We start from the raw sequence: 524,933 nt of genomic DNA, 5'->3' as shown, positions 1-524,933 counted from the left end.
ACAGTGCCAAAAAAGTATGGCCTAATTCCATGCCTTTCTCATAGAAATTTCAGTTGTGTCTTAAGCAACTGCCAGAATCCTTTCTAAGTCCATTTAGGCTGGAAATAAAATATCAGTAGGATAACATATATACAACAGTGTTTTGCAAGATCACTTTATTCATCTCTTATAATTTCAAATGGTATTTTTAATCAATGACATTGGAATAAATAACACCATCTCACCTTTCCCCTGTGACGTGAATTTGGGAACCATGCTGTGAAATATGACACTGATTTGGTATTCATTACAATACTGTACCTAGCCACTGGCAAAGAAGGAACTTTGAAAGGGAAAACAGACTCCCTCTGTTCTTCTACCTCATTCAGACTTTCCAGTCAAGGGAAGTCTAGATGTTCTGGAGGCATGAATATACTATGAGATTGCTGGTGTCTAGACAAGATGGAGATGAGGAAGTTGCAGACAATCTACATGAGTATTCCCATGATTTCTTCCAACAGTGGAACTAACACTATTAGGAAGTCAGCTGAGTAAGAAAAGGCTTAATGTAGCCCAATCTTAAAAATATAGAAGAAAACTAACTGAATTACTCTCTTTCTTCTAAAGTATTTCATCCACTTCACAAATTTATCAGCATTAATTAGGACTCCCTTCTCTGCAGAACTGGCATCAACATCAAATATAATTCCTTAGACTAAAGGATGGATGAAGACCATACTTAGGTTTTGAGTACTATAATTATTTTATATTATAATGTAGTTTTGTAAACAGATAAAATAATTTATATTATAATTACTTATACTGCAATGAAATCAGGAATCATGATGTCATGGACAAATGTTAGGTGCTGTATAACTAAGAAAGTCCCCAAGCCCCTACATATATGAACAAAAAGGTTCCAAGATGTCAATCCTGCCTCACTTGTGCGTAGTTCATAATAAACCTGAGAAGTATAAAAATTACTTGAGAAGCTCGTGTCTGAGTTTCTAACAGGTATTACTGATGTTAGGATTTAAATTACAAATATGTACTTCAAAGTCATTCATAAACATCTTGCAAATAGATTATGTCTGTTATAGTAGGGACCTTATCTTGTTCCTTTGGTAGCAAATAAAAGCAGTGTTTAGTTCAGAAGGTATTTGATCAGGCTCATTTAAACAAACTGCATTGTAATGAGTATGTGACGCAACTAGAAAACAGCAGAATTAATAAACAGTACATGTGTTCCAAGAGGTAAATGTCATGAACACATTGTGCTCCCCAAACAAAATGCCCCTAGTCCTTCATCACATCTATGGTGCTTTTCACATCCCATCTCTTTTCCCCATATGCTTTCTACCCTTTCACCGTGGTACGCTGCCAGTTCTTTCACAGGGTGCACAGTGCTCTCTCCTTTAACATCCCTGTATCATTCCCCACGGATGCTGTGTCTGCATCACACCTGCCTGTTAGCTCCCAGCACGAGGGGTTTGGCTCGCAGAAGGATGCAGGCCAGTCCACAGTGTGGTCCCAGACCCAGCACCTAAGGACAGTTTCCCTTACTTTTCCCTTGCCATGGGGTGGACATTCCCACAGACAGGCCATTCCCTCCTCTACCCATGAGTTTTGTAAAAATAGGAACTTACTATAATGACAGACCTCAGCTTTTCATCAAACATGGTCAATACTAGTTTATAAGAGACAAATGGTTATGAAGGGGAGAAAGGCAGGCAGTGGCAGGCAAGCACAAAGATGGAGTGAATGCAGGAGCCTGCTTTCCTTGGAATCCAATTCATAAATTCAGTAGACAAATAGTCAACAACAACATGTTTGCATGTCTCTCCCTGTGACTGCCTGATAACCATCTGGTATGCTGAAAGTTAAGGAAAAGGCCTTGAATGAAATACTGGCTTGTTTATACAGAAGATAAGAAAAAATTACTTCTGCTTGTGTTTTTTTCCTACCTATCATGTCTAATGTGAAGCAACCTTGAAGGCTTATCTAAGAATTTGCTATATACTTTCCTAACCCTGTCAGTCATAAAATAGTTTATAAATAAAGTATAAAAGAACAGCATATTCTCAAATTTGGAATAAAATTTATATATTTATAGTGAGTTTTTAATCAAGTTTAGGAATACAGAACAATTGCGAGGGGTTTCTTTTCCTGAAGTATTTACAATTTAATGGTTAATTAATGTCACCTAAAAGGAAATTGACTTTTTGCTGGTCCAACAAAAGAAAGATGCAGAAAATAAATAGTCAGGCAATATAGGTACAGATTCTGCCATCTGTATTCACTCTGTTAAAGTCAGCATGATTCACAAAATTCCTAGTTGACATTAAAAAGAGGTGTAAAATCCGTAAAATATTAGCTGCACTGCTACAATTTCTCTCCCTACCTAGTATGCATTATTTTGATATCCAAAATATTATTACTAGACCTAAAGACATTTGTTGATTGGGATAGGATTTTCTGTTGACTAACCATTTAGCTCACAGTCTTGGTAACAGGCTATATATAGACTTACCATTTGCTATTTTTCCTATTATAGCACACTATGGTAAAAATAAACCATGGATACAGAGTTGCTATTTACAGTTGACCACAGAAGATATTCCAGTCTGTACTACAGCTGCATTGATTGTGCTCCTGGGATCTACAGATTGCCATTAACATGAAAAAAAAATCTCATTTTGCTTCGTAAAACAATTAGTGTTGTTGTGGTAATACTGAGGGTTACTCTGGATTCCCTTCCGCACAAAAATATTCCCCCTCTTTGTTGGAGCAACCATCTGCACTCCAGTCTGCAGAGAAGTGTGCTCACACCCTGGAGAATAAAATAAATAACATTTAACAAGCAAGCCTTGATGCCTGCGGTAGGAGTGGAAATAAGTATCAATAACTAAAGAAAGATTGAATCATCATTACTTGATGAAGCAAGCACTACATGAAATGAACTTCAGCTGCCTGAATACACACAGCCTTGTGCCCACAACTTCCACCTCCATGACAGCTTCATTGTCTCCTATCTTCCTTTAGCTCCTGAGCTGATAGTTTGAAGAGTACATGACAGAAATGTTTAGGGAAGATTACGATTTTTAGGATTTTTTATTTTAATTTATTTTTAGGGACAATGCTTTCAAGAGGCTTACAAGACCCATTCTTTCAGATTCAAAGGAGGGAAATTTCCTTGCCCTTGTGGTCCTTTTACAGAAGTGCTTGCAAAAGTATAAAATGGTGGGAAGCCAAACTACAGAATAACAAATGACAAATACAGAGAATCTAATACAACCAAAAAGCACATTGTGAATACTGAGCTCTACAAAAGCAATGCCATGAAATGCTTACAGTTTATTCAGTTACAGAGTTTGGGGGTTTTTTTAGTAAAACCCTTCCTATTTATTTCTGAAGCGCATCTCCAGCTTCCTTCATAAACACTACAAAGCAAGCAGTTTTTATGAGGAAGAATCACTCATCTAAGTGCTTTACAAGCCAGAAACCACAAAATTTCAGTTTCTTACTTTTTTCCAGCTTTCCCAATCAAAACATGCCAGGAGATCATAACTCAAGTCCAAATAAGCTATTTGTATAAAATATATAGTCGCACTTTAAAAACAAAACAAAAAAAAAAAAAAACAAAAACCAAAAAAACCAACAAAACCTAAATACAATTCCAGTCTTAAAACTTCACAAAGAAAAAAAAAGTTCAGTGACATAACAGCCATTTCATGACTGACAGTGAAATAATGGGTCTGATTACAAGGCAAGGTCCCATGGAAAGCAGAAATATATCCAAAACAAGAAAAACATTAAGATTTACACTTACATTCCCATTTTGCTCTTAAAAGCAGTGGGAAGCCTTCCCCACAGCAGCCCGTGTGCTAAAGAAACAGCAAACCAGCAAATAATAAAGTTTCCCCAGAACAGGCTTTGTACGATGCACTCGTTTGAGTCTCCTTTAAGCAGGTTTGGTTTGGTTCAATAGGGGAGAGTTTTATGACATCTCACAGCTACCCAGGATGAGCACTTAAACTGCTGTCATTACTGAGCAAGGGAACTTTCTGCTGAAAACAAAACTTTGAAGTGACTGAGTGTACATAAGTCAGCCAATAAAACCACAGCAAAACTTAAAGCAAGTTACTATCTAGAGAGCTAGTGAACCCCATTAGATTTGAGAACTAAACTTTTTACACTATTCCTTCACTAAAAATAATTTTCTTAGTGACAGATTAATGGATTTCTTTAATATAAAAAAAATTTATCAACGTCCATCTACATGGCCCATTTTTACACAGGTTGAATTTAGCAAAAAAAAAAAAGTTTTGGTGGCATAATTTTCTCTGCAGAGCTGAGGAAAATGGAGCAATTCCATATGCTAGGAGCTTTCTTAATGGAAACAGTTAATTTACCACATGAGGAATATCACATGCATACCACTTCCACCTAACATGAATCACTCCTTCCAGTTAAGAAAACTGAGGTCTTTTATCTTCCTCAGGGTGGAGTTCCATCTCCTCCCATAGATCCCTACAGAGTAAAACTGTTAATCGTTTAAAGATTTAAAGACATTGCTTCTTTTGTGTTCATATATCACATTTCAATGTCTTCTAAACAAGAGGGAGCTTAATGTTTTTGTGTAACCTTGAACTGGCCAGTGCACAACATTTATTGCTTCATCCTTGAGCTCTTCTGTAGTTCCATGATCTAATTTGTTACGCTGGTGGTATTAAGCTGCTCTTACCACATTAACAGTATGCAGTATGAATTCCTTAAAGCTAATTTTAAAATCAATATGCTAATTTGAATACTAGGTTAAACAAGGAAAAACTGAAACAGAATAAAAATGCCAAACTATGTTTTACTATATGCTGTGTCTCTCCTTCATTGTAAGGGAATGATTTACTGTAAGTAAATCACCGCTCTATGCATTTCAAACTAGGCAGAATGTCTCTAGGACCTGATCCAAAATCTATTAACATCAGCATTCCTTCTTTCAAATGTACTGCTTTGGGGATCAGTTCTCAAAGGACAGTCCTATCTAGTTTTCTCATAGGAGCGTGAATATGAAGGCAGATTTTTGCTTGACTGGTGTTTCCATTCTTGGCCCAATTCATCTCACAGGAGGATAGAGGAAAAGACAGAAAAACCACGACAGAGGCAGATGACATTAGACATTACCATTTATTTGACATAACCGCTTAATAATGTGTCACTGGTTCATTAGATTAGAAATTATGCAGTCAAAGAAGATTAACAGTGTAGAAGTGGTCCCCTTATTGTGGAATAGCATCTGAGATTTTAGACTGGGAAAATCTGCTGTTCCGAGTCACAGGGACACTTGTGCAAAGTTGTATAATATGCATTTCATATGAATGTATCATGCATTACAATATCTATGTATAATATGCATCATTTTTTATACCATATGCAATGGTATAGCAATTTTAAGGGAGATAATGTGTAGGTAGATTAAAGTTACACAACCATGTTAGTATACCCACAAACATACAGAGCACTAGTTTTACATAAGGTAACAGGAGCAGCACATTATAAACATATAGGCTTGATTCTGTGCTATGTTATTGGCATTTTTCTTGACCTTTCAAAACGGTCTTTTCAAGACCAAGATGGGTGTGGGATACTCAAAAGGTCTGAATTAAATGCCTCAAAGACTTTAAAAGTTCTGAAGTATACTGAATTAGGCTCCACAAGACCAGTTTTTGGCACCTGTTTTTGATACGAGACAAAAACACCCACCAAACCAAGATTATGCATTATTTTCCAGGAATTCAGCAATTTCTTGGAGAGATTAAATTTACTGCAGCTTTGAAATAACAGGGTTACTGTATATTCTGAATGGTTGAGTGTCTCTGCAGGACTGGATAACAGCTAGCACAAGAGTCTCAGGGGAGTTTGCTGTAGTTAACCCATTCTTCTGTTCTGTTCCTGCTTTTAAATGCAAAAGAAAATGATTGTGCTTAATACAGTATTTATAGCTATAAGTAATAGTCAGTTCTTTTCTGGTTTTACTGTACCAGCATGTACAAGAAACACATAGAACTATATATATTATTGCTACTACTTTGCAAGATGTTGTATATATTGCAAAGCTGGCTCTCTAGTAGAAAGCAGCTAAAGACCTCTGCACTTAAATCTGCCAAAGCTGATACAGCAATCACAAACATGTGTTGTTACACTTCTTGTGGCTCATCTCCACATGGTGCAGCTGTTGTGTTGGCTAAAGAAAATGCAGGCCCAAGGGAAACAAATTTAATTCAGCTGGGGTGACTTCCACTAAAAAAGTGCTTTAAGGAGAACAGGTGTCTTACAGTAAGGGGGATTGTTTGAGAGGTTTCCCCCGATCTTGCTTTGCTTATAGCAAAGCTGTTCTAAAGTGGTATGGCTATGATAATAATCTCTTATGGTCTAATTTTTAAATAATATCCTTCAGAAATGCAATGGATTCCAGAAATTCTATTTTTGTTTGTTTGTCTCAGCCCTAGGACAGGAAAGCTAGTAGAGGACCTTGTCCTGCAAATTGGGAGCTGGAGGGAGCCTCCTTACTATTATTTGGATTCCTCAGCCTCAAGAAGGTCTGTTTAATCAGCAAATGACTGTGCCAAGGCAGACCTGCAGCTTATGTAGTCACCAGCTGATACCCCTAGAGCTGCGCCTGTTTGAACATGTTTAACTATTGTTTTAAGCCTAATTTTTTTACTAAAATCACTTAAATGTAGCTTCCTCCTAAATATGTGCTTATTTACTCAAAATAAATAAGCTAAGCTATACTATGTACTCTAATAAAACAATATTAAGTGTATGTTTTTTTTTTCTTTCAAAGGAAGATATTTACCTTTCCTACTATGATACCTCCTCTAGTTCCATCATGCATTCCTATGTCTCTGCTCTCTGTGTCCTCTGGTATATCAGAGTGGAAACTGTTTGACTGGTGCTCAGTGGCTGAGCAGCCACTCAACAGCCTTCATGCTGTGGTCAGTAGCAGATCTGAGAGCACTGATCCCTGGAAGCTCTGAAAGACTTTTCCAGCAGGCTCTCAGGACATGTCTCTCTCTCTGTCAGCACTGCCTGAAGCGGTGCTTCAGGCAGATATTGCAGCAGACAGCAGATCTTTCTTTTCCTCTTGTCAGACCTCTTTCCAAAATAAGGTTATTCCAGATGGCAGTCTTTTGTTGTGTAGGTGTCTTCATACTGCACTTTCCTCCTTTGGGCCTGTTTTTTTTTATTTCCTACAAGTTCAGAATTCCTTCTCCTTGAGACAATAGAAGTCCAAATGGGGGATGATTTTTCCACCGAGACCCTATTCCCACAGACTTCATTCTTCTATAGGATGTACATAAGTTGCTTCTCATATCTTAACTAAATTTTGTTATGACAAACTTAACTAAATTTGTTATGACAAAATTCTGGTTTTATTTTTGCAGGGTTAGCCTTAGCACTTTCATCAATCTTTATGGACACATGTTGTGTCCTCAGAGTGTCTTATGCAGACCTTGGGCTGTTTTTCAGGCTTTTTCTCAAATTTCTAAATCGGAGGCCCAGTACTCCTTCTGAATAAAACCCAGAAATCAATGAGGTCAATAGCAAAATTTATGAGATTTTTGATCTCTGTCTATGTCTGCACATAAAGACCCGCAACAAGTCTTGCATTTTCACAAACTTCCCTTTACCAAGGGAAAGTAAATTGTTCTGCCCTTGCCCTTTTCCCAATAGGACTGTCACAAAATCCCTAAGTCACACTGATGGTAGGGACTGCCATGGCCATGCCTGATTTCAAAAGCCAGGAGCAGATGGACCTAGTGTGAGGTTTTTCCCTGCCAGTGAGGGAAAACAGTATCCAAATTAACAGAAAAGCAGAAACAACTGTAGAGTGAAACCTGCATTCTCAGTGAAGCCATAATGGGGACACTCTCTCTTTACTGTGTGTATCTACAACCAGTATCTTTTCTAAACACTAAAAAAAAAAAAAAAAAAAAAAAAAAAAGAATTATTATTTGTAGAGTGAGATGAATTCAACAGAGTGTCTGAGTGGCACCTAAGGAAGCTGGTTAAAGCAATATCTGAATTTAAGATTAACCTTTTGCTTTTCATGGCATTGGAGTGTGTGCTTATCAGGGAAGTTTTATGTTTGAGGTTCAGGGAGACGGTGATGGCCACATCCTCTGAATGCTTTCAGATGACTGATTTTCAAAATGCTGCTGGCATTCTTCCAGCCAGAGGCCTGGCCATTAGATAAGCTTAACATTATGGTGGCCATTTGCAAAACAGATGAGAGCAGAAATAACAAGAGGAAATGAGAAACCTAAGAAACATACTGGAACTCCCTGAAAATAAAGACCTAAGCTTGGAAGGAAAAGTCTTAGATCCTTCCACTGAAAGAAAAACTGTTGGGCATAAATTTACAGCTGGTAAAACTATAGCCACTATCCCAAGAGAGATAAAAATACTGGCTGAAACAAGACCACTAGCTTCAAGAAATCTAGGAAACATTACACTAGCTTCCTGTGTGAGAGTCTACACAAAAGTTTTTAGGTGTTGCCAGGTAGGATCCATTTGCTTCTGCTTTCAGGTGTTGTTTGCTGGGTTTTTGTTTAATAATGAAGGCCATAGCCCTCCTGGTTAAAAACCCAGTTAATAGTCCCTAGTTTGCCAGTATTTAAGTTGTGTTACATATTGGAGCATTATGCTACCAGAAGATTTGACTGATATCATTTGGCAGATCCTGTGGTGGCCATTCACATCATCCTTCCAGCTGCCTCTTCCCCCTCTCTGAAAATTACTGTTTCTGGAAGTGGCTTGGCAAAAGGGATTATAGCTGTAGTTCAGCAATTCTTGTTCAGCCAGATGCCATAATGCAAACTTGCATGCAGAGATAGCTGAAGGACATTCATTTTTGTTCTGCATTTAATAGCTGAAGTCTCCTTTGCACTGGCATTTGGAAATGTTGTGAGCAGTGATCCTTGGTTACCATATTTTCACTATCAGGCTTTCACATGGCAGTGGAAGTGATGTGGTAGAAACAGGAATGGGACTCTCTACGCTGATAATTTCCTGGCAGAGAAAAAAATATCTAGTCATCCTTTTTTAATTTAATAGCCTCACCTGAGTAAATATTCTAGCAATTCCAATTTTTAATTTTATTGTTATAGTCTATTGCTCAAGCTGTGTTTTCTGACTGTGCAGCAATAATAGTGCTATGTGCACATGATGATTTTTCAAACTGGCATTGTATTTGGTTCCATTTACATATCCACATATAATCTGCATAACATTATTAAATCTTTCCTGTACATTATTTAGCCTCTGGGATCAAATGAAATCATACATAACTGGAACTCTTTGGACTTTGACAGATGTCCTCTGGCAGATTTTTTGTAACTGCTTTCAGCTATTTTCTTGGCCTTTTCCTGGAACTGGACATGTCTCAGCTGCTCTGGTGGAAAACGCTAACCTCTTAGCTTTTAAAGATGATAAAAGTGGGTTCGAGTTACTGCACTGGACTTTGAACTGAAATTACCTGAAGCAAAGGTATGGTCCTTTTCACCAGCTCACCTATAGGAAGAGTAATGCTTCATAGACAGCTGTCAAAGGGGTTAGGAAGGTTTTTCTCTCCTAAAACATTGGAGGGTGTGATAAAAATACTTAACTTTTGCAGCTCTGTTTTTTAATCATATAGATTTTTCTGAAATCAATCTGCTTTGTTGGCTGTCTCCTACCATGGGTTATGAAGTCATCCTAAATAATACTGTACCTAGACAGTGCACGGTTTGTTTGCTTCCATCTGTACACCTGTGCAAGGTCTTTTATGTGTGGGAGAGCTTTTTCTACCTTGTGTATTTCATAAATAACCTCTTTGCTAAAGAGAAACCTGGACTTACTATCTCTGCGTAAGTTACTACACTTTTTACAGATTTGGAGCAAATAAAAATAATCATCCCAACATCCCTCATTTGGTTTTTAAAACCTCTGTATCGGCCATTTCATGCAGCAAACCCCCCACACCATCACATTTTGATGAGTTCAGGCATTTTTGAACAACTGAGAATTTAAATCTGTGAATAAACTGAAGAATGTGTCACTGCCTTCAAGAAGCATACTTTCATTTTAAGAAACCACAGCTGCAACAATAAGATGGAAATTTGACACACTCTAGGTTGAAGGTGGCAAGGATTAAAGGTATGGAACTAGAAAAAAAGAGCCCTATGCTGTTGAACAGAATATGGGACATAAATCAGTGACTAAGTTTGGCTAAGCTTTGCCTTATGGAAGTATGCAGCATTGCAGCTCTGTAGTTATCAGTATTTGTCATCTTGAGTATCAGTACACATGCCAGATGCAAAAGAGGGGCCCAGAGAGAACATGGGGGATGAGGAAAAGAAAATTAATAATTTCAGTGACAATGTACAGTATTTTGATGTGAAACAGAACTTCTGTAATATTTCAAGGGGCTTACATATATATATATGAACAAAAGCTGTTGGAAATAAGCCTTTGACTTCAAAATGTGCCTGATTAAAAAGAATACTGATAAGAATTAGGACAAGAACAGCTGGAACTTTGACTGCAGTTATGCTTTCTTCTGGATGTTTACTTCTAGATCACTTTTGCAGCTGCTTTTATCTATTCCTTAGAAGTTCTTGTAGATTTGAGGAACCATTAGCTGTAAAAGTAAACATCAGCTCTGGCCTGTTTTTATATATCTTCTTGAAACAGTTGAGGGTGGGAAAGATAACATGGGACTAATGCTGAACTAGATCAGACTTAAGTGATGCTTTGAACAGCCTTTTAGCATTTCAGGCTCCACCTGTAACTCTAACAAAAAGTCGAGTACTTCTAATATGGTTCTTTACCAAGCACTTAGGAATTACCAAGATCTAGGAATTAAAATACTCTTTCTGGAACACTTAAATTTATGTCTCACTGTGGTTAAAAGCACAGAATGCTTTCAGGTATGTCTTCCCTATCTAGGTACAGAGATGGTCCTTAAAACCAGTTCTGCTGCCTTTCAGTATCTGTCATATATAAATATTATGCTTTGAATAAAACAGATCTGCAGTTTTGACTCCACTTCACTCTACTTTGTTATCGTAGTTGTTTAAGAGTTCTTTAATAATTGTGGTTTGTATTTGCTCAAGAGCTGCCTGTTTGTAGACTTGGAGAAAGGTCAGGGTTAACCCTGCTTAACCTTAGCTAATGACCTTTATTGGTGGTCTCCTTTTCAGATCTCAGGAGTGTCAGCAATGCTGCTGTGGACACTGACTGACTTTCATGCCAGCTCCCACTGAAATAAACACACTGTTGTACTGACTTGATGCTTCTTCCCAATAGAAATTCTTACTATGCTACACTGGTCAAAGCCTTCTGGTCAAAGACACTGAGACTTCTCTATTTCCAGGTTTCACAAAGAATTCAAGCACAAGATATATTTTGTTTAAAAACCCTGTCAGGTGGCTTCATCAGTCTTTTTGTGGGACCATTCCTGGATTCAGAAAATAATTTTTCATTTTCTATACTCAGCTTTCATTCCTCTGTCCTGAGAATTTCTGTTAAGGATGGAGATTTCCTCACAACTCTCCATAGGCACTCTCCCTAGGCTCCCTGAAAGCCCCTGGTCTTACAGATGCCATAGATCCTTGCTCTTATCGCATTCCTTGTCCCAGGGTCTCTGCTGCTCCTTTCCACATACGTGCAGCCTCCTGAAACAGCAGAGTGCTGTACTTTCACAGGCAGGCTCCATCCAGCAGTTCAGAAATAGGCAGATTCATGACAACAGTGAAATTCAAAAGCTCCTGGTTGTATTTGAACACCAAGTAATCATCAGGACGAATGAAGTTGAAAAGGGGAATATATATTGCACTGGAAAGTTTGTAATTTGGCTGACAGTATCTCTTTCCCCTTTTCACTGAAGCTGAAAATAAGAGGCCTCGAGTCAGTTCTGTTTCTGCTGCAGTGTCATGTCCTCAGCTTTCAGCACTTCTCTGGTGCTAAAATGAGTTCTGGTGCTGAAATGAATGGGATTTGTATTTTTCCAGGAAATAGTTCCCAAAGTGGAATTTGAAAGAATAGCATAAAAACTAATAATTTTCACCAGCCTACCATGGGTGAGCAAGTCAAATAAATGAAATAGTTAACGCAAACAAGGCAGACCTGCAATAATCATGGATACTGTTTATCAGGTGGACCATGTCATCTACTATGGACTAAACCGGGAAAAGCGCCATTCACTATCTTCATCCTATCCTTTATCCTACCCTTCACTGCACCTCACCCCTGTGGGGTCTGTGAAAGGGAACTAAGGAGGGCAACCAGAATGTGAGTCCCCTGAGCAGGGACCTATACCACCACAGGAACAGAAAACAGAAGTCCATGAGCAAAGGTGGAAACCCACTGCTGGGGCTTCACTCTGACTCATCCTATTTCACATGCTCTCAGTCCGTTGCTGACTCACAATACCCAGAGACCAGAGGCTGTTTACCATGACACACTGGGTGTGCACGTTGTCTTCTTAAGGGCTCACCTTGAAGGGAAGGGAAATGAGATAGAAGAATATTCTTTACCAGAAAGTTTTCTGACTGGTCCATGCCCAGCTCAGTTCCACTCTTGAACTGATCTGTAGCTGTTGCTTTGACTGTACTCCAGAGTGATCTTGCCCTGATCTTTCTCCACAGTGTCTGTGGAGAGTTCATGGAGAAAAAGGGCTCTTTTTCCCATGCCTCAAGCTAGATTCAAACTGTTCTGCACTGCAAAATCCTCAAGGTGTATCCATCAGCATCACATCCACAGACTCTGTTTTGGAGCAACTATCCTTTCACCCAACAGGATGATGCACACAGTGGTGCTATGAGGTGGCAGCAGAAGCTGAAGGGAACACCAGCACTTAAGGCAAAAACAAGGTAGTCATACAGATGACACAGCCAACAACTTAACTCATGGAAAAGGATATAAAAGCAGGCACGATGAAAATTCTTACCTAGAACAGTAACTGTTCTTGGATCTTTTATAAACTTTTGTTAGTTTGTTTATTTTTATGAGGCAATCTGAAAATAATATCCCTGATTCAGTAAATATTTTAAATCAGCAGCAAAACACATATTTAGCAGGTGACTTTGGCATATAAAGACATTGAAGCACAGCTTAGATACTGCCCCAGGTAGCAATGAACTTCAGCATGTGCTTAAATGGTTTTTGGGTCAAATCCAGTAGAGATACAGGGTGAGTGCAGCCTTGGCAGTGTCTTTAAGAGTTTTCAAGTGCCTTACCCCATTAAGCTTTCTCTCAATTTCCTTGTATTTCAGTAATCTTCAATAACTTAGCCTTTAAAAACCCCAATTGTATTAAGGACAGGATTTCATCAGTAAGGTTTGGACATTCTAGGGGTCAGTCTGCCCAGGAACAATTGGTACTCTTTTGTAATAACAATTAATGTCCTTCTCTTTGAATTAGGTGCCACAAACAATGGACAAAACCACACAGAGATTAATATACACATTGTGCACAACTGTAAGTGATGGTTTGCATATGGTTGAACTGTGCTTGTAATGCTCTGAAAATATCTGAAATGCTCTGTAGTATCCTGGTTTATAACATATCCTTCACCACAGTTTACACATTGGGAATGCATGCTGAAAACAGGAAACACATATGTAGAGGGTAGGTAAAAGGGGATTACAGTATACATGCATTCGACAGAATAGTCCCCATTTAAGAGTATCATAAGCATCAGGCTTGCATAAACAAATCAGTGCTTAACCCACAGATGTATCTAATGACCATATGGATTCTGCATGTTTACAATTAGAAAAAACTCTCTGAGCTTTTCTATTGTTTGCTGACTTACACTCTATAATATTAATTTTATTTGTGAAATCAGTTTATTCACTGGGATATAGCAAGTTCTTAAAAGGAAATGGAGTTATTTAATATACGCCACAGGACAAGATGTATGGGCCCTGTTCTCTGGTGCCTTGGAGTTCTCATGTCCTAGGTGAGTTACGAGGCATGCGACCAAATGTACAACTGCATTTCTTCAACCAATTTATTGCTTTTACACAGTATTTCTTTTAGATTTCCCTCCTAAGAGTCGGCTCTGAGATTGCAAACTTCATGATCCTTTCAGCCTGAGGCAGCTGCAGAACTTCATCGTAGCCTGAAACCCCCCTTTAAGCAGGAGCAGAGCATACAAGCCCATGGTCGCGCAGCGGGCAGGCGGCCCTGAAGCTCTGCCGACCTTCACCTTACAGGCTGTCCTTTGGCACGTCTGCCAAGAGAGGGGTAAAATGCCATCACGAGAGCATAAGCAAAGCCTGCCAGACTGGGGACCCTCTGCTGTCCCCGGGCTCAACTTGCTGGAGGGTAGCGGGAGGACAGTGAGGTACGGAGCAGTAAGGGCTCACTCGTGTGTGATCGGTGTCTGTGCTTCCACAGCACAGCCCTGCTCAGTGTTTCAGTGCTGACGGCAGGAAAGACTTTAGCCAAAAGGCTGCTTAAACCAAACTATACTGAGGTAGGGCATGTTGTATTTCTTTACGTCTTGACAACTGCTCACTTCAGGCACCACAAAAACCTCTCATTTTTGATGGCGGGGGAAGGAACACTTTAGGCTGGAAAAGTCGATTTGTCGAGGGCTCGGGGCCCTCCGTCTCTGCAAAGTGGCAACACCGCAGCGAGCGGCGTCCTCTCCGCGGTCCCCGCGGCGCCGGCGACCGCCCCCGCATGCTCCGTCACCCCATCCGCACCGCGCTGCTGCCCCGCGGCAACAGCTACGGCACAGCGCGCAAGTTCCGCGGGATGAGCGGCCCCCACCGCCGTGCACACGGAGAAGCCGACCTTCTCCAAGGGCGTTTTGGCACTTCTCCTGCGGTGTCCGACTGGGGGCCTGCGCCGTCGGGAGCGGGGAGCGGGGAGCGGGGCACGGTCGCAGCCGGAGAGAAAAAGCCTCCGGGCCTCCGTGCTCCCTAGCGAGGGGAAGGCGAGGAGGAAGCACCCGTCGGGCTGGCTGTGGTGGTGATGCACTTCGGGGCGGGCCGCGGAGCCGCGGGTGGTGCGGCTGGGTCCGCTCCCTGCCGCCCAGGGGCAGCCCTGCGGCCCGGACCGCGGGCAGGGGCCACAGGCGTGGGGCTGGCGGGGCTTGCGCGCCCGTGGGAGAGGCGGGCGGCATCCAGCCCGCTGAGGCCGTTGCGTGCTTAATTGCTTTCTTCTTTCATGGAAATTATTCGCAGCGATGTTCTACGGGGATCTGAGTCGGAGGAGAGAAAAGGGGGACGCTGAGCGGGAGTTTCATCGGCGGTGAGCACCGGAGCCTGCCAAGCGCCGCGTCCCCGGCCGCCTACGCCTGTTTGTCAAATCTTGGCGTTTCCTGACTGGTTCATTAAAAACAAAACAAAATATCCCACCCCAATAAATCGGAGCTAAGTCGGTGATGATTTAGTCACCGAGAAACACCAACGGAATCAGGTGTCAGATCGACGGGCGGTCACTGTTTTTCTTAAAATAAAAGAATTAAGCCCTCGGTCTGTAGCCGAAGTCGTTTGCAGCATAGGCCTGTCTGTTGGCCGGGGTAGCCCGGGGCTGGGCCCGGTCCGCGGGTGCCTAGCTCTGCCCTGCACGCCCCGGCAGCGCTCCCCGAGTCAGCGACCGTCGAGGGCCGTCGGAGCGCCTCCCAAACCAGAGTGCGGCGGTGCGCTGAACCGGGGATTGTGCTCCCCTTCCCTTTGGCGTAGCCCCGGTCGTGAGCCGGCCCGGATACCCGCTGCCTTTCTCCCTCCGGCGACGTCTGCGGGCACAACCCCGACCCCCTCTGAAAATTAATTTTCGCGGGGATGAGTCCCCAGCGACCGCAGCCCCCCAGTGCCGACAGCGGCGGTCTGAGCCGCTCCGTGCGCGCATCGCGTACTGCAGCAGCGCATGGTGTCCCGCGGGAGGCTCCGCCAAGCGCCGCCGAGGGGCCTCGCTGCTGTCTCACGGGCTCATTTCTGTGCTCAAAGGGGAGAATGGTCAAGGTTTGCCCCAGGTTTCACGGCCGCAGAGGAACTGCTTTAATCTGTTCATCGCAGCGAGAACAAGCACTATCTCCTTGGACGGAATCCAGCGCTCCGGATGTATATTTTTGGGGGGCGGGGGAAGAGAGTGGGGGTAAGGCTGAGGTGACCGCAGCTTTGTCGGCACCGGTTGAACTCGTGGGTGGGAGAAGGCAGTGAGGGGTAAGCCCTCGGACGCCCGAGGATAGCGGTGCTGCCTCCGCCCCTCACTGGGGCTCCGTGGCCGCTCCCGGGCAAAGCTCTACACTGGGCCCGCCGAGACACCCACCCAACGCGCTGGGTCCGCCGGGACACCCACCCAACGCGCCCGACGGCCGCGGGGCCGCAGCAAGAGACGGTGCCGTGGCGGATGGAGCGCGCAGGGCCCCGCGCCGACCTGCAGGCGGCACTGCAGCACCGCGGGCCGCCGCCGCCGGGCGCTGCGGGGTCTCGGGCGCTTCCCCCGCACCGCCCGGCCGTGCCCACGCCCGGCCCGGGCATAGCAGGGCGGCCGCCCCACCGAGGGGGAGTAAGACCCGTGGGGCGAGAGGGTCCCGCCAATGTGGACGCGGAAAGGTGACGCGGGACCGGTGGCCCGTGCCCCCTCTGGTGTCACCCCCGCTCGACGGCTGTCCGCTGCCGGAGAGCTCCCCAGCGTGCAAGCGACCTTGGCCTCCGCCGGGTGCCGAGGCGCCGCGGCAGCATGGGCGGGCCACGCCGCCGGCTCTCGCCGCGCACCTGCCGGCCGGGCCGAGCGGAGCTGTGACGGGGTCACCGGGCGCTCCCCGGTCAGCGGAGACGTGCGGGACGGCCGCGCTGCCGATGGTGAGAGAGCGTGGCTTTCCCCTCTCCCAGCGCAGCCGAAATTCTCAGGAACGCCCGGGGAGCGAACAGCCCGGGCAGCAACCCCAGACCGCGCCGTTCGTCTCCAGAGTTAACTCCGCTTTGAGGCTTTTTTCCTTGCCTGGTCGCTGTGGGATTTGGGGAAGTAGTTGTTTAGGGTTTTTTTAAAAATTTGTTTTGGGTTGATTTTCCTTTATATATACATACATACATACATACATACAGATACATAGATAGATAGATAGATAGATAGACAGATAGATAGATAAAAAAATATTTATTTATATTTTTCCCCGGCAAGCGTGGCTTAGTTTTTGCTTGCTGTAAAGGTCAAGAAATTACGTTTCTCCCGAAACAATCTCCCTTTGATCCTTCTGTCCGGGGGGATTGTTCTTGATATCCACAAGCCAGCAGCGGGGAGAAGAAATTGCATCGTTCTTGAAGCAATCGGCCTCTCTCTCGAAAGCAAAAGAGAGAGGATGCGAGTCCCTGCCCCGCGCACTACCGGAGCCCCCAGCCCCACCGCGACCAAGTCCTCGCCCCGCGCAGGCTCCCGCGGCCGCCCGTACCCACGTCGCACCCAGCATGGGGGAATCTCTCCTTCTCTCAGAACTGTGAACCTCCTATCCTCACTGCCCGAGAGAAGAAGTGCTATTTATTTGGGACGTCTGAGATTTAAAATAGGGCATTTTCGAAGGAAGGATTTTTGAAAAGAAACGAAAAATAGCCCCCGCGGCCGGAGGCAGCCGCGGGCTACAGCGTGCGCCAGCCTCGGCTGCGCTTCGCTGTGAAGGGACATGGCCAAACCTTTCTCCGTCGGCTCCTATTTCCCTCTTTGATTATTTTTTTTGCACACTAAAAGGATTAAAAATCTCGTTGGAACCGTCACTTGTGTCCTCTTCCTCAGGCTCGAACTAACCAGCACAGACTCTACCTCTGAAAAATTTTCATAGCTGTCCTTTAAGGTCCATTTTCCCCGACATCTTTCCGTACTTTTCAAATCCTGGTTCCAATTTCTAGTCCAGATTATAAATTAAATTCCCCATACATGTGATTTAAGTAATGCACAGAACAAGATAACGTTACAGATGAAAATGTGACTGAAATTCTCCATGTGCAACCACCATGTATTGCGGCTGTCGACGAACGTGAATAGAGCGCTCTAATCAGGAAATTTGAAGAGGGTCACGAAGGCCCCATTTAGCAGTAAATTCCCCGTTAATAAATCGAAACTGCTTTCGAAACTGTGTCTGTTCCAGGTAGGGATTGTGTGCTTAGTCACCGCGTACGGGGTTGCCTCCGCAAAGATTCTCTTTGGGAATCTGCCTTTAGGCGCCTCAATCGCAATGGAAGGGCAGCGCTGAGTTGCTGAAGGGTGGGTCCCCAGGTCGACTCGACATGACGGCCACGAAGCCATTTGGACGTGAACTTTAACTGCAACCCCCCTTGGAGACGTAGGCACCTACAAAATCCCACGGTCTGGCTTTGGGGGAGTTAATTTAGATATTTAAGCCGCTTATGCCACCCCGACTGGGGCACGGCGGGCAGGCTGCCGAGGCGGGCAGTGCGGCGCAGGAGGCGCGCAAATCTCCGCGACCGGCAGCAGGGCGAGAGGCGTCGGGATTTTCGCGGAGGGAAAAGTCACCTTAGGTGACGCGGGGGAAGCGGGGGGCGTCCTGCCCCTTTAAAGACCAGTTGCTACCCAAACACAAGTAAACAGTGGGGCCGGCGCGGCGGGGCGGGCCGGGTCCGCAGCCGGGGGCGGTCCCGTCCCGTCGGGGCGGAGCGGCGCGGCCCCGAGCGCGGGGCTGAGCGAGCCGCGGGGTGGGCCGGCGGCGGCGGCGGGCGGGCGGGGACAGCGCTCCACGCCACTCACCGCTGAAATGTGATGGACCGGGCAGGGGGCGGCTCAGACTCGCGCCGAGCCTCGCCGGGGTCGAAGGCGGGAGGCTGCGGGCGGGTGGCGGCGGTCTATGCCGGGGCCCCGGGGCCGCCGCGGCCAGAAGTCCCAGCCGCTCAGCCCTCCGCAACATGCCGTCCGCCGCCGGGCCCCGGCCCCGCTGAGCGCCCTCGCAGTGGATCTAATGTCTCCGTGAAGGTGCCGCGGCCGCCGCCTCAGCGTTGCCCCGGGAGGAGCAGCAGGCTGCGGTAGGTGACTGGCTCCCCCGGCCCGCCCTGCCCAGTGCCGTCGGCGGGAGCGGGGCGGCCACCCCGAGAGCGGAACGTCCCCTCGGCCGGGAGCGCGGGACCGCCGGGCTTACTTTCAGTTCGCAGCTCCGCGGCAATTTGGGATGCGGGTGCCCCCCGCATGCCGTGGGCGCGTTGCTGTGGGGCCAGGCAGGGGCTTCATGGGGCGCGCAGCCCATGACCTTCATGAGAAATTCCTAGAGGGGAGAAGCCCGTCCGTGCACGGAGAGCGGGGCTGATCCGCGGGTGCAACTGGAGAAATCCTCCAGTGCGTGGAAACACCCGGCTGCGCCGGGACCGGCTGCCGCGGCTTCTGGTGGGGCCGGGGGGGAGCGAAGGCGACCCAGGGCCCACCCGCTCCCCGGGAATGACGGCAGCGCCCTCGGGGCACGGCCCGGCCCCGCCGCGGGAGGATGGGGAGCGTCGGGCGGGCCAGCAGGTCGGCGGCAAGCAGGTAGAAAGGGGTGTCCTGCCGAGACACCGGGCTTAATTTAATTAAGCTCTCAGAATGGAAAGGGAAAAGGAAGTGCCAAAGTTTAAATAACATCCGTTTTTGGTTGACTTTCTTTCCCCCCCCCCGCGCCCTCGCCTCAACGCACCTTGTTATAAATGGCCTTAAAATCACGTAGGAAGGCACTTTCTGGTCTTTTTTAAATAGGCTTTAATAAAGTTACCTCCGAATACAAATAGTAACAGATGTACCGCAGTTCAAACAGCAATGTAGTTTTAAAAGTTTCTTCCTTAAAATGCGGATTTCGCGTTTAGAATAGTTTTTTCAGACTTGATTGTTTGACATGAAAACGAGCGTCGTGCAATGACACCCCCACACACGGCCACCAAACGCGGCTGTAACAGAGGGAGCTCTGCCCTACAGAAATAGTGTCCCTCCCTCGGTCATAGTTCCCAGCCGGTGGCTCCGAAACCCAGCCGCAGCCAGCAGGGATGGAGGCAGGAGCCACGGGAGCAGCCAGCGAAAAGCGATTTTATTGCTTCTGTGTCGGTTCCTGGAGGAAAGCGAATAGGAACTCACACTACGACATCTTTAAAAATAAGTCTCTATATATAACCATCCCCCTCCAACAAAACGAAAAGATCGCCATATATAATAGGTCGTATCGATAACACTGTCCCCTATGTCGATACAACCACAAACGAGAAAAACTGGGCAGCAGCAGAGGAAGCCCTGGGGAGCCACGACTCGAGGAAAACGAAAACAGGGGTGTGCAGCGCTGCAGCTCAAGCCCGACCTCCTTGCCGCAATTTTTTTTCCCGGTGGGCCAACTGTGCGGTGCCACAAGCGGAGAATAAAAGTATTTTAGGAAAAAAAAATCGAAAAGTATCTTTCCAGCCAGAGGGTGCTCGGTGTCAGCGGCGTGGCCCGGGCCAGGAGCGTTGGTGAGGGCTGCGGGGCGGTGGCGGCCCGGGGGACAGGGACGCCTCTCCCGGAGCGGGGCTCTATGCTCGGAGTTTCTTTTATTTTTCTTGTTGTTCTGGGGGTTTGGTGTAGGATTTTGGCAGGGGGATGGTCTCTTGTTTACTTTGGAAACTGCGCCTTACCAGTCCTTCCACACAAATCCCAGGAGGTGCTGGGGCACCCTCGGCCCTACCTCTTGTTTACAGGCCCGGAGAGACCCCGGCGCTTGCTTTGGCCGCTTTCCTGGGTCGCGGCAGCCTCTTGGCTGCTGGAAGTGAACTCTTAAAGAACGCAAAGAAAGGAAACGGCAGGGGCTTGCCCCCCGCGCTGATGCCCCCCTGCCCTGCGGCAGGGGAGCATCTCCCCGGAACCACCGAGGGGACTCCCCGTGCGACGGGAGCAGCGGGCCCGGAGGTTTCGGTTGAGTGGGCTGAGTGAAACCCTCTGACAGTCACACACCGCTCATTAGCTCACGGCCCCGCCGCTCCGGCGGAGGTCCCGGCCTGGGAATGGCCGAGGGGGTGCGGGGTACTCCTCCTCACGACTCCGTCTCACCGGGGCTGCGCTCGTCCTTCTTGGCCCTGCGGGACGGAGGGATCCGGGTGCGGGGCAGCGCCATGCGGGGCGGTTCTTGGCGGACCGGAGAGGCCTCCGGGCTGGCCGCCCTCCTCGCCACTGATGGGATGGCTGCGGCGCGGGGGGCTGGGTAGGAGGTGTGCGTGCGGGGCCGGGGCTCCTTTTCTCTCCTTCGGTTATCTTGATAAATGAGTTGTTGTTGAAGGAAGAAAAATAAGCAACTGAGCTGGGATGAACGCAGGGTTTATTTCCCCTTCCCCCCCACCCCCGCTCCCTCACGGGCCTGCCTCGGCCCTCCGTGAGCACCCTGCTCCATCCCGGGGAGGCCCCAGTCAGGAGGGGTCGGGGTCGGGGCCTCTGCGCCCGCGGGAGGCCGGGAGGAGGGTGGGAGCGACGCCGGGGGCCGGGTCGGCGCGGGAGGTAGGAGGGAGGCTGCTCGGGGGTCCCCACAGTGGGCGCTGCGGGGGTCGGCGGCGGGGAGACGGGAAGCAGAGGGGCTTCGGCCCCGGCCCCGTCTCCGATCCTCGTGTATTTTTTCACCATTCGTTTAATTTGAATCTGCAGCGCCTTCGGTTGGCTCCGCACTGGGTTTTCTCTTTTCTGTTTTAATTTGGGGTGGATGGTTTGGGATGGATTTTTTTTTTTTTTTTTTTTTTTTTTACGTTTTAGCTTCTTCGGTCGAAGCGATCGCACCGTGGGTCAGTATCGGCCGCCGGCCCCGGCGGAGGGCGGGAGCCTGGGCTGCGGCGGGGCGGCAGGGCCGCGGCAGGGCAGCGCACCGGAGCCGTGCCTGGCCCTCCCTGGCTCGGTTGCTGCGTTCGCCTCGGCTAAGGGGGACCACGCTGTTCTTAGTAAAAGTCTATTTCCCCTCCTTTCTCCCTCTTTCTTCTTAGGATTTTCTCCCCGTCTCGGAAGCCCAGCAGAGGCACCAGCTGCTCCGCCGGCCCGCGCCTGCCCCGGGAAGATGGGAAGCAAGGCTCTGCCAGCCCCCATCCCGCTGCACCCGTCTCTGCAACTCACTAACTACTCCTTCCTCCAGGCTGTGAACACCTTCCCCGCAGCTGTGGACCAGTTGCAAGGTCTGTACGGACTCAGCGCCGTGCAAACCATGCACATGAACCACTGGACATTGGGCTACCCCAATGTGCATGAAATCACCCGTTCCACCATCACGGAGATGGCGGCCGCGCAGGGCTTGGTGGACTCCCGCTTCCCTTTCCCCGCGCTCCCCTTCGCCACGCACCTCTTCCACCCCAAACAAGGGGCCATCGCCCACGTCCTTCCAGCATTGCACAAGGACAGGCCCCGCTTTGACTTTGCCAACCTGGCCGTGGCCGCCACGCAGGAGGACCCCCCGAAGGTGGGGGAGCTCGCCAAGCTGAGCCCCGGACTGGCCTCGCCTTTGTCGGGCATCAGCAAGCTGTCTCCGGACAGGAAGCCCTCCCGCGGCCGCCTGCCCTCCAAGACGAAAAAGGAGTTCATCTGCAAGTTCTGCGGCAGGCACTTCACCAAGTCCTACAACCTCCTCATCCACGAGCGGACCCACACGGACGAACGACCTTACACCTGCGACATCTGCCACAAGGCTTTCCGGAGGCAGGACCACCTGCGGGACCACCGGTGAGGGACCACCAGGAGCGGGGTCGGGTCGAGGGGAGCCGGGGTAGGGTGAGCCGCTCGGGGGGGGATGAGGCTGAGCCGCTCCGGGAGCTCTGGGCTGAACCACCTAAGCAGCAGGAAGAATTCCCACTCCGACTCCGCGGCTGCGGAGAGACCACGGCAGCCGCAACCTGCTCTCTGCATGGGACGGGCACCTGCCTGAGGGAGAGGCGGGAGGGTTCACACCCGGAGAGGAAACCCCTGGGGCTTTTGTGCTTCTGAAGGCCGACCCTGGGGGGTGCGGGGAGCAGGACGGGGCGCAGGTGGGCGCTTCCCCGCTCGCCCTCCCCCCTCATCTGCGCACCCCGCTGCTGGTGCCGAGCGGCGCCTGCGGCCACAGAGCGGAGAACCCTCTCCGCCTTCGGAGAAGAGCGGTCTCGGGTCCGGCCGGCGGCACAGATGCTGTCCCGGTTTGGCACCAGAGAGTGAACTCACACTTCGATACGAATTGTTGCAAATGTTTTGAACCGTTAAAGAAGTTTAACCATAAACAGAATTATGAAGGAGGGAGGAGCAGGGTGAGGGATTTTGAGGGGAATTGGGTTTGGGGGAGCGGGGCCTGGGAACGGGTGATCCCCGCGCCCCCGGCAGCGCTGCTCACCCCGCGGGTTGCCTTACAGGTACATCCATTCCAAAGAGAAACCCTTCAAGTGCCAGGAGTGCGGGAAGGGCTTCTGCCAGTCCAGGACCCTGGCGGTCCACAAAACCCTACACATGCAGGTGAGCCCGGCTCTCCCCGGCCTCTCCACGCGTGTGCCGCCGGCACGGACATGGCCCGGCTCGGCTCGGCCCGCCGCGGGGCAGGGGCGGTGGCCGCCGGGGGAACGGTGCTCTGGTGCGGAGGGGAGCGAGGGGAGAGAGTGGGCTCCGGCACTGGACGGCCCGTGCTTCCCGGGGGAGGGCAGCGGTCGATGGTTACCTCCGCGGCCATGGGACACCCGCGGAAAAACGGCAGCCGTGGGAGAAGGGCTTAAAGACAACGGGGACACAGTTGGCGGCGAGGAGTGAACCCCGGGTTCGGGTTTGTCCACGCCGCTGCTTCGAGGCGTTTTTCGTTGAGGGCTGAACCCTGCCCCGGCGGCGACGGCGGGCGCGGGGCGGCGGGATGCGGTGCGGAGCGGAGCGGTGCGGGAGACCGCCGTGGCGGTCGGGCGGGCAGCGGGAGTACCGGAGCAGGAGGGCGGCGAGGCAGCCACTTTCCGTGCACGACAGGGGCGCGAAATGTCACGACTCGAGAAGTATAAAATAAGGCTTCTCGAGCAGGACAGGGCGAAGTGGGCGGTCGCCCGCCCGCCCGGGATTGCTCTCGTTCGTGTCCACCCCCGATATCTCAAGTTGTGCGTTGCGATGAGAAAAAGTGCAGTGATACGTTAAACCAGGTGGTTTGTGAAGGATTAATCCTTTGCTTGCTTCAAATCTGAACAGGAATCTCCACACAAATGCCCCACATGTGGAAGAACCTTTAATCAAAGAAGTAACCTGAAAACTCACCTTCTTACCCATACAGACATCAAGCCCTACAACTGTGAGCAGTGCGGCAAAGTGTTCAGGCGAAACTGTGATCTACGGCGGCACAGTCTAACTCACACCCCGCGGCAGGACTTCTAGAGCAGCCAGGGACCCGCGCCCGCTCCGGCAGCTCCAACTTGCCCAATTTACTAAAGGACTGTGTTGTAGGAACTCACAGACGCGCGCACACACATACACGGAGACACGCACGCAGACTCGGGGCCAAGCTTTCCTACCACATGTCTGCGAAACTCGTTTCGAGAGTGCGGACTGCAGGATCGGGCCCCTCTCCAACCCTCACCCAAGCGTAAAGCTCATCTTGTAGATAATCGCGGCTCATTTTAGAGCTCTGTACAGAACGTGGTTTTTTCTTCGTTTGTTTGTTTTGTATCGTGTCAGATGCAGATGGATAACAAATCGGGGAGGCAAAGTATCTCTTAAAAGTGTATTTCAAAATAAATCCTTTTTTTTTTTTCCAAATACCTCCTGCCTTGTTGTATTATTCTCTGAATATCTGGGCTTTTTTTTTCCTGCTGTGTCAATGCAATGGTAAAGCATATTGAATAAATTTTCTAGCTGGGTAATTGTACTGTCACAACAATTTTGGTGATCGCTTTTGTTTGGTCTGTTTCACTGTCGCTGTTGTGTTATCTATTGTTAAGTAAAATGAAAGTGCCTTATTTGAGAGTTTATAGCTCTATTACTTAATAGTATGAATGTCTAAATATTAACTTCTGTACTTTTTTTTTCCCCGAACGATTAAAAAAAAAAAAAAAAGACGAAAAAGAAAGAAATATTTGCAAATAAACAGATCTTAGGAAATAATGCATAGAGCCGTTCTTATGCCAAAGCGGCTTATTAGTAACTTATTTGCAATCAGCCCATATATTTTAAAAGTCATCCCTCTCTCGGGGATTGCAGCAGGCAGCCTACTGCCTGTAGACTTTGGACACGGGCAATACACCCACGTAGACAGGGACTTTATCCTGCAGAAGACGATTCTTTCCCGACAGCTCTGGAAGCAAACATCGAGGCGCCCTCTGCCCGGGGCTCATCCACGGGTCCCTGACAGAGCTGCGGCGCTAAAACGGGGGACCCCAAAAACGTTCCCCTCCTCCATCTGTGCTACCGAGGACAGGTCACGCCCAGGGGGTCGGACGGAGAGGCGCTGAGGAGAGGGACTGTTCCCTCCTCCAGGGAGATCTTCACCTCTGCGTGGGGGTGCCCAGCCACTCCCCGTCGGGGTGACTCTCGGCAGCTCCTCACGTCTACCCCATGGCCGTACACTCAGCGCCTGCACTGGGTATGCAGCTAGCAGGATGGTGGCACTGAACCACGGGCTCCCCTCCCGTCATCCTTGCAAGCCCTCACCAGTGCCTCTGGTGCCCTCTGGAAAAGGACATTTTCCCCGATGGTGAATTGGATACACATCCCACTCCACTGGTCTTGTCACTTTTGGCACACTCCCCACAGTGTTTTGAGTAGTATGGGGCCCCTAAAGTTGTTCTATCACAGGCTGGGGGCACCCATCCTACCCTACTCCTCTGCCAAACTAAGGACTGGCTAAGAATGGCAGGGAGAAATCTTTCCCCCAGGCTCAGGGAGCCCTGTCCAAGGGAAGAGCAATCCCTTGCACCACCTCAGCAGAGTGGGCTTCACTCCTAGGCCCCACCTAGCAGGATGCCACAACTCTAGGATGGTCCATCCATGGGGAGGGTCACATATCGTAGCACGTCCAATGGCAGCAGATGCTGACAGAGCTTGGGTGGTGGCACCATCACCATACCCAACCCTCGCTGGTCCCGTGGAGGGAACCACACTGCCTGAACCCTGTTAATGAGTAGCAAGTCAAAACCAGCAGCACTTGGTCTGCAGTCAGGCCATCAGTGCAGAAAGGGCTGCATCACTGCCTGTGCCTGCTTGTTATCTGTGCTGCAACCACAGAGGGCTACAATGCCCAACGTGGGCCAGGGGCAGAGACCCCAAAAACAGTCCTGCTCTGCACCAGACCAGGTAATCAGGATTTCCACTGATGCAGAAGACACGGCAGTCTCAAGCTCAGCCAGAATTCCTTAAGTAGTCAAGGCCTCTCTCTGCATCTGCTCCAGTCCAGGAAGATGAGGAAGTGAAAAATGTTTCTGCAGCAAGAAATACTGGTCTGCTTGCTGAAGAGAAGCCTCCCTAGTCAAAGTTTATGTGAGTGCTCTCTTCCTCTTCACCCCCTGTGACTTGCACCCATTCCTTTGCTTGGGTGCTGCACCCCTGGAACTGCCTTCTCCCCCCCTCCTGCCTTGTCCTATGGGCAGCCCCTATCCTCTCTCTTCAAACTGCTCCTTGCTCCACACTGCTCCTCTTCAAAACTCTCTTCATGGGCACCTCTTACTCCCTCCTCATGGGCATTTTCCCAATATCTGATTTCTTCTTGTCTGACTGATTCTTCTATTCCCAGTGCATTCCTGTTCTCCCAGTAGGTTATTTCCTCTAAGTTTTTCTATCCTTATTGTTCTCTGAGTTCCTTCCCCCAGGCCCTTTTACGTCCCCAAGTACGCACAGCATGGCTGGGATAACTCCATTTGAGTAAACACCCCTGTCAGGATACATATGGGCTTAGTCTGTTCCTCATAGGCCAAGTTCGATGTGAAGTTTGTTTGGAAAGAACTTAATCAGATGAACAATATCAAAGGACAAAATTGAAATGATTGTATATAGCTAAGGTTTTACTTAATTGTTTGAGGTTGCTTGTTTAACAATCTTCCCCCCGAGCAGACTGTAAATTTATCTTCTGAGGATTTCTAAAGTTCAGCAGCCAGAAAAAAAGCCCAAATTGCTGAAGTGGGTCAGTGACATGTATCTCTAAGAGCTGGTCCATGGACTGTTTTTTTTTTTAATATTTAAACCAGTAGCTATCATTTTAAAATGTCAGAGGATGATCTAGTATTTCTCTTTACTATCAATACACTTGCCTATTGCACTGACACGCTCCATTCACTTTTTAAAAGATCCTCACTCCCTGGAAAGTTTCAGAGGCAGCTATAAAGAACATGTTAAAATACACATATGGTTTGTTGGTTTTAGACCTGTTGGGAACAGAAACAAGTACTATAAAGCTACCTTTTGGGCAGGGCCAGGGTTTTTACAGCCATAAAGTGCCATCCTGACTTTCACAATGCAAACACTTAATACAGCAATATTCCTGTGATTGCTGCTTGTGTCTGTGTCAAGTATCCTCCTTCCCTCTGGAGCTCAGTTGCAGAACATAGCGCAGAGCTCCATGCTTCTGCAGTTTCCCAGAGCTTCCCAAATCACCTGCTTCCTGTTGCCCCATGTTCGTCCCTCCCACTGCCCCTTCTTTTTCGGCACTGCTGTTTTTTTGCCTGAACTGGCATTTTGCTGTGTTAGAGGCAGCAGCTGTAGTGCGGTAGCAGGGAAAGGATCTAGCTGTGTTATATACTAGGGAGAAAAAAGAGTACATAATAAGATAAAATGTCACAATAATCTCCATTTTCTAGGGGCAAATGATAGCTCTTAAGGTTGCATCTGAAAACTGAGCTCTTTGTACATCAGTTGCTGAAACAGATGCTGTCCACATCTGATGGTAGAGTAGCTCAGCCCAGCTATGTGTGCATAAAGCTTTTCTGTGAGGCCATCTATTACATAGCAACAGCATGCCATGCTATCCCAGACCAGCACAGACTATTCCTGATGCCAGTGCAGATTTGCTGGCAAACCACAGCTTTATACCAGTACCACCTCAGGAACATGTAAAGCCCAGATCTAAATGACAGACACCCCAGCAGCAACCCAAGAATGTGCCATGGCTATGTCTCCCTGGAGTTAAGGGCTGGTGTCCCGGGTCCCTTTGAGTAAAACATGTGAAAAACCATTATTTATTAAACTCCTCTCTGTCCTCCCTCACCTTCCACCCCTTTCTTCTCCCTGCTTTCCTTTTGGATATTTGCTTCAGGAGCTGCTTCTCTTACCCTTGACTTATCCTGTACTACACCCTGCCTCCTGCCTAGTCTCCCCTCTGTCTCCTTCCCTACGTCTTACCCCTGTTTCATTTTTGCTTTCTCATGTCTAACCCCGTGTTTCAACCTCTTTTCCTGAAAAATTTCCTTCACTCAGATTTTTTGGTTCCCTCTTTTGAATCACCCCAACTACCACTTGCTACCTCATTCTGTCCTTCAGCCACCAGCCCATATGAGCTTCTCTGTCTCCCCTGCGTGGTACTTCTCACATGCTGCTGGTCCTTCCTTGCTGATCCCATTAGTCAATGCCATGTCCACATGACACTCAGGAGGCATCAGTGCAGGTGCCATAGATATATGGCCAGTCTTCGCGAGCGAAGATCCGGGGAAGGTCTTTACACCTTCCAGCCTGCGCATATACTCCGACAATTTTAAGCATGCTGGGTCTGGCACAAAGCCAGCAGCATGATCCCAGAAGGACCAGGATTGGTGTCACATGCACCAGTGGCAACCTGGGCTGCTCAGGGTGGAAGCACTGCTGGCAGCAGTGCTGCAGCCTCCAAATTTTGTGGCCCTCATGAAGGTTGAGTGATTTCAGGTGCAATGTACTCAAGACTGAGTTTGCAGTTAGTCAGCTAAGCTGCACTGGTGGCTCAGAGCCTCTAATCATTCCATGCTCTTAATTTTGTAATTACAGATAGTCCTTTATGTGTAGAAGAGTGACCTGGTCTACAAAACTACATTACACAAGGAATTAGGCATATGTTGCTTTTATTATGAAATTGTTTCCAGCTTATATTTCTGTTCTCACAGCATATCTCTTCCTTCCTATGTATGGAAACTTGTATTAACTCTTTTTTTGACTTATAGCAGTGCAATTATGACAAAAATAGGGTAGCTACTAGCTAAAAAGTTATTTTTATTGAAGTCATTATAAAGAGGAATACTTAGATTGAAAAATACTTTTTCACATTCAAAATAAAACCATCATGTCCATATAAAACACTCATTTAAATATCTATTTTCAAAAATCCATCTGAGGTGTTTGTGAACATTTTACTAGAAGCTTCCAGTTTATCAAACAAAATACAAAAATACTACACTGAAAACACTAAATGTCTTTTTTAACTCTGCAGAATTAAGGCAATAGAAGTGTAGGTTGCTTCCCCTCCTCTGAGCCTTCTTTGCAAGCCTAAGCATCCTCTCCCAGGCGCAACTTTTAAACACTACTCACGATATGAGGAGCAGGACCCAAAAGCAGTGGGTGGGACCCAAAAATGGTGGCCTTGCACATTCATCCTCACTCAGTCAAGCTGGAGCAGTGCCTGGTCACCATTCCTGGGAAAGTTTCTTCCTCTGTCAGTACTCGGACAAAACTTGCTGCTGGAGTCTGACTTAAAAAATTTACAGATACAAACCCACCAAACTTAAGCTGAAATGAGTGGTCTACACAGTGGGGACCTGCTGACATGGCCATACCAGTGGGGAGTGTAAACTGGCTCCATCCCCGGCCCACACGCAGGCAGGGGTACAGGTGGGCGGAGGGAGGCACGGCTTTGACAGAGACCCCTGTGCTGTGGTGGCAGATGCAGTGGCTCCAGGGGATAGCCAGACATCTCCTCTCAGATCTGGTGATGCTGGTTGAAGGCATCATCTCTCCTGTTTGTGGGCTACCACCAGTCCCAGCAGCTGGGCCTGGCGGCAATCACAGGGCTGGTTTGGATTTTGGGAGATGAATAGCACTCCCACAAGCTGTCCTTCATTGGGACCGCAGTGAAAAGGGGTTTAGGAGGGTACTGGGCAGTCCCTGGGATGATCAGGAGTGGCTGAGTGAATCTTCAGGCCTTCAGAGTCCATTTGTCACCAGCCTCCTCTCAGTAGGAGGAGGGGAACAGTAGGACTTTTGCTTCCCTGAAATTCTTGTAGGATCCAGAGAGTGGCTCCATCGCCTCACAGGGCTGAGGGCTGTGGCTTTGAGATTACAAATCCCAGCTCTTTCGACTTTCCCTCTGTGCAGAAATCCCCCAGACTTCTGGCTTTGAAACAAGCAAACTTCACCTTCCCTGCTAAACGGGGAAGGAAACCTGCCGGCACAGGTGGCGCCGGTGGTGTCTTGCCGCAGGCAGTGCTGTGAGACTCCCAATCCCCCAGGCAGCACCTTGACCTGCAGCTCCCTTGCCGTGAGCTTGTGAGGGCTCTCCTACACACTGGGGCATTTCGGAGGCACATTTGATCATCTGGGGGAAGTAGATTGACCGAGTGCTTGTTTTTCTTTTTTCAAGTGTAAGAGGAAGTAAAATCTTTATTTCTTTTTTCCTCTGGGATTATTTACGAGGCATTGTCTCTGCTACTGCCAGCTGACATCCTTTGGCGTCACTACCACTCACTGCACTGAAGATGCCTCAAGGTGTGTCAGTCGTGCTTCACGTCAATGCGCCTTGATGTATCTCTTTGGCTGCAATTGAAAGGTACAGTTTCTAAATCTCCCGGTGACCCATTTTACATGGATCACTGGTGCGCTAGAATGTAGCTGCTCCTTCCCATCGTGTTAATGCAAGTTTGCCTGCGTTCCAAGCAGCCTGGGCTCCACGTGCCATGCTGAGCACACACGGAGAGCTCGTACTAGGGTCTCTGAGTAAAATGGGCATGGCTTCAGACTTAATATCTTCCACACAAGTTACATGCTTTAGGTGTTTTCATTGCTATATCACGGTCCCTTATTTAAACCTTGTAAATTCTTTTGTTTGATAAACATAGGCAGACAGCTGGATTATCTCTAATCTCGGGGCTTGCAGTCAGCAAGCACAGTGAATACTCCAGGTTGCGGAGGCACCTTCTGCTGCCCGGGTCCCATGGCCCCCCCAGCTAAGCTCAGCACTCAGTGTGTCACCAGGAAAAGGACCAAAGTGCCTGCCTATGAGGGAGTAACTCGACACCAGCTATGGACACAGGCTGCCTGCCTCAGTGCCCTTCAAGCCAGCCCTGGGGATGGCCTTAATTAATACTTTCAGCTCAACCCTATGGCTTTCTGTGCTGTGTCGGCTGCACACTGCCCTGTCTGCCTGCACGCTGGGCTGGAAAGAAGGGTGGCGGGAAGGCAAACCCTCAGGGGCCCTTCTAGAAGGCCCCAAAACCCAGCTGGTATGGCAGATGGGATTCATGGACAGCTCCAGCCCCAGGCGTGCTCAGGTTGCCTTCGAGGGCAATGCAAATGCGATGCACCTGCCTGCGAGGCACCGTGTCCTCCAGAGTCCTTTAAAGGACACCTGGCTGGGGTACAATGTAAACCCAGTGCTGATTTAGTCCAGGAGCTGGTTCTGCTGGGATGAATCATTCAACAACACAAGCACCCCATGACTGTGCCTCTCATTTCCATTTTGTGGCCTCGTTTTCCCACTCCACAGTGGAAATAATGGCCCGACCACGGACATGGATGACAATAGAGAAACGCTAGGAAAACAAGGAAGTGTTAGAGGGATTTCAGTTACATATATGACAGAATCTGTGTGATTGGGTCAGGTTCTCCCCAACTTCTTTTGTCATGTGCCTGTTATCCTCTAATTTTATTTCATGAAAAGTGGGTCATGAAATTAATGCCACATTAAGAGGCATGAGGCAGCTCATACCACCACGTCATCTTCTTGCGAACTAGAACCATAGCTTTGTCATGATTTGTATTTCCCATTAAAAAGGTTAAAAACTACCTAACAGATTTTCAGTAATTCAGCCATGAGCAACTCACATTTTTCTGAGACTCATTTGCCCAGTTAAAACAGAAAATAAACTCTAGGCATGCCAAGTTTTAAACGAAAAATTAGACTGCAATGCAGTCGCATGGTCCTGTCTTTTCCTGGGGAGCACAGCAGGCTCAGTTCCCTAAAATCACCCAATAAGTACAAATAAGCTGAGATTATGGTGCAGGAGCAAGGACTGTAGGTGGGGACCTCTCTGCCTTTGCCCAAGTCTATCCTTACATAGGCAGCATTGGTTTGTCTGCTTCAACAGCATTTCCAGCTGGGAAGTGAGAGTGCAGGCAGATGAGCAAGTCACTGCCAGGAAAAGAGGGAATATGAGAGTTCAACACCTCAGCTACTGCTCAGAAACTGCTCTTATGTATTCTTTAATCCCTCATAAATGCAAACTGCAAACTGTCCCCTCTCCCACAAGGGACGAGATACCTGGCTTTTGCTACAAGGTATTGTGGATAAGAGAGTGCAGGTGAACACTTGCCACCACACAGCAGCCAAACTGTAGGTTGATGCCGCCTTGTCCTGCAGTTAGTTGGTTGTCTCCCTAAAGTCTGGATCACAACAGGTTAATTTCCCTAAAAGCCCAGCTGTAAAGTCCTGATTCAGGTGAGGGAATTACGTGGGAGCTTCTGTGCTCAGTGGGCATTTGCCTCACAGCTGCAACCTGGTTTGACTGAAATTCTTCAGGTTTCAGCAACAGGAAATTGCAGATGAGAAAATGCTCTGTAAAGTACATTTAAACAGTTTCAGTCTCAAGCTGTGAAAGTAGCATCTCCCTGAGCTCTTAATTTTAACACTGCTATTAATACTGTTTTTTCTAATAGCATTGAGATCAGTGGAGCATCAGGGTCTTGTTGTAGTAAACCACATCCCAATGATGCTCAAGAAAGCCGCATCCTACTGTCACACAGTTTACTGTCCCAGCAAAACCCCACACACTTTACCATATGCCAGCCAAAAGATAGATAGTTAGGAAGGCGAATCTATTCAAAAATCTAGTTTTGAGGTGTTTCCTCTGCCAGGCAGCAGAGGAGGCACCCTGAAATGCTCCTCAAGGTAATGATAGGTGCTGTTCAGGGACCATGAGAGGAGAAATCAGGGGTGTGGGCAGTGCATTATTCCTTTTCCTTGGAGAGCTCTGGGGACTGTTCTCATACAGGTACTTGGAGGGCTGCAGAGGGAGAAAACACCTGCACCAAAATTGGATGGGCTTTGCAAACTGCCCCTGAGGACTTAACACCACTCTGGATTCCGCACTGTGCTAGCTGGGAATGTAGACAGTCTGTGGTAGTAGAGAGGCTGGTCAAGATGGTTGAAAGAACTACCAGGACTCACTGCAGCATTGAAGCTAGAAAATTATGTTGCTTCCAAAGCAACCAGGAGAGGGGTGGGTTCATGGCTGATAGGATAAGGCTGGCTGGTTTCTGCCCCCTGACAAGGCAGAGACTCTTCACACTCCTTGAGGACAATAGGCTCAGTCCTGGGAGTGGGCTGGTTTCAATATGGGACTCTCCATCTTGATCCAGTTTGGATGGGTCAAGACATGTTGAGACATGCTCTTTCAATATGCTGCATTTTATTAAAAACAAAGTAGCTGTGGGCCAGATTGTAAAACTAGGTGGGCCTCATTTGTCTGTCCCTACTGTAAGCCAATGAAACCTTCAACATACCCAAACTCTCACCTTTTTACCCATTTGAATGAAAAAGCATCACTAATAAAAGAAAATGACTCACCTAATGCTAAACCTGAGCTCTGTAGATCAGCTTTGATCAAATTCACTGACATTTGGATAACTGCATTATTATAACTAAAACATCTTTTAAAGTTTTTTTTTCCAGACGCTCATTCTTTAAACTTTGCTTTGATCACTGTGCATATCCTTTTCAGCAGAAATTTGTCCACAGAGGGTGAATTTTTTTCATTTGTTTTTCATATGGATTCTCTTTCCTTTGTTCATATTTTAAATCAGTGAAGCTACCCTTCAAGCTAGCCCTTATAATAAAAATGCAGCTACTGTGTGGCTTTTAACAACTCATTTAACCCATCTGTGCCTCAGTATTCTTGTTAGCAACCCAAGGCAACTAACACTTATTTATGCAATGAGACTGATCATGAGGCTTAATTAGATTTTTTTTTGTAGGATAAAGTAAACATTTCAGAAGGGCAGAGCAGGGGAATGGTGGTCGCTGTTATGGTGGTCTGACACCACCAATTTGTAATAACATTACAACAGTAGTGTTACAAAATGCTCCGTAAAAGGCTATTTCTTTCAGAAAGTACTTTTGAATTATTTCAAGCGCTCCAGTTTCCAAATAGGAGTCACAATCCGAGACAATTAAAATAAATGGAAGCAGGAATGTGTCAGGACAATTACGAGTGAAAAGATTGAAATCACTGGAGCTGGAAGGGCAAAAATTTGCTTGTGTATAAGAACATGTCTGTGTATGAAGTGCAGCTTTATATGCTGAGAAGGGTAAAGTTTGACTTTTCTTTTTCTATGGAAAAAATTTCACACATCTGTGAAGCAATAAAAGTTAGTTTAGCAATAGAAAAATGCATTTGTAACCAGTTTTTCCCTTTCAAGCAAGCAGGAAGACTGTTTAAGCTTTAATTTGCTAATTATCATTTATTGTAATTTAGCCAGCCAGGTGGGGAAGGTAGGTGCTGATCGTTCATTCCCAAAGAGGGCGGCTGCCCAGCTCTAGAGTCAAGACGGTCTTATTAGTGTTTTTTTACAGCATGGGCAGAGTTCTTGTTATAGCTTGTAACAGGGGTGGATTAACCGCAAATAATTTTCAAAACTTTGAAGTCTAAAGCTATAGCACCTTTTACCGTACTCTAGGAAAAAAAAAAAAAAATGAACATGTTCAACGTGCTGGTGAGACTCTTCCCCTGCCTCGTACCAAAGTGCAGTCTTTGAGACTCGCAGGGCTGCCTGCGCGGCCATTTTGCAAACACGTATGTGTGTCATCTGACAGAGCGAGCCTCAAACCCTGCGCGGCTTCTGCCTCTGATAAAACTATTTATGAGCGCACGCATTTGCAAACATCAGGCCCTGCAAGCATTAGCTCCACACATCAAGCTTCTTAGGGATGGCTTGTTTTCCCAAAACACTTCAGGCTGAGGATTCCCATTAATATAAATCTGCTTTAAATAGGAGATAGTAATTTTTTAATGCAGACGTTCTCTAATATTTTCAGGATGTGGCTCATACCTTAATAGACAGCAGTTGCGGTGCAGATCTGGCCACGCAGCCCACAGTTGCAAAACATATTTGCGGTAATGAGAACCCTTGTTGACATGGAAAATTAATATTAAGAAAATTAATGTAAGGTAAACCTTTAATGGGTTTTTGTCTCTGTCTAATGCAATTTAGCAGTAAGCAAAAGGAAGGAATTTAGCACCAGGTGAGTAGTCAGCTCTTCAGGAATCATGTTTTGTTGACCACATTTTAAGACCTGATGTTTTGATGTAGCACATCGGGAGGAATATCTGCTTCATAAACAACAGCATGAAACATCACGCTCAGGATCCTGCCTGACAGTGTCAGCTGTCAGAACCTTGCCCACAAGAAAGAGTCCCTTGGCACAAGTGTTTTCCATGTTGGTGCCCTTTCTGTTTGGGGAAGTGTTTTGAAAGCTCAGAAACTTCAGAATGACAGGAGAGAACCTTCATGCTCAAACCCACCTAGCACTGACAGGCTGAAAAGACATGTCTTTCCATAAGCAGCATCTGTCAAGTCCTCTGGCAAAACAGAAGTAGCAGTTATCCCAGTAAGAAAGGCTGCTCTGCTCATTTATTGAATGTCCAAGGAGTGTGGTGTCATAGCAACAGGGCAGAGAGCAGACACTGCTTGGCACAACAAGGCAAGAAATCCTGGATGGGGACCAATCTTCTCTGCCTCCCACCCCACCTCTGCCCCACCAGCTCCTAAGTGCCATCCTGTCAGAGGATGCCAATGTTGGTACCAGTTTTTGTTCAAGGTGATCTGTGGATTAGGTGTTAGAGTCTGTCTGTTTCCTGGGTTTCTCTGGAATGAAGGAAATCTGGCAAATTTTTCTCCTTTTTGCTGCTATGGAGGTAGGTACTGACCCCCTTTATTTCCCAGTGATTGTGGATATTAGAGATGATGGAGGCACAAGATATCTGGCATGACATAACAGGAATGAATGGGTGAGGAATTCTTGGAAGAAAAGACTTTTTTTTCAATTTAGACAGCTCAAAATTATTTTGTTTTGTTCAGCTCCTACCTACAATACTTAGAGAGAGGGAGGGATTTCTTGGTAAACATTGTGTATTGTCTGCTGTTTTTCAAGGGCTGGGCAGACTCCTAACAGCCTTCTGAGTCCTCCTTGAGAGACACCAATTGCAAGAGAAAGGGTTGTATTTGATCGATAAGAAACGTGTGTGTGTGTGTGTGTGTGTCTGTGTGTGTGTGTGCAAATAAAAGGAGCAGCAAATTCAACTCCCTTATCTCCCTTCCTTCTTGCATGCCAGATCACCTTTAGCATCAGCCCTAGTCCTGCAGTTGCTGCTTTCAAGGAGGTCTCATCAACACAGCTGTGGTTCCTGACCTGTTCTGGGTATAGATTCAGGCCCTGTCTTTCCTCATTCCTTCCCTTCACCCTTTCATTTCCACAGCCCAAGGGAAGTGAAAAATGAAAGTTAGTTGTTTACTGCACTTGTTCAAAATAAAACAGATGCCAGAAGTTCTCTGAAAGTGAAAGACAATTACTAGTTTCTAGAACACTGACATAATTTAATTTAATTTAATTTATTTTTTTTTTTTTTTAAAAAGAAAACCTCTGCTGCTCATCCTTTCATTACTGAGGTTGCACAGAGGACAAGACTTTTTTTTATCACAGAACAGACTGTCTTCCTGGAAATCCCCATAGAAAAATCTTTCAGGATTTGGATAGCTAGTTTTACTCAGTTAGGAAATAATTTATTCTTCATAACTAATTCAGAGAATCTTTAAACCAGATTGACTAGCAATGTGTTAATGTTCATCATCATCTTGAATACTGGCAGTGCCTTGATCACATTGTTCAGAAATAATGCATTAATGAAACATGCTTATAAAATATAAATATTGGTGTCCATTCTTGTGTATCATGTATCATTCTCATCTCATGTATTTGTATTCCCAAATATTTAATATAACTTCATTTTGCAACATTTGGATGGTTAATTTATATTAGTTAATATACAAAAAGTAACAGAGTAATGCAAATATTGCACTTTTTTCGCCCTGAAGGACTGAGATAATTAAAATCAACTTTAGTTGTCTATGTTATTTTATATAGAGTGGATAACACATATTTATTTGGACACATATACATTAGCACACACCTCCAAAATAGATACATTTTGTTACTAAACCAGTTGCATTTGTCATCAATAGCAAAACATGGACCCAATCCAAACGCTTTGCAGTTTTCTGTTACATAAATGCAATACAGAAATATTAAAATAACATATACTCACCATACTACAGTAGAAAGTTTTCTGTCTAGATTTTGAACGCTATGCTCATCTCTACTAGAAACCACTCTTTTATCTTGCTTTAAAATGTTCCTTTCTCATCAGAAAAATTACTGCTTATATTCTCATAAACCATTCAGCAGACCGATAAAGACAAAAATGTGCACAAAGAATAGAGGACAAAAGTTTATATCAAACAATGCACATCAAAGAGAAGAGACTCTACTTCCTTTTTTCTACCTCCACCCATATATTTTCACATTAATCAAATCATTATTACATCATTGCTAGTAGCCACAAATGGCTCATATTAATTCATTTCTTCTCATTCAAAATGATTTTTTATTAAATCCTTAACTACCATATCAAAATAATACACTAATAAACATTTCAAATAGCTGATAATGTAGAACATTTGAATTTTTAGTTCTTGTTCTGTGGACCCCAAAATAAAAACACATCAAAAGAGAAGAAAATCTAAAATTTCAATTAATTGTAACCAGAAGTTCAGGCAAACACAACATTGAAGAGACTTTATAATACCTAATATCCCCTGAAAATATTTCAATTCCGCATGTGGATATAAAATAACTTCTTGCTTTGTTGACCCAGAATTGTCAGTGGAATAGAATATTCAGTAACTCCTAGAGGTAGCAAAGTGTGATTTGCTCTGATTTCAGCTTGAATTATCTATTTGTCGATATCTGCCTTTTCTCCCTTTTAGAAAGCAGAGAGGATTTGTTCGTTCATGGTCTTTAAAAACACTGTCTTATTTTCATTAAGCTAAGCCCACTGCTGATGTAATTCTTGCATTACAAAGGTCTTAATTTAAACCATGACATAAATGCTTTTCATCAGTTGATTTTTTGTTCTTTGTGCCAAATTTCTTGCATTTTTAAAATAAAGAATATGGTGTATAATAACTGCTGCAGGACAGGCTGCTTTATTCTTAAATATGAAAGACAAATGGGGTGTGACATGCATACGTTTCAACATGCAGCACTTACTTCTTCAGGACCTTTACTTTTTCCACTGTTTTCTCAGTAGACTATTTCACTTCCTTTGAATCGGGCCTAACGATAACACCGGATTTGAAGCACACTTCTCGGCGTTGAGCACACTGACGGGACCAAGAGGTGAAAAGTGTTTCTAATCTCTCTCCTCTCTCTCTTTCTCTCCCCCTCCTCTCCCTCTCCCGCTCCCTGCCTCCCTCTCTTTCCTTCCCCCCCTCCACTCAAGGATTTGGGGTCTGCAGATGATAATTTACAGAGCGTTTTGGAAGAAGGGTGGGGACGCATTCCTAACACCCCAAATCCTGGTTTGCATTACACATTAGGGATTTCAAAGCACACCAAGATTTAATCATAATCAGAAAGTAGAGAAATTGTTTCTACAACATTCTGCTGCATTGAGTCTTTTTTTCCTCCCTCCCTCCCTCCCCTTTGGTATCACTGTAACTAATACAGCAAAATTGTGTCATCTTCGTGTTGTACTATCATTGCAATGATCGGTGAGCTGTGCTAATGCATCTGGGGAAACTGCATAACTTGTTTGGGTATTATTTTGAGTTTAGGAGCTTGTTTAATTTTCAGAGTCAAAAGACACCAGCTGTTTCTCTACTTAAATGTGAAAGTACTGAAGAAATTTTTCTTCATTGATGTTACTACAAATGAATCAAGATTATAATGGAAAAGATGCAAATATTTTATTTAAGCAGAGGTTTCAACATGATCTACGGTAACACCAAACTGCAGCATTAGTTCACTGACCTCCACGGGACAATATTGCCAGATACAGAACAGATTTAGAAAATCTCAACTGAATTTGTGGAAGGAACAAAATCTTTCAATGATCTCTGCATCGACTAAATTTTAGAAGATGTTGACCTGATACTTCTATGTTTGTCCTGGCATTATACTTTGTCCCTAAAGGAATGCTCCTAAAATTGCCAAAAGCAGGATACAGTGACAGGCTGACATTTCGTCTGTCAACTTGCTTGTATTATGCAAGACATTAAGTGAAATGGAAAAGGTATCTTTTCATTTAGATTAAGTATCTGTGATTCACTGATTTTACATGATGTCATTTAAGTAAATTAATTTTATTTCTTGAATATTGGACATCTCAGTAAAATTGAAGCTGAGGGAATCAATATTGTTACTATTAAATACTTAGGACTACAGTATGTTGCATGTTTCTAAATTGCAGACTATATCAATAAGGTTGGATATTATTTAGTTTGTTATTTTATCATTTCTCCTTTATTCACATTACTGTCTATGCAACATGCTGTTGCACGGACCTGAACTGAAGAGGAGAGCAGACCTATTCTTTAAGGGTGTGTTCATCTTTACATTTTCTAAACCTATTTTGATAGATTTATATCAAGGCTGAAGTAATCCACTTTGGGAAAAACTTGGCATCAAAACTTTTAAATACAAGCAGATTTTTCTTTCAATTTTTTTAAAAGAAAATTTAAAAATAATTCGGCATGTTCTTAAAGGCAAAGGTTTAAGTCCTGATTCATTTTAAGTCAATGGGAGTTTTGCCATGACTTCAGAGGAGCCAGGACTTCCTTCAAATTATGGGAAACAATTACATTTAGCATTTTCAGATGGAAATTTTGTGCTTGTATAAATTAAAATTGTCTCTTTTTTGGGGGTGGCAGGGTATACATATTGTATAATCCATAGCGTGAACTCATCTCTGGATATCTTTCTGTTTAGTGACTATCTTTTTTTCATTAAGATAAGTAACAGTTCAACATATGTGGTTACTTAAGAAATTCCTCAGGATCTTTAGTGGAGTCTTTTGGGATAAGATGTGAAATCAGCCGTTGTCATTCATGACAAAGATCCTACATAATTTTTCCAAAGAGTTCAGCATGCCAATGAGAGTGGATAAGCATGAGTGAGTGTAATTTGCCCATGCACTTTCCATCTGAGGTTTGGATCTAAGATGGGACCTCTGCCCTTCCTGCCCTCAGCTGCCTTCAGGTACCTTTGCATTTAAGTAACTTATGTCTTTGGCCAGGCCAGGAGAGAAGTGAACTTAATTAACCTTTCTTGCTTTCCAGAAAGACAAGGTTATTGCTGGTGAAATCCTGCTTACCTTTCATCAAAAGACAAAACCTGACCCTCGGAGAAGTAGTTAAGGACTTCTTGCATGAGGTACCCATGGGATGGGACCAGCCTCTCTCTCTCTCTCCCAGGTAAAGCTCTTCAAAAGAGATCTATTGTACCTTTCACCTCGCTGTGTGGCTATAGCTGTGCAAGTGCTACTAAAGCTACGTGAGGCAGATGACACAATTTTTGTACCAGAGATGAGAGTTCAACCAGACCTATCCCAAACTCCCTGCCTGGAACCCTTGGACCACCAATACTCCCCTGGGGGTTTAAGCTCAAGTGTGGGGGCCTTTGGGACAAGCCAAACTAGTGTAGAAAGGACAGCCCCTTCCCCATACAGGTAGGATGGGACACTGGCTGGCTCTGCCAGTTAGTACTGGTATTCCTGCAAGTGTTTCAGGATGTTAGAAACTGGATCAGCTGTATTGTCGTAGTCTGAAATGTGAGCCAGTATCTAAGGCCTTTTTGGGTGTTCCCTTTGGATGTGAGATTGATGATAATTCTCTGGTGCAATCCTGCTTATTTACAAAGGATAAACAGAGTCTGCTTTCCCAAACCCTGGGAGGAACTAGCAGCAGCATGCAATACCTTTGCCCAAAATCGCTGGCCAGCACTTCCAGAGGGTTTTCCACTGAGAGGGAGCTCTGCTCTCTGCTTTCCTCCCTAGCTGTGCTGTGAGCACTCACTCAGCTGCGCCTTGGCTAATGTCTCTCCTAATACACAGATTTTGTGGGCCTTTCTCTCCACTGTCTGTACACCTCACACCATCTGCACCAAGGGAGGCAGGACTCCCACACTCCTCAGGTGCACGGGCTGTGCAACCCAGGGAGACCAGAGCTTCGATGTCTCCCTCCTCCACAAAAAATGCTGTGAACCTGAGCAAAGTGGGTCAGCACTACATTATGGCCATGCCCTCCCAACCTGGGCACAGGTACAATAGAGCTGCCCTTGGCATGTGTACCCTGGCTGCCTGCCCTTCCCCAGTGCTTGATGGAAAGCTGAGTGACAAATGTCACCTAATCATCCAAATAAATAGTTCCTTCTGCTAGATACACATGTACCGTTGCTTTTTGAGCCCAAGTGTGTATCCTACCGTGCCTGTGATGAACAGACAACATTGCAAAGGCTTGAAAATGCGCGTGCTGACAGCAAGCACTGAGGCGAGGCTGAACAGTGAGTTGGATTCAGCCAAAGTCAGCGATTGCTGTGTGAGCAAACAAGGAAACAGAGCCAAGAGAGTGAAACGTTGGGCTTTTATTCCTTCCTCTACATACACTGTTCCGCAAGTGGAGTTCCTTTATGTCTGGGCTGTTCTCTGCATGTAAATGTACCATTGCAGTGTGTAGCTGCCTCTACACATACACTTTCATCATTATACTAATTTCATCCTTCCTAGTGAAATAACTACATTACATGTTAATACTATCAATAGTTTGTACTGTTAACATTCTATTATACTCCCATAAAATCTAATAATAATTTCATATTTAGAATAAATAGCTCTACACCCCCAATTTAAATTTAGGTATGTATGACCAAATACAATTTTTTGCTGCTAGGATGAAGCATTTTCTAAGATTTTATAAGGTGAGTTTGTTTTTTTTGGTTTTTTTTTCCATCAACATACTGTCTAAAACCTAACATAAATCCCACAGAAGCTCAATGTTGCAGGGACTGCCATGCAGCCACATGGCAATGGGAAGTTGCCTTGCGCTGCTGTCTTTTGTGATACAGCATTGATACTGTCTCGTTCTTTACTAGCACAGTTATCTGTGACCAAATACATCTGGTTGATGTATCTCCAGTTTCAGTCAAACATACAAGGTGTTTCATGGTGTAATGAGAACTTGTTGTTTCAATTTGTGTAGCTTTTAGTGTATGCAGAAATAACGTGCTTCTGCGTGCATCTCCTATCTTTCAAACATTGTATCCTTTTTATTTTGTTGCTGAGAGTAAACACTGGCCTCTGTATATCTATCCTGCTCTCCATCTGGTATTCTGAGACTGCAAGCAGTAGTAAAGGTGGGGCTACAGACATCAAAGATACTCATACATCTTGAAACTAAGCACTGTGCTAAACTCCCTTTAATGCTTCTGTGGGAAAGTGTCTCCATATGTCATCCCATGTATTTTCTTTGCTATTTAAAGTATTGCTTAATAGTACACTAAGCTGGTGGAAAACTATTTGCTTTGTTAGGTTAGTTCTACTCTGGCTTAATGTAGGGCTGGTTGAGCACCAGAGCCAGCATACAGGAGCAAGTGGGACCAGGAGCAGCTGGGGTGGGAGGAAAGTCTGGGGCACCCAGCAGGTAGTGGGGTTTCCATTGCTGAGAACTGATTATCAGTCTACCTGAAGGGAGAAATCCTTGGCTGGCTGGGAGGTGTTGAGGCAGGAGTGTCACTGGACTTGTACTTCATCAATTGCACAAACTCTCTGTGAGAAAGTGGGGTCTATATCTGGGAAGTATTTTTCAGACCTTGTAAATCCCCATCCCCATCTCCTTTGCTTGAATCCTACTCCTTTTGGACTGTTTTTCCCAGCTTCATGCTTTCTCTCTTCTTCTCCTACGCAATTAGAGCACCTTCCTGCAATCCTTTTGTCTTGTTTCTTGCTTTTGCTGTCTTCTTGTTATTCTCCCAGCTCTGTAATCACTCTTTTTAAAAGTCCCCTGGAAACAATTTCTTATGCTCCCCTACTGATTTTTGAAAGGCCCTTTTAGGTTTTGACTTCAATGTCATTCCCTGGTTTCTCTAAACTTCGTCGGTGAACAACTTTCTCCAGAAACAGATGTGTAGAACTCATTATTATACTAATAATTCCTAGACCTACCATGCATCTTCTGCCATGTTGCCCTGCCTTCTACTTTAATTGTCTGCCTTCAAACAAAAAAAACTCCATCCTTTCCCATTTCTTAACTCTGGGCCACCACACATCCAGCAATGCAAAAGTCATGAGACCAGAAGCACCCTCACTCCTTTAGTCTTGTTTATCTGGACTTCAAAGTCAACTTCTTTTAGAAACCTGATTCTTTAAATTTGGGTTTATTGTTCTCTCTTCATTTATAACTACAGATCAAATGTCTTGTAAGACTTGGTCCTTCTTAGAGCTGTTATTTCTTTTGCTCTCCAGCACATGGTGACATCTTTTTTGTCTTTCCAGCTTCTGCAGCTTTGGAGAGGCAGAAACCAACAAATTCCTCCCTGGCCATTCTCTTGGGATACCACTTGGGCTACTGTGCTTTCTTGGCTACTGCCCTATTTCTGCAAGAGACCCTAAGCAAAAAATGGGGTTAAGAGGTAGCTTAACTATTTTACCTGTGCTACTGCAGCAGTCAGGAGCCCCACTCTCACAGCAGAACTTCTATTGCACAAGAGAGGGTTACATGAGTGAAAGCCTTTGTGGACAAATTATTTGCTTTAGCCCTAAATTGTTCCTCTATGTTCTCCTCCTGTCTTCCTGCAAGACGTGATCAGAGTGGATGAGGCTGTTCACGTGAACACACCGGTACAACCCTGCCCGTGTGTTACACGGTTACGCCCTTTTCGTCAGCGGCTGCGCTCAACCCCATGTGCGCTTTCTTCATTGCAGTGTCCCAGGAGGAAAAGTTAGAAGCCTTCAAATGCAATGGTTTTATTGGAATAAGGGTGATTTTTCAAAGGTGACTTTCAAACAGATGGTAGAAAATTTCAAGGCTTCTGTTAGTGTCTAACTGCAATATGGCATTGATATGGGGACTGCATTATCAAATGGTAATGAACTCCAATCCTATAGGATGTGTGTGGCAAGCAGTTACACTTATTCTGAGGGCTTTTTTGAATCTTACTATTCATGAACTACACATAATTTCAAGCTTACCATACAGGAAAACTGGTTTGTCTCTCCCTCCAGTTATATTATTCGTGATAAAAAAATATATATTATAATATATATTTAATACAAATAAGTATAATTGCATTTTCCAAAGATCTGCAAAATACTTTTGACAATCAGAAACTGAGTGTCCAGTACCTGTTACCCAAAAGACTTCAAAGCATTTGAGTCTGAAAAAATCAGGTCTCACACCTCCTCAAGAGACAGCCTGGTATGGTGATACAAGAACTGCTTTGCATTTAGGAAGGTAGAAGAAGAAGGGATTTGAGCAAACTAACTCCATACATTCAGGACTAGAAAAATGCTGGTCTATAAATTAAAACTTTTCAGAGAAATCAGGTTCTACTTACTTTGTTGGAAGCACAACTTTGTTCCTAGCCAAAGGAATGAGCACAGTTGATCCCTCTACATATAATTTTCTGAGTTTGAAAATTCAAACACGAGAGAAAGTATCTCTCTAACTTTTCTATAGAGGGACCCTTTTTCCTACACTGATCTGAGAGGGGCTTTAACAGTACAAGTGAGGACAGGACTTGACTTGGCCCTGTGTTTGTGCTTATATTATTGCCCCTATTCACAGAGTGGAAACTTGCTGGATTTTTTCCATTAACGGAAGAAATTGATGATAGGAGTCAGGAATGTCTTTGGTTTATTTACAAAGCATGTACTCAGAATCTTGTTTCTCTGAATGCAGTAGAAACAAACAACAGGCGCTTCTCTTACTCAAAGTTTCCAAGCTTGAGTGTGCAGTGCAGTGTGTTCCCCATAAAGCTGTGCCGCTCCGGTTTGGGCCCCTCGCAGGACTGCTTCCCTGACTGCTTTCTTATGGCCAGTGAGGTGAGACATGCACATGCACACGCACACCCCGTGCTCACCCTCCTCCCCCCATCTAACCAGCTGGTTTCATAATCTCTGCGTGCCACTGCAAATTCTGGTCAAGCTCAGCCTACCTCTGATTGAGCTCTGGCATGATTCGAGTGGCAGCTCCTGTTGTCTTCAGCCTCCTACTCCTGAAGGGACTAGAATACACTTTTAATTTAGCTTGAAGGATAGACATATGCAGTGGCTTTTCTGACATATATAACTGTAGACTGAAAAACTTCACTGCCACGAGAAGTCCATGTAGATACAACCCACACATGCACATGCACACATGGGCACACTCCTGCATGCACACATGCACAGCTTCCAAGCCTTTGGAACAGTTGAGTAACTTGTAGTATAAGAGAATTACAAAATCGCTTCATAGTTGTCTAAATAATTTACAGTTCTCCATTTCTTTGTTGTAGGCCAGGTTTCACCCTGCTTTTACACACTGGCTTATCTCAGATCTGTGGCATGAACTTTTGTTGAAGGGAAATAAGTAAATGACAGCAAAAAATCTTGCAATTTAAGTATCATTTCTGATTGCCTGTGACAAGACAATGTTCTCACATTTCAAACAAGTGCTAATTTTTATGGTATCGAGCCAGTCACTTTTGAGCTCTGTTAATCACATTTTGATAGGAAGGTGCAATGTATAATGTCAGAAAGAGATTTTTCATTCCATGAAAAAAACTCCCCAAGCATTTCAAACTAAAATGGTAGAGACTATGAGCAGGCAGTTACACTGTGCTGTATTCCTCAGCTCACAGTCTTAAAGCTTTTTTCCATCTTGAATAATATTTATTAGTAGCAAAGAACACTAAAATAGTTGTAAGCGCAAGTGAAGCTAAAAGCAGACTCTCATCAGAACTCACTGCACAAAAAGTGGAAAGCTGGTGAAAGAAAGTGTTCTCATGGGGTTGTAGCTTTACAGTGTTTCCATACTTTCTTCCCAGGACAAACTGCTTATAACCTGAAGTGCACAAAGTTTCAGTTTTTCTCTGATCTCTACAATTCCCTGATCTCTGCAATTTGTGTATTTTCATATGTTAAATTGATCTGATTAATTCCATTTTAGGTACACATGCACCATTCAAAAACAGTTTTAAAACTACTGTTAGGGTGTGATAAGCATTACATTTATCACATTTACATCAAATAAGAGAATAGCTAACTGTTTATGAAACAGGTTCTTTGAATCTGATGTTGAGCCAATAAGAAAGGGATGTTTTCAGTGATTCTTTTCATATGTTTATTGGATGCACACATTGCTTGTATCTGCCAATAGCATTGAAAGCTATGCTAGATAGGGCAAAATAAACATTTTTAAACATGAACAGACTGCATTGGTAGCAGTGGAATGCATCTAGTTAGCTAAAGACATTGTCCTCAGGCAGTTGAGAGATCATAATTACAGTTGCAACTCCATGTTCTGGCTTATTTTGCTCTAAGGAGTCCAAGATTTTGGATCCTTTATTTTGAATAAATGTGGATACTTCCTCCAGGGTCTGAAAAAGGAAAAAATTGACAGCTACATTCCAAAGAAAGCTTAGCTGGATGGCAAATGACTGCTTGCAATACTAATGTGCTCTTTGTTTAGTGGTGCAAGTCATTATCATCACTTTTTAAATGTGTAATTACAATAAATATTAGATATGAGACCAAAGAGTTATCTTCATTTCATGAGTTAAAGATTTCCATATGACAACAAGCGTGTTTGTGTGAAATCTTTTTTTAACAACCTTCAACAAATTTATGGGAAAAATTGTGGAAACCTCTTCTCTCCAGTGATCTTTGGGCTTCAAAGGAACACACAAAAGATAAACGAATCAGATGCAGGTAGAGGGTGAAAAAACAGCTACATCCTTGATAAATTCTGTTCTGTGATATGAAGTGTGTGAAGTTTTCCATAGTTGTCTCCATATTTGTAAAGCTAGGGTACTGCCACAGACACTCTTCTGTACTAAAGACAGCATTTTTAACCTCTAGTATTCTTCTTCATCACACCTATCTGTAGCAATTAATTTTCTATTTTACTCTCAATGGCTTCAGAACAACATCCAAACTGATATGTTCCTGGTTGAAAGGCTTTTAAGCATGTAGTTCTCTTTTTAAAAAAGGAATTATACATAGATTTGGTTATAAATATCTTCATTCTGCATCTTTAGAAATCAATAGGAACTTAGAGTCATACATGGGATTTAATGGAAAAAGTTATAACCCTGTGTAAAGACAAGTGCCAGCAGTGGAACAGTGATAAATGAAGCTGTTCAGGCTCCCTGGCATGTTGACTGTGTGGAGTACATTTTACTGAAACAGTTTCCATATCATGTTTGGCCTCATGAATGTTCAGTCCAGTTCAGCAGAGGCCAAATCCTGTCCTCAGTCCAATCTCTGCAATTCCCTTCAACCACATTGCAGCTCTCATCTGTTTTCTTGCATCAGATTCTTTCACGGGAGTTCAGCCATGCCAAGCATCTTGAAGTTGTATTACCAAGAATGTTTCAGGCACAAATCTCAGCCTCACCACTGAAGACAAGTGCCTCTGCCCAAGTGCAGAAAGAGTTGCTTTGCCTTGAATACAAGGATAAAACTGGCAGTTTTGCAACACTATGAGTTGAGATCTTGGCCTTTAAAGCTGTAGCATAAACAGAGGTGTTGAACCAAAGCAGGATTTGGACTTTGGAAGAGGAGTCAGTGACAGTAGGAATCTCTGAAATGTTTCCAGGTGAAAAGAACGTTCTCCAATATGTCCCTAGACTGGTCTGTCTGCAGGGCTTGGGAAAAACAGCATCTTAATTTTCTCCATTACAACCCACATTCACAGACTGACATAGCTGTGCCTTGATCTGATTGCTGTTTCCACCCCCTCGCTCCCTCCCTGGGGTGCCAACCCTTCTCCCTTCCTTCTGAGCTGAAATTAATCGAAGAAGAGAGAAGCTTTTGTTATTCTAGTCTCAGTGCTGGCTGGGGAACTAATGGGCTGACCAGAGTGTCAAGATCTCCCCAGAGGAGAAAGGACTAGCCAAAAAAACCCCTGCTATGAGCGAAGGCAAAAACGGGTAGGAGTGTGAGGGTTGAGTGCTCACAAGTAGATCAGGAAGGTATCAGGGGACCACACCGAGCACAGGACCCCCAAAACTGCCCACCAGGGTGCAAGTATCTGGTTTACCACTCAGTTCTTTACTTGTCCTTAGCTAGGCTGCTGTTCCTTCATAAAAAACCTTCTGTGTCATCATCCCTCATGCTCCCCTACATCACTGCGCCAGTCAGCAAGTGTGTGCTTGAGGGGCATCCCCTCTGCCCCTGTCCTGCTCCCCCAGCAAAGGGCCTGCTTTGGCTCCAAGGAAGAGCTGCTTTCCTCTCCTTCCCAGCCCCAGTGAATGACCTAGGCTGAAAGTAAGAGGAGAGAAGAGAATTTGAAATGTGACAGTGTTACAAATCCCAGTGTAGACAAGCCAATGCCAGAACATGACCCTGCTGGTGCTGGGACATTTAGAAATGTGCTTGAGCACCCCAAAAGCCAATCCATGACCCCCTAACTGAAATCTCTTTTAAAAGAAGCTTCAGTCTAGAGATGGGAATGAACGGAGAACAGATGGAGAGAGGTCTGTGAGCAAAAGCAACTGATGGCCAATAGCAAGGAAATGATGAAGGTGTTGTCTCTTTCCCTGCTGAGAACGGAACCATTTCATTTAAAGAAAACATCTGAGAAATAATTTTAAAATACTGTCTCAAAACATGTAGGACTAGCAGACATCAGTCAGGGGAAATCTGTCTTTAAGTTCCAGACTCTGGAACTGTATTTCTATTGTGTTTGAACCAATTCAGTCAACCCCATTTAATTTCCATTGTTGAGGGAGTCTAAAATAGGCAGAAAAGAAAGAAAGAAAAAAACCCAAAGTCTACTGGAGAGATATGTTGAGAAATAAAGGAGCATTTCGAGAGAAGGGGGAAAAAGGTGGAGAATTGACAGGAAGAATATAAAATATAGCTAGTGAAGCAATTTTTTTTTCTATTAAGAATTTGTCATCAGACTATAATCATCCACCTGTACAGTAAATATAAAATACACTGGACATAACAAGCTAATCTTCTAACTTTTCTTTGCGTCACCCTTATGAGGAAAATGCCACAAGAGAAATTTATCTGACATGTTGTCATATCTCTCTGCATTTTAAACCTGTCCAAAATGAAAAAGTGAGGAAGTTTGTTTGAGTTGCAGAAGGGGTTTTGGCTTACTCCCCATGAAAATATGATTATAAATTCCTTCTGCATTTACTGTTGGCATATTATAAACAATTGAGTACACTGATTACTGAGTTATATAAGAATTCTCATGTTATTTGAGACTTAATTCATCAGGTGCTGTATGAAAGTGACATACATATTTTTTAACATCTAAAACCCAAACTAAAAGGAACTTTTTCTGTTCTGTGGGATTTTTATTTCTGGCCTGGGGAGCAGGAAAGAAACTGTGGGAGTTCTTGCCTCATACTCCCAAGCTGATTGCTTTCAGTGCAATTTTTACCCATTTGCAGCTGGGCTGTGAGTATTCCTGCTCTGTGACAGTGATGTCCCCATCCAGATATTCATAAATGTCAGTGTCCTTATTTAAACCTCTGTGGTTCAGCCTCTGCATTTGGTTCAAGATTTTGAAAGTCTTGGTTGGTATCTATCCCAATGCTTCTTGGTGAATTGTAAGGCATGAAAGAAGCTGCATTTTGGCCATCCTATTTCACCTCAGTGTGGAACACTGCATTATCTGTCACAGATGGGGAGAAAACATGGGAATGAATGTAATCCATTTATTAGTTTATGGTCACAAAGTCCTCAAGGGAGTGTTCCAAAACCAGAATGCTGGATTTAGTATTTCTGTGAGCTAGCAGAAAAATATGACTTCTTATTGACTATATGCTCAGTAGTGCGCAAATTTTTAATTAAGTCATCAAAGATGCAGAGCAGTCACATACAAAAGTATTCCTATCAGACTTTTTTTTTTGCAAGTAATTAATTTTTTTTTGGAAAAGCTTTCTGAGATCTTCAAAATGAAATTTAAGAAGAGATTATCTTTATGAGGATGACTCAGCTGAAGAACACCGTTTCAGAAAACATTAGTACCCCCTATGGAATACAGAGGTCTATGCATTCTGTTGTATTCTGGAGTATTAGTTGTATTCTGATGTATTCTTACAGACTGTATATTTTCACCTATTACTGCTGTACCAGGCAAACCTAAACCTCAGGTATTTGGATAAGTGAGAGTGAGGGTATTATAAATATGCTTTTCTGCAAGTTTCTAACAGTTTAGGTTTCCTTCTAAATGGGCATGGGCAGTTACAGCAAAATGGACTCACCTTGTCCCTTAAGTTTGCTTCAGATTGATCATGAAAGGAACTTTGATATTAATAAGAGATATTATCTGAGTGAACTAGCAGACTTCATTCTTTCAGTTTGACTTGTCAATTGTGGGACCAGTTTTTCTGATATAAGGATATTTTCTTAGTCAGAAAGCTGTGGAAACGATCGCAGTCATTTGCTGGAGTCATGGAACATCCAGCAGTATTTGGATGTCTTTAGATCACACTGGATTTCCAGCGTACTCCAAGTGCATACTTCAAAGTGTTTAGAATGGATCACAGATCCCATTTGATAACGTGCAAGGGAGGTATAATATGTAACTTATTAAACTGATAGTTCAGGAATCAATTACTCATTGGTAAGAGGCTCATACAGCAAAGTAAGAACAAACTTATTAGATCAATTTTTACAGTAGGCTGTAGAACATTGTGGCCCACAAGGTTAAAAGAAGAAGCAGGAAATCCTGTGTTCCAGGTTTGATTTCACTATCAGCTCTTTAATGACATTGTTTATTAATATAATCATTATTTGTACAACAGTGTCACTTAGAAGCTTTAAATATGAGACCACAGCTGAGTCATTTCATCTCCAGGGTTCAGTTTCCCAATGTCACAGTAATATTTTAGAGCTGTGTTGTTAGGAAGACTTAGTAATGTTTGTTGAGCACTTTGAAGAAATGATACAATATATTAAGGTATAAGGAGGGTTGTTATTTAAAAAAATCTTCATTATTTTTCAAAAGCAAACAATTTCGGCAACGTGATAAAAGGCAGAAAGAAAGAGGGAGTGTAGGACTGAAGATGGCATGTTCATTTTTTTCCTCACTAATCAGTAAACTCTTTAAGGAACACTATATACTTTCATTCTCATTGTTCTATCACACAGCCTCTAGCACTCAAGAGCAGTCATTTCATATCTCTATTTACACTTCTCAAGCCATGGTCTGTGCTCGTGCTTTCCAGCACTTTATACATTTATTTAAGGATCAACTCGGAGTACTTATTCCTCTTATTGGGAAAACACATCACATTCACACATCACAGCCTGCAACTGCAAAGCTACTATAAATCATGTGATATCACTGACACCCCTCTTTAATCTTCTCAGAGATGCAATGCTCTTTTCAGGGGGTTGCTTTCATTTAATTTGCTTTGCTACTTCTTCCTTGGGATTGAAATACATGGTATTTCATTTCTTTTCTGAGCCAGCGGGTTTCTTTTTCCTCCTGATGGTGTTAGTTGTTGGTATATGCAAGTCAATCCATACACCTTTGGCAATCAAAAGCTATATTGCAAAGTCAAGCCCTCTGCAAAAAGACAATACGCAAATCTAATCTAATCTTCTTGCACAGAAATTATTGCATTACATCTATTGGTGGCACTCTTCCTGTCCATTTTGTTTGTCTGAGTACAAGTTTGGGGACGAAAAACAAGAAAGTACAACTCAAGCCATGAACTTTGTGTGCTGTGAAGGATAGGATAAAATGTTGAGTTTGCTTTCAGTAGTTTTAAGCTGAATTCAAGTATTATAACTTGGGTAAGTGTCCAAGTGAGAGGAAAAAGTAATTCGACCCAATAAAAAAGACCTAACACAGAAGAGACAATGTCAGGAATGGAAGGAGGATGCCTAGAGGAGAGGCCAGTGGGAAATTGTCATAGGCAGCCAGAAGTGGGATGAGATTCGGAGTATGTTACTGTAAAGATGTAGTCAGGACGATTAAAATAAAAAATAAACAAAGAAGACTTTATTAATTTTGAGCTCTGCTGGTAATTCTGTAGCATACTTAAACTTCATCCACAAGTTGCTGCTTGTCAGCTCATTAAGTCAATCCACTTGCCTCTATTGCTGATGATAAGCATGTAAATGTTTTGTGGCAATATTATGTGACAACTGCTTCCCAACATTGAAAATATGATCTAGCTCTGAAGAAAAGGTGATTAATGAGACTCCACAGCTCTTTTGAAATTTCTTTTGTTGTGTCTATGAAAAATAGAATTCTAATTTTAAAAAATATGCTAATTCCTGATGAACTTCAAAAAATAAGCAACAAAGAGTCTGATTGGGACAGTCTGGGTAAATTTAGCTGGTGTGAATCAGTGGCTAAGATGACACAGCTGGCTATGTGGTATTCCAACAAACTCCTTTCTGTTTTCTGCTACAAGTCACCATTAAGTCCATTGCTTGTTTCTAAAACAAGCAGTTACTAAAAACCGTTTCTAGTTTATAGTTTCTCTTTTCTAAAAACTGCACATCAGTTAAAAAACTGTGTTCTGTGAATCTGGTCACAAGACACTGCCTTGACTGTGCATGAAAAACATGCTGGAGCTAAGCTGTTTGTCTGTCTTTCTGCTTATAACAAAAGGTCCAACTCTTGAAAGATATTGAAGCCAATTTATCTGCAATAAGAACTGAGCTTGTTTTGAAAACACTTTCTGAAAATATTCGCTTCCCATCTATAAGGGGGAAATGGACTCTTTTTGAATTAGAGAACATTATCTTCTTCAGGGTTTGCAGGATTATGTCTCCACTGCGTGAACCCAATATTCACATAGGATTGTGTAATGGTAAAAGTATTTGGCTGGAACAACCAGCTTTATGATTGACTGATGATATTCTACTGAAGATTGAAGATAACATTTTCAAAAGAAAAATACTGCTGGCACTTGACTACCTGTTCTGTACAGCATTTATTCGCACTTGTCAACTAACCAAAATAAAACTTCTAATGCTGCCAATTTGTGACCTTCTTTGCTGTAAAATATTCTGTTACTAAATCAGCACTTCTCTGCTGCCTGTGTTTGTCTTAAACCTTTTTGTGAAACAGTATCTACCTCCTTAGAGCCATTTACTGCTCTTGCTGTGTACGCAATGAGAGTTCTGTGCAAAGATCAAGGGGACATTAGGTGTAGTTACATCCAGGTGATAGTGATGCAGGGTTTACTTTAGGGTTGCTCATTTATTAGGATACATTTTGTGTCTTCTTACTGAAGGACAACTCAGCGGTATTGAAGCCTGAACTCATTGTTCTCAACATTTAAATGCTTTTTACACTGAGTAGTTAGGATGAGCTGAGTAAATGTTTTGAGGTTTTTTAAGGTAATGAGTTAAAGACACATGAAACTACAGTTATGCTTTACCAGCTTAATACAGTCATAAATTGTAATGCCTGATTTATCCTGATGAAATAATGAGAAGATGTTAACATTTCTCAGAATAATCTGTGATGAATAGGAAGTGTTTTTGCCTATGGCTATATTGTGCTAGGGTCTGATTATATCAGAGCTCATAAATTATAAAGTCAGAAGGGACCACTGTGATCATCTGGCTTGGCCTCTTTTATGATACAAGCCATGGGACTTCCCTGAATTAATTCCTGTTTGAACTGGAGCACAAAGTTTAGAGATGCAGCCAATCTCAATTAAAATATTTCCAGTGATGAGGAGCCCACAACAACCCTTAGTGAATTGTTTCAAGGAAAAACTATCCTTGCCCTTACATTTTTGAGCCTTATTTTTATTTTGAATTTCCCTTAACTCAGTTTCCAGCAATTAAATCTTATTATGCCTTTGTCTGCTTGACTAACTCTTATTTATCAAAATCATATTCCTGCCATAGATACTTACTGTCTGTGATCATCTCAACTCTTAGCCTCTTCTTTTTTAAAACAACAGAGGAAACTCTTAGAATCTGCTGCTATAAAACATGTTTTCTAATGGTTTAATCAGTCCCATGGCTCTTCTTCATAGGCTGTGTAATCTCTTAACATCCTCTAAGGATTGTAAGCATCAGGAGTAGACCGTAGTCCATCATGAGTCCTACCAATGCTAAGTGTAGCAGTGACATCATCTCCCTTGCTCTTTGTACATGTTCTTGTATCCTTTGGATCCCTTTTGGATGCAGTGCCCATTGAGAGGTTACATTCAGCAAGTTACTGGCTATCAAAATTCAGAGTGTAAGTCAAAGTTTGAAATGTACTGAGTAGTTTAGAAGTAAAAATAATATGTATCTAAAAGAAGATTTTATCTTCCTTATGTAGGAGCAAATTATATTCAATCTGAACGAAACTGGACTTGAGTGCAGGAAAGAATTCCACCCACTGCCTGACCCTTCTATATGTCTATGCGTGTGGTTGTGTGTAACAGCTTTAGTGCTTAGTGGAGCAAAAGGATTGAGCTGCAGATGCTCCACTCCAGAGCACATCAGCTGGTGAAGGGAATCAAAGAGAGAAAGTGGTGGGTGGCTCCACCCACAGCAGAACTTATTCCCTACCACTTCACAGTGCTGTGGAGCTGGGCCAGGGGGAGGGATGTCCTCTGGCATGCCCTCCCTGAGCATCACCAGTCCCAGAAGATTGTACGCCAGGAGCACATGGAGAGGCATAGGGGTGCCTGGAGGCAGATTTCTCCAAGCCAACATGACAGCAAAAGCATGGGATCGTTCAGTTTTTTAAGCAAGGGTAGGGAGATAGTCAAGACAATTTAATAGTCTGGCAGTATTCCTTCAGCCTTACGTGCTGAATTCTCTGACCAAGTCACTTTACACTTCATTTTGGAGAATGAGTAAACATCCTCACACCACTTTAGACAATGTTGTCCGTAATTTGTGAGTTGCACAGGCCCCTACATAAACCAGCCACTCTTCCCCAGGAGATTAGTAAAACTTGTGCTAGAACTTGTTCCTGTGTATAGTCACTGTTGCTGCATAAAATATTTAGGTAAAAGCTGATGTAGGTATTGCTGCTGATACTTGCATTCTGTTTCCTGTGGCAGCATGGATAGGTCTTCAATTCACAGATATTACTGATATCAGCAAACAGCACAGGGTAAAGATGGACTTATTTTATACAGTCGATTAACCTGTGACAATGTCCCCATAGGGACTATATTTAAACTAATGTCCCATTTACTCTATTTATTTGAGATACCAAAATTAATTGCAAATACCACAGCCAATTTATGTCCTTAGCATTTTTTAAACACCCTTGAAGTCTGAAATTCATTAACATCATACATATTTTAACACACTCATCTCTCTCTTACTCTTTTCTTAACTGTGTGTAGGATCTAAGATACTTTCCTCAGGGCTTGGAGATGTGTTGCTCCACACTGTGCTGCAGTACAGGGTCTTGAATATACTCCGTAGGACTTTAATGAGTGTTTATCTTCTGATGGTGCCAAAAGGCTGTCTCGCAGTCAGCCCTTCCGGTGGCTGTAATTTCTCAATGTCTCATATCTCAGCGTAGCTAGATTTTACTACCCTTCATAGCAATGCCAATCACCCAGTGTTGTAATAATGTCTCAAAGAAACACACGCTTGCCCACTGCTGTATTATATCAACAAGAATTTACTTCTTCAATGGCCTGAATTTTTTCAAGGTCACAGTTTGTCCTGTGGAGATCCCAAGTTACAACAAAATCTTTAGATGCAATTAGGTTTTTGGTGGTAGTGAGTTCTCATCTTTCCATACACACTGTTCTTCTTCATCCTCTTTCCACCACTGGTGACAGTGATGCTGGGTCTATGGATGAAGAAATACGCGTACAACATTGTGTTCGGCCTCATGATGCTGTTCAGGCATCTTTACTGTACTTCTTTATTCAGGTACATGTTTCTCTTTATTCAGGAGTGGTTGCAGAGATAGAGTCTCGTACTCTGTTCAGGTCATTGCAACCACCCAAGCTAAGGCAATTTGGGGTTAAGTTACTGTCTCTCAGTTGGGAAACAGTCTCAATTCACAACATGCAACTCAAAACCAGAGCAATATGGGCTAAATTTACACTCAGCTGTTACAGTGCTTTAACTTTGTATTTGCAAGAGATGTACCAGTACTTACCGTGTAAATATCTTCCAGCTCAAAATTGTAACTTCTTGCGTGCATTTTTTTAAGTGGTCCGTTCCTGCCATGCTCCAAGGCCTGCTAGGGATGCTGCAGTTTTTCACAGGCTCTTGTGCTGCTTGGACCACATTTCCCCATGTCTCACATCTGCTCACCAGGTTCCTGCATATCCTTGATATAGTTTGGCCAGTCTGCTGTGCCTCTGGCTCCCCAGATACAGAATTCTCTTCCAAAATGGCTCTGAGTTATTCTCAAGAGTTTCTATTTTCAGTCATCCAGCTGCCCTTACATACACTATCTTCTGTGCCCAATTCATCTTGATAGCTCCAATATTTTTGAGAGGCAAGCAAAATTTTTCCCTGATGTCTGGCTACCCTATCAGAAAGCTAGACACAAGCACTTGTAAAGCTTTGTCTTGTGAAGTTTGTTTTCAGATATTTTCCAAATCCCTGCCTTGAAACCATCTGTATAGGAATAAAAAAAAGGAAAACTATCCACTTCACACATACACTGGGAAGAGGTTCTTTTTTTTTTTTTTTTTTTTTTTAATCCCTGTTAAAAATGGTGTATAGCTGGATTTTCTGTCTGTCAGAGTACTTCTTGCTCATTTTCACTATTTTCATGCCGCAGGACTGCTATGGCTAAAAATTAGTTCTCTCTGTACAAAAGTAGAACTGCTTTGCAGAGTCAGAAGCTTTTGCTAAAAGTTGTTTATGACTTTCTGCCAGACACTCTTCCTAGTGCATGTTTTAAGCTTGTTGGTAAGAGTGGCCTTGACTTAAAAGCTACGGAATATTTCTGTCTTCAGTGCAATGCCTCAATTCTGTTTCGACGGTATCATGTTAGATACTTCCCTATTTGTTATAGTCATTACATTTAGAGGTGTGGGATATATTTCCTGATAGCTGTGATGGCAATGTTATGCTGAAGTTTGCTTCCTATAGCATTCTTCTTCAGTAGCTGCACCAAGGGTTTCCCACGCATTCAAGATTCTTGGAAGAAATAACAATAAATGTTTCTGTAATCTAATAAGAGAAAGGAGACAAAATAGTATGGAAAGGCATAAATATAAGTAATTAAAATATATGTAAATAAGATTATGAGAATATAAAATGAGGAAGTAATGGAAAAAACGAGACAGCAGTCAGCCTTCCTTCTCTCTTCTGCATCTCTTCCTCCTGTCCGCCAGCACTCCTTGGGAGTCAGATCTCGTTAGCATTGTCTCCGTGCTGAGCCAGGCAGTGATCCCTCAGCTCACAGTGAGCCACATCAGCAAGCTGGCATGGCACAGATCACTGCTGTGCAAATGAGCTAGACAGGGCCTGGCAGCAGGATGGCGTAAGGCAGAACTTGTTTGTTCAGGCACATTTCTACCACTTATCAACCACGCCAGCTCAGGCAGAGATTTCTTCATCGGTAGTGTAGATGTGTCCTAAGCTCCTGGGCATTATTTGATGCATGAGGTCAAACAATACTTTTGTGGGGCTTTCTGTGAGTTCAGACTTCAGTGACATTGTGTGTGCCCACCTTTTCACACACATAATATGGGAGGAAGCCACTACTATGCAGTTTTTAAACTGAAACAGTATCAAGCCCATAACAAAACCTACTGGACAGGAGTCTATTCTGTGGTATATCTGGTACACAGATGAATCAGCCTGAAAACTGCTTACCATAAGAGAAATTAGGTGACTATAGAAAGAATGTGACATCATTTTATGCAAATAATAATTTGATGCTTAGAATGTGACTGCTATTTCATTATATGAAATGATACAAATATTTAATTAATAGTTTCATCCAGCTGCTACCAAAGACTGGCCATAGATGGCTGTAAAACAGGCACCTGGTCTTAGAGTTGCTGCCCAAGTCTATCCCACTTCCTACTCCTGCTTTATTTGAAAGACAGAAAACATTGACTTTCCTGGGGTGCAAGTAAGGTGCAAGTTTTTCAACATTGCTTGCTGATGGACACTGAGAACTTCCCTGGCTGGCACGACTAAGGTTACCTCTAAACTGGTGGCTCTGGAAACACTTTGGAGGTCCTGAAATTAGGCAAGCAACATATCTGCATAGGAAACCCATATTAAGTTGGGCTCTCAATACATAGGACTTTCCTCCTCAGCTGCATTGTACCTCCATTTCCACTAGGAAGGAACTTCAGCTCCCTATCCAGAAGAGACCTGCCTCGTATTCTAACCAGCTCCCCGGTTTTGACCTGAGGAATGAAAACCCTGGGACACACCAAACACACACACACCAGCACGTTTAACTGCAGTCTGAAGAGCTGAATGGTTCCTTTTTCCTTGTAAAAAATCTCCCAGTGAAGCTGAGGAGTAAGATAGATTGTGTTAGGTTGAGTGGAAAGCCAGAGAACAGCTTGAGGGCTGAAGGGAGCACATGTGGATTGGGTCCCACAGTTTAGCTGTGTGGTGGAGGCACTGAATAGAGAAGACAAAGGGCAACAGGCAGGTCTGATAAACAAGAGTCAAGACTCTCCTTTTAGTGCCTTAGCAAGCAACAGGAAAAGTCTCATGGGAGCTGAGAGGGTGTTGGGGAGGGGAACATTGTAGAGGCCAAGAGCCACAATTCTGAAGGACTGTTGGCAAAGCACTCTTTGAAACACTCCCACCGTATCTCCACTGGGTAGCTGGTGTGTGCCTGAGCTGGGGCTCTGGCTCATTGGTCACACAGGCTCAGGGCCCAGCTGGACTGGACCGTGACCAAGTGCTTGCCTTGCCTCAATGCAGCTGCAGTGCTGGCCATACTCTGCTGACTGTCAGGACATTAGGCAGGCTGCAAAAAACTGTTCCAGCACAAAGGCTGGAAGTCATATCTCCATATTGTCCTTATCTGGGTGTACAAGAGGGAGGGAGATTCCCTGGAGAAAAGTTAAAATAATTTTCCTTAAGTCCTGATAAAATCAGACTCTTTATGGAGCGCATGAGCCTTTCCGTGACACTTAGCCAGCCCTGAAGAAGGGTTGGTAGAGCTGCAGTATTTATACCTTAGCCATTAGTCTCACAAGAATCAGTAGTTATGGTTGTTCTTTCTTACACTGCTTTGAGGAACCTCACTTCGGTCATGAAACCACTCTTACCTTAATTTGTAATTTCTTCTCTGACATGCCTGAGGTTGGGAACAAAAGCCTAAAACCAAGTGTGATAAAAGCATGTTGTAAGTACTGTCCTCTGAAAAGTCAAATAAGCTTCCTCCTAAGATAGTGGTTGAGCCCAGTTATTCAGCAAGATGCTACCAAACCCTACTTTTCAAAGAGTATTTTCGCTCCTGTCAGGAATAAAAAAATAAGACCCCCTCTCCTGAGAAAATCTGGAGAGTTTTTCCAAACTAGAGGAGCAAACCTGTCCCCCACAACACTCACTCAACTACTTTCAGTCTAGCTGATACCTCAAAACCTGAACATCTTTGTTTAAAAGTCTTCTGAGGATGTATCTAACAAGAAAGCCAGAAAGGATGTGAGGTGGAGGTTCTGTGTACATGTGGAAAAATTATCCAGAAGAAAGTGGGGTGCATGTGCTGAAGAGAAATTAAACAGTAGGAGGTTGTATTTCCACATAAATTGGGTCTGGCATAGAGCCTGTAAAGCAGGGTTTGAGCCTGCATGACAAACATATATTGGGAAAATCTTGGTATATCCACATACTTGGTTTGGTTTTGAAGTGCTGGTGCAATGTGTGTGCATAGGAGAGAATGAGAGCTCATGGAAGTGAAAGAAAGTCGGTTTCTGTGGCTATGCCAGCAGAGCATGAATATATAATTTGTGGCATGGGAAGAAGCCATCACAGAAGACCTCTACAGTGTTGAAAATATGATGAAACTCCTGGGTTAAAATATTAGTACAAAGAGAGTACGTGAAGAGTCAGAGTGAGGAAGACAGGAAGGAGAAGGAACTATAGGAGTGATCCAGAGAGACAGAGAGGGACAGTACACTAAAGGCAGAGGACAAAAGTAGGGGAAATCAATTATTGCACATTGTAAGAGGAAAATCTCAAAATACAAGAAGATAGAAAATTTAAAAGGAAAGAAATGGTGTGAAGAGATTGAAGAAATACAAACAACATAAAGGCAATTCTTAAAATTGTTTTTGATACTTTGGGAGTTTTCTAGGGTGTGGACTTTTTGTTTGGGGGTTGTAATGCACTACACAGTTGCAGCTGCTTGCTCCCCCTCTTATGATTTTAGTTCATTTTTTGTGTTTGGTTGAGGGTTTTTCAGTTTTGTGGTTTTTTTTTAGTTTGGACACCTTTTTTCTTCATTTCCTTGACAAGCTCCCTTGAAAAGCTCTTTCTAGCTCTACTTGTGCATCACTCTTACTGGACCCTTTTCCTTTCCAAAAAAGAATCCCATCTCTTAAAATTTCACAGATTTTGCCATGTTAAGGGAAATTCTCAGCTATTCCTTGAGCAGTTGATTCTCTTCATATCAGCTACAGGGAAATATGAAAAGAACATCTTCCCTCCTGGACTTGCCTGAGATAGTTCCATACTATTTAGTCAGGATGTCCAAGTACAGGTAGGATGTAAACATAAAGGATGCAGGGAAGTGGAGCACAAGCTAGAAAAAGGGAGTAAAGAGCCAGGCAGAAGAAGGATGTGGGAGTGAATGAAACAAAGAAAGGGTAGTCAGGAGAGAGGCTACAAAAAATGGAACAAAAAAAAAGCAGAATGTAGAATAAAAACTTGATAGGAAGAGGAAATGAAGTGACATGCAAACTGAAAATAGAGAGAAAATAGAACTGAAAATGAGAAAATTAGTAGGGAAATGAAAATGTAACAACATTTGTGCAAGAAATCTAGAATGGTGGGAAGAAACTAAAGGAAACTGTAGGGCAAAAGAGAGGAAAATTAAAAAAAAAGTAGAAGAAAAGTAGAATAATAAGCCAGTGAGTAATTTTTTTTAAAGAGTAAAAATTGACTGAGGTCAGTGTCCATTTATTTATATGTATTGTTAGGGAAGAAATGCACTATATTTTTATGTAAAGCCTGAGAGGTTGGGAACAAATGTTTATACAGGCACTCCTGTTGGAACATATATTTTTGTTTTTCTTAGGTCTTTTATTAACACACAGTTAGATCTCTGTAGCTAATTAGGCTGCTGCATTTCTGATATGTTATGTAGGGTGTATTGACATTGAAAGAGAATGGACAGGAGGCACAATAGTTCAGTGATGTATATCTAAACATTTCTAGCTACACCTACTCAGAAAAAAAGTTCTGACTCTCTCCACACAGAAAACAAGTCACGACCTTTGAGAAAGTAAGCAATGGAGATAGGTCTAAGCTGCCAGAATTTTTATTTCTGTCCAATAGGACAGAAAGGAATGCTGTGGAAATCAGAAATTTGGCCTAGTCTTTTGAATGCCACTTTTATGCATACACACCTTTATTACCACAGTCATTCAGGTATTTTGGCGCTTTTTTTGTCAATTTCTGACCAGAACCATGTTCAGTTATCCTATATAGTTTTTACTCCAGTTTTGAAGCATTACCTGCATTAATATGCTCACAGCCATTGACTTTGCTCGTATGTGTAAGTGCTCACCATTGTTACTAAGTCCTTATAATGCCTTAATTCACAGAACAGATTGTTCTTTTGGTGTGAAACCATACTTTTTGTTGGTTAAACACTAGCAGCTGCATGGACTTTAAATACATTTTAATAGAGACCACGAAACTGCCCTTTTGTTTTACATTTTCTTGTACCTAGATTGTGCCCTCATTCCTTGTACCTCCTATTTACAGTATTTAATGTAGATAGTTTAAAATGCTTATAAGGGAGGTAGGGAATAGTTTAACCTCTGACAAGAGCAGCATTTTAAAATTCAACTGTAAGCACTTAGTTAAGAAAAATCTGTTTCCACTTTCCTGATGGATCTCTTTAAACAAAATCCAGGTTAACTACACCCAGCAAAGCCATGATTCAGCCTTGTCAGAAAAGGCCAAATCCTGGAGATACCTATTTAAATGAGCAGTCCTTCAAACTGTGAGCTTTTTCAAGTGAAAGGAATACTCTCGTGATTTTAGGATTTGCAGAATTTGGCCTCCAGCTAACCACTTGGCAAAACTTGTGCCTTCACAATATTTGTAGTCTCAAGTAAAACCGCTTAAGTGGTTTTTGATTCCTTTACTGTATTAAACACCCCAGAAAAAAAACCTGCCAGGTGATGAACTTCCCAGGGATACAGAATGTTTGCTGAAATGATAACAAAATAAGGCCCTAAAAGCTGAGTCATGGAATTTAGAAAACCAAAGTTTTACAGCAGCGTAACCTAGGGAGTAATGAATTCATCTCACTTCCTCTATGGATTTGCGTGAATGTTAACAAGAAAAAAGAATTTGGTTTGGAAAAGCAAACTGAAAGATAATCTAGTCACTTTAAAGGGGCCAAATTCTGTAGCCTTACTACAGCAAAATTCCCAGTGTTGTCATTTGACATCAGAGTGTTGCCTGACTCAGGGCTGTAGCTCTGTAACAGCAGATGTTACTGGAGTTAGTACTTTTATTTCCCTCCATAAATATTTTCAGAAGTGAAGCAAAGGTTTCCCTTGCCCCTGTTGAAAGGAGAGAGAGAGGTTCCTCTTTTCCAGCCTATTTGATAAGAAGCACTACCCCACACCCCTGTCTTTTCTTGCCTGTTGCAATAAGAACATCTTCTGCTGCTTCAGAAGATATTTGAGAGCAATATGTGCTGATCTCTCCAGGGATCCTCCTGCAGTCAGTAATGTCACTTCATATGGCTCCATTGCATTGCAAGCCAACACAGTATGGAATGGTATTCAGAACCCTGTCAGGAAGGAGAAAATAAAATCCACAGAGCAGGCATTCCTCAAGCAAGGTTCACAGCAGAAAAAAAAATGAAACAGAGCTACTGTAGGTTAACAGCAGAACTACAACTCTTCACAACTCCAAGGCATCTCTATCCGATTATCCCAAAGGATTTGGCAACTACCCAAAAGGAATGATATGGTTGTCTACTTTTGTGGGAAGAAACAAACTGCATAAAGTTAATTTCTTTCAGTGACAGACATCTGTGATTTTTTACTGGGTTTACAAATTAAACTAGTTCCAAAAGGCTGGGGGTTGCAGTAGTCCTGAAGCCCTGCATCTGAATATTACATATTATTTTATTCTGAATGTATTTTCACTAAATCAGGCTACTGATTTTACAGGATAGAGAACACTTTATGACTTAGGAATCCTCTAAAATGACGTCAAAATAGCTGCTCCATGTTTTATAATGCCATAATTTTGCATCCTGCTACCTCTAATGCTCTCCCTCTCCTGCACTGTTCCCCCCATTGAATCTATCCCAGATGCAACACTAAATACAACTTTATTCAAGACCTATGATTTTTCCAGCTCTGAAGAGGAAAGAAAACCTTTATCTTGAAATACATATTTCTGATTATTTGGTCCTTAACGTGTTTCAGGCTGTTTCACATTAGTCTCAGAGGCCAGGATGGCATGCAGAGCAGAAGGCAGGTGAGACAGTTGATGATAAATGAAATTTATCTCATGAACATCAGCACCTCATTTGTGTACATGTGTGTTTTCCCCGTTGCTGAGTTAATTATTCTTGGTAATAATACTGAGTCAGACACCTGACTATATCATTGCAGACAAACCCATGTTATTAATGCATTTTCACTAAAGTAATCCTTGCCACAGGCAAAATTTTAACCTTCTAAGGGGTTGTAAGCTGCTCATGCATGTAGTTGCTCTTCCCAAGGAACAGACTGTGAACAAACTTAAACTCGTAGTCCCAGTTCATGCCTCATTCTCCCCCATCCGTGGGGAGGAATAAGAGACAGAGCCACAACCATTTTAAAATCTCTGAAGATTCTTTGACACAGATGAAATTTTATGTGAAGATTTTTTAAGAAAAAAAACCCTGGGTTGAAGAACACTTCTTCTTCAAGTGACTGCAGTTTCTTTATTAGTTACAGAAAGAAGGAAAAACACCAGCTCTTGCTCATGATGGAGATAATCCCAGCTGTCACGCAGCAGCCCAGAAGAGTTGAGTCCTGTTTGCTCCAGTGACTAATTCCAATTGAACAGAGCACATCTTTTGCCTGCTGGCATTTTGATTTGAAGGACCTTACCACCCAAAATGCGGTATCTCACTTTTTTACTTTCCCTCCAGCAGAGAAGAGCCCAGCCTGATGACACTGGGGCTGGCAGTGCAGCTGCTGCTGCTGGAACACAACTCAGCTGCCCCAGCGCTGAGCACCTGGCGGCTTAAAGCAGAGTTATGGGCAGCAATGCTAAAGAACACACTCTGACTCAACAGAGCTGTTCCCTGCACACCCTGGAATTAGAGCTGCTTACTTTTCTGACCAAAAGCCTGTTTTTACTATTGTTAGCACTGCAGATCCAAGGAGCTCTGGGAGGGAGAGCTGGCTTCTATTCTGTTTTGTACATCATCAACCAAATTGTCAGCTAATTTCCCCTGTGGAATCTTTATTGCCAGCAATGACCTATGAGGCACAATGAGTATTTTTTAATTTCAAATCTCATGTGGAAGCTTCAGGTTGGCAGCTGGAAAAAAAAAAGATTTCTGATGTGTAAACTCAGCAAATATGATATGAAAGTCATTGAAAATGAAAAATAAGGATCTTAATTTTTGCCCTGGTAAAGAATAACTGAATTACAAAGAGATTTTTAAAAAGTGTCTTTTTGAGGGGCTTTGTGCATGTGTTATGTTTCTTTTTTCTTCTTTTTTTCCTCTTTCTTCCTTTATGTCTTTTTTTTTTTGTCAGCTGTTCTTTAAGGTTCTAAGTCCCTTGTTTTCAAATCATGTTGAAATATAGTTTCATTAGCCCTAAAACTGGCATCCTACAGGTGTCAAAAGTAACAAGACTGTCTTAAAAATGTTAAGTTCCAGAAAAAATAAGATGGAATTTTTAAACTTCTGATCTTTTATCAAATATGTGGTTTTGTATTTTCAGATGTTACAAATGTGAGGGGTAGAAATGCATGCAAAGAAAAAGCAGCTTAAAACAGTCATGAGTTCATTCACGTCCAAGAATGGCAGTTATAAAGGAAGAAGCAAATATTGAAACTCAAGATAAAATCTTGAGACTTTTCAAAACTGAGCACCACCCCCCCCCCCAAACCAAAAACATCTCTTATTCTGGAATTCAGGTTGTAGATCTGCATTGAGAAGGTCGAACAAAAATACAGCACAATCGTGTCATTTCTTTAAAGAAAAATTAACTTTTAAAACATCCTGAAAGCAAAGCCACTTTAAACTCAGCAGCTGGTATGAAAAAAAAAACGGAGACACTGGAAGAGTTGGAAATGCAGATTAAGGTATACTTCTCCTAGCCAATTTTGTCTTCAGCTCTCTTTGCCCAACAAATGCCCTTTTTTGAGGTGAAGACAGCTTAAACCAACTATCTCCTTACGGTTTGTCGAGGTCAACAGGAGTACTAAATGTGAAAGGACTGAAGCACTTAGTCCTTGTCTAGTTAGCCATTACAGCAAGACCTGTTGACCCTATAGCTCCTTACCCTACTCTGGTACTTTAGGAAGCCCACAAAACAATTTAAATTATTCTAAAATGAAGAAAATAATAAAGTAGAAAAGCATGTAACTGTAAAGCATTAGTTCTAGTGGAGAGTGGACTAAAACTGATGCAGGGAAAGTTTTCAACTGTGCTGTCAAACAAACAAAATAAAGGGCAGACATTTGCAGAGTTTGTAACCTAAAAACAAAACTCCATCCAGTGGCAGGAAATCTAGTGCAATTACAATTGGGTAGGAGAAGTAAATAGGGTTGAATTCAATTTCTATTAGAAAGCTCATTGTAGCTCTAATTCTATAGAAACCACAGCCACCTGGCACAGTAAACACTGTACAGGTGGAGATCATAATACAACTTTAAAAAGAACAAGAAAGTGGAGATCATAGGAATGACCTCTCAATCCTTACAGGAAGAAGCAGTGAAAATGAGTCATTGGTGTAGTGCAGAGTAGGTGTTCACTCAAAGAATGAAAAATATATAGGGTATAAAATTTTCCTGACTATAATACTTCTCCAAAGTGTAAAATACAGTTTAAAGAACTACTTATCCTATTGTTCAAAAATGAGCTACTTTTGATGATACAGAAACTCATTTTACCCCAGGTTTGGCTGAAATCCAAATACTGTGTGAATTCAAGTTCTGTGTGAACTTCTATGTTTTTATCAGCTTTGCAAAACTCGAAGAAGATCAAGTCAAGATACAAGACTAATCAAACAGAGGGAGCTTTTTACCATCCCTAAAGGCAGTGAACTAACACTAAGTTAGTAAAACTAACATGGGTGGAAGCAGTTTGCATGAAATTATTGTCAGCAACTTTGCTCAAAACACAAAGTAAAATTTTACTGAGACTCCAAACGCCTGTTACACTTCTGAGGATGATTTTATTCCTTTACTATCCCATTTGCCCCACTTACTTTTGGCTGGAATGTACAGAATGGCTGGCTTGTGTGCTGAGTGCAATCTTAAGCCAAACCAGTCATAACCTTTCTCAGCAGCTGTTCCCTTAAGTTTTCCAGCCCAGATCTTCATACTTATAAGAACCTGAGAAGCTGGAAAACTTAGATTGCTGGGTGTTCTTTCAGGCTGAGCTCCTGAAAATTATTTCAGGGAAAACAAAATTAACACACGGTTTTAATTTCATTTCAGAATATACAACTTTCCTGAAAAAGATGAACAGAGAAAAAGCCACAGAATGAGCCCATACTTGAAAACCTTTGAATCTGTGATGCCTTTATCGAATACCTTTAACTTGATGAGAAATTATCTGTCTCCTGAGACAGTGGCCATTTTGTTCACAGTTGCTGTTAGGCAAGAAAGGTGCACTCCATTTCCTTCTAGAACAGAATTACTTTTATTTCTTGGTTTTCATCTCAAAATTAAAAGAAGAACAACTCAAAGACTGAGAGAAAAGTGGAATAGTTTTGGGTATGTACATAGATATATATAAAAACCCAAACCAACACCTAAAATATCTATAAAATAAAAAAAATCATCTATAATGATAGATGGTGTTATTATTTGGTACTTACCTGGATTTTCATATACATTTTGTTGTAGAGAAAATAGGAAGCCTTGCACCAAGAGATGTTGCAGAGCCACAACATGATGTTCACAACACCCTTCTCCAGAGGCAGTTGAATACACAGAAATTCCAGGCTTGATCCCTCATAATCATATCAGGTGTTATCATTAGTTTACAAATCATCAACAACAAAAAAAATCTTAGTTTTAATCAAGTACCTAGCTACAGACTGCATTAGCAAAATGACTCAAATATTAAGCAACGAATCCAGACTCAATCTGCCAGTGCAAACCTACATTTTCTGTGACAACTGCCAACCTCCACCGGGGCAATAAGGGGAACTCCAAAAGGCAGTAGAAGAGCCCCTTGCTCAGTGTCCCTATCGAGCAAGCACATTTTGTCATTTGGAATAATGCATTGTATGGTATTTTCTACCTTGTTTGGTATTTAGGGTTGGAATTTATTGCCAGGCTTCCTGGTAGCAAGCTGTGCAGGTTGCAGGCGGAGGCTGATGGAGGTGAGTGAATTAATGTGGTGGCTGTTTGGAATGTCGTCCAGCTGCCAGGGAGAATTATGTTTGTTTGCCTTTGGCACAAGTGTGAAAGGAACAGCCATAGATTTCAGAAGTGTGAGTCTACATTTTTATATCTCACACTAATGAATACATTTTTTTGTATTCAATACATTTGGGGAAATAGAATTTATTTGTAGATTTTATTTACCACTTGTGTGGTAGAGAGGGAATGTTTCCTCAGAGACTGAACTTGTATTTTAGAAAAGAAAAAGAAGGGGAAAAAAAGGGAAAGACCTGACTAAGCCAAAACGGTGTCAGCAGAAGTTAAGTGTCAGTTACCCTAATTTCACTATTTTTGCAACTATATCTAAAGTCAGATCATAAGACGGGGAATTTCAGCAAGATTTGAAAAGTTCTTCAAGTAACATTTCTCTGGTGTTGAGAAATGTCACTGAAAGGCGTAACTTCATATTTGTTTCCTGTTGGAAATTTATTTTTTCCAGTCAAATCTTTCCTTTACCTATAACCTGTCAGTTATCCCCACCCCAACCTCCTGGGCTATCAACAGAGGGATGATAATGCTATTTGCAATGTGCTCTGATGTGAAAAGTACTATAGAAGATTGAATTGTTGTTGCCGATAGGACCAGAAATTTCCCCAACCAGATCTGTCAATAGCTGACACTAAAAAAACAAGGTACAAAGTGCATTTGAAGACTGTCAGACACCAATGTTTTTTTGTTTTCTCTAGCAAACTATTCCTTAGATAACTGACTTGACCTAGTGTTGTTTAAAAAGATCAAGCACACAGTGTCTCAGAAAGAAAGAAAAGGATGGAAAAGAATAATATTGGTTACTTTGTACTATGTAAAGCCTAATGGTCTCTTGTCTCATCATAGTAAAACTATGACTTATACCTCTTCTGTTGGTCTTAATATTATGGAAAAGAAAAAGCTTTCTGGTTTTGATTCAGTAATGAACTAAAAATAATAATTTACAAAATTATATAATTTTAATAATCATTTGCAAAAAGTCACACTCTAGGACAGATTCAAAAAAAAAGAAAATGATGAATACTTATACCTAGCATCTTAGTTTCTATGTACAGGCATGTAACTTACACATATGGTCAGGAAAATTGTAATTTCAAATAAGCTTTGCAATTTAATTTTAATGGTTCTATATTTATTGTTTATATGTTAATTGATTGCTGTTAAGACTGCAATATGCTATAACATAATTCAAGGACTATTTGAAGGGAAGCAAATATATTAAAAATTAATGAGAAAATAATTTGTTGAATCAATACTTCTCAAACCCTTGTTTCACTCTAACCATTTTAAAAAAAATATTTGTAACCTTTATCAGAGCCCTTCAAGGAAGCAAAAATGTTTTAAGTGGCATGTCCAGCAGAAGAAAGAAAAATAGATGGGAGTTTGCAAACAGGACTATTTTCTGGTATGATGAAGATGTGAGATATCACTTTGGAGATGGGATTAGTACTGAAGAGAGAGAGAGACAAGAACAAGGAAGAAGGAAAAGGGGGGGGCAATGAGAATAAAAAGAACAATAGAAAATAGGGAGTGGAGGGTAAAGAATGTGATGGAGAAGAATGAAAATCAGAGTCAATGGGGACAGATAAACAGCATAATAAGCCGGGGGGGGGGGGGGGCGGAAAGAGAGAATTACTTAAAATAAAGACAGGATGAAAAAGCTAAAAAGGGAGGACAAGAATCCCTCATGAATGCTAAACTTAAGGAAGAATAGCAAGTCCCTCTTGGATCAATCAGTGCTTCCAAGTTACCCACACGCAAGCCCTGTGAGTCACCCTACGGCAATGGCTGTGCAGCCTTGATGCCAAGACAACTATTTGGAGCTGTGGTCCAGTGTCAGAGGGAGCAGGAAAAGATGGCAGAAAGAGTCCCGTGGCAGGGAAACCTTACTTCTCCCAGAGCTGAGGGCTCCTGCCAACAGACCCAGCTGCAGCCAGCTACGGCTGGAGTCACTTGGTACTTGCTCTGCGAGCAGGGTGAGCGACCCAAGAGCCGCAGGGGTGCCGCCGGCAGCCAGACCGCTACAGCTTCCAATCTGCTTTGTAATCTAGTGCCTGAGGAACAGAGGGTAGAAGGACAGTTGGCAAACAGAGCAGCAGGAGAAATAAGAAAAAGTGATACCAAAAGAGGGCAAAAGAAGGGAGTAAAAGAGAAAAGCATTTAATGGCCACGGCCTCTTTACAGGGAGAAATGACTTGTGCTACATACGTAAGTGATTCCTATGCAAACTGCAGGTAGGAGAGGCACGGCAAGCAGCCTGATGTTGATCTCATGAGCTGAGTGATGTACATAGGAGCACAATTGACACATTACTCTCTCAAAATTGACACATTTCTGTCTCAAATCCAGCCACTCTTAAACGTGGAAACTCTTAAACTTCTGCTAGGTCAGTTCAGTGGTGTATGTATGTATCAGTTCCTTCCTGATCATCTTTGACCTTTTCCAGAAGGCAAGCTTGTATTTATCTTCTTTATGTATTTTGCCAACATGGCTGTATTTGTCAGCAGAGTAATTAGTTGAGTCAGTAGAGCACCGGGAATAGACTTCCAGTTGACATGCGCCCCCTCTACTGGTTGGCATTTGTGTCTACACACCAAGATCAAAGGCCAATTGAGGTCCTTTAGCTTTTTAAGAAGAAAGAGCCTTAAAACATTCTGCTTACTTATTTTGATACAACTGTGAAATCCCTGTTGCCCAATGTCTTAGTGGACCAATAGGACATGAAGATTGATGCATTTCTGCTTTCAGACAAAAGGTTTTACAGTCCATGCACATCCACAGGTTGGTTTGTTAAAATAGTATTTCTACTGTTTTACTGGTATGACTGTGCATTAGTGTCCCTATTTTCTTCTCCACAAGGACAGGTCAGTCATGCTCCCTCACACAGTCATTCCCAGCTCTGGAACACAGGGCAACCAAAGTTTCATTTTGGGGAGATCTACACATGATCAGCTGGGCATTATTGCAGGAAGTCTTGCTGGTTCACCTTATCTGCATGCACAGATAGTGGGGAAATACAGTGCTAAAATATATCCTTGGTGAAACAACTCAACCTGAGAATTTCTGTAGAAAGAACTAATTCCTCATTTTGACTGAGGTCTGTTAGAGCGTAACCATGTGAGCAAGTGCCCACAGTTGGGAACAGAGTGAGTCAGTTCAGAGAGCCAAAACACGCTGCCTTCAGAGCTGGGTGGGCACTAGTGTGATCACCAGCCCCAAGAGCTGCAGGTATCCAGCAGCACGCCGAGCAGTTTGGGTTAATGAACTCAACTTGATAGCAATCGACCCTCAAATTCTATTCCTGTCTCAAACACAGAGTTCTGGTCAAAATCTAGTTATGGTCTTTCTGATTTGCTTCCACATCTACAAAGTGGGAATAATCTTATAATACTTATAATACTTACCAGGCACTCTGAAGCAGATCTTCAGTGTCTACACTTCATATCATCTGTTAAGCTGCCTCTGCTGGACAAGGTCATGCCTCTTTGGTGCTACCACATAAATGTTAAAACTGAACCATCATCTGGTCTTCAAAAAGAGCAGCTCCAATTCCCTGCCTTTTTTTTCCTTTCTTTTAAATAATCCTTTGAAATATTGTTTTAATAAAAAAGAACAGAAGAAAAGTCTACTTTGCCAATTCTTATGTCAAGATCTAGGACAGATTGCTGGATAGTATTTAACATTCAGAATGGAATTATTACTTTGGCCCTTAGGCAAAATGTACCAGAAACTTGTCTAGGGTCACGCCAACAACAAATGATGAAGTAAGAAAATATTTTTTTATTTTAAATATGGTCTGTGAGTTTTTTCAAACATGGAGACTAAATTTAGACAATTGTCTTGGAAACAAACTCAGAGAAAATTTAGATTTTTTTTCCGTGTTCATCAATTTTCTAACTATTTAAATTTAAAACAAGAAGTATCAGTCAATTTCTATTTCCTCTTCTAGAAACTTTTCTTTACTGGTTTTTAACTGTTTCCTACTGTTTTCACAGTTCAGTGCTTGCAGACAGTAAAGCAGCTGAACAAAACAGGCATCCATTAATATTTCCAAGGCTTTTTCAACCCACAGGCAAAGCTATATTCCATTTGTCCATAAAAATTTCAATCAAGCGTTTTGGGATTTCTTTTGGGGTTTTTTTGTATGAAATCAATATTCAAATATATGTTCAGTTAAATTAAATTATCAGCTAATATTTGCTAGAGCTTATATCTAACCCAGAAAAGTTAATTTTTATAGTATAATCCAAATGGAAATGTAATTTGTGTAAGAATTGTTTTACTATCATTGCCTAGCCCATTACTGCAGAAGAAATCAGCACATTGCTAAGACAATATTTGTAGGACAAAAAAATGCTCCAGGTACACAAAACAATTTGGAGATTGTGTGATACAGATATGTCTCAAGGCATATGTATCTCAAAATCTTTTCAGCAACGTTGTCTTTTTTCAAAGGAACAAATCAAATAGTGCTTAGTTTCATTTGAGGCCAGTGAAAAAACCCAGAGCTGATAGTGTTTGTAATCACTCAGCATTTCTTTTCTGACCAAACACCATTCATCAAACTGAATAATTTATTCCCTTGGATACCTGATTCCTTGTAAACCCAGAGAAAAGCCGATACTTCAGAAAGGTTCATCTTGGACAAAGATTTTGTAGCTTTAACACACAAACAACTCCAGTGACAGGGAGTTCTTGTGGCACGTGATAAAACCTGAGATCTCAAATCTTCACACCACTGGTCCCCAAATTTCGTTTTGTGACTGTTGCCTGTGGAGGAGACTGTGGCTGCTCGGGGAACAACCACTGGGCACAATTTTAGAGAGTCCTGAGGGCCAGCAGAGTAGAGCACCATAGCTGTCACCTGCCTTGTGATCAAACACACCACATGGGTTCCCTGGCTCACAGCTAGATGATGTTTCACAGGAAAAAAGCTCAACTAGCAGTGCTGCCTGCCCTGCTCAGAGAAGACCGGATTTGCCCACCTTAACATCAGACTGGAATTTCACTCAAAATGAGGAGGAAGGGCTTCACTTGCTTATGGACAACAAATAATGTGGTAGCAAGGAAATTCATCTTGCCCAGGCTGAATTCAGGTTTAAATCAGATTTGCTGTCAGATTTGAAGCAGTGTCTGAAATAGGGATTCACCACGACAGGTAGCTACTTAGCTCCAGTTATGCGTCTGTCATCTGTCTCCTTTGCGGACTCTCTTGCTTTCAAAACATGCTGAAAAGTCTTGATTTCACCCTGCATCAGAATGAAACCAAATGCCAAAACCTCAGAATTTTTCACGAAACAGAATCCTTGTTTCCTGGCCAGCCTTATTATTGAACCTTAATATGATACAACATGTGTCCATATTTGCACACATGGTCCACAGCCCCTACACATGTGTAAATCCTACTGAAGTCATGTATAAAGGATCAGACTCTAAGGCTGTTATAGAAAAAGTTCATGTTTCACTGACTTTTTGGTATTCTTTGAAGATATTACATTAAGAGTAAATATAGAGAAGTACATGTTATATGCAAGATTTTCAGAGAACATTTAACTTCCACACCAGAAGGTCACATCTAAGGCAATATGCTCTTGGAACAAGTTCAAAGTTGTCACACTTGATAAAAATAGCTTAAAGGGCACATAACTGTGCTGGAATACGGGAAAACAGTGGAACATGAGAGGGAGAATGATTGAAGGCCCCATTACTAATTATGTACATACTTTGCTGCTATTGAAAACTAGGTTTCCAAGTATGTACACTGTACTTCAGTTAAACAGAAGTGCAAGCAATTAAAAAAATATAAATTCTTTTGTATTGCAATATCTAAGGAAAGAACCATTTATAAATATAATTCTCTAGAATAATGGAAAATCTTTTTAACAATAAACAGAGGATAAATGAATTTTGTTTATGATTTCAAAATTACGTTTGCATGCTTATATTTTTGCATTACTTATTAATATTTTTGTAATACTTTATTGAAAAACAAAACATATGTATTTGTTTTTTAATATAAGAAGCTACATTCACTTTTTTCATGTTTCATTTCAAACTGTTGCGATTACTTCGTTAATTTCTTCTAACATCCTGAAAGAGGGACAGATGTACACAACAATAAGTCGAACTTCAGGAAAAGTTAAATTATACTGGAAGACGGGCTGTTACAGCACAATATGTGGTACACTATAAACAAAAGTTTACATTAAATTGCCTCTTGAAATACACATCGTATTGGCAGTAATTAGCCCTTAGGATTGTGTTCTGTGTATTGGATACCTGTTAAGCCACAGTCAAATCTCCTTATGATGCTTCAGCCATACACTCAAGTGAGCATAAAATACGGTCCTGCACCCTTCTGCAAACGGATGCACTCGCACCAAAGTCCCACTAAAGGGGGGGTTGCTTCATGGCTGAAAGGACACTTGTTAAGTCATGGGTCATATGTGCCCTACATGGAAAACCACACCATACATCTTCCAGTTTGAGGTTTTGATTTATTGCACTTTCATCTTAATTTTGCCCCTGTAAATAACATGTCGTGCAAAGGAATCTTTTACTTTGCTTTTGATTGAGGCATTTGCTCTACTCTGCACATACCTTTTAATGATTGATGGCATGGTGCAATCTCTGTGCCAAAACTAAAAGAAAAAATAAAAGGTGATGTTTAATGATTTTGTAATGCAATACTTTTGACTCAATTCTGCCAAGAGTTACTACATGCAGGGCTCTGTCCTGTCCTGATCCTATCTATCTCAGTGAGGCTCTTGATGATGAGGAAACAAAATTGCTATCTTCCATGCTTGGAAACAAATTTTTCATTCATCTTCATTCTTCCCTGTAGAGAAACTGTCTCAGATGCAGGTGTTCTTGACCAGGTTTTGTCTCATAGGAGACTTATGTAAATTACCATTAAGGTAACTTATTTTATGCTTACAGTCTGCAAAAGGTATGTTTTGTGACAGCAACACTTTCTTTTTTTTTCCATAGCAATAAAATGTTTATGAATTGAAGGTATCTCTTCAACTGGAGAAAAAAAATTGAAGGCAGAGGTCTCCCATGCCTCCCATGATGCAAACAACTAACAGGAGCATTTTATATCTTTGATGATTAGGAAGCAAATGATAGGAAAAGGGCTCAAAAGCCACTCTACCAGTAGAGAACAGTGGAACTCCAGGAGGTGCACTGGATACACAGAACTCTCTATACCTCGCTTTTAAAATGTATAACCATGGGGAAAGGTTACATTATATTGCAGCAGAGAAGCAACAATGTAATTTATGCTGCTCAGTTTAAAAGCATCACATTTTTATACAATAACAAAAAAGCAGAGAGTCTGAGTCATTAGAAAAATACTTGCACAGCTGGTAAATTGTATTTTTTATGGACCTTATACATGTGATTCTAAGCACTAAGTATACACATTATTAGGGTCAATCCAAATCCAGGCTGATGAAAAATCCAAAGTGTTGGAGGATTTAGGATCTTCCTGTGGATTTTGTTGTAGCCTCCACATCTATGCTTTCATTAAAATAATATGTGTGCTAACTTTCCAGGTTCTGAAAGAAGCCTTTACAATGTTAACCCATGCACTGTCTCACGGACCATACAGCCAACAGATTGAAACAATACTGCTATGTAGAATAACAACAATATTTATTCTGTATTTTTGTCTTCCTAGAACAGATTGACCACTGATTCAGAAGCAAGGAACTACTGTGATATGGCCCTGGCTTCTCACTCAAACGGAGATGGCAATGTTTTAGTGGTTTTAGTGCTAACCATCTATGAAAGAGCACAAAAGGTAGCACGCCCTCAGAGAGCAAGATGATCAGGGTCTGTGTGGCTGTTACAACCCCGCTAAGAAGATTGTACTACTCTGTTCTTTCATCTTTGTAAAGTGAGAGTGAAACAGTCCATCACAAATTTGCTTAGTTGGGAAAAATTACACATCTGCTGTCCATTCTTATTTTGTCTCAGTGTCTGGAAAGAAGTGCTTCATTTCTTATTGCACGTGGACAAAGACAGGCCTACTGGAGGTGCTCCCAGCTCCCTGAAGATTCTAGGATGCTTTGGTTTAAACTCCTGCTCTGCTCAGACTTGGGTTCACCTACATTGCACACTGCATTTCTTTTGGCTGTATTTCTCTGTGGTCACTATATCCCTCTCTTTATCTAGTGTACAAATTCTGACAATGCCAGTGAAAAGGAAGGCTTTTAGTCCTCTTGCCAGTTCACACAGTCTGCTGCTAGAAAGTCCTTGAGCTGGAAAAGATTAGAAGATATGTAATTCTCCATAAATCAACGCCCATTGCTTTTATCCCAAATGGTTTTAAAGTCCATCCAAGTAATGCAAACTGGAATTACATTACTCCAGTCCAATGGATTGGATCTCACTGAAAGGAGTTTGCTACCAAAATCACTTGCATTGCAGCAAAACCAAAAGCTGAAGTCTGGAACTGAAGTAATGTTTTACAAGACACTATATAAACCCAGAACAAAAAGATGATCCTTACCTGAAAAATATACAACATAAAGGTGTCACTTGGCCTCATGCTTTTCCCAGATATAATAGTTAGCATGTATTTTGTACATCAGCTTTGCTACTTGAAAAATGGTTGCACCTAATTACATCCTAAGGTAACAACATGTAGTTAGGACTGATGGATGGGGAGCCCAAGGACATAATCACATGACAGTGATCCATCAGACAGGGAGGGTATCAGTTCCTTGCTCCCAGCTGTTGTCATTTTGGAAGACATCCTGGTGATAGTGGATTTTATAGAAAGGAGATGACATAGCACAGCAAGGGTTTTTATAGATATTTTAAATGTGTCATCTCAATGTATGAAAGACTGCTTAGCTGACAACATACACAGGGTGAAGAAGTTGGTGTTGAGATGGTTATTTGCATCTCTGCCAGAGCAGGAATAGGTATTTATCTGCTGCAAGAGAAAGGAGGGAGAGTAAGGCTAATATGCTTGAAAGAAATGCAAAGCAATGCAAATTAAATCCTTCATCTCTACTGGGATAAACTCAGACAACTTAATGGCAGGATGCAAAGGGAAGGTTGGTACTTTGTAGAGAAATGGTGCAGATTTGCAATTTTCAAGTGCTTTAGAAAAGGATGCTGTGGTGCCTCAGACATGAGGTGATGAGAACATAAACTTTATCTTGCTAATTAATAGGAGCTGTCCCACTTTCGGAAGTTTTCCATTAGTGAAGTTTAGGTTGCCTTGATATTTTTTTCCAAGTTCCCTAAAACAAGGATTCATCATTTCTCAGTATCTCAGTTTCTACGTCTGAAAGCAAACACACTCTCCTATCAAATACCACTATTTCTCCCTTTTCACACAGATTTGTTTCTTGTTGAAAAAGGAACTGTGTGAAACATGAGAGAATGTGGAAGTACAAAGAGAAAATAGCCTAAAATGACTCAGGTTTCCCAGGTAATTTGTGCCCAGAACTAAAATCAGCAGCTGTGTTCTGTTGCAAAGAGAACATCTTTTCAGTACACTAAATTGTTAGGCCTAATTTGCATTTCCAGAAATCTTACATGTTTATTTGAAAACATAATAAAGGTTATGAGAAAATATCTGCATGTAAGAATGAGATCTGTTGCTGCAAAACAGGTGATTCATGAGTGTCAAATAAAATCTAAGAATTAATGTTGGAAAGTTCTTTCCATCTCATAGACTTGTTGATATTTATTCTTAGGTATATCTACGTAAATCTTGAATAAACTATCTGAAACTGTACAGATGTCAAGAAGTTTTATTTTTGCTGCCTGTGTCACAAATGTAAATTACTGATAGATTTAGTCATATTTTCTTCATTTGTCATGCAGGCTTTAAAAATTTCCAACATGAAGCAGGACTCAGAAAAGAGTGAGAGCCATCACTAATTAAAATTTTTGTAATATCTCATACAATATTGTAATAGTCTCTCTCACTTTATAAAATAGTCTCTCAAATTTTGGCTACCATTAGTAACCTGGGGTAAGTCAACATTCTTCCTATCCTTCCAGGTTTTAGATTCTATAGAAAAAATAATGACTGTATATATGTAACTGAAATGGCATCAAGACCATCAATACCATCATCCTTTGACAAGTGAATGATACCGATCTGTACATAAAGAACTGCTCCCTGTATTGTGGATGGATCATATAAATGCACAACAAGAAGTATAATAAGAAGTTCTTGTGCGTCACATCAATGCATGTGGGATATAGCACACTGGAAATCAATACTAATTGGTAGTATGTTACATAAAAGTATGGACTGACAAAAAGAAATAAAAATTAAGCCCTTGGAATGAAATACAAGATATGCAACAGTGCCTACTTAGTGATCTTAAGACTGAAAGGAGAAGTTTCCACTTTCTGCAACTTCCATTTCACACCTAGATTACTGTTGTTAGCAATGCTGAATCTAAAATGTGGACAGGAAATTACACTGAATGAAAAGAAAAAAACCTGGAAAGCAAACAATTGATAATGGCTGCTGAAAAAGCAAGAAGTACTTGCTTAAAATTAAGAATAAACCCGGAGTGCCTAAAAATTTGTAACCAAACCAAAAATGTCTAGAAACTGCAATGTGGTGAATAGATGGTGTACTAACCTCCTAATCACCTTTTCCAGGCCTCTTCTACATTCTCTGTATTCACCCACTCTGCCTTCTCAGCTTTAAACTTAATAAAATAAAAGAAACTTAAACTACACCTTGTTTCTCAGGGGCAGAGGGAATCCTGAGCAGTCATTCTCTCAGAAGCAGGATCCTTACAGGGCTTTTATAGCTATTGATTTTTGGAGAGGTGTGAAACAGCTACTTAATTTCCTGACAAAATATGTCAGAATGTCTTTAATGCTAACATCTGCAAGTTTTATGGCCTGTAAGTTATATGCTGGGACAGAGAGCTGAAAAATTACTCAGTGTTCTGGAAAGGACAAAAAGCCTCCCTCATTTTAAAGATCCATGTATCTTAATTATCTGCTCTCCATATTTTCTTTTTACTCCTTTGTGTCCTTCACAGTCTGATTTCAATTTATACAGACTGTTTTCAATATTAGGACCCATGTTTACTAATCTATAAAGTCCAGGAAACCCGGGAGATCAGTCCTGAAACAATAAAGCCTTATTCACATGGAGCTGTGGCTGCCAATCAGGTTCCAGGGATGGCTTTGTGGTGCTGACACATTTTCTTGGCTTTGCCGTTCTTGTAGGTGTTCAGCATGCCTGATATTCATTAGGATCAGCTTACAATATGCAAATCAAATCTAAGATAATTTTTGCTTGCATTATGAAGAAATTTTAGAACAGACTTCAGCTTCTGCAGGAATGCTCCAGGTACAGCTGCACGACCGTAAGAAGAAGGGCATCACGGAATGTTATAATTTCACTGAGAAACTAATTTTGACCATAAATAATGGGGGAAACTGGATTTTAGCATAATTTCAGCAAAAATGTTCCTGAGTGTTGCCATTTCTATCTTCGTCCTATAAAGAATGAACCACTGACACAGAAAGCAGCCCTTACTTTTACCTTTTGATAACATGTAATATTTTTTAAATGAGGAAAAATTATAATAGCAGAATAATATTTATATTTACAAATATTTATTTGAAATACATTTATAGCATATTTAGGTATTTAATATTTATTGAAAGGAATTTATAAGTACAAGTACATCTAAAATTATATACTTGTAATTTTTTGTAAATGTAAATACATAAATACCAGAGAAAAAGTGATCATTTAACTCCTGAAAAGCAGGAATATTTTAAAAGAATGTTTGCTAGAAGTTGTCACTGGAAATACACATTTTGCATGAGCAGTACAGGAACAGTCTAGCAAAACCTGTGTGAAACTTTTAGTGCATAAATCTCCTCATACCCAGAGGCAGTAATAAGTTACATGTTTATCTACATATACATTTTTAAATTGTCAAACACATATTTCATGTACCAAAACCAGAAATAACATCTTCTTGGCTGCCTTTTTTGGATGTATTTCATATTAGGTGTAGAAGTCAAAGATACCACTTTATACCCAAAGGATACATAAACACTTCAAGCATATCACTATAGACCCTAAAATTTCACTACTGCAAGGTGGACAATTGTTCTCCTTTGTTACCAATTCAACAAAGACTTGAAAAACACTTCCAAGTTTTAACTTTCCTGGTTGGGTAGCCAGGCTTGCCTCTCATGATTTACCTGAAAGTTACAGTCCTAGAAGACTGAACTGTACATTCCCACTCTGTCAGGTTTTCTATCCTGTCTTTCATTTATTCTGGTGCATGAATAAAAGTTCAGTACTATGTACATTTTAGAGATGCAATACTGCCTCTATGTATGAGAATTAATAATTCCCAAATGAATCCGAATGTATGTGAACATAATTCATTTATGCAGTCTACATTTTAAAACACCAGTTACTGTACTGAAATCCTTACATTTGAGTGCACCACCACTGTTTGGACCAGACCCTTTTCTACCCAACGCCGCTCACCCTCGCTAAATCAATTTTTAGTCCATTGCTCACCCTTCTGAAGAGGGAGGTTGACAGACATTTGCCCTGTTAACTCAGAGTGAACATGCACCGACAGGGGACACAATGGGGGAAGCTGGTGAAGCTTGAGCTCGGTTAGCACCCAAATCTGCATAAATGTGCCTCTCTCCCCACTCCCTTGAGCATTCTGTCCCCAGGCTGCTGCAGGGATTTAAATTTAGCAGATGCGGGAAAAGCAATTTCCTAAAATGCCAGATGAGGCAGCAATGAGCTGGGATTCTATATCAAAAGGTAGCTGCTCCCAGAATTTCCTGACCTTTGTTCACTAAATTAATAGGTTTTTTGTGTGTGTTTGTTTTACTTGGTGTGAATGTAACTGTTTCAACAGATTCTTGCTCATAATCATACTTACAAACCCGAAATTTATTTTAATTTCTTTTAATACTTTTTAAGGTCCCAATATTTAGTCTATTTTCCTTAGCATTTAGAAAAAAAAATGTCTACTTCAAGCTTACCGCTGAAAGTTTCTTCAGTATGATTTTCAGGCACAATTTAGGGAATAGAGGAACAAATAAAACTTATGATAGACTATTTAGAATATACCTAACATTCAGATTACAATGAAAGCATACGTGTATTTTTTTAAAAAATTTGTTTTTTTATTGTTTCCAAATTTCAAATCTATTTGCATTTTGACAAACTTGAAATTAACCCAAGAGTAATAAAAGTGACATGGCAATTTTTGTTTCCCAGTTTCTTATGGCTGTATATGCTTTAATAAATAGATAACATGACATAGCTAATAAGCTATTTACTTCTAATGGCAAAACAGACTTATTTATATAGTTTGATTTTGTTGATTTTTTTTTTTTAATGTTTGAAAAATATTAGAAGATACATATTTTTAGTCAGTTTAGACTTGAGCTCAGGAAATTCCCAGTAAAACAGTGAGGGCAAATCATAATAAGTTTATAATGTATTATTCTTATATATTATAATATATACATAAGATACAATAGAATTTGCTACAAATAATAATTTGCAGTAAAAACAGAAAAAGGAACCAACAAGAACTGTTACAAACGTTTATTTCTTTTACAGGTGTTTAAAAAATATCTCTTTTTATTTATGATTACCAACTCCTTCACATTGTAGTCTCATGTTATCTATGGGACACCTCAGCAGGTTATAAAGAATCATAAAACAGTGAAGTTTTCTCCCATGTGGACAGACTGGAGGCTTCTGGAACCAGCTGCCCATATCCAGGCTGCTAAAGTTGAAGGCACATGAGCAGGATAGACATGAACAGCAGTTTGCCCAGTAAGTTATCCTCTTTAAAGTACTCAGTGTTAGCCAAGGGACTTAGTGAAGGAGGTTACAGGACTGAAAACCTTTTTCCAGTGTAAAAAGGAGATCCTCACAGATTGTTTCTCAACCCTCCTGGTCAGTAACCTCAGATTCCCTCCTGTCCTGAAAACTGCCTGGGCTAAATATCTAAAAATCTATTTAAATGTCTACTTTCCATTTTTTTTTTCTCTTGACCGCAGCCTCAGGTGGATTGCCTTGGTTGATACCATACCTGGAGTGCTGTGTCCAGTTCCGAGCTCTGCAGTTCAGGAAAGACAAGGAACGACTGGAGATGGTCCAGTGGAATGCTATGAAGTTGATTAGCGGATTGGAGCACCTCAGTTAGAAGGAAAGGCTCAGGGAGCTGGGCCTGTTTGGCCTGGAGAGGGGAAGAAGACTGAGAGGGGACCTGAAGGGAGAGTGTCAAGAGGATGAAGCCAGGCTCTTCTTGATGGTGCCAAGCAATAGGATGAGAAGCAATGGGCAGAAACTGATGCACAGGAAGTTCCACCTGAACATGAGGAAGAACTTTGTTGTGACAGTGACAGAGAGCCCAGGGAACAGGCTGCCCAGGGAGGTTGTGCAGTCTCTTTCTCTGGAGATATAAAACTGCCTGGACATGATCCTGTGCAGCCTGCTCTAGGCAAATCTATTCTAGCAGGAGGGTTGGACTAGATGATCTCCAGAAGTCCCTTCCAACCTCAACCATTCTGTGATTGAGTGATTCTGTAGCCGACACTTAATCATCCTCTACCTTTTCTAGACTTATGTAATTTTTTTCTTGAACTCTATTTTTACCTTCTTGTTTGTATTTCATTGAACCTGCTTCTGTAGCAGAAAATGGCAAATCGCCCACAGCAGCAACACTGAAGCTAGAAACACATTGACAGACTCTTTTATCAAGAAAAAGTACTCTGCAGGTAAACATGTTTCCTGAGAACCTCCTTGAAGTGCTGTGCTTCTTTCACTTTTGGCCAAAAGTTACAGGACCTCGTGTGCACTTTTCCAGTCTCCAGGTTAAACCGTATCTACTGTTGTTAGTTTTTAAGGGATTCACAATTGCTCAAGTTATAAAAATGAACAAGATATGCATACCAATAGACCTGCACTTGTTAATTATACCTATCATGCACGTTTCACTGAAGTGCTGAAATACTGAATAAATTGGACTAGCTGAAGCAGCTGACATTTCTGGCAGACACGCCCTCGTTGCTTTAGTATGCCCAAGTTCATTACTGCACACCACCTGCCTGCTACCTGCAAATTCCCCATGTACTCTCATCCCTCTGTGCATCAGGGACCTTTTGTAACCCTCTCCAGCTACTCTCACTTCATGCCACCTATTTAATTTCCTTCAAAGATTTATTCCTGCATGATCCCTTCCTTCCGTTTTTTTTTCAATTTTTTTTCTTCCCTTCTGTAGGAAATAAATTATTCAGGGCGTCAACATACTTGAACTAGGACTGAGATGGAGGTAGTTATAATGAAATGCTAATAATTGCCAGGAAAATTACAGAGTTGTTCTCAGCTGCTATATCTGCCAAGGAGCTGCCAGGAGCACTATGTGTTTCCCCCACTCATCTTCTAATTTACTGATTTTTCACCAAAATAGGGCGTTGGTCTTCAATTCTAAACTTTCAGAAAACATTCCAGTGCTGTTTGGATGTGTCATTCAAAATTAATCACATAATGGACAAAGAAACAGAGGAATGTTTTTCTGTTGAAATGAGGGCTTTTGATGCATGCTTAGGGTGTGCTTCAACATTACACTTCTCTGTTGGCCCATCCCTCTGCTGTGTCAATGCAACTCCACAGGTAGACTGTTCTATAAATAAGGTTGCTTCCATTAACATGGATTATTTCCCTAAGCTGGCTTGCTGTACAGACTCACAAGAAGTTTTACCAGTAAAATTCTTCACTTCCACCACTCTCTAGCACAGATGTAGCATTCTGTAAAGAAACTCTTTAAGAGTGCTAGTCCTAGAGAAATTGTAAGTCAGAAGCACAATCTTAAAGACCACTGATGCTATGAAAATCTCTGTCCCTCACCTGCCTGCTACCACCTCTTAGCCACACATTGCTGAAGAATGATCAAACAAGCAGTCCAAGCTGCTTCAATTCTTTCTGAGGTGAATACTGTTTTATGGGCTGTGATTCACGAGTGAAGATGGCACAGCAAGTGAGGTGATGGTGTATGTAAAATGAGGTTAGATTCATGGTTAACTCAGCATGTGTATACCAGAGGAAGAACAGACAGGTAATCCAACAGGAGCTGGAGCCTCCAGACCTTGATTAGCTCAGCCAGATTTCAACATAGGTACTGCTGTGGGGGGTAGGCTCCTACCGGAGTGCTCACTCTTTGGGCTTCACACGAACTATCTCAAATGCTCTATAGTGTTGTCTTTTCTGTTTTCAGCCACATAACCGCACTGCAGATTAAATACATGGGATTTAAAAATTTCCAGGAGGAATATGTAACTCAACAGGCATATCCCAGGCTTTTCTTTAAAACTCAAATCAGAGGACTTTGTAAAAGCTTATTCATTATCTACATCAAAGCCTTGCCCACAGGCAATGCCTACTGCACTTCTCTCTGACAGAAATGGGCCCATCTCCTTTCTACATGCCAACTACCAAGGAGCCCATTAACTCACCTGCTGCCAGGAGCAACCCCAAAAGGGCTTGAGGGTTTTGGCAAAGGCTTTTCTCTATGATCAACATAGTGAGAAGCGCTTTGGGCATGCAGAAAATCAAGGGCATTCCTGGGTGACAGGAACTCCTCCCACATTTGAAATTGTGAAATTCAGAACCTAAGAAGAACTTCACTCGAAAGCAAGTCGGAAAATGCCCACTTTTATTAAGCACTGTGGAAAAAACAAGCATTGGGCACCACCAAGGGTTGCTCCACACGGTCACTCATCAAGCCTCGGAGCTGGGCTGGCTGGGACGGTGGCACATCCCAGGATTTGTGACGGTCCATGTCAGAGCCCACCATGCCCGGATCCCCACAGTGGGGGCTCATACACAGCTGGGGGGCAGCCAGGCCGCTATGCCATGGAAGGAGACTGCTGGGAACTGTGTGCAATTCTGGGCCCCTCACTACAGACACTGAAGCGTTGGAGTGTGCCCAGAGAAGGGCAGTGGAGCTGGGAAAGGGTCTGGAGCACAAGTCTGTTGAGGAGCATCTGAGGGAACTGGGTGGGGCTCAGCCTGGAGAAAAGTGGGGGGACCTTATCACTCTCTACAACTACTGAAAGGAGGTTGTAGGTGGGGGTCAGCCTCTTCCGCCAGGCAATTGGTGACAGGATGAGAAGACATAGTCTAAATTTGCCTAGGGGAGGTTCAGGTTGGACATGAGGAAGAATTTCTTCAGAAAATGGGTGATCAGACACCGGCATGGGCTGCCCAGGAAGGTGGTAGCATCACCGTCCTGGAGGTGTTTAAGGAAAGACTGGGCGTGGCACTCAGTGCCATGGCCTAGTGGACATAGTGGTGTTGGGTCACAGGTTGGCATTCACGGTCCCACACACCTTTACCCACCCAGCCGGGACTCACACTGCGGGAGCGGCCCCCGCCCCTCACGGGCACGCGCGGAACAGGCCCCGCCCCCTCCCGGGCCCCGCCCCCGGCAGGACACGTGACCACACGGTGCTGCCTCTGGCCCCGCCCCTGCGCTCCCGCCAAACGCTTCCGCCGGGGCGGGCGGCGCAGCGCGCACGCGCCGGGGAACCCGGAAGCGGCGGCGGGGCCGGGCCGGGACCGGGGCAGGGGCCGGGGCGGGGGCGCTGCCGGCGCGGGGTCCCAGCGAGGGCGCCCAGCGCGGGTCCCGCGGCCCGGCCCGCCCGGGGCAACGAGCCTGGGGCTGCTGGGGCAGGTAAAGGGGCCCTGGGGGTGGGACCCGGGCAGGGACGCGTGAAGATATGTCCCGGAGGTAGGGGCGGGGGCTGCCCGGCACCGTGGGGGTGTCCCGGTGACGGGGCGGGGAAGGGTCTCCTCGGGACGGCGGGGGTGTGGACAAGTGTGGGGCGGTAGGAGAGTGACCTCGGCTCGGGTCATGGAGAGTGTTGGTTTCTTGGAGTTCAGAGGGGCAGGAAACTGGCGGATTTGCCTTGGACACGGTGCTCGGAGACTGACACCGGTGTCAGAGAGAAGAGGGGCATCTAAGGGCATGTTTCAGTGTGCACTTTTGTCTGTTAAAAGTTATCCTTTTTTGATGTTATCAAAAGTTATCCTTTTGATGACTCCAAAAAGCAGTTTTCCTGTCATTTAAATGCTGTGTGAAAGCATGGTTCACTGCTTGATCATCTTCTCTGTTTTTTGGTTCGATTGGTTGGTTTTTCTTTTGAGCAAGCCAGTTACTAGTTCATATATACTAGTTCATATATACACACACACGTATGTATATGTGTGTGTGTGTGTATATGTGTATATATATATAGATAAGCTGAAAATTTATGGGTCCAAATAGATGTGCTTTCATCTTGCTATATGCTTTATCTTTATATCTAACTATATTGCTTTATCTTTGTATCTAACTATACGTATCTCTACCTATAAACATGTTTAGAATTATTTTCATGCATTCAAAGAGTGGGACTGGTGCATTATTGAAAATCAGTCCGGCAGATTTGTTACTAATAACTCAATCTCTTGTCCTTTTTCCTTAGTGCTTGACCTGTAATATAGATATCTTCCAGGATGCTGGAGTCCTATGTAACTCCTATTTTGATGAGTTATGTGAATCGCTACATAAAGAACTTGAAGCCTTCAGATCTGCAATTGTCACTCTGGGGAGGAGATGTGGTGCTTAGTAAACTTGAACTAAAGTTGGATGTACTCGAACAGGTATGTTATGTTTACAGTTGTTGCAGTCTGTGCTTTTGATTTAAAAGAAGTTGTCTGAATTATTTGGATTGGTCTGCACAGCTAAATAATCATTCAGTGTCTGCTGGTTTTCTTCTTATGCAAGTCCATTTTTTCCCCCTGCATTTAGTTATTCTTGCTTTAATTTCATGCCATTTGTTTAGCAATGAATGGTAATTCTTTACACATTCTCTAACTTATGGGGTGTGAAGAGAAAGGCTTTTTTGTGGACATGTTTCTTCTATCAGTAACCATTGTTTTACAGTATGAACACTTAATTAAGTTTCTTTTCCATTCATATTTACTAATCGCATATAGTAACTAATTCAGAATGTCATACAGTAAAGCAGGATCTCTTTAATTATGCATACTAAACACAGATTTGTGTTCTCTGTTTGGTTTTCTCACTTAAGATTTCATCATTCTAGTTGTATCTAAACTTAAGAGTAGTTGAGGGACAGATTTGATCAGCTGGTTTGTGTAGATTAGATCAGAGACTAAAGGCAAGCTTGACCCAGTAAAACACTAGATACAGAATTTGGAGTCTGCTGTCAATATAAACCAATTGAGTTTTAGCAGCAGGATGGTTTCCTTTTATGCTTGTCTGAGTTGACAGCTTGAGTGTGTGGGATGAGTAAAGCTGGTTTTTGTTGTAGATGGTGTAGCAAGTCTTAGCTAGAGTCCTTTGTCCAGATATAGTCCAACCAGGTGAAGGAACTGAGATAAATGCAGCAAAGAAGAATGGGAAATTTAGACCATACATCTGTTGAAAGAAGAATGAAATAGGCAGGGAATGCATTTTTAATTTTGAATAAAATAAGGTGAGACAAGAGAGGGCAAGAATTCTTTGGATGTGACAAGAAATGATGGAATAAATTGCACATAGGGAGTCTTAGGTTGAAAATAAATGAAAATCTCATCTTTTAGTTCGATTATGAGACATTGGAGTAGACTGAGGAGACTGCATAGTCTCTGTCGGGGACACCTTTTAAAATGTGGAAGAAGTACTTATGGTTAATTAAGAATCTCTGGTCCTGTTCTGGAAGAGGAGACAATCTTTCAAGAGATGCTGTCCTATTTTCTGTGCTTTTTAAAGAGCCTGACTTGTCTGCCTTCAAGTATTTGGTGGCCTCTCTGTTTCCTCTCAAGTGTATTTGTTCCTCATTTTCTTGATACAGCTTGTCCATACAGCTGATGTGCATGCTAGACTTCAGTTGTGTAGGATGTGTTCCCCCTGTGAGCCTTTTTAAGTGTGTGTATTATAGACCCAAAGAAGGACTGGTCAGAAACTGGTGCAAATGGCTGGAGGTCATCTAGTCCAGCCTCCTCTTCTGAGCAGGGCTGTTGCCAGCATTGTCAGACCAACTTGTGTTTTTCTCCAGTTGAGTCGTGAAATCTCCTGTCTTGTGATAACCTTCTCTCTGGGTAAGCTTTTTCAATGCTTTGCTGTATAGAGAGAAAGCTTGTCCTAATAACAAATGATGACTTGTGATGGATGTATTAAACTTGCTCTATTACCTGACACTGTTAGGATTTTGCTGCTGTCATTGGTGATGTTCCCTTTCTAGTAGTTGCAGTTTGCTGGTGGGTGATCCTTGGCTTCATCTTTGTCTACCTATGTTTCAGCTGGGTTCCTAAATATCCAGCTCAATCTAATAGTGTCATGGCTCTTATGGTGTTACCATATGTGCCGGTGCTTATGACATATCAGCTTGAATGGGGATGTGAATATGTGATGAATGAAAAATTTAGCTTAGATTCATTGTTTTTACATTATTTGGCTCTGTGTTTGTGAAATGTCGTGATTGTAATTTGACTCTTACGATTCTTTGGAACTTGTTCTGGACCCACGGAGTGTAGGGTGTCTTTCTCTTCTTTGTGGAAGGGATGCTGCTTTACGCCTGCTCAGCAGAAGTTTTTGGGTATGTAGTGTGTGGTAATACAATGACCCAAGCCTTTGCAGCTGGCAGGGAGCTCCCTTGAAAAGCTGGTTTCTGAAAATTAGCAGTGTATATTATTTTATTTGGGTTCTCTGCCATGATGGGTTCATGGTATCTGAAGTTAGTCACCTTAACTGCTCTGCTCTTTTAACATCCTTTCTGTTCCAGGCTATCCCCAGCCTGGTTCCCTACTCCTTATTTGAGATGAACACAGCTTTAATTTCATGCTTTAGATCTTTAGATACAAATGCATGGATCCTGGATATCTTTGTCTATAGCCTTGAACATTTTTCACAGAATTCCATCTTTTGTGGAGTTATATGTGACTTTTTGGGAATGTTAGCATGTTTTTTACATATATTTATATACGTCTTATGCTCTCATTAAACTAAGCTGATTGTCATTGCAATAACTCTTAGGGTCTGTCCTTCTCTCTGCCCTCTTTTTCTTTTTACAATATCAGTTCCTTAGTGGAAGTCAAGTACTAGTTTGTACTCAGGTTCAACCTTCTAGGTACAATGTAGCTTTTGTACATAATTGTATCCCTCTTTGAGTAGCCAGTTAATCATAATTATATATCTATAATAAATAATATTATAATAATTATCTTTAGTTGAAGATTAAATCTGATAAAGTGTTGGTATTTTTTTCCCTATCCTTGATGATTCAATTGCTGCGAGATGAAGCATGCCAAGAAATTTTCCATCTATGCATAATACACAAATTGTACAAAGATTACTTTGGGAAAGTAAAATGTAATAAAAGATTAAATACTACTTTTTTGTAAAGCCTTTTAAGCACTTGTCAAATTTTATGTGAAGTCCCCACAATACCAGAGGTAACAGAACTGCCCATGAACTTGGTAACCAGCTTGTGTGTAATATTTCTGTTGACACAGTGGTACCAAAGAGGTAAGATACATGGTGAGCTCTTTTTGCAGCTTTTATATATTCCCTTAACAATGCAGGTTATGTTAGCTGTTTTACAAACTCAGAAGAGAAAGATGAAGCAGTCTTTGGAAGACAAAGGATAGCTTGATCTAAAGGCTGAGTTGTATTGTAAGTGTGGATTTTTCATATCCAAAAGAATTTATAAAGAAATATGAAAACTTCCAGTGTACTTAAAGAATTCTAAGGAAACTAGAGCATTGAAGTATCTTTATTTTAGGTGTCTGTGTTATGTGTCACTGGGTTACTTGTGAAATACAGCCTTGACTGTGAAGAAAAGGTATTTGAGTTAACACTCACGTGGAGAAAAGTACTTGCCAATCACTCCAAAGTTTGGGATAGTCTTGTGTTTTAGAGCAAGGGGAGATTTTAGGTAAAGGGGGATTATGGTCATCTAGTCTGCAGTCTTGCATGGTATTAGTCCCTTATTTATGGGTCAAGCCCAGAAGTTTGGTTTTAGTCATATAATATTTTTGTGAAGGATCTAGGGGATGTAAAGGTAAAGTCTAAAGTGTAATGTCTAATCAGTCATGGGTACAGAAGAAATATTAAGAATTCCAAGTGGTACTTAATGAAAGGGGAAAGATTGCACAGGAAGTGAGGAGGAATAAAAGTGGTCTTTTGTTATGTTGTATGATGAACAGGTTTATAAATTTGGCACACATTTGTATTGTCTAATGAAATACTACAACAAAGAGTTCTCTGCATTGCTTAAGGAAATTAGAATAATGCCAAACAACATTTGTATCTAAATTTCTTTGAAAAAGAAGTATCTTTTAAATACATTGTGCATTTGCTTGTATCACCTCATTTTGAAATAATTCCTGCTTCCGTTTCTTTCAATATCTTGTAGTTAACTAGGCAAAATTGAGAATGTGTTAAATCCATCCAGAAAATAGTGGGAAAAGAGCTATTCTAGAATACCTTTTGAAGTAAACGCAGGTCAGGATCTAAACGGACATTGTGGTATTGATGAGTGACATAAAAATTAGATAACTACATGTCTGAAATGTGAATTTATTTCTAGTGCTGTTAACAGTGATAGTTTGCTGTCTTGATCCCTGAAAGCATTCTCTCTCATGCTGTGATGTCTTTTTAAATTGCATGTTTTTTATAATTTATTTCTGTGCCACTTCCCCCCCCAAAAAACCAAACCAAAACCAAACAAACAATCCAAAACAAAAACAAACACCCCCCCCGAAACCTCACAACAAAACTCCAGGACAAAAGGCTCTATTTAATTTATTGTATGATTACTGTAGCAACATGTGTAGCTAAACTGCCCAGTACTTGCTTTTCAGTGTCTTAACTGAAACCGTTTGGATTAAAATTTTATTTGTGTTGCTTGTGAGCCTACAGCTGAATTTTTAGGAGAGAGGCTTTTGGCTAAAATCCCTAAGTATTTTAGTGAATGAGATGAAGAAAAAACATTTGGAAAAAAAAAATTAGCAATTTTCTTCAAACCTTTTATGAGAAACTCTGTAACTGTCATCTTTTAGAATGGGGACTTGAAATTAGATGTGACTTTGTGTAAGCATGGCTGAGGAAGGAGTCAGAAGTTTCCCTAACATGAGACGGGTGTGGTTTTTTTTGAACTTCATTAATGAAAGCTCATTAAACTCCCCAAATTGATTTATAAACTGAAAGCTGTACTTGGCAAAAAAAAAATAGAGCTATAATTTTATGTAGTTTTCTTCTCTGAAGATTTTGTCAGCATTTAATGTGCTTTCATATTCTCTTAGCTCTTAGATGCAAGGCTGAAAAGGCATCAGCTGCAGAAAGGAGAGTGTTCCTTGAAACACTCCCTGAAACAGCTCCTATTAGCAGCTGTTGTTGCTGTCATGGTGATAGGTATTCCTGAGTAAGAATTGTTGACTTGTCTTTTGGGTGACAAATTAGAGGCTATCTCAGGATGCTAACCTGATGTCACAGATGTAATAGTGGTTGTTTCAACTCTCAACTAGGACTTTCAACTCAACTTACGTTAACTGCTTAGGAAAATCAAAAACTTTGGTGGGCTTTCAAAATGTGTGACTAAGGTTTATTTCTATATTCATGATTTGTAAATTTATCATTGATTTTATTTCAAGATATTAGGAAAATAATGCCATAAGCTAGCTTCACAGAAATATTCTATAGGCAGATTTTAAGACTTTATATGTCACGTACTAAAGGCAAAATACCCTTGTCCCCAAATTTTATTCATATAGAAGCTCTATACAGCAGGGATAGGTCTAGGGTCAAGCAGTGCAGGAAAAGAGGCTGCATCTTCTTCTAGATGTTTGTTTAAAATTCCCTAGCAACTTGCATGTTTGACCTCGGAGTTTCTTGGACCTTCTCTATTTTAACAGCTATTCATTCAGAGGAGTTCTGAGTTGAATGTTGTATGTACCCAAACTGAGCCAAGGTGCAAAGGTGCTTAAGCCCCAGCTTCCCAGGATAATTCTGGAGTTCTGAACAAAGTTTTATGTCTCCTGTGCGAGGAGAGGCTTAGACTGGACATTAAGAAGCATTGACCTGTGGTCAGACAGTGGAACAGGCTTCCTAGAGGAGGTGGATGGCCTCGTGCCAGTGAATATGTAATTGCACAATGCTCCTAACAGCTTCTGGTCAGCCCTGAATTGGTTGGGCAGTTGGATTAGAGGGTGGTTGTAGGTTGACCAAAGCTATCACTCAACATCTAGGAGACTTAGATTCACTTGTTTCTCCATCTGAGAAGATATATACCTGTAGTTCTCAGCAACTAAGATGAAAATGAAAATACCAGGCTTATAAGCAATTTGAAGACATCTGTTGTTTTTCCTCCATTAAAATTTTATAGTAAAAATGTTAGAATAGACATCAGAAAGGTAAGAAGATGAATTATCATTGGAACCTCATAATTAGAATACTTAGTATTGAGAATGCTGACTTAAAATTCTGACATAGTATCAAAAATGGTTTCTTTGTTTTGCAGTAAACACTTACTTTCATTGTTCCAAATCTTGGTTTCTCATCCTGGGACCAGGTCTGTAGCCTGACCACTGTGTCTGTTAAGCATTCTGAAGCTACTGGAGAAATGGCAACACTTTGGCACCATATTTCCTGCTGACTTGCTGCATGCAGCAGCTGGCTCGGTGGGGCTGTCCTGTAGAGCTGAGATCTCTGCATTGGCTGGTTGGAGTGTCAGGCATTTGTTAGGAGTTCTGGACTGATTTGCACCAATTATTAAAGCAGTGTGACAGCCACATTAGGCCTTGGTGAGGAGGAGTCCAGTTTTGCCAAGGAAAAATTTTGTGTTCACTAGCAGTTTGATGTGAATGGGGCAACAATGAGCCAACGATAAGAGCACTGAGCTCTTACAACTCTTAGTATTAAAATATTTTCAAAGATATTGCCTTAATGTTTTATTGTCAATGTTTAATTCCAAATTTGTTCTCTTCACAATAACACAAGTTGCATATCAATTTAAGCATTTACTTTCACCTCGCTCATTTCTGCTTGTCCCTTGAATAGTGGCACATTTTGCAGTAGCTTCATACGAGAGAGATGGTTTTAAACTCTTTTATTATCAAGGACATGGTAATCCAAACGTCTCCTTTGAACAGACTAATTGTAATGTAAGCATGCAAGTGATTATAAAGGAAAATCCCACACCCTGTGACACACTATTGATTAGGGGAGGGAGAATAAATTTTGACTTACTTTTTGATAGAACCATACTATTTTGAGTTACAAATGCGCCTTGAATTTTTAAATGTTTCAGTAGTTAATTCTGCGTTCTTTGTTGTTGTTAGGAGCTGAAACTGCCATTTACGTTTTTAAGTGGGCATATTCATGAACTTCGGATTCACGTACCATGGACAAAATTGGGATCAGAACCAGTTGTCATCACTATCAATACAATGGAATGCATCTTGAAGCTAAAGGATGGTGCTCAGGTAAGAAATGTGGTGAATGCTTTTGTAACATGGAGAGGTTGATGAGAATAATGGCTTCTACAGGTCACTTTCTGCAAAGCCTTCTGAAGAATCTGACATGTGAAGCTGGGATTCCTTTTAATTTCTGAGAAACTAATAGCGTTCTTGTCATGGTTAGTCTCTTCCTTTATGCTTATTTTTAAACTTTCTTAGTTAGCTGCAGCTAATAAACACTTCATGCAGATGTGAAAGTAAGTTAATAGTGCTCTGTCAGAATTTTCCTATGACTAGAGAAGAAGTGGATTTCAAGAGCAATTCAGGATCCTGAGAGCTTGCAGCTTCTGCCTTTCAAGAAACAGTGCTGGTTGCTTGAGTCAGTTGAATGTGGCACAACTCAGCACTGGGCATTTTTCAAAAGTTGTGTTGCTATTACTGAAGGAATGCTTTGAAGATCCCAGACTGTAATTAATTCTTACCTTTAGGAGTTATAGTGCTTGCTTGAGTAGAGTACTTGGAAGACTTCCTTTATGTAAAGGTCTCACAACAATTTGTACACTATGCTGTTTCACAGGCTTAGGAAAGGTTTTGTTCTGGCACTATGAAGCTGAAATAAGTGGCTCAGTTTTTGTCGTATGTCTAACACAGTTAACCAGAAGTACCTAGGTATAGTAATGTTAAACTTTTAAACTTGTTTTTGTTTTTTTAGTCAGTTTGGTGTTTTGATTCTAGAGAGGTTTTCTGGTTTGTTTTTGTTGATTTTTTTTAAAGCCTTGTTCACATTTCAATTTCAGCGTGGTCTTTCAGTTATATTGAGGACCATGCAAAAGAAAATTCCAATTGATGCAAAATTCAAGTATTTTGTAGGGTGCTTGATGAGCTGTTAACATTTAACAGCAATAAATAGATGCAAGCCAACAAGAACATTGCCAGACACTTTTCTGTGATGGTTGATATTTCTTATAATATTCTTTTACAGTTCCAGATCTAAGAGGCTTTTTTGCTGAAGTAGAAATCTCTAGTCCTGGCTGTGCCACCCACAAAGCACGTGCTTGCATTCTGTAGTTACACTTAATCTATGTGCAGATGTGCACGTGCATTACACACACGTACACGCACCAGCAGCCAAATGCTAAGTACTTTTCCAATGTTAAGGTAAGCTTTGTGAGACCAGATGTTCTGTGAGAAATGGCTTTTAGAAGCAGCAAATTGCAACTAATTATAAGAGTTGCAGGAAAAGATTTGTAGCCCACGACTTTGTGCAACCCAGAACTAATATTTGATATTGGACCTTGCAGATGGCTACTGCTGGAATGATCAGATTTCCTGCTTGCATGGTATTCGAAACTTAGATTTTGTGGTGCATACAGCAAGAGGTCAAGTGTCACAAATGTAAAGCGCTCTCAAAACAAGTATTTATTACAGATGTTTAAGATTCAGAGGCAAGAAAGGAGTTTTGAAAATTGCAGCTGACATTTGAACAAATTATTCGGTGGTATGTACACCCAGGAGGATAAAATTTGGGTCTGTGCCATAGAAGGATTATCTTTGACTAACAAGAATGTAAATGAATGTAAATGAAAACACTTTTATGCTGTTTTCTGAGGATATGGTTTAAAAAGTTGACAGCTTGAATTTTATTTGTTTAAATTACTGTTTGAAAGTGTTTTATAAAAATAAAGTGTTCTGACAAATTCTTGTGTTCTAACTTCTTGTATGGCAGAGTACTTGGCTAAAATCAATTGTCATAAAAATCTTTGTAATCAGTGAATAAAATCTATGAATAAAATAAAATATTTCTGTGGAAAATGGTAGTGAAATAAACTTTCAGTGAATTTAGCTCCAGCTGGAACTGTTTTGCCAAGAACTTCATATCTGTGAAGAGCATAATTACCAAGAAAGTTTAGTTTAGGTCTCAAATTGATTGTCTTGATCCTACATTTCCTTCCTCAGGTGAAACTTCTAATGAGCACATACATAATTTCACCTGAGCAAAAAAAAGTTCCTGACCCCAACTTAGTGAGATGTGTATTCTTTGGAAAGGGGCTATTTCAAACAATGTTTCTATTGAAGATGTATGAAGATTAAAATACATGACATTGCTTGAAGTTATTGTCCAGTGGACCCTGCAGATTTTTGTGAGCAAAAACCTCTCTTCCTTTTTATGTTTTTGAAGTGTATCAGTCCCATGGAAGTGATTTTGTACATTTGCCCTTTACTTTGATGCTTTGTCGTTGTTAGTTCAACTTCGAGTGTTAGTTTAGTTGGTTTTTTTTGTTGTTCATGCAGCATCTCCTCGGCTAAGTCTGGCGTAGATAGTAATGGCTCAACTTCTAGTTTTATGCAAATGTTCTCCTTTTCTAAGCAGAAGTGTTGTAAAAGTGGTAAGTTCACTCAATGATATGCAAAATCTGTGTTGTAGAATTAGTGGTATTTATTGTGAATTTTGAAGTTTGAACATTTTTTTTCCCCCTTTTGTCTGCTTTGCTTCCTTCGTTTTTATGACTGATACTACTGCTTCTAAAAACCACATGTTAAATATGGCTACTTTACAAGAAAATTAAACTGAAGTGAATCAGGAATAGAACTTTGCAGTGATTAAAGTGGTGTTCTATTGAACATGCTCTATATGTGCGCTTTTGGTTATGACTTTGTTTAGTGGCAGTACTTGAAATAGAATTTTGATGTGAGGCATTTTGCATTGGTTTTTGATGTCTGTCAGCCTAATGCAACTGTGCCTGCTTATTTTTTTCTTTTTCTCTTTAACATAATCTTCTGCAGTACTGAGTTTTAAGTACGAGCATTTAGAATGTTCTCAAATTCATGAAACGTGGGTAAATATGATTGTTAAATGTGTTATTACACACTTAAATGTGATTGAAGTTTGTTTGACTTGTATTTAAGGTATAGTAAGTGACTCTCGTGACACTATTCTTCATGAGTGCTATGTATTGTTATAGAAGGTAGTTAAAGTTCTAGTATTATATTCTTCTTATTACCTATCTCATATATTAAATCTCAGGACTTTGTATACAATTGCAAACATCTTGTTAAATCTGTGTTGACTGCTGTTTTTCCTCCTAGAGTTTTTTTCTTCTTTTGTCCTGTTTGAAATTCTTTGCTCTTTTCTCTTTGCCTCTCCGTGCCACATAACCTCTGTGCCCAAACCACAGGCTTTAAATTCAGGTAGTACAAATTGGAAAGGACAAGCCTCTAAGCCCGTGTCTGTTTTCTTCACCTTCCTGCAATTATGACTAACCACAAGACTGATGTTCCTCATGCTCAGCCTTGATTTCTGTGATTTTTAGTCTTGGAACTGACGCAATGAGGAGATCAAGGAGAAACTGTGTTATCTGCATTATTGCTTCACTTCTGAGTTCTTGCCTTTAATCAGGACACGGTGCACCAGGAATATGCTGATGTATGTGAAGGTGAAGATTCTCTGTTCTCCAAGGATAACTAATTATGGAATTGAGAAAGACTGTTAAGTAGAAGCACTTGCAGGGGCACAGGAAACCAAGTAGTTTGGATCAGCATACAGATAATTAAGCACTTCTCCTTTCAGGAGGCGTGACAAAGGAAGTTGTGAAGGAATATAGTAACTCTGTGGAAACAGTGGAGAACAGCCCACAAGTGTGACTGTCAGAATAACAGATGCATTCTTATCTGACAGTTGGTAGGAACTGCCATGAAAGAATGCTGAAAGCAGGAATTGGCCTTGCCCAGGAAATGATTGAGATTGGAGATAAGGTGTGTAGACAGGTTATGAAGGACTTTGAAAGTGAAGACACAAGGCTTATATTTAATGAGGGTATAGTTATATAAAGTTTTTGCTTAAATGGTAAAGCTATCTCCAGGTCTGAAGCTGTGCTTTGCCGTTTTTGTCCTCACCTGGGTTGTAGTAGTTCAATGGAAAGTGGCTGTATGGACAAATGGTGCTGTTTTCTTTCCATTTGAGTCTGTCTGCTGTTCTGTGACAGCAAAATTATGATAAGACTTGAAATCAGAAGACTTAACTAACAGTCTTTAGAGGCCCACGTTTGTGCTTTTTGTTTCCTCATGTAGAAACTCAAGGTCTTTATTTTTAAAATATTTTTTGTTTGATACCTGCTCACTTTCATAGTGGTCTCTTCAGTTCATTAAATCTGATATTGAGTTTTAACACTCATATGCAAAGTTTAAAGTGAAGGTTATATTGAGAACTGCCATGCAGGAAGCAAAATATGCCATCAGCTAGTGTCAAATCATCATGTCAGGTTAATGATGAATCTGAAATTCTCACGACTTTTTTTTGTGTTTTAGTAGATTAATATAAGAAAAAAGGGACTTCTATATGTTTCTGTGTGTGTATGCATACAAATTAGTATATATGAGTAACAAGAGCAGTTTTCCATGTTATTTTGAATTAAAGCAAATTCCTTTGTGTAAATCAGACTTAAGTTGTTTAGACTTTTCCAAAGGCTCAGGAAGATTTGGCTGAGTCTTTAGTTGTGTTTTATGTAATTTTCAAGAACTCTAGTATGAGGAGTTCTTAAATTTTTCTGTGAATTGATAAATGTGGGGAAAAAAAAAGTGGTTTAGGTTAGAGAATCTCTTTTTCAAGGATATTGTCTTTCTAAGGGAGAAATACCATGCCCTATGAATCTCTTACAAAAACATTTATTAAACTTTCTCTTTCAGTAGAGGAAGTAGTAAAAACAGCTGCTAGAAAAGGCCTTGCAGCATTTGGTTCAGACACTTTATCTTCTATCTCCACTGTTTTCAAAGGAGGCTAAAGAGGAGATGCTGAGCAGCTTTGCTTAAAGCCGAATTACTCTTCAGTGTTCTAGCTGGGCAAACAAGAGTGATCATTAATTTACCTATATTTTTTCCTACTGACCACTTTATAGATTTTAAAAGAAAAGTATCTAATGCTTTAGATTGCAGTTATTCTGAAAGAATATTATGAAAGAAGAATTTGCCTTTGTGAATTTGTTCAAAGACTCCTGCAGGCACGTTTGTTAATTTTCTCACTGCCATTGTGTTGCTTCAACATGAGACAACAATCTGTCTTGGTTACCTGAATGCTGGTTAATGTGCTCCTAATTTTGGACAGTTTTCATGTGAATTTGTCAATATGTGGGTCCTCCAACAAAGCCTCTCCTGCTTGGGCTCTTCTCCCCGTGGGTCCACATGTCCTGCCTGGAGCCTGCTCTAGTGTGGGCTTTCCACGGGCTCACAGCCTCCTTTAGATGTCCACCTGTGTGTGTGTGTCCTCCACAGGCTGCAGGTGGATATCTGCTCCACCATGGGCTGCAGGGGGACAGCTGCCTCCCCATGGTCTTCACCATGGCCTGCAGGGAATCTCTGCTCCAGTGCCTGCAGCACCTCCCCCCTCCTTCTGCACTGACTTTGGTGTCTGTGGAGTTCTTTAGCTCACATGTTCTCATTTCTCTCTACTCTGGCCATAATTGCTTCTGTGCAGTATATTCTTTCTTCATCTTAAATCTGTTATCTGATAATTGTCATTGATGGCCTTTTGGCCAGTGTTGGGTTCCCTCTTGGAGCCAGCTGGCGTTGCCTCCCTCAGACATAAGGAAAACTTTTAGTAGCTTCTCACGAAGCCACTCCTGTAGATCCCTGTTACCAAAACCTTGCCCTGCAAACCCAAACCAGGCATGAAGAAGTCCTTATGTCCTTCATACTGACAAACCTCAAGGTTATAGTGTTATTATAATGCGTGGATATCTCATAGTTTTGCTGATATTTATTTGTGCTCCTGTGTACTGTGGAATTTATTTCAGTACTGGTGGAGAGCAAGAAGTTTCTTCTTTTCACATACTGGAAGTAAAACTCAAAATTTCCTATTGTCTTGTTCCTTCTGTTGCCTGAACTACCTCTAAATGGATCGTTTACTTTGGCTTGCAAAAAATGATTGAAAGACATTCCTCATAATGCAGTGCTCGTAGCCAAAATTTGACGTGGATCTTATGACTGCTATCTGAGTGGAGGGCTGCTGTTTAAAAACAGCTTTCTTCCAGAAGTAGTAATGCCTCCCAACTGCAGGGGTCTTGTTGAAGTTCAAGGCCTCAGGTTCTGTAGTTACCTTGTCATAATTTGTGGTACTTTCTATCTTTTACTCTACTTGGACAGTTGTTCTTAGGCATATGGACCAGACTTCTTGTCATCTATACTAAATTGCCGTTTTGCTTTTCTCAAATTTAAATATTTAGAATTAAAGACTGTTTGGGGTTTTAATTACTATTTGACTGTACTGGCTTAGACTGGCTCTTTGCCTTTTTAAAATGTCTGTCGTGTATGGGGAAACATGGCCTTGCCAAAAAGGAAATAACACTTTACAAGTCTTAAACAACTCATTACCCTCCAAAAACCAGCATAATTGTCCTTTAAATTCAAGAAGGAGAGAAAAATGTTTACTTATGTATAAACATGGGTTATATACATTAGTATTTTAATTCTTTATACATAAAGTGTGCACGAGCTTTCTTTTAAGTACCAAATCAATGCCCCAGGTTTGGAGGTTGAGGTCTCTTTTAAATGCTTGTGTAGTGCTAATACGGTACCGCATTTAATTTAAGAATTTTCTATAGACTGGTAAACAGCCAATTTTCAATCCTCCTTTAGCAGGTAAAGTTTGAGGCAACCAGATGGAAACACACATATTCTGCAACCAAGAGAGCTCTTCTGGAGTCCATTCTGCTTTGCTGTAGTGTCCCAAACATATTTACAAAATCAGGCACTAAGTAATTTATATCGGATTTATGGCTTTTTTAGCTTAGGGCAAGGCACTTCTTTGGAGCATGACTTTGAATTTAATTGGTCTTATCCAGAACGTCAGTTGGAGTTCTGTTTTTCTCAAGTGGCAAGAGGAAAGGATGATGCAGATAGGAGTAGTACACAGAGGAAGGCTGAGGCAGCTAAATGGACAAATAGGTTAGGTGAGAAGAGATGAAAACCACCTGATGGATATGCAGGAGAGGGGTGTTTTTTGGATGTGGTGCCTAGTGGTCCTTTAAGCTTTCGTAGCTGTACAGGTAATTCTAAGTAGATTGTTTAATCAGGTGAGGGTAGCACGCTTATGTAAAAAATTCCACTTGTTTGCCTTGGAACACCTGACTAGCCGAGAAATATCTCACTTATTTTGGTGGAACCTTGTCAGGATGCCATATTTTGGAAAGATGTAATCCTAATTTTAGACATGTCGGAGTAGTTTTCCACATGTATGTATCTTTTTGGGGAATCTTGCATAGTGCTGAATTTATTGAATCTGTCAAAATATTTCAGACACAGTAGTTTAATATATTATTATTATTTTCTCCTGTGTTTTGAAGAAAACATTTTCAGAGCAGATTACTACAACACAGTTATTTCATGGGTTCTAAAATAGATGTGGATATGGGGCTTGCTCTTTTTCTGGATCAGTTTGTATTTCAGCAGAAATCAGTGCTTTATTTGACATGTGGTTTGGATTTGTACTTTTTTAAAGCCTTTGGCTTTTGGGCAGATGTTCTTAAATTAATCTTTGAGTCTACCGACTTTATTTTTGTTAATTCCCTTACTTTTTTCTTATGCTGTTCTTTTATGTGTGCTGGGGTTTCATTATACACTTAAAATGTGGGCACTGACTTGCTAGTTAGGTTCCTCCTTTCTACTTAGACCTCCAGTTTAGCTATAATTGTGCTTTGACAGTTGGCTGTGGAAGTTGATTCCACGTCTTTTTGTAGCTTCTTTACTTCTCCATGTGTTGTGTAAGCCTGTCTTTGTTCTGATCAGTCTCATACCACTAAATGATATATTGAGTAGTTATCAGCTGCCCTGCCAAACTGATGTTTCTGAATTAAGGCCAATGTGTTTGGGTTTTTTTTTTCTCCAAGAGTTGTGTTTTGGGACTAGACCATGTCCCAGACCTTGGCAGTTTCAGTTCAACATAGAGTGTGAAGAAACAGAATAGGTCAGTTTTTAAAATTGAGTTGAGAAATAACATAGTGAGAATTCAGAATCTCAAAACTTAGTGTTAAATCAACAAATGTTTATAAACGTGTTCATATAAGTTTTTTCAATACTATCTTTGTTGATGGAAAATAGTAATTTTCATTTGCTGAAAATTGAAGTGTTGTGAGCTTGTTGCACATGGGCTGATGTTTCTGAAAACAAGAGAAGGATATCCATCTCTGTGATTTTTCCTGGAACTGGATTAGGATTAGAGATTTGTTGGTACAGAAGCTGCAGACTGTGCTGGGGGAGTGCATTCTGACTGAAGCATTTCCCCATGTCTCAGTTGTGGAAACTTGATATCGTTGAGCATTTTTTTGTTGTTATCAAATAGACCACAGGTAACAGTCATTTTAACCCATTTCTCTTTCTGTGTCTCTCCCCCTTCCTTTTTTATTTCTGCTTCCATAACATTCTCTTAAATTGATTCTAGAATTTGACTGTAACTTACCACTGGCAAATCATGTTCTATTTGTAAAGAAAAAAAAATTAGAAAAAAATTATGTAAGCCAGCAGCCAGTAAAACTGTTTGACCTCCATATATGCACATTTCTCTTTATTCATGCATATGAAAACTCATAAACTGATGCCAAATGCCAGTGTTAACAAAATATGTATTATTTGTTTTAACCAAAAGCAGGTGCTTCTCTTCTCTACATGAGGAATCCCGTTTCTGTATTCATCTCTGTACTGCAATACAATTTCATTCCAGTGATCTGCCTCTTACACCTTTTGACACTTAACATCCGTACATAACCCACTTTGTCTGAGAAGTAGTTCCAATGTTGACAGTTCAGAAGTGTTGCCCAGGTGGAGGGGAAGAATTTTTGTCTCAGAGGAAGCTGATGTTGCTTCTTTTTCTCATTTAAAACTGTAGTTCCCTATTTTCTACTTTGTTGCTTTAGATTCCCTTGTTTGGGGTATTGTGATGTTACTTATTATTGTGATGTGCTGGTGAACGGGGCTGCATCCAGCTGGTGGCCGGTCACCAGTGGTGTCCCCCAGGGGTCAGTGCTGGTCCCAGTCCTGTTTAACATCTTTATCGATGATTTAGATGAGGGGATTGAGTCCATCATTAGCAAATTTGCAGATGACACCAAGTTGGGAGGGCGTGTCGATCTGCCAGAAGGCAGGAGGGCTCTGCAGAGGGACCTGGATAGGCTGGAGAGTTGGGCTGACTCCAATGGAATGAAGTTCAACAAGGCCAAGTGCCGGGTCCTGCACTTTAAACACAACAACCCCATACAGTGCTACAGGCTGGGGACAGAGTGGCTGGAGAGCAGCCAGGTGGAAAGGGATCTGGGAGTGCTGATCAACAGGAAGCTGAACATGAGCCAGAAGTGTGCCCAGGTGGCCAAGAAGGCCAATGGCATCCTGGCCTGCATCAGGAACAGTGTGGCCAGCAGGAGCAGGGAAGTGATCCTTCCCCTGTACTCTGCGTTGGTGAGGCCGCACCTTGAGTATTGTGTTCAGTTCTGGGCCCCTCAGTTCAGGAAAGACATTGAGGTGCTGGAGCAGGTCCAGAGAAGAGCAATGAGGCTGGTGAAGGGACTCGAGCACAAGTCCTGTGAGGAGAGGCTGAGGGAGCTGTGGTTGTTCAGCCTGGAGAAGAGGAGGCTCAGGGGTGACCTCATCACTCTCTACAACTCCCTGAAAGGAGGTTGTAGCCAGGTGGGGGTCGGTCTCTTCTCCCAGGCAATCAGCAGCAGGACAAGAGGGCATGGGCTTAAGCTCTGCCATGGGAGGTTTAGGTTGGATATTAGGAAATAATTCTTGACAGAGAGGGTAATCAGGCATTGGAATGGGCTGCTGAGAGAAGTGGTGGATTCTCCATCCCTGGAGGTTTTTAAGCTGAGGCTGGATGTGGCACTGAGTGCCGTGATCTAGTAATCACAGTGGGGTTGGATCAAGGGTTGGACTTGATGATCTTGAAGGTCTCTTCCAACCCAGTTAATTCTATGATTCTATGATTAACAAGTGAGGAAGCAGCAATCCCACTTACCTGTTGTACTGCACTGTGTAGAAGCTTGTTCTTTATACATACCTCTGTGTGCATGTATATATGTGTATATGTATTTATGCATATTAAAGACCCACCTGACTTTTTATTTCATTATTGCTGGATGGTAAGGAGGAACAGTTGGGACAGGAAACATGAGTAACACTCAGGACATGGGTAAATAGTTGTTTTACATTGGTTGTAATTTCACTGTTAATCCACTTAGTAAGGCACTGAGAGCAGTGAAGAGCTGTTTTCTGACTGTTTTGTGGGCAGGCAGTGCCACACATGCCCAGCTGAATGGTAGTCAATGTATATTTAACTTCCTTCCCTCAAACCAATTTTTTCCTCTGGAGTTCTTTTGTGGTCCCACCTTCACATGTTCTGTAACTACTAGAAAACTGCAGACCCCAGACTGAGTATTTACACTGTGTAGTACAGCTATGTTCTGCAGAGTTTAAGACTGTGGATATTATGGTTGTTTATAAATCAAATCAGCTGAATTTGCTGTGAGGAGAGAGGAGGAGATGATATGCAAGAGCTTTCTAGGCTGCCGAATGAACTTGGAAACTGAATGGCAGGTTAAACTCTTGTCAAAGCACCAGTTAGGAAGTTTGTTGTTGAAATGTGAATAATAGTTTTGTTCTGTACCAGCTAGGATAGCATCCAGTACTTTTTCTGTTGAAGTGGGTCTACTGTTAGGAAATGGAAGGAATTGCATGCAGCAAACCAACATCACAGCAAGGAAACAGGTGGCATAATTTAAATATTAGAGCTAATGCAGCACTGACTGTTGTAACTTGTGTTTTAGAACTTTGGAGTATGTTATGGGTCTCAAAGTTGTGAATTTGAATATGAATGCACTAGAATTGCTTTTAGAACAGCTTAATGTGCTGTATTCTGGGGAAAAAACCCATTAATAGGTAAAAAACCCTATTAATACCTCCCAACTAATGCTAGTGATTTGCATCTGCTTACATATTTCAGACGAGATTAGCTGTGTAAAACTTTTTATTGTCTCTGGAATATGTATGAGTACAAAGGGGGTGTGTGTATGTGTCTGTGAGTTTTTTAACATCAACTTTGAGTGCTCATGTTCAAGAAAACTTTGTCAAATTTACTGGTACCTCCAAAATGTGACAGGGCTGATGGATATTCAGGTCTTCTGGAAGTTCATGAAGTTTGTTCCTGACATAGGTCTCTTCAAAGATAATTTTCTGGCTCTGTATCTCATGCTTTAAGCAGCGCATCAAAATTAGCAAGGAAAATTGCACATCATCTTGCCAGAAACTTATGTGTTAGTACCCAGCATTTGCTGTGACAGAGGTCAGAGTTCAAACCTACACCAGCAGCTTTCAGACAACTTTTTTTGCCAGAGCATAAGTCTTCACTGTTCATGGTGATGCACCAGCTAAAAGAGGTTGTTTGGTTTCCTTTTTGCTGTGGTTAATTTGGTAAATTAATAACTGGGGTGATATCATGGTATGTATTCTTGAATTTCGGAAAGGAACCCATTTGAACAGGAGCAGACTTTTTTTTTTTTTTTTTTTAATTTAAATTAAGGAAACCAGCAAAAGTGTTTATTTTAATTCTACAGGTGGGCAAGTAGAAAGTAGATGTAAGAGCTGGACTCAGATACCACAACATTGCGAATTTATATTCCAGAAAATAGATTTACTAAGACAAACAAAAATACTAACATGTAAATGGTGTAGAGTACAGAGCACCTGTTCTCATGTGTAAATACAGGTGTATAAAGTAGAAAGATGAAGACTAATCCTTGTGCATTTACTGATTTTTACTCAGTTTTTTCTTTTTTCCTGACCTAGTTGCAGCAAGGAAATGTAATGCCAATAGTCAGTGTCTTTGTTCCAAGGTATAGGGTGAAAGGGTTTATATATCATCTTTGGCATAATTCCTAGAAGTAGAGGGTCAGATTCTGATTCAGCTTCCCTGGTGTAGGTCTGGACTACTTCAACTGATTTACTTTGGAGTAATTCCAGGCTTGTCGCAGTCCAGCTGACATCAAATCAGGATCCTACAATCCAGCTTTGTTTCATGTAGTTGGGTGAAGAGTTTGGATTTGTGTGGTTTAATGGGGATGAGGTGAGGTAATGCATTTAAAAATATTTCCTTGGAGAGGAAGTAGTTTTTCCTCATTTATTGATAGATTAAAGCATAGTTAAATTTGTTGGAATGTATTTTAGCTCCTCATTATAGCAGAACCTACTATTTGAGAATGGGCATGATTAGAGATTTTGTAGTGGAAAAACCCTGTAATTTATCTACCTTGCGTAAAAGCATCTAAAAATTCCAAAAGATAAAATGCTCTTAATTCTTTCAGGTACAAAGTATGCTCTGAAATTATAGCTTGTTCCTTTTTAAGGGTATGGTTGAATTACAATTTATTAGATACAATTTAAGCAGACAAATTCCCTTTATTCATCTAGGGCTTGGGACTTACCTTGCAATACCTGCACTTGAAGAGTAGTTCCTGTTAAATAATTCTGATACACAACTGATGTAGATTGTGTTTTATTTTGAACACTTATGGATAATAATAAATTCTATCCCAGTAAGCTACACTTCTTCCAAAAGAATGGGTAAATGTTCAGGTTTAAATGTGTACATTCTTTTCTATTGAAAAGTCATTGTCTTACCTCTTTACAGGCCATAAAACCCAGGGAAATTGTACTGTGCTGCTGGCAATATCCTGGACTATATAGTCTTACTCCAACTATGATAAATGTATGAACTTTAACTGTAAATATTTATTTCTTTACCTTGGGAAAATATGGAACAAAGTTGACCCCTCTATTGAGAAATATATTTTTTTCCCCCTCCGTCTTCTCCGACATGTTTATTTAGTGATTCTGTCACTGATTAGCTAACAAACCATGTCCTGAGGCCCTCACCTTGGCTTACTAAGGATATTCACTTGGCTTCCTTTACCCATGTAAAGGTCTACAGAACTCAGAATGCTGAAAAATCATGTCCTTCGTTTTCAGTTGTCCTTATGTATTGTACCTAAGTGGAGGATGAACAACACAAAGCTGCTTTTCCTGTTTTATTTTACATGCATGAATCATTCTTCTGGAAGATTTTGTTATGTAAAGGATTCTATTGATTTCAGTTATTTATTTTCAGTTAAAGCTGAAAATGTGTTTTGGTTTCATTAGGTAGCAAAGCATATTAGGTTTGTTAACCTGTCAGCATTATTCAGTATTTCAGGTTAGTTTAGGATTTCCCCAAATGAACTAATAGCTGCTGCTGCAGCAGTAATGTGTAATTACTTAGAATTAAACCCAAAGATCATTAATCCTGATTTTTTGGAAGTGTGTTGGTAATGCAGGATTACTTTTCAAAGACCTACAGTGGTTTTCTGTGCATTTCCAGTTCTGTGCATCAATCAATGCAATCAGTGTTGCTCTGCTGTCTACTGTGGGAACACAGGAGACAGCAGTGTTCCAGTCCTTGGGTAGGTGGGCTCATCTCAGGTTTGTTTTTTATTCCCAGTGGCAGGACTGTCATATTTCATGGCTTCTGGAACACTTTCTATAGGTGAATATCATCTGGACTATGTTGTGTATATGTATAGTTCTGCTGCCTTCTGGAAGTCTCAGCTTTCCTGTATCTCTAGTGGATTCCAGGTGTTTAAGCTTTCTGCCCTCAAGTTTTTTCCCAGCAGAGCCTGATGAAGACCTGAGAAAAAGGGCAGGCAAGACGGTGCTGCTGACTCCATACAATTAATTCAGCCTGTTCTTGATGGTCTCTTCCCATATGTTCCTCAGATGTGGACAGTGATGGCGTTGTGGAGTTGATGCATTGTTCTGGCAGTGCGAAGTGGCCACCTTTTCTGGAAGCTCTTCAACCCTTTTCCCAGCATGCATTAAAGATGGGCTCATTATATGATGGGGGGAGAGGCTACAAGCCCCTAGATAAAATGGTTGTGGGGAGCAGGCTGCCTGATCCACTGCAGTCATCTGGTGTGCAGCTGAGGTTCTTAGGAGAGGAGGCCAAAGGGAACAAACTAGATGAATTGTCTTGCCATGCTGCTTATGGCCTGTGGGCTATAACTTGTTCATTGTAGATATATGCTTATGATACTTAAGAAAATTAAGATTTTGCAGTAAAACTTCAGAAAAATACTTAACAGCATGAGAAAAATCCACTTAAGCCACAATGAACCTAATTCTTTTTACCAGCCTTCCACAAAAAGAGAGCATCTGGTAGACAGAATAGATCAGTCCCGGGTGCATATGCTAGTGGTTTCATCGTCATCAACAGACATTACATTTTTGTTGATTTATTTTGTGCATCGAATAAAACTTCATTTCCTGCTCTGTTAAGAATGTTCTACTTTGCTTGACTTGTACAAAAATGAGGTATGGTTGTTGTATCCATATAAAAGTTGAAAGCAATTGTGTGGCATGGAGTTAATGGTGGATGTATCTTTCACCTACTTAAGCGCGTGCAACAGTTGTTTTCATCTGAAATCCTCTAGTTGTTGATGATGCTAACTCTTCTGCAGTTAACTTTCCCTTCTCAGAACTGTAATCTAAAGGTCAAGATAATGTAATCTATTCTTTGTTTCTTATGTATCAAAGAGTATTCCACTCATAACTGTGGCTTATAAAATTGTACTTTATTGCCCATAGACCGATTGTTTAAGCACTTCTGTTCTCAGTCAAATAAAACCAAGTGAACTGTCCATACAGTCATAGGAGAATCTGGGATCACTTCTATTGGTGTCTGTACAACCCAAATTAACTTGAAAGAAAGAGTATGTTATAGCTGCTCAGTCATTTTACTTCTGGCACTTTTGATGAAAACATAATTTCTTCAGAATAATGTTTTTAGTGTCTGTTTTGTCTTGGGGAAAAAAATCTGAACAAGATACTGAGTTTGGAAGAACACAGAGTAGTATTTGTCTGCTTGTCAAAGCAGGTTCCTCACATTTTTGGTACTGTTCAGTGTTGAGTTGTATCTAATTGAACTGCTGCTGTGTTGTGTGTGACTTGTAGCTTGGATGTCTGGTTCTCTCTTCTGGACCAGGTTCCTGGCTGTGTTTCTCCAGCAGCATTCTTTTTCAAAGTGCCTAATAAGGTACATGAGTGCTATGGTTACAGGGCACCACCAGGGAGGTGTTCTTTTGGAGGAGAGAAATGGCTACGCTAAAAGCTCTCGTGGCCACATTTCTTTTCAGGTGGTTGCTTTTTTGGGTGTGAAAAAATGCAGAATATTTTCATCAGACTAAATAAGGTTGCTACTTTCAGGAATGTTGGAAAACTATTTGAAGCAGATTTAGCAACATACAGTTTTTCAGAAATCTGAAAGTGAACTTAAGTATTTCCAATTACATCGTTCTTTTTCCACCAGTTTTTATCTTGATCTTATACCAAAAGCAAGTATCAAGGTAGTGGAGCCTGACTCAGTGAAGTGGCCCACATGTTAGTATCCGGTGAGGAATAGACTTGTCTCAGAATTGCCAGCTCATGAGCGCTCATCTTCCTTCTGGCTGTGCTGGACCTGGCTAGAGGTTGATGATTTTGGCCCACAGATTCTAGTTTATAATACAATTACAAGATTCTGACTCTGTTAAAGGGTAAAGTGCAGCTAATTTGAAACTAACATGTCATGTCTTTACCCACTGTTAAACCAGTCTGATGGTTATACCAATACCTAGATCTTATCCAGTCCTTGGCACCAGTGGGTCTGGTATACGTCCTGTGAGTATTGCTTGTTAATCTTGAAGTATTTTTTACGATCTGCTGACCTTGGTATTTTGTGATTTCTGACTTAATGGGCTTCTGATGTGCTCTTTTCTTACTTGGAGACAGTTTGCTGGTTCCAGAGCAAAAACTGAAGGAATTGCAGCTAGCAGTAATGAAGAGATCCCCTACTTGGGAGATCTGACTGTAACAAAACCATGAAGGAAGTGTTGTGTGGTGGGATGGAGCTTTTTGAGTTTGTCTTGTCCCGCTCTACTTGAAGACAGTCAGAGCAGCATCACAGACATACCTGTTCCTTTCTTACCACTTCCTTGTGCCTCATCTCAAAGAGATTTTAGTATGTAAGTTCCCTTTACCCGTCTAAAATGTCTGGTGTATGACGTTTTACGACTATGTAATCTTTGATATCGTTATCCAGTTAAAACTGTTAATAGGGATACTTGTATTTTTAAGACGTTATGTGCTTGTATTTCATGTTTTTGTTTTTTCATTTGAAGAAAAACATTTCTTAGATCTGGGCAAAAGGCTTATGCATAACCATCTTGGATAGACAGAAAGTAAGGACAGACTTAAGTGGATTGTCCTGTTCTCTTCAGTTTTTATTCCTATCTCTAGGGACACACATAGCGCTTTCATAAGTGATCTATAAAGTAACCTTATAAACACATTCAGGTCATAATAGCTTTAAAACTGCCTTTGTACATGATTTTGTTTTCATAACAGAACACTTAATGAATTTAAGTGTGATATGATCCTGTCATCTGCGCTGACTTTAGGTAACTCCTTGCACTAATCAATCTTTTTGATATTTCTGTTCTTGTATATACATTCAGGTCAGGTCTACTGTTGTTATTGAGTAAGAAATGGTTTTGTTCAGGCAAGATTTTTCTCTTTTTTTTTAAATGCAATTTAAGACACACAAGTATATTCCTAAACATACTTTATGGCATTGCTCTGGTTTTGGTTCACTGCAATGTTTTGCCTGTTCAGAACAGTCTGTGGCCTGTTCTGCTTCTGAAAGGCATTGTTATGTAAAAGCAAATACTGAAGTATGGTGCTGTTTGGTTTCAAGTGTATACTGATTAATCAGTAAAAACTCTAAATGGGCAACAGATCAGTCTTGCATGGTGTGGAGATTTTTTTTTAATTTATGTATGCACTACATTTTCAAATCTTGTTTTACCGTGGTAGGAGAGCAGGTGGCAAGATGGGAAAGGGAGGAGAACAGGGATGCTTGTTGATATCCATGTCAGTCCACATATGTAACAATTCGGTAGGCTTGAACACTTTTGAAGTTATTCTTATGAAATGTCTCAGGCAGTAAAGCTTATTTTCAGCTTTCTATTCACCTTCAGATCCCCACTTTCTGTCCTACTTGCTATTTTGTAAGGTGCTGTTCTGCTGCCTGAGCTTATGCTTTCCCTTTCCTAACTCCCCTTTCTTGCTTCAACCACCTTTCTCACTTAACAAACCCCTAGTTCTTCAGTTGCTTTTTCCTTTTGAATGTTAATATAGATTTATTGGAGTTATTGCATAATTGATTTTGTCTTAGTTAGAGGAGTAGAAGACATGAGTTTTGGAAAGGGTTCATGTTGTATTTTGAAGACAAGTAGTGTATAAGCACGCTCCCCATCGGAAAGCCAGGCCGTAGAAACTTGTTCTGCAGTCCTGAACCACTTTCTATAAATATTTGCTTTATTCAGAATCCTGATCTAAATTAGGCTGAAAATGAGAATAGCAACTGGTTAAATACAAAGGTAACTTCTCCCAGTTCTTATAGGAGTTGAAAATATTTATCTCTTCAAGATTAATGAGTCCTAGGGTTTGACAAGTATTTTATCTGACAAAATCACTTACATAGCACCGTCTCTTTGAGTTTAATTTTATACAATCAAAATTCAAATTTGGATTCTATTAGAATTGACTATTTGGATGAATGTCATAATTTAAAAAAATTGCACTTGATTTGGTAAGCAGAGGTAGTGTGCATGGAGTCTTCTGATGATGGTGGGTTTTTTTTTTTTTGGGCAATAAAATTCAAATAGTAGTAATCTTTATAATATTTCTGTTTATAAATGTAATTGTTTATAAAATCTCACTTTAAAAAAATTTTAAAGTAAACCCAGTTTATTTTAAGAAAAACTGCCTCTTTTTTACCCTCTTGGGAATGCTGCTTTCATCAAGTCTTTCTATTTAGTCTTTTATAAGCTTTAATTTCTGAAAGAATGTTATTTCATGAACTATTTAAATATTTGATGTTTTGTCCAAAGCTTCTCATGTCTAATTCTGTGATCCAAAAAAATTCATTTTATATTTCCACTAGAATGCTAAATATTTAAGACTGAAGTCAATACATCACAGGAATATCATGGCACTTATGATTCATTTAAGTAATTGTTTTTCCAATCTCCTTATTAAAATTACCCCTTTCATGAGACCAAAGCTACATTCTTCATTTGACTTAGAGAATGGTGGTATGTAATATGCAATATGCATTTAAATAGAAATTTAAATGACAGGAGCAATGTCAAATGCAAACATTTTTCTCTGCCATTATCTTTCTTGCTGTAGTCTGAGACTTGGAGAAAAAAACGTAATCGCAGTAATGTACCTTGGAATTGGGTTGAAAAGAGGGTTCAGGGTGTGGGTTTGGGTGTGGTTTATTTATTTAGTGTGTGTGTGAGGCTGCAGATATATTCCCACACGTTGTAAGTTACATTATCAGTAAATTAGCTCTGTTGCTCCTGTGTAACAGCAGCGTGAGACAATCTTCTAGCAACGTGTAAATTGTTAGGAAAAGTCCCTAATAAAACCGATGAGCTTATTCAACTTCAAAAGTAGTCTCTAATGGGTCTGCAAATTCAGAGATAACTGTTGTATTGAAACTCGATGCCTGTTGGTGTTTGCTGTGGGGACACCTCATTTTCGTGTCTGCTTGGGCCAGGCACTGCCAGTGCAGGTTGTGCAGGGAGCTGCTTGTCGCTGGAGGGTGTAGCGTTTCAGGTGCTGCAGGAGGAGCTCAGCCCGGGGCCAGCAGTGCTGCTGCTTCACTGCCCCCGTGGCACGTGCTGCAAAGGCTGCGATGCCCCTGACTCCCAAGGTTGGCCATCTCATCCAGTGCTGTCCACGGCCCTTCCTCACCTTGTGTGTGGCCCAGCTGTCAAAACTCACATGTAATTCAGTAGCTTTAGTCAGTGTGTTTCATTGCTGTGATATGTATTGCTCTTAATGCAATTCTGAAACCAATGGTTTGCTTGTCTGAAGATTAATTTGAAAATACTTTAACCATTTTAATTCTGTACTTAGTGGCATTTGCACAAAATACCATGTGAGTAGCAGGTAGTTTCATGATTCTCTGGAGGGCATGGTTTGCTACAGCTGGTTTTCCTGTACTCTTATTCAATAAAATGTTTTACAGAATATCTCATAACGAGCTGCTGTTATATACTCCTGGTGGTATTTTGTAATATTCCTGCAATAATCCACCTGCATGGATTTCAGGAAAACACTTAATGAATCTAATCTTCCCCACTACTGGCCTCCCACCCCGAATTGGAGAGTGTCCCAAACTCTGCTTGAAAGGGAATACTGGGGCAAAGTAATTCAGAAACTCAGGCTCCTTCCACCTGAGAAACAAAGCTCCTTCCTCCACAAAGAAGGCGATGAAATAGGAAGACCCAAACCTTGCTAGATATGTAGTGGTAATGAGCATACCTTTCGTCACTTATCTGGAGTGCTTGAACATAGTAATTTCATTCTACCTATATTGTCTCATATGGTCATGTTACTTCCACTTGTTCCTGATGAATCTGAAATGCATACTGGCACCTAATTTCTGAACATTGTGCTGTGGGATGCTTAAAAGGTAGTAATCTAAATTTCTGTACATTAGTAGGGGGAAAAACCTGTTTCCAATAACTTTTATAGATCTTGCAGTATTTAATATACATCTAGGAATAGTTGTGTATGTAATTGTCTTTATATGATTAAAATAAATTTTTGGACATACTTTTACATTCAGATGCCAAATTAAAATTTGCTGTCAAATATTTAGTAATGCTGGAACTAACATCTACCAACTGTGTGTAGTTCAACTTAGTATGTGGTAGTTGATTAAAGTATTGTTGCTAGATGTTAATGGGAATATTCTCATACTTCTTGGTTTGGCTGTTGTTCAGAGACCACTTTTCATAACTTCTTCCAAACTATTTTGGTAAACTTGCATATCTTATGTATCATAAGCCACTTGCTAAATTTTAGTCACTTTAAATTCTTGTAGAGAGACAACCATACATTTGAGTTTTACATAGCAAAAGAATATATTTGAAAGAGAATAAGGGCAGTGTCTACTACTTTTTTTTTTCTTGGATTAAGCCAAGTGGCTGGCCGTGCTATGACTTGCACTCTTTGAAAGTTGTATTTCTTTTGTATCAAAGATGATGTTTTTAAGAAGTACTTTGCTTTTTGTTTCTCCCACTCTGTGTTCATGTTTCTTTTCTAATTTGTCATCTTTTTGTTATCTCACCTCCATTTCTGATCATGTATTAGTTTTGGCATTGTTTTTTGGGGGGCACCATTCAGTGGTTAACACTGGAGTAAATAATTACTGAAGCTTCCTACCATTCTGAATTAATAGTATTTTAACACCAACAGAAGCTTTTTGATCATCTAATCTAATTTTCTTATAAGAAGGTGTCTATAAATTGAACTAATTTTCCCTGATCTTTGGGTTTACCATAAGTCAGTTTCTTCTGTGGGCTAAAACATGACACCCAAAAATTTAGTTTGGTGCCTGAAAGCATTTCTTGGGTACACTTATGAAGGATTTTTTAAGACTTAATCAGGATGTTTGTGGGCTAATCAGCCCTAGGAAACTGAATATATTTTTGCACAGTTGCAAGTGCATTGAAACTGAAACTCTCTAATTTTATTTTAAATTAATTTTGATATATTTTTCTATTTAAACTACATTTGTTTGTCTTAATGCTTGTTGGGGTATGGAATAGCTTAAAAAAAGACTACATGTGAATAGAAAAAGGCTGTTCATAATTTGATACAAATTCTTACCTATGTGTAAGTGTGCCTGTGTGCTTCCTCAAAGGGAACAGGATTAGGATGAAGTTTTAACTCCCAGATCATGTATCTAAAATATACAAAATCACAATGTAGAGAGCACAGTAGTGTGTTCAATGAATATTTAGATATTATTGTGTAACTATGTTAAGAGGTTCCTATCAGTAAGAGGCACTGCCACAATCATGTCCTGTGGTAACTTCCTTGATATCCAATGCATAGTCTATTTGAATGTTTTATTGCAGCTTACAAACTGATTTTGAGGCTCACACAGACAAAAAGGACTATTTAAGCACCCGATGCTTCAGTATTTTTTCAGAATGAAGTGGAGGTGTGTGGTTCTTTGCATCCTGGCTTCTGTGCCAGGCAATTTGGAAATAACTGTGTACCAGCCTGTTAACTGTATGAAAGCTAGATGCATTTTTTTCTTGTAAACTATAAAGCAAATACTTAATCTCTGTGCATTGAATCACAAACTTGTGTTCCTCCCCAACAGTAAGTCCCAAGAATCAGTTGACCAGTTCAGAAAAAAGCATTGCTCAAACTGATATATTTTAGCGCCTTCCATTTCCAGAGCACTTTAACAATATATGTGTATCAGTACTTTATGTTGAACATAGTTTTTAAAATGCTATTTGGATATATGTTTTAATGGTGTGTAAGACATGTCCAGAAGTGATAGTGTCTTCAGGAGTGATAGTTCAGAAGTGTCCAGCTTTGTTCAGCCTACTCTGTGAGATGTGGGGTAAAAATATTTGGTCCCCAGGCAGTTTGAAGGAGAAGGAGGGAGAGGAGAGTATTGAGAAGATCTGTTTGGAAAGAATAAGAGGAGGGTGTCTCTGTGTGTATTGTGTATTTGTGAGTGGACTATGGTCTGTGCCACAGGAGGGTGCTTAAGTGTGAACCTGATCCCTTGGTGTTTGCCATGGGTGGACAATCCTGGATTGTCATAGTCCTTAAATTATTGGTATTATGTAAAATTCACAGAAGGACTTACTTGTAAAGTGGGGAATTTGCCTTCTGCCTAATGAAATTATCTGTTGCAACTGCTCTTCAGAAGTTCAGATAAAACATATTAGTCAAGGAAAGGTCTCTTCATTTGATATGAACTTAGATGAATTTGTAGTATTGTGGGTAGTATGTTTTAGGTTAGTTTTTGAAGACGGTAAAACTATTCACCATCCCAACCAAAATAAACCATGTAAAATAAGTGTTAGTGAAATCTGAATGAGTTGATGACTTAATGGTATGTTACCTGTGATTACTCATGTCAAAATTAAATTTAAAGAACACATTTCACAGTGTAAACTAACAGATAAAAACCCAATGAATTACAGATTTTAGAGAATATTTTTGTGAGTTTAGCTTAAAATATATTTCTTGGCTGATGTTATTCAGTAGTTTTGGTACAGATGTTATTCCATGTTTTGATTTGAAACAAGATACAGTATTTTCTTCTTTCACACTAAATGCTCCCTGAGCTTTCCTTCTTGGCATGATATGAAATTAGAGGATGTTTCCATGCTTTTAACTTCCTGCATGCGTATTTTTTCCCCAAGGTGTTTTCAATCTTACTTCTCCATCCTGTTGTCCAGTTTTTCATCTCTTCTTGTTGCATGTGGCTGGAGTTGCAGTTGAGCATAAATAGAAACAGTCCTGTCTCCCCAGTTACTTTCAGAGTATTTGTATGTTTGTTCCCTTGGGCACTCAACTTCCTTTCTTCCTGACCCTCACTTTCCTACCTCGTTTTAAACCTGCACTCATTCTTTCATTGCAAATTAGACCAAGGATAAAAGTTATTTTCCATTCAAAATTATTGGCATGCATTCAGAAGAAGGTGTTTTCATTTTAATTTAATATTAGAAAACATTCCTTCTGATTAGTTAGTACTAATGAAGATATACTTGAATTCTCAATGTTCAAACTTTTGTAAGGAAGTAAGTGATGTGCACATGGTGTTCACTGGAAAGAATAACAAATGTTGGATCCTTATAAAAAGTCCCTACTGCCTGAGAAGAGCCATACTATTTTAAACTAACCAATGTGATAAAAATTTACATGTTATGTTGTAATTACAGACATCTTTTGTAAAACTTTGCAGCGTTTATAGTGTAGTGTTGACAGCTACACTTGTCTTAATATACAGCATTCCGTCGGTTTTGTGTAATAGACTGCTGACTATTTTAGAAGATAAATTACTGTTTATTTAGGTTTAAGTTAATGTTTCAAAAGCTTTCTTACTTAAAAAGCAGTGCATTATAAATAGCAATAAGGTCTTTATCATGGTCTACCATCAGACTGACAATTGCAAAGAAAAGGCTGATTATAAGTAGAAAACATTTAATGTACATGTTTTGAGTAAGTTGCTCCTATGTGTACTTTTTTACATTGATTAACTAGGGAGTTTTTGCAGCCATTCAGCCAGCTGTGTAGTTTAGTCCATTAGTTTTAAATCCTGTTATTTAGATAAGATGTAATTGATAAATTACATTTGGTGAAAATCTGTTCTTCCCCATGATGGTGTCTGAAGTTAACTTAAATAGAAAGAATACCAATAAAGTACAAATTTTCAGGTGAGTTATTACAAACACAGCAGAGCTAATAATGTGTACTTGAAAGTTTGAAGACAAAGACTTTGAGACAATCATCATATTGTTTTTATGGAAGTTTTGTTTGAGGCAATGAAACAATGAAGCACTCAAATAACTTGGCTTCTGTGTTTCGAATTTATCAGCCGGAAAGTAAGAAAATTATTTAAATTAGAACAAATGATGTTTCAGACAGGTGTATGGAAGTCTCTAAAATTTGATGTACAATGATACTTACCCAGTAGATTTTAATTTGTTAAAGCTATTTGAATATCATTCATACATATCATTAATAATACAATTATATAGTACTACATGTATGTTCATAGAATGCATGAAGACCATACTGCATGTGAAGAACTATTGGAAATAAGTTAGGAAATGAAGTTTTGTTTTAAGATAGAACTTAAAAAGCCATTACTATTATTTTTTTTAAAGATTCTGCTTAGTTTTTAAAAAGGGGAAGGATTTTTGTTAGTATCCTGTTGACATTCCAATCTCCTTTGTATTGTATGCTGAGATTTTAATTTTTCTTTAATGAAATTTCTGAATGCTTCTGAAGTTGAAAAACACAGTGAAAGCTGCAGAGAGTTTTCTTGCTGTGCCTGGGGCTGAGAAATCTTTCCTATTGAACCTTCCTGTACTGGCAAAAATATCCTGAAAAGTACCATTCCCAGTTTGGGAAAAATTCCCTGGTGTGACTTCTGTGGACAGTGGACACAAGCTCAAATTTGGCTTGGACCTGTTTTAGGCAGTAATTGAGGAAGAAAGGATTGCTAGGCTGACATCTCTTACCCAAATACTTTTCAATTGTGTTGGGTTTTAAGCTTGATATCTTAAGGAAACCATCTGTGCATGACTTCATCAGTCAGTCTTGTCTTCCTCTTCTTTTGCACTGCCCCATGAAATTTTGAACCTACTGGCTAATTTCAAACAATTTTGATGACGAATTAGTCACCAAGGATAACCCCTACACTGTGAGAATTAGTAGCAGCTGGAGAGACCCTAGTGGGTATACTTCTGACATAGGCATTTTTAATCCATTGCCATTTCATTGCCGCCTTTGCTCTCTTTCCACCCCCAGCAGCTGCCAAAAGCCAAGCACTGCCCAAATGATGCTCAGCACTGAAAAGAGCCTGCTTGGATAACAAGTTCTCCAGGCAAAGCTTTTTGCCTCAGGCTTTTCACTGTTATATGTCAGAGGTTTATTGTGATGATGGAAATTTGAGAGCTGAGGATTACTCAATTTGCTGGGGCCCTGCTGTAGGTCTGCTGTTCAGTAGTGTTTGGGATTAGGAGAAAATTTGGTCTGGACAGTATTCTGCCTTCATCTGAAGGAAGTGGGTGGCAAGGTTATGTTGTAATAAAAATTATTACTACATCCTTGGCAGGTGCTTGGTGAAGGGAATTCTTGCACATGAGGTCTGGCTTTCTAATAAAATCTAGTAGGAAATGTGTTAGGGGAAAGTACCCCTAAATAAAGTGTGAAATGCAGCTGCAATTACAACTCACCAGAACTGTGGGGGCAAACAAGTACCCTCAATAATCTACCACCAAAAAGGAAAGTGATGTCTTCGTGAAGTCTGGGGCCAGTTGAAATAGAACTAGAGACTACCCTCTGGCAGGTGGAACAAAGGAGAGTGACCTGAATGGACTGAGCTCTTGCTAATGGTTCCCAGGTGTCATTTAATGAATAAGTGATACAATTGAGCTATGCTTGCAATGGTGTTTCGATGTTATGGTGACCAGTGCAGGAACATACTTGATAATGCTAGAGAAGAAGTGCCCAGCTATTCTGAGTATTTCAAGGAACCTGTAACAAGGATGAGAGTATGTCCAGTCTTTGCTACAGTGTCTTCCAAAATAGCACACAGAGAAATGTAAACTGGCTTAAATACTCAGAAAAAAGACAGCATTGTAAGAAAAATGTTTGTTAGAGTGTTGACCGGTTCAGTAGCTGGACCTGTCCATGGGTGAGATGCTCCTAAAACAGCCCCCAGATTGTACGTTTAGCTGGATGACAGCGAACAGTCAAACTGGTCTGGAGTTTCCATGTATGGAGATAAGCTGTTTCAACTTGAAATATATGTCCTAGTTTTTCAGACATAATTTTCAAGAGATTTTTTAAGTAGGTATCAGTTCTTTCATCGCTCTTAATTTTATTAGATTTTCTTGTTTCTGAACACAAGTTGGAAAAGAGAATAAAAATGCGGTAGGCCACTTCTCATCTCTTTTCTTAGGTTTGCAGTCTGTTCTTCTGAGTTTACTTCCTGTAACTCTTGCCTTCCAGCCCTTTGGGGTAAATTGTCTCAGGCACAGGGAATATATGGGGCCAAAGAACCCATTTTAACTCACATCATCAGTTTTGCCTAAGGAGCTTACCTAGTATTAGTTTTCCTGCTGTGTCTGTACTGCTGACTTTTCTTTTCAGGTCACGCTGGTGTGAGAGTTGCTGAGTTAAAATTCTATGCACTGTGAGTTTTATGGAACAAACATTTCAGAATTGCCTTTTTTATCACTTCCCTCCTTTTTTTTTTTTTTTTTGGTGGCTCTGGTCGGGGGTTCAGGACTTCACTGTGTTTGGTTTTAACACAGAATAATGTTACAAAATTAACATGTCCCCACCCATATCCCTCCAACCAAAGCACTGCCCAAACTTCCTGTAACATGAGAAAGAAGGACATCTTGAAAAAGCTAATCCTAGGAGAAACTGCACAAAAGCCATTTTGAAATGTTTATTTCTATTAAAAAGCACTTACATCGTGGTAGGTGGCCTCATAATTTTTTAAAACCACAATAAATGTATCAAACTTTACTAGGTGATCAGTTAACAGTTTATAACTGTCTTTCCACAATAGAAGGAAGATATTTGTACAATTCCTCTCAAAAAGACTTGCAAAGTTATTTTATTTGTTAATCTGTCTTAGGTGTTGAGAAATTTGGGTATATTTCTGAGAACCACTTAGTGAGAACAGCCTGTTTTATTTATCTTTGGCTCTGTGACCTTATCACCATAGGCTTTTAGACTCTTGACAGCTCCCTTTCTTGTAAACAAAGGAATGTTCCTTTCAAATACCTGGGATAATCAGCTAATCGAAACAGTAGCAACATCCCAGGGAGATGCTGTTGCCCAGAAATCAATAGGCAGTCGGCACATGTGTTGCTGTATCAGTGCAACAGATTTCCTACAAAGCTTATTGGTTTATCTCTGGGGCTACTGTGGCAGCTTTTTAGCCTGTCCACAGCTTTCCTGGGGATTCTTAGCTCGTACATGTATTTCAGGGCATGTTGTGCTATGCTAATACAGAATTAACAAAACATGGCTTATGATAACACTGGGAGGTGGATGTAACCTCCTGATCTAATGCAGGTATCTTAAGTGTGTCTTGTAGGTCATCACTGCTAGTTGTTTCTGTTAATTTAACATCAGCTGAGATCATATACAACAGCAGGCAAATGAAGGCTAACACCTTGTTATTTCTTGATTGCTCCAGTTTGTCTGTTATGCTTAACCAACCTTAACCCTTGTTTAGTTGCCCCACCATCTGCACCTCTGCCCAAAAGTTCCTTTGTATTTCTTCTTCTTGGTCTGGTACATAATATTAATTAATATTTTTAATAATATTAATTCATTTAATAAATTATTAAATGAAAAAAATTGTTGACATGTTTCTACATGAAATAGTACTGAGAAAAATTTTAACAGGAAGAAAAGACCTTCCATCATGTTTGCATCTGCCGTAGAGAAAGACAAAGTTTAATCTCTGAGCACTCAGTCTGAGGAGTATGATTTACCAATTTGAAAAGATTTAAAATTGAGTTTTGTAACAGTGAAAAAAAATGGACAGTCTTGAATTGAAGGTACAAGAAGTGTATGTGTAGGACTTATAATTTCTCTATATAATACAGAATTCCCTAATTATGCTACAGAATTGTAATACAGCCTGATTTGGTTAAGTCATCTTCAGTATTTTATGCTATCATAGTTTTAAAATATACATTTACATAATTTTAATGTGCATTATACTATTAAATCACACCTTACAAAAGATGTCACATTTTGATCACTGGATTTTCTCTGTTTGAGTGTTGTTATGCTTCTAGTTTTTTGACCATTAGAAAAAAATAATAAAATTAGTTTTCTGTTTCTGTACTAATTTCTAAGTAACGCTTAACCTATGCTAGCCAGCAGCAGTGTTGTTGTGAGGTTAAAAGTGTAATATGAATCAGTTTGTCTATTTATGTGTAATGCATATTGGTAATTTTATAGCAGTGGAAAAAATCAGGTATCTTTCTGAAAACAAGCTCTTGATAGTGCTTACCATTTCAGTGAAACTTGTGTATTTTAAAGATATTATTTTTAAAAACTTGTATTACTTTTTGTTTCATTTCTGCGTGCAGGGGAATCATAGTGTAATTTGAAATGATTTCTGGTGATGATGTAGTCCAATTTTGTGCCTCAAGCAAGTTCATTTAGAGCAGGTTGCTGCAGAGTTTAGCCAGCAAAGTGATGAATAGCTCCAAAGATTGAGACTCTACCATCTCTCTGGGCAGCCAGTTCAATACTGGATCACCCTCTCAATGAAAAAGCGCTTTCCCTGCTTGAAATTGCATGTGTTTCAGATTTGTTGGGGTGTACCATGAAAAGATGAGTGGCAATAGACAGTCTGGTTCCCTCTTCCCAGTACCCTCTCAGTAAGCAGCTGTAGGCAGCAGTAGATCTCCCTTCTCTGGGCTGAGTAACCCTAATTTACCTCCTCTGAGGCAGAGTACAAGAGGGTGCTCCTGTGCCCTAACCACCATGGTGGTCCTCCAGTGAATTTGCTTCTGGTATGTCTTGGAGAGCCCAAGACTGGGTGCAGTATTCCATGTGATGTCTCACAAGGAGCTAAGAGAGGAGAATAGCTGTGCCCTGGCTTCACCATTGCTAGTACAGCTCAGCACACAGTTGGCCATTGCAGGCAAGGGCACACTGCTGGTTCACACAGCTTGCTGTCCCCTGAGACACTTGGATTGTTTTCTGCAAAGCTGCTTTCTAGCAGTTTGGCTCTTAGTCTGCATTTCCAGAGTACTGTCATCCTGGGTGCCATGCACTTAATGTTTGAATCTGGGCTTCCTGAATTCCTGACAGCCCATTTTTTCAACCTCTGAAGGACCCTATCAATAGCAGCCCTGCCCACCAGTGCATTGGTTCCTCCCCCCAGGCTGGTACTATCCACAGCCTTGCTGAGGGTGTGCTCTATCCCATCTTCCAGGTCTTTAATATGGACGTTAAACACCATGGGCATGGTACTAATCCCTGAAGGATGCCAAAGTAACCAGCCATCAGTTGGACTTTGTACCCCTGATCACAACCCTTTGAGCCGAGTGGTCCAGCCACTTTGTCACTGAACTTATCTCCCACTATCCAGTTGATACCTCACCAATCTGCAATGTGCAGAACACTGTGTCAAAGACCTTCCTAAAATGAACACATCCTGAATATGACTTTTAGTCTTGCCACCAGCAGCGAACTCCTCGGCCATATAAGTGGTGGGAAATAAGTTCTCTTCCAATTTTTGCATCTCGTAGTTTAAGATATGCTTTACAGAAAGAGGAGTAGCTGTCTTTTACTGACTTGGAAAGGATGTTAAGCTTATTCTTTTAGAAATGATAAAGGATCAGAAAAAGCAAAATTTGTACCAGAAAAGAAAAAATGGGGATGGAGAACTCTGCAAGATGGTGCAGTAGGTAATTGGGATCAGTTTGGGTTTTAAAATCTTAATTCATAATATGCATTGTTTTTAGACATTTTCCTATGTGACTTTTAAAGAACTCAGTTTTCTTTATCTTTAACTTGATTTTATGAAAGCAGAGGGACAATATTTGTATAAATAGCTAAGTGACCTCCAAGAGAAAACATTGTTTCCCCATAAAGTGTGCTTATGAGGCATTTTGGAGATCTTTCACATTGAGTAAGATTTGTGTGTTGTAAAAAGAGAGAGTGTTTGGAAAACAGAATAGTGAATGAAGACTATAAACTCCGCTTATTAGGAAGGATCATAATAAATGTCATCTGTTATGCGTTCAGGTGTTGTCAATTGTAATCTGCTCGAAACCTTGCAATAGTTTTATATTGCAGTAGAAAATTGATAGAGGAATTTGCATATAACTTTACTAGTCTTGGTGTCTTTAGGATGTTACTTATGACTTGTGTAGTTTTGGAAGTAACTACAGTGCTCTGTAAAAAACATTTCAGCTGAGTACCTGATCTGACACATTTGTCCAAAGCAAAAAAGGAACCTGGTTGTGCAAAATTGTTTTTGTCATATTTGCATAACAACACCTAAAACCAGGCCCTCATGTTCAAATCTAAGTGTTCTAGGCTTTGCTTATGATACAAGCTATGGGAAAAGATATTTTTGTAAGTGAGTTATCTTATGTAAAATTATCTCTCTAGATATACCATTAGTATTCTTAGTTTTCCACTGTTGTTTGGAGTCACTCTCATTAATGCTAAAATGAATGGGCATTTATCAAATCTCATACCATAACTATAGTTATTAGCACTTTCTGAATGTAACTCCCTTCCCTCCACTAGTATGATTTTGACTTCAACTTTTAAACGTTTGTCGTCTGGTGTGAGGTGGATTTATGGGAGCGCAGTAGTTTTAGTGCCTTTTGGCTGGGTGTTTCTGATGACATCACTATGATCTAGACACAGCGTGTGACTCTAGTTGGTTCCAGTGTTAAATAGTTTCATAATTATGCTAGTTTTGGCAGTTTCCTTGGAACTTTCCCCATCTCTTTAATGAACGTGTTTTACTTCTGGGCTTATGAGACAGCCACATGCTTGAGAAATTAATAGCGTGCTCTTAAAGTTAACATTGAGCAGAGGCATGCAGATGCAGAAAGCTTTTGGATATATGTGTACTTAGGAATGCAACTTTTATAAGTTCATGGCCACTCTTATCATCTTCTAGTAATTGAAGAATATATTTGGCTTACAAACTATCTGTAACTGTTGCAAAAAATTGTGTGTGTTCAAGCTCAAAAAAACCCCAAAACAACCCATGCAGCTCTGAAATATTTTTGATAATTGTGTAATGTAAATAAATGAATGGATGCAATACCAGATATAAAAAAACACCCCTTTTTTCAAATGATAGATTGAATTCTTCTTAAATGTAGACATACTCTGTTACTTCATATAGATTAAGTCACATAGGTATATTTCTGAGATAAATTTGTTTTGTCTTTTGACACCATCTTGGAACGTGTACATTTTTGCTTGTGTTTAGGTGCAGCTTGGTGTAAATGATTTCCAACCATTTTCCATCACAGCAGACTTGTACCTCAATGAAATATAAAAAGCTTATTGTATTTAATGAATTTATAGGTTGAGATTTGAGGCTTTCTTTCAAAACCAACTGTATTTGAGGGTTCTATGCCCCTTTAAAAAAACTAACCTCCCCATCAAAACCCAATGTGCTAGTGTTTATTCCTAGCTATCTGAGAGTGGTAAAAACTTAAACCACTCTTACTTAATCCTTGTTCATAATACTCCAAAATATTTTATGTGAAGATTTTACATGAAGTTTTGAGAAGATGCATCAAACCTAGCTGTTGCAGTACATAGATGGAAAAGTTAAACTTGAATGTAATCGGACTTGATACAGTTAATGCTTCAAAAAAAGAATGCCTTCCCCATCCTCTTACCCCCTTTTTCTTTCTCTTGTAGTTGACAAAAATATTAAACAGTTAAGCGTAACGTGATCCTATCGGATCAGAACGTTAAATTGTTGCAGCACAACAATATGTGCAGTCCAGGAATGAGCTCAGGAAAGAAGGAAATGTGCTAATTGAGGTGTTTGGTCACTCTGACATCTTAGGATTTCTGCAAGTCTAAGCCATAAGTATGGTGACTCATCTGAAAAAATATTTTCATATCATATGCAAACTAGTTTCCAAGAAAGAGTATAGTTAAGAGTTATTTAAAAAATGTTAGCTTAAAAGTATATAATCTAAATTTTCTCAGTAAACTGGACAGGAAGGTGGGTTGAGCTTCACTGATTACAAAATATACGTGTTGATGAAGAGGCTTCCATCACCCTGGACTTAAAGACAAAGCAAGAGCTTCGAGCTTTCATTAGATCTGGTATGCCACAAAGAGAGAGGTGGCTTTCTTGTGAAATAGCACCATAGTTTGAAGTTCTGAGGGAGCCGTCAGGAGACTTGCATTCCTTGATGAAAAGAACCGAAGTTTGTCAGAGAAATTCCCTATAAACAGAATTGATGCTAAATGCTCATTTAGGTTTCTTTATGCATTGGAATGAGACAATCCTGTATGACTTCAGTGGCCAAATAACCATAAATTAAAAAAAAAATTCAAACAGCTTGTTTCAGTGCTGTATTAATAACTGGAAAATCTCAAATCCTTTATGGTAACTCATCCTTCTTTTAGAAACTATCATATACCCTTCTAATATGTGAATATGTCTATCTTATGCAATTGCTCCAAATAAATTCAAGCTCCTATCTTCATTTTATTTTTTTCTGAGACTAAGATTGTATTACTCTTTTTATTTTATTTTAGTTAGCGAAACGGTATTTCCACTTTATCAGAGAATTTCCATGTTATGTTGTTCAAGATATGGAGTCGAAGGAAAAAAAAAATCTCTTCAGTTACTTTTGCAGTTGTTGACTCATATTTAAAATGTATCATTACATGTAACTTGACTTTGTTTTTTCTTTTTTTTTTTAAATGAAAAAAAACCCCAAAACATCAAAAAGCAAGTAATGTGACGATTCCATTTTGTAATTTCTCTGAGATTATTAAAAATACCAGGCAGCATGCAGGGAAACACATGATCTGTCCTGTACAAAATGTCAGCACAGTTTAAGCTGTTTATTTTTTGGTGTTTAGAGGATTTAAGAATATTAAAGCTTAGTACTGTGGTACTTGACATTTGTTCCCCAAACTGTCTTTTTGTGAACACATTGTGTGATCTGAGCAGTGCCATGACCCAGAAAGCCTTTTGCATTGCAAGAGACTACATCTATCAAATAAGTAATTTGGCTTGGGTCAAAAGTTGTGTTTGCATCCTCTTTAGCCCATTCTTTTAATACATTTACAAGAATATTTGTACTACCTCTCTTGGCTTTCTTGCACTTGAGCCCTGTAGTTAAACTGTCATTCTGGAATGTAATGGGAATACTAGTAGTGTATTTAAAATCCTTGATTCAGCTAATTAAGATTTTCCTGTGTCTGAATTTAATCTTGTAAGGCTTATATCGCATTCTCTAATTATGAACCATGTTTCTACTTTTGAATTCCTTAAGTTGAATAAACTGTAAAAAAACTCAAGATGAGCAGGTGTCCTCAGTTCATTTATCTTTTCTGAGGTCATGTTTTACTATTATAGAAGTCTACAAAAATGTTTTGCTTTATGAATCAGCTTCGGTTAGTGGTATTAGGAAGGACATGACTGATATCTTAGAACCATCTGAGGTGGTTTGATGAGTAGGCATGTAAGCTCAGACCATTAGGTAGTTTCTCATATTTGTTTTGGTAGTCTGCATGACTCTGTTTAAAGGAATGCTTCAGCAAAAATGCAGCTAGATGAAATGTGCTCAATTGAAATTAATATTTAAATGACTGGTTTCTTTTTTAAACAAAAATTAGTCAAAGTATTAATTATGAACTTTTTTTTATGTTGTCCAGCTTGTTTTGTAATAATTTCTGTGTTACAGGGTTGAATTGATGGAAAAACAGTAACAGAATCTTGACCAAGTTGTTTTCTCCACATTTATTTTCTTTCCATTTGGTTGACACAGCTGCTTTCTTTTCCTCTAGCAGGAAGACCACGAAAGTTGTGGTTCCAGTTCAACAAATCGCAGTACCACGGAAAGCATGAAATCAGCAGTAAAACCACGACGAGTTCAGCAATCTGCTTCTCCTGACCCTGATTTGCCTCCAGGTAATCCATAATTTCATTTCCATGGTTTCTATTTGAGTTGTAGAAAATACCTGAAGTTCATTCAAATGTCCACAGTATTTAAGTTAGACTATAATATTTTTGTCTGCCTACAAATCATGTAAAGGTTGGTGAAGTACTTGTGTCTTAGAAAGTAGAACAATCACAAAATCACTATAAAATATGGTTTAATGCTGATAACCTTTCCATTTTATCAAATTCTTAAATTTACAAAACTCATTTACAGTGCAAGGTGGCACCATAGAATAGCTTGAGTTGGAAGGGACCTTAAAGATCATCTTGTTCCAACTCCCCAACCGTGAGCAGGGGCACCTTCTACTAGACCAGATTGCTCAAAGCCCTGTCCAACCTGACCTTGAACAAAACATCTGTGAGCAACCTGTTCCAGTGCCTCACCACCCTCACAGTAAAGAATTTATTCGTAATATCTAATCTAAGCCTGTCCCCTTTCAGTTTAAACTATTACCCCATGTCCTACCAGTAAGTACATGCACTTGTCATGTCCCTTTCCAGCTCTTGTAGACTCCCTTTATGTCCTGGAAGGCTGCTTTAAGGTCTCCCTGGATCCTTCTCTTTCCCAGACTGAACAACCCAAACTCTCTCAGACTGTTTTATTAATGTTTTTTATTGAGTCCTGTATCTACTAGCAGAAATTTTCACCAATTTTTTTTCCCAGATGTGGAATTTGAATGTGAATGTGGAATTTGGATGTTGAACTTGGTGATATTTTATGATATAAAAATGTCTAAGAAATTATGTCTCTGATTTCTGTTGCCTCTGCCTTTGGATATGAACTTTGGATATGTTGTTTTGTGCAGAAAAATGAAATTGGAGAGTACTGGAATGAATTGCATTTTGCCTTCCTGGGGCATGTAATTTTAGATGAGGAAAAGACATGACATGACAGTTTTGTTGTTAGGCTTTTTTGCTGTCTTTTGTTACCAGAAAATTTACACTTGACTTGAATCAAACGACAACATTGAGATTTAGTGTGTAGAATATTATATACTACGGAGTATCATCTTGCTATGGAATGGGTACTTGAAGAGACAGATCTGGAGGCTATTTTAGGGCTTTGAGATCCAATAAACTCCAGTGGCTTGGAATTGCAGGATGCCATTTCCTACCATGGACAGCAGTTCAGCTCTGGCTGCTCCTTGGCATTTGGTTCTTTGGGTCACACCAGCAAGCCACTGAAGTCAAAGGCTTGCCAAAAATTGGATGATTATATTGCCTCCAGCGACATTTTTAGGATTTTTGTACATTACTTCCTGTCTGGCAAAGTTCTGTAAATACAATTGACTTTGGTTTTGTGTGGACAAATAACACTGTTTAGTATGGAGCTTATGTGGTAAAAACTCCTAAGCTTCAATTTGCACATCCTGCATTTTAGTAAGATTTTGAGTCCTTTAGTTCTACAGTGTTCTCAGAGATGAAGCTAGGCAGAGTTAAGCTAAAAATGTACCTTTGGTAACAATAGACCACTGCTAAACTGAAGTTATTTAGAAGTGGCCAGTGATGGTATCAACTCTTCAACTATAGAGCTACAATGCTTTTGGAATGTTGGATCTCAAACTGCATTTGCAGCTCTTACTGCACAGTGCAGCCTCCTGGTTTCTGGATTATTTGGAAATAACATGCTTGTGGATTTTGTGTGGCACTTCAGAAAAGAATTTAGCCGTACAAGTTTTCTGGTGTTTTTAGTCACTTATTGTAGAAAACCTGTATTTTAGTGGCCAAGTTGCTCATAATCTTATTTTTAAAAATTACAAGAGTAACAAGCAACCTCTACTCGCATTTTCCCCACTTGTATTTAAAACAAAGCCCTTTTAAAAAAAACAAAACCAAAAAACCCCGAAACCCAACAAACTCTTTATTGTACATGAGCTTGCTGATGTTTATATTGATTTGTTTTGATAGGAAGGATTACAATTTCTTAAAAGACTGTTTCCCACTTGTGACAATATGATTCTAGTATACTTGAAACTAAACTTAGTCAGAAAGCTGGTATCTGTATGGTACTTCTAACAGTATCCTACACCACCAGTTAGTAAATATCTTCATAGACAGTTTTTAGCAAATCCATTACCCCTGTTTTATTTGGAAGATACACCTGCTCCCTCTCTTTATACACTTGGACAAAAGGACATGCAGGTGAAAGTGGTGTTGCATTTTTCTTGAATACCTCTGTAAATTAAAGTACAATTTGCCTTTTTTCCTTCTGTGATGCTGGGTTTGTAATGCTTTTGTCATTCACATCAGGAACATGTATATTAGGTTGACTTTGAAAGACCCTTGAAAGCAAAATATTGAAAAAAATTGGGCCTGTGGAGGGATAACTTCACTTTCTATAGTTAAATTAGTAGCTTGCTTTAAAATCATAATTAAATAACTGGTTATAATTTTATAGTTGCTAGTTAAATAGTCTGCAAAATATTTCTATGCTGAAATTAGGAAGAGGAACTAAATGCTTTGGACTGGCTTCTACTTACATACAGGTCGGTTTACATCACTCTAAGGATGAATATGGGTCTCTTATGCCCCTTAATTATTGAAATAATACATCTGGTTTTCTGAATTCATATAACCTGAAAACATTATCATATACTCTAAGGTGAAAAGTAATATTTGAGTATGAAAACAATGAAAAGCTACAAAAAGCAGAGTAGAATGGAAACAGCAACTTGAGTCTTTTCCTACTTACCTCACAAAATTTTGATGTTCAATTTAGTTTTTTATTTGAATTAAAAATATTGATACAAATGAGTCATATTTAATGCAAGTTTCAGAAAACTACCCTGTAGATTGAGGCCTGTGAATTTAAGCCTATGTCATTAATTGGCTTTTTTCAGCATAGTTACCAAATTAGAACTCTGTAGTGTGTATTAAATGTATTTTAGATGCAGGTAATGTTATAAACATAGAAATTTTAAGGCTTGATTTTTTTCAGCACAAATTAGTTATCTCCACACTTAGATTCAGTATACATAAAAGACAAAAATATGGTGGCATTTATTTCTTTATGATGTTGCTAAAATATGAGTGTTTACCACACACTATGAATTCCCAGGTGAGATTATTTTTCCGATCACATTATGTCTGAAAAAATGTAAATTGCTTTGTTCCCAACAGGCTTCAGTGCAGGTGCTTACTAGTTACATTGTTGACAGAAATTGGTTTTGATATACCTCACAGGGGTATTACTGAACAAGATGTGGAGGTATCACCTTTTGGAATGGGAAAAAGTAGTAGGCATATTAATGTTTAGGCAACTTGTAAAAAACTGTGAGGGAGTAGGTAGTCATAATATGAAAAGTAACCTAGCAACTGGTGTTCACTTTTAAATATCTTTCAAGTAAAAAAGTGATTGCCATTACAATTCTTTGTCTACAATAAATCTTAATCAGTTTGGAAAGTAATTAATCTCTTATGCTCCATTGTATTCATAGTATTTATAATAATTTTTTTATAATGTCTTGCATTTCTAGGATGCTGATGGACTTAACAGCTGCACAGAATGTTAAAGGGTTTTAAGTTGTGTGATTTTTTTGTTAAATAAAAGACAATGTTACTTAGTTTGTATAAATCTTGACTTTTTTTTTTTTAAGTGCAAGTTGAAAATAACGAATATATGGAAATAATGGAATTTATTACTAAATAAATGACTTTGGTATCATGTCTTCCTTATCACTCCCAATAATTTGCTTTATTTTATAGGTTATGTTCAGAGTTTGATTAGGCGTGTTGTAAACAATGTCAACATTGTGATCAACAATCTCATATTAAAGTATGTGGAGGATGATATTGTTCTCTCAGTCAATATCACTTCTGCAGAATGCTATACAGTGGATGAGTTTTGGGATCGAGCATTTATGGACATCTCTGGTGAGCAGATAGTTTTTATTTTTATATATCACTGTGGAGGCACTCTTAAATTCATATAGAAATTTGCAAGTCTCATAAAAACGGCTCTTTATATCAGAAGTGAAATAATTTCTGCTTGTTTTCATTTCTAATCAGTTTTTCCCTTGTCCTTACCTTGATTCTGAAAAACCAGTTATACTAATATAGATTGATTCTTAATGCATACCTGTATGATCACACATAATTACATTAGATGTGTTGCAGTCCTCTGCTCATACTTGCTGTCCTTTGAGGGTGTGTCATTCTGAGCTTGCTGCTGGCAGTGAGTGCACAGGCAATCAGTTTCTATTTTTGTGAATGAGCAGTAGCATATTAAGGCATTTCATTGCCCTTGTTTGTGATGATCTTTAAACAGGCTGGCTAGAGAGGCAGTAAAAAAAGAAAACCTCTGCACTGTAGTGAGCATGGCATAACAATTGCAAGACATGATTCATTTCGCTTCATGTTTTCAAGGGTAAAAGAAAACAACTTCTGATTTTTGTTTTGGTCTTCAGTATTTCAATGTTTCACTCCTTGAATTGACAACATTCACCTCTATGTCTAGCTGCTCTTGTTGACATTTGGTAGAGGTGGAATATGAGTACAGTAAGAGTACTAAGATCACACGGAAGATTTCAGGTAGAGTAGGGAATTCAATTAATGTTTTCCTGGACGTATTGTTTTTGTTCTGGCTAAAATAATTACAAATTCATATGACAAAATAACAAAATATGTTGCATGTTAAGATCACTGTAATAGCTCTTACTTGTTTTGGAAGATTCAAAAGAAAACTTTGGGGGAAAATCATGCAAAGTTACTTCTGGGAGAATAACGAGAATGATATTTATTGCACTTATGCTTCCACATGAAACAGTACTCCTATAGAAAGATCTAAGATACAGCGAAGGGGTGAAAATTTTAATTGGGTGTAACTAATCTGCCCTCACTTCTTATGCATTCAGCAGAAACGCCTGTGACTCATTAATCATATAAACAAGTACTTTGCTGCTGATTTGAATAATGACCAAATAAGTATCTTGTATTGATTTCTTTTAGTTAAGAACCTGTATGCACAATTTTTCTTATGCAATATATTTTTTTTAATCTTACACTTCTTTTAAAAGCCACCGATCTGGTACTGAGAAAGATGATCAACTTTTCTGACTGCACAGTATGTCTTGATAAGAGAAATGCTAGTGGTAAAATTGAATTTTACCAGGAACCTCTGCTGTACAAATGCTCCTTCAGGACTCGTCTACATTTCACTTATGATAACCTCAACTCCAAAATGCCATCTATTATTAAAGTAGGTATACAGAATAATGTTTCTTTCTACTCACTTGTGAAGTTTTGAGATTTTTCAAAAGATACTTTGAAATTTTAAGTAATATGAAGAGCTTTTGCTATTGCTTTTTGCTGCAGGAATTTTTAACTGTGTTTTGTGCATATGATGCAATTAGTTTACCTACAGTAACAGTATGTAAATAAGGAAATTATGCTCTCTAATATTTCCTTCTTTTTCTTGGAGTTTGAAAAACCCATCATTGTAAAGGGGCAAAAGAAAGTCTGCAGTTAATCTGTTAAAGTAAAAAAGCCAGTTGTCTTCTCAAAGGTGTCTGCAATAGAAAGGATTTTTTGCCTCAAGTTACTGTTTCAAGTGTAGCTCAAACTCTCATGAACAAGAAGAAACTTGAGTGTGTTAACACCGTGGAGTGAACCAAGTGAAATGGATTAGCAAGTCAGACTTGGCTCCTCGTGAGCAGGGGTGTGATGCTGTACACAGACGTCCCACACGAGGTGACATTTTTACATTTTGCAGTGCAGAAAAAAAACGTTGAGTTGATGGGGAGACTAAGCTACCTTACATTCCTAATTTTTTTTCTGCTCTGAATAGTCACACATGTAAGGTTCATCTCTCCTCCTTCCTGCTCTCAAGGCATATCAATGGTGCCCATTTAATTAGCTGAGAAGTTTTTTAAATTGGGAAAGAGACAGTGTTAATAAAAATTAATCTCCAGGTATAGGCACTGCAAAATAGTAGATTTTGAGATCAGTTTTGATGGACATTTCTCAAGAATATAATTTAGAAGTGTCACTCTTTTAGTTCATGTGATTCAGGAAGTCCTAGGTCGCTGTGAACTTGAGGTTGGGAGTTAATCTTGTCCAGTTTGCCAAATGCCCCAGTTTCTTCTATGTGCTGTACCACTCTATGCCTTTGGTTACTTCAGACAAATTTGAAGATTTATGGATGTGGTAATGACCAGATGCATATTTATCCAGCTAAGAATAATCACAAAATGCTGCACAGAATGCCTGGTGGTATGCATGTTTGCAGAAGCGTCCTTTCTTCATATGTGTACGTTGATTTATACAAAGACTGATTCTTCATACTGGGAAGAAACCTTTTTATTTCCTTTTATTTACTTTCTTCTTTATTCAGAGAAATGTGTAGCGATTTTGGAGTTTTGCTTATTTTGAGGTTTATAAACAAGTTGATGTGTATTCAATGATAGTAGGACTTATAATTATGTACCACAACTTTAGAATCTGTGATCTCCAATGATAATAAGGAATCATCATGTGATTGTCCTGTATGCTAAGGTTGCAGAGCAAAAGTTTATGGCCAAAATACAAGTCTCTGACAGTACACTTTAAATGTAAATGCTGACAATCTTCCATATACTTTAAAATGATACAGTTGTAAAAATGATGATCGTTATTATTTTATTGCTTACAATTTTTTAGTGGATATTGGACTAAAATAAAACTCATTCTAAAATACACAGCAACAGTATTAATTTAATTAAATTTGTATTAAACTTCTTTGGTCATCTTTGTTGGTCATTTATTGCTTCTGCCCTTTTTGAAGGCACATGTCAGTTTGTTCAAAGATGTCTTAATTTTTTTTTTTTATATACGTTGGTTTTGGTTGTGTTGCACATAGTTTACTTACCATTTTTCTTTTTTCATTTGTTCCTTTTTTTTCTCTTCCATTTTCTTCAATCTTTAAACATAAAATACTGTTTATGAAAATATTCAGAAATATGCACAATGAAATAAAATATTAGACATGATGCTAGATTAATATTTAAGTAAAGTAATAATTGTTTATTATGATTCATAGAATAAAGGTCTAAAGATAATGATTTTTAAGATCTTTATTATTTTTTAATATTTCACTGCCATACCATTATGCAACAAGTAGATCTGCAAATCTGCTGACCCATGCAAACTTGGATTTGGTAACTTTCTGAATGGTTTTATGCATGGAGATTGTGCATTGCGGGTCATCAGGTTGCAGCATTTTAAAGAGACTCTTTAAAATACTTAGCTAATCAGTGGAAATAGTTGTGTTTTCTTACAGTTGAAGCAAAAGGAGCTGTTATCAGTAAATACAACAGCTTCATTAATGGTATTCATTCAAGGACACTTCAAGCTTTGTAAAAGTCTCTGCTGTAAATGATATTACTGCAGCTTCAGTGTGTCTGAAAGGTAGGTTAGTGAAGGACAGTGGTTTGTTTCCCAGCTCAAGACAAAAGCCAGCAGCACTCAATCTTTCTCTCCAAATCTGTTGTTCACTTAGTAAAGGATATTTGATTTTCAGTCTTGAGAGAAAACTTCCAAGACATGTGCTCTTGGTTTCTTTGTAGGGACATTTTTGTAACCTGCATAATTTTGGTTATTGTGTCCATTGCAAAGTTTTGACCAAACTAATCTTAATGATTTTTATTGGAGTTAAAACTTCTCAAAGGAGGATGGTTCTTAAGTACTTAGGTATGTATTTGTATGCTTTTAAAATGGGAACACTAAGCTCCTATTTTCAGTTTTAGAATGAAAAGAGTGTAAGTGGGTGGAAGAAACACTTGTAAAATTACTAGAGTTGTAAGCTTTTTTCTGCTGTTCTTATAAAAACCATCCTGGGATGAGGCAACTGTAAGACAGATGAGCTGATTTTCACTGGGGATGTCAGTCCTGCCTCCATCTATTTGTAGCAGCACTGACATTTGTCTGACCTGTCAATCATCTAAGTCCACTCACTATGTTGACAGAAAGCTAACTTGACAAGAAGAAATAAATAGTTTCCTGCCAGTTTTAGGAAGAGGAGTGAATCAGCTGAGGAGCAGCTGAGTTCCACTGACCATGTAAGAGCAGGATCATGATGGGAGGGTTGTACCATACAAGATGTCCTGGAGTGTAATGTAATTTCAGTGAAGCTACTCTATAATTATCTTCATTGCCTACAATGCTATTTAGTGTTCCTGTTCTTGACTATGACATATGCCCTTTGTGACTTTAAAAAGGCTTCTGGCAAAATAATCCCTTTTTTTTTTCTTCCAAATCTTAAGATAGTTAGTTTTTCCTTATCTTTCCTGTGTTCTTCTGCACAGAAAAGGTTTGTGCACTTGCAACAGTGTTGGAAGTAGGAAAGAATCAAAATGAAGGACCTTATATATTAAAACCAATATATCTAGTGTTTCTTTAGCATGCAGAGATTTTTATGAAAAATGAAAATAAAAGTTCCGTCAGATGCACTTAAGTCACTTATGTTTTAGAAACTTTTTCAGCAACAATTGTAAAAAACCCCAAATAAATAAATGTTTATATATATGTAAAATATGTTACACTTGGTGTTTCAACCTGAAGGTCTCTTGTGTGGTAACCAAAAGAGTGTATGCTTTTGATTGTTGATGTCTGCACCCCTTTGCCTCGTGTTGTACTGCAGCTTTTGTTTTTGGAAATTGGAATGCCCATACCAAAAGGATATGGAGTTGTAAGGTTTAAAAGCCAACTTTACTGATGACCGAGCTTTGTTATTATTGTTTTTGTTCTCTTTCATATTATAGATTCACACATTAGTTGAAAGTTTGAAACTTTCAATCTCTGATCAGCAGCTTCCCATGTTTATACGTATAATGCAACTTGGGATTGCTCTGTATTATGGAGAAATAGGCAACTTCAAAGATGGGGAAAGTGAAGATTTGATTTGCCACACTAAAGATATGTTGGGAAATATTGCAGGTAAATACAACCTCTACTTTTTAAGCGGCAATGTTAAAAACATGAATTTATCTGCTTTTTGCAAAAATAAATGCCCAAGTCTAGTCCTTGTCAAGTATCTCTGCGGTTTGCTGTTTGTTAGAAGCAGTTCATTGTGCTGGGTAAGTATTTAGTACTCTAACATTCTTTTATATTAGGTTCCATAAAGAGTTCTGGTGGTCCTGACTAAACTGAGGTTAAACAGGATCCAGAAAGACCATTTTGGGAGTTGTGACACAGTAGAGTACTTGGGCTTTGTCACTGCATCATGCAACAAAGCACCTGTCCATAAGCAAGTGCTAAACCGGCAGCAGCCACGTTTGAACTAAATTAGAAATAAGCCAGAGTGCGTTCTGTTATCTTTCTTTGGAAATTGTTATTGACAATAGATATATCAGAACTTGTTCTAAACATCAAAGTACTGCTTTGCACTATGTTTTCAATAGTTCTGTCCATTTACATTGTCTGGTCTTGTTTGGGTTTTTATTTTCATACGATATGTATTCCCTCCTCTACATGTTTCTTCATAGTGGCTGTCGTGGTTTTAATTTAGTGATAGAAGATAAGTATAGCTTCCTCCTTCTGTTTTCCATACATAGAGCAACTAAACTAAAATGGTACTGTCTTATTTTAATGATTTCCAAAATAATAAAAAAATTTATAGTCCAAACTATTATCTGGCATATCTTACTGTTGCCTCTGTGTGTGCTGGAGCAAGAGGTATGTTAAATGGTGACTTAATTTTATGGTTACGTAGACTCAGTATTATGCATGACCCAGATCCTAACCCTAAACTACTTGAGTCATCCTTCATATCAATTCTTTTTCCTTCTATATCTGACAGTTGTGCCTCTTGGCTTTTTCCAAGATTTTATGTGCACCTCTTCTGTATTTCCTGTGTTTCAAGATTTACATTTGGATTGAAATCTGATCTCTAAGACTGTTTTGTGAAGAGAGCAGGAAGGAAGCTTGCATTGCCCTTGTGGGTGGAGGTGTCCTTACCTCTAAGCATGTGCATAGAATTCTCACCAGTGTTTTTTATTGCACTTTCTTCCATTATGCAAGTATAAATAATTACAGTAATAGACTAAAGACTATTTAGACTAAAGAGTGAAAGGTCTAAAATTTGTAAGAGTGGAATCTCTGAGTTTAAAAAGAAGTAAATAGAAATGGAATATGCCTATTTCTGTTCTCAGTTAAAAGGATATATTAAACATAATATTTTTCTCCTACAGGAACAGTATTGCATCCTTTACTACCTATAGTAATTCTGAAGTAGTTAATAACCCTTGAGAGTCCCATAAGAGTGGTGATGAAACCAAATAGAAGATAATTATACTCTTAGTACATGCAGTATTATCCATCTGGATCATGAATCTTAGACTTGAGTCCTTGGGGAAGTCCTTGTTTTGCTCTGTATGCTATCTCTAGTTTATTTCAGAGAAGAATTAATGTTTGGACTTTTGACTCATAGATGTCATACCAGCTTTTCTGAGCATAGTTAAACCTGTATCTTTGGATACTCGAAAAACTGAGTTAAATGAAGAAGGTTTTCGGCCTTAAATTTTGGATGTTAATTTTTGTGCTGTGTTAACATTTTTCTCATTATCACTGTTGCAATTGAAGTCCTTTTTTTTTCATTTTAAAATTGGAAACAATGAGATTGTAGCATAGCATAATTTATGCAAAGTTTAATTTAATTAATTTTAAAATTTAATTAATTAAAGTAAGGTTTAATTTGCAACTTTAGAAGGTTTTAATGGAAGAAATCTTGAAAGCTTGTGGTATAGATGAAAAATTCTGGTCTCACTGCAAATATACTGAAACTATTGCAAGGATTCTTAATATTATTTTGGAGGAAAATGTTAATGAAACAAACAAGTGTTTGGAGACTTATATTCAGTAATTTAAAATTTCTACTTGTTTTCTGTCATGGTAAACCAAGTATCAGTGAATGCTACGTGTAATACTGTCCTAGATAAATTTCGCATACTGAGACTTTGAACTAAATAAATAATCTTTCAAGCTTGGTTTCTCTGAAGTTTAAATTGGTTTTTGTTTCAAAAGGTGCAGAAGATGAAACAAACTCAGTAATGCAATATCCAACACAGTATCAAGATCCTTATTTGCATCAAGACGATGACCAGCAACAGGGATGGGTGTCTTGGGCTTGGTCTTTTGTCCCTGCCATTGTGAGTTACGATGATGAAGAGAATGATTCTAGTGGAATTGATGATGGAACAATGTTACATCAGCAGAAATCTCAGTCCCTAAAGGATCCTATTATTTCAGTTGGTTTTTACTGTACAAAGGCAACAGTGACTTTTAAGGTAAGTATTTCTCTGTTTCATGAAGGATTTATTTGGCTTGTTGAGGAAGTGCACAGAGATTACCTGAACGTTTGAATACTGTTTGATTGGAGGTGGGAAATGGTACATTAATGAATAATATGGAAAGTGAATGTTCAATGTTCCTCTTCCGTCATACTGTACTGATAATTGCAATGTGAGCTGGTTTTGCTATTTCAGCCAACTTTATAATCTTAAAGGGAAACAACTTAGATTAATGTTCTTTGATAGAAGAAGAATCTTAAAGGCTTTCTATAAATGTTTATTCAAGTATTCTATCCATGTAATGTGTAATATTTCTTTATAAAAAAGCTTTAGCTTCACAGAGATTGTGAATTCGAGAATTTGTTTAGACTGCTCTTTTTTTAGACTATTTTAAGTAAAAGTATGATTTTAGCTTGATAATGTTGAAATTATTTTCCATTTGTTGAAATTGAAAGCATAAATAGTATGTATACTTTGAGTTATAGACTATATATGTAGAGAAATATTTAAGTATTTTTTTGTAAACAAATCTCAAAGAGATTGCTGGCCTTTTGTAAGCTTGCAGAAGGGAATATGGAGTCTGAATAAGATACTGAGATGTACTGACAGAAATTAAAATTAAGGTTCTGAATTAACGAAATACTTTCTTTTTAACATGTGCCAAACTATATGCAAGCAATTTTATGTGCATAACTACACAAAGTGGCTCTTGGCTTTACAATTAAACATGTATTAAATCAAGGCCAGAAAACTCTGCCACAGAGTAGCTAAGGCTGATTTTTATGACTTTGAGCCTTTCAGATGAACTGCAATACTTTTGTAACTCTCGTACAACAGTTATGTACCTGATTGTACACCTAATACCATCAGCAGCTCCCTGAACCTTTATTGCCTGTTTGGCTTGTCATCTGTGCACAAGAATGTTGTGAGGGGCTTTATCCTTAATTTCTCTTAGCTGTTTTTGATTGGTGGCGTAGCAGGGCATTGAGCTGCTCGGCAGCTGTCAGAAAGGATGAGACAAATGACTTTGGAAGCTGTAGGCATTCTGTGGGAAGGTTAATGTTTTGAGCCTTCAGCCTCCTGGCAAATTTGGTTGCAAAATTTGAGGACATTAACAAACGTTGTCATGTTCTTTTGTGTCAATCTGCTTCAATCTTCATTAAAAAAGGCTAAAAATAAATAATGGAGAATCTTTTCTTCCTCCATTAATTATATCCCTGGGACACTTAAACCCAAACAAACTACCAGGACTCAAATTTCTCATTTTTAATGGCTCAGCATCTTGTTTTGCACTTTGTCATACAGTAGTAATTTTATGCTCTTGCCTCGTGTGAGAAAAATCGTTAAAAATAATATGAACTTCTTTTTCGAACATACTTTGCTGGGGGCTTTCCTAATGCTTCTTTGGCAACTTCAGGCATTTTATATTGGGAAGTGATTAAAAACTTCTTAGAATATAACATCTTACATTCTATAAATTTTAAATGTGAAATGATGTATGATATTAATATGGTGAGAGTTAGGAGGAAAACAGAATTCATTGTTCTGCTTGCATGCAAAGAATGTATGGAATTAATTTGTGGTTCATATTTTGGTTAAAAAATAAGGTCAAGTTTCTGCATTAGCATTCTGAACAGTTGATATCATTCCAGCTAAAAATCATGCCAAATTAAATGTAGCATTTTCTAATAATGGTGAAAATTATTCTTGTAATGTCTGAGTTCTTTTAATCAATTAATTGCTTTTCCTCTACTATAATTGCACACAGGTGAAGGGTGATCAGTGATTTTTTCATCCAATTTTCTTGGACATTTGGATTGCAAAATTTTAATTTGAAACAACATCCATGTGTATCCACTCTTGAAAAAATGAGAGCCTGTGGATACTTTCTTATAAAAATTAAAATTTGAACTATTTAAGCTGTTCAACGTAAACTAAGTGGGTTTTTTCATGCAAAATATAACATCTTCATTATTTTGTTGTACCTCTTTCTTGTTTTTCTTAGCTGTAGGTTATGTGCTTTTTTAACCTGTGTTTTATCATTTTGACTTTTTATATGGAAATCATTCAAGCAATATAAATGCATGTTCCTCTCAGTTGCCATGACAAGAAACAAAAATGAGTATGGTTGTAATCAAAATGTTTTCATAATATTACCATGCTGTTTAATTATTTCTGGAAAGAATAAATAATGTATTTATGCATTTTTACAGCAGTTTATGAGCTAATTTGTTATATTAATAATGCAGCTGTGTATTTCTTTCATCTTTTTACATAGTTTCTTGTTAGATAAGGAAACTAAAAATACTGTAGTGGATTTTAGACGTTCTATTATGGCATATTTCAAGCAGAAGTTGAATATGAGAAGTTCCAATATGGATAATGTGTTACAGCTGTTTAATTGCACCTGTTTCCTGCCTGTTAATAGGTTGTGGCTCATAGTTTAATTTGTCTTCATCAATTCTGTATATTAATGACATTACTGCTGTTTAATACTAATATTGACTTTTATAAGGTGTTTATCCTATTGTTTCATAGCTCACTGAAATGCAAGCTGAAAGTAGTTATTACAGCCCTCAGAAAGTAAAATCCAAAGAAGTTATATGCTGGGAACAAGAAGGAACAACAGTTGAGGTAATTTTCCTTTGACTGGACTTTTTTGATTTATCATAAGTAATGTAGCAAATAGTTACCAATAAAATATTTTTAAATTATTTTGTTGCTGAGTTGTCATATTCTGTCATATTGGATGTGTTTATTGTAATAATCATGTACACATAAATTCTCTAAATTTCAGGAGCTGTTGTCATACTAAAGTAATCTCTTTCTTTGAAGTGCCCTGTGTGATTGCTGTTTATTAAAGCTCTAAATACATAAACCTAAACATATTTTGGCTCACTATTGCCCATATTTTCTACTTCTTGTGGAGCAGAAGTCATAAAAATACCACTTTTTTTTCCTCACTAGGTCCTTATGAAAGGTGAACTTTTCTTTGATTGCCAAATTGGTTTTGTTGGTTGCCAAGCTATGTGCCTTAAAGGAATTATGGGAATTAAAGATTTTGAAGAGAACATGAATAGGAGTGATGAAGTGAGTATGTTGAAATGTGAGCTGACTTGCTCCATTAGCAATTCTGTTATGCTTTATTGATTGCAAAAATTGAAAAGACTGCTATTACCAATTGTGATTTAAGTTTTTGAATGTTACTGGTATATAGGACTCAATTCCATTCCTCAGAGTTGAGAAGACAAATATTTCAGAATGAGAAGGGGCAAAAGAAGACCTTTTTCTTTGATAATAGCCCATTATTGTCTACGTCTGCACACTCTGATTTTGTATAACAAATACAAACAGTTGAAAATCTTTGAAAGTGCTTAAATGAACAGAAGGTTGGAAGGGAACAAATGGGAACACTGTATGCTGAAAATAGTAGAAGTGTGGTACAAATACCAAATGAGTATTTTACCTCATTTTTCAAGAAGGTTAAGAGAAGTATTAAATTAAGGAGTTAAACAGTATTAATTTCTATATTTTAAATAGAAGCAAATCTTCAATTGCTTAAGACAGAATCAAGTATCCATATGGAGTACTTTTAAAATATTTAATGGACTGGTGCATTAAATTGTAAATTCGATAATGATTTTTGGTTGAACTGTAGATAGAATAGTGTCCCAAGGTACTGGAGAACAGCAATTATTGTCTTTTTTTAAATAAAAAAAAATAATGCAGCCAAGAAGAGACGTATTAACTTGATGTTAGTGTTCTGTGAAGTCTTGGGATGTATTTTAAGGTGAAAAATTAAGAATATGAAAGAAAATGCAAAATGATTATATTTACATCAAATATCTGCTAATCTGGAAAATCATACACTGTACTGGGATAGGTATGATGGCACAGATTCTTATCCTTGACTTGTGAGAGAAGCATGGCTTGGCATCCATCTCAGGTGTTTGTGTATGCAGCAGAGAAAACAAAGATCTAGATATTCTTACATAACTTCAGATTATGATATGGGATTTTAGAGATGCAGTGGGACATACTACATGGCTGGTGTGCTGCAATGGATAGAAATGGGCTATTCCAGAAAGAGAGGCTGAAAAACTGTAAAAATGCTCTGTTGGCCTTGTTAAGTATAAGGGAGATGTGGCTGGGGATGTGAGGGTGGGTACCAGCCTTGTCTGCAGCAACTATGAGACTGTCAGCTATAAAATCATTTTTATTGATTTGAAAATGGGGAGGGAGTGGACAGGAACTTCAGTGTTACTTCAGTGAAAATAATTCAATTGGTTTATCTTCATTCATAATGAAATATACTCTTGAGGGCTGCTGCTGTGCGTGTGTTATTTGTGTGTTATGACAATCGAAACTTCTGTTAACTTGACTATGTTTGGTTTTTTTTTTCTCCCATCATATTATTTTGTACTACCTTGTGAAGGAGGCCTACTTCTTTAATTGTGGAGAAAATTTGAGTGCGAAAGGGATGACGTATCTTACCAATTCACTGTTTGATTACAGAAGTCCAGAAAATAATAGTATTCGAGCAGAATTTATATTGGATGCAGCTCATCATAAGGTCAGAGAATCACGTTTTTCTTAGAAAAAAATTTAAATGCTGTCTAATGGATTTCTAATAATTATTTAGATCTGTGTACTACTAGAGGACTGATTTTTCATTACTTTTTCACATTTAACTGAATCTTACATTGCAGCTGGCAAAAAAAAAAGTAAATTTGTTTGTGTTAAAAAAATGACACCCACAAAAACCGAGCCAAAAAAAAAACCATACTGAAAAAACTTATCCAAAAGAAACCTCAAATCCCCGTCTTCTGCTCCAAAAACTGAATTAATGCCATAATTTCCAAAAGCACTAACCACAGAACACTTTGAGAGTAATAGGTATGAAAGAATGCTAGCAAAAGCTTTACTAGCACATACTTTAAACCCAAACAGTAAGTGGTCCATGGTCTTCAAACTAAGAAGTTCTCTCTTGGAAACCAGATTTGGGCAGTGTTAATTTTATTGTTTGTGTCCAATGTTTGTCTACTTAGAGAAAATTTTACTAATCCTGCCTTTTCTGGAGACAAATTTGCAGTCACCAGTAGTGTCTGTTGTTGTAAATTGTGCAGTAAAACTTTATTCCCTGATTAGCTGTGATTATTAAAAAGTGGACGTAATGACCAAGGTGGTTCTTTCCAGTTGTGTTCGTAGGTGGAGTTCCATGCTCTGTTTAATGTACAGACAATTCATTTACAATTTTGAATGTGTCTAATTTCTTTTAAATTTAAATTTTACTATTGTCACCTTTTTAGTACTACTGATGAAGTGTAACCTTGAAGAATCCCATAAAAATGAAATTAGTAAAATCACAAGTACTTGTATTCCAACTTTTCCCATATAGTGTTTTAGTTTTAAGCTTTACTCTGTACTTGGTCTGTCTTCAATGCTTTTAAGATTTGCCTATTTTTTTGGCTAGAGGCGAAGCAAGTTTGCTATGTAATGGATTATATTATGTATAAATCCCAGGGATGGCATAAAGTCTTAATATGTTTCCTACTGTTTAAAGACAAAACCACAATGTTCCTTGAATAACAAACCAGATTGAATGATCTTAAGTTTTCAGTGTACTTAATTAGGTAGATCTGTTGTATGGAAGAGGTCAGGTGAAGAATATTTACTCCATTAAAGGTACTAATTGACTAGATGCTATTGATGAATTGGTCAGCATGTCCACTGGAATTATGGATGTGCATTTGTGTGGCCTCAAATAGAAGTTACATTACCTATCAGAAAGGTGAATTCTTTGGGATAACCTCTGTCCTTTGTTTTGATAAGCCTTTCCGTGTGTTGATGCACAAATCCAAACATGAATATATCTCTCTAATACCAGTCTATCAGTTGGTAATCTCAAGATTCTTTCCTTCTACAACATTTTCTTTGTTTGCTTTGCTGTGTTGGTAGGAGACGTACACAGAGATAGCTGGAATGCAGAGGTTTGGGGCTTTCTACATGGATTACTTGTACACAATGGAAAGCACCAGTGGCAAAGGTACCTTTTATTCTTTGTTTACCCTGATAAATAATAGAAACAAAGACTTTTCATGCCTAGATGGTCCTTGACCAACTGTCCTCTAACTTATCTTAGATTTACCATCAAGATCATCATTAAAACGCTTTCATCTTTGTTTCTTCAATGATGTCTTTGAGGTTAGCTATTTTGGTTAGCTGTTGATTGTCAGTGTTGTTCTTTTTTTTTTTTCCTGCATAAGTAATCACAATGATATTTTTGTAGGCAGTTGCTAAACTGAAAGGAATTAGCTTGTAGCAGTGGTGAAGTTCATAACATATGATAACGTTTTTTAAAGTTGTCATTATTGACTTTGCATGTAAAAAAAAATGTTTTGAGAAACCCTGATTGAAGAATGAGGTTGATTGTGCAGTTGCTGCAGAAGATGAAAAGGACTGTGATTTTTCTCCTATGAATTAAAATACAAGGATGCAAGATAGTGTGGAGACTTAATCTTGAAATATATGCATCTGAACAATTCTGTGAACAAATAAACCATGTGCTCATAGATATTGACCAATTCTAAGTAATTTTTGAGATTCCTGTCAATTCTTTTCTAAGTCTGAGAAGTGAATTCAATGCTGTAGGTATATCTACTACTGTGAGTGTAACAAAAGCTGGGACAAAGGAGTTAATCTATCAGTAAGAAATATATATGGATTTTTACACATGTATTCTTATCATTAATTGCAATGTGATTTCCCCCCTCAATTCTTATAAGACTGTCATTTACAGCTGCTGCTCTGCAGTCTCATTGTGAAGTTAATAGAGCTTTCTTCTCCACTTGTGTGTTTATTATCGTGAATACTATTTCTCTGGACATCTGTTGGAACTTTTTGCTGTTCTGTGACTGAACATTTAGCTGTCCTTGCTACCTAATCCAGCTCATCTGTTTTTTTGTGTGTGTGTTTTTTTTTTTTGTTGGTTTTTTGTTGTTGTTGTTGTTTTGTTGAGTTTTTGTTTGTTTTTGGTTGGTTGGGTTTTGTTTGCTTGGTTTTGTTGTTGGTGTTGTTTGGGGGGAGTTGTGTGTTTGTTGTTTTTCTCTCTGTGTAAAAGTCAGAACTCGTAATGTTTGATTTTGTTTTCTGGACTTGCTGCGCATTAAGAATAAAAGGAGTAGGAAAGAAACTTCCAGTTTCCTTAGAGGATGGATCATGCAAAACTTAAAGAAAGAAATAAATGATGCTATTGCCTTTGGTAGTAGAGGAATACACTAGGAAATTTAACAGTTCATTCCCAGTTCTGAGGCTTTCCTCTGTACTGTGAGTGTGGTGTGAAGCTGAAAAAATGTACAATTAAGTCATGATTCTACTGCAGTCTACTTCTGGTTTTAATAGAAATAAATATTTAATGGTGTGTTGAACTCCTATGTAGAGAAGTTGAAAATCCTGGGTAAGCCTTATCTCCTTTTTGAATTTTACTGTAGAAAATTGAATATGCAAAGACTATTTGAATATGAAGAAAAATTGATTTTGTGGAATATTTTGTTTTGTTTCTCTGAATGCACAAGGAATGCAATGATCATATCTTTTTCTGACTTTTAACTAGCCCTTTTCTGGAATGACTGAACTCAGGAACAAAATTATTTTCCTCAATTCCAGGCTACTGGTATATTCTGACTACATTTTTTCCTCCTTAGCTTCTCTTCTTTTTCTTCCACTTTGCTTTCTTAGAGCCATAGCTTCTGTTTTCTCCATCCAGGAAAACAAAAATGTAGCTTGGCTTCCTATCAAGCTGTGTGCTTTCATTTTGGTATTGCTCCTTTAATTTCAGCTACCTGGCTACATAGAAGAATGGAATGATTAATTTTTAAACTGTGTAAATAGTTGTTGTTTCTCTAAATCAAGAACTTAAAACTTTAAGTTTTCAAATAGTTTTGTTCCTCAGAAAAGCAAATGTGATGTTTTCTGCTAGTTATTTTCTAGTGTTTTTTTTTTCCATATTGTGAGTTAAGTGTATAATTATTAAATAACACGTAAAAATAGGTGTAAATAATTTCTTTAAAATGAAGATATAAATGCCTCAAGATTTTGAAAACAGTATAAACCTGCTGCATTTTTAATATGTGTTGTTTATATGAAAATTTAAATTTTACTTTCTTATTTTGATATTAACTATGTTTTTAGTTACAATCAGTGCATTCCACATTCCATAAAATACCCTAACCCAACTTAGGTTATAGGAGGCAGTTACTGTGATTGTAAGATTTTTATCTGTCAAGGCAATTTTGGTTTGACACATTCTTTGCACCTTTAACCTTTCCTGAAGCATAGAATTACTGATTAAACCACAAGTGCCTCCTGGATAACATTAACCTCAGGAGTTTCATCTGTCACTTACAGAAGTGCATTAATCAATTTCAGTATTTTGAATGAAAACGAGATAGTCATGCACAGTAGTTTTATTTTGAAATGCTGCCTGTCCTCCCCTTCCTGTATTTTTCTGGGTTTTGGCTTCGTATTTCAATGCAAAACATTTTTCCTGAAACATTATGTAGCCTGTCAGTTCCCTGACTGCTGATTTGCATGACCTACAGACCTAGTGGGGTGTACTTTTGAAGTTCCATTTTGTTTGTAATGTGTACTTATCTTGGTGGCAAGTTTATTACTCAGCACTCATTTTGGTATTTTTTGTCAGTTGGAATTAGACACAAGGTTTACAGAGAGCTTGAATACTCAGTGATCAAAAATTGCATCTGTGAAGTTTCAAGTCACCTGTGATCACCTAGTTCAGTAGAACCAATAGGTTTTCTATCACATTCTCTTTGCACTTAGAATTAAATGAAACTGTTCCAGGTTTGTATAAATTCTATCACTTTAATATATTATTCATATACAAACAATATATACAAGCAATTATAAGTCTTCGAAAAGGTAGGCTGTTACTACTTCTGGCCTTATTATTTTTGGCCTTTTTATTTTTATATGATGTTATGGCTTTTTGCCCTTTTTAGTAGTGTTCATCTGAACTGAATACTCTGTAGAGCTGGAAGGATAAAAGTATGTGTGTTAACTGCCTGTAAAATAAATGCAGAAGGCTATATGCTGGTGTTTTAAAAAAAAAATCCTTTTCAGGATTTATTAAAAAGGTCGTAACTCAATTCAACCTGAAGATTTCAATAGGTTTTATAAGATAGAATATTTCTGTCCTTTTATCTTTCTTTTATTGTTCTTTTTCCTCTCAGAAAAACAACACACCAAGGGAAGCAGAGGCTATAAATGCTCTTGCTGTCAACTTCTGTTGGGCTTTTAAGGATAAAGTTAATTTTTCTGCTGAATGTGTAAGCCTGTAAAGGCCTGCAGAGCATTAGACCAGCTTTGTGTCAAATTGGGCATAGTCTTGGTTTGTTTGAGGACCTTTCTTCTGTTCTGCTTAGAAGCATCAACATTTTATTATTTAAACACAAGGGGGAAAAAAACCCTATCCTTCCTTCCTTTTCCCCCATTCTCACTTTCCCCAGTAGAAACACTGTTTTAAATGAGTATGGTAAAGGAGAGAGGCAAAAGGGAATGTTACTTCGGAAAGTAAAAGACTGGGTTCCTCTCAGGCAACCAGAAATCATAGAATTGTTAAGGTTGGAAAAGAACTGTTATTGAGTACAACCATTAACCCAGCACTGTCATGTTCACCACTAAACCATCTTCCCAAATGCCATATTCGTATATTTTTTGAATGCTTCCAGGCATGCTGATTATAATACTTCCCTTAGACAGCTTGTTCCAATGCTTGTGGCCAATTTCAGTAAAGGAATTTTTCCCAGTATCCAATCTAAACCTTCCCCGGTGCAACTTGAGGCCCTTTCCTCTCATCTTATTACTTCTTACTTGGGAGAAGAGACTGACTCCCACCCCCTTGCTACAACATCCTTACAGCTAATTATAGTGAGCAGTAAGATCTCCCCTGAGACTCTACCTCCTCTCCAGGCTAAACAACCCCAGGTCCCTCAGTTGCTTTTCTTAAGACTTGTGCTCCAGACCTTTCACCAATTCTGTGGTCTCAGAATCCATTGGATCTTGATGCTTGTATTGTCAGACTGACTGTTCATTTATGTAATGATCAGCGAGACATTTAATGTTCAGTGCATGTGTCAAAGCAACGAAGACACTGTCAAAGTGATGGTTTATTAGGAAAAAACCCCAGTCCTGCAGTTCTGCAAATGAAATGTATTAGAGGCGTGAGTCATACATAACAGGAAAACTTGAGCTTCTGAAATTTGCATAATTTAACTGAAAAATTTCTGTAAAGTATGTTTAGTGAAATAGTCATGCTGTTTGGTAACTGATGAGTAGCCTCTATACAGTGAATGTATGGTTTTGGTCTACCTTATTACCTGACCTTACTAAACCACTCTTTTATCTCTGTGTTGGTTCTTCTAAAAACAGCCCGAGACCTAATGATTAAAGAAGTTTTCTTTCTCACTGCCCATGCAATAGAGAGTTGAGGTAAATCTGAATGGAAGGAAGAGTTTATCTTAGTTGTCAGTCTGGTTTATGACAGTACAAGTGAGTGTGGTTCTTATAGCTGTGTACAGGCAGCTCACCTCTCAAGGGCCCGGGTCTGTAATTTCTTTGCAGCACACTTTTCTTTGACTGTTGGGAATGGATATCTTTGTGACAAGCTGTAGAAAGTTTTGAACAGCACAGCTATCATTGGCACCTGGGGTTAAGTTGCCACAGAAGTTGAGATACCTCCAGAGAATACTAAACTTCAGAAATACAAAGTTCATGGAAGAGTTCCTATGTTGTACTCTGCTTGGAGGCAAGGCAAAAATTTGCCCTATTTGCTGTGCATTAAACAGAAAGTCACGGTGTCTGTGTGTTCTGTTTGCATTGTTATATTTTTATATATATTTATAAGTCTATGATCATAGGATTTGAAACAGAAGTAGCTGATAAAAAATTTTATTATCCAATTGTTTCATGTGACTTTTATTTCTAAAACTTCCTGTAGTCTCTGGGAATCAGCAAGACCTTTCTTCAGTAAAAAGTGAAGATTTTGGAAATGTTCAGGAGATGTCCACAAAAAGCCTCATTGTGGGCCCACTCAATCTTCGACTGGATAGCAGCGCGGTACACCGGATAATGAAAATGATAGTCTGTGCTCTGGAACACGAGTATGAGCCATACAGCAAAACTAAGCCAGGTTCGCTCCTATGTCATATATACAATTGTACAGAATTAAACCAGACCAAATTTAGTGCTCTTGAAGGTGCAGCTTCCAAAAAGTTAAAACCTCACAGGGGATTTTATGAGTCCAAGGAGCAAAAGGTAAAATAAAGATAAAATTAACTGTAGTATTCTCATCAGTGTTGGATATACTTCTGAGATAATTTCAGACACTTTGGAAGACATTTGTTATAATCATAAGACTCTTGTTGAGTAAGAAGGGCTTATTTCATTGACTACTCTAGCTTAATTTTGGAGTCTTAGAGAAGAAAGTATCCTTGTTAGTATTTATTAGTTTGAAATAATAGTTATACAAGGTGAAAATGCATGGAAACAAATTATGGTAAAGAGTTAAGATGAGTTTCTGAGGAAGAGCAATACAGATTTCAAAGTCAGAAAAATTCAGTTAGTATTGCATTTAGCCTTAGGTAGAACCAGCATGGAATAATGTTATTAACTATGGGGGTGGGGGGGAAGCTTTGCTTTTTTTGCTAGTCCCTAATCATTTCTGAAACAGCAACTGTAGGACACATTTTATATATTTTAGTGAAACATATGTAATCGTGATTTATTGTAGATATTACAGATGGAAACAGAACTGTGCCAAGCTCAGAAGAAATAGCATCACTGGAGGAATACATTCCCACTCGACTTACAACATTCACTGTTCTCAAGTGTACAATTATAATCCCTGTGGCAGAATTCAATTTACTAGACCACTTGCTCCCTATAATCATGGGTGAGAAGGTATGTATGCACAGATAATTATTCAGTTCTTTATACTGGCATGTGCTATTCCATATAAATTTTCTTATTGGTCTGTTGTTCCATGTGCTGGATACATTGCTGAATTCTGAATTGGTTTGGTGCCCATGAGCCTTAGCTCACCTAAGACAAGTGGCGTGACTACTTAGACTTAGAAACTGAAGGTGTCTTGTACTTACAAGAAAAAATATCTGCAAAGAAAAAATATTTTTAAGCATCAAGTAGATGAAAAAATAGTAGCTCTGAAAAAGTAGCGGCTCCTTTGATCAGAAGAGTACCTGTTGTGCAGGTCTTCCCAGACTTGGTAGAGTCTGAAATCTTTTAATAAAGAGGCTCAATAGAGACTACACAGATGTTAACAGCCAGCTGTGTGCGTGCTAGTTCCAGCCAGGATGTGAGCAGGATGTGGGCTGTTACTGAGAGTTTAACTGCTGAACAACTTGCTCAGAGAGATAGAAATTTCCTAACAGCCTTAATTTGTTTTATCTTCTGGATATGTGTAGTATAACACCAGAGAATCTGGTTTTATTCCTATAGGATTCCTTCCTCAGTGCACAATGCTGAGGTACCGTAGGGATGAATCTGTGTTTGGTAGTGAAGATTTGCAGTAGGTTTATCTCTATTGGCAGAGGCTGGAAGGTATTCTATGGATAAGGGAAGGAATAGAAGAAGAGAAAAACCAATCAATTCTTGATTTAATTAAATTTCTGTAACTTCTATCTGATATTTCATCTGATAGGCTGAGAAAGCTTTGTTTGCTCAGAGTGGAGAAGAGAATGCTTCAAGGAGCCGTCACTGTGGCCTTTCAGTACCTAAAGGGAGCTTATAAAAAGGAGGGAGAGAGAGTTTTTATACAGGTAGATAGTGACCTGACAAGGGACAATGGTTTTAAACTAAGAGAGAGCAGATTTAGATTGGATATTAAGAAGGAATTCATTACTCAGAAGGTGATGAAGCACTGGAACAGGTTGCCCAGAGAGGTTTTTCTTTATTAGAATTTTTTACCACATTGCACTGTAGTGGTGCTTTTCACATAATGGGCATGGGAAGATGGTATTTTTATAATGGGAGAACAGTCCCATGTTTGTTGTAGGTATGAGGCAAAGAGTTTAATTCAAGTAAACTTTTTGATTGGTGTAGTCACCACTTGGAGTTTCAATTTACATTTCCTGAGTGAAACCATGAATATTTAAAATAACAATTTTGAATTTCAGATTGAAAATCATATTTATGTCAACTTACTGTCCGATTTTGATGCAAGTTTAATAATTGTTTTAGATTTGTAGAGTAATTTGGATTGGAAGAGATCTTTTGAGGTGTTCTCCAGGAGTCCAACATCCTGGACAAAGGAAGAGCAGATTGCCCCAGGGGTTGCTCTGTCAAGTGCTGAATTAGCACCATGAATGGAGATGCTATAAAAAGCTTTCCCAAAGACCTGATTTGAATTGCCTGTGTTCCAGCTTGTGTCTATTGTCACTCATCCTCTTATGGTACACCTTTGACAAGAGTCTGGCTCCCTCTTCTCTGCATCCTCCCAGTAGGTAGCAGTAGACAGCAGTAGTGTTTTCCTCTGGCCTTCTCCAGACTGAATTACTTCAGTTGTCTCAATCTCTCTTGAGACAGAGCTCATTTCCTCCAACCCCATAACCTCCTGGTTTCCAACAAACTTATTCTCATATGTCCATGTCTGTCTTGTGCTGAATACAGCATTTCATTTTAACAGATACTATAAAAAAAATATAGTTGGATGTTCATTATACTATGAATCCTGAAATATTTTCAAAATCATTTCTTTGGAGTTTAAAATTTATCAGCTTTTTGTCCCTCACTGGGCTGAGCCTGGCCTGGGGTAGCTCCTGGTCTCACCTCACAGAGGCTGCCCCTGCAAGCCCCCCCTCCCACCACCAGCACCTGATCACCTGCACCCAAGACAATTCTGGATAAAAAGTTGATGAGTATAATGCCATGGTATCTGTCAGTAGTTTATTACAGGTAGATTTGCTTGTGTATGTAGGTAAGAATACGTAGATATGATAAATAATAGATCTAATATTATAATTGTATGGGTTTTTTTCCTCTGACACTTAGAATTTCAGCGGGGTGTTGAATGCTGCAAGTTTCCATCCCCTGCGGCCTTTACCTTCCATCCGAATTTTGGTGGATAAGGTTAACCTGGAACACTCAGTGCCGATGTATGCTGAGCAACTGGTGCATGTGGTCAGCAGCCTTGGCCAGCCATCTGACAACCTGCTTCATTACTGTTACTCACACTGCTATCTGAAGGTAAAGGAAGGCTTGAGAACTGTTGCTTGCTGCAGTGTGCTAAGAAAAAGATCACACACATATAGTTAATCCTGAGTGGTAGCAGGTTTCTTGGGAGAAAGTTTTCAGCTTATCTAAAAGGATGTAAAGACATTTCACATAATGTTGTTTGGGATTGCTGCTTCTGACTGGAACCAAGTGCTTTGTAATATGAACAGAGAACTTTGTATGAGGAAACTGCACAGTCTGAAGCCCCAAGGTCTTTGTGGCAAGGTTGGGTTAAAATAATATGGAACAAAACCTTTTTCTTCTTCCCAGATAATGCTCATAGAATATGTAGATTGATTGCTGCAAAGTGCACTTAGAAACTTATGGGAAAACCCCATCACTACACTATTAGGAGTATTGATGTAGCAATACTGTGATAGTGAAGATATGCACTCAAAAAGTGTTGACTAACAATTTAATTGTTTTTCATTATAAGAGGAAAGACCTCTGAATGTTCTCAATTAAAGAGGCATTATGTGTGAGGAGTTCTTATTGTGAGACTGGGGGAAGCTTGAGCTATGGGAGATTGTTTTGAGAGTATTCAGTTGTCCTCTGCTCTCAAGAAGAGTTTTAAAACAGGCCTTCCAGCCTTTTAGGATGGGCTCAGGCAGTTTGAAACCTTTTGGGTGCTAGTAAAATGTAAATATTTAATACTAGTATTGTTAGTTTTGCTCAATTTTTCAATTATCTATTCAGTTCCATGCTGATATCTTTGTAAGAATTTAATTATTTAAATCTTTATTATCTGCGTGAATGAAACTCTCTTCCAGAATTGCATGGCAAGCTTTAAGTTTTCTGAGTGACGTGTTTACCTTCTGTCACATTTAAAGTGATTGGAATTGCATATATTGCAAGTCATCTCTATGTTTTACAGTTTGAGGGGATTTTTCTATTTGAAAACTTTTCAGCAGCATCATTTGAACGTCAGATTTGAGTTTTAAAGGATTTATTTGCTAGCTTTAATATTGGCCAAAGTGTTCTGTTCTCATGTGAATGGTGGTACAGCATTTTAAAAGGCAACTCTACAAAAGTTCATTTTCCATACTGAACAGGAAAAAATCATAAAGAATTCTCATGATGAATCCTTCTTTAGATAGGCTCTTACTAAGAAAAAAAGCTTTGAAGGAAAGCTTCTAATTTCCTTTATTACCAATTTTTCGTACCATTGTTGTTACAATTACCAAAAGCGATTTTATTTTATATGAAAGGCAGTGTGCAGTCTGAAAGTTAAAGGATATAGGTTATTTGAGTTGATGAACTGCAATTCAGCAATTTTTAAAAAATTCAGCAGAACGTAGTTAACAGTTTTTGAGTGAAGAAAATATTGTTATATGTATTCCTGTTAGGGCATTATTTGAGGTAGATTCCTGTAGCTGTATGTGTGTTTGGGGGAAAGGAATTATCTAAATTAATACATAATTTATTTAATGTTTACTGAGTGTATTTCTATATATTATGCTATAAAATAACTTGCAAGTGATCTAATCATGTGGTGGCATACTGTTTGACTTACTGAATTTGTTCCAGGTATTTGGTTTTCAAGCAGCACTGACTTCTTTGGACAGTAAAGGATTATACTGCATCCCTGTTCCAGTTATCCCCTCATTCAGTACTGCTCTTTATGGCAAGCTGATCAAGTTTCCCAAATATTGGTGAGCATTAAGCCTGAGCATTAAGTATTTAAATAATGCACAATTACTTTTGCGTTTCTAATGAGTGATTTAAAAATGCAAAGCTTCATATATATCCCTAAACTTTTCTGTCTCATCTGTCATATTCTGCTATTGTTTGTTATTATTAATAAGTTTCTTTGTAAGGGTTGCTGGTAATAAACATTTTAGACCATTGTTTGGCCAAGAGAACAGCCTACACAAGCCCTGTATTAAATGGTTTTCTTCTAGACCTTGTAGATCTAGAACCAGTTTTCACTCTGAGTTACATCCTGCTAGCAAAGCTTGATGTGTTTAACTAAACAGGTCAACTCTTTCTGTTTTAAATTCAACCAAATTAAAAGCAACAAGTTGGGGAATGAAACCCCAAAATATCCCAACCCCCCGAAGTCTCCACTGCACTTTTGTCTCTCATTACAGTTGGAAGTGTTTTCACATTGTGATCAGATATTTTAGCTGTTTATTGTAGTTCATATGTTAAATGAGAACACTTTTCGTCTGAAACAAATTCTGTGCTTTATTATGAAATGAGCTGTATAAATTTTTTTAAACTTAATTGTCATGGAAAATTCAGTATTTAAATTTATCTTTACGGTTTAAATTTTGTGGATGTAGATGTCAGTGTATTTATAAAATCTATTTTCAGGAAGATACATTTTGGCAATACTTTGGACAGGATATTAGTTTTCTTCATCCCTCCTTTTGAGCAGTAGCTGTCTGTAATACTACTTTGACTAAACACGTGCAAAGAATTTTACATAAAACTACAAAAAAACCTGTTAATATGTTAAATACTTTGGCTTCAAACATTGTGTTGCATAGCTAATTTATAAGATACCTTTGTTTGTGAAAGCTTTATGGATTAAGAAAAAAGGACTATGTCTATGATTGTTCTTAGCGCCACACAGAGAATATACTAATTTTTCTCTTGCAGGCTGTGACACTGTGTTGAATGTCAGAGGCTTTTAGCATTATCAGAACACCACCAGGTGGTAGCAGCCTAACTGACTTTGTCGTATTTTTTATCAATAGTTTACAAAAGTATTAACCACTTCAAGTTAATTGCTGCTGTGTTGCAACATTTTGCTAACCTAACATTTAACACTAAGCTGTGGTTAGTGATCCTTGTTAGCAAACTGTAAGAACGAATTAGTGTTTAATAGTAAACTTAAATTCATTTACTGTATTATAAATCAAAAAAAATATTTTTTGAAGGAAAAATAGTTGAAGAAATCTATCATCTGACAAGATCAAGTGCTGCTGCTTTCTCATGAGTGCTCTTCTGCAGGTGCTTGTGCTCGCTATGCTCCATCTCTTCCTCGCTTGCCCATGCCTGGTGTCCCGTGCTTTTCCACATGTGCAGTTGCTCACTTGCCATCACGCTCTGCCTCACATGTTCAGGGTCTCACGCTCGCATTCTCTCGCTCGTGCATTCTCTGATTCTCTCGTGGTTTCTGTCTCGCTCTTGTTTCTCTCTCTCTCTTTTAAAAATGCATTGTATTACAGTGTGTGCCCAGCTGGAAAATAGAGTATAGTAGATTAATAACATGAGGGAGCAGTAGTTTAGGGGAGTGGAGGCAGGGGAGTGGTCCTGCCTTAAAACAGCAAATCGGCTATCAGCATTTATCAGTAGATCTTGTAAGATCAACACTTACTGTGATCTAATGTATTTTAATATTTTTCTCACTTTTTTCCTGTGATATGATCTTTTTCTAAAGCTTATTTATTTATTTATTAACAGTATAAGATAATTATATAAAATGAACTTATTCCAACAATTTATCTAAACTAAGCAGCACCAATTTGTGAGTAATAAAGTAGAAAAACAAATGAGTACAGCAGCAACCTGGTTAAATGAAGTGTAGTTTGAAGTGAATAAAACTCCAGATGAAACACATCAAATAGCACTTCAACTAAATCGAAATCAGCATGAGGACTGAGAGCTTCATTGAAGTCACGCAGTGAGTGAGAATTAGTCTGGTAGGATAACCTGGTAATGTCATTAAACTTAAATTCAATCCTCCCTCCCAAATTATACCACCTGCTTTATTTGGATTTGTGGATTTCACATTCCAGAGTTTCTTAAAAGTACACACATCTGATGCTACATGTGTTCTTCTATTTCTTCATAGCAAATATATACTGCAGACCCTACCTTTTAAAAACAAAGACATTTTATGAACTGTTATGGAATCCCTTAGGTAGTATGTTTTGAGTTAGCAGTGAAAATCTCAACTTTATTTCTGACATAAATCAGTAGAATAGCTTTCTTTTCTAGTTTCAGTACAATAATCTTAAAATGTATACAGTGTATAAAATACTGTAGTAATATTAATTTTTTAAAACTGGTTAGTAAACATTGGCAGGATATTTTAACAGATAAAATTTCAACAGCATCAGCCCAGTGAGTTCCAGTAAATAACCATAAACTGTCATAAAGTGTTGCTTTGTTTTTGTGTTAGATTGATGTCTGTTTTAATTTCAGTTAATACTCATTCTCTCTATAAAAGGATATGCTCAAACTCATTAGTTAACTAAGTCTTGGACATCTTTTAAATTGCATAGCTAATCTGTTTTTATTGTAAAGTACAAACCATCTGGTCTTTTGTTTTTGTCAAGCATAACAAGATGCAAAATACGTTCATGTCAATATTTTACAACTACTTTATGTAGTGTTGCATGTCAGATTGTAAAGCAGCTTTCAGAGCTTTTAGGAGGATGTCTAAAACCAACTGAGAATTAGCAGAATATGGTTAAAAGCCTAGAATGAAGGACAAAAATGTTTATTGCCAAACAGGAATTAGCTGATTTCTTTTTCTTTTGTTCTTTTGGCTACAATGCCTTTAATGTTATAACGCTCTTAACTTTTTAAAGTTTATTTAACTTATTAAATACCACTTTGTTGTACTTCTAATATAATGGCCAGTCTTCGCGAGCGAAGATCCGGGGAAGGTCTTTCCACCTTCCAGCCTGCGCATTGGATTTTTTAGGTGAGACACAGTGTGCGCGGAACTGAGCCCACCCTTTAATCCTAAGGTTCATCTGCCGGGGCCAAGCGAGCTTGGATGGTGGCAGCGAGGTCCTCAGGACGTAGGTGGGTTGCCTTTAAGGGCTAACGAGCCCCACCTGCCCGGGAGTGGCCCTGACCGGGAATCGAACCCGGGTCTCCGCGGTGATAGCGCGGCGCCTTTACCCCCTAGACCACCAGGGGCTCCTGTACTTCTAAAGAATATTAAACTAACATTACACAATATAGATTCTTAATAACCTTTTATTTTTCTGATATCTGAATGAGAGTGAAGTGTCCTCTGTATATTTTGAGCTAGATATAGGTCCAGTTATGTGTGTTATTTTATTGCTTTGCTTTTCTTAACCAGTTCCTGACTCCCTTTTTTCTTTATCAGGTCTGTGGGAGGGTTCTCACTATCTCTATCTGTGACAGCTTTTGATTACTCTGACTGGCACACTAGGAAGTTAGCCTTTTGGCTAACATTGTACAGTGACATTGAGAAATATACTTTGCCAGCAACCTAAACATCAGCATTTTGTTTTCTTCCCTGCCTTCCTGCATTTTATTTTGAATTTGTCACCATGTAGTTTTGAAATAGTTGTTTTGTACACACAATTTAGTTTCTCTTACATTTTTAAACTTCAATATTAACATTACAAAAACAGAGGATTCTAAAGCCCTCATTATTACTGTATAGGTTTCTGCTCAATTTTTTGTTACTGGGAAGTAACAAAGTATACAGCTTTGCTTCCATTTTCTTCCATGATGTGTCCCCTTACAAGGCAAACATCCTTCTCAGTCAAAGCTACGCACTGGTGTGCCATACAGCTGCATTCTTATTGACAGAATTCTTTGTTAGATTCCTTATACGATCAAGTAAAGTCATTATAGGCTCCAGTATGACTTAGGATATGCACCTGCTGCATGTCTGCTCTATGTAGTCTTGTAAATCCTGTGTGCATTTGATGATATCCCAATGAACTGACCAGAGTGAGAGCCATTTATGTTGATCCACAAGCAGACTGGTAGATGAAGATCTGGCTTCTTACACAGTAAGAAGTTATTTAGCAAAGAAATTAGCTCCTGGTGACATGGCCTTTACCTCCAAGGTACTACTGTGATGACAGTAGGAGATTTTAGGAATTACTGCGCACTGAAGAGAGGATTAAAAGTGTAGTATGGGGGATCAGGAGAACTATCTGTCTCTGTTACTTTTTTGATTGGAATATCTTTGCAGGGCATGTGCAGTGGAATGATCTACTTAGAACTAGAAATCACAGTACCTTTCTGAGCTTGAGAGTCACAAGACATAGCTGTCGTGCTGTTCTGTGCAGTTGTGCTTGTAAGAGTTAAGTGGACCCTATTGGCAGGAAACACAGAGCCAGATATCCACAGACTGGGAACATTAGATCATAAATCTAGGAAGTTTTCCCATAAATTGACACTTTGGTCTTGATTTTGGCAGCCTGTTTTACTGGCTAGTCGTGGTAAATCAAGAGTAATGTCAATTTAGATTGGGTGTGGATTGCGTTTCACATGGGCAGTTGAAGGGCATGCTTGTTTCCTGGGTCAGAAGTAGAAACAGGTTGAAAACACATGAAACTCATTTTGTAGCATTCAGTTGTGACTATTAGTTATGTTAGTAATTGGATATATCTGCCAGATGAAAATTCAGGGTAGACTGAATGCCTGAACAGATGCCATCAGTGTATGGGACAGGGGAGTTTCAGCCATGTCAACGTTGTGCCAGTTGGAACTAGCACATGTTAAAACCTGTCTGAACTATTGAGATACGCCAGTGATATGGGCTGTGCAAAAGCAGAATGCAGCAGTCATTCTCTGGGGTTCTGCAGAGGTGGTTGTGTAGAATTGCCTCAGATGTGAACAATCAGTCTAGGGCGTGTGCTGGATTGCTTCAGCATTGTGTACTTCTCTGCCATTGCCTAGAAAATGCATCAAAGAACACAATACTAAATCAGACTTTTTAAATTAACTTACTGGTAGGTGGTTTTGGTAGGGCTTTGTGACCAGCAACTTTGAGAGTTTCAGAACTGTGCATCTTTGTGTTTGAGGAGTAGCTATCATAGCACATTGTGATCAGTAATAAAGGGTGATTTAAGAGCTTTAACAGGAGAAGGACTTTTAATTGAGAATGTGATTTAACATGCATTATAAAAGTTCAAGGGAGCCAGTGCTTGTGTATAAGGATGAAGATGCTTAAGGAACTTGTGTGGAACATTTTATAATCTGTAGTGATATTAATATGTCAAATTTAAACAAGAGCATTTTGGGGCACTTTTCGACTTCTGAAAGGAGCTGTTGTCAGTGACCAAGAAAAGCTCTTAACACAAGGAAGAGTTTTGCATCCTGAGTAGATGACTTGCAGCTTGATTAGTGTGACAACAAATTAACTTCAGTTGCAAACCTCTAGTTTAATTTTTTTTTAAATCAGGTCCAGATCTAATGTTACTGCTTCTCAGCAGATGTGGCAAGCAGCATTCAGCAAATCTGTTAAAAATTCACTTTTAATCAATGTAAATTGGAAGCAGTTGTATTGTTCAGTATTGTCCATGAAGAGGAAATTCAGCAGAGTTGACAGTAAATGATGGTCATCTGTATTGTTTCCAGTGTAGTTATTTAGACTAATTAATTGTCAAGTCTCTTCAGTGAAAGTAAATTAAGCCCATTAACTAATATCTGTCCAGGGAAAGTGATTGCACATGCTAATACTTAATCCTGGTTGTTGTAACTTGCCATCAGTATTTGCTGGCATTTGTACTAAAACCAAGCAAAATGGTATTTCAAAATGTGTGGGATTTTCAGGGTTAAAGACGCTTTTTGGTTAGAGACTGATGAAAAGTTTCAAAAACTTTGTGTTAAAGCTGAAGTGCTGTTACGTAGCATAGATTCTAAAGAAAAATTGAATCCCTTAAATATATTCCTTTTGCACTGGATGTATTTGGAAATTTTTTTTTCTCTTAGTGCTAAAGCTATCTTTATGAAATGATCTGGTTAGGATTTTCAGTGATATTCTTTATTATAAAGCTTTACCCATGTAAACTCTGGCTAGAAAGATGCACTAGTGGCAATTCGCCACACAAAGTTTGCCCTTTGTTTCTCTGGAATTTTGCATGCAATTTTGTGCCTTTTTTTTTCTACCTCTTTAAGTGTATCTCTGAATTACAAAGAGAAATTTGGTCTCTGAGCTGTCATCTAAATAAATCTAAATATTTAGGTGGCTGCTAAATATTCTATAAAACACCTGTGACCCTGAGGCCTGGTGGCCTCTTGTGGCTCAGTTCATGTACACATACCTGTGGCTTTCCCTTCCACTCCCAGAAGGCGGGAAAAAAAAAGTAAAATTAAAGCTAAGAAGGACATGGCCAGGCTTTAGACTGAGAATGGCTTCTGACACGCTTGGTCTGTTCAGCATTGTTTGAGAAGGTGCCAGCTGCTGCGATCTGAGGCTGACCGAGAGTGAGCCAACAGGTCAGCAGTGGGCACAGCCACGGACCAGTGCTGGAGCCTGTACTTGGCTTCCCTAGTCTGCAGTCAAGGATGCTTGCAACTTGCACCCTGAAGCTGACTGTGATGTCATTCTGCTAGCCAGCCCTGTTCAAATGTTGGGTATTACACAGAATTCTGAAGAACTGTACTGTAGTGTTGCTCTCTTACCTTTCACCTTTTTGTTTGCATCTTCTTTTTAAGACAATGCCATGGGAGTTGATAGGATTGCAAGCATTGTTTTAGGAATTAGTGGTCATTAAATACAATAATTTGAAGAAAAAATGGCCTTTCTTTCATTGGGACTTCTAATATAGTTCCCTATAGAATTATGTTCAGGAAATTGTATTATTCACCTCACGTATCAAATATTCCACCTTCACCAAAACTCTATGTTTAAAGGCTTCTTGAATAAGCTACGTGCTTCTGATTTTGTTTATGTTTTTATGGTTACCTTCATTACATTCATGGATCACTGTAATGTTGCTGGGCAAGTGGTAGCATATCCTTTTTTGACTCTACAGAGCTTTACTCTCAAACAGTAGGCACCAGAAACTCTGTAGTCCTAAATTATGCACCTGCCCTTACAAGCATGTTAGTCTGACTCTCAGTTAAAGTTTAACCGTGATAAATGGCAACTAAAACCATTTTACTTAAAAAAGCTGTATTTATCTTGACTCAAATAAACCAAATATAATCTTGTGCATGTTCAGCTGTCCATAACACCTTAGCAGCTTTACTGCATCTGTGTTCATCTCTAGGTTGGAGAAGCATTCATTCCTGTGTCCAGGATGATTTGTTTGCTGTGTTCTCCTCACACTTGTTTCCCCCAGGACCCGGATGTGCCTTTTTTTTCTATTAGGAATAGTCCTTCTCATAGATCAGTATCTGTTCTAAGCTAAGCATTTGTGTGCAAGGAAACATCCTCAGTGTTTTTCCTCGAGCATTTTTATCCTTGTTGTTTATAGCTTTGCATTTTTTTATTACCCTTTCTTTAGGAACGCCTTTTAAAGTAAGTTAAAGTAACCTGTCAGGTGTACATACCAAGACATAGGTACTATATTGAAAACATGTGAACATTTAGACCTCCATTGGGCCTGTATGTTTGGTAAACATTGTGTGTTTTTCATTATATTTTCATCTTCTAAAGGCCATCAGCTCCCAGTTTCTGAACTAGATTTTTTAGCATGGCATATTTTGGATGAGAACGTTAGAGGGCCATTTGAACAAAAAACGAACAAGAGAACAACTGAGTCAGGCTCAGGTGGGATATAAAGCCCTTAAACAATATACTGTGAGAATAAAACCTGTTTATCAAATTTGGAAATGGTTATACCTGTTGCAGGTACTTCTGATATCAATGCAAGAAATGGAAACGATTATGTTAGCTCAGACACTAGTAAAAAAAATTGTGGATTAGTTTTTCAATTGATCAGATTTTTTTGCCCATTATAACATGTATGTTTTTTAAACAAAAGCCTATGAGATTTTTTTCTGTGCTGATGTTTTCTCTTTGAGTGGCTGATTCCAAAATAAACAATGAAATATAAAGAAATATATTTGCACATTTCTTCACTTTGATAGTGAAGAAATGTGCATATGCATGGAGAGTGACAGAATTAAGTATCTGATTTCTGTATTTTAAATTTTTAAAGGAAGGGCAAATAGAAATGGAATTTTTCCAATGTCACTAACTTAGTCTGTTGCTCTGAAAGTACATGTATGACTTTGATTTTAGATACACCTTGGATTTGGCTGTGTATACATATTACAAGAAAATATCTTTGATGTGTTTTACTTTCAGTGTCTTTTCTTCATGCATAGAGTTTTTAATTAATGAAGTAAATGTTATGAGGCATACGGTGAATGGACCAAAACTGAACACAGGAAAAGTGTATAAATAGAATCTGCTTTAAAGTTTGTATTATTTTTGAGGAATGAATGGTGTAAAGTAATGCTGGAGTCAGTGCTTAAAGATGCTAAAATTAGATTTAAAAATAATTGTAGTCTTTGAAGTACAAAGTATTATGCATTTACTGAGATTTAATATTTTGCTTTAAATAGCTTTTGATATTCTTTAAAATTCTTTTGAGGTTGCTACTTAATGAGGCCACAGTATAGTAATTTTAAAGCCTTTATACTCTTTCTGCAGTTATGCAGATGTACACGTGAACCATTAGCACACCTTGTCCATTCATGTCCTTGCTGTTGAAGACACCCTTGATCCATCCTTTGCTATATTAAAGGCTTTTCTGGTAATCAGAAAAACAAAACACGTTTCCCTGCTTCCAGCAAGTTCCTTTTGATGCTGTAACTTCTATCTTAAAGGATAGTGCAATTGGCTTTTGAGGAACTATAAGGCAAAGAGTTGGGTTAAGTGCTTTTATTTAGCAGCAAGGTTGGATTAAATGATCTCCCTTCCAACCCCCAGCTGTTGTGATTTGTCTTTCTGGGTTTAACAGAATTGAGCAGTTGCCTGTGAATCCCCCCCGTTTAGCAGGGGATGATAAGGGAAAGGTATGGCACTACAGAAATGGCTTTTTAAAGGTATGGCTTTGTTTCTCTTAGTCTTGTGTATCTTGTTTGTGACATGTCCATTTAGTGCAATATTTTTGTTCAAATACTAATTTTGTTTCACTAATGCAGACATTCACCTTCTTACTTCTCTGATTAGCTATAAATGATTTGCCACAGTTTCAAGTAACCTTTTTTCTCTCAGTGTAAATGTGTCCTTTTTTTCCATCAAAGTATTTCATCTATTTATAAAACAAAATAAACACTATGCACAAGTTTTTAGTAGAAGAAATCCACAGAAACCCCCAAATCAGAACCAACTTACCTCTTTGGACAAATTTTCTTACTGAGATTAGTTGTTAGTGTTGACTTGAAGTTGAGGTTGTGCTCAGCCCTTGAATCTTCAGCAAGGAATTTGAAACTGTGTTAGTTCTCCAGAAGACCTTTGAACTGGGTTTGTCGGTGCAGTTTTCTTCACTGAGCACCAGCATGTTTGAACCCTTCCAGCTCCCTGTTTTACCTGCTAATGGCAACCAAATGGCTCTGTGTGGCAGATTTAGACGATTGATTTAATGGCTGTTTCTGCTGCTTCTGGGATTCTGTGAAAGGAGAAGGAGGAGAGGAAAGGCAGAGGATGGGGTTACTTCCCTGGACAGTAAAGCGGGCTACTCTGTGGGAAGCCAGTTTCCCAAACCCTGTACCACCCCTGAGCTTGGATTACATTGGGGTGTATAAAGCAATGATACTGGATTTGTAAAAGCTTCAAAAAAAAGGTAATGCTTGCTTTGTTTAATAAACACAGATCTTTGCAGTTTGGAGGTTTATGACCACTAGGAAATTTTCCCTGGTTACCCCTGGTGGTTTTGTTCATCTGCAGCTGCTTAGTTACAGCATCTCCACGTTCCAGGTGATTCCTTCCTGCCCATCCCCCCAACATTTACGTAAGGGGTAAATGATAATGATGTCATTTAGTTTGTCTTGCTTTTTCAGGTAGGAGCTATTTCTTGTGAAAAGATACAAGGCACAATTTAAATGTAGGTATAAAAGATCTCTGCTTGTCACATGATTTCCCTCTGTAACACCATCATCGAGCCAGTAATTCCCTATGGAAAACCCTTGTCTCTTTCCAGCCTGTTTCTGTTTTTTTTCTGACTTTTCTCATGATCCTTATGTTTGGATCTTGTTGAACATAATGCAGCTAAATGTCATATCCCTTTCCTTGTTCTCACTTATACCCACCATCAATGACAGGAAGATTCTTAGATCCAAGTAAAAAATTTAGACCTTCTAGAAGAAGTAAAGAAAGGCTGGATGTTTAAAGTACAAACAAAAAAGTCCCAAATTGGCATCTCAACGAGGAGAGTTTCTTATCCCTTGTTTTTTGATGTCCACCCCATACTTTGTGGAGTTCTGAAGATTCGGTTCTTTAAAGATGCAACTCTATGCATAGGATTAAGTTGTTTAATGTGTGTAACCCATATATATTAAGCACTTAAAGAAGGCTGAGGTCTGGTTGTAATCTCATTAGAGCAGGGAACTTGTAAGTTTCTTCTTCTATAGATTGCTCATATCACTTTAATTATTGGAAATGAAATTTTTTACAAAGAAATAAATAGCAATTCACTTGACCCTCACTTGCAATTTGATGGGTGTTAAGGCCTCTAGCATCTTTCCCATTGATAAACTAGTAACTCAATTTGATCTAACATCCTAAATACTTAAATGTTTCTTTAGTGCAGCTGTAGGTTTAATGTGCTCGTGGATGAAAGTTTCAACAGCCACCTTAGTTTATCATGTGTCCAAAAACAAGACTGAAGACCCCCAATCCCTTGTTGGTATTAACAGATTTTTAGTTCAGATCTGTTGCATTTTGTGGCACATAGGCAATGACCTAACTAGAAGTGGACATAGACTGCTTTCTTGACTGCTTTCTTAAACTTTTAATCCAGTGGGTGGAAAGACTCATCTCATGCTTAGTGTGACTGGAATTAGGTTGGTGAAAATTAGGACTTTCCTACCCTCACAGTCCAGGTCTTTTTTTACAGTCTTCCACTTTTTCCTCATGGTATCTCATTGCAGGTAAAGTTAAAAAAATTGTCTTACCAATGTCACTGATTTTCACTTCCTTGCTGCTTCGCAAACCAGTATAATTATTTGCACGTAGCAATCATAATTTGTAATCTCTAATGATCGTAACTTTTAATGTCCAAATATATCGAATCAAAATTGTTTTTTTAAAAATATGAGTTTAGAGCTTCTAACATGTATGTCCAGAGTCTTGCATTCTTTGCTTAAAATGGATTTTTTTTGAGGTTTCTTCCTTTAGATATTTGTTTGATTTTATTATTTTTGTTCTTGTAATGTGCAATTATTCATTTTTGCTTTGCTGTGTAAAGTTAAAATTTTATTGTTCCATTAAAACATACATTTTATTAAGAATTAAGAATTGATCTCTGTTCATTTTCTAAACCATATGGAAGCTTTTACTCTGCCTGTATTGTTTTGTTTGCACAATTGTTTCAAGGAAATCTGTAGGGGTGTTTTTTTGAAGTTCACATATGACTAAATACTTTACAAAACTTTTTTCATCACTGACAAATTTCAGAACTAATGTTTAAAAAATGATACAGTAGTCAGTTTAAAAATGATAGCATTGTACTCTTCTCATTTCGTATATGAAATTTCCAGGAATACTAAGTTAATGTTTTGATTTCCTGAAAAAAAAAAGTGGTGAGCCTTTAAGTTCATTGTTTTCTCCCTTGTAATAAATTGTATGATTAGCAGTGTTTCCTACAAATAAGAGGCCAAGGCAGCTGCAGCTCCTGAAAATTAATCTGTGTAAGAGATGACGTAAGATGTCAGGCAGCTTTTAGTGAAGTCTGTAGAAGAGCAGAAGTTTTCAAGACATCAATCTTTGAGGTGTTTTTGGAATGAAGTGTTCTAAACCAGTTTAATTATTTTTTAAATGAAAATTAACTTGGCCCTCTGGCATGAATAACTGTATGTTGCTGACTGAAGACTGAAAACTGTGTTAGTATATGTGGACATGATATGTTTTGGGTTTTTTTGTGAGTAGCAGTGACTTCAGTTTTGCATTTAAAACAATAGTAATTCCAGTTCCCTTTCCACGTGTCAGAGGTTTGATATTTGTCATTGTTTCCTTTACGATAATAATATTTGCTTAAATGTTAAGAAAAAGGATCAAAATTGTAATTTTCTCCAAGTTGATACGAAGCATCAGGTTAAGTAGAAATAAATAAAGGTTTGTTGTAGGTATGCAGATGAAGCCTTCATTGATGTCACATAAAACCAGCATATACTTTCCGTTTGCCCAAGAGGAAAGGTGTGCAAATGCTGACTGAAATTATTTGGGCATTTAAATTACATGCAGGTTCTTCTAAGGCACAATTGCTGGGTTCTAGTAGCAGGTTACTGGTTTTGTTATTGTGGAAAAAATGAACTAATCGTATTTTACTGTACAGGATATGAGTAATAACAAAAATCAAATTTTTTCAAACATTTTGCAGGGTCCAGTTTTGCAGTTGGGGACTCTGTATAAACCTTTGGACCCAGCTGTTCACCACTTTATTCTTTCAGTCACTCTGAGGTGTTGATTTTACAAGAATGAGTTGCTGTTCCTAAAGTCTACAAACTGAAAATATTTCATAACGGGCCTGTGAATTGGTTATATGGGTGCCTATGCTTGGTGTATAAGAAGGTCCAATTCATGTTTTCATTCAAAAACAGCGAAGAAAACTATTTTCTTTAATGGTATGCCAGATTTATCCAAATATTTCAGCAAGTCAGTTTGTCAGCAAACTGGGTACAACCAAAGTGTATTTAAAAATCATTTAATTAGGACAGATTCATTTTCACTCCATGCCACTACACAGCAAGACTCGCTTGTTCATATTTCCTTAAATTTATTCTGGAACTTGTCCAAGTTCAGCTTTAATGAGTAGCCTATCCTGCTAGTTACATTAGGGTTTATTTTCCCCTAGAGAAGAGTGTTTGAATTGGTAGTTTTTTAACCTGCTCAGTTAAATGAACATATGTTCAGAAATACATCTTAACTCTTGAGTGTAAAGATTGAGAAACAATTATTTCTATTGCTGTTGCAGTTTTAAAATGATGTTTAAGTAGTGGTTTTAGACTCCAACTATGTGCCATAACTGTTTTAATATGGTGATGAGTTTTGATATGAAGTCATATTCAGTTGCTTAATACAAATTTAATGATACAGTATAGAAACACAGCTCGGACTTGGTTTACTGAAAAAAATTATTTGTACTTTTATTTTCACTTACTGCTTGAATATATCTCTTGGGTCATAAAAACTTGGTTAAATATAGCTCAATACCTTATTAATGATATATTTTCTCTATTAACAGGTGCAGTTTGGTAGCAAACTCATATTTTAAAATCTTTTAAATGCATTGTTTGTGTTTCAAAACTATTGTAATAAATCCTGAATTCTAATTGTACTTTCATCACTAGCCAGGTCTAGTTAAAATTTCCTTTAAGCAACATTTGCTGCACACATGGTACAATGCTTCCCCCTGCCTTGATTTTTTTTTTCTATAAAAAAGGATTTTTTTTCAACTTCCCATTCCCCCCAACTTATCCGAAAAAAACATGAGACTTTATTCCTATGGGATTGTTAAAGTACAGTAAGTGTAGGATTTGCATATTGTTAAAAAAAATTCATACACTGTTATTACTCCTAAGGGACTATTTTATGTGAAACTTTTAGTTTTGAATGTAGCATAGGTCATACAGTAGCTGTAATATGTATTAGTTGAATAGTCAACTTTTAAAGCAAAATCTTTTCCAGTGCCATATTCTGTGTTGTGATTGTCACAGCTCCTCAGTTACCCTCTAAAGTACATGAATTTGTTAATAGAAAATTGTTATTTTAGATGGAATTTTTGCAGAATCACGTTTGTCCTAAATTTTGCTGAAAAATGTTTTCAATCTACTTTCTTCCTTCCCATTTACATCCTTCCCTTTACATTATGGAACCGGTCTTTTGAAATATTCAGACACTTTGTTCTGTAGTTCTGTAGTTTTAATTCTACAAAATAGTATTCAGAAGTAAGAGGGGAAAAATAGAAAAAAATGTTGTCTGGAAGGATAACAAAAGGAAGGAATACCAGAAAGGAAAAATGCTACAGTGTACTTTTGTAATGAGATAAATAATAAAGGATGGCAGTACATGTCTTGGAAAAAAAAAAAAGAATTCCAGGATATCACCATGCATCACATTTCTTTTCAGGTAGTGCCTGCAGAGGTTTTGTGAACATGCATAGTTAGTTGTCCAGCTTCAGTTCTATGTAAAAGAAATGGGTTGTGCTGTCTGTTTAATCTTGAGTTTTAAACTAAATTATTTATAATGTATATACCATTTTATTTTACAGGAACGGATTTTCCTAAGTACAGAATTGCCTTATATACTTCTTCACTTAAGCGTACCTCTTCTGCTTAATTTGATAGATTACCAAGCTTGGACTTAAATTATAGGAAATTTTAGGCAAACAAGTTCAAATTCTAACTTGAGATGAACATCAGGAAAGGTCACAATGTGGTAGTCTCCACCTGTGCTTTTCATGGAACCCAGAGTTTTTCTTTGAGTCTTTATAGGAATATAAGTACATTTACACAGAGGGTTTTTTGTGTATCTGAAGAGGAGCTGAAATGGGAACCATGTTTTATTTAACTGTACCCACAAGACAGTGATCTTCATGTGTCCTCTGGTGCATGTTGTGTGGTAGAGATGGTCAGAATAAGTTCCAGGCTCTTTGTTCATTTTGTTCTGTCTGAGCCAAAGTGGTTTTCTGTAGATCTTTACCTGGCTGTCAGCAGAAAAGGCAGGTGGGAGGTGCACAGTTCCCCCAAACAGGGCACATGTAACTTTTGTTCTATTTGGTGTCTGTGACCCCTATTAAAAACAAACAAACAAAATCCACCCAAACCAAACAAAAAAAACTTTCACTGAAAGGCACTGAAAAATAGTATAGTCACTTAATGAGCACTGTCTCAGTGAAATATGGAATATGTGCCTTTTTGTATTTTCATGTATGAATATTCTCCACATGTTTTTTGGGTCACTGACCATATCTCATTTAGCGATTAACTGTAAGCTTTTTGAATAAAAAAATTCACAACATTCAATTTTTGACCAGGTGTCTTCTGTTTTAATAACTGTGTAATTTTGAATAGCTCTTATTTTGGTGGGAGCATGTGGAATTACTTTTATTAAGTATTTTAAAACCAAGGGATAATTAGATAAAAATATATGATTTTTCCTGTGGTGTTGTGGAGAGGGATATAAAGTCAAATGATGCAACAGGTCCTATTTAGATTTCATTTCAGTATAAGCAGAATCAACTCTTACAAGAAGAAATCCAATAGGCATTGAGTTCCAACCTTACAAACTAACTGCTAATAGTTTGATATTCTGTGACTAAGTTCTAAAATTGTTATTTTTATGCACTAAAGTATTGATTTTCCTTTTTTTTTCTCCATATTAAACAGGACCAAGCGAGCTCATGTCCCACTAACAGAATGCATTTTTGAGCTCCCTAATTTGACCGTTCAAGCAACTAGAGCTCAAACCCTTCTGCTTCAAACTATTTATCAGAGTTGGTGTCATCCTGTTGAACATGTCAGTTCAGTGGTGGTGAATGAACCTTTACTGAATGAGGTTTTCCAAACTTCAGGTAAATATCTGATGCTTTTAGTTAAGTATTTATAGTGGTACAGAGCACTGCTAGTGAATGTGAATGCAACTATATCCTTTAAATCTGGGTTTTTACTTACAGTAGTTAACAGACAGAATGTTTTTTGTGTGTATATGGGTATTTATAGCTTATGCTTAAAATCCAGGATGTAAGCTAAGCCACCCAGCTTCACTCCTTGGCACCAATTTCTGGATGCATTTAGTTTTCCCATACAGGATAATTTTTCCACGCTTCCCTCATCTGAAACATCCACCCTTGCTACCTTATATGGTGCAATGTTGTAACTTAGGATCATTCAGAGGTGAAGCTGGATTATTAAGGGCTTTATTAATCAATGGCATACACTGAATTTTTTAGAAGAGCTGCAGATGTTTCTCATCCAGTTTCATAAATAAATGTTACTTAACTGTTGTGAAAGTGCTGAAGATACGCAAGTCTTGGTGTTGGTGACATAAATAATGAAATTCGTTACCTGTCATCCTTAATAAATAAATTAAGCATTTTGACTAATTTACAGAGGAAACCAGAGTCTTCAAGTAAATAAAGGTCATCCAGAAAATTAATTTTTTAAATTTTTTTTTCCTTGTTTTAGATTTCTATGCAGGCTATAGTAACTTATAGCTGTTATTGTTTATTTATTGTTTAATAAACCCATAACAAGAATAACTGAGATATTTTGGAATCTCAATCATTACCAGTCTTGGAGAATGTGTTGGGAGAATGATTCAGATGTAGAAAATCATGACTTGAAGCAGAATGGTAGATTAGACTACTGAAAGTCTTTCAGTCCTATTTTTTTCAATCTTGTTTTTCTTTTTCACTCCTCTTATTTATATTAAAGTAAAATCTCTGTTGATCGATCTAATGTTGCAAAAGAACTGTTGTATTTTTGTGTAACCCTTGGAATAAGTGTTCAAAGTGCTTTCCCAAAAGTCACTTGTTCTTTTAAATCCTTCATTCTGTGTGGGTCACCTTAAGAGAAATGGTGAGGTTTTATTTTCAAGTCCTGGTATTTCTGAATGTAGCAGGTTTACAATCTACACCTTGGAGAAATCTGAAAATACCGTCATTTGATCACTTCACATGGTCTTAGGGCTTGCACAGTTTCAAACTAACCTGTTCTATCATTTAACATGTTTCAGTCTGTCAGTTTAATGAACTGTGATACAACTCTGCTAACAATATCTCTGCAGAATAAAAATCTGGAGCACACATTTTAAGTACTTTAAGTAAATGAACAATATAGTACACTTGTTTTGATCTTTTCTTGTTCATGGCTTAACGCTTGACCTGGTAAATTTTATACTTTTGTAGTTGTGCCTCGCATTAACTAGATGAAGGCAGCTTTGTGTTCAAGGCTATGAAGCGATTGCTGTCTATCCTTTTGTCCTGATTTTTGGCTTTGTTGATTCTGTAAGCCAGCTACCTTTTGTTTGAATACTGGTGTGTAAAATGCAGTACTCTGCCTTGTTGAAAGTCGTCCTTGTACTTAGTGTTAGCTTTTACATACTCTTACCAGTAATGTTGTATGTATGTAAGCTTCTAAAAATTACCTGACTGTATTTGCACAGGGAAGTTTGAATTTCAACTCTTCTTTTGTCTTTTTTTTTTTTTTTCATTTTTCTTTCTTTCTTTTCTTTTTCTTTCCCAGTAAAGTAACTATGAGGATAATGCGCTGACATTCTTATACAAATATTCAAATTAGTTTCTCCAAAATAAAACAACAGCTGATTAGTGTTCCTTGAGAGTCCTTGATTGGAGTTCCTGCTTGCCATTGCCCCTGTGTTCCTCTGGGCTGGTGCAGATTGGCCTTAGACGGCTCATGTGGTGGGCCTGGCAGTAGCCACTGTCTCTCAGAGAATCTTTGTGGGTGTACAGATGAGCTTTTATTGTATAACCTGGCATCTCAAGGAAATAATAGCCTTTTTGTCAATGGTTTTCCATCTGAGGCAGCTCATTTTTAGCTACACACAGAAGTAATACTTAGAGAAAATAGCTTTCCATCCACATGGTGTTGTGGATTGTTTCTTTGATTGATGTAGTACAGATAATGCAAGTGTAAACACATTTGCTGTATTTTCTTTTATAGCTCTTTACTTTTGTTCCTTTGCTTTTTCTTATTGTGCTTCCATGAAATTGTAGTTTTCTTGCAGGAAAAATTAACAACATGCTTAAAGATGCCCTTTCCTTCACTTTTTCCTATTTCTCAGGGAATCTCTTTTTTGAAATAATTTACTTTCATTTTACTGTTACAAAGGATCATGAACTATGTGCTTCATGAATACACTTGCCCAAATTATCCTCTATGTTTCCATTTTCAAACTTCTAAAAGCCATCTTTCTAACTAATTGGAAATATAGCAGGACAAACAGCTATACCTTTATCTAGACTTTTATACCCCTGTTAAAGATAAGTAAAAAAGCCCTGCCCATACATGACATTATTCTCAAAAAAAAAAGGAAAGGACTTATGTAGTTTGTCTTCCTGTTAAGGGTCTGCTGTTATCCAGAGGTTTTCAGCAAATCTTCCTGCTCCAGGCTGGATCACAGGATTTTACACATTCTTAGTACACAGTAGAACAACATGCCTTTTTTGTCCTCTGTGAATGAAATGTGGCCTCTTATATTAATGGTCCAGTTAAAAGTTAGGTGCCCAGATCTGTTCTACCGATTTTGAAATATACTGAGACTTGAAATTTTTCTTCTCTAGTAACTACTTGCACGTAGCTAATCTCAAATGTGTTTGCCATTTCTTTACATAGCCTATATCTTTCTCAACTGCCTATGTCTGTATTCCCTCTTTTCACGTGTGATTGAGGAGCATTCTTGGGCTGAAACAGTTGTTGCTCAGCTTTATTGGGGCTTATGTCTTTACTGGGCCTTTGTGCCAGGTGCTTTTGTGAGTGATGTGCTCCCGTAACGCAGTGATTCAGTATTAATGGAACTCAAAAGTGGTACCCCAAGCATCCTCACAGCAAAGGTATTTTTTAGCAGGAATTATGGTCCATAGGTGTATGCTTTTTCCAACACAACCATCTCTTCCAGTTTTAAAACTGTATTTCTTAAAACTGTGCTTATAATATGAGCTAGGATATTCCCTAGGAAAAGAACAGATGAAATTAGGGTCACAAAAGAAATAAAGAATGGAAAGGAATAAAAAAGTGAGAAAGAGTATCATCTAATAAAAAGAGAAGAGAGCTTCAGAGGAAGATAAAACAAGGAGAAGCAGGTAAAAACATTTAAAGTAGAAAAACAGTAAAAGTTAAGAAAGGCAAAATTTAATACGAAGACAAGTACAGATACATGAGTTGCAGGAGGAGGGGAGAACCTCAGAGAAAGGCATGTGTCTATTGGCCTTTGACATGCTGTGGAAAGGCTCACAAGGTACAAAGGCCTCTTTGGGAACCTGTCTACAATGTAACTGCTGAAAAACCTTCTATGGATCTAGCTTAAAAAGGGAGCTCTGCACTGTGTATTTCCACAAACATATGAACAGAATTTATAGCTGGTATCTGGGATTCTGTCCTAAAGTTTTAGTTTGGAGCAGAAATGGTTTCCTGCTCTAAAAATTCTTTCAAAAGTAATTGAGGCTGAAGTTGGTCTAGGGATTCCAAAGAACCTCTCCAAGCTCTATCCTCTACAAATTCTTCTTCAGAATAGATTAATAGAAACCCAGAAGGGATGATTGCTTTAAGATTAACACTCTTCTGTTCCCTGTCTACTTTCCTCCCCTTGCTCTTCAGAAACCTTTTCCTACTAGGAGAAAAACACTGCTCAGATATGTCCTAGGTTTTTATTATTGTTATCTGTTTCATCAGATCATCTGAGAGTTTCTCTTTTAATTAACTTGTCCAAAGGCAAGCTGTCGGGAGCGAAAAAAAAAAATCTAAAGTCTCAAAAGCAAGTGTGTGTTTGGTTTCTGACAGAATTTAAAAATGAAGTGTCTGTACTACCTAAAATTTGTATTTGTCATATGTGTTAGTAAGGTCTATTATCTTAAAACTTCCAGTAAAAAGAACTAGGTGATTGAGCTCAGAACTTGTGGAGGACAGATAAAATAAGTATGCCAAGAAAGATATTTTTTTTATAGAGAGATATTTTTATAAACACGTTTAAATATTTAGTCTTTCTTAGCTTGAGACTATCTAATTCTGCTAAGAACAGGTTTTTAATTTTAATTGATTAAGAATTTAATGGGATTTTTGAAAGCCCTTAACTCCCTTCATTGCAGTGACACCTTTTGTAATCCATATATTTAAACACCTACTTGGCAAAGGTTCTTTTCAAATGTGGGCTGGTGTTTTCAGGGTTCTGAGAAGCCAAGGCAATTCAAAAAATAGAGATAATATAAACAATGTAACTTAGTACTTAAATGAATAGGCTTTACCATTCAAGTACAGGATTGATGCATACTGCCTAAAATAGTTATGCAAGAACAAAAGGAATAGAAAATTTAAAATAGTAGATGGGAATACAAGTGACAAAAATGCAGCATAAGAAATGGATAAGTAAAACAGCTGCAAACAGCTTTTTGCTCTTTTCCATGGGTCAAGAAAAAGGCATTACTAACTTTTTTTAATGTGTTACATCTAACATAGAAAAATAGAACAAAAGTAGTCTTTAATCAACAATCTCTGGAAATTTATGTTTTGGTTTTATTTTATAATCCTTTGGAATACAAACACAACAGCATGTTACATGTCAATTAAATGATGTTAGTTCTTGTGCTTGCATATGCTTGTGAAACATCCTGATTTTACGTTACAGTCATTATAAAAGTGGAAACAAAAAAATCTGAAATACATCATGCTTTCTACATTATTGCAGGTATAGATGTTAATAACATTATTACAATTATCATTATACAAATTTTTAAACAAAAATAATTGTACAAAATACCAATATGTTAGGAAAAGGGCGCCAGTTAAGATCTTTCAAAGGTTGAGCATGATTAATCCTATAGAGTAATTTTACTGTGTATTTTTTCCATTATTTGTTAGTAAGTACCTGAAGCACTCACTTTCTAACTATTTCAGCCTGCCAAGAAAATACATACACAGTTACATGTGGCTTTAGTTTACTCTGGAAAACTGGAACTTGCTACCACTTTTTCCTTGTCCTATTCAGGTAGTTCATTATTTTGTTGACAGTTTGGTTCCATTAATCTGGTATTTTTGGGAAAATTGCTTGCAGACCTTACATTTCTCTGTTGAAGGTGATCAAATAGGCATTTGAATCCCTCATGTAAATGATGTCTTAAAGTTAAAATAAAATCTACTTTCCAGAAAGTAACTGTAAAACTATTTTATGCAAGATTTCATGTGGGATACCTTAATGGTTGAATAATAAATTTTACCTCATAAAAATGAAATTCAATAATACAGTAGCTTTCTCAGCGCAGTAGCATCTGGTTGAATCTCATGAGAGCCAATATTTTCCAACTCATTAGGATCATGTCGTTCTGTATGTCGTCAACATTGACTTAGCCAAGCTACCTTTACTTACACAACCGCCAAACTATTAAATAGGTCTCTTGTGGAGTGAAGTCAAATATTCCTCTTATTTTGCTTTTGCCTTGGAAGAAGAGAAGAAAATGTACATACTGTAACATTTAAACATCTGGTCTAAACCACATCAGGGTAACACTGAGGAAAGTAACAGGATTCAGTATTCTTCCCAGGTGTACATATAAAAAAGGGATGTGGAGCTGCTGCATAGTTCTTTTAACCACTTAGGAAAAAGACTGAAATAAGTGACTTGCCTTTCTAATACCCCTGTTTTTAAAACTACTTCTTTTCCTCTTGCCTAGTCCCCTGCCACCAAACTCCAAAAAACAAAAGCCAGCTAAAGCCCAACATTTCAAAGTTTAGCGGTAATGCAGGTTGTTCAGCTCTAATCACTTCCTTGCAACATATTGGCATTTAACCTTTGTTTGTTCCATATAACATGGCCAGTTTTCTTATTCATTTTGAGGAGTATGAATGAAACTTTCTGTCTAAAATCAAAGTGTAAGAGTGTATTCTCTTAAGTAGTTGCTTGGGAGTGGCAGGACACAGCTGTATGAAGCTTGCACAGTATAAACAGTTTAGTGTCTCACGTGGGTGGCTCCCCACGTGTCCTCATCCTTCTTGTAGGCTCAGAATGCAGTGTGTAAATAGTACTATTGTTGTACATTGTCCATTTCTTTGAAAGTCTGGTAGATTATCAACAATAATTTCAGATAGAAAAACAGCATGGATAAGCAACCTAAGCACACTTTTCCTTTAGCTTAACAGTTTAAGCTTAATAGAGTTGAGTATAAGCTTTTATTTCCTCTTATTGTAAACATTTTCATTGATATTCTGAAGTCATAAATCGACTTGCACTGAAAGGAGATAAGTGGGATGTTTTATCATTTCAATATGTAATCAGTCGGATTTATCTTGCTGAGTATCTTCTTAGTAAATCCTCCGCCATAAGCAATGATTCTGTAGTGGCCTGAAATGGGAAACTGCCCATCAATGCCAAGTATGCGTGGAAAACAGTAATTGCGGTTACCTTTTTATTTTTTTTCTGGTCTAATTAATATACACTGATAAGGTTTGAAATTGAAAAATACAGTATTCAGATGAAAGAATGGTGGTAACCATACTTAAGACATCCATACAAGCTGAACTTTGATTTGTAATGTTGTGCTAAAGAATCTAATGTACTTAAAAATTCACTTGAGACTTTTTAAACGTCTGTTGTGGTGAAAGTGAATGGATACATTCTGTCAACAGCACACTGAAGGAGAAAAAGCCAAGCTAAAAAACCCAGTAGGTTGTGAAAGGAATACATGCATGTATGGAATCCATAGCTATACATAAATGTATATAAGTTTCTTAAGTTGAATTATTTCAGAATTACAGGAGAGTTTAGTTCAGAGTGTATGTTGAAATTAACAACAAATTCTTGAGTGTGTTGGTGGGCTACCAAAACACCAAGACACCTAAGCTTAGAGCTATAAATAGTGCTCTTACTCCAGAATCTGTAGTTTATTTGCACAAATAGCAGTGGAAGCTGTGACTGAGAGCACCTGTTTTGTTTGTTCAGCTGTTAGTCTGGTGTTATTTTTTGTTCTATTAAGAAAGGTGTGCTTGGACAGCAGGGAGGAAGGCTGCCTTTTTGCCTTATTCTAGCTACCAGATACTGCATCAGGTGAAAAACTCTCAGGGAGGTTGAGATGGTGGCTTCTTTTGTAAGAGCAATAGAGCATGTTGAGACTAAGCTACAGGAATTCAGTGCTATGACAAGAAGACTGGGAAGAACAGAAATCATGAATCTGCTGCATAATAGGAGCTGTGAATTTTCTGACAAGTGCTCGGAGCACACACAAAAGAAAACTTCAGAGATAACAGAAGGAAAGATTCTTTTTTGCGGGAGGGCCCAGAGAGCTGGTTGTCAATTTAAGAGTGAACCAGAGAGCCAGCATCAGTGGTTGCTCATGCAAGAATAAATCATCAATGAGAAGGACATGGTGTTTTTTTGACATCTGTGTTTTTTAAGAAAAAGGTTTGTGCAGAGATTCTACAGCAGAAGTATCGATGCCAGTCACACTACCATTTGCTGAACAGTGCTTTCTGGAAGAGCAAAAGGCAACTATTTCTTTTCACCTAGCAAAAAATAAAAGGGTTGTCAGAAAATTCAAGTTGGAAGGGACTGCAGGAAGTCTCTAGTTCAGTCTTCTGCTAAAATTGGAGTCAGTTATGGAATCAGAGCAAGTTCCTTAGGGCTATACCCAGTCAGGCCTTGAAAGTCTCCAAGTGTAAGAAACTCTCTGTGCAACCTGTACCACTGCTTGACTGTTCTCATGGCAAGAAAGCTTTTCCTCCCATCCAGACAGAACCTTTCTTATTTCTCTATATGACCATTGTTTTTCATCCTTCCCCTATGCACCTTTGTTACAATCCTTCATCACAACCTTCTCATACATGTGGAAAGACTGCTAATATGTCAAGTGTGTTACTGCTGGTTTTGACCTTACTAAACAGTAGAACAAAACTGAAACTGAGGAGTCCTAACTAGTGCTAAAACTCAGTGATGGTGACTGAAATCTATTTTCAGTTCTAATTCTCGTGTCAACTGGATTTAACCTGAGTGTTGGTGCTATCAGTACATACAAACTCAGTCATGATGTTGTCTCATTAGTGAGTGTACTAATGTATGACATGACTTAGTTCCAGATTAGATCATCACTCTGAGCTAGTTTGACAGTTGTGGAAATTCCAGAAGTCAGTATCTCTCTTTTCCCCCTTCAGATTAAAGAATCCTGTTTTGTAGGATATCAGATCAATTTACATAGTGAGTTTTTCTAAAAAGAAAATGAAAATGCATACAAGTGCTATAGCACCAAGAAATAATCAGTAGTTTATGTTCATTATGGTATAATGTTTTCTGTTTGTGGTTTCATTGGACCTTTTAATGATGTTTACTTATTTCTTTTTACTTATGGAAAGAACTTGAATCACTCCAAAAGAAATTGGAAAATCTCATAGCATATCTCCCTCCTTTTTATTTAGAATGATAAATTTTGCAGTTTGGAAAGTAACTGTCTAATTAGATGTTTTGATCTCAGAGGCAAGAAATATCAGCAAGGAAATTTTTAATGAAATAGATTATTAAGGAATACGAAGGAAATGAGGAAATAGTAAAGATAAAATGGAAAACGTTCCTGTGAGAACTTAATGTAGTAAAAATTTTGTTTATTTTAGTAGTACTCTTTGCTTTAGGAAAATATTGCCAAGGCATAATCAAAAGTAGAAAGCTTTAAGAATAAGCAACTATTAAACATGATAGAAGCATGTTTTCTGTTTACAAATATGTGATATTGAAGGCTGATGTTGAGTAGTGAGTTTATGTAATGTATGTAGTCTTGATCAAATAAAAGTTGCACTAAGTTGCAACTTATGGGGGACAGATTCCAAACTGTTACTTAAAACTTATTATAAGAGTGTCTACAATAATAAGAGTTAAAAAATACTAGTGTTCTCTGAAGTTACTTCTATGTAAAGTAGTAGTGAATGGCATGGACAACTATTTTCCATTTGTGGGAGCATTTTATTCTTGTGGCAAGGTAAGATGAGAAATACCAGTGGTATTCTTGCCATAGAGAGATACCAGAGCATAATATACTGCAATAGCAGTTTTTAATCTGATGTAACACATGATTACTTATAATATTAAATCAGGCTTTTGTAAGAGCTACATACATTGTGATTATTTTAAATCTAGAGATTATAGATCCAAATCCCATTTTTTAATTGCATGGATATTCAGGAAAAATGTATTCTTCTCCTGTAATATATTATGTGGGAGAGATGTTAAGCTGTTAAAAATGCATACTGTATGAAAAGTAATTACTGTGTTCCTTGCAATAAAGAATTAATGTTTCTTCTATTTTTCTAGTTCACCTCTTAGTCATAGAATACAATTATTGCAAGGTACATGTAATAAGGTAATGATAAGGACAGAAGGTGTGTTTTTACTGGAAAATACCGAGCTACAATTATAACAGCTCTTTGGCAATTAACTTTTTAGTTAGTATTATGTCTCTAAAGGTGTGAAGTTCTTTTGGAGAAAAATTCTACCAATGGTAGAAATACACAGTAATGTAAAGAAGTAGAAACAATAAGGCAGACAAAGTTAGTAAAACACTTGATTCTCAGGAAACTATGCTAAGCAAGAAAACTCCTAAATTAATATTTTACAGTTTTGATTTTACTGTTGGAGGGTAATTATTAAGAGACTAGTGTAGAAAGGAATGTGTTCTGTTACAGTGTTATTTGACAGTATCCAGTGAATGTCCCTTCTGTGTGAAGCATTAAAGGAAAATCAAAAATGGCACAAGCAGATGTAACTGCTTTGATCTTGCTTTGAAGGGTCGTACTCCTGAACCGAGTATTCCTTACTTTGTAGTATTGTAAAGATGCATATCACACTATGCGAAATGTTAATTAAAATCTTGGATTTTTAGGAGATGTCAGAGTTCTATTTAACCACAGCTCCTGGATTTTGAGAGCTTTGTCTTATGCAAAATAAGAGCTCCTACATCTGCTTAACATCCTCCAAAACATACTTTGTAATCAGGACTGCTGTCAATTCAGAGAAAGTAATGAGAGCTATTTCCAGAAGCATCTTTGTTTTGGCTGGGAATCATCTAAATAAGCACAGTTCCTATCCTTAATTTCTTTCTTTTATGAAATATCCTAAGTTTGGTATGGATAAAGGTCAACCCAAATATATTTTACCTTTTTTTATCTTTTTGTTTTGTTCTGGTTTTTTGTTTAGCATGATAAATAAATCCAGATATTCCATAGTCTTATGCTGATTTCTCCTCTCTTTACATCTTTGCTTTGTTGCTACATCTTACTCTGTTTTTACCTCCTTTTACTGTTTTTATATCAGATCCTGTGATAGTCAACCCTTTTCTTTATTGGACTTCTTGGTTTCAGTCTTTTTCCTTTCTCCTTTTGATTTTCCTTTCTCCTTTTGATTTTCCTTTCTCCTTTTGATTTTCCTTTCTCCTTTTGATTTTCCTCTTTTTTCTTTTTTAATAAACAACAGGGGACCTGATCAGTTAGGTATGGATGAGAAAAATTGTCTCTTGCATGGTAGTTTCAAATGTTGTTTTTCTCATTAAAGATGCTTTTTCTGAACTGGGGTTTATGGTAACCATTTCTCCCTCCTCCCGTCAGTTATTGTAGGGCAAAAGGAGTGACTAGAAAATACAGAAATTAAGAAAGAAGAAATGCAGATCTTGGGTAGTGTTACAGAAATGTTATGAGTCTTGACTGATGCCAAGGGTGCTTTGACCTGTTGCAGTAATTATTCAGATCTTCCAATTTTAAAATGTGGAAACTTGCTGTTTGAAGAAGAAAACCGTAATGTTCTAAGGGGTCTGATCTTGTTGAGAAGCTACATTTAGTTCTTCAAATGAATTGTCACCACAGTGGTATTATATTGTAGTCTGATTCTGTTTTCTGGCAGTAGTGAATATTGGATGATTTAGAGCAAAATGCAAGAATTACAACACTGTAGAAGCTGTGTGCCTCTGCTGCTACTTTGAGTTCTCTTCTTATGATAGATTACTTGGGTTTTACCTGGTTTGTGTGCCATATGACAGCTGGGTCTTGCATTAGTTAGCATTTTCATTCTCCTATATATAAACTCAGATTTGTGATGTAGCCAAATCATCTTAAACCAGGTATTTTAGTAATTGAAATTACTGGAGAAAATTTTTGAAGTAATAATGAATAACAATACTAATAAATTAATCACTTTCTTTACTACAAGCCAAGAAGACCAAAAAGTGTTTTTAAACTGACTTAGAGCTGTTACTATTTTAGCAAGTCAAGGAGTTCACAAGATTTTAATTTTCACCTATCTTCTTGCATATTTTTCATTATCTTTTTACTGTATTTTCAAAGAAAATGTTTTAAGAAAAATCCATTCTTTGTTATCTCAATATCAGCCTATTTAGTGTGAACTCAGTGGATTGTACTCAGAAGTCATCTGATGTCTTTTGGTGGCAGTTTGGATAGCAAAAATATATCTTCCAAATGTGCTTGTGCCCTGGTTTTGGGTAGCTAGGTCCATTCAGTTTTCTGAATTTGTGGACTATGTTAAATTCTGTTGCTCTCCTTTAACGTATATACCTATGTGTTATCTAAGAAATCCAGACCTCAGTTAAATTTTGAGATGCAGAATTACTCTTTTCTGAGTACCTTCAGATTTGTTACCAGTGTGAATAAGTCAACCATCCATCTACATTGTCTTCAGCAAAAGGAGGAGTTACATTAAATACTTGGTTTAGTTGTTTGCTTGAAAAAAGGGAAGTTTTCAAACTTCAGCAATTCCAAAGGATGACTACAGAAAAAAATAGGTTTTTTGTCAGAGACACTTTGTCAGAGACACTTAGATACCACAAGAGTCTGTTCATTTGCAATCGGAGGTGAGTCCATTTTGACCCAATAGAATGGAGAAGAGTGGCAGCCCTGCCTGCCAGAAGGGATCTTCCATCCAAAATGTACCAAAGCAAAATGTTTGTTTGTGTGGTTTTTTTTTTTGTGTGTGTGTTTGTGTTTTTTGTTTTTTTGTTTTTTTTTATGGCATGTTATAAATAAAGGAATTGGCAACAGGGAGGACAATTTTTCTTTTTTTTTAACCTAGTCATACTGTCTTTCATGCTTCCCGGGATTTAAGTGCAGTTTTTGTGTGAATGCTTGACAGTGAATATTGCTGTTGTAAGTAGTTATGACTGTGTGCTTGGTATGCTCTTGGCATTAAATGTCTGACTGGCAAGTTTAGAATTGTAGTGTATACAATGTAAAACACCTGTTAGATATCTATTATACTTAATCTTTTTGCAGATTCTTTTAGAGTCCCTCTTGGCTTATTTTCTGTGTGTATTCAATAGCTTTTCAAATGCTGTGGAATTGTGTTTAACAAAGATAAGGTGCAGTTCAGAAGGGTGAACGGCACTAGTCTGGGCACAGTGTTAGGAAACTGCATCTAAAAATATAGCAAACCAGGGAACTTCAGAAGCATTAGTAGTCCATAGATATTTGTCTACTCAATTTAGGCTGAGTGTAAGCTTTAAAGCAAAGCTTTGAGGCACTGATATAATGGCATTTGCAGTTCTGTTGAAAGCTCATATAATTGCATCTTGCTATAGCTCTCACAGCTCCTGGTTTCCTCGGTTAACTCAGTATTCCGTTCACTGGGCTTAGATGAGGTGGTTGTGATCACCAAAGTGCTAAGCACTTGATCTTCTGTCTTTCAAGAAAGCTTTTTATAAAACTTGCTTTGATGTGTACTTCGTGTCCAGGCTACTTTCCCAGTGGGATCGCTTTTATGCTGCTGTCTATTCGTATGTTGCAGAATCCCATATGTTATCAATGAAACACAGCTTGCTAGCAGATTTTGAGCTTATCACCAAGGTAGTACCTCTACCATATTCAGCAATAAGAACAACTCCTTCTTTAATTCATAAAACTTGCCTTCTGTAAATATGCATGAAGTCTTGAAAAACTCTCTTTACACATACAGAATATTTCCTAAATACAAAGGAAATACTATGTTAGAAGGGGAATAGTACTTGACTGAACTATTGTCAGGATCTCAGTCTTCACATCTCATGCCCTCCCACTTCCTTTGCTGCCTTCATTTGAATGATTTGCTGAGTTTGAGTGTAAACCTTTATGCGAGTTTCTTTCTAACGATGTCAGTGGAAACCTGTTCTAAATTCAAAACTGGAGGGGAAAGTGCTTAAGAGAAAAGAGTTGGTGATCAGTTTGTACGGCATTGCAATAAGCACTAAGAAGTCCAGACTCATAGTTGTGACATGAAATAAAGAGATGCGGTACAGAGCATTCACTGAAAAAGATATCTTTTTTTAGTATTTGTCTATCAGGCATTCAACCACGTGCTGCATTTGCTGTGGTAGCATTTGTTGAGAAAATTTGGCTGCAGAAAAAGAAGCTGCAGACTTTATAACTGGATACCTTGAAGTGCATGTGCAAGTAAAACGGAATGATTTTCTAGAGAACTGAATTCTGTATTTCTCTCCCTGTTACATTTTGAAGCTAGTCTGAGTTATGAAGGTTGTCATTTAGGTTTCTCTAATAATGCCCAGTCTTTTCTGGAATGCGTCTAACTGTACAAATGATTTCAGGGTGAACATGAGACTGTTTTATTGCACCAGGTGGCTTCGTTCTTAGGCTTTCAAACTACCATGAATATCTGTAGGTTAATTATGTGAGGGTTTTAGATTTTATAAAATTTTAATTTTCACTTGAAATTTTTAATTTTCATTCAAAACTCGTTTGCTGTAATGCAATAAGATTTACCTATCTCTGAAATAAAAATTTCTCAGTGTATGTATCACATTCCTTAATTTCCTTTGCAGTTTGAAAGACCAGTTTTACTTTGTTTGCGTATAATTGCACATACTGAATGTAATTGAATATATTCTGATAATAGATTTATTTTCTATGCATTTATAGTACTTTAAAAGTTTCTTTTGCAAAGAATGGGGAAACTTGAAGCTTTAATGTGCTGGTCTATGTTCATATGGCTATGAACCACACTGTAAATTTTTTAACCAACTCTGACTTTGTTTTATTACTGTTTTGAAACTTTTTTCATTAATAATAAGTTGTAGTCAGTAGAAGTCTTCTTGCATCTCAAAATCTAAAGGGAAAAGACTTACCCTTCATTTCTGTAAAACCCACTTCAGTTTTCTGCTATACAGAAGAGTCGTGTTATTTCACTGAGATAGTACAGAGCTTTTTTGTTTTGGCAATTAGAAAGCTACTTCTTAGTGCAGTTACACTTAAAATCACAGTTCAGAGACTAAGTATGCTAATGGATGCTTCCCTGGTTGAATACTGCTTTCCAGGTGGAGTTCAGGAAATCACTGGCTGTAGTGTCAGGATGCCTTCTTCCTTTTTAAAAGCATAATTTCTGTAGTTCACTTTTTCTTTTATCTGTATTAAATACAAATATAACCTCTTGGGTACGTCTTTTTATTCAAGTGGGGAATATTTTCTTTTGTACTTTGCCATTTTTTTGTAATAGCCTTCCCCAATTTTTAAGCGTATAAACAAGAAGAGCATAATGTTGAGAAACAACTCTATGGTGGTTGTCCTTCCGATTAGTGCTGTCTTGTACTCCCAGAAGTCTCACAGAACAGCTCGACTTCCAAGTGCTGTTCAAGTCATAATTTTGAAAAGCCACTGATCATCATAAGGCTCATGTGGACATTGGAGTAGGAGATGAGACTCATAACAGAAATTGCACACACACCTGAAAAAGTTTCTTCTTGCTCAAGGTGTTCTGTGGAGGAAATGCCTTGGGTTTGTATGATTTCATGATTTCTAACATAGCTGTTCACATTATTTCCTTGCTACAAGTGTTAATGATTTATGGACTGCCACGTAACATGGTTAGAAGCCTTTTGACCATTTGGCTGTCCTTGCTGTTGGGTTTGAAATGTGATTTTCTGACACTGAAACCTTTGATGTCGGAAAGGTTAGATAACTTCTTTTCTTTCTGTCCTTGATGTGGACAATCAGTTTTATTAGCCTTGGAATCTGTGTCAGATGTATTCCTTAAGCCTGCTGTGAGTTGCATGTATTTTATCCTGCTTTTCACAGCACAACATAATGTTGTGCAGGGCTACTATTCTTATGCTTTTAGTTCCACACCTGTTCCTTTGTTGAAAAAAAGACTTCCAGAATATATAAGTACAATAGAGTTGTCCTTTATATCATTCTCATCTGTGTTAAGATATGTTTGATATTTCAGTTCTAGAACTCTGTTTCCCCACAAAAAAGTCATGTGACATCAGCAGTGAGGTGCAATAAGAGCTCTCTTAGGATTACTTAAAATAGAATGGAAGACTTTGGGTATATAAGGTTGTGTGGCCTTGAATGTGATTTTTATTTGATATATGAGCTGTGACATAGCTATTGCATGACTGAGATGTGCCTGTAAGCGATGTAGTGTACAGATGGGGTTTCTCTGAAACAAAGCCAGCGAGTAAATCTGAATGTGCTCATTTAAAGGGTAAAGAATACTTCATAAAACATATGGAAACATTTCTATGTTTTTTCATTAAGAAGTCTTCTTACTTCTCACGCGTTTTTAATGATTGTTCAACGCTAATGTGTCATTTACCTGAATCAAGACTGCCTGTGCATCAGTTCGGTTTAATGACATTTGTATAGTGGTATGAATATTTTATTTAAAAACACACGAAATATACTTTTCTATTATTCCAGAACTTTTCATCATTTTAAAAGTAAAAGAATCCTTTTTGCAGAACTGTTGGAAAAAGCCCTCACTGTAATGCACTGCAAAATACATGATTTCGGAAGAACATCAAACAATAGTAATAGGACCATTGCACAGTATGATTTGGATTATAAGGCTATGGGCATCCACTGAAGTAAAATCCAGGATGGTCTAAACTTGAACAAGAAATGTAGGCAAAATTTATACAAACAGGATTTCAGTTCTCAAAAGTATGGATGCTTAAAATGTGCACAAACCATAGCAGCCCACAAGTCAACAAACAAGGGCTTTCTGTGTCATGCTAAGTCAACAGAAGAATTGAGCATCCAAAGTATCTGAACTTCTATAGTCTGTAATTTCTTACAAGGACCCTGTGGAAGCAATACACATTATTAATTTTTGACATTTTATGGGAAAAAAAAAATCAAAACCAAAATTTCTAAACTCTAGTTGGTATTATTTTTCTAGGCAATTTATTTGCAGGGATGTGAGGTGGAAACTACAAATCCTGTTTATCAGTCTTGTCCACACATTTGCCTCCTTGTTTCCCTGATTCCAGATCTTTAGTTAGAATCTAAGTGGTTTAAACGTGAAACATCCTTTAGCAATAAGTGTAGTATCTAATATATTATGGAACTATATTTTTTCTACTATGGATGTCAAATCCATAGTGGGTTTTAATGCTTTAATGTATTAATGTGGTGGTGGCATTTATAGCTCCTTTTCAGAATCACTAATTTAGCAAAACAGGGTCCTGTTGCTTGAGGTTCCTCAGGGAGTAGCTCAAAACAAATAATATTTACCTTAGCAAGTAAGGATATTAAGTACATTACAAAGCAGTAGTTTGTGTGTTCCTTTGTAATGGTCATATCTCATCTGTGATGGATGCAGAGTTTTGATTTGTACTCCCTCTGCCCCCCTCAGTTTGCTTGAGACAGATTTTTTTAAAAAACAGTTCTTTCAGTCTAATCACACCACCAGAGGAAAGCATTAGGGTTCAAGGAGTAAACATCTGACACTTTGATCTATCTCTTACAAAGTCACAGGCAGTCTTTTAGAAACTTTTGGCACCTGTTACTCTTATACACACTATTGAAATGTTGTGGTGCCAGATTTTGATTGTTGTCATGTTTATATGGTTAAGAGAGTTTTAAAACCTCACCTGTACTGTCTTACAAAGGATGTGATTTCCTTTTATTTTTAGGGTGTAGGATCATACTACTGTGTAAAGGGGTGTACCCTGCCAGCAGCTTTCCCACATGGAATAGTCAGGCAGATATGTGAGCAGCTTGTAGATCCAGCTGCAAATTGTTCCTTCTGAGGGTTATTTTTCTATCATTTTAGCCATTTTTTTGGCTTATAATGTGCCCACAAGAGCCCAAGAGGCAACTCAAGGCAGGGGGATGACAGCATTGCTCCAAGGGAGAATGCCTCAAAGCTGAATGAATTTATAAGCTGGTCTTGGTATCATTCTCTGCAGTAATCTCAAGGTCATTTTTTTAATGCATTGGCTTCTTTAATTTCTGGAAGATGTACAATCCTGCAGGTTAAGATCATTTACATTCTTTATGTGTTTAATGGAATTATTAATACTAACTTATTAAATGCACTGGGCTTAGGTAAATTGCATAGGATTATTTGTGCATGTCTATTAATGCTGGAGTCAATACTGTCTCAATGAAAAGGATGTCAAAGTTGATGAAATTCTACATTCTACTGTGCTGTAACATGTAACAGCTGAATTTTTTTCATCAACATCCCTACACTGAAAATTTATGAAGCATGGATCTGCACTCAGTGTGTAGGTGAGATTTAGTCACTCAATTTTGAAGGAGTGAATAACTTTACAAAAAGCAAAGTTTTAATTTCTTTTCTATACTACTACTAATTGGTGGTCATTTCAGAAGTTGTCACTACTTAGCCACTCCTGTATGGTGAGATTTCTGCATATACTCTGTTGTAAAAATTTCATTTGTTTTTTTTCTGGCCTTAAAGAGAGGGTAAAATATCAACAGTGAAAGATTGTCATCTATTTTGTAGATGTAAAAGGGGAAATTGAAAGTAGGAGTGGAGAACAGAAAGTTTTGACTGTAGGAAGGTACATATGGGAGACTGTGTTTACAAAGGGATCCTGCAGTTGTAAAGAGTTGTGAAGCAAACCTCTGTACTGTACAGCTGCAGGGGATGCAGTGCAAAGAAAACTACTATTCGTATCCAGAACTATTCTAAGCATTAATATTATCCATGGTATGAAACCAGGTACAATGTTTTTAGTAAGAGCTGTCATGCTTGGCGGCTTGGTTAACAAGATGATTCTTGGTTAGCAAGAACAGTCCTTCAGCTGCCTCCATTTTTGGCATTAGAACTGTCTTCTGGACAAACAAAATTTGATCATCAGCAAGATTAGGAATAATCCTTCTTTGGCCAAACCCTACAGCGATGACATGCGTAGCCAAGGAAATGAAAAAATTCTTTTTTCTGTCTTCTTGTCTTTTATTTTAGACATTGCATGTATGTGACTCTGCATCAGTATGGACATATTTTCTTAAGATTGAAATGTCTTTTCAAGAAGTATTAGGGTAATATGTCTGCTCTTAGGGTAGCTTTGCCACTGGTGTTAGAAACATTTTCTTCTTTTTAATCTGGATCACTGTTACAGAGTAAATTGAGTTTCACAAATCATGCTAACATCTCCTTCCTTGATGTGCCGTTGTAAATAGTTCATGCCTTTTGTGTGGTCTGTCTTTTGTGTATTGTCTCGTGTAGCAATGAATTATTTTGGGTTGGCAAGATAACCCCAATCTTTCCACCTGTGGATGTAATGGCAGATGTGTAGTTTCCCATGACAGAATGAAGCCTGCTGGAAGTTACTGTATTCAACAGCAGTTGCCATTTCATCTAGCTGGTCAACACATTGCTTCTGTGTACTCTGTGAAAAGTTTATTAGTTACTATTTCCTCTGGGATTAATTTGAAACATATGTCTGATTATTAATTATGCATTCTGGTTGGTGTGTTGAAAAAAAATTATTTCCTGTATTTATTGACATTTTCTGAAGTCCTGGGAACTACACTGTCATATGTTGTGTATCCACTCCAAGAAGCAGCTAATGCACTGTGATGTAAATGGAGAAGCTTCACTTTGGAATATTTTATGTATTCTGTGATATGATTGAACTTAGAAAGGATTTCTCCCTTCCTCCCATGCTTATAGACATGTTCTTCTTCTTAAGCATGGATGTAATTTGAAATTTCATTATTGTGGTTTATTATGCATTTGCAGAGTAGGGGCTTCTTAGCACTGCAAAAATAATTTCTGTTCCCATCTGTTTTAGTAGCGTAATGGAAAGTCCTGAAAGAAAATGCAAGTTAAAGCTTAAGGTAATGTATCTTGTAGTGTGATCTTTGGGGAGAATGCCATTTAGCTCTATTTGCCTTTACTAATTCTTTAGTGGCTCTCACAAGATATCCTGTTTATCCAAAAGAGGTAATCAGGTTCTTCACAGTGAAGGGTTTAGTAGTTGAGCTCAATTTGCCATGACGAGAAGAACCATGGCCTTGCCTCTGGAAGTAAAAATTACAAATGAGTGAAAATACCACTGTTACAGATATAGTGATTTTAGTTTTGTTCCATAAGCAATTGCCCCCAGAGCTGAATTAACTTAAATGTGGATAACCCAGATAGAGACTGTAGGGAAGGGTTTGATCCTCTTCAAAAGTCAGCATAAAGAGAATCAATAGTCACAGCAATTTCTAATTAGCATTCTTGCATGGACCCCTTAGCTCTGGCTTCTGCGATACTGGCATATGTGAATTTAAGATAGGAATATGCATTAAGTGTGGCTTGAATATTTGTTTGTGGAGGAAGAATCTCATAAGGAGAAATGTTCTGTGATATGTGTGTTTCTTTCTGGGAAGTGGCTAAAGAATGTCAAGCAGGAGTAGTTAAATGTGAGGTCTGTGAAAATGCATGGTAAAGAAATTTGACGGTATTTTTTTCTTAGGTTCTGAGTATGTTTGTTTTCAGAGAAAGACTTACAGCTTACGTTCTTAGAATACAGTGTTCTAGACATGAATGCCATCTTTCCACAACTGTAGTGTGTGTTTGTGCCAGTAGGACAAAATTAAGGCAAATGAAATAACAAACATCTTTATAGTATTTATTATGTTCCAATTTTTCTGCATTATAAAAGGAGGAGATCTTTTCTGAGTGTGACATGCTAAATATTGAATTAATTTCCAAAGGAATGTCTGCTTTTCATTTTTAAGATGGTACTGTATTTAATGCATTCTAGGCATCTGAAAATGATTATGGAAATGAGGGTATGTGATCTGAACTTCACTGCCACTTTGGTGTGCAGTGTAACTTGTGTTAAAGGCCATGTTATCCAATGCTTCTGCTAATAAAGACAGTTTTCTGTTAAGCACAATAATCTCATTTTATTTCACTTTAGGAGACTTCTGTTTTAATACATATGGAAATTACAGGCTCAGTATTGGAAGTTTCATTGAGAGCTTCGTTGTTGAGTTTTTCATGGTTTATCTGGGAAAAGTGATTTGTCTACAGAAAACTTCATTCCCTCCCTATGGCCTAATGGCGCTCCCACGCCCCACCTCCCAATATCAGAGTTCTAATTTTTACTAACATTTAGTAAAATGTTTCTCATTAGGAAACAGAAGACAGTAGCTCTTCTGATTTGGGCTAATAGAAGGGTTAGTGCCATTTGCCTTTTCTCTTATAGGTTGTTTTTGCTGCTCTTTCATGACTGATCTCTCACATATAAATCTCCTCACTCTGCTGATAACTATAATTAGCAAAATTGTGGTTTGATAGTCCCTCGGGTTGAATAGCAGTGGCTTCTTACAGTGGTGCAATGTGAGAATGATCTGGACTATTGACCATCCCCCAGTTTACTGTTAACTAATTATGATAACTGGGAAAGTTTATTAGTTAACATTGCATAGTCATAAATTAACTTGGTAGAATACAGTGTGTGAAGAGCTGCATTTGGAAAGTTTGAAGGACTGAGGAGAATTGAGTTCTTAGCTTGAGACAACAGCTGGTTGGACTGCTGGAAAGAAATTAATTTTCTGTCTATGAGCTCTCTGTCTTACATTCCAAGGGGAAAATACTATCTTTCATAGTTTTATTGATGTAAATAGAAGAATATGCAATGTATTGTTATATAATGGACACATATAGTCATCTTTAAGGATTTAATTTAGCTGTGCTTTAACCATAGATTTATAATTAATATGTAAATACTTAGAAGTGCTAGAGATATAAATGGATTTTGAAGAGTAATTATTTTTTTTTTCAAGACTTAAGAACAATAGAGTACAAACAGTGGGTTTTTTTTTTTGTAAATAAGCCACTTCATTTCTTTGAAGATGTTGTACTTGAAGACTGGAGTTAAAGCTTTAGAAATCTATTACACATAAATGTCTGCCAGAAGAGGTTTTTTTCTGTCAAGAAAGTATTACATTAAATCCACATTTCATGGGCATGTTATGGAAGGAAACTGCTTATCAATGCACATCTTATATAAGTACACAGTATGTGAAAACTTTATCCTGTTTTCCTCACAATAATCTTTTCCCTGGATCTTTGAGTGAGGAACATAAAGTTAGAACTTATTTTTTATGTAGAAACAAAAAAGAGCATGCAGTTTATTTATCAGCTATTTTCCCTTAAATAGTACTATAAAATACATAACAGTGGTAGTTGCTTACTAATTTAATTACCAGTAGATGGAAGAGATACAATTTACTACAAAAAGAAGGTAAAATTTCAAAAATGAAGCAGTTGTGTAGTTTCCAAGCAAGTAATACAGCACACATTTAAAAAACATAAGAAATGGTTTAATTTCATTAACTGTGGTCTAATATGTTGTGCATCCCACTCTTGGTAAACCACAGCGGCATTTACTGGCTATTGCTTCAAAGCACTACTGGTTTTCATCCCTTTTCCTTGGCCAAATGTGTCATAAGAGCATTAACTGAAGTCTGGAAAACAGTTCTCTTGGATTTTGCTTTAATGATAAATCTAACATATAGTGCACTTGCTGATACAATCAAATGAATGGAATTTTTAAAATCTTGACTTAATGTCTTTTAAGTATGAAGCAATAATGTTTTTATGAAGTAGCTTTTAAATGGCATTTGTTGAAGTGGAGAGCAGCTGGATTAGAAGGGTCTGTTTCTAAATGCAATCAGCAATGATCATAGTATCATATTACAGTCACCCTATAAAATAGCTTGTATTTTAAGAAAAATGGGTGGAAAAAGGTGGAGGTAGGAATGGAGAGAGAAGCAAGCGTGGTTTGCGTGATGCCCGAAGGGGTCTGGAATTGGTTACATTTTGATAGTGTTGCTTCAGCTGTTTGAGCAACGGTAGTATAGTTCTCCATGTTGGGAGTTCTTTATCAATTTGGGTATAACCAGGCTTTTAAAATGTTTTGGAGATACAGGCAATATGCATTTCTCAAGCATTTTAAGATGCAGGTTCACTTTTCAATTGTAACATTTACCAGGATAAGATTTAACGAAAATAAAGACCAAAATTACAGAACCTTTTGCAGTTCTTCCCTGTGTTTCTTTGTACTACAAAATCTTTTCTACTGCTCTTGATTTGTATCCATTTGTGTAAATGGAATGTATCTCTACATAGCCTGCCTATTTCACATGTTAGGCTTTTTAAATTGGAAGAACATTTTCTTTGTTTCTCAAAGAACACTTATCTGTTAGTGATGATGGGTTCTAAAATTTAAGTCACTGATGAGTCTCAAACTTTAATTTAGGAAACCATTGTATCCTTCCAGTAATTGTTTATTATTCTCTTCTTTAATGTGTAGTGTCAATTGATTAACCACCAGTATTTTCTGTTGTTGCCATTTCAGCAGTAGCTTGTAGCTTTCCTGCAGTAGGCAAGATGTAAATACTTCACTAAATTATCCAGGTCTGCCCTCTTAACATTGAGTAGGATTGTCTTGCATAAAGAGTGCATAAAAATTTTGGAGATCTTATTCAGCAGTGCTGTTGATCAATATTCTTCAATAGTTCCCAAGTGGGACTCTTACATTCTTTAACTTTTATTAATTTAATTTTAAAAAATGGCATGCTATCTGCAGCAGAAAATGAAGTTCAGCATTGACTTTATACCCCTAGATTTTTTCATTTGTTTTGTTTCAAAAGGGTTTGATACAGTCTTAAGCAGAATGTGATTAAGATATATGTAATGTAACTGTGCCTAAAATTCCAGTCAGCTAAGGCAAGCAAATCTTTGAAATTGATTTTTAAATTAAAAGAAAATAAAAGTGTAGATGACTTAATTGTGAAGAGATTCTAAATATGGTTTGACTTGTGTAAGCAAAAAAAGTAGAGCTATCCCTGCCATCTAGCTGTGTAGACACGTCCTTCATCATAAGAACTGTTTCCCTATCAGTTTGTTCAAATAAGTTAATTTTTCTTCCTAGAAAGGACCTCTTGTTGAAAGTGGTTGCTTGCCTGAGGTCTCTAGACAAAGAAGAGGGTCTATGGCTTGATTTAACTGTACTGGAATGCAGTTCCTCAGGATATGAGAACAGGCTGAGGGCAAGTTACGTCATGATGGGTCTAGACTTTTAATTTTGTTTGTTTGTTTGTTTTTAATTGAAAAGGGTTATCTCAGAGGGCTCAGACCAGATTCAGATCCATACCTACAACAAGGCTAAGCCCAGATCCATATTTAGTCTGCTTGGGGAAGTAGGTCCTGATTTTCTTCTGGCTCTATAAGACTTTCCCTTTTCCAGAACCCTACTACTATGTGAGTATTCAGTGCTCTCTTTCCTTGTCTTGTACTTCTTACTAGGACATTCCACCCCTCACCCACCCAGTAATGGACACCTGTGCACCATGCATTTGTAGTGCCAAAATACAGTGATACACTCAGTAGAACATATGATTGGGTCCATCATTTTCATAGGTGCTGTTGAGGCTTTGCTTCTGGAAAGGCTGAACCTGCCTGGACCAGAACCGATGCATAACACAGCAATTGTTGTGGGCTTCAGTTAATCCAGAAGATTGTCCTGGTGTACAAGCAGAAAACTTATTTTAGATCTACATACATAATGCTGTAATAGTTCTGTGATAGCTGTGTAGAGATTAGTATGTATAATATTAGTAAAACTATTACAAAACATGACTCTCCCCCTATCTAATGAGTAAATGCCCCTGTAAGACCTTATATTTCTCTAGAGAAATTAATGCCCAGAAATTGGATGCTTTTTTTACTTTAGGTCGGACAGGAAATACCTGCCAAAACCAGGATTAAAAGACAAGTTTCTGGCTGATAGATCCATTATAATCCATTATATAACTGTGACATACAGGGAAAACCAATGCCCTTTGTCCCCCTCCTTGCTCTCTTACCCTCTCAAATTTATATTCTCCTATAGTTCATTGCATAATATTAACACTTGTAACCACTAATTTCTCTTTTAGAATTTTTTGTAATATGCACAGAAATGCTTTCTTAAAGATGTCATGAGAAGTCATCTTTTTGGAAAGGCACAGTTTTGCTTTATGGGCATGACATTAGTTTGCTGTAGAATATCATGGTCATCTTTAGCTCTTTTTAAAGGAAGATACTTTAGGTTTCATCTGAAGTAAGATCGGCTGATTTCACAGAGGTTCTTTTATGACTGAACATCATTTTAATAAAGTTATTTTTCTTTTGAATGAGGTTTGTTCATCAGTGGTATAATATGCTATTAAACCTTGAAAAATCTACCTTCCAACCATCAGTCTGCTCTGCCATATTCCATTTGTTATTGTATCTTTGGTACCTTTGATACAAAACCTCTGTCTTCAGTTTACCAGATGAGTAATTCCATGGTTAAAGCTTTATACATGTTTTTTTTCGGCCGTAGATCCAAGATGGGTGTAAAATATGTATCCCTGAAATTGCAGATTATCTCTTTTGATTCAAAAAGATAGTTGTTTGCATAAAAAGGAATAATTAATTTTCCTTGTCCATTTACCCTATATCCTAAATAACTTTTTTATTTTGAAGTGTTTCTTTATGCTTTTGTTATGGCATGTTTTAGTGGCTCTAATACTGAGTATGGCTGAGTACTGTTCATCTCTGTCTGGTACCACGAGTGCCTTTTCATCATTTACTACGTTCTGTTTGGCTTAAAAAAACCAGCTACCTTTATATGACATGAGGAAATGACTATGTGATAGTTACGTATCAGTAATTGTAATGATTAGATCTTATGTTACCATAATATTAACATAACCTTCATGTACATTTCTGAGCCACCAGTAGTGATATTCCTAGTGGATGAGATGTAAAGGGTCTCGAAATGTCATGAGGTCATGTTCAGGAAAGTGACCTTTAGGAGGCCCCTTCTCTTCTTTTGTGAAATGATGCAATTAACTTAATGAAGCAGGGGCAGTTGGGAATGGATTCCTACTCATAGTGTTCCCAGGTGCTGCCAAGTACTGCTGTATGCAAGGAAAAACATGGTTATATTCTCAGTGCTGGTCAATGTCCACTGTACTGAATTATCAAATTGACATCTTCCTCCCATCATGTGAAATCCCGAAGAGCTGTTACGAGTGTGTAAAATGTCATCTTCAGAAAAGAGAGCTGTGAGCAAGATCTGGTAAATATTCGTGTTTCTGAACAAACACCAGAGAGAAGCAAGCACAGGTGCCTACATATTTGAACTCCGAGTTTAGTGGATGAAATGTGTCTAGGATTTGTCCTGACAGTGTTCATAGCTTCTCATCTTTTCTGAGGCTGAAATACATACTGTTCAGTGAACATTCTGGATAAAATAGGTGGAAAATTATTTTGAAAGCTTTGTTCATTTTCATACTGATTCATTTTATTCTTGCTTTTGACATATGAAGTTTCTTTAAAAAAAACTTGCATAAAATTAGTTTTACTGCTTTTTCTGGTTGATTAAAATATTTTTAACTTCTGTATATCCACCATGAAATTCTGTGCATGCTTGTGTCTTCTAAAGAGTGCTGAGAGAGTGTAATTTTGGTTAGTTTTTAAAGTTATTAAAATCATAGTTTAAATAAGCAAGTTAATAACAATAACATGTTTGTTTTGCACTTCTCTTTATCAGGTGTTTTTAGGAATTCACCTGTGATCTAAGCAGTTAGAGCAAAAAACAGATAGAAAAATGCTATGTAGTTATAGTAAATGTGACAAAGAATAATATATAACTAGTAAGAAACTTTGATATACTAACTATAATTGATTCCAGCGATTTGTCTGTTAAAGCCAATGCAAATAATTGTAACATCTGTCAAAAACCAACCACTAGCATGAAAACCTTTTAACATTTTGCACTTAATAAACTATTTTATACATAAACTACCTTATTGTTTATATTAAAAACTAAAAAATATTCAGTCTGTTCCAGCCATTCTAACAAAAACTTTAATAAGTAGACATTGCATAAAAATGACACAATCCAGCAGTTATTTGGTAAGGCCAGCATAATCATAAATTTACCATCCATGCTTTTCCAAAAATACTAACCCATATTGTTCTCCCTGGACCTGTTGCAGGGATGACTAATCCAGCTGCTGAGGTCTCCCTTTATGTGTTTGATGGAACACTTGGCTTGCTCGACTACAGCTGTGTGTTTATGTGCAGTGCACACCTGCAGGGGCCTGACAAATAGCTGTAGTATGCAGAGTATACAAAATTACCCTGGCAGTGCTGCAAATAAGGAAGTTTCTGTTTTGAAGTCCATATGTGTGTGAGCTTGAGATGCCAGCTGGGGTATTTATGTTGCATTGCACAGATGTAAAACTGCCAACTGATTTTATACCAAATAAAGGCTAATCTTTTTATACATACTTGGTGTCAGAGTTATGAAGTGGTACATAAGAATGTTCTCACGACTTAGCTCTTTTAAAATAAAAGCTGACATTAAAAACGCTCGAACTCACAATATGCATAGACACTAAAGATAAAAATGTGCTGTATTTACTTAGATATCTGCTGTAGCATGGTATCTTAAGGGGTTTATTATTAGTGATGTATAGTTATTAGCTGCACATAATCAGGACTTGATTTATTGTATACATAGACACTATGCTATATATTCTTTTTTTTCAGGAAGTCACTTCAGCTCTGTGGTGAATCCAGTTTATGGGTTCTGAAATGGGAAAGCCCAATTTATAATAACTACTTGACTTGAAATCTTTGCTTTCTTATTTTCAAATGTGTTTGAGTACGGTGATAATTTTTCATCAAATATAATACGGGTTTTGAAAATTGTTGTCATCGTTAGGAGACCTTTTTTGTAACGACACTTTTAAAGGTAATATTTGCTTCCAAATAGTAAAGAAATTAAAATGAAAGCACTCATTTCATTTGCTAAATCTCACAAACAGCACAGTTACAAGTCTTGATAGTTTGATTGTTTTAGTCAGTATCTTGACTTTTGGTGTGAAGTAGTTGCAAAGAAAACAAGGTGAAATGACCAGTTTGTTTTGGGTACTTAAGTGCTGCATACTTAATCCTTTTTAAATGCCTAAAATGAGGGCTTAAGGGAGAGAGGGTTAATGTGCAGATGTGAAAGTGGACAATTTCTGTGCTTCTGACTACATGCTGTGGAAGTTCTCTAAGCACTTAGTTACCTTTTTAGGCTTAACATAGTTTCCCTTTGATTGACTTCTTTTCTCATTACTGTATGAAGTAATTTTAGTAATGTTCCTAATTTGTTGTTTATTCTGGGCTACTAAAACATTTGAAAATGCGTACAATTCTGCTGTGGCTTACTCTGTCACAATGTATCCTTGAAACACCTTTATGCTAAGTGTGTAAGAACAAAGGAAGTGGGAGCAACATTGGAGTATATCACTATAGAATGTGTCCCAAAGGACTTAGAAATTTATTTTGCTAAATGTAATGCACAGCTTAAAAATGCCTAGCTATCACACACAGCTCACCAGGCTGGTGGAGCTTTTTTTAAATGAAAAGAATTTCATACATACACACATATGCATGCACATGCTCACCCTGAGAGATCTTAGGCTTCTTGTACTTAAAATGAACATCTGCAAGTATCCCCCAGAAACTCAAACATTATCCACGTTCACATGGCTCAGAAATGCAGTTTTTGGATTACCGAATTTTGGAGCAGAAATCTCAGGTGTTGGTATTAGTTAACCAAAGAGGTATTGAGGTACTGCAAGTGGAAGGAGAAGTTGAGCTGTACCCCCATAATTCTGCAAAGGCATGTTGTCTTGGCTAACCTAATAAGCATGCCTGTGAGATACTCATATTAACTGCTGAGAACTTGTCTTCAGAGCAGAGAGGGCTGGGAAGCAGCAGAGAATGCAAAATCTAAGTGAGAGATGGAAACACTTCAAAAAAAGTTGCTTCTGCTAGATGAGTATAGAAAGTCTTAATTGGTGTTGTAGCCTCTATTTAGGAAGTATTTTTAAGACCAAAGGAGCAGAATTCCATTGGTGGTTGAAGAAATATGTTGCAAAGATGGTTCAGTTATTTTGCGGCAGGGCCAGCTCTCTTATAGAAGGGTATCACTTCAAACAGATTGCCGCCACTGCAGGTTGCAAACACACAATTGAAGGCTTCTAGTTCTCAGCTCATGCACAGATGTCTTTCAATAAGTTTAGCCAGTAATTTCTTCAAATTGCTCAGTTTATCAGCAGCACATGTCATCAATCCTGGAGTGGTTGCTCAAGTCAAACTACAGAATCCTTAGCTTACAGACACAGCTGCAAACAGGTGAACAGGCAGAAAGTAATTTGTGCAGCTTGGTGGCTGTCAGACAAAAGACAGACAATCTGTGTTTAAAACAGATTGCAGGCCTTGCATGAGCCAGACAAAAGGAATTTCTACAACTGCAAATAATTCCAGGGTTAACATATTTTCCTTTCTGCCATTAGGTGATTTGTTAAAATTGGAAACAATGAGCATTATAAATCTACACAGAAACTAGAGATAAGATGAAAGAGAAAAACAGATCACTAAATAAGTTTACATCTTTCCGTTGAAAAGCATACAACTGGTATTCATATAGCCCTCCTTTTTATAAACTGAGCTGAGCTATAATACTTAGAAGGATATTTGATACAGACTTGAAATGATGCTAAGGATGTCTAATTGCAAAAGAAACAACAGTGTAGAAAGAGTAAGTTTGTAGTATTGTTCCCATGTATTAAAAAGTTAACTTTTTTTCCTTTTCAACATTTCCCTTGGATATCATTCTGAGATACTGTGAAGATTTACCAGGATTTAATTTTAACTTTGAAGTCCTCTCTTACTCAGCTATTTTAATAGTGGGTAAATTTATCAAGATTTACTGTACTAAGTATATCACAGTTAAAATTGGTAACAAGCTTACTTGTTAGTGCTAACCTAATTAGAGTAAGTTAGAAAACATCTACTTCCCCAATCACAGATATTACCTCAGATGTGTGACTACGGAATATCTATTCCTTCCACTGCTCATAAGCTCTGTAAACTTGCCTTGACCTCAAAACTTCTGCAGCCTTCCATGAGGTACTAATCAAGCTAATGTAATATAGCCCTTCTTCCTGTTTAGTTCAGTGAGTATTCAGTGAGTACTTATGTGCAATAATATTGATGGGTAATTCTATGCCTAGTTTAAGTTTTTCTGGCAAATTTATTTTCCATATTATTTAAAACTTACCAACATGGAGATAAGTGGATAGAAGAAGATGCAAAAAGTAACTGTCTACTTTAATGTGACATCTGGTTTTTGAAGATAGGATTCTGTGCATAGGGGATAAATCAGTCTGCTAAGGACACTTCGAAATACATGGAAATCGATCTGTTTTCTGTGTGTAATATACATGTTACAAATCCATGTTACAATGGATTCATGAATAAAATTGTGTGATTCTGGTTAATTGTGGAAAAGTGTTTACAGAAATTATATAAGTTTTCCTTCAAAATCCACTGTTGCCTTGTTAATGAAAAAAATTGAAGTATGTTCTTTTTGTTACAATCATGCCTATATTACATACTTGGGTCCAATATGAATGTTGTTGTAACTGAAGACAACTGTTCTTAGACTATTCAAGTTCCTACTATTATTAAAATGCAGTACTAAATTCTGCAGGGAAGCCTTCTGCTGAGGCTGAGTTGAACTCCTTAAATTTCTCAGCTACAAAGATGTCACAAGCATGTGCTTTAACAAGCTATAGTAAGGAAGTACCCTTTTTCATGCTTTTTTTAACAGAATGCAAATTCCGAGATTAAATTCTGTCCTTAATATGTGCTATGTTACAGGACTCTGTGCATTTGGATTTTCTTTTTTTTTTAAATCTTAATAGGAAGGTTTTTAACGTTTCAAAAATTAATCACACTAATGGAGATTTTTCTCTTCTTTGGCTACCAAAGATTATATGCTGACTTCTTTCTTTATGATGCTGACAGCATGTGTATTGCTTGTTGGTTGTGCAGGGTGTATGCTGCAGACTGTAGCCTGACATTGTTATGATGTTCCATGCATGGGCTTTATGTATTCACTGTGAAGGTGAGATCATCGTCTTTAAAGGATGGTTTTAATTTGTGTTGGTGAATCAAGTGGATACTGTATTTAAGGAGGGGGGGCGGAAAGTGTACTCATGCAGGTTGCTGTCTGCAGTCCAAATTGCTGATCAGAGAGTCTTTATACACATCGGTAATGTGCTGTGCAATATAAGCTGAAATATATTCCACAAGGGAGGAAAACGGAATAGGTTACATACGCTGTTCCTAAGTGCAATGAATATAAAACTCCATTACTCACTTTAAGCAGGTGCTTTTTATATGAGGCTTTAAAGAAATATAAAACTGCTGGTGAAATGATTGGTTTGTACAGACACGACTTAACTTCCAGTACTTTGACCAGATAAAGAGGCTAAAAATATTTCTACAAACATTTCTTTAATGATTTCAAGTATTGAAGGTTAATATCCTCCTGGTGTAAGAAACTGCCATTCTAGACACTAAATGTACTGTTTTCCTTTAAGTCCTCAGTAGTTGCATAGGCAGTTTAAAAGAAAATACAAACATGTTTGTTAATATCAGAGCATTGCATTTTTATCCTTTATATCCTAAACAATCTATATTTAAATTGCTGGGAGGAGCATAGTGATATAAAGAAATGCAGTTTGATATAGAAAACTGAGTAAAATAGAAATAAAACTCATCTTTAAAGAGAGTGAAATCTTGTCATCCATGTGCATGGAAAACAACATGTAAGGTAACCTGAGATCTTTCTGGTTTTTAAAGCAGCATATATTCTCTGAGAAGGAGAATCATGGGGAGATTGTTCAAGATAATACTGATATACTGTATTTTAGTCTTTCCATCTAATGGAAATGCCATATTTTATCTACCCTTTTTAAATTACTGTCTTCCTGCCATTGCCTCCTCCTTTACAGTCAGTGGTTGTAGCAGCAACCTCTGTTGTCCATCTTTTAACCATGTGACTGCTGGCTTTCTTCACTGCCCACCTGAAAGATGTTAATGTTCTCTTTTGCTTCTCTCACTATCCCTAGCATCTCAGGAAATTAACTGTTAATGATTGCGCCTTAAATGTTCGTTATCATTTTTTTATAATACTGTAACTGAATACATCTACCTTTCTTTTGAATTTCTGTGAACCTTCGCAGTTTCTGTACTTAAATGATTACTGTGTCCATCCTCTTGAATCCTCAACTTGTTAACCTTTTTGCTGGTCCATAACTGTGCTGTTCTGTATTCAGTTATCTCCAACTGAGCTTGTGACAGATTTCAGCCACTGGATATTCTGTTTGACAGCAAACAGGTGACTGGGTGTCATGTGTGTTACAAGGGAAGCTCACAACCGGGTAAGATCTGGCACCTCTCGTCTTTTGCATAGTAGGTATGTTACATAGCACTATAAGGTTTGCATTTGTTCTGGTGAATGAGGCTTTTAAAGGGCAATACAAACTCATAGGAAGCCTTTATTAGTTTTATAGTTGCTAAATAGGTTGTTTGAGTAGATGCATCTTAGAGAAAAGAGCTCCACAGCTGCAACAGAAAGTGATAAGATCTGGGATGAGCTAGGGTTTATCTAAGAATTTGTTCTTTCATCCTACAATTTGCTTTCTCAGAAAGTTTTTCTTTAGTTGCTACCTTCCTTTTAATAAAAGAAGACTTGTAAAACGAAGACTGTATTCCGGAGCCTAAGATATATCGAAACTTATGCTTAGTGTGTTTGAAGATAAGCCGATTGAACTCGAACTTGACTTGATAGAAAACACAGTTCAGGTTTTTCATGATCATATTAGCGTATATTAATGAGAAAAAGTCTTTTAGTATACTTTACATGTTGACATTTTACATGAGCTACTGTTATCCTCGGATACAGCAAAACTATTATGTTTGAAAGGGTTAGAAGGCTTGTACAACTGAGATGGAAGCAACCAATTTTGAGTACATGCTTCCAAACAAAGACTGTGTTGCAAGCAGTGGAATCTGTGAGCTCCTTCCTCTGTCCCACTGTCAGTCTTTGTCTTTTTCAGGATCTTACTTCAAATACTTAATGGTGAAATTTTCTCAAGTCCTTATGTATCTGTATCCTGGAAGCATTTGCATCCAAGTAATTTTTAGCATTTGTCTACTGACAACGCATAGGTATGAGGATTGATAGGACATGCTTTTTGAGAGTTAGAAATCCAGACTCTGGTAGGTTTTTTTGCATTTTTTGGAAGACAACTTATTTTGACACAATAACTTAGGCTTCTTCCGTTTTTCTCAAATGATACAGCAGTATCCGAAATGCAGCTTTTAAATTATGCAGAAAACAAAAATGATCCTTTTCTTTTTTTGAACCCCTATTTTCAACAGCAGGAACTGTGGCACTAAAGCCACTCTAATCCTGTGTCCTCACCAGTGTCATATTGCCAAATCTAAAATAATAGCTTCAATTAGGTATGCATTTAATTATTGATGCCTAAATAGCCTGAATGTTAGCAATAATGAGGGTAATAAGTTGCCCAAACCTACACTTTCCACACCAAGATTTTAGAGCTATTTGCAATATTAGGTATGTTTAAAGATGGGAGTATTCCTTTTCTAAACGTTGGCTGTTTAGATCAAGAGGAGCCATAGTCCAATCGGGGGTGGGAAAAGTCTGGCAGAGGAGAACGAGATGAGGTTGCTCATGACAGAGGGGTTGGTGATTGTCCATGTTGCCCAGGCTTGGCCTCCCCTGACTTGGGGGATGCCAAGGGCCAGCTGCTTGCCACTCCATAGCGTGACCTTGGCTCATAGGTCTACTGCCTGTTGTTTGAGTTGCTGCTGTTTTTCCCTCAAGTTGCTGAGGCAGAGCTGTTCCCACCTCATTCCCCTGCTCTCACAGCACCTCAGGCACCAGCTCTTGTGCCTATGCCAACTCCAGTGCAGTTTTTTGCAGCAGATTTCTTTCACAGAATGATTGTTACTAGTGAAGTTCACAGCTTCCATCACCACACTCCCCGTGTTTTCTATCCTGAAAACACTTATCAAGTAGTACATAATAGTAGTTGAAATAAATATTACTTGTTAATAATCACACACGAAACTTAGCAGTCAGTGTGCAACTCTTGCAAGTTGCTAGCCAGTTGTGCTCCAGTCAGTGTTAGTACTGTTGCAGGTGGAAACAACACACTGGGAGTTTTGGTAGGTCTGTGAGAAAATATCTGTATTACTGGAGGGTAAGAATGGCAAAATCCTAGTTAATTATTTAATTTGTGAAGATATTATCTTCACTGACATCACCTCCAGCTGTGCTGTAAAGAGCACCTGGAGAAGGGTGTTTGGTCATCCCATGACATCTTTTGGTGAATTTGGCAGTGTTAGGTTTGCAGTTGGACTTGATATTAAAGGTCTTTTCCAGCCTAAATGATTCTATGATTCAGGGATTCTATGCATGGATTTTGTTTCTATACCCTGCATTGAAAATAGATGGCCCTTGTCCTTTTTATAGTTTGTGGTAGTAAGTTCATGAATGTTTACTAGCTAGCCTTAGTACAGTGGGTAAGAGAAGTTCTGCATGTCCCAGCTCTGCTGTATTGTCAGTGGTAGCTGTTTAGCTCTTTTGTTAGCATTCAAAATAAAAGCATTTTTTCACCCGACTGCATAATTGCTTAAAACAGATTATCACTAAAGAATGTTTCTTACCTAAAATGCCTTAAATATATTATTCCAAATGTTCTATGATTTCTTCAGTATTGGTTTTCAGTTTTTGAATCACAGGTTTCTTATTTAACTTTCCATTTGAAGCAGGGCTTTAGAAAAAATCAAGAGGCTTTTGGACTGAGGCAGATGGGGAACTGTTGGAAGGCCATTGTGTAGGGAGTCTTGAAATAGGAATGTAACAACAGGATTTTGCCTCTTTTAAGTGACTCTCCCTGTAGGTGAAATGCTGTTATTTGGCAAGCTGGGAAATACTTTGCAATATGTAAATCTCTTTTATAATGGCAGTCCTACATCTGGTTTAGTGTTTAGGTAATGGAGAAGCCTTAGCTAGTTTACAGACAGTTTAAGGGTTAAAGTGATTGGTTAGAGAGATTTTGATATTGATCTCCAAGGTGAATACCATTGTATGACTGGCTGTGTGCTTGACCCTGAAATCTGCCTGTGAAAATACTGAAACTGTGTTGAAGAGGTTCATTTTAGCTGTATGTGTACATACATGTGGGTTTTGCAGCTTGTGTTCTGATTAAGAGAATGGTAGATACTTACATTGATAAGTATTTTATCACTGTTGCCCAAGAGCAAAACAGCTTGACCTTTTTTAGAGTATTTCACACTGTCACTGAATTCAACCCTTTCATGCATTTACTTTTTTGTTTAGTAACATGGTGGAAGAGAAAATGAAAGCAGAGCAATTTTTTAGGACAGCTTTCTTTTATGAGTGGAACTGAGGCACAAGAAGCTTGAGACAGTAGAAAATCTGTCCAGTTCACCATGCATTAGAGGCAAGACAAGTCTACCATAATCCTTTTGTTATTGCCATGTTAAGTCTTGGGAGTGGGTGAGGATGAAACAATAATTTCTTAGAACAGAGATATGTAGACTAAAAACAGGTTGACACAGTTACTAGAAAATAAGGAGCTATGATAATCAGAATAGGAATTCTGATGCTAGATAAAGGTGAGTTAGGAAAAACCCCCCGAACAACTGTCCCTTGAAGTTCCTTCAAATAAGCTGCCTGAATTACTGTTTTGAAGAAGAAAGAAAATAGTAACGTGTGTCTGTGTCAGGGTTGTAAAATATGGCCTGTAGACTATGGTGATAGATTAAAAATGTGCAGTTGTGAGCACAGTAAAGATGCTTAAGAAAGTTCATCAAAAAGATTTAATTCTACTATGAAAAAAACGGAGAAAGTACTTATAACCTGGATTCTACATTTTAAAACAATCCCTTTTTCTCTGTTTTCCAATTAAAAAAATAGGGGTGAGGGGAACCCCAAACACCAACTCCGAGTTTTTTCAGGTGATGTGTGTGAGGAAGCAGAATGATCGAAAGAGATAAGTTCCTGTGCTGCTGCTTTGCTTTTATTGCATTGAACCATATGAAAGCTTATGCTCCCCTAACACTTTGAATGTGAAAAGTGGGTCTGGTGCCAGTTAGAGCTGGTCTTTCTGGCTTCTATTACATTCTTATTGTAAGGAAGAAAGAATTAAGTTTGGTTTTAGCTTCACGTTCCTCAGAGGTGCCATCTCTCTAACCAAGTTCAATACTGACTTTCAGAAGTTCTCACTGACATATTGCTTAAGCAGAGACTGAACACAAATGGATATCAGGAGAGAAATGAGGTTTTTCTAATGCTTCAGTTTGTTTACTAGCTTTTCTGTGTTAGTCATGTAAAACCTAAATATGTTTCTGTGAAAATAATTTGACATTTTTTTGTCTTGATTCCAGTGAGACTTAGGCATAAGCGTTATTTCATTTGGTTAATAGCTCCGTACTTTTATTCATGGGTTGATCTTTTTACTGAGTTTGCAATCATTTTGACAAGGGTGTGATGGTCATGTACTATATAATGTTGCCAAGCCATAGTTTATTGGTACTTAATGCTTTAAATATTGAAATTTTTCCTTCTGAGGCCATAACCTAAATATGAGGACAATTCATGTGGAGTTGCTTCTAGAAGTTTTAGTCATGCCTTATTCATTTCCTATTTCAGATTTTGAAGTTCTCTCTTTTATGTTTTTTCGAAGAGTTATTTATTGTATTTTGGTGATTTGGCAGCACACACTCCTGACTGTTGTCCTCAGAATCAGTAACATACCTCTTTTGTTGGTTTCTTGTCTTTGTTATTGATCAGTTTAGATTTTGTCTCTTTGTTTGCTGGTAATCATTGCAAATTCACCCTATGATGAGCGGATTGGTAAAAGATGTGTAGGTCATTGGTAAAATCACTAATTGGGTAATGGTTTTAAACAGGTCTTAAATTAAAGGATTGTTCAGCGTTAATAGGTTTGTTAACAGAGATCCTGGGCTGATCTGTAAAGACTCAGTTGTGACCTGTCTTTAGGTATTTGATTCTGCTCTACTTGCACATAGAATGACGTGAAATGCAGGAACTTAGGGCAAGCTGTGTGGCTGGGTTATGTACATGGAACAGACCAAAGCTGACCATACTCAGAATAGCTGGGAGTAGGATGTGGATGTCTGAATGTGAATGATTGAAGGTGTGGGAGAGCCTTCCTTGTCTGTTCGTGTTTCTGGAACAGAATGACTCTTTAAGGTTATTGTGCACAAGGTTTAAATTGTAAAGGTTGCGTAGATTTTAAGTGAGAAAACCTTTCTGCCTATTTTTTGGCTTCTGCAGTACAGAAAGAACAGTTTTCTAGATATTTGGTGATGTGTTTTATGGCAGTGGGTTATATTTGATAGAGACAAGCATATGTATCTCTCACTCTCTAACTGTCCATGAAGTCTTTAATTACCCTGTTCCTGATGAAAATACTAAATTAATTGGAGCAAATGCGAGTGGTACTAAAAAATAAACATGGCTGCCCTCTTCTCCAGTTTTGACTCCACTGAGCAACCCAGTCAAGTAAATCACAGTGGTGCTTTTGAAAGTGTGTTTCCAGAGGAGTGAATACAGTACAAATTCTACTCTCTTGTCTTGCACCTTGGGAATAAGCCTTTCTCGTGCTTCATTTGCAGGACGTTGAATTTGCGTAATGTTGCTATTGGCAGTGATAGATTTGGTTTTCCTAATTTCTCTTTAAATTCATGCTCAATGTCTGAATTAAAATGTTGTGGTACGTTTGAGTTAGTACTTGAAGGCATAAAGCATTTCTTGCATAGGAGTTTGATCTTCCTGCTCAATCAATCCCTTGAGATGGCACTACTTCTAAAAAGTTAATAAACATTGAGGGGAGGGAAGGAAGCCCTAGTCTTTGCTCGCTTAAACAAAATAAATGCTTAAGGAATATTTTAGTTATGTTGACTGTTGAGACTTTGATTTTGTGTTTATATTATTATGATGAAAGAAAGAATAAGGGAGAATATTTGGGAAGAACTATAGTTACAGGGTAGGAGACTACAAATAGTCAGAGATGTAGGGAGGAAACAAGGCTCCTTTCTTCTCTGTAGAGCAGCTTGCCAATTTGACAAATTTATGAGGGATAGTTCATAATTTCCAGAAATTTTCAGAGACTGAAGAAAATGTGCACCTGTATTAAACCAACTAATTATAAATGGTTCTCCAAGAGTCTCTAAACTTTCTGTGCTTTTAGGAAGATACTTGTACATTGGCAAGGGAAATCACCTTAGATTCAGATAATTTTTGTCTTTGTGATGAAAGTCTAGTTAGGTATCTTAAACTCTTCACTGTAGGCTCTGTAGAGGATTTCAGTAATTAATAAATGTATTTTGTGGGTATCACTCAGTCCAGAGCTGTGAAACTTGAGCAGAATTCATATTTTCTTGCAACTGCTCCTTGATTACTGTAGTGTGTGGTGATTATCAGGTGTTAAAGCTGAAAGCTAGTTGCCTTTGACATCAAAGCAGCATAGTAGAAAAGGAGGAGTGCAATTATACTGTGTTTCCCTAATGCTTTTCTGTTTTCTTTTCAAGCAGTTGAAAACAGCAGAGGAAAGTGTTCATCCTGTCCTTGTAACAGGTGTTCCAGAAAAGCAGAGCTTATTGCAGTTACTTCCTCATGTGCTTTCCCAGCTTCCCATCATGATTCGTAACTGCTGGCTGGGTGAAAACCAGGGCACTGCCTCTTTAGAGCTGTGCTTTGCTGGTGGTCATGAATATGATGAGTGGTCAGTTAAAAGGACAAATGTACCTACGTTTTCGTAAATATTGTAGAAAATAAATGTCTTTGATAATGCTGTCCTATCTTACTGAAACTCAATGAGTCCAGAAGTTATTTGGTGAGGGAATAGAAGAGAACAGAAAAACAGAATTAGGGAACACAATAACGTTAAACTTTGTTCCTTGTTTTCAAATAGGATACTAAAACAGAACATAAGTTATGGATGTACCTAACATGGAATATTTTAGTCTCAATGCAGAGAAGTTGTCCAGGGTAGTGCATCTAAAAGTGGACTCCGTTATGGGAATTATTTAGTTTTAAAAGTACTTAGTCTTCCATAGTGAAGTGAAATGTATCAGACATCACACCTTGTATTTTCAGGGGAAAAAGAGTTGCTGAAAGATGGAAACAGCAAGAAGCTACCAGTTTTGAGAGGACTTAAAAGATGGGAGTCAAAATATGAACTCAGTTTGATTTGGTTTGTTGTGATATTGGCTGTTACTAACAGTAATTTGTAAACTTTGTTTGGAATAGGCAGAAAATGGAGAAAACATTTTTGTCTCCTTTTCCTTTTTTCCTCTTTTCTTTTTTTTTGCCTTCTTTCTTATTTTTTTTTTTTTTTTTTTTTTTTAATTTTTTTTGACACAATGACCTCTATTTGCACAAGTTTATAGGAAGTATGAGCAGGCAGAAATGGCTACAGATACCCTATCTGCTTTTGACAAGTTCATGTGTTGTGTCGGATCCCATCCCTTAGATCAGAGGGGATTTTCAGCTTTAAAGAGGCTTACCCTGGGCAAGGATGGGAACGAGGGTCTATTCACAAGACTAAAACAGATCTTTCAGACTGAGGGTGTTGTAAAGGAAGGCATACAAATGGGTTTCAATGAGAATTTTTTCAGCCTGAAGCCTTCCTGAATCACAAGTTAGGGAAAGGCTGGCCATACCTCGAAGACAGAAGACAAGTTAAATTTTGATAAGAAAGTATGCATAGAATGTGGAATCTACTTGCAGACAGCATTGTGCTTTACTAAGTGCTGGGTATCCCTTCATATGCTGCTTCTTTCTTCATAACTTGGAAAGTACTTTTTATTCAAAATTTATTTTAATTACCAGAAAAAAAGCTTGAATTTATGTCAAGAAGACTGCTTGCTAAATGATTTTATGTGCACTACCAAATGCTCTTCAATGTTTAGAAGCTGAAATAGTCACAGTGAACTAAACACAATTACCAGGTTTAACCTTAAACTTTCCATTTCCTGTAATTGTTTTAGGATTTTTTTCCTAGTTAATATATGTTAAAAGTTTTTCTTTTGTTTAAGTCTTTGAGATATTTTGCAAAAAACTAATTAATTAATTCTGTAGATAATATTTTAAATTTCTTTAATGTGTGTAATTATCCTGAAATATGTATCAAAATGCTTTAATTTTTTACCCGATATTCCATAACGCATTCCTTGCGTAATTACGGACTTTGGAACAAATTCTATGTTACATATGCGAGGAAGTGGTTCCATAATTATACTAACGTTTGCATAATTAACAAGCTGCTTGCCAATTTTAACTGACAAATTCCAAGTCACTTCTGCAAGAGGGGAAAAAAAACATAAAAAAGGGAACTTCTGTTAGTTTTTCCTCTCGTACTTCTTACAGGTGTTGAAACTATTTATTTCTAATTTGCAAGTAAATTTATGTGGTTTTTTTCTGATAGGCAGAGCTGTAGAGAATAGGAGGGCTGGCTTCCTCCACCTATGCTCTGGGGCTGTTTTGGGGGCCTGCCCTTGAGCTCTGCCAACATATCTCAGTGCTGGCTTGTCGATCCCCTGCTGCTTCTGCCGGGGGTTCTCAGCAGCTCTTCAGAAGTGGCTGCCAATAGCACCGGTTTCTTCCAAGTGATGCAGTACTTTTCTGATGCTTACAAATGGGGGCTGAGGAAAGACCACCAAAACTTATTTCCACTTGTGACCTAAGGCAAGGTTTGAACTCCAGTTTCCTCTGAAAAATGGCAAGTGTGCCGTTGGCCTTCTGTGCTGTTCAGCTGCATGGATTTAATGCTTTACGTTGCTACTGAGTAAAGTGCTGTTGTCTAATTTAAAGCTGAAAACACTTCGTCATTTTAAGATCCTGAAATGAAATGGTCGTAATAAAAACGGGGAGAATAGTTGACGTGGCACTTATAAAGTGAAAACAAAAGTGTATGTGTGTATTTGTACATATTTATTCTTCCAGTTTCTAAGTGGCCTTGTGTGTTTTCCTCACAGCATCTATATATATTTCATGCATAACTGTTTGTATTAAAAAGCCCATATGCAGCATTCTTTCACTTTCATTTAAAAACTGTGAATCACAACAAAAATGCTGTAAGAACATCTAAGGTAGATAATTAAAATATAATTAAGTTTAAATGCCTTGGTGAAGGAATATAAAAATATTTAAATTCAACAGGCTAGTACATTTGCAGTTTTCTTTTATTAGGTGTGAAATCTAAGAATCCCCTGCCAACTCTTGAGGGCTCAATCCAGAATGTTGAATTGAAGTACTGCAGCACATCATTGGTCAAATGTGCCTCTGGGACCATGGGATCAATAAAAATTTGTGCCAAAGCCCCAGGTATGTGCAGCTGGACCATGTAAAACTTTATTGCCTGTATAGGAGAATTGGCCTTGCTTTTTACAAGGAGAGTTACTGAAACAAGAATTTACTCATTGTTCCTATGAATCAGAGAGGTTTTTTTGTATTCTGTTTTGGGGTTTTTTTGTTATTACTAAGTATGTCATGATGATCCAGCCTTGCCCCAGAACAGTCAATTTTTACATTAAATAAAAAATATTTTTTTTCTGCTGAGACAAATATTAATCTAAAAGCACTCAAGAAATGGGAACACCACAGCATAGTTGCACCTTGCTTTATTCTTAGCATAATTTTCATGTTGATTGTTTAATGTCTCATTTTCAGTTAAGACTACAAGCATATATTTTGCTTGTGAAGTTTTAGAGGGCTTTGTGATAACTGTTTTTTTTATTTTTGTAATAGAATTTTTCTTGAAGAGCATGCATGAACTTATCCAACATCTGTGATACCTTCGTATATAAAGGCAGCAAATGTGAAGAACATTAGAAATTTAGTGTATTAAAACATTACCATGAACTCAATTTAAATATATTATAATAAAAATTTGGAAAGGAAATTTCTGTTTTAAAGATAATTGATTACTTTATTTCAAATCCTTCTGGATGTCAAGACATTTATAGGATAAACATTAAGTTGTTCAGCAGTTTATATGATACCGTTCTTTCTATTTCCCCTTTTAATTCTGTACTCATGATGTTAATAGCTGTTCTCTTTGGACTAGTGAATGTTTATGTGTTGAAAAATTACCTTGTTATACTAAAAGCTGTAACAAGTCTAATCTTTATCTTAGGTGACGGTGGAAAAGAGAAGCTGATTCCTTTAATTCAAGGCCCTTCTGACACCAGAGACTTACACAGCAGTAAATGGCTCAATGAGAGTAGAAAGCCAGAATCTCTTTTAGCTCCAGATTTGGTAGCCTTTACAATCCAAATTCCACAGTATATGGACTACTGCCATAATTCTGGTAAGTGCAAAACTCTTGTTAAGCTGGTATCAGGTTACATTTTTCCGATCCAATGTAATTTTCAAAAGAGGGGCTTGATATAAAATGTGCCAAATGTCAAAGTATCTTTTACACATACTGCACACATTATAACTTTAGTTCACTGTGAGACAAAACGACTAAAAGCTGCATTTTGATGGATGTCTTCTTCAATAAGGAATGCTTCATTGACTTTGGTTGCCTTTTAAACTATTTATATGGAAACTTTTGTAAACTTGGAGGTTGAGGGGGAGGGGGGAGCGGGATCCGCGTTGCGAATATTAGCTCTATTCTTTCTTCCTGGTTTTGGGTTGAGCTTCTTATACAGAAGTTGACATACTGAATTCAAAATGGTTCCTATAAATTTGCAGCATAATTTATTATTAAGAATTTGTTTATCATAAAATTTGTTAACAATAAAAAAGAGATTTTTAAAGTGCTACAGGGCACATATCTGACCTCATCAAATTTGGTGTTGTGGTGGATTTAGATGAGAAGTTAATAGTTTTGGAGAGTTGCTTGGATAAATTTAAGGATGTTGTTGACTTTGTGGGCATAAATACTTTTTACCTGACGTTCTTATGGTTTCTAGTGGTCTTTAAACGAAACATTGGTCCATTTTAAGCAACACTGACCATTTTGAAATGTGTCTAGTTTAAAATAACTCTCATATGGTTTGTGAAATATACGTGGAAATATGTTTTGCTGTCAGCGTGGTGCTTGTTAAAAATCATGCTTTCCTGTTTTCTGCAGCTTATTCTGTTGCCATGCTAAGCGTGGAATCAAATGGGGGGGAAAAACAACCCCCAAAGTATCAAGGTTAAGGAAAGCAGAAGAATTAGCCGACCTAGTATTATGAAACACAGACGTAACTTGAACAGTGTGCTTTTTTTCTCTATTTTTTTCATCTGTAATGGTTGTTGAATGTCATTAGTCTGAAAAGTAACAGTGAATTTATAACCGTCATTGTAATTTTTATGAGCATATGTAAGCAACACTTGATTCTTATGCAGAGTAAATATTTGTAAGCACTGTGCACTCCAGCAGTTGTTAGGTTATTTTTTCAGTAACTGTACTTGTATGTTTCTTGGAGAGCATCATGTTGGAAATGATTACAGCAGTGTTTTTGTAACAATTATCTTCAGTTCCTGCCCCTAAAACATTGCCAAAAAACAGTTCATGATTCAACAGTGTCAGATCCATTTTTAAACAGAAGTTAAAATTTCTTGCACCTGTTGTCTCGCTTGAATACTTTTAAATGTTTATAATAACAATATTTATTGCTATTATTGATGGTTGCATTTCTTTATTTTTTCAGTTAAATTTTCTGACTTTTGTCTTAAAATATTAACTACATTTTAAAGGATCTGTGGATAGTTACCTATACTGTAGAATGACTACTTTTGTTACAGCTCAGAGGGTACATTTTAGCTCGTCAGTATTATGGATATCTAATTAGGTAGTAGAGAGTCCTTGATAGGTTGTGACAGGAGGTGCCAATGAGAATTAAGGCACTGACAAATGCAGTGCTGGCAGACTCACATGCAGGGACTCTGAGAGGCAGAACACTGGTTTTGTAACAGACTAGTGTCTGTGGCACCTGTTTTGTAGATGAATGGAGATATATTACGAATGTGAAGATCTTAGAGTTGAAAATTTACTGGACACATCACCCGCTCCCTCAGTGCCTGAGGAAAGTTGTATTGATCCCGTGTACTCAATGACAGTTACTAACCTGCATGCTCAGACTCCAGCTCTGCTCCTCTAAATGTGTAAGGTGGCACCTGTGTCTGCTGACAGACGAGGGGGAAAAGCTGACTGATTTGCTTAACTTTGGTCCCAGTCAACAGGAAGAATGGCATACTGCAAATAATTTCTCTTTTAAACATAAATTAAACCAGGAAGCATGAATGTTTCAATTATTTCAGGTTCTAAGCAAAGGATCGGGGAGTTAACAAAAGCGTTCGTTTTCAAGTACTTGCCAAAGAAGCTGGGCAATTTAATCCAGGAGATATTGCTATTCTTTTTGTTATGACTGTGAAAATTACATGTAGGGAAAACAGGAGGTGCTTTGAGAGCATAAAAATGCTGTCAGTTGCAGTCACTCCTGGGAGTTAAAAAAGCTTTGCTGGATAATTTCACAGCAAAAACTCACTCATTACTCAGGAATAAAAGGGTTTAGAGCTGTACTACGGAAGGTGATTGTCCAGTACTGAAGTTGTCCTGTTTGTGAAATTTTTCCTAAAAATGTTGTCTGGAATAGGAATTTGGACTAATTCATTTATTAAGTTGAATGGAAAACAACTTGGTCAAAAATCAAAGCACTTGTTTGGATATAAAATGCTAAGGAGGAGATGGTGCAAATGCCAATGGGTTTCTTGAATAAATCAGGGCATATTTACCTTGGGAACAGGTAGGGGACTATTCCTCCTCCTTTCTTTGTTGAGTCAGCAACTGTCTACTGTCTTGTATCACTTGAATCATATGATCCAGGGTGATCAGGATGATTGTGCAAATTCCTTTTACTACTTGCCCGTACATGACCCTGAGGATATATTTAAAATTTGAGGGAAGTATTTAGGGACAAAGAACGTAAATGTGATTTTGTTTAATCCTTAAATACAAGTCTGACTGCTGATGATTTTAATTTTGGATATTTTGTTGTATGTAAAACTGTCCAGGTATCTCTGTGCATAGTTGTAAAAATCAGTGGATTTTACTGGCTACCCAGTCTTTAAACTGTAGCATCTAAAATAAATACAAGAGAGGAGATTATTCCATTACTCCAGGGCTTGGGGAGGTCTTCTTACCCTTTCTCTGAAATAACCCCAGCTTTATTAACCCTGGAGCAAGCTGCAGACCTTGTTTGTTTCACCTGGCCTTTGAGAGAAGAGGGAGATTTCAAAATGAATGCTGGTGTTAGTATTTAATTATGACCAGCTGTTGAATAGATGAGGTGAGCTGATTACGCTCTATTTGGTTTGCCATGTTGAATAATTGGGAGTGTGTGCACAACCAGTGTATGGACAGCTTTATTACATATAAATCAAGAGGAACTTAAATAAAAAATGCAATTAATAAAGTTTTCTTTGAGGTCAGCTTAAATATTCAGTAATGCAGCAGTGAAATAAGGGAGTAAACAAAAGTACTGTATCACCTGTATTCGTATCATGCTCCTATGTGTTAACTTTATACACCCAGTGGAGCAGAGCAGGAGTGGGGAGGCTTCTCTGGTTTGTCAAAGCGGCTTGAAGACTGAAAAGCAAATATTCAACCTTATAAAAGTTGTTTTTTCTTGTTTAAGTGATAAGTTTCTCAAACTTCCAAAAACTTTCGGATTTTTTTTTCTCCTCCATCAATATTGTATAATATAGATAAGATCACTCCATTTACCCCCTTACCCCAACAAAGGAAAAAAATATAACTGAAGAAATCATACCTTCAAATATAAAAAAATTGCCCTTAAAGGTGGGGACATAAACTCTTTTTCTTATAATAAACCAGTTGATTTTTATGTGTTAGAACTTACTTGAAAGGAGGTGAAAGATTTTTACATATATTTGGTTTTATGCGTATAAATCTACATATGCCCCCAACTTCCTCTTTTTGCAGTTAAAAAAACCTGTCATTGACTTTTTTTTTTTTTTAAAATTTTGACTGCTTGGACTTGAGATACTACAAAGTCTGGATTTTGAAGCTGGAACAGTATTTTTTAAGTCCTTAGTTCAAATTAAGTGAATACTTGTACAAGTAAATAATTTTAAAAGAAAAAAAACCTTGTAAAAGAGAATTCATAGGCTAATTTGAAGTATTTTGGAAAGTTTTAACACAATCAATGAATAAAAATACTTAGTATATTGGAGTAATTAAAGACAGTTCACATTTGTGGTTTGGACATAAATGTGTAAAAATTATACCCATCTATCTTATTACATTTCCTTTTTTCTCCCTGAGGATTTCACTATGTACTTTATCTGTAATTGTTGCCAGTTTTCTATCAAGTTCACACTGGGCTTCTGGTGCAAAAAATCTTATCCTCTCGATGACAGAGCTTGCCTGAATGATTTCATGCTCTTAGCATTTTTGTTCACGGGAATTAGGGGCAGAATGTAACTGCAGCTGAACATAGAATCTATTTTTGTAATTTTGAAGTTTAGGCTCTGTTATTGGAACTAAATGAAGAGATGCAGGTGTTCTCCAGTTCAAGTCCTTTGGGATTTTTTGATGGTAGATGCTTGAAAAGAAAATGCATGTGTTTCCAGAGTCAAACAGCAGCTGTGGACAAGGATTTATGTTTTTCTCAGAACTTTGGGATTTCAAAATGTTACATTTAATCACATGCACAGAAAGGAGAGCAAATGTTAAAGATGTTGCATATAAAACTAGGAGACTGATCTTTTTACCATACCAACTAGTTGTGGGAATAGAGGAACAAAGTGATCTTTAATCTTAATATGCACAATTTCAAAAGGATTATGATAGTTGCCAGGACTCTTTTGAGAACTGTGTTCTTGCAGTGCACAACATTTGTATCCTCCTAATTGCTTTAAAAATTTGGCCTTTTCTCATATTTTGCCTTGGAAAAATATGAATACTAATAGTATAAATTACTGAAAACACAGTATTCATGTAGTCTTCCTTGGAGAAGGCTGGATTTAAATTCAATTAAGTAAATATTTTTCGAAGAAATTTTCTGGTAATGTCCTGCCATTTTAAAAATTTGATTAAAAATATCAGTTCAACTGCCTGAAGTGTGAGGCTAAATTTAGATGTTTTGTCTTTGACAGAACTTGTGAGCAAAAGTATTTTTGTGGTAATGCAATTTCTCCCTCCCTTTCTCCTCTATGATTTTGAAATTAGTTGATTATAGCAAACACAATGTCTGACAACTTGACTTTATCCACAGTTCAAACAAGGGCAGCAGATGGTGGTACTGCTGACCAGTGCAGGGTGGGAGAATGGTGTGGGGAAGAGCAAGTTGGTAACCTGTGTTTATCAATGCCAAGTTAGTTAATACCTACCTGAGAAATTAAAAGCCTCTTTTTTTTTTCTTTTTTTTTTTTTTTTTGCCAGCTTTGTATGTGCTTCATCCTCAGCCATTACCCCCACAACTCAGTATATTTTCCCAGGCTTGAATCACGTCTACATCTACTGTCTTACAAAAATCCAGCATTTAGTTCTTATTCTAAAAGGGAAGTAAACTTGTCCTCAAGTGCAGTCTGTTCCTCTGCTGGCTCCAATGGTAAATATGTCCATGGGAGTAGCATCAGGGAGGGAGAAACTGCACTATGCTAACTAGATTAAGACTATTTCCAGTGAGTTGCATAAATCTGGCAACTGGCAGTAAGTTCTTGTTACAGAAAGGTAATTGCATAGTGCAGGAATAAGCCAGCTTGTTCAACTTTCCCTCAAGTAATTCTGCAAGTCCCCCTGGGGGAAGAGGTGTTTTCATCTCTCTGCTTATGTTGCGGTCAGTTTCTCTCAATATGCCATAAATCCTTCAGCAGTACATGTATTCATTCTAGAATTCTGAAAATGTGACTAAATAGGATTCTGAGTTTTGTAAAATGGTACTTTAAAAATTGATTAAAAAAGAGAGAAAAAACCTACACCGTCTTGTCAGTTGTCAGGAAGTTGTGTAATAAAGTTCCGTGATTTTTCTTTCAATCCTGACTGACTTTGAGATGTACTGTTCAGCTGCACTGTGGGAGTTGAGTTATACCTTTAGCCAGATAAGTACTTCTGCCATTTTCCTGCTACTTTTTTTCTTAATAGTATCACTTAAGAGTTTGGTAATAGGGTAAAATAAGAACAAAATTTGGACAGTGAAGATGGGGACTCAACTCCAAAGAGCAGTAGCCCTAGACATTACACTGGGAAATCTGTTGACTGAGGGAATTGGAAAGCCTGGGTCTCCTCTGATTTTATAACTTCTTCTTTAAAAAGTCATGGTCTGACTTGCTCTTTTAACTGAGGACAACAGTGTTCTGCCTATAGATAATATAAGGGATCTACCTTTATTTTATGTGTGTGTGTTCCACAGGATTCCAGTTCACTTTACAGTCTGGCAATATCAAAGTGTTCCATATGACCACCAAAGCCATATTTAGCACTTCTGTTAGTGAAAAAAAAAAATCTCCATGTGGGTTCAAATGATAATTTCTCTTTTCATAACAGTGTAGGTTAATGTATCTGTATTTCATGTATTTATGAAAATGCATTCACCTTTTCCACTTGTGGCATCTGGAAAATCACTATTCAGCAAGGTGACTAGATACTTTTTGATGATTTGGAATGTTCTGAAAATGTGGCTGGTAGAGACTCTCAGCAATTGCTGACACATACCTTTGGACACTGAAATCTGTTTTTAATTGAGAAAATATATGTTGGCCAGCATATTGGGATAGCTCCCTCCCATTTTGAAAAAATGCCATGGGATTTTTAACTTCCATTTGGATGCTTCCCAGACATGGGCATAAGGGACTGTAACTGTTTATTTTCAAATAGTGTTTAAACTGTTTCCAGGTTTTATAATTGAATTATGTTGCTCTCACTACCTCTTTAGTGATGTAAATGATTCATATAAGATTGGGGTTTTTTTGTAATGAAATGCTAGATAGATACCACTGAAAATCAGTAGACTCTTGGTGGTTAAAATAAAAATATATTTTGACTAGGTCAGCTTCTGTTTTTTTCAAATTTTACTAATAAGTAGTTAAATAACATTGTACTGAAATATAGCACATTTGATGAAAAACAGTGCTTAATGAAGTTTCTTAGTGCAGAAGTTATGATCTAAATATATATGTATTTGTTTCTAAATCTAATTTTTTTCAGTAATTTTCATGGTTCAGCCCTGTAGCAGGTTAAAAAGAAGCTAAAGGTCACTCCCAATATTGCAATGTTCTGGTTATAATACAAATGTACTAATAGTTTCATTTTTATGGTTTAGGAAGCAATCAGAGTGAATATTCAACTATATTGTCCTGTTCTACCCAAACATTACTGTTCAGAAGTTCCCACAGAAGTTCCTTCCTATCATGTTACAAATAACCAGTTGTGGTCACCAGTTAAAGTTGGGTCGTTATCAAGGGACTGAGTAGTTAGTTTTCTGTAGAAAACAAAAGTTCACAGCCAGGATTAGACAAAGTAGGTTAGAATTTTAGTAGTATTTTAATTTTAATCATCTAGACAACCCCTATGACGATCCCCAATATTCCTATAGCTGACCATATTGAAAATTATTTTGAACAGATTATCTTTAAGGTCATTTGAATTAGTTCTGGGGTTTTTTTCATGTGCTGTGAAGCTTCTCAAGGTCACTCTCTGTTGTCATCAGAAATCTGCAAACCATATAGAAGTTAGTAATGCAGAACTGTTATTCACTTGTAACCTTTAGACCACTTAATCACTTCTGTGCTTTATGAGCTGATTTCATTTTACCTGTGCACTGAAATAGAACTAATATGTGCAGGATACTTGTATATGTACTTGTGTAAGGTGACAAAAGTATTTGATATGAGGAAAGCAGTGCACTGTCTAACTTTTCAGTTCTATTTAATAGCTAAAATTAGCCTAAATACATAATTTGAGCCTTTAATGTTGGATACCTCTATAGAACAGATTTCTGAGTACAGCAACTTCAAACACAAATGCTGTATATTTGAGGTTATCCTGACATTCTCAGCATCACGTGGAGAGCTAAATCTATTTGAGAAATGCAGTGATAGGATTAGAGTGGATATATAGTTTAATTAAATACCTAAATATTTTTAATTCCTAATTTTAATCTGATTTACACTCTTCAGTAGAGGGAAAGGCATTTTGAAAATGAAAAAAACCTACAAACTTGTTTTTTAGAAGTCCTGTCTTAAAGAGAAGATTCTAGGTGCTCCCCTGGTCTTGGGGCTGGTTCAGTCAAGACAAACATTTGCTGGAGTAAAATATTTGCTGACCTGAGTCCCGAGTTTACATCTAAACACATTTCTGTTGCTAATTGTTGATACTGAGCTCCTCTTGCAGCACAGCATAATAGTGCAAAGTCTGGCTTTCCTAAGTGTTTTCCTAATTCCTGATGTCTTTCCAAGGTAAAGTAGATAGATTTGGAAAAAAAAAGTAATTTACTCTCCAAAAGATTTAGAAAACTCCGTATTTGCAGAATAGCAAATTATTTTGGGATTTTGCTGTCTGACCTTAGGAGAACATTTCATGGTTATACAGTGAATGGGTGCCCTGATACTGAGAACTGAAGGAACGGGGAATTCCAAACGTTTCAACTGTTACAGTAAGAGTTTGCCTGCGTCTACCAGCTCTTCCACTTATAGCCTGTGTGTGTCATCTGTCACTGTACAACTTCTTGGGCTGCTCACCTGGATCTGTGCCAAGCTGAACAAGTATCTTGGACTATAAAGCTTCATGTCTAGAAGTCCTAGAAAAGTAGCTTGCTGCCAGTGGGAAGGTGGATGTGAAAGGAGTCAGACAGAGCCATGTCTTTTTGAATTTTGGTGTTGATAACTGATCATGCCAGTGAAAAAAAAGACCACGTTCTAATAATATCGTACAAACCATAAATGAAAGTAAAGTACTCTCTGAAGATAATTGATATGTATCAGAATGATAATCTGAGTAAGTAAGAGGCTGACTGCCTCTTCCCATCTTCCCCAGCCCTCAGAAGTGCCTGTGCTTGTTTTATTTTTGGAATAAAACTACTTAAAGTATGCAGGAACATTGTGTAACTACAATATAAAGTATAATATTAGAACTGGCTATCATAGGTATTCTTCCCCTCAAAGTGGGGAAAATAGTGGAAATTTTGTAAATGGAAACAATACTCTTTGGAAAAAATAAGAGAAGATCTGATTGAATCTAATGAATTGCTAAATACAGTATATGGCTCAACATTAGTGAGCAGGGTTGTGGAGAACATGGGATGGATCCCCACCTCTGGATATTATTCTCTTCTGTGTTCCTCTATGGCGTAAGAGGTAATCGGTCAGGTGTCAAGTTTATTTAAAAGTTGATGAAGTACAACTTTAATGCACTGGACTTTGGATGACACATACACAGGATATTTTTTACTTCTAGTGTAACTATGTTCATGTTTGGTCATCTAGTGCAAATAAATTAATGAAATGAGAGTAAGGGTTCCCTTCTTTTTTTGAGCTCTCTCATCGTGTCCCTGCTGTGAGAAGAGAAACCCAGTATTGAACAAATCTTCTCTCTCAGGTTGGGACCTAAAGATTCATGTGAGAAAATTAAATATGTTCAATATGTCTTTGTAGTATTTGAAAGATGCTTTAGCCGAAGTCTTGAATTAATGTTTTTCAGACATTAAAATTATTGCAAAATAATTGTTTCATACATGTCTGATAATAAATAAATTGTTAAATGATAAGCTTAAAATGAATCTATTATATTAAAATTGCTATTTTAAACCAAAGCCTACTTTTGAAAAATCTTAGGGATGAAAAATAATTCTCAGTATAATGGAATTTTCTGAAAACAGATTTGTATTTTAAAGTGCACATATCAGTTATTTAAGCAGTTGCATGTCTACACTAATGAAAAGAAATTTTCATGCACGTTGCAATCTGTTGATTAAATTATTCTTAATTAAAAAACCCCAGGAAATAATTAAGCTATATTTATATTTCTGAGTTTTGAAAACAGGTGTAATATAATATTATAAGAATAATTATATTTAGGATAAAGACTTTTATAATAATTTGAAAGCTAATAAAACTTTGTTTTTTCCTTCACTGGTAAAATAACACAGAGTAAGTTTAAGCCTGTGAAAGGGATGACTTAACACAACTGTTGATGCACTCTGACTGAAACATCTTTATCAAGTTAATACAAGAAGCAGTCATGCCCTACTTGAATTACTCATTTATAATGGCTGAGCAGCAGCCTAAATGTGGACTTTGAAATCCTGGGAAAATAAGATGCATGCATGCATGCATTCAAATGTCTAAAGTCTTTGCTTTAGAGCAGCTGTAAAATGTTGAAGTGAGATGTCAGCTACTAGCTGTTGTCTACATTTTTAGTCTGAAGCAAGGTGTGATTGTTTAATTGCTAACCAAGGTTAGTATTATTTTAGTAATTGTATCCTTGGTTAAAGACTTTGTTTTTAGAGCCATTAGAACATTTGGGACTAAAGAAACAGAACATTTATCTGCTTTTTGCACACTTTTATTGTGCAGTTTATTCCAACTTGATTTGAAGACCTTAATTGCATTGTAGATGCAAACAGATTTTTCTTTAACTTTTGTTGTGCTTGTAATGAGGGAATAGTAATCCTAAAGATGCATAAAATATTAACATAAAGCCCATATAGGGCTAGCAGTTTCAAAAATGCTACCTTTGTGCTCATTAAGAATGTAAGAATATAATAGCCAGTAAAAGCCATGTATTAAATGGATCTGTGTCTCTTTGCACTATTGGGGTGTTTCAGCTTACACAGTCTTTTGCAGATGATGGCATTGCCAAGTTCCTTGTCTTCACAGCTTGGTATCTTGCTTTCTTTGAAAAGACACACAGTAAATTAACTGTTCAATTTTTCTTCAAATGCCAGCACAATAAAGGGTGTGCATCCCTTGACATTTGAAACAGAGGTTTTTGATAAGAAGTGCCATATGTGTTTCAAGTCTCCTCACACTTCCCAAATCAACAGTACAGAAGTAACAACTCTTCATTTACTGTAGGTATTGTACATGTTCCTACGACAAGAAGTGAAGTGAGAGCAGGAACATCCGGTTTTGAATGTTGGAATATCTGTAAGGGCAATGTGATCTTTGTGTTGCACTTGGGAGACTGACAATAATGTCTGTGTTGTATCTATCCAGGGATACTTTTAATCATCTTACAGCAGCTGGTGAGACTCCAGGAATGCTCAATGGACTTCAGGAATTGTTCAAATAGTTTTTTCTTTCTTTCTGTTACAAGCAGAATTAAGATTCCGTGTACTTTCAGTCTGTTTCCTGGAACAGGGCATCTCTAGCATACACCATACAACTTGGTTTTTTTTTCCCTCTGGAAAATCACTATCTCAAAATCATGATGGAAGAAGCAGGTGTTTTCTACACAATGGCAGCAGATTAAGGCACAAACTCAGAGATTGTGCCTTCCTTCCTGATATTGGGAAAACTGAGAGGCAAGAATAATCCACCTTAAAGGTAGAAATATAATGATTAACGTCTTCAGTTACATTTTTCCAAGGCAGCCCTACTACAGTTATTGGATGTAACTCTACAAGATTGCTTTTTGCACAGGAGTTAGCAGGACTCATTGAAAGAGCTTTAAGGTAGATTTGAAGGGGAAAGGAATAAACCAGGCTTGCTACAGATAAGCCTGGGGCCAGCATGCCGTTGTGTGAGGGGTGGCGTGCCAGCAAGATCCTTTGGTCTGTCGTCTCAGTGGAGGTAGGGGATGGACATCCATACGGTAGCAAAGACTTAAGGGTTATTGAATTTTTGGAAATCATTGAAGCACCTGAGAATGGTCCTATAGGAATTAGGGCTTGTCACCCCCAAAGGTGGCAGGATCAGTAGCGCAACTGAAGTGCATCTACACCAATGCACACAGCATGGACAACAACAGGACAATCTGGAAGCCCTTATGCAGCAGAACTATGTCATAGTTGCCATCATGGAAATGTGGTGGGATACCTTGCACATCTGGAGTGCTGCCATGAATGGCTATAAACTCTTCACAAGGGATAGGCAACGCAGGAGAGGTGTTGAAGTAGCCCTGGATGTTAGGGAGTGTTTTGATTGTTTAGAGCTTAATGATGGTGATGGGTGAGTTATGTTAAAAATCAGGGGGAAGGCCAATAAGGCAGGTATGGTGGTGGGGATGTGCTATAGACCTCTCAACCAGGATGAAGAGGCAAATGAAATATTCTATAAGCAGCTGGGAGAAGTCTCACAGTCACTGGCCCTTGTTCTCATGGAGACTTGAACTTACCAGATGTCTGCTGAAATACAATCCATCAGAGAGGAAACAGCCTAGGAGGTTCCTGGAGCGTGTGGAAGTTAACTTCTTGACACAGCTGTGTCCAGTTCTGGGCCCCTCACTGCAAGAAGGACATTGAGGAACGAATCCAGGGAAGGGCAGTGAAGCTGTTGAAGGGTCTAGAAAGTCCCATAAGGAGCGGCTGAGGGAGCTGGGGGTGTTTAACCTGGAGAAGAGGAGGTTCAGGGGGAAGATTGTTGCTCTCTATCCCTCCATGAAAGGAAGTTGTAGCAAGGTGGGGGTTTGTCTCTTCTCATAAGTAACAAGTGATAGGACAAGAGAAAATGGCTTCAAGTTGTGACAGGAAAGGTTTCAATTGGATATTAGGAAAAATTTCTTATCCAAAGGGTGGTCAGACTTTGGAATAGACTGCCCAGGGAAGTGACTGAGTCATTATCCCAGTTGGTATTTAAAAGACATGTAGATGTGGCATTAAAGGGCATGGTTTAGTGCTAAACTTAGCAGTGCCAGGTTAATCCTTTTTCAACCTAAAACAATTGCATGTATATAACCAGGGAGGATAGTATTTATCTTACACTGTTGTGAAAAGTGGAACATTTTGGAGTGGTTTGCTTTGTTTTTCCACTGAGGTACTCTATCGGACTACTCCAAGACTATGGTGGAGGGATACTTGTAGGAAGGATGCACTAACCCTCGTAGCCTTGACCGTGGCTTGGCTCTATTTGAATTGACCTGCTGCAGTTTTTCACCCCTTCTCAAATGGCAGCAGCTCAGCTAGCTCCAATAAATGGTTTCTCTGTATTGAGATGTGAACTAACTCAATTAAATTACTCCAGAACACTTGTTTTTAAGAGCACAGAAATTAGTAATTAAGAAGCATGCTTGTACAAAAGTAGCATGAGGTAATGCTAAGGAAACAAGATGTTTTTCATTCATTTTCTGTGAGGTCCCCCCATAGTGAAACACTTGCGAATGAGCGCTGCCATATTGGGAGCCAGTGTAACAGAGAATCAGTTACAGCAGCATTTTGGACCTGACTTGAAAGATATAAAGCAACATCTGAGTTCCTGCCATGCTTGTCGACATGGGGAAGGGACTGTCTAATAGAGGTACATCTGCATGTTTCTTTTCCTTAATGCTCTTGCAAGGGGTGGTTATTGGCTCATAGCATAGCAGCCAGAGTGGGGGACTGCTGTTTGTGTGTTCCCTAGCCTTTGTGGATAGTTGTTTCGGAGTTCACGCCTCACAGGTCATGACTCCTAGCTGCACTGGAACATAAAAGCCTTCCTACTGCTGCTGCTTCAGAGAAGTGTAACAAATTAAAAAAAAATAAAAATTAACTATTGAAAATGTGAAACCAACCCCACTTGCAATCCTACTCATTTTCTTTTTCCAGAGAATTCTATTTGTTTTCTTGTGAGATAAAACCCTCTTCCTACCCTTCGTTTCTAAAACTGGAATGCCACAATTAGAATTTGGCATAGCCAGAATCAATTTCTTAATTACAGTTGAACAAAGTGGGAATATATAATTACTTACCAGACAGCTGGCATACTTTTCCTAAATATTTTCATGTTTAGCTGTACATGAATAGACACATGTATATAAATGTAAGGAGAAAACAAAATACCTATTCTTGTTGTATCTGTGAATAAGATGATCTTAGTATTGTTGAGATCTGGGAGGAAAGCTTAGAAAAATGATACTGTAATCCACAGTGCATTGTTTGACCTAGCCCTATAAATGTATTGCAGAGCTACAACTTGAGGGAAAATATAAATCTTTTTGCTCTAGATGCTCTTGTTTCACAGAGGATTACTAGTGGAACAGGAGGACAGTTTCTTTGTTTGCTTTATCCATAACTCAGTCCCTTTGGAAAATCTCCAGTTGATTCTTCATACCCCAAGAAGAATGCCAGCCAAACACTTGTTGTTTGACAGATTTTGCCTAGTTGCTGTCAGTACCAGTGCAATGCAATTGACTTTTCCTTAGGGAAATGCAGACAAATTCTCCTTAATATTTAGTGGGAGAGAAAATATAGTGTGTATTTGTATATCCGTCTATCTGTCTATCTCTCTATCTCAGTATATGTAGTGAATTTTTCCTGTTACTTCCCAGTAGTTTTTCCTTCATAAGATAGGATAATAATAAAATATCTTATGGCATAATAGTTATTTTAGGAAATCTACCTGGCCTTGGCCTGTCATGAATATTTGACACCTGCAACACTTTTAAATGAACTTTGTGTCCACATCATCTTATGCATAATAGACCTTTTGGTTTATTTAACCAGTATCAATGCTATCAATACAACTTTAGAGAAAGTCGGGATTTTTAGCATTATATGGCTTCTTTACTAAATTCATAGTGTGGTTTTATAAATTTAATTATGTTCCAAACATTATCTCCTGTACCTAATAAACTATGTGTTATCCCACTAGAAATTCTAAACAAAAGCTATTGTATGGCAGCTTGAAATATGTCCAAGGCAGCAAGCATGGCTGATTTTAGTAGTTTAAGAATAATGTTACACCTACTTAGAACAGGAGAATGTGCCTTGCATGTCAGTGTGCCAATACAAATAATTTTCAGACTTTTCTAAGGCTTTTTACTATGTTTCTTCTGTGAAGTGAAGTTTAATATTTAGTTACTGATAGTGTCCGTTATTATTGTTATGCTTTGGATCAAGGAAAAGATAAAATAGTCTAAGTTACAAAGCATCCAATAGCTTGAATTTTCTGCCTAAGGAATAACAGAAAGTAGCAGACTGAAGTTCAAATTTATATGGTGAATAAGTTTGAGTAGTTTTCTGTGCCATTAGTGGAACAAATTAAACTTTTGCTGCTTGAGTGCATATACCTAAACAGTGTAGTGTGGGAGGATTATCAGCCAGTTAGTCTTATTGGTTTATTGGCAGCAGAGCAGATTTAAACGAAATTTTCCCAGGGCAGAGGTACTGTATCAGTGATCCCAGAAGTTTTCCTAAGAAATTTATGAAGTGGTATGAAAGTAAATTACTGAAGAGCCATCAAAGCGAGTATGTTATTAATTGACAATTTATTGACTTTATCCTTACTACTAGTTAAAAGAAAAAAAAAAAGGATTAGATTCAGCCTACACTTTGAAAGCTGCGTGAGGTCTTTTGTACAACATTTCAGTTAACCTGTAATTAATTAACTTAATTAAACAAATATTAGTGAAAGAGTAAAAGCACACTTATTCTGATGGATCTATAAAAATAGTCATAAGATCAATGTAAATAAGTAATGGAAAGTGTGAATCTGGGTCTGGTTAGGGCAGAGTGTAACACCAGTTATCTTTGATCTTTTGAGAAACTTAGTCCTTGCTAAGGCAAATCTCTCATAAACCTTACTGATTAATTGCTGAAGAACTTCTGGGTCTTTACCCTTCAGCTTAAGGTCAAAAATACATTGCTGTTTATTATACTGGACCATTTCTCTGTGCCTAGCTTTAATACATTTAATTCAAACAGAAAGCAACTTGATTTAGTTCTTTATTATTTTACCTATATTAAAAGAATGGACTAGTGATTATAATAGAAAGAAGCGATCTTCTGTTAATTCTGATTTCTTCTATTAAGTTACTGGTTCTGGCTAATTATTTAACTTCTCTGTGAATTATTTCATCTGCAAAAATACACGTCACCAATCCATGCAAAATGCTATGGGAATTCTATAAGAAGATTTTCAGACTCTTAGTTGGAAGATATTACGTGAAGCCTGCAATTTTATAGTGATAGTAGTTTAAATATTAAGTTTTTAAATATTAGCATACTGTAGGTTTAGTAAACATCTAATATTTGAAATAGGAATTTAATTCTTGCTAATATTACATGGAAGTAGAGGTCTTCTTAAGTAGTAAAAAAATCCAAAGCTGTTTTTTCCAGATCATTCATGTATATTTTAAATTTATAGCTTTTTAATGTCAGTCTTAATTAGGACATGTAGATTTAATGAGAGAAATATTTTATATTAATAATACTTAAATCCTACAGCATATAAAACAGCTGAACTCTCTCCTCTTCTGCCTCTGAACTGCCTCTGTCTGTGAACTTTTTCTGTTGCTTTGAATGCCTGAGAAATTGTTTGCCAGGTAGGAGAGAGAATGCTTGACTTGAACTCAGAGTTTAATTTCTTGAGAAAATATCATTCTGAGCAGTGTGTCCACAATGGGAGCTATTACAGAATAGTTTACTTCGCTTTTTGGCCAATTTTACCCATGAAAGCAGCCTCCTAGAAATCTGCTTAATCGGTAATACTGTTTTGAAAATAAACATTTTGTAAGGATCTGTCCTTTTTCATTAACAGCTCCAAACATTATAAATAAATCTAAGTAATTTTTTTTCAGTCACTCATGATAGGCTTCCCTTCTTTGATATTGTCAGTTTTACCTACTTTGTTCATGGTACTTCAACTTTGATCTGGGCTAATTGCCATTAAATTCACACTGCTTACTGACTTGGCAAGCCAAAGCAAGTTAATGCTATTCATCATCAGGAGACCAGTTACTTTATTCTGTCCCCTCTAGGCATGTGCTTGTTTGTTTAACAGCAAAATGATTTGAGCAGATTTACATATGCTGCTCATACATTTTCCATATGAAGGACAATAACGCAGCAGAATTCTACAACTGAAGACTTTTGAATGTGTTTATTGCTTAAGGCATAGGCAAATTTAAAGGTATTTTTTTTCCTGCTGTTTCATATGCTGCTTCTGTCCTGCAGTGAGATTTTACAGCCTGTATTTGGAGCTTATCCTTGGGTCAGGGAAGGATTTTTGTCTGTTTTGTGCTTCTTTACTTTTCAGAATACAGATTGCTTTTGCCTGCTCAAGCTATTAAAATGCATTTAAATGAAACAAATACAGGATTGTTTCTAGGGCTATTTTCCCCTCCAGAAATGCCAGAGGCATTTCCCAAGACATCCCAATCTTGAGAAAAGGAAAGACAGAATCTCCCAAGTCATTGTCTGTCCTGGATTTGCTCACCGTCTTTGCTAAGATGATGTTGTGGTAACTTCTGGGTACTGCATAGCTTACCAGTATTAATGCTGATAGGGAGGAATTAGCTGCTTCCTGCTCCCCTCCCATTGAAATTGAGTTTTCTGATTTGATCAAAATTATTTGTAATATTTTTAATGAACATCTGTTCTCTCAGTTATTTTTGTTTTGGTCACTTCTTGCTCATTATTTCCACTTACTGGTACCATCTAGTGTTTACAAAATCAATGTTATTGGAATATTCTTTGAATTTTAATCTACTTAGACTTGGTAATGAATCATTGTGTGGAAGAACTGAGCTCTCTACTGCTAAGTTTTATGCAGTTTGATAATGAAGGTGATTACATTATCTTTAATTTTTCATGTGAAATATAAGTAATGAATAAGAACATGGAGAGGGGAAAAAGGTAACGCTGGTGTGATGGGAAAAATGAAGGATGAATCTGAACTTGCAGTAGGGCCCCACAAGAGCAATTGGATAATAATTCTCAGTTGAGAAATTCTGAAGAACAACAGTGTGTTGAACAGCATCCAGCTGCAGTACTGCCATTCTCTATTGCTGATTCAATGTTAGGGCTTGGTACTTGGTGCAGTTCTGTTGTTGCTGTTGTTTTTCTCAATAGTAACATGTCCTAAGAATCAGTTTTAAAAGAAATGCTTCCTCATGCCACCGTTGTTCAAACAAGTTCACACCACAACAGATTGCCTGTCGAGTGCACAATGAAAATCAAAGCAGAGCTCAGCCAGGTGCCAGAAGCAATGTAGCCAACTGTGGAAGCGTCAGTCTCACCTGCACTGACTCGCTCTCTTCCTTACATCCCACCCTAATAAGAAAAAAATGATGCTAACAACAGTTCTGCCAGTGGATATGCTAGAAGTTTTGGTGTGAGGACATGAATAGTAGCCTCAGCATTTAAAGATTTCAGACTACTGTGCAGATGTATCATGTGTTCAGGATTGTTTTGGATCCTTAAGGTCCTTCATCTAATTTTGGAATGATGTAGTGTGGAAGTTTTTTGTTTGTTTGTTTTCATTTTGTGATACAGTTTTCCCATAAGACTCATATTAATGTTCAGGAACCAAGATTTAAATAAATGACTGTTTCTTGTTTTAGTGAAGTTTGAATTCTTTCTTCAGAAGAATAAAATGTGATGTGAGACAGTTAAATACAGTAAAAACTGAAATAAGCTGTCCAAGCTGAAATCACTGGACCACCCAGGTCTTGGACCACCCAAGGGACCAACAACAGGCAATTGCCTGAAAGAGGTGGCCTTGTACTGGAGGTTGAACAAGTTGTATTGCAGATCTTAAAAAAATTGACAGTGATTTCTTAATGCAGTTGGCTGCCTGGTGCAGCTGGTCCTTAGAATAAGGACCACTGACTCAGTCATGTCCCAGTGAAAATAGCCTTTCTTATTTACTTCTTCCCTTAACAATTTTTTCCCCTCTTTTTTTGGACAAAAGTAAACTTAGTAGCTTAGCAATATGTTGCTACTAAGTAGAGGTATCAAGTTATTACAGAGTTGTGTAGTGTCATATTTAAATAAGGTTTTTTTGAATGGGGCATGTTCGATCAATGGCACTGGTTTTGCAGTGGGAATTGCAATGGATTGCAGTTTGCAATGAGAATCAAATTGGAAGCACTCTTGTAAATAGGTCTTACTTGAACCACCTTCACTGTAGTTCTGTTTGTGAGAAGTACAATGTGAAACTAGCTAATTCTACATTAGAATTGCTCTGTTCGCAAGCTTAAACGGCCTTTGGAAAATGTAGAAAAATCTTATTTGGAAATTTTTCCAAGTACTAGGTTTTAACCACAGTAAGGTCATGTATATGAATATGTAAATATTTACCATTATTAAAAATAGGCATAGAATTAGAATTTCCTGTGGCAATCACAATTTCAAGATGGTTTCCCGTTCTGTTTTTTCTTAAATCTTTTAAAGTGTAGTTGTCTAACTTAGCCAACCCAAGTCAACATTTTTATGCACATACCTTTGTAGCAATAATTTTATTGTAATGGTGATAATTCAAAGATATAAAGGATATAAAGCAAGTTTGCTGGGATGTTATATTTTCTATCACAGTAACTTTTATTTGGTTAAAAATCCTTCAGTTGTACCTCAGTAAAATCTTATATTCCTATAATCTTGTTTCAGCAACTAGAAAAAAATATTTAAAAGTAAATAGTGGTTTGTTATGCAATCCTTCTCTAAAGCCTATAACTTTATTTCTTTAGCATTCTTTTCCATTATTTAACATCTCATTTTCTGATTTTTCTTTTCATCCTTTCTTAAAGCTAAAATAAAGGTAGCATCTAATTTCCCCCTTTTTGTAAGCTGCACTCCTACTAGAGGAGTGAAATTTATTTTACAGATATAAATCTATGTACTTCTGTAATATTTTTTCAATCTGAAATGAATATAAGCATTATGTCATGTCCCTGTTGGAAGATGCAAAGAACTCCTGCATCTTTGCAAGATAGGAAGAAACTTTTGAATAAAGAGGACTTCAATGAAAGCCTTGTAGGCACCTGAGGTGCCTCTAGAACAGCAAGATACAGACATGGCAGGTTGGGTGATATGATACAGTGGACATGTCTGAATGCTGTGCTTGAGTGTTATTGTTATATATATATAAGTGTATACACTAATTTTGATCTATGCTTTAATAGTAGTTTAATTATCAATTTAATATTATTCATATGGAAGTTTCGCAACTACTACTTTGCAGTATCATAGAGTGGTTTGGTTTGGAAGGGACATTGAAGATCATCAAGTTCCAACCTCACCTTCCACTAGACCAGGTTGCTCAAAGCCTCATCCAGCCTAATCTTTCTTCAGTTAATTATGTTAAATACTGATGAGGCAGATTCTAGAAAAACATAGCCGGACAGGTTTTTTTAAGTATTAATTTGTGTATGTGGAGTACAAGAATACAGATAGACTTGAGTCATCCACATCATCAAACGAATTACAGGTACCAATGCAATAATAATTTTAAGTCGGAACACTTGAAAAAACATCAGTCCACATGTCCTACAAGCTATAAAGCCTTTCCCTTTTACCACCTTATAACCAACTGAGTAAAACAAAACAAAAAGTCTTGTGATAACATAGTAGAGTATACTAGCTATGTCTTAAATTTCATTTAATAAACAATGATACGATGAAATAATATCAATGAAGAAAGTGGTCAGTATTATTTATAGCTATAGAGATAAGGTTTGTATTTTTATTGCCAACCTTTCTAATTTTCCTCCGGTTATATAATGCTAATAATTCATTGCAAATCCATGTAAACAGACTCCCGATGAACAGTTTTACTGAGGGGAATGTTCTCGGCAGGGCTTTGTTAACCTGACGTTCTGTGGTTTCGCCTCGTAAAACCAGCAAAGGGCTCTCTGCGTGGAATGTTAATGGGGTGAAGTAATGAATGCAGGATGGGATGTAAGATTTGAACGTGCATAAAGTCCTTAGTTGGGGGTTTGGAGGAGATCCTTGCAGACAGTAGCAAAGATAAAAGCATTGGAAATTTTTTTTGGTTTTGTTTTAAGCCAACAGTTGGATCTCTCCTGGAGAACTGGCTTTGAAGTAAGAATGCAAGAAAGGAATTAGAAGTTAAGCTACATAAATTTCTTTTAATTTGGTCATGGTGAAAGGAGCAAAATTGAGGATCATCCCTTTGGTTTTAATACAATTAAAAAAATTATTGCTGTTTCAAAGCATGCTTATAAATTATGTACTTTTTAGTTCTGCAACAATATACTATCAAGAAATTTTCTTGAAGAGGAAGGTTGCTTGTGCCTACATTTGCTTTCTTTACAGAAGCAGTGCTTTGGAAAACATGCAACTGAACTAATTTAATTTCCTGGAATTTGTAATTGCTTTTGTGGAGAAAATATATTCAATACTTTTAGTTTCCAAGGAACCAAGCAGTTGAAATTTTTATCCAAGTGCAGTGCTAATTAGTTACGTTGTTCAGGCATGACCTGATCTTGAATTTGTTGTCCAGGAAATGAAAATATCTGTGGATGAGCTGTTTCTTTCTGTGTCGGTGATGTTTGTTAATTGAGGGCCCAGTTCAGGTCTGGTAAGGCAGGTGTATTTATTTTTGTTACAGTAAAGCTCACCCATAACTGTCAGTCTGAGGATTTTGATCAGATCATGTCTCCTTAGTGACTTAGTGACACTTCATCCTCTCACTACTCAGTGTTGAAGTGCTGCTCCATCAGAATGGCTAACCTGAAGGGCTTTAAGCTCTCCCCATAACATTATTAGATACATGACATGAAGAAAGGAAGCATAATTGTGATTTAAAACAGATAATCCTTTTTTTTTAGAGTGGACAGGTCTATTTTTTTTTCCATGAGATGATTTTTGTATTTCTTATTTAGATACAAACAGGCTAGTTGTGTTAGAATAAGATTTCACAATCTGGAATGACAAGTAGTGATGCTGCAGAGAAAGGATACAGCTTGTTTTGGGAATAACTATTGCTACAGATCTGAGGGAAAAGAAATGGCCACTAATCACTGACAGTGTGGGGGTTTGAGAAACTAAACATTGTGAAAACTGCTTACTAAGTAATTTTAAAATAAAGGATGGGATTTGTTTTGCCCTGTTTGAAAGCAAAAGTTAGAAGTTCTTTTTCATTGGTTGTTTTTTTTTAATGCAGGTTTGAAAGATTTGAATTTTAACACCCTGTTGAGTATGTTGGATACTGGTCCATGGAACAGTGATTGCATTGCAGTGATGGCACCCAGACATATTGTGTGTCTCCCTTGGATAGTGGCATTAGTCAGTGTCTAATGAAGATACAGGATTTAGATGAGCTGATGGCAGTGGTTTAAGAGAAGCAGCCTGGAGGAACACTCAGAGGTTTATTCTTTGATGGAATGTGACCAATATTAATTCTGGGAGCACAGAAAGTTTACTGACTAGGTACTTTTTAAACCAAACTGAGTTAGTTTTTGGTTTTTCTCCACCAAAAAAAGGAAAGTAGGCTTAACAGGGCAACTTTTGTTGACAATGATATTGTCAGCATTATAGACTTGGAAATTCAGAGTGTTTAATGGCAACTCCAAGTATTACACAACCAGATCTTACAATCACAGGCTGAAAATCAGATAAAGTGTTCTTTTGGTTTTTCAGTTTTCTTTTAGTTAATTTTCTTTCCTCTCCCCCCCCCCCAAATTTCTTTTAGTTAATTTTCTTTAGTTATTTTCTCTATATCTTAAATATAAACGAATTTTCAATTATTGAAATGTGGGAATGAGTCTTTAATCAGGTTCACTTTTATTTTGTGATTATAAAATGTGGAGCACTGAATCTCTTCAGTGGTGTGTCAAGTGTCTGTTGAGTGTCTTAATTTGCAAGATCTGCTTAATTAAAATATTTTTTTACACAGGATAATTTATCTGTAGAATTGTCTTTTAATGTAATTTTTGAAGTAAAACTTTAGGTAGTTACTCTTAAATGACATTTAAGAATGGAATAAGTGGATATTGATCATGCATTTTGCCATCTCTTGAAGAATTACTGCATACACTGCTACGTGAAAATAAAAGAATAATGATTACAGAGGAAAGTTTGAGAGATAGTGCTTCACATTTCTTTTAGAAAGGTATACTATTGCTTGGATTATGACAAAACAAAAGAAAAATATAAATTGCATTACAAATCTTTATCAAATGTTCAATGATGTTTCAGTTTATGAACTGTTATTTCGAAACAATTTTAGAATGTAAGATGCTGCCTGAATAAGACACAAGCTGAGAATATTTACTTATTATGATCACTTCTGCTTCACTTCAATGAAAGAAGCAGCATGGCTTTTGAGTGGTAAAACATATAAACCTTCAGCTAATATGACTTTTTAATGTCTGTCCAGGATTGATGGTCGTATAGTCTGGTTTAAAACTGAACGATAGAGCTTATTGTGAGAATAGAAACCTGAAAGCAGAAGTCAACCAAAAGATGATTAATGGCCAATAGTCACATTTAATTCAGTTCTAAGTGTGGTATTTACTAATAAAGCCACTTTGGCAAGTCTTCAATGATTTGAGGTAAAAGTTTCACTGATAAAATTTAATAGGTGATATGAATTTGCATCATTTGTAAAAAAGCAACCTGTAAATCTTTTCCATTTGGAAAAAAAAAAGTTAAAAAAACTGTACACATAACTCGATTGTTGAGCGGTGTTACAATAACTCCGTTCTGTTTGTCGAGTTCCGGGTTCTTCACTCATAATCTCCATTGGCATCAGGGCGCGTGTTTGACCCGCAGCGAAGTCGTGGGAAGCTTTTAGAAGTCTTAGAGCTCACATACTCTCCTGAGCACTAGGACTTGGAGAAGACCCAGAAGAGTCCCTACGTATGCACTTCAAGACTCAGGAATGAATTATTTTCCAAGAAACTAAACATGGTTCTTCAGCTGTTCATAGCAAGAGCCTTTCTCTAATATTTTTTAGCTTTTCAACAGGGTTGTTTTATGCCAATACTAGTAAAACTTATATTTGTTTGCTGAAAAGGTCATGAACTTAGTAAGATTTGGGGCCAGAAGAGAGTGTAAGAAGTCTAATGATAGTAGGGGTTGGACGGGTAGCTCAACAAAAGCCAGATTAGTCTGTATATGATTCCAGGAACCTCATAAAAGGAGTGTTTCCAGTAATTTTTCCTTTACCTTTTTCTACTATGCTGTCCCCTTCTGCTCCTTTAAAACCAATGATCACGGTATTTTTACCTCATGAGTATCTCATGTAACTTTTAAAATGAAAATAAATGCTCTAGAAGGTCTTAAAAGAGAAGTTGGGGCTAGAAAGAAACTTGCAGAAACTGTGAAGTTTATGTTACTTTTCAAAAGTAGGAAGCATTGAAAACTAATCATCTGAATTCTCAAGCTTGGGGAGTTAGAATAAAGTTGTGACAAATGTTGTGACTGACATTTTAGGAGTTTAATATATTTAGTTTATTTACACAGACCTGTTCCAGTGTATTATTGAAAAAAACATGAATTTCTATAAGGCATTTGTTACTTAATCATGTGAAGTATGACTGTGGTATCATGGTATCATAGGAGAAAAATTATCATTCTTCCATAAATATGTAATCTTAAAATGTAGATTAAAAAAATTGCTCAACTGCTTTTCTTTATCCTTTTAGTGAAGAGATTCCATGAAATGTCTTTTAAATTTTTGGTTTATTTTTGCTTTGTTTGTTTTTAATACATTGCAAAGCAAAACATGCAGGAAACTAGAAATGAAACAATTACTTTTTTAGATTGTCAGAATTCAGGGACTATTCTCACAGACTTCATATTTGACAGAGAATTCAAGTTAAACTTAGCCCAACTTGTTGGTTCTTTTTTCCTTTTAGTTACTGGAAAAACCCTAAATGTCTCTTAAGACAGTATTTCTCTAGCACAGTCCCATAATTCAGGTATTAAGTAGTTGGATTCTGTGAAGCCATTCTCTCTCTTATTATTACATGGCTGATGCTGAAAAAGTCAGCTAGCTGCTGGCTGGTTTGCTCTTTCTGGCTTCTTGGTTTGATAACCCAAATCAGCAATAATTTTATTTCCTTAAAATGTCAAAGACCTAGATCTGTCTTTGTCTGATGAAGAACAGGCATTAGGGCTTTAGAGCTGTCACTGTAGTCTCATTGGATGATGCTGAGGAGAAAGTACTTGGCTTTTTGCTGCTGTGAGGAGAAGGGGGATCAGTAGCCACAGTGATAGCATTAGCAGGGTTAGGGCAGTGCTTTAGACCGGTGACACAAGACTGAGTTTTGGATAGCGTGAGAATTTTGTCATACTTTGTAAAAAGTAGAGAGTGATCACATCCTCATGAGCACGAGGCTAGACAATATTGTCTTCTCAGGAGTTGGTTAATTTGTGCAGTTTGTTACTTTTAGGTTGTTTGTGCTCTTGCAGGACTGTAATGGAGAGAATCTTAAGCACACAAGGTAAAGAAGACAGAGTGAAAGGAGAATGATCTGAAAATATGGGAAGTTCTCTAGTAATAGTTTTGCCTGTCATAAGGAGAAATTTTATGTAATTTAAATACTTTTTTTATTTTTTTTTGAGAAGCTGAGGAGGAAAATGTTATATTCATCTGGTTGGGAATCCACTAGTGAAATTACTGCATGTATTAGAATTGCAAACTGTAGGGCAGGCTCCTTCCAATATTTTTGCAATTATGAGAAGTGACAATGCTAGCATAATCATAGAATGGGTTGGGTTGGAAGGGACCTTAAAGATCATCTAGTTCTAATGCCCCTTCAGTGGGCAGGGACACCTTTCACAGGTTTCTCAGAGCTCCATTCAGCTTGGCCTTGAACACTTCAGGCATGGGGCATCCAGAACTTTCCTGGGCAAACTGTTCCATTGCCTTACCACCCTCACAGCAAATAACTTCTTCCTGAAATCTAATCTAAACCTAATCTCTTTCAGTTTGAATCCATGTCCCCCTATCTTACATGTTCCTGTAGAAAGTCCCTTTCCATCTTGCTTGTAGACTCCCTTCAGGCACTGGAAGGCCACAATTAGGTCATACCAAAGCCTTCTCATTTCAGCCTGAAAAAACCCATTCTCTCAGCCTTTCCTTGTATGAGAGGTGTTCCATCCCTCTGATCACCTTTGTGGCCCTCCTCTGGACTCACTCCAACAGATCCATGTCTTGTGCTGAGGATCCCAGAGATGGACACAGCCCTCCAGGTGGGGTCTCATGAGGGCAGAGCAGAGGGGCAGAATCACCTCCCTCGACTTGATGCCCACACTGCTTTTGATGCAGCCCAGGATATGTTTGGCTTTCTGGGCTGCCAGCACCCATTGCCAGCTCATGTCCCACCCCTCATCCACCAGCACCTCCAAGTCCTTCTCATCAGGGCTGCTCTCAATCTGTTCATCCTCCAGCCTGTATTGATAGTGGGTGTTGCCCTGACCCAGGTGCAGCACCTTGCACTTGGTCTTGTTAAAACCTCATGTGAATCCCATTGGCCTCACCTTTTGAGCTTGTCCCTCTGGCTGGCATCCCATCCTTCAGGTGACATCCCATTACCCACACCACTCAGCTTGGTGCCATCAGCAGTTTTGTTGAGGGTGCACTCAATCCCTTCATCTACGTCACTAAAGAAGATAACACTGGTCCCAGTACAGACCCCAAAGGGACACCACTTGTCGCTGATGTACATCGGGAATCTGGGCTGTTGACCACTACTCTCTGGATGTGACCATCCAACCACTTTATTATCCATCCAACAGTACACTAATCAAATCCATCTCTCTCCAATTTAGAGAGAAGGATGTTGTGGGGAACTGTGTCAAAGGCTTTGCAGAAGTCCAGAGAAATTACATCTGTTGCCCTTCCCTTGTCCACTGTTGTAGTTACTTCATCATAGAAGGCCACTGAGTTAGTCAGGCTGGACTTGCCCTTGGTTCTGTGATCTTCCCAGGCACACAGGCTGAAAGGTCAGTAGTTCCCAGGGTCCTCCTTTCTACCCTTTTTAAAAATGAGTACAATGCCAGTCCCTTTGCCAGTCACCTGGGAATTCACATGACTTACATGACTTTTCAAATATCACGGAGAGTGGCTTGGCAACTACATCAGCCAGTTCCCTTGGGACTCTGGGATTCATCTCATCAGGTCCCATAGATTTATGTAAATTCAGGTTATAATTATTTATATGATTTTGTTTATTAGATTTATAATAAAGGATACAAAACCTGATTACATTAATGCAACAAGCTACTTTTCCTGACTACAGCTTTTATTGGAAAAGAATGGGAAACACAACTTATTTCCTGTAAATTTGAATTTGATGACTGGAAGTATAAACCCTCACCCTGCTTTGTCTTAAGTAACAATGATGACAGATTCTCAATTATAATAGTATTACTGGAAGGCACTGTTACAACCTGCAAAGGGATTTCAAACTTGTCATCTACTATTTTTCGAAATTATTAATAGATCCTTGTTTGCATTCTGTTGCTCTGAATGTTAATTCATTGTGATGATGGAAAACTCAACAATTATTAACTCTATGTGTAAATCTATACATGTTTTTCATTCAGCAAGTGTTTCATGAGGTTGCAACTAGTGAATATAGTATTAAAAAGTTTTATTTTGTAATATAGAAAATACATAAGGCAAAAGCATTTATCTTCTGCCAACAAATGTTCAAATGGCATAAAAGTTAGTTGTCTTTGAAGTGGCAAAGACCAGCCAATCTCCCAAGTGTGTTTTATTTTCATTCAGTTCTTTATTCTTCTTATGTCGTCACTGTGCATCTCATTTCTCAAACCCATTGAAACTCCTTCTCAAAGCCTCGTCTTTTGTGAACCTGTCAGCTCACACAGAAGCAAGAGTTGGAAAAGGGCTTTTTAGGTCACCCAGTCAGCCTCGTTGCCAGTGTAGTGAGGAGAAGTCAGCAAGGAGAGATGTTTTAGTTTGCTCTGACGTGTGTTCAAGTAAATAGTGGTGCACTCAAAAGTCCTGCAGTCACCTGTGTTTTTTACTGAGTGCTGATGGACTTGGTCCATGTACCTGTGATGTTTCAAACATCACATCATGAAAAAAGCTTTGATTTTAATACTGAATCTGAGATCTTTGAAAGAAACTAAATGCTGATAGTAAGCCAGTATCTGTGCGAGAAGATGTCGATAATGTGTATGTAGTGTGTATGCATATCCTATTTCTAAGGCAGGAAAGCTTCTTGTCCATACATGGTATCTGAAGAAGCAGGAACAGTGTCTTACAGCTGCTTTATACCTAAGATGATAGCCAACCTGACTGCAAAAAAAAAAAAGGAAAAAAAAAAAAAAAAAAGCAATATGAGGTGCCCATAAAGAAAAGCAAGCTTGAAGAACTAAATTATATGGTACATAATTATCTCACACAAATAATGGATTTCATCTGTAAAATTGAAACTTGTAAAGGCTCTGCACTCCAGATAAAAGGTAATACAGTCTGAACTTGTGGTTTGATGCAAGTGAAATCTTTTCATGGCTTTTGAGATGTATGTAATTGTTTAACTAGGTAATAAAAAACAGGTGGATACTAGACTGATTTAATGGGGGACAGTGAGAAAGTAGGGGAAACATGAAGTACATATATACCCATGTGTATGCAAATATGTATATACAAATACTCTTTTCTCTCTATCCTGAACTTTATATTGGAAATTTCATTTTAAGAGAGTAGGCAGGTCAGTATCTAATAGCACAGTTTTGTTGTTCGGCTTTGCTGATGTGATTGGCTGTGACTGAAAAGGTGATGCTCTTATTACTCTAAATATTGCAGGTGCTGTGGTTAGGAGCACACAGGTTGGTTACATCCTACTGTCACTGTCAGAATAGTCCTAGACTGGCTTAAAAGCATATGTGACCTGATTGGATAATTAACCAAATAAAGATACTCAATAGTTTGATCCTATCCTTTGAGAGAGTGAGAACCCTCCATGTCTTTTAAAATAAGTAGGAATGTATGACAAGGATCACAGGCAAAAAAATCTCTCCCATGTTCCACTCAACTTAGGCAGTAAATTTTAAAATAGTCTGATTTACAGCCTGTGGAGTTCAGGAATGATTTATTTGCTGCAGTGTACTTAAAATTGTTGTTAAACTCTGAATATGATGTCTTTTAGGTAACAACAAGCTTTTCAACCCAGTTGGGAAAAGTGGGTTATGTGTGTTAGTTCTTTGTGGTAAGAGAACTAGATTAAATTACTTAAAAAGCAGATATGCTGAAGTATTTCCTTATTTTTTCTTTTTTTTTTTCTTTTTAGTTTTTCCTCCCAAAATTTTTCCCTATTTCTTTTTTCTCCTCTCTTGTTTCTTTTTTTTCTTTTTTCTTTTTTCTTTTTTCTTTTTCTTTCTTAGTCCTGAAAAGAAAAAAATACACTCAAGAACAGTACCTGGAAACTATTGCTCCAGTGCTTTGTTACTTTAGGAGAACACAATATGTTCTTGATTTAGGTGGAGAAATTAGCGTCCCTCAGTTTTTACCAGGAACACCATACTCACACAAGGATCAATATATATTGAGATTTCTTCCTTTTAGTATGAACTTGTGCACCAGGAATGTTTCATGTTTGCTTTTCAAAACCAAAACCTTTCAACACGTCTTATCCCAAGTAAAATTAGAATTGCTGGTGTCAAATCCAAAATGCTTATCTGAGAAATCATGATTGAATAAGACAAACAAATGTCTGGGGGAAGAATTTTATCTGATACAGTAGCTCTCTAGTCCAGATCTCTGTGGGTATTCTGGTCAGAAGTGCAATTAAGACAGTTGTTAGCATTCTCTCTCTTTGTACAGGTTCTTAGCATTAACAACCAAGATCCTTCTCAAATGGCCAGAAAAATCCATCTGCCTTAAGAGGAAACTCCCTGTTAGTTCCAAATTATGAAGAAAGCCAATACCTTTGCAGCCATAAAGTCAACTTCATGTGTAATGCACCCCACAATTCCCCCAGCTGTCAGCTGGCATGATAGCTATCAACATAATCACTAGACATGCTCTGTGGCTGTGACCCTTTTCTGCCCTTTATATAGGAAAGTGTCTGTTCCGTGAGCTAATGATCAGACACAGATAATAAGGCTTTCCTTTGCTTGACCCAGAAAACTACTTCAAGGTTGTCATTCTCTCCCAAATAAGGGTGCTCTTTAGTACTAATACAGCTCCTTCTTGCCTCAAAAGTAACAGAGCTCATTGCTGCTGCTTTGATGACTGCAAGTCAAGCGTTTTTGGACCAGTTACTTCAGAAGTGACATCAGGCTATTGCATCTTCAGAATGACTCAGTGGCTGCGATATATTTATAGTCATGTTCTAAGTTTTCTCTCATTCTGTTAGCCATTTCCATTTCTTCTAACTTTCAAAACAGTTTTGCATTACAGTCATTGGACAACATGGCCAGTTGTGGTTATTTCTGTAGTACAGTAAGAAATTAGGTAGTTCTCTGCTCGTTTTCCTTTTAATTTATTATGGAAGTCACAAAAATTCTGATAAGTCCTTATTAAAAAGAAAAAGTAAGCAGATATTAACTATCATCATCATCGAACATGAATTCACTTTCTATGGGGATTGAATTACATCTAATAAGTTCAAAGTGCTTATTTTCAGTTACCTTCCTGTTTCGCTCTGCTCTGTTGATTTTGTTAGAAAAATCTGTGAATAATTGAATGAGTGGTTAGGAGATGTTTGTGAGTAGTAGCTGGATGAGTTGCAGGAGAGGATAGAGGAGATTGCAAAGTGAAGAGATGAGAAAGCTGACCTTGGGAAATGCAGAGTGAGGGAGAAATAGGTTTGCCTTAATTGAGGAGTAATAGGAATGGCTGTTTTCCTCCTGAAATGTGTATATACACAGTTGAAAGCAAGGAGGCTTTCACTCAGTTTCACAGTATTACATGCAAATGATGTGCCCTTTGCACCTTAAATGATGGTGTTTAGGATATATTGGAGTTTATGGTAATCGTATGATTCTTACTGAGTGGACTCAAAATGTTTTACCACCTTGGATGATGGTATTTAGAGCCAACTGAATATCACTGTTATCATTTTATGACCTGGTTATATAATTTCCATCTCCAAGTAGCACAGCTGTAATGCAGTGGGTTGGAGTTCTGTTGATATGATTAACTTTACTTTTGAATTTTTATTTCTCTGCAAGTTGTTAGGTAGTTGTCATTGAATCTTCAACACAAAAGAAACTTTACATTTATTTCTTTTGATTGCTTTGCAACATTGCAGTGCATTGCAACCTGTGTTAAGGCTAGTGGGTTTTCAAGCTTCGGAGTGGTACGAAGCCTGCTTCATCTCAGAGGGCCTGTTTTCACACAGGTGCACCCCTCAACCCTTTCACCACAAAAGAGAGAAAGCTGTTGTGTTGGGAAAGTCAGAAGGCTGTTTAGGGAATGTAATGGTAAGTTTTAGTGAGGGGGTCAGGGTAATGATCACTGTATGTTTGGCATCCTTTCTGGCTTTTGATTTTTGCTGGCACATTTTCTGTGGAACATTGTAAACATTTATGCTTCCATAGCTCGTTCATGCTCTCTCTTTCTAATAAATTGTGGAGCTGGTTGCTGTATTCTTACAACCTTTCACCTAACCATAAATGACTTCTTCCCTGTAGATTACCAGTATATTCAGGAAGCCATTGAATAATTGGTGGTGACTTAATCTGGTTTTGAGGAAAGGCTGGGAAAGAACTGACTTTTTTCAGAGACATACATGATGGTGATTTTTTTGTAGCTATCTTGGAAAAGTCTGCCTGAGGGTTACAGATGTGGGTTGAAAGAACATTCATCTGTGAGTCTGACAATGCTGTTGATTCAGGCCAACTTCAGTTCAAGGGAGAAGCTGCTGCTCTGAATGTCCAGGCAGAGATTATCCCACCAAGATTCCAGCTACTCCATGGAGGGGGAAGGCAGCTGATCTGATAGAATAATTTACATTGAGATAAAGTTCTGCTAATTCAGGAAGTGTTACTCTGGTAACAATCCATAATAGCAGTTTTAGCATTTTGTTTCTTCAAACACTATGGACAAATGAGTTCCTCCCCATCTGCTACCTATCTTGGGACAGTGCTGCATTGGAGGTATTGCTTTAGATTGAGTAACTAACTACAAAGCAAAAACAATAGCAGATTATTGATTATTGATATGAGCAATTAACTACATCAACAAAGAGACTGAGGCTCTGGATGAGGTTTTTAGTATTGTATTGAGAACCTTGTGTTCAAGGGCTTGTCTGTGAACAAATTAATTAAGGTGACTGCTTTAGGGTGTTTTATTTTCTTTAACATTACTGCCCCCATATGGATAGAGTCAGAATGTACAGTGGAGTTAGGGAAGGCATTTTGTATATAAAGCAGTTTTAAATTCTGTGTCAACTCTGAGCTCGTAGAGTTCATCTTTCTTTTACTTGCTTGGTAGTCAAACAAAACAATATATGACAAGGTAGGTGCTGATACTCTGAAACAGATAACTTGAAAAGAAATGCACTTTTCAAGTCATTATAACTCGTAATTTTACAAATGCACCTGTAGTGCACTGGGTTTTCTACAAGTTCACCTTACTGCTAAATAGAGAGTCAAGCACTTAAACTTTATTTATAAATCAATTTTTATGTAAGTGTATCTGCAAACTTTTAAAATCTGTTTCAATATTTTAAAAATAAAATTCAATATGTTAGCACTAACTTATGAATAAAGTCATGTAGCTGGTACTTGCCACTGAGTTTAAGGTGATTTTTGTGAAAGCTCAACATTGTAATCTGGAAGAAATGGATCTTCTTATTTAGCTTATGTAACTGTCACTAAAGTTAATTTTATTGCCAGAGTTCGCTGGTTTCTGTGAATATGTGCTAAAAAAAAGGTAACTCATCTTTTTTTTCCATACGTTTGTGTAGTTCACTATATAGTACTAAGTTTTCAGTCGTGAATGAGTTGGATTGAAGATTTGTTTTTAACAAGCCCCATGCAGTAAAATCCAAAAGTGAGGCATTAATAAAGATTTGCTATTGCCACAGCAGCATTTTTTTTTAAATGGTTATTTCCAGACAACTAGTGGAACAGTTAAAACTTTTTTTAAATCAGTTAAAGTGTTACAGGCCAAGTTGAGTGTTCTTTATTTATTCCAAGTAGCTCATTCAGTAAATTCTTTGAATGTCCCGAAGGGCTCTGTGTGGAAAGGATGTTTATGAGTGTGAAGTCAGTGTTATACTTACAATCTCTTCTTGCTTAATGCTACTTTGTTTTAGACATGCCCATATACATTACCATTTGCAACATTAAATTTATTCTGCGCAAAGTGTCAAGTCTTTGTAATCTATTAAATGTAGCCAATAATGGTTTGATTTCTTTTTTGTTGACATTATGCTTTCTGTTTCTTCTGCATTTTGAGACTTTTAAAATGGTACCAAGCAACAATTTTTGCTGCATACAACAATATCTCCCCCCCATTTGACATCTAGGAAATCTTTCATTCTCTTCAGCTGTATGTCTGTAATTTGATAAGGCTCATTTTTCAGATGAAAAGACATTCTTGCCTCTGAAGTGTGAATTTAATTTGGATACTGTTTTTTCATTGTCTGTAGTAGATGAAATGGGGGGATATGTAGGCATTTACAACAACTTTTGTATCTACAGTATACCTTTGTAAATACTAATGTGTTATATTTTCAGTAACTTGTTTAGTCTTTAGATTTATCTAAAGACTGAGCTTTCATTTTCAATATTGGAATTATCCTAACCCAAAAAGCATAAAGACCAAATGAAAAAAATGAATTACAAATGTCCCCTTATCAACTCTGCGTGATTATCTGTTAGCAACAGGAGTGTTTGTTCTCTGTCGTAATTTCTAGCAGTTTGCCTTCCAAACAGGCAGTGCTGTGAAGTGGCACAGATCAGCAAGTCATGTGCCTGACAGCATATGCTTCTTTTCACTGTGATGAATCCAAGAACATTTCTGAGCGATGGGAAATGAAACAGTAGCTCAGCAACATATTATTCATGTCCCTAATAACCTATTGATAAGTTAGGATATAATATGCTTTAGCAGGAGTGATAGTATTTTAGGAAAGAAATTAGATTAAAGGAATGTTTACTTCTGACCCCACTTTGCAGCCAGATAAGAATTAAAGTCATTCTCAGTGGTAATGCATCTGCGTTCTTTTGCCATTTTAGAGCAGATGTAAAAGCCAATTGCACAGGAGATAGGAGTAAAATGACTACAGAGACAAATTAGCTGGCATAGAATGGAGTGGAAGAACAGCTGTTGAAGTGGAGCTGAGTGACACACTCCTTGTCTTGTGCCTTACTTTCTTTAAGAGGAAAGGCGAGATGCACGTGGACCAGGTTAACTGATCATTCTGCAACACCATTCCAGTGAATCTCTGAAGTGAGAATCTAATGTATGTAGAAGTTTCTTGTCTTGTTACCTTAGCTTTTGTTGAAAAAACCCAAAAGAAAACAAAATACTGTCTTAAAATTTTGCTCACTTTCCCTCTTTCTGAATTTCTTTTAATTTATGTTCTAGTTAAAATTGTTCAGCTGAAGAATATATTTGAAAGGCTATTTTCACATTTGGCTTACAACATCAAAATGTATGCAAGACAACAAGACTCCTTTTTTGAAAATTTTTGTTTAAATTTCAAACAGAAATAATGCAGATAACTCTATGGATGATAATAATTTCCTACATGAGACCTATATATAATGATTGCTGTAAAATTTCAGTTACCAAAATTAAGTTTCAAATCAGATTCCTCTAAATTATTTGTCACACTGTAAAACTAAATGGTACCTTCAAAAAATAAACTGTATTAGAGGTTCAGGAAGCTCAGCACACTTAAGAAATAAAACCAAAATCATAGATGTAGAACAACATGTCTGTAGGAGTATAGGGTATGCTGATGGCTCAAAAGTTGAAAATATTACATGTATTTGAGGGACTGGCTACATTTGAAGTAAAAATAATGCCAAGGAGAATAAAGATATTTTGTGTTTTGGGAATAATATGAATTTGCAAAAGAAGATCAGGCAGATGGAAGGAAGCTGTTCAATAGCAATGAGTGGAAGAAAGATTAAGAGGTCAGTGAGAGTAACTTTGGCTGGAGATAATAAGATACAAAATGTGAGTGATTGTTTCAGTATATAAAGAACCTAAATTAGTTATGCCTTAAGAATGTATTTTAAAGCTTTGATTTGTGGAATCCAACCTGTAGGTGTTGCCATACAGTTAAATACTTTAGGTGCGTTTTGAATACTTGATTTCTACTAAGACTAGCAATATTGCCAGAGGTTTCCATGCTACCATTTTCCATTGTTTCTCCTGACCAAAAGATAATCTGCTATAGTGCAGCCAATCTGCTGCACTTAGTTCATTTCAATCATATTGCTCTACCATGTTCTTGTGGGGAGTCTCTTACTTAACTTTAGAAGAAAAAAAAAGGCAATCAAGCAAACAGATACCTCTTCTATTGTCTCATTCTCTAAAACTGCTCTGTTTACCACTGTCTTCTTTAGTGTCAGCAAAGGGCTGACAACTTGCAACAAATATATCAGACACAATATATATTGGTGCCTTTTTGTCCCCAAATGCAGATAAAATTTTTATTCACTCCAATAAAGTAAATGTTGTACCAGTATTTTCACAGCACAGTACAAATATATGGAGAGTGAATGTGGTCCTTTGTAATTCTCCAATAGAGGTGACAGAGTCCTCCTCCTTCATCTGGAGCTTCTGTAGTGGCACTGTAGGGTCCATTTTTCTGCCCATATAAGACAGCTAAATTTGACCTAAATCACCAGAGGGCACTGCTGGGTCTCTTTAGGGGGGCATCCTGTCAGTCTGTGCCTGAGAGAGAGTTGATGATGTAGGGGAAGCTATAGCTTTTCGTAACTTTTTCTCTGATAATACCTTTTTTCCATCTTGACCCCAAAAAAGATCTGGAAAGAAAATGGTAGAAGATCCATGTACTGAGTTTTGGTGTGAGTTTGTTTTCACCACCCATCTTTTCCCTTTTATCATGGCAGCCTGTCTCATGCATTCCTACTTCAGTCACCTAAGGTGTAATTCATGGGCTGTCCATAGGATCCTCAGTATCCTTGTAATCAATAAATCACACACTGCTGTGTGTCAACTCAGTGCCTCCATTGGACAATATGAAAATTGTGCTGCCTATGAAAAAATAATATATCAGTAAAGGGAGACTAGCTTCTCTCAATATTTCCAGTCAAATTCATCATTTTACACTATGTAATAGCGTATAATGCACAATAGCTCACTTTGTAATGACAGCATAATGAGGGAAAGGTTCTTCACAGAAGTCTTTCTGAGTCTTTAGCTAAGAGAAGTTTTACAAATATTTCACACTAATGGAAAATAATGAAATCCTTCAGAACTGTAGGCTGCTTCTGAATGTGGCAGTAGTGACAGGAAGGTAAACTTTGATGTAATAAAGATGTACATTACATTTGAACCTCATTATTTGACTCTACTATGCTGAAGCTTGAGCACCATGTGAAGTTTGTGGCTAGAATAAATCATTTTTTTCTAATTCACAGTGAGATCTCTAATATGATAGATTTCTTGCATATACTGTGAAAGACTGAAAAAAACTCTACGTCTCAACATTTCTAGGTATTACAGCAATACTGGTATGTCTTACATTAAAAATCTGCCTGTAGAATATATTAGAGGAGTAAAAGTTAAATGGTTTTGTGATATTGGGAAGAAACTGTTAATGGTTGCTCTTCTGTAGAATAATACAAAACTGAATTAATTTGTGAATTTTTATCAGTAAATTGTTTTTTATTTGTAAATAGTGTATGGATTATCCCCGTGGTATTATTATAATAATCACGATGTTTCATAGTATAAAATGTGCTGCACATGAAATATCTGTTGTTCAAAACTTCAGCTTTAAAGTACTGTCTTTTTTTCAGTGCCTGTAACTGTTTCACTGGCCACTACAGCTGGAGAGTATAATAGGACATGGAAACAACTACAAAAAATCAGATTAATTCCCAGATGATCTCTTCATTAATTTATTTTATTCCGCTTAAGTGAAAAAGTCATATCTAATGAAGAAGTGCACAGTAGGTTCTTTGATGGTAAAAGTGCTCATCTTTCATGTTTGAGAACCCTTTTTTTACCTTGATTTGTAAGCACAATTAGGATTCGTTACACTGTGGTCTGAAAAAAAATAGATGTTTAAGTCAGATTGGCTTTAACTGATGTATGACCTTTCTACCATACTTCTGAGAGAGAGGAGACTTAAAACTTTCATACATTATTATATTTTATATTGAAAAATATTTAACGTGATTGTAGCCTATGAACACACACCTAGGACAAATATGGAAAAGTCACAGTTTCAGTGAGGTTCATCTTACCATCTACATTTAAATTTTCATCTTCAGCATCTTTTGAAATTGGATTTGCTGATTGCATTTCTCACTACTGAGTTTCATTGACATTTAAATACTGGGTTTGTGTTTTCTTTTACTCTTTCTGTGCTACTGTGATTGAATTAGGAGTATTGTATTTCTTTTTTATCATTATGAGAATTATTTTAAATAAGGAACATATTTTCCTTGGTGTCTGGGAGTTTTAATAAAATTCAGGTATAGCCTGTTTTAATCATAAGCATGCATTGAAATCTGTTATCCTGCTCTTGTGTAGCTGGATGTATTGACAAACGAGAAAAACTAGACAATTATATATTCAAAAATATAAATCCGTTAGGCTGTTAAATCATCTTTCTTGTAAACTTGTAAATGTACTGCAAATTGTTAAAACAGAAAATCATAATTCAGCTTGTGATGAAGCTTTGGTTCTGTGCAGGAAGATGTTCTGAGTTGTGTGGTTGTGTGAAAAGGGTTAATGTGGAATTTGGCATATAATCATCTGCGTTAGAGTATGTGAGGATACTAGGAACAGGTTCATTTAATGAAATAACGGAGGGTTCTGTCAGAGTTTTGACAGATGCAAACACTAATGTAAACGTGCTCTCATAACCAGCAGACTGTACAAGTAGCATGATAAAATGCTTGCTTACTCAGTGTACCCTGCTATGTTCATAGTAATCCAGGCAGGAGCTTTCCAGCTGAGGGTAGAAGAATTTAGAGCTGATTCTATTAAATAATGTACTTCCAATAGGTCTGTAACTGTAGCAGACTGCTGTTGTAAGCCTCCCTTTTTTTTGTTGGGTTTGGTTTTGGTTTTGGGTTTTTTGGGTTTTTTTAAAGGCATACTGCAAACACAACCAGATTGATAGGAATGCAAGTTATTTTCCATATATTAAGGAGGCACTCAAGTTAGTTACTGTGTAAAAACAACATGGATATTCCTAGCTATGAAGGACGTGAAAAAATTTTCTGGATTGTAAGAAAATATGAAGATTCTTTTATTAACATATATCTGTACAATAAGAACATGAAATTAAAAAATCCCAAGTTCATCATATTCACTGTTCATCTGCTTTTGCCTTGGACTGGAAAGAGCTCAGTAAACAGAGCTATTTTGAGCTATCTTGTCGTGTTCTTTGATTGGACACTGTTTAGCGTCTAGCTTGTCACTCTGGAGATGGCTGAGCATAGATTAATGTTAACAGAAAATTTATACCTTTGGACTTGGTATAAACGTACATAAAAGAAGAAAGCAGATATGCAGCAATAGTAAAAAAGCAGATAAAGTTTATTCCAAGTAAAATTATTGGTGGGGTAAGGAGTAGGACTAAGGAGCTGAAACACAGCAGGTATGGTACTGCTCCTTTTGTTAGCAGTGTGTATCAACTGGTATTCTTTTAAACCCATGACTCCATGAAACTTTAAAATTACTTAGTTTATGAACTGAGAGTTTTGTTAGAATGAAAACTGCATACTTGAAATGCTTACACATCAGTCACTTTTTAAACAGCTTTTAAACGTTCTCACCAGCTCTCCCCCGCTCAAAATCCCAACCCAAATGCCAAGTATCCACTTAGTATCACAAAACATAAAGCTGTAAACAGGCACAGGACTTTATAAACATCTGTATTTTATTCCGGAATTCTGGTTTCTATGCACAGTGTTATAATAGTAATAAAGGACTATGAGGTTAATGAGCTGGGGAAGAAGCAGCTGGTCAGAATTATTGCCCTTATTAACAAGAAAGGATGAGGTAAAATCCTCTAGCTTTTTTTTCCTCTTCCAGGTACAGAAATTCCATGGCATGCTCGCTGTTAAGTTCACCTCTTGGTTTTAGAACTGGCACCTCTCCAGCCCCAGCATAGAAGTACAACTCTGACATATCTGGATTAGCAAACGATTTGTTTAGCTGGTGCTATGGTTACATGGAGGGACCACATAGGGCCCCAACATGTGGTGTCAGGCAGAAGATTTAAAATTGCATGGCTATAAGTAAATGTTCCTTTTAATGTTTGATTGCTTAGAACTCTCTTCAGTTATTTTCTTATTGTTTTTACCTGATTGGATTTCTTTTTTTATTATAGTTTTAATAGTCTGACTTGTGGACTAACAAATGCAGGAAAACCTGATCTAAATAGTTTGTAGCAGGTATGGTTTTTGCTGATTTCTAAAGTATGACACAGGAGCACATACTGCTCTTTTGGAGCACATGCCCAAAAGATCTGCTCAGAAAATTAGTATTCTGAAGACAACATGATATATTGTTAGCCATCTGCAGTAATATTTGGTTTGTAAATAAACTCAGTGTTCTTATAGTGCTTCTGCAGATGTTTTGTACAGTTTACTTAACACTTTTTTTGCTAAAAATCCTAAATGAGGTTTGCAAAATCATAAAGCTGCAGTGTTCTGCTTGCTGCCAAAATAATACTAAAGGTTACATATTTCTGTTTATTTGTAACATTTGTAACATCTCTCTCAGAAGACACTGTAAAAATGTGAAAGCTGGTTTCACTTAAAAATCAGTTTTTCAAGGCAACATATTTAAAAACTCCCACTGTGACCTAAATGTATGACAGCAGCTTTCTGCACTTCTACTTGTTAAGAGATGCAGTTTTAAAATTTTCCTTACCTGTGATTTTGCAGCACCCACACTGGAGAAGTTTCCGTCCTTTTTAAAAGCAATAATAATAATAATAATATTTTTTGGGTAAATAATAGCCAACTAGACAGTGTTGTTGATACTTTGAATAAGGAGAACCATTCACTCAGGCCTGAAAGTGAAAGTAAAATTCCTACTCTCTGTCTAGCTGGGCAGTGATTTAAAACACTGACTGAACTAAACAACTTGTTGGATTTATTAATCAAACTGTACGTAATAAATTAAATTTTACCTTGTTTTCAATTTTTTAAAAAGGTTTAGCAGTGATTGAAGAGGTTAAAAATGGATTTGAAAATAGGTATGTTTACATAATACAACAATTGCTTTAATGTATATTAAGCATAGTTAATGTAAGACAGATTTTCTATAATTTAGAAATATTAGTTAGCCTTAGATCAGCATGAGTGAGAAGTCATAGGTCTTGACACCATTTAAGAATGTATATTTTGGTCTAAAAGAAAGTGAGTTCATTATAGTAGGTGTTTTAGTTTTTTGGATGCATCATGTCTAGCTCTTCTCAATCTTTATAATCATTTGTCTTAACAGCTGACCTTCATTGTATGTTCCAAGTGTACCAACATGCTGGTATTGAGAAGAATAACTTAGTTCTACATCAACTAAATGATGCAGTGATGTTGAAACAAATGTTAAATAATCATTTCCCTGTTCACTGCTAGTAGAAATGAACTGCACAGACTTCGTCTTTGTAGTTTTGTGCATTAATTACTGATGTGAAAAGGCAGTTACTTGTTCTGCTTGCTGAATTGGAGGCTCACAGCATTGTTTCAAGCAGAAATAAAAAGCAACTTTTAAAATAAACTAGTTTGGCAATCTGGATGTTTTTTAAGATCTTCTGAATATTTTCTTTCATTGTTTTTTTTAAGTAACACTGTATGAAATTATACCATACTATGAAGATTTAACCACCACCTTTAACTTAAACTTGTGCCTTTTCTTTCCTCTATATGACCTGTAAAGATGTATTTTTATTATTTTTCTGTTGATGATCATGGAAACATTCATTAGATTATTGAGAATTTTTTTTTTTCCAAAATTTTTGTTAAATTTACCTGGGAGCCTTTATCTCTATGAATTGGAAGATGATTTCAGTTTCTAAAAATACATAAAGGCAGGGTGATCAACAGTTGTCTCCAGTATTACTTGTGTTGGTGCTTTGTGTTGGATCCTTGCTTTACTGAAATTTTGAACATTATTTGCTTCATCTCTGTAGAAGAACTGTGGTGGGCTTTCCCCTGCCCAACTACGATTTTTCTTTAATCTGTATCTATAGCATTCATAGTGACCATCACTGTTGTCTACTGAGTCTGAATTACTGTACATTTCTAGCAGTATAAACACTAGTTTAGGAAATTACCAAATGATTAGAGGCTCTCATATCAGTTCTTCATTGTAGTCAGTATATATGAAGGTACTCTGGAAGAGGATAAAATTTGATACCAGTAAAGGCATAAATATAAAATTTTTATATTTATATAAATTTTATATATAAAAAAATTTTGTATTTATGTAGAGATGACTGAATCTGTGACTAATTATTTCTTTTTAGATTTTTTTATTCTTAGATTTTGTTTATATCACAAGAAGATTATACAATGAAAAGTTTATTTATTCTGCTGAGTTTACTAGCTGTTAGAGAAGGAACAGACAAAACTACAAGCAAGGTATCCAGATTGCACTATATCATTCATTATGCTCATAGGTAAATTCAATCAGAATTTCAGGCAATTTCACAATATGCAACAACAGGACATTTTTTTTTTGGTATTTACTCTGTGTGGGAATTTTTCAGTTAGTAGTACCCCATGTATCCTGAAAAGGACCTCCAATATGAAATGTAGTTAACTTGAAATCTTCTTTCTGGAATCTCTTGAAACTACAACACATTCCCAAGACTTTCTGAAGCCAGTTCTACATGTGAATAGAATTATTTCCACACTTGAGATGCCAGTTAGCCGGTGCCTGTTGGTGTCTTGGTACAACCATTTCAGTGTATGTGGAGATGCTTATCTCTCCTCTCTCCTTTCTTCCACGTACATTTCATAAGTTGAGGAAGGCTTTTTGGTTTTACAAGACAGGTGTAAGTCTATCAAAATGGTACTGTGAAACTCAAAATGAAATTATCTTCAATGGATTTGTTGAATTTCATTTAAATTTGGAGTTAATATGATGGTATTAAGTTTGCCTCTAAAATGCAAATGGCCTTATTTATGTAAATTGAGTACGCATTCAATGAAATGGCTTTCTGATGTGTATGTACTGTCATTCACAAATACAGACCCCTTTTGAAATTATTGCCTATGCAGATATCAGCTGCAAAGAAGACCAGGATTTCCTGTCCTTTAGAAAATGTGTCCACTTTATGTTCGTAGTATCTAAACCTTTTATTTCTTTTTCACTGAGTAACCAAGGACTGCAAACTTCACATTTTTCAAAGTTGTTTACTTTAAAGAAAACATTTGCTTTCAGCTTGTGCCCTATGTATCAAGTTTCTGTTGAAGTACACATATCAAAAAAAAGAAAAGTTTATAGCTGAACTGCCTGTGTAACTTTACCTATCTTGCAGTGTCATAACTTTGACAGCATAAAATACGGTGGCTATTTTTATTCAGGCTCATTGTTTGGCAACTCATTTATATGCTATTTATTGCAGTCTTGAATCAGTGCTGTAGAGCATGAAATCTTCTTAAGCAATGGAAAGGAATAAATCAATTAATTAGGACTTTCTATTTAGAAGATGCATAGCATTTTGTTCTTACGTTTCTGCTACAGAAAAGCATAAGCTTATGTGGAATTTTTACTGTAAATCTTGCTTGCCCTTCTAAATTATTTTCTTATTCCTCAGCCTTTCTGTCTGTATTCTTTTAATTGAGTACTTCAGAATTCATGTGAAGTAGTGTGTGTTTTCTGTTGCCTCTGAGAAGCTGTAATGTTTAGGGGAAAAAAAGAAGAAACAGAAACCACAGCTGTATATTATTCAAATTATTTTTAAGAGAAGGCACATGAGGCATCTACTGCTGAAAAGATTTCAGTTTTATAACTTAAAGTGCAAGACCAGTTGGTATCCATAGTCACAACACTACAAATGTTCAACTGGTGAAGAAGGAATGAAAATAGCTCCCTTGGTGCTCTGTTGCCATAGGGGAAGAATCCTGTTGCAATTCCCAAAAGGATACTGCAGAAAGAAATTGCAAAATACTGCTTTGGCAGATGATAGCGAGGTGTTTATAAATACAGAAGCTGAACCGTATTAAGAAACTTTTTGGCAGTTTTCAGAGCATTTTCTGGTTTTAGTTTAAAATCCATCTTACGAAAGTATATAACTGGAGATTGTATTGAAAATCACTTAGAAGTGATATGTTGAGGCATTACTCATTTGAACTAGCTCATTAGTTCTCAATCTTCCTGTTGTGTCACAGCTGAAGGAAAGGTGTGATAGCACTCTAGCAGTCTGCTCATAGAGAGAGGAGGATGCAATCCTGTTATCAGTGTGCTTATGTATATTGTGATGCCCAGTTAACTACCTATAGGTCATAGAAAGTGTAATTTGTAAACTCAGTAAAGCTTCTCTCTGCGTTTTTCATAGTCTAAAACTTGAGAGAGATTATTAGGCATTCTGACAGCTTAGTTAAGGGTAATACGTTTGGATCATGACTGGTAGTTTTCTCTGCATTAAATGAGATGATGGCATGTGGTCCTTTCTTCCCTGCTGGAGCATGAGTGATAACGAGTATTTTAGCAAAGACCTATATCCTACAGTTTCAGAGCCTTGGAGCAGACTTCAGCTATTTTCTGCCTATAATATCTGTTGTAGACATATAGAGAGTGTATGTACATATATATATATATAATGGTCTAGTGGTAAAGGCGCCGCGCTATCACCGCCGAGACCTGGGTTCGATTCCTGGTCAGGGCCACTCCCGGGCAGGTGGGGCTCGTTAGCCCTTAAAGGCAACCCACCTACGTCCTAAGGACCTCGCTGCCACCGTCCAAGCTCGCTTGGCCCCGGCAGATGAACCTTAGGATTAAAGGGTGGGCTCAGTTCCGCGCACACTGTGTCTCACCTAAAAAATCCAATGCGCAGGCTGGAAGGTGTAAAGACCTTCCCCGGATCTTCGCTCGCGAAGACTGGCCATTATATTATTATTATATTATAATGGTTCTATATGATTAACCAATTTAAGATAGGTTTTAGATTTCTGCTCTGTCAAAGCATTATTTTCCTCACTCACTTGCAAGAGGTCTTGGTCCATTGAGAAGTGTTTTCTCAGTGGCTTGCCTCTCCATGGCCTTTTGCCCTTCAGCTGAAGCTCTCTTTGCAGAAGTTTCTGTGGAATTTGGAGGTTTTTGTAATGAAAATGTCTTTTCAGGATTGTCTACAATGATTAGAACTTGTTTGTTGCATATATGGGGTCTTAATTAATGTCTGTGTAAACAGCATATAAAGTGCAGGTGATGGTACTTACAAAATTGTATACATACTTACCTAGAACAACGCAATTATAAAAATCTACTACTAATAATACATTTGGAAAAGAGGTTCTGACATTGCAGCTTGACTAAGGCTCTGAGTTCCATGTCCAGGTGTTTTGGACCTGAAGTTTTTCAAAACCCATTTGCTTTGGAGTTGACTGTAGTAAATATGCAATCATTTAAAAATGAAGAAAAGAAAATTGTTTAACCAGTAAGTGAAATTCAAGATACACATGTGTATACATTTTTATTTCTGTACTCTCTGCTCTGGGATTTGGAGAATGTATAATGCATTTGGCATGGAGCACAGAGTGAATCAGGGAGCATAAATGCTGAATGAATGGTATTGTGAAACAGAAGATTTCAGGTTCGAATGCTTAAAACTGACCTTTTTGACTGACCAGAGCTAGATGCAGTGTTCTCAATATCTGTGTACACAATGGATTTATGCAATGGTGTGGATGATATTTTCTGTTTTATTGCCTGTTCCTTCCTTCCTACTGAACATTGTCTAACACTTTTCTAGAATAAACGGAAATGTTGTTTTCTTAGTCAAAGCAGTCTGCTCAGTTATCATTTTACATGTAAAGTTAAGGTAGGAGGTAGCAACATCAGTAGGGAAAGTGTGTTTATCTGTATTATATCAGGTGGGATACTTTTGGAGTTCTTTGGTCAGCCCAGTTTTTGGTTACTCTGGATAGTTCAGCAGAGCTCATCACCTCATGAATCTTGTGGAATGTCTTGGGTAATACAGGTCCCTGCAGGGATCTGCCTTCTTCCATACGGAAAATAATCATGGTGGGTAATTTTCTATCACTTTTTCTTTTCTCCCAAATAATTTACCCCATCTCAAATTGTTTATCTATTTTATTTCCTCTAGTATCCCTTGTAGATAGCCTAGATTCTTTAAAAGCCGTTGATTAATCACCTTGTGGAAATTGTGTAGGGAATTGTTATTTATTAATTAAATCTGCTTTGTCCTTGTGTGTATTGATTCCTCAGGAGAACACCAGGTTTAAACCACAGTATTTACTTTATCACAAAATTTGTTCACAATTTTGCAGAATAGCATCATGTGGTCCAAAAGTAGTACTAGACTTCTGAGATCAAATGGAAGAAGAATGTGCTGCCCTATTCATCTCATTTCTATTCTTAGTCCATTAAATAATGGAATTAGAAAAATTCTTGGTAAATAAAAAATATTCATATAAACATTTTATTTCTAGTCTGCTTGAGAAGATGTCTGTTTTCAGTAGCTCATCAGAAATCCATTCAGTGAAGTTACTACATTTTACAAGGGAGACCGAAAAAATAACCACCACAGCCTTTAAAATGGGACCAAGAGGTCTCAGCTAGGTAGAGTAAAGAAAAAATTAGGAAAATTACCTCATAGTTTATTCAGAGCCCAAAACAAGGTCTTTAGTGGAATGTTCAGTCTCCTCTTGATCCGTAGGAGTAACTGTGAGTTGTTCCATGAGGAAAATGGAAAGAAACAGCCTTAACATTGCAACATGTATCTGAGTTCTTTTATCAGAGAGCTAACCAAGCTAAAATACTCAAGCCTTTGTGACCATTTTGAAAACTTGGTCAGCTGCGATCAAGTTAATGTAGCTTATGGCATTAGTGAGAGGTCTAAGTAGTCTTTGTCAAGCATGTACTGATGGTGATATCAGATGCAGAGGCAGAACTGTTGGTAGCTTGTTAACTCTCTTATATGTGAAAGTATCACGATGGTTGCAGAGCACATCTTAGCCATGAAGTTTCATAATAAACACAGTCTAATCTGATCTGATGATCAGATTCATAACGCTGACTGTTAGATAGCTTTCTAGTGGGACTTAGCAGGGGAGAAAAAACAAAGGGACCAAACTTTGGTAGATAACTTTATAAACTGATGTGGCGAGACGTAAGTATTTCTGGGTTTTTGAATACCCACTTGCATAGCACTGTCTCCAGTAACAACCTCTGCTTGGAGTCAGTTTGGGCCACCCTGCAGTGTCTGAGTGGAAACATAGCTCTCTGGGCAACTCAAATGTTTTATTTCTCCTTATATTTTAATGAATTAAACAAACCAAGTGTTCTGAATATGTCTTGTTTTCTAAAGCGTTCAGAATAATTTTCTTTATTCACTGACAATGTTTTTGAAGTTCTTATAGTATATCCTTACTTTCTGTCTGTATAGCCCTTTCTGTCAGTCGAATTTAGAGTTCCTATTTCTTCTATATTTACAGAATAATTGTGATGGTTAAATCTGTAAACAGGACCTAAAAGTTAACATAAGGAAATGATACTTGAGTGAGACTTTCTCGCAATAAAACCCTAGGATTAAAGAAGAGGTGCTATGCAGCTCAGCATGGGAATATTACCGTTACATTTTCATGGAGATGATTCAGTAATCATGCAAATAAAACTGACATCTCTGTATATTACAGCTGCCTACATATTTTCTTTTTTTCTTGATAACAGAATCACAGAACTGCTAGGGTTGGAAGGGACCTCTGGGAATCACCTAGTCCAACCTCCCTGCCAAGGCATGCTATTGCCTATTAAACTGTTTCCCTGAACCCACATCACCATATTCTCTAAAGGAAATTAAAGTTTTGCTCAAATGATTTTGGAAAATAAAGCAGTCTTTCAAGATAACTTTTTTTTCCCCAAAAACATGCAGCACACAAGTTAATATATTCTAGCATTTTTGTGAAAACTTGCATCTCAGCATGTCACAATGTTTTTCCTCAGTAGGAAAGACAAAATGCTAAGTGGAGTCAACTCTATTCTTAATATCAAAGAGCAGAGATGGTATGAAATAACTAAGGGTTGTTGTCCACACCTTGATTTGGCATGCCTTGCTTCAGATTGGTCAGAGCATGGTGCTAATAATGCCAGGGCTACAGGTTCAGTCCTCATATGGGCCATTCACTTAAGGTGGAGTCGATGATTCTTGTGGGTCTCTTCTGTCTCAGAATACTCTGTAACTCCTTCTGCTGAGATTGATTTGCAGAAATGGCTTCTTGTACCTGAAAAATGATGCCTTATGTACAGTCCTTTGTGTTAACCAGAGTATTCAGCAGTTTTGTGTTTTGCCTCAGTATGTTACATCTTTGACTATAATTCTAGGTTGCAATTTCATAATTCAGGATTTGTGAGTATTTGCATATGTATATGGATAGAGACGGGATTGTTTTTTTTTTAATTCTAAAGATGGCTTGTCAGAATGTTCAATTGAAATTAGGCCCATGTGATTTAGAGTTATGGTTAACACAAGACTCACTTGTACATTGCTTTTGGTTTTGTGTTTTTTTGGGGTTTTTTCTACTGATTACAGCAGGCACGTAGCTGTGGCACATAATTTTAACATCTGAATTCTATCTGTGAGTCCTGCTGTCCTGCTGTGTAATTTAATAACTGCAGTTCTCTGCCTCACTTTCCCTATTTTTGAAATAAAAATAATGAAGTTGACCTCAGTTTTTTTCCATGGTTTTTTGCTATAAACCTCAGTAGGAGAGTTACAAGGTGATGATAGCAGAAGTATGTTCTTACTGAACATTTCTTAAGATTAAAAGGTTTTGGTTTTTTTAATTTAAAAAGAACAGAGTTAAAATATTGCGGAGTATGTATTCTTGAGCAAAGAATAACAACTGTGTTTGATTTTACAGAACAAAGCACCTTAATTAATGGGAAAATGTTACCCCACTACTTCTGTTTAAATTAAGTATTCTAATATTGGTCTAAGTAACTAAACTAATTGATCTCAGAGTTATTTTAAGCACTTGGGGAATGTAAAACTCTATGAAAGTACAGTAGACTTGGAGTTTTTTATCTGAGATAAAATTGCAATAATGTTGACATCTGTAGTCATTCAAGTCAACCTTGAATCGAGAGACATGCATCTCTGTAGTTAGACAAAATTTATTAACTTATGTTAGTTGTTACAATGTAAAAATAATTTTTCTTAATCACATAAACTTTGATGTGGCTTGAAATATCTGTTTCCCTTGTCTGACTTGGCAATTTAGGATGAAATACAGGACTGTGTCTCTTAGATAAGCTGATTATTTTGCAAGACAATCATATTGGCTTGTCCTTGATAATCCAAAGTAGACCAAAGTTGGATGTTTCATTTTTATGCTGTGGAACTGCAATCTCTAACTCTTTAGATCTCATTCTTCATTTTGGGATGTTCCTGAAAATGGCTGTGGTGCCACAGGCTAGCTAATTGCTAAAGCCTGTTTGGAATGTGGGTAACCAAGCCGTATTGGCAGTAATCAGAGTAGTTAAGAGCAGTCTTTTTCCCTTAGTTGACTCCCAGACTAAAATTAAACAGACTTAGATATTTCCACATTTAGGGATTTACAGTGCGTCTGTTCTGAGTCTGTTAGCAGAAAGAATTAATTACCTATACACTCTTATAAACTAGAACTATTCATTTGGGTGTAATATGCAGATCTGCATTTTCATAGTATGCCTTAGTGAAAATGCCCTTCAAAACAGCAAGAAAATAAAAAAAATATTTCTTCTCTCTGTTATCCTTTAAAATAATTGGATACTTACTCTACCCCAACCTGTATCAGCATCGTGCATATCATTCATGTGACCTGAGACATCTAAGAATCATGAGTGCTCAATGCTAAAATAATTCATGGTGCAGTTTATATGGCAAGATGGTGTAATATCTTCTTAAATTAGTTACTAGTAATTTACAGAGCTTGTCAGATTTGGGTTTTATTGTCGATAATTCCCTTTGTTCATGTTTATGATCCCTCCCCAGTAGAAAATGTACATTAGCTATAACTCAAACTTGTTTCCTGTAGAGGTTCTTCAGTTCATTTTATAGGGGAATATCTGAAATGTGTTACTGAAAGTTTTTACTGGAAATAGTTATAAAGGTGTGTTTGGACACTGCATATACACAGAACAGAATTTGGAAAGAATTCTGCCAGGGAGATCCTTTATTGTTGTAGAGATTGGATACATTTCCAGCTGCATAAATCCCAACACTGCTTCTCAGTGTCTAGTTCATCATAGTTTGTTACTGTTGTGTTGAATGTTGAGCTTCAGTAAACAAATTTATGATTGAACTATTGTTGTCTGTTCTTCCTGGTAAATTTTCTTTTCTCCAAAGTATTAGGAGACCCAGTAATGCAGTTTACTCTTTCATAAGGTTTGTGCATCTCCAAAAGGACAGTGATTTTTGCCAAGTGTTGCCACCTCCCTTCTCCTTCCCAAAGTGCTCATTCACTTCTACCTTCCTCTTTCACTATCCTGCTGCTTTCATCCTCCTCTTGTGTCTCTGTGATATTTGAGAGCCTTTCCTATTCTTTCATGGTGACTGGTCATTCCTCAGCTCCACAACTCTACTGCTGGACTCTACCCCATTTCACCTACCCTGCCTTTGCCTCTGGTCGCTTTTTCTCTGCAGCCGTGTCCCCAGGGTGTCCTATTCCAGCTCACCAGAAGTGTACTTCATTCCCTTTTTTCCCCTCTTGTTATGTCCTTGAGTTTTCCTTATGAAGGAGCTGGTAGAGGGAGAGCCCCATGCTAGTGACCCCTCACCTCGCTGCTCCTCCAGCAGCCTATGCTCAGCACTCCAGGTGGGAGGAGGTGGTGTGGCAGAGCCAACCCAAGCGCAGGAGGCCCCAGGTTATCCTCTGTGCTCCCCCACCCCCCATCCCTTGGGAAGACAATGGCTGTTGTTGCAGCTGTCGTCATCCAAGGAGGTTTGTCAAGAAGCTTATCCACAGGATGAGAGTGCCGAGCATCGCTGTGCTCCGCTGCCTTCTGTTCGTCCTCCTCTGCCGCCCGCCTGCAGCCTCTGCTTGTTTTGTTCCTTCAGGAACAGAGTGGAAAGTTGTAGAGGAAAGAAATTCTTTGCCCAAGCTGAGCCTGGCAAATGACACCATGACTGAGGAAATTCTCAAACATTAAAGATTACGTGATGTTGGGTTGATACTTATTTTTCAAGTCATTTACTAGATATATATAATAGATAAATCTGGCCAGAACTGGGATCTGGAAAGGAAACCCAAGTGCGCTATGGGACTAAGGTCTGCTTTTTTCTGAAATGTAAATTTAATTTAAGGGAGAAAAGGGGAGGGGAAGAAAAGAAAGTTTACCACAATCTTAATGAAATCCAGGAAACTTGAACATTGCTTTTTGACAGAGACAAAATAGCAATTATTTTTTTTTTCTTAGACATATAAGGAGTCTGCTGCCAACTTAAAGATTGATCCTCACATCAGTGAGAACTTCCTTAAAAACTGGGAAGGATTCTTATTTCTTGGCATGAAAACAGGAGGCAAATCTGAGAAACTTTTTTTACTGGATACTTTTTTTGAAGAAAGCTGTTACACAGAAAAGAACTTTACAGAAGTGATTAAGCTGCTCTTTGAATATGGTGGTGGAGTAGCAAATACAACAGTAAATTTCAGTAATTCAGTGTGACAGAAGTGGCTTATTAGGAAACCAAAGTTACCTGACAGTCCAATTGAAAAATTAATAATGTAATTGCTTATCTGACTACTTCTACTGGGCTTTTCTGTTTGGTTGGTTTTGTTCTGGTTTTTTTCTGGTGTGTTTTTTGTTTGGTTTTGTTTGGTTGGTTGGTTGGTTGGTTGGTTTTTTTTACATCCTAGACACCAGCTATTGAAAGACAACTGGAAAAATAAAATATTTTGCTATCTGTGCTGTCTTACTGTAGAATTTTATGGGATTGTGCTAGTGTGACTTCATTGAGGGGGAAAAGGTAGTTTCAGTTCAAAGCATGACTTAATTTTACTGAACGTCTTAGTTTTAGCTAATTTTTTTCAGTAATCAAGAAACTATGTTACATTACCATAACATGATGTCCTTCAGTAACTCCATTTTTTCTTTTCAGGAGTCTCTTAGAAGTGTGGTATTTTCTGTTGACTTTGCCTGTAGGCTGACTATTCCTCGCTCTTTGGGAGGTCTGACTCCCACTTATCAAATCACATATACATTAAACCTTTCATTAAGTATTGCTGACAACAGGCAGTATGTCTTAAAGATACAGGATTCTCTTACTCTGGCATCCAAGTATCCTATAAAAGCTAATGATTGAAGCATATACTTTATCAATCCTCTGTTACCTTTTTCTTCCTTTTTCTAGTTTCCTCCATATCCTGCCACATGACATGTTCACTGCTCTTCTTACTTGCATGTTACCCCTTTACTTTATGCTTGACATTGACTTTGCCTTATACTGCAGATTTATTTGTAAGGTTTATTACTGACATTTAAAACCATCAGCTCACATAGAGTAGTCTGTGCATAGGAGTTCCTCACAGTGTGTGTTCCAACTCCAAGCCTGTGCTAGGCAGATGATTTATCTTTGTGTATTTCTTGACTGCCATTTTCCCATTGTGCTCATCAGGCTTTGCTTGTGTCGCCCCAGGTTGGTGGGTCTTTGCTATTTGGAATTCAGCTGGGTTTAAAATTTTGTTATATACAATAAACTCATAACTTATATTTTTTTAATTAATTTCCTATTTACAGTTTTGCTGATGTGTGTTTTGAGGCGCATGTTTTTACTGTTTTTTGGAAAGTACATTGAATTGTGTGTCAAGCTTTCTGAATTTATTTGAATTTGTTATTAAGTTCAGATTGCTCCATAATTACATTGTATGCTATGGAGTAAATGTAGTATATATTGCTTTGGGAACTATTATTCTTAGTATTATGGAACTACTATAGTTTTCTAGAACGTGGTGCTGGGATCTTCCAGTAACCAGGATTTCTGTTTTAAATTTATTTTGTTATTTATTTAATTAGTTAATTTATGAATTTGTTTTAAAATTGCAAAGCTTATGTGGAAAGATAACTGCCTACTTCTACTTGCCACACTTTTTCAATATAATAGATACTTTCGTATGACATTAAGACACCTCACCAATGCATCATCAGATTTTTAATGCAGGTTTAATGGAAATAGCAATTTATAAATTGGGTTTTAGTGTTGTATATGCTAACATTTCTGGGTACTGAGACAGTTATTCTCATAATTTGAGCCTTAACATTTTCCATGTAAGTTTTTCTTCACAAGCATAAGAAAACTAGAAGTTTCCTTTAAAGCAATGAAGATGTAGTAGCCCTGTCTTGTAATACTAGGAATTCAGAAGTGAGATTTAAAGAAAATAAGTTATACTGTAAAACTTAGGGTAAAATCCTAAGAGCTCAACAGTACTGAGATTGCCACTCTTATCGGAGTTAAAAAGTTTGCCTCATTTTGCCTAACTCATCTTCTAAAGATTGTTCATGCTGACATTTACATGAAAACTGTTTGTCCTAAACTGCTTTGAGCAGAACACTAACCTAAAGGAGGCCTGTCTTTGTTAAAAGAACACACTGTCCTAGACCATGAGGGTTTTTTTTTTGTTGAGGTTGTGGGAAGTCATGCATGATATTCTTTCCTTTCTGTCAAGGGTCTTATTTGACTCATTTTTTGCACAGTGTTAATATTGGCTGAGAATTTGAGGAAAGGTGTTGTGTGTATTCAGTTACACAAACAGCTTTGTGAAAGCAAGCACTTTTCTTGGCAAAAAAATTTTAATAAGCAAAATCAAAATGCAATTTGCTGCTTTTTTGTGTGTGTATGTGTCCATAACACTGGCAGTGCTGGTAAGTTTCTCACTTGGAAGAAGTTATTGAATTTTATACTTTAATTATTACTCTTGATTAGAATTTAAAATGATCATGTATATAAATCCAAGCCAAACAAAAGTCTGCATGAAAGATGCTTTCTGTGCAAGAAAACTGAATATATACAAGGAGATTCTTAAGCAGATAGTTTACATTTTTTCTCTTTTCTATGTTGTGTAGGTGCAGTTCTCCTGTCCAGTGTACAAGGATTAGCAATTAATGTTGATCCAGTCCTATATACTTGGCTTATCTACCAACCTCAAAAACGAGCTAGTAGACACATTCAGCAGGTATGTATTTTTGGAGGGAAAGGGGTGGGAGTGAGGAAGCTTTAACTTCCATATATGCCAGTAGTGCATTCTCTTTCCAAATATTTGTTGTATGTTATCCTCTTCTGTGTAGCTTGTTGCTCATACTGTTGATCTTATTTTGAATTATTTAAAATGTTAAGTTTGCATATTAAAATTATAATTTCATAAATTTTTCATTTTTTATTTAAAGAACAAAGAAGGTGGCGTTGTGGTCACTGTTTGGGATCATTATTTTGCAACTAATTCTAACTACTGAGACCTCATGTTATTCAGACTTCTGAGTCTGAATAACACATCATATTTTAAAATTTGGGATGGTCTATCAAACAATTACATAACTGTTTATAAAGTCACCACTCTTATGAAACCTCATTTTAATAGGAGATGAACCATACAGTTCTAACTCAGCAGAAGGGAGCTCTGTTGCAGGTTCTGTGTATCATATCGAACTACAGGTTGTATACAAAGTGCTTGGAAAAGATAGAAGAAGCAAAGGCTGTTTGGCCTGTGTGGCACAACGTTTTCTTGATGTATTTTTTACCCTAATTTTCATACCCTGTATTCCTGGCCTGAGAAGAACATAGGTTTTGCCTAATACTAAACTTACTTATAACTGTTGTTTGGCAGAATTTTCTAGAGCTTAAATTTGTCATAGTTGATCAAACTAATGGTCTGTATTGCTTGATGTTCTCTCTCAGTCAGAAGCGATCAATTATTAAATGACAATTGTAAGCATCTTCAGATATTTGTCTCATAATTAGAGATTTTATTCAGCAGGAACAGAACAATTAATGACTGCTGTGCTGGGGTGCTGAGGGTACATGCAGCCCAGTGAGATTCACCACTCTACTACTGAAACAGTTTTAGTAAGAAGTTCTGCTGTCTGCATACTGTATGGTATCATGTGCAGCATGTTTTCTTTAAAAGGTGATATGGCAAAGTCAATGCTGCTTATGTTTATATTAGCCAGAAATAGAATTAGCATCTCTCTTTGAACTGAACTGGAGGCTAACTACTTAATGTGAAGTCTACAAAATCCTATTAGTTACTAGAGTAAGTTGTACAAGATCTTGCTGAATAAAAAGCCTATTCCAGTGCTCAGGCACTCTCACAATAAAAACATGTTTCTTTTTCATTCAGAGGGAAACCTCTGTGTTTCTGTCTGTGTCTATTCCCTCTGCTCCTTTCACTGGGCATCACTGAGAAGAGCCTGGCTCCGACTTCTTTACACCTTTCCTTGAGGTATTTTTAGACGTTGAGAAGGTCCCCAGTGAACCTTCTCCTCTCCAAGCTGAACAATCCCTCAGCCTTTCCTCTAGATGCTCTAGTACCCTAATCATCTTTGTGGCCCTTTGCTGGACTCGTACCAGGATGCCCACGTCTCTCATGTACTGGAGTCCAGAATTAGACCCAGTACTGAGAAATGACCACTTCCCTTGACTTGCTGGCAGACTCTGTGTAGTGCAAACCAGGATACCATTCACCTTCTTTGCAGCAAGGGCACTTTGCTGCCTCTTGTTCAACCTGGTGTCCACTAGGACCTTTTCTGCAGAGCTGCTTTCCAGCTGGGCAGCCCCAGCATACACCAACACATGAGATTACTGACCCTTGGGGTACATTTCTGTTTATTGGAGTTTGTGATCTGAAAATTATGCTGATTACTCCCAGCCACGACCTTCTCATTCATATGCCTGGAAGTGGTTTCCAGGATTAGTCGTTCCTTATCTTCAGGTGACTGGTATGTAGTTCTCTGGGCTTTCTTCTTGCCCATTTTGAAAGTAGAAGTGACATTTGCTTTCTTACAGTCCTAAACCAGCTTTTCCAGTTGCTGTGACTGTTCAAAGAACATGAAAAGTGATCTCGTGATGACATCTGCCATCTCTGTCTGCACTCATGGGTACACTCCGTGGACTTACATACGTCTAGTTTACGTATGTCTGGTTTGTCTGGTATTCCTGACCTCATCCTCTTCCCCTTTGGGTGAGTCTTCCTTGCTCCAGCCTTTCACCCAGTCTCTGGTAGCTGGGATTCAAGGTCAGTCTTGTCAGCAAAGACTGAGGTGATGGATTTCCATACCTCAGCCTTTTCCAATAGGAAAAGAAGCTCATAATTTTCCTGACTTAATATCAACGTGTATTCCTATAGATAATGAAATATTTTAGCTGGCTCTTTTTTAGCTTTTTTGTTCTCCCACTCCTTTCCTTTTCTAAACTCAAGCGAGCACAAGAATTTAATAAAGATTACGTAATTCTTACATGATATATGCACATTTTTCTGAAGTGTTGTATGTTGATTTCATATCTAACAGCTCTGAATAATGTGTAAGAAGAAAAAAATACAGTTGTTTAGTGTCAGAAAAGGTAAAAAAAGGCCAACAAACCACAGATTGGTAACAGGGACAGGATGAGGTAAGGAAACAATATTTGATATCAGGAGAATGTTTTCACCTCATCATCAGCTGATGATCTTTCCAGATAATAAGTGTAGGAAATATTACATGCTACCTTGTCTAAGAAAAGACACTACTGGTATACCTTTCCTGTTTGGACCACTGTACTGTGTGTACAGTGTGCAGTAAGCAACACCAACCTTTGCAAACTGATGGATTTAAAAAAACCCAAAAAATCCCTCAGAACACCCAAAACATGCTGCATATTAAACTGGCAGGAATTGCTGGGACTGATTTTATTAAGTTATACTGTTTATTTTTAGTAATAATAAGATGAAATAACTTGAATCTTGGGGCAGACCAAAGAACAAACTTTATAAATCAAAGTACTGCAGCTTAAAAATATTTTCAAAATCCTCAGTTTTTGACTTGTAAGCTAAAGACATCTTAGAGATGTTTTAGTTCAACCTCTTCTGAGCATCATGCCAATTAAGACAAACCAAATTCTTAGTTTGAAGGAAAAACCTCAACAACCAGAACTTGCTAAAATCACAGAATCATAGAATGGTTTGGGTTGGAAAGGACCTTAAAAATCATGTAGTTCCACCCCCCCTCGTCATGGAGAGGGACACCTTCCACTACACCAGGTTGCTCAAAGCTCCATCCAATGGCTTAATGTATATGTTAAAAAAGAGTGAATTTGTCATACCATCTTATTATTAACCTGTCATCTGATAGTAATAATGGTCAACTTTCTAGTGTTTAATATGGCAATAATGAATTAAGAAATATACTTTGAGATTTTCTCTGCTTTATTACAATCCTGAAGAACAGGTGAAAACTATTCTGGAGAAAGTTATTCCATGGTATATGTATTTTTTTGTACTGACATTTGTCGTGTTATAACTGTGAAATAGAAACACTAAGGAAGATTTAAAGATGTCAATATATGTAAGAAATATTATGTTGGACACGGGTAAATTTTTTGAATGTGAATGTTTTGCTCTTCAGGCCTACATTCTAAGAACTGATGCGTTAATAAGAAATCTGATAAAAATGTAATTATTATGGCTTATATACTGTCCATGTGGCTGCCAAAGGAAAATTAGTATGAGCCAGAAATATTGCACTCCTATCTATACATCCTACATTGAATCCACGTATTTTACATTATCAGTGTTAAATATCACATTTCTGGTTCCCCGAATTTGTTAGATTTCTATGAAATATATTTGCTACCACCATTTTTTTCAGTAGCTGATAATAATCCATGAAGTTGTAGCAGCAAAATCAAAATACATCCCTACCCTGCTTGGGGAACTGATGAATCTGTGCTAGATTTTAAGCAGAGTGTAAATTGACACAGAAGTTTGAATTGGTTTTGGTTTTAAATGTGTCAGCCAAAACTGGTGTTAATTTTTAAGAATACTTCGTTTGTATGGATTGGTTTTGTAAAATGAGCTTTATATGTAGCAGCAACCAGTGTGATAGCATAGGATGTGCACCAGTTCTGTAGCTCAGCATATCTATGAATGTCTGCTTAAACCCCTTGTGTTTCTTTGGTCTGAATGCCCTGTTGAAAAGGTATGCAGACCAAATACCTTTGATATCTGAATGCCATAAGGCATTTTTTTAATGCCTTATGAAAGGTTAGTTAGAATTTGAGAGAGATATCACTATGGAGTGTGACTTCTTGTGTATGAAGTTTAGAGCCTCTTAACATTGCCTTCCAATTAAAAAGGAACACAAAGCCAAATTTAAGGCCTAGTTTCCAGTAATTTAATGTTTTATTTTGACTATTTTTTGAAGATTTTTTTTTCTTCAGGTGTGTCTTGTAACAGCAAGGCCTTGTTTCTAGTGACCTTTAGATATTTTTGATATTTGAGTATTTTTGAAGATGTTTTCAGATGTGGCTTTTTATTTTTGTAAACTAATGGTGTTTTCTGTGTATTTACTCTCTTATAAAAGCCCATACTTAGCTTTGCACGGATAAAAATTGGAAGAGTCTGTTTTCCTTGGTAAAGAAGCCTGAGCTGTACTCTGATGTGAGACATCAGATATGTGTGATGCTGTTTGCAGTGAATTTATAAATGAGCATGTCATCTTTCTCAAAGACACATTACTGTAAAACCTTCATGGCTTCTCAATACTTTTCTTTCACTATGCATTCCTTTAAGATAAAATGAGTAATTTCAGGGAAGACTAAGCTATCAAAAATGTCTATATATAGATACATAATATGGCTGCATAGTTATGTCATTTTTGGCTGTTCCATGCATATGCATGTGTTATTACCTAATCTAATGAGTATTTCAGTAAAAGAGAAAAAATCTAAGCTCAACAGTTCAGGGTGAATATCCTTAGCTGTATACAGGAACAACTAAGAAAAATACATTGCACCTCTTCCAGATTCATTATGCTTTATAGCACTGGAATGTAACACACCAACATGAATCCAGAATCCAAATTTCTCTCTTTCCATAAACGTCTCCACCATGGAAGACTGTGCATCTGAATTCAAAACCCAGAATTTTTCCTCAGCTGGGTGGCTAAATTACAGAATTCATCATTAACAATTCGATGTAATCAATTTTTTTCCTTCTACTCTTCTTTTTCTCTGCTCATTTTCTCTTTTCACTACCCTTATATTGGGAATTTTACCTTGTTACAAAATCTTTTCACTGCTTTGTGGAAAGTTCATTGTGAGCTGTGGGTATTATCCATCTCAGTGGTGTACTTTGGGCACTTTTTCATTCAGAAGTCTGCACCAGCGGTCTCTCTGGAATTTTTTTACTGAGGTGAAATAATTTTATCATCATGACTTGGTCTGTAGACTCTTGCAGAAAAAGTTAGTCCTTTAAATTGGTCTGTCTTAGAATGACTTCTGGTATATTGCACATCTTTGGTTCTTTAAGGGCCAAGTGATTCTGATAATGAATGAATGACTCAATATAAGAGTAAGTTTCAGTACCCAAACTTAAGATTTTCCATGTTGCAGCAAAGTTGGCTGTTGAGGGCAGAGCTGTGTTGCCTAGTTTCTCTTTTACCTTGATAAATATCCAGAAAGGCTTTGATAAAACAAGCACGTATCTACAGTAGACACAATTATCTTCTTGGTGTTCAAAGACTTCTCAAATTATAAGAGGTTTTGATTTCTGATACTACTTGCAGGTCAGGAACACTGTGTTTATCCCTGTCAGAATCTGTCACCTCTTACCCCACGGAAAGCAATCATGTCTCTAAAGGATACAGGAGTGAAGTTACAGCTTGCTTGGGAAACTAAAGCTACTTGGGACTCAAACCTTATATGTTCTAGTTTCAGAGGCCCCTTGAAACTGCTGATGGAATGCTTTCATCAGTTGGTGAAAACAAGGGGATTCTTGGCTGACACCAGTTCATTGCATAAGTTTGGGAACATTACAGCTAATCAGAGATTGGTCCCTTATCCCAGCAGAGCACTTTTCCAAACATACCTGAAATTCCTACCTGAAGCGGTCACAGAATTTCATCTGAATTAGCAAATTCATCTGCCAGGAAAGAAGGTGCTTTGTGGACCCCAAGGATTAGACATGCCTAGGCTTTTTATTTAGCAATTAATTTCAATTAATTAATTTCAATTGGGAACTAGGCCTAATGCCTAGTTTTGTTTGAAATCTCTGAAGCAGTTTATTATTAATCTCAGAAATCAAAACAATTAAATGTAACTCTGCAGTCAAGCATTGTTTGTGTTTTCATGACAGAAGAACTTCTTGGAAGGTGGGCAAGGTAGATTCTCCTTGCTGTTGCAGCTCGTTCTGGCACAGCTTGGACAGTCTTGTAACACAGGTAAATACTTCTTCTCTAAGGTAGTTAGTGATTCCATGACAGTGATCTTAGATGTTCCATAAACACCGTATCTTGAGTGAAACTGCCATCTGTCCCCACTCCAAAGACTTCAGTAATCTTTCTTCCTGCTTGCTGGTTGCAGCTCCTGCACATGTACACGTCCATCTGTGTGCATGCAGCATCCACCTTATGGGATAGCTGGGTTTGGTACCGTTTCAAATATCAACCCATGTCTGGACTGATTCTTTTGAATTCGACATTTCACAAGCCAATGCTTCATGTTTTTTCTTTTGATGGTAATAGTTAATTTCCCATCTTGGAATATTCTTTTGCCTTTGGTTTGTTATCAGGGAGGTGACTGCATAGGCATCCCTCAAATGAACGTTACTCATCTGCTCTGTTGGTCATGTCTTTTGTAAAAGTGCATTTCTTGTGTTCTCAGATCTGCCTGCAGTCTCTTTAGGCTCACACTTGTGGGAAATTATAATTCAGAAATAAAATATTTAATTACAAAAAATCCCAAGAAAAATAAAATATTAATTCACCTCAGGCAAATTTCCACTAGCCCTCTTTACAGGATATTTTAGCTTTAGTTGGTTGGCATATCTCCACATAAATCCAGGAAATACTTGGGGCTTAGTATTTCTGGCAGGTTAGTTTATAGCTAGTATTGTTCTGAGCCTTTCTCTGATTTTAGATCTTTATCATTTCCAAAGTCATGTTGACCAGACAGTATGAATTAAAAAAAACCAACTGGTATCTGTTGATCCACTTGCGTGCATAAATAGCCTATATGTATGTGCGTGTTTTGTGTGCACATACTTAACATGGTGTGTAATGTCTTAGATTGTTTATGCCAATAAAAATTAAATTCAGAAAGGATAGCTTTTCTGTAGTTTTTCAGCCTCTGCTTAAAAACTTAATTGTAATAATTGTACATGAAAAATAATACAATTTTTTATTCTGAATTCTATGAATTGTAATTAATTTCATATTCTGTATATAATAGTCACAGAACATTATTGCATTCATAAAACTGTGATCAGTATTCTAGAACAGAATCTGATTTTGACTTTGTGTCAACAAAATAACCTCATATAAATGTTGCCATAGTTCCAGAACTTTATTACATGCTCTTTATCTTCTTTATAATGCTACCAATTAGTAACCATAAAGCTTAATCCCAAATAGGTGTATTTAAGATTTACCACATACTACTTTACAGCTAGTTTTTTTGGATTCTTGTGATGAAATTCTTACGATAACACTTGCCTGCAATGTCTCCTTTCCCATCAGATTCAGCTTCTCCTACAGCTGTGGGGCTCTTGTCATCTGCTATTTCCCAAGCCACAATTTCCTCATCAGTTTGTGGCTAAAACCCAAATCTTGATGATCCTTTTCCATCTAGTTCAACGCTGATCTTTCATCTTCTGCATTCTTTTAACCAGAAATCTTTTGCCAAAAACCTGACAAGATTGTACTGGGCGTCATCAGCAGCAACATCAGCCTTGATTTCAGTGAGCAAAGATAAAACAGCTGTTTCATTGTCCAGATCAGCACTCAAGCACTCAATATATGTTCATAATTTTTTCCAGCTTTTTCTGGCTGTGATAGCCTTGATGTTTTTCACTCTATGACTAGTAGTGTAACTTATTATATTTTGCTGATTCGTTTCTTTAGTGGTTCAGAAATAGATACTGCTTCTTCAGACAGTATTTCTATCCTGTTGTCTTTTGAACTGTTCTGTATTGCCTGCATTCATTCTTCAGAAATTCTTGCTTCACTTTGGCAAGTCAATGTTCTTGCAATGTTACATCCAGAATAGCCAAATGATGGCTCAGCAGTTGCCATCATGGGAAAGGTGCAGATGGCTTTGCCTTGTGAAAAGTTGTATCAGATAAATGGCTAGGTTTTAAAAATTAGTGAAAATAAGTGATGTAAAGTGACTGATGGAAGTTTAGAAAACTTCAGCCCCTCTCCCTGTATGCATGTGGGAAGTATTTCTGTGGTGTATAGCTTGTCTTCTCAAAGCTGATGGAGATTTTTGATGCTAGAGGACACCGAAGTGGCATGTTACTATGTTCCAGAGCAATTTTTTTGTGCTTTTGGAGACAAAATTATTGACTGTACATTCAGAGGGAGGAGAGATGAGAGTTCTGTTTGTCATTGACATTAGTCTTTTTCTATTAACTTTGCGTACCACTGTATATATAAGTTGATTGTTTTCACTGGAATAGAATTAAATTGTCTTTCTTATTTTAATTTACTTTTATAGTGGAAAATGATGAAGGCGTTTGGAAGTCATTCTCCTTCAATTAAATGATTTTTCTGTTTGTTTTGGGGTTTTGTATGTGTGCACATGTTGCACACTGCTTGATTCAGTGATCTGTTTTCTATTGGAGAAAATTTACAAGCACATTGCCTGCCTCACACGAATTTGTTTCCCACAGAGATTCCTAATGCAATGTGTGAGGTTTCTCATTACGCAGTTATATGGATTACATTTTCACTCCAATAAGAACAAAATTAAATTACACAAAAATTAAGATGCGTATAATCCTAATGTCTGATCTTTAGAAAAAGCTTTTGTCATCTTTAAATGATAACTCTCTGCAAAATCAATGGTAGAAATATTTTGCTTTTGTCAACTGTGATGCATCTGCAGTTTACTTAGCAGCTGATGCTATGGCAAAATATTAAGAGCCAACTGGACAGCAACATTGAGGATCAAAGTTTTTTTAATAATTTTGTCTTTTGTAGCTTTCATTAATAAAAAAAAATTGCAACAAAGCCAATGGACTGTGTTCATCAGTGGACCTCCAGTTCCATAGCCCACATGGTTTAATACACATTGTTCTTTTCTAATGTTAAAATAATGATGCAGTCCTTCAAAATAGGTTTTAATGCCTTTGGTTTTGCCTAAGTGTTGCATTTAGAGCAGATATATGCATGAAAGACAATATAGTTCAAAATTGGTCGTTGTCAGTTCAATTTTATACTTAAAATGTGAGGAACAAGCACAATAATGTACAACTAGCAAAACACCTTTTATTTTGAAGCTTAATGGAAGTTATAAATGTCTTTGTCATCTTCATATGTGGCTTGAAGTTTTCAATTTCCATTAAGACATTCAGATAATTATTTTACTTTGGTGATCAGCAAAGTTTGTGCATGTGCATCTCGGTTGGCTAAAAACCATTGTATTTTAAGTTAGTTATATTTCACTCTTTTGTTTTCATAGATTTTTTCTTCAGACTAACAGGACTGAAATTAAGAATTAGAGGTGCAAGTCTGAATGCAGCATTTCATAATCGAGTTTTTGGAATACTTGTGCTCCAATCAGTGTTTCAAGTTTTCTTCTGTACATTTCAAAATATGTAGTTTGACATGCTTCTCATGACGGTGTCATAATCCAATATTAATTTGTTTTGGTTTTCAGTGGTTCACAAGGTACTTCTTTTTCTAGCAATCTGTAGGAGCTGTTCCACTTGGTGTGTCAGTAACTCGGAAAAAAGAGGATGAAGCATCAGTTGGAAGTGCACCTTTGGCAAGGCAGCAATCAAATCAAGCCTCTGAGTATGCCAGCAGTCCTGTCAAAACAAAAACAGTAACAGGTATGATCACTTAATTGAACCTAGCCTTTCTGCAGTTGCAGCCTCCCAGTAACATACCTTCACCACTGAACAGCATCAGCTGTGCAAATACTGTGGAACAACTTTCAGCACTAAAGAACTTACAGATTTTTTAATAAAAAATAATCAAATGTAGAACTTTGAAATACATGTTTATTTTTTTCTCATTTTCATTTAGTGCTGTCTTTGGGGCCCTGATAATTTCGTGTAATACAATTTTTAAAGTGAGATAAATGAGATTTGCTTTCAATAGGATATCTGCCATTTGCCTTGATACTTAGTCCATAATTTTGTCAGACTTCACTGTGATTAACTTCTGATTTCACTCGGTCTGTTTGTATTGCTTAAAGTATGGCATGTATGGAAGTCAAGATTTGTGCATGAAAAGTTAAAATTGATTGTTTTCAAAATCACCCATAGAAAGTGCATTTGTTGGCACTTCTGTTTCTGGACTTCAAGAAACTATTTAAGTTTAGGAGTATTTTCTGACTGCTTCAGGGTCTAAACTGAAACTTTGTTATCACTAATCAGGATGATATGGTTTTCTGGAAATTTCTAGTCTATTTATTCATATAGTACTGTCTGCAAGTAGTAAAGGAGGTGATGATCCAAAGAAAATTACTGTCAAGCTGAGACATTTATTGATCCTTATGAAATACACTATGCAAATTCTAGTTTCCTTTGCATTGTTGTTTATTTCCAGATAATCACAAAGTACTTCAAGATGTTGTCTGCTGAAACTAAGATTACAGTATTGTCCATTAGTGGTAGAGTTAAATGCTGTTTTGGGATAAAGGCCTATTTTGATAAAAAGGGCTAAAACCAGAAAATCTGTTTGCTGAATATTAGTGGGTTCAGGTGTTATCATTGGTAGTAAAACAATAGATAAATATCAAATACTTCTATTTTATTTATTAAAATTTTTCATTTTTACCATTTGTCCATTTATTTTTACCATTCATTTATGCATTTCCTTCATTTATGCCTAATATATAGGGAAATATATATGCCCATATAATTACTTGACTGTATCAAGCATATTCCTCTTTTAACTGTATTTATCATCTGTTCTGCTGTATCAATATAATGTTTTTTCTTCTTGAGGTTAATTCTACCTGTGCCTGCAAGGCACAAAGTGTAATTCACTAGAGAAACTTTTGTAATTTTGAATATTTGACTCAAAGCCAGCTATTTGCATAAACAGATTCTAAATTAGTTTTTTTATTACTGATTTATAAAAAGTAGGCATATGATTTGCAGAAGTAGCTTTGTACTCAGATTTTGAAAATCAGTGTTCCAGTCTGCTACCTGTCCAGCTTGGTAGACCTTTTTGTTTTTCAGCCTTTGTTCTTCACCTTGAGTATTATATTTTCTGTAGTAAAGATCACACCAGAATTGTCTGCTAAAGGAAAACATTATCATTCAAAATCTAGGAAGGCTGTGGATGTCAGTTTTGTTATTTGGGCGGCTTTTGTGTGTGTATGAGAAATAACAAAATGAAATTATAAATTATAAATAACATCATAAAAGCAAAATAAGGGTCCACCTTTTAAATTGAAGTCAATGTCGAGATCTGTTTTCAGTTACTTAGTACAACACATTTATGGAAAAATTAGAAGTTCATTTGTGGATTTCATTTGTGTTAACTACCACTTACTTTATTCAATCAGTTTATCAAATAAGTTTAGCCTAAGTGCTGAGGATTTTTTGAGATTAAGTAGATATTTGGCTTCTCTATTAAACAATTTTGCAGCAGAGTTTAATGCTGTGAAATGAAAGGTGATGGTACTAATTCTCTCAAGAGATAACATTGACTAAGCATTTTCTGTTTTGATTTAGAATCAGTCTTTTAAAGAATTGTTGAATTTGGTTGCATTGATTGTCAACTGTTAAAAAAATGCCTGAAAAAGCTGGAAAACTTGTGTGTTAAGGTAAAGGCAGTTTAATAGAGGAAGCACAAGCCCCATATGCAAGCACAGCAAAATAAGACATTAATTCCCTGCTTTCCATGGACATGTAGGTACTCAGCCATCTCCAGGAGAGCAGGGCCCCATCACATGTAATTGTTACTTGGGAGGAGAAACCCCATCACTCCAAACATCCCCCCTCTATACATACTGAGCATGATGTCCCATGGTATGGGATATCCCTTTGGTCAATTTGGGTCACCTGTCCTGGCTGTGTCTTCTCTCAACCTCCCAAGCACCCCCACCTTCCTTGCCAGCGTGGCAGTATGAGAAGCAGAAAAGGCCTTGGCTCTGTGTATGCACTGCTTAGCAATAACGAAAACATCACTGTATTATCAAACCTGTGTTCAGCACAAATCCAAAACACATCCCCGTACCAGCCACTCTGAAGAAAATTAACTCTACCCCAGCCAAAACCAGCACACCTGTGTTTTAATAAGTTTATGTGTTTCTTATACTCTGGAGATGAAATGGCAGGTGTAACATACCTGAAATATTTGATAGTTACGTGAAAAAAAGGTGAATTCTAAAATGGATGTCAAGGACTGAAAGCATTGTATAGTAATGAAATTAATTAAAAGGTTGCCCTTTCTGCTGCAGTGAACCACAGAGATTTCCCTTAATTAAAGAAAGAAAGGAGAGTCATGTCACATTGCAGTGCCAACAGGCTTGTTCTCTGTGTAGCCTCCTGCAGCTTCATGCCTGTAGAGTTGTCTTGTGCCAGGTTTGTCAGAGTTGGCTTTGTGGTGGAAGATTCAGGGCTCAGTAGAAGCTAACACGTATTTTGTGTCGCATAAAAAAGCTCTCTGATTATGAAGCCACCAGTTACAGTGGTTAGAAAAGGTTACACAGATGTGAGTGTGAAAGGTGAAATCTCGTTCTCAGAAAGTTTCAGTGGATCCTTTCTTTCACAATTTCTTTCTTTACAGCTGTATAATGTGTTGGAATATGGCGAATATGACTTTAGTTCATTGCACTAAGAATAGAGTGCCTGTGATTCTTCTCCTTTCTAATTCTTCTGGGTCCCCCTTTCACTTAAATTCCTTTCTTTTCATTTCATCTACTTTCTGACAGAGTATTCTTTTATTATATGTGTCATTGTTTTAAACCAGGAATACTACACTGATCATAGATCTAGGACATATACTACTACCTATGCTACAAGCCCATTCTAGGTAAAGAGGCAATGATTCTTGTAAGCCTCATATTTATTAGTCATCAAGGCTCTAGTTACATGTGTTTTAAATTGTCAGAAAACTGAGATCCTAGATTGATAACATGTACATATGCATAGTTCTTACAATTTTAAAGAGATTTCATCTTAAAATCGTGATAATTTTGGTGGTAATTTTGAATTAATTCTTTTCAAGTCTAGCATGATCTCAAGAAGTCACTCCCTTGAGAACTGTTAGAAAGCAACCCTATGTACTAGATGAAAGCAGTTTGTAATCACAGCTGTAAAATGATTTAAAACATCGATCTTGAGTTCAGTTTATTAGTTAATGGCTGCTGAGACCTTGCCAAAAATGAAGCATGGGAAAAGAGCAAACCTGCTATTTATATGGTATCTGTCTGTGAATATCATGGGTTTCTGTTCTTAAGTCTCAAATTGTAGTTATTTATAAATCTCCTTAACCACAGAGGCTTCAAAAACAGAGTAAGATAATAGAATGTATGGTTTAAATTTTGTATGATGTGGCTGTGAACAAGCAAGGTGATAAAGATAATTACAAAAACTTTACTTCTGTTTCTTTCTCCACCCACTTCTCCCATTCTCAGCAATTCAACAGCTTCATGTTAGTTCAGTAAAAAGTGATTTGCAGACCCATAGTTGTGCATAGAGGTATAGCTCTTATGCCTGGATAGTTGCAAAATGGTTGCTGTATGTGTGTGTAATTATGTAACATATGTAGCATGCCTATACAGGAAGATAGTATGGGCTGCAGTAGATGGATAGTGCAATCTTTGAAAGCTGTCTTGTGTACACTATTGAATAATGGTTACAACTGAAGTGCCTGTGTTCACACATTCAAGATGGGTGCTTGTTCGTTACTAAAATAACCCATACGTTTCATTTATATTTATTAAATTATTATAATATAATATTTTCACTGCGTTTGAAAAACATAGTAACATTTTCCATGATTGAAGATGAAATCGGGTTGTGTAGGGTTTTTTAGTTGGGTTTTTTGTTTTTTTTTTACCACCTGCTAGAGAGGTCTTTTTGTAGTCAGTGTAGTGAAATTTCATTTCAGCAACATCTATCAGTGTTTGGAAGTCACTGTGATATCCCAGATACAAATTTGATGCTGTCTTGTGAGATGTAACCCAGTGACTATGTCATGTAATTTTTCAGTAACAGTGGAAAAGTAGTCTCACATATGGTCTTGTTATGAGGAATGCCTTTAATGGAAGGAGCTACTTACAGAAGCTGAAAAGGTTATTAATTTTTTTCTCACTCAAAATCCTCAAAGTTGACTTTTTTTATAGCCACAGAACAGGTAGGTAAGTGGAATTTAATGTATCATCTAATAAGTTATGACATTTCTGGTAATAGTAGGCCCCATAACCTGTTAGAAAGGCATCTGAAAACTGAATGCCTTGTCCATAACTGAACATACACTCGTCACATAAAATTTTGCTGATCCCTGTTATGCAACAGCGAGATGTTTGTCCATGGCACAGGTGGTGACTGCATTTCAGCCATGTCATGAGCGTACATTAGACCTGCAAACGCAGGCAAGTGCTTTTCACCACTGTGTCTAGCACCTGATTGCTCCGTTTAGGTGTCTGGTGGACAAATTGCAAGGACATTTGCAAAAGAGAATTAAACAGTGGTGTGTTCAGGGCAGCATTTTTTGATAGACTAGGTCTGCAGGTCACACAGCTCACTGGTCTTTTAATTCCACTACAAATTCAGTCTTAGTCCCAAGTTCGAAGCTGAGAAGAGAATCCAGCGTTGTTTCATTCTGCAGGAAGTGTCAATGTGTTGCGTAAGGGCATGGAGAGAAATATAGGACATGAAAGCGCTCCAGTTTGGAAAAAATCTCTTGTGTTTCTGGAACACTCTTTCAAACTATTGTTCTTACAGGGAAATAAGTCAAGAGTTTGAAAGTTTTGTAAGTACCCAGTTACACCTAGTCTACTTTTCATTGGTATTTCAAGTAGATGGAGGACGGTGTCATAACAAGAAAGTTGAAAATTCTGTCTTAGATGGCCTTTATGTTCTCTGTCCTGTATAAATTGCCTGAATTCTGGTAAGGACAGAGCTCTTGTTGGCAATTTCTAGCTGCTTTACCCTGTTTACTTATTTTCCCAGAACTTGTAGAAACATAGTATCTTTGAAATATTTATCCTGTTGAATTTGATTTATATTGACCAACCAATGCAAAAAGAGTTACAAAACAAGCTAATTATTTGCATTCGATAAGCACAGAGTATAGGCTTGTATAAACCTTTTTTCCATAGGAAAACATGCAAAGAGCAATCTCCACCTTTCCTTTGAATCACTTCCTAATATTTGAGAGTGTAGTTATAATAAAATTTAAATTGGCCATTAAATACTGATAACTGAAATTTCTTGGTTGTTATGGGAAGTGTTAGTAATTCAATTTTGAAAGCTTTACTGCAGTAATTCTTAAAATTCCTTAAAAGTATACCTGAGATATTTCTGAACCACTGTTAAGTATTCCTCCATGAAACTGGAGAAAGATGAGGCTTTAAATGTAGACAGGTCCAGACAGACTGATGTCGTTATTTGAGGCTTCATTTTAAGTTTAAAAAGTGTCTACTGAGTACAGTGTAGCAGAATAGGACCTGTACTTAGCAAAAATGGATGCAGTTACTAGTTTTTTCCCCCTTAAAGCCCACCTAGAATGCTTAATTAGGTTCATGCTAAGATGAACATAATGCGTTGGAACGCCAAAAACTGGCAAATGTGAGAGAAGTCTGGCTGGTGAGAAATCAATGGATTATCTGAAGTATTTGAATTAGTAGGTCACTATTTCTGCTCAATGAAGTGAATGATTATTGTTTATTCATGCCTATTAGGAAATGTATGATGATTAATTTGGGAAGATGAATGAAATTAAAAAGGTACTAAATAGGTTAAGTAAAATATAGGAGTTTAAGTCTGACACACATTTATCTAGGGTGCCTGAAAACACTGGGATCTTTATAAAATGGCTTTAGTTCCTGAAAGGATTATTTAAAAGGAAGGTGTCAAGGCACAGGTGATTTATAGAAAGTTTTAAATGGCTGGACAATCACATGTCTGTATCAGAAATGCATTATTCTGAGTTTTTTTAGCTCGTAAAATGTCTGACTTTTTTGTTATGGCTGCACAATTTCTTCAGTTCACTGGGTGGATTTCAAAACTATGGATCTCAGAAACATTAGTAACTCAAAGCCAATGTAGTATATCAAACATTCTTTCTGTATGGAGAAATTCAATGCTGAGAGAGAAGAAAATTGATAGTTTATTTTTAGTTTATATTTATAAGACTGAGGAACTTTTCATGTATTTTTAAAAAGGCAGAATACTAGGCAGAATTTATCAGGACTTACTGCATATCTAAAGGCTGAAATTCTTACTTGATAGTATAAATTGTATTTGAAATGGTAAGTGATATTAAGAAAAAATTCAGGTATGGACTTTAGATATGAACACATATATATCACATTTCTATAATTACTAGTATAGTAGCTTAGTTTGGCCTCTGAATGTCTGTTATTGATTTGTACAAAAGTGTCAGTCCTTTCTTATTTTTGTTCCCAGAGCAAAATAGGTATTTTTTGCCAGAAATAGTGCTGCAATCATTAAGAATTCGGTGGGAGAAAATGCTGACCACAGCCATTCCCTGGCCAGCACACACTTTCACACAGAAAGATCCTTTCGGATTGCACAACAGTGTTAATATCACATTTGTCTTTGTTTCCTGACAGTGTGTTAAAAGCCTCTGTATTTTAACACTTACTCTGCTGCTAAGTCATCGAATGGTCGTGCAAATTCAGTCACTGCACCTCTCTGCTGCCGTTTCCCTGGGTATAAAGGACTCGCTCTCACGAGTTGTCAGGGACTGTGTGGGTGCAGTTATCATCTTGGTAAATAAAAGTAGTGTGTTATCTGTACTATTAGTAAAGTACAACGCAAAAATGCTCAAAGGCCAGTAATTATTTATGTAAATACTATTCAGTATACCAGCAAGTATATTGCATATTTTTATAAGCTTAAAAGAATTTCCTGCTGTTATTAAAGTTAGTTAAGTACTGCTGTTATTCTCAAACATCCTGATGAAGAGTGCAGACTTTAAAAAGTAATTATCATAGTCTATCCTTGCAGAAAAAAACCACAGTTATATGAATAATTCAAATATCAGTCATACAAGAATGGGGATATGGGGAATAACTTCTCTTATAACACTGCAAAAATAAAATATGAGTATTTCTGAAAGACTTCTGAAGAGCATTGGCAGTTCAGATAATTGGTAAATACAGGTTTTTGGTTTGTTTTGCATATAAAGAAACCAGTTTATCTTCTGTAAAAAATAGTATATATATGTATACATACATACATATATATATATGTCTGTAGACCATTTTGGTTTTTTTCAAGGTTGTTTGAAGTTTTCATTTTTTTCCTCCACTGCATTTTGATCTCATTTCTATTGCCTTAGACCCGTGATCAGTTCCTTAAGAGTTTGCATTTGTTGCAAGCATCTTAGTTTTGGGGTTTTTCATAGAAATTCATGTCTAATGCATGAAACTGAATACATATTAAAGAAATCCCAATGATTACTTTGACACTATGCAGACCACTGATTTCCTTTGATTTCTTTTCTTCCTTTAAATACTGTTAAATAACGTTCATGTGTTTTGCTATCATAGCCTCTTAGTAACTATGGCTAGTTTGCAGCGTTTTCCTCAGCTTAGCTCCCTTCTGATGTGTGAGAACCTTTATGACAGATGATGGGATGTGGGAGGGAAAGCTCACCCAGCTTGTTGAGGTCACGTGGCAGACTCAGGTTTCTGCTGTGGGTGTCTGTCTATGGACCTGTCTTGAAGCAGGAGCTCTTTGAGCTTTTGGGGATTACTGAAAGCATGGGTTTGCTTGCAGCAAGGTAACCTTTTCCGATGAGAAAGAAGCTGCTGACTTCCTAATGCATCAGGTATCTGAGGCACACAGTGGGACAGGAAAAATGAGTTGTTTTGTGCCACGTGATAGATCTGTACCAAGTAGAAATGAGGAATAAGGTATTAGCATTGTATTTTAGCTTCCTCCAGTTTAATTGCTAGCTATAAGAGAGAGGAGGAACTGAAAGAATGAGGCCAGCAGTGAGGACATATTATCAATATGTTATTCTTCAATTCCATAGGGGAAGATCTCTGATCTGTATCTCTTTTGCTTTGATTTATTTTAGGAAATGTCCATTTGTCCAAAATCTTCAAACTTCAGAAGTTTTCTTTTGCCTTTTCTGTTTCTTAGATCAGAGAATATTAATAGCCCAGAGTAGCATCATTTTCCCAAAAGTTCTTTTTATTTTCAAAGTGTTTTTATTTTATGGATCAGACTTGTAAAACAACTTGTTCCCTGTAGTCTAAAAAACACAAAGAAGGAACATGTATCTAAGAAAGACACCTCTAACTAGAATTTATACTTATAGTTTGGCTTGGTGACCTCTCCTACAAAGTGAATCCTTTAATGATTAATTTTTTCATATTGCCACTTTTAATTCTCTGTGTATTTTAACCATAATATATGAAATTAATTATGAAAACTACTCCTTCTGGCAGCTCAGTCCTGATTGATCTGATCAGTTCTTTTTAAAAAGTTTGTTCATTACTGTTTTGTTCTGAAACTGATGATGAGTGTGGCAGCTTCTGTAATTGATGTGTATATGTTTGCAAACATACCAGTTATAGGTATCTCAATTATAGGGTAATGGAATATAAGAGTAGGAATATTTTATGTTCCTGTACACTGGTTTTCTTAAAACTTCTATTTGTACAACCTGAAGCAGCATCCCCTCCATTGTGTTGATTTGGGTTTTCCCCCTTCATAAATTTCCAAGTGTTTCATACAAATCTCATTTTCTGTCTAGTGATTGCTGACTGGCATCTGGCTTCAACACAAGGCTGATTACAGTGCCAGGAAATGTTCTGAGGTTTTCAATTCAGTAGTAGCTAAGTAACATAATTATTTTAGGAAATTAACCTTCTTACCAAGACAGATGGAGCTGATCCAGTCTACGTCTGCTATAGAGGACCAGCCAAACACACATGGTAACCACACCTGACAGGCTCTTAGCAAGTGTCATCTACTGATGTCCTTGCCCAACAGGGAATTAAGATACTGTTCTGTCCCAGCATCCCTTCAGGCAAAACTCTGGGATTTACCAATACAGGAAAAAAATTAAAAGAGGACTTCTTTGTTCTGTTCTCTTCAGGAGATACTTCTGTGCTTGTCTTTCCCCTATTTCTTATTTCTTTTCTATTGTCCATGGTTTCTGGTTGAATAGTTTCCTATCCCTTTTTTTTTTTTTTTTAATTTTGTCTTTTGGTTGAGCATGAGGGGTTACAGTGAGATTATTTTCTATCATGGATATTTTTGTATTTTTATCAGCTCTGCAAGTTTCAGTTACATATATGAAAAGAAACAAGTGCTACTTCAGTCAGCAAATTTTATTTTTCATTCACAAATTGTTGTTTCTGGCTATTCACCCTATTGAGAAAGATATTAGTGGAGTGTTTCCCTGCAAATAAAACATGGGAGATTGGAACAAAACCTGGCTTTAAATCCCACTCATGAGAGATGCACTTGTTCAGAGATATAGGTTGTTGATAGTCCTTGCTGAATGCATTATAGAATATGTCGGTTTCCATTGTATTTATCTATTCATCCTGACCTGAAGCATCCTACCTGTGAAATTTCCAGTCTCTCAGTGACTTTGTATGCTGTTCTCACCCTTACCCACACTTGTGTTCTAGAGTTCTATGCTTCAAAAACGCTTTTATTTTAATATTTCTTGGTACTCAGTTTGTTCCTAATTCTTACCTTGTAATACATGTAGTGTAGGGCCTGCCTACACAGAAGACAATGTGAACTGAGATAGAGTAAGAAGTTAAAGCAGAACAGCTATTCTTCCCTGAATGTCTGTTTTAACTGAATCTGTTCATAATGTGGAGGAAAGACTTATTGCATGGCATAAGTGCCCGTGTGAGAAGGTATTATGAAACAGTTACAGCATACTGCTTCTCCGTATGAACAATTTACATGTTTGTCTCTCCAGCATACGGACAACAATCATGAAAAGTTACACATTTTACATTCTCATGAACTAGTTTTCATTCCTTATCCTTCTAAGATATCCAAAATTGGAGCCAGGAATATCTGTGAGGATTAATTACACTGCAGCTATAAAAATTCTTTCACTCTTTTAACCACCTCTCTTTTTGAATGTTTGGATTCTCCATCATTTGAATAAAGTGAATGTTTCTCTTGGAGATTATTAAAAATACTGTTTGTTGAAGGATTTTTTCCTAGAGTAATGATGAAATCTAGTCTTGACAGGGAAAGAGTCACAAATTCATTCTTCCTGTGACATTAACACTGCACGCTCTTGGCAGAAATTCACCTCTTAGATGTTTCAGTTTTAAATCTCTGCGTGTTTCATTGCATGATTAAACTCTCTGAAGACTCAGTTATGCATATAAAGGAACTTATATTTTTGCTCTCCTGAGTTCAGTTGGTAGCATAGTTTTGTTTGAAGAATTTTTCTGTCATTTGCATGGCACAGATTTTTTTAGCTCTACAGTTGGTAGACATAAATTGTCATACCTGTGCTGATTGTGCATACATGTGCTGATTTTGATTTAGTTTAAATTTAAGTCATGGAGATCTCATAACTTATTCCTGCAGTTTTGTCAGTTCAACAACATGTAGGCCAAATCTAGAAATGTTTAAGAAGCTGACAATAGTTTGGTGGGTATCCCAAAACTTAAGGAAAAGGATATTCTGTAGAAGATGTCAGAGGGAACTATGTACCACTCAGTCTTCTTTTAAAGTTGTACTATGCTCATATTCAATTTAATGCTTCTGTTATATAAACTATGTTCATGTTATGAAATAATTAACAATTTAAGAAAATTTCTCTTTTTACTAGAAAAAATTGAATTTTACTGAAATATTTCATACTTTAATACCTTTAATCTTGACAAAGTAAGAAAATGGTTTAATTTTTATGCCTTGCTTTGAAACACAGTTAAGGTTTGTAATGGATTTTTTAAAGAAAACAAATTAATGTCTGTAATTAAATATGGGCTGTCTTTCACTTCTTACAATTTTAGAAAGGTGAAACCTTTATATGACACTAGCAGCAAAGTATGTGAAAACCTCTGGGATTTCTATTCCATCACCAAATAGGTTATCACACTTTGAAAATTATCTTAATTTGTTTAGGTCAAACATTCTTCATAATATTTTTGTAGCAGTTTATATTAAAGAAGTTTAAGCATCTAATTTCATTGAGCATCACATTTCTCACGAGGCTGAACCAATACAGTTGTATTGCCAGGTTTAAAACCTATAATAGACACATTGTCATGTCCACTATGAGATACACACAGTGAGAGAAAATCTCTTCTAGAATTTTAAGTAAATAATCTTGGTAAGTATATTATTTAGTTAGATATTCTTTTTATAACTGAGTTTTGTTGTTTGCATTAGAATCTCGTCCTTTGTCACTTCCTGTGAAAACCATGCTGAACTCATCTGAAAGTTGCAGAAGTCCTGAGGAAAGAATGAAGGAATTTATTGGAATAGTGTGGAATGCAGTTAAGTGCCTTACACTTCAGGTAAGATGAAAAGGAAGTGAAAAAACCCTGTGTCTTTCCAAACTTTATGATACTTTTTATGCATCCTAGTGCTTTTTATTAGAGGGTTTTTAAAGGAGCTCGCAGTTTTATTGTCTTATTTCAGTAGTTTCAAAGTCTGAGAGAATGAAAAACAAAGTACAGATTTGGGGTAAATTAAGCAAAGAATGCTTTAGATTTAGGATATTGGGTTTTGAAATACTTTGTTGTATTTGAGGGAAAGATTCTTAAAAAATTATATGAAGAAAAATTACTCATCACACTTCTCTGTATTATAAACATAAATATACACCTTTGTATCTGTAGTTAGATTTGAAGAATGCCTTCTTTTCTAAAAATACTTGAGGAAAGCATGTACGATAAATAATTTCTCAGGGTGTATGGTAAAAAATGCTGTTACACAGTGAAGGCTCAGCAGCTTACTTGTGTCCCTTGTCAAAAAGGACAAGTAGTTGTTGCTCAGGTTAAAGCTTTTGATTTTATCCTGCTCTAGGTGGTGGTTACTGATCAGTAAGAGCAGGGTATTCACATAGCAGTAGTGGTACTGTGTTAGAAGTCCAATGTTAAGATTGCATGAACAAATATTAGATCGCTTAGAAATGCTAGAAGTAAGACTGTTCCCAGTACTTATCAAGTGCTTGCTGAGAAATTACCCTAATTTAGAACTACTATAGCCTGTGCCTTTTGAACCATACATTCTATGAGATTGGTATTTTAGGTTACCCCAGTATATAGTACCAAAACTGGTTTTGCTTACAAAAGAAAAATAATCACAAGAAACCCCAACATTATAGAAAGTACTCATTGAATGCCTGTTCCTTCTTCCTACCAAGAAATATATTTATTTATGTTCAGGCTCATCTCAGAACCTGTGTCTGTGTTACTTCTCTTTCCTGTAGATAGTACTTACTGTTCACAATATTAGGAAGTTTGAAAGTTCAAATTTTGCCTGAGCAAAAACTTGAGACTTGTGACCTGATTGCAGAACATCATGAAGTTGAGGAGATGCTTCCTATTAACTGTTTAGTTTTCAGCTGTATCTTTCATCATTGTTTCATGAGTATTTTACTTGTTTTCCTTTCTTTTTAATATTATCACCACTGTAGATTAAAATGTCTAGGTAAGAGAGATAATTTGTAAACTGTTTGAAGGAAACAGTGTGTTTTTGTTATGTGTCTGGATGGTACTTAACACAGTGAGACATACAGTTTGAGTCATAATGAAGATGAAGAAGAGCTGGATCTTTTATAAATGGGGAAAGTTGAATCAGAGCTAAGATCCTCTGCTCATACATTTTTCGTGGTATGTTTTTTTGAGAGAAACCAGACAAGTGAATTTGTTTTGAAGAATGGTTAAGATAACAACCAGCTAAAAATGAAGTTTACTTGTTACTAGATAGAAAAAAAAGGTAATTTTTTTTTGAAAGCTGGTGACAGTGATAGAGGGTTTCTCAGAGAGTAATTAATTAATATATTTCTACTCTGACCTAATACAATCACAGATTAGAGCTAGTACTGGCAGAGGGTTTTTTGTATTGGGTACTTTTCCTAGTGTTTGAGGTTCTAGATTTATTTACTTTTTACAGGGATTTTTTTGGTAGAGTACTCATGCTTTCTATTTTCATCATTGTGACTATGAAATTATGTTTTTAGTTTTTATATATATTGCAATTAAACACCCCTATAAGTTGATACAGTACCTTACACACTTCTGGTGTGTTTTTATCCTTGTGCTTTGAATGTACTTGGTAAAGAATTTACCAGTATCTTGCCAGAAAGATATTGCATGTTATCAGTGAAAAGTTTCAACAACTGCAAAGAAACCTTACAGGAAAAGTTCAAGAATGTGCTTCCACACAAAGATGCAGTAGTTCTTAGTAAAATATGAAGGATTTATAGATATGCTTGCTGTTCTTTTTATTGCTGCTAGTAGTCCCTATGTCTATTTTATTTAAATATGTTTTTCAAGACACAAATGCCATTTATATAGCTTGTTTCCTTCAATACTGGCCTGAATGGGAAATTTGTGCAAGGCAATATATAGAGGGAAAGAGGATGAGGGTTATGACTGTCTTTCAATTCAAGTACTTTATTTTATTAAACATAATGTGCATATTATTAAACACATGTAAGTATATATATAGGTTAAATTCATATAGATTTTCTGTATTTTATTATTATTTGACATGAAAACGGCAAATCTCTAGAATAATTTATCTGGTTAAATGCTGGAGCACTTAGACTCTGTGGCTTTTTTTTTTTTTTTAAGCTAATTTTCATGTTCCTGGATTTTTTTAGTAGTATCATTGTAGAACAGAAAAGTCTATAGTTGTCATCAGATAAAACTGAACTTCATAAGTTAAAATCACCAAAGGATTATTCTTTTAGTGGAAGTTTGAGTAAGTAAATGAGTTTGGAACCAAAGTAACTACAAAAGTTTATTTTGGATCCAAAACTGGTACTTGCTTAGCCCTAGCCCTGACTTGCTTTTGGTAGAATATTGCATGAAGATTTTGTGCATTGGAGTTGTTTTAAGCTATTAGTATATAAGTTAAAAGACTTTCATACTTAACTATAAAAAGTTGTTTTATTATTTAGTTGTTGTAGGATTTTATATGCAGCCTTGAAGTCTTTTTGGCAGTTACGCTGTGTAGGAGAAAATACTTACTTTTCACATGTTCTTCATACTAATAGTTGCTAAAATTACGAAGCAGTATAAACACAATTAATTTTAATTGGCTGTTAATGCTGAATTCCAGTGCGAACAATGAAGGATCTGTATTAAAAGTAAATGAATTAATGAGTAATGTTGCAATGAATGCCAACTAAAGAAGAGTGTAACTGTTATTTATAAAACTTAGATACGCCACATGCCTTTAAATTCCCCTGAATTTATTTGAAAAAAATGTCTGTTTCCTGAAATTACTGAGAAGAATATTTTCTTTAGAACATTTAACTTGTACAAAATTTTTGTCAGAGTGAAACTTTGAAAGACCAGAAAGGGAAGGATGGAATTGATGATAGTTCCTGTTCTTTGAACAGTGTCTTTATCCAGGGCTCAGAAAGAGATTCTGTGACTTGTAACTTAGCAGTAACAGCTCACAGCAGTTATTCAGCACTTGTGAGATGGGATGATTTCTTAAGCTGGTTACTTACCACAAACCAACAAAAAATTGAGTTTTCCATAACTAAATAAAACCTTCTTAAAAGGTTTAAAAGTTTTCTTAGAGAAAAACAGGAATACTATGTAGTTCAAAGCCACTGTGTTTTAAGTGGTCAAAGAAAATGCAGCTGATCCATATTATACTCACTTTTATGTACAGGTAGCCTACTCGCTTAGTTCTCCTACTCATGTGTTCTGCTTTCCATTTATATATAATTTTTACTTTCTGTTTAACTTCAAAACACGAATTTCTGTCCTGCCTTTTAAAATTCTGGCAAATGGTGCATCTCTGGCTCAACTGTGAATGGGTAGAACTCTAAATGGGTAGAACTAAGCTGGATGTCAGAATCTGAGCTTTGGTCTTATGATACCGAGCGCACCAGAACCCCTACACAAGATGTGTGACAGTAGTTCTCAGCACTTTGGGGAGTCATTGCAAGATGATATTCTGTACTTGAGAGCCCCAGAAAAACACATTAGCCAAGAAAAACACATATGCCAAGAGCATATGTGGGATGATGAGGAGAGAGGCAACTTCTCAGGAGAGACACCCTTATACAAGTGTTACATTGTAGAAAATCTTTGGTACCTATAATTGTTTTATGTAGCTATGAAATGTGGATTATGGAAGGGAATCTCCTTGTGGTATGACTATCATGAAAGGCTATAAAGACTCTTGTACAACCTGTCCCTCTTTGTTGCACTTGTGCAGGATAACTGTGGAGTGTCACTTGTTTTGTTTCCCTCCCACCCACTCTGCTCAAGAAGATCTAATTCTTCGGCAGTATTTATATCAGTGTTATCTCTAATGTGCAACATTCTCTTTTTATACATTATGAATTAAAAATACTCTATTTCAGTAACTTAATACTTTCCTTTTTATACAAAAGTCTGAGAGTAATTGGACTTTTTAGGCTTATATATTAATAAAAGCAGAGAGCAATATGCTTTGCATAACTTTTAAAAAGTAGAAGGGAAAATACTGCTTACTTCATTGGCTTATCATTAGTGTACATTATTTAGCATGTATAGACCTTGACATAATAAAAAAGAAAATAGGGGGTGATCCTGTTTCAAGAATTTGTAATAATTCCTTCTCTTTAACACATGAATGTGTTCGGTATTGGCAAACGAACATGTTGCTACCAAAACTGAAATAAGATCCTTGAAACAGAAAGAATGTTGCCATGGAAAAATGAAGTAACACTCAGTGCAGCTGCGAAGCATTAATGAATAGGATATTTTTTTAAAAGATCATTTGTGTTTGGTGTGGCTTGGAGGGTCCCAACCAGATGGTTTCCATGAACAGGATCTGACCCCCAGCTTGAGGACTTCTTACTGGCAGATTACTTCATTTTCTTTCCCTTGGATTGTCAGATCCTTACATTAATGCAAGATTTACTGCTGCAGATTTATATTCAGTTACATAAATCAGTCACATCTTACATTAATTTCACAATTTTAGGCACACAATTTAACAGTTATTTAAAAAGTGTAAAAAGATTTATATGATAGCTTTAATATATGCTATTAATGTAGTTTAATTTTAAGAATTTGGATTACATATATTTTAAAACACTTTCCGATTGGTGAAGCAATCTGTAGCTCACATTCTCACTTTTGTCCAACATGTAATTCCATCGTTTTAGGTGTACTCTTCCATTCCTTTACTGGAACTTGTAAGTAGAGAGATCTCCAGATTCAGCTGGGTAAATGTAAACAAATTCCATTGAAGTTAATAGTTGTGCATAAGCAGAATCTGCCTCTGAGAAGTTCAGCAGGTGCAATTCAATTTTGCCTTTTTTGGGTCCTTTTGCATACAAGTTGGAAATTTTTTATGTGATCATAATAACTGCATAATTTTCTCTAAAACATGGAATTTTGCAACTTAGCAAAGTTCAATAGCAGTGTTCACTCTATCACTTACTGTATGGGTGAAACATAGAATGGAAAATAGAATAAATTTGGCATTATTTACGTGGAGGCTGAAAACAAAAAAGGGTGAGATAACTTGCTTGCTTAAGCCTCTGATGGAGCTTAGGTGCAGCTAGAGTCTGATCCTAATCTCAGACCTGGACAACAGTTTATATCTGACGGAAAAAATACAAAAAAGAGTAAAGAAGTCCTCCCATTGAGTCACAAGGTTCAGAGTAGACCCCCTTGCTTTCTAAACTCCTGATGGAGTGCAGTTTGGTGTAATCTTAATCTCAGACTTTGACAATGGTCTATTATCTAAAGGAGTTAACTACATGGATGTCATTAGTATTAACTTAATATGCTGTCAACAGCTTACTGAGAATCTGTTGCAAATAAGGGATCTCTGTGCCTTGGGTGCAGAAGGATCTTTCAGTGTCAGATCAAACACTCAAACCCTGGGAGGCACCCCAGCCCAAGGGGAGAGTTACTGGTGTGCAGTCCAGTTGCGATTTCAAGAAAACTTGACCTCATCCGGAGATCTGTTGTTTGTAGAAGGTGTCACAGTTCAAGTGGACATCACTGCTGTGCAGCCATGCTGCTTGGTAGGGAGAGCTCAGAAGACATTCACTTTGTCATTTTTATGGGATAAAGGGATTGGCTCTTAGTCAAATGGCATATAGTGGGAAGGGTGTGCAAGAGACTCCTTGTACCCACAGCTTTCTTTGTTCCTTGATAACTGAGTCTTGGAAAAAACACCTGCTATTCAAGTGTTAATTGCATGATCAGTGTTCCAGGCATCCATGCTCACTTGGTCACTCTACTCTTTGTGGGTTTCCTGGAGGAGTTCTTGACTCATCTACAGAGGCCTTTACCTCCTTTGGAGCTTGTACTGAGCTACTGCTGATCTGGTTAAGAAGGTTAAATGCATATATCACTCATATGGAGGGCCTGATGCTATCATGTAAAGCCCACCAAAATTCATGATCCAACTCCCGTACAATTGTTTGAAAATGGATGACAAAGAGCTGCTTGTGTAAAAAAGAGTTTCCATCGGGTGTTTAAAGGAGTGAAACTGTTGTGATTCACCTTTAGTGTTTCATATGGCAAAGTAAAATAAAACAAAATGATCTGAAGAACTTTTCTTTAGTACAAAGCTGTACTGAATTGTAAATGAAGTGCAAAAACTCTATACCAAGTACTGAGATCTCTTCTCAAGAGTGCTTTGTGAAATATGTCCTGTAGATCCTTCTGCTGGTAACGTGACAGAGTATGGTATCTCTTCAAGTTGGTGAAATTTTTGGATTATTACTGCCACATGGTTTGTATATCCTGGCAGCATTTGATGTTAATCATCATGGAGATAGATATAGATATATGTATGTATGTATACGTGTATGAAGAATGGATGATTTTTTATAAACTGTTTACTCAGCAAATGCACAGATAAAACAATAGTTATACTGATCATAAGTTCTTTCGTCATCTATTTATCATCATCCCACAATGGCTTGACTTGCAACCTATTACTAATAGACCAGGAAACGATCTAATGTGTCACTGTAAAAACCTTTGCAAATTGACACAATGACTAATTTACCATTTAAAAAAAAAGTCCAAATCTATTACATCTGTAACAATACACCCTAGCTTTTCATCCAGTATAAATAAAGTACACTCTGCAACCTTGGATCAATAAACTACTTATCAAAGATGTAATTAACTTCATTTTACAACTCAAACAGTTCTAAAACCAGAAACAAACACAGACTTCATGTAACAATGTATTTATTTTTCCAGAATTCTACTTACATTTTTTTTGCAGTGAATTCTTGTCAGTTTTTTCTAAGCAAAAGGGCACAAAAATGCTGAAATCAAGATGAATATCTGTGTTCTCCTCAGTAGACTGGCAAAGTGCTTATGGTGTTGGGGAATTCTGCTCTGTTGCAAATCACTATTGTGGTCTTGAGGGCCTGATATCCTTCAGGGGAGAGTATGAAGTAGAAACCTTGGTTATGGCTTTTAAATCTTTAATACTGTCTTTAATGATGTCAAATTGAAAGACTGTTACATAAGTTTACAGCAAATAAATGTTTTTATCGTAGCTACAAATAACACCTTGTCCAACATTTTGTATGCTAGACTTTTCCAAGCAATGCGAAGAAATGAACTGACTCATAGCTTGTATTTGCTTAACAAAGCATTCAAGTGTGCAGGCTGTGAGAGCTATTTGATATCCAGGTGCCAGAATGGTATTTGTAAGAACCAAGCAAGACTAACAGCCTACAGTTTGCACTAACTCTGAGTGAACAAATTTTAATGAGTTAAGTTCTTGGTTTGGCCTCACTCAACCTTGCTAGAACCTTGTAAGAAGATGTTAAAATGGTTAGTAATGCTCCAGGGTAAAAATATTGCTTGAAAATAAAGAATAGAAAAATGCTATTTTGTATAAAAACTTATTTTCTACTTCTCATTTGCAATGAAAACAGGACAAAAGCTGTATAAACGTTACCAACTTTATTAGTTTCTCTTTCTCTTTGTGTACATATGCACTTCTCCATTTGTTTAAAAGTCAGTTTTTCACTAAAGTTTGGTTTATCTGATGATTAACCTTTTTGTATATGCTCATTATTGTTGTCTGTCGGATGAAGACAGAATTTTCCCTGAAACAGTTCTTTTTGTAAAGAGTAACAGCATATAAAATGTTGGCTAGTTCTAGAGACTTAGCTATTGCTAACTAAAGCTAATGAACTGCAAAAAGAGGAGGACTTTCTCAGCTTTATTGTAAGAACATTTTCTGACTCAACTGCACTTGTAAAAAGCTGTTGAAATGTAGATATATGTATGTTCACTTTACATGGCAACACCTTTCTGATTAATTAACAGAGCAAAATCATCTTTCTTCTCCCTCCCATAATCATAATTTACAAGAATATATTTTTTCCAACATTTTGTGTCATCTTTCCTCTTAAATCAACTAAAAGTTAAGACTATTTTCATTTAGCTGTGATGGATGAATAACTTCAGATTTTGTGCCAAGATGAATACTCCCCAGTGGTGGGGGGAAACAGTCTGTTTCTGAGAATCTTTCTTGGCTTTGTTTTTTCAGCTTGAAGTGCAATCTTGTTGTGTATTCCTTCCAAATGATAGCCTGCCTTCTCCGAGTACTATTGTATCGGGTGACATTCCCGGGACTGTGCGAAGCTGGTACCATGGACAGGCCAGTATGCCTGGCACACTTGTCGTCTGCTTGCCCCAGATAAAGGTTATGAGTGCTGGACACAAACACATGGAACCCTTGCAAGAAATCCCATTTGTTGTGCTGAGACCCATCCTGGAAGAAGGTAGTGTGATAAACTCAAAAAAAGCTTACTCTTTAATTTCCATCTTTTACTGTTATGAAAATTATCTTCGTTTCATTTTGAAAAATTCTGATTTTGTACTGCGTTTTTTAGCAGTATGTTATGTAATATTGATGTCTAGAAATATTAATTACAAGGTTTGCCCTATGGAAATCAAAGTGGAACTCATCATCAAAGAGCTACTTCTGTGATACGTTTAGTATGTTTGAAGCTAAAAACTTCAGATGTGCAATCTTTACCTTTGTTGGTTTTGTCATTCAAGTTATTTTGCAGCCACCAACAATGATTTTGACGCAGCAGGAGGCAGCAGTAAATTGTGAATTCCAAGCCAGAATGGAGACAGCTTAGGAAAAACTTCTCATCCCACCAAGGTCTTGGATCTGAAATTCAGACTGAACATTAGTAAAAGATTCTTCACTGAGAGTTCCTCAGGAAAGTGGTCATGGCACCAAGCCTGTCAGAGTACAGGGTGCATTTGGACAATGGTTTTAGTCATATGATTTGATCTTATGTACTCCTGTGAAGAGCAGGGAGTTGCACTCAGTGGTCCTTATGAGTCCCTTCCAGCTTGAGATATTCTGTGGTTCAATGTAAGATGAGAAAATAAATTCATAAATATAACAGACTGTCAAAAGAAAAGAATGAGTTTTTAATGGTCATCATAATAGGCAACAGTTGTGTTCTGTGTTGTGTCTTATGGATTGTAGCAAGGTTTTTGTAGAGATTTAAAGAGAAAAATTTTGAAGGTTGAGAAAAAGTACACTAGTTCTTATTTGAAAGATGAATATTTGATGGGGATTTGAATTGTAGATCAGTTTGAGGAAAGAATCAACCTTTAACATTCTGAACATTTCAAACTATGTTATTTAGAAAAAATTGTTGCTGTTTTGTATATTCATTCTAAGATGAGGAGAGGGAGATGCAGTAATTGTTCCATTGGTTTTGTGACAGCATTTTCTGGGAAAATTATGCTGTTTTCTGCATACTTATTGCTGAAATGTAAACAATTTAAAGGGTATGCTGTGAAAAATTAAGTCAAAAGCACATTCAAAAGCTAGTCTTGCTCCTGCCATCTGAAATTTGTTTGGATTTATAACACTGTCGTTCTTTTCCTTTTATCCTGCCATTTATATTGGACCCTTCTCCTCCTTTCTGTATTTTTCCTTAACTCACAGCAACAGAAATAAAAGTGTAGTTTTTAATATTGAAAATTAAAATTTAAAAAAAAAATAAAAAAGAGGGAGAGAAAGGTATATATGTTTTTCCAAAGACCATTCCAGTAGGAATGATCTAATTTGCTAATCATAGTGACAGATAGAAGATAAATTTAAGCAAAGTCTTTTTTTGATTTTAAACTGATGATATAATTTAAACCATTTATGAAAGTAAGAAATCATTTGAATTTTGTCAGACCAGGATTTGAAGTAAAGATCCTAGTGAGAGAAAAGAATCCCCCTGTTTGGGATAAAGCTGTAGTAAGGAATTTATTTGTGTGTGGCTTTGTGCTCTGGGAATAATGCCAAACAGAAGTTCTCACAATCTAGATATTTTTGATTCTCTAAGGGAGCCATTGCCTTCTCCCATGCCAAAACTCCCTCTTAAACAGATTGTTAAAATTTTTTAAAAAGATTTAAAGTCACTTCCTTTGTTTCCTTCCTTGTAGAGGTAAATAATTTTAATGGACTTTTATTGTGAGAGTCTCTTAATTTGCTTTTTGTCTTTGAACAAGACCTCAGAGACATACCATCTCTCTGAAATTATATTTATTCAATATTACTTTTCCTGGTAACTGTTTTTTGAATCATTCCTTCTTATATAAAAAACATATAAGTAAAAGGCTTGTTCAGCCTTTGGATACATTGTTACTTTTAAGAAAGCTGTGTGCTCACTTATATTTTTTTCTTATTATGTGAAAAACTAAAAAAGGAGGAAAAGAGAGCACAGTCATAGTCGTACTCTCATTTGGGGATATTTCAGCCCACTCACTGATACTTATTGACCCCAAGATGTCAACCTACTGTAAAAATAGTTTATACATTATCCCCCAATCAGGTCTTTCTGGTTTTTTATTTATTTTTTTTTCAGAATTCTAATAAACTTCTGAGGTAGTTGTAGTTTGTAGGAATGCTTAAAATAATGTTTTAAGTATAGTCCTTTAATTCAGAAACATAGCTCAGTCATACTGAGCAACTAAGTAATCCATAAATTGATTTCTCTGTGTAAAGAATGAGATATTCCTTGGTGCTTCTGTGCAAAGGGGACCTAAGGTGAGATTATCCAACAGCCCGCTCAGTTGCTTCTTCATAGCTTGGACATCCCTAAGGGCGTTGTTCCAGCGAATGGTTGTTCTTACTGTAAATACTTTCATGTATCAAGATAAAACCTCTCCCAGTGCAACTTTTCCCTGTTGCCCTCTTGCCTGTCTTCTCTGTTTTGACCCCAGAGGAGACCCTCTGTCCTATTTGTAGCTGCTCTTTAAATAAAATAGTTACTAAAAAGAAACTAAATAGATAGTTGATAACATATGTTGTTATGATCAGGATTTCTGCACTTCTCAGCAGCCTTCCAAAAATTTAAACTATTATAACAGGAAAATAAATTGAAACATGAAGGTAACTAAAATTTTGCTTTGGGTAAATCTTTGTTTTAAACTAGTAAAGAAAAGTTTTTTGGTGTTGATGAAATCTGCCTGTGCTTAGAAGTTTATACTTTTAATTAATTTAGTTAGTGATTTTTTAATAATATTATTGTTAATATAATAATGTTCCTCTTTGGGTTCATTCCAGTAGCTTTTATGAATCCATCTCTGTAAAAATATTTGTTTGTGTCAGATACAGAAAGATCATAGAAAAATCCCATGAGCAATGTTGCTTTTGATTTTTAGACCCTTTTAATTAATTTTTTAAATAGTTTCATAAAACCAATTTGCAAATGAGAGCAGGTTTTTTAAAAACAAATAACACATAGGTACAACAACAAAACAAGTTGTTTAGTTGGGCAGTTCCAGTAAAATGTTAGAATGGGCACATAATGTATATGGAGCTGAGGAAGAGGTAATTGATGACATGAGGGGGAATTTTATTGTTGTAAATTCACCATATCTTTACTACAGTGGTTTTTTTCAACATACTGTGGTTTCATTGATAAAATTTGATTGGTGTTTTCCTTTTCAGGTAGATAGTGTATGCAGCCTAATAGAGCTAACATTCAGTTTTTTCCGTAGACATTCTTTCTTTCTAATCCATGAACTATAAACTATGTCACTTTACTGTGGTGGTCACAGAGAAAAACAGAGAAAAACAAAGTTCATGAGTAATAATTAGAAACACATCATTAGAGTTGACTTCGCATTTGAATTTTTTCCATCTATTACAATTAATATTTTGTGTTTCTTGGCTGACAAAACTTGGAAAAAACCCCCACAAATTAACAGCCTCAAAACTTTTAATCTGAAAACTTTCCAAAATATTTTCAAGTTACTTTGAGCTGAATTCTTCAGAATGTAATAGCTTCAAAAGAAACTACTGAAGTGTTCAGTTTGGGCATAGGGTGAGACACACAGACTTTTCTAATACATACTACTGACCATAAAATTATGGAAGAAACAATATAAATGGGAGAAACAATAAAATACACAAATAAACAATAAAATAAAAGTCTTACTAAAATAATACGGTAAAAATATGTTGGAATTCGGCTTTATTAATTTCAAAACTCTTCTAATTTCTTTAAAGAATCACAGTTAACAGCTTGTGCTATTTCTTAGTGTTCTGATTTCTCAGCAGGACAGTATTGACTGTAGGCCACACCAGGAAGCAAACACACTCTTCATATATTGTTTAAAAACACTGATTTGGTTTTTTATTTTCCCATGAGACTTCAGTGGGCCCATTCCAGTGTACATTTGTATTTGTCTGCCATTTTCTCCTCTGATTCTCAAGACCAGCTCCCATGCTTCTGGGGTACTAGACTGATTTGGACTCATGACTTCAGGCTCAAATCTTGAAAACAAAAACCTCATACCCAATAACTTTCTGAATTGTCATATAGGAAGAAGAACTTTTCTCCTTCTCTTCCTCCAGATGAATTTTTTCTGTACAAAGAAGACTGTTTCAGGCAAGGCTGAGATTTGTGATGCTCACTGGTCTGCTGTGCTTGGATCTAAGACTGCATCCAGCTGCTTTTGTGTTACTTTGTATTGGGAAAGGCAGTTTCTCCTGGTGTACTGAAAATTGAGTCTACTGGGCACAGGCTCTCTGTTGTTTAAGTTGCAACAATAAGGCCCAACTTCCTCAACAGAAAATCTGATACGTGGAGTGAAGACTTTTTTTTAAAGAAAAGAAAACCAAACAACAACAGCAGCAAAATAACAAAGCCCCCTGAAATATTATGTTCTTATACTTTTGAAAAGCAAAAACCCATGTCTGTTTCAGGTAAAGTGAGGATTACCCACACACCTTTCATAGACTTTATTTTCCTCACTTCTTTCAAGCGTTCTTTCGGTTTTGGTTTAGTGTTTCTCCAAAAGCCTAATTTTTTTTCTCTGGTACCTGGTTATCATATGTGAAAATGTATCAGGTTTACATGGCAAGGTTTTGGTAGCTGGATGGACTGCAGGGCTGACTTCTGTGAGAACATGCCAGAAGCTTTCCTCATGTCCAACAGAGCCAGTTCAAACTGGCTCCAGATGGACCCACTGCTGGTCGAGGCTGAGCCCGTCAAACGTAGTGGTAGCACCTCTGGATAACGTATGTAGGGGTGGAGAAAAAAATGGCTGTGCCACAGTAACTAGGAGAGAGGAGTGAGAACATGTGAGAGGAACAAATCTGTGGACACCAAAGTCAAAGAAGAAGGATGAGGAGAAGGTGCTTCAGCAAAGGGCTGCCTGTGGTGAAGACCATGGTGACAACACAGGTTGTGGCCCTCTAGTCCATGAGGGTCTATAGTGGAGAAGATATCCATCCTGCAGGTCATGGAGGACCCCACCACACCAGAGCAGGTAGATGAGTACTGAAGGAGGCTGCAACCACTTGAAGTGCCCATGCTGGAGCAGGCCTGTGGCAGGACCTGTGAACCTGTGGAGAGAGGAGCCTATGCTAGAGCAGGTTTTGCTGGCAGGACTGTAACCCCTGGTGAGAATCCATGCTGGAGCAGTTCATGAAGTCTGTGTGAAGAGCCCACATTGAAGAAGTTTGTGGGAGACTGTCACCCATGGGAGACAGTCCATGGTGGACCAAGGGAAGAGTGTGAAGAGGAAGAAGCAGCAAAACCAACATGTGATGAACTCAGCACAACCCCCTATTCCCTGTCTGCCTGTGCCATTCAGCAGGGAGAAAATAGAGAATTTGGGAATGAAGTTAAGCTCGGAAAGAGGAGAGGGGTGCAGGGAAGATGATTTTTGATTTGTTCTTATTTCCCTTCTCTGGTATTAACTGGCAATAAATTAACTTTCTCAAATCGATTCTGTTCTGCCTGTGACAGTAAGAGGTGAGTGATCTCTTCCTGTTCATACTCGACTCTGCAAGCCTTTGTATATATTTTCTCTCCCTACTCCAGCTGAGTAAGGGGAGTGATAACAATGGCTTCCTGGTAACAGTGGGTTCCTGACATCCAGCCAGGGTCAACCCACCACAGGGATTCTGTTTCAGGTTGTGTAATCTGTGTAATCTATTGACAATGTAAAGAAAACTGATTGTACAGAAGCTGCTGGCATTTTGTTGTTCATCTGTACACTGCCAATTCTCTTGCTGATTATTCTTGACAATGATTCATGATAGGGTGCCAGGCATTTCTCTGTGTAGGCTTCCTCCTAAATGTAAGAAGTGAAGTGCTAAGTGTGTGAATATAGCAATCTGGTTTTAGAAAATCCATCACCATTCTGTTGCTAGGAAGTTAAGTGGAGGCAGTGGAAAAAACTGCACTGTGATCTCTCTCACCTGAGCAGTGCCTTGGGATAGGCTTCACTCTGTGGCACCACTGTGTTAAGATGCAAGCTGCTCCAAGATTTTTGGAGGAAATAATTCACTTTTTTAGTGTTAAAAACTGTAAAAATGTGTAAATATAAAAGAGAAGGAACTGCTTCTGAACTGCATCCATATGCTGAAATAAGTGGGCAGTGGTTTCTAGATATTTGTCAGTTTGAGGAAAATCACATGAAGCAAAAGAACTTCTTCAAGTACTACATTGTACATTTGTTCACAGTTTGGGTTAAAATTCCCGATGGATTTTAATATTTTTAAAGTTGTAAAAAAATTACTGCTATTGTTTAGATTTTGAAATAGCATGGAATTGATGGTTGAATTACATTTGTGAGTTTGGGATCAATTTAATGGTTGTTGATTGTGTTTACTGTGACTTCTGAGGCGGTTTAGAATAAGACCTTTACTGAGATGTGTGAAATTAACAACCTAGTTTTTATTAAGCAATTGTTTAACTGTTTTCCCTTCTTTTTATTGATTAGGTGATGCTTTTCCATGGACAATTAGTCTACATCATTTCAGTATATATACTCTTCTTGGACAACAGATGACACTCAATTTAGTGGAACCAATGGGCTGTACTTCTACTTTAGCTGTGACTTCACAAAAACTGCTTCCTTCGGGGCCAGAATCCAGACACTCATTTGTTGTCTGCCTCCATGTCGACCTTGAGTCTCTTGAAATAAAATGCTCCAACCCCCAGGTTGGTACATTTAATTGATTTATAAAAAGGAAATTAAAAATAACTTTATTTAGGTACAAATGTTCTGCATTTTCATGAAGAGGGTCTCTATCTTAATTTTTTTTTTAACTGGGCCATCAAGATCAAGGTGCTTAGATTAAGATTTGCTTTGAAGCTCTCTCAAGTTTTGTAATTTAAACTCTTCTCCACATGTAATAGCTGTAGTATAAATGCATCTTTTGGCTGATGGAGTGAAATGAATTGCAGATGTACCATTAAATGCTATGGTACTGATCTGCTGTCACTATGGATTCATATATTGAAGGGATTGAATGTAATTGTTTTACTACATTTACATAGAAACTAACGTTTCTTGCAACATGAAGTCCTTTTTAGGCAAACAAAGGGATCCAGTAATAAAGGGGAAAAAATACAAGATGAATGTGTGTAAACAGAAGTTACCACCTCACTTATGTTTATTAAGAGGCAAATCTTAGATTTTTTCAGAAAGCGCACCCTGTAGTTTACTGACCTGGACCAAGTTTGCTTTAGTTCCAAATAGAGTAGGTTTTTAATTAATATTGTTAAAAGAGGAGCATTGTTACAAGTGCAAGTCTTACCTAAATTTGAGTTGTGCATTAAAAAGGAAATTCAAGTAAACAGCATTTCTCAAGTATTCCTATTAAGGTGTAATCAAGTAATTTGTTTTGAAAACTGTAAGAAAATAGTTGCACTAAAAATTTAAACTGTTAGCTGCATATAAATCGTATCATGAGCATAGCGAAATGTTAAAATGAAGTTGTACATTGCAATATCAAACCAAATGTTGTTGTCTTAAAGGATGTCCTTGTACACTGTGATGTTATTAATTTACTGAAGTGTTCTAATGACTGAAAGGATGCAGACAAATTATTTGAGTTTACTGAAGGATCTTGAACTCTCTTTTCTCCTTTACATGTGCCTCATATGTCCTTTCTTCTTTACTTACGGAAAAATGGGGAAAAAAACCCCATCAGTCTTCTTTACCAGATGTTGAAGAACAGAAAATGAAAAATACAGATATATAAACAGCATTTGATAGTTATAAATATAGAGCAGAGTAACTATGAAATTTGATTCTTTAAATGACGGGCTGTATTTTGTCTAAAGATGACAACCTTAAAAGTAGGTGATATTTGGTGAATTTATTAAAAGGTAGCAAAGGTGAAGTATTTTATTTATATGACTATAATTATTTAATATGAAACCATGTTCTGATGGTCATAAAGTCAGCAGATACTTCCAGTGTGCAAAATGGTCTTTGTTGTAGTTTTCAATTTTGTAGTAATGTGTTATTTTTTTAAGTATAAAATGCTGTAACATATTGAGCTTTACAGATTTTGCCAAATAGTCAATGGGGTCTCATTGAGTTCTGTGTGGTTTTGCTGGGGAGGGATTGGAAGCAGTGAGAGGGGGAAACCTTTTTTAAAAAATACTGGCAGAGTTATTCTTATTTTTGTCCTAGCATTTCTCTTCTCTTCAATAGTGTGTTGTAAATATAATGATTGAATATTAACTCTTATGCTCTAAAACACTTAAAAGGGAGAGAGGCCTTACATTAACCCTTCTAATATAATCAGAAATGGATTTTCAAACTACTGAGACTACTCATTTGAAAAAGTACAACCAATATGAATAGAAATCCTTCCATTTTAATGAATAACAACCAGTGGAATAAAAGAGTGTGTTAAAAATAATCGAAGACGTAACTTTAACTCTTTATCTGAAGTTTTGAAATTTTATTTACATGTAGACACTAGCCATCTTTTTTGTTTTAAAGAGGTTTTGGTGTGAGGCCTTTTTGTATCTTTGACTTTTAAACATACCACCTTGAAAATCATCTCCTTTAATAAAAGTGTACCTTTTTGTTTGATCAACTTATTTTGACTCTAGTTTCAGAGCAGGATAGAGTATTTTGGTCATACTACGTCACTGTCATGTTGCTGGTGAAGTTCAGAGACACAGCTACTGCTGTCTGAAACAGCCACTGTTTCAGAGTGGCTTCAAGGATTGTAGCCTGAGCAATTTTAAAAAAACCTCCCTGAAAATATAAGTAATTATTAACTTTAATGATTATGAGTACTGCAACCCCAATAAAATTTAAACCCTTCAGTGTTGGATTAACTAATCACAAACCTCTTCACCTTGTTATATGAGTATAGATGCAAACACAAATTCCCTTTTTTTGCATTACTTTGAGCCTTTATGAACAGTAGCATAAATAATTTTCTGAAGGTCCTGCTTCATTGTGGCAAGTATAACTTAAATTATCCTTTGATTTCTTGAAAAAAAATAGGGATGGAGGAAGTTGCAAGCCTGTATGATTTGGATGTCAGCCTGTATAGTATTAAATTTCTAGAGACATTTTTCCAGCAAAGCGTCAACACCAGTTAATGTTATACTAGTCAATCAATCGTGGGGATGTTATTAGATGATCTTCCTGTGTTACATGGAAAAGACTTGGGAAAACTTAGACATTTGAATTTGGTAATTTAAAGGTTTCCAGTGCATATGAGAGTGCTACAGACACAAAATATTTTTAAGCACAACTGAAAGAGCTTTTTGTCACAGCCAGCGTTGTCTGTAGGTTGCTTTGTATATGAAGACAAAAAGTGTACTGGGAAGTTTACCTCCTTTAAGGAAAAATTCTGTCACAAGATTATATGACCTGCTCTGTGTAAGCCTTGAAACTTCAAAAGAAAATCCAACATGAATTAAGAAGGTTTTCATAAAATTCCAACACTTCACCTCCTATGAAAGGACTGCAGCGTGTACTTTGAGACTTCATCACACATTCTCACGCACAAAATTGAGTACTGTTTTATATCAAATGTAGATTGACAACAGTGTTTTTCTGCATCTGTTCTGCCCACATAAGAAGCCAGCTTCATGGAGTATAAGTGTCCTGAGGCTTAAGGTTCTTATAAATATGAGAATTTCAATTTTTTTATAATGGCAAGTTGAGTATGGTATCCAGCTGTGAATCTGCTTATATATTGTTTTCAGTTTTCTCTGGGCTTGTTTTATACAGTGTATTGCAGTATGTTGTCATACAAACTCCATGATTTATGCCTATTTACAAAAACTTGTGTAAATATCTTAGAACTGAGTCAAACAGTGTGCAAGTTAAACCGTGTGTTTCTGAATATTGGAATGACATATGCCAGGAGACTATTGAGTTTGATAGGGGATATTCTTCCAAAACCAGAGCACTTTCACATGCTGCATGGGATCATTATTTTAAAACAATTTAAATGAATAATTTTTTCATTGTTGATGTTTTATAAAGTTTATATGTTTACCTTCTCCTACAGGCAGGATCTATACATATGAACTGTACAATAAGTTACCTTTGTTTAATTGTTAAAATATATACTAGTAGAATTTTTATAAGACCATGTTCTTGTTTATGTTTTTGATCTATGTACCATATGTTTACACACAGCACAGATTATTTTTACCAAAATCACTATATTGTAACTGATGCTAATTATTTTATTTGCAGTGTATTTGCTTATCAGAGCAACATATAAATGATGAGAAGTTCAGTTTTGCTATATTCTAAGTCACAGTGGAGAACATTGATGACTTTTCCTTCCACTCACTAAGAAAAGCTTCATGTTAAAATTAAGTTTTATTTTTTCCTTTAGGTGCAGCTTCTCTATGAACTGGCTGAGATCACAAGTACAGTTTGGAATAAAATTCAGAGGAAAGGAGTTCTGTATCAATCTTCTGTCTATACTGAAACCATGGCAGGGCCTGCTCCTCCTAGTTCTCCAGTTAAAAGTAGTGTTGGGACCGCTCCACCGGATACCAGTACATACAGCCCATCCGCTGACATTGGGACCACTACAGAGGTATTTTTATTTCTTTAAAAAAGGTGTCATGTGAGTTCTGATCATGTGGTGGTATGCAGACAAGTAAGAATCAGAAAGAGCAGTAGAGTCCAGATAGAAGGTAACTTTGCCCCAATAAAATAATGAAGAATACTTTATCATCCATTTTGGTGGACCAAGAGGGAGGAGAGAAAAGAGAGAAAAAAAGTATTTGCTGTATTGCTTCTATATTTATTATTTGTCTGTATTGTTTCTCTTTAAAGTGAGTGCATATTAGCTTGTGTCAGAAAGTTATGATTAGTGTGTTCAGGTCAAGAAGCATAAGGCATTTTTCAAGTCCAGAATTATTAGAATAGTAATGTTGTTTTGCAAGGGATATGTAAGTGTCATATCCTAACATATGCCTCAGCATACTGAGGCAGGTGTCTTTGTTTAATGGAGACAGGGAGGTGGAATACAGTATATGTGGACAGATACTTGAGATTGTAAGAAGTTTTGTCGGAAATTGAAAAAAAATTAGAAGACTAATTTTTAAATTGTCAGGAAAAGATTCACAGAATTATTCAAGTAGGAGGGTAATATTTTTAGCTCAGTAGCTGAGGAAAATTTTGTTCCATTTCCGATTTCAATGGGAGTTTTAGGTCTATTGAGGTGATTAAAATCAAAACAATATGTAGGGTGTAAAAGGGATTTAATTAACAGTAAAAAAAGAGAAGGGTGAACATTTTGAATTGCTGTCATTGAAATACTTGGAGAGACTCGGAGAAAACTTTGCCATGGTTATTCAAGCCAGAGTTTATATTCTTGTAAGACTAGTAGTTACAACAATGCTGTATTTGACTTTTCAGGTACTATAATTTCTGTGAAGTTGTGAGTCAATATTTATTTTTCAAGCCCACCGTTGATACCAATTTTTTTATTTTTGGTTAAAAAAGTAAGGATACTGTAAGGTGAAAAAGAATAGGTGGCCAGTGGAGGATTCATTTAAATGATTTGGGCGTTATGGGAAAGAACATCAAAGCTTGTCTTGACCTACTGCTTTCCTGTATTTAAAGCCTGAGATTTAAAACAAAACAAACCTCAAAAAGCCAATTATCCCTTCACTCTTAGGACTAATTTTGTCAAGCTACCAGTTGGAGTGAGTTGAATCACTGAGTAGGACGACCAAGTTAACACATTCTAGATGATGTAACTAAAGTAACATTTTCCAAACTGATTTTTATTAAACCATAGGGAAAATTACCTTGAGCACTCTACCAGCATTTTAAGTCCATATAGTCATTGCTTTACCTGATTTTTGGTTTCTTTTTAATCCTTTAGTGCCCATCAGTAAAAATTTCAAAGTGTTTTGAAGCTATACAATGAACTTTTGCAGATCATCATATGTAAGGTAGCCAAGAACATTGTTCTTGAGACTGCACAGTCCTGATGTCTGTAAGTTCTGTAATACTGTTGAGGTGGGAAAGGGAAAGAAGTAGAAGAAACACACTTCACCAACCAGAAAGAAATAGTAAAAGGAACCATATTTTCTTCGCACATTTCTAACAAAATAATTTAGGCCATATAAATTAAATAATTTGTAACATAATTGTTGACAGTATCTTTATCACACATTCTCTTCTGTGGTTGTGTCTGTCTCTGAACTTATTCAACATGTTTCCTAGTATCAAAGCACCAGGTAGCTTTTCATTATAATGACATGGTTCCTGTCCTGTTCCTTGAGGTAAGGATTGTTAAGAATTTAAAAATATATGCACTGAAAAATTAGCTAAGAAGTGTTCCCCCTCATTCTTTTTCATCAATGAAAGCTGTTTAGAGAAGTTAATCACTTAGTTTCCCTGTTCCTTTTGCTAACTTAATTGCTATCACTAAACCTAGCAGTGGATGAGAGAATTGGGTTACTTCTGCTGTCTCCAGGTACTACTTTGGACTACTTCAGTCTGCTGAGTGCCTCAGTTATAGTCCATATAGTATAATTTTAGACATTATAGACATTCTATGAAGAAAACTAATCCCCTTAGTACATTCAAATGGGCACAGAACCCTGTTACAGATGATTTGTGCATAGAACTGTAGAGCTCTGCCCCAAAAGTAGGCAAAATAAGTTGACAGGCCTTGTAGACAAGAAATGTAGACAGATTTTTTTAAATTGTTTTGTCTCCTGTGAAGTACAGCAGCTAGTTATACCTGTCAAGTTGGCTAATGGGCTGCAGATGTAAGGGGTGTTACATCATGCAATTTTCATTGAGGCCAAGTTTTTCTTCTGGGTGAAGGTGTAGTCTTCTGCAGTCTATCCAAGTATGGACTGTTGTATATAACATCTATCTTAGACATAAAACTTTTTGTCTGGTGAACCTGTTTGTTCACAAGAGCCTAACTGGTGAAATCCAAACAAGTATTTTAAACCCCAGATAGAATTATCTTACACCAAAGTAGGGTTTAGGGCTGAGTATTGTCCCAGGTACCATCTGAAGAAGTAATTTTAATTTCAAAAAGTGTAGAGGTGGAGTAGGGGATGTCAGAGTAACCTAATGCTTGTCAGCTTCATGTGTCTTGGTATTCTTCAAGTAGTCTTCAGAGATTGGTGTAGAAAAACTGAGTAGTGTCTGGACACAGGAAGGCAGAAGTTACCTTTAAGACCTCACATAAATGGTGATTATAGGAACTGAGATGCCAGGAAAGTTAACCAACTCAGAAGTGATACTGCATGGAAGTTGAGGATGACTGAAAAAGGCGTGCTTTCAGCGAATGGGTGGAGGCAGCTTTGGAGAGGCAGCTGACAACACTGGAGCAGCATTCCATCATTTTCCTGTGTCTGATATATCCCTGTCTGTGGTTTTGCTGCTGGTTAGAACAGGACCACACCTTTCGCTTTCCACAGACTCTGAATTCAATTAAGAGAGCAATAAAAGCAGACGAGGCAGTTGGAGTGTAGGGACCCACTATCTAGGAGGCCTAAAACCACCAAACCAACAAAACCGTGCTCAATTACTGTCTTGATACTGGCAGGTCTGAAAACAACTTGCAAATACTCAGACAAATAGAAAAATACTTTTAATCCCTTTAGATACGGTGTACTTAGCGTGTTTACTTTTTACAAAATAGTAGTATTGATTACTTATTGATGCATATTTTGGTCTTCAGAAATTTAGAGGTAATTGGCCTAATATTAATCACAAAGAAATCAGTGGTAGCAAAACTAGATCCATGTGGTTTGATACCATCCTATATTTGTAAATTCTAACTTGATTTCAGACTAGTGTGACAGTAATGTTTTAAATGAAAGAAATAGAAAGGTTAATATATACAAATTGACTGCATTAGGCACAATTTTACCATGTAGGTATATATTTTATAGTCATTATTTCTGGAGAGCAGCAAAGTAGTATGTAGAGTAATTAAATAATAGTATATTTTTCTACGGGTTTGACTTAGGGAAATTTTCCAGAAGTTTGTTTTATCAGAGTCTGTATTTTGTTTATAAATTTCCATATTTTTGAGCCTTGAAATCCTGAAGTCTGTCAAACAAAAATACTTTGCTGCGATAGGTATGGGGCTTTTTTAAGTTCAGACATTTTATAGTTAATGTGTTTTGTTCTGTGGGAGACACATGATTATTTTTAGAACTTCTTTCAACTGCAACGGACTTGCTATAAATGAATTGGAAGAAAGCAAACTTGCACAACTGTTTATATGAAATAGCAAGAAAAAAGTAATTTGTTTATGTGATCTGTGAATGATTTATATTTTAGGCTGTGTCTAAATCTTTTCTTGCTGACAACTTGAGGGTGAGCACCACGGTCCGATGTGGATAAAGCTATCTAGCTTACTGACTTCTAGTCTGGTGTGGTGGTAGAAAAGGGAGACATCAGCAAGCGGCTTCAGTACTGGAGGGCTGGAAACAGTTAATCATTTTTGCCATCTCTGCTTTGGAACTGCAAAAGCAAAGGTAGTACAGACTACAACAGGCCACTTGTTACTGTTTGCTTAAGTACAAACAGTGGTAGAAGTGTTTAGTCCTTGGGGAAAGTCAGTGATTGAGCAAGAACGCAGAAGTTATTTTGATAAGGCATAGCATTAGCGTGGCCAAACTGTGATCATCCCTGAGCTTTAGGCAGGCCAAGGATGAAGGCCTCATATGTTTGGATCTTCCTGATGAACAAAGATAAATTCTGTTAAGAAAATAAACTCAGTATATTGGTCAATTTGCAACAATTGGTAAAAGAATTAAATTGTATATTTTAGAACTTGGCATGAGAAGTTGTGGGAAAATAGTTCAGGGTTTCTGACTCTGGCTTTATTTTTCAGTAGATCTGGAAACAGAGCAGAAATCTGGAAACAGAGCAGAAAATTAATGCATAAACATATTTAACAATACCATGCTGGGTGCTGAAAATCCAAAAGGAAAATTGAAACTCCGTGAGAAACAAGAGCACAGTCTTTCTTCTCACTTCAGTTTCTTAGTTTTCCATGGCAAAAAAAATCTAAGAAATTCAGCTTATTTGGGGAAAAAATAGGAAAACTATGTCAGCTACTGCAGACCATCTGTTTTTCAAGCCCTTTGGCTCTGCCCAATGGTTGTGGTTGTACCATTAACAGAAGGCTAGGAAGAAATCCCATCGTTTTAATTTTTTTTGTTTGCCAAAGGATGGCCATGTAACATATCTGTCTTCAGAGGAGCATCTGCCTCTGAGAACGAGAATGGTCCAATTCAACTGTTTTACATAAGTTTTAATGTCAGAAAAAAAAATAGGTAATATGTTCATGTTAAACTGTTGAAGTAGGGGATGTGTGGAGGCTGCAACCCCATCACCTCTCACAAGGACAAGATGTTGAGCAGCTGAGAGTGTCTCTTGATAAACTCTGCACCAACCATGGCTTCAATCAAGAGGTTATTGCTGAAAACCTCAGCTTACTGCAGTCTTAGCTATACTGCCATGCTAACTAGTCCAAGGGGTAGGACATGCAAGTGACCTGGAATACTGGGTGGGAACACACTGGAGTACAGAATTGCAGGGCAAGGCTAAGCCCCAGTGAGTTGAGGCTGTGGTTAGGACTTGCAGGCTCTGAAGTAGAATGAGTTCCAAACCCCTGGCAATTGCAGGTCCAGTTTCTAATGATGCATGTGGGTCAGTACCTGTAACTCTGTTTTTTTGTGAAATTCATAGATACAATAGCTTGGAAGGTGGTAGAGACCACACTCCCTAAAATTCAGGATTTGCTGCTTTTAAATTTGATTGCACATTCCTGGGCTAATTTGCTTTTAATATATAGCTGGGGTTATGCTGGATAAATGCAGTTCTTCAAGAATCTCACAAATACTGTTTTAAGTAACCTTTTGCCAGAATTATCAACTGACTGATTCTCTGAGTGGCATAGTACATAATTTAATATCTTCAGAAAAAAATCTTTAAGAAGTGTGGGAAAATTATAGCCTCAGTTTTCTACAGAACAAAGTTGTCTATATACTCAAACCACTAAATAAAAACAGCTCTCTGTGGAAGAAAAAAAACCAACAAAATGTATGAAACAGCTGAACACATTATATTATGGAAATAAAAGAACCCAAATATAAAATTCAAAACTTGCCACGGTGGCAGTACATATTTGCTGTTAAGTGTACTGCTTTAAGTTTCATCAACTATTGTTGTCTTCTTTTTAACTATCAGAAATGTAAGGACCTGCCAAAATTTTAGAACAAAGTTGATTTTCATACAAAATTCAGTTTGGAACATGTTCAGTGGGAGAGTGAGGGTGTGTGTGGAAGACGAGGAGGAGACTGTCTCTCATTCCCACCCGTTCCATCACAGTTTGTAAGTTATGGCTTGGTGAAATTAAGTGTGTTTACAGTACAAAAAAAACCCCAACAAAACCACCTTGAAAAATTTTTCAGACTAAAAAAAAAGAAGATAAATGCTTTTTATAGAATGCAAAGACCAGAGAGCCACAAATGAGTGCACAGAACATTAACATTGGTTTGAACTTTGTCTTGAACTGTATGTAAGCATATTCTCAGGTTTAACTCAGCCTTTTTTTTCTGTTTTCTTGACCATTAATTATATTTCTTTTTATTATTAATTTTATTTCTTGACAGAGACTCATTAAAAAGGGAGGTGGATTTTCAAACTATTGTGTTTTTTCCTGGCTTTGAAAGGATACATTTTTCAATCCTGCATTTGTAGCTTTACAAGTGGGTAGAGTATATAGTCGGAAGGGAAGCAGATTAATGTTTGAAGAGGGTTGACAAGCATAGTCAGAGAACAAGCAAGATGGCTGGGTGATTGTCTCCTGGTTTATGTCACTGTCTTATTAATGGTGCCTGCCATTTCAGGAGAAGCAATAAGGACTAACGTTGGTTCGCCCTGGAGAACCAGCTCTACCTCCATCCTTTCAGATGCTGGGGAACTTCCAGGCCTGACACTCTTCAAGGCTGCTTCCCCATATTTTTTTGTTCTAAAGGCAGGCGCCAGCATCCTTGAAGAAACAAAACTGAGTTGTGCTTACAGTGCTGAAAAGATATCTACTAACATCTTCCTGTCAGTGCTATCTTGTAGGATAATTAAGGGACACTGCAGAGAGTAGAGTTCTTTGTGAAGACAGTAGGAAATGTCTTATAAGGACATAGTTAGCAAACAGTATTCTAGCAAGGGGCAGGAAGGATTTTGCTGGAGGAGCAAATAGGAAGTATGAGTTACAGTTTGGCAGAAAGGAGTTAACCCCTGAACATGTTAGTTAACAGGTTCTACCACACCGTTATTTTATCTTGTTGCGTGCCCTATGTCCAATGTGCCATTCATGCTTTGGAGTTGGATGCATCTCAGTGAAATGAACTGTCTGATGTTTCTCCAATTAGATGTCCTGCTGTGGTAGGCATTAAATATTATTAGATACACAGCAGGAGACAGGCCCTACTACTTTTACTAAACTAAATTTGCAGACAATGTGAGAGTAAAATAGAAGAAGGAAGAGTAAATAAATAATAAAAGCAAGAGGGTTATGCTAAGTCCATGACTTTGAGAGGGATTTTGGGTGGGATTGTATAAGAAAGTTAGCTCAATAAGAACATAATAGGGAATAAATGCTTTTTGCACCTCTGGAGTCCAAGAGTTTTTCAAAAGATAGTCACCTGTGCCTCAACTGGTAGTCTGTTCAGACCTGTAAGCAATAATGCCTTATATAAGAAATATAAAAATAAATAGAAATATACCTGTTTTCTTTCATGCATTTTGAATAATGCAAAACCACTGTCACCGTAGATAACTGAAGGTGAACTGGGTCTTAATTTTCATTTCAACACTTCATATTACATGTGTTGAACTGGTCCAGGTATTATAGTCTTATGTTTAGGTATTATTTTCCAGGAACATATGTTAGTTGCACAAACTCTCCTTTCCTCGTATGAATGAGTACCTGGAATGGTAAGTTCTCTGTGTCGGCTGTTGACAACATAGATGGTTTCTTACCAATTGTGGTAAATATCACTGAGTTTTTCAAGAGTAAAGGTTACTGCACACAGATAAAGTACCTTTGCTGTTTCTCTCTGTGTCCTCTTAAGAGCTTACAAAACCTATAATTAAATTGTAGACCTGAGTTGATTGAAAATGTGATTTGTCAACATAAATGCTTCCATATGAGTCATGTCATTTGGTTTGAGATAAATTCTGCCCTTCGAGAAAATAGATTGCTAACAGAATTTCCATGCTCACATTCTCCAGTCTTGGACTGCAGAATGAGGCAAGTACTGTCACATTTTTAATTTTGCTGCTGAAAGTAAGTTTCCCTGGAACATCTGAAGCTGAAGTGAGTGCATTCTTGCTTCTTGCCTGACAGGTTAAAATTGTTTCAGTCCAATTGCAATGCTTTCTGTGTTGATCTGATTTCCAAGGTGTCTGCCATAGAAATAATCTTTGCTAGTAATTAGATAAATCTCAGACATGTTGTTCATCATAATTTACATTGTCTAATGCCCCAAAACTTCAATGAAAATTAAGACTTTGAGTGTTTATTGGTCTGTGAATCTTTGAGACAACTTGATCTTAGTGGATCAAAGTGACTATACCTTGCTCCTTCCTTTTGTACTTGAATGAATTAAACTTACAACACAGTGGAGTTGCAAGTGAAGATGATGCTGGATGTTTAGTGGCTTTTGGTTGATATCAGAGACTTATATGTCCATTGCATTAAGTTTAATAAGCTGTAAACACTAGGAGCTGATGAGCGTTTCTATGTTTGCATCTTTTCTTACCTATTTGGAAACAGTAAGATCCAGCAAAGGAGCAGGATGAAGTCTTATGGCCAGTAAATATTATCAGAACATGCCTTCATTGCTCTAATAAGCCCACATAACAGGATTTTCAGTATAGCTTTCAATTGTCATGTTCTTTTCCTAAGAAACATTGACCTTTGTGTCTTCTTTGTTGAGCCCTTAATGTTTTAGGGAATGAACGGAGATAATTGATGACAGAGAAATCAAGCAGATTTGTCAACATTTCTTTTATATTTAAGAGTATTGCAAGACAGTCATGTCTTAAAAAAAAAAAAATAGAAAGTGGCAACTAAAATATTTCCAATTCTTAGAAGAACCTTCTATTTTTTGAAATCTCTTTCCCAAGCCATTACAGGGAAGCACACAGAAGGGGAAAAAATAACCCAAACCTGGTGTGTACGTAGTGTAGGTGTCATGGTCCTATTGGATGGCTCTTCACTTGGTACCTCCAATAACTCTTTCTTCCTTTGCCATTTGGATATGCACAAGCCTGCATATCCCTTTTCCTATTGCATCTCCAAATATTTCTATCAGCTTATGGTTTTGATGATAATGTTTCCACAGTGTAGATTTAATGAAGAAAGCTTGCTATGCTAAGTGGAACTGTCATGGAACCTTAAAATTTTACCATAAATTTTTTACCAAAGTCTACCAAAGAAAAGGAAAATACTTTGTTTATTTTTTCCTGATGTTAAAAATGGCTTGATTCAAATATCCTATTGGTGAGTCTGTGTTTATATAGTTTGGACATCTGTATCAGTCTTGAGAGAAGAAAGAAGTGGAACTCTAAAAAGCAATACTATTTTCCTCAGCTGTTACTTCTGTTTCTTAGGGTGATTCTCTTCAGGGTGGTGATGATTCTCCGTTCTCAGACTCCATTACACTGGAACAAACAACAAGTAACATCGGAGTCTCAAGTGGACGTGTCAGTCTATGGATGCAGTGGATGTTGCCAAAAATTACTATAAAATTGTTTGCTCCTGATCCTAGAAATAATGGCACAGGTATTCAGCACTTTTCCCCCTAATGTGCTGTGTCGAATTTTGTACATTATTTTACAGCACAATATTAGCTATTCAGAGCTTGTATCGACATTACTGAACATTGTAACACAGAAAAATGGCTCAAATCTGTATTTTGAACCTCAGCAACAATCTCTAGTTAGATTACTGTATGTAATATTCTTTGTAACAATTGCAGTGTTGATCTTTGGCATAAACTTCCCACTCCATGTGGAACGATAATTATGTTTAATTGGAAAGAAGTTATTTAATTTACTCAATAAAGTGCTGCATTTATTGCCTTAGAAGCAATCATGTTTCATTTTTATAGGATTTCATCATTATTTCGTGTATGTCCATATATAGTCATATAGTGTTGTCTTGATAATTTCAAATTTAAATTTAACGTAATCATTATAGTATAATCCTACCAGTCACAGGGAGTTTAATATGGAGCTCAGTGGAGAAATTTCAACTTCTGTGCTGAAAACAGAACTATGTGTGGTACACAGTTTATCTTTTTTATTTTGAGATTAAAGTTCGATTATTATCTGACAGTAATTTTTGAAAGCAACTTAGATTCCATAAACTGCAGGACTTCAAATTTCTGCTTCTTCTTTTTTTTTTTTTTTTTTTTTTTTCCCTAGGAAACACTACTGTTTGGTAATATGAAAATACTGTTTGGTAATGTGAAAAAATAAGGTGACTAGTGATTAAAGCAAATATTCAAGACCCTTTGATTTTAAAATATCTTGGCAAATTTGTTTTTACTTTTTTTGTTCAGGAATTATAAATTACACTATGAACACCTGAACTGAAACCCCCATATATAAGCTTCTCTACACATTTGTATAAAAACATTTGGATTCTAGGGGTTTTTTTCTGGTACCTATCTGTGTGACACTCAAATGAAAAAGGGCTTTATGAGAAAACTCTGCATTGAAGTAGCATTATCCTATTTACAAAATGTAGTGTCTGAGATATATTTCTTGCTTAAAATCCTGCAGGTTTCAGATTAATTAACAATTTTTTTTTTCTTTGACTATTGCAGAAGTTTGTGTTGTCAGTGAATTAGAAGATCTCAGTGCCTCAGTGGATATGCAGGATGTCTATACGAAAATCAAGTGTAAAATAGAAAGTTTCAATATTGACCATTACAGAAACAGGTAATTCCTGTGAGTTGCTATGCTTTAATTTCAGACTGAAAGAAGGAGGCAGGTGGTGGTTTTGTTTTTGGTTTTTTTTTTTCTTCTTAACTTGAATTTAAGGTAGGTATTCAATTTAAATGAAAATATTTTAACCTTTTAAGTAAGAAAAATCAGAATTATGTCATCTCAGAATTAGATATTATTCCAAAGAAATACATAGAAATCACTGCAAATCAGGAGAGCATTTTTTTCACACTTACTACTCTGTTGGTCCATTAGACCAAAATAATTTGGTTTAGCTTAACTTTTGAATGGGAAATTCCTGAAATATTGGTTCATGGTGTGTTAGCAAGTGCCAGTATTTAATGATTTATGGTACCTTACTCTTACAAGCTAAAACCAAGTTTTTGAAAAAGGAAGCTGTTTCTACTGCCGTGGCAGAGCAGCACTTAGGTAGTGCAGGGAACTCAGCTGAGTGTGTGTGTGACACAGCACAGCGTTGTGCAAACACATGAGTGAAACTGCAGTAACTAATGTCAACCAGTGTATCAGCAATGTTATGTATGTTTAGGGTAGGTAGTTAAACCTACTCTGCCTTCCAACTTTAGCAAGTCCTATTATCTGGATAATTTGCTACACCAATGTGACTGTCTTCCAGGCCAGGGGGAGATTGGCAGTCAGGATATTTTGAAGGAATTTTTCTACAATGCAGAGGAAAAACTTTTGATGAGATTTCTTTAGTAAACTAAGGTGGTTACCTAAATAATGCAAGAAACATACTTTTACTCTTCAGTATGTTAAAAAGAATGATTACAAGAGCTGTAGTACAAAGCACATTTTAATAGTTAAAACCTAATTTTTTTCTAAATAATACTGATTTTGTAACATGTGAAGACAGCTTTATGTTCACAGTTTCTTCGTTCTTGTAGTCATTCTCCTTCTTACTCTGTTAAAGCTCTCTGCTGAAAATCCAAGGGTAAGTCCCTTTTCTATATGCGGGATTTTACTATAATTTTATTCTCATGTGTCTTGAACTCATGCTATAGGTTGTCCCTTGACAAAAATTTTGCAAAGTAACACATTTTTTTGCTTGTTCAGATTTAATTTTAACTTTTTAGGAAAACATGTGGCAGTTACATTGAAAAATCTTGCAGTTACATCAAAATATGCAATAGAAATGTAATTTTTTTTTTTTTCTTATAGCAACTCTTTTGTTTCTTTGTTTTTTGTCTTCCCATCTTCCATGCCTCGTTCATTATCTCAAGCCTTGGGGAAGATTCTTGGTCTCTGGGACAATATGGAGGTGTGTTCCTTTCCTGTACTGACAAGCTGAACAGACGTACCTTGTTGGTTCGACCCATCAGCAAGCAGGATCCTTTCAGTAACTTCTCTGGCTTCTTTCCCTCCGTAAGAATCTTCTTAAAACTTTTTACTGCAGAACTTCCACTGATAAATGCCAGTAAAAAAATAAAAATCTAAAAGTGCTTTAGTTTCTTGGCATCTAAACTTTTTTTTGCTGAATATATTTCTTGCTTAGATTGATTATGTATTGTGTTATTTCCCTCTAACCCTTTAGTGATAGTTGTCATTTTTAGTAGATATAGGAATGAGGGTTGATAGTTCACAGCCTTGTACATAACAGACCACTGAAGTCAGTGTGATTCATTTAAATTAAAAATAAGCACATACAGTAATGTTTGCAGCCCTAAAATATAAAAGCCAGTACTAAGTGCTGCATTGTGTTATTGTAATTCTGATATCGACTTAGGGATTTAAGAACTTGGTATTACTGCAGTATACCTTTATGCAGCCTTTAAAAATTACTTCTCTAATTATGATAATGCAACAATTAACAATTTCATATTTAAGTCTTTCATTTGAATACTTTGAACATTACTTGCTGATTCAGAATAGCTCAGTGTGAGATATTTAACAACTTTTTTTCTTGCCTCTTTATCCTTGAAAAGCTTTATATATTATGACTTTGGGGTCTTTATCTTGACAATTGTGTGGGTATATCATTTTATGTTAGTGGAAGTTCTGTATGGTCTGATTTATTTTCATCGTGAATATTGATCAGGAATACTTTACCTTACTCTCCTTGTTTCAATTCCTATAGGAAATTAATTTACCAATTTGTTTTAATTCACTTAATTGTGAAAGCTTCCAGTTTTCCAGCATTTAAACTATATGTCCTGTTTATTGAGGAAAGAGTTGCTTTTCTGTTAACAATGGTTTGAAATCAATTTTATTTAATTTAATCAAATTTAAGATACCGAAAGAAGCAACGACTTGCAAAATGTATTTGCTTTCATTTGTGCTCATATGATAAAAGCTAATATTTAAACAGTGGTAAAGAATTCTATCAAAATGTTTATAACATTGTTAAAATAATTTTTTTTTTTACATTTTTCTATCACTAACTTTCAAAGATAGTATGGAAACTGTACTGTACATCTTCCAGGAACTAAGCATCTAGCTGCCATCTTTAGCTAGAAAAATCTGTCTTAAGTGAAGGAATCTGCAGTTTCTACGGTACAGTGTGTTGTACATTTAAGTGATGTACTTTAGCATGTGGTACAGCTATTTTCTTTAAATACTCAGAGATGATGAGACAAAGCCAGTTCAGTACTTATTTAGTTGACTATGGGTGGTTTATATACCCATGTTTAGATAGAATGAAGCTATCTCAGCACCCAAGTGATATTTTAGCACCTAAGTTGTTTTCACACAGAGAAATGCAAAGAGAGTATGTTCTACAAATGTCTAAAGTGAAGGAGAAATCAAAATGTATAACTGTGTTAAAAAGTATCAGAAAGTTATCGTAAATTTAAATTCTTAAATACATTGAGGTTTTTTGGCTGTTTGGATTTGTTCATGCAATATAAATAATTAGAAAAGAAAAAGATGTTCTGAAATTCACAGTTTTGGCTGACCCAATGCAGAGAAGTGTGGACTTGCAGAGAAAAATTTTTCCTTCCAAAAAATGAAAGGGTTTTTTTTTTTTTTTACTATTAATGGAATGTGAAAAGCTATTAGAAAATATAGAACACTAAACAACCTAACTAGCAGAGAATATGGTAACTGATGAGTGCTACATGTTGCAGTTGATTTATTTATTTATTTTTCCTTGAAACAGGCAACTGCAAAACTTTTAGATGGCTCACACCAGCAACATGGATTTCTTTCTCTCACTTACACCAAAGCTGTGACAAAAAATGTCCGGCACAAACTGATATCAAGAAACGAACGAAGAACATTCCATAAGTTGTCAGAAGGTCACACTGATGGTTCTCCTCACTTTCTCCATGAGATCCTTCTCTCTGCTCAGGCCTTTGATGTGGTCCTCTGTTTTCCTTTGCTTAATGCCATTGCAAGCATTTTTCAAGCCAGGTTGCCAAAGAGTCAAAAGGAGAAAAGAAAGTCACCAGGCCAACCTATGAGGACTCACACTCTAACTTCCCGCAACTTGCCTCTGATTTATATCAACACTGGTGTAATAAGAGTCTTCTTTCCCAAAAATGAGGAAGGTCGACATAATCGAGAAGGTACAATATTTTATGTTAAGAGGTTTTTTACTGTTCAGTGTTGTTGACAAATACTTGTAGTTAAATTGCTGACCGTTGGCTTCAGTTTTAAGGGTCATAGTTAGAAAACATCTAATCTTCGTGCTGTTTCTCTGCAGATTTGCTCAAAAGTTCTTCTGGGTATTTATTTGTGGTCAAGAATTGTGGAAAGGGAGCTTAAACCAGTTCTGCAGTGGTGATTCTGTGTCAGCTCTCATTACACTGCTATCAGTTAGCCTTCATAGACACATGTTCCAGCAATGGAGCATAATCAGGGAGCATTAGTTCTTGGGGGAATGACACCTGGAAAACCATACAGTGGTGAAACAACTAGATACTCTAGTTCAGTTTGGAAAATGTTATTAAAATGTACCTTATGATTGATGCCCAACAGATGATAATGTTTATCATTTTAGTTGAAGCTATTCTGACTCTCTTACACAAAAGGCTTTCAGGTATTTACAGAGTTTGGGTAGCTAACCCACTTGTAAATAGTTACTTGATCTATGGATAATACTTGTTCTTTAAGAAATTGTTTTCATATGTAAAAATAGATTTCCATCCCTATTACAGTATTTATAGATAAATAAAGAGATGCTGACATTAAAATTACACCATGTAATAGCTAGTAAGAGTGTGTTCACTTCTCACAATTTTTCTAGAGATTAAAAAAAAAAAGTAGTGTTTTACTGGTATCATGATACGTTTGCATAAGTTCTGTAGGTATGGAGGGGTTTTTACCATTATATATGACAACACACAATGTAATCCTAAGAGTATAGTCTCTAGATTTTTCTCATAACCTAATTGCAAGAAGTGCAGACGGTGAGAATTTACATAGATCATTTTTTTGCCAGCATCCTCTGCAATTTTCCAACTGGGAACGCTGAAAACACAGGAAGATAAAATTAGACTGGCTATGTTAGCAAGAAAGAATTATGATTCTAGTTGGAAGGGATTTCTAGGGCATGCTGTCAAGGAAATCTTTTTTTAAAAGTATGTTTTTGTAGCTCTGTAGCTGTATATTTCATTAAAAAGAAGTTTTAAAAAAACCTATGTCCCTTGCTAGAAAATACATACTAGGAACAGAATTGCCATGGTTAAGCAGTCAATGTGGGAAGAAAAACTTGTTGCTTTTAAAGCATAACACTAAAGATTATCTTTAATAAATTAGTAAGACAGCCAGCTAACCTCTTTCCCTGGAAAACTCTGAAATAGCATCACTCTGAAAATCAGTACTGTTTTTTCATTTCTTCCTTCACCCTAGATTTTCCTGAAGTCTCATTTGTTTATGAACATAAAATAGATTGCTTCTCTCTTCTCCTACTTATTGTCTTCAAGAACAATAGAAATTAGAAACAGCAATAAGGAGTGAGAGTTGAATGTGACCCACATCACAGGGGTGCTAGGTCAGGGAAGTGTTATATATTGTGGAGATATGCCTCCATAAGACCTCATTCATCATTTATTGACTAGGAAAGATTTTCAATCTGATCAGATTTACGTGTTTCAATTTGCAATCACTGCACTAGAATAGAAAAACTATTTCCATTTCTCTTCTAGTCAGTTATCTGCTGTTCATTCCTTGTGCACACCGATAGTTATGAAAATGAAAACTATCCTTCCCCCAAAAACCACATGTAATTGTGACTTTACATGTAAAGTTAAAAATAAAAAAAGCAAATCTTTTTTTTCATGCAGTCCAAAACCAAACTTGCACAACGAACTGTGGTCGACAAACACTATGAAATAATCAAAATCATGTTTTTTCTTCTGAGGAATTTACATACATGCATGCATGACTACACCCACACAATTTTATAATATTTTAGTGGCATAGTTTTTGCAGCAGTACCAAATTAACATTTCTTTTTGTGGTAGAATTGAGGGCAGCATTCTATCCTAGGCAATAAGCAATGCTGCGTTCTACGAGTTTGATTTGTTAATACATCAGGTGGTGTTTCAAACTCTGGCCAACGGCCCACACTTAACTTAGCAATGAAGTAAAGATAACTAAATATATAAAAGCAATATATAACAAATAGGAACAAGAATTACTGAATAGCAGAAGGCTATAAATAAAAATGGTAAATTGCAAAAAACTGATAAGAAGTGATAGAGATGGATAATCCACATCTGGCTGGTCTGAGGACTACAGCAACTCTTTTTAGTACATACTAGGAGCAAAATATTGGGAATCACTAGAAAGGGCATGATGAATTTGTTGATAGTGAGAAAGAAAAGGCGGCACACTGAATAAACGTATGTCCTGCATTTGTAGAAGTGATATATTCTTGTCACATGAGCATGACTCTCTACTTTGAAGTCTGTCATAACATATGGTGTGTAATATCCTCCTTGCTTACTATTAACGTTTCAGATCAGTCAGGCTGAGTAACTTGTGCTCAGGGATCTTAGTCTTCTGAGGCTAATTTTTAACACACCTTGGAAAACCAGGTTTTAGACAGCTGAAGGTATATCTAGTAAAATGAAAAGTGTGATGTTCAAATAAAATTAAGACAGGTAGTTTTATTGCTCTCCTTCAGAGACATTATAGGGAAAAAATATTAAAGAATTCAATTAATAAATGATTACATATTTGTTACATGACAATAAACATGGTTTTATGGAAAATTAGTCTTGTTAAACACATCTGATTTCCATTCTTCATTGTGGTTTCAATTCTTAGTTGATAAAATGTTTGCGAAGATTTGATATGCTTAGACTTTTGTAAGGAGTTTGACATTGTGTCTTGTGGTATTTAATTAAAATACATCCCCGTATCATATCTGTGGAAATGTTAAATTAATTAAAAATGGCTAACCAGAAGGCTAAAAAAAACCCACAAAAACTTGTCAATTGGGAATAGTAAGTGAAATTGGTATTTCTGAAAGTAAATAGCATCAGCAAATGTTGCAAAGAATTTCCCGAGGCCATACATCTGAGTCATTGTCCTTACATCACTGCTTGTAGAAAATATACTAAATCTTCCAAAGCTGAAGTTATATATCAAGGAAACAGTTTATGCAGACTATGTCTTCAGGACTGGAGAGAATATCCTGTGAAACAGTGGCTGAAAACAACTTAAGGGTCCCAGTGAACTTGGTGAAAAGAAATTAAGGATGATAACTGTACTTCTGCATATGGCAGATGATGAAATAGTGTTCAATTTGCTTTCTGTTATAAAACTGGGTATTAATAGAAGCAGAGAGGTTGCTGAAAAGCATCACAAATGTTAAGCGAGTGCTGGAAAAAAAGCCTTAAAAGAAAGAATTAAAAGAGCACAATGTCTTTAGCTCAGCAAAAGATGACTGAAGTAAGTGCGTAAAGCCAAGTGAAATTATGAACAACATTATTACACTTGAGTCACTAAGACTTTCCTAGGTTATATTTACATTGTGCAGTGTTTTTCCCCTCAAAGTTATTAATATCTGTAATGACTGTTGTTATGTTTGCTACATTATTCCCACATTGTGAAAAACATGGGTTAGTGAATGGATATGTGAATTCATCACATGAAGTCATAACTCATATTACCACTCATTAAAAACCAGCTGAACATATCAATGCCTGTAATTCTTTCTGCTTTAAGATTGACTTAATTTATTGACCTACAGGAAACTGGACACAAAAGGTCCATGCCCAGTCTTGAAAAAACTCCTAAAATACTTACCCAGTAGAGACCGTAATGAGTAGTCCTGTGTTTATTTTGCTTTGCTAATTGTCACAGAGAAATTAAAATTCTTAGCCTAAGATATATTTTATTAAGAACCACTTCTCAGAATAAGGCATTTGCCACCTAATTAAGTTGCAATTACAGTCTGATATATATTTAATACCTTCATTCCTTTTATTTATGTAAATGTTGGAAAGAAAAAATCCAACATGTAAATGTACGGTGGTGATATTCTAATACTTAGCACAGTGCCTTTTTTTTTTTTATCTGAAAGTTGAAGGGGTTCAAATTTAGTCAAAAAAGGGGTTGTCATAAACTTAACTTTTCTAGTTTCATTTTGCTTTGGGGAGACTAAAGGATTTGACTTTATTTTGTAAGTTGATGAGGTTCTTTTAAGTAAATCACTTGTGTTCTGATTTAGTTGTGCATCAGAATTTGTGTTCCCGCTTTGCCACATGTTTACTGTGGTATTCCCTACAATAGTTTCAAAATATCTTGAAATTTCTGCGAATTCTGTGACTTCTTAGATCTGTTAAAAAATACAGATACGTCTACATACACATTTAGCTGCAAAACATGGTGTCTTTTTCACCAAGACATTCATGTGTCTGAATGGCCATTTTTTAAGCTTATAGATTTTGCTTGTTCTTTCTACACCACACTTTTCACTCTTAAGTAAAATATCTAAACACTGTTCTGCTACTATAATTTCATTTTTAGAACTCATATATGAGTCTTCCAGAACTTCCTTGGATGTGGGAGCAAGTGTGATGTCATTCCGCCCTTGCTACGTATCACACAGGTGTTGCAGTGAACCATTTCCCTTCATGTGATGAACTGTCTGATCTTACATCGCATGTTCTTGGGAGCTTCCTAGTTCCTATGGAGTCTTCTGAGCACAACCTTATCCAAGTGCTTTGTCTGTCTGCTGACAGAGTTAATTTACTGCAAGAAAACGTGGTGCTATTTTATTTCTGGGCAGAACCGTGGTTTTCAATCTAAAATGACCATTGCTTTTAAAACTAAGAAACTGTACATGTGGATGAAATTTGAAAATGATGGAGATGAAGTGGAAAGCAGAGATTTTTCTTCTTGGAATAATTTTGTTACTGATGTGAAATTTACTGTCCAGTACTACATCTTGTTCTTTGTATATGTGTCGGATTTCAGATTCTCTTGTTTCAGTCCTTGTGTTTGAACTTTTCATGTGTGCTGCAGCCCATTACAAATGCTACTAGGATGGTTATATTGCAATAACCTACAATGTTTTATGTCTAAAGGATCTAGGCCTTTAATAAAAAGGATGCATGATTTAGAGTAGTTTACCTGCTGATATTTCAGCAAATAATTATTCAAGAAACAAGCAGATTTCAAAGAAGTCCATGGAAAAAGTAATTTTGGAAGAAAAAAAATTAGTAATAATAAAAAAGCATCAGAGAAAATGAGAAGTCACAGACCAGGATTCAATGGTGCCATAAAACTCTGGAGAAATGAAATGTATCTCAGCAGGGCTATTGATTTTATGGTGCTCCTGAGCAAAATCGAACCCTTAGCAAATATTCTTATGTACATTTTTTTTAAGTAATAATTTTTCAGTGTTCCTGCTATGTTCATTTGACTTTTAATCAAACTTATTTTTCTCTTTTCCTAACTACAGCTAATCCAGCAATCAAAGAAGATACTTTGGTTCTCAAGATTGGATCTGTCTCTATGGCTCCTCAGGCTGACAACCCTCTTAGCAGAGCTGTGCTCAGAAAAGACATTTATCAGTAAGTGTCAGGGGGGAGGTTTGACTTTTCAAATATGGTCTCGGAAAAATTCATTCTAGGAGAAGTTAATTGATCAATAAAATGGGTACGTGCAGCCTGTAAAAATACTTTTCACATACAATCTTTTGATATTCAAAACCAGGTTTTTCTGATTTTCTTCACTTGTGGGCTTTCAAACCCATTTAGACAAATCAAGTTCTGCTGTGAAGTGGTGATGAATAACAGAATTTAAATGTCGAGTCATTGTGAATTTTAAGCTCACAGATGAGAACATTTTAGGAGGCTTTCTTTTATTCAGCTACTACTAAGTTCACCTAAGAGAAAAGGAAATTTTTTGTGACTACCAAAGTGTTCAGTAGCCATATAGTGTAAAGAAGATAGATCTTAATAATATAAATTATAAACATATATTCAAACTATAGGATTCTTGATGTCACATAGATCAAAGCTGAAAGGAATGCAAACTTCTAAGGAGCTCTTTCCCAGTAAACACATTTTCTGTGAAAATGTCATGCTCTGGATTGTGTCACTAAGTATGTGCAAACCACACTAATCATATATAGGCAGCAAAACTGGTGAACATATGTAATCAGCATGATAAAAGTAATATATGATCCTTAGTAGAGTTGGCACTGTTGCCAGACATGAAAGTATGGTTGCAAATAATACCAAGTGAGAAAAGTCACAGAAATACAGATGAACAAGTGTCTTATACTTCCCGTTGGTCTGTTTTTCAGATGTGGCAATATTTTTAACTACTTCATAGTGCTCTTCAATAGAAATTACAAACATCAAAATCTTTTCCCAGCAGTAAAACATTTACTGCCTAGAAAATGACAGCGAGTTTTACTTTTTGTCAAGGCTAGGATTTTTAGGAGACCATGAAATATCTGCAGTTTTACTTCTGATCACTTAGAAGTTGTAAGAGAGTCTTTTTCTTCATATTTCCATGTGGAAACATTTAAATTAATGGCTTTCCTTGTATGCTTAGTTATAGTAGTTTATCCTTTCTTTTTTTTCCCCTTTTGTTTTTACATGAGCATTGTATCTATTGTATTATGGAGCTTCCACGGAAGAAATCTTACAGCCTGGCACTAGCAGCAGCTTTGGGTAGCAGACCCTGGCCCAGCTCTCAATGTGCCCACAGATGAAAGAGATCCTTTTGACATTTGTACAGGCTCTTCCTGCTTCTGCCCCTTCTGTCTGAGACAGTCTGATATCTGCTTTGAGAAGTTAGAGAACCAAATGTAGGTTCCACTCTTCTCATAGCAACCAAAAATTTATCAGGAAAATCCCTGATTATAAAGTGGAATCTGTAATTTCCAGCTTCTGTGAGGTCATCTCAGTCACTGAGGGAAGCTGTGAAGTTCCTTGTGTGCACATTACAAACCAGTGAAATCAATGAAGCTGTGCTAGTTTACATTTTTGAGTCTAATATCTTTGCATCTGTTGCTTTACCCGAATTGCTGGTGGCATTTTGCATTTTGAGCCTCTGGGTCTTATATGCATAAATGTTCCAGACTAGACTTGTGCAGCGTGTATTTGGTCTTCATAATTTTATACAGTTACAATGTGTTCTAGTTCTGCTTTAGAAATCAAGACACTGAATGGGTAAGATAGAAATAAGTGCTGGGCCAAAGACCTCTCTCATCTGTTAATGGCTTCTTTGCAACCATTCTCACAACATCATGCTTCCTATGTCTTCTTCTGAGAAATGTCTGACATTTTTAGTAATTTCCTCTAACTGCTTCAATGACCACTCTTATAATTTCTCAGCATTTTTCAAATGACTAGGTCTTATCTTACTTTCTTTCTTTAATCATCCAATCATAGTAACGTAATTGTTTTTAAGATATATCAGAGCAGAGTGTCAAGTTACTTTGCAGCATTTCATAAAATAATATTGAAATTGGTAGTGCGTGGTCCTTTGATTTTGGGAAGAATGTTACTATTTTGATCCATTTAAGTGAACTTCAGCACTTTCAAGCAATATAAATTAGTGGTTTTTTGAATAAAAATATTAAGATTCCGGTTTGGGGTTGAACTAGATGCATTTTCTAATTACATATTCTTTGATGCAGAATAAAGTGTGCTTACAGGACCACGGTAGAGAAGATAGCTGTTCATTTTCTTACATGACAGTCACTGCTGTTAGACTGCTGGAGTTTTGAGTGGAGTTAATGTCACCATTTTTCAGTTATTGTTGTTGTTTTGCTTTTGGGGGTTTTTGTTTTGTTTTGTTTTGTTGGGGTTTTTTAAATAAAATAATACAAAGGATTTTGTATTGTTGGGCAGGACATACAGTCTGTATTCAAGGGGAAAAAACCAAACAGTGGGATATTATTAACACATGATGTTAGGCCTAATGTTAGTGTTTGTTTCTCCAAATATGAGATTTGTTAACTTAAAAAGTATTTTCCCTTTTAGTATGCCCATGGTAGATGGTACTAGATAGCAAAACCTGGAGCTAATACAGAATGCTTAAAAATCAAGTAGTAAAATGAGCAAACCCTCACAGTGTGTAGTTGATGTACTTAGGTGAAAGATTTCTCAGTAAATATTAACAGAGATACAAGGAGTACGGTCTCCAGTTTAAGAGACTCTAAAAAAATTAAATTACAACAGCCTGTTGATTACTGAAGAATTAGCTGCTACAGTGTTCTAACAATCCCAACATGTCATCTTCTGTCTTTTTCCAACCTCTGTTCTCTAATTTGCTGCTGCTGCTGCTTTTAATAGAATAAAAGAAAATAAATTGTTGTCTGAACCACTGTCTTTACAGTGTTTCTGGAGTGGGGATACAAACTTAATTTGCGGTGTCACTTTGGTTTAAACAGTCTTCTGTTTAGGCCTGAACTACAACCACATGCAATTAATGTCACTTTTGTAGTGCTTCATAAAAAGAATTTTTGCTTCTCATTTAGAAACTGCTCTTTTAGAAAAGGCTGAGAAACATTTTCATGGCTGGAGGCTGAATAGCATTTCCAAATATCTTTTGAATTTGTCCCATAAATTTACACATGAAAAACTGAATGTGCTAATATACCATTATTAACTGAATGCCAGTGCATGAAAGGTAAGTTTGGTATGGCTGCAGGTCATACTAAATAAACCAGACCACATTTGGCCTGTAAGCTGAACTGACTCCATCTATGTCTTAGGAAAAATAGCTTATGTGCTAAGTTGAAGAGAGAACCAAACTGAAAATGCAATGTTGGAAAAATAACGTGCCTCAAAATCTTGGGAACAAATATTTTTTCAGGTGATTATTGGAATTTGGAAAGAAAAGTATTGACATGGCAGTTTTCCTATACCATATAAAAATGAGTCTAAAAGTATTTCTTCCAGTAGAAAATGGCCCAATATAGCTTTGTCTATTAATAAATGTAGTAAACAAAGATGCATGCACCGTAACAGTAAATTTAGGACTTCTGAAAGAAGTATACTGACACTATTTTAGCTGGTCACAGTATGAGACAATATCCCTTTTTCAGTTGTTTTTTTTTTCTTCTTCTATATCCTAGAAGCTGTTTTGCTTGTTTTAATGATTCCTCATGATTTTCTGATTCTTAAACCCCAGCTCCAGGTAAGGTGCATTTGTCTTCCACAAATATGACCAGAACTGTATGTTCCCATCAAGAAACTGCCAGTTCTGTTGATTGGAACTCTTGTAGATACCAGAAGGCCTTGGTATGCAGCCAGGGAGCAGAATAAAGGAGATCTTGAATAAGGATGCAAGTAAAGCAGCTGCCTAACCTGGCTAAAGTGTGGAAAGAGCAGATAATTGAAAATGTGGAGGAGTCAGGCAGATTAAATGCAGTTTCTGCTAAGCAGTGAAGGAGAGAACTATGTTTTTGTGGGCTTTAACTGCCTGATCATATTAAACTTGGGATTGGGAGCAGGAGAGGTTCTTGTTTGTAAATGACTCCACAGGCTGCAAAAAAACAAGGTGATGTGGTCATTTCTCACTTGTGTGATTGTGCTGTGTGTGTTAGAACTTTTGAAGTGGCCAAATGAATGGTCAAATAGATTTGTCAAAACAGAGAGAGGTCTAGCAGTTTTGGGGAAGAGGAATGCTGAGATAGGGAAATCATATTAATGCCCTGATGAAGGGAAAGTCAGGGAGTTAAGCGACACCAGAGAAATTACATCAGAGAGAAGTTTTATAAATGCTGTGACTACAGGAAAAAACAATCGTCTTTTTGAAGGCAAAAAGTTACATTTTTCAGGCCTGCATTTGTTATTGTTTGGCTCTCTGATGTCTAGTATAAAAATTCCATCAGAAGTTTCTTTCCTGAAGATCTTTATAAAGCTCTCTCATCTATGGATTCTTTGGTACCCTTCCTGAAAAGAATGCTTCTGCTACAGCATTAGTATAAGGGAATTAAGAGCTTATCTACATGGAGACTTTTAGCAGTTGTGGTGTTTGTAGCAATACTTTGTTTGCTTTGGAGAACATCAGTTAAGATTTCTCATTAGTAGTGAGCACTTCTCTAAAAACTTAAATATGGGTATTATGTGGAGAGTGCTAAAAGCAGCTATGTGGCTGATTCTGTTAAAAAAGTCCAAGGAAAGCGTAGAATGATGGAATAATTTCAATTGGAAGGGACTTCTCTAGTTCACCTAGTTCAGCCTCCTACTCAAACAGTTTAGATCAAGTTGCTCAAGTCTTTCTCCAGACAACAAACTTAACATATTGTTAGATTTTTGATAATTACTTATGAATATAAAGCAATTCTGAGGGCAGCAGGATGGTGCCCATCTTGGTGGGAGATTGAGAGGGCTGCAGCAAACAGAGTAGCATCTTCCAGGATAATTTGAAAAGCCACATTTCCTTCTTTGTATGTCCTCATATGTTTTCCTTCTGCCATTTCCTAAGTTCTTTTTAAATTAATAAAGTGGCTAATGTAGAAAATCAACATGAATAAATTATAATGCTTGAAGAAGTGATTAATCAGCTGTGTCTGTAGTCATCTTGATCAGTTTTCTGCCCAATTATCTCACATTCTGTGAGATAATTTTGTCGCTTTTTTAGATTACAACAGTATTGTCCTGTATATATAAAGAGTGCTTAGTGCAATTAAGCTGAGCATCGTTGGGATCCTTGAACACTTCTAGTTAGTGGAAACATGACATAAAAAGTAATGAATTTAAAAAAACGTATATGTGTCAGGGATAGGAACAATGAGGAGCACTAGTTGTGCTAAGCTACCAGCAGAACTGGGTACTATCATTGAGAAAATGGCTGAGGAAACTTCATCACAAGACACAGAAACCCTGTTTCTCTGACTGAAAAAATAACAGCAAGTAGATAACATGGATGTGCTTAAATCTAAAGCAGCACAGAGCTGAAATTGAGATGGTGTTTAGTTTTATATTCGGGTAGGCCCCTATTATACCAAATACTGTGCAAATGTTCTGATCGATTGTATAGGTAATGGCTGATCATCCTCAACATGGTTGTTTTTAGCAAACTCTGTCGTGAAATGTTAATTAGTAGAATTTTAGGGAGTATCCACGAACAGACAGAGTGAAGCAGTGTTCAGGTACAGTATTTTTAACACAAAAATGAAATGGCTGACAAAGCAGTCAGAGCATACAGGCTGTCTGGAGGCTGTCCTGTAAAGGTGTTACTAAGAAGGTCTGGAATAATATTGCTAAGCTGTCGGATTCTGGGAGTTTAGGTAAACAGAATCCCAAGCTTTCCTCATCTTGGCAGATAAAGAATCTAATTTTTGTCCATGCTCTGGATTCATCATTTTTGAGATCCAAGGATTTCATTCATGTCGTATATCAAAGCTTTATAGTCCAACTCTGAGTGTTCCATGGTCATTTTCATATGTAGATCTTTCATAGATCAAAGGATAAAGCTGTCCTTTTACTGTTTCCAATTTGTGAATGTAAATGGAAATTCTTTAAACATGACCCTTCCCTCCAAAAAAGTTACGCATAGAGTTTACTCATGAAAAGGTATCTGTAAATTCTGTGATTTTTTTCATGAAATTTTTTATCAATACAAGTCTATTTTTTATTATAAATATATCTAATCTATGCTTTTCATTTTTGTAGTTTACTGGTTTTTACTGTTTAACTCTCAAACATTTATAAATAACAAAACAAAGTTGTTTTCCTTATAGGATATCTTCTATTTATCTCAAGGACCTCTGTCTGGAACATAGTTGTGATAATCATGTAAGACCCATAATTGGTTAACAAAAATCCTTCAGTGAAATAAGGAGTAATAAACAATTTTGTGTGTCTGTCCTGATAGTGCTGGAGTGAGGGGAAGGAAAAAATGATGCGAGGAATTTATGAAAGAAGCACATACATAGCCAGCAGTCTGTGTGGAAATCTGTTTTTTCTTTCAAATGTGGTTTGGAAAATCAAATGCTTTTCAAAACTTTTCAACAGCACCCACATCTATAAGCATCTTCTCTTCGGAAATATTTTTTTTATTCAATATTAAATTGCTGTGGGACAGATTTATATTCAAAAAACTATACATTGAAATTATTGTTACAAAAAGCCTGGATTTTCTTTAACCAGTATGAGCAAAAATGTTAATTTTGATGTTTTCCTTTTCAAACCAACTAACAATTTAAAAACTATTTTTTGCATAGAACTATAACATTAGGGTAATTAAATGTTTTCCAGAATATGGACCTTATATGAGTAATTATCTTTTAAGAGTTAATTATGTTGCAAAGATTCTGTTAAAACTTATTTTCTATTTTGCTTCTTTACTTTTTAACACTTCTTTGGAATTTATTTGGTAGGCAGACAAGGAATTAGCTAATGCTGACCTGAGTTTCTTTCTTTTTCTTTGAATAAAAGCAGCAACGATAATCAGTGAAAAGAAATGTATGTGCACATAGTTTTTGGTGGAAATGCGAGCTGCTTATTAAAATGTCCATATGTACCATAGGGAAAAGGAGTATATCATAAAATCTCTGTTGCAGTTTTTCTAAACTTTCTAAATGGTTAAAATTGCAGAGGGAATGTTATGTAAGAAAATAACTTTTAAGAAAAGAAATTCTTAGTGTTTCAAGGAAAAGTACTTCTTTTATTGCATACAAGTTGTGAAATGGAGTTGCACTAGCACCATTTTCAGTCCTCTTCCTGTGTTAAGGAAAAAAAAAATTGTAACAGTGAAGATTTTGAACCTGTTCCTATAATTTATTTACTAATTTTTTCAGATTTCAGACCAGGATGGTTTTATTCCTTAAGATATAGCTTCTTTTTTTCTTTACATATAATTTCAACATGCAATCTTGTTTCTCTTTGTATTTAATAATTTTGATCTATTAATTGTTGAGCTGGGGTGTAAATCAAGATATTCATACCAAATAGCAAGTTCTAAATACTGTTCTTTGCTATTTGTACTTGAACTCATGCTTTTTTAGCATAAGGACCTTAGGAATGTCATCTTTATCATAAGAATCCTATATCACTCTCTGGAACAGGGCTTGGAGGTGAAGTCTTTTTCTGGTTTGTGTTTCTCACTTCTTCTGTCTTTAGTAAAGAGGCAAAAAACAAGTCTGCTTAGACCTTTAGCCCACTAAAATATTCATGTATATGGATAGCATTACATGGAAACACCACTCCTAATTAACATTGACATGTTTGAGGCTATTGCAGCAGTTATTAATTTAAGACCCTCAGTGGAAACTAATTGTAAAATAACAGCTGGAACTGCCCATTTAGTTTCAGAAATGTAGCTTGTTAATTATCTAATACCAAAAGCTATTCAAAGCTAAATTTATATTTGGAATTCAGCTTTAAAAATGTTCAGCTTTAACTATCAATCTTATGTTTACTTGAAATTTCTTTGTGAGTTCTACAGGAATCTTCAACATATCTAATTTACCTAAATACATATATTTGAAATATATTTCCTTCTAATGTAATAGTAAAAATAAGATAAATTTCATAAGAAGAGCATTTTTACAACTTTATTTTTCTCTTCAATTCATCGGTTTAATTACAGTGTTCTCAATACACACACCTACTTTATATTTTTTCTCTCAGTAGCACAGAATCTGATTCTTGCAGTAATTTTCAATTTCTTTGTGCAGTTTCTCACAGAAAGAAAAGTGAATATTTTATAGAAACATTCCTATTGAAGAGCAATGGCATTATCACGTCATTTAAGTATCCATTTGTTAATCAGGACAGCCTTATTGAAACCTTATTAAATATGTCAGGGGAAAAAATGAAGTAAATGCCAATAAAGAATGAATCAAAGGAATAACCAATTAATTCAAACAGACCAAAAGTGAAATCTGTAAAATTGATAAAGCTATCTTTTAAAGTCTCGTAATTCTTAAACAGTACATATATTAAAAAAAAAAAATTAAAAATATTATCCCTTGTCAGTGCTTTATTGTTACTTTCAGCTTTGTTTTAAGAACTTAATAAGCATTCTATCTGCCAGGTTGTTCCTTTCAGTTGGGCACACTGCTTCTGACTTGGCTGAGGTGTTTGCACAACTGTGTTCTTCAGCCAGCAGCATCCCAGTCCTTTGTGAGGACGGGTGGGGAGGAGGAATGAACTCAGTTTATGGAGACTCACGGAGATGTGGTTATGTGTGCACAAAAGCCCTACTCTAGAGGTGGCCAGATTTCAAAGAGCAACTTCATAGATCTCTCAAAACCATTCAAAACTTGCTCACATGTTTGGGAGGGGCTCCAATGCCAAGGCATGGTGAGGAGAACCACTCTGAGTGTGGGCAACTTGTGGACGTGCCTGTTCTTTACCAGTGATCACTCCTGGCCTCACGTACCAGTTCAGTGGGCAACTACGCTGTGTGTGTGCAAGCCAGTCATAACTAGTGCTTAGGGCAGTCACATGTCATTTTCCTAGATAAAGCATAAAGTATTTGAATTTAGAGTGGGGTTTAGATTGTTTCATTATTCGGGTGTCATTCATTCTAACACCTTTGTTTGATTTAGAATTATATTAGGACTAGATTTCCAGAATCTCTTTAAACTGGACTGTGTCTTCAGATTGTGAAATTCTCAGGTTGGACAGTTTAATTGTGAACTTGGGAGCCAGGCACGAGAGATGCATCTTCTCAAAGTGGAGTCTACAAAGTATTCAGCACCATATTTTATATCATTTATTGTAGCATGTACTCCATTTCTTTGACTATTTAATTATGATGCCATCATTAAACAGCTTAAGGTCAGAAGTCAATAGCACTTGTAAAGTAAAACTTTCACAAGGGCGTTGCTGTCTCTGTTGTGCTTGTGTGCTATACTTTGTTCTATAAAAACATTTCTCAGCTGTGGGTGATCTTAACTACCATATATTCTGTAAAGTCAAGGCTAAGTTAAATAGCAGCCTGAACTCAGAATTTCCGTGTTCTCCTGATACTTCTTACTATCTCTGTAACTGTTTTAACACGGTTAAATTATTATTTGCTGTGTGATATATGCAGAACTTGATGCATGAAGTTCATACAACTTCAGTTTTGAAATCTGTAATATGTTTGTGTTGACTCAATGGAGGAGATATTAGGATTTCCTTTATTTGTGCTGGGTTTAGATGCTGTTTAACATAGTTTTGGTCCACTTCCTTTTTTCCAAAAAACTGCAGTTCTGCTGTGATGAAACCAATCAAAATAAATTCAAACAAATTGTTTGGGGTTTTGGTTAGTTTTAATCCATTTAAACTTTTCATTATATTCTGTTATCACTTTATATACTCAAATACTCCGTATCTTTAACTACCTGCTTTTATATTTCCTAGTCTTTAGATTCTACATATTTGTTATACATAGGGGATTTTTTTATTGAGACCTAAGGTTATTGCAGTTGTTCTCATCTTTTCCCTTGGAAGAGTAATTTATTTTCATTTTTTCTCATAATATTTTGCACATTTTGAATGAACCCCTCAGAAATCTCGTATCTCTTTCTCTTCAAGCAGCACTGAAATATACCTCCTTCACTGAAATCAAGTTGTGTAACTGTTTGCTTCCCTTAACTCCAATAGTGACCCGCCCTTCCATTTGAAAATATTTTTCAAACTGTTAATTCTTCCCAAAACAGTTCCTGTTTTACCACAATGGAGAGAGAACATGTCAGATGTTTGAAGACTTCTTTGAGTAGAGAAGTCTCTCATTCTCCCAACTGAAGCAAGTGGTGTGCAAATTAGCCATGCCCAGTTAATGGGATAAAGGAGTAAAGCGTGTCCCAGAGCTTCTTTGGAGCAGCCCAGAGTGGGGTGAATGTAATGCTGATTTTTAACATTACTTTACCTGCGGTCTTTAGGCAAAGAGTTTTGTGCCCACTGACACTGTAAATCTAAACTTGAACTGTTTTAAGACCTCTTCTCCATGGTGTTGCGGTTTGTGCTTGTGTATTGTGAACTGGCTGAGGGAGCTGAAAGAATTAAAAAAATTTTGGGGTCATCAGGCAATTGTTCTCAGTTAGGTTATTGCACTGAGCCTAATTATTCTATAGGTATACAAGGATTAGCCTCGGCCAAAAGGTGTGCTGTATCAGCGTGGGCTTGGATCAGCTTAATCTGCCATCGTGCTAAAGACTTTTGAAACACAGCACAGAATCGGACACTGTGTACTAAGAATTTTAATAAAATTCTCAGATTCAGCATTAACATTATTAAATAGACTGTAATGGCTTTAAAAAGTTAAACAAGAAAGGGCACAGAGACAAAGAAAAAATACATTAAATACCACTTAAAAATCCCAGGATACCTTTCACAGTTTACATACTCAGCAACCTAAATGTAATGAAAATTTTTTCAGATAAGTTGTAAAACTGGGAAATAAAAGGTAATCTGAAAGCTAGAGTTATTTTTTATATGAGTTGTGGTTTATGTTTTATGTTATAAAGCAATATTATTGAAGCTTTTACATTTCTTTTCTTCAAGTTACCTCCCTTTAATCTTTCTTTTTCCCTAATCAAGTAGCTTTATATTTTGCCTGTTACTGTAAAATACAGGGAGCTGGGGGGAATGAGGGGAGGTATTTGGGTTTCTGTTAACATGGGAGAAAATATTTAGTTGGTCCTTAATATTAATGCCATGTTAAGAGTTAGAGTGGTTCCTCTGTATGAATTACTGCAGTAATGTTCATTTGCTTTACACAAACTACTTACAGTTTCTTCCCAGACTTTCCTTTGTTGTTTCTTAAAATGTGTGATTGAATTCATATATCAAGGTTGCTTTTCTGTCTTATATAATGAAAATTAACATCTAAAAATCTTGGCTGCAATTGATAATTCTAAAATAATTCAATAGAACCTTTAAAACTTAGTATTCTATACAGTTTTCTTCTTAACTGTTTGTCAGTAAATATAATTTCCAGCAGATCTGGTTTCAACAAATGTTTTTTGTTGAAGAGTATTTTCCAGTAATATATAAAGCAGACTTCTTTTCTATGTAGTATTTTTTAATTATAAGAGGATCTCAAGGTAAATATAATGTAAGTTGTGTGCTTCTGTTACTGGGAAAACCATATCCCCTTTGTAATGAGACATTTGTTAACTTCTGTATACAGATTGCGGTTCATTCCATAAATATTTGTGGGTTCTCTGATGTCCCTCACAGGGTTTTATCTATGACAAATTCATACCACAGTTCTTAAACTACTTTTTGGATAGAAGATTTCTTTCTTTAGCAAAAATGTTTGCCAATGTCTTTCATTTAATGCTTGTAAGTATTCCTACTTTGGTTTTCAATTATTTAACAAAAAGGATTATCAGAAATATACAGAATGGTTACATGTTATTTGAGCATATTTCTCTATGGGATACTCTTCCAAGCTCCCATGGCAAAATTAAATCCATGTTACTGTTATCCTGAACAACTCAAATTACTGTTTAAGTGAGCATGGTCCCTAGCCCATACTGATTTTTCCAATATAGCTTCACTTAGCTCAACCACCTTAAGTATGGTCAAAAGTCATGCTTAATGATTCTTATGTTTAAGCCATTACTGTGCAATTAAACCTGATTATGCTGCAATAAAATAAAAAAAAATTAAAAAAAAAACAGACTAAAAAATTATGAACAGTGGTTTTGTTGCATTTCAGAAGCTAGTTTTTTTTTTTTTTTGCCCTTAAGAACAAAAAAATCCATCACTTTCTTTTTATAAAGATTGATTTGCAATCTTATGGGCTTTATTAATTCTAGGACACAAAAATGAATGTACCATTCTTCAGCCTCTCAAAATATTTTCCATGCCCACTGATGCTTTTTTTTTTTTTTGCTTTTTTTTTTTGGGGTTTTGGGTTTTGCCTGCAAGAAGGCAGTGGCTAACACTGGTATGTTAATGGCTAACACAAGTGCATGTTGAGAGTAATAAAATACAGAGATAGTATTGGGCATCTCTGCTGAGTTCAGTGTAAATGATCAGCATAAATCCCAAATACTCCAGTTTTCTGGCATGATACTGCTTATTCCCCAGCAATAAAAAATAAACAGGTATGGAGGTGATACAAATAGAACATAGGAGTATCTATAAATAAATATACTCTGTACTAGCAGGATAGGAGGAGAACAGGCTTGAACTCTTCTGATAACCGAAGTTATTTAACTGTTGAAAAGTATTATTTAATCTTTGTGTGTGACAGTTTTTCAGGGAACAGGAAGAAACTTGCAGATTAGCAAATCCAGCTTCAAAGCAAATCTGACATTTTTCTGTTTCCAAGTTTAAGGTTGGAAGTGTGTACATGAGTGTGTGTATATATGTACTCAAGAAAAATATGGAGGAATGCAATTCTCTGGCATAGCTTTTTTGATCCGCTTTATTCAGACAGGTTGCAATGGTTGATTTTGCTATGTTTTTGGCATGGTCAAAAAAACCCTCTTGATATATTATGTAACTACAAGTGTTTTTAAAGTTGCTTTCTAAAAATAATTTTTAAAATCTACATATTGTATTCTTCATACATTGCAGCTCATAAGAGTGTAAAAAATTATATTACTAGACTAGATTCAAACTAGCTACAGATGAGAGAGTTTCCCAAATGGGCAGTGTATTTGTTTGTGTGTTTGTATCTGTGTAGTGTCCTTTCATTTTTATTTTTCTTTAACAGAAAATAAAACCCTTGAGTTTTCTTTATAACCACCACCATTTAAATGTTTTGTGTGCCTCATGGACTCACTGAACTACCTGACATTGGAATCTGTAGTCTTCGTGGTCAATGTTGTGAATACACAGGGGTGTTTTGCATTTTTTTCTTTCTCTTTTTCCCCTTCTTCAAATGTGTATTTAGAAGTAAAACTCCCTTCAATACATCTTGCTAGGCATAGATTGATACTGACTTTGGAAGTGCCATTAAAAATAGTTTAATGGGGGTTTTAGGAAGAAAAAACATTGGACTTAACATGACAGGTAATACATTTCATAATGAATATGGAATGAGCTTTATACCAGGAGAGTTTTCAAGGGATATTGAAATAGACAAAGCAGGGATATAGACAAATATGCCAGGACTTCAGAAAAGAAGAATTAAAGGGAGGTTATTTTTAATACCCTGTTATTGACATATCTTACAATACTGTATACACTGTTTCAAAAATAGTTCCAGCTTGCCATTATGAAGACAGTGATTCTGCAAAAAGAGAAAGAAAGTACAAGTGGCATCTTGAGAAACTAATTTAATCAGAACCAAAGATAAATGTGAGTTGACTTGGAAAGTTAAATGTTCATATTTTAGAGTAGTTTCTTACATTATCCATGCTATAAATGTCATCTATTACAATAGACACGTGCTGAAAATATGCATTATTACACGTTGTTTAATATAAAGGAAAAGCTGATGTTTTTAAATTTATAATGCTCTTTTCTATTTCGTGTGGAATTTGATTGATGTCCAGGTATGAGTTTGATATACTGACACAACAGTGAAAAGAAACTCTGTCCAGTGTCAGCTTATCAAACACACTGTGGACAGTGTGCCTTCCAGCTTGTACCATTATACCAGGTTGTACCACATCATTTAAAGAAATGCCATGCATCAAATCTGATGTTCAGTGAAACTCAACCTCAGTGTTTCCAGGTGAATTTTCAGAACATCTGAAAAAACGGAGGTATTGCACCACTTCACTAGATTAATCGATTAAAACAAGGTAAAATACAGGCTGAAAACATGTGGGAAAATCACAAGGTTATTTACCTTAGACATGTGGTAAAGCAGGTAGACATTAAATACTTTAAAAATTAAAACAAAAGATCCTTTGATGGCCAAACAACGTAAGTTTTGAGATAAAATTATTTTTATCATAAAACAAAAGCATAGAAGTCTTTGGGTTATACTGTATTTTGACTTTTTTGCTAGTCCCCTCCCCAGACCTCCACTATTTAGAGAAACTCTTTTCCACTTGTTTTTTTTCTAGAAACATTTGGCATCCAAAAATATCATACAGACCTTCCTTTGGAATTGTGCATACTTATCATTTATACAGTCTGTCAAATGTATATTTATATAGTGCTCCCTGAATTTGGGTGAATGCTTCAAAAGTATAACGAGATTCCTCAAACTGTCTAAACATTAAACAATATAAAAATGAAAAACTGATTTTTAAAAGTTCAGACTTGCTCATGCTGTTATTTTTGCTGAGGAATTTAAACAATAAAATTACAGAAGTAATTAAACAGATGACATCTAAATGCACAGCTGCAAACTTCAGCTTTGTCTCATTTTACGCTTTTTCTGAGAGAGACCAAAAATTACTTCATAGTTTACCATACCATACCTTATTGTCATAGGATCATTCACACTGTGTTCCACATACAACTCTAGAAGACAACTGCACTGGAGAAGTTCTTCAGTTTCTTTGCAGGCAATTACTGTACCAGACCTTTGTAACGAGGGAGTAGTTTTAAATGCCTGGTCACCTCACAGGATATGTAGAGCATTTCCTGCCCATAGGACTAGAGGGAGGACGCACAGGACCAAAATGTTTGATGTGTGATCTACTGTAATTCCTTTCATGTGGTTAGTAGCTTTTATATGATCAATGCACTGCTATTAATCCTGACCTTGGTGTGGCCCAGTTCACTGAAGTCTGACCTTCCTAAATGGATAACAAATGGAATTAAAGTAGCACCCACCTGGCACCACCACTGTAATTAATGGTCATGAAGTGGGCATTGTTATTTTTTCCTCTGAATATGTACCTACTGGGTTTCAAAATAAAAATATGTAAGTAGTTACATAATAGAATACATAAATAAGATATTGATTAAAAAATTGCAGTTGTTAATTTTTATGCATTATTTATATCTTTGTGTTCTACGCATCTATGTCAGATTATCTCAAGATGTTTTCTATGCAATTAATTATACTCACAACATCATTTTGGCTTTATCCCCACAATATAAATTAGTAAACTATTGAAGAGGTTAATTTTATTGCTTAGAGATACAATAAGCAAGTTTATAGAGAATAGGAATGAAATCTGCCTCTCCTACTTTCCTTTGGCGTGTTCTAGCCTTGCAAAGAGGGATGCATGTCCTACAGGCCCAATGCAGGGTCTCCCTAGACCCAAACCTTCTTGTGCACAACATAGGAATACCTGGCAGATTCCATTCTTCTACATGTCCATGCATCCAGTTACACCTGTCATCTTAAGTTCTAACCAAGACAGTGTTTTCTGTTTATTTTGAGATAGTATCAACCACACGTATGAGAAAGGCACAAACTATTCCATTTCATTTGCCAGATTTCTTCTATGTTCACAACCAGATCTGTTTTCTTTTGTATTATGATAGCTCAATGGCTGTCGGTACTTTTTGAAATGGTTTTGGATTAAAGTAAGGACCTTATGACTCAGTAGTTGCAGTGGATGAAACTGGTCAAGTACAGGGCATGCAGTAGTAGTGCTCTTTTGTTTAATGATCTATTTTAGATAATAATGAGTAAAGATGATTTGTTCTATACATTTAATTTTTTTTCCATCAGGCACTTTGGCATTCATGTATTGAATCATGTTTTAGGGCACGCTAATCCATAGTTGAATCATATTTCCTTTAATGACTTAGAAGTACCATGTTCCAATATGCTTGTGTTACCTAAAAGTCTTTCTAACTAATTGATGTCTCATCCTCTTCTGTAGCTTTTTGGACACTTATACCATTTCCTCTCTTGACAGTGGTACTTATCTCTGTAGATATACAGTGCAAAACAGGAACTGGTGCCCAAGAGATACAAGTCAGACATTTATCCAACATTAATTAAGAAAAAAGAAAGTTACCTGTATCAATAGTTGGAAGCAGTCTAGTGCAATCAAAAGAAAATTTTTGATATGTTTCAGTGACTGGTCTTTTTTTTCTACATACTAATTGTACAGGTAGTCTACCTCTAAGTTGATTTATGTCCATGCACAAAAAATTATAAACACTGCAAGTCATTATAGAGTTAGAACTTATGACTGTTATTGACTGCAAAACATACTCAATTAGAATGCAGTTAATAAGTTCTTCCTTTGCATTCCAGGTGTGATGTATTTGTCCACTATGTGAATGTTTAGAAGTGATCAGTCATTTTTATTTTGCTCATGGAGCTAGCACTGATATTTTCTTTTTTCAAGGCTCTTCCAAGTACAAATATGAACCCAGGTACCTTAACCACTCTGACCTTACAGGACATCTGTCATGTTTTGTCTTCTGTAGATAGTGTTGATGTATCTGACTGTGCAGAAGTCAACACAACAGCTAATCAGACAGAATGCAGTTTTCATTGTTAAACAGATTCCTGTAATCAATAGTATCACTTGCTAATCAGTAAAGCATTAAAGAAAGTAACTTTACTCTACTCAGTTTATATTTGCATTTAATAAAAATTTGTTGGTATCCAATCCAGAATATGAGCCAGCAAATGTGGACATGGGACAGTAGTTGAGTTATTCTGAGGCTGAGCTGGAGAGGGGAGAAGGAGCAGCTGCCAACAAAACCAGTCATATGTGGCATAGTTCCTGTGGAAAAGAGGCAGAAACTGTGAGATTTGGAGTTTACTGCTGATGGCATTTAAAAGCCTGCTCTAGTGACCCAGACTAAAATAAGTGGTTTCCAACATTCTGGCAGTCACAAAACACAGTTTGTTAAACCACAAATGAGTCTCCCTATGGACAGATGGCAGGGTTAGAAACCTGAGGTTACACTTGTCTTGGAAGATATGTGTATCACTCAGTATGGCAGAATGCGTACCCAGGATCATGTACAAAATATTAGAAATTTGTCAGGACCTTCCCTAAATGCTTAAGGATGTCTCCTGCTCTCTTCTTACAATAGTAAAATTTTCTTACCTGCTGCTTTGCTTTAATTTCAGCTTCAGTGCCCCGATCTAATAATTCTTCTCCCCTTTTTTTCTGCTTAACTTCTCATTCTTCTTTCCATCTTCCTCACAAAGAAGTAGGTTTAATATATCCAAATTTAGGCACATCCAAGACTTCCATCATGAAAAGTCAAGCTACAGGATTTTTTTATTCTAGTTTTAAGATCATGTCTATATATGTTTTGTGATGTTGGGGAAGTTCTGTTTCTCTCCCAGTAGCTCAAGCATTAATTTCTTTGTGTGTGACAAAAAGGCATCTATTTGCTGTGATTGGAAAAAAAAAAAAAAAAGAGTACTTGTCTGTCTTTGAAAAGCTGATTCCTGTCTGAGATTTTACTTATAGGAGCTCAGCATTTTCAAAAGCCAGTGTAGTTGTCATAGATTCTCTAGGTTTACTAAATTTTTGTTCTGTGCCCTTCTTAACATCTATAGCGTCTCATTCCAGGTGGAGTCCATTGCATCCATAAACACTTGCTTCAGTTTTCCATGTTTGGTAAAACACGTTTGATGGCCTTGTCGAGGAGGAAGCTTTATTGAGTTGGGAAAAAGGCAGTTAAGGTGCATTAGGTCAGTGATAAATATTACTGTGATTTCTACAGTATCCAGTTACATCTCATGCATAGCTGAGGGGCTTTAAGACTACATTTAGGCTGGGACTCTTCAAACCTAAGCAGTAGAGGAAGGAGTCCTCTTGCATACAGGCCACACCATTTACCTCTATAAAATAGATCCAAGCTTACTGTCTGTTTCCTTTTTAAATTAGAATAGGAAGGTTCTCTTACCACCAGACAAAACCTTTAATAACTGAAATTTGGATAGACAGGTTTGTCTTCTCTGTACCTGGAAGCAGAAATCCATGCACACAGAGATCCAATAAGCGCTAACAAAAATTAGCTGCTGTGTGTAAAGTCTGTGAATATTTCTTAATTGTAACATAATGTGTAGTCTTTAAATGCCATTTTCCTGGCTTGTTTAGCTTTTTGTAGGCCTCAGATGAGCTGTAAGTGGATAGATTTAGCTTCTTTACAGTGGGTCTCAGAATTATGTCTATTCAGCAGCTTGTAGTAACTGGTTCAACATGAGCTGCCTCTTCAATAAGCATACAAAAAGCCTGACCCAGACTAAATCAATTTTAAAAAAGAAAAGCTTTAACGCTGTGTTTCCTGTTACATGTTTAGGATTGTCTTTGGTTGCTTATGATCTTACTGTATTACTGACCACCTGCCAAAAGGTTCAGATGGGATAGTGAAGTTGTTTTCAGAAGAGGGAAGCACTTAAAATCATAACCCCGACAGTAAATTTCAGCTGGTAAAACATCGTTTATGCTAGAGGTACAAAAGTCATTAATTTGACTTACTGTGTTTTCCTGATTTTATTTGCTACAAGGATTTCAAAAGCTGCAGAATCAAGAAGGCTGCAGAGTTTATACAAAGCATGTATGCTTCAGATTAAGCCAGTTTTCCTACAGTTTAGCTCTCATCCTTCTAGGAAGTATACAACTAATAAATTGGAGGCATACTTAGGAAAATTGTTGATATGGAAAAGCAGGAATGAGTGCTTATGTAAATGCCTATACATAAATTTGTTGATATGGGAAACCAGAAATTAGTGCTTATATAAAAGCCTGTACGTATATTGCCTATTTGGGAAAAGGCTATTTTTTCATCTTTATGTAAAACTGGCACGATGTACTTTCTGAAAGCAATAATAAGTTAGTCAAAAAATAAAGGCATTAATAACTAATCCTTGTATTGTATGTCTGTGTGTAAAATAGGTGTTTCTTGAAATGGGTCACCTGTAGAAGCAGTTTGTTTGCTTGGATTTCAAAAGTGATCTAATGGGTCAGAAGAAGAGTTTTGTATTATATATAGGAGATTGTTAATAGTAGGAACAGAATGAAAATGTGAATTGTTATGTCAAAGTATTAGGCTGTAACATCCCAAAAGAGAACAAAAAAAAGATACACTGGACAAATGTTATACCACCAATTAAATGCACCAGTACCTTGTGTTTAAATAATACCCCTGTGTATTTTCCTGCATCTAAAAATTTGTGTCAAAGGGTGATTTTGTTGTGGTTTATGTTTAAATAACTAAACTGGTGAGGGGATGAAAGCCATTGTCGCAATGGGGAGTTTCAGATTGGTGCATACAGATACATTTTGCTCAACGAATTTGGTTTACAAGGTCATGGTTGTGCTGAATTAGCCTAAGGGATATAGTTTTAGGTGATCTAAATGCAAGTTATCAAGCTGCTCATAAAAGAAGAAATAAAAAATGTTCTTCACTATGAAGTACAGGAGAGAAGAATCCATTATGCAGGTGAAATTTGATGCTTTTTTCAGTAATATTTCACAAAACACACATTTCAATATTTACTTGTATTAGGCAAAGTATATAAATAGACACTGGGTCATACAGTAATCTACTATGGTGTTTTTTTAAAAGAACTGCATTCATACTGGTGAAATAATGCCTTAGAAAGAATAATAAAGGGCACAGTTGTTGTGGTTAGATCTCTCTATGTGGAAAGTTGACAAACACATTCTTGAGTTTCAAGAAACCACATTTAATTTTGAAATGCCACTACTGACATAACAGATTTTCAGTGTATTTCTACTAAGCATTTAAGAAAGTTATAGGGGCTACTGAATAATGCTATCACAGTGCCTCACCAGGAATGACTTGATCAAAATGGCTTTGCTGTCATCCACATGCCTCTGTGGGTACATAAGATTAATTATTTAATTTTCTTAATTGCTGACATACCCTGTTGGTGACAATGGCAGTGTATGAGCAGTTTCAACTGTGTTTAGATTTGACCAGCACTTGGATTGCACTTTGAAACAGGTTGCATACCTATACTTACAGACTGCATACAGTGTGTACATCACAGTTGGGGATGTGCTGCTTTAATCCTTATTTATTTTTAGATTATTAGCATCAACGACTAAACAAATTGCAGAACTATGAAGTTCTTTGTGAAGACAGCAGCTATATATTAAATGATTCTGGCATAAGACAGCAACCTAGAGCAGAACATTAGATTGGATGTCATATGCAAATAAAAAGCTTAAGCTTTAAAGCAGATGTATGAAATTGATAAAAATAGACTAAAATTTGTGATCATAATTAAAAGCAAAAAGAACTTAGGATCCCCTTGCTCCCTTTACTGGCTTGTTTTGAAATGCAGTGTTAAATTTAATTGTGAATTTTTATTATTGTGTTAAGTGAGCAGTGCTCAAAAAGCTGTATTGTTTCCAGTGTACAAAGAGCAAGGTAATTTTTTTTTAATATTTCTAGTGCTTATTAGCAGAAGATAAATGTAGCAGAATACTTCTCTGATACAGGTTACTGATAAAACTGAATGGTCTCAGCAACCCCCACTTATCCAATGTCTCTTGAATGTTTTGTTGAAGTTGAGTCTGACTGTTTCCAAAACTCAGCTCATGATTGAAATATTCTGTAAAACTGAATATGGTAGAATTTGGAAGAATCCACAAGGAATGTGGTTCACTCAAAAATGCCTTTTTTCTCACTTTTCAGAAGCATTTTAATTAAAAAAACACTGTACTGAAATTCCATGGATTAAAGGATTAATTAAAATGATTTAATTTTTTTTCCATCATCTTGCAATATTCTTTTTAATTTTTATTCTGTGATAAATTTGAACAGTGGGAAAATTGTCTCATAATGATTTTCTGGGTTATACTGATACATAGCTGTTCTTTTTGAGGACTTGAATGTGACATCCTTTATCTATTCAGTAGATGTGAGTCAGTCCTGCTTCCCTATAAGGCTACTCATATGGACCTGATTTTTGGGAGTGCAGTGAAGACTTATATCAACTTTGGTGGATCTGGCTAAATTTAGGAATATACCTATTTGCATATTTCACATTGAATTCCATAGGAAGAGGCAGCTGGCTGTTTCTGAAGATCTGGAATGAAAATAATGCTTCAATGGAGTCAAGAATGGCAAAATTGACACCTTAATTTTGTACCTTAATGCATATCTGATAGGTCTGATTTTGACCTATGCTAATTATTTTTCCTTTTTCTTTGGTATTATAGGAGAGCACTAAATCTAGGAATACTTCGAGACCCTGGATCAGAAGTTGAAGACAGACAATATCAAATAGATCTTCAATCTATCAACATTGGCACTGCTTATTGGAATCAGTTGAAACCAGAGAAAGAAAATGGAAAAGGAGGAGTTTTGACAGAGAGTGAGAGAAATTCTCAAAATCCAGCACTTGAATGGAACATGGCCAGTAGGTAGGGATTTTTAAAAAATCTTATTTTCTGACATTACATAGCACAGACACTATGTGTACAGACACAAATCATTGACAGTATATCTGAATTAAATAATTCACTGTTGGGTTTGCTCTACATTACAAGCACATTTCCATGGAGTTTTGGATTACACATTTGAATTGCATATTACTGTTATTGTTACACTGTAGTTACTCTCTACTTATTGTGTGCCTTTGCTTCCATTTATAAGCTCTTCCCTGAGTGGCTTACTGTCTGGCCATAAAAATAACTCCAGGGCTGAGACTTCAGCTTCTCAGTCTCTACAAGCGATAGGAGGGTTTGGTTTGGGGTTTTTTGTTGGTGTTGTTTTTTCTGGTTTTTTTTAAACTTCTTTTGTTTGTAATTTAACAAAGCTTGAGTAAAACCAGCTTAGACATTTCTAAATTAGTGGAGGATAAAGTAGAACATTTCCTATTGATTCTGAACTGCTTTTTGCACTTCTGTAACTAAAACCAGATGAATTTTGAGAATGAGATATTTCAACTAAGTCTCCTTTATTGTTTATTGTATGATATGTGCACGCAAAGCCCCACCCTCTGCTTAAACAGGGTTGAAAGATACAGCATGCATACACTTGCATGCTGTTTTAAATTTTAAAGTTTTCAAATATAAAGTAGGGGGGGTTCATTGGTAATTTGTGAAGATTTGAAAGTTTTATTTCAGTTGTAATGTAATTTTTATACTTAAGAATTCATCCAAGTAGTTTAAAACCGAATTTTTACAGACTGTTTAGCAGTCCAACAGGAATAAGATCTGATGGCCAAGAGCAAGCTTTCAAAAGTAGTTTAATGGATTTGCAAGTGTTTCTGCTTGGAGATGCCTCTTTGCCTACACATTCAGTTATGTATTTTCATTTATATCTAAGTTTTATATATTTATATCTAATTCATGCAGAAATAATCCAATTTTTATTAAATGCATGCATAATTTTATGCTTCCTAAGACAGGATTTCTATCTGAATTGAGGGATGAGTATAGAAATAATAATATAGATAATATAGATAATATAGAAAAACAGGCAGAATCATAATGAAATAACTATTTTTTGTTTAACTTTCTGAAAAAGGGGAGATGAGAGGACTCAGATTTTTCTGAAAGCGAGGCAATCTGTAGCAAAGGCTACATGAGGATGGCACACAGACTGAGCTTTGTAAGTGATGTATTGATGAAAGGCCAAGAGGGCAAATAAGCTCATTCTGGAGGAGAGCATGCAGGAAAAAGACGTGATCAATAATAAATTCCAGTTTATCACTGAAAAATAGAAGGCAGGAAAAGCAGATCTAACCTAAGTAATGATAAAACCGCAAGGAGTGACAGGAGTATCGATAAAAATTTAGACACAGTAATAGTCTCTGTTCTTCATTTATAAGATCATGTGGTTCTTTCTTGCCTTTTAACTATTTATTTATTATTTTTAAACTCATAATTCCAAACATGTTTTTTATTTTAAATTCTTAGCCTTAAAAATGTCTATGACCTCCTAGTCAGGCCTTCAAGTTGGACAAGTTCCTCATGAAGTTCTTTGTCACAAAATTACATGTGTCCACTGGAATATCTTGAAAAATTCGATTATAATAATCTCCAAAGGACTTGTGGCCAATTTGCAAGTTAAGCTAACATAGCAAAACCAGCCACTGAGGAGATGGCTTTTGTTTTCCTTCCCACTGGTGACTGAAACCCTGTTGCCAGCACACTTTGGTCTGAACTTTATAGTTATAGATTTAGATAGGAAATTTGGTGGGATTCCTGAAAAGCTAATAACATAAGGGAAGCAACTATTACAGACAATCTGAGTTCTCTCTTTTTTTCTCCTTTTTTTTTTTCCTGTAACTGCTTGGACATTCTTCTTTTCCTCACCAGACTTCCAAAATAAAATGTCATTAGAATGTATTTGACAAATAAGTATGTTGGTTTTAAAATTGCTTTTGAATGCATCATCTACTTGGGTTTTAATTTATATCAGTTGGAATTAAATACATTAGCTTTTCCTTTCTGGTATGCAATTACAGTATTTTAATTCCAACTTGAATTTGTTTTCAAGAAAAAGTATGAATGCTTTCTTGTCCTCTTAGCTTTAAATTTTACAGATTTAGTTTTTTCAGGATGTTCCCATTTTGGTTTTTATTTGGCAGTCAGTTTTTCTGTGTCTGGTTTTATTTTATGATCTGTGGAAGTGTTGTGATGAGAACTGGAAGAACCTGCACTGAACTCTGCCATCCACTGCAGTATTTCCAGCATGCACCAAGAGGGTGGCTGCATGATGTTTTACATGGTGCTTACTGTTTTCAGTAGGGGATTAAGTTTACCTTAAGATTTCCTGCAACTATCACAGAGGATTTGTTCTTTAACTTAATTGTGATACCATTTTCTTTTCTATTTCTTTAAGTTCCTTAGACATGTTTAACCTGGAACTGAGTAATAAATGAATTATTTTTGCTGAGTTAGTTTAGGGTTAATTTCTTTGTTTGGTTTTAATGTATTTCTATTTGTTTTTACCCAGTGTTACGCTGTATTAGGATCACCTGGTGTACAGATCCTTTTTTGAAATCCTTTTTCTCATTTTTTCAATTCTTAGGTGCTATGTGGGGCAATATAGAATCCAACCTTTATTCAAGTACTTCGTAGTTACTTTACAGAAAACTTCAGAATAGATACCAGCCATTCATTTTCCATTCCCATTTCCAAAAGCATTGCTGTATTATTTCAAAATTAAATCTCAAAAATTCTGAAATAAATTATGTTGTAATTTAGCCTACTGGGTTGAAATCTGGTCTCACTTTAAAAATTTGCATGAAAACCAAATCATTCTAACTAAAAGATCTATGGATATCACACAAATATTTGAAGGCTTTTGGCATTATTTATCATTTAAATGCTTTAATAGTCTTTATACAAAAAGTAAATCTTCACATTTTCCCACCACTTTTTCTGGAGTTCAGTACTTCTAGTACTTAATATCCCATGGGGATGATTTTTTTTTTCCAACCTTTATGTTGGAAAGCAAGCTGTCATACTTTGAAACTAAGTTGTTGAATACTTAAAGGTGTTTAGTGTAAAATTCTTCAAGAGGGGCGATAGTGAATGCTGGTGTGATGCCTCCTGCGTCTCTGCAGGTCACCCCAAGAAAAATGGGGGAACTGGAAAACTCTGGTAGCGTGGATGCTGTCTCACAGAAAATGTCCAAATGCTGTGCTGTACTGAGGATCAGGGATCATAACTCTTTCCATTATGAAATGTTTATACTTCACTGTAGATGTTATAAAAAGGTCCCTAATGGTGTAATATATAAAAAGAATACTGGAAACAGTCAGACAGTTCTAATAAGGTTATGTACAAATGAAACCTGTCCACATTTATTCCCTTTACCAAACAGCATGTGGGGAACTGGGAGTACTTAACCAAAAGAAGTTTTCTTGATTGAAAACTGCTTTTTCAGCTTGCAGATCTCCTCCTCCCTCTCCCTCCACTCAATGGAAAAAACAACAGCCCTGAAGGAAATCAAGAAATATATCCTCTCTTGAGGCCTCGCCCCCGTCCCTGTGCAATCCTTCTACAGCTCCCAGCAGCAACTTCTGCTTCCTGCAGCCTGAATAAACTCTGTTTAAAAAAAAAAAAAATAATTGAGCTTAAAAGCATTACTTCTCTGTGTGGTAATGAATTGAGTGTGGCAATATACTGTGTTACAGTTTTGTCCTTGGCATACCACCATCTGGAACAGCTCTCTGTGACTCTCGTTGAGTGCATCAGGGAGCCAATGATCAGTTGTACAAAACTGAGCAAAATACCACTGCAAGGATCCTCCGAAAGGTTTCGTGCAGATTTTACTTTGAATAGTTTTCGTTTTCATGCTTTTTTGGAAAGTTCTTGGCAGCTTGCCAGGTTCTAATAAGAAAGACCAGAAAAAATTGATCTGTAGATCCATGTGTATGGATTTAAGGGCATTCCCTTGAATCTTTTGAAATAAAATGCAACGCATTTTTATTCAGTCCTGTATTGTAGTTGCTTCTGTTGTACCTGAACTTGGGCTTATGCCAAGTATTCGTACTGTACAAAGATGGGGTATGTTATTTTTTATATTAATCCACAGCAAAGAAATGCTGCACAGCATTCTTAATATAATGAAAATTAGCTTTACTGAGCATTATATTATAAAAATAGTAATTCTGTTCAGCCAGATGGTGTAAATTTGTTTGTTATCTAATTTTGGTCATTAAACAGTCCTCAAAATGTTGCTATACTATTTTACTGTTCTGCAACAGGTCTTTGCAACACCTCAGAGAGCTGAAAGGATGTTAATGAGTCAATAGTAGTCAGATATCCTAATACATTGTGAATCAGAGATTAACTGATTTATACAGCTACATGGGAAACCTGCAAGAGAAAAATCTTTTATAAGTCCTAAATTAATATGCTAACATAAGTAACATCTTTTGAGGTTTTGTATGCTTCACACTACTAGAGATCACTTTGATTATATGACCTATTTCATGCTAACAGGTTTTTTTTTTCTTTTTAACGTCACAAAATTTTCTATGAGAAGTCATCTTTCTGTGTAAATTTAGTAAATTTATACTGGTAGTAAATTTTACATGGTGCAAACATGCTCAATTGTCAGTCATGTACAAAAGCTTCTTCCTGACCTATGAATTTTTAAGTATATAAGGTCTCAAACTCTAGATTCAATAAGGTATCACTTAAAAAAATGCATAATTAGTAATAAGGCAAACATTTCCAACTTTTACATCTAGGTTATGTTTAGCTGTTAGTGGCAATGTTTGTTTGTTTTGATTAGTGTTTTCCACATAAGAGAGCAAACTTATAATCCTACTTGTGCATTTTCTCAGCTAATCTGGTCTCACATCCTCACACCTCCTTAATTAGTGCAACATCATCTCATTGGCAGTCTTTCCTCCTTGTACAAGTTCAATATGCTTCTGAGTGGATATAATCAAATACTGATGATTTGATTTGATGTAATCAAATGTTGTTGCATCCATTGCAAAATTCCATTCTTCACGGTTTTTTCCTCTCTTCTTCCCACAAAATTTTTTGTCATATTAATCATTAGATATGCCTTTGCTTTCAAGGTACTTCCAGGCCCCTAGGTCTATCCATTTCCCCTTATGTGTTTTCTTTCATTTACTTTGGCACCTCTACACTCACTGCTCATCAGACCTCCTTGTAGCAGTTACCAAGACTGCTGCATTCAACTCTTGGAAGAAGCACTTCCTTGCTCACTCCTGGGGTAACCTGTGTATTATAAAGGCATTTCCTGTGAACATTCACAAAGTTATTGTTGTGTTTTCTTCCAAAAAAATTCTTTTCTATTATACTGTAATATAAAAACTCATAAGACAGGTTGCCACTGGATATCATTACCTATGGTGCTGATAGTGGTTTGGTTTACTTCCCTGTCTGTGGGTATGTTTTTTCTTATACTTAAATTGCCTCTGCCTTGGAGGACAGAGATGATTTTCATCCTGTGCTTTTACAATGTGGATCTGTGGTCCATAATCAGAGTTCGTGTTATTGTGCCGATAAAGCCCAAATTCAGCACTAAGGCACCTCCAGGCCTTATCACAATTGCTTAACTGCCTCGTTGCTTTGCGTTAGCATATGGTCTTTCAAATGCACTTACTTTTAAGTGTACATGATCAACTACTTTAACATATCTAAAAATACTAGCTTTTCCTTTTTTTTCCAAGACAAATATATAACAGATGCATAAATGAACCATGGAATGAATGTGCTGCAGACATAGAGCCATCATTACGCTCTTCACAATCAAGTTTTTTCATAAGCTCATGTGGTGTACACCTGTGTTAAGTTAACGTTGCACTTAGGTGCAGTGTGGAAGACTTAATAATTCAAAGTGGAATTTGTTTCTTTGTTCCTTTTCTGCTCTTTCTCATATCCTTTCCCTTCATTATTTACTGTGCTCTGTTTGCCTTCTGTTTATACTTACAATTATTTTGCTAATACATGATTTGGCTGAGGTTCAAATTCACCAACAAGAAATGCAGAAAGTAGTAAGTAGAGCAGGTCAGGGGTAGCACTCAAGGATGATTTAAAAAATAAAATAAATATGTAATCAATGTATCTTGCCAAAAAAAGTCCTTTAAGATGCAGTGTACTGGGTATCTACTAAAATGGCATATGAAACTTAAGAAATGGGAATATGCATGAGCTGAAAAATAATTTGAACAATGATTGAAGAGAGCCAGTTGAGGTTTTGGAGTACAAGAAGTAAGTTGCTTTTACAGCTCTGTTTCATCATTAAAATCATAATAGCATTTTTATGCCACTTCAAGTGGAGGGTTTCTAATGTGTGTTCTTTCACAGAATTCTTCTACTACTTCGCTTTTTTATTTTCCTCAACAAAAGGGATTTCTTTCTTATCCTGTTGAGAAAGGGAAATAGGAACTGAGTAGAAAGGCATCTGGTTTAAATCTGAAATGAAGGCGATGGCAGGGAGAGAAACATTTGTAGAACTCCAAAATCTAAGACCATTTTCTCTAGTCGAAGATGTTGACTAACTACTATTAGGTCTACTTTCTAGTTTGGGGTTCTAAGTAGACTAACTTTCCTTTAAAAGCCATCATTGGAGGTCAACACAGCTACAGTTGACCAAAATGTTAAAGCTTTTGAGTAAGGTGAGATGGTACTTTTCTCACACTCAAATGACTTACTCTTAAGCAAACTGCACACTCCTTACAGTAGCATGCAGCCTGCTCAGTGGTGTTTGTGAGGGTCATTTAAAGTAAAGGTTTGTTGTGTGCTGTAAATACTATCTCTGTGGCATCTGCTGTTATACTGCTGTCCCAAATGAATTTAAAAGCTTTAAGGCCTACCATTACCATGCAGTATATGTTCCCTTATAGGTCACTATGCTTTCTGCATGTTCGGAGGACACTTAAAAAATTGTTAGTAGAATTTCAACCATCAAAATTGAAATAGCTTGAGCAGTAAATTATCATCTGTAGATTTTGTATCTTTTGCAGTTGACTGAATTCCAGTCAGGTTATGATATCCATTTAATTTTTTTTCGGCCTAACTCTTGGCTTACAAACCATCAGCATTTGGGGTTGTTTGCTTTTCAACAGAATCCATTTCAGAACCATTACTAGACTGTGTATCTCAATACCCCTCCTTAATCAAGAGATTTAAATACCTATTCCACATGCACTCCAGATATTTCTCCATAGTCAGGCATATAACAATATTGTTTAATAACGTTAACATGGATAAGTCTAGCTGATGATAAGGACTAATTCTCTGCATAATCCCTGTGTTTGGCTCACTTTTGTGATTTACTCTGATGTCTGAACTGCCACGTCTCCATCACTGGACATGGCAAGATTCAAGGTAATACAGGGAAGTATAACTGATACGCTGATGAAGAATTCTGCATAGATCTATCTTCTTCTTCTCTAGGGCACTGCAGTTTGATCTCTTAAATTGCATCATCTCATTTTCTATTTTGTAAGCATAGGAAAACTTACATCAGACCAATAACTTTTGATGCTTTTCAGAGTTCTCCTTGGTGAAATGCAGTTATTTAATGTTTCTGCAAATTATAATAGTTTTTGATAGTTCTTTTTACCTACCTTGATGGAAGGGATCTCCCAGGAATTTGAACTGTGTCCTCTTTTAGAGGCTGAACACCATCTTGATCTCATTACATTTTTTTCCCTCATCAGAGGCTTTCAGGTGGCATTTTGTGCCAATAGTTTGTTTGACCTGACCCAGAAGATTCTGGCTCTTTGGAATGTGTTGTCATAATCTATTAGTGATCCATCTATGGAAAGTTGTGCCTCTAGGTTTACCATTTGGTTAAAAGGAAAAAAAACCACAAAAACCCCAAAACTAAACACCCAGCTGGAAAACAAATGCAATTATCAAGTTTAAAGGCACAAATACTCTTCGTAAGTAAATTTTGATATTTAGGTGGAAAGGTACCAACTAAGAACAACCAGATCAAGACAGAAGCATTGGAGGAAGACTGACATCCCTTCATTTTCAAGTCATTTTAAACATCTTAGCTAGTCGTTATAAATTTAATGTGCGAGTCCTAGAGTTGCATGGGATTTGCTAGTTTAATTTCTCACATATTTCAGTTTTGTGTTGGTTATGTTGTGTGCAGAATTTTTCAATGAAGAGTTTTAATGCGTAAGTTCAAATATTATGAAGGCTTCAGGACAGCTATTTATAAAGTGAAAGACAAGTTTGGAGAATACTGATAATGAAGTTCACATCTTTTTAAAAGTTATTGAGTATACTGTGTTAAACAGGAGAAGAAGCAGTGTCAAGTGTCAAACTTGTCTACCTGGAGATAGGTTGTGGAATGAAATATTTAGACATACTTTTCCTGTGAAATGAAGGTAGAAGTCTACCTTCAGGATTGGAATTAGCATGATTTATGATAATGATACTTAATGAATTTTTAGGTAGCAATTAAATACCAAACTGGTATTGAAGAAGTTTTGTTCTACATGCTGTATATAAAGAATAATGAGGGAAGTTTTTACCCCTTGACAATTTATAATGTAATTCCATCTTTCTTTCCTTTTTTTCTAGCATAAGGCGGCATCAGGAAAGGAGAGCTATTCTAACTCCAATTTTAACAGATTTCACTGTCCGAATAACTGCAGCTCCTGCGATTATTTTTACCAAAATCGACGCTGCAGAGAATTTACACCCAGAGGTCAGTACAAAATGTCAACAGAAATAGCATAACTTTTAGTATGTGGATAATCTTAATATTCTACCATTCCACCATTGGAAGTGTCCAGGTGTGTTTTCAAATGCAGAGGCTGCCAACTAGAAAAAGGTCAGTAGCTGAAATGTTCTTTCTCTGCTGGAGAAAGAATTTGTGTGTAGCATTTGATATTAAAGGCAGTCTGTCTAGAGCTAGATAAACCTATTTGCAATTGAAAAATGGGAATTTTTTAACAATTTCCAGCAACATTTTTTAAAAGTTGGTGATGGAAAAGTGCTGAGAAGAAGCTGCTACAGTACACCATTACAAAACAAGCTTCACAAGCTTCTTGTAAAGAAGCCATTGAAATGCAATCCATAGGTTATCTATAAGAAGAAAGTTGAGCTGAGCTCTTTTAGCCATATTTCCAAGCCCAGAGATTGCTACAAAGCATCTACCTCCCAGTCACTGCTGTGGGTACTTCAAGGTATTCCAGATTTAACAATCCCTTTTGTCTGTTTGTGGGTCAGGTTGTTATTGATTAGTCTGTGAAAGAAATTACACACAAAAGGTGTTGGCTACCTTTCTAGCATTATTTTGTAACTCAAGAACATTTTATATAAGGGAAACATCAGAAAATTTTTGGCAGCTCATAAGATCATTTCTCTTAACAGCTACCTCCTCAAAAGGGCAAAACTGGTACAGAAATGTGAAGGGTATTACGTGTGTATTGCAACATGCAGTGGGAGTACATTGTTGGAAAATAATAGCTAGTGGGCATTCAAAGGAATTGGCAGCTTCATATTTTGTGTAAAGGGTCATCACAAGGGCAAATAGAAAATTATTTAATGTGAAAAAGGAATAGAAAGCTTAGGGATGGCTAGGATGCATAGAAGTTATTCCATTTTAAAAAAATCTGAGCTTTACTAATGCTTATGTTCAAGAATTTCAGTGGTTTCTGTACATGCATTCTTCTTGTTATCTATTCCCTGGATGATGCTCCCTGATGAAGGGAGAGGTCTAGTTTAGATTATGAAGAGCTTGAACGTTGTGCAAGCTTCTCATGAGACACAGCAGTGCTTCTACTTAGTAAGTAATCCTTCTGCATTGGTTCTGTTTTTCATCTCCTTATTGCTTGCCAACAGTGTTGAAGAGCTTTATTTGAGCTAGATAACACCAATAAAACAGTGGCTATCCAGCTAGCTTTGCCAAGGTATTAACAGTGGCTTACAGGCAAAGAGAAATCAATTAGATTGGTTATCAGTGAGTTCCAACACATGATTTCATTATAAATCAAGCAGAATTTGTGTTTAAAAAAAACCAAAAAAGTTGCATCCTTTTCTTGGAAGAAAAGGAGAATTGGAATAATTGCCAAGGAAATAAAACCCAAAATCTGACAGCCCTACCAAGAGATGGAAGCAGGACCTTGTGCATGAGATACTTTCCTTGCAAAATTTGTCTTAATAGTTATGCTGTTGAAAGCAAAGCAAAGAATAAGCCACATCCTTTAGAAGCCTGACACACCAATTTCTCTTAAAAAGACCGAATTAATACAATATGTAATGTTGAAGTATTGACTGCAGCAGAGAACCACAATACAATTATATAGAAGCTAAAAATTATTTTCCTAATAGGTGTTATCTAGAATTTTCCCTTAATTTCTACACAGGAAATTTTGGTCTGTGGTCATTCTTTGGAGGTGAATGTGACAACAAACCTGGATTTCTTCCTCAGTGTGGCTCAAGTACAACTTCTTCATCAGCTGGTGCAGGCCAATATGATTGGACTGGAACCATCCAGTAGCACCACTGAGGTAGGTTTTTCCCTGTTTTGCAACTAGATTTTTAAAAAATCCACCCATAAAGTACTGTAGCTCTGATCAGGTGTTTGCATCATCTAGAAAAAATTATGCAGGTAAATGAAATATATGTTTTTTATTGTTTGGTAAATGTTGATTTAAGAATAGCATGAATGTTATTTTAATAAGAATATTGTTCAATAAATGCTATTATACACATCTTATGTACAAGGAGAGTTATCTTATGTAAATTATGCAGGAAACAAATTTTTAAAGTAGGTTTTTGAGATTATTTGGTGTTGAACTTTAACTTTTATTGAATCTTTGGCATTTTCTTGTTAGTTCACATGCTACACTGTGCTTCACTAAAGCCAATAGACTATAAAACTGTCTGTGCTTAGTAACCACTACTCACATTAATGTCTTCACTCAAGCCCTTAAAATTCAACCCACCTCTGAATATTTTCATACCTTTTTAGTAAGAATGGTTAGGGGTACATCATGAGGGATCCTACATCTGGACAATTAATATTTCCTTTTTTATGAAATACTAGTGTTCAGCAGCCATCTCTTGAATTTTCTCATTCCTAATTTCTGGACCTTGATACCTCAGTTTGTTTTGAAGACCAGTCACTAAGTGTGACAGACTTGTAAGTTTAAATTATTAAAATTCTGGACTCACTGAAAAAAAAAGGAAAAAAAAAAAAAAAAGGGAAAACTTTACCCTAAGAAAAAATATGTATTTCTTATCTTCAAAACCAGGAATCTAGTCAGGCTGACAACAACTTTAAGATAGTAGAAGTTAATGTGTGACAAGGTACTAATTCCATTGGAATGGCTGTTGGATCCATTGAAGTACCTTCATAAATGAGAGCAAGAGTTAGGGAAAGAGTTAAAGAGCAAGACTTCTTCCAAGAATCTGGCTAATGGGAGACCTGGAGAAACTTTTCTCCTTCCTTTTCTGAATGTCACAGGTTCAGCATTGCATGTGGGTCTGGGTGGAAGTGAGGAATGCTTTAGAGCAGCCAAACTACCTTTATTCCTCTCTCCTCATCCTGTTAAAACCCCAGAAGTTGGTTGTTTGTGTTAATCTAGGGATCACATCCCCTCTCCCCCCCGCCCACCCCGCTCCTGTATTCCTTCCCAAGGATGGAGGAAAATAAAGGGCATTGTTTCATTACCTTTTGGAAACATGAAAGATGAAGAAATGAAATAGTGTGTTTTATCCTTGGATGCTTTGTAGACACAGGGAGATGGATATTGTAAATTTTATGTGGGATTATTGTCAATAAATTATTTGTGGAGCATTGTCAATGGAATGGACAGAATCAGAAGATTTGGATGGGTGCCAAGAATTTATATTTTGAGTTGGCATTGTGCAGAAGAGCTGCATAACTGATTTGGACTGTACAAACTTAAAAGCAATTTACTACATCATTTCAGAAAGCTTTTTGTTGACTACATCCTGAGATAACTATTTATTCTTCATTGATATCTCCCCTGCAAACCTGCGGTCTCCTGTATTGAATAATTGGAATATTTCTGGTTCAAGGTGGTGTTTACCTTCTCTTTAAGAATTTATAGAGCTATGTCTGGATTTACTTTACTGGAAAGGTAAAATCCATTATGTGTTACTTACAGAAGTCCAGTTCTTTGGTATTGTGTAGTTCTGTGTGCCTATATGATGCCACCCCACCCTCTAATATATGCACATTTATTATTATCCTCATGGTTCTCCATGAGTTAGCAGAGAGAAATACAATACACTGATGGCAAGCTGCTGTTTTCATCTCAGTGAATGAAGTCAGGAGTCTATACTTGGCTTTTCATACTTCACTCCTGCTTATTATTTCATTGCAAGGATCAAAACGTATTTTAGGTTGGAAGACACCGTTGGAGATGATTCTTTAGCTTGGAAGAAGACTAAGGTCCAAGGTAGATTTTTAGTACAATGTTCAGTCAAATCTTTCTTATCTCAGAGGAATGACCCTCTAGGTAAGTTCAGTGTTTAACTCCTCACTGTGGCATATTTTTGTCTTTATATCCATCCAGAATTTTACTTCATAAAACTTTCAACCATTGTCTCTCACCATTTTACTATACATTTTCAAGAACAGTCTGACAATCTTCTTCATAACTCTGCTTTAAGTAACTGGAAACAGTAATTAATACCCCACTATCATCCTTATCCTTCTCTTTTTCTGTCTGAACAAACAGACAGTCTCTCTCTTACCCTCTCCTCATAAGTTATATGCCTTTTAACCCTCTTGATGATCCCCTGCCCATTCAGGTTTGTGAATCTTTTTCTTCTACTATTGAGTGCTCAACTGGAGACAGTACTGTAGATGTTGACCTGCAAGGATCTGATAATCTCACCACTGATCTGCTGGCTCTGCTTTTGCTAATGCTGTCCAGTAAGTGCTCAGCCTCCCACACTACAGAGGCATCCTCCTATCACATGTTCAATTTGTTGTCCGCAAGGACCCCTGGGTTCTTTTCTGCAAAGCTACTCTGTAGCATTGGCCTCCAGTCAGTGTTTGATTTGGGATTTTATCATCTCACAGAATCATAAAATCATTTAGATTGGAAAAGACTCTGAGATTATGGAGTATAACCTCTGACTGATCACCACCTTGTCAACTAGACCGTGGCACTAAGTGCCACATCCAGGAGCAGGACTCTGCATTTACTTTTGTCCGTTGTACCCACCTTGTATTCCACCCATTCAGTTCACACTTAAGTGTTTGGATAAAATGTGCTGTGGAAGACTGTCTAAACTTTGTTAAGGCTGAAGCAAACCGTATCTAATACTCTATCCACAGAATCAATCAAAGACTCTATCCATAGAATCAATCATCTCATCGTACGTGACAATGAGATTGTGGTAGAGCATGATTTGCCTTTTGGTAATAAGTGGAACATGGTCTGGACTAGAAATGGATCCTCAGACCACTGTTCTTCATTCCTTTTTCCATTAGTGTATATATTGAATGTGATCAGCTCCAGTTGACTCGACACACGGGGAACTGAGCATTTGTTCTCAGCTAGCACATTGCTCATCAATAGTGAGAATACTTTATCCACAGATAAAACATGCTCTCTTTATTCAGTATTCCAAGTCTAGTGAGAAAACCCATGAAAATGGGAGCAGGTTTGAAATTAGAGACACACTTACCTGTCATGAACAGGTATTATTGCCTGTTACAGTTCTGATTTTTCATGTGTCTTGCTCTTAAGTCAGTATTCAAACCAGACAGAATTTAAAATAAACAACCCCACCATTTTAAAATCTCATTTGAAATTTGGCTCAGTCAACTGACAATATGGCTGTTCCTCCTCTTTTCCTCACCCCTCTGAAATTAATCTTCTTAGAAATTATACAACCATTCCCATTCCCAGAATGAATTTTCAGTTGTTTTGGTTTTGGGGATTTTTTTTGATTTATTCGTTATATTTTTGTTAGTTATTAATTTTGCACTTTTAAGAAACATTTTCACTGTAACTGAGAAATGTGGATTTGCATTCTGTACTTTACCTGTATTTTTTTGCCCTGGATAATAAATGAGAAATTATTAATAGTTAATGATTATTATCTTGAAATAATGCATCTCATGATTACAATCGTCTTGTAATTACTTCTCACAAGCAACATAATTACTTGTAAGAAGAGAGTCTGCTACAGAGGAAGGGGATGGAGAGTTTTCAAGGGACTGGATTTAAGCAGGTTGAAAGCAGACAGCTATTCCACATTTTATCACAATTTTGGCACACTGCTCATTAAGAAAATCTGTGCCACTGAAATTAATTCACAGATGTTTAGTACTGTAAAGGGATATGACCTGCTTGACACCAGACACTGGAAGAAAAACATTTTTTCTTTTGATGTTTTGCATTAGGTACCATGGCTATTACATGTGTCTCACACACTGAAAATGGAACTAATTCTCTTATATAAATTTTACATAAATGAACACCCACCCTTGCTGTTCATCCAACATAATTAATGCTTTATAGAGAAATGTAGAGTTCTCCAGCGATGTGTGGGTTCATGTGACCGTGGACATTGTATTTAAAAACAAAGTAATTTCTACATCAAACTGAAATTCCTTAGAACTATATAATTGAGTTTTGTCTAAATGTACTGGCAGTAAAAATCCAACAGTAATATAATGGAGTACTGGTAACTTCTCTTTTTAAAATAACATGGCTAGAGTTAATGGATTTTTTTGGATTCCTACCTTTAGCCCAGGACTGTATGCCTATATATGAATTTGAGGTGTAAAAATTCCAATTATAAATTCTAATACTACATACTTGATTATGATAAACTTATCAATGAGGGTTTAAAAAAATTAAGTAATTAAGACTTGAAATACCGCAAATTTACAGCTGCTAGTTTTGATGTGTTTATAAACATTTGACCTTTAGAGTCAGAGAAGCAATTGTAGTGATTTTTTTTAAATTTGAAACCAATAGGAAATTTGTATTTATGCTTTTCTTCCCCCAGCCTCCCTTGGAAGCATGATGATCTAAAGCTGGCTTTCAAATAAAATTAAGAACTTTAGATTCAAGTCTTAGAAAGGCAATAATCTGCTTAGCATTCAGTCCAACACAAAAAAATAAATCACCTGTGTGCAGCTTATTATTTTTAGAAATAAATAACTTTTGGGAATGTCATTGCATGTCTTTATGTTCTTTCTTCAAAGAGCAGGGGAAGAATGCAATGGTTGTCTTTTCCATGTATTCTTGTTGACTTCTAGCACATGAGTACAAATTAACAGTATTACAATGATCAAGATTTCAATACAAAGTACTTTTTCTGTTAGGATCACGTTCTGGTTATAGTTTGGTGATATGTGCTAGGTAGCATATAAAACTTGTCTTGTATGTGTTTTAAGTACTAGGCAATCTTTTCTGAGAGCTGGTATGTATCTGTAATATAGAGTATGCCTGTCTTCAATAACGGGTATTTCTGTAATCAGTCAGTATTTGAAAATATGGCTTGAAGCTACCAGTGTAGAGCATCTGAGGTTTATCTTATTCTTGATTAAGTGCACTATTAGTTGGAATAAATGGGGAAAGAAATGAGCTGTATTACCACTCCAATTAGGATAATTATATTCTAGTAATGTCTCTTTCTATATTAATGACTTCTCTAATGCAGGACCTCTTTGTTGTAAAGTAGGAGCAACAAATTCATTTTCTCCCCTTAAAAAGCAAGCAAACAGAAAAAAAAAAGTCTATCTGTGCCTTAAAGCTTAAAGTTCCTACCAATAACTTCATAAACTTAAAAAAATGTAGGCCCTGTATTTAAAGACTCTCTGAAATATGGAAGTAGAGGAACCTGTTGCAATCAGTTCTTCAAGTCAGTCTTGAAATCTGAAGTTATAATTTTGCTCTTTAGACTTGAAAGGGAAGTGCTCTACTAATTCATTCTTACCACTGGATTATCTGACAAAGCTAGACAACCATTTAGCACGTTTTGATTTGACAGTACTGGGGATTTTATTATGTACTTTTTGCAAAGACATCTGAAGAGTTTTGAAAGTTGAGTATAATTAATGAAAGGTTACAAAGAACATTTAATAGTGCAGGAAATAAAGCTCTTATCTAAATACTTACAGACAGAGATAAAATAGGCTCTTTTCCAGCTTCTATTAGTAATTAGAATTATAATGTCTTTTATAGTATGTCTGAGTTTTCCTTTAAATATGTTTATAATTGAAAGCAATCTGTATATGGGTCACAGACTTACCCTGTTCCAGAAAACTGCAGTTACTCAGTTGGTAAGACAGTGACTTCTCGCAAAATGATTTTTTCTTCTCAATGTACCTTCAACTTGATGGATTAATCTCTGATTCTACCAGCATGATAAATCGTTTAGTAGGGCCAGGATACATAATAGTGATGCATTTTTGTTTTTCTCAGAATATTACAATTAAAAATAGAATTCTGTGTGTGTGCCTTGAGGACAAGTTCAAAATGTAGTTGTGAGTTCTTGTTGCTCTGTTAGTTAAATGGAGGCTTTGAAGTTTTGGCATTGCTGAATTTCTGGAATATTTTGTTATGACTGTATAAGCAGAAAAATATGGATTATTAGAGTTCCATTTAACTTTGTGATTTAGCCTACTATTATCTTCCTAGTGTCAAGAGCTGTTCTTAACTTCTTTCTTTCAGCAGTTTAGCATTGCAGCTTAGAATGATATTACATCATCACAGGTATCTATTAAATAAATAACCAGTAATTACTTCAGTAACTTAAGCTGATCTGCTTGCTCATAAATTTTCAAAGCATGATTACATTGAATGGCACTGTTCATCAGTTGTGGTGAGTGCAACTTAGTTAAGGGATTGTCTAATCATCAGTGCACGTAACTTTTGTTGCAGGCATCAAGTGGTCTGGAAGCATTGATATTGATACTAGATTTGTTTGATTTTAGTCACTATTTAAGGTAGAACTAACAACTGGAATTTTTACTGATTTATGAGCTTAAGTAAGTTAGGAGATTTAGCAAACTTTAATAAAAACAGATGAATTGCTAAAATGAAATTAAAACTATTGATTGGAAAATAGATAGGGGTGAAATTTCAGAGATATAATTCTGAATATAATGCCTCAATGAGACAAATAATGTTAAGGCTGGAAGAAGTGGCATTAAAACTGATCTGGGCAAATAAAGAGAATGTCTTTTGGAAAACTGTCTGACATTGGAAGCAAAACTGACAGGTGTGCTAGCTTTTCAATCATTAGGTTTTTTTGATAATTCAGAGTCTCATAGAATCTTTGATTAAGGTGACATTGGAGGTCACTGGGGTGGGAATTATCACATAACATGAGAATTCATTCAATTAATTAATCTTTAATTCATTTTTTATTAATGAGATTTTCTCATGATTGTTTGCTTCATAAATGAGTTTTCTAAAAATAATAAAATAATTCAGTGATAGAGAATCCACTATAGTCATTCATAAACTTTTCCAGTAAGTAATTCTTTTCCGGTTCAAAAATGCATCTTCTTTCTTGTTTAAAAATTATAATCTATGACTTTAGAAATTCAATAATTGCTGGTAATGCCCAAATGTCAGAGTGGCAGTTTGTGTTGCTTCTTTCCCCTTTTGTCTGTAAATCATTTTTTAAATAGCTGACTATATTTTAAAGTTGAAAGAATAAGGAGAAAATGTACTGTATATATACTGACTTTGAATCTCATTGGAAATATGTTTTTAAGATGTGAAAAAGCAGCACGCTCTTCCAAATATTTGATAGATAAATTCTTATGATTGTTGAGCAATTATAAACATCATGAATCTTAGTTAGAAAGCTTGATTCACTGGAAGTTCTTGGTAAATAGGAGGGTTAAATAATTGTGTCCTGCTTAAAAAAATAAAATACATTGTGGTTTTATGCTTTGGATACATAGACAGTCATCAAAGTAGCAACTCCTTTTTTAAACTTTAAAGGTGTGATTTCCAAATGGACTATATTTGGTGGTTTATAGGGCAATGGCGTAAAGATTAGTGTAGACAAAAATAATAAAGAAGTGATGATTTATGGGTAGATCTTATTTCCTTCAAGTATTTTAATATTCTGTAAAGAGTTTCATGCCAGGTCTCCAGTGCTGTGTTTTTACTTATTATAAACCTTAGCTTTATCCTGTTTTATAAATTCATCTTTGATGTACAGTGGACCTATTGTACTAACTTCTTCATAAGGTATAGTCTATTATTGCAAAGAATATTGCTTTGATCTGCTTGACAGGTTTAGAGTAAGAACACATATGTGGTGTTTGATAGATTACCTGAGGGGCAAAGAATGTTGCTGCCTTTTTGTAATTATTCACTTTTTCAAAATTAATATATTCCAAATTCTTAGAAGGAGAACATATAATACCTACACATGGATAACAGAAACAGAAGTGCTAGGAAATGAAATACAAATATAAGAGTGAAGTGTGGGTAATGTTCTGATTTTTTTCAGTGATACACCTAAAATTATAGGTACAATGGTAATAAAAGGACCACATTTTCTCATTCTTAGAAGAATTTTTAATATTCTGGTAAAACCATCTCCAATAGAAATGATAAGTAGTTTTACTGATGATCAGTGACAAAACAGGTGAATTTTCAAAGAGGTGATTTTTAATCTGGCAAATCCATTTCCTGGTGTCCATCACTTACCACCTGGAGGTTTTTTGGCAAGAGAGCATTTATTTGTCCTAGTAGCATTTAGAAGTGGAAAACACAAGACCTCCTCTTTAAAAAATAAGTTAAATACAAGCCAACACATATATTGGTCTGCTGATGTCCATGTAGGAATGCACAGATAACAGATCTTACTGCAGTCAGTGAATGTTACACTCTTCAGGTATTGCTGTTGAGGTCATTACCAACTTTTCTTTTACTTCTCAGTAAGCTTGAGAGTAAGACTAGACTTCTGGAAACACATTAATTTCTGCACAAATAATTTGTTTAAATTTGCCCTAAAAAGTGTTCCTGTCTAATAACTATCTACTTTGCAGGCAGTTATGAATACAAAGAACTGTTACTTTGTATCTTCCCTGATGAACCTAAAAGGTACTTTGAAATACTTACTTTTTCTTCACAATATCTCTGTGAGGATTATGGTTCTAGGACAGAATTAGGTACGCTAATCAACAGAAGATGCTTGCTTTTAAAATTAAAGGCAAGTTAAACATCCGAACTGTTTTCCAGAGGATGTCATCAAAAGCCTTCATCCATTTTCTGTCTCTAGATGGTATATTTCTCCTTATCCCCTCTCTTGTGGAATCACAGTATGGCTAAGGTTGGAAGAGACCACGGTAGATAAAGTGGTCCAACCTCCCTGCTCCAGCAGAGTCCTCCAGAGAATTTTACTCAGGATTGTGTCCAGATGGCTTTTCAATATCTTCAGAGAAGGAGACTCCACAATCTTTCTGGGCAATTTGTTCCAGTGTATGGTCACCCAAACAGTAAAGAAGATCTTCCTGATGTTCAGGTAGAACTTTCTGTATTCCATTTTCTGCTCATAGCCTCTTGTCCTGTTGCTTGGCACCACTAAGAAGAGCCTGACTCCATCCTCCTGACACCATCCCTTCAGATACTTATAGACATTGTTAAGATCCCCTCTCATCTTCACTACTCCAGGCTCAACAGGCCCAGCTCCCTCATCCTTTCATCATAACTGGGGTGCTTTAGTCCTCTCATCATCTCCATAGTCCTCCACTGGACCTGCTCCAGGAACTCCATGTCTCTCTTGTACTGAGGAGCCCAGAAATGTCCTCAGCACTCCAGATGAGGTCTCACCCAGGGCTGAGCAGAGGGGCAGGATCACCTCCCTTGACCTGCTGTGAGTGCTCTTCTGAATGCACCCCAGGATACTCTTGGCCTTCTTGGCCACAAGGACACTGTGCTGGCTCATGGACAGGTTGTTACCCACCATAACCCCCAGGTCCTTCCCCACAGAGCTGCTTTCTGGCAGGTCAGCCCAACCTGTACTGGTGAAGGGGGTTATTCCTCCCAGGTGCAGGACCCTGCATGTACCTTTGTTGAATTTCAGACAGGTCTGCTCTGCCCATCTCTCCAGCCTGTCGGGGTCCTTCTGAAGGTCTGCACAACCCTCTAGGGTGTCAGCCATCCTCCCAGTTCTGTGATGTCAGAGAACTTGCCGAGGAAGCATCTGCCCTTCATGCAAGTCATTGATGGAAAGTTAAACAAGATTGGACCCAGTATCGACCCTTAGGGGACACCACTAGTTAAAGGCCTCCAACTAGACCCTGTGCCATTGATCACAACCCTCAGACCTGCCATTCAACCAGTGCTCAGTTTGCCTCATCCCCGTTTCTCAGGTCACATAGTCTTGTTTGTTTATTTTCTGTTAGTCCCAGCCCATGTTTCAGTAAACTACAAGTCCATAGCTATGCCGTAGTCTAAAATTCAGATAGGTAGCTAATATACTAATAAAAATAGCATTAGCTGTTTATTGAAAGAATGATAGCGGAATTCATAATCATTCTTATTCATAAGTTTTTAATTCCAGTGAGGAATGCAGCACTCAACAATCAGTTGTTGAAAATATGGAAATATTTGCTCACAGTTTAAATAGAAACCAAAAAATTGCCCCTGTTTTGGATCCCTCTCAGAACCTCCCCTGCCCCTTCCTGACATTCTATTATTTCTACCTAAGCAATGAACAAACCTTCCAAAGTTCTTCAGTGTACTTGCTGATAATGTGTCTACGTGTTGCTAGTCATTAGAATACAGTAGGTCCTGCACAAATGTGATTCTTTAAAAGTTACTTCTTCCACCAGAAGCATATGAAAAAAAATCTTCTCGTTAAAGCTGAGGAACAACTCTGTGTAATGATTGAGCTGATGAAGTATGGACTCACATGTGCTGGCAAAATGGTCAAATGAAGAATGACCTGGGACTTGAAGTTTCTGGTTGGAATTTTTCTTCATAGCTGATTATTTTGAACATAATTTGCAGTCAGAACCAATAGGCAATGGACACAAGCTGTCATTCACCTGGGGGAAGTGTTATGCAAAAGGGGGGAAACCTACTGTGGGCAGATCTTTGTTTTCTTTCAGAAATTCTAGGCATGACCTGCTGGCTAATGTTTTCTGCTTTGGTAAAACCTGCTTTGAGGTATTTGACCTTTGAGCACTCCGTCTAGGCTGCACAAGCACTGGCCACAACAGTGTTTGTCAGCCTGTCAGATGATATTTTGCTTCTAGACCTGGCTCATGGCCAATTGTTTTGAATAAACTCCATCAGCAGATGTGACATGTTCCATAGGGCAAACCCCTGTGTTCTGATAAATTGTGACAACAACCCCCTGGCTTCCTGAATAAATGATACTAATACTGGGAGGGAGAAGTTGTTTCGACTTTGGCATTTTGTTCTTTTACCACAAAAACTTGTATAAATATTGGATATATCAGAGTAACACAGTGCTACTTATATTCATCCCAATAATGGGAAAGGCAAGGGTAGGTACAGCTTCTATGTGCTCAGATACCCAAATAATTAAGCAAATACTTGAGTGAGTAATAGGCAGCACACTAATTACAATAAACTAATTGTTAACTGAGAGGTCTCCAAAATGGAGAAGGCATAAAAAACTCCCTTACAGCAGCTGATTCCTTTCTAGCCTGGTTGAATCTGAATGTGTACTGATTTGTCATGTTAGAGATATTGCAGTAACATTTGCAGAAGGTATAAGTCATTCTCTGTCACTGCAGATTAGTCTTTAAAAGGTATTTCTGATAAATTACAAAACCCTGCAATATGCTGGCTTAGGAAGTCTGGAAGATTATTGTAAACAAGTATTTCACTGTGCTTTATTTATGCTTTTTTCTCAAAGCATCCACTTATGTCTGCTATTAAAGAACAGGAGTCTAAAGGGGTCTTTGATCTGACTCAGTAGGACTATTCATATGTTCTTTTGTAGTTTATTTCTGTTTATGTCAATCTCATCAACCTTCTGTTGTTTCTATAACTTCACTGTAAGATAAAGAACATGATCAGCAGGAGGTATGTACAGAAGTGCTATTACAATTGTATCACATAAAATTTGAAGGAATGATAGCTAGTGGAGTTTATAGCACTCTTTCTTGATGATGCTTTAGCAGAGTGAGCTCTTCCGTGATGAGCAATTTAATTAAACTTAAGGCTATCAATTACTTATGTGGAGAATGAAAAAAAATCAAATAGTGCCATATTTTCTGTTGAAAACAAAAAAAATAAGAATCAGAAAACAAGTTCCAGATAATACTACTTATGCAGCCAGACAGCCAAAGTGTGAAATGGCAGATGCACATGTTGCACAGATGTTGTGTTGACTGGTTAGTATCCTTATGGAAACTTGTGTAATTGGAAGTATTTTTAGTATGTTGAAACTTTGAGAAGTTGGCATCCTCATTTACAAGTTTCTTTTGAAGAAGCTGTTTATCTTTTGTCTTGTAATTACTGAAATCTTAGGTAATAAGTGTTAAAGAGCCAAAACAGACTTGGTTTCTGTATTTTATATAGATCAGTTGAATTTAGGTATGTCTTGATATCCTGAAGTGTGTTGGGGCATAAAAAAATATAATACTCTGTAAAGATAACTTTCTGAGGGTTTAAAAACTTTTTTAATTATACATTTGAAATTTGTTGCAATGACTGAAGGCAGAACAAACTTAGTGTATGGTATTAGTGATGTCCCAGAAACAGTAGGCATTGAAATGTGAACCACTAAAATATTTCTGAAACAATTCTTTCTGGTAGCTTGCACAATTACTGATCAGGTCTTGTGTATCTGGTCAGTTCTGCCCCATGTTTTGAAGCTTTGAATTTTCATTTCAGGGGATAGCAGATTGCACAGCATGTAGTACCATAACTTTTATATCCTGGGCTGTGAGATGCTTTCTGGTGGGTCAGCACTACAGTAATTGGAGAATCACAAATTTATTGCAGTTGGGGTTAATATATTTAATTTATTGATAACATTGTTAGCAACAATCTCATGACCTGGGATGTATGGACTGCATTTTTGCATGAATAATCAGTAAATATTGCTTCTTTTCTTTTATGATTGTACATTTCAAAGCATGAGATATGTAGTGAGTTGACCCTGGCTGGATGCCAGGTACCCACTAAAGTCACTCTCCCACTCCCCTTTGCAACTGGACAGAGGAGAGGAAAAAAAACCATCTAAAGATTCGTGAGTAGAGATAAGAGCTGGGAGAGGACACTTACTGTTCACCACCACAGGCAAAACAGACTCAAAGTGGGGATAATACTTAAATTTATTACTAACAGAATCAGAGCAAAAGAGTGGGAAGTAAAATAATCCTAAAAAGACCTTCCCCCACCCCTCCTTCCTTCCAGTGATGCAGGGGGACTAGGAATGGGGGTTACAGACAGTTGTTGTTTCTACTGCTGCTCAGAGGAAGAGGAGTCCTTCCTGTGCTCCTGTGGGGAGCTCCACGCGACAGGGGAAGCTCCTGGCAGCTTCCAACAGAAGCCACCCCTGTAGCTACTAAATCCTAGCTACAGAAACATACTTCAAGACATTATGAGACTTCTAGTTAGATTACAAAATGTAAAGTTGCAGATAACAGAAACAAAGAAATAAGGTAAAGTAACAAAATTTGGATTATTTAGATTTGAAGCACTTCGACAGAGGTTCTTAAGGACAACGCCTTGACAAGGGTTAGTTTAAGATTAGGCTTGATGATTCTCACTGCATTTGTTTCATGGCTTTGGAAATAATGGAATACATCCAGAGAAGCATTTTTGCAGATGAAAAGGGTTGCAGAAAGTTGTAGTTTCTAAGCACGCACCTCAACTAGATCTCCAAAACATCTTCAATTTGTGTCAGCAGCCTTAGGAAATGTCTTTTGCTTTCATTCCTGCATAGTGAGACCACTTCTGTGTACTTTAAATCCAAACTGTGCCTTGTATATTCCACATGAATTTGTAAAGGAAAGTAACTTCCATACCCTAAAAGCTCATGCAGTTTTGGCAAGGAGGAATGGCATTTCATGTCAATCTGGGTAATGTCCTTAGAACACAAAAAGGACCATTAAGAACTAGGAAACAAGGGAAAATCTATTTTGCTGTAAATATGTGAACTTTACTTTCTGTCCTAGAATTACAAGGAAAAAAAGAATGTTTCAAACTGATTCTTGCAAAAAAATGACTCTTTGAGGAAATCTTCATGCTTCAATTCTGCAAATACAAAATTAAAGTGGAAAAAAAATGGTTTATAGTCTCTGAGATACAAAGTTGAGAAAATTTTTATTTTACAATGAAGTGTCTGTTCAATAAGATAGATATTAAACTTATACACTAAATAATTCTTACTGTGGTAAAACTAGTTTTGAAACTGTGGATTCAAAATGTATTTCCCTTTTGTTAGGAAGAAACTGGTTTGTCCTGCTGATTTTTTATGTCCACAAGCACACAAACTATGTGGGAAAAAAAATGGACATTTGTATCCCATAGCTGTTTAAACACTTCATGATTCAGGACCAATTTCTCTGACATTTTCCTTTATGTCTTCTGTGACCAGTCAAATGAAGGTTGATAAGATGTTCATGCATACCAAGATTTCACATGAAATATAGCTGGGGAGAAATTTACACAAAACAACAATCTTCAAATATGTTTGTGAATTAGAGGCATGCTTCCAAATCTTCCTTGCATGGACACTTCCAAAGAATATTTCTTCAGCACAAAAAGATATTTTGTATTGTTATTTAAAGGAAAAATACAAGTATTTCCCTGGAATACTGTGAAGCTTCATATCAGTAGGATTTAAAGACTCCCACGCTGGAACATTGCTAATGGGAAAACACCTCATAGAGATTGTGGTTATTTTCTGGAAAAAATAAGTTATAACAGCAAAATAAAATACTTACAGTAAGACAGAAAAATAGTAAAAAAAAAATAACAACCCTAAAGTGTTGTTTTGCCTCTGTGTTCTCATCAATATTGCTTAACGTCTCAAGGTTTAGGGTTTTTTTCTTTCCAGTTTTGGTATTTTTCTAAGTGTTTTAAGATGGAACCTCATGGGATATAACAATTTTTACGTGAATGTTAAGTGCAAGTGAGGATTCAGTCTACCTTTGGTTTTCTTTCTTTAGCCTACAGTACTTGGTTATCCAAACTAGACCTTCTTGTCTTTGCTCAATGAATTGCATTTCTTGTCTCATACTATCCTTTATGAAATAGTCTAAAAGACATAAAGATTCTGTCCAATCTCTGTATTGCATACCCTGCCTAGCAATATTTTGAAGACAACTTGTGAATTATTTTTATTAACATTACCTAAAATATCATTGTACTTTCTAGTCAAATTAAAATAATAACTAAATGGTATATAAAGTTAATATAAAATTTTGCCATTTCTGATCATTTAATGTATTAATCAAAAAAATCTGAGGTATTAATTACAGAGATAATAAAAATATTGCCATTAAAAAGGTCCAAATTCAAACTGTTCTTTAAACTAGAACATACGCAAGAAATCATATTGGTTCATTTTGGGGAAAAAAACATGATAAGAAAACCATAAACTGTGTAAGAATTATTATAGTTTTGCCATAAATACCAAATATAGTTGGTTGTTGCCATGTAGGCAGGACAAAATCAATGAAGACAAGGCGGTGAATAAAACTCACCCTGAGGAGAAGTAGTGTGAGAGAACACGTGCTTGGACTTTCTCACAGTATGGACATTGAATGTGTCATAGTGATGATTTGCTTAATCGTCTGATGAGGAGACCAAAGTTTAAATGTTGGGTCACACGGTGTAGGACTGAGGGTTCTGTGTGCTTTGATCTTGACTAATCTTCTCCTTTGAGTCATCTAATGCTTGTATACGGTAGAGTTTGATGCTGTGGTGACATTACTTTTAGACAGCACCAGTTACAGTTTCTTCCCTGCATGGAACATCACCTGCTAGGTGCAGAAAACTTGATTCTTGACAGCAATTCTGAACACATGGATTCTGTAATTTCCTTCATTTTAAAGTCAAATAAGATGTTTTCCTTAAAGGGAAAGATGAGGAATAAAAGGAGAAAGGATAGTTCAGGCCAATAAAGAGTTAATTGAAGTTATAGACAGTGGGCGATTTTGATTTTGAACTTCTCTGTTTTCTTTGTGGGAGGATCCTCTTTTTTTTTTCTGGCATTCTCTCATGAGAAACAACTTTTTTTCATGCATTTTAACCTATTTTTAGAAGTAAATAAAGCTAATAGTACTAACTCTGTATGTCAGTCATCCTCGAATACTATATAATATTTTGTGTTCTCAGCCAAATTAAAAAGCAGAATAGAAGTCTCAATGTTAATTATTTTTTTTATCTGTTTTGTAAAAAAACGGGAAGTGAATGATGAGAAACCAAAACAGGTGCTCCCACTGACGGAAAGCTGTTATTCAGTAGTTGGAATTAGTCACTGTTCAGGCATTTGTGGGGCTTGTGTGGACTGAGTGGTTAACTGGGGATAGATATGCTGCTTAATTTCATATTGATTTTCCTAAGGCCAGAATTTCCCTGGAGTAATATCCTGTCTATTAAGCAATGAGGCATAATTTTTCAGAGTGTACTACTGTTAATTATATTAGATGCCTTCCTAATTTTTCAGTTTTTCTGACCAGCTATAGTCTGTCTGCAGATGCAGGTAATGCCACATCATCTGAGACTGTCTAGTAGAGTGATACATCCTATAACTTGATGCCTAAAATGGGAGGGGAAAAAAACTCTCCAAACAATATTTGTATAGATAAGACAGAGAGCAGCTCTTTGATGAAGGCCTTCAGGTGCGCAATATGTAGGTGCATCCCTACATACAGAATTTTTACACTTTTATATCTTTAACTAATGATCATATCTAGTGGGGACAACCAACCCAAAAACTCATTTTGTCCTAGTGCCACCCTCAGAACTGCCCCACTGGAGCTCCTCCAAGGGTTCCAGGTCTTCTATCTTGTTTTGTCTACCATGTAACTTATTATTCCAGTGCAGGTGGATGTCCCAATGGAATGTCCTTGCTAAAATCTGTTACCTTGAAAAGATGGTTAGAAGATGGTTAAACCAAAGCTCAAGAATGTGACTGTGAGAAAGTAACTGTCCAAAGTGAAAGAAAACTACACAACTACATTAAAGTCTACAAAAAGCTAAAAATCTTTAGGCATTGAACTCATGCCTGAGATTTTGTCAGGAAACAAATATGGCTGTTTTCTCACAAACACATTTTTCTGTTCTAGCAGAAATTCATTAGTGTTTCATGGTGTTTGATGAATGACAAGAATACTTGCATAAACACAGTTTATTTAGTAGTGAGTTTAAACACAAAAGAGCATAGCCTTCTCTGTATATAAAATCAAATGGATGCAACAATGTCCAGGAAATCCAGGTTATGTTATTGGACAGAGTTGAGTAGTGGTTCTGTTTCCTCTGAAATTAGTTTGTATGAGTCTGAGCTGCAACAGTATCCTTGGGCCATTAACAAGTAGTTGTATGTTGAGCAGGATTACCTATAACTATTTTATAGTTTAATAATTTTCTAATGTTTGAACTAAAAAAGAAAAGAACTTCGGTCTATAATCAGAGTTCTTTATTCATTAGACCTTCGTAAAAGGGTGGCATCTGAATCAGTCTTTACCTAAATCTGAAAATCTATGTTCTACAGCACCTTTGTAAGATTGTGAATATTTCATAGTAAGGTGACATACATTTCCTGTTTCTAGTCATGTTAAAGACCTGAAACCTTGACATGTGAAAGGAAGCTGTACAAATTAATTTGTCTGTTTGGGTTTTTTTCAGATACGTAATAACATGAAGATTTGTGTAGGAAAAGTTAGCACATTTAAGACCTGTGTGTGCATAGATTTGATGGACAAAATTGGCACCATGCTGTTTTAAACATAATCTTGTAGCTCAATACTGTCAGAGAGAGTGCCAAAAGTGTAACTTTTTGAGAATGCCAATAAAAACCCTTAGCTGGAATAGCTGAATAATACTTACATCATTTTCCTGGTAGTTTTACCACTACTTGGGTTTCCCACATAGCCACTTGTCGGATGTTTTCCTGAAAATAAAAGATCTTTTGGTTAGTTCAAGGACACTATCAAAATAAAGCCCTTGCCAGTATCCTGAGTCATTGCCATACCATGTTTCCGTTCCTTGGGAAGCTTTGTGTCATCATTTGATTTTCTTGCAAAAACCAGCAGAGAGACATCTTTTTGAAGGACTGTGTAGTACTTCTTTATACCTCATAGGAGCAAAAATTTTCATGCCAGTACAAACCTACATACAATTCTTATATTGAGAAAATGGCTGTGGTTTTTCTAAGACTTTTCAAAGCAGAAATCTTACTTTTCAATATAGCAAAAAAGAGGTGTAGGACCAAAGTAAATTCACCCTAAAATAGGAAGTCTTAAGAGAGAGGGTCCATTTTGCAGATATGAAGGCAAAACAAGAGGTTTACTCAAAAGGACATATGCATGTGCACACGTGCACAGAGGTTTGACACAGTGAAAACCTCTCACAACAGAAGATTTTAAGTTGTATGCTAGCCTGGAATTTTTAGAAATGCACAATTTTACAGTTCAAATCTAAGCAAGGGTTTTTTTAACATTTTAAATTGCTTTGGAGAGTTTCATTCATGCCTTTGCAGTGCTGTACAAGCTGCATCCACAGTCACACTATAGTTTGAACTATACACTTCAAATGAGGTTTCCAAAGGTAGAAAATATTAATATCCTCCTTCTGATCAGCAACATTAATTTCTGGGATTATGTGGGCTTCTGAACCTCTCTGAATCCCAATAGTTCATTTTGTTCTGTGTCTTGCTTGCAGGGAAGTTCGCTTGTGTCAGTGATAAAGTGTTCCACCTGTCTTTAACATCTGAATATTGCACTGAACTTTGGTTGAATGGGGCAGCAAAAATAATAATGTTTCTTCTAGTGTTCAGAGAAAAAAGATAGTAAAAAGTCCAGTTGTATTTCATTTATCTTTGATATTTTCAATGTATTCTCCCACCTATCACAAAAACCAATAAAGTAAAATTACAGGGAACTACCTTTTAGTGCAGTTGCACCCTTTAGTGGCAAGGCTACAAAGTACATGCATAGGGCCTGTGGCTTCGATAAGTATGATAAAATCAGGTACTGTTTGTATTCCCATTTAGACAGAAGAGACAGTTGTCACATTGACTTACATTGTAGAGTGTTTCTGGTGAGAATGGAGAAGATTAAAGAGTGGGACAATGCTACCGTTTTTATAGCTAGCTTCACTCTGTTTGAATTACTGGTTGCTATATCAAATGGTGAAGCCGTGGTTTATGATTGTGATAAAAGTGATAAAAGACTGATATCAGTGATAAAAAACTGATACGAGTCATGTGCATGATAGAAATAACATTTACTGAATCAGATTCAGGTTTGTAGCAATTTCTAATTACTCTGAACTTATTTCTGCAGATAATTGTCTGCCAGTACCTATGTAGAGAGAAGACACTGTAAAACTCTCAGTTGTTTATACATAGTATGCAATTTCAGTGTTTCTTCTATGCTTAATGGGTTTGCTTAATAACTTGCATGTTAGTCCTTCTTTTTGTCAGTGCATGCTCCTAGATAATATTTCCAATTCTCCATTTCACTGAGACTGTGCCCCCCCCAATTACTTGTGACTCATTGTATGCATCAAGATTAAAAACTTCATTCTTGACTCATCGTAAGTAAAGATTTCCACTAATTTTAACTTTCTCCATCAAAACAAAGGAGTAATAATGACTTAGTATTCTCAGAAATTAGCATTGACAACTATTTTCAAACTGTTAGAAAGTTGGTTGACATAGACAATCCCTAAAACTGAAAATCTGTTAGCTTTACTGAGTAGGGATACTGTCTACAATTCCCATAACACTGGTATTTCTCTCAAGACCAGTGAGTTAAGGAAGTTTTTTAGGAAATTAGGCATTTTTTCTTCACAGAGGTACAGGGATAATTAGGTTTGTGTATTTTCATTAGTTCACCTGAGTTCTTGAAGTAGTCTGTATGTCTTTTTTTTGCTTTCCCACTAGAATATGTAATCTGGTCTCTACAGAGACCTTTTTGCTGATTTTTTACCTACTAAAACAGACAGAAGTTAGTAGGAGCGATACAGATTCACAAAAACATTATCTGCTAAACTCTTTATTTTTATTTATTTGGGAGATGGGCAGGCACCTAACTGATCTTCATGCTCTTGAAAATCTCCTCATTTTTCCTGAAATTCATTCTAAAGGCAGTTAGGCCTTCTCCCCAGATTGTTTATTACACTTTGAACATCTGGAGGTTTTAGCCATTGTGTTGCTATTGGATCACTGGTGTTTGTACAAAGTAATTTCTGCGTAGGCTGGTCTTGGTTGAGTGCTTCATTGGGTCTTTTTCCAGATTTGCCTGTGAGCAAGCTCACCACAGCAAATGGATTTATGCCCAGTTAAAAAATTAATCTTAGAATAATATTTAAGAAAGTATTTTAATAATATTCAACAAGTAAGAAAAAAAAAGCAGAAAAAAAGCAGCAGTTGATAGTGAACCAACAGGAACTTCTTGGCTCAAAATTGAAAAAACATTATTTTTATGGAAAAACAATATATGTAAATAATATTCAGTCATATCTGCAGTCTTTTTGGATCTTTAATATAATAAGTCATAATAATACCTTATAGAAGCATGTAAAGGTCAGAAGTGGTTTTCTTCAAGAAGTAAACTTGTGTTTGTATCTGAGCCCTCTAATGGAATTCAGCGTCATCAGCAGCCCACAGTTTTGAACGGTTCCAGTCAAATCTTAGCACTGGAGATGGAAGCTTTGAAATCACAGAAGCACAGAATATGGCGAGTTGGAAGGGACCCACAAGGATCATTGTGTCCATTGTCGGACTGCTGCAGGATTTGTTTCACAATAGCTCTTCATTGATTTCCCAGTAAGGTATAAAGTCAAATCTCAACGTGGTTTGAGTGCTGGGTACTTTGAAGCAGCCTCCCAGCACCGAGAGGCTGAGGTAGCTGGAAAACTGCCAGGCCTGATCAGTCAGAGAAGCCTAAAGATGCAGATCTAAAGGTCATGCTGCTCCTGAGGGGGGCTTGCAGAAGTCCTCCTTCTGACCTTTCGTTCCTACTCCAGTGCCATGATTCTTTTCTTTATTTCAATTATTTTAAATAAGTTCAGAGGGCATGATTTAGGATGCTATTTTCAGGCTTACTAAATTAGTTTAATATGGACTGCCACAGTCTGTCCTTTCTTTCACTGCTTTGTATAATACAATGAGCCAGTGCAGGACACAGAACAGGCCAAAAAAATAAGTATATTTTTTCTCAGGATTTTTGGTTGGTTGACTTGGAGTTTTTTCTTCCTGGGATTCACTGTCATATAGGCACAAATGAGAAGACACAAATTCGGTCTGGCATGGAATTGCACAGCAATGCTGAGACAAAGAACTTGCTAAAAATGGGGATATTTTGTGATGACCCTGTTACCAAAAAAACATATTCTGGAATTCTTAAGTTCATAATTTTTAGTTCACATACCATTTCATGTGCTTTACTTCCTCAATCTGTAAAAACCTCTCATGAAATTGCAACTTGATTTAATCAAAGATAAAGCTGGGTACAAGTTTATTTGGCTTGATACAGGTGAGATGTAGTAACCTAAAAAAAAACAACAAAAAACCCCAAACCCAATAAGACACTGAGAAGATAATTTCCCAGACATCTAGAAACTTTAAAACCTGAGGAAGTCAAAATCCCAGCACATGTTTCAGTGAGCAGTCATTTGCCAGCAGTTGGATATTTCTCACTAGAGACTCCTTCACTGTGGATTTTTCTGTTTGTGGCATGTAGTCTGAGTCAGCCTGACTTACATTACTGGAAATAATGTAGAAGGAGGTTTGTTTAGTTGGGCAGAATCTGTATATGAAATCTTCTAATCTGCCGTGGATTTAGTTATTTGAATTGCCTTTAAGATGCTCAAAACAGATAAAGGATCTGTTATGTTAAGAAAAAGATTGTACCATTTGATTCTGGAGATAGTTCATTTAACTGTACCCTTTTACATTTAAGAGGCTGCAAATAGAGTCTGTATTATGAAAGTCAAGTACCAAGTTACTTTGCCGCATTACAATAATGGCTTTTTATTGTTCATACATTCACTTATCCTCTTCTAGAAATTTATGCCTAAATTTGTCTTCTGAGGCTTTGTTGAATCCCACTTTGAATCATTGCCAGGGTATTTGGCATTTTCTTCTGCATCTTTTAATTTATTTTACAGAACACTCAATATTAGTCAATGGGAGAATATTCCAATATACTCCAATGGGAGCAAATAACTTTGTTAAATTTCTCATGTGCAGAAGTCATAACAGTGAATCATCTGATATTTCCATATTTAATATTTTTAAGTTATTTGAACTGGAAATGTGGCCCAAAACTGAGACTGGTAAACTTATAGTATTATACTGAAATGTTAGAGAATGTCTTAGAATTATAGAATCAATAAGGTTGGAAAAGACCTCCAAGATCAAGTCCAACCTTTGATCAAACACCACCATACCAATCAAACCATAATGCTAAGTTCTATGTCCAGTTGTTTCTTGAACACTTCCAGGGGTGTGACTCCCACCACCTCCCTGCAAAGCAGCTCTAGTGCTTTAGCACCACTTCATGGAGAAATTCTGCCTGTTGTCCAACAGAATCTCCTCTGGCACAGCTGCAGGCTGTGTGCTCTTGTCCTGTTGCTTCTCACCTGGTAGAAGAGGCCGACCCTGATCTGGCTACAACCGCCTTTCAGAGAGTTGTAGAGAGTGATGAGCTCACCCCTGAGCCTGCTTTTCTCCAGCCTAAACAATACCAGTTCCCTCAACCGCTCCTTGCATGACTTGTGCTCCAGATTCTTCACCAGTTCTATTGCCCTTCTCTGGACACACTCCAGCACCTCAATGTCTTTCTTGAGGGGCCCAAAACTGGACACAAGGCTCAAGGTGCAGTCTCACCAGTACCGAGTACAGAGGGACATTCACTGTCCTGGTCCTGCAGGCCAAACTTTTTGACACAGGCTGGGATGCCCTTGGCCTTCTTGCCCCCCTGGGCACACTGCTGGCTCATGTTCAGCCTGTGTTGACCAGCACTCCCAGGTCCTTTTCAGCTGGGCTGCTCTCCAGCCACTCTTCCCCAAGCCTGTAGCACTGTATGGGGTTATTGTGACACATGTACAGGACCATGGCATTTTGCCCTACTGAACTTCCTAGCCTTGGCCTTGGTCTATCAATCCGGTCTGTTAAGATCACTCTGCAGAGCCTTCCTACCTTCCAGCAGATCAGCACTCATTCAGCTGGGTGTCATCTGCAAACTTACTGAGGGTGCACTTGATCTGCTCATCCAGATCATCGATAAAGATATGAAACAGAACTGGACCCAGTGCTGAGCCTTGGGGAACCCCACTATGACCAGCCACCAATGGATTTAGTTCCATTCACCATCACTCTCTGGACCTGGCCATCCAGGCAGTTTTTCACCCATCAAACAGTGCACCAGTCCATACCACAGTGTAAGGACTTAAAGATCACAGCTGCCTGTCTTGAAATACTGTCAAGGCCACAGAAGGAACTTGCCATAAGACACCACAGTGGGAACTTGAGATAAGCACAGCTGGGAGAAATTTACAAGAAAAAGGTGCTAATTCCAGGCCTAGCGGAGGTGAGATCTGGTTAGCACATCCTGGTTAATGCATCCTGACAAAATTCCCCCTGTGGCAAGCTGTGGGAGAGGAAGCAACTGCTAATACACATGCCACCCCATGTTATACAAACATCTGCAACCACCCCGTGGATTACTGGAACTTGGAGTGTATAAAGGTGGCACACCTAGAAGAATGACTCCAGGACCTCCACCACCGAGAAGCCCAGGATGAAGAAGAACCAAAGGATGCCACTGGATCTTCTCCTTGATTGCTCTCTCTCTAACTCACTCTCTCTTAATCTCTCTCTCTCACACACATACTTTCCTGTTTCTTTCTATTTCTCTACATCACGTTTACTGTGTTATTGACTTCAGCATCTGATCTCGTTTGCACCTTAGTTTGGGCAGAGGCATCTCTCACTAATCGGATCATAACATGGGTTGCCAGCTTTTCAAAGAGAGTGCCATGGAAGAGAGTATCAAAGACTTTGATGAAGTCCAGGTAGACTACATCCATAGCCTTCCCCTCATCCACTAGGCAGGTCACCTTGTCATAAAAGGAGATCAGATTGGTCAGGCAGGACCTGCCTCTCCTAAATCCATGATGGCTGGGCTGATCCCCTGGTTGTCCTATATGTGCCATATGAATGTTGTGCAAAATCAAGGTGGAGTTTCAACTACTGCTTTTGAAAGTGTCCAAATGAAATATGCAAGCTGAAAAATGCTGTTCCTTGGCTTTAAAAAGAAGAAAAAACCTCAAACAAACCCCAAAACAAACAAACAAAAAACCAGAAGAGAATGTGAAAAAATAAGCAAACCCTCACCATGTCTAAAGTAAATATGCATGTGTGTTTTAATCCACTGTTTATTTTATAAAAGCAAGGATAATAACTTAAAATTCTGAATTTAAATTTTAAAAACTATATTTTAAAAAAACTAGTGCTTTTAGTAAAAATATTAGTGAAAAAATACCATGGGAAAACACTATTCTGCCAGACTTCAGCCTAGTCTTTTTAAATTGAAAGCCTTTAGTTGGAAAGAAAAAAAATTGGACTCAAGTTTCTTACTGGCCTTTCATAGGATAGCAAAATAAACACATTGTTTGTATTAAGCTGAAAAAAATAATTTTGTTGGCATTAGAAAGGATTTAGCACTTGCATATACCCATGTTACAACTGGAACATTTAGTACAGCTTTGATTTATGAATATTTGCATCAGTGTTGAACAGAATGTAGCCTCTTACTTTACTTTTAAAGAACTGGAAAACATCGCACAAAAAAGCTGAGTTTGAGTTTGTATTGCTCCTTGCCATCATGTCTTTCACATAATTCCTGCAGTATTGTGAAAATTAAAATTGAATTCCCATCAGAAGTATTTCTATAGGTCTGGGAGCACATATACACTATTACACTTCAAATTGGCATAACTTGTTTTGCAACAAATTCTGCCTAAAAAAAATTTCCTTAGTTGAAAAAAAACCCCAGATTTGATTTTTATATGAAATAAACTACTTTAGACATTTCTACTATTTTTGTTGCCTCGTATTGGCTTGATTTAATAGTTCCCTTTTTGGAGGATAGCTTTGGATTCATGTTATCCAGAACTCTTTCTGCAGCTGGATTGATACAAGTAGAAGTAACTCTGTCTAGATTTAATTGTAGGTCTGAAGTTTTTATTTGGAACTTTATTAGACTTGAAGACATAATTTAGCAGTCAAATACGTTTGTGTGTGTGTCTTTCATTATATTTTCCATGAGATATTAATATGTCAAGTTACAAAATAATTTTGATAATGGTCAGAATTAAAATCAGTCATTTAACTCATATGTAAAACAATCAAATTGTTTTAGTTAAAGTGTTCGATAGAGGGATGGGACAAACAAAAAAAGGGTTATCTTTATAACAATGATACATCGACTAGATTTCTAAACTGTTGGAAACTCTTCAGTGGAGTAGATGAATTACTCAGAACAAAGCCAGGAAGAAGCTATGCAGTGTTTTCTTTGTAATTCCAGTTTAAGCACAATGAAAACCAAAAATGGAGCATATTCCTTTTCTGTAATTCGGTTTGTGCAGTAGGCAAGATTTTTATTTCCGTGTAAATATGACTACTTTTTAGCAAAAGAAATAAAACTAGGTCACATGCAACAGTGATGGAGCAGATGTGATTGGCACTTTGATTTTGTGGTTTCACACTTATGAGTCTTTCCATAACTTATGTAATGTGAAGCATGACCTCATGATTGGCTGAGGGGTTTTGATCACAGTTAAGAAATGGTTGGAAATTTTACTTCAATAGTGTCATTATGTAACCATAATTAATATGAGAAGCTGGAAAAAATATGCAGATGTAGATGCTTTTCATCTAGAGCGGTTGCGCTTCCAAAGACTCCTTCCAGTTATTCTATTAATTAAGGAATTATACTGTCAAGTATTACAAAAAGAACATAAAACTGATAAAAATATGTATAGTGAAATTTGGACATGCTTACATTTATTTTTGTTAAAAACTCGTGAGAGATTAAGAAATATAATGTAGAAATGCTGCCAATTGTTGTAAAGCACCTCTTTTTGATTGGGAAAATATCTTAATTATTGATCTAAAGTATTAGGTTGTGTGTTTACCTTGATGTTATTCCCGCTCTTTATGCAGTAAAAGCTTTGAAGACATGTCTCTACCAGCTAAATACGTTGATCAGAAATGGAAAATAAACAAGACTTACCTCTTACCTGGTTAAGATGGCAGTGACCTCAGGTGGTACTGCTTGCCAATTTTGAAAAGAAAATCTATTTGTTTATCCTTGATTTTATGATGTACTTACCTGTGTGTGTTCTACAGGACATGCCATTTCCATGCCCTATCTCTCGGTAGATATATGTGTCATATGCCTTATTGAACTCAAGGGGTTAAGCTAGTCAAGTTACCTATCTCAACACATGAAAAGGAAGAATTAACCACAGTTCCCCAAATACGAGTGTAGCTTTCAACACCTTTTGTATGGTGTGTGGTATTGATAGGATATATAACTGTGAAAGAATGAGAAAGTGCACTAAAGTGATCTGAGAAGCAAACTATCGTCTTGATGTGTTTTTTCTAGCTATTGAAAACCTTTTCATATTGCAACTCATCCTGACAGTGAGGCTGTAGAATTCCTCTGATTTAAGTACCATCTGGTTATGCTCAAAGCTTTAAAGTTATTATCTCAGCATAAATTTCAGCCTCTTATACTTTTTTTTTTCACCAAACTATCCATTTTTAAGCCACAAATATTTTTCCAGTCCTTTCAGATTTTATCTAAAAGTATATTTTAACAGTATTTAAATAGTTCTTAAACAATAACAATTTATCTTGATAGATGACATGCTGTGTTTTTTCATTTTATTTTAATTAGCCATTGTGGAACCAAATTCCCTTTTGTTTTATTCCTTTGAATACTGTTTAATTATAGTTATCATGCCAAATATCTTAAAGGTTATTTTACCAATACAGTTTCATTTAACATAAGCCATGTGGAATCAATAGTCCTGTTTCCTAAAGTGAATGCTTGGAAAATCTTACATTCATATGTTAAGAGTACACATCCTTTCCTCATTAGCTGGAAAGTACAGGGATTTTGGCACAGGTTCTGTGTGGAAGCATTGTGCAGCTTTTATATGGATTTTGTTTTTGGCCTTTGATGACACTGTTTAGAATAGGAAGTATCTAATAAGTAAAGCATTTTGTCTAATGTGCTGCCAGTGTGTTTAATATATGCCTGGAGGTCTGAAACATTATCTTCTCCACTATAGTAATATGCATTTAATTCTCTGAAAGCAGAAGGTCGAACTTTTAAAAGGGACTCAAAGTACATTTTCAACTAAAATAATTTAAAACACGTGGGACAGGGGACCAAAGTAATGTACGGTTGGTTTTTATGGTTTAATCATGATCATGTTTATGCACACCAGTAGCTAATTAAAGAAAACTTTTATTGTTCTTTTTAAATGGGTTATGTAAAGAGTAAGAGAATTGATAAAATACAGCCCAATGATAAACGTTACCATTACATTTACTAACAGCAAGATGATATTGCTGTTCTTGACATCTTTAAAGTATTGGTCTATTTACTCCATAATACAGCAAAGAAAATTTGTAGTGTTGTTATACTGATAGTCGTTTATTCTCATCTCCTTATCCCATTAGAGGAATATCCAAATGCTTCCTAAATTCATTTCTAGGTGTATTTTCAGGTTAACTGTGAAACGTGGTTGGAAGGCTTGATGCTCACTGAGCTGAAATTGATGCAAGAAGTTCCTGTGATACTTCTGCACTTTTATTTTGTACCCAGTTGTGTTATAGAAGGCTGTCTTGCAAATCATTACTCACTTGTTTCAACCTTTATAATATATGTGGTAAGACCATACGTAAGTCAGAGTTTCATTGTGGAACCGGGTGGCATGGAAAACTGTAATAGGATATGGTGTCTTTCACCTTTCGGGCGCTGGTTCATATTCCATACTGCTTAGTACTGAGCAGAAACTGCCATTTGAATGCTGTTCAGTGACCTGCGTGAATTGATTTGGGGTCTCAGTAAAGTTTCTGTAGTCGAATGTCCGCGTAACAGGAAACTGAGCAGTTGGGACCAATTAGCACCCTTGCAGCAGTCTGCACAGAGAAACTGTAGTCTGACTGGGGGTGGAGGCAGAGCTACTTTGTTACCTTCCTTGAGGTGCTTTACATAGACCAGCACATTTGATAAATACCTAATCATAAAAAGAGGCAGAAGAAAAGAACTAGGCTTCAATTCAAATCTATTTAGGTGTGGGAAGAGCAGACCCATTCAGAAACCTGAAGAATCGTGCTTTCTCCCTCCACTTGGTCATACACATGCTATGCTTTTCTCCCTGGAAGGTTATCATTTAGTGGATGACGCTGTATTTTCATTTCCTCTGGCCAAGTCATGCATAACCTAAGTGTCACGTAGCTGCAGAAGTTTCTGCTGCATGGCAGAGAACAAGAGAATACCATGTAGTAGCCATAAGAGTGTCATTTATTACAGAATCATGCTTTCTAAAAACGTTTTTCATCAGATTCAACTGATGTATATGTAGCAATTAAAAATTGCTGGTTGTAGCAGCATATGTCCTCAACCTTATTTTAGACAGCATTTCCATGAAATGATAGGCAAGATTGTTTCACAGCTCCATCCTATCTGCCTTCTGCTTGCCTTCAATACATATAAGCAATAAAACCATCTGTACCAGTTTTGAAAGTGCCATCAGTGCAGGATATGGTAAACTTTATAGTTTACCAGGCAGAGAGGCTGAGGTGTAAATAGCCTAACTTTGCTAGGATATCAGGAGGAATGAGGATTTCTTGGCTCACAATGTAGTGATTCATTAAAATGGTCTCTAGTTATTTTTACAGAGGCTGCATTAAAAGTGGTATCACATTTACAAGTCAGTGATATGAGTCTGCCATAGAAAACAGCCACAAAGAATTTTATTGGTTATTTGAAAAATATGTACATGAGTGAATCTGAAAAGATTGTAACCAGAGCTGGCAAAAACCTTTTCAAAGAAAATCTCAGCTAGTTAATGGTTCTGTTTTAGGATTTCCTCTGTAATACTTTTTCTAGTATATTCATTCCTTTAAAGAAAAGGAGAGATGATTGCTCCCTTTGTTCTATAAAGCACAGTATAAAGGAACCTTAACTGCTTTTCTTCACCTCCCCTATAACTACATTTCTATTAATATCGCTACATAAAGACTGTGGAAATTTGAAGAAAGTCAGTAATTCACTGCCCTTCATTCCTACAGTAAAGTTGCTGATAAATTATATAAGTACCTGTAATTCATTATTCTGTTTTGAAGAGGAGGTTAAGGTACAGTTTGTCCTAGTTTATACCTCCCTTTTCAAAGATTCGCTAGGGAGTGGAGAAGACAAGAAGTAACTATTGAAGTAGGTCCTGGAACAAAGAAATTAAACCATCGAGTCAGTATACGGTGTCAGCCAAAGAAACCCAACAAAAATACTGGACATCAGGATGGAGACTGAGAACAAGACAGAAAGTGTCATTTTATTACTATATAAACCCACAATGATTCCACTTCTTGAATGCTTTGTAGAGTACTCAAAAAGTGCATAGTGGAGTTATAGAAGTAGAGAAGGGAAGCTAAAAAGATTAAAGGTACTGGAGCAACTTCTTTGTGAGGAGAGACTAAAAAGGCTGGGATCTCCTGTCTGGAGAGGAGAAGGCTGAGGGGGGCGGTGATCATGGTTTACAAAGTCTTAGCAACACTAATAAAGCTGAACGTGGACCTGTTCAATTAATGTACTACAAAGATCAGAGAAATGCAATGTCATGAGGAGTAGACAGTTTAAAGCAATTTAAATAAAAACTTGGAACTTGTTGCCCCTGAAGATTTTGGAGGACAGACACTGTCAATGTATTCAAAAAGGAATAAGATGAATTCATGGACAAGAAGTCCAGAAATGGTTACTGAGATGACCACACAGACGTGTACCACTGGCATCCTTCTTGCAACAGCTGTGGATGCCTGGGGAGTAAGAGAGGAACAGATTGCAGGACGTGGCCAGGGTTCACGGTCTCTCTCAACAGTCTCCTCCTGGTGCTATAGGAAGCAGCGTACTGGGCTGGATGGGTCAGGAATCCTACTGAGTTGGACATTTCTTGTGTTAGCTCCTGTACAGAGCAGAGCAGAAACACTTCTGGGCAGCACAGATGGACACGTTAGTTATGCTATGGAAGCTATACAGGGTGAATGCATGACTCTAAACTCCATGAGAATCTGAGGAATTGATCATACGTCATTATGATGAGGATTATAATTGAATTTCTGCAGATTTTTTTGCCAAGAATTTTGGTGTATGTTTCCCACCTTGTCCTCAAGCTCTTGATAGAATTTCTACTTGTTTCATGAGCAGTGTTGAAAGTGATTTTTCTTGAAGTACTTCTTTATCTTGGGGTATCTCTGTCTTGATTCAAGACTATGCAGTCTCTGGACACAACATTGCAATTTTTTGTTTCACTCTTGCATTTCATTTGATAGAAGGAACGCTTTTTTTTTTTTGATCAGTGGTGTATGTTTTCTTTTTGAAATATTTCTATATGCAATGACTTCTCATGTGAAACCCTGTGAAAATCACAGACATCACCATGTGTAGCCTCTGTAAGCTAAGAACTCATAGCCCATCACAGAACTAGTCTTTAGGTAGTGCTGATGTTTCCTGCAACTTTGATGTTTTATATAAGGCAGCTGTATCTCCATGACACTCAAGAGAAATATTTTTCTATAACATAATATTTATGCATTTCAACTTATAATTTCCATTTAATCTTTTTGTGATTATGCAGTAGATTAATATCGTGATCTATTTCATCTACTCACAGGAAAATATTTTAGTGACAAAGATGACTTTTTCAGCATCAGTACTCAAAACTAGGCTTCTACCTAGGCTTTTTATTTACCATACATTATATCACAGATATTTGATTTTGTATAAGCCATAAACTTCTTGTAGATTCTTTAGAGTTCACAGAAAGAGTTTAAATTAAATGAATGTTTTTAAGCCTAGAAATCATTACTGCCTGCTTTTTGACTTTTTCTTTCAAATATTCTTTTGGCACTTCGGCTGTTGTGAGTCATCATTTCACTGGAACAGACACCTGCTGTGTTTTCACAAGTGATTACTGTGTTAAAGTTATCTTGGCAGATTTTTTTTATAAGTCACTTTTTTGACATCATGTTTGTGTAGTGATTGTTTGCTGTGACTGAAATGGAAATAGTTGGCATATGGATAGTAGAAGCTAATATAATACTTTCCTTTGCAGGTTTCCAAACAAGAGCAGAAAAAAATGGATGTGGCTGATGGAGGAACAGTTGAGACTTCTTCCCGTTATAGTGGAGCACAGGACAGTGGGATTGGCAGCGACAGTGTTAAGATAAGAATCATTCAGATCGAGCAGCACAGTGGTACCAGCCAACACCGCATTGCTCGTCCTTCCCGCCAGTCTTCCATCGTGAAGAATCTCAGTTTCATTCCCTTTGACATTTTTGTTACAGCAAGTCGAATCTCCTTGATGACTTACTCATGCACTACCTTACCAAATTCAAAATCAGTGCAAGATCAGAAAGATGGTGAGAAGATAAGCAAAAGCTCCTTGAACCTTCCAGAAACAGGCTCAGGCAGCAGCCATGATACCAAGAAGCCCAGTCAGCCGTGCATCTCATCTGTCACAGCAGATGATCTTTTGAACAGTAACGCTCCCCCATCTACTGGGAGAAAAACGGGTCTTTTGTCACTGGAAAGTCTCCACGCTTCCACAAGATCATCTGCACGACAAGCCCTGGGTATAACTATTGTACGGCAGCCTGGTCGCAGGGGAACCGGGGACACAGATCTACAGCCATTTCTCTACCTCATTGTATCACAGCCCTCTGTACTCCTGAGCTGCCACCACAGAAAGCAAAAAGTAGAAATATCAGTTTTCGATGCTGGCCTTAAAGGAGTCGCCTCAGACTACAAGTGTACAGGTAAGACCATTTAACATTCACTCCTGGTTATAACTGTGAAAATCGTTGCACGTCTCAAAGTTACTAGGGTGGTGGAAACCAGCTGAGAGACTTTTAGGATGTCTTTAAATATCAGTCACTACATTTACATATTTTTAGTATTACACCTCACAGCTGAATCAAGTTAAGTGTGTAAAATGTTTGAAATTAGTTAAGATCTAACCTTTTAGCAACCAGTTCTTCCTGTTCCTTAGTATTACTTTCTCATTACCAGATTGTGACAGGGATTGTTGCATTGCTCTAACGTCACAAAGTTTTCTAAGGAAGTAAGAGTTGTAAGCCAAGGTAATTTCATAAAAAGCATTTTTTTATGACTCAATGTCACAATATTTTCCTATATTAGCTTACTGATAAAATGTAAAGATAAACATTATAGAAGTACCAGGTGTTTTGAACATAAACTGTAAGAAAATTAAAGTGATCTTTCACACAGGATCAAGTGATGTCATGTATTTTTTCATTCAACTGAGCAATAGTGTTTTCCTTTCTCTTAATAAATGGCTTTTTTTTTCGTTTCATATGCAAAGCTTATAATGAGAAATATCAAAATAATGTTCTGTAGAAAATATTCTGAAATATTCTTTGCCTGCTTTATCTGTACTGCTGAAGAGAGAAATCAAATGATTGCAATTCATTTATCCAGCAGCCAGTACTGGGTATAAGGATTTAATGAGATACATCATTACAGTGTGTTACCCAAAAAAAGCGGAAATGAGTATGTAGAGATCCAGATGAACACACAGCCAGAATGGTATGGGATTTCAAATTGCTCACTGAATGAGAGCTGTAGATATTTCTAGTTTTTCCTTAACAGTATTCACACAGCACAGTAGTTGTGAAAAGTAGTATACTTTTTTCTTTTGCAGCTTTACCAAATTTTTGCTGAATGAGATTGCGTATTTTTTGCTTTTTGGCATTAAATTGGCATAAAAATAATGTGCTCATGGAAAAGACTAAAGATGCTATATTAACTTCTTTCAGAAATCTGAAATGTAGTGGAACATTTAAGAGGGATTAAACAGTGACGAAGTGTAGACAGTGGGAGAGAAGATACTTGACATAGGGAGAAGATTTGTTCTCTACTACATTTTTTTATCATTCTTCTGTTTTCATCTTTCTCTGCTGTTCCTGTCTTGAAAGAAACACCGCTGTGTCATGAACTTGATTTACTCCAGATTTCTGTGTGTATTTGTTAAATGCTATGTAAAATGTGGTTGTTGTAGCACTTAATGTGAAAAGAATTCACAAAGCAAAGCTTGAAATTTAGGTTGGAGCGGGTCAAAGTTTAAGATTATAGCTTCATTAAGTTACTGTTTTGGAAAGATGCAACAGGACTTCTTCATTTCTCGTGTCTGAGGCATTTAAGTGTGACCTTGTACAAGCTGCCACCATGTTACCAATCAACTGGGCAAATTTCTGTCCATTCTGCTCCTACAATTAACTCGTGAAGTCCTTCACCATCTTCATGTGTGAGGGAGCAATTCTAGAAAACACAAACTATAATTAAGTCTTCTTATAAATTGAAAGTGGATCAGAAAGCACAGAAACATGACAAGAAGTTTAAATAATGAAGATAGGAGGAACATACAGCCTGAGAGCTCCACAGTCACCAGTGGTTGCTCAGTTGCAAGACCAAACATTAGCCATACATGGGTCTTACCCTTTCCTTTGGCTTTACATCTCCGTGTCAGGCAAATGTAAAACAGTGTGGAGGCAGGACTCAGACATTATGTGAAGGCAGAAGTTCTGGTCTCATCCTGTTGGCCTTTTTGGGCAGTAATAAGTACCTTACTCCTGCATCACACTTGTGATACAGAATCCTGTGCTTGCTGCCAAAGCATTAGTGTGCTTTTCAAGAGTTTGAGAGGTGAGTGCCAAAGTTCTAGTACCTAAAAATACCATCCTAAATGTATCAATAAGTTAATAAAATTAGGCCGCACTTCAAGTCACACACTAATTCACACAGCCTACTAGGTAGTACAAAGTTTGTATTGCCTCTTGTTTAGGAAGACCTGCTATACTTGTAATTGCATCATTTAGGGTTAATGCCGTCATACCACTGTAGTGAGATGTTAGTTTTGGAAATCTTTATTTTTCATTTATAACATGTACTTGAGCAAAAATAGCCATGAACTACGTGCATTTTATATAAATGTCTGTATGTGAATACAGACTACACACACTATATTTTGCATACTGTATAATATAGAATCAGGAGCTCTTTGAGGCATTTTCTGCACTGCTGCAGTTGGTTTCATCATTCATACCAATCTTTTTTGACATTGTGACTATTTGCCAACAGTTTTTTCTGAAAGAGGTATATCATCCATATAAAGAGCAATATGAAGTTTATTTTAAGGAGTTAGGTTAGCTTCTTTCCCTCTGTTCAAAAGATATGCACTATATTCCTGTATTTCTCTGTTTATCGAGGACTGGAAAGTGGGAAGAAGACAGAAATTATGTCTAATTTACGGTGAATGTTGCTAAACAGTATTTCCAGTTAGACTCTTTAGAAGAGTGCTCTTTTGTGTGTATGTACGCATGAAACTAACTCTCCTTTATCTAGTGTAGAGTGGGGAAGAGAACACAAGCTGAACATAAAAGATATATTTTAACTGGATTATAAGAACTGAGGGAGCATATTCCCCCTTCAGAACAAAACAAAAAAGCAACCAACCAAACCATCTGCCTGATGAAAATATTGTGTACATTCCATCCCATGAAGGATATTAGACAACAGCACAGCAGCAGCTCAGAAATTCAGGCCCATAACACCGCAAATTTTCATCACAACCTAAGAATTGGGACTTGCCTGGGCAAAAGAAAAAAATACACTGTATGTTATAAAATTTTATTGGCACTCCTATAGGGGTAGTTTCTCATTACTTCCACTAATATGGTTAAACTTACATAGTTAAGCTATATATGAAATATTTACGCTACATTTTAAACATGACTACTAAAATCTCTTCCATTTCAGATCATTCTATGTATGTTTATACACCCTATAGACTGCATAAGAGTATTTTAGGAATGTTTTAAAGCATTTGGAAAAATTGTTTGTATCAATCTTGTTGTGAAATTCTGAAGACTTGACTACTGTTAGTTCAACAGGAGTAGATTCAGGTCTTCAGAAATAGTGTGCTATAATTTCTCACAGCTTTTCTAAAAGAAAAAATCTTCACTTCTGAAACAGCTCTCAAATTTTTGCAAGGCAGAAGCAAATACAAAATTCTATTGTGAAATTAGGAAGGTCTTATTTTTCAATTGACAGAAAAAAGCTTTAGGGTAAAGAAAGGCTGGTAATAGTCTGGATCTAGTTGTGTTTTTCATCCCTCACCTCCCATTAGTGTACTTCTAAGAAATAGATTGTTTAGCTGTAAGTCAAAAAAATTGTCTAGAATTTAGAAATGCTTCTAACAGGTAATTTGATGACAGTCTGTTTTATGAACCTTTGAATAAAACCAGGAAATTATCCTTTAAAACTGCACCGACATGAATTTTAAATAGTTACTCCTGGGCTGGTGACAGAATTGAGGTTACTGCTTCATGATGGTTTACTGCTTTGAACATTGTGTAGAAACGAAGTTTTTTATACTGTTATGAAACCATATGTATTTTATTTGGGACAAGGGCTTTGTTATTAGTTTTGAACAGAGCATAAAATTCAGGATCTTGGACGTTAAGCTATCACTTTTTTTGTGCGAGAGTATATTGCACAGTGGCTGAAACACCAAACTTTATCCAAAGAACTTGGCTTCTCTGTCATTAGCTGTGTTATTTTTAGCTTAATTTCTGAAACATAAAAGAAATAAAAATTTAATAATTAAATAGGAGGAAATAGACTATTTAAAAGTTAAGTATTCTTGGTGTATTAATTAGCAGTTAGTAGTGTCAGACTTCCATCATTTGCCTGCCTGGGAGCTAAAGACCCAATGGTTGGGCTTCTTCAGTCTTTCTCTCCAACCAAGTCCACTGGCAAGTCAGTTTGTAGGAGGAGGACATTTATTAGGTTATTGAAATGTTAGTTCAGTTTTATTATGGTTATACTAAACTGCTTCATTCGTGTTTTGTAATTGGGCACCTTGATTGCAGTTATGCTACTGCCAGGTAAAAGAATTTCAAATCAAAGTGAATAAATCAATGGAATAAATTTGAACTCTTTACTAAGTGCCCTTAAAAAAACCTAGTTGCTCCTTGAGTTTATGTGTAAGATTTTGTGTAAATAGACTGGAAGTTACTGTAAAAAAACCCTTTTTTATTCAATGCTCATCCTACATTTTACAAAAAAGCATCTGCTAACTGTTAGTTTTTGCAAACAGAGCTTTGGCCATTTCCACTTAAATAATAGTGGGTGCAATTGTTTTTAATGTAATCTCATAAGCTGCTTTTATAAATATTTTTTTTAAATCTTTATTTGCTTTGTTTCAGGTAATGTAATCCAGATACAAAATTGCCTCATTTCCTGACCACTGTGCTCTGGGCATTCTTGAAAAATCTTTTTTCTATTTGTTTGTTTGTTTACTTTCAAAGAGGAGGTTGTGGTGCTTGGTTGTTTCAAGGGAGAGAAATTTCTCAGTAAATATCTGTTATGCATGGAATTTCTTCAGCTTCCGCCAACGACACATTTGCAAAAACAAGCATTATGAGGCCATCCAGAATTATTCTTGATTTTTATTTTATTTTATTTTATTTTATTTGACACCCACGCCTTTGATGGCAGGGGGTCCATGAAGAGCAGATGCAGTAGCTAAGATCACACGTAACCTCTGATCTGATGGAAAGCCCAAGCTTTTGCATGAAGAGCGATGCAGGCTGGCTCTGGCAGGAGGTCTGATTCACTGCCTCCCCGTCAGCCTGTGCTTCCTACATGGCAGAGAGAGGATTTAAGGCTGCTTCTTAGCATAGCATTGAGGGAGTTCTGCTGGAGTGTCACCTGTTCCCCTCCGAGTATATTTATTGTCCAGTACATCTGCAGGCTTGGATGCGGGGGGGTCCAGCCCCCACCCATAAAGCCAAGTTGGCTTGGGAATGTACATTCCTCAGGTTACTGTAAGTGCTCATTTTTGAACTTCCTGACACAGCACTTGTGAGTACGCTAGCAGAAATGTTTTCCCACTTGTGTTCTTTAAATTCCAATGGAAACCGTTTTTAAAATAAGACCAAACGTTCCACTTCAGAGTTTCAAATGCAAAGATGATTGCAGCATTGTACTGGCTTTTAAAATTGACTGCAGACCAAAATATGATTCATCCATTGAAATAAAAGCACATTGCAGATCTCATTTGGGCTGTGTAGAGTTCCAGCTGAGCAGGCCAAGCTGCCATCCCGCACACACACTCAGTAGCCCTGTCCCTGCCTGGGGCTGAGGGAGGGCTCTGAGTCGCTGAGACCCCCCCCAGGCTGTGCCCCCTGAGCTGGCCTGGCTGTCAGCTATAAACAGGAACAAAAACACATTTTGGAGAATGAAAATATTTAAGATGGGAAATTTCTTCTGCCTTCCTCCTTCCCTTTCCCCTTACTCCCCTTTTGGGGTTTGCTATCTGCTGTTATCGGAAGACCAAAGGGATAACACCTAAATCAAAAGCTTGCAAATTCAAATTAGGTTTAGGAAAATACTTCATAAACTGAAGTTTGGAGTGATGTCTTGATCTTAGCAAGGCTAGAAGTGGTTTGTAGGTTTGGGTGAATTCTAAAATAGCAAAAACTTTTTTGTTTTGTTTCGGTTTGTTTTGGTTTTTTTTAAAGAGGGGAAGAAGGAAGGCGAATGTTGACCCTATTGAAGGCCTCAGCTTTTCAGTCTTGCAGATTTTAAATTACACTCTTATAATTTAAAGTCTTGTCGATCTGTAGTAGTTGTCTCACCATTTTTCTTTTGCGGCCACAGACAAATTTTTCTCATGGTGTAGGGGATAGAATTTCTGGCCGTCTTCACCACTCCTCACTTCTCAAGCCGTTCTTTTCTCTCTCTTGGCTTGCTGTGGAGTAATTCTAGCCTCTCCTTTTACTTATATATGTATCCCTAGGGTTTTCTGCAGCATTTCCTTTATACAAATAACTGCAAATTTAAGTGTTGATTTTTGGGAGAATCATAGAAAGTGGAAATGGAAATGACTTATTATAATACATTATTCAGACCAGTTCCCTGCTGATGCATAATTGTTCCCTATTGTATATTTTACAGTATTCTGTCAAGTGTATTTTTAAACATTCTGAACACTTCCATCATTTCCTTGAGGGACAAGAGTCCTTTTTCTAACAGTTCTCATCATGAATTCCTCACTTTTCATCCTAAAATTTCTTTTTTTTTCATTTGATTGCTTCTCTGATGTTTCCTATGCCCTTGGCATAAGGATTGATTGACTGTTATTGTTTTGTTATTTTCCTGATCCTTGATCCTATTAAAATGCATATGCTGTTTTCTACCTTATAAGATATTTTAATCAAGATACACATATTTCAGTCATTTGAACTTTGATGTAAATATATTTGTCTTACCCAGATATATTTTGTTTGGAACTCACCTCAAGTTTTTCATATATAGAATCATAGTCAGTTTGAAACCTCTGGGTTTTAGCTTTCTTGTCATTATGTAAAGCCTTATTTATTGATCAGTTTCTGGCATATTTGGCTGTACAGTCAAGTCTGTTACCCAGATTCCAAATAAATCATATACTATGGTCTTGGAATCACTCAAACTAGTTCTTTGTGTGGCCGTTTGAGGTTATTACCTCCAATGCAAAATTGTGTTAATGTAACACTCCTGCTTCCAGAATTAGCTCAGTTTCACTTAAACTTGAAAAAGAAAATGCTTGAACTCAGTAAGACCAGTGCTGGGTTGAAAGTAATATATTTTGCTGGGCTCAAGCTAATTTTGTGCATTTCTTCATGTTCTGTTCCTGATATATAAATTTCAGAGTCCTTATCATTATTCACATATCTCAGTCCTGCAGTGCCCCAGGTAATGAAGAGGTGACAGTGCTGTGCTCCTTTGAGCATGACTGAGCAAAACAATCTCCTGAGAGTCCCATGGTTCCTTTATTTTTTGACTGTGCTTACATCCTGCATTTCCCAGTGCCCTGAGGGTAGTGTTTATGTAGTTAATGTATTAGGTCATGCAAGGATTTTCTGCAGTGTAAGTTCTTGTCATCTGAGATATTTTCATCTTTAAAGTGCTACAACTTTCAAATAATTATTAGGTATTTTATAACATAAATACATCTTAGGATAATAAGACTACTTGTAAATGCATTATTCAAAAGAAAGGTTTGACTAAATTTAGTGGATTTTCTGAAAAGCCAGTGGATGATATAGATTGCTGTATACAGTATGGGATGATATCTTTCAGAAATGAAACAAAATAATAAAATATTGCAACATTTTGCTCCACATTGGTACTCCCAAATGTTTATATTATTAGTTCTGAAGGAACAGTAGCTTAGATGTCAATCTAATTGATTCACTGATGTTCATTGAACAATATTCAGTAATTTTGACAATGCTTTACACTATATATTCTGAAAAACTTTAGAATGTTAGTTCTTTATGATGATCTATTAGCACAACATGAGATATTATTTTATAGATCCAAGTCAGATAAAAACTGTGTTTACCACAGCTACAAATCTGTGTTTTGGAAAAAAACATGTGCTTTGGTGGTAAAGAGGATGATGTTGTTACTATTATTATTTTCAGTATACTGGACAAATGCTAGACACAACATATTCCCTAAAGCACTTACTATAGAAAAGGGAGTGTGGCACACCATTCTGGTTATTGTAATTAAAGGAAAGGGTTTAGGAACCATAAAAATGTAGAAATTCTTATAGAAAATATACAAATCTGTTGTATGCAGTGACAGCTCTTAAATAACTGTTGAGAGCTGACTTTATAAATGTATATAGCAGGAATAAAGGGAAGGAAAGGCTGTAATGTATATGCCATACAGTACAAACACTGCTGTAAAGTCATTGCCTGAAAATCGATCAAATAAAAACAGAAGAATGTGCTAACTTTTGATCTTTTCCATATAGATCTAAAGTCATGATCAATTGGTTTCAGTAGGTTCTTTGAAATCACATAAGGGTTCATATGTGCCAAGTTTTATATGAATCACATGATAAGGTCAAAAAACACAAATTCCAAAGCTGACTTTATATACCTAATTCACATATGACCGTGATACCACGATACCATATGTTGACTATAATAGTATGTAAATACTGTTCTTGAAAGAAATTCATTCAGTAAAACTCAAAGCAATTATAGCAGTTTTTAATTGACTGAAAAAAGGAGAGAATAGCATCCAGAAAATCTCCTTAAGTTGTTAAAGATGAGACAGATATTCAAAAATTAACATAGCAGTCTTGATAATAATGATTGATTATTTAGAATTGAAGGCCTGTTCTGCCAGAATTGAGTACTCTTATAATGAAGGTCATGTGTCCCTAAAGAATAAAAAGCCTTTTTACACTACTGTTTTTGCCATTTTTAATAGTTGGAAAATGAAGACAAGAATAGCATTCAGACAGATTTAATTTTAATGTACAATTGTAAAATTATAGACACAGCTCCTGCATGCATGCAAGAATAGCTACTGATTAGCCACTGAGTGAAACTCCAAAGGGAATTATATAACTGCACTGTTGTCATGCTCTGTTCCTGAGATCTCATAGCATTCTGGTCTTTTCACCTTTATAACTTACTTTTCCATTATTATCTTCTCTATCTGGAAATGACAATACGATCTAGAAGTAGCAGATTTTGAGCACAGATTCTTTTGTAAGGACTGCATAAAAGTGTCAATAATTAATCACTAACTAAAGTTAAAATTGTATGCTATTTAAAGTCATCTTGGGGTAACTGATGTATTTTACTCATATTTTTGCAGGTTTTCTAAATTTTGTGTAATTAGAGCTCTGAGTTCTTGCCCATGTGTGCATGCATTATTCTATATATACATTTGTCTCTAGGCACAAATGCTATGTATACCAGTCGTATTAGGTACAGTATATAACATATTACATATTAAACTTTTAAATTTTGTTTAATCAATTTTGTGTGTAATATTTTGTTATGTATCACATTCCTGGAATAGCAATAATGGCTGTGATAATTATCATCTGTAGATCCTGGGAAGACTCTACCGGAAGCTCTGGATTATTGCAAGATTTGGTTGCAGACAGTAGCAGGAGAGGTAGATGCTAGAAGTGGTATTCCACCTCCTCTTATCACTGTGCAAATTAAAGACTTCCTTAATGGACCAGGTAAGCGTTGCACTTTAATCTTTCTTTTCTAATATAATCTGTTTGTAGATTTGCACACATAAACACACATATAAGTATATAAAGGAGGGAGAGGGACCTTTTTATACAGGACAAGGGCTGTGTTTTTAAACTGCAAGAGGGCAGGTTTAGATTAGATGTTAGGAAGTAATTCTTTACTTTCAGGTTGGTGAGGTGTTGGAACCAGGTTGCCCAGAGAAGTTGTGTTGTGCAACTGAGGCACAGGGATGTTAAAGGTTTTCTCATTATATTAAGTTTATCAATTTAAAATAAATAATATAATTTTCCCAGGTACTTAAATATAGAATTTGATGTTGGAAACACATTTTCTATTGTCTGTGGGTGAAGCCATAATCACTTGTGAATATAAATTGAACAACCAGTGAATTTGCCCCCTGACTATAAATACTGTGGTTAAGTAGTTTGAAAAACCATGTTTTGTACACAGGCAGGAGTCTCAAGGTAAGAATAAAGTATGCGAACAACCGCATCTTTGCCCCCTCTTTTGGTTTTCCATGCTGTCTTAAAGGCATTATTTTAAGAGAAGATTTTTTAAAACTACTTGACAATGCAAAGCTTTTGTTATATGGATTGCTGTTTGGCTTCATTAATAGGACTTTGAACCTTCAGACCTACTGCATGTTCTACATCTGCTACCATTTGAAAAAAAGGACTAATTGATAGTAATGGTAGATTTTCATTTTAATCAGGACCAGCACAAGAGGGGTAAAGACACCTACTCTCAGGGGCCTTTTCGTCACTGCTGCCAGATTGGTTTTCTTTTATCCTTCTCTCTCCAGTTCTTTTGTGTCCGCTCTTCCCAAATTTGGCAGATTTCCATATTCTCAGACCCTTCATCTGTGCATTCCCCTTTTCTCAAGGTTTTCACTGTAGTTTCTTGGCACAGCCTTTATATTTAATTTATTCCACACCTGAAAGTGTTTCCCTGATACTGTCCTGCCAGCAGGACAGACTTCTAACTAAACTAGCAAACATGGAAGGTAGTACCAGCTTGCAAAGCATATATTCACAAGCAATGCAAGTGTCCACTCCAATCTCAAGAATTCAGTGTTAAATCTCTCCCCTCCATGGTGTTTGGCTAAATAGGGAACTGAAAAACAAATTAATGCATCATAACTTTCAATCTGTTTATTCTCACAAAACATTTAAAACTTCAGAGATTTCTTTCGGGATCTATTCTTAGCCAAAAGGCATTTATTATCGTCTTTTTGCTACTAATTGGAACTATCATTACACATGACTCAACAGTAATTACTCTGAATTTTAATGAAGTGTTTTGCCAGTGTAATATAACAAAAACAGCTCTGCATTCCCTTGCAGAGCAGTTACCACTATGAGATCCCCTTCAATAAACCAGCCTTTACCAAGAAGCCTTCCTCGGGGTAGGGAAGTTTCATTGGATGACTAATGGAAGGCTCATTCTGCATGTGATTGCATCAGAACAGCACATGCTTGACAGCTCCCCAGCAGGCTACTGGAAAACGAGTTACTAACTCTCCTGGGGGACAAGAAGTCCCCTAACCACAGCTTCTTCCAGGGTGAGGTAGCTTGGCCGTCAGCAAGCCTGGGGAAAGTGTTACACCACCAGATCCCAATTCAGCTGGTACTTGTTCATTGAGGACAAGAACCTCAGCAAAACTCTCAAGAGCTCTTGCAGACAAAAAAATAATTTTTGATGGGAGACAGCTAGTAAATTGAATAAATAAAAGCACTGACTGGAGTATGGTTATGTTGCAGGCCTTAAAGGCTGTTCTTTTTTGGTGAATATTTGGCAAAAAATGAAGCTACTAAGTGACCTATTTTCTAATTACATAGTGTCTGTTTTCATATTCATTTGTGTACATATTTTTTATAACTGCAATAAGTAAATTGCTGAAATACACTGGATGTACTGGTAGGTGCTACCTGCTGGTACAGCTGATCAGCTGTTCTGAAAAGTCAGCACATGTTTTGAAAGCTGTGCCTATGCAGACAAAAAAGTCTGGTGTAGCAGTTGGGATAACTGTACAGTTTTCTGTGTAGGCTTTAAGTGTTCAGAGTTCAGTGATTTAATTGCAATGCCATTTTTCTTTCGAAACACATTGTTGATGTGTTGAGGTTAAATTTCAATATAGCAATCAAACATGCCTATGCTTTATAATCAAACTGTTATCAAGCAGTTAACAGAAAAAAATCTGCAAGTGGTTCCCAGTGTTTGCTGTGTTAGATAAAACCAGTACTCCTTGCAAATAGTTTGTCAGCTGAATCAGATAAGTAGATAGTGTTCCACAGAAAAATCGTATGGTTTCACCTCACAGGAAACCAGGTTGTCAGTCTGTATTAGCTTGGAGATCAAAAAACTGCAGCAAGTAGCTAAACTTGGAAACCACTAATTAAATGAGAATAACAGGATACATTAATGCATTTCTTGCCACATGAGTTGATTATTTTGTACATTTTTGGCAACTAAAGAAAAATTATATTTCTTCCAGATTTAAGGTAATAGGATCCTAGGAGAAATAAGCATTCATCATCAGGCCTGTGGGAACAGACCTCAGCTTTAACCCCACAATGTATTAAAATACTATTTTTTTCTCTTTTTACAGAAACTAATTATTTAAAATGTTTAAAATTCCATTTACATCAGTTTATGTGACTTTTATATTCAGTCTGTTACTGGATTGTACCTGTAATTCTTGTCTAATACATAGCAAACTATTTATTGCATCAGCATTAGATATAATTCATTAGATAAGAAACAAATATGACCATCATATTTCAATAGCTTTTATAAAATTAGTCTCTCTAGTTTCTTGTCCTTTCTCTGTATTATTTTTTAATCACCTTTCTTAGCTATAAAAGCTGTCCATTTGATGTAGTTTTTCTGCATGCAAATGATACAAAATATGTTTATGAAGTACAGCTTCTTACAAATTGCCTCAAAATACTTATACACACAAAATATAGGTGGTTTATACCAAAGTCCTCTTCCCCCAGCAGTTTCTTGGGGAGGTGTTGGGTGACATGTGAAATGACTGAGGTCCTTTATAAATAATTTCTGCAGCAGAAACTATCCAAACAAACTAAGAAACGTCATGTCCCACTGAAAGATGAAGTGATAACTGGCGACCGGGGGGGTTGCTCTTTCCTGCCAGTCCATCCACACGTGGTTTGGGCACCACAAGGGGCACGGCAGTGGATCTAGGGATCAGAACTGGACCGTGGCACTCTCTCCGTTTTTCCTCCCACTGTTTGCAGAGGCAACAATTGTATCCATTACCAAGGTCAGTGGTGTGGAGAAACCTGGAAAATAGCAGCTACCAGAAACCCAACTAGAATAATATCTCCAGCAGGTGATAGATTAGTTGGAACAAATTGGAACCATTGCACTTCAGCAATCCTGGTTTCTTTCAAGCTGTTTTAAAAATGTCGTCATTTTAATACACAGTATCAGCCCTGCGGAACAGTCCACAGCAGGTTAATTTGAATCATATGATGTATCGCTGCCCTCAGCTGACATGAGCTCCGTTCCATGTGTGAAGCCATAATAAATCCATTCCCAACCGAGGCAAATTCCCTGTGAGAAGGTGAACTAATCCAGGCCTCACACTGGCATGTTAGCCCTCCGTAATTGAAAGCAGGGCCACCTGTTCCCAGCACAGTTAGCCTATAGAGAGAAAATTAGCATTAGATCAGATACTTAATATATTGAAAAATCATTCATACTACTTGCAAGTTCAGCTGTGGGCTGCTTAGCATGACATCATATATAAACCTAGGAATGTGCCCACTTGATCCCAGTTTAACAGTTTTGTTAACCATGGTGTTTGTTAACTTTGAAAGGAGAATTTTTTGATTTAATGAGAGCTGACACGTGAGAAGGGGAACTAGCCAGGGTGCAGACTTTTCTAATTAACTCTGGGTCATTTGCAAAACTTTTGAGCTTTCTAGTAGGTTTTTTTTCCCTTTGCTCTTTTACAAACAAGTTTTTAAAGCTCTGACACTGTAGCCATGAAATGATATTTATTTGATTAAGAGGGCAAAGAGAAATATTCCAAACAGGTGTACCAGCCTGTAGGTATTGCTTTGGATTTGACACATCTATTGTCTGTAATATCAGTGTAATACTGAGTGAAATTACCAAAGTACCTTTCTGAAAACAGTGTCAACAACACTTACTTTAAGTTTGGGTTCTTAAATGCCTAAATACTGAAAATGAAAACTGCACACTGAAGCCACATGGATAAGTTGGAAAATATTTTCTTGGGATCTTTTTCAGTGTACTGGCATTCTTTTAAAACTTATTTCAAACATTCCCTCCATATTCTGACCCCCTTTTTTTTTTTCTTTTTTAGTGTGTGTCTTAAAATAGATCTGTTATTCAGCAGCTAGGCAGAAAATAGAGAGCTGATATTTATGGGTTCCTTTCTTTTCCACAAACGTGCTCCATGACCTGGAACAATTTATTTTGTCTCACTGAATTGTGCTTCATCTTCACTGACTCTCTGTTGAGAGAGTTAATGTTTCCCTTAGCTAAGGTTTTCCTTTCATGATAGTGCCTCCCAGTGCCCCCATTATAGTTTTTGGCCTCACCATCCAGCCCTTGACACACTTCTGTACTGTATTTGGTAGCTGCACAGTTGCTTAATTTCAGTCAGCATCTTATGAATAGCAGTAACTCTCCATCACCTGATAATGCTATCTTTGGTTTTCTTGACCTACTACCATTTATTTTGGTTTACTTGTGACAATTTAAAAAAATTAAGCTATTTGCTTCACTCTGAGCCTTGTCTGAGATCTCAAACCTGGGCACTGGCCAGTTAGAGTTATTAATGTCTCGGTGTCACCTTTGTGTAATGTCAGTGACACACTAGGTCGTGGAAGGGGGTGTTGTTACCACTGGGGAGCACCCAGCACAGCTCTCATAGAGGAAGCTCCCTGAAGGCTGTAGTTCTGTAGTTTGCCATATGGGCCTTAAAGAGCTGCTTCTGTGGGGCTGCATTGTGTAGACAGCAGTAGGTAGGAATACTGAGCAGTGACTACCAGCCTTTTCCAGACTAATTGGCATCTGTCTCACAGAAGCAGAATGCAAGATGGACTGCAGATGGCTTCTGAAGCCTTGTCTCAAGTTTCTTCCTCCTTTTCCCTTGATCCAAATTGGGAATGATGAATTAGAGGATAAAAACAATTCATTTGGATTCTTCTTGCTTTTCAATTTCTCTTAATTTGTCTCTCTTTTGATGCCTGACCAGAGACAATTGAGAACAGTACAGCTAGTCTTTTCTTTACATGTCTCTTTCCTATTTTTATAAATTTAATTTTTGCAATTCAGCCATTACCCTATTGCTGAAGGGCCACCCTAATTCCAAATCAGAATCAGGGCTCAAGATTACCTTTACCTTTCTCGGATTTCCTCTGTTTAAACTCCCTACATCAGGACGGGTGGCTCAGAGAGAAAAAATATCACTGCTGGTAAAATGTTTCATGCCATCGTCTGCTCCTCTTCTGTTTAGGACTAGGAAATTAAATCATCTTAAGAGTTTAGGACAAATAGTAGTTTCTTCTATAGGACTACTGTATATTAAAAAGTTTAATATTTTACAGCGTTCTTGTGGTAGAGGAGAGTGTGATCCATGTCCAACCTGAAGGAGAAAGACCTGGCCTTTCCTGTATTACCTATGAGGGAAAAAAAAGATCCACTGCTGAATGAGGAGTATAGAAAGTGAACAAATTCTTGGAAAATGCCATATTTTCCTCTCTCACCCTTCCACATTTCTTAGTCCATGAAAAGATCCTAGTCTTAAAAATCATAGAATCATTAAGGTTGGAGAAGATCTCCAAGATCGTTGAGTGCAACCTTTGACCGAACCCCATCATGTCAACAAAACCATAGCACTAAGTGCCACATCCAGTCATTTCTTGAACAATACCAGGAAACGGTGACTCCACCACCTCCATGGGCAGCCCATTCCAATGCTTAACCACCCTTCAGTGAAAAAATTCTTCTTGATGTACAACCTGAACCTTCCTCGATGCAGCTTGAGGCCATTTGCTCTTGTCCTGTCACTATTTGCCTGGGAGAATAGGCTGACCCCCACCTGGCTACACCCTCCTTTCAGGGAGTTGTAGAGAATGATAAGGTCTCCCCTGAGTCAGCTTTTCTACAGCCTAAACAACCCCAGCTCCTACAAATGCTCCTCATATCACTCTCCAGACCCTTCCCCAGTTCCATTGCCCTTCTCTGGACTTGCTCCAGCACCTCAATGTCCTTCCTGTAGTGAGGGGCCAAAACTGGACACAGGATTCGAGGTACAGCCTCACCAGTGCTGAGTACAGAGGGACAGTCACTGTCCTGATCCTGCTGGCCACACTATTCCTGACAAGGGCCAGGATGTCCTTGGCCTTCTTGGCCACCTGGGCACACTGTTGGCTCATGTTCAGCCTAGGTTATTTTCCAACAAGCAGTCTTCTAACCACTTTTCCCCCAGGCTGTAGCACTGTATGGGGTAGTTGTGACCCAAGTGCAGGACTCACACTTTGCCTTTTAAACCTCATAGCCTTGGCCTTGGCCCATTGATCCAGCCTGTCCAGATCCAGCTTATAAGTAATTTTCATGGAGTTTACTTTCTGGTATTTAAGATTAAAAATATACTATGGTATTTTATTAGTCATAGAAATAGTAACATTGAGTACTTTAAGTTATGGCATATATTAGCATGAACCCAATGACTTCAGTAAAAACTGGGATTTATCTAAAGCAACATGCTAGGAGCTCTGTTATTTTTTGTTGCTTATTCATCCCTGGCCCACTGAATAAAAAGTCCTTTTGAGCAATATCATTATCTCAATTTCACAGATTAAAATTATATCTTCATAATACAAATCTGAATGTTATGGAGAACAAGGGTAAAACACTCATAACCCTGAAATTTTTTATCTGAAGCTCTAAGTAATAAAATGACAAAGAAAGAAATTGTTTCAGACAGAAATTTCAGTGCTGCTCGTAGGTTTTCTTTTATAGATGTTATGATTTAGTTCAAACAGGCCATATTGAATCCATTGGGTTTTTTGTAATAGATTTCAAAATACATAATAAACGTAAGTAATATGATGACTAATGGGTCAAGTGAAGTTGGAACTTTTAAAATGAGAAAATAGCTGGAAACGGTTTTCAGGAAACTATTCCAGTTGATTTTTGGTCCCCCCACAAGGTGTACATTAACATAAAACTCTGTAGAATCGCCTCTGGGACCTGAATTCCCACTCTGATTTCATTATTCCAAAGTGATTCTTTTCCCTTCACTGTTAAGTCATCTCCTGGTGTGGTGGGAGCATATAATAAGTGTAATTTATTTATATTTATCTAATCTCCTTTTAACTCAATAGTTATTTCATCATTCTGTTTCCTAGTAGCTCTTCGGAAAGTTGTAAAGGCTAATTAGAAACTAATAATTGGCATATGTGGATTTACTGGATAATCTAAGGAAAAGTAGTGAAGAAACTGAGACAGAGAAAGAGCAATTCAAATTCTACACTCAAATGCTATACTGTAATTTAAAAATTCCTTTGATACCATCTAGTTGAGTTTGATTTAAACATAACAGAAATAACTCACTTGAATGCTATCTATTTAGAAGCACAGTCATGTTTTTACTATTTATTTGCTGGAAATAGATAACACCTGGCAAAATAAGTCATTGCTAATACATCTTAAATCTAAAGAAAGCATTGAGGTATAATTTTGGTAGCCAGTCACTAGTGGCAAAGGAGAATCTGATGTAAAAGTTGGGTTCCGCAGGGCTCCATCTTAGGCCCTGTGCTCTTCAACATCCTCATATATGGCTTGGGTGCAGGACTGGAAGGGATACTGAGCAAGTTTACAGATAATACAAAACTCAGAGGAGCTTTTGACTCCCCCAAAGGCAGAGAGACCTCAACAAATCAGAGGACTGGGCAATCACCACCCTAGGAAGTTCCACAAGGGAAAGTGCCGGATTCTGCACCTGGGATGGGGAAACCCCAGATGTATGTACAGACTGGGGAATGAGGTGCTGGAAAGCAGTGCCATAGGAAGGGACCTGGGGGTCCTGGTTGACAGAAAATTGAATATGAGTCAGCAGTGCCCTGGCAGCCAGAAGGGCCAACTGTGTCCTGGGGGAGCATCAAGCGAAGTATCACCAGCCGGTCCAGGGAGGGGATTGTCCCGCTCTGCTCTGCACTGGTGAGGCCTCACCTTGAATATTGTGTGCAGTTCTGGGCACCACAATATAGGAAAGATATTGAGCCATTAGAGAACACCCAAAGGAGGGTAACAAAGATGGTGAAGGGCCTTGAGGGGAAGCCATATGAGCAGCAGCTGAGGTCACTTGGTCTGTTCTCCTTGAGGAGACTGAAGGGAGACCTCATTGCAGTTACAACAACTTCCTTGTGAGGGAAAGAGGAGGGGAAGGCACTGATCTCTTCTATGTGGTGACCAGTGACAGGACCCAAAGGAATCATAGAATCATAGAATTAACTGGGTTGGAAGAGACCTCCGAGATCATCAAGTTCAACCCTTGATCCAACCCCACTGTGATTACTAGATCATGGCACTCAGTGCCACATCCAACCTCATCTTAAAAACCTCCAGGGACCTGAAATTCTGTCAGGGGAGGTTTAGGTTGGATATTAGAAAGAGATTCTTCACCCAGAGGGTGTTTTGGCACTGAAACAGGCTCCCCAGGGAAGTGGTCACAGCACCAAGACTGGCAGAGTTCAAGAAGTGTTTGGATTATACTCTCAGGCACATGGTGTGACTCTTGGGGGTGGTCCTGTGCAGGGCTAAGAGTTGGACTTATTGGTCCCTGCGGGTCCCTTCCAACTCAGCATATTCTATGATTCTGTAATTGAGAAGTTAAAGGTGGCTTTGAGCGACTTTTTGCCCTGTCCTGATTAAAGTGTAGTTTTGGACAATTCAAAGAGTTACTTGAGTTACAGGAACCTGCGTTTTCCTATGGGTACAGAATCTGCACAGTGTTGTGTGCTGTGCTTCCCAAGGTGTTTAAAATCATCTAAAAAGACTGCTACACTTGGATTTTTTACCCTGGAAATTTTATTCCAGCTGACTCTGGGTGACCCTTAAATTTTGACAGCTTTTTTTAGCACATTTTGAGTGACTGGAGAAGCTGCTGAACATCTATCTTAATCAACTACTATAAATAGCTCTTCATATTTCATCAGTTTTCACAGTTTTGTCCATCACTTAAATATGTTTTTCTTAGAAGGGATTTTAAAGTTTCTTTTACAGTGCTAAGTGTAAAAGAGGTCAAAGGCTAAAGATTGCTCAATTGTGGGGTTTCTTTGGTGTTTTTTTTTTTTAATGTTTTACTTAAGATGGCAAAGAATCTCTTTACATAATCTTTCACCAGTTGTAAAAATAACCTATATCATTATGAGATAGTTAAAATATTTGCAGTGAAGGTTCCAAAGTTACATTTTCTGCAACTATGCTTCTGGCTACCACCACAATCTGGGCTCATTTACTGGATAATAGTAACTTCATACAAAACTTTGTCAAGTTATCAGTCATGACAACATTTTTCTGTGTGACATTTGCAGTTCCAAACAGAAAAGAGGGAAGTAATTTGCATTTCTCTGGTCTTTTGCTGTCTTTTTTTTTTTATTACTGCTCTCTTGGATGACCACATTGTTCGTGAAAGCAGTGATAAAGTACAAGCCCAGGAGCCACGCAAGTCCCACTGTGAGCTGCACCAGCATCTTGTCTTCTCTGCCCTGGCCCAAGGAAGCCACAGAAAGAGCTATTGCCTGTGTGTTTATGTCCTTTTTAATCTTTCCCTATCGGTTTACTCTCTGGGTTCAGCCCTTGATACCTGTTCTGTCAACTTATGTCTAAGCAGTTTTTGGTTTGCAGGGGCTTTTGTTGTTTTTTCCTCTTCTGGGCTATACTGCCATAGGAAAGTGTTGGCAATTGGATGTGCATTAGGTAAAGCAGTTAGATGTGAAAGCTGTCACACCAAGCAGCAAGGGCCATTTCCTCATTTACTAACTTGAAAACTTAATTGTTTAGCAAAGCCAGTAAGATATTTTACTCCTTTGTTACTACATCACTAAGAAAGAAATTTAAGTTTATAAGACACTTGTTTGGTTGGGGTTTTTTAACATTTCATTAGAATAAGACTCCTTTCCATTTGAGTATTGTAGATAAATTAATGTCATGGGTCACATGGGTCTTTACTTTCTTCGTAAGTCTCCTTTCTCCATTAAAAGGGAGGAAAAGCCCAATGATGTCTGCAGAAAAAGCAGGCAAATCCTGAGGTATTCTTAGTACTAAGAAGGATTGGGAGATTTTCCAAAGTGTTATGAAATTTTTCCTCCTGTGATTTTAATTAAAAATACCAGTAGATAAGTATTTTGAAAAATCTTCCTATTTGATCTTGTGTGGTTTTGGATGCCTAAAAATCTTCACAGAATCATTTAAGTTGAAAAAGATCTCTGAGATCATCAAGTCCAACCTCTGACTGGTCACCACCGTCTCAACTAGACCATGGCACTAAGTGCCATGTCCTGTTGTCTCTTCAACACCTCCAGGGATGGTGACTCCACCACTTCCCTGGGCAGCCCATTCCAACGCTTTAGAACCCTTTCCAATCTTGCTTTCTTCTAGTGTCCAGCTTCCTAGCTTTGGTTCTCGCCTTTCTACTAGGCTCCCATGTTAGCTAGGGTTTTGCCACAGTTTCTAGTTCAGCATGGGAGGCTTTAAATGAAGCAAAAGCATTTTCAGAAAGCCATTAATTAAAATTGTAAGTTACCATTAAAATAGATTTACAGTCTGAAATTTCAGTTAGCTGTGGCTTGTGAAGTACTACAGACTTTTTTTCTGAGATTGTTTTGGGTTTTTTTGATTCAGCTATGACAGATCTTATACGGCCATTAGTAAATTTCTCTTACCTTTGTAGAAAAAGTGCTAGATATTTTTGGGGGAGGGGATCAGAAATGTACTTTGTCACGTGCCTGGCACTCTCTGAAGTCAGTACTCTGACTCTGGCCTTTCAGACCTTTACCACTGGTGTAAAAATTTACCTAGCTCATCAGTTTGCATCAACATTAAAAATAGAATGTGATCCTGGACAAGTTGAAACAAATTTTGATAAAATATTCATTAATCTGTGTAAAACCTTCAACAAACAGTATTTCCTGTATATATTTATGAAGAAACTTGAAACTAAGCAGAGCTGTTTGAACATTTAATCTAGTTTAGATATATCCACAGAATTTAAATCACTTTTGGTTCTTGGGGGTGGGACAGTGGGAAACAAAAAGCAAAGGGAAAAATAAACTTTTCCCGCTGACCGGAGTAGCCATCTCATTACTGGGTGAAAGCTGAATTTAAAATGAAAAATCCTAAAAACTAAGTTAAAGTTGTTTTCTGTAAGGAAGTGTTATGTACTGATATAAAGGTACATTGCAGCACAGAAGTAAGTTTAAGCCTTCATAAAATCCTGCTTCCCATCTGTGAAGTAATATTGGTAATTGTTACATCTCAGCTACTAAGATATCACTATTGATAATGTTGTTCATATTAATTGTGATTTCTAAAAATTCTGTGAGACTTTTGGCAGTCTGGGAAGTACCAAAATCCTTTACTAAGGAGACAAAAAACATTTTAAAAATTATAAGTTATTCCAATCTCCCTGGAAAAAAAAAAAAAGAAATCTAAACAGATCTCAGTTTTTATATTTACTTTTTATTTCACATTTCCTCTTGAAAATGCATTGAAGAAAACTGCATATGAGCTGTGTAGGAAACAACAGAATAGACATGTTATTCACTCATGTAAACGTGTTGAAAATGTTCACTATTGGCTTTGGAGTTTAGTCAAATAGTTCTACTGGTTGTAAAACTCAAGAGAATGTGAAGTATATTTTCTTTCTGACACAAAAGAACTAATGTATCTACCCTTCTACACAGTCAAATAAAGTGTGCCTTTTAGATAGCTGCAGTGATCCCTGGGAAGAAACAAGGAAATAGGATCCACATGGTGCCATGTTTCTTGCTTTAAAACTGTATATAGTGAAGGTTGCTTTTAGTAGTTTTGATGATATTTTAATCAAGATTTATTCCTAAAAATGTTGTTTCAATATGCTTTAGCATTGATTCAGTTCTTTTAATGAAACATGATGGAAATATGGTGGAAAAGTTATCTCCACTCAATGTCTAATACTTGTAAATTGCTTGAATAATTACATAATAGCTTCTATTCTAATAGCTTCTCAAATTTCTTTCTCCGTTCTCCCCTACAGCTGACATAAATGTGGACATATCAAAACCTTTGAAAGCAAATCTCAGTTTTGCCAGACTTGACCAAATAAACCAGTTTTTGAAGAAAATCATAACTACAAATGATGGTGAGCCCAGGAAAGAGGCTACTCCCTTAGCTGGCATTATTCCATATGAGGATGTCACTTTGATATCCAAACAACCCAGTACAAAGGATTTTCTACCTGCAGTGCGCGCCAACGCTGCACAAAAGTCTTCAGTACAAGAAAACGTGTGGCAAGCCCTTTCCTGCTTCCAGAAAATTTCCATTCACACCGTTCAAATGGTTGTTTTGATGGAAACCATCCCACATCCCAGTAAACCTTGTTTGTTAGTCTCTTTGTCAAGCCTCAGTGGGAGCCTGAATATTAGAAGTGGACATAAAACTGCAGGTAAGGTTTTTTTTAAAGTTGGAAGTGCTACTGGTTTGCCCAAGTGGTGGCCCAGTAACCATTTCAAAGCGTGGGGCATTGTGGGGAACTGCTTTAGCCAATGTCATGATTCTGCAACAGAAAACAGCAAATGGCTGAGAGACTCTATTACCTGAATTTTCCTTTCAGTGAGATAGCACCCAGGAGTAGCTTATTTTGTAGTGTATATCCCCTAGTTTGAAATTACTAAATTATTGATGGAATTCTGGCTGGAATGTGGTTATGAGAACCACTCTTCTGGTATTCCAGTAATTTAACACGTACTTCAAAGAGTAAAATGTTGACAGTTTTCACTCCATAACTACATTTTCTTGTAAGGATCCTATGTTCCTGTCTAAAACAAATGTAAAAATAATTGTTCAGAACCCTAACATGTGCTATTATGTAAATATTGGGTCATACAGTTACACTCTTACAGGGTTATGAAGTTTTCAATTTTCCTCTGCACACCTGAAAGTCACTCAGGGAAAACAGGCACTCTGGCCCCATTACTACAGAACTCAAGGAAACTTTACACCTCGAGTACAATTAACCAGATTCCAGAGACTCATTTAAAATGAAGATATTTTGAGTGTCTTTGTAAAGTCTTTTAATAGTCTTGTCAGAAAATTAATAAGATGGTACATTTCCATGATTTGGAGATGACCCAGATGTAGGTAGTTGGCAGAGTAGCTTGTGAGGTAAAATGGTCCATAGCTGAAAGAAGCAAGTTGTTGGCCAAGTGAGGTGGTGATTTATTTCTTTTCCATCAGAAGTATTTCTCCTCAGGCCAGCAAGTTTCAGTGTTTCTTTATTGTTTTAAAAGTTAAAAATGAAAAATTTAAGGTTCATAGGACATGAAAGCCTGTGAAAGATCTGGGGCCTGAAACTTTTGATTTATCCATAAATAAACAGCAGTACAGGCAGGAACAGTGCCTGTGTTCCCACGCTATTCCAATCATATAGCAGCCCTAGCACTGAAGGCACTGCAACTGAGTAAAAGATCTTTCTAATGTGCTTTAAATAGTTTCAGTTTTCTTTCTGTGTAATAATCCTCTTGCCCTCCATCACTTCCCCTCTCTCATTTATACATTATCCGTCCCATGGTACATTATGGTGTCCACATCATACTTCAATATCTCAAAGCCGAGCCGCTCTGTCACTGTACTATAAAGCAATTTGGCAAACTCAGCTCTGTATATCACTTACCCTGGAGTTTTTCATCCTCCCAGAAGAAGGACATACCTTGCCTTGCACATTAAGCCTCGGAAACATTCTACTGTGAAGTTCTGTTGCTTAATTCTTCTGGCAGTCTGAGGAAACCAGTCTTTATTTTCCACATTACAAGCTATATGTGAATCTTCAGTATGTTCATGATCTGGCAGGCATTGTTAATAAAGCATTACTGATGCTGAATCTAATGAAAATGGACATTAGTTATTCTATATAAAGAACGTTCTTAACCAGACAATTAATAGACATCAACAGACTTTTTGCACATTTTTTTCCAGTTAAAGTTGCCTTATCTCTACTTTATAAAAAGAAAAATACACGTGCATGAGGTTTTGCATGCTGTTCTGATGGTGCAATAAGTTTTTTTAAGTTTTCATAAGAACAAAAGGCACACTTCCATAAAACTGATTAAAATTGTCAAAAAATCTTTAAAGAAATTGCTTGGATTTTTGTTTACAGTTAATAATCTGAATTTAGAGTGCTGATAGAAATCAAAGTGGAGATTAGAACTTGAAGAAAGAAGATAAAATACTCAGTGTGGGGGAAACAGTATTATAATCTTGTTTTAAACATACATTAGAAGAATACCACAGTTACTAACTAGATTTGTTTTATTATTACAAAGACATTATGCAAGCTAACTCAATTTTAAAAAGTGTGATAGCTGTGTCCTGAGAGAAAGGATTATTTAAATATCTCCATTCTTCACTACTTTTCTTTTTACAAAAAGTTTTATAGATACACCTTTTGAGCTGAACAGGGTTAATGTCAGATTTATTTTTTAACAGAATGAAACTAATACGCAAATACTTCACTGTGTCTTTGATTTTACAGTCAAATAACTATTGTGACCATCTGCAGCAGCTGCATTTTACGAATTATTTGCTGAACCAAGCTAAGCACAATGACAAAAGTAGTCATCTCAGATGTACTGTTAAAACAGAGGAAGAAAAAGGATCATTGCTTGCCTTTTGTAGAGTATGGCCATCTGCTGTACAGATGTTATTATATAGAATGACTTCAGATACAATAATTGTCGAAAATTTTCATTAAAACCTCAACAATTTGCACTTGTTTACTTGAATCTGCATAACTCCCCAGTGAGACAACACAATACGTTTGGGGTTTCTTTGGTTCTCACTAGCTTACTCTTTGATCCCTTTTGATGTCCTGACTTTAATAAACATAGTTAAAAACACTGTTTAAAAACATCATGGAAAAAACTACAAAGGAACAATTATAGCAGTAGAAACTACTCTAATCCCTTACTTACGCAAGCTATTTTTAGTTAAATACAGTTTTTTACGCATTTTATGTGGCAGTGTTTTATAAACAGTGTAAATGACCCCTTTTCCAGATGAGTTTTAGTGCAGGAGATGAAGTTGGTTTGTAAGGAATCCTATTTGCTAGGAATTATTTAGCGAAAAAACCTCGCAAGAATGTATTGTCGGCATTTTTCCTCCCTTATAGGGGGAAAGCAAAAGTACACGACCTTGTGTAATGCCTTAATTTTTATTTTTTTTTAGCTGAAATTAAGAAAGAAGCTTGCTATCCAAATTTTTTTTTTAATTATCAATTTTCCCTCTGGACTTTCCTGGTTTAATCACGCAAACTAAAAGCATTCTGTTTTCACTTTTGTTCTTAAATTCTTATGAAAGTAAAAAGTTGTAGCTTCTGAAAAGCAGAGGGGCTGATTAGTTGAATGATTTCACTTCTAAAAAACAAATTGTAGGAGCTGAGCACTCACACTGCAGTTGGATAAAATGAAAACACCTCTATTTCTACATATGGTTCTGCGCTGTTGTACAACCCCAAATCTTTAGTGTGTTAAAGGACTTCATTTTTGGGACATTTTTTATGTTTTAATACAACAGTTACTTATAACAACATGGTTACTATTTCTGCTAGAATGCTTCTGTTCTCCTTTGTACTCACGGTGAAATCCTATTTTGGTTTTAATAAAGTAATACTATACTGTGATGCAGTGCATTGGCACCAAAAAAGGAGGGAAAAAAACAAAAACAAAACAAACAAACAAACCAAACCAAACCCCCCAAAAAAAAATATCAAACCAAAATCCATTTTCCAAAAAGAAAGATATTATTAATTTTACTTTAAAAGAGGCTACCAGCATAGTTTTTCTGAAACCCTTAAGGACAGGAGTTTAAGTAAGTCATCCTGATGTTCATTAAAATAGTTATCTGTAGTAATTTTATATTTTGAGGCTTAGAGTTACAAGTTAAAATTTGTAGCCATTTCATACAAGTAAATAACAAACACTTTGATAATTTTTGTCACTTTATTTGTACTGTTGAAGAAAACTCCAAGTCCAAGACCTATCGTTAGACCTGGTTCAGTGGTTTTTGTCCTCTCAAGTATGTGGCATCTTCTACAAAGAGCTCGAGTGCCATGTACCCAGTCAGATACCCAGTCAGATCTGAGGTTACTTGGTATCATGCTTGAGGTGTGTTGCTCACTCCAGAACTCTCACGTGCAATTAAAATTGAAGTAACTTTTAGCAATAAATACTAGAAAATAGAATGCAATTCTAAACATATGTCTTTCAGTTAATTTAGGTTTGGTGTTGAAATTAGCACTACCTACCTGCCAAAAGAGCAGATAACTTAGAGGAGTTGAGGACCATATTCTCCCCAAAGTGAAAGACAGCAAAAAGCCTGTAGCCTCTCAGTGAAGCCTTATTTTGCTCTGGCTGGATGCAGGAGGGAAGTCTTGCTGTTCAGTGTCTGAACTGAGAGAGTTACAGACATAAAATATTTCAAGAATCATACACAGGATTCCCCAGCCCTTCGTCCCATATGTAGAGATGATTACATTAGCTTATAAATAGGGGGAAAACATAAACACTATTTGAGCATATGATAATTGCAAGTATTTGTACTAACCCTGAAAATAATTACATGCTTCAGATACTTTACAGAACTATTAGAAATTAAATGCAGATATTAATTGGTATAGAGCAAAGGCCAAACTTCATTTTGGAGTTAACTAACTCTCTCAAGAAAACTCTGCTAAGGCGTTGTCATAGCCTTTGCATGCTGCAGATATGCAAGTTAGCCCATGGGGAAATAAAACTTTAAATTAGATATGACTACCTAAAATAATATGCAGCAGTAACAAGCCATTTACAACACCCAGAAGACGTTTGTTACTTTTAGAAAGAAATATAAACTCTTTCCAATACTCGAACAATAGGAAATTAATTCGCTGTCAGTAAAAGCCAGAGGACAAACTAAATATTTAAATGGCCACTGAGGATTGAGGTGGAAGTGCAGCTTGTAGACAGCTATACAAATCACTAACAAACCTTAATGAATATTGGGTGTGGGCATCAGGGTCCTGTCAGATTTGACACTGTGTCCCAAGTAGCTTAAACCCAACACTCAAGAAAAGGTGGAGACCTCATCAGGTCTCTAACATCTGGGATTTTATTTGTCATTTTGGCATATCCTGCAAGCGCAAAAGAAAGAGTAAAAGGGGATTATCCTGACAATGAAATGAGTTACTGAATCTTGTGATAATGAAAAGCAGAAGAATTCTAATTCTTTCTATAGTCCCTGAGGTGGAGGTGCGTTTATAGTTCTGCAGGAGTATAATGTAGGAGGGAAGAACAGATGGCCTAAAATCCATGAAACAAGACACCACCTAATCCCAGGACTGAGTACCACTATTAATCCTGGTCAGATTCCCTACTGATACTTTGTAATAGGGTTCAGAATTGCTACTGATGAACTAGCACGTTAACTCAGGGGAGAAAAAAAGCTAAAAAAGAAGTCACTTGTAGGTTGTTTGTTCAAGGCAGTGTGCACTAATTTTGTAGAACTACATTTGCAGTTTGACTAACTTGGCTTTAAAAATATTTCAAATGAAATTTGATTCAGGACAAATACGGTTGGGTTGGTAATCTCTTCAGCTTTTATTGTGAAAACAATTACATATTTTTTGAGACTGGAATTTCTTTTGTTACATGGATCCCAGTGCTATTTGTGGCAGTAGTAGGTGATACAGTATTTTCATGGAAGTCAACTTTATAGAATATTTAGATTCATGAGAAAATATATATAACAGTGAAAACTGGAGGTTTTCTTTATACATTTCATGCTTTCTGTGCTATTCCTCCAGTTAAGTCTTCATTTTTAAGTGTGAGGTACAGAACACAGAGGTAAGGCATTATTGCTCAGTCTTAGGGACCAGTTTCTTAAGCTGTTTAAGTTGTTGAAATACTGACAACACGTTTTTTTTCTTTCTCTACATCAAGAATATTTTTATGGGATGAGAACATCAGCTTGCTGCCCAAATGAAAGGTGCAATTCCATAGGAAATTTAGGTTACTGTGGCCGCACATTTCTACACTCTGCCTTGGGCTAACTCAGTTATTCAGGTAGCTCTTCATTAGGCTGAGTCAGGGCACTGATCTGTGTGAAAACAACAGCAACAGAAGAGAAAACTCTCCAGCAAGGTTGTCTCCTTCAGCTGACTCACTAGGCAGGTACACTTTAATGGCCATGCTGGTACAAAAAAAGAATTCAGAGAAGTATATAAAGGAGAAAGGGGGAGGAAGGATTGAAGGGAGGAGAAGATTGGAATATAGGAGCTTAGACCTGGGCTGTTCTTAATCCTTGGGAACCACATCCCAAGAATGGAGGAAAGCCTGTTTGTGTGGCCTGGGTATATCTGTCAAACCTTGGACTTCCACAAGCATAATTCACTGGGTTATAGAGGCTCTAATACCTCAGCTGCTGCCAGGCAGTATCCTCAGCCTGGCTTATTTATAGGGAAAAGTTACCCTCTACTACATGGACTATTTAGTTTACTAAAGCAGTCAAAATCCAGAGAATCAAGTGTAGAGCAGAGAAGCAAGACACCCAAACTGTAATTCTAATTCAGCTTTGTGTGTTATACGGGGCTACAGTTTGAGTGGCATCCCCTATTTTGTAATGCTTCATTTATGTGCAGCCATTTAATGTCTGATTTTTCAGAAGTGCTGAGTATCTACAACTTTATCAATCAGTGACAGTTGTAGGTACCAGCTGTCTCCTGAAAATAAAGCAAAGTTTTCAACCAACCACCTAAAATTAAGATGTGAAAATACACAGATCTTTTTTTGAAGAACCCTTCCATGCCCATCTCTAAAGCTGGAGTAAGAATGTTGCTTTTCTGAAACCCGCCGAGTATCTGAAAAGAAAATGTTTATGATACAAGAACCAAGTACCAGCTCACGTCTGTAGAGCACTCAGGTTTGAAATCTGGACTCACAGATGTAAAATGAACTCTATTTTTGTTGCTTTATATTATGCATTTTTCTCCACTTAATTGGAATAACATAGGGTAATATAGAGCTTTACAAATATTATTGTACTCCAAAGACAGCCTTCACCAATACTTAAAATCCCTTTAAATCTAAACTTTAATAAGCCCTCTCAGATCAGGCATAACAAAATCCAAAATTACCAAATCACCAAGTGAATTGAGATTTTTCAGTTATTTAGTACGAAGTAGTGTAATGAACATGATGTACCTGCCCAGTTGTTCTTTAAGGGAGATGAGCTCATTTCAAATAGATAACCATCTTTGACTTCTCTTCTGATTCATCACTGACCTGAACTCCATTTGAACCTTGTTAGACACAAAACAAGCAGGATTCCTGGCCTGAGCTATAAAATATAATTAAGCCCTTTTGAAATGATGTGTAAAAGAACATAGCTTTACCCCCACTATAACTACTACCACCACCACAACCAATAAAGTTAAATCAAGCACTGCCTGTAATGGATTAAAATAATAAATGTTCCTGGATTTTAGTGTTTGAAGTACTTGAAGAAAACAGGCTCCCAGCAGCCAGTGCTGCTGAATGCATGGGGACATTTATTAGTGATGAATTCAAGGGTTTGGCCTGTTTAAGATCATTACTTTCTGTTTCCCGTGTGTTACACATCTCATGTTTTCACACAGCCCACATGTGTCCCCATGTAATGCTGAGAAATTCTCTTTCACTAAAGAATAGCTAATTGGTAATGTGTAAATATTGTTCTCGTGGGGAGAATGAACCATCGTAAGATTCAGCTCGACACTAATGAGAAATCCAGTGCAGTCAGTGGATTGTTAACTAAATCTCTCCTGGAAAATTGTCTTTTACTATGCCTCACCATTTCTTTGCTGTTGCTGCTGCTGTTTCCAGACTTGAATAAATGGGCTGGCACTTTAATTGCAGTATTTCCCCTGTAATTATTTTCATAGCTTTGTTACACCTTCTTAGAAGCTGGTTTGTTGAGGACACCTGTCAACAGAGCACAGAGCACTATAACTGTATATAACTGCTCATTCATTACGTGAGGTACCTGAAGTTTTCTTAAGAGGAAAAAGTCACGTAGATAATTGCATTATATTAGAGATAATGGCATATTTACATATTCAAAGCTATCTTAATGTCATCAGCAATCGGAAATTAGCTCCTGAATTTACAAATGTTACAAAGAGTGAATGCTTAGGAGCAAGTATCACAGATTATCGCCTTAGTAGAAGGTACTAAAGAAAACCACTTGCTAATTAACCTTGAGCAGCCAGATTGTATCTCTGCTGCCCAGGCATGGAGGACCCATGGGAGAGCCTGGACTTCTTCCTTCAAAGGGCACCACAAACTCTGGGGGGGTAATGCCGTTGTCGGGCTGCTGCTGTCGGAGCAGACCACATCTCTCACGTGCATCTGAGCTAGCACGGCAGGCTCTGTGCCCTGGGACACACTCCTCCTCCTGAGCTGCCCCACACTCAGAATAGCAATTTTCTTCTCATTGCTACGGTCTGTAGCTAAGCTACTAGCTTTTGAAAGAGGCTTTTAAAAACATAGCTTGACTATGGTCCAGTGCCACTTGCTATCTTTGTTATAATACATGTGTTTATATTTTCTTTAAAACTCCTGTCCCACATTGAAGTTTGCCAATTAAAATAATGCTCTGTGTTGTATTAGGTGACAGCGCAGTGAACCAAACAGGATTTTCAGCTAACAAAGAACAAATGCACAGGGAATAATAGAAGGAAAAAAATTCCTGCTACATTTCTATTCGTTTCATTTTGCATTGATTCAAATATCAGTATTGAATTGTTTTTGAAAACAGAAAGTCCACAGTTAGTGTCAAAACTTTGTCTTTCTCTTTGTGAACCAGGAAAAATAATAGAACTCTTTCTTAACATCTGTATTGCCTAAACACTAAGTGTTACTGTAAGGCAAGGAGTGTTTTAACCTATTTGCTCCATCTATTAAAATGGGCCAGCTCTTTCTTTTTCTATACACACAAATGAATTTATGCACACAGGGATACTCAGATTCTATGAGATGTCTTTCTAAATGTTAGCATAAATCAAGTTTCTACTGACTAAAAAAAGATGCTAAAATATTAAAGCAAATGTCTTTTAGTAAATTTTTTTCACTATTCTGTTGTAATGATTGCCGTCTTTAATTTTTGAGCAAGTTAATTTCCTGAACTTAACAACCAAGTGCTAGCTTTTTTTCAAGCTCTCCTACATTATTTCTAACCATATAAAAATACCTGGATATTCCTTTTGAGCATATGTCATCATAAAGCTAATCCTTCCAAAGGCATGCAGAAGCCTGGTGTCAGTTCTGTTTTGCTCCATTAGCATAGGTGCGTTTTGTGGTACCGTTATGGGTCTGGATGGAGTCTGACACAGGAGGGCTGGCAGCATTTTTTAAACACTGTCCAAAGCAAGTGCTTCATATTTATTAGTCTCCTGGAGGAGTATTTTAGAAGTCATTAAACTATTTGTTCTTAGAAGTAAATTATTGCATGTACTGAACAGCACATTGGTGTTCATGAGCAATAATCCAAACAGCATAAGTTAACTTCTACATATCACAACAGTCATTTATTAAGATATATTGCTTCTGTGTGGTGCCATCTCAAGTTCACAAATGGATACTTTGATTTAATCTATTTAAACTGAAGTTAGACTTGTACAATAGAGATTTGTGAGAAAAGCATTGAAGGACCTGCTGAAAATAACCTGTAGGAGGGAAAAAAACAGAGGAAAATGATTTTGCATCTTTAGCTTTCTGAGACAATTGCTTTAGTCATGGGAAAGCATTTCACTACTGAACATACACTTTTAGGATTTCCATAGTAACAGGAGCCTATTGAAACTTCCCTCTGGCCCAGAAATCCCTTTATTTACTATTGCTTTTTAAGGTTTGTGCATACTTGTTCTTCATTTGTTTTCTTTAACTGTCCTCAAGAAGTCACTTTGTGCAAGTTTGTCAGAATGCTCTCTGTTTATTTTTTTGTTAAAAGAACAGTGATTTTTATACTGAATTGTTTCATCACCAAAAGGACATGTAGATATAATTGCTGGAAAGGGTGGGGGTGTGATTCTTGCCTACATAGGAGCAATCTGGGTTCCAGCAAGAAAAAGAAAAATCTCTTATTGAGTTCCTGAGTTTTTCCTGATGTTTGCTAAACACAATCCATGGATGTGTCTTGTAATATTTCATGTATTTAAAATTAACTGACACTTTCTTATTCTTAATTGTTTCTTCATTTTTCATTGTTTACTTAGCATTTGAGAAAGGCACTGCTGATTTTGAACCAACAGTATTATGTGCTGATGCTCAGTTCTGTTTCTAAGCTGTCGGATATTGTGTTTTCTTTGTACTTTGTAGAGCTGAGATGACAACACAAAGAGACTGGAAAGCATAATCCTTCCAAATGTAATCCCAGCGGAAGAAAACATAAATAAAATCACTTGTATTCTGGCGTTCCTTTTTCCCTTTTGTTATTTCTGCAGCTTGGCACATACTCCAATAAACCTATAGAACATTTCTGTGTATTGCAGAATTGTGCAATAGTTACCAAGAATTTCTCCACTTTAAAATCAAAATTCCATGTAGAATATGAAAAAAATTGAATTTCCAAATATCATAATGCCTCTTAAAATAACTAAGCATAGCAGGGTGAACCCTTCCTGTAAAAACACCGCTTTTCTTGGTTTAAGACATGAAACTGCTTCATTCCACAGTTTACAGAATCAAGTCTGAACCAGGACCGAAGGAGGGGTGTCAGGGTGTGTTAATGTTAGTTGTCTTGATTATCACTGAAGTTCAGTGTCAAAAAACCACTTGGAACAGATTCTGTCCTATAAGCCTGTTAACATGTGAGACCGGATGCCATCCTAAGGAGCCATCCTAAACAAAAAAACCCCAAAGCTAGAACTTCTTTCCCAGTCGGTGATGACAGTCCTGTTGATTGATCATTCTTACTAAACTCCAAGCTGCTCAAGGCAGAGATAGTTCAGGTTTGTGGTTCCTGCCCAGGTTGGACACAATTCGATGCCTATATTGCAATGGGGACTGTTGGACCACCTTCCTAGAGGATGCTGGTTTGAAAAAAAAATCCAATATATTTCTTTCCATTATACAAAATATTTCTCAGTATCATGAAATCATAATACCCAGGATACAGATCTACTTCTACCTGGATTCTAGAAGAGATTCATAGGAGAGGTTTTACTGCAGGTATTCAAAATAGCAAGTTGAGTTTATGTGGGATTTTTCTACCAACAAAGATATGAAAATATAAAATGAAACCTTACCTTGAAACATCTGTGTGTAAGCCTTAGGTGTTTTTTTAATCTTTTGCCTTTTGTAAATATCCAGTTTCATTAGAAAAATAAGCTGTGGGCATTATAAAGTATAGTGACATCCAATATTCAGAGTGCTGAGTCCAAGTACGAGCACTAGAAGAGATAAACCAACCTCACATGTAGTACTTTCCGTGTAAGTATACAAAAGAAACAAAGATATTAAGTATGGGTTGTTTATTAAGCAGGGATTCACAAGAGCTGGGACATTTCTAGAAGGCGTTTCCTTCCTATAAATGTTTTTACCTTCAATGAGAATACATAAGTTCTGTCAGAAATGTAATCTGCTTTCATCATTTTTAGTTTTTATGAATCTATGGAAATTGCAAATGGTTATGATGTGAAAAGTGTAGATTAAACTTTTTCAGAAAATGCACATTACATATTTTGAGATAAGCATCTGCTTTGAATTATTTGATTCAAACCGTGCTCTTCTTCTTCTGCTAAGCACTGTAAAATCAAGCAAGGTGCTATTTTATAATAACTACCCTGAACAAAAACAGAGAATTGTTCAAAATGCCTATCAGTTTAAAATATAATTAAGTAATGCAGCTGTTCTTGTTCTTAATATACTCTTTTGAAAAAAAAATCATAGTTTAATGAAATATGTCTCTTCTCATAAACCTTAAAATACTCACATGTAAAAAGTCATGTTTTGGCAAATAGTTCTTTGTAAGGAATGTGGATGAGACATACCTACTCCATAACTGCAACACCTTATAAGACATGCTTGATAGTGTGGGAAGAGCAAGGTAAATTAAAAAATAATAAAATTACAAAATTGACGAACTTGTGGCCCAACTGTGATGCCCTTGCTTGGAGAGGAGGGAGGTTGTCCACACAAGTACTTCCATGAAAGTCAGTAGGGACTACTTGTGTGAGTAATTGCTTGCAGACAGGGATTCCCAGGCTCATGGTAAAGTGAATTCAGGAAATAAACACATAAATGCTGGGAGAATGATTACCAGCAGGATTAATGATATCTCTCTTTTTTTTAGGAATCCATGGATCATCTTTTGTCCTTGACATAAAAGATTTCTTACTTAAAACAAGTCTCAAGGAAAAAGCCAGATCTTTGATAGGCCCTTTTTGCTGTTCTGTTAATGTGGAAGCCAAGTGGTGTAAGCACAGTGGTGATCCTGGCCCAGAACAATCTATTCCAAAAATCTACATTGATTTGAGAGGAGGACTGCTACAGGTCTGTATAAGATGCTTATGGTTCTGCTATTGAGCTGGACTGCGCTGGGATGATTGAGATTTCATAAATAAATTGTATGAAAGCCTGTAAAGCTTTGCTTCCTACAGTAGGTCACAAGGTTGGGGGTTTTTGCATGTTAGATTTGAGTGGGTGTTATTTTACCTTATAAAATAAGTATCTATTCTTTCATTAAAAGTATTGATTGAAAAATCATGTACAGGGCTTTGGTTTTGATTTTTTTATTTTTTTTTAGTACTGCTTAAACCCTGTATTGTAGCTGTATGTGTGTGTTCCCTAAAACTACTGGATCAAATTACTAACACTTCATATCTAGGATGCTGTTCTGATGGGTGTGTATTTGTCTGTTCATGAGCTATGTGTGTGTAGTGCGTAGGGGTAGCTTTAAGAAGTACATATCCTTTCTTTTTAAACTTACACGAATTTCTCAGGGCAGTAATTGCAAACTGTTGTTTGTAGCAGTTAATATTCAGTTTGCTGTGCTATCCTCTCCATTTTGAAAGTGCCCACAACTTGAAACCAGTCCAGGAAGCATGGGAGTTCTTGAAATGAAAAATAGATTCTGCGGGGCTTGAACAAGTGGGCTTTATGATATGTCTTGTTTTAATTATTTTTATTATAGTATCTATACACAACAAATGTTTTAAAATAAATACACGAATCAAGCACATAGAACACGAAAAGGAAATCTTGGCATTTAATTGTGTCATTAGGTCTTTTCCCAGAGCTGGCATTAGAAGTTACTCAAACCACAACACTGGGGATAGGGCTACTCAAATAATGCAAATTTAAGAAAAAAATGTCTTAATGAATAAATAAAGTCTGTTTGTTTCTCTGCTTCTTTTTAATTTGTTTTTCATAGGTACTTGGCTGACTACCTCTATGTGTTGCTAATAAAAGTTTTTTGGATTTTTTCCAAAAATTTTGGGGTTTTGACGAAGACCAGAAAAATATTTATAAATCCAAGAAAGCCATTTATTATTAGAGAACATACTGGGATAATTAGCTTTTGCAGAAAGCAATTAAGTGTTTGGTCTGGCAGAATAGATTTGAGAATGCTAATAAAAGCATTAACAGTTCTGTTTCAAATTAATTTATTTACAGCTAATGATTTTACCAGCTCTAAACATGACCTCATCTTCTACCACTGTTAATTTGTATTACAGCAGAGCCTTGAGAGCTTATATGAAACTGGTGCTTCATCTGTGAATATTGTAGTAGGAGTTCCATGCCCTGGAGTTCCCAGATGCCTAAAAATAAAATTAATAAAAGTTGGGAAAAGGGGGGGGTTGTAAGAGCATTCATCCCTCCTCTGTCAGTGGGGAACTGAGGCCTCTGAGATTGGCTTAGGTGTCAGAGAGCTTCTTTGAGGTGGTGCTAGACCAGATGTGGGACTGAGCCCACAGGTACTCTAGAAATTGCAGTAGAGATGTACTAAATTAGTGGGATACCTGAGTAGCCTGGGAATGTTTAACTCAGAACTGGTTGTGTTTCTAGAGGGTCTTGGTTTATTCTGTGGGCTTACATGTAGATGGAGGGGAAGGAAAACCTTCCTTCTTGACAGCTAAACTGCACTCCCTTTAGGCATCTTCTGTTTGGTTTTTTTTTCATGTTTGAAAATGGATATTCCCCAGTGAAAATCTTTGCACTACTCTTTATGTGCACACTTACCCTGTTTGCTTCACTCACACCCATACTACGGACTTATAAGTTGCTGTTTGGAGATTTTGATTTCATCCTACACCAATTTCCAAGTCTAATTTCTTTATTAATTTCTACTTGTTTCCTTGTCTTCCATGTTGGTTTCTAGGCCTGCTTCTGCACATAGAGACTAAAGGACTTGTCCCCATTAATATGATTTTCTCAAACAGCTTGATTTGAGAAAAGCAGCAATGCTTGTCAAAACCAAGAGGTCTACTTGCCTTTTATTTTGCTATAAAGTGTGTGAATCTTCTGGACTTTGAATGCCTGGCTTTATTAGATATTTTTCTGTACTTCTGTTTTAAACTTAAAAAAACTTTAAATTTTTTAACCGCACTCCAAGGATTTGCAGAACATCCAGTTCCTGTGCTTCAATTTGTGTTCAAGATGATCTTTAGTATGTCTCTCAAGTCACCTTCTTTGCTATGTCAGTTTTTAATGTATTCCAGAATTCCACTTTTGGAGCAACAAGCTCTTTGAACAGTTTAAACTTTATATCTTTCAGGCTTTTTTATCATATCTTATTTAAACTGCAAAACCTGTGACCAGTCCTAACATTACGAACTGTTCTTGAATATGACTTTTAAGATCAGTGGTCTTCCAGGCAGCATCACTGTGAATTGTTAAGTGGTAGGAATTAATGCTTTCTTTTAAATTATGTAATAAACAAATTTGCCAAATGCTTTTGTAAAGATTTTTTTTGTTGTTTCTGTTCTTTATTTTCACATTAAGGATACTTGCAAGCAATTATGGTGTAAGTAGAGTAGGCTAAAAACCATATAAAGTTTCTGTTGTTTTAGGGAGGGATTTTTCCCTTCAAAAATGACTGAATATTTGTATTTAATTGTTTCATCTTTCCTTTTTTTTTTTCTTTTTTTTTTTAAGGTTTTCTGGGGTCAAGAGCATTTGAACTGTTTAGTTCTTCTCCAGGAGCTTCTGTGGCAGTACCTTACTAGAAAGGGCAGTGTAGAGACATTGGCAACTGAACATACACACCCGACTTGCTTTTCTATGGAAAGGAATCAGGCCTCAAAAACTGAGCATACCTCAGATGATCTGAGAACAGGCCTGTTCCAGTATATACAAGATGCAGGTAAGAAGAATATTATGGCTCTCTGTTTTTTTCTAGATTATAAAGTAAAACCAGTAGTAACCTATTAGAGATTACTTGCTTCTTACAATGAATAACTGCCTTTTTTTGAAAAGCAGTTGAAATGACATCTGCTAGAATTTTAAAAAAAAAGAAAAAATTACTTTAAAAGACTTTTTTGATTCCTTTCCATTAAACTGCAATCTTTTAAAAGTCAGGGAAATTGCTTTTTTATTTTCTCTCCTTTTGATCCCAAGGGATTTATTTTTAACCACTTTGGTTTCATAAACCAGCATGTTTCTTTCTAGAAATTGTATAATACATTATAGCTTTCTTTCATTTGACAGAAGCACAAAAGCTGCCTGGTGCCTATGAAGTTGTGTTTTACAATGAAACTGAGGACAGTCCAGGAATGATGTTGTGGAGATATCCAGAACCCAGAGTGCTCACTCTTGTAAGAATCAACCCTGTTCCTTTTAATACCACTGAAGACCCAGATATTAGCACTGCTGACCTTGGAGATGTTCTTCAGGTGGGTAATGAGAGTTTTCTACATTTAGTAACAAATGAAAATGTTACTACTGTAAAGTGAGTGTTTTCAAACTTGGTTTATTAAAAATAAGCACAAAACTAATGTCAGGAGCTCTATAAAATCAATATGAGGTAAATTCCACAGCTTGAGCACATCTTTAATTTTAAAACTACTTGTGCAGACTTTTTAACCACTTATCTCTGAAGTTTTACTATTGCATAATAAGCTAGCTAGAATTTATCACTTCTGGTTTGCGAGCATACAGAGTTTTTATTCTGACTTCCTGTGATTTCATCTATCAGTCCTTGCTTAAAACATCATTTGTTTTGAAACTGAAGTATGTGAGGAAGACCTGGTCTGAAATTTCCCAGATTCGGTGGAATCGCTGAACTAAAATCTCCACTCCAGCCATTCTCTCCTGTGTCTGTGTTGACAGATGGCTCTGCTGCTTCTAGTAAGGTCCACAGGGTAGAAAGAAAGGGTCTGTCTTCTCTTGTTTTGCTTCGAGAGGGTTGAAGTGGGCAGTCCAGTTTGACTGTGTGAGATCATGGAACTGCTCTTCGAAGGAGGGCTGAGTGCTGCAGCTGTGTGACTCTGTGCCCCAGAAGCAGACCATACCTCACAATTTCACTGATCCTGAGCTCCATAGTTTTTGCTTTCTAATATGTGCGATCATAGTCACATTTTCTCCTGTCTAGTATAATTCTTTATAAATTCACTTATTCCTTGCATGCTTATTTTGATTTTAGCTCAGTTTTAATTCTGTTAATCTTAGTTTCCCTTTTGTATTACAAATTGGACATGTCGTTATTTTTTTAAATTTCAATCTGGTTTTTAATTAGAACAGTGTTGTGAGTCAAGGGAAATAAATATCTCTCCATTCTTCCTATTTATTAAAAAATGTTGAATTGTATTTCATTATTGCTGTAACGTTAAAAATTGCTTTTAAAATTGAATTATGCACCAATATGCTTTGAGTTATGAGGAAGTAGGATAATCTTCCTCAGATAAATGGTATAATGTTATTACCATGCACAAACTGTTAGTGAGATCATGTAAGTGTCCTGCCAATTTCTTTGCCCTCTAGACAACCAAATGTCAACTCCTTTCAGTTACATGAAAATTAAAATTAAATGGAAAAAAATCAGCTGTACTTGGCATGAGGTTTGAATCAAAGATCAAAATTGTGTTATTCTAGGCTGTCTTGATGACCCTATTAGGTTGCTATGAAAGCCAGGATTTTGCCCTCTTTCAGGATGGTATTTTTGGAGTACAGCACGCCAAGTTTTTGGTATAATTACATTATGCTACCATTATAGATAACAGACATCATGAGCCATATTGTATGTGCTTGTGTAATAATGTGACCCTGTCGAGGGGGAATATCAGTTCTTCTTCAAGTGGGCATGCAAAGCTGGGCTGCTAATAGCACACACGTTATGCTGCTTTGTGCTTCCACACTGTGGTCTAGAGAAAGAAAGGAAGTTGCAATCCTTTTTCCTGTCTGCTGGGACTGCCTCAAAGAGTAAGACAGAAAGCAGGAAGCGCTCAGCCAGCAGCGGTCAGGTTCTGTCAGCTTCCACTGGTGTTCATGGAGTTCTTCAGATTTCTGCTACAGGGAAAGAGATGAAAGCTATCAGCCTAATTAGAGGACGTGTATTCAAATCTTTGATCTTAGGCACACAGAGTGCAGAAATGCCAAGAGGATCCGCATTTTGGTTGTGGGCCATTAATTATGGCAGTAACTGTTGCCTGGCTCGAGGGGGTGACTTTTCATATTTTCCAGAAATGGCCATATCCCTACACAGAGCAGCTCTACACAGTGTTGATGAACAACCATTATAAACATGGACAGTGTGCATATTTTTATTAATCTAACAGAGAAATGTGGGTGGAATAAGTAATACAGAGTTGATTTTCAATTTTTTTAGGTAATCTGCATTTATCAAATACTCATCCCAAACTTCAGGCTCTAATTTGAATCAATCATGAGGCCTTTTAATCAGCTCCACTTTTTCCCCTGTATAAATATATGTTCATTTATTAACATACTGTGTATTTAGTGCATATGGAAAATTCATTAAGTATAAAGATAAAAAAGGCAAATCAACATTTATTTTATTCAGTTCTTGAAATGAAACATTAGAGAAACATCTGCAAGCCAAAGACTTCAGCAAAGGATCTGAATTTGAAGATAATAATGATAAAAAAGTATATTAAAATACATTTTAAAAACTTTCCCAGGATTGGGTGTATGTTCAAATGCAAGGAGGACCCATAATGTCACCCACTGTGTTACCAATCTCTCTCTACTTTACATGAATCCTGTCAAAGGTGCACTTCTATAGTTTGTCATGAATTAAAAGTCTGCCAGTTGCATGTTCTTTCTTTCTAAGTGTCTGTGACATTTCTTCTAGCTTTCTATCTTTGTTAAACTTCTAGCATATCGTTTTAATCATGGGTAGGTTTTAGAAGTCTCTGTTTTTATAGCTATTCTTCAAATTCCTGGAACTTGGAAAAGCTTCACCATTGAGAGAATTTTTCTAAAAATTGAAGGTGCATGTCATCTGCTGTGACCAAAGGATAGAGAACAGCTTCAGATTGTAAGAGTTGATATGAACTGTGTTTTTTCTGTCAAACTTTGCCTTGCTGCTGTTTCTAGATTGTCCCAAAAGCCTATTTTCTTATGCTTTTACTTGTGTTTTTGCAAAGCTAAGCAGTTTCACTGGTCATGTTTCTGATACTTTGCTTTATACAGTCCAAACATCATTGTTTTATTTGTGGAGGGGACAGGAATGGATGGATGTTTCTGCCATGGCATAGCATGTGGCATTTTTTTAGCAATGTGAAATAGAAGTTTGATCTAATTGTTTGAAGGAAGTGAGAATTCTAGGTGCACTTGCATGAAATTGCACCAGGATTGTATTTTTGGGGGGAGGTTGAGAGTATCTGAGCTTGTTCTTCTTGCCTAAAAGACATTGCAGACACTTTCTTTTTAATTTTTAATCCCCCATTGTCCTATTTTCACATGCTACAAATGTTCTTTGGCTCTGTGATTTACCATTCATTCAGATAACTAGTATTTGGTAAAACACATTTAGACTTCCCTGATATCTCTTCTTAACTTTTAAGGAGTTCCTGTTCAGTGACATAAGGTGTTTCTCAGGTACTAAAGCCACTGTAACATATTTTTCTGGCCCTTTTTTATCTGGAGACCTTTTCTCATTTTACTCCTCTTATGTCTACATCACTGCCAAGACCTTTTCTGAATATAACTTCTCAAGACTGTTTTAAAGTTTATGTGGTAGTAGTTGGAAGCTCTTACTAATGAAAAGAGGACATACACAGGTATTATTTTTGAAATGAAAGATCAATTAAGTGAAACAAAAACCAATTTATGAATATGCTTACAAGTGGTTTGGGTGCAAACTTGTATAGCTAAGTGGGAAAAAAAAGTTAATACTGGATTCTGTGTCAAGAAAGAAACATGCTATGGATGTAGAATATTCCTGAGTCTTTTATACTGAAAATGTTTCTAATTTTTTGATCAAAACTATTCTCTTGACTGCTCTGTCAGCTTCTGCGTCATTTCCACTGATGGTTGCCTGTTTTTCAAGTTGTGAAATTTTTTTAATGGATGTTTAGAAAGGTCTAGCCAAAATATCTCAGTAAAGGTCAAGGTGGGGTGAAGGATATATACACACACGAGCGTCATTTTGTGTTCTTGTAGGAAGAAAAAGTAAACAGGCTGTGTCTTATCCAAGTAATGTGATAAATACTGCTTTGAGCCACCACTGATGTACCTCTTGTATGAAGGAGATCTATAGAAAAGACCTTCAGGCAGCCACTCAAATGTTGGTAGAGGCATACCATTTTGATCTTGAATGTTGCTAAGATTATTTTTAAAATACACAGAGAAGAAAAGAATATTCCACTGATAACTTCACTTAGCACAGCACGTATTTCAAAAGAGTGAAGCTCATCCCAGCACTGAGTCCATCTAATGCCATATGAATCAGGATGATCTATTACTGCCCAAATCAGCAAGGGCCAAGGGTAGAATGGTGTTGACATTAGAACTATATTGCCACCTGAGGAGCAGAGGGCAGTCCAAACTTGGAAAAATTTCACAAAATTAATCCAAAAGCTAAAAAGCAAGATGAGGTAGCAATAGGAATGTTTCTTGCAGAGATGTCAGAGTTGTAGGAGATACATGAGCATCTCAGGAACAAGAACACGCTAGACAGTCTAAACTGTAGAGCAAGGGCTTCAGAGTCTCTCTCTTCATCTCCCAAATGATGAGGACATTGGCTTGAGCTGGCTACTGGGACAGCTGAAAGAGAGTTTGTAGCAATTTCCTCCATGCTGATTGTTCTGGTTGCCTTGAAAGTATGGCATTAAGAAGAAAGGAGTAAGAGCAGTTTTGAATTCCAGACAATAGTTTATGATTATGCAGATAATGCCACTGTCCCGGAACACAAAGAATAATTGAAGAAGAATATATTCCACATCTTAACAAAGGACTGTATTTCAGACCTGTCACGTGATGCTAAATTCAACTGTGCTTGTACAGTTCCTTGGATCTGTCAGGTTCAGCATTTGAGAAAGGACAAGTGTTCTTCATTACTGTGGTATTTTTAAAATTCAAAGGAGGGAGTTGCAGGGGAAAAAATTCGGTTAGTGATTCAGACTTTCACATGGTGCAGATACAATACAGAGTTAGCTACATTTAGATATTTAACCTCAAAGAAAGTGCTGTGGGCCTTAGAGCTGTACTTGCACTATGCATCTAGTTTCCTGAAGTGTTCCTATGTCTTCTTGTAGACTTGAGAATCTCAAATATATGTTTGTCTTTACCTGTGATTAGTCTGTTGTTGTTTTACTTTTCTGATTTAATCTGGGTCATATTTTTATATCATTTATCTTTACCAAGAACAAGGTTGACAGGTTTGGGTTGGCAGGGGAGAGAGCAAAGATTAGGAGGGGCTCGCCAAGATAGGAAAACAGCGCATGTGCCATCAAGGAAATACTCTGCTGTTCCATGCAAGCAGGTGAACAGAATATGCAAATGATTTCCTGTACAGCTGGTGGCCTATTTTATCTAGTGAACTTTTTACAGAGATTCTCAGTGTTTACTGTTGCATTGTAGAGTTATCTTTCCAATAAGGGATATTGCTGACATTGCCCCATATCTCAAACAGAAAGCTATGTATTGTCATAAGACCATTTACACAAGTGGCCATGGATTTAAATACAGAGGAAAACCAGATTTGTCTAATCAAAGTAATCATATGATGTGTAATGCTCCGAAATCTGAGTTCTCTGATTTATTTAAGCTACATCACCAACATAGACTTAAAATTCTTTCTCCTGGATTGTCATCCAGTGAGAAATGCAAGCTGTTAAAGCTTACAAAACAAAAGGAAGATAATCTATGGCATTTGCTCATATCTCCATATGAGGTTAAAATAAAATATCTGCTGAACTATAACTCTGACAGGTTTTTGTATTTGAGGATGTTTCCCTTGTGTACCTGCCAGGATTCCTATGGCATGCAAGTGTAGTCAGCATGGTAACAGCTGACGACAAGATGAATGTGTGCTGAGGTCTCCTTTTTTGGCTTATCTTCTTTATGTAGTGTCCTAAGAAACAGAGCATGGTTTAGAAAAGTGATGATTAAATTAACCATATCTCAAGGTCTACTGGAGAAAAGTTTAGGGCAGAAAGTATAGTTCTGAGGTTGCAAGAGCTTAACTGGGATTTAGTAAGGAAAGGCTAGGTAAATGAAACTACTGTGGTAAAATTCACACCGAGCATTTCCTAAGGTGGTGAAATCTCTTTTAGGAGAACATAAAATATTTCCACCTTCAAAAGGCAGGGTTTCAAAAAATTGTCTGTTGCATTGCTTTACATGCTTATTCTGTTTAAATAAAGCATTTGCAAACTCTGGAGTCTGGAATCTGATTCTTTCAACACTGTCAGCCAATAAACAGTCATTTTCTAACACCTTGTGGCTGTTTAAACAGTGGCTTAAGGAAGCATGAGCTTAAGAGTGACTGACATTGGACCTACTGTAAGTCATTATTCCAGGAAGGATTTGACATGACAGTCAACAGGAAAAGAATTATGATCAATGTCAAAGACATTCATTTTTCCTTTTAACGGAGAATACCTTATTTTTGGCTGACTCTGCTTCCTTTTTACTTTTCATTCCCTGTTGGGACTACAGTGTTCAGCTGGGCATTTAAGAGTCTGGGAAAAGTGCTTTTTGGGAAACCACAAATTTTATCCATGTTTGATTGATTTCTTATATTCCCAAAGCAACAACTATTTTGGAAATCCAGATGATTTGTGTGTGACAGATTAGTGATTTAAGGTCATGGTGTTACTAGATAATAAGCTGTAAAGTTCAACCATGCTTCTTGATAAACCTGTTGGTTTGCAAATTATTGAATCTACTGCCACACATTTCAGTACTGTCTTCAAATAATGAGACTTTTGAGATGTATGGAGAAATAATTTGTCTAGCTGTTGTGAATTGCACAGAATGCAAATTTGATGCTTTTTCTGGGTTTCTGCTTTTTAAAACTTACATTTCTTGTTAATTCTACCTTTTGATATTATTCAGTATGAGTGTAATAATCATACTACTACTATACACAGACTCTGTACAGTGTTTTTATGATCTCTCTACTGTGTTGAAGAGTGGCAACAAGCTTGAAATTAAACAATACAGTCCAATTATTGAGCATATCTGATCATAAACTATAACTGTAACAACTGCCATTTATTCTAATGTAGGAAACCCTTTTCCCAGCAGTAGAAGCAGTGTTTCCATTCATGCATGAGGGCAAAAATTAATGCAGTTCACCACATAAACAGCTGCTCTCTGTGAAAGGGCTGTAGGTTTTCTTGAGCCATGTACACTTCAGATGATCCAGGTGCAAGCAAGTTTTCTGATGCTGGGAAAAGTTTTGCACATGTTTTCCAAAGTTGACTATTAATTGTAAGTATCATCTTCATTTTTTTGCAAGGAAGGAAGTAGGAGCTAAAGAAGTTGGAGAGTTACACCGTGAGTCTTAAGCAGATGTTGAAACTGAGCCCATTCTCTCTAGGAATTCCAACTTTAAACATTATTTGTGAACTTCCTTGCCTAAGAGTAGGATTATCTCAGACTTTACTCTTTTGTTACTGTTTTGTGTGTGTATAATCTTAATTATTTTGCTGTGTGATCTTAGTGCTCACTGCATTGAGATGAGACCATATCGTTTGGCCTAGAGTTTCTGTGCAGTCTGCAGGGAGTTAAGCGTAACTTGTTGGGAATGTTAATGGAAGTTGTGCATAATTTGCCTGTGCATCACACTGAAATTTACCCTTCGGGGTTACTGAGCCAGTGAAAATTCTACCGGGTGCCAGAGGACTGACGAAACCATCAGATTATCTTAATGACAGATTTACACTCTCCTCGTGCTCTGTACTTTTCAGATTTTGTGACTCTGATTTATGAAATTCTGCAAACCCAAGTCCTTCCGGCTGAACACCGATCTTGTGGTGCTTCTTGTAGGAGTCAGGCTTTACTGTGGTGAGAATATGTGGTCAAAATAGCCCATATACTGAAAATTACAAAGTACTTTATGTATTAAGAGGCTGCTACTCTCTATCCCAGAGGTGACTACATTTCAATGGCATAGTGCATATTTTATTAATAAATATTAAAGCCTAGAAAATTAAAAACCCAAGATAGTTCCTGTATCAGAAAGAGTGAATAAGGGTTTTGCAAGAAGTAGGTAAATCCCTAATGTATGATCTCCTATCTGTATACTTTTGTTTCTCAATACTTTCGACAATAAATTAAGACCTAATTAATTTAAGTAAATTAAGTAAATTGTTGCTTTTGCTATTCAAAAAGCAAGTGATCATCACATAAACTGTCTCAAGATAAATGACAATTAGTAGAAAAGTTTGAACTTAGCAGTACGTAATTTTCCTGTTTAAAGGTCTGCAGAAATCTCAGTTATAGCACAGCACTATTCTGTGCTTTCTTAACAAAAGCTGTTAGTGTCTTTAGAATAATTTTTCCATGATGAAGAAAGCCAGTATCTGTGACAGATTACTTTACTCCACACACCTGCATTTGCTCTGAACCTGCTAGCCTGATAAATTGATAAGTTAGTCACATGTTGTTTTTAAAAGGCAAAGAACATAGTTCCTAATAAAAGAATGCTACATATTTCTTCTAAAAGGTTAAAAAGCATTTCTCAGGGCTCTTAAATTACCATATTCTGATACCAAGGGAAAATAAAACCTGGGCTTAGAGTCTTGTTTGTACTTAGAGGGCTTTCCGGACAGGAAGGCAATCTTGATGCAATTCAGTAAGCCACAATACCAGTGGGGCATTACAGGTGAAAAAATTGCAGCTGTACCCCTCACCACAATGTATTACAACTGTACAGTGGAATATTTCCTGTACAGAAATAGGGCTTGGTTAACTTTGTTTCCCAAGAGTAGATCACATTAAAATGTTATAAAATCATGATTTCCTGCATTTGAATACTTGTGGTTTCTCAACTGGTTCCAATATTACAAAAGGTTTTTTATAGCTTCTATTAGTTGAAGATGTATAGAAGCTTTTTTCCAAAGTCAGCTAAAAGGCAGTTATGTATTTTTAAAGAACAGTTTATCTCAGAAGGCAAGAGTTTTCTTCCACATCTCTTTATTATAACTCTATTTGATACTTATTTTATAAACTGCAGGACAGATGTAAAATTAAATAAAATTAAATAAATATGCTAATAGGACCATAAATATATATGTTAAATGGAGTTGAAAGAGACAAAGTATATATTATTACTCAGAAACCAAAATAGTAGTTATTTTTGCTATTCAGCCAAAGACCTCAGTGTAGATAGGGGAAAAATGAAATTAAGCAGATATTGCATATTCAGTTTTAAAGTGAGCTTTAGGACCAAATTTGTTAAACCAAATTCAAAGAGAAGCAAAGCAATTCTTTGAAGAAATTATATGGCATAATTTTGAAAAACGTCTCCAGTTTGGGTGCCAGATTATTTCTGAGTGTTGAAAATTGAGAGCACACCATAGTGAAATAACTTTTACTTCCTGAAATATACAGATATGTAACACTTAAACTGGCATTCAAAAACAGAAAATCATAGTGAATATACAAAGGAGATTGAGCTGAGGGGGACAGAAAATACTTTGTACAAATAGAATGCTTTTAATCCTAGTAGTACTGCTAATCCTAACACTACTAATACTAGGCTATACCTTTACCTCCCAGTAAACTACCACTTTTTTTTTTTTTTTCATTTGTTTGGGGTTTTGTGGGATTTTTTTTTCCTCCATGAAATGGGAAAATTGGTGCTCTGTAGCTGTGCCAGGCAAGTGTTTTGCACACTGATATGATACCATCTTAGCCCTGAGGAAGGTTAAAAAATGTTATGCAGTGGTTTGTAGCACGATTTCACAAAGTCAATCACACAAGATAGACAGGAAAGTGGATGATGAAGTATCCTACAGTTGTCCAAAAATGGTGTTCCAACAGTCAGATTGAATTTTGTGTGTCGTGTAAATAGGCACATTACAAAGGTTTTGTTCTATTTAATATTTATTTACTTTTGAACATATTTTCTACATAATGTATTTTTCTGCAGGGTTCTTTTGCTATAAATAATACTTCAAAATCAAATTTAGTACTAATGTTCCTGGTAGTTATTGCCAAGAATTTTTCCCTAGTAAAAATCTGGATAAAGCTTTTTATTTCCTGCTACTGCGACTTCTGTTCACTTAATGAGAGAATAGTATTTTTAAGGCAGTTGGCCCTAAAACAGTAAAATATCCTAATAACAGAATAGCAATCAGTTTATTCATACTCAGGAAGCTGAAGTTAAAATCTCAGCATGGGTTGGTGTCTGAGTCAAAGTGCTAGTCTGTGTTGTATTCTGCCTCATTCACTGAGGTGGCCTTCCTTGGAGAAGATAAAACACACACACGCTTCCTGTCTTCTGTGTGCATTTTCTTGTTGTTTCTTAGTTGTTTCTGGAACAAGAATAGATTAATTTCCAAGGGGAAGCGCCCACGATCTGAGGGAGTGAGATTCAAGAAATGAATATTTCTTCTGTAAAAGCTTATTTTCTAGAAAATACATGGATCAAAAGGAAGCATTACAGAAAGCAACATTAGGTACATCCTGTAACCCAGCTGTTAATATCTATCCTTCTTTCTGAGCTGGACAATATGTATTTTGCAGCCTAAGAAATCTGCATGTATACAATTAAAAGTCCATTTTTTATTGTTTAAGCAGTAAAACAACAATACTTCTATATGGCCTTCGTTCAACAACCTCAAATAAGTAGGCAGATGGCTGTAGCTTTTTCCTAGAGATAAAAAAGATGTCTGAGAAAGATGGGATTAACTAAGAAATAGAGATACTTCAATCACTTCTGTCCTAGTTGGAAATCATGTCTGTGTCTGAGACCTGTTAGCATTCTGCCAACATAGGTATGATCATTTATGATCATAGGTAACATGACAGGTTGTGGAAGTGCAGTGGTGTTGTCTCTCTGCTCAGCTAGAGAGCTCAGCTAGAGAAACATACCTGTAAGATTAAGTGGTGTGCACCCAGGGCTTTTCAAGTCCAAATTAACCAAGTAGCCCAAAAAGAGATTAACATCAGCCCACAAGAAAATCTAGAAGCATGTTGTGGTCCTGAAATCCTTTAAAAAGCATGTACAGTGTCAACAGTCATTTCTCTCCTATTGCGTCTTATTATTAGACGTTAACTGCAAGTGGTAATAAGTATCCACCTCTTCAACACAAGGATGAAAATACTAATATGTAACATACCATGAACAGATTCTGTAGCATTTCTTGACCCTTAGTTTCCGAATAAGAATTAAATTATTCTGGTACAGATCATGTGTGACACGTATATGATGAATAAGGAAAAGCACAAGCTATCACACTGTAGTGCCTTAGTGGGAGTACTTCATGTTGGTGACTAACATTAATACTGTCTTGCTGATAGGTTAACAAGTGGGAAGGAAATGACTTGAGGTATGCAGGTTTTTAAGAGGGTTTTCAAGTTTCTTGTTGTTTCGGGGGGGATGTTTGTGAAATGTGTATGGTAGAGGTTTCAGCTTGTATGTCTTTCTCGTATGTGTTACTGTAATATAGAGTGAAATGAGACATTCAGAGAAAATAGGAATCCTCTCCAAAGGCTTCTGCTCCAAGTCATTTCCAGTGAGTTGTTTGTGTCCTGTAATTGCAGGGAGCAGGACTGAACTTGTCACTTGGAGACAGCTGATTTCCTTCCAGTCAGAATTTGCTAATACACCATTTTCCTTCTTCTTCCAAACAGTGCCATGCAATCTTTAGACCCTAAATGGTCTAAAGTCCACAGCAGTAAAAAGAAAAAGAATGAACCTCTAATTTCTCTTACTTAGAGTTTAGGTTGTTTTCGTGCAGCTTTTCATTTCTGCTTCTAATCTCTTGTTGTTAATGATGCTGAAAAAAAGCATTTGACAGCCGTTTTGCTCTCTATTGACATAATCATCCTTCTAAATAAGTGTTTGCACCATAGTATGTGGTTTTCTTGCAAAACAGAGCTTGGAGATTCCTGGTTCAATCTGATCTTAAAATTAAATAATAATTTTATGCAGACATAACTGACAGGTGAATAAAATAATGCATTTAAAATTATCTTTGAGAGCTAGGGAAGAAGAAAAAAGTTGCTGGGAAGTGTCTGTTGAAGAAACATGCTTGTTGGTTAGCAGAAAGTTTAAATATGCTTTATTAGTGTTTGCTTTTACAGAGGCAGCCTTAGTGGTCACATTTTCTAAGAGGTAACAATTATCTGAGTTATAGCTTAGGTTTTATTCAAATATTTTAAGGTAAAAGTACTGTATTTAATTCAACATGTGGGGAACTTTTTGTTGTAGCTAATTCACTTATTCCCACTGCTTATGACTCAATTCTGGCATTATAGCTCATTTCCAGAGTTTCACAACTATTATTTTTGGCAGCTAATATTGCCCAGAGCTACCATCTTTCCTTAAACTTATCCAGATCAGGCATTAGTAATAAACCCCCCAGAACAAATAAAGCTAGATATGTAGGAATCAAAGATTCTAAGTCAACTAAGTCTTTTGCAAGCTTTAACTAGAAAGCTTACAGTTTCTGTAGTCCCAAAGCTTGAGTTGAATTTTATACAGACAGTCACATAAAGTGTGTCATTGACCTTTTACTTCTAATATGCAGATGACACCTTGAAGCATACTGTCTCTTGCACTTTCTTGACATATTACAAAGTACTTAGGAAAAGATTTTAAACAAAAATAAAGAGCAATAATCTTTTCAACTTACTTACCACTCTGCTTTAATTGTTAGGCAATTATTTTTTTTTCTGTCTACTCATACGGCTGAGTTCAGCAGTCATTCCTGTGCCTTTCCAAATTTTCCATAATTCACTTCGAAGTGTTTGGCAATGTAGTATACAGAATCACAGAATGTGTCCTGCTGGAAGGAACCACAGTGGGTTATCTGGTCCAACCTCCCTTCTCAAGCAGGGCCATCCTAGAGCACATTGCACAGGACTGCATCCAAATGGTTCTTGAATATCTCCAGTGAGAGAGACTCCTCAACCTCTCTGGACAACCTGTTCAGTGCACTGTCACCTGCACAGTAAGGAAGTTCTTCCTCATGTTCAGGTGGAATTTCCACTGCATTAAGTTTATACCAGAGCCTGAAGAAGAGTTATGACTTTTTTATGGCATAATAGTTGCTTTGATCATTTTACTTTGCAATCTTTTTCTCACTGTAAATTTCAATATATTTACTACCTACTGAGTGGGTGGAAAATATTGACGTACCTACTTTTACTTTATTTTTTAACAGTGTATTTGAAATTGGGTTTGGATTTTTTCAAGTTTTGCTCTGCATTTTTTAAAATCTTTATTTTCAGTCTTTCTATATTACTATCCTCTTGCCTTACTGGTAGTTTTATAGCTTTCATATTGTAATGCCACTTAAGAAATTCCATTATTGAACTCTTTAACTTGTTCTTCCAGCACATTAATCTTAGTGGGAATAGAATTCATCATCTTGCTTAGCCTCTCTTAAAATGCCCATTACTTGCCATTCTAATCCAATTTTGTGAGATTTTCATTAGGGAGACTGGCATATTTAAAGGGAGTTTTATTTTGAAATGTAATGTTAGAGAAATAAATATCCTAAATAACATGATAGCTTTGTGAGACTTTTGTTGCACACATGTTACTCAACAAAAGTGATAAGAAAAGGTAACTCAGGTGTTGATAGACATTAGGAAGTGTTAGGAAGTGCAAGACTAAACTAGTTATTCAACTGTATTGAATCAGGTTCCTGAAAGAATCTCAAGGTATTTTAAAGACTGAGATTTAAAAGTTTGCAGATGTAAATGCTGCAGTATGTAGAAGTATCTATGCAACCATGAAAGACCACAGCCTTTTGTCAGAAATTATGCAGATTCCCATCTTTTTCTGTGTGGTTTCTAGCCTTACACTTTATTCATAGAGCAAGCTCAGTTTTGACCCATAGTTTCTTTTCTTAAGACCTTTCTTCTATTAACTGTTTCTCTTGTGAGGTGTCTGGGTGGAGCAATCATGTTCCTGTTGTTTTATTTCATTTAGTCCTCAACTCTCCACAGCAGGAGTTAATACAGTTTAAAGATGAAAAAATGAAAATGCATGCCATATTCCAGATGAGTCCCCACTGGTGTTTTATACAAGTCAATTAATAATTGTCCCTTGCTTTTGGAAATATTTGGTGTCTCTCAGGATGGTATTCGATTTTTCCAAGCATCTTCATAACCACCTCATAATTTTCTGGCTGACATTTACATATCTTCACCATTTCCACTTGAATAGGCAGCTTATAAACAAATGTGTTATCTTTATGCATATGACATGTGGTTTTTTATGTTAAATCAATCCCTTTCTCTCAGGCTCTAGTCTTTAAAATTAAACTAGCTCTCCTGATTGATATAGGTGAGGTGCTCTGTAGTATATATGTTACTGGCATCAGAGTTTTGCTGGCAGTTATTAGAATTTTTTTTAATTTTTTTTTGTCCTACCTCTTAAACTAAAAAAATTTTAGTGACTGTGGTGATTTTTTCACTGTGACTTAACAGATATAGTAAAAATCCACCTTTCAGGCTCTGTGATTCCACATGTTAATTCCTCCAGAATTCTTTGGGTGATTATTTATGTTCCTTTGCCCTCCCCAGCTTGAACCATTGAGCTCCCTGAATTTTTCTTCTTAACCTTCATTCCTGTTAATTAATCAGCCTGCTGTCACCTCCATGTGCATTATAGTCTTTACTGAATAACAAGGAAGATTATTTACAGAGCTTTTACTAGATTTGCTTGCATCTCTACCACATTCTTACTTTTTTTTCTGGTTATTTATGTATGCATGGCTATACACAGACACATAGGGATGAAAAAGGTAATAGCACATATGTATAAATTTTTTTCTTACTATTTTTTTTATGTCAGCTTGACTTTTAATAATTCTTGAGCCTGTACGATTGCCATATAACTTGGATTTCAGTATCCCAATTCTCAAATCTTCATCGCTGACTGAGTTTGCATTTGTTTTAAATTCATAGTCTCATTCATTTCCTTGCTATTATAAAAAAAAAAAAAAAAAAAAAAAAAAAGGCCTAGGACACAACCCTTTAAAGTCTATATTTTTAGTAAAACTGGTTTTCTTTTGTCTTTAGAAATGTCTCTAATAACATTCTCTCCAGTTCAGTGATGCAACCAGAAATAATCCAAGTGGATTATTTACAGACTTAAAAATTAGGGATGTGACTAAACAGAAACCACTATGTATTTACTGGGTTTGATTTGCATTTATTAGTGTAAATAACATATTTCTTGAAAGAAAAGATCATGCGATTACAAGTACTTCATTATTTCACCCAGAATTTTCAGTAATGTGTTGACCCACAACAAGGCATTGGGTTGTCTATCATATTTTTTTCTCTGCATCATTGATTATTTTAATAAACTTATGTTTTGTTATGTAATAAAACTAAAACAATAAGTTCCAGAAAAAAATAATGATAACTAGAATGTCTTTGATACCATGATGTGAAGACATCTGATGAATCAATTGTTTGGCTCTATAATTCAAATAATAATTAGTTGAATTGTCTGTGTTGTTTGTGGGTACTGTGGAACAAGTAGCTGTTTTTGTACAGAGGAAGTTGGAATCAGTTGGAAATTAGTTATAAAAGTTAGTCTCCAATGGTGTTCTAAAAGCATTTTAATTTAAGTTCAGACAGCACAGGATCTCAGTAATGGTTACAGTTCTGATTTTCTATCTGTCAATTTACTTTTATTTAGTTTAGTTAGTTTTATTCTTTTAGTGTTTACGGTAAAATATTATATTTGCATTTGAGCATAAATTAATTATGCCTTCTCCCTTTTATCACAGATTCCTTGCAGTTTGGAGTACTGGGATGAGCTTCAGAAATCATTTGTTGCATTCCGGGAATTCAGTCTATCAGAAAGCAAAGTCTGTGAGCTGCAGCTGCCCAGTGTCAACCTTGTGAGCGATCAGAAAGAGCTCATCGCCTCCGACCTGTGGAGGATTGTCCTGAATAACAGCCAGAATGTGGCCGATGACCAAAGGTAATTTCAAAGGAGGAGGGAAAAAGAGGCATCTAATGCTACTCTCTTGAGAGACCTATTTCAAGAGACTTAGGAAATAAGATACTGTTTTCTTATGTGATAAGGGTAGTTAATCTTACATGAGCTTCAGACTCTTGTTCACCTTCACACAAGGGCACAAAAAAGAGCTTCGTTTAGATTCATAGAAAGCCTGGCAGCATCATAACCACCCCTTTTCTGAATACAAGGATTGCTGAAAAGTGGAGATAAACAGGTCATATCCTGAAACTTCTTCACTGCACAAAGCAGTAAAATTAACTAATTAACAAAAGAAGACTGACCCATGATCCATTCTATAATGTAGTGCTAAACGTTCTTCTTCCATGCAATGCTCATACATCACCTTTATTCTCTCCTCAGTGCAAGTCAGTGACTAAAATAATCCAAGTGTCTATTTTGAACAAAACTCTAGTATTTCAAGTGCATTGCATTATTATTACTCTCACAGTTTGCTTACTATGCTAATGGTAAAAAATATTTAATCGGTGTTTTCAGACACTGGAGATTCATTTTACATTATGTTTACAGCTGAAAACAGTGTGCAGTGACAAATATTCACTCTATTAGCATTCATTCCGTTTTGGTTAATATGTAAAGTAAGAAAAAATGAGTACAAATTCTCTCCAGAAACAGAAGTGGAATTGCTTTCACAGACCTTCTTAAACATTTTATATTTAGAACAGAAAAACCAAAATTACTCTGTTGGATTATTAGTATTTGCTGATTCTTGCTGCCTGTGTATGAATACATGCTTTAATGAGTATGTAGCATCCACGTATGAGTTGCATGAAGCTACAGAATTCAGAGAAATCAGGGAATAAGAACATGGCTTACAAAATTAATGAAGAAAATCAAACATCTGGTTTCCATTAATAGTATCAGGTTGGAAATGATTTCTTGATGTTAATTGTGAAAGAATGCATTTTCATCATTGAGAAGTTAAGTGTTTTAGACAAGGTTAATTCCTCTGAATGTGGGACCCTGGCAGAATTGCCTTCCTGGTCAGCTTAACACCACAGAAATGTGAACTCGGTGGGAACTGGAAATGATGTAGTGAAATTTAGTAGATTTTTTTTCATTAAGGCATTTAGCACTGTAATCATGTTTATTGTTTTCTGCTCAAATAGGGTTTATCACTGTATGTAATGTTTCACTCAGGGAACTCTGATAAACTAATGAGCTGTAACTGTTCAGAAAGAACAAATTAAACTGAAGCATTTGCAGTTCACTGCAGAGGGATAGCAGGAGAGGGGATAAGGTAGCAAATAGCATGCACTGCACTACTGAAGCATTTGAAGGTAAATAAACAAAAGAGAAAGAGAGAAGTCAAGGGAACATACCTTGAACTGCCACCTACCTGTACAGAGACTGCAGAGTCACTAGTCCTGATACCTTTGGTGGTCTGGGGAATTTATAATAGTTTTAAGAAGTGTAGTTTACACCTACATGAACTAACAGTAGCCTGGAAATTTAGATTTGTGTAGGTCAGGATAAACTCCAGGAACCTGTGGGATACACGAGGAAAACCTCTGATTTCAATCAGAGAAGAGAAAAAGTTCTATTCCCTTTCACAACAGTGTTTTCAGTTTGGAGGAGTGGGTTTGCTCTCATGAGACCCCACCTGGAGTACTGCTCTAGCTCTTAGGGCCCCAAATGTAAGCAGGATGTGAACCTCCTGGTGGGAGGGCCACAAAGATGATCAGGAGGGCCTGAGCACCTCTTCTATGAAGACAGACTGAGAGACTTGGGGTTGTTCAGCCTAACGAAGAGAAGGCTCTGGGGAGATCTTAGCTGGAAAGGGACTTTTTACACAGATGTGTAGTGGTAGAAGAAGGGGGAATAGATTTAAACTGAAAGATGGCAGGTTTAGATTAGATATTCGGAGGAAATTCTTTACTCAGAGGGTAGTGAAGCACTGGAAGAAGGTTGCCCAGAGAAGTTGTGTATGTCCCGTCCCTGGAGGTGTTCAAGCCCAGGATGGATGGGACTTCGAGCAACATGTCTAGTGAAGGTGTCCTGCCCATGGCAGGGCAGTTGGAACTGTGGTCTTTAAGAATTCAAATTGGTCTCTCTACACTAATTTCAAACAAGGCTGCATTGCAAGCTTTCTTGAAGATGACTGAAATACATATAGTTACTGCTACAGAACAAATTTAAGGTAACGGTTAAGCCCCAGAGGATCATGTTCTGTTAAAGGGAAGCCTTGATTAGGAGGTGGTGACAGATACTGTGGACCTGCAGAGAAGGCCAGCCTTTCTAGACCGCTAGTAGCATGTAGGAAGTATGTTGGCAGTAACTTTGCTGAAACTCTGGCTTTCTCAAACAAATATACTGCTGCCAGTATAGGTAGTTTCTTGTCACCAAGCACTCTAAAATGTGTTCTAGATTCTAACTCGACCAAAAAAAATCACAAACCTTTTTGGTTTTGAGAGAGACACTGCCCATGTAATGCCCATGGTAAATTTCAATGTTAGGCTTGTTCCTAAAACAAGTGTTTAACATGAGATCTTACATACTTGTGAGAAGAACCACAAGGCACTTTGCTTAAAGCTGGTGCTGAGTGTTAGACCACAGAATTCTAACGCTGATGGATCTGCGAGAGCAAGAAACAAAGACTGTATAAAAGTCGTGAATCTCAGTTTTCCCGGAGTCTCCTGATGATTTGACATTACATGCTGCAACTGTATGATTGATTAGAAAATTTAATTCGCTATTAACTGTGTAAAAGCATAAAAATGCTTAGTCTTGTTGAAGTTTATTTTCTTAGTTTGATGTTGTATTTTGGGTCAGACTCTAACAGTTGCCATATGCATGCAGCTGCTGCTCAATAATAATATCATTTCCTTAAAATTCTGCAAGGGTTTTTTTTGGTGGTAACCCCTATGATATGCTAATTATTAATAACAGAGAGCTGATCCCTTGTGTTTTAAGTACTTTATTATTGATTCCTAACATCAGTTATAAAGTATGAAACTTATGTGGTTCATGTAACAGGAAAACGACAGGGTCTGTGAGAAGATGTGGATTCAGCTGATATGTTGAGCCAGTAGCTGGCAGGCTGAAGTATATCAACCAGTAATGAATATGGGAATGTGCAAAGATGTCATGATCCAAATCTTGTGGTATGCAAGAGATTCCGAGATCGATCAGGAACTAATTGGAAGTATAAAAATCAAGGAGCAATCTTGTGCAGGATGTAGTATATACGTGTATGTTGTTTGGTTTTAAGAATTTTGTAGCCTGTTCATTATTTCATATACGCGTAAGGTTTGAATGAACATTTATGAATGTTTATTCAATGAATGAACAAATCTGAAGTCCTAAGTGAAATAATTTAGCGTCTCTTGGGCGATGTAATGCAGTGTTTATGAAATAAATCATATATGGTATAAATGACTGTTTATGCAAGACCTTAAAATAGGGAGTTTTATCACAGGAAAATGATCACAGAAATCATCACAGAATAAATGATTTTTAAAGGTTGAATTTTCATGTTACAGGACTAACAAATTGTATTCGAAATTACTTTTAAAGCTTTGTTTAGTCGGTGAGACATTAAAGCCCCTCCCTGGCTTGGTTGGGAGGGGTTTATTATTTTTTGTTTAAATGGGTTATGTTACAAGATATTTTATATATTTGTGCATCTGCTGTCTAATTCAAACAGTATTTTTATAATTACTGACATACTAATGTAAATAGTAATTGAAAATGCCTTAAGATACAAACCATGAAACAAGTACAAAAACTTTTAAATAAGCTTAAATTGCTACTTTTTAAAAAATCAAGTGAAGAATCATGATCATATTTCTTGCTAATTGTTTTAGCTTTTATTCAAAGTAAATGATGTACTGGATTTTAACCTCTAAAAATTTGGGTTCAGACCAGCATTTGAGTCATAAATTAAATGACTTAAGTGGTCTCCTTCTTCTTCCCAGTGGATATTTTCTCATGTTGTAGTTTCATCACAAATGGCAGTTTTGGTTTAAATATTCCACTCTTAAAATAACAAGAATAATGCAGGTCACTGCTAAGTCATTGCTCCCAGTTGCCATATATTGAATTTGAACTGCTTTGCATGATGTGAAACATCATAACTCATATAATTAGTTCAAACATGATTATTTTGCATTTTAAAAATTGTGATATTTCCCAGGATTCAAAAAAAAAAAAAAAAAAATTCTAGTATGAAAGTCAGGTCAGTTTTATTTAAAATTTCCTCTGGTTTTGCTACACCCATCGCTCAGCATGTTGTGCCAAACACAAAGCAGTAGAAGCTGGTTGTTCCTTTTCTCTGCAGGTGAAAAATCGTGAACAGTCCACACTGCATTTTGTAGCTTCAAGGCAGCTGAGAAATATGGGGGTGTTTTTATAATGTATTCACTTGATGCACAAATTTTGATTTCGTAATCACATCTACTTCTGATATTAATGGTATTGGCTACAGTCCCTCTTTAAAAACTGTTCATTTGATGTCACAGTTTTTTATTACAGTTGGTGTTTTTTAAGAAAGTACAATAGTAATTTGATTTCTGCTTTTAGTACATGTACTATAGCTGGTTTATACTGTTACTGTATTTTTTTTTCATAATGACATGGGGGATATAATTGTGAATATGGATTCTCATTGAGTAAAAATCAAATTTACCCTCTCACAGATAAAATAATTACACTTCAACGAAATCTGTGCAGATGGGAAAAGAGTGATGAACGAGTCCTCATTGCATTTCTTTTCAGAGGCTTTGCAGAAAGTTATTTTCTCTCTGTAGAGTGCCTTTTCCTTCTAAACCATGGTTTAGCAAGCATTGTCCTACTCCTCTTAATCTGTCACTGCTGGCACTTGTCCCTCCCTAGCAGGAGACAGGGTGCAAGGCCAATTCTGTCCCATGGAGCAACATTGTCCCACTCTCGTTTGCTGTTTCTCTCTGGTTAGGTCCCACCACAGTAAAATACTCAGTAAATAAAAAGCAGGTACATAAAATGTGACTAAATGCGAAATTGGAGGAGTTTGTTTGCTTTTTTTTTTTATTCTATGAAAATATGGTTCTCCAAAGCATATTAAAAGAAATAAAAATGGTGAGTCACTGACACTCAACAGGGGCTTTTTTCCACTCAAGGAATAGTTTTTTGAGGAAAAGATATATGTATTTTCAGAATAAACCTCAAATTTCAGAAATAAATGTCCTTCCTTTTTACTGCAATTAGTGTTACAGCTGTTCATGTGAATTAAGTCTTAATTCAGAATATCAAAGTGCAATTTTTTTTTAAGTTCCTCACAGTTTGGTTAGCATTTTTTGCACCCATCTACTGTCTTTCCGTTTTTATTTTGTATGTTCTTGAACTTCTGTTTCTAATCACGACGAGCAAAAAATCTTTGAATATTAATCATTATTGTGAGAGAATTAACCAGTTTCGTAGATCCTAAAGTACTTAGTTGTCTAAATCAGGATATGAGTTTTGGTTCTTTCAGATTTGCTTCCATGCTTCGTTCCAACAATCTAAGAAATATCCATGGCAAAGCAAAGAAAAGCATCCCACTTCTCTGACTGTGGTCCAGTCCCATAGATATTTTATCATGTGAACATGAAGAATAATTTTATTTCCAAAGATGCCTGTTCTCAAAAGGCCTATAACACCATTTTTGGAATATACATTGACAATTTGAAGAAGTAAAGAAGCACAGGAAAGCAGCTAAAATTCTGATTAAGTCATTTATGTTTCATCCTTTACCACCCTAACCCATTCTTAATATTCTGTCATGATTCTTTGATAATTGGCTAATTTTAGTTGTGTTTTACTGCTGCATGAGTATTTTATTTCCACAAATCTGAAGTTGGATTTAAGCTCTATAAATAAACACTGTGCTAGATAGTTACTGTACCACAAAATAATACTGAGAAATTTACCTATCCCTGGAATTCCATGCACTCATAGCTGAACATTTTAGTATCTACTATATTTATGCAAAAATTGAAGTAAAACACATTGCATGATGAAAAATTTGGTCCTGAAAGCTTAAGATGTTTTGTTTTAAAAGCCAGTGTTCAAATTTAAACTTCTGTTTGAATATAAAATATCTTGAAAATGTCAGTGAAAATGTATTTGTGGTGCTTTGTAAAAGCTAATGACTTTCTGACAGAAATATTAAGTTGACCTTAGTTCATCCTTGATTAAATTTTATTTGAAAAGTAAAGACAGTATTTGACTGAGGACGTGGACATAATTCCCTTGAATCAAGTTTAAACTTTTAAACTAAAACTCTTTAGTACCAAACTTCAAAAGGAGTGAGAATAAGGAACATTAAGGATAGATTTGGCTTAAATTAGAAAGTTTATTTATACTTCAGTGGTGTCTTAGCGACCTACAGAATTCTGATGTAGCATTAGTTTCTCTCAAAAGACTGAAAGATAATTCTTGGAAATTCACGGCGTCAGGAGCACAGCTATGAAAAAAATCAGTGGCATGGCATTTTAAAAGTGTAGTTAATATGTTTTAATACATGCTAGTAAAGGGCTCCAGGCTGAACTTATAACACTTGGAGATTCCTTTTAAATTATGATTGTAGAGTGAGAAGAACAAAGGAAATAAAGCTTACAGGGACAGGGTTCATGCACAGAAGTATAGAAGTAGTTTGATGATTGTGAGATGGTTTCCTTAAAATCAAGTGGGGAAAAAAAATCATTCTCTTGACTAGATTAACTTGCAGCTCATTCATATAGCTTAACTAATGATAATGCAGCTGTTTAGCTATTTCAGCAATTAAAGATACCTGGTGTATTATGGTTTTATTTTCTGTAAATATGTTTGTAAATTGAACGTGTAGTGTGATAAAAGTGTGATTGGATTGCAATCTTGTCTGTTATGTTCTGCTTTGGAAAAAGTACAGACACTGCCATTAGCAGTTAAAATAAAACAATGATGTTGTCTGTGTCAGAAAATGAGCATGGAACATGATCAAGTCCTATTGTAAAGTGGTGAAATCCTGGAAGTGATGAAAGTACTGCTTTGTTATCTACCTTTTGCAGCTCGGAAAGTGAATCTGGCTCCCAAAGCGCATGTGATCAGCTTGTAACCCCCACGGCATTAGCAGCCTGTACCAGGGTTGACTCCTGTTTTACTCCTTGGTTTGTGCCATCACTAAGTGTGGTGATCCAGTTTACCTGTTTGGAAGTCCACCTATGCCATCATCTTGATCAGCTTGGCACAGGTATGTACTCCTTCATGTAGCATAGTAAAAGCATATGGTTCGTACGTGCTGCTTAACCACTCTTTTGCTGTCTTCATTTCCTCATTCAAACAGGCATTCTTGAAATAAATTATCACAAACTACCACCAGTGGTACAGGCTTCAGGGTAAAACTGATGACTTCTGTGCACTGAGAAAGTACATACGGTAGGCAGTGAGGCCGATCAGCCCCTTCCTGCCTCCGGAACGGGTAACTGTAGAAGCCGTCTGTGTTCCATAGTCTGATTAGTGACAGCAGGTGCCACTTCACTTTTGAGCCATCTTAGTGAATGAATTTGATCTTTTACATTTTCCAGCATATTAACAGTACTACTAAAATATTTGAAGATTTTGCAACCCCCTTAGTAAGAATTCCTTGGAAGAGTTCTGAGAACTGCAGATTTAACTGTCATTTCAGTTAGAATCACTTTTGGAGCTACATGTGGTTTGGTTCAGTGCTCTCTGTCATTGCATTAATGGCAAATACATTCCAAGAGCTCTTTAGATTGTTGTCTGATTTTCAAATACCAGAAATTCTTTCTGTGGAAGATGGGCAAACTTCTTGGATAGTTTTGACAGGGACAACTTTCTTTGTGAGTAGTTTTTGTGTCTCTGCAAGTATTATAATATATTCATTATCAAATCATATCAAAAATGACATTCAATGACTAGCAAATAATTTTTTGTCTATCAGCTACTTTTATCAGTACATAATTTTCCTCACTATTGCACTTCAATTCCAGATGTTCAGTCTTTAAAAGTACATATACTGGAAAAGGCAAAAATCAGATTAAAATCAAACCCAGCTGTTTCATTTTTTAATAGTGACTGAGTTTATGCTGTTGTTGCTGTTGTTACAGCATCTAGAGGCCTTAAGTTTTGGGGCTCCTTTGTGCTGTTATACACGAAGGGAGCACAAAACTTACTGTATCTATTACACTTTTGTAGAATAATAGGGCTTGATCCTGGATAGAGATGAGTGTTTTGGTTCCAAATCTGTAGAGCATTAGAGCATATGCTGATTTGAAGCATTTGAGTAGTTCCAGCAACATAAATAATAACATCAGTGGAAATATTCACATGCTTAATGTTACCCAAGTGGTATACATGCCTTGCAGTGTCTGCTGCCTTAGTGCTCGGCACTTTGCAGGACTGAGACTTCAGTGAAGGTGATAAAATCTTTTTTGTGATATATTTCTCATGCTTTAGTCTCAGGATACTGTTTTGTTTCATATCTAGCATCATGGGGTAATATGTCGCATCTCAGGGGGTTTGTGGTCTTGAGCTGTCCATAACTGCAGCAAAGACAACTTCCACTGTGGAACCTGTTAGCCTGCACTGTCACATGTCAGCAAATAGCATAATGCTAATTGTTATTGTGTTTGTAATGTGCTGTGTGTGGAATATCATGGACATCTACTATAGCAAAAATCTCACAGAAATATGGTCTCTGCTCCAAATAGGCAGCAATCTGAAGTATTGAGCAGTGTGTAGATAAAGCAGTTTGGTGGCTGGTCTATTTACCATGAAAAGATTTTGGTTTGCAGATACTTTATGTTTGCAGTTGCTATTAATTACAATTCTATTTTACATCTAAAAACCAGTGTGAACAGCATTCATTTCAGATTTCAGAAATGTCAACTCTTTAACTGAATTTTATGTGTTTTCATCTTATGTACAAGCAGTTTACACACAATTTACAAAAACATACAGCATGTGGTGATGGTGATGTTCTAGTCCTGTGTTTTCTTTCACTTTTCAGCACCACCAAAGTTTCTTCAGCCATTTTTGTCTGATAAGAACATGCCATCTGAACTAGAATACATGCTAGTTTCCTTTGATGAGCCTCATGTATATCTTCGTCAGTGGAACGATGAGTCAGTGTTCCAGGAGATCCAGTTTTCAACTCAAGCCAGCTGCAAACTTTTGGAGTGTCGAAATGTGACTCTGCAGAGTGTTGTGAAACCTTTAAAAATCTGGGGACAGATTGCTATTTCCAGCAGCACAGCAAGAAGGCTATTGGACTGCACAATAATGGTTGACCCCATTTTCATCAACTTTGGCCAATATGCACTTCATTCTTTAAATACAGCAATTCAAGCTTGGCAGCAGGTATGCAAATGCAATAATGAGAATGTAGCTATTGTGATTAATTTAATAGCAAATTAGAATAACAACTGCATTCACTGAAAATATTCCAAGATGTTAAAACTGCAGCTTATACTGAAAGTGGTTTTTACTAATAAACATTAATTCTGTGATATCAGTGAAAATTAGGAGACAATGTTTGCTATCTGTAAAGGTAAATGTATCCATAACTGCTAACATTTCAGTGAAACTACATGGATTTCTATCAGAATAATCAAAATCTTGGTCTTGAAATGCATAATATTCCATTAATTTGTGAAAAGGTGAGTGACACAGGATGTAAGCACAGCTAAGTCTGAGCACCAGAGCATATTGTTTCCAGCTACTGCTGCCATCCTTATTGAAGTTCGACACTAGTTTCACATTACATTCTGTGCAAGCAGCATTAATGGCTGAAGCCAGTCCCAGTATAAGGAACCCTGCTTCTGCAATGACCCCTCAAAGGCCTGTAATTCCCTTATTCCACTATAGCCTTGAAATCAAATAATTCTCTTCATCTGCCTGAAGACCTATGTGGAGCCTGGGAATTAATTACCTATCATGGCACTACAATAACAAAGCCCCCAAAAAGGATAAAACATCTGTTTTATATCAAAAAATTCTTTTTTAAGGGCATTCCATGGTTTTCTTGTTGCAAAAGGACATTCATAAAACAAGATCTAGTGTGATTTAAATCTTTACAGCTGGCTCAAATATCAATGTGAACAAAAATCTTTGTAGCTCCAATTTCTGTTTTTTGTCATATTTTGAACAATGCTTTTAATAAAAAACAAACATAGAAAGTATAAGAGAGTCCTTGATAGGCTGTTTAAACCCAAAATATTTCTGACTTAGTACTACTCCCTCATCTAAGACATGTGTGGCAACTACTGCAAAATGGCCTTCAGAAAGGTCAGTTTCCTCTTAGGACGGGTAAAAAAAGATCTCTCAGACATAGCTATACATATAAATAAAATATGGTGCATAAATATTTAAATGTTTTAAACCACATCACAGTGTGACTGACTGACTGACTACTCTGTGCCTTGAAGGAATATTCTGAGTTGAAAAAAATGGAATTGTATATTTGATTAAGTAGAGCCATATGTCGCATAGTATATTGCTGACAGGTACATTCTATGAATAGTTGGTACTGATTTATACATGGATTTGGCAATGTTAACATGAGCCACAGGAGGATATACTTCTGTAATTGTTGCTGTAATTTTCTCGTTTCCTCTCATGTCAAGGGTACTTGCCACCATGTTCTGATGTGGTGGGTATCTAACCCTGAGTATTTGAGATTAAAAACTTGCATTTCTTTGAAATTAGGGAACAGTTAACACACAAGTGGGTTCAAAATGGATTATTACATTAATTGTTGCCAAGATGTTTTTTATGTGACTTTACCTCCAGATTGGGAAGCTGGCATGGACTGCATGGGGAGGGAATAAATTTCGCAGTCATAAGCATTGTTTACTGTTTGCTGTTCGCACAAAATGCAATATAAATGCTGCAACTAGAAACATTAATTTAATAACCAGGAAAGGTTATTTGAATTCTCCACATATTCTTTACTGGATTAATATCTGAAACAAGTGATGTTGTAGTCAGTAGACAGACAGATGAAGCATGAAACAATTTGGCCCTGCACCTTTAGGTCAGGAGTTCAGGATTACCAGAAGCCTCTGTCAGTGTCTTTTGTTTCCTAGATATGGACTGGGGTTTTTTTCTGGTTGTTTTTGTTTTGGTTTGGTTTTGTTGGTGTTGGTTGTTGTTTCTGGGGTTTTTTTTTTTTTTGGGGGGGGGGGGGGCTTTGAGGTGGGTTTTTTTGTTTAAGTAATGGTGAACATCTTGAAAGTAGATTGAACCTGAAAAACACCAGGCACACTACTTGCATTATACTTCTAAGTCACATGCTGAAAATCTGAGAGGATTAGCACTTTTAAAAAACAGTTTCCCCCTCTGACATATTTCATTATCTAATCTGAAATCCCCATTTAAATACAAACAGTACCTGGTTAATGAACATCTAAATACAAAGCTAGAGTAATGGATTTAATCAAAGAGCTGGGCCGGGAACTTCAAGGTTGTAATTAATTTTGTTTTATTATTTAGTAATACCACATAAACTATCAAGTGAGGTGGAAAATGCAGGTCTCCTGTGAATATAATTGGGGTGAAGGATGTGGTGATTTTTTCCCTTTATTTGGGCATTTAAGCCTTCACAAATTGTTTTACATCATTAGCGCTTTGTGATATCTAGAGACAGAGGGTCAACTGAGAAAACAGCTCCCCAGGTATGGATGGTACTGAATGTTATTCCTGGGAAAAATCTATTCCTTTGTGGTTTCACATTGCAAGTGTTTTCTAAAACTCCTTGGAAGTTACAAAAGCTCCTGTTTTAAACCTGTTTTAAACCACTAGAACTTATTTTCCTCGAGGTCTGCATGGTGCTTAACCTTTCTATTGGCAGTTGCATAAGTTTTCTTAATAGCCTGGGATCAGTCAAAGTGACATCTTGTGATCACAGTAGTTTCCACATCTTTCTACCATAAGCACAAAGAACAAAGGAAAAGGATACGGAAAGTTTCTAGCTGACAATGTCAGGACATCGCTCTGAGAATGAAATTTAAAGAATCCTAAGGAAAATGTTCTTTTCTCTTAGAGGAACTTCAAAGGAGATAAGAAATTGCTAAAGATTTTCTGTCCAAAAAACATTACTAGGTGAGAGTGTGTGTGTGTACATGAGAGGGAGAAAAACAGCTTGCAGAAGTCTTTGGTAGCTTGTGAAGCACAAAGAAAATGACTTTGTGCATATAAAGAGGCCTAGGCTTTTATGACGGGTTTTTTGTTTCCAGATCCAGAAGTGCTTTGAAATAGCTAAGAGCTGAGACATGAGCAGAAAGTCCTGAATGACTAGGGAAAGCCTGGTGACTAGTATTATGTAGGATGTTTTCCCCGTTCTCTGTATAGAAGTCACAAAATATTTGAAAACTCAATAAAGGAGAGACAATTTACAGGTTCTCTGAGAGAAAAGAACAGCTAAAAAATTATCTAAAGAGGGGCAGGAAATTGTCCCCCAGGAACTGACCCTAGTCTATATCTGATTCAGGCTGTTGATCTTTTGCTGATTCTTTTGATTCGCTGTTTTAATTGAGAGAGGGAGTTTTCTTCCCAATCCACACGTACGTATTTTCTGCTCCTGGAGTCATCATTCAGCCCTGCAGCATCATTGCCACACAAATGGCACAGTTCTATTTGTTTTTATTATGGCTGGTTTCTCTAGATTCTCTTTTATCAGTCAAATTTCCTCACTCCATCTTTTTGCTGACTTTTTATTTTCTCCCTTTCTGCTTACCTCCTAGAAGCTTCCACTGTCAGACCTCAGTAGCAAAGTAGGATCCATCTCCCTGTGATGAGCGCAAGGACTTGCTGCAGATCCTCAGGGATCAAGAAATAGGGGTGCTATTCTGTCTGGGAAAAATCTCCAGTCCTTACTGCAAGGAGAATAAGAGTTGCCTAGAACCCTGCCTGTGCAGTGAATAGTTGCCATACGGAGCTAAAGCATCCCCAAGCTTCCTTGAGGTTCCTTTAGTCACCTCTTATTGCCAAGACCTGAGGCATCAGTAGCTTTCTCTTAAGCCTGACAGCACAGACCAATGCCTTATTATGCAAATCTTGGTATTTCCTGGGTTAAAACCTTGGAATTGTTATTAAATTGAGTTTGAAATACCTCTTTCATTTAACTTTGAGAACTGTTGCTGTTAAAAGCATTGGATTCTAGTTGCAAAGCTAACATTTAAGACTAATGACTAATTGCAGTCATTCATCAGCAGCAAAATGTGTGGAAGTTTATTAATAATTCCTGATGGGATAACATTCCCCCAGCACAATTTAAGAGTTCTATGCATGCCAAAAACTTGCTGGATTCTCTTTTCCCTCTGGAAAATGCAAGAACCTTCAATTTGTGTTTACTTACTTGAAACTAAGTTAGTAAGGTAAAAAGAAGGAAGTTCATCACTTTCTGGTGTTGTTTTACCAGTGTCTACATAATCAGCAAGAAAGTGTATTGGAGTAAAAGAAAAACCTTTTCTTAAATTCCCCTGGGGTTAGATCTAGGTTTGACTATAGCAACATGCTTAGCTTTGTGGATAGTAAATCCTCCCGTTTAAAAAAAAAAAACATTTTGCAAAGCTGTTATAGGAAAATATATATATTTGTGGTAGACTTATGGGTATGTGGGTATGGCAGCTTGACAGTAAAAAGTCATAGATCCTCCACTAGAAAATGCCAAAATAAACTCTGCACTCTGAAGTGGCACTGTAAATGTCAGCCTTTAGCACACCCAGATCTGCTACTGAATGTGATAGAGACATATTTCTCTGTAATGAATTTTGCTGCTTGGAAGAAGTGTAGTTTTGGTTATGCTTACCTAACTCCTGTTTCACAGAACATACCTGATCTTATGCAGAACAATTCATGAGATTTGGGGAGAAACCATTAATCTAAATATTCTCATGCTTAAATACTCCTTGGGTGAATAGTTTTTTTGCACTCCCAGCCAATCATCCTGATATTTGTTTACAAAAGGAATTGCAACCTACCATAATTAAGGACAAAGGGCAACGGGCACAAACTCAAAGACAGGAAGTTCCATCTGAACATCATGAAAAACATCTTTACTGTGAGAGTGACAGAGCACTGGAACAGGTTGTCCAGAGAGGCTGTGGAGTCTCCTTTGGAGATATTTAAAAGCTATCTGTATGCAATCCTGTGCAACTTTCTCTAGGTGAACCTGCTTCAGCAGAGGGGTTGGAATAAGTGATGTCCTCACCTTCCAGCCCCAACCATCGTAGGTGGTTGTGAAGTTAATAACGGTGGTGAACATGCATTCAGTGATGCTAAATTAGACATACCTTGCACACCTCACTTTTCAGAAAAACTCTTCCATGTGCATCACCCAGCAATGGGCTGCAAGCCACATACCAGACAGTTTTTCATAGATAACTGAGGATCCATTGGGATCTGTGAGGAAAGATTTCTCTCCTTCTTGTTTGATCTCTGAGTTTCTGCAGGCGTCCAAGCACATTGTCATCAAAGAACTAAGAGACTCATACAGTTAGAGATGGGGAAGGTGCTAGCTTTGTTAGGTCCATTTAAAAGGTCCACCAAGAGAGCAAGGAGGGGAAACAGCTCTTGGAAACCACGGAGGTTCCATAAGTTAGAGAAAACGTTATGGAAAGAAAGGATGAGAAAAGACCAGCTGGGCTATGTTATGAAGAAGGAAACCAACCAACCGTAAAATGTTGTCAAAAGTGTGTGCTAGGAAAGATGGGTCAAAAAGAGGCAAAAAAAACCACAAGAAGATGAATTCTTTGTGTTATTTAATTGCATGAAGACTATCCAAATGTTACTTTTTCTGAGTAATTGTTATGGTTGCTAGATGATTGCTTGTAAGTGGAAGGTGCCAGCCCAGTAGTGACTAGAGCAGAAATATATGAGAGATGATCTCCAAATCAAATTGTCAGTCACACTTTGACCTCTCCCATACAGGGGATTATAGTTCGTGCCTTCAGGAACGGAAGACCTGTAGCTCTGGTAATTTTCATGACTATCATATAGTCTCATTGTGTCAACAGAGTGACAGAGTGACAAGCAGCCAGATGAAAAGCAGAAAGAGAGGGATGGAAGGATGCTGCAGGCTGGAGAAAAATATTGTAAAATCGGAAATACTTTTAAAACCCTTGATATTTTTTTTTCCTTTTAAATTGCATTGTACATTTTCAAACTAGCCTCATGGACCTGTGAAAATACCCTCCCCATGTCTCCTGCTTTTTCTTTAGTTGACTTTTCAAGTGTTGTGGTATCAGGAGAGGGTCTTCTTCTGCTGACCCACAGCAACATTTCAAAGTAGATGCAGCAGCTGGGGAAAAGGAAGTGCAACCTGTTGGTCTCAGAGATCAGTTGTCAAGCATGGAGAAACCTCTCCATGCCTCCCTGCTCAGTTTGTAGTGCCCTGTCTGCCCTGTGTGACATGTCATTTCTCACAGAATGGAATTTCGTTGAACTTTTTTACCCAAGTTAGGAAATTTAGTCTTTATTGTAGTTTTAAATCTAAGATTTGCTTTACAGAAACATAAAATAAAATATGATAAGTCTTAGGATATATTTTGTCAACCTAAACAGTATATTTTGCAGAGAGTAGGGTACTATGAGACCAAAGCTAATCGAAGGGATCTTGCATTTCTGTGTTTTAACAGTCGCCACTTGGCAGGCAGCTGCCAAATGTCTTGCTTCTTACTGACTTTCATATCCCTTTCCTTCCAGAACCAATGCCCTGAGGCAGAGGAGTTAGTCTTCAGCCATTTCGTGATCTGTAATGACACACAAGAGACACTGCGGTTTGGCCAGGTGGATACTGATGAAAACATTTTGCTGGCCAGTCTCCACAGTCACCAGTACAGCTGGCGCTCGCACAAATCCCCGCAGGTATGTCAGAAACAATCCTCCCAGTACAGCATTTGCTAAAGCTGACTGGTGGCTTTACATGCTGATTCTTTGGTTTTCTCTGTGGCCTTGACTATTTCTAAAGCTCCAGTTCCTTCAGGAGTCACATGCTGGGGCTGCATCAGGGAGAAAAGGTAAACATAAAGTGAGGAAAGCCAGAAGTGTTTAGAAGCTGCTCAAGGGTGGAACTGGATGTGCACGACCGCTTTTTGTAAAACCGAGCCCTTGTGGAAACTGAAGCTTCTGAAAAAAGAGAAAGACAGCTTGCCAGGTTTTTATAACTAAGTGATCAGTGTCTGTTTTCTGAGATCTACATTAGAGGTTTGGGAAAATTTTTTTTAATGAATTGTTTTTACCAGAAGCATCTGTTCACTGAAATTGTTTGCAGAACAGGGTCAAACTGGACAAAGCTCTCAACTTAGCATGTGCTTGCATTGGAAAAGATTTGAAGTTGTAAGAAACACCCCACTTATATAGTTTAAATAATACAGTTTCTGTTTCTTTGATTTTATTTGAAGAATAAACACTGAAACTGAAATAAAATATTTTTAAACCATCAACAGGAAGTATTTAAATGAAACCATAGAATCATTTAAGTTGGAAAGACCTTTAAAATCATTGAGTCCAGCTCAGCACTGCCAAGTCCACTGCTAAACCATATCCCTAAGTGCCACATCCACACATCTTTTAAATACCTTCAGGGATGGTGACTCGACCAATTCCCTGACCAGCCTGTTCCAATGCTTGGCAACTCTTACTCTGATTTTTTCCTAATATCCAATCTAAACCTCCCTGGCACAACTTGAGGCCACTTCCTCTTGTCCTATCACTTGTTACTTGGCAGAGGAAATCAACAGTTGAGTGGTGGAGAGAAATGGACTTTTCATCTTAGTTCAAGACAAGATAGGAATTTAAATTTTAAAAAAAGAAAATCTTGATGAGACAGCAAACCCATTTCTTCTCTTTTCTTAATATATACCAACTCCTACTGAGTGGGAGACTAGATACCTGTGCCACCCTACTTGTTGAGTTGTAGTCCTGCCCTGAAAAGTTACTAAAATTTTTACAGATCCTAGGAGAAGTATAATGAACAGGGGTTCCTAACTCCTCTAGAGCCCTAGAAGATACCAATATTAGCATGTGAGAAATTGGATTGTAATTCTAAACAGGAGTTGTGCCCTCTTTCACTGCTGGCAAGTTTCAACTTACATTGGGAAGCAGAGATGGCAAATATACTGTAGTTTTCCTTCACATGTCAGCTGGTGGATGTGCAAAACTACTGAATTTTACATGAATGTGGTGATCTGTGCAGAGAAAATTCAACCAGAATAAACAGTTGTAGTTGACACTGAAGTCAAGGCATATGTTAAGAGAAAGCCAGACTAATAAAGGACAGAGGACCTGTTATAAACAGTGTGTGCACAGAGGGAGGCCTTTAGAGACTTTGGAGAACTGTACATCCCTTTTCATGTTTTCAAAAAAGACATATGTTTTCTCGTATGTCAAAAGGCCTGTGATGTCCCAGCCCACAGGCGAGCGAACCAAATGGGTGACGGTGCTCTGTGCAATTGGGCACGTGTCAGAGTGTGAGACAGGATCCCCACTCATCAAGTGACACTTGGGTTATGACAGATGTAATTCTCATCAGTTATGTGAGGGAGAAAGCAAGCTAGCTAAATGTGGCGTATATTTCATAAGCAATTACCATTTGCTTTTGTTGCAACCACCCAGAACACATTTAAACCTTTTCATAAACACGTGGAAGAAGAAGGAAATGTTTAAAGCAATTGTAAATAAACCCAGTAAGTAAGGCTTTCTTTCTCAAATTTTGTTATATCCATATTCTGGTTACTTATATAAAATTATTTAGTTGTGAATCCATCAGAAAACGAAATCACACATAAGGGAGTGGGTGAGGTGACAGCAGAACTTCAGATTCTTTTTTCAGATATTCATCCTTCAGCTGAGTGTTGGTGATGTCAAAGGGTTTCCCCATTCTGTTTTACTCTAATCAGATTTAGATTCACTGAAGAACTGGGCTGATAAACAGTTAGGGGTGTCATGACGGATTCCCAAGTCCCAGGAGATGGCAAAGATAACAGCTCACTCCTAACTCAACCAAACTGCTGGCCAACAGGCTCTTCTAGTAGGGGGGTTATACCTCCCTTGTCCCAGCCCTTGGAATAATTTCAAGAAGATTTCTACTCTCTTAACATTTTTCAACAGCTTTCTCTTGCTGAGAAATTTTGAGACTAAAAAATAGCTGAGGTAATTTCACTGAAAATATATGGAAGCACAGGCTTTCCGCACTCTGTTGAGATAGAAACAAATTTTCTTTACAAAGGTTGGGGAACCTTGGCATTCCCCATAAGCTTATTCGTTTGGTTCATGCCAAATACGAATCAGTGTAAATGTAACATGCTTCAGAATGGCAGCTCATCTAAACACTACAATCCTTTGTCGTTTCAAATCATACAAAATAAGTTTGTTTAAGTATTATTACAAATGTTGTCATGTACATTTTTTCAGTGATTAATACAAATCCTTGAAATGAAAATAATGACTCAATCAAGACATCAGGTTGTCCCTGTTATACTGTGGCACTTTTCTAATTGTTTCCATGCAAAACTATCTAACAGCTTGTTATCCAAAGGTCAGAATAATGCCCAAGCATGGACAAACCCTCCGAGTGTCATATTCATGGAATGCTAGATGACTTCATAGTTATGAAATTATTTCATTTCTCATGATAATTCCTGACTTGCCAAGTTAGTGAATTTTAAGAACTCTGAGAGCCGATTGTAAGATAAATGTGAAATAATCCATACTTCTGGAGTCAGGGACTTCCCTCCAGGCATTAGTTCATACTTGACTTACTTGACTTACTCTTGGGGATAAAATGAGTTAGGACAAGGTCTTAGATACCACATTCTCTTACTGGGAAAGAAAACCAACTTGCACAACTTCGGCTGGCTCATGTTTCTTGTTACACATGCACTAAGAAGCAGTGGTTGCCATGAAATACTTTATTTAACCTCTGCAAAATGTTTTTTTAGTATGGCAAGGCAGTTCAGTTAAATGAAAATAAATAGTTTTAAAAGGATTGTATTTCTTTTACATTCACATCAATAAAATTCTCCATTTTTCTTTTGCTAATTAAACATAGAGATGCAGTAATTGCCCAATTAAACTATTTAACACAAATATATATACCTAAAATATTATGTTTTGTATTAGCAGATAGTTATATAATACTTTATTTACATTTTGAATTAATTTTAATATTAATGAAGTTTCTATAGTCTATAATTATAAATTGTTCAACTTTTTCATTTTACAAAAACAGATAGAGCACACCAAGGATTTGGATTTTTCAGCTCTTCATGGTATCCCTCCAACTGTTTTGCTGAACTTAAAGCTCCTTGCTTCTTTTATTTTTTCCCTGCCCAGATTCTCTACATTTCAGGAACCTAACCTTTCCCTTTTAACTGCCATTCTGAATACTGCAGGTCTTGCTAGTTTGGCTAATATTTCACTAAGAAGTCTGAGGTCCAGTGCTCACTCTTCTATGCCTCTCCATCCCCCACATTTTCCTCAGGTTTCATGAGGTTTTGACCTTCCTTAGGGATAAGACACCCCTGACTATATAGTCCCTTTCAGAGTTGAGGTAGGTCCAAAACTGGTGGTATTTGAGGTTTTAAGCAATTCTAGCTAAAGCTGCCAGACTTCGTTAATTCCTTTTGAAAATTTTAATGAAAGTTAGAGGTCTGTGAGATATCATTAAAAAGGAAGAGAAGCTACATCACTCCTGTGCTGTACAGACAACACTGGTTCCTAGATCATTATTGGATCCAGTCTGCACTCCTTATCTTGATCTTCATATTGCTTAGTGGGATGGGCCCCAGTTATGTCAAAAGTCATGTTTGTCTCCAAGACAGCTGTGTTTTTTAGGAGAAGAACTGGAGCATACGATACATAGGGTGAAACTCTGAAGTTAGAAGAGATCAGATCTTCCTAGCAATTTACTCAGAGTTAAGGAATTCTGTCTTGCAAGACAGTAGGCAGTTGGAGGGTCCCACTAGGGATCACAGCGAATGTAAAAACCAACTATTCACGCGAGGGTCCCCTGAATGTATTCTGCAGATTCTTTGCTTGTGAATAGACAGCAAAAATTCTCTATAATATGCTAGTTATTACTAGTTGTTTTCCCCACACAAACTTCAGCAGAGTCCTCTGAAGAAGCAAAGAGTGATGGATTTGAGTTCATTCTTTTGTTTTCTGTGTAAAACATAATGTTACATAGGAGAAGTTTTTAGAAGTTTTTAGCAGCTCTCAGACCTTTCTGCAGTCTCCTCACAGGGTTACAATAACAGTCCATTTTCTCTTTTCACTGTCTTTAACTTGAAGCAGCAGATATAGTGAGCAAAAATCAGTTCCTCTGTTGATTTGGGCAGTTATTTCAATGAGAATGTGGCCAAGTTGCAGGTTATAAACAAAAATGATTTGTTTCTTATCATAGTAGGCAAATATGCCTGAAATAACTTTGTGCCACTTTATTGCTACTTATATAGAATTTGAGAGAAAAGATCTCTATCACTTACTTTTCTTCTGATTATGTACTTAAAAATCTTTGAGTTAGGCATTAGTACTGGTTAGTACATTATTAATACCTTCACTGGAACACATTTATTCTCTTATTTTAAATAGTATACCCGCAAAGCACAAATTCTGATAGAATTTTATAAACATATTTTTAAGGGCTCTTGTAATTTTGCAAATAGCAAATTTGCTATTTAAGAACCTCCTTCTCGTTCTCCTATGAAAAAATACTGAAGCCAAATTTTAATTTATGTGGCATCTCCAGTAGGGTCACAATTTGTTATTAATTTCCATGTTGCCATTCTTTCCTATATTTGGGTTATATAATGTGTAAAATTCTATGCAGTACTCTGTGGGTTCAAACTTAGAAACTGTAATTTATATATCAGTTATTATTGGGGTATTTTCCTGGTTTACAGTTTACAACGTTACAGGATCTCTGCACAATCTCTTGTACTTTACATAATCCTCCCCATGTCATTTACAAAACAACATCAGGCAAAAACCAGTTTTCAGTTAATTTCCACTGTTCAAGTACTGTTGCTTTTCTTTGGAATCCTGCATTCTAAATCAATGCTTAAACTGTATTACATGTAATTGACTTTCTAGGTCATATCTGGAGCAGCTAAGGATTGATATTGTCCATGAAACCTCATAATTTGGTTACTGTTCCTGAACCTCGTCTTCTGCAGTGTGTAGAGAGAATTTGTACCTGTGAGGTTCAGGTCTGCTTTGCCAGTTATTTGAGGCTCACAACACCTTCAGGAGCCCCCAGGGTCAGAGTTTATCTGCCAGGTGTGACCTTTTTTCTACTAGCCAGCAAGCTGTTTTGGTGGCCACTGCAGCTGATAATGAGCAGAATGAACATTTCATTCACTGTTTTCCCAAATACCAATTGGTTTTATTATTGTAAATCCCAGCCCTAGTCAAGAACCACCTTGTATATTGAAAACATAGCAGAAAAACACCAATCAAGCTTCTCCTTTAATTTTTCAATTAAAAAGTGCTTTAACTTCAGGTCTTAGAATTGAGCTCCCATTTCCAGGGCTACATTTCCTCCATGCTTCTGCGTTATCACAGCTTTTATTTTACTGTCTTCTATCTTTTAAAATAAGAACTACCTTCCCACCATTAACCAGGTCCTTATTTGATTCCTCCCAGTCTCTCAGAGTTCAGAGCAATGACCCGTATTCATTCCCAAAAAACATTTTCTAGTTTCACTTAGATGCAATCTAAGCAAAGAACCTTGGTGAAACCAAGTTAACTTTGGTGAGTCTACAAGCAAAATAGAAATCAAATTTGCATCACTAAGCATTTTGAGGGCTCAAGCTTTAAATTACTTACACAGCTGGAAATTGCTGCCTTTTCTGAACAGGCTCCATTCTTAGTCTCATTTTTAATCCCCCATTTTAGTCTTCATGCCTTGTCATACGACACTCAACTTTATTTACTCAGATTGTATCCTTCACTCATACATCTAGTGGAAGCCCTAAGTAAATTTTGAGGAGCACATAGAAACAATCCGTGAAAAGGTGTGGTAAAAAATAAAGCTTTTCTAACCATTTGCTCCAGTAGGAGCAGCTTCATCTGAGTCTGCTTCCCTGAAGCAATTTTTTTTTCTCTCAAAACAGAAATCTGTAATGGCTCAGAATTACAAATCCAGCAAAGTCTAGTCAAAACAAAACTCTCTGGGTTATCTGTTGGTGTATTTCCCTGACAGAAAATGCAGAAACCAAATATTTGCATGAATGAGTGCCTATCTCCACATATACAATAGTCTAAGTTCTCTCTAAACTACAAATTTCCACTTATCACTGTGTTTGTTAGAATGCTTTTGAAGTCCATGGAATTTTTTTTGTATCTTTATGCAATGACTTCTCTTTTCTCCTAATATATGTCCCATACCTAGCTATACTTGTTGAACATTTTTTAAGCAGAGTATCTAATAAATTCTTAGAATTAGCATAAAGCTTGATAAATTAAAGGGAATTACATGGCAGTTACCATGAATCTAGAGTACTAGGTCAGTTTTATAACATTAGAGCTCTGCCTTGTTAAGTATCTAACACCACCTATTACGACATCTTCTGCTAAAATAGTGTTAACGCCTGATTACTTAATTCGCTAAAATCACTTCCATTTTTATTTCCTGCCATATATCTCTGTATCACTTAGTGTCATTTGCTGATTATTTCTAGCCACATTTGCCAGAAGTCTCACATTTAAATAACTTAATCATCCAGAGATCCCTTCGCATTTTCATGGAATGCAGTTTCTTGGCTCAAAAGTAAGCTTACACACTTCCCAATTCTTATACCATTATATCATTAATACAAATATATTAGATATCTTTAAAATAAATTATAAAGGCTGTTCCCTTTGCATTTTCCCATATACAAACAGTATGTTTATAAAATAAGAAATTGCCAATATGTAATAATAGCTCTTTTTTACTTTTCTTTCTGAACTGTGAAGTTAAATGCAGACTAATCATTGTGCCACAAAGAAAATGAGTAAGGCAGTATTTGGGAGCTAATGACTGCTCAGGGAAAGCTGACAGCGTGTTTCTTGGGAACACTCAGCTCATGAGCAAAGCTGTTTATACAGGGTGGGAGACATCCTAATGTTGGAGCTACATACAATTACTAATCGTAAATTATAGCATTTACATGACATCTATCTTTGGAGCACACCGTATTTTGTGTGCCTTCTAGCTGAGACTGACCACTTAAGTACCTTTTCTCGTTATTTGGCTGTCATTTCCAGCTACCAGTCTCTCCAAAGTAAACAGTTTTCTTGTTTCTCTTAATTTTCATATGTGATGAGATTTATTCCCAGCTGCCTCTGTAAGAAACTGAATGGATTCCAGCCACTGCAGTTGGATTTTTTTCTTTTGTTTTCTTTTTCCTTTTCTGTAACTAATACTTTAGAATCAAAGTGAGGTGTTTGTTTATGAGTTTGACTGTCCTAGTGTGTAGCTTCCTTCAACATAACCTTGAATAGAAAGCTGTGCCCACGCGTGAGCATATCCAGATGCCTGCCCTTGCGCACACGGGCACATATTAGCCTTTGTGCTTCCAGCATAAAACTCATTTGAATCCAAATGCAAAAGTCATCACTCTTGCAAATTCAAAAGCCACCCACTGAATGGATGTTATTGTTCTGTGTGTAACTTGTGCTGAGGATACCACAAATTGCAAACAGGCTACTGAGTTGTAATGTCTTTGAAAGTTATTGCTGCGGTTAAAACAATATTAAAACAATGAAAAAAACCCCAACATCCAGCCCTTCACAAAGTCCGACTGGCCAGACCCATGTCCAGTGCTCTCATTCGGGAAACAAATCATGGAAGAACACACTATTTACAAATTTCGATTTTTGCTAGTGTAAATAATCAAACTTTGGGCCTGATCCTGTTCTCAATTACTTAAATTAATTAATTACAGATGTCCAAAATCTGAGTGAAATTCAACCCTCAAGAGAGAATTCCCACAAGGCCTTTATATGACTGTTTTAAACAACTTAAGTGATGCTTAGGCTCTATGCTGGCCCTCTGCAAAGAATAAATTTTACCCAGAATGCTTATTGCTTTGATCCCTTATATATAACTCATATCCTTAAGTTTGCACAGCCACAAAAGATCTATACAGAGCTAAATAGCCAGATCTTCAGCTGGTGTAAATTTATATAACTTCATTGACCTACATGGAACAGTACCAATTTTCACTACTCTGGCTTAAAGAATCTCCATGGGACAGAGGTAAGTGCGTATGGTGGGTAAATGGATGAAAGGCTCTTCAGATGATGAAAGACTATATTGCTCTGGAAGTGATTTAAGTTAAACTGGAAAAAAGCCACTCCTTTTCCGGAATAAATCACACAGGGAGTATAATTATGCAGTTAAATTTCTTCTCATGCAGTCAAGCTTGAACTTACCACCACATTTGAGTAAGAAATGAAATGTTTCCCATCTCTCAGCAATATGCCATGTTCTCCATTTAACACACATATATGCAAGCTATATAAGTCCTTCTTTATTTTGAAGGGAAGGGTATTTGTAATTTTCTGTCTTATTCTGAAGGCCAAAAATCTGGCCTGGACCTGTGTTCCATATCACCTCGCTGGTAATAGAGTGGATTTCTCGAACAATTTCAAGGGCAGTAAAGAAAATCTCTTATTTCCTGTTTTATGCTCTCTGCTTACCCTTTTATTCTGAACAGTTGTGTGCCTGAGTCCTAAATACACTGCTAAATCAGGTAATTTATAGAAATGCAGGATTCAGAGCCATTTTAGGGTATTGTTGTTTCTTTTGATTGTATCTGAAATCACAGAATCACAGACTGAGTGGATCATTCAGACAACTTATCTGCTTAGTTTTGCTGAGTTTTAAAACCACAAATATTTCTCTGTCATGGGAATCCATATCCTATTGCAGGGCACTTTTTTCCCCAGTTATGTATTGAAGTAGTAATTTCTTTCTTTTCAGCTGTTACACATCTGTATTGAAGGCTGGGGAAACTGGCGGTGGTCTGAACCATTCAGTGTGGACAATACAGGGACCTTCATTCGTACCATTCAGTACAAGGGCCGGACAGCATCGCTTATTATCAAGGTTCAGCAGCTCAGTGGAGTGCAGAAGCAAGTAAGGATTTGATTAGGTTTGGAAAAAATAACATGAGTATTTTAAACTGTTACCTATTCACCAATCAGTCACTTTGTTATTTATTCTCTCCTACCCGGATCTGCAAAAAAACAAGTATAGCAGTCTTCTGGGGCCATTTTTGGAAGTTTTTACAACTCTTTTCTTCACTTTGGTGTGGATCTTAGCATTTAAAAGCTCAGTTACCAATGCATATTTTATATGTTCCAGTAAACATCCCTTTGCGTGGTTTGTAAATTCTGACAGTGCTAAGTTACACAATCTGTTGCATGCATTAAGCTCTTGAGAAACAGATTGATTTTTTTTTTTTTTAAGAAACTGTTCTTACATTTTAAAAAGCATTCTGGGTTGTAATTCAGGCCTTCATATTTTTTAAAGAGAAAGAAGTAATGACCAAATTAACATTTGAAAATGAGCTGCTGTGCAATAACTTTTCACACACTATCTTTGTAAAGAGATCTGTAATAACACTGCAGTTGCTCTGCCTGCATTGGCAGAAGCCAGAGCATGTGGTGGACATAACACGTTCAGCTCATGGATACGGCACAACAGCAATACAGCTGATCAGACAAGAACAGTGCCTGGCGTCGCTGAAAGCCCTGCTTAGATTTTATGTGGTAGGTTGTAGCTGTGGTGTGTGCTCTCCTTAATGAAAAACAAACAGTGATGGCTGTAGCAGGGATACACATGGAATGATGTTCCCTGGGATAGCTTAGAAGAAGTCAGATGTGTGCTCTATGAAAAACAGTTAATGCATGATGGACAGCAACAATGCCAAGTCTAATTTGGTCGTTTTCTAGGTGGGTGCACTTAAATACAGAAATATGTTACCACCATTTAATGAAATTATAAGCTTTAAAACAGCAGACATACTGTGAAAGGTCTGGATCATTGGCTTGTGATGGGAATGTGAGGTGTCAGTAGAAACCTTTCTTCTGGATTGCATCACTGTGACTGCTCAGAGAGGTCTCAGCAATCAGAGACCATCACAGAACTCTTAAAATCCAAACCAGAACTATGTCAGCCATGGGCAGTGCTGCTGCATTCAGTGGGAACAAAAGTGGATATATTACAGGCTTCTGTCAAGCCCAGATATGGCCTTAACAATATTTCAAGCATTTTACTGCCTAGGTTTCTATGAAATTGCACATACATTTGGCCAATAAAAATAATGTTTTACCATTCACTGCCTTTAGCGGTGCTTGGGAAAACCTAAAGCAGGGAGATTACTCTTCTACAGGTTTTCACACTCTAATTCAATTTTGACCTTTTTTTTTTTTCACAATGGTTTATATTATGAACTGTATTTTTTGTGTGTTTTAGATCCTAATCTGTGGCAGACAGACAGTCTGTAGTTACCTTTCTGAAAGTATTGAACTGAAAGTGGTTCAGCATTACATTAGTCAAGATGGACAGGCTGTTGTTAAAGAGCACATCAACTGCCTTGCAGCCAAGCAGAAATTGCCTTCGTATATCCTAGAAAACAATGAGCTCACTGAGCTGAGTGTGAAATCTACAGGAGATGAAGACTGGTCCCGAGATGTATGTCTAAGTTCTAAACAACCAGAACACAGCACTGTCATTCAGGTATGACTAGAAATGGGTGTATGGAGTATGTCTGAGAGAACTGGGGACTTTACATTTAGACTTCTATTTGATATAATAAATATTGAACATTGTCATTGTGAGATAATGTGTAATGCTGATCTCTCTGCATACAGGTACCATCTTCGAAGAGTTCAATTACATATGTGTGGTGCACAATTTTGACTTTAGAGCCCAACTCACATGTGCAACAACGATTAGTAAGTACATTTAATGTCTCTGAAATCTAAATGTTTATGCCTTACATGCCATATAATAAATTAAGGGCAGAATGACCCACTGTAAATATTTATTAATAGTTTGTTTCAACAGTTGTAATACTGAAATAAAATTAGCCTTAAATCAGTGTATTCTTTTCTTTTTGTAGATTGTTTTCAGCCCTCTTTTCATTGTAAGGAGCCATCTTCCAGACCCAATTATCATACATTTAGAGAAAAGAAGTCTGGGACTGAATGAAACACAAGTGATTCCAGGGAAAGGACAGGAGAAAGTACTGCAAAATATAGAACCTGATCTTACGCACCACCTGACATTTCAGGCCAGGTAAAACACTTGCTTTCCGTGAAAACAGTTCATTTGTATGGAAAAGAAGGAATAATTTACACTTTAACTTCTGCTGCATTTCTTCCAAAAGTATGGCATATGCAGAGGAGATAAAAAGAACAAGTGTATGTGGCCTTAAATGATACCATAGGAAATATTAAATTTGGTATAACTATGCTAAGCACACTGGCATTTGTTTGGTTGAGCAGTCCACGTACTTCTGTTGTAAAAAATAAATTCCTGAATGATCTTGAAATGTTTTTTGAGAATATTGAAGAGTTTCTAGGGTCTCAGACAGAAAGGTCATTGCGTTGTCATAACAAATCCATGCATGTCAGGAACTGCACAGGAACTTGTTAAACATTGTACTTCATTCATCCATGATTACCTTGAGAGTGTTCCTGCTCAGAGTACATTTGGGAAGCTTCGTTAGAGAAGATGTTAATGCTGCTAATGCGTGATCTTGTTGTGTAAGTGACTGAATCTGTTTTCAACGACAGGGAAGAAGATGATCCATCAGAATGTGCAGTCCCAATCTCAACCTCACTAATTAAACAGATAGCAACTAAATCCCATCCAGGTGGTAACGTCAGCCAAGTACTGTCCGAGTTCTATGGCACTGCTAATCCTCCCCAGCCTGCATGGCCCTATAATAGGAAGGATTCAGACAGGTAATTCCTTGCTTAACCTTCTTCATGGTTCTGGCATTGCCTTTCCAAATAAACTAAAATCACGTTATAGAAGGCTACATATCATTAACATTAAATATATTTTCAGTAATTATATGATTCCTGTATATAAACTGCAGAATCTGTGGCAGGTGGGAAAAAAAACTGAGAAGATTGCATCAGTAAGAATATATTTTTTTAAATGGAATTTTTTTTAGTGAATGCTCTTCCTTTACTGCAGCTCTAGAGGTTGTTGTTTATTCAGCTGCTGTGTGTTTCAGTGCAGAAACAGGGAGTTGATGTAGAAGGACTTGTTGGGGAAGAAAGGAAATGTGATTTTAGGACTACAGAAGTCACAGGGTTAGTTCTGAAAGATAGTGGTGATTCTGTTAAGACATTTATCAGCTGACTAAATTTAGGTTTAGCTTATGCAGTTAAAAATGTGACTTTATAACCTACACATAGCTAGATCATCTCTGTTCCAGGATGACAAGGTAAGAGGAGATAGTTTTTCTATTTCAAAACCAGAAAAGCCTGACAAATTCCTGAAAATAAGAACTTACCACTATCATTTGTATTCTTGCATTCATTATTCCTTTGACTTTATGTTTTTGTTTATTTGCTTTTGAACAGCAATGAGCAACTCTCCCAGTGGGATAGCCCGATGCGGGTAAAGCTGTCAGTGTGGAAACCATGTGTTAAAACTCTGCTGATAGAACTCCTGCCCTGGGCTTTGCTTATCAATCAGTCCAGGTGGGACCTCTGGCTGTTTGAAGGAGAGAAGATTGTTCTTCAAGTACCTAGTGGGAAAGTAATTATACCTCCCAACTTTGAGGTAACTTTGTCGTTCACATTAACGAGCACAGTTCTGCTAAACATGCTGGTTCTGCAGAATGGTTGTTACTCCAGATGATCTCCACTTTCATCACTGTGCCTGTTTGTTTGTTAGTCAGATGTTGAGGAATAGCAATAACTGTAGAAGTTTGCCATGCTGACTGAGTCACCGAGAGAGTGCACAACAAACTTGATAGCAATGTTTGAAAAACAATGTGTCTTAAAGATGCGTAGTTAAAAATTGTCCGTAAGACACTGTAGGCAGAAGACCTTCATGCCATTAGCAGCCTTCTTTCCTTCCTCCCAATTCAGCCAAACAATCCACAATGTAACAGCCCAAGAAAATTGCTACAAAGGCCAAATAAAGACTTTGACTTCTGTGCCGACCTGTCACTTGGGAAATGTGTTGACCACAGTAGCAAAGCTGACAGCCCACAAGGAATGTTTGGTTTGAGAGCATTTTATGTCAAGTTATTTCAGAGCTCTTACATTACCAAGAAAAGTTTGATAATGACGTAGGATGATCTACAATCAAGGAAGATTCTTTAAGATGCCTGCTTTCCTGATTTCAGAGTTTTATGTAATGAATCTTCTCACACATCGTGCTTGGCCATTCATGTTCTTTTTCATTAGAACTCCGATATTCTTTAGTTTTGAATACTTAAAAGAATTTGACACAGCAGCTTGTCAATTCCAATTGAACAATCTGATACTTCCTGTTTATTTTGTCACCTTTTTTCCCCTCATGTATGTCTGTTAATAAACAAAAGGTCTGCCTAGTTACGTATCTCAGTGTAGGCTATGGGTTTAATTCCCCTGTGAGGATCAGTCCCTTATTTGCTTTGAGGTTTCATCTATCCTTGTACACATAGAATCAGAGGGAGAAAGGTAGGGAATTAAATTGGCTCCATACCTGAAACTAAGTTTAAGTCCAGTAGAAATTGTCAGCAACTGATAATTGGTCATTTTTCACTTGCAGGAAGCTTTTCAGGTTGGAATATACTGGGCAAACACTAATACTGTGCACAAATCAGTGGCAATTAAACTGGTTCATAATGTGACCTCCCCAAAATGGAAGGATGCCGATAATGGGGAAGTAGTATCGTTGGATGAAGAAGGTTTTGTCGAAGCTGAAATAAAACTTGGTGCTTTTCCAGGTCATCAAAAGGTTAGAACAAAATCTTTGTGGTTTGTAACTTTATCATTTAAAAACAAAGTCAGATAGAAAATGAAAACATTCAAATGTATGCAGTGTGAAAGCTCCTCCCTAATTATGTTAATATATGTCCAACATAATAAGAGTATAAACAATATATGGAATATAATTTGAAGAATTAGATCGCCAAAAACATACTGTGCAACTCATCAAGATAATATAAAGTAATAATTTTCTGTAAAAAGAATTAATGAATTCTCAATTTTGTTTGGAAAACATTGACAGACGTGACTTCAAAAGTACGTGATGTGGCTCCAGTTATGGAGTACATGAATAGAGACAGCATTTCCACAGTTAAAAAGAAAATGGCAGTTCTGTTGCTACATTTCAGTACCTTTTGTGGGTTTGTGTGACCTCATCGTGATTTTTATTATCTTACAGTTGTGTCAGTTCTGCATTTCTTCCATGGTTCGACAAGGTATACAAATTCTACAGATAGAAGATAAGACAACAATAATCAATGACACATCATATCAAATCTATTACAGGCCACAGCTTTCTATTTCCAAACCCCACTCAGGAGAAGAGGTAAAGCATTGCAGATACTGTTTTTGTTTGTCATCTACAGAACATGGTTGTTTAGATCTGTGTCTGTATTTAAATCGGATGCATAAAACAGGACTTGAACAGAAATCTTGAGACATAGTAATGATAAAGTAATTTCTTATGCATAAGAAAAAATATTGTTTAAAATACAGAATACTGGGTAAATTCAAATCCAGTAATTAACTGGGATCAGAAATCTGTGCAAAGCAGCAGATTCTTGCACATTACAGAATTAGTTCTGCCCATTCTCCATCTGTTCAAGCACTAATGGCCATTTCTGTAAAATAGGCAGTGTAATCCATAGTAGTTGTTGAAATTGTTCTCAGAATTTTTACTGAGTTTGCATGTAAAAGAGGTATTTTGGCCTGGCAGGCTGAAAACTGTTTGTTATCCTTTTGGGAAGATTCCAGTTATCTGAACAAAGCTACAAAACTAGAGACGTGCCCAAAGTTTATGTATTCAGCAAACTGCATCAAATTGTGAATATCAGTTTTCTAATAATCTCACAGTATATTTAAGGACTAGCTTGCACGAACCAAATTTTGTGCATGGTCAATATATTTTAATCAACCATTTATACATATTTATTAAAGGTTACATTTATAGTAAAGTATGTGGAAAGAATTCTCAGGGTCAAAATAACTAGAGGAGTTGGCAGATCAACAAATTTTTAAAGTTCACTATTTCTGTGTTGTTTTCCTTCTGCATCAATTTTCTTCACGTCGGTCTCTACAGTTGTGCATCACACAATTTGTGGCAGTCTTATGGGATGGGGAGTTGGAAGAACCTTGAGGCTAAAATCCGTTCTTAGTTTTGTAACTATAAATGGATTTTCTTCTCACAGTCATGTTACAGCAATGTAATTTGCTTTTGGTAGAGCTGTGTTGTGCAACTGAGAGCAGACTGTAGATCATAGATTAGAGAATCATGAAAAGGCTTGGGTTGGAAGGGACCTTAAGGACCATGTAGATCTTAGCCCCCCACCACAGACAGGGACATCTGCCACTAGATGAGGTTGCTTAGGCCCCCCCAGATATCTGTGTTCAGCCAGATAGCCCCTAATGCAATAGACTTCGTGCAACCTTTAGTTAGTTGTGGTCACTGAGTGTTCTGTGCAAAATGAGCATGAAGAAAATCCCAGTATGCCAGTATGCCATGGTACCATCATCATTTTTCTTTCCAGGACTTCCACTCACCTGACAGTGCAGTGTTCAGCATCGGTCCGGGTGGGGCACCTCCCAGTGAGGCACTGAGTGCTGTTCCCTGCTGGGACCTGATGTCAGACACCAGTCCCATGATGGGAGGGGAGCCTCCTACCGAAAAGCGTGTGTTGCTGAGTTTCAGCCCAGGGGGCTGCGCTGGGAGCTGGGAGCTGTGGAGCCTTCCCGCTGTCATCAAACCAGAGTTCGCCAGGCAGAGCGTGGCGGTGCCCACGGGCGTTCGTAGTGAAAGTGGATTTTGTACCAGGTACTGTGCACTGACCAGTCATGAATAATGAACTTCCCTTGTTGCTATAAACCCTCAGCTAGTAAGAAACCGTAAGAGATTAATGCAAAAGTCAGAGTAACACATGCCCCCCATATGTAAAGGCAAGTCTTACTTTAATTTAAAAATTGTTATCTTCTGATGGTTTTGATGCTTTTATTGTAAATGGTTTAATGCTATGACAGTGTAGAAGTTGTACAATTTTTATAATACATGGTCTGCTATTTTTTTATGTGCATGCCAAATAAGAGCATGAAAAGTTTTTATTGAGGATTGTAGTCTTTTTTAATTTGTGGGTACCAGTTTAAGAGTTCGAGGACAGTGTGTAATAATACAATACAAACATTTAGATTTTGTTTAGAAAAGGTAAAGATATGTTTTTGTAAGCATAATAACTGGATGAATGGGAAAAGCAGAAAAGGGATTAAACTATTTTGAGATTGCAGCAAAGTAAGATTTCCAAGTTTTAAACCTTGAATTGTCCAAATGTGCATTCTACTTACAAACAAAGGCATCCAGCTAGTTAAAAATAACAGTCCAATGACTTGTTATATGCCCAGCTTCAGTTCTCAGACCTGATATGTGAATCTATTCATTCTTATACTGGCACAAACAAGAAACAATCTGCTGAAATTAGAGAAGATAAATCAGTATGTATTAGCAGTGATGTGATCTTTCTCTTGCCTGAAGTGCTTGATATCATTCCAGTCTTCATACAATTCCTCTAAAGAGTCTGAGGTGGATACTAAAGATTCTCAGAAGGACTTCAGATTTTAAAAAATTTAATGGAAAGAACAAGGAAAGGATTCCTTATAATAACAGGCATAGAGAATCTCATATTCCTAATCAAATTTCCAGGCTGTTTGGATATTTAAAATCACTATGAGGTGAAGTTTTTTAGAAATAGCCAATGTATTTGCATAAGAAAAAAAAAAAGAATTTATCTTTATGCACGAAGATGTTTTATGTAGCTACTGAGTAGAACTAAATTAATTTATTTTCATTTTGGAAATTGATGTACTAATGATCCATAACATTAACATTTAAAACAGCGATAGCATTGTGGATCATTCCAGGGGAACAGTCAGTTACAGATTTATATATTTGTTCAAATATCTTTCATGTGTATCAGAGAAGTATCCATGCAAATTCTTCTGGAAAATTTTAAAGATTTATGTTGAAAATTTGGGACTACAATCTCCTGGTTTTAATTTAATATAAATCTCTGCTGGCTAGGACTCTCATCTTGCAGACACACGTGTTCAATTTAACTCATGAGTAGCCTCTATTTAGATATTTCTTCTCTAACGTGTTTTAGGCTATTTCCATGTGTTGTTCTGTTGAAGTGGAGATATGCACTTGCCTAAATGTAGATAAATATCTATGGAATTGGAACGTGATTATAAGGAATCTTACAGCTGCTAGTTTTGAATGTTTTTAATTGTTCAGAATAATAATACATAAACATTTTGTCCAAAACATGCATAATCCAATATATCTGTTTTAGAGCTATAGCCCTGACTTATCAAGAGCATCTTGGCGTGACGTACCTAACACTTACAGAAGATCCCAGTCCTCGTATAATTATACACAACAGGTGCTCCGTTACTCTGCTTGTAAAAGAGAATTTCAAAGGTAGGTACTGTGCAGTAATTGGAAACAGTGCACTGTTGTAGTATAAATTATTTTACTGTATCTCCAGTACAAAATTGAGTTCAATATGTGTTTTGGTTATAACAAGAACTTGATGCCCTCATGAAGGTCTGTCTCAAAGTGAGAGACTCTGGAAGCTATTGGAGCTAATTGTGAGGTCAGGAGTATGAACTTAAATGTATCCAGGCTTTTGGGTCTCCCTGGTTCCAGCTGTCAAGGTGACTCAGCTGTAGGAAGCTCATAGGCAGTAGAGTTTTGTTAACATCAATTCAATCCCATGGAACAATTATATTTCCTCGGATGTACAAATGAAACAAAAAGCATATTGTCAAAAGTCCAGTTACAGTATGTTAAAGTAATGATCAATGGAACATTATTTATGTAAAACAATGAAATTTAAAAAAAAAAAAAAAAAGAAAAACCCCAAACATACAATATTCCAACCAATAGAAAAACAATACTTTTATTTATTAGTAGTATTTCAGACAGAAACTTTTTCATTTGTGTAAGCATCAGTGAGTTTTGATTTCATATGGGTTTTAGAAAGTGCTAATCTTGCGTATTTTATAAAATTTCAGATACACCAAAGTTTGAAGTTTATTGTAGAAAGATTCCAGCTGAGTGTTCAGTTCATCATGAACTTTACCATCAAGTTTCCAGCTATCCAGATTGCAAAACAAGAGATTTATTGCCCAGTATTCTTCTGAAAGTGATGTCATCTGATGAATCAGTAAATGAATGGAGTGATGTTGTGGACATCAACAATCAAGGAACACAAGTAAATCATTATAAACTATTTCCTAGTTCACAGCATAAATGGTGGTTGTCTTCCTGATCTGCACAGTACGTTGTTCCTCTACAATAAGCATTTCCTTTCTATTGATTTTAGGGGTTTTATTTAAGTCATTGCAGCTCTTCTGCCTCAGCCCCTTCCTGTGAAAGTTTTAGAACACAGTCTGTCTTCTTCACTGGCTGTTTTTAAAATAGTTAGATCAGAAATACAGACTGTCTAACACTGAATTTTTTCACTTCTTTTTGATTAACCTGGTGTTTCCTGGAAAAATTAGCCCTGAAACTTTCTGGCCACTGTAAGCAAAGAATGGCACTTGATCCAGGAGAATCCCTCTATTTGGTAACCTAATTATCACAGATTTTTATCTTTGCATCTATCTTGTAGGAATCGACACTGTCATTCTCCCTCCGTGTCTTCGCAGAAGCTACTCATGTCTTTCTAAAACAAAGCAAAATCCCCTTTTATTTCCTTCTGCTATTTTCCCCCAGTCTTGAGGTAAATGAAAGCTTCCTTGACTGGAGCATTTCTTTTTGATGGGAATTTTTTCCATCTTTGAAGTCATTAGTTTACATGGAATCAACATAAACTACTTGACTCTTTGAAAGAAATACTAGTTTCAGATGTTTTCCCTGGGCAGCAATCACAAAATGCTCTTGATTATTGAGTGTTATGTTATATAGCAAGTAGTTCAGTTCCATTCAGCAAGCCAGTCAAGCAATGTGAGGTTTCAAATTTCGGTCATTAATGTTATGCCAGACCAGGGTTCTTTATAAGTATCTGGCTCCTAGAAGGAATTAGATGCTAAGACAACATTTGGGGATCATTGTCTACTTGAAGAGCTCTCCAAAGAAAAAGTGTAGCCTTCTGTTATTGAAGTTTTAAGGTTTACATGTAGAAAATTTCCCCAGGATTTCTCAGTCTGTCTTTCTTTTAGAAAACTATAAATATATGTCAATAAGGAATGTGCTAATAGCATCACATACATTCAGTTCAGATTGTGAAATAACTGGGATTTAAAGGATCTTAATTTGTACTCTTTCTATGCAGTCACAGATAGGTACTTCTCTTTCTATTAGAAAGTAAATTAAAATTACTTAAAACTAATACCTTACTAAAAATCGAGGTGTTTATCATCAGAATCACCTGAAATTGGAATTAAAATGACCAATCTTTAAGATCAGTGAGAGTTTTTTAGTTAATAAGGATGTTTTGAAAATTCAGTAAATGTCCTTTTTTTTTCCAATTCTGCCATGCAGGATTACAAACCCCTTCCAGACAAGCAAAGGATTAAAACTGACATGTCAAAATTAGAAATTCTCTTATATGTAATTCTTGGAGGAATATGAAAAAAAAAAAAGATGACTGAAATTTAATTATCTGTACAAGGTTATTGTAAATAGTCTAACAAGAATCAGTTCAAGTGCTGATCCTATTAAACTTCCAATTGCTTTTGTTTCTGATGACTTGTTAACAGCAGTAAAGATTCTTCAAGACAAACAACTGTTTATTTTACCTGTGCTAGCCCATTATCTTTGTGTTATTCCTTGAGTTTGCATTCCTTTAAATTATCTTCTGTTATTGCAGTCTAGTAAACAATTGCATTGATTGTAGCCCTACAAGAATAGAGAAGCCAGCTTCCTCTAAGAAGGACTGATGTCATTTTTCCAAATTGTAAAATACCTTAATCTTTTATATTCTGGAAAAACACAAACTTGCATGGAAATATTGCAGAATTAAGCTCCAAAAGCAATACATCCTTTCTTCAAGTAGAATATTTGTTCCTAAAAGCAACTTCTTCTGAATGGAATTTTGTATATCTGTAAGCAAGACACAAACGTGTTGTCAAGTTCCCAATTTTCCTGCCTTTTTAGATGTTTTATGCTTTCCAAGAGACTTCTGCCATTTCTTTGGGGCAGCACCTTGTTTGTGATGGTGTTCTCACAAAACCAGTTTAGATGGCTAAAAATATGTTCAGTGTTTAGTTGTTACGCAAGTCTTTGTGGATCCAAAAGGTTACTTATTTTTCAGTCTTTCATGTGTTTTACATCATTCTATCAGCCATTCATCTAACCAGCTCTGAGCTAGGCCATAGCAACATAATGTTAGTTTAGGGTTTGTTTTCTAGAGGAGAAGGTGGAATTTTGTAGAGCTTAAGAAATATGCCTTTCTTCTTAATCCAAAATCACAAATTAAAATTTCCTATTTATTCTTCTCATATAACCTCCCCCCTCCACACCACATCTTGCTTATTTCTGGAGAATTTTTTTAGTAAAATGTATTCAGTTATGGAGTTGAAGGATGAGGTGCAAATTTCAACTTTACAACTGAAATACTTGAAGTATCAGAGCTGTTATTTTCTGAATTATTGAACTCTGACTTTTTTCCTGAATAGTATCATGATTTGAGTAAAAGATCTCAACCAGAAAGCATTAGTAGAATTAATTCAATTTATGACACTAAAAATAGTAATTTCAGTAACAATCCATGTGTTTCTACCTCTCTCCACTAGATTGTGTTCTTAACTGGCTTTGGATGTGTTTATGTGGACATTGCCCATCACTGTGGAACAATAGTCATAACCTTGGCGCCAGAAGGAAGAGCGGGATCCGTCGAGATCAACCTCAACAGGTACATAAAGCACATAAAAGATGATAAAGAGCATTGCCAAACAGTGCTGAGAGGTCAGTCAGCTTTCTAAGTGTTAACTGAACTTAGGGACTTGGGCCTAACTGTTTGGTTTAATACTGCTGCATGCTCTGTGGCAAATGTTTAGACCATATAGCTTTGTATATCACAATTGAAAAGGACAATCTAACATCAAAAGTCATGTCACTTTAGAGTAAACACTAGATGACTGATACAAAAAGAGGACCTGAGATGCTCATTTAAAAAAAAAAAAAATTCGAACATAATTGATTTTGAGTGTGTTCATGGATTTAAAATGTATTTAGCCAGGTCCTGCCATCTGTAATCGTACAAGTTCCCGAGGAAACTTGATGTGCAAGGGCTATAGAAATTGTCTTACAATCAGTAGTCAATTGTACTTGATTATAACACTCTTTAGAAGATTTTCCCACTTCCATAATATACCACAACCTGGTCCTCAGCTTCATTAAGTGCCATTATAATACTACCTATTTCTAAAAGGCAGAATGCCTGACCTTCAGCAATGCTGTTTCAATTAGAATGAAATTTGTTGTACTGTTTTTATTTTCCCAATAATTTAGTATGAATCCCACAAAAACTGGTCATCAGCAGTACAGAATAGCCCACTTGCTAGTTAAATTTGGCAATGGGCAGTTAACACTGGAGGAGGGAGGCCCTCAATACCATCAGTATAAAAATGATGTAGCTGCTTCATTGGAGGGCACTCACTGCATGTGATGTGAAATGAATTATCAATAATAATACCCTTCAGTAGTGGCTCTCAGAAAATATTGGAATATCTGAGGCTGTATATGAATTATCAGAAAATTGTATTTGTTGTCTGCTTTAATATCTGGCTCTGTAGCAAATATAATAGGGAATTACTGTGTAGATAGAGACATTCCTGTCCAAACTATTCTGGTGATTGATAAAAAAAGAAAGAAAAACCTGGCATAGATGTATACTCTCCCATTTCTTAGAAGACCTCCCAGGTGGTACCAACTGTAGTGATTAAGACTGCCAAATCCCATTAACATTAATGGAACTTGCACAATGAGTTTCCCAGGTATTACACAGAACATTTCTGCTGATAGTTTTTTGAGAAAGCAAGATGCCAGATAGACTCAAAATATATGAAATAACAAGATTTCTTCTCCCTCCTGTCTAGAAGTCAAGAGCAGACCCTGTCACTGAAAATGTTCATCAATCAGTTAAGTCTTGCTGCATTTGATGATATTACAAACCCCAAAGTGTCCTCTGAACTTCTGCGTCTCACAGCAGACAATGTTTTTGTCCACATGGCCCCAGCCACCAGCTCCCTGTCACAGGAGTTCCATCAGGACTCCATGGAAGGCCTCCCCAATTTCATAGTCTCCAAGTGTATTGTGAAGACCTGCAACTGGACAATCAGTTGTACAGCAAATCGAATTTCCATTTTGCAGTCCTGCTGTGCCAAGGAGAGAAAAATGAGACTGTGCAATGGTCAAGAGTGAACAACCTCATTGTTTGTAACAAAGATTTGGAAAGCTATAAGGAAAACTGCTTTATAAAACTCTGCATTGCTTTTTCTGAGGAAGAGAATCTCGTGTTTCATGTGAATGACTTCAGCTTTGAGCTCAAACCAGCTAGGCTGTATGTGGAAGACACCTTTGTTTACTACATTAAGACTTTGTTTGATACATATCTTCCAGAAAACAAAACTGCTTGTAAATCCATGAATGCTTCAGATACTACGCTGATAGTGCCTGAACAAGTGAGAGAGCATGCCAGAGCTTTAGTTAAGCCCGTGAAGCTAAGAAAATTAACAATACAACCTGTAAATCTCCTTGTCAGTATTCATGCTTCATTGAAACTGTATATAGCCTCAGATCACACCCCTCTCTCCTTCTCTGTGTTTGAGCGAGGACCCATCTTCACCACTGCCAGGCAACTTGTCCATGCCTTGGCCATGCATTACGCTGCTGGAGCACTTTTCAGAGCAGGTCAGTACTCTTTCTTAACATGTAACATTTTTATTAGGCACAAGGATTCTGTGATTGTCTCTCAAACTGAATAACCTAGGTGTTACCCATACAATTATGGCTTTCCTCTGACACTGTTTAATGATATTTTCAGACACGTTTCAGGTCCTGCCATACAACATAAGGGAAAGAAAATGGCTGAGCATACACCAGTGAAGATTTCCAAAGTTGTGCTAAACATTAGCCAGCTGCCTGAAGGCTTTATGAAACCCTGAACACAGGACAAAAATGTATTCTAGATGGCTTAAGTTTTGTCATTTTATATTGTAGCACCAGTCAGAATCAACTCACATTCCTCAAATAAACTCCCCAAAACTACATTTAATCAAATTATTCAGCACGTTGCTCTGCATTCAGAAGTAAATTACAGCTCTGTATGGTGTTTTGTTGTTAAAACTGCTTTTGGCTGCAGTTTATGATTAGGATTCTGTCTTTCTTCATACAACCTTCAATCTAAACTGGCACACAGATGTTTGTTGTCCTTTGATCCAAGAACTAGGAAGTCTGCTGTTACTAACTTTTTCCCACATAGAATTAATAGTGAGCAATTAGTCTTTTCAGGTTATCAGGTACATTCTGTTTCCCCTAAATATTAATTTAGAAATCAAGAAATTTGGTCTCTGATGTGTCTTAGTGTGACATAGAATTTGAACCTGAGGCAGGAGGAAGCTCCTCCATGGTCACACACAGGTAATGTACTCCACAATGAAAAGTGGGATTTATTTTCCTTCAATACTAATGGTCACGTTTTCTGAGACCCTGATGCTTCCATTTGTGCTGCCACCATAGCTGCAGCCTGATTTCTGTGCACAGTTTCCAAAATCGTACATATGTACATACATTTCAACTACTTATTAACAGAAATGGTGAAATGCTGACCAGGTCTCTCACTGTGTGCATACCTGACTTGTATTGTTAACTGTGACAACTGTGTACACAGTTGTGCACCAGAGCATTGTGTACCAATTTGTTATTTTCTTGCATTAGTATGCTTGCAAAATTTGCAGGTTTTTCTTTTTGCTACTTGTTTGGATTTGTTTTGCAGTTAAATCTCATAGTACAAAAGTGGAAGTCTATTGGCTTGGTAATTACCAGTGAGTTTGTGGCCAGATATGGCCCACAGTGTGAATGCTTCTCCCCATGACTGGCTAGCAGTGGTGCTACAAGTAGTTACAGACTGCAGCAGGAAATTAGGGCTATTCTGGCTTTTTATCCACCACATCCCAGGTGAGGCACAGATGCTGGATAGGGATTCCTGAGCCCGCTCTTGCTCGTTCCTCCTGTGCTAGCCTTGCAGTGTGCAGCAGTGCAAAGGCCATCAGTTGCTCTGGGTACGTGATGCACCTGAAACCCTAAGTTGCCTATAAAGAAAATGCAGTAGCGCTTTGCTAATATAGTCATAGTTATTTCATGTCAGTAGATATAATTTCTAAGCATACTGTGGGAAATGGTAACCTGGCATGATACTGTATTTCTGCAAAGTAAATGCCACACAGAGCTTGGAAATTGAGGGATTATTCCTAGTTCCTCATTCTCCTGTTCCCGACTTACTCCCACACCTTTCTCCTTGGGTTGGGTCGTCCATGCCAGCAGTGAGGAGCCATTTGTTTTGCTCTGAGCATTGGCCAGGGAGGATCACCTGTGCTGCAGGTTGCACATTTTTCCCATGAGCTCTCCAAGGGTGAGCACTCTCCATCCAGAGCTTCCCAAACCCAAAGGGCAGGGACAGACTGCAACGACCATCCCTGGGATATCAGGCAACCCCTCAGTTTTGTGTTGAACTGTTTTGGGTCCTGAGTTTTATCTGTTTTTCATTCCTGAACATGCTGGCTGGCCCAGCAGGTGAGGGGAGTTGAAGTCTCCTGTGTCTAGGCCTGGTGGTGCCTGCTGGGGATGTTGCAGGACATGAAGGCACTAAGCTGCGGTGTCCTGCAGCCCCTTTGTGTCACACCACCACCTGAGACAAGGAACGCAAAGAATATTTAGGGGGAAAAATGACTTTAAGAGGTTATTGCAATAGTATTGATCAGAAAAAGCAGAAAGAGCATCTCTTACATCTGTACGTGCCTCCCCACCCCTTCAGCTTTTCATCACTTCACACAGTGGCAAAGATAATTTATTAAAAATATTGCAGCGAGGGAGTTGCAGGCCCAGCCTGGAGCACTGGCTTCCCTTGGTCCCAGCAGGGAAGTACTGCCAGGAGACACTCCTTTTCAGGACAGGCACCACGGGGCCACAGTGTGTGTTGCTGCTCTGTTCCCTGCATTGCCAGTAGCTCTTGGGTTTTGTTTTTGTAGTCCATCCCACACTCTTCCTTATGTCCACTCTGGTTCCTGCTTTTTATACTACATGTACTGGAGTTCTCAACCTGCCAGAACTGAAATGTGGGACAGATTCAACAAGAATAATAGATTTTCCAGGAGCTTAGAATGATAGTATGAGATTAATCCATTTCATATGAGTAACATTTTCTCTTCTGTTCAGTATCATGATTCAACCTTCCACAGGAATGACTGGGAGGGGTTAACAAAAAACAAGAAAAGCATCTGGATAGCAGGAGTTTTCGGTGATGAGATGGGAATGAGAGCTCAGATCAAGGGCCCTTGCGGGGGAGCAGGAGGCCACTCTGTCCATCCTTCAGTCTCCTGGCCCTGTCACACCTTGTGCCACTCTGACAGTGCCAGTTGAAATTCGTGGTACTAGAGCTCAAAGACCAAGCAGTTCCCGTTTAGCGTTTATTGCCCTTTCTGAATTGCTCTCTCTGGGCTGCCAAAAAAAGAGTTATGCAGCACTATTTCCCTAATAAATCTGCTGCCAACCAGCCTGAGAAAGACAAGACCTGCAAAGAGCTTTCCAGCAACAGATTGCTGTGTGCTCGGCCATCCAGCAAGCTGCTGGCAACCCTGCGTTTATATAGGAAACCAGATCTGCAGATACCTCTCCTGGGATGTGCATAAGGAATACTCCCCTATGAGTAACCTAATCAGCATGTAGATGTCATTGCTGTTTACACAACTGTACTGAGCAGAAGACATTTGTCTGGCTTTCACTGCACTCAGAAAGAAAATGATCAGCTTAGAAGTGTTGGGGTGGATTTAAAATAACTTCTTAAGCACTTGTCAAAAATCTGCATCCCTTTTCCTAACACTCCATCAAGCAATTGACCTGCACACTCCTGTAAAGCAGTACATTGTATCAGTGTAAACTCCCTGTCACAATTCTATCACAGAAGGATGTGAAATCACAACGCTGCCTTATAGCATCTAAAACCAACCCAACCATCTGAGCTTGCAGTCCCATTCCTCCGTAGCTGCGAGGCTCTTGCATCTGCCTCCCTTGCACACTTTTAGCAGAAATACGGGAAGCTCCTGGAAGGAAGTAATTCTAAAGCTATTTGTGAGTTTGCCAAAAGGATTTCTTTGATTTACGAAGTAGGAAAGATTGCCATTTCTGAATTCATAGTGGATGAGTTATTTCCTGTGTTTTGCTCAAAGGAAGTTCATAATGTGATGAATTCTAGTGTGAAAAAGATAATTAAGAAATAAGCTTTTCACAACTGCTGCTTCTGCAGTTTTTGCAGCCGTAACATGTGTCTTGTTTCTCTCTGCAGGCTGGGTTGTTGGTTCGTTGGAAATTCTTGGAAGCCCGGCTAGTCTGGTGAGAAGCATAGGGAATGGTGTAGCCGATTTCTTTAGGCTTCCCTATGAAGGGCTGACCAGAGGCCCAGGAGCATTTGTCAGTGGAGTTTCCAGAGGAACAACATCATTTGTAAAACATATTTCCAAAGGTAGAGCTTTCACTTTGTTACTCCAACTACTGCTTTTTTGTCATGCATTGTTAAAGGATTTGTTAACGTTTAAACTATATTGCTTGTAGCTTTGTTTGGCTTGCTAGGCTGCAGCGAGGTGCTGGGAGGGTAACAAAGCTCACGTGTGAGCTCTCATGTATTAAACAGATCACCACTTAACTGCAGTGCATGAGAATGTTTCAGAAACTTCAGAATTTTAAACCTCCCAGTGGGAAATAGAGATTCACTCAGCAAGTACGTGATGTGATAACTGCAGAAGTATTAAAGGTGTTCTGCACTTCTGCTAGTCATCAGAAATTCTACACTCGGTTGCCTCATCATATTTATTATTTCTTTAGAAAAAGAAGAAAGAAACAGATACAGTTGTCATAACTGTGTAAGTTACAGGATAGGATTTGACAGTGGAGCTGTCCTGGCCCGGGAGCAGGAGCAGTTTTCCTTTGAGAAGCCTGTACAAACAGTGCCACCGCGTGGCTCCAGCCGCTGGCTGCTGCTCCCAGCCTCCCGCCCCAGCCTCCCGCAGGACACGGCCTCCCTGCTCCTTCTGTAAATATTTGTTTACCTTTCCATCCCCCCTCCCTCCGTTTAGGTTAGCCTTACAGAAGCCAGGGAACCGGGGAAGGATGTTCAGATGAGCTGCTGTTCCCACAGGCCAGGCAAACCTGGAGCAGGCTAATGTAAAAGGCGTGACGTGGACCGTAGCAGCAGCGTGGTGATGCTTAACAAATAGTAAAGCGTGTTCCACATGGTGTCTGTGCAGTTGACTTGCTGTTCTGCTCGTAAGCTCAGTGTTGTAGTGAGGCATACTCTGTGTTTTAAATTAAAGCATTCTGATCCAGACCCAAATGTATATCTCCGTGTATTTAGGTACACTGACGTCAATTACCAATCTGGCAACAAGTCTTGCTCGGAATATGGATAGGCTGTCACTGGATGAGGAGCATTACAACAGACAAGAAGAATGGAGAAGGCAGCTTCCAGAGAGCCTGGGAGAAGGACTGAGACAGGGGCTCTCTCGTTTAGGCATTAGCCTTCTAGGTAATGTACTATTAAATATCAAGTTGAGTGATAATACTATTTTCTAATCTGCTCACCAGCCTTTTCTACATGTTATAATTCCAAATTCTGGGGGTTTTGGTGTTTTCTCGTGAAATAGCCTCACAGTATGTATATGAGATACTGTTTCTTTTTATCAAAATTTAGTGACTTCTATGTATGTTTTTTGCTGATAAAATAATTGCAGATATAGAATGAGTTTGCACTTTCCTTGTGAAGTAATATTTTCCTGGTACATAAGGTATACCTGAGTCAAAAGAAGAATAATTCTGCACTGGGCAGGGTGGCTTGTAACTAAGACAGCTCAAAGATGTCACCATGCTCATGTTTATTTTCCAATGAGGTACGGGAATGCCTTCCGAACCTGCTTGTTTTTGCTGCGCTGTAGATATCAGGAATTCTTGGGTTTGTTTGAAAACCACTTGAACTTAGTGCAGATGTTAAGTAAGCTTTGATGAGGAATTCTGCTATTTCAAAGAGACCCAGATCATCCCGATTCAGTGTAATTGTATTCATCAAGCAGCCAAGGGAAGTGAAGATTACTCTGTCCATTTCAAAATAGTACCTAAAAATTTGAACACTAACCCGCAGTGGAAAAAATCTCTGCGAGAAGTTTTACAGTAAGGGGCTGGATTTTCTAGGTTACTTCGACTTGTCACACAGCAAAGGAATGCAGAACTGTATTGTTTGGCAGAGTTCCTGAGTATGTATTAAACAGTATGAATCTCTTAGAGATCAAAGTGACCAAAACCAGTCCAGAGCAAAAGGTTAGAAGAGCTGAAGCTTGAAAGGATTTGTCCTCTTTCCTAATCTTCAGTAGTGTACACAACTCCTAAATTTGCAACCGCAACCCTGAAAGCCCTGAAGAGGAAGTGGTAAAAATGTTACAAGTTTAGGTTAAGTTACTGGGAATTATTTTAAGCAATAACGTTAGATGATGTGAAGCACTGTCATTTGATAATGCCTGTAAACCAGCAAGCGAGTGTCCTGGGAGAAATGTGCATAAAGGAGAAATTTCATATATTAGTAGCCACTGTCCCAATAGAAAACTGCAACTGGTGTCGCAAATCAAAGGCAGTTTGGAGGAGGTTTTATTTTTCCTTCTTGTTTTATTGGGCTAAGGGCAGTTAGGTTGAGTAGCTGGATGAAAGATTATACTTTTAGAAGCACTGTGTCAGCCTGGAGTATATGTGCTGGTGAAATGGGTTGGTGATCTTGGCTCAATTATTAATAAGACAGCGAGGTAACATGGTGTCTATATCCCCTTCACTGACACACCAGAGCCCTTCAGAGCTAAAAGGATCAGTTGTACAGCCTGAAGTAATGAGCAAAACTTTGTAGGGTATGTGTTCTATTCAGGAAAGCTGAGAACTCGTAACATGCACACACAAATACGCCGTTCCTGCACCTCTCTGCGTGCAAGGCTTCCGTTGTTCACAGGAGTACACCCAAGTTAAAAACAAAACCAAAAAAAAAAGAGTTAGAATTTCAGTGTCCCTGATTTCCCGAGAAATCAGATTTCATGTTAGAAACTTAGAGCTTCACTATTAGCATTTAAATAGTGCTACTCCACAAGCTTGAGTTCTTGTTCTTATTGCCGCTGTTATTATTTAGAGATTCCTCCCTGCTAAATTCTTCTGTTCTTAGCAGTGGAGGCAATGAAGCCCCCAGATAAATAGCTACAGATACTGTATAGCTGGACTTGACAAGCACGGAACATTTCACTGAGGAATAAATCAAAAATATTCCACTGAATTTGTATTAGGCATAGTTTTTTAAATTTAAACCTGATTTTTAAAAAGCTTGTTTTCTCTGTATACACAGCAGCATTCATATAAATTGTGTCAAGACCTAAATTAAGAATAGACCTATGTTCAGTTTTTACAAACACAACAGAAAGCTGTTTCTGTCTTGACTATTTAGTTTTAAGAATACTGTGACTTTCAAAAAAAAAAAAAAAAACCAGTCATAGTGGAACCGTAGGTATCACTGTGATGCTTTTTTTTCACCAGCATATTCAGAATAAATATGAACATGCTCCCTCTAAAAATAGTTACAAGTTCTTCATATAGTTCTTCATAACAGAGCAAAGTGAAGCTGCAGTTATTTTCCTTCAGAAGGATGAAGAGTTTGATGAGTACAGAAACGCAGAGAACAAGACCATTTGAAGCTATATTTGCTATGACTTTCTAATTGTAAAATTGAGAAGTGTGAAAGAGATTCATAGGGTAGTCACAGTACTCTCATGTTCGTAAAAGCCATCTGACCTATGCAAGTAGTTAAAAAAATTACAAATGCAGATTTCGTGCCGAGGCGCAGTCGTGTGGGAGCCCTCGGTTCACCGATACGTTGTGGTATCTACCCGGAAAGAAGAGTTGCCTTTCTGATTTTTCTGAAAATCTGGCTTATGGTGGCCCTGGTTCAGCAGAGCACTTAAGCATGTGCTTAAGAGGTTTGCTGAATCAGGGCCAAAATCATGCACTCTTGTCTCGTCCTCAGTGCAAGTTGTTCCCTGTGGTACATTCTTAAGTGCTTTGTCCTGTCTCATTTTAAATGACTCAGGCACTGTCAGGGTGTTGTTTGATTTGATTGTTATCTTTGGCCAGCTGTTGTCTTCTTTTCTAGTTTGGGGGAGACTTCTGGGTCATTTTATTAACATTTGTGTGTGAAAAGAAGCAAAAGCTTATGATAGGTGTGTTTTTTTTCTTTTATATGATTAGACAAAAACGAATGAAATCGTACGTAAAATATTCAGATGATTGAATCCCCACAGAGGAACTCTCTCTTACATTTTGCATGACGAGGTCGAACTTAAAATAATAATTTATAACCATGTAAAAGAGACTATTGAAACTATTGGCTTAATTTTCAACTGCGGGTCCTAGTGAAAAATGTCATATTGAAGTAGCTCCTTTTAGGAAGCTGAGAATTTCTGATTAACCGAAAAGCTGACAACTACTCAAAAAAACATTTTTCATAATGGCAGAAGTGCTCGACATCTCAGTTACTCCTTCCTGCTTTTGGGGAAAGTGAATTGAGTCATTCTGATGGAAGTATTACCTGCTAGCGAAGGTAAAGTCTGCGTTTCAGAAGCTGAAATTTTTGTTATTGCAGGGAATAGTGGTTGTTCTTGCTATGTAACTCTCACTGATTCAGGGCCACTCTTCTTTTGCCTATCTGCAACTGAGATACTATGAGCCACTGCTAATCCTGACGGTGCGTGCTATTCCACACACTAATACTGCAAATACATTAATGCAGGGCAGCAGGTGCCCTTTTCTTTGAGCTGCATTTTTATGGGATGTTTGCTGTGATGAGACTACACTTCATCTGTATTTCGGTGTGAAACACTTGCGGCAGCCCTGAAGGACAACGGAGAAGAGAAAAGGAAGCAAAATGGTTTCAGTTTGGATAGCATCCAGCCTCATGGAAAAACATGGCCCATTTCTCTTGGGGGGAGGGGGAGGATTTTTTCCAATCATGTCTTGGTCTGAAAGAGATTGTCACAAGCAACCCGAGCTTTGCTAAGTTCTGTAAGCTGTACTACAGTCACCAAACTTCGTCAGGCTGAGCACAAACCAGTTGTTGCCTGTAATCAAATTCTTGAAGTAATCCAGTGATATACTCTGAACTATCTGAATTTTGTAGTTATCAAAGTAACTTTTTTATTGTTACTGAGCAACATGTATTAACCAGAGTGCACCCCATCTGATGTTTAGCAGATGTTATGTTGTTATGCTGGAACCTCTTTGGTCCAGTAATGGAAGAATATGTTTTTGTTTTGTTGCTTTGGTGTTTAATTTTATTGAGGTTTTCTTTATACATACATAATCTGTGTGTACATATGTGGACATGCATATAAAATCAAATGCCTAGGGTAAGGAAGAAAAGAAAAATGGAGAATGGTTTCACTTAATAAAAAAAAAAATTAATGGGCAAGGGACATTACAGGGAAAGGACCGGGACAACAGTAGGACACCATATGAGAGTGTGAGATGAGAGTGGGAAGGGAGGAACCACTACATGTGCTTCCATGCTCTGCTCCCCTGATACCCTACTGAAATCTGGCAGGGAGAGACCTTCTGTGGTGAGTCCATCCAGCATGGTGCTCCTGCCACAATCTTTATGTTAGAATGCAAGAAGCCACACGGGCACCCATAAGATGTGCTTTGCACCATTCCAGGTGTGAGGAGATGCCCTGAACCTCACATGTCTATCACCACTATCTCACTGCTCTCAGATTTTAAGGTGGCTCAACCTTTGGCCTATTTTTTTTTCCTTTGCCTACACATACACACAGGAAAGAAACTGCACAGATCTGGATTCCCCACGCAAGGGTGGTAGGACCAGCCACTCCTCGATGAAAGGAGTACGGTTATAGTTTATTAAGTGATTTGTGGGCATGGCCACAGCACATGAATTAGTTATGTCAGTAAGTCACAATTTGAGATAAGGAGTTACAAAGAGGAAGAGAAGATCATTGGTTATATTTTTGCAGGTAGAAAGACAGGACTTGCAAAAGAATTTGAGGAACAAAAGTGTAATGTCTTCACAAACAAGTTCAGAGCATGCATAAAATGTTGGAGTAAAGAAAGTGTGGAAGTACTAAACAACTGGCTAATTAAGCTATATATTATTTGAGTCACTATATAAATAATCTTATATAACACAGTCACAGCAGTTTCCATTCTGTTTCCTTGTCCTCTGGGCCTAATTCCAGCTGAGAAGTGCCTGGAGCATACCACAGGTCCTTTGGAGTAGGCTCTTATTTATTATTACCTTGTAACATTGCTCAAGTGTATTGCAGTAAATAATTTACTAGTGCTAGGACTTAGATGGATTACATTTAATAAGGCAATAACTTCTGTTCTAAAAGTGCAGTTGCTGTGGATGACCTCAAGAGATAGGGTGAGGGAGGTCACAGGGTAGTGTAATATCATAACTTAGCAGAACACCAAGTATTGTTTTATGCTTTCAAATGCATCACAATTGCACAAAAGACTGCACAAACAATCCCAATTGTGTAATGTGGTGTTGTGGTATTATTTTAGTTAAGCAGCAGGAGCAGCTGGTAACTACTAATGAACTGAAAATTGTGTCATTTCCATGGCATGGCATTTGGGAAGAAGCTTCATGGCCTTTGTGGTACAAAGGGTGAACGTTCAGCTGCACGCTCAGCTTCAGTGAGTGAGCTCAATTAAAAGCAGGCATCACATTAAAGACAGACAGCATTTTCTGGGAAAATGCTATATACTTTTATCAGTAAAGGATACATATACAGAAGATGGAAGAAATCTCCCTAAGAGGAGAGAAAATCATTTATGGAGAATGCAAGTTTCTTGAATTGCTGATAGATAGTATCCCAGGGACAAGAGTTTGGGGAAATGTGTGCTGCTTCTCATCCCCATCTTTTATTTGGACAGAAAACCAGTGTATAAGTACAAAATTAGTTCTTGTTGTTCAAAGTCAGCAACTTCTTCATTTATCCAGTGACGGTAAACTAAAACCATCTGAAAACCACTTAGCAGCTTGCTGCCTAGTGCATGTCACGCTGGTAAACACATGGGGCCAAATACCTCGGTTGCAATTGTCCAAATCTGTGGAATTATGCCTGGATTTGCTTCCGCATACAAAGCAGAATCTTCAAAGATGTCTAGGTTGCAGTGAAAATGCCTGGTTACCAGGGTGACACTCGGTCCTACTGATTAAATAATGGTTTTATCTTGATATTTGCAGCTGCAGGTGCAAACTGAGAGCTGGCCAAGGAGCCTGCAAACTTGCTTTTCACTGAGCAAAGCACCTTGGATCAGGCAGAGTGGCGTTGCTTTGTCCAATCCTTGTACTCTTAGCAATTTCCAAATAGCTTATCTATCAAAATTACAACAACTAGAGACATGTCTGTGGTTAAGTGGCTAGCATAAACTCAAGATCAAAGGAATGTACCACCTCACATACCTGTTTACATTTAGGAAGATTTAAGTCGGAGTTCTTTGTTGATACTAAAAGATGGGAAGGTCACTTGTGTCACTTGTAAAAGTTTGACCCATGCACATTAAAGTAAAATATGATCATTTTTGCAAAAAAAGTAACAGAAAGTCTCAAAGTCTAATTCTGCTAATCTTAGTAATATATCAAAAGTTGCATTAACTTATGAACATTTCTGGCAGTGGAAGAGGATATAAAAATGATCTATTGAATACAAGCAGTTTTTATTCTCATGAAGTCAATCTCACAGTTACATGAAAATCTCATATGCATAGGAGCTCAAGTTGTCTAAAACTGGAAGATTTTATTCCTAGCCCAGAATTTTGAGAATTGCTACACAGAATTAGCCAAATTAAACTAACTTAGCAAGAGCATTTAGCAAAAGTAGTTGAAAGAAGAAAACATACTGTAAGGTTGGTTAGGTGATCTGAATGCTTAAAAAAAAGAAGTCAAGATTTAACTTACAGTGAGGCTAAGGCAGTGTTTAGCTAATTGGTCACATGCTAAATAGCTGTGTAAGAGGAGTAGGATACCGTCTCTATTCCAAGCACTATTCCAGTAGTAAGATTTCCTCTTATTCTCCTAATCTTCACCACTTACTGGGTACCCTTGTTTTTTTCAGGTGCAATTGCTGGGATTGTGGACCAGCCGATGCAGAATTTTCAGCGAGTATGTGAGGCCCAGGCTTCAGCCGGGCACAAAGCCAGAGGGGTCATCTCGGGTGTGGGGAAAGGAATCATGGGCGTCTTCACAAAACCTATTGGAGGGGCTGCTGAGCTTGTCTCCCAGACAGGTTACGGTGAGTTTGGCTGTTTCCAACATCTCCATTTAAATTTTAAAATGCTTTTCAGATCCAAACTGCTGTGTCTTACTTCTTCAGCTCAGTAGCTGTGTGACTTAGAGAAAGATTTAGAATGCTTACAAATGTGCTGCTTTTCTTAAAAGCCATCACGTTGTGCTTCTCTCTTGTGTTACCGATCAGCAATGTACAACCACAGAAACACAGAATGTAGAAAGCATGAAGTAATTCTTGGAATACAGTGGAATTAGTTACAGAAACATATGTGCTTACAAAAGATTTTTGACATAAAAGGATTAGAGCAACACTATATCCAATTAGAGGGTTATTTTGAGATTGCATTGTTATGGCAAGGAAAGAGTTGTGCTGTCTCTGCACAAGGAGAGAGTTATGTTCCTCAGAGAAAGAAGTGAGTCATGTAGTGGGAACATCCCTTTTAAACTGGAGAGTCATGAGGAGACAGTCCTGACTTTGGATACAAGGATAACCTTTTAGCAAGCAGAAGTGGGTTTTCCAGCTAGATTTAGTGGCAGTGGTGGCGAATCGTTTCAAATTGATGTGATCAAAAAGTATAAAAGGAAAAAAATAAAATTTAAAAATACACTAATTCCTTTGCTTCCAGTATCAATAAATTAAAGTTGTTGGTTTGGGTATTTAAGAGGAAATGGTGAGTGGAGGCAGTCAGGGAAGAGAAGCAGGGAGACCTGTTGATAGAAGGACAATCTGTCAATATCTTTGCTTCACTACTTATACCAGACAAATCTTGCATATTTAAGGCTTTAATCACTAGCAATATTTATGTCTGTGATGTGTTGATTAGAATACGAGTAGTTCTTGTAAGGCTTAAGTTTAGGATGCTTCCGACAACATTCACAACTCATTCCATCTATTTAAAGAAATAATGAAACAATTATTAGAATTCTTTCAAACCAACCTTAGCTTGTTTGTATGCGTATAAATAACTGTTCTCCTGAACTATACATCCCATAGGTATAAAACCCATATCAAACGTTTTTCTGTTGTCAGCTGCCTGTGTGTTGTTTTTGCATTTTTCTTTCTAGACTTAATTCTGCTCCCATCTTTATCAAGAAACTCGTAATAGCAGAGGGACACTTTTCATTGCAGATATGGTATATAAGACGTCATGTTTTCCATGAGCATGTGACAAAAGGAGTTAGCCAGGAAAAAACATAAAAACTGTATCAATAATAGCTGACAGTGCGTGAGAGGAAAACACACAAAAGTTCAAGTAACTCTTACCCACAACTGAATTGGAAGTGGGACTGTGCCTCTTGGGGGGGACCAAGGGTTGTGGGGGACCACACAGAAATAAACACATGTTCTCTCTTTCTCCATCTGTAAATAACATTTTCATTCACATAATGCTGAGAACCTCGGTAAGCCAACTGTTACAACTGGGATGCTGCTTTTAAGTATTACCATCAACATGTGTGCTAAAAATTAAAGGGTTTTTTTCATCGCTGATGTTTTGTTTAAATTATTATCCATTGTGTAAAAAGGAATCTAAGTTATTGACATCCTTGTGCAAAAATGCCTTTGGAATGCTTAATTAGAAAAAAGAAAATTTCTTCCATTTATTTGGAGAGCAACTTCGCACCAAACCATGTAACAGTAGTGCTTGCTGCATAACCCACTTTGTGTCTGTCATGTAAAAAATTTTAAAACTACTTAATTTGTGAATTTTTCTGCAACTCACTCATTCTTTCTGGTGACCATACCTCATCATTAAAAGTTTACAGGCCATCTGAAAGCATACATACTGTATCATCTTCAGCTTTGGTGAGTCTTTTTAGAAACCTGTTTAACTGCAGCTTGTAGTCTTCATTCTGTGCTGGCACTAAGAAGAATTCACAATAAACCAGATGTCCCAGGAGATCTCATAAATGTATACGGATCTGTGTTTAACAGCTGGATTAAGCAACTGAACATTTAAATACAGTATCTAGGCAAACTTGCCTTCTAATTTGTACCAATCATGACACATATATGAAAGTATTTTAATATTAAGCAAGAAAGTTAACAACGGTCTTGATTTTTTCTGGTAAATCCTAAGTGATGTGTCTGATCCTACTCTGAAGTGATGGCTCTCAGGAGCATTGTGCTTCTCTTGATTGCAAGTGTATGGCTAATTCAGAGAACACACACTGGGGTTTTTTGGTTCTTGCTAATGCAAGATCACTGGGGTTAAGTGCACAACTCTTGCATTGTAATATTTAATGAATTATCTTGACTACAGCTTCCAAAGATGTGACATCATTTTGGATCTGCACTATTTTATGAACTGCTTTAAACAGATGACATCACTGCAACACGTAACTGTTTTGTAGAAAACAACTACTAAAAAACCTGAACTCTCTTACCACAGGTATTTTGCATGGAGCTGGACTTTCTCAGCTTCCCAAGCAGCGCTCTCATCCAAATGATCAACATGTTGAGCAGGCTCCAAACAGCCACGTCAAATATGTCTGGTAAAATTATTTAGACAATTGCTCATTTTTACATCCACATTGTTTATTAATAGGTTCTGGCCTGTGGTCAAGTTAACAGGCTGCTTTCCTAGGAAAGGCTGAGTTATGGCAGTTTGTTTAGGAACATTAAACACAAAGGTAGTGCATAGAAACCCAATCTGCAAATGATGGGCTGCTGATCTCCATCCAGCTCTGAAACTACAGAGCTGATCTTTATTTAATGGCATTCAGTGAGTTCTTACTTATTTATCATTGCACCAAGCCCAAGAAAAATACTGCACATCTCCAGAACAGCTGTTAGTGAAGATAGCTTTATTTTCTGCCCTGAATCTCTAAACCACTTCTCAGGGTAATTTTTCTATTATCAAGGAAATAGGATGGGAAATAGGCTGACCTAGCACAGATATTAGGCCAACTTTGCAGTGAATGATTAAGGGGTTTTTATAAGTAACAATTTCACATTTATTCTTTAAATCTGAAGTCTAATATCTTTCAGTAATGGTGTTTTGGATACACTCCCTGGCTCACTTTACGTCTGTAGGTGATAGCTACAGGCTTAAGTAAAAACATTAGTGATCAAAATAAGCCCTGGAGGACCTGACTACTTCTTTTTTTCATCTTTTCTTTTTTTTTTTTTTTTTTTTTTCTTTTTTTCCCTTGATAATGCAGGAAAATGCTGCAATCTCTAGGAAGGCCAGAGGTCCATATGGCCTTAGATGTCATGATTGTGAGTGGATCAGGCCAGCAGCATGAAGGCTGCTTGCTGCTCACCTCAGAGGTGCTCTTTGTCGTCAGCATCAGTGAAGACACGCAGCAGCAGGCATTCCCCGTGACTGAAATCGATTGTCTGGAAGATGATCAGCAAAAAGATCTGCTGAAGGTGCAGCTAAAGCAGCAGAGAGTGCCTTCTGATTTGGAGGTAAAGACCTGAGTATGTTTTTCATTCCAAGATAAAGTCACAACTGATAACCATGCTTTTGGCAATGGGGATAGTCACCCATTGGTGATTCTGGGTCGGGACTGTGTTGCCCTTTGGATGAAAGGGATGTGTCTCCTCCCTTCTGTCCTCTTATTGATCATGATATACCATATCCATGACAGAAATTTTCTGAGGGAAAAGGTAGAGGAAGTCTGATTCTTGGTAAGCATCACTTCTTTTCCAAAAAGGTTTTCATGCCTGGATGTGCACAAGGTGTTTATTGTTTGGCAAGTCAGTATTGCTGCCTGTGCCTACAAGGTCCCAGCAAGAGCAGCTCCTTTTATTCTTCTGTGAATTCTGTTGACAGATCAGTGGTGCTGATGCTCCTTTCAGCATGTTTCTTATCTTGCCACTTCCAGTGCAGTTGTTTTGCTTGGCTGCCAGTTGTATTTGCTTCCTTAGATCGTCCTTCTGCAAATGATAACTTTAAACTGTGTCAGTTCTTTTCTGAGATTGGATGCACCACGTGTTTGCCAGTAAGAGCATGAAATAATCATCTTCATACTGAAGGATCTCTAAGCCATTTGAATACTTTGGGTTTTGGATGAATTAACTTCTTTTAATGGTGTATTATTGGATGGATGTTATATTTTTGCACTTTCGGGAAACAATGTTTATTGTATTAAATTCTCAAGTGGAATCATATGAGAAAGTATTTCAAAAACAAACAAGCATGTCCCAGTTGTTTTTATAGAAGTGTGTCAGGTAGTTCATGGACTGCTATATCAGAAATTTCAGTTTCAAATATAAGAAAAAAAGAACATGGAAAGCCCCATGAAGTATGAGGTGTGACGAAAGTAGGAGCATCTTCATTCAAATCCTAACTTTGCTGAAGTGACTGAAGAGTTTTGCCATCGATTCCAGCACAGCAAGGACTTCATCTGTGTCATGACAGCACTTGAATATTTTTGTGACAGCTTTTTTTAGTGCTGGATTCTCTATTTACATTTGTTGTCTTTCCCCTGACCTCAGTTTCACAGAGCACTGTTGACTAAAATTGCCTTCTCTCATCAAAAAGCTACATGAGGAGTTACTTCAATTTTGATGCAAGTGGGCAAAGCTCAGGTTTTTTGTCCCTGAGTGACTGAGTGGTTAGGGATGGCACACATCAGACTGAATCCAGACTACCCTGCTCAGTCCAGAGCTACTGTACTGGAGGGAAGAAGAAAAAAAAATTGTTCTCCCTAAGCATTTGATGCACTCAACCTATCCCAACCCTAAATTTAGCAGCAGCCTAGATCTTTTTTTATTAGTCTGGAGTGTGATAGCTTTTGTCTTTGTGTCTGGTTATCCAAGGGGTGAGGAGTAGAATGGTGCTATGGGAAAAGGGCAGCCTGCCCAAAGGTTGCTGCAAGAGGGTGATGAAGGGTGCAGAGGGGCTACCTGTCTGGGAGAAGGGAAGGCAAGGGGCAGGGAGCCTAATTCGAGTCCCCACAGCTGCTGCAGCTGGGAATGTGTAGGATTCATGGGCAAGTGGCTCCTCTGAATGCACAGAGCAACCCTACCTGGCATGTGCAGAGTCCAGCTTTCCCACATACACACACCAGTTATACATGGTAAGTGTGCCCTCCTTTGGAGGTACTGCACCAAGTCCATGGAGTTTTTATGAAGTTATGGATGGAAATACGGGAGTCCTACTCAAGTGGTGCAGCAATGCACCACCAGGAGCTGTAAGCCTTGAGCCACCCAGCCTCAGTACAGCATCTCTTTTGCTGACACGGGCTCTTGAGATTGCAGTGAAAATGTGTGGCATGGTAAAAGCTGTGAAGAGTGCCTGTGCCCCTGGTGCAGCAAGTTAGTGCTGGCAAGACAGCAAAAGTTGAGTGATGCTGTGCAAATCAGACCTGGCAAAATATTCCTTCAGAATGCAGATGCTTATGCTTAAATATATGTAAAAATTTAGAGAAATGGGCTAGAAGAAGGAGCAGTTGAAAGTTAAGGTAGACCAGAATAAAAGGAGTTTGAATTTTTTTGTGTTAAGGCAGCTACACAATGAAAGATTCCAAAAAACTTCACATAGTTTTAGTCATTACCTAGAGTTAAGTAAAATTCTTTTGTAATTAATGTTTACTATGGTTTCTTGCCTTAGTGGATTGGGAGACCTTGTACTTAATGATTTCCTTTCTGCAGCTGAACATGTCAGTTCTGGGGCCCTCTGGGGTGTCATGTGCAGCACCAGCGCTGATGGGAGCCAGAGCCTCCCCTTCAGCTCCCCATCAAGAGCTTCTAAAAACTGGATGTGATGTGATTAGGAAAAGGAACCTTAGGAGGAACAAGTTGTGACTTGCAGCTGCAGACCTACACCTAAATAGGCACAAGTTCTCAATATTAAAAGTAGGCCATCTTGTTGCACTGGAGATGTCCTCAGCTGAAGTGCACACGTGTCTTTGCATGATGACATTAGTAAAGAGGGACAGAATTTTTCGCTGGAAAATGCCTAGTCAAGTCAACCAAAATATTATGATAAGTTTAGTAAAACAGAGGTAATGTTACCAAATGTAAATTATTTTTCTGACTAATTTAGTCAAAAATGCTAGAAATAACGCAGCAAATTGAAACAATTCATTTCGATGTTAAAAAGATCCACTTTTTTTGTATTACTGCTCACAAATAGAGTTTGCCAAAAGTTTTGTTTCAGATCTGCCCAAAACAGTTTCTCCCATTCCCTCTCCTCAGCTTCTTGGAACAGTTAGGAAACAAAACATGAGTTTCTACAGCTGTAATCACCAGAGATATTATAGAGCATATTTTGACTCCTTCAGCAATTGGTTTGCCTGATGGTTTGTTTGCCTCCACAATATATAACTTAATCCATCTGGCCAGGAATAGTCTGGATGGATTCTTGAAAACTCTGGCACTGACAACATTTTTATTGAAAGGGAAACATTAATTGTACTTGGATTATCTTCCAAAGTAATTGACACACTACTTGCTTCCAGACAGATGTCATACTCAAAAGGCCTGCTCTTCCAGCTGCTCTTGGTATAGCTCATAATACCAAGAAGATGACAAGAAGTCAAAGGGCCCTTCAAATATTCCAGAGTTTTTTTGTGATAATCTGCAACAGGGTTTTCATGATAGTGCTACACATGACCATCTCTAGAGCTGAAAACCAGTCTCTGGATTTTTCAAAGCAGTGGGAAAAAAACCCCTTAAGAAGCAAATCTCCTTAGTCAGTGTGCACAGAGGAGCCCAACACATCTGGACTGCATAACACAGGTGCTGTGTCTGTCTACTGTGGACTCAGAATTGCTGAAGACTTATTCTCTATAAACCATAATGAGAGGAATTTCAGAAGCATTGTGGAGCTCTTAACCCAAAAGTATATTTTGACTCCTTCAGCAATTGGTTTGCCTGATGGTTTGTTTGCCTCCACAATATATAAAGCCAAAAGTTCTTAACCCTTGCAGCATGAAAGGGCATAATACCTGTACTATTCCTCTAGCAGGTACATTAAGCAACCCTTGACTAAGTTTTGAACCATTGAATGGTCCGAATATTAACATGATAGTTGTGCAAAACCATGGGTGAGAGCACTTAGTGACAATGTTAGGTGCCTTTTGGGAAAAAATGCAATTCCAAGCCTCTGCTCTTGCCTTGACAATATAAGCTAAACTGAAAGTGGTTGCAGCAGCAGACAGTTACAGATAAAGCCCTCTAGAAGCAGGCAGAGTCCCAGTTACTTTGGAAGACCATCCAAGAACAGTTAATATTTCCTCCTAGATGATCATGCTGTATCTGTGGAATATAGCCTGAGGCTGAATGAAGAATGGGTTCGCAAGAGTAAGTGAATGGGATGCCAGCAATATTTCCATCTCCTTTGGTAAGCTGGGTCTTCTGGTCAGTGTGGAGGCAGAACCCAGCTGTCCCTGGGCTTACCTCCCTAGAAGGAGAAACCAGGAAAAAGTGTGGAGCCACCTACATGCAAGATTTACCCCATAACTTAAAATCTAGTCCACATAGATGGTGCTTCAGCAGATTTCTCTCCTTTCAACTGATGAAACAGACTGACTGCTGAGATACTTCTGCTGAGCCACCAGACTGAAGACGTGGTTCAGACACCATTCTGTTAGCTGTGCACTGTTAGCTGTGAGTCTGCTGCAGAGTCTGCCTTCTGATTCTTGCCTCCCTTAAGGTCGTTCATGAAAACAACACTCTCCTCTGCCCATTTCATCATTTCTGCTGTTTCTAGGCATAGGCTCCAACCTTAAGCTTCTGAGCTTGTTCGTGAGCCTGCTTCTTCTAGCATTTTTGTGATGATGATTGAAAACAGGAGTGTTTCTACTTGCTGAGCAGCAAATCCATCTCCAAAGGCATAGTGAAAAAAAAAACCAGAAGGGACTGTTTTGATGTGAATGTGACGTCTGTCACTATCTGTCAATTATATTAATTCTTTCTTCAAATAAGCAATGATATATTTAAAATGAGTCTTGCAGTCCAGAGATGTGACAAGATACTGATCATGAAATCCAACAGCAGTTTGAAAATATCATCATATCTAGTAAGATGTGTAAAACTCCTTGAAAGACATGCAGAAGATAGCACTCTACAAATCCTTAATGTGATGTCCAACAAAGACATTTTTAAACCCTACAAAAATTAAACTGGTCAGCAGTTCTGCAACTGTAAATAAGGAAGCGTCAAACCCTAGCCCTAGGATAGCTCCTGTCTTTTTGTTCATTATCATATTTTGGAAATAACTTCTATTCTGAATGACTTAGCTAGTCATACTACTGTAGCATCCATGGTGGTAATTTTGAAATAAAGTTTTTTTGAAGCCATGCAATTAATGAGCTTGATGCCCGCCTGCTTGCCTTCCCTTCTCCAGCTAGTCATAGTCATCTTCAACTTCTTCAAAAAAGAGGGCACAGCAGACTGACCTTCCAAAGTCAGGTTTGTCCATAGCTTTTCATCTAATACTTTATCTGGTTGGAACCATATGGTAGACGCCACCTTTCTGTTGACAGTATTTGATTTACTGTATTTTTTTCCACCAGGTAGGTCGCTGGAATCCTTCTTTCTAAGGCCTTGAACCTCTATGTATTTCAGTCTGCGGATAAGGGATTTCTTCAGAGGAGTCCTTCCAGCTCCTGGTGGAGGAAAAGCCAGTTTGCATAGACACCTTAATATCTTCTCCAGAAACAAAATACCCAAATCATCTTTAGTAAAACCCTTTTGTTTAAAAAAATGTGTGTGGGTCCTCTGACCCAGAATGGTTTTTTTTTTATTAGAAGCAGATGAATGCCATAGAACATTCACCTGGAAGGTAGCTTCTAGTCTTTATTTTAAATCAAGTAAGTTAAAGACCTAAAACCAACTGCCCAGATATTAGCTGTAGGCTGTCTTTAATGGTACTTTTTGAGAAAATGTTTTTGCTAATTAGAATTGCTATCTGACAAGTAGCTTCCATGAGCTACTGGCATTTTTCTAAAAGGGGCTTTTGCTGTCTACAAAGAGTTGATCTGTTCTAAAGTTCTACTCATGGCCAAGGTGTCCATCCATGAAATTCTCAAAAGACACTGCTCAAATTTTCTGTGGCAGAGTTAGAGCTTCTCAGAAGTGTCCAAAGCAGCAGAGGGGAGGACTAATTCACCAAAGACTAAACTATGGGAGAACACTGTTGATTTAAAAAATCATTTGAACTATTGTTAAATATTCCAGGGAGGAAGATTTTTAAGAGAGTAATGTGGAAGTCACTGTCCTTACTTGCTCAGTTCAGTTGCTGTCAAATACTCAGTAATTATTTTATCATATCTGATTTCAGGCCGACGGAGCTAGAGAGAGACTTTCAGAACAACAGTACAACCGCCTGGTGGAGTACATCACAAAGACATCCTACCACCTCGCTCCCAGCACCTCCACAGGGCCAGCACTGCAAACTGTGGCTGCTGAACAGCCCCCAACTATAACGAAAACCTATCAGTATGTAGTTGATCCAAATTTTGCCCAAGTATTCATTAGCAAATTCACCATGGTGAAAAATAAGGCCTTGAGGAAAGGATTTAATTAATAGTTATTTGTGTTGAGTATAGTAATGGCGTACCAGTGTGAAAGTAATGCTTTCTCTGCAGTAACCTGCATCAAGTAGAGATGCATATAATTTTTGAGGAGGTAGAAATTGGTAACAAAGCCCAATAGCTTTTCTAATCTTAACAACATTCCTGCTCCCTAGCCAAAATACTAGTGCTGGAAGGAAAGCATTCTGGCAAATGAATAAAGTGAGACGGAACAGCCTTGGACTATAGCTCAATCAAAATCCCTTTCCTTTTCAATAACCAAAAATTAGAGAGTAGGGAAAAACTGCGTGCATACAGACATTTTTGCCACACACACAAATGTGTATCAATACCTCTATATCATCTTTTAGAGTCTGCCAGTTTCTGTTATAAACCAGGTTTATAACTCAGCTGTAAAAACTTGCTCAAGGCTGAGCCTTTTCCCCCACACCCACGCTCCCCCAACATGTGCATCCTGAGGCAAAACATTTCCCCCACTAAATCTGAAAAACCCAGTGTGGCTGTTTTAAGTTACTAGTGACAGCTGGGTTTTAGCACCACTTTAACCTTAAAATAGCTTCCTTTATTTGACTGAAGTTTTGCAGGACATTAGTCCGTAATGTAAACTAGTGCCTTTGTGTGGTTTGGAGGACAAAACATGAACTACAACATGAATTTATTTTTAAAACTGTCTGTATACAGAAACTTTATTTTATCCACCACCAAATTTTCAGAAGTACTTTCAATGTATGTATGACTGTGCGTTGTCTAGTCTTTAGCTGGAAGTAACATGCAGGTAAAAAATTTAAGAAACAGAGCTGTCTCCTTAAAATCCACAAGCTCAATGTAACCCAGATGTGCAGGTGCTAAGTACAGCCTTGTGGGATCTTGCTTATTTCTGATCTGCCACCACTACATTGTATGTGCTCCCTTCAGCCCTAATTCATTTTATGCTTATCATCTTCAAACAGATAAAACCAGGGATATTTAGAAACATGACCTTTCAAATATGTACTAAGCAAAGAGATTTTTTTTTTCCAAATTGATTGAAAACTATGGACCCGCAGGCACCAATTACCTTAATAGTTAATGATGCCATCACAATACACTTACAAATATATATTAAATACCTGTATTTCTTGTAGTAGACAAGAAATCACTGACTCTGGGCACAGTTAGATGACTTTATAAACCAAATCTGGCTATGGCAGTTTTATTTTAAAACCCAAACGCTTACTTCATTTTCAACTATGCACGTTAACTTTTCTGCCCTTTTCCATGTGCTTACGGACATGAATTTTGTCTGGAGATTCCTGAACATGGCTGGAGTCAGAGACAAGAACTGGAATAAAATCTGATCGCCATTTGGAGCATATGCTTTATAGTTAATAACTTCTATGCATACTTGATATGACCAAATGCACAGTAAATAAGAATGTAGTAACTGCAATGTTTTTCATGTGAGTTGTTTTGTTAAAAGGTATTTCTAAAAGCCGTGTCTCTCATGTACTGAGAATACTGGGGCCTGGGGTCTGCATTGTCCTTTTCTGACTGTGAAATAAGCCCATCCATTATCAACATTTCATACAGTGGTTTAATAACTTAGTCATTGTTTAAATAACACTATTTAAAAAGTCTATATGTATATACACACCCATGCTTCGTTCCTGAATATTTTACGGAAATTGTTTAATATTTCTAATTTTGCATTTTGATGGATAAATTGTAATATAATGGAGTTGTTTAAAGATAATAAAGCTATTCCTATAATACTTGGGTTTGTGAGGTGTTTGGTCATTCAGTTACAAGATGCAGAACAATGACAATACTGAAGTACAAACTTCACGTGGATCCCATTAGATTCCAGTTGGTCACTGGACTTTGCAGTGTACCAGAAAATTCAGTAGATCGTGACAATGCTTTGGAAGCAAAAACTGATGATTAGATTGCCAAAAATGTGTACTGAAAAGTTTTATGCTTTTGTGACTGAATCAAAACAGTACTGTAGGCACCATGTGAGTTAGACCAATCTGTTCCTTATTTATGCAGTACACAGACAAGCCAAGAGGATGCAAACACACCTGTAAAAAATGAGGGACAGCGGTTTCATTTCTGAGTTTGTAGATTTCAGCCATTATTTAAAATACATTTGTGTTTTTCCTGAATTACAGTCTCCTGGAATAAACACTTGCTTAAATTACACTTTTCTTCAGTGAATTGAGCTGCATCTTTACTGCATTAGACAGGTTCTTTCTCCCCCTTCCACACCACATGTATGGAAACGAGTGGAGACGGCACATAAATCAGCCTCTCCTACATATGAGCTATGTGAACTATGAAAACAAAGTTGTCCAAAGAGCAGCTGCCTGTACTTAGCTGCTAAAGCACTCCAATGTGTATTCTTAAAACATGCCTACTCTCATAATGCTCTTTAGACCTGGAGAGCTCACAACTTCAGATCTATCTTTTTAGTTTGCTTCCAGAACAATCAATCACTCCTCAAACACTCGAGCATAAAGCAAGCCAGCCAAAAAATTTGAAGGCATGGTCAGGCTTATATACAGAAAGACCTTTCCCAAATCAAATAACTCCTTTTAATATATTATTTCATACATAAATATAGCAAAAACCTTTAGACAGTTGGGATGGTCTCAGAGCAGACAAGCATGTTTTTTCAGCCCTGCATCTCCTAGAAACAGCATGTCAGACTCTGTAACAAGCAACTGATAAGGGTCTTATTCACAGGTCTTGTACTATGCTAAGTCCCACTCCCATTCTTTGTAAGATAGAATTAGCTAAACTCTTGCTGACAAAGGCAAAAAAAAAAAAAAAAAAAAGGAAAACAGGCAGGTTGGTGCTGAAAGCAGGTTAGGTACCCAGCTTTGCCCTCCCTCCAGAGGAATGCAAGCAGTGGGTTGGTTGGCATTGCCTGCTGAAGGGAAGTACTTGCCTTGCATCCAGTGTGAAACCAAAATGTATACAGAAAGCAACAATTACAGACTTCAGATTTCTCAAGGCAAAGCCATAAAAATTAGAGCTCACCTTTCTTTGTTGAATACATTTAGCCAGAGACACCTCTGCACTCTGCTGTACTGTCAAAAACTGCCTTCAATCACAAAACTCATCTTTAAATCATCGTGCTGGTAACTGAAGGAACACAGACTACAATAACTGCTGCTTGCTACAACAGTTTAGAAGAAACTTAGAATTTAAAAGTAAATTAATTCATAGCAACTGCAAAGAACAGAAGGACTAGAACTGCAAGGGAAGTCGTGTCTATTAGCCTGCACACCTGGCAGTAGCAAGTTTCTTTGCCTCTGAAGCTGTCAGTATGACTGAAGACCACTGGCTATTTAAACGTGCACAGGCTTGAGAAAATGTTAGTCAGTACTTAACGGCATACAATGTTTATACTGTACATTGGGAAGATAAATGGGTATCATTTGCTATTGTTAAGATCTGGTTTACATTTATAGGAGAAGGGGTATTTTGATTACTAGATGGTTTCCCCTGCACCACTAATGTCAAATTTCTTCCTCTGCTTAAAGGAAGCACAGCCTGTATGGGAAGTTCAAAGAAAATCCCACATTGGTCTAAAAAGTGTTCTGGATCACATACATTACTTATGTGCTTTCATTAGTCCAAATGTTGTTCAAGGATACCTATTAAGTGTTAAGTAGTTAATGATCCATGTAAAATAATAAGAGTTACTCCAAACAGGATTTGAACCGAAGACCTTAAAATACAACACAGATGGCCTAATTTGTCATGCTGCTTCATACCAAACCTCCCCTTTCACGCAGTCAGCTTTTGACTGCTCTCCTAGTACCCACATGCAGCAAACAAAAGCTGCAGTCCTCCTTTATCCTGAGCAACAGGCAATGACAAAGCTTGTCCTCACTGACAGGTATCGTGGCATAAGAGAGAGCATCAGGTCTCAGACTGCACAGAACACACCAGAGATCCAAACTATGCTTAGGTGACTCCTTCCAGATATTGAAAAGGTGATGATACACATCTAAAAGCAGTGTGCCGAGATTTTCATTACCATAATATCCTCAAGTATCCGTCCGCCCATACCCCCTTTCACCTTGTACATCACACACACATGAACAAGCCTGCAGTTTAGAGTCATAACATACCACATATAAGAACAGGCATGTGCAGTCTGTAGGTCTTGCTGTAACAGTTGGCTGCTATAAGGAAGGCAATAAGCAATGACAGCAGAAAAAGACAGGAAGGTTGGCTAGTGTATTTCCAGAATGCCTCTCCAAATTCTTTCAAGGTCAACTCACCTTGTGAAGCCTGAGGTAACACCGACCTTTCCAGAAATCTATCCTCTCCCTTCCTGTAACATCTGTCCTCTTCCATATTCCCATCAGCAGCTGGGACAACCTAGCTGTAACTGCTTAGAGATATAATAATAATGGCCAATCTTCGCGAGCGAAGATCCGGGGAAGGTCTTTACACCTTCCAGCCTGCGCATTGGATTTTTTAGGTGAGACACAGTGTGCGCGGAACTGAGCCCACCCTTTAATCCTAAGGTTCATCTGCCGGGGCCAAGCGAGCTTGGACGGTGGCAGCGAGGTCCTTAGGACGTAGGTGGGTTGCCTTTAAGGGCTAACGAGCTCCACCTGCCCGGGAGTGGCCCTGTGTTATCAAACATGGAACTGGGTCAAAACAGAGATGCAAATAATTCCTGGAGGAAAGAAAATTAGACTTAGTCATCTTGTGCAGTTTCTGAACACCCTAAGCAAACTTGAGTAGCTTCCACCACTCTTCCCAGCAACTGAGCCTTTAAGCATTTCTACATTAATGAAGACAACTAAATGCCACTGACATATGTATTTTATTTATTGAGTTACATTAGAGTGTGCCATGCACTGCAGTGCATTACACTTCACAATTCAGTGAACAAATAGGGTTCGGTCATCAGGTCTCCTCGGGCTAAACGGGATCTGCAAGATAAAAAAATATTAAGTTATGATGGACAAACTTCACGCTCCAAGTAAACAGTATTAGTATGTATGAATGCAAAGCAACAGAGAGAAATGTTTATGTGGTAGTTTAGTCTAGAGGAATTCCCCCTGTTATTTCCTGATGGTTTAAGAATCATACACCCTTCATGTGGCAAACAGAAGTGAAACATGGAACAAATCAAGAGCTGGAACAACACTGCACAGCACATCAGATTCTCTATACATGCTGCCCTGGTAACTGAATCAATCTTGCTGAGGGACTGCAAGAGAAAGGAATGCAGCCTTCGGACAGGAGCCAGAGAGGAAACAAGTGGTGAAGGCAGCCTACCAAGGAAGGAAGAAAACCAAATTCAAATTGCTTCTCCCCATTATACTGAACACCATCCAAGACCAGCTGTGCTCCATGACAAGAGTCATGCAAGTGGTTAGCACCAACCTCCAAGCTTGCCCTTTATTCTGTCTGAGCACACAGCACAGGTAGAGAGGTAGGACACTCCTCAGATTTATACTTGCACTTAGTTTCCATTGTCAGGATCCCCACACAGAGTGCAAGGTGATGAAACACTGAGTGCCAAGGTGCCTCCATGCCCAGCAGGAACAAATGGTGCAGAGTGCTCTGCTACCACCTTAACTAATGAATTCTCCTCCCTGCCTACCCTACCCTTTCTTCAATTCTGGGGCTAAGTACTGATTCCAGAGTGAGTATTCAGTGAGGTTAAGCCACTGTATTTACTGCCACACAACAATGTGGTCCAACAAAATGAGAAATGCAGAGTGTGCATGACCACTGTACCTTCTAGGTAACTCTACCAAAAAAAGGCATCAAATTCAATCTCCATAGCTAAGATTTAAACTCCTGAGGCAACCAAAAATGTCTTCCATCTATTCTGTGTACTTGTCCTTTACAGAACATCTGAAACACTGGCATTGTTTTCCCCTTCTACCTTTGTATTCACGTGCAGGCACAACAAAAACCAACCTCTTTCTACTATGGAGTGAAAAATATCTGTTCTTATATAAATAGGTTAAGAAATAAGAAGCATCAGCAACTCAAACAAAATCACATAAAAAGATTTGTCTCACATTTTCTTTTCAGTCAGTACAATTAAGAAATGAAAGAAATATTTAGGAAACATTTAATTTTAACAGGTGCACACAATGTGCAACTTTTTATTTTTAATCTGCAAAGGGGAACACAAGCTAACTGAGCTCCATTTGCACTGAAAAAAGTCCTGTTCGTGATTCCAATTAAATATTCAACATGCATCCTTGTTGACAGTGTTTGTTTCAAATGATTTTACCACCAGATGGCCCTTCAGAATACACTGATGAAGGCCACCTGACTAAAGAATGCAATCCAGTGTCTAAAGAAGTTTAAAAGTGACTATATATTAGCAATAGGACTGAACCAGAGGCAGAATTACCAAGATTTAAAGCAGGTGAATTTATAATTTCATTGTTTATCTTTCTTGCACTCACAGCTAAAGAGCAGCAGTATCCCGTTCTCAAAAAAAAAAAAAATCTACCAACTGGGAGTTGGTAGTTTGGGACTGACAAAGTTTTTTTTTTCCTTTTTCTCTAATTTTTTAGAAGAGATGGAGCTTTGGGCTTTTTGTGTAATTGTGTTATGCAGAAACCACATAGCTGCAGATTGTCACAAAACAGAATATAGTATTAATAGTGTTAAGTACAAGTCCTTTATTCAACGTTGCTGCTTCATGCAAACAGGCTGAGAAAACCCAGCTGGCCGGGATAATTAGAGCCACAGATTATCACGTAATGATCACAATATGAAAACATTCCAAAAGAATGAAAAAGCTATCATTCTAAATTAGTCTGAAGTAATTTTAGAAGAAGCAGAGAACTCAATGTAAAAAATTTGCATCAAGAAAGGTGGAGGAACTCTTTATTGAGTTGTCACATGAGCTTGTGCAGCTTAGTGAGTGTAGTCATTAGTAATTACAGCATGGCTGAAATCACGACTTTTTCCCGGTGTTACGAGTAAGGGAGAACACAGAGCTGTATGTCACTGCAATCTTTATATATATATACATAAAAATACATATATGTGTGTGTGTACAAATGTATTTTCCCCCATGACTAGTTATCTTCCCCCTCTCACCAACTTCAAAATACAAAGGATGTGCAGAAGCTGTCTCTGTTTCTTGCATTAAGATGCAAGCTATGAGAGAGAAACAGCCTCTCCATTTTCTCACTCACTGTACCACCACAAGTATGTAAGCAGTAGATAGAGACAGCCCCAAGTTAAGCAGTTCAAGATGTGACAGCATCAACATAATAGTGGAATCAGGGAAGACTTGCAGTTTAACACAAGAACTTTGTCTCCTCTCCATGGCTGCATGAGGAGGGCAAATGTCTGGCATCCCCACTCTGTCTCCTCTATCACATAAGTTAAACAAATTACCCAAAAGGCATTCAGGAGCTCCTATCCTGCCCTTACCCCCAGTCCTCAATTCCCCAGTTTCTTCAAATTTTTATTACCCAGAGATCTCTTGAGTGTAATTTGTAACCTTTTTCTTCGGAAATTCCTTTCCATTTGAAAATAAAGGAAGAACCTCCCAACAGAAGCACAACATCTCACTGAAACAATCCCACTCACTCCTGTTATAACGCAGAGTAGTTTAATACCTACCAATGCAGCTTACCATCATTTGGGTGGTGCACACTCAAACACACCAGCTGCCTTCATGGCTTCAAAGTCCTTCATAGCATCATAGTTTTTATAGAACTCTGCATAAGCTCGTTTTCTGGGTTCAGCGATTCCAAACTGGAAAGTAACACACAGAAAATTAAAGCTTGCAAAGCTTTAGTAACACAGTTTTTTTCTTTGTTAGTGCTATAATTTCTATCAGTGGATATTAGTCTAAAAGGCCTTTAGCTGACATTACTAAATATTATTTTGTTCCTGTTAAAATCCACAGTTCAGGCTACCTGACCATTGGTCAAGAAAACAAATGTAAAACCTTAAAAAGAAGGTACATTACGAAGCAGCACATCACATATTTAAGATCCAAACCCACTCCATTTATATTGATACTCATGTGTTCAACACCATCCCTGCTAATAGTTTTATACACAAACCATGCCATTATGGCAAACTTTATGCTTGTGGGCAGCTGCAAAACTGTAACTCCAGATAAAATGGCACCCTAAACTGAAGTTTGACTACATTTGACTTCAGAAGCCTGGTAAAATTTTACAAGACTGCCAAGCCACTCTTGCAGCTCACCAACATAGAAAGACACAATCCTGACTCCCTGCATACTCATTCACCTGAAGCACAGGAGTATGCTCAAAAAGCCCCCAAAACATAAAGAGAAGTCCAAAGTGGGTTTGTACAGCAGTATCTAACAAGTAACAAAGTAAATCACTACTGAGATCCGAGTTACTTGTTCTAAGAATGGTCTGCCACCTTACGAGGGTATTAACGTGGGAGTGCCAAGTAAGGGATACACCCAGAAACTATGAAAAAATTTATATTGTTAAATCTGACCACAAACAAGCTTGTCTACCTCTTAACAGATGTACTGAGTACATGTTGAGCTTTAACTGTGCAAGCTTGTTGTTCTGATAGACATTTGTTGCTCCGAGAAGTTTGAGGTTTTGTGAACTACCTGAAATTACCTTCATTTCTAGTGACTTTGTACAGCTTTCTGCTGCAAACAGTATATGTGAGAGTTCAATGGGCAAACCAAGATCCCGTCCTTCCCCAGGAATTCACAAGTGTTGTTTGCTTCATGTATGAGATCCCAGAATTATTTAGTTAAGGGCACTCAAGAACAGCTACTGCTCTTATCTTTATCAGAAGATCACCCTGTGTTCTCCTGGAAATGTAATGGTCCATTTCCACTTAAAAGAAAGGACAGAAGGATCACAACCACCCCTTCCCACACTGACCTCTTCAGTGGGAAGGACGGGTTTTCCAAACTGTTTAAGAGCAAGTTTTCTGAGATCAGTCAAGAGATAAAATAAGACTTTGAGTCTTGGATAATGTGACAGAGAGACACACAGACTACCCAGAGTTCATGTGCATCAGCTGTGTGAGTGATCAAGTGCAGTCTGGGACTGGGGGACTTCAGGTTAAGTTGTCACGAATTGCGTGATCTTGACCACACAGCTCAAAGCATCAGGTTATTCATATCATTTCTTCAAATGAAGATTAGCAGGATTTATTTATGTTCTGGAAACATGCTTACAAAAATACATTACTAAACCTTTCCGATGAACAGCTCAACCCAATCTCAACAGAAAAATATTATGAATTCTTAAAACACTCTAATGAGCACAGTTTGCAATTGAATGCTGCAGAGCCCACCTTGTATAAAGCTGCACATCCTATTGACACAAAAAACGCCCCAAAAAGGTGAAACTTCATCCTTCTGGCCAACAGGCGCCGCATCTGTGGCTTGGGCAACAGTGCAGACGACATGGTGACTTTATTTCCTAAAAGATGAAAAGAAAAAAGGAAATAAGGAGAGTTGCAGAAGATGCAGCTCTACTGAAACAATTTTCTGGACCTAGATCGTGCTTTTTGTATGGCGTAATCATCATCTTCACGAGATAAGTAACAGTGCTCCCGTGTATTTGACCTTCCAATGACAAGATTTAAGGGACAGCGTTCAAGGGCAACCTATTTATGACATGAATCTAAATCAGTTTTTACACTCCTTGCATCCACCACTCGTGGAATCAAAACTGGCCGTCGCTGCTCACACTAAATCCCCCACCCCCTCCCTGTAGGGTCTCCCCTTCCCGGCCTGCTGTCCCGGAATCAGGGTCAGAAGGCACTCTAAGCGGTGCTGGAGCCCCGCGCCTCCCCGCTCCGAGGGCGCCCCGGCCCGCTCTGCCGCCGCCGCAGGGCCCGGCCCCGCAGCCCTCAGGGACGCGCAGAGGTCACGGCGCTGCCGCGGGGCCGCCACCGAGCGGGGAGCGGCGGCTGGCAGCCTTTGGGAAGAGGGTGCGGAGGGGAAGCCGAGGCAGCCCGAGGGGCAGGGGAGCCCGGAGTGCCGGGGGTCCCGGCGGGGGGCGGGGCGGCCTCACCTCCGCTGCCGCCGCGCTCTGCCGCCGCTCCCGCTGCAGCCGCCACACCCCGCATGCGCGGGCCGCCGGCGTACGGCGGGCGGCGCGGGCCAAACCCGGCCGTGCGCAGCGCCCGGCCCCGCCGGGGACAGATCCGAGCCGCGCCATCCCTTGGGCTGGGAGAGACCTCCGGGATCGTGGAGTCCAGCCTGTGACCGAACACCCCCGTGTCAACCACACCATGGCACCGAGTGCCACATCCAGTCTTTCCTTAAACAGCGCCAGGGACGGTGGCTCCACCACCTCCCTGGACAGTCCACTCCAAACAATCACCCTTTCGTAAAGAAATTCCCCAGAACATCCTCTTGTCCTGTCACTTGTTGCCCGGACAACAAGTTGATAATTTGTTGACCTCCAGCCACCTACAACCTCCTTTCAGGCAGTCGTAGAAAGCAATAAGGTCACCCCTGAGCTGTTGCCTCTCCAGGCTGAGCAACCCCAGCTCCCTCAGCTGCTCCTCATCCAACTTGTGCTCCAGACCCTTCACCACCTCTGTTGCCCTTCTCTGGATGTGCTCCAGCACCTCAATGTCCTTCCTGTAGTGAGGAGCCCAGAACAGGTCACAGCACTTGAGGTGCAGCCTCACCAGTGCCAAGTACAGGGGGCCAATCACTGCCCTGGTCCTGCTGGCCACACTGTTCCTGACACAGGCCAGGATGTCATTTGCCTTCTTGGCCATCTGGACACACTGCTGGCTCATGTTCAGGTCCCTTTTTATGTCTTTAAAGTCCCTTCCAACCCAAACCATTCTGTGATTCTGTGATTCTATTAAGAGCAATGGGAGAAGACTGTGCTGGCCCCCTGAAGGATGCCCAGGGTGGCACTGCGATGCCAAGGGGCTCAAGTCTTTACATATACAGTTTGCCAGGAATTATTGGCCAAGCCTAGAAACAAATTAAACCATTTGTAATCCTTCCTAGATATCCCTTAGCCAGTTTTTGTACCTTTCTTGGAAATGAGGCACATGTTCTTTGACCGTGATTTCCACATAATCACCACCTGCATGTGGAATTGTCATTTTTATTCATGGGGAGTCTCTGTGGGATTTACACTAAATGCTATGAATTCCTGCCTTGAAAAAACAAGCCTTCCTGTGCAATGAGGTATTCATTCAAGCTTTTCACTTCTTTGCCAAAGCCAGCAGATCCTGACATAAAATGGCAGAGGAGATGGGCCCTTAAAACTGAAGAGAAGTTGCTTTTCCTATGATGGAATTCAGAGGAAAGTGTCAGTAGAAAATTGCAGAGGGAACTCGTACAGCTGTGGCTACAAGCTGGGAGAATGGTCTTTGCAACAGTGGTTTGAATAGACGCAATTTGGACAACATTCCTCAAACTGAAGAAAAGTTTGTTACAATAGTTGAGACTAAAATGAAGAATGTCTGTCCAAGAGCTTTTCCCCATGTGGATTAACACAAAAACCCCAAATGTTAATGGTGTCATGCAGAAAGAATGGCAAGATATATCATCAAGGGCAAATCGTGCTGACAAATTTGTTGGCTTTCTACAACAGGGTGACAGTGTTGGTGGATGAGGGAAGAGTAACTGACATCATCTACCTGGACCTGTGCAAAGCATTTGACATTGTCCTGCACAACATCCTTGTCCCTAAACTACAGAGACATGGATTTGATTGATGGACCACTCAGTGGATAAGGACTAAAGGAACTGGCTGGATGGTTGCACTCTCAGAGTTGTGGTCAAGGGCTTGATATTCAAGTGTAGCCCAGTGATGAGATGCCTTCCTTAGGGGCCAGTACTGGGACCAGCACTGTCTAACATCTTTGGTGGCAACACGGACAAAGGGAGAATGGAATTAAACTAAAAGAGGGCAGGTTTAGATTAGATATGAAAAGGAAATTCTTTACTGAACCTGACCTCATGAAAAAGAGGATACAAAATTAATTAGAATAAAAGCATAGCAGGTTTCGTGGCTACTATCATCATAGATTATATATGAGTAACTTTCCTATAAACATCAGTCTTGTGGAGGCAGGGTAGTTTGGTGGATGGAACAAGGTCTGCAAATAAAAACTTCTGATTGCTGTTTTCAATAGCTTACTTCATGGCTGGCCAGGTCATTGAATTCTTTTCTGTGTGACCAGTTTTCCCATGTGCCTGAGATACTGCTGGCTAGGCATCTTTGTGTTATAGTTAAGATGCTAAATGAAGTGCTAATTGTTATCATTCTTTGATGTTGTTACTGTGGAATATACAGCCAACTCATTATTGTTCTGTGTAAAGGGCAGTTCGGGACTGTGCAAGCAGGAGATTAAAAAAGGGATTGAGGATACACTGGAGGAAGAGCAATGGAAGGAAGGCAGAGATAATCAGCTCCATGAAGTCAGTGCACAGAGTTGCTTCCTGTGAGTCAGTTTCTGAATGGATTATAAGGCTGAATGTGGTTTTGGACCTGACTGGACCCTGTGCATCCAAATGCATGAAAGCAAATAAACCTTCTGAAAACATGAAGGCACGTGATACAGAGACAGCAGCAGTTGTTTCCTTCCCAGTCCAACAAGTCTCTGAGATCTCTGGCACCTAGTCCAGCTGTCTTTGAGACAATTTTTGGGACAAAATTGGGAAAATTTGGACTGTTTGCTCAAAAGGTGCCACAGTTATCAAAGTAGAATCTTCAGTCCTCTTTTTCTCTGCAAAATACCAAAGTGCCAGTAAGAGTTTACACTTCTCCATGGTATCCTTGAAAGGGATCATCATTTGAGGAGTGAAGGAAGGCATTAATGCTAAACCATTTCTTGCTTGTGGTCCACTGAAATATGAAATAAAACTTACCTCTGACTTTAGTGAGAGCAAATTTAGGCAGTGAATCCTTGTCTTTTCCACAGAGTGCCAGCTGTGATACTTTGACTGTACTTTTTGTGGTGTGGACTGACGCCAACTAGGAACAGGACTGTGACAATCGAGTGATTTTGCATATGCCACAAAAAGTCTTCAGATAGTCATAATCTGGATCAAATTAGGACAAAAAAATCTACTGGAGAAAGATCACATGGGACATCAGCAATCCCCTGAGCCAGCTGCATTCCCAAACAGTTTAATTTAATATAAAATATACCTCTCTATCACAAAAGAAAAAGAAGTTTAAAAATGCTATGTGCCACATATGAAAATGAATACATCTGGGCTCCTCCTCCCCTTTATGTGCCAGAAATTAACTAATCAAATACTCTCTTGCTACAGCTGTGTCTACCTCAACCCACGGTGCTGTGGAAAAAACGAAGATATTGTGGCACAAGAAGCTTTTTGACACAATTGAAATGGCAGCTGCACAAAAAAATGAGGGTGAATCAATAATTCCTAAATGGAAAAAGTCAAAATTAGTAGGGGGAAGGAAAATATTTTTGTACTTCCAAACGAGCATTATAAACAAAGGAGAGGAAAAAAAAAAAGTTCAAATCACAATAAATGGAGCAGACAGGGATTTCACAAGCCTCTGTTGATGGTATGCATGTTTTTCAAATAGAAAAATCTCAAAAAAGTGATTTCTTAAGTTTTGCTCCACTTGTAAATAGACAGATTTTGGTCTATACAATACACATGAAATAGTGATATAATTATGTGAATGTTCTTGTGTTTGGTATCATCATGAGTTATAGTGTTAAAAAAATAGCTATTTTCCAAGTTCCCAGCATGGCTAATGCATATATTCAGGCCCAAGAACCAGAAAACACACCAGGTTCCACAGCTGAGACATTAACACTGATGTGACACTTTTCCCCCTACTTTTTCTGGAGTACTGTTCTGCACTAATTGTTCTCACTCTGTCCTCCAGGTTCAGAGGGACTATCTGAAATAAGTACACTGCTTATTTCAGCAACAGGAAATCCTTAGTTAGATAAAATAAGCTTTTAAACAAAAAGAACTTTCTATATGTGTCATTCTCACCTAGAAGTTGAACTTAGACAAGTGTGACTTCATCAGTCATTGCCATAAACATTCTACATTATCATCTGTTTTCTTAGAAAAGACCAAAACCACACCTACAAGAAACACCTCCTTCCCATCCCTGTTCCTTCTCAAAGCCCTTTAAATGATGCCAAGATTCTTCTGTCTTTTGTGGTTTAAAATGTTATGTAGCCTGTCTGCAATAGAAATAAAGACATCAAAGAGAACATTTTTATCCTGTTCCTTTAGTGCTCTGTATTTGAGTAGAGGTGCCTTACTCTGAAAAACTGTTTTCATTCCTCATCCTTGTTTCTCCAGGAACATGTGGAGTTAAACCATCTTTACAGGCAAATACTACACACAAGCATTTTGTGTACATTTACTAGTGCTCTCCTCCTTGATCATGGATGCATTACAGTAAGTCTGAGCAGGAGATTCATGTGTACCCTTCAGTAATCCAAAACCATTGAAACAAGGAGTGTTCCTCACACTTTAATAGGGTTTAGGACAGACCCTTTGTTAGCTTCTGTTTTTCCTAGATGTGACCAGTGATCAACAGACCTCCAGGAAAGCAGAAAGTGGCCAGCTGCTGCTGTTCACACAGCTATAATTTTTATTCAAGGAATAAATTCTCACAGAAAATGACAGAACAACTTTCCCGTGGGTGTAAGACAGTGGTTGTAAAGTGCAAAAGTCTCTTTCAAGTAGAAGATTGGACTCATTCTCCACAGGGCACTACATTTGTCCCTTCCTTAGTTAGGTTCACCATCTTTGCTCTGGGCAGCTCTTGGCTCAGTGTGCTTCTCTCAGAGAGAGCTGCATAGAGAGGAAAAGGGTCTTGCTCAGGTTGGGGACTGCACCCTGGGAGAGTGACACCTAAAAATTTACAACTGTAGGATTTAACCTAGAGATATCTTTGCCATTTATTTGATTTACCTGGTACAATACAGAGCTCATGCTGACATAAAAAGATTGGCCCAGATTATGTATAAAGCATCACTTTGCAATTGGTTTCTGTGACAAGTTTTTAGACTTTTTCTCACAGATTTCTGAACATCTCATTTTAGTCTGTTTTAATTCACATTGAGGTGATGACACGGTAAGCCTTATGAAATGCTGGCAAGTTTTCATTGCTGTGTCTGAAATTGGAGTCTAGAAGGAGTGAGGGATGTCTCAGATTTGTTGTACCTCATCTCATCATAGTTCAGTCACGTCAACCAAATCATGTCCATTTATGAAAAGAGAATTAATAAACACGATAAAAAAACAAAAAATAAAACAAGTAACCCCGAGATGATGTATTTCTCGACTTCTTTATGATCTGGTGAACAAATTGTGAGCCTGAAAGCTTGTTCATTGTTTCCAATTACATTACCTGGTCTGATAAAAGATTCTTCCTAAAAAAAAATTGCCATTTCTTTTATTTATTTCGGTATTGGAAGAATCTATCAACTTAGGATTGCTATATTTTGAAAGGGGTTTATTTGATTTAGCTTTTATTCGATATTCAATGGTACTGCAAATATAATAGATTTTCTTTACAATCATAACCTTGGCAAGACTTTAAGTCCCAGAAGTCAAGGAGTCTCTCAATACAAAATCCCCAGTGGAGCTAAAATCCATGTCAGATTGTGGTCCCAGGTTTGAAAGGTGAGGCACAGTCAAAGGTGTGAGGCTTCCAGAAAGTAGACACATCATCTGTTCATGTTTTTATAACAAACTTGTTATTGGCATAAACTTTTAAAAATATGTATACCTAAACCAGGCTGGTTTAACTTTACTGTTTTGTTTGAAATAATCTAATTAGGAAATTGTGTGTCTCAGGTTTCTACTGCATTGAAATTTTTGAGCTTCATGATTAACAAAACTGGCAATAGATAACAGCATAAGCAACCTTACTTAAACATATTTTGGTTAAATGAGTTCAGGATACGTTTTTCTGAGACAAATTTGGCCATGTTCAATATGGCATTACATGTAAACGTCTGGAAAAATTGCAGTGTTTTTCCAAGCAGGAGGCATGAGATTACTATAATCCATAGCCTCCACCACAGTATTAATTAGCGTGGCTCACTAACCAGGGACGTAATATTTGCAAATGAAACTCTAGAAGGGCATCAGTAAGGAACAGGATGTTGAAGCCAAATGGAAAACATGAACCAATAAAAAGGCTGAACTAGCTAGAAGTGCAAGCTCAGCCTTTGAAGTTAGTTCAAGTACTGCATGCTTTAATTTTGGTGTAATCTTATGATGGAGGTACAAACAAGAACTCAGAAACAGATTTTGTAACATTTGGCCCAATTGTAGATGAATCAGTTTGTTGATGGTTACCAACAATTGCACAGCCAGAGAAGCTGTGGTCTTTGTTAAATTAGATTGAATAATTGGCTTCAGTGGGAGTTTCGGGTGCAGAGCAAATGAAGTGTCACGGCCCTTGACTCTCGTAAGATTCCTTAGCAGAGGCTAAGCTTTTGCATTCAGAACAACCTGAATAAGGATTCAGAGAAAATAAGTCCCTCAAGAGTTGATCTACTCACTCTCCTGCCCCAATATGGGTCCGAAAATACTTAGTCATTCCTGGCAGATGTGCATAACTTATCTGTTTTTAGAGCCCCTCTGATGACAGTAAAGACACCAAAAGCTCTCTGGGCAGTTAGTTTCCAAACAGAACTATTGTCTCATGATACAATCTTCAATTTGTACTACATTACCCTGGCAAGCCCAACCAAGCCTATGTATTTCTGTGGTTTGATTTTGTTGTGCTTTGTTATTTTTTAATATACTTTTGTGTGGAACTGCAGTGACAAAGCCATCCTTTCCTGGTGTTTCACTAAAAAAAAAAAAAAAATATCAGTGCTTTTGTCCTTTGGACAGCTTTCTGAAGGCCTTCTACTGCCAGGTGCTGAGCACCTCTGGAGACATGAATTAAGAGAACAAATTTCAATACATTCAGCAAATTACAGAGATCAGGCAGCCAGAAGTTAAGATGATCTTTGAACTGGAAGGTCATAACTGGAAAATGAACATAATCATACACACTCTCCTTTTTTAGATCAAGCATTCACTTCATTAGCTTGAAAATAGTAAATCATTTATTGTAGTCTTTAGTGAATGGCCCAACACATGCTGCAAATTACTTTCTCATTTGTGAGAAAAAACATAGCGAAAGTTAATTTTTTTTTTCTTGAGTATGCTTTCTAGAGGAAAAAGAACTCCCCCCAAACACATTTATTTCTCTTTCCAGCAGCTGTAGCCCTCTGGAAAGAGCCATATTCCTCAACAAAGCAAGTGTAATGGCTCTGTCTTCTCAAATGCAAGCGAGTACAAACCCAAACATTTTAATGAAACAAAGACCTTCATTTCAAAAAAGGACACAGCAGAAAATGGTTGGAATATTGTATTAGGAAAAGATGATATATATCAAAATTAAGCCCTATGTGATTATGACAATAAAGCAGTTTACCAAACAAGGTAATTTTACACATCTGTTGTATTGTGTGTGTATCTATACACGTGTACATGCCTGCACACACATACGCACATCCAAAACTGTAAAGGTGTGAATTATTCTAGAGGTGTGACAGATTCAATTCCCAAAGTACTGTTTTCAGGAATGAGTGGCACCCAAGCCAATCAAGGTCTGGTGTTTACAAACTCAGTGCTGATCAGTTGGGGCTCGCAGCTGGATAAAATTCATTGAGTTGCCTACAGGTGAAAACTACCAAGAATGCTACAAGCTTGTTGACTGCATTTACTGAACCATAGGCACCACAGCCTATTGTAATGAATATTTCCAAGGAAATCTCTGTATTTACTGACTTTGTCAGATGGAGAATATTGCGTAAGCTATTGTGTGCCTGTGAATTCCTTGAGTGTGATGCTGTGGGGTTTTTTTGCTTGCCTTGTCATTTGTTTCATTTAGCTTTCTCATTAATAGCACAATTGCTTTGCTTTGTTCAAAAATCCTATTCTGAGAAGCAAGTATTACTTTCTTCTTTAACTTCTTGCCAACAAAAGATTTTCAAACACATATGGTATGGAGGAATCATACAAGATTGTTTTAGAGCAAAACGAAATATCTAAAATTAAAAGCACAAATCCACTTACTACATTTCCATTTTTCCTTTGATATAAAATCAAATCTTAACGTGAGAAATGCACACAGTTCATCAGCATGCAATGAGCAAATACATAATTAACATGTGGAATAAGCAATGCTGTTGTCAACGCTTTCACATATGTCACCACGAAACTATAATATTTTAATTAGTAGAGAAATAGAGGAAAATCCAAGTAAATGCAGCTTGTGCTTGACATATAAATTAGTTTGTCTCAGTGGGTATTAAAAAGAAGAGAATCTCAAGTCTACCTTGACTATCCTTACCATACTAGGACAGCTTAGTGGGCCCTGCATAATTCAGATCTGCTCCAGTGCTCTGATAAATTATTACTTGGCAGAGAAATCTCCATTGTGGCCATTGCACAAATGCTTTACTAAATCACTGGTAGAAATCAAAATGTGTGAGTTCATTAGCAAGGTAGGCAGAAAGTGTAGACTTTGGTGTTTTGTATTAATCCAATGTGCTGGACTAACAGAACCTTATTTGAAGACTATGTTATAAGAGGAAGAATAAAAACTATATAGCAATACCATGTGGCTTCTGATTTGGGAACTACAATTTAGCCTATTAGACATGGACCTGTTCCAAAAGTGCACATTCAAACAATCATGCATGAAGGAGTTAGAAACACAGATGTGAATTATAACTCTGAAATCCTGGGAATGCTCCAAATCAGGCCATTAGAGGTAGGTTTGAACTGTAAGTACACGTTCAGATTTAAAATTTTTGTTCAAACCTGTCTTTCCATAACAGTTTTACAGCAACTACTGAATATATTAAAACCAACAATGTTCCATAAGCTTAAGAAAAAATACCAGTTAACCCCATCTTAGCCATATTCAGATGTGACCCTCAATGGCTGTCTAAAAACATTTCTGTAAAAAGGCAGTAATAAAAATCATCAGTTGAATGTAGTGAGACAGTTTAAATAGGTCAAATTCAAGATGGATTACAGCTCCATTGGCCAAATAGAGATTCACAGCGATCACTTTGGCCCAGTATTTAACATTAGAAACATAAATAATTTAAGGATTTTCTTTTCCAAGTTTGGGACAGAACTTTGAAACATCTGGTCTCTTTTCAGTCCCTTTTCCATACACATGCCAAAGGCAACGTTTTTGACTGCAGCAATAGTGTTGTGTGGGACTGAGGTGGGCCTTTTCACAAGCATACAAGTGGTAGAGGATAGAAAATGTCCCCCATAACACTGGATAAGGCACAGAAGGAGCAGTGAAGGGACACCTGACATTTTTCAGTGCTCTCAACACCAGGAAACTGAAGGTCCCAAATGTATGCAAATACTCAGTTCATTGATGCTTTTATCTGTAGACTTCATTAATGCACATTTCTCTTTTTTTTTATAAGTCAAACATATTTGCAAGTGAGTCACAATGATTCTTCTCATGTAAAAGATGTAGAAAGTGTGGCCCAAACCAGTCTGGCCTTGGCCACCAGGTACTGTGTAATAAGAGAATCAGTAATAGAAACTGGGTCTGCTGAATCAGGTCTAGTACTGTATCTGCAAAGCACCACTCTCTCAATTGCTGATCTCAATGCCTGCTGATTAAAAACCAGATTTCCACACCTTGAACGGGACAAATGAACCCACAGCTCATCGTCTAAAACCATTCTCCATTAATAGGACTTCAGAAACAGCCAATCAAAAGGGATCATGAGGAGCACAGAGACAACGGCAGAGCAGCATTGTACAGACACAAATCAAAAAGCATTTTGCCCTTTTTAAATGGCCTGGTAATAACGACTACCACTCTTATAAACTGTTGTAAGTGTGCATCTTAATAACATAATGCAGCACTAGGTATTTTCAGGAATTCGTCTCACAGTCTAACATTTTGTGTCATGCAGTAGCAGGAGAGATGTCAAAACAAAATGTATAAGGCCCCTTTTGAAGTGTGTAGTCACAGTTCGTGTTGATATCAAAATGATATCAAAATTTGAATGAGCAACTTCAGAACTGCACTCTCAAAGATTATGAAATGTTTTAATAAATATACCATATCTGATGGGAGAAAAGTACACAGTACTTAATGTAAGTACTTACAAATCTAAAAGATGGCTTTAAAAAATTCCAAAATAGTTCTCATATCTTGCATTATTTGAGAATAAACCACAAAAGTAAGGCTGAATGAGTATGATTGGATTGTGTATTTTGAATGACACTAAAGCATAAATCCACCCAGAAGAGTTTTCTACATTTACAGGTTTCTGAAAAAGATAATTGGTTTTAGTGTCTGTAGCAGCAAACTCCACACAGAAGTGTTGTTCTGTTGTAGATTTCTGAAAGTTTCAAAGTATACATACTCCAAATAAACAAGGAATAAATTTTAGTTGTCTAAAGGGAGAGGTGCTAGGGTTGTTGAGGAGAACTTTTCAAGCCCTTTAAAACTGCTGAGCTCAGAGAGGTGGTAGATCAGAAACCTGAGAGAGAATAGATGTAAAGAACAAGACAAAAGCAATAGCAGGACAAGTTTTTTAAAGTGATACAGAATCATCATTTAGAGTCATAACATTTGGTCGGTTCTCAGGCTCTCTGCTGGAATTGGTCCCTCAGGACAAGACTAACATTTTAGTTGTATCACCAAGTAGCAGTTCCGAATTATCTGCCATTGCGTCAAATTAGATTCAGTAACCCAGAAATTAAAGGGTCCCCATCTCCTAAATCCTGTCCAATTGCCCAATATTTCTTTAAAATTAACATATAAAATGGAAATAATGATATGACATGTAGTTCTAGCATTACTAATACATGTGATCCTTCTTAACTGCATGCCAAAGACATGGCCTATAAATGGTAGTGCATGTGTGTGTATGTACACACATATATATTTCACTTAACATGGAGACAGAACTGCAGACTGGATCAAGAGGAAGCTTCGGTTTGCAGAACTTCGAGTGAATAGGGCCAGTTTGCAAAACTCTACTCATTCACTGAAATACAACAAGTTCTTTTTGGGTTTAAGTTTGATTGAGGTGTATGGTATAAATCATAATAACTGTCTGGGACAGTAGTTTTTGCTTGAGGTAAATTTGCTGGTAAATTTTTGTTAATAATTTGGCAAGGCTGAAACATACTCCTGAAGAGACAAGTATCTGGATAATGTTTTTAAATTTTGAAGTAATCGAAATGTTATTCAGCCGGAACTACCAGCATTAGATAAGTAATATCTACACATTATTTAACTGCCTCAAAATGCCTTGAAGGCAAGAATACAGCAAAACAGAAACTGCCTGCCACATTTCAGCATTTGGTTGCGTGTACTGTACTGACCACAGCAGTAAAAGGTTGCCTTCCACATGCTTTTTAGACTGACATACATCAGTGCATTTATGGCATTTCATGAATCTTCTTTGCCTTTCACATCAATGAGTGGTAGGCCACACAGTACCACATGTGCTCTGCTCATTACAAGATGCTGTGTTCCACCCTCCTCAGATGTACTGAGCATTAAAGTTTGTTGCATTTGTGAAATTTGGGAAAACATAAAAACCAGAGACAAGTGTTTAATGTTTTACTCTCTTGTGGCTTCCACCCAAGATATCATCCTCAGGTAATGTCAGATGAGCAAACAACCCAAACATGGCATGCATGAAGCCAGCTATGAACTGGGGGGAAGTAGGAACTGAACCAGTGATCTCCCTTCCTCCTTGTGTGAGAATATATGAGCATGGCAGCTATGTCCAGAAAATAAAGTGTCTTCCTTCCCTGACAGCCTGTTTGAAGCAATTCCCAATAGAAATCCCTTACAATTCTGGGTCATTATGTCAAGAGTGGAAGACTATTAGTTGTCATTAGTTGCCACTCCTCACTGAAGGGGAAAGCACTCTTGAGCGGTCCCTAGCAGTATGATCTAAGAGCTCCAAGTGAAGAACTTTTACTTCTGACAAAGGAGACAGGGCTGCATGGCTTGTTCTTCTTGTCCAAGAGATTGGAACGAGCAGCAGAAAACAGTCCCACCCCTAACTCAGGGCTAGTCCTCGGGAACTCAGCCACCTGCCTTTCTTCTTTGTGCAGCAAAGAGTGGACCCAACAACTTTGTGGCTGGGGACTGGTGCTTAAAGTGGTCTGAAAAATGTGGGGAGGTCTATCATCATCCTGCCCCTTGCCTAGCAGTTAATCCTGCCCCTGCCCCTTTTAACTCCCCAATTAATCTGTTGTCCTCAGCCCCAACATCAACTGTGCCCCAAGTCTTTTTATAACTTTTTAAAAGTAGGGAGAGCTACACAAGAGCTATGAGCACCTGCAAACATCTGGTGAGTAATGCCTTGGGTGGAATGACATTTTACAAAAGTTCTCAATCCCATCTGTGTCCTGATAGATTTTAAGCCTTTCTTGTGGATTGAAACTCAGAAATGGGGCCAAAGGTGTACTCTGGACCAGGAATCAGACTGAACTTGGAGCAAACCACAACAGCATTTGACTTTATAATAACTCACAGACCTCAGGAGTTATCCTTGATGAACAGAAGTTGCATGAATTGCACAGTGAGAGCATAATGTGCCAAGACACACTGCTTCAAGGTTGTCAGTTCAATGCAGTGTTTTTCTTATTCATTAGATCAGGCACTGAAGAACTGGGTTTCATTACAGGATCTTTAAGACTGAGACTACCTAGTAGTGTGTGCCTTGCACACTTCAGTGGAATCTTACTCTGATTTGAGCCTCAAGGTGTATTATTAAATTATTAACACAAGAGTCAGTAT

The 524,933-nt window shown here is 37.5% G+C and overlaps 3 protein-coding genes across 5 annotated transcripts; 2 read left to right on the top strand and 1 right to left on the bottom strand.

Moving 5' to 3' along the window:
• Positions 1-18,807: 18,807 nt before the first annotated feature.
• OSR2 (odd-skipped related transciption factor 2) lies at positions 18,808-24,677 on the top strand. 2 transcript variants are annotated; one of them, XM_050315246.1, is made up of 4 exons: positions 18,808-19,007; positions 21,930-22,656; positions 23,316-23,415; positions 24,203-24,677. In XM_050315246.1, exons 2-4 carry the CDS (start codon positions 22,001-22,003, stop codon positions 24,275-24,277), a joined length of 831 nt encoding a protein of 276 aa, XP_050171203.1. In that variant the 5' UTR covers positions 18,808-19,007; positions 21,930-22,000; the 3' UTR covers positions 24,278-24,677. The 2 variants fall into 2 exon arrangements, with proteins under 2 accessions (XP_050171203.1, XP_050171194.1); XM_050315237.1 differs by having other exon boundaries at positions 24,121-24,677.
• Positions 24,678-85,704: 61,027 nt separating this feature from the next.
• Positions 85,705-503,879, top strand: VPS13B (vacuolar protein sorting 13 homolog B). The gene is given in 63 exon segments (XM_050315121.1): positions 85,705-85,828; positions 86,622-86,799; positions 93,481-93,624; positions 126,823-126,943; positions 130,679-130,846; positions 131,989-132,170; positions 135,709-135,883; positions 137,969-138,231; positions 140,773-140,868; positions 141,202-141,324; positions 142,670-142,807; positions 144,193-144,280; positions 149,249-149,440; positions 150,041-150,210; positions 152,317-152,511; positions 154,066-154,190; positions 169,771-169,955; positions 210,549-210,683; positions 211,495-211,668; positions 264,573-264,682; positions 274,384-274,531; positions 286,241-286,368; positions 294,572-294,806; positions 301,285-301,505; positions 305,174-305,380; positions 314,458-314,629; positions 315,678-315,792; positions 317,040-317,181; positions 318,914-319,322; positions 324,674-324,785; positions 346,160-346,363; positions 354,983-355,109; positions 356,773-356,916; positions 387,946-388,648; positions 397,816-397,953; positions 410,271-410,678; positions 422,594-422,793; positions 425,398-425,605; positions 425,950-426,134; positions 441,633-441,829; positions 448,891-449,072; positions 450,852-451,201; positions 457,547-457,708; positions 466,812-466,967; positions 468,309-468,572; positions 468,707-468,790; positions 468,958-469,133; positions 469,634-469,804; positions 470,435-470,636; positions 471,615-471,803; positions 472,233-472,379; positions 473,581-473,864; positions 475,390-475,517; positions 476,114-476,313; positions 478,838-478,956; positions 480,143-480,327; positions 480,330-480,956; positions 484,606-484,782; positions 485,671-485,841; positions 492,467-492,643; positions 495,030-495,132; positions 495,802-496,051; positions 501,876-503,879. Coding segments are annotated over 62 exon segments (12,084 nt in total). The 5' UTR covers positions 85,705-85,828; positions 86,622-86,652; the 3' UTR covers positions 502,122-503,879.
• Positions 503,880-506,937: 3,058 nt separating this feature from the next.
• LOC126639927 (cytochrome c oxidase subunit 6C) lies at positions 506,938-512,211 on the bottom strand. Of its 2 annotated transcripts, none has more exons than XM_050315297.1 (4): positions 512,148-512,211; positions 511,423-511,550; positions 509,740-509,874; positions 506,938-507,065 (listed from the first exon to the last, which is right to left on the bottom strand). In XM_050315297.1, the coding sequence occupies exons 1-3, from the start codon at positions 512,200-512,202 to the stop codon at positions 509,755-509,757; spliced, it is 303 nt and encodes a 100-aa protein (XP_050171254.1). In that variant the 5' UTR covers positions 512,203-512,211; the 3' UTR covers positions 506,938-507,065; positions 509,740-509,754. The 2 variants fall into 2 exon arrangements, with proteins under 2 accessions (XP_050171254.1, XP_050171246.1); XM_050315289.1 differs by having other exon boundaries at positions 509,753-509,874.
• Positions 512,212-524,933: the final 12,722 nt, after the last annotated feature.

The sequence above is a fragment of the Myiozetetes cayanensis genome, unplaced genomic scaffold, assembly GCF_022539395.1.
Source record: "Myiozetetes cayanensis isolate MyiCay16 unplaced genomic scaffold, myiCay2020 scf1, whole genome shotgun sequence".
NCBI lineage: Eukaryota > Metazoa > Chordata > Aves > Passeriformes > Tyrannidae > Myiozetetes > Myiozetetes cayanensis.
Note: the sequence above shows the minus strand (reverse complement) of the source record. Positions and strands in the feature narration are given on the sequence as shown.

Coding starts and splice junctions, on each gene's coding strand:
- OSR2 (XM_050315237.1), top strand. CDS start 22,001: ATGGGAAGCAAGGCTCTGCCAGCCCCCATCCCGCTGCACCCGTCTCTG. Junction 22,657..23,315: donor GACCACCTGCGGGACCACCG/GTGAGGGACCAC, acceptor GTTGCCTTACAG/GTACATCCATTCCAAAGAGA. Junction 23,416..24,120: donor ACAAAACCCTACACATGCAG/GTGAGCCCGGCT, acceptor AAATCTGAACAG/GAATCTCCACACAAATGCCC.
- LOC126639927 (XM_050315297.1), bottom strand. CDS start 512,202: ATGCGGGGTGTGGCGGCTGCAGCGGGAGCGGCGGCAGAGCGCGGCGGC. Junction 511,551..512,147: donor AGAGCGCGGCGGCAGCGGAG/GTGAGGCCGCCC, acceptor TTCATCTTTTAG/GAAATAAAGTCACCATGTCG. Junction 509,875..511,422: donor GATGTGCAGCTTTATACAAG/GTGGGCTCTGCA, acceptor GTTACTTTCCAG/TTTGGAATCGCTGAACCCAG.